Source organism: Globicephala melas, chromosome 4 (assembly GCF_963455315.2).
Source record: "Globicephala melas chromosome 4, mGloMel1.2, whole genome shotgun sequence".
Lineage (NCBI taxonomy): Eukaryota > Metazoa > Chordata > Mammalia > Artiodactyla > Delphinidae > Globicephala > Globicephala melas.
In genome coordinates this window covers 129,555,253-130,131,968 of record NC_083317.1, presented here as the reverse complement: position 1 = coordinate 130,131,968, position 576,716 = coordinate 129,555,253, and the positions used below count along the sequence as shown (strand labels likewise).

At 46.7% G+C, this 576,716-nt stretch overlaps 1 protein-coding gene and 1 non-coding gene across 3 annotated transcripts; both read left to right on the top strand.

The window, feature by feature from the left end:
* The first annotated feature begins 113,331 nt into the window (after nucleotides 1-113,331).
* EPHB1 (EPH receptor B1) lies at nucleotides 113,332-541,383 on the top strand. Of its 2 annotated transcripts, none has more exons than XM_030873427.2 (16): nucleotides 113,332-113,740; nucleotides 250,391-250,455; nucleotides 273,412-274,093; nucleotides 399,998-400,153; nucleotides 425,322-425,657; nucleotides 447,980-448,104; nucleotides 456,056-456,218; nucleotides 460,020-460,128; nucleotides 460,943-461,007; nucleotides 473,111-473,233; nucleotides 486,767-487,014; nucleotides 494,563-494,778; nucleotides 527,644-527,793; nucleotides 534,279-534,472; nucleotides 536,349-536,504; nucleotides 539,905-541,383. In XM_030873427.2, exons 1-16 carry the CDS (start codon nucleotides 113,683-113,685, stop codon nucleotides 540,011-540,013), a joined length of 2,955 nt encoding a protein of 984 aa, XP_030729287.2. In that variant the 5' UTR covers nucleotides 113,332-113,682; the 3' UTR covers nucleotides 540,014-541,383. The 2 variants fall into 2 exon arrangements, with proteins under 2 accessions (XP_030729287.2, XP_060154569.1); XM_060298586.1 differs by lacking the exon at nucleotides 113,332-113,740 and adding an exon at nucleotides 227,674-227,752.
* TRNAK-UUU (transfer RNA lysine (anticodon UUU)) lies at nucleotides 480,433-480,505 on the top strand. Its single transcript has one exon. It is a non-coding gene; the product is annotated as a tRNA-Lys (tRNA).
* Nucleotides 541,384-576,716: the final 35,333 nt, after the last annotated feature.

The following is a 576,716-nucleotide window of genomic DNA, read 5'->3' as shown; positions in this document are numbered from 1 at the left end:
GCTGGTACTTTTAGAAGATAAACAAAATTGATAAACCATTAACCAGACTCATCAAGAAAAAGAGGGAGAGGACTCAAATCAATAAAATTAGAAATGGAAAAGGAGAAGTTACAACAGACACCTCAGAAATACAAAGCATCCTAAGAGACTACTAAAAGGATCTCTATGCCAATAAAATGGACAACCTGGAAGAAAAGGACAAATTCTTAGAAAGGTATAACCTTCCAAGACTAAACCAGGAAGAAATAGAAAATATGAACAGACCAATCACAAGTAATGAAATTGAAACTGTCATTAAAAATCTTCCAACAAACAGGACTGGGGGAAGACGGTGGAAGAGTAAGACATGGAGATGACCTTCCTCCCCACAGATACACCAGAAATACATCTACACGTGGAACAACTCCTACAGAACACCTACTGAACGCTGGCAGAAGACCTCAGACCTCCCAAAAGGCAAGAAACTCCCCACGTACCTGGGTAGGGCAAAAGAAAAAAGAAAAAAAAGAGACAAAAGAATAGGAACGGGACCTGCACCAGTGGGAGGGAGCTGTGAAGGAGGAAAGGTTTCCACACACTAGGAAGCCACTTCGTGGGAGGATACTGTGGGTGGCGGAGGTGGGGAGCTTCAGAGCCACAGAGGAGAGTGCAGCAACAGGGGTGCGGAGGCCAAAGTGGGGAGATTCCCGCACAGAGGATCGGTGCCAACAGGCACTCACCAGCCCGAGAGGCTTGTCTGCTCACCCGACGGGGCGGGCGGGGCTGGGAGCTGAGGCTCCGGCTTCGGTCGGATCACAGGGAGAGGACTGGGGTTGGTGGCGAGAACACAGCCTGCAGGGGGTTAGTGCACCACGGCTGGCCAGGAGGGAGTCCGGGAAAAGTCTGGACCTGCCGAAGAGGCAAGATACTTTTTCTTCCCTCTGTTTCCTGGTGCGCGAGGAGAGGGGATTAAGAGCACTGCTTAAAGGAGCTCCAGAGACGGGCGCGAGACACGGCTAAGAGTGCGGACCCCAGAGGCTGGCAGGAGACGCTAAGGCTGCTGCTGCCACCACCAAGAAGCCTGTGTGCGGGCACAGGTCACTATCCACACCTCCCTTCCGGGGAGCCTGTGCAGCCCGCCACTGCCAGGGTCCCGGGATCCAGGGACAACTTCCCTGGGGGAACGCACGGCGCGCCTCAGGCTGGTGCAACGTCACGCCGGCCTCTGCCGCAGCAGGCTCGCCCTGAACTCCGTGCCCCTCCCTCCCGACCTGAGTGAGCCAGAGCCCCCGAATCAGCGGCTCCTTTAACTCCGTCCTGTCTGAGCGAAAAACAGACGCCTTCCGGTGACCTACACGCAGAGGCGGGGCCAAATCCAAAGCTGAGCCCCTGGGAGCTGTTAGCACAAAGAAGAGAAAGGGAAATCTCTCCCAGGAGCCTCAGAAGCAGCGGATTAAAGCTCCACAATCAACGTGATGTACCCTGCATCTGTGGACTACATGAATAGACAACGAATCATCCCAAATTGAGGAGGTGGACTCTGAGAGCAAGATTTATGATTTTTTCCCCTTTTCCTGTTTTTGTGAGTGTGTATGTGTATGCTTCTGTGTGAGATTTTGTCTGTATAGCTTTGCTTGCACCATTTGTCCTAGGGTTCTATCTGTCTGTATTTTTGTTTTTTAATTTTTTTCTTAATAATTATTTTTTATTTTAATAACTTTATTATATTTTACTTTATTTTATTTTACTTTATTTTCTTTCTTTTATTCTTTTTTCCTTCCTTCCCTCCTTCCTTCCTTCCTCCCTCCATCCCTCCTTCCCTTCCTCCTTTCTTTCTTTCCTTCTTTTCTTCTTTCTTTCATTCATTCTTTCTTTCTTTCTCTCTTTCTTCCTTCCTTCCTTTCTTTCTACTTCTACTAATTATTTCTTTCTGCTTTTTCTCCCTTTTATTCTGAGCCGTGTGGATGAAGGGCTCTTGGTGCTGCAGCCAGGAGTCAGTGCTGTGCCTCTGAGGTGGGAGAGCCAACTTCAGGACACTGGTCCACAAGAGACTTCCCCGCTCCACATAATATCAAATGGTGAAAATCTCCCAGAGATCTCCATCTCAATGCCAGCACCCAGCTTCACTCAACAACCAGCAAGCTACAGTGCTGGACACCCCATGCCAAACAACTAGCAAAACAGGAACACACACCCACCCATTAGCTGAGAGGCTGCCTAAAATCATAATAAGTCCACAGACACCCCAAAACACAACACAAGACGTGCACCTGCCCACTAGAAAGACAAGATCCAGCCTCATCCACCAGAATACAGGCACTAGTCCCCTCCACCAGGAAGCCTACACAACCCACTGAACCAACCTTAGCCACTGGGGACTGACACCAAAAACAACGGGAACTACAAACCTGCAGCCTGCCAAAAGGAGACCCCAAACACAGTAAGATAAGCAAAATGAGAAGACAGAAAAACACACAGCAGATGAAGGAGCAAGATAAAAACCCACCAGACCTAACAAATGAAGAGGAAATAGGCAGTCTACCTGAAAAAGAATTCAGAATAATGATAGTAAAGATGATCCAAAATCTTGGAAATAGAATAGACAAAATGCAAGAAACAGTTAACAAGGACCTAGAAGAACTAAAGATGAAACAAACAATGATGAACAACACAATAAATGAAATGAAAAATACTCTAGAAGGGATCAATAGCAGAATAACTGAGGCAGAAGAACGGATAAGTGACCTGGAAGATAAAAGAGTGGAAATAACTACTGCAGAGCAGAATAAAGAAAAAAGAATGAAAAGAACTGAGGACAGTCTCAGAGATCTCTGGGACAACATTAAATGCACCAACATTTGAATTATAGGGGTTCCAGAAGAAGAAGAGAAAAAGAAAGGGACTGAGAAAATATTTGAAGAGATTGTAGTTGAAAACTTCCCTAATATGAGAAAGGAAATAGTTAATCAAGTCCAGGAAGCACAGAGAGTCCCATAGAGGATAAACCCATGGAGAAACATGCCAAGACACATATTAATCAAACTGTTAAAAATTAAATACAAAGAAAACATATTAAAAGCAGCAAGGGAAGAACAACAAATAGCACACAAGGGAATCCCCATAAGGTTAACAGCTGATCTTTCAGCAAAAACTCTGCAAGCCAGAAGGGACTGGCAGGACATATTTAAAGTGTTGAAGGAGAAAAACCTGCAACCCAGATTACTCTACCCAGCAAGGATCTCATTCAGATTTGATGGAGAACTTAAAACCTTTACAGAAAAGCAAGAGTTGACAGAGTTCAGCACCACCAAACCAGCTTTACAACAACTGCTAAAGGAACTTCTCTAGGCAAGAAACACAAGAGAAGGAAAAGACCTACAATAACGAACCAAAAACAATTAAGAAAATGGGACTAGGAACATACATATCAATAATTACCTTAAATGTAAATGGACTAAATGCTCCCACCAAAAGACAGAGATTGGCTGAATGGATACAGAAACAAGACCCATATATTTGCTGTCTACAAGAGACCCACTTCAGACCTAGAGAAACATACAGGCTGAAAGTAAGGGGATGGGAAAATATATTCCATGCAAATGGAAACCAAAAGAAAGCTGGAGTAACAATTCTCATATCAGACAAAATAGACTTTAAAATAAAGACTATTACAAGGGACAAAGAAGAACACTACATAATGATCAAGGGATAGATCCAAGAAGAAGATATAATAATTGTAAATATTTATACACCCACACACCCAGCACCTCAATACATAAGGCAAATACTAACAGCCATAATAGGGGAAATCGACAGTAACACATTCATAGTAGGGGAATTTAACACCCCACTTTCACTAATGGACAGATCATCCAAAATGAAAATAAATATGGAAACACAAGCTTTAAATGATACATTAAACAAGATGGAGTTAATTGATATTTATAGGACATTCCATCCAAAAACAACAAAATACACATTTTTCTCAAGTGCTCATGGAACATTCTCCAGGATAGATTATATCTTGGGTCACAAATCAAGCCTTGGTAAATTTAAGAAAATTGAAATTGTATCAAGTATCTTTTCCGACCACAACGCTATGAGACTAGATATCAATTACAGGAAAAGATCTGTAAAAAATACAAACACATGGAGGCTAAACAATACACTACTTAATAACGAAGTGATCACTGAAGAAATCAAAGGGGAAATCAAAACATACCTAGAAACAAATGACAATGGAGACACGATGACCCAAAACCCATGGGATGCAGCAAAAGCAGTTCTAAGAGGGAAGTTTATAGCAATAAAAGCCCACCTTAAGAAACAGGAAACATCTCGAATAAACAACCTAACCTTGCACCTAAAGCAATTAGAGAAAGAAGACCATAAAAACCCAAAGTTAACAGAAGGAAAGAAATCATAAAAATCAGATCAGAAATAAATGAAAAAGAAATGAAGGAAACGATAGCAAAGATCAATAAAACTAAAAGCAGGTTCTTTGAGAAGATAAAAAAAATAGATAAACCATTAGCCAGACTCATCAAGAAAAAAAGGGAGAAGACTCAAATTAATAGAATTAGAAATGAAAAAGGAGAAGTAATAACTGAAACAGCAGAAATACAAAAGATCATGAGAGATTACTACAAGCAACTCTATGCCAATAAAATGGACAACCTGGAAGAAATGGACAAATTCGTACAAATGCACCACCTGCCAAGACTGGATCAGGAAGAAATAGAAAATATGAACAGACCAATCACAAGCACTGAAATTGAAACTGTGATTAAAAATCTTCCAACAAACAAAAGCCCAGGACCAGATGGCTTCACAGGCGAATTCTATCAAACATTTAGGGAAGAGCTAACACCTATCCCTCTCAAACTTTTCCAAAATATAGCAGAGGGAGGAACACTCCCAAATTCATTCTACGAGGCCACCATCACCTCGATACCAAAACCAGACAAGGATGTCACAAAGAAAGAAAACTACAGGCCAATATCACTGATGAACATAGATGCAAAACTCCTCAACAAAATACTAGCAAACAGAATCCAACAGCACATTAAAAGGATGATACACCATGATCAAGTGGGGTTTATTCCAGGAATGCAAGGATTCTTCAATATACGCAATCAATCAATGTGATACATCCTATTAATAAATTGAAGGATAAAAACCATATGGTCATCTCAATAGATGCGAAGAAAGCTTTTGACAAAATTCAACACCCATTTATGATAAAAACCCTGCAGAAAGTAGGCATAGAGGGAACTTTCCTCAATATAATAAAGGCCATATATGACAAACCCACAGCCAACATCGTCCTCAATGGTGAAAAACTGAAACCGTTTCCACTAAGATCAGGAACAAGACAAGGTTGCTCACTCTCACCACTCTTATTCAACATAGTTTTGGAAGTTTTAGCCACGGCAATCAGACAAGAAAAAGAAATAAAAGGAATCCAAATCGGAAAAGAAGAAGTAAATCTGTCACTGTTTGCAGATGACATGATACTATACATAGAGAATCCTAAAGATGCTACCAGAAAACTACTAGAGCTAATTAACAAATTTGGTAAAATTGCAGGATACAAAATTAATGCACAGAAATCTCTTGCATTCCTATACACTAATGATGAAAAATCTGAATGAGAAATTAGGGAAACGCTCCCATTTACCACTGCAACAAAAAGAATAAAATACCTAGGAATAAACATACCTAGGGAGACAAAAGACCTGTATGCAGAAAACTATAAGACACTGATGAAAGAAATTAAAGATGACACCAACAGATGGACAGATATACCATGTTCTTGGACATGGTATTTGTATGGAGACACAAAAGACCTTGAATAGCCAAAGCAGTCTTGAAGGAAAAGAAATGGAGCTGGAGGAATCAGACTCCTTGACTTCAGACTATACTACAAAGCTACAGTAATCAAGACAATATGGTACTGGCACAAAAACAGAAACATAGATCAATGTACCAAGATCGAAAGCTCAGAGGTAAACCCACGCACCTATGGTCAACTAACCTATGACAAAGGAGGCAAGGATATACAATGGAGAAATGACAGTCTCTTTAATAAGTGGTGCTGTGAAAACTGGACAGCTTCATGTAAAAGAATGAAATTAGAACACTCCTTAACACCAGTTTAATATAAACTCAAAATGGATTACACACCTAAGTGTAAGACCGGACACTGTAAAACTCTTAGAGGAAAACATAGGAAGAACACTCTTTGAGATAAATCACAGCAAGATCTTTTTTGATCCACCTCTTAGAGTAATGGAAATAAAAACAAAAATAAACAACTGGGATCTAATGAAACTTCAAAGCTTTTTCACAGCAAAGGAAACCATAAACAAGACGAAAAGATAGCTCTTAAAATGAGAGAAAATATTTGCAAATGAATCAACAGACAAAGGATTAATCTCCAAAATATATAAACAGCTCATGCAGCTCAATATTAAAAAAAACAAACAGCCCATCCAAAAATGGGCAGAAGACCTAAATAGACATTTCTCCAAAGAAGACATACAGATGGCCAAGAAGCACATGAAAAGCTGCTCAACATCACTAATTATTAGAGAAATACAAATCAAAACTACAGTGAGGTATCACCTCACACCAGTTAGAATGGGCATCATCAGAAAATCTACAAACAACAAATGCTGGGGAGGGTGTGGAGAAAAGGGAGCCCTCTTACACTGTTGGTGGGAATGTAAATTGATACAGCCACTATGGAGAACAGTATAGAAAACCTAAAAATAGAATTACCATATGAAGGAGCAATCCCACTACTGGTCATATACCCAGAGAAAACCATAATTCAAAAAGACACATGCACCCCAATGTTCATTGCAGCACTCTTTACAATAGCCAGGTCATGGAAGCAACCTAAATGCCCATCGACAGACGAATGGATAAAGAAGATGTGGTACATATATACAATGGAATATTACTCAGCCATAAAAAGGAATGAAATTGCATCCTTTGCTGAGACGTGGATGGATCTAGAGGCTGTCATACAGAGTGAAGTAAGTCAGAAAGAGAAAAACATATATCGTATATTAACGCATATATGTGGAACCTAGAAAAATGGTACAGATGAACTTGTTTGCAGGGCAGAAATTGAGACACAGATGTAGAGAACAAACCTATGGACACCAAGGGGGGAAAGCTGTGTGTGGGGGGTGGGGGTGTGATGAATTGGGCGATTGGGATTGACATGTATACACTGATGTGAATAAAATTGATGACTAATAAGAACCTGCTGTATAAAAAAAAAAGTGCCTTCTTGATAAAATGTTTTAAATAAATAAATAAATAAATAAATAAAAAGACTTAGCTCATCTTTAATTCCTTGGGTGAAATCTTTCTGAAGTTTTGATTAAGAGCTTGCAGGTTCTCTATCTCCTCAGGCCTGAAAGTTCTTCCTGTTTGGAGAGTGTATCACAGGAACAGCACATGACAGCTCCCAGGCCAAATCTTGCCTGTTGCATGTTTTTGTGTGACCCACAAGCCAAGAATCGTTTTGCAAATGAAAATTTGAAATGTATTTGATGATTGGGAGCACTAACTTTGAATTGCTATTAAGTGAAATGTTATCTTGTCTGAAATAATTCTGTTTTTCTCATAAGTAGACTTGTATTACCAAAAAAAATTGTATTCAATTAATATTATTATGTTTTGAATTTATCAAAAAAATTGTGAAAATTTATTTTCTCTTTTTTAATTTAAGTACCTTTATAATATCCTCAGTTTGCATTTTAGTCTGCAAGGCAAGTATATAAATATTTAATATAAAAATTAATACATATAGTTATTTTAAAATGTTAAATAAAATATTTACATAAAACGTTTGCTGACCTCTGGTGTATCAGTTAGAGTTTGATCAGAGCAGCAGAACAAGTATGAATGACCTGGAATAATTATTATTTGGATTAGACCTTATGCAGTTGTGGCAGCTGGTGGGGAAGACCATGGAAGGCTGTTGCATTTGCGTCTAGCCATGGGTCTGAAGTTGCTATTCACTGGCATGGCAACACCTTGCTGTCTGCACTTTCCCAAACACTGCATACTCTTTCAGACCTGGGTGCTTTTGCCTCTTGGAGTGTCTTTGAAGTGTCCTTACCTGACATTCCACTTAACATCAATTAATCCTGCAAATTCCAACCAAATGCTAAATTCTTTGCAGGTTTGCAAAGAATTTCTCCTGTGCTTCCATGCCACCATGTACTTCTGCATAGGTAGCTTTAAAATCTTCCTTTCCAGTCTGGGAACTCCTGGAAGAAGGATTGAGCTTTGTTCATGTCTGTGTCCCCGGCACCTGGGACCACACCTGACATCCGGTAGACATCTACACTTGTAGAATGAGAGGAGAATGAAAACAGAAAGAGAAAAAGAAGAAGACAGAAAGAATTACATAGAGAAAGAAAAAGAAAAACGAGAATAAAGAGAGAGAGAAAATGACGGAAGCTCAACTAAGAAGTGTGTTCCTGTTGAATCCACAGAACATCGTGATTATGAGTCCTTCTAACCCAAACTCTGCCCATAGGAAGACATTTTTACTGGAAGCCTCTCTCCTCTGGAGCCAAGGCTAGTGCACACCTGCTATTTGCAGGCATCTGTTCCCAGTGCAACTCTCTGATGAGCCAATCTGCCATCATGGTCCTGATGTGCTTTATTTGGACGAGCTGGACAAGCTGGGACTTGTTGGTGAGCTGGAAACTTCTGCAAATAGTGTGTGGATCCCAGAATGGAAGGACCATGGCTCGCTGGAGAGGTGGGGCCTGGCTGGAGTTTCTAGACTCTCTTTGGAGGGAGACAGCCCAGGGTCTGCCAGACACACAGAAACAGAGCAGAATCAGCTTGCTTCTCCTCTGACATCCTAGGTCTCATATCCAGTCTCTGAGGAGCAGGGGTCCCACACAACATCTCCAGGGTTTGCCTAACTTTTCAGACTCCTTTATATTTAACACTTTAGCCAGTGTATATGCAGCCCTGGAAAAGCAAACAAATTCAAACAAAAATAACCTCTCAGAGTCAGGGCCTCTCTCATTCCTTTTGGATCTACTGTGAGGCCTAAACGTGCAGGGTCTCATTGCACCCAGGGTTTATTTACAAGATTGATCCACTTTCTCTTCACCTTGGAAGAGCCTGACCAGACTCCAACCCACCTCCTGGGGACCTGAGTCTCTAGAGCAGGTGGCTGCTCACCTGTGCCTGGGCCTGACCACTGATGGGCAGCTCACGATAGTCACACACGGTGGTTGACACTGCCCTGGAGGGGACATGAGCTGGAATAGATGGCTGTTCAGTCATCTTTTCACCATGGGCTGGAGCAGTGCTGAGGGCCCTCTGAGATGCTGCTGGTGAGGTCAGGTCCTCCTAGCACATGAAAAGGTCTGTCACAAGAGGACTGGCGGGGTCCCCCTGCTCTTTAGACCTCTTCATGGGCTCAAGGTCTTTCACTATCTGGAATAAGTCTTCCTTCCCTCAGGGACCATGCCAAAATGCAGACATGTACCCAGAGAGAAAGGGACAGGGTCACCTAGGGCAGCCACTGACACCTGGATGGCAGACAAGCAGCACTTATGATGCCCTTGTCCCTAGAGGGCTCAGGGCAGACATCCTGAATTGATCCCGGCACTCTTGCTTGCTGAGCTAAGCTCTGGCCACAGTCCTCATGAAATGAGCACTCTAGGTAGTGCTTCCAATCAATCACGGTTGGCAGCAGAAATGAAATCCATTTGCCATCCTTGCATTAATCTTTTATCCGAGATTAATTTGCCCGATTGGTCAGGGATTTCCAACAACAACAAAGCTTGGCCTGCAGGGGCCCAGGCCCCAAGGGAATAGGTCACAAAAAGGGAGGTTTTCATTATCTTGATGGGTCATTGAGGGAATGATCAAGCGGTCTGGGGACTATGAGGCTCAGTGTGAGTTAAGTGGGTGTGGAGAGCTGCATGAGTGAGACCCCTCCAGGACTGGGATGGCCCTCCTCTTTTCCCTGTTCGGCAATGTCTGGCTGGTTGAAAACTTTGTGCCTTTTACCCCATCACAGCGCAAAGTTCTGGCAAATCTCTCCCGTTTGTACATTTTACTCCCAGATGATCAGGTCCTATGCTCTATTACATAGTCATCAATTGCTAAATATATGTATCCCTTGAAATTTCAGGGCAGTGCTGTGAAATGTGGGGAGACACATGTCCTCCTGCTGCCTTCTGTCCCCAAATGACGAGGTTCAAGAGTGTTGGGCCTTGACCATGGAAGGGTGCCCAGGCAGATGATCCAGGGTGGGCCGAGGGGTAGCTGTACGTGTGTGTGCACACGCATGTGCTGGGGAGCCAGCCCACCGTAGGCCCTCAACCATGTCAGCGTGTGCCTGGAAGAGTAGCTGAGGTGGGGTAGGCTGTTTTCATGAGGGATTGGGGAGCCTCCTGGGAAGAGGGAGTCAGGCAGCAGTTAGGCTCAGGAACAAACCCTCTGTCTTTAGAGGAGCTGTCACTTGGATCTGGGCCCAGCATTGTCCCTGGGACACGTGTAAGACCCAGGGTACAGATGAAAGGAGATTTTTCAGTGGCGACCTTGAAAGACTTTGGGTTCAGGAGCAACCTTGCTTTGGCACCGAGTGGCAGAGCTTCCCACAGGTAGCGGGGCAGGGGAAGGAAAGCATCCTCTTGCTTCAGGCCTCAGCCTGGTGGCTCCAGAAGCCACAGCCCCATTTTGGCAGCTCAGGGCTCTGGAGCCTTCTTGCTGTGGTCGTGGAGGTAGTGCATGGTGAGGGTGGCTGTGATGTGGGCACTGAGGTGCCTGGAGATACCCGAGGCCTCAGCAGCACGTAGCCCTGGAAGAGAAGGGCTAGAGTGAAGGACAAGGACTGCTGTGAAACGGTCAGACAGGGGACCCATCCAGAGGCACGCGACAGGTATCTGAGAGCTCCCAGAAATGGGAGTGGTGAAGGGGGGAAATGGGGGTGAAGGGGGGAAACTCTCATCACAGAGCTGTGGCTCTTTGTTCTGGTGTCTTCCTCCCACTCTGGACTGTGCCCTTGCATAAACAATTCTCAAATTAACAAATGACATTTGTGTAGTGCTTTACTTGTTTATAAATACTCTCCCAGTGAGACTTTACACCCCTCCTGGGGATAAAATGTATCCCACCTCACTTATAGAGATAGTCTGGAATAATGGAAAGAATTCAGACTTTGGAGCCCACAGAGCTGAGTTACTACCTTGTGTGGCCTTGGTCGAGTCATTTAGCCTCCCTGACTAAGAAAGGTAAGGTATTTAGCATGTTGTACCAGCATTATTGGACTATGATTGGTGATCAATTGATGGCAGAGAAATAAATATTAGATACATCTAGTTGGGTTTGGGTATGAATTTGAACACGGGGTCTTTTCTGTCTAAATTCTTTTTTGTTCCACTCTACTGCCCCGGCTGCAGGTGATTCTGAGAAGTATGGTTGGGAGAAGGCATGATGCTGAAACCCATGTAGTGGTGGGGTGAGGGGGTCTGGGGCTGGACGGGATGGTGGGGACCATGCCATCTAGCATCAGTCTGAAGGCCCCAGAGCTGCTGTGAAGTCCTAGGATTGGCCTTACAACACTGAAGCCTGTCCCAATGGGCTCGCTCCTGCCATTGGTCTCAGGGATGCAGAAAATTCACACTGGAGGTTTGAGACCAACTTGGAAAACGGCTGGTTGGTTTCTCCCTGGACATTTTCAAAGGCTTAAGTCATGTTGTTTGTTAAAAATGAAGAGTTCTTTAGCAACCAAGGTAGGCCACGTGCCGTTTCTAACGAGGACACGTCCACTCTTGACCTGGAAATATGCAGGGTCACCGGCGGGGTCGCAGTGAGAAGCCCAGGCTGTGGGGCGTTCTCTTGGAGCAGGTGAGAATCATTTACATTTTCAAAAGACATTTTTGCAAAAATAACATGACCAGAGTTTAATAATAATTCAAACAGTGCAGTTAGGTTGATGTGGACAACAGTGGTGCCTGTCTTCCTCCTGACCACCCGGGTACCATTCTCGAGACCCTTTCACCTGTTTCTTCTGTTTATCTCCCTCTCTCAGTGATACATAATTGTACTTCAGTTTCTTGATTCTCCAACTTTAATATTATCTATTAACATGTTATTTCAAGGTTAGGATTTAGCCCTTTTACATACACACACACACACACACACACACACACACACACTTTTACACCTCCCTTCTCCCAAACTGTTTATGCCACAAGATTTGATTAAATAAATGTTCAGCGTTTGCCATACTATGCCTATAAAAATAATTGCCCATTAAGCAGCCTATTATTCTAAGATTACATTTCCTTTCTTTAACAACTTATTGTTTATCGTTTTCCGTGAGGGTGGGGAAGTGGGTTAATTGCCTCATTTTTTAATTTGCTTTAACTTCATGTCTCTATCACTCAATTTCCCAGAGCTCTTTTCCAAACCAGCTGGTATCTACCAGCTTCACATTTGCTTGGGGACATCAAACCTGGCTTCTCCATCCTTCCTGGTTCCTCTCCAGGCCTTCCGCATACCTGTGACTGTCACTCTATGACCTCCCTTCACTGTCATCCCAGCAGCTCCCAAGTCCTGGGTCCCATTTCTTTCTCTTTCTTAGTTTATTCCCTGGTTTGGTGAATCATGATCTCCTGTGGCTTCCTGACAAAGGGTGCATGATTCCAGGGCCTTGAATATTTGTTGAATTTCAGAAATGTCTTTATTGGCACCTGATTAATAATTTGACTATTTTTGGAGTTCTCATTTAAACATCATTTTTCCTCATCATTTTGAAGGAACTGCGCTCTTGTCTTCTGCTGCACTTAGAAGTTTCTCTTCGGAGGTCTGATGCCACTCTCATTTCTGATCATTTATATGTGACTTTGATTTGTTTCTGTCTGGAAATTTTTGCCCCAGTGTTAGGAACTTTCACGATCATGTGCCTTTTTTTTTCATCTTTCCATTGTGGTGGATACTTGATGGGCCCTTTCTGTGGAGAAACTCATGTCCTTCAGTCCCAGGAAATTTTCTTGTGTTATTTCTTCGGTAATTCCCTCTCCTCTATTTCCTCTGATCTTTCTGCAACTCTTCTGTTGGACTTTGGAACTCCTGAATTGATTATTTTATTCCTTAACTGTTCTCCCTAATTGTCATCTTTCTAAAATTTCTAACTTTTGGTAAATTATCTTCTATTTTTTTAAATCAAGTTTTAAATTTCAACTTTTAAAAATTTCATAAAACTCTTATTCTCTCTTCCTTCTTCAAATATGTCATTATTTTCTCATATTCTTGTACTGTGTGAAGTATTTTCTCTTAACTCTCTAAATATTTATTTAAATTTTTTTTCTTCCCCCTGAATTCTGTTTCTCCCAAGTTTTTAAATCTTCTTTGTTGCTTAGTTTGTTTGTGGTTATTTGACCCCATCTTGACTTTTGCCATTCTGGGCATCCTTGGCTGTCTGCTCACATTTAAGAGGCTACAGAAGACTTGGGGATTGGGCTTTACTCTAAGGAGGTCAGGCAGGGACTGGGATGTCTTGTTGGGGGAACTCAAATTATAGAGTGTTTTCTCTTGGGGCAGTTTTCCAGTTTCCACAATATTCTCCAGTTTCCTGCCTGGATATAACCTGGCCATCAGCAGCCTGTGAGGTAGGGAGAGGGCTGGGACTGTCAGAATGATGCCTCTCCCCTACTCATCATCACCCCTGGTGTCTTCTCATCCAAAGCATGTCTGATTCAATATCTCTGAAGCAAACACCTCTAGTTTCATGTCTGTGTAGCACAGGGAGGGATTTTGTGTCACTATCAGTCAGGGTAGGTTTTGGTAACAATACCAAAATCCCCTCTGGGGCTGCCTACTAGGAGAGTTCCTTCTCCCACAAGGTCCAGGCATGGGCTCCTGGGGAAGGACTTAGAGCAGCCATTCCTTTCTCTTCCCCTTTGTAGAGTCCCAGTTGTATTGGGGTGTCCACACCTGTACCGGGTAACTCAGGCATTCACCCACCTAAGCTGATCTCATCAAGTAATGCTCCTTTCCCCTTGCCAGCAGTTGGTTTAGGGATGGGCGTGTCACCTGTTTTCAGCTAATGAGACATGAGGGGAGGTCTGCTGGAAAAGGACTCCTCTCTCTGAAGTAGGAGATACCTGGAAGAAATAGCCCCTCTTCTTCTTGTCTGATCACGAAGCTAGGAACTACAGCTGTTAACTTGTGACCATGAGGCGAGGTGATCTCTGAGGAGAGAGGTATATGCTGAGAATGGCTGAGAGGAAAGAAGGAAAGGGCCTGGGTCCTTGATGTCACCACGGAACTGCTGCATTAACCCACCAGACAGCCACCTTACCTGGGAGCCCCTTTTTAGATGAAGTGATAGATTTTACCTGTTGTCTAGGGCCATTAATTTGTTCCTTTCATCCAGAAGCTTCCTAACTGACAAAGTGAGCATCCTTAGGGGTGAGTAAATTATAGCCCCAGCCTCCAGGTCCTGGATATGTAATTAAAACAGGGAGTTATGCTCAGGGTCCAAGCCGAGTACAGGCTTGATCTAGGGAGTGAGATGTCCTGGGCCACACAGTCAGAGCCAGATAAGGGACAGGAATGTAAGGTGATGATGCCTAATGGTTAGGGCTCAGGCTCTGGAATCCCAGCTTTGCCACTTACTTGCTAGGTGAACTTGGTGAACTACTTCATGCCCCTAAACCTGGTTTCCTCATTTATGAAATGAAAGTGATCATAGTAACTTCCTTCTAAGGTTGTTGAGATTGTCAAATGAGATAATATCTATTATGAGCTCAGAACTGTGCCCATGACTGTCAGAGGCTGGACCCCTTGAGTGCGGAGCCAGGGCACCATCGCATCCTCTGCATAAGGGATGCTGAGTCCCAGCTCCAGGGTGTAATTGGTGTGGGACCAAGAGGATGCCAGCTGTGGAGAGGATACCTTCTCCCAAAGGCAGTGGGAAGGGGTCTTCCAACGATTTGAAATACCACCACTGTGGAAGGCATGATTTTGAAGATTATGAATAAAATACATTAGCCCAGTGGTTCTCAAAAATGTGTATCAGAATCATCTAGAAGGCTTGTTAAGCATAGTTTGCCAGGCCCCACCCGAGTTTCTGATTCAGTAGGTTTGGGTGGGCTTGCGTTTCTAGGAAGTCCCTGGATGATACCAGTACTGCTAGTCTGGGGACCACAGTCTGAGGACCAGTGTGTTAGAGGAGGCGGGGAGAGAGCAACAGCATGAGGGAAAATCATGTGAGGTTGATGTCTTTTTAAAATCTATTTTATTAAAAATTATGTTATTATGGAGAAATGAGAGTCGTATAGTGAGCCCTCATGTACCCATCACTCAGCTTCAACATATACTCGTGTCCCATCTTAAGTTCACAGATGTCTTTTGAATGGGCTCCCTTTCTCTCCCCACAGCACCAGCAGGGGCCTTGGCCCCATCTTGGCCTGCCTCCCAGGGCTCAGAAAGAGGCCGCATCTTTGGGGCCCAGCTGCATGGAGGGATGACTAAGTCAGATTGCCTCTGAGGAGAAATGCCGTGGCTGGGCATTTCTTGATATCCCCCTGTCACCCTCAAACGTTTTCCATCCCCACCACGGGTGGGCAGCTGAGGCGGTCCCCGAAGACGGTCCCCGGCCAGCGGCTCAGCTGGATGGCTAAGGCCTCAGGGGGCTGTAATCGCCAGTCTGAAGACTAGCTCTCCTCCGAAAACGCCGGTCCCCTGCCAATCATTCCATCCACCACACTGTGCCTGGTTCTGTTGGGTGCTTGGGAGGCTGCAGTGAACAGGACCCACTCCAGTGGGGAGAGGGGTCACTAAACTGGTGACCACAGACAACAGGCTAAGTGCCGGGGAAGAAGCCTCTGCAAAAAGTGTCCTGGGAGCACAGAAGAGGATGTCCCAACCCTATGGGGAGGCAGGAAATCTAGGGAGGCCCTCCTGACTTGCTGATGCTGGAGCAGGTCTTCAAGGGCTGTGGAGAAGGCCTGGCCACTCCGTTGGTGGGCTGTCTGTCCCTCGCTGTTAGAGTCAGCCCATGCTTCCTTCCTGTAATCTGTGTGCAAGCTCCAAGTCCAGCCGTGAGGGTGCCGGGGTCCTTCCCCCTCCACACGGAGACTGAGCCCAGCTGCGGCCTCTCTCGTGTGAGCCCGTGTGGGGCTGGGGGAGTGCTCTGGGAGGCGTTAGAGGCAGCTGCTCTGGGATTAAGCAGCAGCACAACTCTCCATCCTGAATTTCCTCCCTATAAATCAGAGTCATCGGTGATGAATCACACTCCTTCAGCTCCAGGAGTTCCCCCTTCTCCTGGTTTATGTGTAGAACACGGGTGATCCTGGGATTGTCTGCTCTGTGTATGATAGACATGGGGCAGGGCTGCCCGTGTACATATTCAGCGTTGGTGTTGATGCCAGGAGGGCTGAGCAGCCAGGAAAGGGGGGTGTCTCTCTCTGGAGGGTATGGGAAACAGGCAGACCCCAGAGGTCCTTGACCACTTAAAGGGGTCCTGGTACAGAATCCTGCAGGGAGCCCTGTGGGGATGGGTGGAAGGAAGCTCACAATCGATACTCTGCAAATTTCCTCTTTACAAAAATGTCTCTGTTTCCCAACCTATGATCCCACCAGGGCCCTCTGTTCAAGATCCTTCCTCCCATGATTAGATACAATCCCAGCAACGTATCATCATTTTTATATTTAATTAAATTGCTGCCCCCTATTTAATATTTTCAACTAAGCTCCTAAAGCCAGATCTTACTTATAGATCTAAGTTTTATATTGTAGGTTCTTTCAAAGGCTTTGTCATGGGACCTTTTTTTTTTTATTAGTATTAGTCCCCTATAATAAATAACATCAACTCCAATAATGCTACACTAGATACTTCCCCTGACTCCTATCTCCTTCCACATTTATTATTGACTCAGTTTATGTTCCTTTAAATCGGTTTCAGTCTGGGCGGCAATACTCTCATTTACTGATCCATCAATTTGAATTTGTTTTATAAGATTCCATTAATTACTGTGTCCAATTCCTTTGCAGTGTCTGCAACTCGCACATCCCTTCAGTCTCTTTGAATTCCCTCCAGGCTCTGTGGCTGCAGATTTTCATGGCAATGGTGTCTTCAGGTTAGGCTGGTGAGCCCTCAGATGCTTATGCTATCAGATGTTTTCAGCCTTATATCCGGCAAGGAGCAGGGGCTGAGTCACAGAGGGCCTTCCTGAAACCTTAGTCCTCTAGGTCTGGCCCCTCCCCTGGTGAATCCCCTGAAAACCCTGCATGGAAGGGGATGTGAGGCTCAGAGGAGGATCAGTCTCTGCGTAGGGGCACGTGGGACTCATGTGACAATTCCTTTTGTGCGTAACTGGGATTTGCTAGGGTCGGTCCCGTCTGCCATCCATGTGGTCGCAGCCCTGCGTAGAGCACTGGCACACATGCAGGAGCCTACCTCCCCCTGCCATAAACCAGAGGTGGGGATGACACCTGAGCTTTAGCGAATTCCTTCCTTTTCCTTAATCTGAACCCATCTCCTGGCACTGTCATATGACACTGTCTTCAGAGCCATGGGCGATAGCCCCCAACATCCTCTGCCTCTACCATTTAGAGAGACACTTATGCTGTTGCCTGATGGTCTGGTTGCTTTACATCCAGCTGGTCGCTTATTTATAGGAGAACATGAGGCTGGGCACCCAAATCTTCTCTGCGATACTCAGACATGACAAATTCGGGGTGTGGGTTAGATGAGTACAATGTCCCTAAGGTGCCTTCTGCAGACTTACTGAAAGCAGCCTGCCATGGCTGTGACTCCCCTCCTGGCTATGAGTATTTGGAAAACTGATGAGATTTAGACAAGGGCTGGCCTATTGTCTGAGGCTAAATGAGAGCTGGTCCAGTGATTTTCCTCTTCCAGGACTCGAGAACGGACAGTGAAAGGTAAGTTGGTTGGTGGAGTGTGAAGATCCAAACACGTGGCCAGTGGCTAATCAGGTGAATATGGTGGACAGCTGGGTGAAGCGGTGTGAACAGTTGCTGCCCAAGTCCCCAACCATCCTGATGGCCGGAACTCAGACGGTTTCCAGCTTCTGTGAGGCCTGAGGGATGGCAGTGATTCCTGTCCCAGATGCCCCCGAGCACTGCCGTATCCTCACAATGTCAGTCCTGCTTCACACACACACACACACACACACACACCGTTCTTTAGTTAGCTCGAGTGATCTTATTTTCTTGCAAAACAAAATACTTCGCCTTGAATAAGGGGTGACTTGCCAAAGAGTACTGTCTATAGGAGACATGATAATGCGCCAATGTGTCCTTGGAAAGAGCATCTTTAATTAGGGCAAAGACAGAAGGCCAAGGCCAGTGACAGAGAGTGAGCATACGTACAGGCTACAAGGTTTGTTTAGGCGGGAAGACAAAAGGAAATAAGTCTGCTTCCAAAAGAGCCTGAAAAAGTCTATGTGCTATGAATTAGAGGCTTCTTTACGATGAAAGGTATTTTGAGGCAGAAGCGAGTACCCGAGAGCAAGAATGCACGCACTGGAGAACCACTGTCCTTGGAAGAGTGGTTGACTCCCATCCACTGCTCCCTACTGGGCAGGGGAGATGGGGGTCATTCAGCCTCTGCTTGAATGCCTCCAGAGGTGAGGAACCCTCTCCCTCTGTCTTGCAGCCTCTAATCTGCAGGCAGTTTGTGGAAATCTGTTGGTTTCCCTGACAGACTTCTATTCTCCCTTTTGCAGGGAGCACTCAGGCTATTTTTCCTTTGGAGAACCACCCCTCCTCGAGTTTCAGTCCTTGTGGTTTGGGCAGGACTTAGCCCAGCTCTCAGTGTTAGTGGTGGGCAAATGATCCAAGCCTGGTGAATCATCCTGTTTCACACTATGGCCATAATGACTGTTTCAGAAATGAGCATGTGACCCAAGCTATCCAATGAACGTCAGCCCTGAGAGTTTTGATGGAGCCTTCAGGAAGGAGCTATATTCATTCTCTTGGTTGTTAAACTGATAGGATCTAAGTCTGGTGCTTCTAGTGACCATTTTGCCACCATTGAAAGAGAATATGTCCAAAAATTAAGCCAACATAGAGAAAAACAGTGTGGAATGATGGAGTGCCTGAAACCTATTTCTAGACTTTACGTTACATGAAAAATAAACTTTCCATTTGGCTTAAGCCAATTTGTGTTTGGTTTCTGAGTCCTGAATGATATAGAAACCTTTTAATTACTAGAATTTTATTACTTTTTAAATTTATTGGAGTGACTTCCCTACACTCTTCCTTTCTTAATCTTTGTTCTGCCCTCTGCATTACATAGAAAACATCCATTTCCTCTTTTAAACTAGCTCTTATTTAAAGATACTATAACTTGCCTGAATCTTTACTTCTGGAGTATAAACCTCATCAATCATTTTATCTATTGTCCTTATGACAAGTTTTTTAATCCCCTCGCTATGCAGGTTACCTTTCTCTAGACCAACTATGGCTTTCCAATGATCCTCTTAAATGTGGCTCTCACATCTGAACCTGGGATTCCTGAGGTGGTCTGATCAGACCAGAGTACACAAGGCTACCCTTTCCGTACTGGGATGGACCCTCTACTTCAATTAATTCAGTTTAAGACTCTGATCAGATTTTCAGTGGCTAGTTGTGGTTATAAAGCCTCTGACGGTATTTTACAACAGTTGGTGAGAAGCTGGGCCTAACCCACTCTTCACTTAACTGGTAGTTATGGACTCTGCTCTCACACAAACTTGAATCCTGGCTTTCCCCATTTACTAGCTGTCTAACCCTGAGAAAACTTTTTTAACTACCTTAGGGTCTTGCTCTTCAAGGTGTGTTACAGGAAGCTTTTAGAAACATCGAATCTGAAGCTCTTTTCTAGACCTATGATTCAGAACCTGTATCTTAACAAATCCCCAGGGGAATTACATACACATTAAAGTATAAGAAGCACTTTTCTAGGATACAGATTTTTTTTCACCTGTGCAGTCAATTTTTTCAAAAAGAGCTTTATTGTGATATGTTACATATCACATAGTTCACCCATCTAAGTGCACAATTCACTGCTTTTTAGTATATTCACAGGGTTGTGCAACAATTACCACAACATAATTTTAGACAACTTTTGTCCCCCCTTAATAAAAAAAGTCCCATACCTATTAACAGTCAATTTGCATTCCCCTCCTACGCCCAAGCCCTAGACCTGAGCAATGACTAACCTACTTTCTATGTATTTGCTTATTCTGGACATTTCCTATAAGTAGAATCATACAATATGTGGTCTTCTGTGTCTGACTTCTTTCACTTAGTGTAATGTTTTCAAAGTTCATCATGTTTTAGCACGTGTCAGCACTCCGTTCCTTCTTATTGCCAAATAATATTCCATTGTATGGAAGTATCATTCTTGTGTATCCATTCATTAGTTGACAAACATTTGGGTTGTTCTCATTTTTTAGGTATTATGAATAATGCTGCTATGAACATTTGTGTATGTCTTTTACCTTTTATATTCTCACCAACAGTGTATGAGAGTTCCACTTTCTTCAGTTCCTCACAAACACAAATTGTCTGTCTTTTTAAATTATACCTTCTTAGTGGGTGTGACGTAGTATCTCACTATAGTTTTGATTTGCATTTTCCTAATGATTAATGATTTTGAACATCTTTTCATGTACCTATTGGCCATGTATCTTCTGTGGAGAAATGTCTATTCAAATCCTTGCCCATGTTTAAATTGGGTTATTTTTACTTATCTTTTTACCATTGAGTTCTAAGAACTCATTATTGATACAAGTCTCATATCAGATATATGATTTGAAAATATTTTCTTCCATTGTGCATTGTATTTTTACTTTATTGATAATATCCTTGAAAGGACAAAAGTTTTTAATTTTGCTAAAATCTGACTTATCTATTTTCTCTTTTGTTGCTCATGCTTTTGGTGTCATAGCTGAGTCTGTTGCCAAATCTTAGGTCATGAAGATTTACTCTTATGCTTTATTTTAAGAGTTTTATAGTTTTTGCTCATACATTTAAGCCTATGATCCATTTTTAATTAATTTCTGTCTGTGGAGTGAGGTGAGGTATGGGTATTCATTGGTCCTAGCACTATTTATTGAAGAGACTCTTCTTTTCCCATTGAATGGACTTGGCACCCTTGTTAAAAATAAAAATCAACTGACCATAACCTAAGAGTTTATTTCTGGACTCTCAATTCTATTCCATTGATCTATATGTCTGTACTTATGCCAGTACCGCACAATATTTATTACTGTAGTATTGTAGTCAGTTTTGAAATTGGGAAGTGTGGGTCTTTCAACTTTGTTCTTTGTTTTTAAGATTGTTTTGACTATTCTGGATCTCTTAAATTTCTACATGATTTTTAGGATCAGTTCTTCAATTTATGCAGAAACTGGCAGCTGGCAATTTTATAGGGATTGCATCGAATCTGTAGATTAATTTGGGGGGTATTGCCATCTTAACAATATTAAGTCTTCCAAAAAATGAACATGATATGTCTTTCCATTTATTTAGCTCTTCTTTACTTTCTTTCAACAAGTTAAGTCTTGTATTTCTTTTGTTAAATTTATAACTATTTATTTTTTTGATGCTATTGTAAATGGAATTGTTTTCTTAATTCCAGTTTTAAAATGTTTAATTTTGAATTGCTGGAGTATAAAAATACAGCTGATTTTTTTTTTTTTTTTTTTTTGCGGTACGTGGGCCTCTCACTGTTGTGGCCTCTCCCATTGCGGAGTACAGGCTCCGGACGCACAGGCTCAGCGGCCGTGGCTCACAGGCCCAGCTGCTCCGCGGCATGTGGGATCCTCACGGACCGGGGCTCGAACACGCGTCCCCTGCATCGGCAGGCGGACCCTCAACCACCGCGCCACCAGGGAAGCCCACAGCTGATTTTTATATATTGATATTGTATCCTGCCACATTGCTGAATTCATTTATTAGTTCTAACAGTATTTTAGTGGATTCTTTAGCATTTCTATAAACAAGACCATGGCTTCTGAAAATAGACTTTTACTTCTTCCCTTCCAATCTTCATGCCTTTTCTTTCTTCCTCTTATCTAATTGTCTTGACTAGAACCTCCTGTACATGTTTTAAAAAATTGGTGAGAATGGACACCCTTATCTTGTTCTTAATCTTAGGGGAAAGCATTTAGTCTTTCACCCTTTAGTATGATGCTAGTTGTGGGTTTTCCATAGATGCTCTTTAGCAGACAGAAAAAGTTCCCTTCTGTTCCTAGTTTGTTCAGTGCTTTTATCATGAAAGTGTAATGATTTTTGTCAGGTGCTTTTTCTGCATTTGTTGAAATGATCTTATGTTTTCTGTCTATATTCCATTAATATAGTATATTGTATTAATTGATTTTTGAAGGTTAAACCAACTTGGCATTCTTGGGACAATGCATTTTTTCATGGCATGTGCTTCTTTTTATATGTTGCTGGTTTTTGTTTGCTAGTATCTTGAGGATTTTTGTATCTTTAGTCATGAAATTCTGTAGGGATTTTGTGTGTGTGTGAGTGTGATGTCCTTATCTGGTTTTGATATCAGGGTAATACTGGCTTAATAAAATGAGTTGAGAAATATTTCCTCCTCTTCTAATTTTCCTAAGAATTTGTGAAGGATTGGTATTAATTCTTTAATGTTTAGTACAATTCACCAGTGAATTCCTCTGGGCCTGATTTGCTTATCTTTAAAAAATTCTTTAAAAATAAAAAAAAAAAATTCTTTAAAAATTCTTTAAAATATTTATTTATTTATTTGGCTGCGCCGGGTCTTAGTTGTGGCACGTGGGATCTTTTTGTTGTGGCACGTGGGATCTTTTTGTTGTGGCATGCAGGATCTAGTTCCCTCACCAGAGATCAAACCTGGGCCCCCTGCATTGGGAGCTCAGAGTCTTAACCACTGGACCACCAGGGATGTCCCCTGGGAAATTTTTAAATTACTAGTTTGATCTTTTTATTTGTTATAGGCTTATTCAGATTTTCTGTTTCTTCTTGAGACAATTTTAGTAATTTTTGTCTTTCTAGAAATTTGTCCATTTCACCTAAGTTATCTAACTTGTTGATGTAAAGTTGTTTATAGTGTTCCCTTATAATACTTTTTATTTCTGTAAAGTCAGTAGTAATGTCCTCTCATTCATGATTTTAATGACTTAAGTCTTCTCCCTTTTTTCTTTGACCAGCCTAGCTAAACTTTTGTCAGTTTTGTTGATGTTTTAAAGAACCAGCTTTGGTTTTGTTGATTTTTCTCTATTGTTTTTCTATTCTCTGTTTTATTAATTTCCATACTACTTTTTATTTCCTTCTTTTTGCTTGATTTGGATGTAGTTTGTTCTTCTTTTTCTGGGATATAGTTTTTTAATCTAAAAAAAAAGCATGATATTTGCTTCAAAGTGTTGTTGAAGGATTAAATAAAACATGTGCCTGGCATATAGTAAGTGTTCAATAAATGTTAGTTCCCTTTTTTTAATTCATCCTTCTTGTTTTGGACCCATAAATCCAGCCTGTTAATACAAATTTGAATTTTGAAATTGCCATCAAAACATATTAGTCATGCTACTCAGCTGGATATCACTGGCAAATCTGGTAAAACACGATTCCAATGCCTATATCCAAGATGTAGATGAAAACAGTGGAGCAGGGCAGAAGCTAATGGTATGCCACTGCAAACCTCTTCCAGATGGACATCAATCCATTAGTCAATGCTCTTTGGGCACAGTGGTTCAGCAGTAAATCTACCCAGCTGTCCACGTTGGCCCCTGCCAAATGCCCTGCTAAAGCTGTGTTGCCTGTGGCACTCCCCGATTCTCTCATCTCTGCAGTGGGCTGCTGGCCTTGCCCATCTGTCATCTGTGCTCCTTTCTAGGTGTGGTGGATTGAATTATTGGCCCCAGTTTTCACCCCTCCCTGCATTCACACCCTTGCCTCAGCCTTAGGAGTTGAGTACCCTTTACATCCTGCACTTTGACTTTGACCATAGGATTTGCTTTGGCCAATGGCATGTGGATGAAAGCCACAGTGTGCCAGTTCCAAGCCTAAGTCTTAAGAGGCCTCACATGTTTCTGCTCATCATCTTTTACCTCTGCCATCACCTTGAGAAGAACATGCCTAGGCTAGTCCTCTGGCCCAAGGAGGATAAGAAATGTGTGGGACAAACCTAGGCTCACAATCCTATGGCAGGAAGCAGAGCCTCTCCAGCCAACCCACAGATCTCTGAGAATACATGATGGTTGTTTCAAGGCATAGGGTTTTGAGGTGGATGGTTACACAACATTGGCACAGTACCTGTCCAATACCCTAAGAAAAACCCATCCGTGCGTGTAGTGCTTCAGCAGGTGTGACGAGGGATGGTAGAGCTACCTTAAAGCTGAGTCTCAGTGGAAAGAGCTTTGGGCTAAGGATGGTTCTGGAGGCATCTCATCCTAGTCCCAGCACCCTCGGGCAGCTTTTACGTCTGTCTACCTGCAACATAGGCCTCCCACCAGCACAGCAGTCCTCTGCCATTTTTCAGTCCCATTTTTCTATGGTGGGCAAGGCCATCTGTAAGATTTTGATAAAACTCTAAAAGATAGTTTTGGAGAAGTAAGTCACTTCAACGATTGACAAGCATCATGACAACTCATGGGAAGGCAGTAAATGGCACTCACACAAGGTTCTGGCTCAGGTCCCAGGGGCTGTGGGTGAAGCAAAAGTCCAGTGTCTCTACAGGTTACTTAACCTCTTTGTTTTCCATTGAAGAAAGTGGGAGAGTGAGGTTGTTATTATCCACCAGAGACCAATTTGCCTGTAAATGAGTGAAGCTTCGGACTTCAGGGCCCTCACTTTCCAGGCCCCTTTCAAGAATCCTGGGAGGGGCCTTCACAATGTATGTATATGGTTCTACATTTTTGTAAAATTTGCAAAGCTGAAGGGTTTGAACTGCAATAGTGAAACCACTATCACTGTCCATTCTCTCTTCTGCTCTGTTAAGCTTCTCTTTGTATCATTGGTGGCATTGAAGTGGCCAAGGACCTTTCTGGTATCTGTTACAGGGGTTTGAATTGGGATGTATTGAGTTTGGGTTTAGTGGAATGTACTTCTGTGGTTTGCATCAGTCTCATTGTTGACCATGCTGGTACAGGAATGACTTCCAAGAATGTGCCTACTGCCCATTCTGCAAACTCTCTCAGCATCATGACATGAATACACCCCAGGTATCCAGCTCCTAAAATATGTGAGTGATGCAGGAGACATGAGGCTTGAAATGTACAGAGGCTACGGTAGGATAATCTTCTGATTATTAGGCATATAAAATTGTAAGCAATGGATTCAATTCTCATCAATGCCTAGTCAAAATGGAAGTCCACTTATGCAAGAATGTACTCAATGAGGCAGAACAAACAAATATAGTTGTACTATATATCCTTTTTCCTTTTTTCAATGGGAATCATGTAAAATAGAACTGATTAGAATTGCTATGTTACGGGCACAGGCCTATAGCAGTATTTCACACCTCAAGTACAATTGCAGCAGCTCATATGTGAAAGAAATTTGATAAAAGTTTGCTTAAATTTGACAACAATCCTAAAATTTCATGCGACATTACCAATAACAAGTGAAGCTAGAAGAAACTCTTCTAAACCATCAATAACTTAAACCAAATTTCAACAAACTGATCTAAGGGAAAGAGTAAATTTCTACTTATTGTCTCTAGAGAAAATATTATACAATCATTTTCATATGGAGGCTTAATCAAAGAGTATGCAGCCAAAAACTATATAAAAAAGAGTATTATAGAGGTATGTCATGCTGTGAAGTATTACTTTTTAAAATTATATCATTTTTCTGGATCTTGTGGTGTGTGTGTATTGTCGTCACTGTGTAAGTTGTAATTGTCATCACTGATATTTGTCATCAAATTTGTAATTTGCTATCATTTCTTTTCTCATTCTAAATAAATATTTGTTTTGCATTTAACTTTGTATCTGTAATTTTGTATGTTTTTCTTAAAATACGCCCCCCAAATTTTACATGTTTTGGCCCCCAGGAAACCTGTTTGCACTCCTAGCTTCCAGAGGTCACACCCCAAATGCCTGCAAGGGACCAACAGTACTTTCACTGGGGAAGTGGTGTGCACACTCAGGGACTCACAGTGTCAGTTGAAGAGAGAGCCCTGCCCCCTGCTGAAGGGATGAGGACACTCAGCTCCCATTGAGGGCTGACACCAGCCCTGGGTTTTCCAAGAGAAGCTGATAATATGAATTTTTATGTGAATTCTTTAAAGTTAACACATACATACTATGTGAGCTGCTATTTTTCACCCTCTCCTGAGATAACTTTGCCCTTCTCTAATTTGCTTTTTAAAAAGTAAACCACTTGTAAATGCCAGAGCTTTACTCTTGCAACAATAACTTGCCATGGGCCTTGTGGTGGCACGGGTAGGTCAGGACACTGCAGCGGGCACAGGGCCTAGGGACTCTCTAGGGTCTTGCCGGTTCTGATGCTCCGGCGTCTCCCTCCAGCAGGTTCCCCACTACCTGGCATCGGTGCAGATGAGGAAAGACTGTGAACTGTGGTGGCCAGGATGCTCTCCAAGGCCCGGGCTGGCCAGGGGGCTCAGAGGAGCCAGGGCAGCAGAGACCACATCTACAGAGCTGGGGCTGTGTCCTCTGTGGCCCTGAAGGACAGGAGTTTGTGGAAGGGCAGGGGGAATCTAAGAGTTAATGTGATAATGTCTGTTGATTATTTTAAGCCACATGGAGGAAAAATAAATTATAAATAGCAAGGGCCATAACAGATTCAAAGGGTAAGTGTATTGATAGCTTTTTTCTCTTCCTAAGATTTCTGAGGTTTCAAAACAAGATTATTTTGGGACTGCATCTATTTTAATTCAAAAGATTTTTCTTTAAACACGTTTCAGTGTGAGAGAGCCTGTCTCCTCCCGTTCTCCCCTCGCTTTTTCCACGGAAAGCCAAAGCTCTGGTTTCACACACCTCGTGCCGGCCTCCAGCCTTTAGAAACCTTTCTGGGCACCACCCGGCCACCGTGCATGTTAGCAAAGACCTGGCTTTGGGTCGGGCTTGACATTCTAATCCCCAGAATCTGCCTTGTTTACCACTTGAAAGCAGGCTTCATTTTGAGGGCGGTGCTTTGTAACTTCCAGCTCCTGAAGCAAGAGCAACACACAGGCACACACACACGCACACACACACACACACACACACACACACACACGCCTGCACACACTCATGCACATGCACAAGCATGTGCATACATACACAAGCACGTGCACACACAGCAAGAATGTTCCCTGATCTTGGGGGCAGGCTCCTCTCCCTACAGCACACCAGGCCAGGAGATGCGAAAGGGCTGGCACAGAACGAAATCTTGAGCCACATGCAAGCGCTGGTTTATAAAGGGCATTTAGACTTCTATGGAGCAGCCTCGGGATCCCGGCCATGGTGGGTCCGGCCTTGACAAGCTGGGATTTCTTCACTCCCACAGCATAACTTCCCCAGATCTACAGTCCCGGCCTCCAGCGCCAGATGCTGAAGTCAGGCTGGCGGCTCAGATTCCAGCGGCTCCTGTTGCTGTCACCGGGATTAGCACAGGGAACGGCAGGCCGGAGCACGGGGGTGAGTGGCCTTCTCCTCTTCCAGCCTGGCTGCAGTTCTGTCTTTGCAAGCACTTATTTTTTAAAAACGACTTTTGCTGTCTTGCAGGCATGCTCTCATGCTCTCTCTCCCTCTCCCCTTCCACCCTGCACACCTATAATCCTCACATGTGAGGCAGCTTCCTTGGACTCTGATTTCTACAGATTTTTGCATTTGGATAAAATGCTTCCAACAGAGGAAATAAAGATACTGCCACCATCTTGAGTTCTCCTTAAAACAGGAAGCCCAGTCTGCAGAGGGATTTGTTGCTTCCAGCCTGGCAAAGAAGCCGCCGTTTAGTGGGGAGGGGAGGGGATGAAACCGTGCACCTCAGACTGGGACTTGAACCCACGCAGCTGGGACTTGAACCCGGTCAAAACCCACAGTCTTCCAACCGAGATCACACACATGATTTCAGGACTTTATGAAGCTCAGGTTCTTGAGGTCTCATCGCAGAAAGAATTCGGTGAGAGACAAAGTGATAGGTAAAAAGTGGATTTATTTAGAGAGAAACACACTCCACAGACAGAGTGTGGGCCATCTCAGAAGGTGAGAAAGGCACCAGGGTATGCGGTTGTCAGTTTTTATAGGGGTGGGTAATTTCATAGACTAATGAGTGGGAGGAGTATTCCAGCTATTTCAGGAAGGGGTGGGGATTTCCAGGAATTGGGCCACTGCCCACTTTTTGATCCTTATTGTCGCCTTAGAACTGTCATGGCACCTGTGGGTGTGTCATTTAGCTTGCCGATGTGTTACAGTGAACACATACTGAGGCTCAGTGTCTAGTGAAAGTCGACTTGTCCACCATCTTGGACCCATTTAGTTCTAATCCATTTATGTCATGTCCTCAGGCTATGTCATTCTTTCAAAGGTTGTGCCCTGCCCACTTCCCTCCTGTTTCAGGGAGAGGAATCAACCCATTTCCCCTCTCAACATGAGCTACTATTTAATGAAGATGAATTAAGATTTAACAGTGTTAATGCTGTTGAATTATGAGTTTGATTAAGGTGGGTGATTAGTTAGCAAACACTGAAGACGAGTTGTTTACATGCTCAGCAAATGCAAATCGATGGTTCTCTTCTCCTGCGGACCTGTGTGACTTTGACCTTGGCCATTCATTTGGCTAAGTGTGTGGCTGCAATATTTCATGATCTCCCATGGAGTACGTGCAGGTAGGCTGAAGAAGGACAAAGGCCATATTTTATGTAAAGAAAGAGTCAGTGAATTTGGAGAAACAACAGAGGGCAGGATTCTGAACTGTTATAAATAAATTCCTTACTGTGGAAGTCAATACGTGTACTTCTGAAATAGAAATACTCATATGGCAGCTTAAAGATGCTTTGGCTATTTATGGGTAAAATGCTGTGATGTCTAGGATTTGTCTAAAATACTCTAGGAAAAAAATGTTTTTCAAATGTCTGTATGTGTGTGTTGGCGAAGAAACATATAAACAGATAAAATTGTCAAAGTATTTAGAATTGTTGAAGTTGGGTGATGGGGACATGGGAGTTTATTGCACTGTTCTCTCTACTGTATGTATGTTGGAAATTTTCCACAATATAAATCTCCCCTAAACCCCTAAAAAATTCCCTGGAAACAATTAGGTAAACTTTGAGGCAAGAGACAAGCAGAGAGATTCACAATTTAAGAAGAGAAGATATAGAAGAAAAACATGAAGGCCCAAGCAGATAGATGGACAAAGTGTATGAGCCGGCAACTGGTTAAAAAAAAAATCATGTCTAAGGAAATTTGAAAACCTTTTCAAACTCACTAAAACAATTGAAGAAATTTAAATGCAAGCAATAGGATGCCTTTTCTCTTCCCTTGCAATGAGCAAAGATTTCAGGAGTAGGAGCCTCTAATTTCAGTGAATGTCAGGGCCAGCTGCAGAGAGTGCATACTGGGACAACTCTTTGGAGGCAAATTAGCAGTGTGATTTCAACAACCTTAAGTTTTTCCTATCCATTGAGCCAGTAATTCCATTTCTAGGAATTCTGCCTAAGGAAACAAGTAAAGATATGCACAGTGATCTGTGATTCATGTATGCAGATGACTGTGCTAGCATTATTTAGAGGAGTGAAAACAATTGGTAATGACCCAAACATCCAACAATAAGTGACTCCTTAGATAACTTTGGATAATTAATTTCTGCATTTATTCAACAGATACTTATCAACATCCCTCTACAAGTCACACCGAGGGGACACAAAGATGAATAAGATACAGCCCTTGTCTTCAGGGAGTTGATAGGGCCATGGGAACATGGAAAAGTAAACAGGTGACAAAGGCCATTTATATAATGGACTATACTGCAGGTATTAAAAACAGAAGTTGCAGGCTTCCCTGGTGGCGCAGTGGTTGAGAGTCCGCCTGCCAATGCAGGGGACACGGGTTTGTGCCCCGGTCCGGGAAGGTCACACGTGCCGTGGAGCGGCTGGGCCCGTGAGTCATGGCTGCTGAGCCTGCGCGTCCGGAGCCTGTGCTCCGCAATGGGAGAGACTACAGCAGTGAGAGGCCCGCGTACCGCAAAAAAAAAAAAAAAAAAAAAAAAAAAAAAATTGTACATACTGCCCTATGTAAAAATATTTAAATAACAATATAAATATTGATAAACAATATGCAAAATATTAACAGATTTATCTCTGAGCATTGGGATAATGCATGATTATTTTTTCCTTAGACTTTTCTCTAACTTGCAAAATTTTCTCTATCAAAATACATAAGTCTATAATTAGAAAAAATTACAATAAAAAAGGAAGCATGCTACATTTAATGAATGCCTATTATATGCCATGTAAATTTCTGGGCACTACACACACACACACATACATGCTACATACATAGTTTCATTTAACTGACAACTTTTAGTGGTAGACTTTATTTTTAATTATTAAAAATGTTCAACTTCCTGTTTTTATTTTTGAATAAGTTCCAAAATACAAATCACATGGTTCCAAAATGCAAAAAATATAAAATGATATATAGTGAAAAAATATCCCTGCCCTGAACCACTGTGTTTTGCACCACCATTTTCATACCGGATTTAACTGGTGTGAAGATGGGTCTTCACACCGGATTTAACCACTTTTACTAAGTTCTGTGTATTATTTATGTAAAATAAGCAAATACAATAAACATATTTTTATATTCCTCCTTTCTTATACAAAACACAGCACGTTATACATACTATTTCCCATCTTGCTTTTCTCACTAAAATAAAGTCTACCTGTTATTGTTGTGAGGATTAAAGAACTTCCTCATTTTTAATGCCTGCAAAATATTCCACTGTGTGGATACATTGAAATCTGACTAATTAGTTCTGCTGCAAATGAAGTTTGCATTTTTTCCTATTAATCTGTGTGCTTCTAAAAGGATAAGATCTAGTTCAAATGAGGAGTTTGCAAAATTTTCTTCCCTTATGAGTCTGAATGGTGTCTAATTTTGGGTTGGTCAAAAAGTGCCTTCAGTTTTTAAGTAAAAATAAAAGACACATTTTTCATTTTCACCCAGAACTTTATTGAACAACATATTCACCCTGTTGTTCCACTACCTTCTGCCATTTTTCAGGGAACTTCATAATTCCATCTTTCCAAAACTTTTTTTTTTAAAGATTTAATTTTGTTTTATTTTTGGATCCACTGGGTCTTCATTGCTGCGTGTGGGGTTTCTCTAGTTGTGGCGAGTGAGGGCTACTCTTCATTGAGGTGCATGGGCTTCTCATTGTGGTGGCTTCTCTGCGGGGGCTACTCTTGTTGCAGAGCATGGGCTGTAGGTGTGCAGGCTTCAGTAGTTGTGGCACATGGGCTCAGCAGTTGTGTCACGTGGGCTCTAGAGAGCAGATTCAGTAGTTATGGCACATGCGCTGAGTTGCTCCAAGACATGTGGGATCTTCCTGGACCAGGGATTGAACCTGTGTCCCCTGCACTGGCAGGTGGATTCCCAACCACTGTGCCACCAGGGAAGTCCCTTCCCAAACCTTTTTATCTTTTTGAGCAAAGAACTGTTCCAGGTGCCTTTTACAGTCTTCCAGGGAATTGAAATTTCTTCCATTAAAAGAATTAAAAGAATTTTAAGACCTAAATAAATGGAAATCCAAAGGTGCAATGTCTGGTGAATACGGCAGATGAATCAGAACTTACCAGCCAAGCTGTAACAGTTTTTGCCTGGTCATCAAAGTCTTGCGTTATCTTGATGGAAGATTATGCATTTTCTGTTGACAAATTCTGGATGCTTTTCATTGAGTGCTGCTTTCAGTTGGTCTAATTGGGAGCAGTACTTGTTGGAATTAATTGTTTGGTTTTTCAGAAGGAGCTCATAACAGAGGACTCCCTTCCAGTCTTACCATATACACAACATCACCTTTTTTGGATGAAGACTGACCTTTGGTGTGGTTGGTGGTGGTTCATTTTGCTTGCCGCACGATCTCTTCTGTTCCGCATTATTGTACATTATTCACTTTTCAGCGCCTGTCACAATTTGTTTTAAAAATGGAACGTTTTCATTACGTTTAAGTAGAGAATCGCATGTGGAAATACGGTCAAGAAGGTTTTTTTATCTTAACTTATGTGGAACCCAAGTATAAAAGCGATTAACATAACCAAGCTGGTGCAAATGATTTTCAGTGCTTGATTTGGATATTTTGAGTGTGTCGGCTATCTCCCACGTGGTATAATGTTGATTGTTCTCAGTTAATGTCTCAATTTGATCGCTATCAACTTCAACTGTTCTACCCAACTGTGGAGCATCGTCCAGCGAGAAATCTCCAGCATGAAACTTCGCAAACCACTTTTGACACGTTTGATCAGTCACAGCACCTTCTCCTTACACGGCACAAATCTTTTTTTTTTTTTTTTTGCGTTTTTACCTTTCTTGAAATAATGAAACATAATATGACAAAAATGTTGCTTTTTTCTTGCATCTTCAATAGTAAAATGTCCACACAAAAATTCACCAATTTTGATGTCTTTTTTTTAAACGCACGCTGATAGGACAGCTGTCACATACAATCTAACAGAATTGTTTCAAATGAAGTTAAAGACAACTAAGTGCTACTAGAGCCATCTTACAGAACAAGAAAACAAATGAACATTTTGGCCAACTCAACAGAGTAAGATTTTGTTCAGTGTCACTTGTCCTAGTCCCATTTTATAGATGAGGAATAGAAGCCTCAAAGAGGCTCAGTGAATTGGCCAAAGTTACAAGCTAGTAAATGAGTGATCTAGGCCTCAAACTCAAGCCTGTCAGGGTCAGAGCCCATGCTTTTTCAGTCAGAGCTGGACTGAGAACTAACCATCACAGATTTATTATAAGAATATACAGGGAACTTAGAATTTTGTATAAAAGGTCAATGATTAGCTTATTAAAATTATTTAGGCATAGCAGAAGAAAGAGTGGAAACTTCTGAATAATTGTGAGCAGGAAAACTCATGGGTAAGGATTGGGGATGATGATCAAAAGATCCAGGAGGACTTTGCAGTGATTTTGAGGGATCCATACCCATTGGAATCAAGAAATTTGTTGGTTTTCAATAAAGGAAGTTCTGAGTGGGCAATTGGTTAGCAGTCTTTGCTCGAGCTCGGGAGGATGCAGTGCCTGGCCATAATCCTTCAGTGTGGGGTTTCCCTGGTCTGTTCTAGCTTCTGAGGTCTGACCTTGGCAAAAAGCTTGTGTGTGTGTATGTGTGTGGTGGGGCGGGTGTTGGAGTTGTTGGCGAGGGGTGAGATGGGAGTTCTAGCAAGCTGAAAACTAATGTTAATAGTGTCCTTATTCCTTAGATTAAGTGCTAAAGGGGCCCCTGAAAGACTGCTAGCAAATAAGAGACAATGAGTCTGGGTGTCCGAATAGAGAGCAGACATTTCTAACTCTTCTTAGCTCTGTTCAGCAGAGACAGGTCATGGGCTTACAAAGAAGAGCCGTCTCGCTTTCCTCCACTCCCCAGTGTAATACATGGGTGAGGGTGACCCATAGGGTAGGGTTGCCAGATAAAATATAGGACACCTTGTTATATCTGACTATCAGATAAACATTGTGTAAATTTTTAGTATAAGTACATCCCATGTAAGGTTTTTATTTGCTAAATCTGGTAACCCCACCATAGGGGCTCAGCTCACACCTTTCTGACAGCATCCATTCTTTTTCTGCAGGTATTTACTAATCTCAGGTGAGACTATTTAGGGCAGGCAGTGTTGAAGAGATTCTGCCTTCAGATGACTTCCATTTTATGGCTGTTGATAAGTCTACCTGGTTGTAACAACACCATTTCCCTATAAAACAGACAAACAAACAAACAAATATTTTATTTATCTATCCATTTATGTATTAAGCTATACCTAAATAATTTTTGGATTACAAAAACAAGATATATTCATTGTAGGAAAATAGATATAAATAGATATGTGTGTATGTATACATATACACAAGTATGTAACAATACATTTAATTTTACTTGAATTTGACAGAAGAATATGAAGGTGTAAATGATAGAATTACTAAACTCTAGATAAATATGTTTTTTACAGAAAGATAAATCAGTTCCTTATAAAAACTCTAAATTAAAAAAAAAGTAAAAGCAGGGTAAATATAAAAAATGAAATAACATAGGAAAATTATTTTACATGTCTATAATCATGATATAAATGTACCAGACTCTCTAGTTAAAATATAGAATTATCAGATTAAATTGAAAAATCCAAACATATTCTGCTTGCAAGAGCCACATGAAAGCAAAGGGACATGAAAAGGCTGAAAATAAAGGGATGGAAAATATATATTTGCCAAAACAAAGCTTGCATAGCTATATTAATATCAGATTTTTTAAAAAGATGAAGAGGGCCAGTCAAGGTATGCTGATTAAATCTTCAATTCATTATAAACTTAAATATACTTAATAACATAGTCTCAAAATATATAAAGCAAAATTTGACAGACCAATAAGGATACATTGATAAGCACACATCACACTGGGAAATTTTTGATATACTTCTCTCAGTAATTAGTAGATCAAGCAGAAAACAAATCTTTCATGGTATTTGAACAATATAATTAACAAAATTGATCCGATGAATATATATATGTATATATATACCCCTATAGAAAGAAATTGGAGCATATACATTGTTCTCAAGAACATAAGGATCATGTATAATAACTAACCCAAAAGTAGGCTGTTAATTAGGTCTCTGTACATTTTAAAGAATTAATAACATAGAGACCACGTATCTAATTCCAGTGCAATTAAGGAAGAAACAAATAGATAAAAATAATTTAAAAATCCATACATTATGAAATTTAAAAACAAACTCTAAATAACTATAGATCAAAAGAGAAATAAAAACAGACATTTACAATACTTGGAATGGTCTGAAAAATAATGGCAGCTTCCTGCATCTATTTAGTTCTATACATCATTTCCAAAATCAATTAAGTCAAGAGGAAGAGCAATAAAATCACCCCTGATCCACACCTTCACATCACTAGGATACAGAGACCACCACAAACTTTAAACTAACTACAAGTTGAGAAATAAACACCATGTTTCAACAGAGCTTCTGCTGCTGTTGCTGGTAGGAGAGTAGAGGCTTATGAGAATCTGTGAAAAAGGAAATTAGGAGAAGAGGGCATAGACAAAACCCGTACAAAATCACACCCAGTAAAAGAAAGTGCAACAGTAAGCGTCAAAATACTGAACACAGGTCTGGGACGTGGTAGCTCACAGCATCAACCAAAGGGAAAATGGCTTGAAAGTGAACAGGACTGGAATTGGCAGCCTCAGAAAAGCATAGCTTCTAGGAGATAATAAAATAAACAGAGATAAATTATGTCCTTTGTGGACTGACAGTGAAGGGAAAGTTGTAAGTAAGAGAGGAAAAATATTGATTCTGCAGAAATGAAAAAGGGATAAGATATGCCAATGCTTTTCATTCCCCTCATTGTCATCCATAAAAAAACTGCAGAAGAGGGTACTCTTAAACTATGAACTCTGTGCACACAGTGCTCAGGAATAGGAAAAATAAAAAATAAATCAAACCAAGTCCATATAAGACTAGTAGCTAATCAAAACTCTCCCCTAGCAAACATCCCCAAAATGGAAGAAACTGATAACACATGTTGCGATATGAATTGAATACACTTAAAAAAGCATTTGGAGATTAAAAAATTAGAATCAGAAATTAAAAATCTAAAAACAAAAATGAACAAAACATTTTGTTTTGAAATGCAGTGAGAAGAAATGCAATGAGAGTTGACCAAACTCAGGAAGGAAATTGAAGAAAAAGGCAAAACAATTTCAGAAATACAGAATAAATAACAAGCTGTACAAGGAGGAATATATTGAAGTGAAAATTTGAAAAGGAACACTGAAGAAAGGCAGAAAACAATGAAACCAACAAAAGTAATAAAAATGAAAGAAGTAAAATGGTTCTGAAAATGGTTGAAATGGAAGATGGGCAAAGAAGGTTCAGCCTACATGTCTTTTTCATGTTGATTCTCTCAGCCCCAATATTCACGGGGGATGTGCAGAGGGCTAGACAATATCTGCACATACAGCATAACAGGAGAGGTACTCTGAGCTTAGGGAACCTGAGTGTTTCATAATGGGTAGATAACATCCCTTCCTTTTGCTTTATTATGCTGAACACCAAGCATGTCTTCTTTTTGTCCTGGAGGACAAAACTATCTCTATCTTCTATCTCTATCTTCTGAGACTGTTTGCTATATAAGCTCCCTTAAAAATATAGTCTGGAACCAGACAATGAGTGTATATTCTGTATATACTGCATATACTAATATATATATATGTATATACTGTATACATATTCTGTATATATTTGCAATATATACAGAAATACGAGTGACTCAGAGAGTTGTCTCCCAACACATATACTTTGAAAATTGTCCCAGAATGCTCAAATCTGAGATGTAAACTACTAGACTTTAAAGACAAGAAAAATCCTCAGGGATTCCAGGCACAACTATGAAATTACTTAAATGCATAAGAAAATTAAGCTTGCATCAGTCTTCTCCAGAACAACATACAAAGGAAGGTAGCAATGGAATGATTTTTTTGCATGCAGGGGTGGAGAAAGAGTCATTGCAGATATAATTAGTAAAGTTAAGAAGATGTAATACTGGAGTACTAAGACCAGTGTCCTTATAAGAAGACACACAGACACAGGAGGGAAGACCATCATGTGACAATGGAGGCAAATATTGAAGTGCTGCAGCTGTCAGCCGAGGAATGTCAAGGATTGTGAGCAAAGCACCAGAAGCTATCAAGAGGCAAGGACGTGTTCTCGCCTACAGGTTTCAGAGGGAGAGTGGCCCTGCTAACAATTTGATTTCAGGCTTCCAGCCTCCAGAACAAATTCTGTTGCTTGAAGCCAGCCAGTTTGTGGTACTTTGTCATAGCAGCCCTAGGAAACTAATACAGATGGATACGTCCTTAACATGACAAAATATATAAACCTCAAATCCTAAAGCCAGAGTCCTACCTGATGGGGAAACACTAGAGCTATTCTGACTAAGGCAAAGATGCTCATTATCTTTAGTATGCTTTAACATTGCCTTTGAGGTATTAACCAATGCAATTGGATAAGAATAGACATTTAAAGGTATAAGAATTGGAAAAGAGGTAAAACTATCTCTATGTACACTTACCACAAGACTTAGCAATCACACTCCTGGACATTTATCTCAGAGAAATGAAAACTTATGTTCACGCAAAAACCTACATGTGGCTATTCATAGCAGCTTTATTTGTAATAGCCCCAAACTGGGAATGACCAAAACGTCCTTCAACAGGTGAATGATTGGACAATCATACTCAGGAAAATAGATTAAGCATTTAAACAAAATACTAGAAATTTGAATCCAACAGCAAGTAGGGAAAAAAACATATAATCAGGTTGTTGTTACCCTAGGAGTGCATGACTGACTTAATGTTATAAAACTATTTAAAGAATCACTACATTAACAGATTAAGGGGGGAGCATATGATCATCATCCTCATATTACAAAAACCTATAAATATGTAATGCTTAGATCTCCAAGTTACCCTCTAGGGGTCTCTAATCTCTTCCACCTTCTGGGTGCTGAGGGTGCACAGCCCAATGCCCCCTTGCAGAGACCAGTGTTTACCTTGCTTTCCCCTCTCTCCTGTATCTGTTTTCTTGAGACATCAGTGTGGATTACGCATTCTTACTCCCCTTTCCTGCCTTACATCTGGACCTTAGATCCTTACTACTCAACATGTGGTGTGTCGACCAGCAGCAGCCTGGAAGCCTGTGAGAAATGCAGAGGCTCAGCTCTACCCCAGAGCTACCAAACCAGAATCTTCCTTTTAACAAGACCCTAGGTAATTCCTTTGCACATGCAAGTTGAGTAACGGTGTCCTAGAGCACAAGCTGACACTTTGTCTCCTTTGTCCTCTGGTCCCTCCAAGCTAGCTCCCCTCAAGAGCTGAGGGTTGGCCTTAGGGAAGAGGCCCAGCGGGTAGACCAGAGAAGGGAAGGGGTGCATACATAATTTAACATTTGACATCACCTTCGTGGCATTTTTCATACCTTTCACCCAGGTTTTGGAGGACTCTGCTGAGGACCCACACTGGTTCCTATTTGGGTGTTACTCATCAACCGTCTCTGCTGGCTGGGGAAGAATGGTGGGGGGGCGTTGAATTGTGACTGGTTTCTTGAACACATTTTAATTCTGCAACATTGTTTACCTTGGTTCTGTAATCTGACGTTTACCTTATTCCCCGGAGAAATGAGTGCATGATTACTATTGAATGACTTGTTTGGGAGGGGATGGGATGTTGGCGGAGTGGAGGGGAAACTCATTAAATGAACACCCTCATTACTCCCTTCTTGCTTCCCCACTTAGCCAGCCCTAAGTTCTTTCATCTCTCTGGCTGTTCAGCCACTGTCTCCACCACCAAGCTCACAAACTTTATATGCCTCTCCACCTACTCCTTTGAGAATATCTGTAAGATAAATTTGTGGGATAAAAGGCTGCGTCTGTTAAGAGAGCATTGGGTACCTGCTGTATACAGGCTACCAGAACCTGGGTAATACAATGCTTTGCAACAACAACAACAAAAAAAAAAAAAAAAAAGAAAGGAGGTCAGTTCCCAGTTTCAGTTCACATATTGTAACATCAAAGACCTCTCAACTGATGTGTGGTAGCTGTGTGCTCCTGTGTCTCCCCTCAGTCTTAGAGGTCTCCACTTCTGCCCCCTGCCCTCCTTCACCCTCTCTGCCCTGCAGGTCAAGACTTTCTGTATCTCTAACCCAGAGGAAACAGGCCCTCAGTCTGGCCTGAAGATGTGTGCGGACAGTGTGTGGACCTACACATTGTTTCCTTCCCTCTCTGAAAATATAAAACAGGAGGTTTAATACTCAGTTCTGAGCCTCTGAAGATCTGACAGCTGGGTCCTCCTTTTCTCCCAGCCTCAGTTCACAGTGCTTGGGGAGGCAGGGGTACTCTGTCCCCTTTGGCTGGGACATTATCTCACCCCTTCTCCAGGGTGCTCCCTCACACGCCTACACACGGCCCCTTCTCCTGCTTCCCTCCTTGCAGCCTAGCCTGGTGGACACTGGCACTGAGACTCTGATCCAATGGCCTTGGAAGACTTTCATCTCTTAGGAAAATGTGTCCCAGGTGTTGGTGGCTGTCACCATCCACACTTGCTGGTCCTCTGATTTTTTTAGGCCTCAGCTTCTTTGTCTGCAAAATGGGGATTAGAATCACTTTTCACTTAGTCAAATCTGACAATCATTTCCTTTATGGTTTCTGCCTTTGCTTGGAAAGCCTTCATCACCAAATGATTTTTTAAAAACATGTTTATTTTTTCCAGTTGTATCATGGTTTTTGTTTCCACTAAACCCATCTGGATGGGTTTTGGTGTGTCATGTGAGTATCTTTTTTCTAATTGTTTCAAGGCAGTTTATTAAATAGCCTATTATTTCCTCTATTGTTTTGGAACACAAACTTTATCATAAACTAAATACTTATGAGTGTTTGTGTCTATTTCTGGGACTGTTTGCTCCCTTCTGGCATGCATTCCCTAGACCCTCGGGGGCTTGGCCTCGCCTCTCTGAAGGGACCCTCAGGAAATCTGTGCTTCTGCCCAAGCATTTGGCTTGTAATGGGGACAAGCCAAATACTCCAAGGAGGGGTGGGGGACAGTGAGCACGTTGCCCGTGGAGAATGCGTGTGTATGTGTGCCTGTGTGTATGTGTATGTGTGCCTGTGTGTGTGTTCTGAGGAGCTGTGGCCCATTGGGTTGCAGTTGCAGTTTTAACTTGATTCCATGTCCTACTTAACTTAGATCATGGGGCTTAAGACATGACCTCCTTCAACTTCCATCCTCTCCCTTCTCACCCATGAGCATGTCTCTCTCTGGCCGGTCAGTACCATGCTCTGTCCCCCACCTCCTCACCTCTCATCACCCGCTGGGTCTCCTTCTGTCTGCCATTGTCCCTCTCTCCTGCATCTCCACCTTCTCCCTGTCGCTTTGAATCCTGTCCTCCAAAGAAGATGGAAGGGTCAAGTACATAGGGTGGATGGCTACAAGTCCAGAGTGGCAGACATGTGGGGCTGGGTGGGTGGGAGATACCAGGAGATGCAACCAAGAGGTGGATGGGAGCCGGCAGGGACCAGTGAGCAGAGGGAAATGTGGGCACAATTGTTTTAGAAAATCCTCCCCGGGTAGCGTAGTGGAAAAGGCTGGCTGGGAGGGTCCAGGACTGGAGACAGAAATCTTGCTGCAGGAAACCAAGTGAGAGATGGGGTTGGGCCAGGCCATTGGACAGAGATAAGGGAGATGCTGGAGCTCCTAGAACGATCTGAGTTAGGATTCTCTCCACTGTGAGCACTATATACTGCTGGGCTTACTTCCTTGAGCCCCTGGGGAGGACCTGAGACTTCACGTCCCACCTGGAGTGTCACAGGATGCGACAGCAGTTGGCAACAGGGTGCCAGCTATGACATTAGACCAGACCTCTTCCTTTACTCGCTCCTGACACGCATCTCAAAAGCTGGGCATATCTGCCTCAGTAGGAACCTGGCGAAGGCTGCTTTCCCCATTACAACCTTGTCCTCCCAAACTCTCCTTTCCTCCTGACACACTTGCATCCACAATGTCAGCCGTAACGCAGCACGTTCTCCTTTTCCAGGGTCTAAGACTTTCTAAGATAAGCCCCTGCAGAGTCCTCTTGCAGAGCTTTATGTGGGCCATCCTGGGGGTCCTCGGGGTGTGTGATGGTCACCCCAGCTACCTGGGCTGACTTTACCTGGGCTCAGCATCCCAATGGGAAATAACCAGAGCCCTGTCCACATTAGAGATTCAGTTGCATACAGCTTGATGGCAGGTTGGGTGTGTGGAAGAGGAATGTATTGTGTAGACTGACACCAGGTTGTCAAGAAGGACCACAGGACCGAAGGGGAAAAAAAGATCACATTAATACAGATTGGTCTGGTGCAGTGTCCAGACTTAGCCTCAGGTCCCAAAGAGAAAGGGGAACCCTTTGAATACACCCCAGCATAGTCCCCTGGGGACACCCTTCCATTCTTGGGAGGAGGTGCTTATGAGCTCAAAGTGAAAGCACTGTGTCTTTAAGAACTGAAGCTATTCTGCTAGGGAAATGGGTGGTGAATCGAGAGGGAGGAATCATTCTGCAGGCCCCCTTCTCCTCACCCAGAGCAGAGCAGTGGGAAGGAAGAGGGGTGGGGAGTGGTCAGTGGAGGAGCCAGCAGGTCCAGCCTCCAGCTGGGAGCCTGAGAGGTCTGGAGCCAGACCTCTGAGGATGTGCTCTGAGCAGGATAGTGGGCAAGTGCAGAGGGCATCAAAGGATAGGGCTCTCAAAGGTGGTGACAGTGATCCAGGTGTGTCAGGGAAGCTTCAGGAGGGAGCCACCTGGGGCTTCTCTGGTGGAAGCAGTGGAATGTGGGGGACAAGTTTGAATCCCCCAGAGGAAACAGCCTGGCGTATGGCCTAGTGAACTAGGCATGCCCCTCCCATGGCAACTGGCTCTGATCTGGATGGGAGAAGCGACTCATGTGAAATTTAGAAATCTGTTTTCAATCTGTGTTCCTGCTGGACAAAATTCTGAACACCCACTGGAAACTGGATTCAGATTTTAGACAAAGATTATTTGTCAAAAGGCAGAGAGATAAGGATCTTACCAGAAAGATATTGACTACTTATACACACTTTAATGAGTTTCTGCATGTGTTTTCCTAATGTAGATTATTCTCCATTACCTAGCAGAAATACTAGTCCTCTCATTTATTTTTTTTTAAAAAAACAGCTTTATCCAAGTATATAATTACATGCAATAAAATGGCATAAAGTGTACAATTTGTTAGGTTTTGATATGTTTTCTATACACCTGTGAGATCGTCTCTGCAATCAAGATAGCGAACCTATCATCACCCCAACATACTTTCTCGTGCCCCTTTGTAATCTGTCCCTCCATCCTGTACCCCCCGACCCCTGCTTCCCAAGGCTGCCTGGAAACTGTCTCTCAGCATTAAGCTGGGCAGTCATAGGCTCACCTTATTCATTTCCTGTCTCTCAGGGATGAGCCTTCTCTTTTGCCCCATGCCCAATGTCTTGAGCACCATTGTTTAGTATGTTTTGTCTGGGCCTGTAGTAGTTTCAGGTCAGAGGGTAGACCTGGTCTCTGTTATTCCATCTTGAATAGAAAGGAATTCCAACCCACTCATATTGGATGATTCTCTGCCATTTGGTCAGAAAGCAGTGCATTCTCTCCCTCAGTTCAGAAGTCTGAGCAGTGCCATGGTGGATGGTCCTGAGTACCCATTATGTGAGGGGTGCTTCCGTTCATCCAGTCACTCAACAAATATTACTGAGGATGTGCTCTGTGCAGTGCTGTCACTTTGGCACTGGGGGTACAGTGATGGGCGAGACAGACATCATCCCTGCCCTACAGGAAACCCTTGTCAAGGGAGGGACACAGACGGCTAAACAGGCCATCTCAGATCAGAGCAACAGGGCCGCGTGAGAGACAGTCTCTGCAGATGGGGCAGGTGTGTTCACAGACCGGATCGAATGCTCTCAGGGCCCCTTGCGCATCCCCTTGGCCTACCTCTGCCTTCACCGGCAGCCGTGGTAGAAAGTTCCACATGAGCCAGTCCCACCTCTGTGCTTCTCTGCCTCCCGCCTTCCCTCAAGCTTCATAACCCACACAGCTGCAGACAGGAGCACCTCAGCAACAGTATGGAAGAGGGAGGGCCTTGTCAGCCCTGAACCATGGGACATGAGAGCTTTGCTAAATGACCCACTTCCTGTCCTCTGGATGGACTGTTCTGGGGGCACATTCTGTGTGCTCCTCAGAGGTCCTGGCAGGATGAAGCCTCTCACCACCTGCGGCAATAGTTACATAGTGTTTCCTCTTTCCTTGCCCTACCTAAATTTTCAAGCTCACTCTCTGGGATCACTTCCTAAATAAATTCCCTGCATCCAAGGCTTTGTCTCATACTCTGCTTTCACAGGGACTCAGATTTGGACATAGCGTGTCTAATTTTAATACAACAATCCCATTTTACAGATGAGAAGAATGAGTCTTGGAGCTTTTCCTGAGGTCATAGGGCTGGAAAGTGGCAGAGCCAGGGTACAAGCACAGCTTACTGGACCCCAGCTCCCTTGTTCTTCCCACACACTCTAGGTACCTCCAGAAGCTATGTTTCAAGAGCAGGGGGTCTGGGAGAGCTGCAGGGGGCTTGCTGTGCATCCTCCAGGAGCCCACCAACCCCTCTGTAGTTAATAGTAAACTCAATAGTAAATGAAATAACCATGACTCTGTGCCAACGTGTGTCCAGGGATCTTGTGACGACCCAGGGGACAGTACTTAAGTCGTGGCTTTGAATCAGGTGCCACATATGTGCAGGGTGCTGGGGTTCACGTGTGCCAAGGCATGGCCGTGCCCTCCAAGAGTTCCTAGTCTACGGAGGGTGACAGCAACAGGCTGTCAGCTAACGACAAGAGGGACGTAGGCTAGTCAGGGCCAGAGGGGACACCCCAAGAGGGAGTGGCAGTGTGCTCTGAGGGGAGGAGTCTACTGCACAGAGGCCTGGGACAGCACTGCTCAGGGCACCATTGGCAGGCGAGAGGAGTTGAAGCAGGTGTGTTGGGAGGAGGCTGGACGCGGGAGAGGCAGAGAGCAGGTCCCAGAGGTCCTGCAGGCCGAGCCGAGGAATCCAGGCCCGGCAGCGGGAGCCACGGAGGGCTTTTAAGTAGGTCAGTGGTTTTCAGCTTTAGCAGGCATCATAATCACTTGGAGAGCTTGTTAAAACACAAATATATGAAAAAAAAAAAAGGTCATAAAGAACCTAGGGGCAAGACGGGAATAAAGACACAGACCTACTAGAGAATGGACTTGAGGATATGGGGAGGGGGAAGGGTAAGCTGAGACGAAGTGAGAGAGTGGCATGGACATATATACACTACCAAACGTAAAATAGATAGCTAGTGGGAAGCAGCCGCATAGCACAGGGATATCAGCTCGGTGCTTTGTGACCACATAGAGGGGTGGGATAGGGAGGATGGGAGGGAGATGCAAGAGGGAGGGGATGTGGGGACATGTGTGTGCATATGGCTGATTCACTTTGTTGTAAAGCAGAAACTAACACACCTTTGTAAAGCAATTATACTCCAATAAAGATGTTAAAAAAAAAAACAACCCACAAAACGTTGGGCCCTGCACCAGAGTTGCTGAATCAGTGGGTCTGGGATGTGTCCTAAGAATTTGCATTTTTATCTAGTTCCCAGGGGATGCTGATGCTGGTGGTCTGGGAGCCACACTTTGAGAAGCACTGAAGTAGGGAAGTGAAGTGCTCAGATTTTCACTGAGATGGACTGCAGAGGGACTAGCTGGGCGAAGTGGGTTAGAAGGCTGTTGGCTGATGCAGTGATTCAACAGGGAGCTGAAAGGACCTGAGCCAGGCGTGTGGGGATGGAGACAGCAGGATGGGAAGCAGAAATGTTAAGAAGAATCAACAGAACTTCTGTGGTTTGGGGAAAGGATAATATAAAATCCAAGTGGCTCTTATCACCATTTCAAAATCTCCAGACCAGGAGTCAGGGTGTCCAGCTGAGAGAACTGTATAGCGAGGCAGACAGACCCTCCCTTCCCTTTATTTCTTCCACCTCCTTCCCCTCTTAGTTAGAAGAGCAACAGAAACTGTACAAAGAAAGGAAAAAAATGCCACAAGGAAGATAAAGTGGGATGATAAAACAAAAGGAGAGATGAGCAGCGAATCGATTGCCAGCTGCAAGCCAGAGACCAGGAGAGCCAGGCAGACGGAGGGGTGGAGGGGAGAGGATGGACAGACGGACCAGAGCTTCCAGCCCTGGGCCCCGCTGGAGGAGGGGTGTGTGCCCCGAGATGCTAAGGTCAAGGTGCTCTGTGGCAGGTCCAGTCTCCCAGTGGTTCATTAAGCCCTTGCTCCCATTAGCTGCAGGACGCTAGCTTGGCATTGGAAGGAGGGGACACGTAAGCAAGGGCTCCACTCAGCCAGATAACACTTTACTATCTCACCTGCTTTAGCTGGGTTGCTCTCCCCAGATCCTGCAGCTTGCAAGGCTCTGGAGACTAAATCACCATTAGCAGCCCCTGGATAGCAGTCCCACTGTGAGCTCTTCCGGGCACCTTCAAGCACAGCATTTTTATCCAAGACCAGGCCAGATATTGACCAAGGCTGTATGATGTGATGGGGTGGGGCCTCTGCTGTGGTTTTGGACAGAGCCCCTCCCTCTCTGCTAATAAATGTCCCCGCCCCTGTAGGCACCTCCTGGAGGAGTGGCCCCACAGAGTCCATCCTTCCTGCTCCTGACCTGGGAACTTCCAGAGCAGGGCTACCCAGCAGTCCGGGTAGATGCTGCTGAGTCCAGGGCAGCAGGATTCCCCTGTTCCTGGCACAGAGCTCCTAAAACTTTTGGAATTTCCTTAGTGATGAGAGTGATAAACGTGTCTTTTGTTATATTAATGAGATGACTTTTGGAAAGCTCCTAGGTTACCTAAGGACCAGGGGACCCAACCACAGGATCAGAAGGTTGGAACTTTCAGTCTCACCCCCAACCCCCCACCTCTGGGGAGGGGAAAGGGACTAGAGGTTGAGTTCAATCACCAATGGCTAATAATTTAATCACTCATGCCTATGTAAAGTAGCCTCCATAAAAACCCCAAACGAAGGGGTTCAGAGAGCTTCCAGGTTGGTGAATCAGAACTCTTCCACATGCCACTTTGCAAGACCCCAAACTCCATGGGGACAGAAGCTCCTTTGTTCGGGACCTCATCATATGTATCTCTTCCTCTGGCTATTGATTTTCACCCTTTGGTATCCTTTGGAATAAACTGTTAATCTAGTGAGTAAATTGGTTTTCTGAATTCCATGAGCCACCCTAGCAAATTAATCCAACCCAAGGAGGGAGTCATGGGAACATCTAATTTATAGCCAGTCGGTCAGAAGTACAAGTAACCCCCTGGACTTGCGATTGACATCTGAAGTGGAGGGCAGTCTGGTGGGACTGAGCCTTTAACCTGTGGAATCTGATCCTATCTCTGTGTAGATAGCATTAGAATTGATTTGAATTCTAGGACACCCAGCTGATGTCAGAGAATTGCACAGTGGAACAGGGGGAAAAACCCTCACATGTTGGAACTGAGTTAGAATCAGAAGAATCACACAATATATGACCTTCTGTGTCTGGTTTCTTTTACTTAGCATAGTTATTTCAAGGTTCATCCACATGGATCAGTACTTCTATGTTATGGCTGATTAGTTTTGCATTGTGTGGATATACCACATTTCATTTATCTATTCATCCATCGATGGACTTCTGGGTTGTTACCACATTTTGGCTATTGTGAATAGTGCTGTAACCAATATTTGGGTCCAAAGACTTGTTTGAGTACCTGTTTTCAATTATTTGGGTATGTACCTATGAGTTGGATTGACTTATATGGGAATGGGTTATGTGATAATTCGTTGTTTAACTTTTGAGGAGCCGTATTTGTAGTTCAGGGGTTTTCCTACCTCATCTGGACCCATACCTCACAGTTCCTAGGATACTGGGATTGTTGTGGTGTGGGTGGGAGGTGGCTTCCAGGGTCTAGCTCGGGCAACTGGACCAATGGGTGAATGGTGGTGCCCTCATTATTGGGAGTGCATTGTTGGAGGAGGTCATCAAGAGGACATGACTATTGCTGGTTGACCAGAGAGCTGGACTCAGACAACAAGAGGCTCCTTCTCCTTCCCCTGTCCTTGGGATGTATGTTCTGTCCACTGTTCCTACGCTAGGATGTGTTTCAAGGACACAACCCTCAGAGAGCAATGTGATGCTGAGACCATCTGGACTGAACACCCTTAGGGCCTCTACATAAACTTTTAAGATTCTGGCTGGAGGGTATGGTGATCTACTTGTCTACTGTCCAAGACAAGCCTCTTATGTGAGTTCCCTTGCTGGTTAAACCTGCTGCCTACAAAACTGGAGTGGCTGCCTCTTTCCTCTGTTTCTCCTTGTACTCCATGTATGGGGGCCAGTTTCAGATTTCACCTGGGGAACTCCTGAGATTGTGAACCAATGGTGGGAGATGAGTTCCACTGAGACCTGTTGGATTTGAACTGCCTGTTGGATGCCCACGTGGACATGCCTGGGGGAAGGGCTAAGTGTTCTCACCTGTATCCACAGGGAAAGGTCTAGGCTAGAGGCTGAAGCGGGCCTCATCAGCGTCTCAGGCCATCACATGCATCTTAACTTAACTTGTCATCTCCCTGGACACTGTTCTGAGCACTTTCCACTATTCCATCATCCCAACAACCCTCTGAGGTTCTATGAAAATCCTCATTATCCATATAAGGAAAAATGTGCTGGGCTCCCTTGGCACATCTATATCCCCTAGGCACAAGGCTCCTTGATATTGTTGTTGCTTGTTTCTGGCCACTGTCCTGGAAGACTGGGCTCCTGAAGGCAGCGGTTGCTCTTCCTGCTCTGTTTCCCTGGGCCTGGCACAGGGCTTGGCACACTTGTCCAGTGGGTCCTGAGGGTGACAGACTCTGTGAGTGAGATGAGAAGAGGGCCCAGAGTGGTACCTGGGGAACATGACAATTAAGGGCAGGTGGAAAAATGGTAATCAAGAAAATAGATGAAGAAAATCGCTGAGAGGTAGGGAGGAACCAAAGGGAACCCACAAGGGAGGTATTTTAAGATGAGGCAATTCATCCCAAGAACACCTTGCCTGTGGACATTTGAGCACAAGTCCCTAGGGCAGAGGCCATATCAGATGTAACCATCACTGCAACCAGCCCTATGCTCAAGGTAAGTGCTCAACACATGGGGGGAGCAGAGTCAAGATGGCAGTGTGGAAAGACACAGAGTTCCCATCCCCCCACAACTAGGGCCCCTGCCGGATGCTGGTGGGGGTCCTCGATACCCAAGGAGATGGGAGGAACCCCCAAGTAAACCGGTAGGACATGGGGGGACTGAGGCAGGAGGAGAAATAGAGGCCAGACAGGACTGGCGCACCTGAGGGGTGGCTGAGAGGGGGGAGGAGTTCTCATGCCTGGAGGGACCCTTGGGGGCTTGGATCAGAGGATAGCTTGCCCAGTGTTTCCCCTGACCAATCGGCTGGGGAAGTCTGCTAGGTCCTATGCCCTCAGAGGCCCCCTCTGGGCCATGTTGGTCCTGGGGGCCTAGAAGGGAGGTGGAGGGAGAACAGGAGAGGCAAGCAAGAGGGGCTGTCCAGGACCGGAGGACCAGGAGAAGGAACGGAGAGCATTGGTCCCACCCACTTGGGCCCAGGAAGCCTGCTGAGCTCCCAATGGGGTCCCCTGTCTTCTGAGACCAGAGGCTGGAAGCATGCCTGGACCCCTTCTGTTCCATTGAGCTTAAGTCCCACTCCCCCACACCTCCCAGGGCCTTTTCCAGCCCTGTCCTAAGCATAGGTCCCACCCACCGCCCAAACCGTGCCCCTGCTTAGGGCCCACCCTCCACAGCCAAGGCCTTTTCCACTGTTTTTTTTTTTTTTCTCCTCCTCTTTTTTACTATTGTGGTTCTGTTTTACCTTCTAGTTGTTGTTTCATCTATATTTTAATTTTTATATTCTTTCTAACATACCTGTTAGTTTCCTAGTCTAATTTTATATTTTACGTTGTTATTGTTCTTTTCTTTTTTCCACTCCACATGGCTTGCAAGATCTTGGTTCATGAGCTGGAGGTCAGGCCACAGATCCTGTGGTGGGAGCTCTGAGTCTGAACCACTGGACTAAGAGAAACCCTCAGACCCCAGGGAATATTCATTGCAGTGAGGTCTCCTGGAAGCCCTCATCTTAGCACCAAGACCCAGGACTACCCAACAGCCTACCGGCTCCAGTATTGGAAGCCTCAGACCAAAGAACGAGTAAGACAGGAACACAGTCCCACTCATTAAAATAAAAAAAAAAAATATATATATATATATATATATATGTCATAGATGAAGGAGAAAGGTAAAATCCTACAAAACCAAATAAATGAAGAGGAAATAGGCAATCTACTTGAAAAAGAATTCAGAGTAATGATAGTAAAGATGATCCAGAATCTCAGAAACAGAATGGAGGAACAGATTGAGAAAATTCAAGGAATGTTTAACAAAGATCTAGAAGAACTAAAGAACAAACAGAGATGAACAACACAATAACTGAAATGAAAAATATACTAGAAAGAATATATAACAGAATAACTGAGGCAGAAGAGTGAATAAGTGAGTTGGAAGACAGAATGGTGGAAATAACTGCTGAGGAGCAGAATAAAGAAAAAAGAATGAATATAATTGAAGACAATCTCAGAGACATCTGAGACAACACTAAATACACCAACATTTGAATTATAGGGGTCCCAGAAGAAGAAGAGAAAAAGAAAGGGTCTGAGAAAATATTTGAAGAGATTAGAGTGGAAAACTTCCCTAACATGGGAAAGGAAATAGTCACCCAAGTCCAGGAAACACAGAGAGTCCCATACACGATAAACCCTAGAAGAAACACACCAAGACACATATTAATGAAACTAACAAAAATTAAATTCAAAGAAAAAATATTAAAAGCAGCAAGGGAAAAAGAAAAAATAACATACAAAGGAATCCCCATAAGGTTATCAGCTGATTTTTCAGCAGAAACTCTTCAGGCCAGAAGGCAGTGGCAAGATATACTTAAAGTGATGAAAGAGAAAAACCAGATTGCTCTATCCAGTAAGGATCTCATTCAGATTCGCTAGAGAAATCAAAAGTTTTTCAGACAAACAAAAGCCAAGAGAATTCAGCACCACCAAACCACCTTTGCAACAAATGCGAAAGAAGCTTCTTTAGGCAGGACACACAAGAGAAGAAAACGACCCACAAAAACCATCCCAAAACAATTAAGAAAATGGTAATAGGAACATACATATTGAAAATAACCTTGAATGTAAATGGATTAAATGCCCCAACCAAAAGACACAGACTGGCTGAATGGATTAAAAAACAAGGCCCATATATATGCTGTCTGCAAGAGACCATTTCAGAACTAGGGACACATACAGACTGAAAGTGAAGGGATGGAAAAAGATATTCCATGCAAATGGAAATCTAAAGAACGCTGGAGTAACAATACTCGTATCAGATAAAGTAGACTTTAAAATACAGAATGTTAAAAGAGATAAGAAAGGACACTACATAATGATCAAGGGATCAATCCAAGAAGAAGAAATAACAATTATAAATGTTTATGCACCCAACATAGGAGCACCTCAATACATAAGGCAAATGCTAACAACCATGAAAGGGGAAATCAACAGCAACACAATAATAGTAGGGAACTTTAACATCCCACTTACACCAATGGACAGATCATCCAAACAGAAAATAAATAAGGAAACACAAGCTTTAAGTGACACAATAGACCATATAGATTTAACTCATATTTATAGAACATTCTACCTGAAAGTGTCAGCATACATTTTCTTCTCAAGTGCACACAGAACATTCTCCAGAATAGATCACATCTTGGATCACAAATCAAACATCAGAAAATTTAAGAAAATTGAAATTGCATCAAGCATCTTTTCCGACCACAATGCTATGAGATTGGAAATCAATTACAGGAAAAAAAAAACTGAGAAAAACACAAATACATGGAGGCTAAACAGTGTGCTGCTAAATAACCAAGAGATCACTGAAGAAATCAAAGAAGAAATTAAAAAATACATAGAAACAAATGACAACGAAAATACAATGACTCAAATCCTATGGGATGCAGCAAAACCAGTTCTAAGAGGGAAGCCTACAGCAATTCAATTGCACCTCAAGAAACAAGAAAAATCTCAAATAAACAATCTAACCCTACACCTAAAGCAACTAGAGAAAGAAGAGCAAAGAAAACACAAAGTAAGTAGAAGGAAAGAAATCATAAAGATCAGAGCAGAAATAAATGAAATAGAAATGAAGAAATCAATAGCAACCAACTAAAAGCTGGTTCTTTGAGAAGATAAATAAATTGGTAAACCTTTAACCAGACTCATCAAGAAAAAAAAGGGAGAAGACGCAAATCAATAAATTTAGAAATGAAAAAGGATAAATCACAACTGACACCACAGAAATACAAAGGATTATAAGAGACTACTACAAACAACTATACACCAATAAAATGGACAACCATGAAGAAATGGACAAATTCTTGGGAAGGTACAATTTTCCAAGACTGAATCAGGAAGAATTAGAAAATATAAACAGACCTATCACAAGAAATGAAATTGAAACTGTGATTAAAAATCTTCCAACAGGGCTTCCCTGGTGGTGCAGTAGTTGAGGGTCTGCCTGCCAATGCAAGGGACACAGGTTCGTGTCCTGGTCCGGAAAGATCCCACATGCCACAGAGCGGCTGGGCCTGTGAGCATGGCTGCTGGGCCTGCATGTCCAGAGCCTGTGCTCCGCAATGGGAGCGGCCACAACAGTGATAGGCCCGTGTACCATAAAAAAAAAAAAAAAAAAAATCTTCCAACAAACAAAGGTCCAGGACCAGATGGCTTCACAGGTGAATTCTACGAAACATTTCAAGACAAGCTAACACCAATCCTTCTCAAACTCTTCCAAAAAACTGCAGAAGGAGGAACACTCCCAAATTCATTCTACAAAGCCACCAAAACCAGAAAAAGATATCACAAAAAAAGAAAATTATAGACCAATATCACTGATGAACATAGATGCCAAAATCCCAAACAAAATACTAGCAAACAGAATCCAACAACATATTAAAAGGATCATACATCATGATCAAGTGGGATTTATCGCAGGGATGCAAAGATTCTTCAATATACACAAAAAAGTCAATGTGATACACCATATTAACAAACTGAAGGAGAAAAACCATATGATCATCTCAATAGATGCAGAAAAAGCTTTTGACAAAATTCAACACCAACTTATGATAAAAACTCTCCAGAAAATGGGCGTAGAGGGAACCTACCTCAACATAATAAAGGCCATATATGACAAACCCACAGCAAACATCATACTCAATGGTGAAAAACTGAAAGCATTTCCTCTAAGATCAGGAACAAGACAAGGATGTCCACTCTTGCCACTCTTATTCAACATAGTTTTGGAAGTCCTAGCCATGACAATCAGACAAGAAAAAGAAATAAAATGAATACAAATTGGAAAAGAAGAAATAAAACAGTCACTGTTTGCAGCTGACATGATACTACATGATACTATACACAGAAAATCTTAAAGATGCCACCAGAAAACTACTAGAACTAATCAGTGAATTTGGTAAGGTTTCATATATGAAATTAATGCACAGAAATCTCTGGCATTCCTATACACTAACAATGAAAAATCAAAAAGAGAAATTAAGGAAACAATCCCATTTACCACAGCAACAAAAAATACCTAGGAATTAACCTACCTAATGAGGTGAAAGACTCAGAAAACTATAAAACACTGATGAAAGAATTCAAAGATGACATAATCAGATGGAGAGATATATCAGGTTCTTGGATTGGAAGAATCAATATTGTGAAAATGACAATACTACTCAAAGCGATCTACAGATTCAGTGCAATCCCTTTCGAACTACCAATGGCATTCTTCACAGAATTAGAACAAAAATTTTGACAATTCATATGGAAACACAAAAGTACCCAAATAGCCAAAGCAATCTTAAGAAAGAAAAACAGAGCTGGAGGAATCAGGCTCCCCAACTTCAAACTGCACTACAAAGCTACAGTAATCAAGACAGTATGGTACTGGAACAAAAACAGAAATATAGATCAATGGTACAGTATAGAAAGCCCAGAAATAGACCCACACACATATGGTCACCTAATTTATGACAAAAGAGGCAAGAACACACAATAGAGAAAAGACAGCCTCTACAATAAGTGGTGCTGGGAAAACTGGACAGCTACATATAAAAGAATGAAATTAGAACACTACATAACACTATACACAGAAACAAACTCCAAATGGATTAATGACCTAAATGTAAGACCAGACACTATAAAACTCTTAGAGGAAAACATAGGAAAACACTCTTTGACATAAACCACAGCAAGATCTTTTTTGACCCACCTCTTGAGGAATGAAAATAAAAACAAAAATAAACAAATGGCCAGTACCATAGTGTCTTGATTATTGTAGCTTTGTAGTATAGTCTGAAGTCAGGGAGCCTGATTCCTCCAGCTCCATTTTTCGTTCTCAAGATTGCTTTGGCTATTCAGGGTCTTTTGTGTTTCCATACAAATTGTGAATTTTTTTATTCTAGTTCTGTGAAAAATGCCAGTGGTAGTTTGATATGGATTGCATTGATTCTGTAGATTGCTTTGGGTAGTAGAGTCATTTTCACAATGTTGATTCTTCCAATCCAAGAACATGGTATATCTCTCCATCTATTTGTATCATCTTTAATTTCTTTCATCAGTGTCTTATAATTTTCTGCATACAGGTCTTTTGTCTCCTTAGGTAGGTTTATTCCTAGATATTTTATTCTTTTTGTTGCAATGGTAAATGGGAGTGTTTTCTTGATATCACTTTGATTTTTCATCATTAGTGTATAGGAATGCCAGAGATTTCTGTGCATTAATTTTGTATCCTGCTACTTTACCAAATTCATTGATTAGCTCTAGTAGTTTTCTGGTAGCATCTTTAGGATTCTCTATGTATAGTATCATGTCATCTGCAAATAGTGACAGCTTTACTTCTTCTTTTCTGATTAGGATTTCCTTTATTTCTTTTCCTTCTCTGATTGCTGTGGCTAAAACTTCCAAAACTCTGTTGAATAAGAGTGGTGAGAGTGGGCAACCTTGTCTTGTTCCTGATCTTAGTGGAAATGGTTTCAGCTTTTCACCATTTAAGACGATGTTGGCTGTGGATTTGTCATATATGGCCTTCATTATGTTGAGGAAAGTTCCCTCTATGCCTACTTTCTGCAGGGTTTTTATCATATATGGGTGTTGGATTTTGTCAAAAGCTTTCTCTGCATCTATTGAGATGATCATATGGTTCTTCTCCTTCATTTTGTTAATATGGTGATCTAGAAACACTAAATGCTGGAGAGGGTGTGGAGAAAAGGGAACACTCTTGCACTGTTGGTGGGAATGTAAATTGATACAGCCACTATGGAGAACAGTATGGAGGTTCCTTAAAAAACCAAAAATAGAACTACCATATGACCCAGCAATCCCACTACTGGGTATATACCCTGAGAAAACTGTAATTCAAAAAGAGTCATGTACCAAAATGTTCATTGCAGCTCTATTTACAATAGCCAGGACATGGAAGCAAACTAAGTGTCCATCGACAGGTGAATGGATAAAGAAGATGTGGCACATATATACAATGGAATATTACTCAGCCATAAAAAGAAACGAAATTGAGTTACTTGTAGTGAGGTGGATGGACCTAGAGTCTGTCATACAGAGTGAAGTAAGTCAGAAAGAGAAAAACAAATACCATATGCTGACACATATATATGGAATCTAAGAAAAAAAAAAAAGGGTCATGAAGTACCTAGGGGTAAGAGGGGAATAACGGGAATAAAGACAGAGACCTACTAGAGCATGGACTTGAGGATATGGGGCGGGGAAAGGGTAAGCTGTGACAAAGTGAGAGAGTGGCATGGATATATATACACTACAAAACATAAAATAGATAGCTAGTGGGAAGCAGCCGCATAGCACAGGGAGATCAGCTCCATGCTTTGTGACCACCTAGAGGGGTGGGATAGGGAGGGTGGGAGGGAGGCTCAAGAGGGAGGGGATGTGGGGACATGTGTATGCATATGGCTGATTCACTTTGTTATACAACAGAAACTAGCACAGTATTGTGAAGCAATTATGCTCCAATGAAGATCTATTACAAAAAACAAAACACATAGGGGCTGTAAGCCTGAGATGTGACCCATGTCCTCACATCAAGGGGAGGGAAGCCTGAAGAAGGAAGGTGGATCCTGCCCAGCACCCTCTAACCTGGGATCTCCTGCTCTGCCCCGCAGGCATGGCCCAGCCCCTCCCTCCCCCCACATTCCATAGTGGTGGGGCAGCAGCCACCTCCCCTTCTGGGCAAACTACTGGAGGGATGACAGATGATTAGGTACATGGACAGCATGTTCATTTATTTCCCTTGGAAAGAATTAATTACAGTCATAAAAAGAAGACAGAATTTCTGCCACACTCCTCCACAGAGCGGGTGAAGCTAGGACAGGGGAGAGGGGCAGCTTCACAGGGCCAGGACACATAGAAGGACGGCACCTTCTCAGGAGAGAAAATTGCAGGAGGTTTCATTAATGCCATTAAAATGCAGGACTGACAGTGAAGGTCCTTGGCGATTGCCTGTGGCTGCAGGAGCTGTTTCCTCCTGCTGCCTGGGCTCACCGGTGACCTGCGCTGCCCCCCTGCCGCCCGTCCCACAGGCTCTACCGCTGCCCAGGCACGACACGGGCCTGGTGGCCAGCGGCCTGGCAGGGACTCAGCTGCTGGGAGGGAAGGGCCTCTGGGGAGTCCAGGCACGAACTGGGCGCCAAGGTCACCAGCAGACAGGGCTCTGTGTTCCATCCTTTGTCCTCAGTCCTCAGCGGTGGGGTCTGGGCATACGTGATTACTGAAGCCTATGATCCTAGATATCGGTCCTTCTGTCTGTCTGTCCTTCTGTCGGTGGGTCTCTGGCTGGCTGTCTCTGTGTGGTCTTCCTAAGCTGAGCTCTGTATACAGGCCCTCTCTGCTCGTTCCCTTTGCATCTGTCACTGCTCTATTTACAGTTTCTCTTTCTCTATATTTATCCCAGCTCTCTTTCCCCTCATTGTCTCCCTGCGGTCCGAGCTTCCCTCCATGGGGACTTATTAACAGCTGGGTCTTCCAGAAAAGCAGCTAGCAGGCTGAAAGTCCCCAAACTCCACCCCTCCGACAGTCCACAGGTTGTAAGTCTTCTGATGCTGGCTAGGGACCCTCATTCCCCATGGACCACAGGAGATGGAAAACTGCCCTAAAGCCAGTGATACCCGGTGGGCAGGGAGCCAGTCCTCTTGGCTTTGAGAGCACCCACTCAGCACTGTCATCCTGGATTCCCACACACAGCCGGCATCTCAGGGTTACGGGACGGATCTCAGGCCAGGGCTCTGTGGGCCAGTTCCCCATTCTGCCCGCAGAGTGAGCCCTGGGGGCAGATGGTTCTGACACATGTGCTTTTACAAATGAGAAAACAAAGGCTCAGAGAGGTAGGGTAACTGACCTGTGGACACAGAGCTAGACAGCAGCGCTCTTGGCCCAGGGTCCTCTCTCCCAACCACTTTGCAATACTGCCTCGGGGCACTGTGGTGTGAGCCACAAACATGTGCAAACCTCACACTTGTGTGCACGCTCAGAGCTGAGTATCTGCAAGGTTGTATGTGCACACGTGTGGCGGGTGTTTTTATGTGTGCTGCTCATGCACCCCTTTTAGGCTTAACTGAAAATGTGACAAAATAGCACCTCTGAGCCCAAAGGACTTGCCAGGAGCAAGGCCCCTTCCGGGCTGGATCACACCCCTGCCTGCCTTGGCGTTCTGCACCACACTGCATGGCGACCGGGGCCGGGCCGGGTGGGCAACGTTGTGTCTTAGCCTCAAGGACTCCTCGAGGCCTGGTCCTCTGGTGTCCCGGGGCTGCCCCTGCTGGGCCTGTGACCCTGTGACCGCCACGGGAGAAGCGAGGCTCATGCGCAGAGACCTGGGGCCACCCATTTGGCCCATCGGGAATGTACTCAGAAGGTCAGAGTTTTCTTCCAGGGTTTTGGTGAAGGACACAGCTCATCTTGTCAACGGAAGGGCTGCCCCAGCGTGAGGAGGGTCTCCTCCTGCGTCCTAGCCCTTCCCCTCTATCTGGTCGCTCTCCCAGGTGCACCGACCTGGGGCTTCTGGCCATCCCGAGGCCTCGTGATGCCTAGCTTGGCCATTTTCAAACTGTGTCCTCGAGACTTTTAGCCTCTGCATGAGGTGCTTCAGTGACTGCTTAACTCGGGGGTGGAGGGTGGGGGTAGTTATGGATACTCAGGGGATGGGAGTCTGTTTATCCTCCTCTGACCAGGGCAGCCCTGGTTTTATGTTCTGCAAACTGGGTTTCCTTCTAAGAGCTTGGCTAGGCAGCACACATTTTTATTTGTCTTCTTAAAAAAGGCTATAGGCCACCCTCCCCCTTGACTCTTAACTAGGGACAGGCAAGCTTTCAGCCCCTCAAATCCTCCCTGCCTGCCCTGTGGGTCTGGGGAAAGCAGACCACGAGCGGGTTGTATGTGTGACTCTGACACTCCTCCCCAGATCTCCGCTGCACCCTGGCTCCCTCTTCACCTCGGGTATCATGGCCAGGACACATGGGGCCTGTTGGGCAGCTGGGTGTGAGGTCAGCTTATTCTGAGCTCAGAGGAAGGGTACTGGGCCATGTGGCCTGTGAGAGCTGATTTATGGAGGACCCAGCAGGTACAAAGGGGGAGGGGAGGGGAGTGCCTCATCCTCTACCAGCTGGGACCTCCGGTCAGCCCTGAGCCCAGGAGGCCCGACAGCTCCCAGAAGGGGCAGAGCCTAGCCCTCACCCAGGGCTGCCCTCTAGTGGAGAGTCTGTGAATGGAGGCCCTCAGGTGGTCAGCAACTCAGCTCCCAGAGGGCATCTCTAGGAGGCTGGAGATGAAGGGTGGTGTCCTCCATAGTGTATGCACAGAACAATCGGGCTTGAGGGCAGCTGCAGGGCTGCTCCAAGCTGACTCGACCTCTAAGCGGAGAGAGATTGCCCCTTTCTTCAGTCTCTGGTGCAGGCTGCTTGGGGCTGGGACCTCTCCACGCGGCAGAGTTTCCCCCAGCCCCACTCAAGGTGCCTCTTCGGTGGCTGGGGCCACATCTCAGCTTCTGCCCCCCCCCTTCATCCTGGCTCCCTTTGTGGAGAAGATCCTGAGAGGAACCCCAGCTTTGGTAATTTCCCCGTACAGCCGATACTTGTGGCTAAGGAGCTGTATGTTGAAAGCTCACCTGGCTGTCTGAGTTTTAGATGAGAACGGGGTTGGTTCTTCACGTGTCCCCAAATGCAACGTTTAGAGAAATAGCACAAAGTGAGTTCCCGCTTTGCCTCTGAGGGACAGTGCAGGGGCAATTGCCCCTGCTCTGGAGGAAGGCTTGCACGTGTAGTCCACGGGTGGCCTGAGCCCCGTGCAGGGGCAGGATGGTCACTGATGGTCACCGAGCCCCTTGTGCTGGGGCACTTGCCTAGCCCAGTGGGACAGTCTCCACTTGGCACCCCCAGGACAGTTTCAAGTGTTCCTGGTCTGGGTGGCATCTCTTAGCAGTACTTTCTCACTTATACATTCCAGCTTTCCTGAGTTCATGTTCAGATCAGAGGAGAGGAAGGCCCATTCTTCTGTGTGGAGAGCATTCCCAAGGGGACCATCCATGGACAGCTGGGGAATCCTCATCCCAGCACTGAACATATGGCAAAGTGTCGGGAGGCCCCTTATCAAGAGCCTCGCAAGGGAAGTCAGGTCCAACTGTGTGCAGGATGGAGGGCTGTGATGTCTGGTACATTTCAGGGACCAGTATGGTGTGGGGTTTAGAAACCAGTCCTGTTCGATTTCTGTCTATTTCCCAGGTTCTGAGCCTCTAACATAGGCCACTTTATTCCCATGGAGACATCAGCAAGAAGATGCCTTTCCTTTTGCATCTCTTGTATGGAAGACTGATTGCTTACTTGGCTGGTGAAAAGTCTGAGACTGGGAGGACCCCCAGGATGCAGCAGATGTCAGCGTAGGCCAGAACTGGCCACCCGCAGAGAAGCTGGGTTTGTGGCCGAACATATCACCACCCAGGACAGGAGAGGTGCCCCTGGAGGGGAGCCGATGCAGTCTGCGGGACACCCGGAGTGGGTGCTGAGGACATGAAGACCCCTGGGGAGGGAAGGGAAGGAGGGAAGCAGGATGGTGATGTGAGCTGCAGGAGGGTCAGGGAAGGACCAGTTTCCAAGGCTGAGGAGAACTCGATAGAACTGTGGGCTTTGGTGGAGGAGTCAGAGGAAGCAGGGATTTGGGGTGCAAAAGTGAGCAGAGGGGGGGCTTCCCTGGTGACGCAGTGGTTGAGAGTCTGCCTGCTGACACAGGGGACGTGGGTTCGTGCCCCGGTCTGGGAAGATCCCACATGCCGTGGAGCGGCTGGGCCCGTGAGCCATGGCCGCTGAGCCTGTGTGTCTGGAGCCTGTGCTCCACAACGGGAGAGGCCACAACAGTGAGAGGCCCGCGTACCGCAAAAAAAAAAAAAAAAAAAAAGTGAGCAGAGGGACTGGGCGGGGGTAGGGGGTGGCTCCGGTGGCCCCAACACTGGTGGGGGCAGGAGTTGGTGTGGTGGCTCCAGCCTCGGGCCCAGGTGAGGGGCCAGGAGAGCGGGGACTCAGTGCGCTGGGTCTGGGGGTGAACCTGGTTGTGAGCACCTGTGTGCCCCTCGTGTGTGACCGTGAGCTGGCAGAGGCTAAGCCTAAATGGGGTTGGCCGGGGCATTGTGCAGAGATGAGATGAAAAATGGAAAAGCAATTCAAATCACACCTTGTTTGAGACAAAGTTGCCCCTGATCACAGCTGTTATGACGATTATCGACCATTTATGGACTGCTATAAAAAGATGTAACCCAAGGGTCAGCTGGGTGAGATGGGCTCAAGCCCACCCCACCTGCATGGTCTGTGGGAGTCCAAAGGCTCTCCCGTCTGTCTGCAGACGTACGGACATGGGCTGTTCACGCCTTCTCTGCTCCCGACACTGCTGGTCTCTGCAACCACACAAAATAAGTCTCCCCTTGGGGCTCCTCAGAGACACCCCACGCCCCCTTCATCCACCCCCAGGCAGTGTAGGCTTCTCTGAAGGGTCGTAGAGGAGACGGGCTGGGCTGGGCATGCATCAGGGCAGCCAGCGGTCACCTCTTCTCTCACAGCATTCGTTGTCCCCCGAGGGCGTGTCACGCCCACCCACTCCGTCTCTGGCCCCTCCTCAGCTCATCCGCTGGCCCCTACCTCTCCCCTCTTCCTCCTTTTCTGCCTTTTACAGTCTCCCCAGGCAGGTCCCCCTGCTCTGAAGCCTTGGCTGCGACAGACATGCAGCAAGCAACCTTTCCCCGAAAAGGGCAGCCTGTTCTATCAGAAGGTTACACGGAATACGTTTTTCACCACCCACTTACTATTCACGTTTCAGGTTTGCTTTAGTTTAGGCGGCCCTCCAGCTCTGTACTGAACTCCGATCACGTCTGTTCTCTACCATCACAGACCTGACGACTCTCTGGGTGGTCACGTGGGCTCGACTCCCCAAATAGGACACAGCCATGCTTTCTAGCTGTCTACACAGAGGAGAGGCACCGGGCCAGGAGCCAAGCCTGGGCTTTAGCTGTGGCTGTACCACTGATCATCACGGGGGAGGTTCCTTTTCCCGGGCCCTTGTTTCCTCACCTGTAAGGTGAAGCTGGTCCAGGAACCCTGACAGGGTATTTCTCCCCAGTGGCCGATCTGAACAGCAGCTCTAGGGGATGCCAACTGCCCCTTCCTGTCCTCGCTTCCTGGGCCTATCTCTGCCTGGCTCTGGCCCCGTTTGTCCCAGTGTAACCACACCCTAGTCCCCTAGACACGGCCACCCTAGCCTCCCTGGTCGCTGTGAGCCAGCTCCCAAGGCTGGGACACTCCCTCAGCATTATTCTCTTACTGCTTTTTGTCACCCAAACTTTGGGCTGCCCCAGTCAATGGCAGCTCCATTTCCCTTGAATTGTCACCCACACCCAAACCCAGGGCTTTCCATGGTGTGTGTTCTTTTGACACCCAAGGGATCACCCATTCCTCTGGGGGCTCAGCTTCAACTTTAGGACTGAGCTGGGGATGCCCTGGGGTCCCTCAGGCCCAAGGACCATCCCTGTACGTACCTCCCCACAGAATGGGATTCTGGTAATTAAGGAGCAGGCAAGTACCCCATTCATTAATTCATTTATCCAACACTTCCTTCCACAGTGGGTTAGTGATCTCCCAAAAGAGAGGGGGTCCTAACCCCCAGTACCTGTGATAGTGACCTTATTTATTAAAAGGGTTTTTGCAGATGTAATTGTTATGAATCTTGAGATGAGATCATTCTGGATTAACCAGGTAGGCCCTAAATCCAACGACAAATGTCCTCCTAAGAGACAGAAGAGGAAAGGACACAGGGAGAAGAAGGGAAGGCCATGTGAAGGTGAGTCAGATGTTGGAGAGATTCTGCCACAAGCCAAGCAATGCCTGGAGCCACTAGCAGCTGGAAGAGGCAAGGGAAGAGATTCTTTCCTAGAACTTCCAGAAGGAATGCAGCCCTGCTGACACCTTCATTGTAGACTTCTGACCTGCAGAACCATAAGATATAATCAATTTGTGTGCTTTTAAGCCGCTAAGTTTGTGGCCATTATTTACAGCAGCCATAGCAAACAAATACAGTCTGTGGCCAAATGGGTCTTTCTCCCCCTATATAGGAGCAGCCTGTCATGGCCACGGCCCAGGACTCCTAGGAATCAGGCCTTTACTTGCCAGCTCGTTGCCGTTTCCCACAAACTGGTCCTGTACAGAGGCCACAACTTCGCCTCTGGCATCATCACCCCCTGGATTTTCCTGACAAGGGAAACCTTCCCCTCCTTCCAGGCTGCCTACAGCAGACCATCCAGCAACCCCACAGCAGGAAATCAATCCAAATGAGCCGGAAACAGGTGGGTGCTGACTTTGACTCACAGCACCTGGATTTTAAAACTGGAAACCAGTAAAGCCTGACTTGTAGGGCTGTGGGTGGAAAGAACCTAGTTACAGAGGTGTCTGATAGGAAGAAGGGAGACCAAGCCACTTTCCCCATAGGATAATTGGAAGGGTTAACAGTTATTGAGCAATTACTACATGCCTGCCAGGAATGGTGTTAATCCATTATCATGTGCACATTCAATCTCATAATAGTCCCATGAGGTAGAGACCAGAGAGGTTAAGGAACTTGTTTGAGGTCACACAGCTAATAGTCAGTGGTCACACAGCTAATAGCCAGTGGTCAAGCTAGAAACGCTCACATGCTCTTGCTGTGAGGGGAGCTCAGAGTCCAATGTAAACAGCTTCCTCACCATTACTTACAGAACTCGATGGGTCCCGGGTCCCGGGTTCTTTCTCATTGGAGGGCACTTCTGCAAGGTAACAAGGGATCATGCCTGCTTCGTTTCTCAGTGCCCACAGAATGCTTTCTCTGCACCGCTCCACTGAATTCTTGTACTGGGACCCTTCCAGGTATTTGGAGTTTTAATTCTTTGGAATGACTAAGCCCGTTACTCAGAAGGCTGTTGTAAGGTAAGGCTGAGGGGGGCTTTCCTGGTGGCGCAGTGGTTAAGAATCCACCTACCAATGCAGGGGACACTGGTTTGAGCCCTGGTCTGAGCCCTGGTCCGGGAAGATGCCGCAGAGCAACTAAGCCCATGAGCCACAACTACTGAGCCTGGATGCCACAACTACTGAAGCCCACACACCTAGAGCCTGTGCTCCACAACAAGAGAAGCCACCGCAATGAGAAGCCCGTGCACTGCAACAGAGTAACCCCCCTCGTCGCGACTAGAGAAAGCCCACACGCAACAAGGAAGATCCAACACAGCCCAAAATAAATAAGTAAAATAAATAAATTAAAAAAAAAAAGGCTGAGGGGTCTTTTTTGCTCTTAAAGTGCTTCAGATTTTTGCTGGGGTGACTCCTCAGCTCATCCACTGAGCTCTTTTGTTTAAATGCTCAGACAGACCCCGCCCAGAGCCTGCCAGCTTCCTTCGGCTGCCCACCAAGCTCTGCCATTCGTTCTCCAAATTGGCCCCCTAATCAAATCTTCAGGACTTTTAATTTCCATAAACGTGAATATGGAAAATGAAGGGGGCCGGGAGAGTTATGGAGAGAGGCCCACTGCTGCCCAGACGGGGAAGGTCAGGGCTCTTCCAGGTGAAAAGTGCCTGCCAGGGGGCCCCTGGACACCCCCTGGGCACCGGGCAGCCCTTGAGCTGAGCCTTCAGAGAGGATGGTTCTGAGGAGGTGTCCCCTGGATTCATTTTAAAGCTGAGCCAAGAAAAATTCATTTTGTCCAAAAAGGCCAAGGGGAAACTTCCTGCTGTGGCTGAGATGGCCTTTGGCGGAAGCAGCGTCTCCACCCTGGGCAGCAAGGTGGTGAGATGCTCGGGGCAGGGATCTGGCAGCCTTCTGGGCGTGCTGTCCACCCGGCCCTGATATTAGTGCTTCAGATTTGCCTAGGAGACTCAGAGCAGAATTTGCAATTCATGACTCTTTAGCTTTCTTATTTTCTCTATGTGTAACCCTTGAACGCACCTGAGCCCCTCACTCCTCCTCCTCTTCTATCCCTGATGTGGAGGGGCTCCTGGGGAGGCTCCTCCGAAGCTTCCAGTCACCCAACCTGAAAGCAAGCGGAAGGAGCCTGGGGATCCTCTCTCCACATTCTACATATGACGCTGAATTTCCTTTACCTCTCCAGCTGCTCCCGATTCCTCCTGCAGGAGGAGAACCTTCCAGCAGTTCTTCTCCTGAGATTTAACGGAGTTGCCACATTTTGTAGCTAGCTGAGCAGGAGGAGAGGTGAGAAACCTTGGTACTGACCCCTTGGTTATATAGAGTTTCCCACATGTGAGGCCCGCAGATGCATGGCTGACACTGCAGCGAAGGTCCTTGTCTGAGGACGCCATGAAAATAGGCCTAGCCTATAGGTCCAGACTCTGAAAAGACTGGCAGGCCTACAGGAAGTCAGCCTGAGCCAGGCCAAGTGCACATCTGGCTGGTTACCTACCCTGGGTGGGCTCTGCTGAGGGTGATTATCAATACATCGATTTCTCCCCTGCACTGTGGAAACATGGCATTTTCTGGGGAACTGGACCAGGTGACTTTGCACTCACATCCCCCATTTGGCACAAGTGCATGTAAGCGGGGTTGTGGGTTGAACTGTGTCCCCCAACCAAATTCCTATGTTGAGTTTTTACCCCCTAGTTCTCCAGAATGTGACCTTATTTGGAGACAAGGATTCATGGAGGTCATCAAGTGAACGTGAAGTGATTAGGGTGGTTCCTGATTCAATAGGACTGGCATCCTGAAAAGAGGAAGATAGCGTGAAAGCACAGGGAGAAAATGGCCAACTACAGGCCACGGAGCGAGGCCTGGGCAGATCCTTTCCTCACAGCCCCCAGCTGCATGTGAGATCCCGCCAGCACCTGGATTTCAGAGAACAGTGAGACAACACATTTCCATTGATTAAGCACCCAGTTTGCTGTGGGCAGCTCTCGCAAACTTGTACAGGGGGCTTTACCAGCCAAAACAAAACAAACATAAACAAAAAACACCTCTAGCTACAAATGCAGGACTTAGGGAATAAGAGGGTAAAAGAAGTTCCCCCATGGGGTCCCAGAAACTCACTATGCAACTTCTAGGGTCTGTGCTGGCGAATCTTCTCACTGTGAATAGGAAGGGAGAGACAGTTTGCAGAACCAAATGGAGATGGGTGTGCAGAGGTGGGGGGGGGAGGGATAGGGCAGCAGCAGCTTCATCATTAATTTTTGAAAGTAATTTACAAGGCTCATTAAAAATCACAGCTTTTCTATGGTTTAGGGCTGTGTTATGGAGTTCCATATCTGCTTCCCTTTGATGAACCAGGAGTCAGACAGACCAGGACTCCAAAATCTAGAAATCTGAGATCAGTACCTCTAACATTTATTAGGTGTGTATGAGAGAAATGTGAGATCTTGTTTTATTCTCCAAACAATCCTGCCTAGTAGATATTTTCATCCCTGTTTTTTTTAATTGAAGTATAGTTGACTTACAATGATTCAGGTGTTCAACAAATTGATTCAGTTCTACATAATATATGTGTGTATATATATATATTTTTTCTTCAGATTCTTTTCCATTATAGATTGTTATAAGATGTTGAATGTAGTTCCCTGTGCTGTACCCCTGTTTTGAGATAACACTAAGAATCAGAAGGACTAAGTTACTTGCTCAAGCTCACACAGTTAGCTGTGTATTGGAGGAGTATTTACCTCCAAAACACATATTCTTTTCAAAACAATCAATTTCTTGTGGATCAAGTGTCTCCCTTAGGTTTTCTGAGATGATGACCTTGGTGTCCTTAGCCCTGAAATAATGCCCCATTCTTAGTAACCCAGTGAATGCTTTTCTAGCTCCATGTGGCAAATCTGGGGTCTCCACCACTCACTCCTCATTTCTTAGGGTCCCATGTCACAGGGTACTAGGTAGAGTGACAAGGGCTGCAGATTGAGAACCCCCCTTTGTATTCTCTGGATCATCAGGGTGGCCCAAGACCAGTTTCATTACTGTGTAGATTATATTCTGCACGCATGTGAAGACCATCTGAGAGCATACTGCACAGAGACGGGCCATCTAGAAGCATATGGTAGGACTTCAGCCTGCCGCAGGCACAGTTCAACAAGCAAGCCAGCTCTATTTCCAGTGACTTCAATGCCAAGTTTAAGTTGGCTTCAATGCATGAGTTCCCACATTCCTAGTCTTTAAAGGAAAATGAGCTCTTTCTGGTGGGCCTTCAGGGACAAGTTCAGGGACCCGAGATCTGGTTCCTTTTTCCAAAGCCTTCTGAGCCACCTTGGTCTGCTCTCCCCTTGAGCACAGCCCTGGCTCCTTTCACTTGCCCTTATAGTGAGTACATGATGATACCTGCATCACTGCATAGTACTAACTTACTTCTTTGGTCCAGGCTCTCTTCACCTCCCTGACCTCTGTTATGATCCCATTCCTGTCCTGGAGCCTCCTCCTGAGCCCCAAGGTGCCCACAGCCACCTGGTTGTCACTTCTGTGGCATTTGCCTTTTGCACCCGGGCTGTGTTTCATTTCTCACAAAGGGGCAGCACGTGGATTTGGAAAGGGCTTCCTCCCTGGAACCTGCCATGAATGGAACACCTCCCCCATCCCAATGCTCCTTACTTCAGCCACGAAATTAGCTTTCAGCTCTCCGGATATTCCTTGTTGTCACTTTTCTATTTAGCCTCCAAATTAGTCACCCGACAGAGAAACGATCTCCCCTCCAAACTCTTTTCATCTGCAGTGACACCTCCAACCCTGGAGTTATTGCTTCATACAGACCAATAACTTGGAGAATAAACTGACCTTGGCTGCTCCAAGGGTATAGCTCTGCTGACTGCAAACCACTCCCAAGCCTTGTGTCCAGCATCCTCTAAGCAGTGTTCACATACGGCTGACTTCATCGTACCTGAGAGTGCTACCACCTTCAGAATACTCTAGTGTTTCTACTCCTTTGAGGACTCATTATGTGATGGCAGTGGCTCTCAAACTTGAGGGAGCCACCTGGAGGCTTATTAAAACCAAATGACTGGGCCCCACCGCCAGATCTTCTGATGAACAGGTCTGGGGTGGGGCCTGAGAATTTATGCTTCTTTTTTTTTTTTTTTACATCTTTATTTGGGTATAATTGCTTTACAATGTTGTGTTAGTTTCTGCGGTACATCAAAGTGAATCAGCTATATATATACATATATCCCCCATCCCCTCCCTCTTGAGCCTCCCTCCCACCCTCCCTATCCCACCCCTCTAGGTCATCACAAAGCACCGAGCTGATCTCCCTGTGCCATGCGGCAGCTTCCCACTAGCTACCTAGTTTACATTTGGTAGTGTATATATGTCAATGCTACTCCCTCACTTCGTCCCAGCTTCCTCTTCCTCCCATGTGTCCTCAAGTCTGATCTCTACCTCTGCATCTTTATTCCTGCCCTGCCACTAGGTTCATCAGTACCACTTTTCTAGATTCCATATATATACATTAGCATACAGTATTTGTTTTTCTCTTTCTGACTTACTTCACTCTGGTTGACAGACCCTAGGTCCATCCACCTCACTACAAATTACTCAATTTTGTTTCTTTTTATGGCTGAGTAGTATTCCACTGTATATATGTGCCACATCTTCTTTATCCATTCATCTGTTGATGGACACTTAGGTTGCTTCCATGTCCTGGCTATTGTATATAGTGCTGCAATGAACATTGTGGTACATGTATTTTTTGAATTATGGTTTTCTCAGGGTATATACCCAGGACTGGGATTGCTGGGTCATACGGTAGTTCTATTTTTAGATTTTTAAGGAACCTCCGTACCATTCTCCATAGGGGCTGTATCAGTTTACATTCCCACCAACAGTGCAGGAGTGTTCCTTTTCTCCACACCCTCTCCAGCATTCTTGTTTCTAGATTTTTTGATGAATGGCCATTCTGACTGGCGTGAGGTGATGTCTCATTGTGGCTTTGATTTGTATTTCTCTAATGATTAGAGATGTTGAGCATATTTTCATGTGTTTGTTGGCAATCTGTATGTCTTCTTTGGAGAAATTACATTTCTTTTTTATTTTTCTTATTAAGGTATAGTTGATGTACAATATTGTATAAGTTTCAGATGTACAACATAGTAATTCACAGTTTTTAAAGGTTGTACCCCATTTATAGTTATTATAAAATACTGGCTGTATTCCTTGTGCTATACAATATATCCTTGTAGCTTATTTATTTTATACATAGTAGTTTATTCCTCTTAATCCCCTGCCCCTACTTGCCCCTCCTCCTTCCCTCTCCCCACTAATAACCACTAGTTTGTTCTCTATGTCTGTGAGTCTGCTTCTTTTTTCACTAGTTTGTTGTAGTTTTTAGATTCCACCTATAAGTAATATCATATGGTATTTGTCGTTCTCCATCTGACTTATTTCACTTACCATAATGCCCTCCAAGACCATCCATGTTGCTGCAAATGGCAAAATTTCATTCTTTGTATGACTGAGTAATATTCCATTGTGTGTGTGTGTGTGTGTGTGTGTGTGCGCGCGCGTATATATATATATCTATATATATCTCTATATATATCTCTATATATATCTATATATATCTCACATCTTTATCCATTCATCTGTTGATGGACACTGGGGTTGCTTCTATATCTTGGCTATTATAAATAATGCATCAGAACTGGTGTGTCTCATCCTTTGTGAGGACAGGAGTCAGAGCCATCCTAGTCACCATGTCATCCTCAAGGCCTGGCTAGTGACCAGTAGCCGCTCAGAAAATATTTGCTGAATGAATGAATGAACAACATGAACTTGATCATTGTTTTATTAGGATATTATCCTACATTTAAATCAGGCATGAGTTTAATACCTTATGCATACACTACCACCGTGGTTCTCAAGGTATGATTCTTGGACTAGTAACACCAGCATCACCTGGGAACAACTTAGAAATGCAAAGTCTCTTTGCAGACCAGCTCTGATGATACGGTGGGCTCAGAATGACAGGAGGGGAGGTACAGGCTTCTCCTGAAGCTCGGAGCAGGAGTCCCAGACCAGTCTGATGTGTGAATGAGAGAATAAGGGAGAAGGGAGAAGTCTTGTAAGGCTTCCTGAAGGAAGTGGCATCTAAGCTGGATCTTCAAACAGAAATAGGAGTGAGCCAGAGGAAGTCAGGAATGGGCTGTGTTCCAGGTAAAGGAGAGAGCAGGTATAAAGATCTGGGGAGAGTTATGGCATGGCATGATGTGGAACCTGAAAGTTCAGGTAGCGAGGAGGGTGTCTGTGTGTGAGAGGAGGATGGGGAGTAGAGAGAGAGACTGGAGGCTGGAGCTGACCATGGTAACAGGTGATACTGGGGCAGGCGCTCTTCAAGTAGTCCTTGGACCAGCAGCATCTGCATCACTTGGGAACTTCTTGGAAATGCCAGTACTTGGGCCCCATATAGACCTACTGAGTCAGAAACTCTGGGCGTGGGGCCCAGCCATCTATGTTTCCACAAGCCCTCCAGGGAATCTGATGCAGCTCAAGTTTGAGAGTTACTTGACTAGAGAAGTGGGCAGAGGCTGGAGAGAGGCCATGCAGGTCCTAGTAGGGCGTTTGGATTTGATCCCACAGCAACCACAGCGCAGAATCATTTCTCAGTAACACATATTTGCTGCTTGATTGAACAAGTGAAAGATTTTAAACAAAATGGTAACGTGGCTTACTTGCATTTTCAAGGGATCTCTTTGGCCAGTGTGGAGATTGTCTACAACATCATTTCTGTGCATACCTTTATTCTCAGGGTTAGTTATCTCTTCACTGAAGTAAGGCCTTGGGGTTATATTCACAGGGGTCAAAAGGTGGAGGTATTGGCTGAGCCTGGCTCCCCACAACTTTCAAATATATTTATTAATGTACCATACATCTACAATAGAATCAACTCAATCATTGTGTGGGAAGAAAGGATGTTCTGGTTTGTGAAATGTTCCTGAGAGCTGAGGTTGGACAGGCTCATACTATGAAAGTCCTTGGGCTCAGGGCCCTGCTCTGTGTGTGTGTGTGTGTGTGTGTGTGTGTGTGTGTGTGTGGTGTTAGGATCTGCCTCTCCCATGGTTTTCTGCTGTTGACTGCTCTCATGGTGGAGGCTCAGAGATGCCGATCTGAGCAGCCTCCAGGATCCAGCAGTGTCTCTGTGGCTCTGAGCCAGGCGTTGCTCTACCTTGTCCTGTACCCACTTCTGGTGCCTGCCTCCTGATTTGGGGACCCAGATTCTTAGGACCCTGCCTTCTCAGCACAAATGCCAGCCCAGTGCCCCCCTGTGCCCCTTGCCTGTCTACCTGGATCTTTTACCACCAAGGCTACCCTGCAGGGAATGCTCTAACTAGAAAGGGCCCTTCCCACCTGCCCTGACCACACTCCCCCAGTGGAGGTTAAGTGGGCTAGTTGGAGGCTGTACCACATGACCTGTAACCAGAGCCTCACCAGCTGGACCAAGGGTGATCGTCTGACCATCATTGCCTGCCTGGTCATCTGAGACTGTGCCTGGGCTAATGTCAGGCCAATTCAGACTCCTCCCTGTAGAATGCGGAAAATAGACCGGATCGAGCCGTGAGCATAGGGGCTAAAGGAGCAGAACCATGGTGCAGGGGGGATAAGACCAGGACAGGCTCGGGGGCTTGAACAGTCCAAGTCACGTGGGGACAGAAACCACCTGTTAACAGGTGCTGGTCGGAGGAGAGGGGAGTCCTGACAGTGCAGGGACGGGAAAGCAGAGGCACCCAGGGAGAAACTCATCCTCACAGCTTCCTTGCTCCCTGCCGCCTTTAAGTTCTAGTTTGTCCATGGCCTGGTGTCCCCCAGTTTCACTCCATGAGATCCAGCAAGAGCGCTGCTCCACGCCACCCAATGGCGTTTTAAAAACTGGCTTGAAAGATCTGTATTCTTTGTGGCTCTTTGACCTTCAGTGGGCCTCCCTGTCACTGGCGGTGTGCCTGGGACTGACTGGTTCTGTCCAGAGGTTGCCCTCCCACGTGGATGCCCAGCACGCTCACTTACACTGTGCTGTGCTCTGGAGGACCATCTGATCTGCAGCCCAGTCCTCCCATTCAGCTTCATCTTGCTACCCGGAGCCCTCTGGGCCCAGCGGTGGGAAGAGGCTGGCTGCGGACATGTGTGCATTGGTGCGACTTGGCCTTTGCAACTACTACGTGGAGAAATGGGCTGCAGGGTACTCAGGTCCCAGGCAGAGACACAGCCATGCTTTATACCACATGGCCAGTGGTATCATGCAGGCAGTATCTCCCTCTTAGACAAAGAGGTCTCAACTGGAGGCTGAACCACAGCCCCCCTTCATAAGGACAATTTCAGTAGGTTAACTTCATAGACACTTCGACTCAGGCCTGAGGATTTGGGGAAATGGAAGGTGAGTGTTCTGGCCTTGCTGCTTCCACACTTTTAGCCCATGTCAAGATGCCAGACTGGCAGACCTGACTGACAGGCATGTGAACTGTGAAGTCGCACAGGGCTCCATGCTCAGGAACATCCCATGCTCAGTTTAATGCTCTGTCATCTTGAGTTTCTTAATAACTGATTAACAAGGAACCCTGCATTTTCATTTTGCAAAGGGCCCTGTAGGTAAGAAGCAAGTCCAGTGGAATGGGCCCTCTTCTGGCCCTTTCCTGACTCCACACTGATTTTTTCTTCACATGTACAAATCTGGCTCTGATTGCTCTAAGTTCTTGCCACAGGTGTTGGTCTTGTTGCTTGTAAGCAAATATTTTTGAAAGCCCGTGCTGTGCCAGGCACCATGCACTGTTCAGGGAGCTCTCCATTCAGGCAGGAGATAGATGCATAGCTGGAAAATCGACATGCAGGGACAACTAATCTAACCTAGCCATGGAGAGGGAAGAGCCTTCCTGAAAGAGTAGTGAGTGATGGGGGGTTAGAGATTAGTCAAACACTCTAGGCAGTTCAGTCTGAGCAAAGATCTGGAGAAGTGAAGGTCACACTATGTTCAGGGAGCTTGAAACACTTAGGGAGTACTCAGTGTGAGGCCAGGAGTGACAGGAGAAGAGGCTGAGGGACAGACAGGGACAAGACCAGAGGGCCTTTTATATACTCAAGGAACTTGGAATCTTTGGCATCAAATGGGGAGCCACGGAAGGATCAGGAACAGGCAGGAACACAATCAGATTTGCATGTGGGACAACCTTCAGGTGGCTGTGCTGTGGCCAGTGGATTAGAGGAAGTGAGCCTGGAGGGTGTCTGAAACAAGCTGCCCCATTACCGAAGGTTATCTTTAGCTGGTCAGACTTGAGCTTCCTAGGAACAGGAATTCATTTGGCCCACTGCAGACTTTGCCTACAGATCTGAATTTTGCAAGCCCTGCTTAAAAGTTACTGGAGCTCTAATTAAGGCCATGAAAGGCTTTAACAGTGACCAGAGACATTTTTCCTTCTCTTCCTCTTCACATGGTGCCAGAAGGAGCTGAGAACGCTTCTCTCTTCTCTGTTGGCACGGGCATCCCTTCCTAACTGTGGGCCAGCCCAGGTGCTGGAAACCCAGGGATTCTGGATGTCCAGGTGCCGACTATTTACATGGCTGAAACTAGGAAGTCATAGCTTCTCCAAGTGCCTGCTCATTGGAAAGCACTGCTAAACAGGTAGGGTGCTGTGGTGGGCAGGAGTCTAAAGATGTCTCTCAAAATCCCTGTCCCGGATTATTCAATCAAACACTAACTTAAGTGCTGCTGTGAGGGAACTTTGAGAGGCATTATGGTTGCTATTCAGCTGGCTTTAAGATGGCGTGGTTATCCCAGGTTATCCAGGCAGGCCCGTGGAATCACATGAGCTTTTAAAAGCAGAAGAGGGTCCCAGGAGAGATTCCCAGCAGGAGAACGGTTTGATGAGCTGTTTCTGGCTCTAAGATAGAGGGGCCAGGAGCAAGGACCAGAGAAGTTACGAGGCACTAGAGGAGCACCAGCTGACAGCCAGCAAAGGCACGGGGAAATCAGTCCTACAGCCTCAAGGAACTGGATTCTGGTAACACCCTGACTAAGCTTAGAAGCAGGTGTCCACCCCCCCACCCCAGCCTCCAATAGGAATGCAGCTGTCTGTGCCTTTCTAATTAAAACAGGCCCTAAAGGCAGGCCAGGGGCTTGGGCTTGGAGATGCACAAGGTAGAACAGTTTGGGGTGGCTCTGTGGTGAGGGAGGTATTACTTTAGGTGGGCTCTGAGGCTGGCTAAGAAACAGGCATGACAACCTAGTTTCAGTCGACTGTAAGTTTCATGAGATGCAGGCACTAAGTACCTCAGTAGCCCTTGAGTGCAGTCCTGGACTGGCAGGATCAGCATTACCTGGGAACTCAGAGAAAAGCAAATTCTTGGGCCCCACCTCAGACTTGCTGAATCAGAAAGTCTTGGGGTGAAGGTGGAAGTCTGTGTTTCACCAAGTGCTCCAGGTGGTCCTGATTCTGGCTCTTGTTTGAGGACCACAGGAGTAATGCTAGTACAGTGAGTCTGAAACTTGGCTGTGCATTAGGAACAGCTGGGATGCTCTCAGACTTACAGCTGCCTAGACCCTATGTCAAACCAATTTACTAAAAATTTCTGGGCTGGACATTTGTAATTAAGTTTCCCCTGCAACTCTAATGTACATTAAGAATTGCTACCCAGATGCCTGGCACGTAATTGAAGCCTGGTAAATATTTCCTGACTGGATGGTTGGTTAATAATATACTTTGAAAAATCCTTGGTATTAGTGATTGTTTCACCAGAGAAGTAACCCCAAAGCCGGACTCTAAGTGCCTTGGGAGCTGTGGGGGAGGAAGTGACCAACAAGCCTCGGTCCTGGTTGCCATCTTCACTGAGCACTTTCCTGACCTCTAATCCATCCTACTTAAGTTTATCCAAAAAGAATAGAGATGAGATGCAGGTGTAGGATGAGAGCGTAGTTATTTCTATTCCCTCTTACATCCTCAGTCCTAGGCTGTGGAGTGTAAATGGGCTCATTTCTGAGCCATGGGGGAACCGTATTATGCCAGCTCCTCATAGCTTCCTCCCCGTCCATTCACTGATGTGGAGCCGGCAGATCAAGGCTACTTTTCTCATGGAATTGCTTTCTCCATTAAGATAAGCAAGTGTGCTTGCTTTTCAGTCCAAATAGTTAGTCTTCTCCAGCAGGTGGATAGCAGAAATACCAGATCATTCTCAAATCTGGTTGCCTATCAACATCTCCTGGAAAGTGATGATTCATACTGCTAGGTCCCATGTAGACCCACTGATCACAAAGTTCAATAGTTGAGCTTTCATTAGAACCCCCAGGAGAGTCTGATGTTGTCAGGCCATGAGAGTTGGGGAATCACTGCATCCTAACATACTCTTTTCACAAAGCTATGTTCCTTCTATAAGAAGGTCTCAACATTGTTAAATATAAACTAACTTTAGGAAAAACATTGCATCGATAAAAGTATCAATACATTAGAGTAAAATTTTAAGAATTGCCAATATTTTGCAACAGTTACAATTCTTTCTACATATCTTCCTTTTCTTTTTCACCAACCTGATTCTTTTCTTGGGATTTACAGGTACTTCTCATTCTAACCTGATTTCTGAATTTCATCTTCCTCTTGTGATATTTTTTTTGTTGTGCTATAATTGCTTTACAATGTTGTGTTAGTTTCTGCCACACAGCGAAGTGAATCAGCCATATGCATACACACATCCCCTCCCTCTTGGACCTCCCTCCCTCCCATCCCACCCAACTAGGCCATCACAGAGCTGAGCTCCCCGTGCCATCAAACTAGTTTGTCATCAAACACCATGCAGGATGCTTTTACTTCTCCCCCTTCCCAGCTGCAATCATTGGTTAACTGTATCATAATTGATCAGGGGTGATAGAATTTATCTCCCTAGCCACGGGGTCTTTGCCATTTTCCCTCTTAGCTTCCACCTTATTCTTGTCAAGCAGCAAAGGAAAACTATAAATAGTTAATAGCATCATCAGGCCCACTCCTGAGTTCTCCTCTTGTTTCTGTTTTGTCTTAATCATTAGTACATGGGCTAATTAGCTTCCAAGTCTTTCAAAGTTACAGATTGTATGGATGCTAATTTGGAAAACGGTGATAAGATTTACATACCAAACACTTTTCTCCTGATTCCCTTAGCAACCATCCCCAAACTCGGTGCAAAATTATCAACCCATGTTGGCCAGAAGTTAACCATAAGAATGCATTGGAGAGATGCTAACAAGGGGAGTCCACATCCTCACTTCCACTCCTGGATGCTGACCCTCACAGAGGTGTCAGGTGCTGAAGTCAGAGTAACCCAGCCTCCCACTTCCACACCATCAACTCTGCCAGCTTCCTGAGTCCAGCCAAGAGAGGCTTTACTGTCCTTTCTCCAGGCTGAGTGAGGCGGGCAGACTGAAGGACCAGCGCAGAGCAATCTATGCCCATTTCCACCCTCAGAAGGCACCAGATCCAGGAGACCTCTTTTCTCTTCTAGTTCTTGTCCACTGACACTTGAGAAATAGCCAGAATGTTCTTAAAGCCATGAGCACTCTGGATCCCTGACTTAGGGGGAAGGATTTCAGGGATGAGGGGTTATTTGCAAAGGTGCTGGTGAGATTGAGTTGCAGATATCTTCACGGGGAAAGTGGATCCAGCCATCCAGGGTGGATGGGGCGGAAGCAGACATGGGGGCACAGTGCAGAGGCATCGCATCCTGACTAGCCCTGTCTGAAACGTCAGTCTTGGCCACCTGTTGCCTTCTCCCCAGAGGTGCTGCGGGCATTGTGCTCTTTTAGTGCCAGGAGAGGAGGTGGATGGGAGAAACCTGACCCTCTTATGCTAAACGCCCGGTGCTGGATCCTCTTGCCAGACTTGGCTGGCCTCCCTCTCTGTTTGAGGCAGCATTAAGAAGATTGATTTCTGTTAGCCAGCCATAATGGGAGACTGTAATGGCTGAGAGGGAGACACTTGGCTTCTGGACATCTTGTATGGATGCCAGTCGCTTCGGGAGAGAGCACTTGACCGAGAGCCAGACAAGGCTCCTCTTCAGCTTCTTGCTGTTCTGTTTTCTCCCCTCCCCCCTCCTCTTTTACCCTCCATTTCTTCCCCCTGTCCATTCCCCATGCTCTCCCTTGTGGTCTGGAAATGTTCCATGTGGGAAGGACTCAGAGCCACTCTTGGCTTTGCTTGCAGGGGGCTCGCCCACCTAGATTCGACAAGGGTACACCTGGGGTGGAGCCCCTGCGTTGTCACAGTGGTGGGCTCCCACCATTGCCCCATGATGTTCCCAGACAGCCCTCGGTCTCATCGGCAGAGTGTAAGCGTTGCCTTGTGAAGTCTGACCGCTCCCAAGAGGGAACGGAGAGCTAGACCATCTCAGGCGCTGAAGGGTCATTTCCAGGACCTCAGCTTGCCTGTGACTCAGTTTATGCCCCTTGCAGCCTTCTGGGGTGAGGGGAAGGGAATTTGGCTTCTGGTGGGTGGAGACAGCTATCCAGGCTGGTGCTGCCAAGGCCCTGTGGTCAGTGAACCTCTCCTGGGAAGGGATCTCCAGATTCCAAAGCATGGGTGGCAGCTACTGCCTCCTCTTTCATATACCCTAGGGTCTGCCCAGAGGTGCCCAGAGCCCCTTGGAGTGTGATTACCAGTCCCAGTCTCCCACCAGTACCCATGCACTCGTAGAGACAGCAGGGCTTCAGGAAGCCATGGGCTGGCCGGGTGGAGAGACACTGCGCAGCTTCCTCGCTCTCCTCCCTGGCTGCAAGATCCTGTTCCTGTTTGCTGCCACCTACACTCAGCGGTGAGACCAAGGCCTCAGAAAAGACAGGGGACCCAGACATCCCAGACAGATGGGCAGTCCGGGGGGCTCCCTTCCTGCAGGAGACAGTTACTCTTAGAGCAGGCAGAGCCCTCTCTACATGGCGTGGCTGGGAGCGACATTTGGAGGCCACTTAAGCCACTCCCTTAGCCTAGGCAGCGGCACCCATAGAGTCCAAGTCTATTTTGATCATTAAATTCCAGGTGCTGCTGTTATCAGCCGGTAGGGGTGGGAGAAAAGCCAAGTGCACCCTGGTACCCCTGGTCGCAGGTGTATCCCTCAGCACACATCTCCATGAACGTGATACTTAAAATCGTAACTCAGAACAAACAGGGCTCCACATAAATGAACCCTGCCCATCTTCCCAACCTCATGCCCTACACTTTCAGCTATTGGGTCCTCTCCAGGCTTCAGCCCCACTGCCCTCCCTTGTCCCTGACATTTCTGTTTCCTTCCCCTAATTAAGTGTTATGTGCTCACAGATGCCCTTCCAAATGGCCCTGGGTGAAGCATGGTCCTCGTCCCACCAAGAGTCACCCTCTGTCACAAGGTGTTTTACTTTCTACATGGTTCTTGGTTGACAACCTCTGAGATGATCTTATTGTATTTGCTTAGTTTTTTGAGGGGAGGGCCTGTCTCTTTTATAATTCCACACCCATGAGAACAGGGACTTTCTGTCCTGTCATTGTTTCCCCGGCACCCAGCCTGGTGCCCAGGATGCAACAGGTGCTCAGAAAATACATGCTGAGTGCATCACTGACTGACAGCAGGAACAGAGAGCCTTGCCCTGCTGCTGCAGAGGCTTCCTGGGTCCAGGCGAGTAAACACTGTCCTCTGGGCACCAGAAGGAAGGAAACAGTTCCCACTGGCATAGCCTGGGGTATCATTTCCTGATTGACACCTCCTCCCTGCCATGTGGGTGTGTTGGTTCACAAACACCGGAGGGTAACACACTGCTGTCTCAAGACTGCATTCTTGAATGGCTGCTAGTGTGGGAACAGTGGGCAGAGCATACATTCCAAAGGCAGGGGATGAGGATGAGTAGCCTCTGACTGCCGGGGTCAGCTCAGGGGTCAGCCGGTGGTCACATCCTCTCGAGGACCTCCTACAACAGGCTGATGTTGTCTTCCTCACCTTTACTCTTGTTCTATTCTGCAGGCTGTCTGGGAGATGCCGGTATATGCGTTCCTGTTTCTTCCCTTGTGCTAGGTCACATAACCAAGAAATGACCGTAACAATTCACTCTCCAGTTTAGCACACAAACTTAAAACTTAATCCTTAACTTGAGGCAGTGTAATAACATGCCACAATACCAATGCAATAGAGAGGAAAATTACTGTATTAATCTACAAATACCTTGTCAGGAGAGTGAGTCCTATAAAATGAATAACTCTTTTGTTCCACTGAATCCCCTAAGAGGCTCTTGTCCACATGGATAGCCTAGAGCCAAGGCAGCAGTGAGGGTCCTGTGGGTGGGGCAGCTGAAGGACTTTGAAGAACAGGAATGTGTAATGTTGTCTGAGTCCATGTGCATTTCTGCAAAGTAAACATCCCCGTCAGTCCTCAGTGAAGTCTACCTCACACACACAAGCTGTGTGAGAGTGGTGAGTGTGTGTTTGAGTCAGTTTGGTGCCTGGTGGAGAGGCTGAGGACGTCCATGCATTGAACTCAGGAAGCAGAAACAAGTTTGGGACTAGTGTTGAAAACTCTTATGCCCAGACCACATTCCCTCAGCCCTAGCACTTCAGTCACAGTGGCCTGACTTCCAGCTACCAGCTTTGGGGCCCAAGGCCTTTCTCTGGAACTTGGAGGGCTGCCTGCCTGTATTGACACAGCTGGAAGCGCTGTGGAGTCGATGCTCTCCACCTTGGCAGCCTGAACAAATGTCTGCTGAGAATTGGTGTATAAATACCCCCACTTCCTTGCCCTTGGGTGGGATAACTCGTAGGCCTGTGTTCTATGCTGGCATCCAGAATTTCCCCACAGGGTTACTCTCCAGGCGCCCACTGGTAGTGCTGGCTTGGTAATACACCGTATGTCTGCTTCTCCTCTGTTATCTCACTTCCCCACTCACCTCTCCATGTTTCCTTCCCCTCGTCTCTAAATGAGGTCCCTAGAAGCAGAGCCTGAAGCAGGACTTAGGGGGAGGTGCTCTCAGGGAAGAGGCAAGAAGGCTGTCATGGGCCAGGGAAAAGAGCTGAGCAAAGCTGTGGTCTTGGCTGGAGACTGGCTTCAGCCTGATCCCTTGGGGAGCTCTGGAGCACAGACTCTACTGCAGAGTTCGTCCCTCCATGGAGTCAAGGGAACTGGCCTTTTGAACCTCCACTTCAGTTAGTTACTTCCTGAAGATCGCCCTGAATGGTGAGGGTGGGTAGGCATATCCTCCTAGCTGAGGCGGTGCCCATTTGGCCAAAGGCAATGCTCCAGAAAAGGACCCACCCGTGAGCTGTTAGCAGCCAGTGATCACAGCTGGAGGAGGGGTGCACCGGCCAGTGGAGGGGAGCAGCCAGGGCACCTCCGTATAGGCTGGCGTTCTAATCTGTCTCAGGGTCTGATTCTGGGTATGGAATGAGAGACAGATTTACTGTGATCTCCAGAAGGGAGGCATCAAATCTCTTGATAGTGTATTCAAGTACCCATCAGTCCATCTGGTTCTGGAGGATACTTTGGATAATTTGTGGAGTTAATTAGACAGTGACCTCTTCTCTCTCCATCTTCATTCTGTGTGGAATTGTACCTCTCCTCCTGGAGTGACCTGGCCCCTCTTTTTCAGTCTTCTTCCTGTCATTCAGCTGTGAATGTGGGGCTTTCTGACTGCCCAAACCCCTCTTCTCTGCATCAGATCTACACCATGAGCACTAACAGCTGAAATGGCAAAAATACCAGGGATTACGGACGTGGCCAGCTGCTCAGCAAACCACCTCCCTGTCCATTTGTCTGTGGGTAGAGATATCTGTGGGTTGTAGGACTCCTCCCCTGTGTGATAGCCTAGTCCCTCTGGATGCCCTGTACCACAACCCACCTCTGGGTGGCCTTGACACCCACCTAATCCTTGCTAACCTCTGGCCCTAGAGAGCCAGGTTCCATTTCCCATAGTTCCAGTCATCAGCTGGTTAAGATAGAAATATAATATAAGCTATGCATTTTCTAATAAACACATTAAAATGGTAAAAGGAACAGGTGAAATTCATTTTAATATAATTTAAGACAATATATCAAACAATTATTTCAACATGTAATTGATATAAAAATTATGAGACATTTTACATATTTTTATCCTTAATCCTTGAAAGATGGTATAAATTACAGTATATTTTATGCTGAAAGTACATTCAATTTGGACTAGCCACATACCAAGTGCTCAATAGCCACTTGTGACTAATGGGTACCATACTGGAGAGACTGATTCTAGAGTGTCTCGTAGTAAGCCTGGCTTTGCTGAAATGGCCAAACTATGGTGTCTAGGCTGGACTAGGGGGCAAGTGAAGCCAGGAGGGCCTGATGCTCTTGATGGTGTGGTGCAGCTGGTTTGGGTTTGAGGTCTGAGATTCACGACGAAGATGAAGGGTAATGATGAGTGGGGGAAGAGGAGAGATGGTTCTGGAAGCCTGGGAAGTCCTGGTCTAAGAGGGGAATTTCCAGAGTTGGAGATGATGGAGGTGGGGCAGTGGCCAATGCTGGTGGCTGTAAAGAGGAGGTGGAGATAGGGACCACTTGCTTGAGGTGCTGGAGGAACTTTCAGGCCAATGCTTTTAAGGTCTTTGAAACTATCCATAGCACTGCTAGCAAGAGGAGCAGATGGACAGGCTATGATGTCGATGCTGATGTTATTTGGGGCACCAGGACCACCTCATTCAGATGGGTTGAAATCAGAGCCAACTGTGTGAACCTGAGGCTCATCTATTTCGTGAGAAAAGTCAACTGTTCTTAGTTCTAATTTTTCAAAAGGAAGATTTCCAAAGGCGAGAAGTGACAAACACAAATTTAACCAGCTTGTTTTCTATTGCATTAGTGAGTCCTTGGTGTAGGTGTTAAAAAAGGCACACGTTTCACATTGACCTCCTTGAAAAATATGTGTGGATTTTATCATTAATAAGTTCCCTTTGGTTCTCACTCTCCAATTAATTGTGAGATCACCTAACAGTAGTTTGATCTGGACTGTATTTCTTGTTATAATGATTAGCATTTCATACCTTAGACTCTGTGAAGAGCAGGATAAATTGCCTTCATTTCTTCTTCTTGATCAACCACAGAGAATGATCAGATTTTACACTCTCAAGTGTCTTTTAATTGACTTTTGAGCAGGATATATACTCACCTCAGTTTTTAGATGGGTAAACCGAGGCTTTGAACAATTACTGGACTTGTCCAATTGACTCACTTTAAAAAAAAAATTAAACCTGGAGAGTTTGCTTAATGAAAACACATGGAAATGATTAGTAATTGGGGTCTCTAAGTTTTACTTTTGGTGAGATTCAATCCTTCAAATGATTGAATTTTGCAAAGAAGGGACTTTGTAATTCACTGCTGTAGCCCAGATTCTGATGCACTGCGTGCACTCAAATATTTTTGAATGAATGAATGAGTTGCATCATCTCTTCATTTAGCTTTATTTAGATGGTCAAGTATCTTTTATTGGTTTTAAAACATTTTTTAAACTTAATATTTTCAAATAGTTACTCATTCAGGCTTTTTTTAAACAGCAAATTCTTTCTGGAGATAATTCAGAACAAATAAAAAATACATATACACACCCTTTTGGGAGATATAATACTGTTTTCTCTCACTTGTTTTGCAACTTGCCTTTTCACCGAACACTGGGTCTTGAAGATCTATGTACATTAAGCACAGATAGTTCCACATCACTCTTTTTTTTTTTTTTTGTGGTATGCGGGCCTCTCACTGTTGTGGTCTCTCCCGTTGTGGAGCACAGGCTCTGGACGCGCAGGCTCAGTGGCCATGGCTCACGGGCCCAGCCGCTCCGCGGCATGTGGGATCCTCCCGGACCGGGGCACGAACCTGTGTCCCCTGCATCGGCAGGCGGACTCTCAACCACTGCGCCACCAGGGAAGCCCCACATCACTCTTTTAACTCTGGCATTAGTAGTATGACTGGATCATAGTCTACTTGGTCATTTCCTTAATTAACGGCATTTAGGTTGTTCTTAATTTTTTCCTATTTTAAAATTTGATGCATCAAACATTTCAGCACGTTGAGTCCTTATGTGCCTCCATGACTATTTCTCTACGTTAGTGTTGAGTAGTGAAACTGGAGTTCATAGAAACGCCCAGTTTAAGGCTTTTAGATACTGCCAAAATGCCCTAAAGAATAAAACTTCAATTTATACTTTTACTGTCTATCTGCTCACACATCCTTGCCTACATTCAGTATAAACAAACACTGGTTTGTACCAGCCAGTGTTGGTAATATCTAGTTCATTTTGAGGAAGTAACTTTGTTATTATAAATACATACATATATACTTACATGTAATGAGTTATTATAAATACACACATATATACTTACATGTAATGAGTATATGTACATATGTGTGTATATGTGTATGTATACACATACAATTTAAATATTAATGCCTACCACTCAGCTGAATATTAATATTGCCTTAGGAGCATCTTTTTACTTATGCAGCAGTAATTCATTCCTTTTTGCTCCTGTATATGAGTATACATAATTTTATCTTTCTGTGCTACAATGATGGACATTTGGGCTATTTCCTGATTTTTCCTACGGTGAATTGTGCATCTCTGAGCTTTCTTGCGTATGTCTCCTGGCTTATATGTGCGCCAGCTTTGCTAAGATATACCTAGCTATGAACTTGCTGAGTCCTAGGGTACAGTGGAGACTACCAGTTGTCCACCCAAATCCATTCTCCCCACTTTCACACAAGGTATCCAGCTAGACATCTTTCCCAGCTTCCCTTTTAGTTGGATGTAGCTATATGACTAAGTTTTCATGAATGCACTCTAAGCAACTTTCTATTTTGCTACTTTGGGGTCAAAGATTTAAGGCAATGGGTACACCTCTTCCATGCTCTTATCTCTCTTCCCAGTAGCCAAAATCCAAATGTGGTGATAACCCAACTTCAACTTTGTGGAAAAGGGCAGAATCCTAGAGGATGGAAGAGCAATGACTTGAAAAGGACCAAGGACCTAAATGATCATGAGGATCAGAGTTGTCCCACTGATCAGGACTGTAAACTCCAGGAACTATATGTGTGAGAAATATAAACTTATTTACCTTTAAGCCATTTTACTATTACTATTTTATTGTTAGTGTCTTTATTATGGCAGCCTGTACTTTAATTAATACATAAGGAAGCACATGTTAAACCTCACTGATGCCATACCCCTACCCAAAGGGTTTGAACCAATTGGTACTCCCATTAGCAATGTATGAAAATTCCTGTTGCTCCACATCAAACCAACCCTGCTATTGTCTGACTGTATTATTTTTGCCTATTGGTGTGTGAGGAGTATTATCTTGATGTTGTTTCACTTGCAAATGAGGTTGTTCATCTTTTTAGATATTGCTAGCTCATTCATATTTCCTTTTACCTGAAATGTTTATTCGAATTTTTTGCCCTCTTTAATATTGAGGGTTTTAAATATTATGGTCAAATATATATATAATTTTCATTTTAATCATTTTAAGTGTACAATTCAGTGGTGTTAATTACATTCACAATGTTGTACAACCATCACCACTATTTCCAAAACCCTTTCATCACCTCAAACAGAAACTCTACCCATTAATCAATAACTCCCCACACCTCCTTCCTGTAGCCCCTGTTAGCCTTTAATTTACTTGCTGTCCTTATGAATTTGCCATTCTAGATATTTCATATAAATGGAATCATACAATATTTGCCCTTTTGTGTCTGGCTGAAAAATATGGAACAATTCATGAATTTTTGTTTCAAGGGCTATGCTAATTTCTGTTATCATTCCAATTTTATTTCCAATATGCTGTCAAAGCAAGCACTTGGGCACTTTTAAATGTTTATTTTTGGTTTGTAGAAGTTCCTTATCTACTCTAGATATGAATACTTTCTTTCTTAATTAAATGGGTTGCAAATATTTTCTTCCAGTGTTGGCTTAACTATGTTTATGATGTCTTTTGCACTAATGTGTCTCATTTTATGTAGTCAAATGCATCTATATTCTCTTCTGTAATTAGTGGATTTTGTGTCTTGTTTATGAAACCCTACTCCACCCACTGTTCCTCATTAAGCTATTCTCCTATATTTTCTTCAAAAACATTTTTAGAGTTTTACCTTTCATATTTATTTATTTATTTTAACATCTTTATTGGAGTATAATTGCTTTACAATGGTGTATTAGTTTCTGCTTTATAACAAAGTGAATCAGTTATACATATACATATATCCCCATTTCTCCTCCCTCTTGCATCTCCCTCCCACCCTCCCTATCCCACCCCTCTAGGTGGTCACAAAGCACCGAGCTGATCTCCCTGTGCTATGCGGCTGCTTCCCACTAGCTATCTATTTCACATTTGGAAGTGTATATATGTCCATGCCATTCTCTCACTTCGTTCCAGCTTATCCTTCCCCTTCCCCGTGTCCTCAAGTCCATTTTCTACAACTGCATCTTTATTCCTGTTCTGCCCTGAGGTCCTTCACAATGATTTTTTTAAAATTTTCATATATATGTGTTAGCATACGGTATTTATTTTTCTCTTTCTGACTTACTTCACTCTGGTTGACAGACCCTAGGTCCATCCACCTCACTACAAATAACTCAATTTCATTTCTTTTATGGCTGAGTAATATTCCATTGTATATATGTGCCACATCTTCTTTATCCATTCATCTGTCTATGGACACTTAGGTTACTTCCATGTCCTGGCTATTGTAAAGAGTGCTGCAACGAACATTGTGGTAGATGTCTCTTTTTGAATTATGATTTTCTCAGGGTATATGCCCAGTAGTGGGATTGCTGGGTCATATGGTAGTTCTATTTTTAGTTTTTTAAGGAACCTCCATACTGTTCTCCATAGTGGGTGTATCAATTTACATTCCTACCAACAGTGCAAGAGGGTTCCCTTTTCTCCACACCCTCTCCAGCATTTATTGTTTCTAGATTTTTGATGATGGCCATTCTGACTGGTGTGAGGTGATATCTCATTGTACTTTTCATTTGCATTTCTCTAATGATTAGTGATGTTGAGCATCCTTTCATGTGTTTGTTGTCAATCTGAATATCTTCTTTGGAGAAATGTCTATTTAGGTCTTCTGCCCAATTTTGGATTGAGTTGTTTGTTTTTCTGATATTGAGCTTCATGAGATGTTTATAAATTTTGGAGATTAGTCCTTTGTTAGTTGCTTCATTTGCAAATATTTTCTCCCTTTCTGAGGGTTGTATTTCATCTTGTTTATGGTTTCATTTGCTGTGCAAAGGCTTTTAAGTTTCATTAGATCACATTTGTTTACTTTTGTTTATATTACCATTTCTCTAGGAGGTGGGTCAAAAAGGATCCTGCTGTGATTTATGTCATAGAGTGTTCTGTCTATATTTTCCTCTAAGAGTTTTATAGTGTCTGGCCTTACATTTAGGTCTTTAATCCATTTTGAGTTTATTTTTGTGTATGGTGTTAGGGAGTGTTCTAATTTCATTCTTTCATATGTAGCTGTCCAGTTTTCCCAGCACCACTTATTGAAGAGGCTGTCTTTTCTCCATTATATATTCTTGCCTCCTTTATCAAAGATAAGGTGACCATATGTGCATGGGTTTATATCTGGGCTTTCTATCCTGTTCCATTGATCTATATTTCTGTTTTTGTGCCAGTACCATACTGTCTTGATTACTGTAGCTTTGTAATATAGTCTGAAGTCCAGGAACCTGATTCCTCCCACTCCGTTTTTCTTTCTCAAGACTGATTTGGCTATACAGGGTTTTTTGTGTTTCCATACAAATTGTGAAATTTTTTGTTCTAGTTCTGTGAAAAATGCCATTGGTACTTTGAGAGGGATTGCACTGAATCTGTAGATCGCTTTGGGAAGTATAGTCATTTTCACATTGTTGATTCTTCCAATCCAAGAACATGGTATATCTCTCCATTTGTTGCTATCATCTTTAATTTCTTTCATCAGTGTCTTATAGTTTTCTGCATACAGGTCGTTTGTCTCCTTAGGCAGGTATATTCTTAGGTATTTTATTCTTTTGTTGCAATGTTTAATGGGAGGGTTTCCTTAATTTCTCTTTCAGATTTTTCATCATTAGTGTGTAGGAATGCAAGAGATTTCTGTGCATTAATTTTGTATCCTGCTACTTTACCAAATTCATTGATTCGCTCTAGTAGTTTTCTGGTAGCATCTTAAGGATTATCTCTATATAGTATCATATCGTCTGCAAAGTGACAACTTTACTTCTTCTTTTCTGATTAGGATTCCCTTTATTTCTTTTCCTTCTCTGATTGCTGTGGCTAAAACTTCCAAAACTATGTTGAATAATAGTGGTGAGAGTGGAGACCCTTGTCTTGTTCCTGATCTTAGTGGAAATGGTTTCACTTATTCACCATTGAAAATGATCTTGGCTGTGAGTTTGTCATACATGGCTTTTATTATGTTGAGGTAAGTTCCTTCTATGCCTACTTTCTGAAGGATTATTTTTTTTATCATAAATGGATGTTGAATTGCGTTAAAAGCTTTTTCTGCATCTATTGAGATGATCATATGGTTTTTCTCCTTCAATTTGTTAATATGGTTTATCACATTGATTAATTTGCATATATTGAAGAATCCTTGCATTGCTGGGATAAACCCTACTTGATCATGGTGTATGATCCTTTTAATGTGCTTTTGAATTCCTTTTGCTGGGATTTTGTTGAGGATTTTTGCATCTATGTTCATCAGTGATATTGGCCTGTATTTTTCTTTTTTTGTGGCATCTTTGTCTGGTTTTGGTATCAGGATGATGCTGGCCTCGTAGAATGAGTTTGGGAGTGTTCCTCCCTCTGGTATATTTTGGAAGAGTTTTAGAAGGATAGGTGTTAGCTCTTCTCTAAATGTTTGATAGAAATCTCCTGTGAAGCCATCTGGTCCTGGGCCTTTGTTTGTTGGAAGATTTTTAATCACAGTCTCAGTTTCAGTGCTTGTAATTGGTCTGTTTATATTTTCTATTTCTTCTTGGTTCAGTCTCAGAAGGTTGTGCATTTCTAAGAATTTGTCCATTTCTTCCAGGTTGTCCATTTTATTGGCATAGAGTTGCTTGTAGTAATCCCTCACGATCCTTTGTATTTCAGCAGTGTCAGTTGTTACTTCTCCTTTTTCATTTCTAATTCTATTGATTTGAGTCTTCTCCCTTTTTTCTTAATGAGTCTGGCTAATGGTTTATCAATTTTGTTTATCTTCCCAAAGAACCAGCTTTTAGTTTTGTTGATCTTTGCTATCGTTTCCTTCATTTCTTTTTCATTTATTTCTTATCTGATTTTTATGATTTCTTTCCTTCTGCTAACTTTAGGGTTTTGTGGGGTTTTTTTTGGTTCTTTTTCTCTAATTGCTTTAGGTGTAAGGTTAGGTTGTTTCTTTGAGATGTTTCTTGTTTCTTGAGGTACAATTGTATTGCTATAAACTTCCCTCTTAGAACTGTTTTTGCTGCATCCCATAGGTTTTGGGACATCGAGTTTTCATTGTCATTTGTTTCTAGGTATTTTTTGATTTCCTCTTTGATTTCTTCAGTGATCTCCTGGTTATTAAGTAGTGTATTGTTTAGCCTCCATGTGTTTGTATTTTTTACAGATTTTTTCCTGTAATTGATATCTAGTCTCATCACATTGTGGTCAGAAAAGATACTTGATATGATTTCAAGGTCCTTAAATTTACCAAGGCTAGATTTGTGACCCAAGATATGATCTATCCTGGAGAATGTTCCATGAGCACTTGAGAAGAAAGTGTATTCTGTTGGCTTTGGATGGAATATCCTACAAATATCAATTAAGTCCATCTTGTTTAATGTATCATTTAAAGCGTGTGTTTCCTTATTTATTTTCATTTTGGATGATCTGTCCATTGGTGAAAATGGGGTGTTAAAGTCCCCTACTCTGGTAGTGTTACCTTCGGTTTCCCCTTTTATGGCTGTTAGCATTTGCCTTATGTATTGAGGTGCTCATGTTGGGTGCATAAATATTTACAATTGTTAGATCTTCTTCTTGGATTGATTCCTTGATCATTATGTACTGTCCTTCTTTGTCTCTCATAATAGCCTTTATTTTAAAGTCTATTTTGTCTGATGTGAGAATTGCTACTCCAGCTTTCTTTTGGTTTCCATTTTCATGGAATATATTTTTCCATTCCCTCCCTTTCAGTCTGTATGTTTCCCTAGGTCTGAAATTGGTCTCTTGTAGACAGCATATATACAGGTCTTGTTTTTGTATCCATTCAGGCAGTATATGGCTTTTGGTGGGAGCATTTAATCCATTTACATTGAAGGTAATTATCGATATGTATGTTCCTATTCCCATTTTCTTAATTGTTTTTGGTTTGTTATTGTAGGTCTTTTCCTTCTCTTGTGTTTCCTGCCTAGAGGAGTTCCTTTAGCATTTGTTGTAAAGCTGGTTTGGTGGTGCTGAATTCTCTTAGCTGTTGCTTGTCTGTAAAGGTTTTAATTTCTCCATCGAATCTGCATGAGATCCTCATGGGGTAGAGTAATCTTGGTGGTAGGTTTTTCCCTTTCATCATTTTAAATATGTCCTGCAACTCCCTTCTGGCATGCAGAGTTTCTGCTGAAAGATCAGCTGTTAACATTATGGGGATTCCCTTGTATGTTATTTGCTGTCTTTCCCTTGCTGCTTTTAATATTTTTACATTGTATTTAATTTTTGATAGTTTGATTAATATGTGTCTTGTCATGTTTCTCCTTGGATTTATCCTGTATGGGACTCTCTGTTGTTGCTGGACTTGATTCACTATTTCCTTTCCCTTATTAGGGAAGTTTTCAACTTTAATATCTTCAAATATTTTCTCAGTCCTTTGTTTTTCTCTTCTTCTTCTGAGACCACTATAATTTGAATGTTGGTACGTTTTTTCTTTTTTAGTTTAATTTTATTGATTTTTTACACAGCAGGTTCTTATTAGTCATCCATTTTATATACATCAGTGTGTACATGTCAATCCCAATCCCTCAATTCATCACAGAACCACCACCACCACTCGCTGTTTTCCCCACTTGGTGTCCACATTTGTTTTCTACATCTGTGTCTCTGTTTCTGCCCTGCAAGCCAGTTCATCTGTACAATTTTTCTAGGTTCCACATATATGCGTTAATATACAATATTTGTTTTTCTCTTTCTGACTTTCTTCACTCTGTATTACAGTCTCTAGTTTCATCCACATCTCTACAAATGACCCAGTTTCATTCCTTTTTATGGCTGAGTAATATTCCATTGTATATATGTACCACATCTTCTTTATCCATTGGTCTGTCGATGGGCATTTCGTTTGCTTCCATGACCTGGCTATTGTAAATAGTGCAGCAATGAACATTGGGGTGCATGTGTCTCTTTGAATTATGGTTTTCTCTGGGTATATGCCCAGTAGTGGGATTGCTGAGTCATATGGTAATTCTATTTTTAGTTTTTTAAGGGGCCTCCATACTGTTATCCATAGTGGCTGTATCAATTTACATTCTCACCAACAGTGCAAGAGGGTTCCCTTTTCTCCATACCCTCCCCAGCATTTGTTGTTGGTAGATTTTCTGATGATGCCCATTCTAACTGGTGTGAGGTGATACCTCATTGTAGTTTTGATTTGCTTTTCTCTAATAATTAGTGATGTTGAGCAGCTTTTCATGTGCATCTTGGCCATCTGTATGTCCCCTTTAGAGCAATGTCTATTTAGGTCTTCTGCCCATTTTTTGATTGGGTTCTGTATTCTCCTAATATTGAGCTGAATGAGCTGTTTATATATTTTGGAGATTAATCCTTTGTCCGTTGATTCGTTTGCAAATATTTTTTCCCATTCTGAGGGTTATCTTTTCGTCTTGTTTGTAGTTTCCTTTGCTTTGCAAAAGCTTTTAAGTTTCATTCGGTTCCATTTGTTTATTTTTGTTTTTATTTCCATTACTCTAGGGGGTAGATCAAAAAAGATCTTGCTGTGATTTATGTCAAAGAGTGATCTTCCTAAGTTTTCTTCTAAGAGTTTTATAGTGCCCACTTTTACATTTAGGTCTCTAATCCATTTTGAGTTTATTTTTCTTTATGGTGTTAGAGAGTGTTCTAATTTCATTCTTTTGCATGTAGCTATCCAGTTTTCCCAGCACCACTTATTGAAGGGACTGTCTTTTCTCCATTGTATATCCTTGCCTCCTTTGTCATAGATTACTTGACCATAGGTGTGTGGCTTTATCTCTGCGTTTTCTATCCTGTTCCATTGATCTATATTTCTGTTTTTGTGCCAGTATCATGTTGTCTTGATTACTGTAGCTTTGTAGTATATCTGAAGTCAGGGAGTATGATTCCTCCAGCTCCGTTTTTTCCCTCAAGACTGTTTTGGCTATTCTGAGTCTTTTGTGTTTCCATACAAATTTTAAGATTTTTTTGTTCTAGTTCTGTAAAAAATGCCATTGGTAATTTGATAGGGATTGCATTGAGTCTGTAGATTGCTTTGGGTAGTATAGTCATTTAAACAATATTGATTATTCCAATCCAAGAAGATGGTATATCTCTCCATTTGTTGGTAACATCTTTAATTTCTTTCATCAGTGTCTTATAGTTTTCTGCATACAGGTCTTTTGTCTCCCTAGGTAGGTTTATTCCTAGGTATTTTATTCTTTTTCTTGCAATGGTAAATGGGAGTGTTTCCTTAATTTCTCTTTCAGATTTTTCATCATTAGTATATAGGAATGCAAGAGATTTCTGTGCATTAATTTTGTATCCTGCAACTTTACCAAATTCATTGGTTAGCTCTAGTAGTTTTCTGGTAGTATCTTTAGGATTCTCTGTGTATAGTATCATGTCAGCTGCAAACAGTGACAGCTTTAATTCTTCTTTTCCAATTTGTATTCCTTTTATTTCTTTTTCTTCTCTGATTGCCGTGGCTAAGACTCCCAAAACTATGTTGAATAACAGTGGTGAGAGTGGACATGCTTTTCTTTTTCCTGATCTTAGAGGAAATGCTTTTAGTTTTTCACCATAGAGTATGATGTTTGCTGTGGGTTTGTCATATATGGTGTTTATTATGTTGTGGTAGGTTCCCTCTATGCCCACTTTCTGGTGAGTTTTTATTATAAATCGGTGTTGAATTTTGTCAAAAGCTGTTTCTGCATCTATTGAGATGGTCATATAGTTTTTATTCTTCAATTTGTTAATATGGTGTATCACATTGATTGATTTGTGTATATTGAAAAATCCTTGCATCCCTGGGATAAATCCCACTTGATCATGGTGTATGATCCTTTTAATGTGTTGTTGGATTCTGTTTGCTAGTATTTTGTTGAGGATTTTTGCATCCATATTCATCAGTGATATTGGTCTGTAATTTTCTTTTCTTGTAGTATCTTTGTCTGGTTTTGGTATTAGTGTGATGGTGGCCCCATAGAATGAGTTTGGAATTGTTCCTTCCTCTGCAACTTTTTGGAAGAGTTTGAGAAGGATGAGTGTTAGCTCTTCTTTAAATGTTTCATAGAATTCACCTGTGAAGGCATCTGGTCCTGGACTTTTGTTTCTTGGAAGATTTTTAACCACAGTTTCAATTTCATTACTTGGAGTGGTCTGTTCATATTTTATATTTCTTCCTGGTTCAGTCTTGGAAGGTTATACCTTTCTGTGAATTTGTCCATTTCTTTCAGGTTGTCCATTTTATTGGCATATTGTTGTTTGTAGTAATGTTTTATAATCCTTTGTATTTCTGCAGTGTCAGTTGTGATTTCTTCTTTTTCACTTTTAATTTTTTTGATTTGAGTCCTCTCCCTCTTTTTCTCGATGGGTCTGGCTAATGGTTTATCAATTTTGTTTATCTTCTCAAAGAACCACCTTTTAGTTTTATTGCTCTTTGTTATTGCTTTCTTTGCTACTATTTCATTTATTTCTGCTCTGAAGTTTATCATTTCTTTCCTTCTGCTAACTATAGGTTTTGTTTGTTTTTCTTTCTCTACTTCCCTTAGGTGTAACATTAGATTGTTTATTTGAGATTTTTCTTGTTTGTTGAGGTATGCTTGTATAGCTATAAACTTCCCTCTAAGAACTGCTTTTGCTGCATCCCATAGGTTTTTGATCTTCGTATTTTCATTGTCATTTGTCTCTCAGTATTTTTTGATTTCCTCTTTGATGTCTGCAGTGATCTCTTGGTTATTTAGTAACGTATTGTTTAGCCTCCATATGTTTGTGCTTTTTACGTTTTTTTCCCTGTAATTGATTTCTAATCTCATAGCATTGTGGTCAGAAAAGATGCTTGATATGATTTCAATTTTCTTAAATTTACTGAGGCTTGATTTGTGACCCAGGATGTGCTCTATCCTTGAGTATGTTCTGTGCACACTTGAGAAGAAAGTGTAATCTGTGGTGTTTGTGTGGAATGTCCCATAAATATCAATTAAATCTACCTGGTCTATTGTGTCATTTAAAGCTTGTGTTTCCTTATTAATTTTCTGGTTGAATGATCTGTCCATTGGTGTGGGTGAGGTGTTAAAGTCCCTCACTATTATTGTGTTACTGTTGATTTCTCTTTTAGAGCTGTTAGCAGTTGCCTTTTGTATTGAGGTGCTCCTATGTTGGGTGCATATATATTTATAATTGTTATATCTTCTTCTTGGATTGATCCCTTGATCATTATGTAGTGTCCTTCCTTGTCTCTTGTAACATTCTTTATTTTAAAGTCTATTTTATCTGATATGAGTATTGCTACTCCAGCTTTCTTTCTATTTCCATTTGCATGGAATATCTTTTTCTATTCTCTCACTTTCAGTCTGAATGATCTGAAGGTCTTAAGTGGTTCTCCTGTAGAGAGCATATATATGAGTCTTGTTTTTGTATCCATTCAGCATGCCTGTGTCTTTTGATTGGAGCATTTAATCCATTCATGTTTAAGGTAATTATGTATATGTATTTTCCTATGACTATTTTATTAATTGTTTTGGGTTTGTTTTTGCAGGTCCTTTTCTTCTCTTGTGTTTCCCACTTAGAGAAGTTCCTTTAGCATTTATTGTAGAGCTGGTTTTGTGGAGCTGGTGCTGAATTCTCTTAGCTTTTGCTTGTCTGTAAAGCTTTTGATTTCTCCATTGAATCTGAATGAGATCCTTGCTGGGTAGGGTAATCTTTGTTGTAAGTTCTTCCTTTTCATCACTTTAAGTATATCATGCCACTCCCTTCTGGCTTGTAGAGTTTCTGCAGAGACATCAGCTGTTAACTTTATGGGAGTTCCCTTGTATGTTATTTGCTGTTTTTCCCTTGCTGCTTTCAATAATTTTTCCTTGTCTTTAATTTTTGCCAATTTGCTTACAATGTGTCTCAGCGTGTTTCTCCTTGAGTTTATCCTTTGAGGGACTCTCTGCCCTTCCCGGACTTGGGTGTCTATTTCCTTTCCCATGTTAGGGAAGTTTTCGACTATAATCTCTTCAAATATTTTCTCTAGTCCTTCTTCTGTCTCTTCTCCTTCTGGGACCCCTATAATGTGAATGTTGCTGCATTTAATGTTGTCCCAGAGGTCTCTTAGGCTGTCTTCATTTCTTTTCATTCTTTTCTCTTTATTCTGTTCCTCAGCAGTGAATTCCACCATTCTCTCTTCCAGGTCACTTATCCGTTCTACTGCCTCAGTTATGTGCTATTGATTCCTTCTAGTGTAGTTTTCATTTTAGTTATTTTGTTGTTCATCTCTGTTTGTTTGTTCTTTAATTCTTCTAGGTCTTCGTTAAACATTTCTTGCATCTTCTCAATCCTTGCCTCCATTCTTTTTCTGAGGTCCTGGATCATCTTCACTATCATTCTGAATTCTTTTTCTGGGAGGTTGCCTATCTCCACTTCATTTAGTTGTTTTTCTGGGGTTTTATCTTGTTCCTTCATCTGGTACCTAGATCTCTGCCTTTTCATCTTGTCTCTCTTTCTGTGAATGTGGTTTTTGTTCTACAGGCTGCAGGATTGTTGTTCTTCTTGCTTCTGCTGTCTGCCCTCTGGTGGATGAGGCTAACTAAGAGGCTTGTGCACATTTCCTGATGGAAGGGACTTGTCTGTTGGTGCATTTAATGTTGTCCCAGAGGTCTCTAAGACTGTCCTCAATTGTTTTCATTCTTTTTTCTTTATTCTGCTCTGTAGTAGTTATTTCTACTATTTTATCATCCAGGTCACTTATCCGTTCTTCTGCCTCAGTTATTCTGCTATTGATTCCTTCTAGAGAATTTTTAATTTCATTTATTTTGTTGTTCATCTTTGTTTGTTTGCTCTTTACTTCTTCTAGGTCATTGTTAAACGTTTCTTGTATTCTCTCCATTCTATTTCCAAGATTTGGGATCATGTTTACTATCATTACTCTGAATTCTTTTTCAGGTAGACTGCCTATTTCTTCTTCATTTGTTTGGTCTGGTGGGTTTTTACCTTGCCCCTTCATGTTCTGTGTGTTTCTCTGTCTTCTCATTTTGCTTAATTTACTGTGTTTGGAGTCTCTTTTTCGCAGGCTACAGGTTTGTAGTTTCCGTTGTTTTTGGTGTCTGCCCCCAGTGGCTCAGGTTGGTTCAGTGAGTTGTGTAGGCTTCCTGGTGGAGGGGACTGCTGCCTGTGTTCTGGTGAATGAGGCTAGATCTTGTCTTTCTGGTGGGCAGGACCACGTCCGGTGGTATGTTTTGGGGTGTCTGTGACCTTATTATGATTTTAGGGAGACTCTCTTCTAATGGGTGGGGTTGTGTTCCTGTCTTGCTATTTGTTTGTCATAGGGCGTCCAGTATCTTGCTGGATTTTGAGTGAAGCTGGGTCTTGGCTTTGAGATGGAGATCTCTTGGAGAGTTTTTGCTGTTTCATATTATGTGGAGCTAGGAGGTCTCTGGTGGACCAATGTCCTGAACTCGGCTCTCCCACATCAGAGGCACAGGTCTGACACCTGACCAGAGCACCAAGACCCTGTCAGCCACACAGCCAGGTACATGGGGAGTTTCTTGCCTTTTGAGAGGTCTGAGGTCTTCTGCCAGCTTCCAGTAGGTGTTCTGTAGGAGTTGTTCCATATTTAGATGTATTTCTGATGTATTTGTGGGGAGGAAGGTGATCTTCACGTCTTACTCCTCTGCCATCTTGAAGGTCTCTCTCATATTTATTTTTAATCTACTTGGAACTGATTATATTTGGTGTGAGAAAAATATCTAATTTTATTTTTTTCAAATTGTCTCTGCAACATTTATTGCTTGATTTATCCCTTCCCCAGTACTTTGTAATTCTTTTTTTGACATGGATTTTCCATCTATACATTGGTCCTAAACCACTACATCAATTCCATATTGTTTTATTTATGATAGCTTTATAATACGTATGGATAGCTGATCAGGCAAGGTCCTCCATTCTATTTGTTTTAAAAATTGTCTTGGTTGTTTTTGTCTTTGCCTGAATTCGGGGTCAAATTGTCAAATTCTTCAAAAATATTGTGGATACTTTTATTGTGTTTGTATTAAATTTCTAGTTAAAATTGGGGATAATTGCCATCACTTTTCTCACCAATTAATGTGGTATATCTCCCCTGTTATTTAGGTTTTCTTTAATAGAGTTTTATACTTTTTTCCATACAGGCCTTTTAAAACTTTCTTTAGATTAGTTCCAAGATACTTCAATATTTGCTGCTATTAAAATGCTATACTATTAAAAATTACTTATTATTTTTTTGTTGATGTTTAGGAAAGCAGTAGAGTTTTATATATTGACTTTGTAACCAGCAAACTTGCTCATCTCGCATGTTTGGTCTAATGACTTGTCTGTACAGTCTCTTGGGTTTTCTGGATAGATAATCTTACTATTTATGACTCAATATGGTTTTCTTTCTTCCTTTCCATTCTTTATAGCTTTTATTTCTTTTTCATGTCTTATGAGTACTGGCTAGGACCTCCAGTAAAATGTCTATTAGAAACAAAGACAGCAGGCATCCTTTTCCCTACCTTCAAAGGGAATGCTTCTGATGTTTGACCATCTGATGTCTTATCTGCTCTGGGGTTTTGGTATATACCATGTCTCAAGATTAGAAAGTTTCTTCCTATCCTCTTATTAAATACTTTTTAAATTGTGAAAAACTTATGAATTTTTATCAAATATTTTATGTGTTTATGGAGATGAGTATATACATTTTTCCTTTAATCAGTTAATGAAGTGAATAGATTTCTCTAAAATTAGACTATCCTTACAATCCTAGTACAATCCCAAATTGGTCCCCTTAAAAAAAAGGAAGGTATACAGTACATTGCTGGGTTCAGTTTGAATATATTTTGTTATATATTTGTGCATTTATTTGGTCCTTTATTTTCTTGTAAAGTTTCTCTCAGGTTTTGATATCAAGGTTAAATTAGCTTCCTAACATGATTTGGGAAACATATCCTTGAATGTTTGGAAGAGAGCTCAGCGGCAAAACCATCTGGACTTAATGTTGTTTCCTTTTTGGTGCATAGATTGTTAATTACTGATTCAAATTATTTCATGGTAATGAGTCTATTCAAATATTCTAATTTTTTATGAATTAGATTGTTTACGTTATATTTTTCTATTTCATTCAAGTGGTTCATAGTATTCTCTAAACTTTCAGAGTTTTATTCTATACCTATGTCCCTCTTTTCATCCCTAACACTTTGTCTCATTACAGATTTCTTGCAAACCAACTCAATCTTGTTAGAAACTTTTTCCATTTTATTAGTTTCTTTTTTTCAGACAGTGAGTTTTGAGATGAGGTCTTGTTAATAATTTCTGTATTTTCCATTCCTGTATTTTTATGTATTTATCTTTATATTATATTGCTTTCCTTTGAATTATTCTGTTTTATTGCTCTTTTTAACTTAGTGATTTCTTCTATTCTTATAAACTTTCTAATATTCCAATATAAGACACAAAATTACCTTTAAATATCATTTTAGCTGCATGTCAAAATTCTGAGAGGTTGAGTTTTAATTATTGTTCTATTTGAAATTTTTTTCATTTCCCATTAAGATTTTTTATTTAAAAGTTGTTAAAGTGTGTTTCAAAGTTCTTTTGTTATTGATTTCTAATTGAATTACTTTGAGGTTAGATGCTGTGATTTGTATGACCAATTATTTGGACTTTGTTGAGACTTACTTTGTGGCCTGGTAAGTAGTCAATTTTTGCAATTGTTCTACATATACTTGAGAATAATAGGCAATCACTAGTGATTGGATAGGGCTCTGCATATACCTCTTAAATTAAGTAGGGTAGTTATGTTGTTACAGTCTTCCAGTATCAATTTTCATCTGCCTGATCTATAATAAACAAATGAGGTATGTTAAAATCTCTCTCTACAATGGTAGGTTTGTCAAGTTCTGTTTGAAATTCTGCCCTTTTTTTTTTCTTTATACATTTGAGTCCATGCCTTAGGTGCATAGAAATTCAGAATCCATGTGTCTTCCTAAAAAAATTATTCATTTTATTATTGTGTATTGATTCTTTCAGTACAAATAATGCCTTTTCCTTAATTTTTTGTGTTAATCTAGCTATAACAGATTTCTAAAATCAATATTTTCCTGGCATTTTCTGGAATATATTTTTCGTGTCCATTTACTTTGAACATTTTTGAATCCTTATTTTTAAGTGTGTTTCTTCCAACAATATATAACTGGATTTTCTTCTTAACCAGTATGATGTTCACCTTTAAAAAAAAATTATTTCGAAGTGAGGGGGAAGATGCAGGAAGAGTAAGACGCAGAGATCACCTTCCTCCCCACAGATACACCAGAAATACATCTACACGTGGAACAACTCCTACAGAACACCTACTGAACGCTGGCAGAAGACCTCAGACCTCCCAAAAGGCAAGAAATTCTTCACGTACCTGGGTACAGCAAAAGAAAAAAGAATAAACAGAGACAAAGTATAAGGACGGGACCTGCACCAGTGGAAGGGAGCCGTGAGGAGGAAAGGTTTCCACACACTAGAAGCCCCTTCGCGGGCAGAGACTGCGGGTGGCGGAGGGGGGAGCTTCGGAGCCGTGGAGGAGACCACAGCAAAAGGGGTGTGGAGGGCAAAGCGCACAGAGGATCAGTGCCGACCAGCACTCACCAGACTGAAAGGCTTGTCTGCTCACCCGCTGAGGCGGGCAGAGCTGGGAGCTGAGGCTTGGGCTTCGGTTGGAGCACAGGGAGAGGACTGGGGTTGGCGGTGTGAACACAGCCTGCAGGGGGTTAGTGCACCATGGCTAGCCAGGAGGGAGTCCGGGGAAAAGTTTGGACCTGCCGAAGAGGCAAGAGACTTTTTCTTCCCTCTTTGTTTCCTGGTGTGCGAGGAGAGGGGATTAAGAGCGCTGCTTAAAGGAGCTCCAGAGACAGGTGCGAGCCGTGGCTAACAGCGTGAAACTCAGAGACAGGCATGAGACGCTAAGGCTGCTGCTGTGGCCACCAAGAAGCCTGTGTGCGAGCACAGGTCACTATCCACACCTCCCTTCCGGGGAGCCTGTGCAGCCCACCACTGCCATGGTCCCAGGATCCAGGGACAACTTCCATGGGAGAACGCACGGCGCATCTCAGGCTGGTGCAACGTCGCGCCGACCTCTGCCACCACAGGCTTGCCCCGCATCCACACCCCTCCCTCCCCCAGACCTGAGTGAGCCAGAGCCCCCGAAGCAGCTGCTCCTTTAGCCCCGTCCTGTCTGAGCGAAGAACAGAGACACTCCGGTGACCTAAACGCAGAGGCGGGGCCAAATCCAAAGCTGAGCCCCGGGAGCTGTGCGAACAAAGAAGAGAAAGGGAAATCTCTCCCAGCAGCCTCAGAAGCAGCGGATTAAAGCTTCACAATCAACTTGATGTACCCTGCATCTGTGGAATACCTGAATATACAACGAATCATCCCAAATTGAGGAGGTGGTCTTTGAGAGCAAGATTTATTATTTTTTCCCTGTTTCCTCTTTTTGTGAGTGTGTATGTGGATGCTTCTGTGAAAGATTTGTCTGTATAGCTTTGATTTCACCATTTGCTCTAGGGTTCTATCCATCTTTTTTTTTTTTTTTTCTTAAAACAATTTTTTTTCTTAATAATTATTTTTTATTTTAATAACTTTATTTTATTCTTTCTTTCTTTCTTTCTTTCTTTCTTTCTTTCTTTCTTTCTTTCTTTCTTTCTTTCTTTCTTTCTTTCTTTCTTTCTTTCTTTCTTTCTTCTTGTTCTCCCTTTTATTCTGAGCTGTGCAGATGAAATGCTCTTGGTGCTGCAGCCAGAAGTCAGTGCTGTGCCTCTGAGGTTGGAGAGCCAACTTCAGGACACTGGTCCACAAGAGACCTCCTAGGTCTACATAATATCAAACGGTGAAAATCTCACAGAGATCTCCATGTCAGCAGCAGCATCCAGCTTCACTCAACGACCAGCAAGTTTCAGTGCTAGACACCCTATGCCAAACAACTAGCAGAACAGGAACACAACCCCACACATTAACAGAGAGGCTGCCTAAATTCGTAATAAGTCCACAGACACCCCAAAACACACCACCAGACGTGGACCTGCTCACCAGAAAGAAAAGATACAGCCTCATCCACCAGAACACAGGAACTAGTCCCCTCTACCAGGAAGCCTACACAACCCACTGAACCAACTTTAGCCACTGGGGACAGACACCAAAAACAATGGGAACTATGAACCTGAAGCCTGCAAAAAGGAGACCCTGAAAACAGTAAGATAAGCAAAATGAGAAGACAGAAAAACACACAGCAGATGAAGGAGCAAGATAAAAACCTACCAGACCTAACAAATGAAGAGGATATAGGCAGTCTACCTAAAAAAGAATTCAGAATAATGATAGTAAAGATGATCCAAAATCTTGGAAATAGAATAGAGAAAATGCAAGAAACATTTAACAAGAACCTAGAAGAACTAAAGATGAAACAGGCAATGATGAACAACACAATAAATGAAATTAAAAATACTCTAGATGGGATCAATAGCAGAATAACTGAGGCAAAAGGACGGATAAGTGACCTGGAAGATAAAAGAGTGGAAATAACTACTGCAGAGCAGAATAAAGAAAAAAGAATGAAAAGAACTGAGGACAGTCTCAGAGACCTCTGGGACAACATTAAACGCACTAACATTCGAATTATAGGGGCTCCAGAAGAAGAGAAAAAGAAAGGGACTGAGAAAATATTTGAAGAGATTATAGTTGAAAACTTCCTTAATATGGGAAAGGAAATAGTTAGTCAAGTCCAGGAAGCACAGAGAGTCCCATACAGGATAAATCCAAGGAGAAACATGCCAAGACAAATGTTAATCAAACTGTCAAAAATTAAATACAAAGAAAACATATTAAAAGCAGCAAGGGAAAAACAACAAATAGCACACAAGGGAATCCCCATAAAGTTAACCGCTGATCTTTCAGCAGAAACTCTGCAAGCCAGAAGGGACTGGCAGGACATATTTAAAGTGATGAAGGACAGAAACCTACAACCAAGATTACTCTACCCAACAAGGATCTCATTCAGATTTGGTGGAGAACTTAAAACATTTACAGACAAGCAAAAGCTGAAAGAGTTCAGCACCACCAAACCAGCTTTACAACAACTGCTAAAGGAACTTCTCTAGGCAAGAAACACAAGAGAAGGAAAATATCCACAATAACAAACCCAAAACAAGAAAATGGGAATAGGAACATACATATCGATAATTACCTTAAATGTAAATGGATTAAATGCTCCAGCCAAAAGACACAGACTGGCTGAATGGATACAAAACAAGACCCATATATATGCTGTCTACAAGAGACCCACTTCAGACCTAGAGACACATACAGACTGAAAGTAAGGCGATGGAAAAAGATTTTCCATGCAAATGGAAACCAAAAGAAAGCTGGAGTAGCAATTCTCATATCAGATAAAATAGACTTTAAAATAAAGACTATTACAAGAAACAAAGACACTATAATGATCAAGAGATCGATCCAAGAAGAAGATATAACAATTGTAAATATTTATGCACCCAAAATAGGAGCACCTCAATACATCAGGCAAATACTAACAGCCATAAAAGGGGAAATCGACAGTAACACATTCATAGTAGGGGACTTTAACATCCCACTTTCACCAATGGACAGATCATCCAAAATGAAAATAAATAAGGAAACACAAGCTTTAAATGATACATTAAACAAGATGGACTTGATATCTATAGGACATTCTATCCAAAAACAACAGAATACACATTTTTCTCAAGTTCTCACAGAACATTCTCCAGGAGAGATCATATCTTGGGTCACAAAACAAGCCTTGCTAAATTTCAGAAAATTGAAATCGTATTAAGTATCTTTTCTGACCACAATGCTATGAGACTAGATATTAATTACAGGAAAAGATCTGTAAAAAATATAAACACTTGGAGGCTAAACAATACAATACTTAATAACAAAGTGATCACTGAAGAAATCAAAAAATACCTAGAAACAAATGACAATGGAGACATGACGACCCAAAAACTATGGTATGCAGCAAAAGCAGTTCTAAGAGGGAAGTTTATAGCAATACAATCCTACCTTAAGAAACAGGAAACATCTCGAATAAACAACCTAACCTTGCACCTAAAACAATTAGAGAAAGAAGAACAAAAACACCCCAAAGTTAGCAGAAGGAAAGAAATCATAAAGATCAGATCAGAAATAAATGAAAAAGAAATGAAGAAAACGATAGCAAAGATCAATAAAACTAAAAGCTGGTTCTTTGAGAAGTTAAACAAAATTTATAAACCATTAGCCAGACACATCAAGAAAAAAAGGGAGAAGACTCAAATCAATAGAATTAGAAATGAAAAAGGAGAAGTAACAACTGACACTACAGAAATACAAAAGATCATGAGTGATTACTAAAACAACTCTATGCCAATAAAATGGACAACCTGGAAGAAATGGACAAATTCTTAGAAATGCACAACCTGCCAAGACTGAATCAGGAAGAAATAGAAAATATGAACAGACCAATCACAAGCACTGAAATTGAAAATGTGATTAAAAATCTTCCAACAAACAAAAGCCCAGGACCAGATGGCTTCACAGGCGAATTCTATCAAACATTTAGAGAAGAGCTAACACCTATCCTTCTCAAACTCTTCCAAAATATAGCATAGGGAGGAACACTGTCAAACTCATTCTACGAGGCCACCATCACCCCGATACCAAAACCAAACAAGGATGTCACAAAGAAAGAAAACTATAGGCCAATATCACTGATGAACATAGATGCAAAAATCCTCAACAAAATGCTAGCAGACCGAATCCACCAGCATATTAAAAGGATCATACACCATGATTAAGTGGGGTTTATTCCAGGAATACAAGGATTCTTCAATATACGCAAATCAATCAACGTGATACACCATATTAACAAATTGAAGGAGAAAAACCACAGGATCTTCTCAATAGATGCAGAGAAAACTTTCGTAAAAATTCAACACCCATTTATGATAAAAACCCTGCAGAAAGTAGGCATAGAGGGACATTTCCTAAACATAATAAAGGCCATATATGACAAATCCACAGCAAACATCATCCTCAATGATGCAAAACTGAATGCATTTCCACTAAGGTCAGGAACGAGACAAGGTTGCCCACTCTCACCACTCTTATTCAATACAGTTTAGGAAGTTTTAGCCACAGCAATCAGAGAAGAAAGGGGAATAAAAGGAATACAAATCGGAAAAGAAGAAATAAACTGTCACTTTTTGCAGATGATATGATACTATACATAGAGAATCCTAAAGATACTACCAGAAAACTACTAGAGTTAGTCAATGAATTTGGTTAAGTAGCAGGATACAAAATTAATGCACAGAAATCTCTGGCATTCCTATACACTAATGATGAAAAATCTCAAAGTGAAATCAAGAAAACACTCCCATTTACCATTGCAACAAAAAGAATAAAATATCTAGGAATAAACCTACCTAAGGAGACAAAAGACCTGTATGGAGAAAACTATAAGACACTGATGAAAGAAATTAAAGATGATACAAATAGATGGAGAGATATACCATGTTCTTGGAATGGAAGAATCAACATTGTGAAAATGACTCTACTACCCAAAGCAATCTACAGAATCAATGCAATCCGTATCAAACTACCACTGGCATTTTTCACAGAACTAGATCAAAATTTTTCACAATTTGTATGGAAAACACAAAAGACCCTGAATAGCCAAAGCAATCTTGAGAACAAAAAACGGAGCTGGAGGAATCAGGTTCCTGGACTTCAGACTATATTACAAAGCTACAGTAATCAAGACAGTATGGTACTGGCACAAAAACAGAAATATATATCAATGGAACAGGATAGAAAGCCCAGATATAAACCCATGCACATATGGTCACCTTATCTTTGATAAAGGAGGCAAGAATATATAATGGAGAAAAGACAGCCTTTTCAATAAGTGGTACTGGGAAAACTGGACAGGTACATGCAAAAGTATGAGATTAGATCACTCCCTAACACCATACACAAAAATATGCTCAAAATGGATTAAATACGTAAATGTATGGCCAGAAACTATCAAACTCTTAGAGAAAAACATAGGCAGGACACTCTATGACATAAATCTCAGCAAGATCCTTTTTGACCCACCTCCTAGAGAAATGGAAATAAAAACAAAAATAAACAAATGGTACCTAATGAAACTTCAAAGCTTTTGCACAGCAAAGGAAACCATAAACAAGACCAAAAGACAACCCTCAGAATGGGAGAAAATATTTGCAAATGAAGCAACTGACAAAGGATTAATCTCCAAAATTTATAAGCAGCTCATGCAGCTCAATAACAAAAAGACAAACAACCTAATCCAAAAATGGGCAGAAGACCTAAATAGACATTTTTCCAAAGAAGATATACAGATTGCCAACAAACACATGAAAGAATGCTCAACATCATTAATCATTAGAGAAATGCAAATCAAAACTACAATGAGATATCATCTCACACCAGTCAGAATGGCCATCATCAAAAAACGTAGAAACAATAAATGCTGGAGAGGGTGTGGAGAAAAGGGAACACTCTTGGACTGCTGGTGGGAATGTGAATTGGTACAGCCACTATGGAGAATAGTGGAGGTTCCTTAAAAAACTAAAAATAAAACTACCATATCAATCCCACTACTGGGCATATACCCTGAGAAAGCCATAATCCAAAAAGAGTCATGTACCAAAATGTTAATTGCAGCTCTATTTACAATATCCAGGACATGGAAGCAAACTAAGTGTCCATTGACAAATGAGTGGATAAAGATGTGGCACATATATACAATGGAATATTACTCAGCCATAAAAGAAATGAAATTGAGTTATTTGTAGTGAGGTGGATGGACCTAGAGTCTGTCATACAGAGTGAAGTAAGTCAGAAAGAGAAAGACAAATACCATATGCTAACACATATATATGGAATATAAGAAAAGAAAATGTCATGAAGAACCTAGGGGTAAGACGGGAATGAAGACACAGACCTACTAGAGAATGGACTTGAGGATATGGGGATGGGGAAGGGTAAGCTGTGACAAAGTGAGAGAGTAGCATGGACATATATACACTACCAAACGTAAAATAGATAGCTAGTGGGAAGCAGCCGCATAGCACAGGGAGATCAGCTCCATGCTTTGTGACCACCTAGAGGTGGGATAGGGAGGGTGGGAGGGAGGGAGATGCAAGAGGGAGGAGATATGGGAACATATGTATATGTATAACTGATTCAGTTTGTTATAAAGCAGAAACTAACACAGCATTGTAAAGCAATTATACTCCAATAAAGATCTAAGTAAAATAAAATAAAATTTAAAAAATTAATAACTTTATTTCGTTTATATTTACTATGTTGCAGATACATTTATTGTGATTGCTAATATACTTGGATTTATTTCCATCGTCTTATTTTGTGCTTTGTGTATGTATGCTGTGCTTTTCTTTCCTTAGTTTTACTCCTTTCTTACTTACCATTGTATCGATAAAGTTTCATTATTCCCTTTTTCCCCCACTGCTTATCTGGGAAGTGGTTACCCTTAACATTTTAAAGCATGACTGACTAGATAGCCAAGATCTAAATTTTTTCAATACCTCTGCCTGCCTCCAGAATGGCACCAGCATTTTTAAAAACATTTAGCTTTTTAACTCCTATCTTAGATGCTGTTCATATTCAGTATTTTATTGTTATTTAGTATTTAGTGCTTTTACAAATGCCAAAGATTTGCCCACATTATTGCCTCTTTCATCTTACTTTGCTCTTTTGATTTCATTTCTCTTATTCATGAATGATTTCTCTTAGTAGATCTCAGAGATAGTATCTTGGTGGTAAATGCCCTAAGTCTTGCTTGATAAAGCCTTTATTTTGCACTCAGTCCTGAATACAAATTTAGCTGGATATAGGATTTTAGGTTATACAAAATTTTAGATTCATAGTTATTTTCCTTCTGCACTTAACATTTTGCTGCTGGGAAGACTAATTTTCATTTCTTAAAAGTAACCATCATTTCTTTTCTTTCTATTTTTCTTTTTTTGAGTTTCATAGATTTTTAATATTTAATATTTTCTCCTTTTTACTTTTTATTTTATATTGGAGTATAGCTGATTAACAATGTTGTGATAGTCTCAGGTGCACAGCAAAGGGACTCAGCCATACATACACATGTATCCATTCTCCCCCAAACTCCCCTCCCATCCAGGCTGCCACATAACATTGAGCAGAGTTCCCTGTGCTACTGTCATTTATTTCTGATCACTTTTAAGGTTTTTTCTGTTTTTGGTGTCCTGAAGTTTCATTATGATTTGTCTAGGCATGAATATTTTTTGTTTATTCTGCTCAGGGCTTCCTAAATCTGTGCTGCCTAAACCTGAACAATCCATTTCTTCCGTCAGTTCTGGAAAACTTTCTGCCATTGTCTCTTAATATTGCTTAACCACCCCCCACTCCAATTACTTCAATTATTTCCTCTTAAGTATTTAAAAAATTATGATAGCCTTCTCTTTGCATCACCCATATACCTCAACCTCTTTTAATGTTTTACATCTCTATACTTTTCTGTGTTGCATTATAGCCAATTTTCTCAGATTTAACGTGAAATTCAGTAAACTTCTCTTTAAGCATATTTAATGTCTTAAGACTATCCATTTAGTTTTTAGTTTCAGTGTCTTTAAGTTTTTTCCTATTTTATGTTGTTCTCTCATAAATAGTTAACTTTTTGTAGTGTCTTATTTTAAATATTGATATTTAAGTCTTTCTCTGATAGTTCTATTATAATGTGTCTACTCTGTTTAGTCTGCTGAATTTTGCTTGTGGTAGATTTATTCATGTGTTCTGTGATTTTGGATTGTGAGTTCATATTTGGCAGGGCTTTATCTGTGGGAATCTTATGGGGGTGTGTGTCCTTTTTGCATTTCCTTCTACCAACCCATTTACAACAAATTATTTTCAATTGAGTTCTTGGCTTTGGAGATTTGAGATTAAGTAGTATAAATCTGAACTCAAGCCCGTGGTAAGTGAAGGGCTATCACAGGAGTTCTGTGGGGAGGTTACTGTCTCTCACACCCAAGTCAAGCCCAGGTTGAGATGCAAGCTTCCTAGTCCTCCTCTCTGACAGTGGGTAAATGTTTTTCTCAGTCCAGTATTTCAATGAAGATGTTGCAGTTTGAGGCCTCAACTTTATGCAGTGGTCTCAGTTCCAACTTTCTGTCTTGCATTCATTCAAAGCCTTGTTTCCAAGTGATATACATTAAAATTCAAGCCATTAGATTTCCGGACCAGGGACTAGTCCCTGCCCACACTGCAGCATAAGCTCCCACATTTATCATTCTGGATTTTAGTACTTTCTTTCTAGACTCTTAGGGATAATTATGGGCCCTGCAATGTATTGAAAAGAAGATACTTTACATATTATTGAGTTTTTCTCTGGATATGTTTAGCAAGAGTTTTGTGGCTTAACCTATAGTATTACCATGAATGAAAGTTATTCTTTTACTATTTATTTTCCCCTTTGTTTTAGGTATGATATGTAAAACGATAATACTTTTTAACCAAAAAGTCTTCTTTATCAATATTCTGTTTATTCATTTTGTTATTGGAAGTGATTTCTGTCATTTCTTATGCATTATTTTTGTTTAACAATGATTTATCTTCTGTTTAATAATTTTTCAATTCCTTTTAAAAAATATACAAGTTATATTTTATTTTTATCTTCTCCAGTCTTTTCAACGGTATATATACTTCTTTAAATTGTATTTGTGGAAAGCTTCAACTATTTAAAACTGTTTTTAAACTAATTTTAACTATTTTAAACCAATTTCAGTATTTGTAAGAAAGAAGCATTTAAGAAAAAAAGCTTCTGAATCCCTCCTATGTGAACAAGGAATTTCACAAAGCTTTGTTCCCCCACCTAACATCCCCCTCCTCTTTGGTCTTAATATAATTTGAGCTATTAGATTTAGGTTTTTGTAATTTGAATTTTAACAACATGTATATTCTTTATTGAGACTACTTTTGATATTTTTATTCAATTTAAAAGTGGTTTACAAACATTTAGACTTCTATTTTAATTGATTTTACTCTTGTCACCAAACTTCATCTCTACCATTTGGATATATTTTCAAGTAACTTTATTTTTAAAACTGCTGCAAATTTTCTGAGACTGGAAAATTTAACTGAAAATGTCTGTTGCTTTTTAGCCTGCTCAAATATATTATTTGTGTCACAAATTTTTCACTCATCAAAGTCTACAGCTTGGGCTCCATTTTCTTTTGGAATTTAGTGTTATGAAGTTAATGATATTTAGTCTAACTGTAGGTAATCTAATCTGTTTTTCTATGTGTCTGTTTGTGTGTGCCCTTGGGTAGATGTAAGATTTCTTTAAAATATCTTCAAAAACATCACCAAGATGGGACTATTAGGCCTTTACTCAGCTAAGTAAAGTTTTTTTTTTTTTTAATATTGATAGCTTTGCCATTATTTCATGACATTTATACTGCTGCCTCTTTTAGGAACTCTAAACTCTTTCAGGAATGCTTCTGGGAATTCTTTGGAGTCCCCAGCCCCTGGCAAGCATGAACACAATTTTACGTATATTGGTCCTCCATCTTGTGTCTTCCATATGTTCGTATTCTCTCTCAATGTTTTTCCTTTTCTGTCCATTTTGCATGCATTTTTGGAAAGATTCCCCAGCTTGTCTTCAACACCACTCATTCAATGCTCAGCAGCAACAAATCTGCTCTTTCCTGCCACACCAGTGTAGAGTTTAATTCTGCCCTGCATTTTTATTTCCTTAAAACCCTCTCTCTCTCTCTTTCTCCTCCCTTCTCTCATTCTGTTGCCTTTTCCTCTTAGCCTGTTTTCTTGTCAGCTTCTTCCTTTGTCATGGAATTTGTCTTTATGCATACCAAGAAGCTTGTTGAAAATGTCTCTTGACTGGGCACAGCATCATTTTTAAAGGGATGCTCCCCCTCAGGGTCTTGGAGGTACTGTCCCTGCTCTTTGTCTTGCAGTATTTCCAACAGGTCCCTGGACTCTCTTGACCCCTTTTCACTCCTTCTTGAGAAGGGAGGGACTCCTCATAGTCCTGTTTTATGCTAGGCAGGAGGAGTGGATTGGACTTGGGCCCCCCATCTCCCTGCTTGCTTGATAGCTGAATCATCTTTTTAGATCTACAGCTGGAGGACCAGCCAGTGTAGCCTTCATCTAGTATATCTGCTCCACTGAGGTGGCGTCTTTCTCCAACTACCACGTTGATTCTCTGGTGCTCTGACCTGATGTGTCACAGGAAAAACTACACTCCGCAGTTGTACTGCTCCCACAATTATTACCATATCTGCTCCAGCCTCTTGACCTTTCTTCCCCTCCAGAATGCATTGTGTCTTCATTAGCCCATCATCTGTCCAGTTGTCTTGCTCATTTTCAGGCTCTTCTGGGTATAAGAAGACCTTGGGGAAGGGAGGAAGTTGACTTGGGGAAACTGTTCTTCATTTGATTCAGAGTTGAAGCAATAATGGTGATGGATATTTACTCCATTCTCTGGTTAGTAGAGATCCTGGGTGTCTGAGTCAAGTATTGACAGAGTGGGAATTACCATGTATCTTCCTTTTTCTTTAAAGCAAGTTCTCTTTATGGAAGAGAACTTGGCATATGTCACACATGTGTTTGATAGGATTTTCTCCATCCAGCTTCATCTGCCTTATAAGGGTTGTTAGTGCCTTCCACATCCTGGCAATTAGGTTGTCTGTCAGTGTTCATTCACCTTGTTACTCTGAGCCTTCATATTTGTCTGTATTTGCTGGGGTGTTTTCCTGAGAAATAGGGAGAGGCTTTGTTAGAAGCCTCTAGCCAGAAACCATTTTGTACAGAAAGTCCCACAATGCATTTCAGTGTCTGTCTTCCCAAGAAGACCTTGAGATCCTTAAAGGGAGGGTTTAGGTCACAGACATCACTGGGTCCCCAGTATTTTGCAGGCAACCAACACTGAATTTCTGATCAATAAACATTGAAAGAACAAAAGAGGGAGAGGAAGCTTTTGTTATTTGTCTATTATCCATTGTTAAAATGTTTTAAATAACTCATAAATGATCCACCTGCCTCTCCAAAAAGAACGGATGAAAATGTGTCTTGCAGCTTAAGAATCTAATTAAAGGTAGCTTGGGCCATGGAGTGTATGACTAAACCTTTCATTTATGCAGTTAAATAATGTTTAGAAAGAAAAAGATGGGATAAGAGAGCAACTTAATATCTCAGGTACAAGACACCCATATGATCATCCTCAGGGTGGTTACTATTTGTCTATGCTCCCACTACTAAGTAGAATGAAGAAAACAGGCTTACACTACAACAAAAGGGATGCAGGTTAGCGGTGAGCAGGAACTTTCTAATAGAGTAGCTTCATAATGTGTAGAATGGAAGCTGGGCAATTGCTTTCACTAGAAATGCTTTTCAATCTTTCAGACACAAAACTGTTTAGAGGTGGGGGTGACCTGGTTAGCTGCCCCCAAACCTTCCAGCCAGAAGGGCCTCTGAGACCTAGAAAAAGGGTCAAGTCACCCTTGGGTGCCTGAGGGCCCTCAGCTGGTGGCTTGGAGGTAAGCATCTGTCACTTTGAAGGAATGATTTAGTGATATCCAATAGCTGGGTGATTAATCAAGAAAACAAGTGAGCATTTGACTTCAGAGAGAAGAAAAAGCAGCCAAGGAGTTGCTTTGGGGAAAATGGGCACCCAGGCTTGGAATCCCAAACCAATGGTGCTTTCAGGGATATTTACAGAGTATAAATCATTGCAAGAGAGAGATCAATCTGCTGCACGGCTAAATTAATATTTAACTTGCTCAGGATAAGTCAATCCCCTGGGTTATTAGAGAAATTAACAAAAGCCCTAAACTGATGCTATTCTTACCTGAGCCATCAGCATGTGCTAAAAGTCATCAGTGCCATTCCCTCATACCCTTTCAAGCTGTTGTGCCCCGTCCCCAACCCGATCCAACTCCCTCCTCTAACCCCTGTAATTTTTCCCCTACCTCTTTCTCTTCTTGCCACAGAACACTTCCTTCAAACAAAACCTGATATAGTCAATAGAGTAAAATGAAAAGCTGACGGAACAGAGGTGAGGTCTGCAGCCCCATCCACTGACCACTTCCCTATCTGCATGTCCCCTGAGAGGACCTCAGAGAACAGTTTGAAACTCGTAGGCAGTGGCTCCAGAGCCTCACTGTGCAGCAGAATCCACTGGCGTGAGGACTATAAAACACACCTGTGGCCCTACCACATCCTTACCAACTTAAAATCCTCGTGAGCCTTGGGTGAGCCTTGCAGGTCAGAAGATATTAAGTGGCTGATTCTTGTGTAATTTTCCTGGCACAGGTTCAGAGACCCTGGCAGAGCTCTTGGGACCCCTGTAATTGTGGTGTCCCAGGGTCCTCCCAGGAGTGAGGTTTGCAGTTGGATAATGCCTTCAGCCAAGTCTGGAACTGCTGCTCTGTACCCACACAAGGAGCTGTAGCACAAGACTGTGGGTGAGAGGGACCAGTTAAGGGACACCAAGGCTTCCTGGGAGAGGTGGGCTATGGGTAGAAGCTGAGGGCAAGAAATTCAATTCATTTCATTTCAGTTTGCATGAAAACATCTGGTGCAGTGCTTGTATGCAGCAGGTGAGCAATAAACAGAAGTCATTCCCCTCGTGTCTCACTACCCACCATCATCCTTTAGCTGTTAACCTTGCTTATTTTCCAGTCCTTCCCATCACCTGACACCTATTTCCTGGTTATTGTCATCCTTCTCCACTACACCGTAAGCTGCCTCAGAGCAGGGTCTGTGTCTGCGTCTCCCCAGCCTCGAGCAAGCCCTGCCTGGCTCATAGTAGGTACCCAATAAATATTTGTGGAATAAATGGGTGAATGCATGGCTAGCCGGGTGCAAGGGAAGGAGAGCCTGGGTTGGGTGTGGGGATGGTGAGGGGATCAAGCTGGCTGAGCAGCCCAGCACAGAGGGAGGCTGGCAAAGTCTGGGTTGAGAAGGCATGTTCCAGGGAGCTTGTAGAGGAATCTGGATGCCACGCTGAAGTGGTTGGTCTTTCTTTAGCACAAAATGAGGAGCCATTAGGTTTCTGTGCTGGGAAGAGATAAGATCAAGCTTGGCTTGAGGAGGATTGGTTTGGCAGCAGAGTGCCGAAGGATTGGAGACGGGAGGGGATGGAAGCTGGGTGACCAAAGCAGCGGGCTGGCACTGGGACAGGCTCACGGTCATGGGCCAAGGGCATCAGAAGCAAGCTGTGGCACAGGGGACTCTGCCTAATGTACCTCTCAAACGACTATGATGTTCATACAGTGGATTTTGTGTTTTGTATTCAATATGCATCAAAAACAGGACCACAGTCCTTCCTCCTTGTCAAGTAAGAAAATTTTATTTATGACGTGTGTAGTTTACTTACCCTGCCTCAAAAACAAGAAGGTTAAATATTACACTTTTTCCTTTAGGAAATGTAATTTGGGACAATTACCAACACCATGTTTTTGGTCCTTATTCCTATGGAAACTGTATACATTTTCTTCTTGGGTGCTCTTTATGACTTTTAAAAATATTTTAAAAAAGTAATTTAGAAGTAAGTTTTTCAAATAAAGCAATATTTCTTAAAAAAAAAAAAGACTGTGATATAGCAAAGGACAGAAAGGAGTCTGAGACTCATCCATCTATCCATCCATGAGGGGAGGGCTGGAGGCAGACGAGCAGGTGAAGCTGCTGAGGAATTGTCCATGGACCCAGCAAGAGTTGAAGAGGGAACAGTAAGAAGTGCTAAGATAGGTAGGAGGAGAGCGGGCACCATGGGAACTGAGGCAAGAGCTCCCTGATGTCAAGGGTGCTAAGGGCTTAGGAGGACTGTGGGTAACTGGGTCATCCCCGGGGTGATGGCTCCAGAGATGTTGGGATGTAGTTGGTGGGGTGAGGCAGGACAGAGGGCAGCTGGCACGCCGTAAAGAAGGAGGATGAGGGAATGAAGGCTGGTGCCGAGGCAGGGTGGGATGGAAGGTAGTGGGGAGGGAGGCAGCCTGAGTCAGAGTGCGGGAAGCAAAACAGTGTCAGGATGGGGAGAGGAGTCTGGCTATGACTGAGGCAAAGGAGAGACTAAACATTCAGGGTGGGAAGCTGATTTGGCAAAGCTGGAAGAGGAGGACGTAGAGCATGGGAGGGGTCATCACATCTGCCCACAGTTAAATCATTGACAAATCTGGGAAAGGCTTGGTGGGGAAGAGGCGACTGTTGGGGGGTTGACCTAACAGGTCCTCCCTGACCCTGTAGGACCAGACCATCATCAGGTCTGGGGTGGGAGTGATGGGATGAGGACATTTCTCCAGCATAGCTTTACAGACTCAAGGCAGATCTTGAATGCTCCGGCTATCCCTAGAGACAGGAAAAGAAAGCAGAGCTGGGGGTGCTGAGCCCGGGAGAATCGCTCCTGCCTCCAATGCCCTGTCCTCCTGTTGCTGTCTCTGCAAGTCCTTCCAGCCGCTCCCCCACAGTTTTGGTGCCTTCCCCCACCTGCCACCTTGCAGAGCTCTCGCTGCCCCTATTGCATTCTGCCCCTCTAAGGGGCTATGTGACCACTGGTCCCTCCCGCCTGACCTGTCCTCTGGGGTTGGGGCCCTCGGTGGATGGTCACAGAACACATGGGGAAGTGAAAATTAAAGGCAGCCAGAGATTTCTGGGGGACAAGAGCAGCAGGGAGCTGGACAGGAAGCATATCCAGTGCCCTGCACCCTGGGGCTACTGCCCCCAGATTCTCTGAACCTCATTCATTCAGTCAGCGGATACATGCCATCACCTTCTACGGGCCAGGCATTGTTCTAGGCACTGGCCATTCCGTAGTGAACAAAACACACACGAATCCCGTTCTGGTAAGGAGAGACCCACAATAAACAAAATTGATTAGTAAAAACCACAGTGTGTTAGGTGAAGTGCTACGGACAGGAGGGATAGGGTGTGCCATGGGGGCTGCACTAAATAGAGTAGTCAGGGTAGTCTCGCTGAGAAGATGAAAGAAGACAAATTTGATTATTTATAGTTCACCTAGTCCTGGTGGGCTGTAAGCGGAAGGGTCTTAGTCAGCCCCTTCCCTAGGCCCCCTAGGTTAGGGCATGGAGAGCTGGGGCTGGCCGGTGCGGTTCTCCGAGAGCACCACCAGGGGGAGCCCGGACCCCTCCTAGCGCCTTCCCAGCCCTCCCGCACAGCCTTGCAAGCAAAAGTTTTTCTTAAACTAACAATGCCAGTGTAAGGAGGTGCTCGCGCCTGATTGGACGGGGGAATTTTGCAGGTTTGATTCCTTGATTGGACAGGAGGTGTTAGGGGTGGGGAGAGAGCTGATGGTGGGGGATCCCGCACCCTCCCCCGTCAGTCTGGCCGGCTCAGTCCTCCAGTAGGCTCGGCTGTAGCTCGCAATGTGACACCAGGACGAACACGCACTCGCGCGCTCTCCCCGGCTCGCACTCCCTCGCCCGCTCTCTCACACACGCACGCACACACCCACCTCTCCCATAAACACACACACACACATGCACACCCACACCCACGCGCGCCCGCACCGCCCCACGCGCGCACAATCCCGCCCACGCCCACGCCGCGCTCCGGGGAGTCCGGTCCCAGCCAGAGCGCGAAAGGATACGGAGAAGCCACCGGCGGGGAGCGCAGCGGCACCCCGAGACGCGGTGCCCTCCCCCCGCGGCCGCCTCGGCTCGGGCTCGGCCTGGGGACCGCCGGCCGGCGATGGCCCTGGACTGCCTGCTGCTGCTCCTCCTGGCATCCGCAGTGGCCGCGATGGAAGGTAACGTACCCACCGCGGAGCAAGTTGGCGGCTGTATCCCCGGGGCTTCCGTGGCTGCTACGCGTCGCCTGCATCCCGCGACCCGAGAGCCAGGTTGTTGGGGAGCATCGGCCGCGGCCGAGCGCGGGGCTGGGGCGGCACCCACCCGCGCGCCCCCGGCTGGCTTTCGGCGCCCGCAGCTGGTTCGCGGAGCCCTCTGGCTCCCGCGCCCGGGCGCTCCTTAGCAGCCCCGGTCTACCGCAGCTCGGCTCAGAGAGCACGGAGCCCGCTGCATTGCGGTGCAGGCTCCTTAGCTCCGGGGAGACCGGCGTTGGGGAGGAAGGGGCGTCTCGGGCGGTCCGGCCCCTGGAGTACGGGCGTCAGTCTGCTCGCTTCCTATCCCGGGCAAGGATGCTCTTAGGCAGCCGCGCGCCACCTCTCCTTTTCCTTCGCTCGGGATCCGCGGGCTCCAGGACTCGGCCCGGCGGGCTAGCGCTGCGCGCCGGGACCGGAGAAGCTCTGCCCCGGTACCTCGCAAGTGGCTGCCGAATGAGAGGAGCTGAGTTCATTGGCCCGACCCTCGGGGGACAGCTGGTGGTACCGGAGCCTGCGGGCTGCATCTTTCCCGGGTCGGTCGGGGCGGGGTGGACACGTTTGTCGCCTCTTGCTCCTGAAAACGGGGGTGGGGTGGGGTGCGTGATCAGTTCTGACGAAACTCGCCCAGTATCCCTCCGGCCTGGGAAGGTAGCCGACGCGCAGCGACGCTCTCCCTGCTACTTCAGCCTCGGCTGTGCCTCTGCCGCCGTGGCCCGGAAAGCGCGCTCCGCGGGCACAGCGCCTGGCGCAGCAGGGAGACCCGCGCTCGGCGGCGCCCGCGAATCCCTGTGGGAAATCCCTGCCCCTCTCCCGCCTCCCGCCCCCTTCCCCCGCCCCCTTCCCCGAAGCACAGCGGCGGCCGCAGCCCCCTCCCGAAACGCAGCCGGCCTAGAGCGGAGTTTAGTGTCGGGATGGAAGCAATTCTGGGGGGAGATACGCGCCTCAGCCCCGCAGCCCTGGTGTCCGGCGTGGGTGAAACTCCACCGAGGGACTCCGCACGCAGCCCCCGGCACCTGCGCCGCCTTCCGAGCTGGGAGCTCGCTCCGCTGGGCCGCCCAGGTCCTCGTCCAACTGCTACTGGTTGCCCAGTGGAACCCTCCGCCCGGCCCCAAACCCCGTGATTCAGCGCCCCGACCCCTCCGGAAAGTGCTGCCCTTCTCGAAGCGAAGCTGGGGCCTTGTGGCCCCGAGGCGGGGCTGAGATTACCCGGCCTGGTAGCGAAGACCACCATATCCCGCGTTCGTTCTGGTGGCGGCGCGGGGGTGCGGCGATTAATGCCTAGAAAGCTCGCTTTTGCTTTTCTGAAGGTGGCTTTTTGTCTGCCCTCCGCCTGCCGCTGCCCTCTCTGGCTGCTGGGTCTTTGTGCCGAGGGGGTTGATTTTGGGAGCGTACAGGGACTGGAACGTTGGGGAGCGCGATCAACACCCCGCAGAAGGGATGCTTGGATTTGGCTTATTGAGAGACAAGCGCGGGAGCGGTTGAATTAGGACAAGCCAGGCGAGGCACACCTCCAAACCAGTCGGGACGACCTGGGAGAGCGGGCATTTGCAATGGGCGAGGCCACACGGGACTTTCTAACGCTGGGGCGGAGCGTCCTGCCCGCCGATCTTCGCGCCCCTTGGAGAGTCAGCGGCTCGGTCTCGGAGAGCAAATAGGTGCCTACTTGGGGAGCCTGGTCTCGGCGTTGGGTCTCCATCGTTGAAGGAGGGCATATGCATTCGAGCGAAATTGGAGAGCAAATGTGTGGGAACTCACTGGGCGTCTGGCGGCGCGCGGTTTCTACCCTAGATCCCCTCTTGGCTAGCCCTCCCTGTCTTCTGGGCTGGAGAGGCCCCAGGGAGGGTGCCGTGGTGCGGGCGCCCAGCCGCGCGTACCGGTCCTGTCACCCAGGTCGTCCGGAGCCCTTCCCTCCTCGCAGCTCGGAAACTTTCCCGTTAGCCTGGCCAGAAGAGCCCGGCTTTCTGGGCTGAACGTCTGTCTCTCCAGTAAGGGTTAAAAGAAATGCCACGTTCAGCAGAATATTAAAGCAGCCCTGGCGTCCCTGCTCAGTGCACAGTGATAGTACACACCATTCACTCCTTCCTCTCCCCGATGAACACAGGCAGGCTCATTTTCTCCTCCTCACACGCGGAGCTGCCTTCCCGCCTGCCTGGCTGGGCTGGGGCCAGCGTCATTCGGTTTGCGATGAGTGAGGAATAATTATCAGAAAAGTGGATCAATGAGCTGCCTACACAGAGAGCAGATCCCTCTTACACTGCCGTGGCCAGGTGGCGCCTTCCCTTGCTGGTTTGGCCACTTTTGTGTCTGTCTGTCTTCTTTCTCTCGTGGGTCTCTGTTGGAATTTCAGTGGGCCCTTGTCACCCAGGGCAAGCAGCTCTAAGAGCAGTCAGGTCCTCAGCCCAGGCCAGGGCAGGGACAGAGGGATAACGGCAGCCGCGGGCCAGGTGGTGGGGACACTTAGCCAGAAGCAGGAGGGGCCCTAGGAGACCCTCTGCCTGGGTGGAAGGAGGGAAGGGGCTGGCTGACCTGGGGAGTGAGAGGCCCACACTGAAGGAGACGGCCCCTTCCCTCCCCGCTTACAGCCCGCTCTGCTGTGTGGGGAGAGAGATGGCATGCAGGGCAGAGGCATGGGCTTTTAAAGGCTATTTTCAGAGGGGAGCAGGCAGGCTGGGAGGCAGGGATGCTGACATACTCTGGACTTCTATACACAGAACCAGGGCTCTTTTCTCTGTCTCCAGAAAAACAACTGCCTCTTCAAGTCCATGTCTTTTCACACTGGGCCTGAGAGCTTGTTGAGAACAGGCTGCTGGTGTCTGCGGGCTGCATTCTCTGAGCTGCCCTTTGGCCCATACCCTTTGTGTTGGGGTCTGGAGACCTGGGCTTCTCTTGAGGTGCTTCTCAGGTGTTGGGCTGGCCGCAGACAGTTCTCCCTCAGAGTGGAGTATTCCTGAGCTAAGAGTATTGGTCCTTCTGGGAGGCAGTGCCCTGGAATCACTGGCAGCTCATAGCATCCTTCCAGCCCGAGCACTCATGGGCGTCCACGAATGACCCTAGACATGCAGGTGGCCTCCGTGTTCCACGCTCGCTGACCAGAGCACTCCCGGGAGAACTGCTCTTTGATGTGGCCCAGAGTGAAATACTGGGCTTGCCACCCTTGTACGTGCACACGTTTGATTTGGTGGTAGGGCTTAACAAATAGTGAGTTCTCGAAGGAATGGCTGATGTATGAATACATACACCCCTGAGTTACTGCACCCCTTCGTGGGGTACCCCACCTGGACATGCAAGGGCACTGAATCTCACCGTTCACAGATTGTGGCGAAAAACCCCAACCTCAGCCTGTGTGCCTACAACAGGCCACCAGGCCAGGGGGTAATTGGCAGTTTCTGCATTTTCTGTTAATATTCATTTGCTACATGTGCCTCTGTTTTGGGTACCCATGAGCGTGCATGAGCCGGCAAGCGGTAGCAGGCGCCAAAGATTGAAAAAAATGTCTGGGAGAGAAAAGTAAATTTGAGAGAATTCTATCCATTAGTTGATTATATTTTCTGTGTGTTATGAAACAGTTACCATTACTCAGTGTTTGTGGAGGGACCCCGAAGCCAGTGAGTGGAATGCTGGCGAGGAAAGGTAACGCAGCCCTAGGCCATTGCTTGAGAAAAGTCTTGGCAGTATAGACAGCTACAGAGGTAGGACGCAGGCCTGAACCTTCTGGGTTGGTAAAGCAGAGCTGCCAGTAGCTGGTGATGCCCACCCATCCCAGCCTTAGAAGTTGGACAGGTAACGTACGTTATGAGGATATCCCTGTACTGGTTTAAAAATAAAGTTGCTATTAAAGTCAAAGATGCATTCATATTATTAAACTAAAACAATCATCTTAGCTAATCCTCAAGAGTTCTTGGAAACCCTAAGGTTCAGGAGTGCAGGGTTTCCAGCATGGGCAAAGGGTGGAGGCAGTTTTGGAAGTCAGTCATCTCAGGCAGGGATTTTTAGGCTTTAGGCAGCCTCATGGCACCTGGGCAATTTGCTATAGACTCCTGGACTCTTCCCACAAAAGTTCAGCAGGTCTGGATAGATCCTGAAAGTCTGCCTCCCAGAAAATCCTGTTGTAGGTGCTTCCTGAAATTCTGCCCAGGGGAATGGTTCTAAAATAGGCTGCGGTCACAAATCCTGGGCAGGTCTTGCTCCACTTTGCACTTACTGAATGGCCTGGGATCTTCATTTTTAATAAAGGACCCCAGTGATTCAGATGCAGGCAGTCTGGCACCGGTATATTTGGGAACTGCTGATAATAGCTAACGCTTAACGCTAGGTGCTTTACGTAAATTAATTCATTTAATCTTTAGACAACCCTATCAGGTAGGTATTATTATTAACCCGCCTCTCCCATTTTTCAGATGAGAAGACTGAGGTACAGGGTGGTTCAGTAATTTGATAAGGCCACATAGCTAGTGAGGGGCTTGCACTGGAACCTAGGCAGTCAGGTTCTGGGGTTTGTGTTCTTAACCACTCCACCTCACTGCAGCACTTTTGTAGGCTTTGCATGAAGAAAGGTTCAGATCCACCTGAATCCATGGGCGGGAAGAATTCTAATGCTGATTCAGCCACTGGCCGATGGGTACTCCATTGATTACTGGGGAATCCATGTTTTCTTGGTCATGGGAGAAGAGATGAGTGAAAGTTTCGGGTAATCCCAGCACTTCAGCTGAAGCAGCAGTTTCCTACCCCTTCTTTCCCACCTCCCACTCTAGTCCCATCCTGTGCACAGGCAGACGCAGGGCTAGGGACCTGTACCGTGGTGAGGCTTCTGATAAGGAATCTAGTAGAAAGACTGGGAGCATCTTTGTTCCTCTTCTTGCCCTGGCTGCTCTCCCAAGGAAGAAATGATTGCAGACAAACGTCCCTAAAGGAGGTGGGCCTGGGCACCCTGTGCATCCTGGGGGCAGTGGAGGGAGCACACTGGATCCTTACCTGTTCCACCCCCCCCCCCAATAGTCTAGAGCACATCCCTGTACCTGGATTCTAGGAGTCCACATTCCTTGGAAGAGCTGCCTTTATGTCTCCCTCTTCGGCATTAACCACTTAAGCAACCTGAATATTTCCATCAGATTTCCATGTCACCAAAGGTGGTGGAGAAACAACATTGGATGCCTGCCCTTCTGAGGAAATTACTATAATAATAAAGTAACGCCCTGGGAGAGATTCCATATTTAAAAGCACAATTTTGCATGAGAAATTTCTCAGCCCCTTCTGTGGATTGCATTTCAATGGCAACAATAGTCAGGGTCCCCAGGTGTGTGTTTGTGCTCAGAAGGGAGGCATTGAGTGGCCAGGTCAGGGCCACCTGCTCCATCAAAGGCCCTCAAGCCTGACGTCTGAGTCACCTCACTGGCTTTTGTTGATCACTCCTCTGGGGGTTAGAGAGATGGGAACACACTGTGCAGGGAGGCCTGGAGGGTGGTGGGCTTCATTCTTCTTTGCTAATGGAACACTGCTTTCCACCTGACCTAAGACACAGGAAGCAACTGGATGTACAGTTTGCTCTCTCCCTCCCTGTGCCCCAGGTTCCTCATTGTTGAAAGGCTAACGGAGGGGCCGTTATGATGGAGAGGGTAGCAGGGGCTTGGGCTGGGCGCAAACCCCAGGGTAGAAGCAGTGGTAGAAGTAGGAGGTTTGGGGGTGACAGCTGTGGGTAAAATGCAGTCTGGGGCATGGTGACCCTCTGACTAGTTGTGGGTGAGGTGTGGATCCTCTTAGGCTGGCAGGGGTTCTGCAGCAGCACCTCAGAGGTGAGTGAGGGTGAGCTGGGCCGACGTTAAGAAGGGTCTTAGCCTGGTGCGCTCCACGAGGAGACCTTGCTCCCGGGACCTCTTGTTGCCGACCTGGTCCAGCACTGGGGCCACAGTCTTCCCTGGTCTCACGCAGAATCATCCGCGAGGTGTCTCTCGGTGCAATTGGCTTTTACGTTTGCCACTAACTTTGTGAAAGAGAAGGTTTCACTTCCACAGCCTAGGAAGAATATCTTACCCACCTGCTCCCTCATTCCCCAGGCAGCATGGGAGCCGAAAATCTGGGACCCTTCACGACATCATAACGACCCCCTTAATGGGGTCTTCAGGATGCTCATCTGCTAGAGAGGCTGAAAAAGTGATGAAAAAGGCCGTCTCCCACTCTGCCCCCAGCAGAGGTGTTCCTCCAGGGCAGGGAAACCCCAGCGCCTGCAGACAAACCATTAGCAGCTTCTGAAGGAGGCTACTCTGTCCCCTCATGGAAGGCTCCCAGAACTCTCTGGAGCAGATCTGGGCCAACGTGGAAACATATAGGAAATTTCCTGAGAATTACCAGGACTCATTTCTGCCCACACGTTGCACCTGAGGCCTGGAGTCTCTCCTCTCGTCCCTCCCTGTTTCCTGGCAGCAAGTGACAAAATGACTGATTTGAATTTAACCTCCTTGTTCTGCTTCTCCATCCCCCCAGTGGAGGTGATAATGAACAGAGAAATGGGCAGAGGCAGGTGGCCAGGAGGGGAGGGGCAAGTGAGGGAACAGGGGCCCCAGGCTGCAGCCTAGCACTAGCTTCTGAAGTCCCTGGGACTGATCCTGGGGCCGCTTCAGCTCGTGGGGGCCAACAGGGAGTCAGGCTTGTTCCCGGGGCCCCGACACGTCAGGAGAAGGATTGGAGACAAGTTGTAGGGAAGGGAAGAGACTTTGCAGAGATCTTACAGCCTAGCAGCACTAGAGCCAGGACTAGACTAAGCTTCTCTTGCCCATTTACCATGTGCTGATCCCATGCCCTTAATATCCAAGCATGTGTTCTCCCATTTTACAGGTGAGGAAGCTGAGGCACTACTGGCACAAGAGCTAAGATTCAAAGCCAAGTCTTGACAAATTGAAGTTGGACAGCTCCTCAGCCTCTGCCTCCCAGTTCAGTGCCTTTTCTATTGAACATTGCTTACTCATGAATGAAATCAGGGAGCACTTATTAAGCACCAGCTGTTTATTCACTGTTCTGCCAGGTGCTGTCAAAGGTACCAGACAATATCCTGGCCTCTGTGCCCAAGTCCCTGTGGCCAGGCTCCTGCTCTCTGGAACTGCCCCACCTGTGCCCCCAGCTGGAGGAAGAGCTTTTTCCTTCTCCGTTTGCATTTTCCTGTTTGCACGTGGCCTTTCCCATGTTGTCCCACCAGTCAGACCCCCACTGTGGTCATTAGTGGTTTTCTTTCTGCCACGTGTCCGTCTGGCTCTTGTCTTTGATGTGTTGCTTAGACGGTGGTGGCTCAGCATCGGGGCCGGGCTCGTGATGGTGGGGGCGTGTGGGGAGCAGGTTGCTGTGGGCCTCCTAGAGCTCCCACCACAGGCCCGCCTTCCAGAGGGAGGGCCAGTTGCCTGTGTTCTCCTTTGGGGACCGCCCTGACTTCTGCCGTGTGCACCCTGCCCTGCCCGGGGCCATGTTACTCCCAGAGCTCTGGCAGCTCCTGTCCGTTGGGACAGGTGCAGACCCACAACATCAGGGGAGGACCCGGGGATTTAGCATCAGGTTTGAGTGTGGAAGGGCCCGTAGGAAGAGGGGGGAGAGAACCCCCCCAGCATCCTAGTGTCATTGGACAGTGCCCGGTCCCCCTGGGGCCGTGCCTGTGGACGGTGCTGAGCAGAAGGGCCCGCAATAAGGGCAGGCAGCTTCATCGACAGGGGCGGCAGAGAAAACGCCTTATCTGTGAGAAGCAGATGGGGCCTGCAGTTCATTGTTCTGTTGTTTTCCTCTTGCTATTTTTTCAGTACGTCAAGGTGGGACCTTTGCCCTTGGCTTTCTCATTGATGCTGAGGCTTGAGCTGTGTGGTAAGCTTGGAAGGGGCAAAAGAAGGGAGGACCCTCGCTCAGGAGGGCTGGGAAGGGAGCCCAAAGAGGGATGCTCTCAGGCCCTTCGGCAATGCATCAAAGAGGTCTGGATGCGTTGGGGATGGGGTGGAGTGCAGGTTGTACGCTTCAGGGCAAGGAAGAGGGTCTTAGTATCAGACCATCCACGGAGCTGTAGGTGGGTGCCCAGGGGCCTGTGTTGGGCACTGGTCAGACCATACTTTAGGTGTCAGACCACACTGTGCTACTTAGGTTTACCCTGGCTGGGGCGTGTGTGAATCTCTTCCAGCACCTTCAGGACTGATGCGAGACCCTTCACAATCTGGGTCCCCCTTTCCCTGACTCTGGTCCTGCCAGCAGCACCTTCTGCTGCTCCATCTTCCCCTGCTCCGCACGGGCACAGATGCACACACGCTGCACAGGTACACACCCCCCGGGCATCCCCTTTTCTTTTTCCCCATCTGTGCAGGGGCCCAAAAGAGTGTTCTGTTGCCACGTGCCTCCGGGTCTGCACCTGCTTGCTCTGCCTGTGTTGCATTTGTCACCGATCTTTCCTTGGCTAGCTCTAACTTCGTCTTTAGAATTTGCTATAGTGGTTGCCTCCTCTTGGAAGCCTTCCTCCTAGCCCCAGGCTGGACCAAGTGGCCTGCTGGTCCCCACCACAGCTGCTTCTGCCTCCCTCTGTGGGAGCACAGTCCACACTGGTCTGTAATTGCGTGTTTATTTCACTGGAGACTCCACAGCTCTGTGAGCCCTTGAAGGATGGGACTCTGTCTTAATTGTCATGGTATCCCCAGCATGTGACATATAGGTAGCGGCAATGTGTATGTTGTATTAATGAATACAAAGAAAGAAAAGGTCAGTAGAACACACAAAAACCTGAAATCATTTCTTCTGTGGTAGTTTAAAACATGTCTGCAAATTTTTTGATATTCTTTTCATCAAAATATGAAACCTAGCTCTTCTCCATTTAAATATGGGCTGGCCTTCTGCTCACTCTGATGAATAGAACATGGCAGAAGTGATCTTGCCTAACTTTGGAGGTGAGATCAGAGAAGATACTACAGCTTCTGCCTGGCTCTCTCTCACAAGGGATGTGAGACCTTGTGACCCTGCCACCATATTGTGAGGAAGCCCGAGCAGCTTGGAGAGACCACGTGGAGATGTTCTAGCCACAGCCCTAGCTTCAATCCCAGCCCACTGCCAGCACCAAATGCCAGACATCTGAGTGAGTGAGTCTTCAGATGGCTGCAGCCTCCATCTTTCCAGCCATGTCTGCTGACTCTAAGTGGGAAGAGACAGGATTTCCTCCCTGAGCCCTGTCCAAATTATAGATTTGTGAACAAAATAAATCTTGTCATAGTTGAAAACCACTAGGTTTTGGATTGGTCTGTTATGTAGCAATTGATAACCAAAATATCCTAGGAGAAGTAGTAGAAGTAAAATGGTTTAGAGAAGATTAGAGAGGACTTAAGGAGAGGCCGGGGAGAGGGAAGAGAAATGGTATCTCATTCATTCAACATCTAACAAATATTTGTCAACCTCCTACTGTGTGCCAGGCAGTATGTGCAAAACAGGGAGTGGTGGAAAGGGAGCTCAGCCTTTGTGAGCATCTTAGTGGTAGGACAGACAGTTATTAAGCAGACAAATAATGTAGAACATAATTTTAGGAAAGTACTATAAACGGAGTAAACAGGGTGATGTGATTGAGGGTGATGGGTGCAGGCTTGGGCACCTGAAAATGAGGGGAGAGTGTGGGGAAGGGAACACCTCTCTCTGTGAATACATGAAGGGTCATTTTGCCAAGCAGGCTTAGCTTTACTCAGCATGGGAGATGGATTTTGGCATGATTATTAAATTCTTTCCAGACAAACTGAACCAAGCTGGGATAGGCTGCCTTGAGGGATGATACAGCCCCATTCCGGGGTATCCAAGGAGGGCTGAGTCACTCCCAGAGGTAAGAGCCCAAATTCTACAAAAGGCAAATGGGGAGTGGGAACAGAGGGGCAGAACTGACAGCTTGGCCTGGGAGCCATCAGGTTCATGAATACTCATACAGAGCACATTTATTGAGCATCTACATGAGAAACTTTGTACTTGAAGCTGAAAACATGAAGGTCAGGAAGACACAGGCTTTCCTTCCAGGAGCTCACCAATTAACAGACTGGTGGGGGAGACAGAGCCATGCAAACTACAAGCTGTAACAGGATGTATGATGGCATATGCTAGCTGTGGGGTATAACAGTTACACATCAGCTGCTAGGAGAAACCAAAGGAGAGGGTCATACTTCCAGTGGGAAGGATTTGAAGCAAGAGTGTGTGTGCAAGAGAGAGAAACACAGATAGAGACATGGGGAAAGCTCCTTGGAGGGTGGGTAGAAATTTGTCAGACAGAGATAGGAGTGGGTAGGGATGAGAAACCAAGACTGATAGTCATTCCTATTCTCTGTCTTATGAAGGTGGACTTCAGGAGCTCTCCATGAAGGGCTTTACCTATTTTATTAGCCATATCTTTGGTTGTAGGGACAGATGTACAGCTCAAGCTGGAGAAAAGCAAAGGGTAAGGAGTGATTACTGGCCCTTGTTGTTCCTGGACAGTTTGGGCCTTAGGTTGTGATTATATTTGGGGCACCAAGGCTGTCTTAGGACTCAATCTCCCTTTCTTCATTCCTTAGCTTTGTGTCTGTGTCAACCCAGGTCCTGACAGAAAACCCGTGGCATTCTCAAAGGGTTAATAGAGGAGAGTTTAGTGAAGAGACACTTTCCAGAGGTATGAACAGGGTTAAGGGAACCAAAAAGTGTGGGATGCACCCAGGATCTGGCAATAGTGGGAAGCCATAGCTCCCCAAGGCCAGAAATGGGAAGGGGAGGGACTGGTGCCACCAGGACCTGGCAAGAGCTGTACTTGGAGAGGGCTCCCTGATGGGAGCTGTAGACGTAGATAGAGGAATGCAGCTGCTGCCCAAACCGTGCATGGGGATGGGGAGAGGGGCATCATATTCTTTGAACTCTTTCTCCTCCACTATTTCATCACCTGCCAGTACCTCCTGTTGGGTGAACCCAACAGGAAGGCAGTGGACGTGGAAACCTGGTCCATGGAAGTCAGTTTCCTGAGGCTCAGAAGAGGGCAAAGAAATGGGTCTGGAGGGACAATGGAGAATAATCAGCCCAGTCATTTATGTTGACTTCATCCCCCAGCAGGTTCTCCTGCCAGATCGGTCATGTGGCCAGTGACAGCTCAAACTCACATCCTCTTGAAATTTCATCAGAGAGATGAATTCTCACTCCCAGTGGCTCCAGCAAAAGCCCTGGAAGTTTTGTCTCCTTGGTTCCCTTGGGTTCTAAGCCTCTCCATGAGCCAGGCTCTGTCACCAGCATGTTGAAATGCACTCATCGGCCAGGTTTGGGACGCATGACTACCCATCCCCAGAGCTGGGAGAGGGGGGGTGAGAGTTAGCCCAGACCCACCTGAACCACCAGGCCTGAGATGGGGGATGGCTGACTCTCCACAGAAATATCAGGATGCTGTTACCAGAAGAAGCAGGAGTGGGTGCTGGACAGGGCAACAGTCTTCCACACCCATTCAACCTTCCTGCATAACTGGAACATTACAGAGGGCTAGTGTGCAGGAAAGGAAAGAACATGGACTCTGGGGGCAGCAGTAGGAGGCTGCGGCTGTGATGGTCCTGGATGAAGATGTGGGAAAAGCAGGGGAAAGTGAAGGTGATAGAAAAGTGAAAATCTAGGAAGGGAGACCTAGAGATGGCTGGGCAAACAGCTTCTTTCTTGAGAAAGATATTTTCTATATTCCTGAGCAGCATGATCAAACTCAAAGTGATGAACAGCAAGACAGCAGGGGTGTTTGGCTGAAGGCAAAATGATTTTAAGACTAGGGTATCTCAACTAGACTCTGAAAAAGGGAGGATTCCTATTTGGGACAAGATGAAAAAACAATGAGTGAGGGGCTATGCTTCTCACTGTAACTCTCTCCAACACAGATACCACAACATCTTAACCTAACCATTGCATTTAAATTGGATGCTCAGAGGAGAGCAAGAATGAAAGAAATGCAAACTCATAGGTACAATGAGATGGCTTATTTCCTCTTATTGTCCCCCATTCTCAATCATGGCTTAGTCTCACCAGGAATTTCCATTGTGTGTCAGCAGAATATTTAGTCAGTTTTCTGTGTACTTTTTGTCTAGGTTTTGAGACTTGTATAAAGATGGCAGGTCTTCAATGTCCTCTGCAGACTTCTTTCTTCACACCTTAGATGTCTCTTTCTCTTTTGAGAGAGAGGCATCTAAAATCCGCTAAAGTTCATCAGAGGAAGACTCCATTTGCCCTTTCAAGTTCCCTGCCCTTGGCTCCAACTTTCCTCTACTCCCAGCCAAGCAGAAAAAGAACAATTTTTTTTTTTTAACACAGTAACACAATGCTGCCATTCTGCATGAAAACCCGTGGTTTTCTTTTTCCAATCAGAAGAAAGTTATTTTCCTTTCACTCACCTGACTAACTTGTTTAAAGCATCCCCTCCCCACCCTTGTCTGATATCTTGCTGCTAAGTATTTGCCAATTCATTTGCATCTCAATGGTTCCTTAGCAACTATCATACCCTCAGGATTAGGTACAAAGCTGCTCTCTGACACAGACTGCTGGGGCTACATCGCCCTCTTTTATGGTACCTGAGTTGCCAAACCGAGCCCTGCCCAGACACAAGGCACACTCACTGACAACATCACACAGGTTCTGAATTACAATGCGGTTCCTCCTTACCCTATCTGAGCATGCAGACTTCTCAGAAAACCCTTGTTTTTGAAATGCTCCCAATAGCCTATAGGTGCCTGCAAACTGCCCTCTGATAATACATCTTCAGGAAGAGAATCACAGATCTCAGCATTGGAGGTGAGTCCTGTCTTCAGATGGGCAGTGGATTTGGTCCATTTTATAGATCTGGCAGCTGAGGCTTAGAGAAGTGAAATGGCAAGGTGCGGCCGGTACCGTGACATGCCGAGGTAGGATGGGAGCTCAGGGCTCTGCTGTTTCCTAGTGCTTGCTCCACTCACATGCTGCATCCTGTTAAGAGTGACTTCCATCTGCCAACTATTGTGAATTTCAGGAATAAACTTAAAGAAAGGTGTTTTTGTTTTTTTTTTTTAAACATAGGTATGCTACTCTTCTTCTGAGATCCTAGGAGATTTCTCTTCTCACCTAACCAGAGAGAGTAATTGCCCAAATGAATATGCCAAATATGTACATCACCTCGTTTCTCTGCTCTTGGTGGTTGGTATTCTTTCCATCCTTGGGCTTGTAGCTGTGGGTAGCACTGGAGGAGTGAGGGGAAGCCCGGTGTGTGCGTGTGTCTGTGAGTGTGTGCGCTCGTGTGTGTATTTATGCAGATGGTGAGGATAGACAGTGGCACAGAGACTGGTTAGGAAATTAGAATATTCCGCCCAGGGTAGGTGGTGCTACTTTTGTAGCAGCGCCAGGCCTCCACCACCAGGGCTCACTGACATGCAACAGCTGGCAAAGGGAAGACGCTATTCAGAAAAGGACAATAAGAACAAAGCTCGTTCTACAGTAGGGCTGACCTTCGCGACTCCCACTTCACGTTGTTATTAAATATCCAGAAGGGACTGAAAGAACAATTATGGTATTGTCATAACGTATAAGTGCACGAAGCAAGCCTTGCGCAGGGAGGCTGGGACTCGGCTGAGCTTAACAAAGCAGGGGACTCAGCGACAGCGCTTAATTTCTTCTCACTGGGAGGTTGTTTTCATTATTTCACACGGGCGGAAAACCACCAATGTGCTGCATGCGGTTCTACCATCAGGAGCTCCGGAAGCACAGGCGTCCAGAGGAGAGGGGTGGAAATCCTTGGATTTGTACTTGGCTCCCTGTAGAACTCCATGTGGAGCCCTGATTGTAGCCGTCCTGATGGCCTGGGCTTCAATGGGTGCTGACCGCTGGGGTTCTAGTGACAGTTTGCTGAGTTGAGTTGGTTTAAAGCCTTTCATAGGATGGAGAGTGAGTGACTGGCTTTGCCATGACGGGGCGTCCTGTAAAGAAGGATCACAGGGGCTCACGTGGTCACTCCCTCCTTCACACATCCTCCGGCTCATGACGCCACCTCACAGTGGTAAGGATGGGGACCCATATCACAGGGAAAACGATCAGGTGGGAGTTGCACACGTGCACTGGGGGCTGGCTCTGCGGTGTCACGGCTCTCTCTGTTCTGCATCTAAACCAGTGTCTCTCAACCTTATTCTCATTGCCCCTCACCCCACCCCCCCACCTCCCAGGAGCCTTTGTAGACATTTTTCCTGACCACCCCCTACCACACCCTATGAAATGTTAATACCTGGATATACTGTACATCTCTTTATGGACTGAGGCCCTTTGGGGCCACAAACCATTGTAATATCTAAGATTTTTCACTCCCCACCTTCCCCCAAGAATCACCTTGTACCCCTGTGCAGAAAGCATGATCTAAATCAAATAAGTCTGGCAGCAAATTAGCTAGCCCTCCACAGAGTTGGAGCACAGCTTGGCATCTTCTGTTTTTCCATATAAGTTTTGCTAAGAGTGGCACCGGCTGGTTGAAAGGATGTCCACCTTAGCTAGTCCAGGATGTCCCCTGCAGGCTGGTATTAACCTTTAGTTGTCAGGTCCTGGGGTGGTCCGGGGAGTGGTGTCCATTGAAGGCCTGGGGCACAGGGGTAACCAGAAGCCTTGGGCAGCGGTGATTTACCAGTAAGTGCGGAAGGATTTCAGTATTTGAACAAGCATGTCTGTGCCAGCCCATACTTAGTCAATGTCAGTCCTGAGTTCCCCAGATTTGGAAATAGTTTCTTGAGTCTGGGTCCATTTTTTAAATAAATAAGCTTTCTTGAGGTATACTTTCCATACAGTAACGTTCACCAAGTTTAACTGTACAATTCCATGAGACTTGACCAACGAATGTGGGTGTGTAGCCCCCATACAAACATGATACAGAACGTTTTCATCACTCCCATGTCCCTTTGCTGCCACCCCCTGCCTCTATCCCTCTCCCCTTGACGTTTGGCAACCACTGATCTGATTTCTGCCTCTACGGTTTTGCCTTTTCTAGAAGTTCGTACAAATGGAATCACAGAGCATGTAGTCTTTCTGTTTGGCTTCTTTCACTCAGCACAATGCATTTCAGATTCATCCATGTCGTCCCACAATTGTGGCTCCTTCCTTTTATTGCTGAGGAGTGTTCCATTGCATAGACATACGCACGTGGTTTATCCATTCAACAGTTGATGGCCATTTCCTTCTAGTTTCTAGTTTTGGGCTTTCATGAATAAAGCTACTGTGAACATTTGAGTTATGTTTCTTCGTGAAGACACAGAACGAAAAATAGGTTTTTCTTAGGTACTGGGTAAATACCTAAGAGTGGCGTTGCTGGATAATACGGTTAGTGTGAAGTTGTCTTTATAAGAGACTGCCAATTTGTTTTTCAAACATTTTGCATTCCCGTCAGCTGTGTGGGAGAGTCCCTGTGGCCCCACATCCTCACCAGCAATTGTTATCTTCAGTCTTTTTAGTTTTAGCCATTCTGGGGTGTGTACAAGGGCATCCCATGGTTTTCATTTGCATTGACAGTGTTGTGCTTATCACGTGCTTCTTAGCCATTCATACATAGTCTTTGATGAAATGGATGTTCAGATCTTTTGTCCAGTTTTTTTTTTTTAATTGGATTGTCTGTTCTGGGTCCATTTCCACTTGTACGGTTGTTTGGAGGTAACAGGGAAACCTCACCCCCACTCCTGCCTGTCTGTTGGGGTTGCTGTGTTGTGCTGAGAAGATCATAGGTTGGTACCTGCTGGGTCTCATTCCTGGAGGTGGGGTAGGGATGGGCCATGATCTCCTCAACAAGGATGGTTGTCAGTTATCAGGTAAGAAGTGCATCCCCAGATCGGAGCCAGAACCTTGGAAAGTGGGCTCTTGCTGTGGGAATGTGTGAGCCTCCGCAGGAAGCCATAGTTCAGGTGATCCAGCGTTGTGTCACCCTGTGTTTACTTCCCATGTGTTATCCCTAAGTTCCAAGCCTGTCTCCACCATACTCCTGGGTATGAAGGGAGGGCCTGTGCCCTGCCCCGGCCCAGCATTATGGGGGGAGCTGGGCCTCCATGGTGGTGGCAACAGAAATCAGGCAGAGATCCCCACACATTCTGCTTCTCCAGGTGGTCTTATTACAGGTATCTTTTGGCTTGGGGTTTCCTTCTTAAGGAGAAAGGCGATTCCTCTTCACAGGCTGCCCTCTGAAGGTTGGTCTGGCACTGCTCGGGATGCCTGGTCTCAGGCTGGGCCCATTTGATAGGCCACCCAGGTGGCTTATCACCTTTCTGCTGCTCCGACTCCTGAGGGGTTTCCCAGCCCCACCAGTCTGTGCTGCAGTGAAGCCGTGGAGAATGACTTTGGCTCATTTCTGAACTTCAGGTGACAGATGCAGGATTCCACAGGCTTCTCAACGCCAGGGATGATGTAGGTGCTTCGACCACGTTTGCTGTTATTTTCATGATGATGATCAGCGATCATAGTAATCATGGGGGAGGTGACACATAACAAGCACGTGGAGGCCTGCCGTGTGTCATCAAGAACTGATGGGCTCAGCTGGGCCCTGCGTCACAGCTCAAAAGCACTTCTTGTGCCCACGAGCAAAGATGCAGCTGACTCTGCATCGCTTCTGGCTCTGGGCAGGGCAGGGCAGGCACCCTAGCCAGAATCCACCCTGACCCTAACCCAGACACAGAGGAGGTACTTGGTAAGTGATGGGTGCCTGGATGGATGGACTGGATCCCTATCACACTGCACAGGGTCACTCAGGGAGAAGCTGGCGCTGGGGCCACCATGGCATAAAACCAGGGACTCGTATCAAACAAAACAACAGCAGCATAGGAAACCCAGATCGAACTGTGAAGACAAGACCAACACACCTGGAGCTGGATGGAGAGACCTGAAGATGGTTCAGAGCAGGAGACACCATTGAGAGGACCTGTTTTATGGGGAAGCTTAGGGGTAAACTGTACCTTGAACATGTGGAGACGGAGAGTGGCGGGGCACGTGTCATGAGAGAAGTAGCGGAAGCGGAAGTATGGCAATGGGAAAGGAAAGGCAAGCACGTGGAATAGCAATACAGTCAAGTGAGTGCTCAGTGGCTCAGCCAGGTGGGCGGGGCTGTAGGAGGTCAGAGGACGGAGAGACGGAATAGCCAGGGTAGCCAGGATGGCTTCCTGAAGGAGGGGTACCTCTTGCACGAAATAGAGGGTTCTTGCTGGTAGAAGAGGCAGAGCATAGGATTCTCTTCCAGCGAAACTTGCCCTGCCCTGGGCCAGAATCATCGGGGGTGGAGAACCTGCAGAGAAGCCTGTTTCTGTGACCTCTGCCCCTCTGTCTTGGATCTCCTGGCTCCAGAAAGCCCAGGAGGTGTTCCTGTGGGGCAGGGCTCAGCAGCACTGTTGCATCCTGAGTCCCAGGGTGCAGCTGACACTGCCAACATGGGTTCACCTAGAGGAAAGCAAGATGCTTTTTGCAATGGTCTGGACCAGCTCTCACAGCTGTTTTCTCTGGTCTCACACTCAGGGTGTGGTGTGTGAGCCAGGGCCTGGGCTTTGCCTGGGAGCTCGCCCAAAATGCAGAATCTCAGGCCCTGCCTCGCAATGACCGGATTCAGATCTGCCTCGATCAGGAGTCCCAGGCTCTAAAACTTTTGCATCAGGGACGTACCCTTTTTAAACAATTTAACAAACCTTTTTTGAGCATTTTTTTTAAAAAAGGAATTGCTCCAGGTTAATGAAGACCAAAGAGACATGACAAGTAAATGTAACACATGCTCCTTTACTAGATCTTGTACTGGAAAAAAATTTGTTCTAAAGGACAGTATTTGGACAATTGACAATAAACATCCCCAATTAAGGGAAAGGGTCTCATTAGATGATAGTATCATCACAATGTTAAAATTTCCAAATTTAACAACTTGTGGTCAAGTAAGAGAATCTCCTTGTTCTTTTAATATATGTACTCTGTTCTCAGAGGTCTTGGGGAGGAAAAGAAGCGAACAAGTGTGTGCATATCCTATAATAAATGTATACATAATACACAAATGTATATGTATATTCTCTTATACGCTAAAATATACTTGTAGAAAGAGAGAATAAAAAAGCAAATGTGGCAAAATGTGAAAAAGTGGTGACTCAGGGTAAGGGTATATGGTGTTTGTTTTGTTCTATTCACGCAACTTTCTTGTGTGATTGCTATTATTTTGAAAATAAAAAGTTTTTAAAAATGCGTCTTGTTTAAAAATTTGATGGATGTTGTTACCCTCCAAAAATGGTGAACCAATTTATATTCTCACAACACCGTGGGAGGGTTGGTGCAGCTGTTTGATGTAGCTATTTTTATCTGGCTATTTTCATGCCAGGGACTTTTTTTTGGATGGGGTCATAGATCAGTTTTAACCTGGGGATATTTTGCTTTTTCCCAATTTATTATGAATATTTCTAAAAGTAAAGAAAAATCGTAGTGCCGCGAACATCCATAACTGACCACCCAGATTCAAGAATTGTTCATATTTCACCCTGTTTATTTATCAGTATGCATTTTTCAGGGAAGGTTGGGAATTGAGGCACAGCAAAATTCAGTAACAGCCAGAGGTAAGTGATGGAGCCCACCACCATATCCTCTGTACCTGGTGCTGTATCTCCTGTCTCCCGGATTTTCCCGAATTGCTTCCTGAACAGATAGAATTGTATTTTTTTTTTTCTTTTTCTGAAGCACTTTAGGAGAGTGTTGGAGTCAGATAAGCCTGAATTGGAACTCCATCTCTGACCTTGGGCTCCTTAACCTCTCTATGCCTCAGTTTATTCATCTGATAAGTGGGGATGGCACTACTTACCTCTTCAGATTGTAGTAAAAGATAAATGGGATAACCTGCTTAGCCATTATTCTTGTCAGTTCTTCTGAATGTCTCTTTTCATTTAGCACAGACCTCCAGGCCATCTCCTCCAGGAAGGCTGATCCCCAAGTCTTTACCCTGCCTACCAAGACCTTGTCTAGACCTTACGTTGCTGGTGTGTGGTTCTGTCTTGTCTGCTCCAGTAGTCTCTGGAAAGTTGATACTCAGGCGTGTGTGCTGGGGTGACGCTTGGTAGCTGGACAGCATGACCAGGAATCCCAGACCGTGGGCCTCTCATGTCACTAACCCCCAGCTGCGCAGGTCAGGGTGAAGTCCCCACAGCCCTAGCAGAGTAAGGAGAGGGCCTGTGGCCCACTGCTCCCTTTCCCACCGTGTCTCCAGATTCTTCTCACTAGGCCAGGATTTAAGTTTGTGGGGACAGGGAAGCACAGGGCTGGGGCTAGGGTCAGAGGACTGAGGCACGCAGAATTTAAGGGGGCACCCCAAAACTCAGTAACCAAGATAAATATTTGAATGGAATATTAAAAGAAAATTTTTCAAACTCTAGCCTGTGGGCTGGCTGCCTGTTTTTGTAAACAGAAAATAGAGTTTTAAAATAAAGTTTGAGGGCCTCCATCTGCCCACACGCCCCTCTGCGGCCCCAGGAACTCTCCTGCACTTGCTGTCCTCAATGTGGAATATCCATCAGACCCGTGACTCTGGAGTTTACACAGCTCTTTCATGCCCTAAAGGCCGGACGCCCTGATGCTCTTAGCACCTGTGTCCCCAGGCCCATGGCCAGCGGGGCTCAAGGCTCGGCTGGAGGAAACACTGGGCTGGAGGTGGATGTGTGTGGTGGGTTCACATGGTGCGGGTGGCACTGGTTTCCTTGTCGTGGTGGAGGGGTCCCCATGGGGCCCCTCCTTGGCCTTAAGCGGAAGGAGTGCCTCCATGGCAGAGGTGCAGTGCTGGGGTCAGAAGACTGGCTGCCGTGATCTTGGAAAGTCACCTGTCACCTATGTAATGGAGGTGATGGGGTCCAATCCCCTCCCCTCTGGGCTCTCCAGTAAGAGGTTGTTGAGTAGGAATTAGAGCTGCGGTGTGTGAGATGTCCCAGAGCTGGCCCTTGCTCTGGAGCTGTCAAGCCTCCTCTCCCGTAACGGTGAGTGCAGTTGATTCCGGTGGCTAAGTGGTCATCCCCATAGAGGATCCCCATAGAGGGGATCAAGTCTAAGACCCCACCACCCAGCCCAGAGTGGTGTTCAGCTCTGGGGTAACGAGATCGGAAGTCCCTGGCGCCCTAAGAGTCTGACAGGCGACAGCCGGGTGGGGGGTAAGGTGCCTTTGGTTTCCGATATTTGACCTGGCTCTGGTGTGTCCCTACTCCTGGGGACAATAATATGCTCCCCTGGGAGCCTTCTGCACAGCTGGCCTCTCCTCTCACAGGACTGTGTTTTAGGGTGAACAGGTAGCCTGGCTGGAAACGGAGTAGGGGTGGTAGATGGGATCAGATTTAATCTTCAGACAACCAAGGGATGCTTAGGGGCCAGCTTATGAGCAGAGAGGGCTGTTTGAATAGGACAGAAATGGGTATATACCTGGGGTACCAAACAGGAGAGGCGGCAGAGGTGAGCTCCTAACTGAACACAGAGAAATGGAAGGTGGGCGGGCAGAAACACCCCTCTGTTTTCCCATTGCCGTGATAAACTGGGGTTTTCCATTTGGTATGTGCCTCTCCCTTTCCTGTGCCTTGAGGTCTGGGACCTCCTATTTGTGTGTTGGTGCCCTGCACAGGCGGCCAGCAGGCAGGATGCACGTCCCCCGGGAGGTGCAGTGGTACATGTTGGGTGGTCTCCGAGACCAGGTGCCTGTCTTCGTTTGGCCACTCTCGACGTGTGGCCTTGGACAGTCATCTCCTCTGTAAAGTGGGAATGAATAATACCCCCTCGTAGGGGCTTCTGTAGGGAGAAAGTGAGCTAACACAAGTCCGGTGCCTGTTGCAGTGCTGAGTGTGTAGTGGGCACTCAATGAATGCGTCCTTCCATCTTCTTTCCCTCCTCCTTCGGGGCTGTAGCCTGGGGGGTTTACTTGGAGAAGCTGGGTCTCCACCTCGAGCCCACACCCTGCTTCCCACAGGCTGCTCAGACACTTCTCCTTGTGGGCAAGGTGGCTGCCCTGCCCCGAGCTCCTGCATCCCCGCTTCCCTCCTCTCTGCCCTGCTGGGGGCTTCCCTGTGACATTCTTGCCTCCTTCCCTAGCCCAGCCTTGCCTTCCCCACCCTCCTCCCCTGAGCCTCGCTCAGAGGACAGATGGACACCCTTGGTGCCGATTTCCAGTTTGGCCAGTGTCAGCTAATTGCCTTAAAAACAGACTTCAAATCTGTTACCCGACGAGATAAAAGTTTATTTCCTCCTCATATCACAGTCCACGGAGGCCAGTGGCGATGACCCGTGCTGATGGAGAAGGCCGGCACTCCTACCTACCCCACCCTGGAGATGACACCCCACTTCCTCTCCTCTCACGGTCCCGGCTAGACATGAGCTGGGAAATGGAGTGAGCATCCGTCTGGGAAGAGGGCGCAGGTTTAGAGAGCGGCTGGCAATGTCCCTGCTGCTGCACCACGGCCTCTCTGAGTCTGGGAACGGGGCAAATGCCTCCCTGTGGCCCAGGGAGGCCTGTCCGCCAGGAGGGCTCAGAACATTCCTCCCTCCCTTCCTGCCTTCCCCCCTTCCCCCTTCCTTTCCTTCCCTCCCTCCGTCTTTCCACGTTTACAGAGCAGCCCCTTAGACGAGAAACTGGCTGCCTTCATGCAGTGGAGGAAGAGATGCTTAGGGTAACTTTTCAGTTCATGAGGGCTGGGCTCTCGATCACAGGTAAATAATGATCCAGGTTATTCCACTTACCAAATGCTTCCTCAACAGCAAGTTCTTGGTAGTTGCTTTTTATTTATTTGTGTTTGTCTGACCACCTGCAGTGCGTGCTCCAGCTTCTCTCCCTTCGTGCTCCTGGCACTCCCCACGCTGCTGCCTTGGCTGGGAAAAAGGAGCAAAGGTCACATAAGCTTTAAGAGGGACAACTGCTTTTTAAAATGAAGAAAAAGTATTAGAATTAAGAGGATACGGACATTTAAAAAATGCTAATAAAGTCATACAACCAGGGAACTAATTGCTTGAAAGAATTAGTGGAAGTGAAAAAGGTTTGAGTAAAGATAAAAGACAGGGACACAAGTTATGGTGAAAAGAGGGTGAAAGTCCAAAAGGGCAAGATGAAATGTGAAATCCAAACACCTAAAATACTGGAAGGCTAGATTACATACCCCAAGAAGACTAAATTTGGAAGAAAGCAGACAGTCCCAAACCATAGGTGATGGGCGCACAGCCTGGCTCTGGGACCGTTTCTGTGCCTCTTTCTCTGAGGGTTCTTGGGTGTGAGAAGTTCTAACGTAAGTAGAAAGAAACAATGCTTCTCTTTATGAGAAAGAGGCTGGAGGCGGGGAGGGATGGTGGGGCTGGGGGCCTGGGGCGGCTGGTGCCATTTGTCTTGCCCACTGCCCACAGAAGACACCTCCCTTCTGGGAGCGTCCTCTTGCCCTTTTCTCCCTGTGTTTGGGACAGCTGGAGGCAAGGAGGTTGGGAGGTCAGAATTGGGGGCCACACGCGAAGAGCAGAGCGGCCCTTCCCAGGCAGCAACTCCAGGAGAACATTGGCTAAATGGAAAGGTAAAGACAGTGTTAAAATGGGGCAGGTAGGGGCTTAGAGGGTGTCACCAGGGGCCTTGTGCTGTCTGGGAACTGGTGTAGGAGCTGGGAGGTCTTCTGCTTTGCTGGGGAGTTGGGTCCCGGTATAAAGGATTGCTTCAGCTGGCAGAGACATCCCCTTTCCCTCCCACTGCCCTCCGGCCTAGAACCCAGCCTCTGGACTCCACAGCTCTTCATCCCCACTGGCCGCATCACCACACAGGCGGCTTCAGGGCTGTCCCCAGACATGGGCAGACCCCACAGACACCCTCTAGCCGAGGCTTCCCAGACCACTGGCATCTCTGACCGCTGATGCTGGCCATCCTTCACTCCCACCTGGTTGCAGGTGAGCTGCGATGTCGCAGGCTGATGGTGTGTGCAGGCCGGTGAGGGTGGGGCGCTAACCAGCATGTGTGTTTTCCTTTCTCATTCCTCTTGCAAAAGAATTGGCCCCCTAAAGTCAGGGCCTTGCCCTGACACTCCAGGAATGCCCATGATTCTTATTTAAAATCGTAGGATATTATCCTGTACTGCCACCCTCTCCCGCCTTGCTCTAGTGAGCCATCCCTTGCCAAAGCACGTTCCTTTTCCATTTTGTCTCATTTTGCAAAGGTGACAGGTCTAATTTACATCAGGGACCCTTCTGCTCTTAAATAGCATACTTTTGCTGTTAAAAGATCTTTTTCCAATCACCTTGGAAGAAATTTGTGTCCTTCTCAGAAGCGTTGGCATAGTTTCTGGGAGTTGGCGTGCTGATAGGAGGGTTGGCTTGGCAAACATGCACCCAGACCGTCCAGCCTGGGGTCAGACTCAGCAAGACGTGCACCCTGCACCCTGGCCTCAGATTCAGCCAAGGGGGAAGCAGAAGTGCCCTTGATGGGGTGCCCTGGACCGCCCCTCACCTGCAGCGGGACCACCCAGCTTACCAGTTCCCTGCACCCCCAAGCACCCAGCACTGGGTTGAAAGTCTCCACTGGCTTGCCCCTGGGCCTGTGGCCTCTCAGATAATTGCATTTGCCATTAAATCTCTCAGGAGAAGGTGTGGACTGTTGTAAATGACTCACCTGCCTTCTGTTTTTTGTTCATGTATGTACTTTTTATTTTTATCCTACCTTATTCTGAAAAAGATTTGTAGAAGAAAAAGGAAAGAAACAGGAAATGTTCATTCTCTTTAGTAATCAAATAATTGAATTAAATTACAATTTTAATCACATTAAATTATAAAAAAATCTTTTCTTAAAAAAACCTGGTATGAAGTACATATCCAGTTTGCAATTAATGGATATAATTTACAGTGCTAATGGTATTATAGTTGACAATCTTTTGGAAAGCAATATAATAGATAGCATGAACCATAAACGGAGGCATAACTACTGAATGAGTAGTAATTCTAACCATTATTAATATCATTTTAAAAAAGCAAAATAATATTTGATGGATTTTCATTACAGTACAATCTTTAATTTCAACGAAGAGAACACTTCTTAATTTCTTATTTCTATGTAACTGTTTTTTTATCCAAAATAGTAGAAATGAGTTGGTAAATTTGAATAAATGAAATAATATTCTGAAGCTCCTCATAAAATAATTATTGAAACTATGGAGAAACATAAAAAATTATGAAACTACATCAAATATAACAGTATAAATTAGGATGTCTGCCTATTGCATTTCTTGAAAAATTATTCATTGCTAACATCACCTGCCTTCTTAATGGAGGAAGTAAATTCAGAGAGAGGCTTCCAGAAAACAACTACAGGCCAAGCTCTCCCAGAAGGGAGGTGTCTTCTGTGGGCAGTGGGTTTGATGAAGGGAGTGGGGCGGAGCTTGCACAGTGGAGAATCAAAAGGGAGCTGGAGGTCACCCTGGACTTGGGGCTTGGAAGGAGCACGGTGTTCTGGGGAAGAGCAAGCCGTTACTGCTGGCGCGCGAAGGAAGCCCCGTGCAAGAGCCTGCACCTCCATTCAGAGCCGCCAGCCGGTGGATTCTTCCCATGGGGCTACCCAGGCTGACAGATGAGTGCCCTGGGATGGTGGGAGGGAGATCTTTCTGGACGAACGGAGGGTCAGGTCTTGGATTATGGAGTGTGGGAAGGAAGAAAGTGGGGAGCAAGGAAGAAAGTAGAGAGGAAGGGGAGGAGGTAGGTGGGGCTCAGGTTAAGTTTCTCCTGCTTCACTTGGCCCCTTCTGTGCAGAACCACCTGCAGAACCCAGGGGAAGCGGAGAGTGAGGACAGAGAAAGAACGGAGAGAGAGTGGGAGGGAACAAAGGGGCAGTGGGGTTGGTGGCATCCTGGTCCTCTGAGTAGCTCAGAATTTCCAGCTCCCATGGCCAGCCCCCTACCTCTGCCAGGTTCCCCACTGAATCAGGCTGCACAGGCTCTTTAAGTCAGAACTCTGGGGGTCTTGTTGCCTGTTGAGTGCCTGCCTTCCCGCAGGCTCTGTGACAGGTAACCTCAAAGGCCTTTCCATTTTACAGATAGGGAAACTAAGGCTCAGCTTGGCCCAGGTAACACCAGAGCTGCTTCTGGGCCCCAGACAGGGTTGTTTCTCCTATTTCCCTGAGGGAATCTGATGAATATTCTGGAAGTTGATGAATATTCTGGAAGCTGATGTTTCCCATCGACCATCAAGCTGAGGTCCTCTCAGGAAACTGTAAATACAAAGACATTTTATTGTCGACGTCAGAAGTTGGTGATAGCATCAGTTTTCGTGACAACAGGCTATGATGTCAGACAGTTGCCTGGCACAGCAGAGACACAAGCAGGCAGGAACATGGGGAACCATGGCAGAGAGGGTGTAAGACACAATCCGTTAGCATAGATGCTGAAAGCCTTCCACCCACCCTGTCCCAGCATCGGCTGCTGCTTTCTCAAAGGGAGACACACTGACATTTCGGAGCAAATACATGGGCTTGATGAACCATTGAATGCTTCTGCTTGCAAACTCACACAATTAATTAAAAACAAATATGATTTCCCTAAAAGTTTTCTTTGAGTATTTCCTAAAAGGACAATACTTTTTTCTACTTTTTTCTTTCTTTTCTTTTCTTATTTTTTGTTTTGTTTTTGTACCCCTGGGATCTTGCAGTTGGCTAAGTGGTAGTTGGTTTCTTGTGTGCCCAGCAGGGGAAGCTGTTAATTCCTGTCGACATGGCAGAGCAGGATGGGGATGACAGTGAGAAAGGGCCAGTAGGGGGTCAAGTACTGGGAGGCAAGTGAGTTTCTGGAAGGAGACTGGGAGGTTGAGCCCAGATGCTGAATATGCTGGGGCTGAAAGGCACTAGTTCTGGGGTTCTCACCGTGTGACACGGCAGCACTGGGTCCTCTTGCCAGTTGGAATCATTCTCATCGAAGTGCTCCATGTTGTTAAAAGCTGTGACTGATTATGTTGTTCAAAGAGGGCTACAACAACATCTTCCATCCCACACGCTCTTTGGCAAAGGGACTGTGCCAGCGTAGAAATGAATTCCCCTTCCCTGGAGCCTGGACTGGTCTTGGTGAATTGCTCCACCAATAAAATGTGGCAGAAGTGATGGGCCTTCCAAAGTTAGGTAATCAGTATCTCGCAGCTTCCACCTGGATGTCTGGGAACTCAGCTGTTAGGATGCTCATGCTGGGAACCCAGAGGCCATGTTGTAAGATGCCCAGGCCACGTGGAGATGCCACGTGGAGGGGCTCCAGGGACAACCCCAGGTGTGCTCCCAGCCTTTGGGCATCAAGCTTGCTAGAGGTTCCCGTGACTGCAGCCCCTGCCAACATCTGACTACAGCCTCCTGAGTGACCCTCAGTGAGAACTACCCAGCTGAGCCCAGCTGACCGGCAGAACTGTGACATAAAATGAGACATCATCATCTCAAGCCACTACATGTCCAGGGCGACTAATGGTAACAGGAACACAAGCAATGACTTGAAGTTGTTGTGTGAAACAAAACCCAGACAGGCTCAAGGTCAGAGACCACAGTCATGGCGGATTACTGGCCCTGTGGTGGGCCCTGAGGTCCAAGGCCTCTGACCTTCAGAACCAGGAGACAGTCAGTGGCCTGCCTGTGGGTGAATCCTGCCGTAAGGAGGGCGTGTGGGAAGCGTGGGGATCAGCTGTCCGTCCGCTCCAGGAGCCTGGCTGTTGGTCTGCAGTTTGGCAACATAAATGCCAATCAGGCCAGATCTGCTCCAGCTCTGATGGGGTGGTTTGGAACCTCAGCGTGCAGGACCGTTCATTTTATCTGGTTGGTTTTGGCCGAGTCTCCCAGCAATTGAGATTGGATGAATGTCCCTTTGCAGAGTTTCATCCAAGCGGTTGATAAAAATGCCGGAGAGCGCCGAGCCTGTGAAATCTTACGGAAGATGCTGCTTCCACGGGGCCCTCTTTGGGTACTGTTATTCTGCCAGCTGTGAATCCACCAATTTGTACTTATCTCGGCCTATGCTCTTCCATCTGATCCACCATTTCATGAAGTGCTTTACTGAAATCTAGTACAGAATGGTTTAGTGGCCTAGGAAAACTTCCAAGCAGGAAAGGAGTTCGAGTTGGTGGTTATTACTAACCCGTCATCCTCCCGGAGACTTCCGTGTTTCCTCTGTGTGTAAGTATCCTCTGGTCCCCACCTTCCCCCATGGGTTGGCTCATGGGATACAGTGTTCACCATTTACACTTTTTTCCTTAAAGAAATATTACATTTGCCCTCTCAGCTTTCTCCCACTTTATCCATCCTCTCATTTCCTGAAGATGCCTTTCTTTGACCGTATCTGCATTGTCTTTCTATATTGTATTTCCCACCAGATAGTATTATACCATAAAAGGCAATGAAAACATTTTTAGATGTAGAGCTTAGAACCAGTATACATTTAGGAAGTTCTTCCTGTTGTCATCTTCCAATTTTTTTTTTATTGAAGTATAGTTGATTTACAATGTTGTGTTAATTTCTGCTGTACAGCAAAGCGAATCAGTTATACATACATATATACCTTCTGTTTTTATAGTCTTTTCCATTATGGTTTATCATAGGATACTGAATATAGTTCTCTGTGCTTTACAGTAGGACCTGTTGTTTATCCATTCTCTATATAAAAGCTTACATCTGCTGACCCCAACCTCCCACTCCATCCCTCCCCCAACCCCCTCCCCCTTGGCAACCACCAGTCTGTTCTCTATGTCTATGAGTCTGTTTCTATTTCATAGATAAGTTCATTTGCATCATATTTTATTTTACTTATTTAATTTTTTAAAGATTTATTTATTATTTATTTATTTATATTTATTTTTTGGCTGTGTCAGGTCTTTAGTTGCAGCATGCAGGATCTTTGTTGAGGCATGTGGGATCTCATTTGTGGCACACGAGCTTCTCTCTAGTTGTGGCGTGTGAGCTTCAGGGCTCATGGGCTCTGTAGTTTGAGGCATGCGGGCTCTCTAGTTGGGACATGTGAGCTCAGTAGTTGGGGCGCGTGGGCTTAGTTGCCCCGTGGCAGGTGGGGTCTTAGCTCGCTGACCAGGGATTGAACCCGTGTCCCCTGCATTGTAAAGGCAGATTCTTTACCACTGGACCACCAGGGAAGTCCCTGCATCATATTTTAGACCCCATATACAAGCGATATCATATGGCATTTGTCTTTCTCTTTCTGACTTCACTTAGTATGATAATCTCTAGTTGCATCCATGTTTCTGCAAATGGTATTATTTCATTCTTTTTTATGGCTGAGTAGTATTCCACTGTATATATGTGCCACATCTTCTTTATCCATTCATCTGTCGATGGACATTTAGGTTGTTTCCATGTCTTGGCTATTGTGAACAATGCTGCTATGAACATAGGGTACACATATCTTTTTGAATTAAAGTTTTGTCTGGATATATGCCCAGGAGTGGGATTGCTGGATCATATGGTAATTCTAGTTTTAGTTTTCTGAGGAACCTCCATACTGTTCTCCATAGTGGCTGCACCAATATACATTCCCACCAATAGTATAGGAGGATTCCCTTTTCTCCACACCCTCTCAGCCTCCTGTAGTCACCTTGATGTCTAGCCCATGTCAGCTGGGGTGCAGTGCCATCTCTCTTCCCATTTCTTTCCCCCTCATCATGTAAGGGGAAGAATCAGGCCTCTCCTCAGCAGACCTGCTCTCCATATAATTGACGGTTCTTGCTGTGCCCCTCATCTGCCTTCTCTGCTTCTGGATAAATAATCCCCACTTCCTGTGTGTTTCTTCACTACCCCTGTTCTTCAGGGCCCTAATCATTTTTATTTCATTCTCCACTATAAATGATTTTAAAGTCCCTTGGAAATATAAAGGTTCTCTAAATAATGCATCATCATTTTGGCAAATGATACTGAGACATTCAGAGAGAGAAAATTAATCACACCCTTAGAGCCACAGAGTGGCTTTCCACAGGGCGTACCAAGTAGTTTGTAGAGCTCATCGTTAATCCTCGACCCCTTCCTGGAGAAAGTGGGTAGGGACCATTTATTTTACTGGGGGAAAGGCCATGGAGGTGCAGGCGACTTCTTTGTTGGCACCTCTAGCCAGTGCAGTCCATGGTGTAAAGAGGCCTCTGCTCTCAGCATCCGACACTGCACCTGTGGGTTGTGCTGTCTCTGCTCCACCATCACACGGTGGGCTTCCTGGGCCCATTCCCTCTGTACATCAGCCTGTACAGAGCCCAGGATAATGACCATAAAGCACTTTTTCCTTAGAGCAAATTCTCTGTCCAGACTGCTGCAGTGTCTCCCACTAGTACAAACACCTAGTGGCATCTAGTACAAACACCACAGATTCTACCAATATTCAAGGAGCATGCGCTTTTACATACATCAGCTCATGAATTATTATGTCCATTTTGTAGATGAGGAAACTGTGGCTTGTGGACCCTCTGTGGCTTATTCAAACCCACACAGCTAGCATGTGGCAGTGCTGGGATCTGAGGCCAGGTTAATCTAACACCCTAGTCTGGTACTTTCTCCTCTCTAGCCTGAGCTTATGGCTACATCCATTCTAGTTATTTAGGTTTTGAGTGACAGTAAGCAAAATCTATACACGTGAACACACATACGTACACCTTATTGGCCCATGTAATCCAAAGTACAGTGTGATGCTGGTTTCAGGCTTGGCTGGATGTAGTATGCTGTCATGACTCAGTTTCTGTCTTGTGGCCCCACTTCCTGTGAGTTGGTCTGACACTCTCCCATCATGGTCAGCAGGTCCGTTGTCCTGATACAATACAAACAGGGAGATGCACTTCTTGGCAATTCCTGCACAAGGCCTGGGAGTCATGCTGGTTGATGCCAACCTAGGTCATGTGCTCATCCCTGAACCAGTCACCACGCCCAGGGGCTGGAATTCGCTGATGGGCCTAGATTACTGTTTCTCTTGGGCAACTGAGGGGGTGGGGGTTTGGGTACTCTAAAGGGTGGGTGAAATTGCAAACCAAGACCGTGGACAGTTATGATAAGGAGGATGAGTGGGCGCCGGCTGGCAGAAAATAGGTGCCTTCCCCCCTGAGACCTCGTGCTCTGGCTGGGCTGCTCCTCAGATGGACATTGCCTGTCCCACCAGCATCTCTTTGCTAATTTTTGTTTCCTGGTCCTATTTTTCACCCTTCCCATGTGAATCCCCCATACCCTTTGGTCTGTTTCATGCCTCCCTGGACCGAGGAAACCTTCTTGTCTGCTTGGCCCCTGAAAGCTTCCTCCCTTGAGGACCTGTGATCTGGATTCCTCCTTTCTTTTCCTTGGTACCCCATTGAGGAAAGACATCTGCTCGCCACCTTGGATAGTTTTCGAGAAATAGATTATGTCCAAGTTGGAATAAATGTGCAAAATTCACATCTCCATGCTATTTGGGACTTCTGGTGAATAGTTGGTGAAAGTCACTACAGCCAAGGATGGAGGCAAAACCAAGTGTGTATGAATGGGAACAAAAAAGATCCTGGGGTCTTAATAGACCGATGAAGACTCTGACTCTGAATACAGTGCCATAATGAAAAGTCTGGCAGGATCCTCCTGGGCACCAAATGGGATTCAAACAAATGGGGCATTTTGGCCCAGAAGGTCACATCATCCTCTTGCTCTGTTCCTGGTCAGTTAGAACCTTCTCCGAGCCTCATCCCCAGTTGGGCCCATTATACCTGAAAACGTGTTAATTCCAAGCATCTGACTCAATCTGATCATTTTCTAGATCAGGAATCTGAGATCCTGAGAGGCTGAATTAATTCCCTAGGGTCATGCAGTGGGTTAGGGCATAGCTAGAAGTGGAGCTTACTTCTGATGCCCCCTCTAGTGCTGTTTCCAGTCTCTGTGGTTTTCCAGGGCGGCTCAGCAAAGCATTTACGCTGGGGAATGACTCTGTGCGGGAGGCTTGGGGACTGCAGGCTGTGCCCAGACAGAAGGAGGCTGAGGGCCATGGACGGGGTCTGATGGTGCTTCCTGGAGACTGGTCAGCATAGTCCTGGGCACACGTGGACACTGAGCCAGTGTGTGGGCACCGAATTGGCCGATTATACTTTTCAGGGTTGGGAAGATTCTGGTTAGGAAGGTACTGCCCCAATGTTTTCTATACTGCAGAGGAATGTGCCTGTCAGGGCGACAGAATGCTGGGGTGGGCCACACAGGATGGCCACTGGGTCCCGTCTCTGGAGGTATTAGAGCAGGAGGTCTGAGTGGCTCAGACAGGAGCTGCCTGAGCATGGCAAGGTGGGGCCCTCCATCACCCAGCTTGTACTCTGTTTGGGGAGCACCTACCATCTCCCTTTCCTTCCCACAGTCAGTGAAGTATTGCGGTAGAGATGTGCCTTCTTACACATGATTTGGATAAATGGAAAACCCTCATATGGGAGGGTGCTATTTTTAAGAGATACTAGCTACGGAATAAAATTCTGTGAAACACACAATTATTTAGCTGTCTTTTGTTCAGGAACATTCTTCTAATTAACGGCCACTAGCATCTATTGAGATGTTGGGCAAGCATGCCTGCTATGTGCTTGTTTCGACGGGGAAAAAAATTAGTTTGTATCCTTGACCCCAGTCCTGAGTGAGCCTCCCCTCCAAGGACCTGAGACAGTCACCTCGGGGGTGAGTAGTAGGAGGCTCTCTTTGTCTGGGGGACACTGGGACTTGGGGAGATTGCCTCCCCAGGTGCCTCTTGGCAGTGGCCTCCCGGGGGGGCTGTTATAACCCTGCGGCTCTGAGAGGGTCACTCAGTAATGCTGCCCTCCCCGGCCGCACCCTCCCTTCAGTCCTTCTCAGAGCTCCTTTTCATTTATCTTAAAAAAAAGAACTTATTTTGAAATGATTTCAGACCTACGGAAAAAATTTTTAGTACAAAGAATTCTATTATACTCTTGTATGGGTTGAACTATGTCCCCCACCCTCGCTGAAATCCTAACCCCCAATACCCCAGAGTGTGACCTTATTTGGAAATGGGTAGTTGCAGATATAATTAGTTAAATTATATATATGATGAGGTCATATTGGAGTAGGGTGGGGCCCTAATCCAATATGACTGGTGTCCTTATCAAGAGGGGAAATTTGTATGATACATGTGCACAGAGAGAGTGTCGTGTGAACACAAGGGCAGGGATCAGGGTGAGGCATCCATGAACCAAGCAATGCCAAAGATTGCCAGCAAACCACCAGAAGCTAGGAGAAAGGTATGGAAATACATCCTTTCTCCCTACTCACAGAAGTCAGCAAGGACTCAACAAGAAGGCAGAGGCCGGGGGTGGGGTGGGGGGCAGGGGCATAGATCCTCATAACTTCCATTAGCTCTCCCTGCTTTCTTGAAATGGAGAGTGATTTCCTGCTCTCATGTCAACTGCATGGCATCCCCAACCAGAGTATTGCTCTTAAACCCTTCTAATCGAGAAATTCCAGAGTGGCCTCTGGGGAGGAGACGTGTCATAAGAGGGCTCCTCATTGGAGTAATTGAGATCCAGTGTCCTGTCCAGGCAGATAGCTTGCAGAGCTCTGAAAACACTGGCCAGCATGGCCTCCAATCTTCCTTGGAGCTTTCAAGAGCAGCTGGGAGGCCAAGAGTGGGCCCGCAGAGTTTTAGGCTCTAATGAGGGAAACTCTGGCCTGTGGAGCTGGACCCTCGCCCCACAGTTCTAGACCAGCTGCCTGCCCCATAGCTGAGCAGATTCAGGATCCAGCAGACGCTCTGGGACCCTGTTTTCCCACCGTGTCACGCCCTCCTTTTCTCCAGTTTTCCTTCCCCAAGTTTACAGACTTGCTCAGGTCCCTCCCAACAAGGAACAGAAGTTTGCTTCTGGCCTATCCTACCCCTCTGATGCTTCCACTTTCCCTTCCAATGTCTCCAAAGTAGTTCTCACGGGCTGCTTCCACCTCTGTAAAGACTTTTCCCCTGCAGTTGAATTGACTCTTCATTCCCGTGCTTTCCTAAATGTTGCCTCTACACAAATGGAAAATCATCTCCCAGCTTCTCCACCTTCAGCCCGCTGTGACTTGGCCCAGTGCTTTTTCACACTTTGTAACATTTATTGGCTTTCCCCCCGATTTCAAAAGAAATGCATGCTCTGAGCTCTCCTCATTTTCCAAAGAGGACTTCCTGTAGTCTTCCTTGGTTCAACTGCATTGTGGGAGAACTTACCTCTTTGAATGCTTGTGCGATCTGCTTGGGAGAATTCGGGGCTGTTACTCTGAAAAGGAAAATGTCAAGTGATGCTTTCTGAAATTGTCCAATGTGCCAACATACTGTGAGGGCAGCATGCTGGCTGGGTAGGGTCACCAGATAAAATACAGGATGCCTAGTTAAATTTGGAGTCCAGAGAAACAGTACACCATTTTTAGTATAAATGTGTCCCAAATACTGTGGGACGTGCACTGACATATTGCATGTGACATTGGGGATATACTTAATACTAAAAATGATTTATTATTTATCTGGAATTCACGTTTAACTGGGTATCCTGCTGTTTGTTGGTTTGCTGAGGCTGGAACCCTATATGGACAGGTGGGATGGACCTAGGCAACCTGTGGACGGCCTTCATCTGAGGTAAACAAGGGCATTCGTGAATATAACATAAAGGCCAGGCTGGGAGCAAACCAAGACAGAATGAAGCTGAAAGGAAATCTGGGACAGGTCGTGAACTGAACTTCAGACCTTCAAGTGAAGTGTCTGAGTCATTGTAGCTCCCGAGAATTTGCCCTGTTAATCTGAGGCCCTCTTCTGTCCCCAGCTCCATCCCTCTGAGATCACTGCCATGACTCCCCCCTCACCCCCTATGTGCTAGTAGAGACCTAATATTTTCCCCTAAATCAATTCACTTAAAACCTTGAATGTATTTCAAAAAGGAATACCATTGTTCTCAGGGGAAAAGCAGTCTCACTTTTCACAAAGTGCAGGTGACTTCCAATGTAAGGACAATGACATTGATGTTATTGAACTCTAACCTTTGACTCTGAGTCTGAAGCCTGCTCTTGATTCCTTAAGTGAACTTAGGGCTTCCCTGGTGGCGCAGTGGTTGAGAGTCCACCTGCCGATGCGGGGGACGCAGGTTTGTGCCCCGGTCCGGGAGGATCCCACGTACCGCAGAGTGGCTGGGCCCGTGAAACGTGGCTGCTGGGCCTGCGTGTCCAGAGCCTGTGCTCTGCAATGGGAGAGGCCACAACAGTGAGAGGCCTGCGTACCACCAAAAAAAAAAAAAAAAAAAAAAGTGAACTTAGTAAGTGGTGGAGAGGTGCTAATGACACACCAGTCCCTGCTTGAAATTTTGTTGTTGACATAATCACAAGGGCCAAAGAAGAATTGCAGGGGACACAACTTTCTAACCCTGCAGGCCAGCATATTTAATGGTTAATGTGACTCTTGTTTCTAGAAAGTACTGGTGTTGGGTATGTCTTAGTCATGGCCGGTAATGCTAGTCTGCTTTGTTTTTTTAAAAAGTCCTTTATAAATGAATTTCCTCTTTCTGTGGAGAGAAGTTTGAATTTTTGCAAGTGGGAGTCAAGTTTCCACAGTGCATGCTTGTGGTGACCTGATCCCACATCCTCTGTGCTGGGGCCACCAGCCAACATCCAGCAGAAATCACCTTGGGGTCCTTTGGGGCTCTCATTCCACCGTGAGTGAGGCTACAGAGGTAAACACAACTAGACTCTCCAGCTTTGATCTGAAGAGGTCCCACTCTGCCCCTGTGACCCCCAGGCCCTCTGGTTTGATGGCAAGGCCAGGACAAGATAGAGTGTGCTGAATGGACCGATATCCTTGTCGTTGGGACTGTGAGTGGGCAAGCCTCGTCCCCGACAGGCCAGGCAGGACTTGGAACACAATTTTTCCATGGAAACAATGTACTAAAGGGTGGTTAGGTTTTATGGTATGATTGGTTCAGGATAGTAAATTTTCTTTGAGCTTCTAATATATTCCAGACACTGTGCTGGGACTACAAAACGTAGAAAGCACTGTTTTGGGCTAAATGGAGTTCAGTCCTGTGGGAGAGATGGGCAGAGAACAGACCAACGGGCATTGGCTGCTTGGGGCAATGGGTGCCACAGGAAGGATGGAGGCCCAGTGTGCTGTCGGGGTCCAGCAGTGGGCCCGGCTAAACCTGAGAGCGTCAGGAGGAGCTGCCCTGAAGCTGAGTCTTGAAGGGGGAGGAGGTGTTTGATGGTGACGAGCAGGGATGTGGGGCATGCCCAACAGGGTGGACAGCTAGCAGTGGGGCCAGGGGGCTGACCTGCATGGTGTGTGCTGAGCTTCTCCCATCCGCCCATATTTCTAAAGTAAGTTGAGTTTGGAGGGATAAGCAGAGGGGTTTTATGGAGGTCCCCCCAGAGCCTGATAAGAAGTGTGGACTCTCAGTTTTAGGCAGGGGAGCCACTAAAGGATTTTGGTCAAGTTCACATTTAAGGAAGTTGCTCTGGCAGTTGTGTGGGTGATGGATGAGAGGATGCTAAGACAGAGGGAAAAGACCAATAGAATGCTTCTGTGTCATTCTAGGCAGGGATGAGAAGGCCTGGGCCGGGGACTCGCTAGGCTCCCTAGAATGCAAGGCCCAGGAAGGCAGGGATCTTAATCTGTTTTGTTCAGACATATCCCAAACGCCTAGACGAGAGCCCGCTACATAGTAAGTGATAAATAAGTATGTGTTGAGTGAGAGGTTCAGAGTGAGGGGAGATTTAGGGGGTCCAGTTTCGTGGAGATGAAATGGGCATTTGATGTTTCAACCTGGATTCCTAAGTGTCCTCTCTAGCAGACCTCCAGAGACAAGGAGGTCTTTTTGTTTTTCTTACACAAAGCAAACTCCTGACCTATGGATGGTCTTTTGGGATGCGAGTTGTTTGGGAATCTCTGGGTGAGGTCATCTCTGGTGTCTTTTCTGCTGGACTCAGTTTGGCCAGCCCAGGCCTCTCTAGCTTGGTCCTTAGTGGAGACGGAATAATGCTTTGCCCTCGTTTTATGTTCAGAACATGTCACCTTCTAGCTTCTTCTTAGGGATAACCCTACCCTTTGAGCCTTTTTACTATGTAAACATCAAGTGGTCTTTCCAAATTCTCCCATTTGGAGGTTGCCTTATAATCTGTGAGCTGAGGACACCAGGGGAAGGTCTCCTGGCCATTGGGACAGTTTGGGATGTCACCTGGTGGAGGGACATGAACAGCCACGCCATCAAAATCCGTGATTAATGGACATAATCTCCACCAGAGCATTAATTTGGGGCATAATCAAAGCCCGCTGAATTACTTCAGTGTCAGACCTTGACAGAGAAGTCAGCTTGGGATTAGCATTTTGATTTAAAGTTCAGGGGGTGGTATTTATCTTTATTTCTGTCACATACGACTGATTGACTGTCTGTCCTAGAAAATAAAAACAAATGCTACTTCCTCAGTCAAGTGAGCAGGGGGCAATTTAGAGGGGCTTTCTCACGGTTGGCTGGACACATACGGAATGGGTCGGCAGCCTCCTGTCTTGGCTTCCACAAGGTGTCTGGGCTTCAGGTTCTCGCTTCTGTCAGAGGCCAGATGACTGTGGGAGAAGTTGTGCTAACATCTGTGCAGGGGTGTCGCTCCTGATGGCAGTGCCTTGGCAGAGCCCTGGCCTGAGCTGAGAGGAGCTGGCATGTGGTGTTGGGGACCCTGGAGAAACTAGGTCCATCCCCGTGGGACTGGGTTCAGAACATTGGAGACCCCTCCCCTTCCCCAGGCTGAACAGCACTGAATGGTGGTAGATTTCAGATTCCAGGCCCTGTGATTGCCGCTTGCAGCACTGCAGAGGGGTTGCTCAGGACAACAGCTGAATGTGTGCGTGAACTTGACATTATTGATGCAGACAGTGCAGCCAGGCACTGGGCTGGTGTCTTTACCTTCATTGCCTTGAATCTTGACCACAACTCTTTATAGATGAGGACCTAGAGGCCCAGAGAGGTGAGGCAACATGCCCAAGGTGAGTAGAAATGGCAGGAGCTGAGTCCAGCCCTGGACAGTCTGGCTCCAAAGCCTGGGTTCTTCCTGTCCCTGCACCTGATTCATCTAGCCAGGTGGGGCAGACCACGGAGCCAGAGGTGACGGGCCCCTGAGCCTTGAGCGTGGTTCTGTAAAGGGAAGGGCCCGACTGCGGAAGAAGGACGGCAAAGGGGCATCAGGGTTTCCCGGGCTCCTCAGCCTCCACCCATTCTTAGCCCCACATCTTCACCCTCCTCATAAGAACCCTGAGGTTCCTGTCGCCTGTTCTGTGGGCTCTTTGGCCGCAAGTTGGAGGCTGTTGCCTGGTAGCTGTTTTGGTCCAAACTCAGAAGTGATCGGCGCTCCGCCAAGAGTCAGCAAGCTCTTTTGCAAATAGGGTTTAGTGAAAGGTTGGGTCAGAGTCAGCAGTTTGGAGCTTCTGTGGACGTTTCATCTGAAGGCAGAAGCTGATGCAGAGGCTGTCTGGAGATGGGGAGGGTGCGTCCCCCCTCAGGGAGAGTGGTCCACGAGGCACCTGCCCTGCACAGCCATCCCAGTCCTTCTGGCCACACCGAGCACCCCCTAAAGCACAGACTCCCTTCATTCTCAGGGTTATCTGACAGCAATGGTCAATGCAAAGTATGATTTCAACATCTATTGTACTCACTTTTTCAATTAAAAAGTAAATTTTAATAATGGATTTTAGCTCTTTGTCTCTCATAACTCAGATGCAGTTTTTTCAAAACGTGCATTTAAAGAATTACTTCATTTGTCTATTTTTAATTTTGCATCTGAAAATGTAGTCATCTTTCAGGAATTTCATCGAACACAAATCGAAGCAGATCTTTGTAAATTAAGAGGCAAACCATCTGCAATCTAACAGAGGTATGATATGTATTTGGTGAATTTCTTAAAATTATACTTTATTAGGCAAATAAAGTACAACTGAAATAACAGGCAGTGAAACTCTTTTCTTTGATTAAAACTGTATATTTATATATTATGAATATTTATTTACATTCGACAAAAGCACATTTTAACAAAAACATGTACCATGCATTGTTCGTATTTTGGTTATAAATATGAAACATGGACTTTAAAAAAAAACTGTAAATATGAATCAGCCTAAGTTTAATCAAGATAAGAAAGTTAATGTCTTCATTATGCAGCCGCTTACCTTCTTCCTGTTAATTCATTGACCGAAAAAGAAATAGGAGCTCGCCTGCTTTTCCAATTCCCAAGTGACTAATCTCAAATAGATTTGTCTAAAGAAAGAAGACATTGTTTCTTCATCTGTGGAAGACGGTACGGTTATTAAAAGCTTGGTTTATCATTTTAATAGTCTGCTGAATGCAGGTAAACAACTTTATTTGAAATTACTCATCGGCAAATCTCTCTCTTAACGTGTCCACCCTTAGCTCTGTCTCATAAAGCTGATATTGCAAAAGGATGGTAGCTAGTTGTCCATGTGGCTGGATGCCAAGGTGTCCCTGCAAAGAAAGAGTGACCCCAGCCCACCTATGGGAATACTAGCAACCGGTGTGTCAGGGGCACATTGGGATTTATTTGTAAAATGTTTCTTTAAAAGATTAAAATAATCTATTCTCTCAAACACCCCATAACTAAAAGGTACGTTATCTATTCCATGATTACGTCTTTGAGCTTTAGTATATCTTTTTGGCTATGGAAAGCAAATGATTGGGGTTAATTTCTTTCATAACTAGATGTTTTAAACATCTGATTTACTTCTAAAGGATCTCTGATTCTCATCCTTCTTGGTTCACATGGATGCAGATGTTGTTGATATAAACTCAAGGATGAACACCAAATGGTTCCCATGGCCTCAGGCTGCTTTGCAAAATGACTCCTGCTGTCCTGGGGCATGAAAGGGGAGAGGGCAACCAGTCCTCTCCTGCAGACCTTGCCAGAGCTGGGAAGAGGTGGGGCTGGTGGGATGTGATGCCCACAGGGCTGGACCCTCATGGGGAACAGAGAGGGTATTTTAGCCTGGGGTTTCTTTAGGCCTTGCTAGCTTGAATCTATAAAAGCATGGCTTTATCAAAGGAACAAAATACCAAAGAAAGCTCTCCTCTGGCCCCCAAAGATTGAGAATTAGCCAATATGACTTAAGTATTTAGGGGTATTTGGTGGAATTTTTAACAGTTTCCATACAAGGAAAATTTAGAAAATGGGGAACATGAGAGTAGCTCATTCACGCAATGGAAAGCACAGAATAGGGGCTTTGATTGACCGGGATTTCCCTTCAGGCTTTAGGGAATCTTTGGTCCTGGACCGTGCTTCTGCACTGCTCTTTCTCCCAGAATCCTCATGCCTGATGGTCAGGTTTCTTATACCTTGGGAATGCCACTGGCCTCCTGACATTCTGGTCTGAGCTCTGTCTTCAGGTGGTGGGGGAATTGTTATCACCTTGGAGGCCCAGGCTTGGAACAGGGAGATGCTGCACAAAAAGGTGGAAGATTCATGGGGCCTGAGGTCCGGGAAGCCATAGGAGGTCATTTACTTGCTCATTTCCAGAGTTTTGAGAGGGTTAGAAGCAGACCCAAAAGGAAACTGTGGCTTCCTTCCTGCCCCAGCCTTTTTGCCCTCTCACAGTTCTCCTGGGCTTCTTTCAGCTCCTGGGGAAGCCTCCTGGATGCCTCCTCCTCAGAGTCTCCTAGAAGTTCATGCTGAAATGTTGTTGCCCTGTTGGTCAATCAGTTCTTCCTAGTGTCTGTCATCTGTGTTGCCCAAAGTTAAAACCTTATCCTCTCATTGCTATACTTGAAATCATAAGAAAATAATTGCTTAGCGCTCTCCTCTAAAAGAAAATGCTTCACTTAATAGAATCTTCTAGGGGGTTGGCGGCGTGAACACAGCCTGCAGGGGGTTAGTGCACCACGGCTAGCCGGGAGGGAGTCCGGGGAAAAGTCTGGACCTGCCGAAGAGGCAAGAGACTTTTTCTTCCCTCTTTGTTTCCTGGTGCGCAAGGAGAGGGGATTAAGAGCACTGCTTAAAGGAGCTCCAGAGACGGGCGCGAGCCGCGGCTAACAGCGCGGACCCCAGATACGGGCATGAGATGCTAAGGCTGCTGCCGCCGCCACCCAGAAGCCTGTGTGCGAGCACAGGTCACTATCCACACCTCCCCTCTGGGGAGCCTGTGCAGCCCACCACTGCCAGGATCCCGGGATCCAGGGACAACTTCCCCAGGAGAATGCACGGTGGGCCTCAGGCTGGTGCAACGTCACGCCGGCCTCTGCCGCAGCAGACTCGCCCTGAACTCCGTGCCCCTCCCCCCCCCCCGGCCTGAGGGAGCCAGAGTCCCCGAATCAGCGGCTCCTTTAACCCCGTCCTGTCTGAGCAAAGAACAGACGCCCTCAGGCGACCTACACACAGAGGCGGGGCCAAATCCAAAGCTGAACCCCAGGAGCTGTGCGAACAAAGAAGAGAAAGGGAAATCTCTCCCAGCAGCCTCAGGATCAGTGGATTAAATCTCCACAATCAACTTGATGTACCCTGCATCTGTGGAACACATGAATAGACAACGAATCATCCCAAATTGAGGAGGTGGACTTTGAGAGCAAGATTTATTATTTTTGCCCCTTTTCCTCTTTTTGTGAGTGTGTATGTGTATGCTTCTGTGTGAGATTTTGTCTGTATAGCTTTGCTTTCACCATTTGTCCTAGGGTTCTATCCGTCCGTTTTTTTTTGTTGTTGTTTTTCCTTTTTAAAAACATTTTTTTCTGAATAATTATTTTTTATTTTAATAACTTTATTTTATTTTTTCTTACTTTATTTTATCTTTTTTATCCTCTTTCTTTCTTTCTTTCTACTTTTTCTCCCTTTTATTCTGAGCTGTGCAGCTGAAAGGCTCTTGGTGCTGCAGCCAAGAGTCATTGCTCTGCCTCTGAGGTGGGAGAGCCAATTTCAGGACACTGGTCCACAAGAGACCTCCAAGCTCCATGGAATATCAAACGGTGAAAATCTCCCAGAGATCTCCTTCTCAACACCAACACCCAGCTTCACTCAACGACCAGCAAGCTACAGTGTTGGACACCCTATGCCAAACAACTAGCAAGACAGGAACACAACCCCACCCATTAGCAGAGAGGCTGCCTAAAATCATAAAAAGTCCACAGACACCCCAAAACACACCACCAGATGTGGACCTGCCCACCAGAAAGACAAGATCCAGCCTCATCCACCAGAACACAGGCACTAGTCCCCTCCACCAGGAAGCCTACATAACCCACTGAACCAACTTTAGCCACTGGGGACAGACACCAGAAACAATGGGAACTACGGACCTGAAGCCTGCAAAAATGAGACCCCAAACACAGTAAGATAAGCAAAATGAGAAGACAGAAAAACACACCGCAGATGAAGGAGCAAGATAAAAACCCACCAGACCTAACAAATGAAGAGGAAATAGGCAGTCTACCTGAAAAAAATTCAGAATAATGATAGTAAAGATGATCCAAAATCTTGGAAATAGAATAGAGAAAATTCAAGAAACATTTAACAGGGACCTAGAAGAACTAAAGAGGAAACAAGCAACGATGAACAACACAATAAATGAAATTAAAAATACTCTAGAAAGGATCAATAGCAGAATAACTGAGGCAGAAGGACGGATAAGTGACCTGGAAGATAAAAGAGTGGAAATAACTACTGCAGAGCAGAATAAAGAATAAAGAAAGAAAAGAACTGAGGACAATTTCAGAGACCTCTGGGACAACATTAAACACACCAACATTCAAATTATAGGGGTTCCAGAAGAAAAAGAGAAAAAGAAAGGGACTGAGAAAATATTTGAAGAGATTATAGTTGAAAACTTCCCTAATATGGGAAAGGAAATAGTTAATCAAGTCCAGGAAGCACAGAGAGTCCCATACAGGATAAATCCAAGGAGAAACATGCCAAGACACATATTAGTCAAACTGTCAAAAATTAAATACAAAGAAAACATATTAAAAGCAGCAAGGGAAAAACAACAAATAACACACAAGGGAATGCCCATAAGGTTAACCGCTGATCTTTCAGCAGAAACTCTGCAAGCCAGAAGGGACTGGCAGGACATATTTAAAGTCATGAAGGAGACAAACCTGCAACCAAGATTACTCTACCCAGCAAGGATCTCATTCAGATTTGATGGAGAACTTAAAACCTTTACAGACAAGCAAGAGTTGACAGAGTTCAGCACCACCAAACCAGCTTTACAACAACTGCTAAAGGAACTTCTCTAGGCAAGAAACACAAGAGAAGGAAAAGACCTACAATAACAAACCCAAAACAATTAATAAAATGGGAATAGGAGCATACATATCGATAATTACCTTAAATGTAAATGGATTAAATGCTCCCACCAAAAGACACAGACTGGCTGAATGGATACAAAAACAAGACCCATATATATGCTGTTTACAAGAGACCCACTTCAGACCTAGGGACACATACAGACTGAAAGTGAAGGGATGGAAAAAGATATTCCATGCAAGTGGAAATCAGAAGAAAGCTGGAGTAGCAATTCTCATATCAGACAAAATAGACTTTAAAATAAAGACTATTACAAGAGACAAAGAAGGACACTACATAATGATCAAGGTATCAATCCAAGAAGAAGATATAACAGCTGTAAATATTTATGCACCCAACCTAGGAGCACCTCAATACATCAGGCAAATACTAACAGCCATAAAAGGGGAAATCGACAGTAACATAGTCATAGCAGGGGACATTAACACCCCACTTTCACCAATGGACAGATCATCCAAAATGAAAATAAATAAGGAAACACAAGCTTTAAATGATATATTAAACAAGATGGACTTAATTGATATTTATAGGACATTCCATCCAAAAACAACAGAATACACATTTTTCTCAAGTGCTCATGGAACATTCTCCAGGATAGATCATATCTTGGGTCACAAAACAAGCCTTGGTAAATTTAAGAAAATTGAAATTGTATCAAGTATCTTTTCTGACCACAACGCTATGAGACTAGATATCAATTACAGGAAAAGATCTGTAAAAAATACAGACACATGCAGGATAAACAATACACTACTTAATAACGAAGTGATCACTGAACAAATCAAAGAGGAAATCAAAAAAAAAAAAAACCTAGAAACAAATGACAATGGAGACACAACGACCCAACACCTATGAGATGCAGGAAAAGCAGTTCTAAGAGGGAAGTTTATAGGTATACCATCCTACCTTAAGAAACAGGAAACATCTCGAATAAACAACTTAACCTTGCACCTAAAGCAATTAGAGAAAGAAAAACCAAAAAACCCCCAAAGTTAGCAAAAGAAAAGAAATAATAAAGATCAGGTCAGAAATAAATGAAAAAGAAATAAAGGAAATGATAGCAAAGATCAATAAAACTAAAAGCTGGTTCTTTGAGAAGATAAACAAAATTGATAAACCATTAGCCAGACTCATCAAGAAAAAAAGGGAGAGGACTCAAATCAATAGAATTAGAAATGTAAAAGGAGAAGTAAAAACTGACACTGCAGAAATACAAAAGATCATGAGAGATTACTGCAAGCAACTCTATAGCAATGAAATGGACAACCTGGAAGAAATGGACAAATTCTTAAAAATGCACAACCTGCCAAGACTGAGTCAGGAAGAAATAGAAAATATGAACAGACCAATCACAAGCACTGAAATTGAAACTGTGATTAAAAATCTTCCGACAAACAAAAGCCCAGGAACAGATGGCTGCACAGGAGAATTCTATCAAACATTTAGGGAAGAACTAACACCTATCACTCTCAAACTGTTCCAAAATATAGCAGAGGGAGGAACACTCCCAAACTCATTCTACGAGGCCACCATCACCCTTATACCAAAACCACACAAGGATGTCACAAAGAAGGCCAATATTACTGATGAACATAGATGCAAAAATCCTCAACGAAATACTAGCAAACAGAATCCAACAGCACATTAAGAGGATGATACACCATGATCAAATGGGGTTTATTCCAGGCATGCAAGGATTCTTCAACATATGCAAATCAATCAATGTGATACACCATATTAACAAATTGAAGGAGAAAAACCATATCGTCATCTCAATAGATGCACAGAAAGCTTTCGACAAAATTCACCACCCATTTATGATAAAAATCCTGCAGAAAGTAGGCATAGAGGGAACTTTCCTCAACATAATAAAGGCCATATATGAAAAAATCAGCCAACATCGTCCTAATGGTGAAAAACTGAAAGCATTTCCACTAAGATCAGGAACGAGACAAGGTTGCCCACTCTCACCACTCTTATTCAACATAGTTTTGGAAGTTTTAGCCACAGCGATCAGAGAAGAAAAGGAAATAAAAGGAATCCAAATCGGAAAAGAAGCAGTAAAGCTGTCACTGTTTGCAGATGACATGATACTATACATAGAGAATCCTAAAGATGCTACCAGAAAACTACTAGAGCTAATCAATGAATTTGGTTAGGTAGCAGCATACAAAATTAATGCACAGAAATATCTGGCATTCCTATACACTAATAATGAAGAATCTGAAAGGGAAATCAAGAAAACACTCCCATTTACCACTGCAGCAAAAAGAATAAAATATCTAGGAATAAACCTACGTAAGGAGACAAAAGACCTGTATGCAGAAAATTATAAGACACTGATGAAAGAAATTAAAGATGATACAAATAGATGGAGAGATATACCATGTTCTTGGATTGGAAGAATCAACATTATGAAAATGACTCTACTACCCAAAGCAATCTACAGAATCAATGCAATCCGTATCAAACTACCACTGGCATTTTTCACAGAACTAGAATAAAAAAATTCACAATTTGTATGGAAACACAAAAGACCCCGAATAGCCAAAGCAATCTTGAGAACAAAAAACGTTGCTGGAGGAATCAGGCTCCCTGCCTTCAGACTATACTACAAAGCTACAGTAATCAAGACAGTATGGTACTGGCACAAAAACAGAAATATAGATCAATGGAGCAGGATAGAAAGCCCAGAGATAAACCTACGCACATATGGTCACCTTATCTTTGATAAAGGAGGCAGGAATGTACAGTGGAGAAAGGACAGCCTCTTCAATAAGTGGTGCTGGAAAATTTGGACAGGTACATGTAAAAGTATGAGATTAGAACACTCCCTAACACCATACACAAAAATAAGCTCAAAATGGATTAAAGACCTAAATGTAAGTTCAGACACTATCAAACTCTTAGAGAAAAACATAGGCAGAACACTCTATGAGATAAATCACAGCAAGATCCTTTTTGACCCACCTTCTAGAGAAATGGAAATAAAAACAAAAATAAACAAATGAGACCTAATGAAACTTCAAAGATTTTGTACAGCAAAGGAAACCATAAACAAGACCAAAAGACAACCCTCAGAATGGGAGAAAATATTTGCAAATGAAGCAACAAAGGATTAATCTCCAAAATTTACAAGCAGCTCATGCAGCTCAATAACAAAAAAACAAACAACCCAATCCAAAAATGGGCAGAAGACCTAAATAGACATTTCTCCAAAGAAGATATACAGACTGCCAACAAACACATGAAAGAATGCTCAACATCACTAATCATTAGAGAAATGCAAATCAAAACTACAATGAGATATCATCTCACACCAGTCAGAATGGCCATCATCAAAAAACGTAGAAACAATAAATGCTGGAGAGGGTGTGGAGAAAAGGGAACACTCTTGCACTGCTGGTGGGAATGTGAATTGGTACAGCCACTATGGAGAACAGTGGAGGTTCCTTAAAAAACTATAAATAGAACTACCATATGACCCAGCAATCCCACTACTGGGCATATACCCTGATAAAACCATAATTCAAAAAGAGTCATGTAGCAAAATGTTCGTTGCAGCTCTATTTACAATAGCCAGGAGATGGAAACTACCTAAGTGTCCAACATCAGATGAATGGATAAAGAAGATGTGGCACATATATACAATGGAATATTACTCAGCCATAAAAAGAAACAAAATTGAGTTATTTGTAGTGCGGTGGATGGACCTAGAGTCTGTCATACAGAGTGAAGTAAGTCAGGAAGAGAAAGACAAATACCGTATGCTAACACATATATATGGAATCTAAGGAAAATAAAAATGTAATGTAGAACCCAGGGGTAAGACAGAAATAAAGACACAGACCTACTAGAGAATGGACTTGAGGATATGGGCCAGGGCTGGGTAAGCTGTGACAAAGTGAGAGAGTGGCAGGGACATATATACACTACCAAACGTAAAATAGGTAGCTAGTGGGAAGCAGCCGCCTGGCATGGGGAGATCAGCTCGGTGCTTTGTGACCACCAGAGGGATGGGATAGGGAGGGTGTGAGGGAGGGAGACGCGACGGGGAAGGGATATGGAAATATATGTGTGTGTGTGTGACTGATTCACTTTGTTATGAAGCAGAAACTAGCACACTATTGTAAAGCAGTTATATTCCACTAAAGATGTAAAAAAATAGAATCTACTAATCTATCACATGTAGCCTTTCTTGTTCTTTGAAAATTAATATATGGAAAATTCATGGTTGTAGCTGGATCTAAGGCAAATCAGGTGTCTTTCAGCTTGATGAGGAGCTCCGAGCAACCACTGCCACCTGGTGGCAATGTTGCCTAATTACAAGAGAAGTATATAAAAAGAGGGCAGCTTTCTTGTGTGCGACTTTGAAGCTAGGAAAAAAGCGAACATTGTACCCTAGGCAGGCAGATTCTATTAAAAACAATAAGAGTAAAATAATTAGATGCAGTCTGGAACATGTTCAAGTAAATGAGTTCTTTTTTTTTTTTTTTTACTGCATATTCATCCATTAATTCATCAATTAATGTTTGGGTGAAAGAGAAGAAATATTTATGTAGTGCCTACTGTATGCCAGGCACTGTATTAAGTGCTTTACATATGTTACCTCATTTGCTTCTCAATATAAAACCCCCAAATATTATTCTTTTTTAACAGATGCCTTGAAGTTAACAGGCAAATCCACACACTCTGGAACTCACAGGGTTACGATGTGAACTCGATTTTTCAGGCCCAAGACCATACTTGTGTTCCTTGCCTCACTGATTCCTGATTCTGCAGCCTGCTGTGTGCTGATGGCATCAATGCTCAGTGGGCACATTCCTGCCCTCACCATGTTGCTATTGGCTAGTGACTATTTCCCTGTTGTAGATATAATTACTGATTTGAGTTTCACCTAGCATTCTAGAGTCTGTTCCTTTGTTGTTGGCTGTTCTGGCTGTGTTACCAGCTTCTGCTGCTATGAGGCAGAAGTGGATGGGACTGAGTTCTGGGGATGTGACAGGTTCTAAGTTGTGCTAGGTTACAAGGCAGAGGGGCGGGCGTGTCCTGAGAACGGCTCAGCCCGTGGACACCCAGGCACAAGTCTCAGGGCGCTTGATCCTGGGCCCCTGACTGAATTGTGACCTTATGCCAGGCTGGCCTGAGTAGGATGACCAATGCAGTGGGCAGCCCCAGAGGGAGAGGCTGTGTCCTGGGATGGGGCCTGGCATAGGTGGGATGGTGATGAGTAATGGGATCGATCCGGTATTTTTCCATGTGGCGAAGACCAGACACCACCCAAAAAGAGAGCTCAGCTCCACTGATGGTGGGACCTGTTTGCATGGGGGTGAAGAAGCTTCTAGATGAGTCTGCTGTATGTCTTGGGCCACCCTTTGGTGACCAAATAAGTGAAAGGTTGAATGTGCTTCTGCTTTGTTGAGGATTCACTTAGGGTGGGTTTGGACTGACAGCTCATTGGGGACCCCAGGGCATCCCACCAGGAGGTCCTGGGGCAATGGCAAGGAGTTCTATTTCTTTCTTTATACTCCTCTGTCTCTCCCTAAGAAATCTCTTTAACTCCACTTGGTGCCTCCCTTATTGCTTGAAACTCATTCTTTTCTGGATCAGTTATTTCTGTGCGTCTGTGTGTCTGTCTCCCAGGCAGCATGAGTCACTAGGGCACAGGGACCAGGTCTTACTGTTTCCCCATGGTGCCTGGAACAGGGCTTTGCCTATCGTAGACTATGCCGTGAGTGTTTGTGGTTCATCTAAAATCAGGGACCCCAAATCCAGAAGCCAGCCGGGGACTTGCAGGGTTCAGAGCCAGCTGAGGTTGCCTGGTGGGGGCCATGTGAACAGAGGAGCCCACGACCCATCTGACTATATGGCCATTGCCTTGTCTTCTGGATTTTCGTGGGATAATCCCCAATTTTTAAATGTTGGCAAAAATGTACTTTTTTCTTTCTACATTGGTGTGCAGGCCAAATAAAATCAGTCTGGCTCTCAGAAGCGTTACAAACCTCTAAGTTAAAGCACCACAAAAAGCCCTTGTCCTTTAAAAACTAGTTTCTCAGTGCTCATGCCTAATTAAATGGGCCTTGGCAATTGAACTTCTTTCTTTCAGGTGAGTGTGTAAGGACATCCACTTCATGAGAAGGAAAAACTTTATGAAGTTGTTTGGGTCAGAACCATAACAATACCAATAAAATGTATTTTATGAAGTTGGTGAGAAAGTTGTAATCTGGATGCTCTTTTACAGTGTGTAGAACTGATACACGTTGTAACTACCAGTTCCCTGACCGCCCCCTCGGCCACTCCTTTGGTGACAGATGTGAAGCCCCCTCCTTCCCTTTAAGAGCCCCCCTCAAAGCTTCCGGCACAGGTATGGGCTTTAATGGCCCTGGTAGCTTATGGCCCTCAGGCCCACTTCTGATCAACTCATTGTGGTGATAGTCACCAGGCTGGTGACTGCAGGTGTTATTAGGAAGACTGGGGGGTGGAGTTCAAACTGCAATGAGCTGCCCCATCTTGGGGCTCCCTCCAGGACACAGGCCCCCTCCCTGATCTCCCATGCTCTCAGAGCCCCCTCCTCTGGCTGCATCTCCCTTCACCTGGCCAGGAGAGGACGTGTGTGCCAAGAAGGGGCAGAACTCACCGGTGCTGCGGTGTGACTGGGGTTTCTGCCCCTCCTGCTGCCTTTTCATGGTTTCTGGGAAGATCTCTGATGCGAGCAGGGATCAGGATGTCTCTAAAACCCCACTAGGTGCTCTGCCACCTTGGCTGTGTTCAGATCCAGCCTGGCCACCTTGGAGGAGTGGGCGGCCCATCCCAGCAGCCTTCTCCTACTTGCTCCTAGCACTGCTGGTCCCTCGGGCTGCCTTTTGATGGAGGCTGCTTTTTAGGCATATATCAATGTGTGGGGGTGGGGCTGGGGGCGTGGCTGGGGGCAATGCTAAGCCCAGGTGTTTTGCTTCCTAGGGAACCTGGACAGGCTTGCAGGCAGTGGGAGGAGATATTCCTGAAAGGAGGCAGGGGCAACTCTAGCTTAAAGAGCTCTCCTCTCCTTATTTCTCCATTTGATTGATTGAAAAAGCTGACTCTGGAGTGGGCACCTCCTCACTGGAAAGAGTGACTGAGTCTGGGAGGAGCGTGTGTGGGGTGTTGGGCACTCGTGCATCTGAATCCTGCTCTGCTGCAAGCTTTCTGTGTGGCCTTGGGCCAATGAGTCCTCAGTCTCCTCCTCTATAACATGGGCTTAATAAAATCTTCTTTTTAGGCTTAAATGAGGGAATTTGAGATGCTTATCAGAGTGTCTGGCATTGTGTATGGATTGATTTAAATTCTCTTATTTGCTTATTTATTTGGGCTGTCCACCTCTCAGGGTCTCCCTCATTCTTTATACCTTACTGAGCTTATCTGCAGGGATTTTGAGACCTGGGGCGAGAATAAAATAAGAGGATGTCATGGACATCACCACATACCATTAGGGTGGGCTCCTAAGTGACCTCTGTGATCTGAGCCTCACTCTCCCACACCACACCATCCGGAGCCCACCCCATCATGGCTCACTCCATCCAGGACCCGCGCCACCTCTGTGCCAGAAGACCCTTCTGAAGGCACTGATTGGAAAGATCAGTTATTCTAATTTAAAAACAAAATCTGGGAGTTCCCTGGCAGTCCAGTGGTTAGGAATGGATACTTTTACTGCCGTGGCCTGAGTTCAATCCCCAGTCAGGGAACTAAGATCCCGCAAGCTGCTTGCTTTTCATGGGACTCCTTAGTTGTTACCTGCAGCTGACTCTTCCAACCTCACCCTCTAGGTCCTCCAGTCAGACAGCTGACTCTTCCTTAGACATGGCTTTCCTGGCTGCACACTTTTGGCTGTTCAGTTCTCTCTGCCTGTAGGGCCTTCCTCACTGTCTCCACCTTTTACTATCCCACACACCCTTAACAGCCTGCTTGAAGTGGTGCCCTGATCCTCTCCTTTATGCTAATGTTGTATCTGTTATAGCTATAGATGTTATAAACTCAACAACACAGTGTTACAATGATTATATAATCTTATGCTTTTTAAAGATGCTAAGAGAAGACACAAGGAAAATATATTTATAGAGTCTTTTATATTAACCCACATATTTACCATTTCCAGTACTTTCTATGTTTTCTTCTGTTTCCATGTTACTTCTGGTGCCATTTCCTTCAATCCTGAATGACATCCTTTACTATTTTTTTGTGAGTCAGATTTTCCAGCAATGAATTCTCTCTGTCTTTGTCTGGGAATGTCTTTATTTTGCCTTTGGTTTTTGCAGGATAGTTTGGCTGGATATAGAATTCTTACTTGACAGTTTTTTTTTTTTTTGGCCAGAGTGTGGGATCTTAGTTCCCCAACCAGGAATTAAACCCACAACCCCTGTTTTGGAAACACAGAGTCTTAACCCCTGGACCGCCAGGGAAGTCTGACAGTTTTTTTTTTCCTTTTGACGCTTTGAATATATCATTCCACTGCCTTTGGGACTCCATTGTTTCAGAAAAGAATCAGGAGTTAACCATATCGATGTTCCTCTGTACGTGATAAATAATTTTTCTTTTGCTATATTCAAAATGTTCTTTTTGCCTTTTAAATGTTTGACTATGATGTATCTATATGTGTCTCTTTTTTTTTTTTTTTTTTTTTTTTTTTGCGGTATGCGGGCCTCTCACTGCTGCAGCCTCTCCCGTTGCGGAGCACAGGCTCCGGACATGCAGGCTCAGAAGCCATGGCTCACGGGCCCAGCCACTCCGCAGCATGTGGGATCTTCCCAGACCGGGGCACAAACCCGTGTCCCCTGCATCAGCAGGCAGACTCCCAACCACTGTGCCACCAGGGAAGTCCAATATATGTGAGTCTCTATACTTATCCTACTTTGGGTTCATTGAGCTTCCTGACTGTGTATAGATCGATGTTTTGCTTCAAATTCAAAAAGTTTTAAGCCATTATTTTTCAAATTTTTTCTGTTCTTTTTTCTCCTCTTCCTCTGGAATGCTCATCAAATGCATATTTGTGTGCTTGATGTTATCTAACAGATTTCTGAGGTTTTGTTGCTTTTTTACTTTAATCTTCTTTCTGTGTTCTTCAGATATTATAATTTCCACTGATCTATCTTCAAGTTCACTGATTTTCTTCCTTTTTCCAACTTGAAGAATCTTCTGTCAAGCTCCTCTAGGAAGTTTCTCATTTCAGTTATTACATTTTTCATCTCCAGAATTACCATTTGATTCATTCTTTATAATTTCTGTCTCCTTAGTGAAAATACCTGTTTGTTGGTTCATTGTTTTCACACTTCTCTAAATGTTTAAACATGATTTCCTTTATTTTTGAACATATTTATAATAACTACTTTGAAGTCTTTGTCTGCTGAAGCCATTGGGGGACTACTTTTTTCTTGACTCTGGGTTACACTTTCCTATTTTTTTGGGATGTGTCATAATTTTTTTATTGAAAACTGGACATTTAAGATAATATATTGTAGTATCTCTGGTTCTTCTTTCTTTTCCCCTAAAGGCTGTTTTTGATTTTGTATTTGTTTTGTAACTTGCCTGGGTTAAATCTGTGAAATCTGTCTCCCCTGGGGTGTGTGGCCACTGATGTGTTAGTTTAGTTTTTATTTTTAAATTTTTGTTTTTATGTTTATGTCTTGCTTCCTAGGCATAACCCCTCTGTCTGTGTAGCTTCGTGGTCTTCCAGTGATTAGACAGAAGTTGTGCTCAAATGCGTTGAGCCAGTCCATCTTCCATTCTCTGCTGACTGATCTGTGTGTGGGTAAAACTGCTCAAAGTTCAGGCCATTTTGAAACCTATTCCAGCTTTGAATTTTCAGTGGGACCTTTTGTTTCTCCTCTGAACAAGCACAGTCTTAGGGCTAGTGTGTAGATATCTTGGGTTCTCTCTGATCTCCACTGGACATGTGTGCAACCTAAGCCAGGGGTATGCTTGCCCCAACCATGACCACAGCCTTGCCTGCTGAGATCCTCACTTCTACTGACAATGCTGCTGGACCTGGGCATCACCAAACACCCCAAATCCCAAGTCCTCTTTGACCCCACAGCTCTGCTCTTCTCATGTCATTTCCTCCCCTGGCAGAACCTCCTTATCAACCCAGCTGGGGGGAGGGTGGGAGAGGAGGGTGCAGCTCCAGGCAAGAATACCACAAAGTTCTTACCCAAAGTTCAGCCTCTGAGACATAAACACTTCTCAGGTTGTCTTTGGTAAATTTTCAGAGTGCTGAGATTGTTGTTTTTGTCACTTTTGCCCAGCTTTATAGTTTCTTTTTAAAAAAGAGGTTTTGCTGACCTCCTTTCTCTGCTCAGCCATGAGCCTCTACTGGGTTGCATATTTTTTAAAATGTAATCAGCTTTTTCCTGGCTTCAGAGTCACTGGAGAGCTTGGGTCACCTTCCCTACTTACCCAAGAGCTCCGTCTGAATCCACTTTGGGTTCGTCTGTGGATCCTCAATGGGTGGCATCATACCTGGCACACAGCAGGTGCCCGGCACATGTTTGTTGCTCTTATGATCCTAAAGATGGCTGATAGACGGGATGATCCATGTGAACGTTGGATGTGGACTCAGACAGACCTGGCTTTGGTTCTCAAGTAAGAAACTGAGAACTTTACTGCTCCTTAGTTTCTCATCTGTAAAATGTCAAAAATAAAACACTTCTTGTGGTAGTTGTGTGAATTAAATAAGAGAGAGCGTAGAAGTCATCTAGAACAATCCCAGCCTGGAGTAGTGCTTTGTGACTATTAATTTCATTTCTTCTCCTAAGGTATGGGGTTGATGAAGATAATATGCCTTCAGTAATCTGGCTTATTCATCTATCCATCCATCCATTCATCCATCCAGCTGTCCATCCATCTTTCTACAGATGCAGAGATAAATGAGACAGGGGATGTGCTCTGGAGAAACGCCTCTAATGGAGCAGACAGACACATAAATAGATAATCTACAATCCTGTGGACAAGAGCTAAGGCAGGTATGAGTGAAGAGCTTCAGGTAAAGAGGCCAAAGGAGTGACATTGGGGTGGCAATCTCGTGTCCATGCCCTTTTGCTGTGGCTTTGAGGCTCTCTGGTTAGGGGCAGGGAGCTGAGGCGGGTAGAGACAAGACCACCTAGCACTTTCTTCATCCCATACCATCCCAAGGGAGATAACCCAGCAGACCTCAGGCTGCAGCAGTCTTATATATGCTCACACTGCCTCTGTAGGAGGTACAATTTTACTTTTCCTGCCAAGACACTCATCATTTCTATCCACTGTTTTACTGCAAACCACTAATGTATCATGGTTTTTCATGGAGTCCAGGAGTGCCTAGCAAGCTCTTACTCTTTTTGTCACAGAGGAGGCACCCTCGCCTCTGTTAGGTGAATGGGACTATTTCCCCCTCCCCCGCCCCCCCCCACCCCAAGCATGCCCATACTTAGGAGATGGAGGCTTTTGTGCACAGGTCGGAGAGAAGACTGTGGTCATTTCACATCTGCAGAGGGTCTTCTGAGGTGGCCACATCCTTGGGGAAGTGGGACTGCCAACCTGCGCCCCAGACTAGCATTTCCTTCTCTGCTTCAGGCATTGCCTCTTCTCGGGGGCCCACAGGCAGGACGGCAAGGAGCAGTGGACAGGTTTTCCCTGGGTCTGTTCGCCAGGCACTGTGGCCCCTGCCATGTTAAGCCAGCAACAGTTTTTCTCTGCAAACACAGACCCGTTTTAGAAGCTCAGTGCTGAGTATTGCGTCTGAATAGAAGGCCATTATGAAGTGGTTCACTGCTTGCATGTCGCGACCTGCCAGGGCAGGGCTCCGGGGCCCCGTTCAGGGGAATGTTAGTGCAGCCCAGCGCTGCTCCGCCTGCCCATCACACTGCCTTTGAGAGCCCTCCCGAGCCCTGCACTGCTGCCTGCATGCACGGCATCGGGAGCATCGCCCCAGCGCTCCTTGCCGGCCCTGGGAACTTTATAGCCCATGTTTACTATTCATTCTTGTTTCCACAGTACATCTTGTGTGATGCCTGTTCAGTGAAAAATGGTTCTTTTCCTGTCTTCTCCATGGAGTTACTTCAAAACCTGCTCCTGGCTGAGGGCAGGGGCTTTCCTGTTTGTGGAGAGGATGCTTACCTTTGTGGGCGGTGTTTGGGGAAGGAAAGGTTAAGGGCAGACAGGGGAGGCAGGCTGAGGGCTCTGGGGGGCCACTCTCCAGTTCGTTTTGGAAGTTGAAACTGAAACCTCTGGGTATTTACCCAGCCAAGTCACCTGGATGAGGAATGGGCCAGGAGGGTCATGTGACGGGAGTTGAGGCGAGCACAAAAGAATCCATTTATTATCCTGGCAGGAAATTTGTTCTTTTGGATTCTGAAGCTGCAGACATAATGATTTCATTTCCTTCAGGGGAGGGAGATTAATGGCCCTTCCCGGGCCCGTGTGGATTGCTGTTTCCTGCACTTCCCCGGGTGTTGTCAGCTCCAGTTTGCTGGGGTCAGGGGGCATGTGCCAGTTCACGCTGATTAAGGGAACGTGGCCTTCCCTGTGGAAGGCTCCAGGATACCCGGAGGTGACCCAGGTTAAAACACACACATCATGGAAAAACACATCCCAGACAGAGAGAGGCTGTCCCTGGAGCCTCTGTGAGCTGCCACCAGAAGTGGCAGGAGGCTGGGTCCTGTCCTGCTTTGGATGTAGCCACTCATTCTACGAGCGGGCTAGAGTGGTAACTGCCCAGGAGACAGCTGGGACCAGGACCCCACCAGCGCTGCCACTCGCCCGTTAGCTGTGTGACTGGGAGCAAGGTACCCAACCTCACTGAGCCCGGCTTCCTCATCTGTAAAATGTGGAGATTACACTTACATCACCAGGCCTTGCTTGGGAGGTTAAATGAGAGCTGTGCCAAAGTGCTTTAAAACCAGAGTCCTTCGCGGGAGGGGTGGCCTCCTGGGGCCCCTCTGGACTCCTGATGGCTGCAGGGAGGACCACTCCTGATGCCGAATCTGCCTTATCTAGAGGACGAGATGAGGTGGGTGGACCGAGGCTGGTGGTCTGCCCTGAGACGAGGAGGTTGAGTAGAAGGCAGGACGAGGGGGCGCTCCCTCCCAGAGGTGTCCCCGGGTGACCCAGGTGGCCATTGCAACCTGGCCCCAGTGTTTCATATTGTGTGTAGCAGACACCCCATATGGGGAGTCAGATTCTGTGTCTGGATAAGGATCAGTGTTGTGTTTAAAAAAAACAAACATTTTCCACTGTGGCCTGGAGACATTGTACCACACTGAGCAAAGATTGCTGTCAGGCTCTGGCTTGTGAGGCACTGGGGCCCCTCCCACTGAGCTTAGCTGTTTGCTTGTTAAGTACCTTTCATGAAACGAAACTTTTGCTTTCCAGAGAGATGCAGAGGTGATTTATTTGGAGAAATTTGTGTTTTTTCCTTCCCTCAGTTTCCCATCTATGTCTGCACTCAACCCCGGTAGCACACCTGTCATGGAGAATAGTGAGTTTCTTCGTCTCTGCATAAAGAGATGTCAGATTGAATGACATGAAATTAAGCTGAGTTAAACTGATAGAGCTGTTGAACACAAGAATGTGTGACCAGGACGAGGGGTTGTCCGTTCCCAGGGGGCCTTGGGAACAGGATGAGGCTCCCAGCAGCGGGTGGTTCCTGGAAGTCTTCCTGAAGGCAGGGGCGTGTCTCGACAAAGCATTACTAAACGTAAGTTAAATATGGATAACAGAGCGATTTTAATAAACATTTTCCTTTTTCTTTTAATATGTTTACACTGTTGTTAATTATCTCTCTAAGTGGAGAAAATAGAAACTGTAGCATATTGAACAAAGATTGCTGATTAGGATAATAAAGTGGAAATTTTAATCAAGACAATAACTTTAAGTCAAAGGAGATTTTCTCCTAGGCTGCTGGAGCTTCCGTCTTTATTAAACTCCCCATTTATCATCACCATTCCATTCATCACCAGCATTAGATTAATATTGACAATTTAAAACAGAAATAACTTTTTCTTGCCATTATGATGCTGATACGATAACGGTGCTGGAGACTTTGAGGAAACCGTCACAAGCTGTCATGCTTCCCTTCCCTGCTGCAGTCAGCTGCCACTCTCCAACCCAAACCTCAAGGCACCAGCCACTCGGCAGGGAGGCTTTTCTCGCGGGAAACTCCTCCACGATCCGTGACCCCCCAAGTCTTGTGTGTTCTTCCTTGAGAAAGCAGAAAGCCTTTGGTGGCTTGAGGTTGTCTCTTCATGGTAGAAGCGTGTGCAGGAGTCACAGGCCTCAATTTTCCAATCCAATGCGACAGGTAGCTGTTGAATATCTATCTGCAAGGTACTGGGCAGAGGCCAAAAGAGGCGAGACTCAGCCCTGCCCTGTGGAGGCCACAACACGCACAAGGCTGGAGACGTGAGTCTCAGATGAACGGTGCAGACAGAAGCACCCAGAGGGTAAACGGAGCTGGCCTGATGACCACACTTGGAGAACCACTGATTTAGACTAAGACTGCTATGAACAAACCAGGAGGGCTTCATGGAGAAGGGTCCTTTTGGCCTTTGCTGGAGGCCTAGAACCTCACCAAGCAGAAAGGAAGAGAAGTCCCGGAAGGTGACAGGGCCAGAGTCGGAGGTGGGAAGTTCGAGGGCAGCCGGCCCAGGAAGAAAGCTGCAGAGCCTTTGCAGTTGACATGGAGGTGGACAGCAGGTGCATCTGGGGTTGGAGATGGAGAACTCTCTCTCTCCATCTCTGCAGAGGGGTAAGTGGTGCAGGGAGAGCTGTGAGAATGCAGGAGGACCATGAGGGCAGAGCTAGGAGATCTGGGGTCAGAAGCCATTCACGCCCGCTGGACAGCTCCCTCCTGCGATGCAGCCCAGCCAGACCACACCAAAGAGACCTGTGGTTCATGGCCCATCACCCCAGGCCTCCTGGTGGAGTTATTATTGCTGCCTTTGCTGGGTGGGGGAGGGGAAAGGGAGGGATGTGCCCCTGGAGCTCTGCTCCACGGAGCCCCTATTGTGGGGAAAAGGACCACCACCTTGGGAAGAGGCTGGCCACCTGCTGCATTAGGTCTGCTGGGCCCGGTTTTGGGCATCGCCCAGCAGCAGGGTGGCCTTGGCCTCTGGGGAGGCTGCTCCTGGTGGGCTGTGCCCTGGGGTGCTGGGGAGGGGACAGGGCCGAGGACGCCAGTGTGGAGCCTCCCCTGTGGAACCACTTCATTCTTCCACCTCCCCAATCCTCTAGGGCTTCTTAAATGTGCTACATATTTCTTAAAAGGCCTCTTTCTTTGCCTTGATCGTAAAATTGCCAGGGAACAATGATGCTTATTTAAAACAGCAGCATTAAATCTCCTTCTGGCTAGTTGCCGTTGTCACCTCTGTTCCACATCAAAGCAGCGTGGAGCTCCCGGGAGAGCAGCAACGAGAGCCTGGCTTCCAGGGCCTCGGGGACCAGCTCTCTGGCTGAGACCTTCTTTTTAAGAGGGGTGCCCTCCACTTTGGCCCCTGGGGAGACCACCCCAGTTTGGGGCCTGGAGAAACGAGGCTGGGAGACCTCCAAGGGTGAGGGCCTCTCAATCCTCTTGGGGGTCCTCTGGGCTTGCCCTCACTGACCGCTCTCCAGGGGTGGGAAGAGGGGAGTGTGGGGCAGGGAAAGGCTTGTGTCCCTGGCACAGAGGTGAGAAGGGCCGATGGGGTCTGGAGGCTGACTGAGGAGTCAAGGAGTTGTGCCTGAGCAGGGAAGGGCCGCCCACATTGCTGTGCCCACACAGCTGGGATTCTTGACTTGTCTAATGGCGTTGGGGGTCATGATCCATCCCACTTCCCATTCCCTAGGTGCTCCCATGGCTGCCCTGTGGGCATGAGGGTGGCACAGACAGTCTGCCTGTGGATGCAGCTGACTCTCTGGCTGGTTGGTGCAGAGCTAGGAGGGTGTTTGTGCCCTTCCTCCTGGGAAAGCCCAGCAGAAGCAGCTGGGAGGGAAATTGCATCACAGTGGAAGGATGGGCCTTGGCCTGTGCCTGGATCAGGAATCGTCTTTCTCCCTTCTTCCCTGTTGGATCATTGCCCTGTTTCTTCACGGCCAAAGGCCCAAATGTGTTTGTGAGGAAAGGTGCTGGTTCTGTGTCCTTCCACGGTCAGGCTGTGTCCAGCGAAGAGAGAAGCGGGTGCTGGGGCCCCCAGGGCTGGGCAGGCCTTGTCTGGAAGGGAGAATCCAGGCTTCAGGGAGACGGCCCAGCAGGGGCCACACATGGCTCCTTAAAGCAGCTTCTCAACGACAGGTTTCCAAGGGTGGTTAAGGTCTCTGGAGACACTCCTTTCCAGTGTCTCCTTTGGGGTCCCCTCCACTGTCCAGTCCTCACACCTGTTTCCCACAGGTCCCTGGTACCCTGCATTCCTGCTTCTCCTCCTGGCACCCCCTTTCCTCTCCCTACTGCCCCTTTGCTCCCCTGAGCTTCCTTCCTCCCCCCACATTGGTTATTTCCTCTTCTCTCATTTCCCTTCCCTTTCTCTGCCCCTCCACCTTCTTCAGTCCCTCGGCACCTTCTCCTGTAAACCCCCTTTCTCCTGCCGACCGCATGCTCCCCTCCCTGCTGGAAGAACTCTGTGTACATTTGTTTGCATGGCAAGTTACACACCTGGTGACCCATGGGCACTGTGGTCACTTTTCCCTGCCTGACAAACGGTAGTTTGTTACGAATCTGAGGTTTATTTACACGTTAAGCCTTACAAAGGAAGGTATAAATATGGAATCCCCTTTGTTACACATTTAATGAATTATGTTGGCTGAAAATCATAAAATAGTGAAAATCTTGACAGTCTGGAAAACAAACTGTCGCCTTGTTTACCTTTTGGTAGCTATGTCCATGCTCGGAGCTGAGCCATCGTCCTTTGCCAGGCTCTGGAGGCCTGACGTGCTTCTGTGGACCTCAGGATGAGCCTGAATCTTAACCATCCTTCTCTGTCCAATGTTTGTCTTGAAATTCTGCTGCAGGGTGGATTTTCAATAGAACCCCAGGGCTACAAGGGTCTGTCCAACTTCAGATTATGCGTGCGGCCTCCATGCTGCATGGGTGGCTGTGTACTTAACCCGCCTCGGGGGTGTTTTCCTACCCATTTTAAGGACAGTGCACTGCCGTCTGGTGTCATCCACCTCCCGCAGCCTCTTACCACTGTCCGCCTCAGCGGTCCCCTTGTTTTGGTGACCCCACCCCTCTGGCAGTCTGCCTCGACCCTAAATCTGCAGCCGCACCGTGCACCCTGCCGCTCCCACCCCGGCAAGCAGCATTTTTGCAGATGGCTCTGTTAAACCCGGATGGGCTCCGAAGACGTTATTTGACTTCTGCAGCCCTCTTGTGCGAGACCATGTGGGGCTACAGGAGAAGAGGGCAGAGGGTCAGAGGCACTTAATCTCCCACCCCCATCCCCTGTATGTCCTTCGGGCACCTTCTTCATGGCACTTTAGTCAGTCCTTTGTGGTGAAATGGTGGGATTTTGAAGAGGATTTTTGTAGGTACCTCCAAGTGCAACAGAACGCATCAGCCTCATCAGGAGGAGAACTGAAGGCCTGAAAAGCCACAGAGTAACATGTGGGGAGGCGGAAACCAGTCTCCTCGGAGACTGTGGGTGCAGGTGTCAGGATGTGTGGTAAATACGGAGAGAGAGACATACAAAGAGACATACGCAAGCACCCTGGTTATTGATTTGTGTTGTGCAAAGGATGACCAGCCCTGTCTTTAGCCAGAGTCCTAGGCAAAGGGACAGGGACCAGGGGAATCAGTGAAATAGGGAGTGTGAGTGGGGCAGAGAGCTGGACTGGAGCCAGGACATCCGAGTCCTATAGGGCTGACCCTGTTGCCAGCCGCTCTGAAGATGTGGGCATGTGGCTCTACCATCTGAGCCCCACGTTCCCCCCCCATAAAGTGGGGAGGGCCAGTGAGGTCACTGCCACCTCTGATTTCCTATGACTGTCCCATCTGAAAAGGGGAAGAGAGTAGGGCTGGGGTGGGGTGGAGAGCGAGAGGGATGGAGAAGGAGGAAAGAGGGAGAGAAAGGAAAGAAATAGACAAAGCCAAGGAGTGGACGTGGATGAAGCAGAATCGAAGGTAACAGAGGCAAGAGGAGAGAAGGGGAGAGAAAGAACAGGTGAGCACTTACCTGAGAGCTGGCATTGTCAGAGGAAGAGAGAGGAAGAAAGCACATCACAGACCCCAGAGGCAGTGTGTTCTCGAGTCCCCATGTGACTCATGGCGCCAGCCTGAAAAAAACCAGGGGGGGCCATAGTGCCCCTGAAGGACCCCCTGGACCTGTGATGGGCTTGGGCAGTCTCTCACAATGGAGCTAGACAAGGGAAGAAATGGCAGACATGTTTTGGTGATAAAATCACAGATTTTAGTGATGAGTTGGCTGTGGGAATTAGTGGGGGGAGACGTGGCCAAAGGCGGCATCCAGGTTTCTGGCTTTCACAGTCAACGGATGATGGGGCCACTTGTTGAGATGGGAAAGATGGGAAGCCGACCACGTTTGGGGGACTTGGCTGTGCTGACTTGGAGATGCCCATAAGAATTCCAAGTGGACGTGGTGAAGGAGATTGGATGGATCTGGAGCTCCAAGGAGAGGTCGGTGGGCTGAGATGGAGGTAGAAAGTTGGTAACCATGCGTATACAGGTGGTTAATTCCCCACCAGAAGCATCGTGGCCCAGCAGTGTTCTTGGACTCTTTTCGTAGGAGTAGAGAAAGAGAAGGCTTCGGGGAGGAAGAGAAGGCTTTGGACCCATGCCCCACTCAGAGCTCAAGCAGGGTGGAGAGTATAAGACATGGGTTCCATGGAAAATATGAGACATGGATGGGTTCCTTACAAGAACGACAACACACCTCAGCAAAGCCTGTTCCCCTCGACCAGGACCCAGAACCCATCCATCACAGAGTTCTTCCTATGAGCCCATGCTCAGCCTCAGGATCCTTTCCTCCGGCGGCTCCTACCCGCTCTGAATCCTCTCCGTATACAAGCGGGCACACCTGTTCCTCTCCTGCCCTGGAGGTTTACCCAAGGCTCCTGTTCACAGAAATGGTGCTTGTCTTGCTGCAAGCCCGGAGCTGATGTCAGGTGGGGCTGGCTTGGGGCTCCGGGTGTGTGATGGATCTGGGATTATTGGGAGGAATCGTGCAGTAGGAGTGCCCAGTAGGTGCTCAGTGAAGACGTGTGGGATAAACAAACGTCCAGCTGAGTGGGTGCCTGAAGCCTCCTGGGGGCAGAGGCGTAAGGAATCTGTCTGATGACCTCAGGACTGAGCTGAGCTAAGCCGAGTCTGGGAGGTGTTCCATGAACGGTGATCTGTGTACTCACTGTGATCTACTGACGTCTCCCTCCATTCTCAGACCTACCATGAACCTGGCCTCTTGGTTCCTGCTCCTCGAGGAAGTGCCTTTACTGCAGTGCACTTCGGCGCGATGCTATCCGTCTGCACCGAGAGGCTTTGGAAGAACAGCCCTGGGAAGTCTTGGTGGTGTTTATCACGAGGGTGTCATTGGCAGTGTTCCTTGCATTACACAGTGTCCTTGTGGGGGCCAGTGGGAGGCATTGGCTTCAGGCTTCCATATCCAGAACAGTGGGCTTTTCTGAGCAATCATTTTGTTTATGTCCTATGAACCCCATGACCAGTGTAACTGGTCAGGTTTTCCTCATCCATCTACTGCTAGAAAATCCAGCTTTAATGTGTGGCTTGGCCAAAGAAAATGAGTTGTTTCAGCCTCACCGTGGGCTCCAATTTAGGCCTTTACTCTTGGTTTGGCTTTTTCTTCTCACCTATTTTTCTTTAGAGATTTTCTATTGCTTTTTTCTTAATATAAAACAAATATAGATGCTCTACAAAAGTTAAGAAAACACAAAAAACTATAAAGAAGAAAACCAAGTCAGTTGTAATCCCAACCCGCTCTTTGTGGCAATCTTAAATTTTGTGTTCAGCTTACCTGTCTCTGTCCTATACACACATGAGCACATGACACATAGGTGCACAATATTCAGATAACAATTTCACCATATTATACATAGTGTTTGGTAACTTTAAAAATAGTAATACATAATATGTAATACATGATATGTTTTTTACTTGGTTACTTATATATCTTAGAGTATTTTACATAATCCTTGTAAGCCATCTTAAAGCTTCTAAAATAGAGTGCGTTATAAATAAAATAAATGTAAGATCTAAGGCAGAGACTTCCAGGGAAGCTTAGGCCTGAGGCAAATCAAGTGCTGGGGTGGAGGTGCTCCCCAGCAGCCGGAGGCTCTGGATGGGGGTGCGAGAGCTGCCCTGTGGGTGGAATTGCCCTGGGAAGGTTGCCTGAGTTTCTTGATAGAATTTTGAACATACTGGAAGAAATTCCCATGTGCCCATTGGATCCCACAGTCAGACTGGAAGAAACTTACCTATGGAACCTGCAGACAGAACACTGGGGCTGCTATGAAGTGTTGGAATGGGGGGAAGGCACACCATCTGAATGCCCTACCACTCATCTGAGCACAGACAGCAGACCTCACCTTAAAGCAACAGGATGTCTCCTGGTTACAGACTGGGCTGTAACCTGAGTGTACAGACTATGATGGTGCTGATATGTGGAGATAGCTCCTGATACGTTTTTCTGTATCAGCAGGCTGCTTTATTTCCCTGTAGCCTTTCCACCAGTGATGCTGGGGAAAGGAGAGAGGGAATATACCACAGAGTAGGCAAGAAGGAAGCCAGGAGCTAGAGATGTTTCTGCTCCACTGGAATAACTCTTGTTATTGAGCCCTGACCCGGTACCGGGCACTCTTCTGAGTGTTTTATGTGTGTTCGGCATTGAATCCACAAAGCAACTCGATGAGATGGTAGTAGTAGGATTATACCCATTTTACAGATGATGAAATAAGAGGAAGAGAGGAGTCAAGCAACTTACTCAAGGTCATGTAGCTACTAAGGGGTGGAGCCAGGTCCAAAGTCAAGGGGCCTGACTACGGATGTCACACTTAATGCACGAGGCTCCAGGGTCCACACAGGAATACATATAAGAACACCCTTCTGGTTCCTGGATGAAGACAGAAAGCAGGAGAGGAAGGTGAGGGTGGAACTGAGAGCTGGTGCCCCAGCGCCCCACTTTGGGGTGAGGGTGCTGGTGGGGGGCACTGTGGGCTTGGAGACCCTTAGGCAGGTTTGGAGGAGGGGTGGATGTGTGGAGAGGACAAGCAGATGGGAGCAGGCCTGGAGAGGGGCTGCAGCACCATGGGAGTGACCCATGCAGGCACCCAGGGCCTCCACGATAAGCCAGGCAGTTCTGCCTTCCATCAGGGGACAGGCCGGGCGCTCGGCGTGGGTGGGGACAGGAGCAGACGGTCACATCTCATGCCCCTGTATGTGAGGATAGCTGAGCTTCCTGGCACCGCACCCCATTGTGGGATGGGGCAGATGAGCCTGAGTATATCTGAAAAGAGATTCTTTTAAGCTGGAAGAAGTGGAGTTTTCTTTAAGTTTACAGTGCATTTTTGTCTGCTGTCATCAGCACTTGGGGCTGATGAGCAAGAGATCAAATTTTAGACCTGTTTTGTTCGGTATGGTAGCTACTAACCACCTGTGGCTACTGAGCAGATGGAATGTGGCCAGTCCTTCCTGAGAGGTGCTATCAATCTCAAAGATACCCTGGATTTTGAAGACTTTGTATGACAGAAAGAATAAACTATCTCAAGAATTTGTGTATTGATAAGTTTAATGGTACTATTTTGGACATATTAGGGATAAGTAAATTATTAAAGTTAATTCTACTTTTATTAATGTGAAATTTAAAATTACATGTGTGACTTATTATATTTCTGCTGGATAGCACTGTTTTAGACAAGGTGGAAAATCGTAAAAAAAAAAAAAAAGGAAGGAAGTTTGTGATTTTTTGCACATTTTATGACACTGTGTATTTCTGTGGCATAAGATGCATCTGAAGAAGGAATGTACCCTTTCAGAGGTAGCGTTAGGTCGGGTTCCTGGGCAGAGTGCCTTAGTGGGATCTGATGACAGGAAACCAGGGGAAGCCCAGGGAGCCAGCCCTGGGAGGGTGGCGGAGGGGTGGTGAGCTCCAAGAGGGGGGCGGCTCCTGGGAGAGCCAGCAGCGGCTCTGAGTTTCCGGGCACCCGTCCCCTTGTCTGCTCCCTGCCGGCATATGTTCTCCCTCTTCTATCGGTACTTTGCCCTGCTTCCTCCGGGCTTGCCCAGACCTGCCTCCTGTCCGCCTCTCAGCCCCGGCTCCTCCTGATGCAGGCATTCTGGTCAGTGAGATTCACCTTCTCACACCAGGCCATGTCCTGGCCACTGACCACCTGAGGATGTCAGTCCTGGGCTGGGTGCCGACCTCGATCCACTCAGTGACTGCCTCTGTGTGGATGCCAACTTGACGTGTGTCCCTGAGCACAGGGCAGGGAAGTTGGGCCTGACAGGCACTATGATAACGGGGGTCAGTCAGGAGAACAGAAGCAAAGACCGGCAGTGTCCATCCCAGCACCACACTTAGGGACAGTGTCGGCCCCAAGCACCTGTCCAGGAGCGATGTCTGTACATCCCCAGGTGGAGGTGAAGGCAGAGCCTGTGAGCTTGATGCTACTGAGTATTTAAGATCTATTATCAGTTCCTCTGTGCCTGTTGGATCATGTGACTCTCCATGTAGCTTGTCCACAGGCAGGAGTGCACTGGTGAACCGTAATAGGTACCCTGGCTACCTGGAGAGGTACTTATTTCATTTGAAAGCGACACATTGGCATCCTGGTTATGCATTCCTCTCTGTGAAGCTGGTTGCATGAGTCAGCCCCCTGTTATCACAGTTATGGGTCTGACCTGGTGTGCCGTGATTTCACGAAATATGGTACCACTTAGACAAACTGCCTGGAAGCCATCTAGGGGGCCTTAGCTTGTGCCATCCCTCCACCTAACTTTTACAGAATGGCTTCAGGCTGACAACTTTCTCTTGCTCTCAATGGCAAGCATTTGGTCCCATCAAAATTGTCATCATTGTTGGGCTCCCCTGGTGGCGCAGTGGTTGAGAATCTGCCTGCTAATACAGGGGACACGGGTTCGAGCCCTGGTCTGGGAAGATCCCACATGCCACGGAGCAACTAGGCCCGTGAGCCACAACTACTGAGCCTGCGCGTCTGGAGCCTGTGCTCCGCAACAAGAGAGGCCGCGATAGTGAGAGGCCCGCACACCGCTATGAAGAGTGGCCCCCACTCGCCACAGCTAGAGAAAGCCCTCGCACAGAAACAAAGACCCAACACAGCCAAAATAAATAAATTAATTAATAATTTTTAAAAAATTGCATCATTGTTGTCATCACCAGGTCTCACTGTAGATGGGGTGACATGTTCTCCTTGCTTGGGACCCCTGAAACCTGTCCTGTTACCTTCCCAGATGCTTATTAGGTCCCCTGATGGGCCAGAATCAAAGACGATGCTTTGAGTGTGTTTATGTGAGCACTTGGGGTGGCATGTGGGAGGGCGACTGGGGCTCCCATAGCCGAGTAATTAAACAGGAGAATGTGTCTGATGTCCAGGTAATTACTGCTGAGCATCTGCTAAATACAGAGTTTCATTGATGGCTGGCGTTGTTAGGCACAAGAGGGCTGGTGTGTTTGCACTCCACATGGCAAAGGGATGATTTAAAATCTGTTCCCATCAGCGGCCCCTGGAGCAGCCCCAACATAAATTAAGGAAGCCTGGAGCTTATGTAACCTGACCCAAAAATCACTTCCAGAAAGGGGCACAGGAAAGCTTCTCTGCTCTGGAAAGGCTGCTAGAAATAACAGCATGAAATGATCGACTCTTGACTGAGAAAGGACCCCTGGGAGTTGGTCAAGCTCACGCGTCTGACTGTTGAGGAAACTGAGGCAGCGCAGGGAGGGGAAGGGACCACAGGGTCGGTGACAGAGCCAGGACCAGCTGGCCACCCCTTCCACCCAGGACATCCCCCCATGGGGACCCCAAAGCCCAGCCTGCCCTGACAGATCCTTCGGAGGCACTTAACGGAAACCCCGGGCCCCTGCCCACCGGGCGAGTGGCAATCCTGGGGTGGCCTTCAGCTCATCCTGCCGCCTGGCCACGTAGGGGGCACGCTGCTCACCCCACGTCCTCCCTGCCAAATGGTCACATGGGCTGAGACCCACAGACGAAGGGCAAGAGGAATCTGGGGAGGTCTCCCGTCTGGTTTGGAGGGCTTTTTCTTTTTCCCGTCCATGCCTGAGGGCAGAGCACCCTGGATCTCCTGGCTCTGGTGCCTCTCTCTTCATTGACTACTAGTTAACTGTTTTAGGCTCTGCCCTGGGATGTGTGGTGTAACATCTTCTCTCCACCCTCGCTCCCTAATCGCCCCTCCCTAGGCCTCATCAAACGGTGGGTGGTCGCCAACCAGCAGAGAAAATTCTATTCCAACACAGCCTCGCAGTGGTGGCAACTGGAAGGTGTAGCGGAAGCTCACCTTGGGCTGCACTCTCCACCCAGTCTTCCTGTGGGGAGTTAACTTGGAGGGTGGGAGGAGGTGTCCAGCCCATTCTAGGCCATTCTGGTCAAGGTGTATGGCAGGTCTGGGCCCTGATCTGGTCCAGTGGTCCCAGACTTGGGATCTCTAGAGGACCCATCCCAGGGTGCTGCTCTGGGAAGCCTGGTGCCCCCACCCCCCTGGCAGAGCCCCCACAGAGCCTTCTGCTAGAGGCTGCAGTGGCCATCGCAGCTTTTAAAGCATCTTCCTCTGACCGTCAAGACCCTGACTTCGGTCTCCGTGGAGCCTGCCACCATTAGGACTTTAAATTTCTGCTACCCAAATGCAATCATTCATTCAATTAACAAGCATTTATTTGCAAACTTTCCCGTTTTTGAAATAATGCTTTATGTTACCAAAACACTAAGTACATTTTTTTTTTTTTGGTGATACCTCTTCCAATCTGTGTCCAGAAGCATACACATTTACTGTTTATCTTCCCTGCTTTACATAATCTCTATAATTGTCACTTTTCAATGGCTTTGTAAGAGTCTGTCAAATGGCTGTATAGTGTTTAATCATTCCCCTGCTTTGTGAAACTGGGAATAAGTAAGTCATGTATTTGTATTTTTAAATTTTTATTTTATATGGGAGTATAGTTGATTTACACTGTTGTGTTATTTTCAGGTGTACAGCAAAAGTATATTGCGTGTTTAGCTTTTTTATACTGCTTTTTTTTCCCCTTTGGTAAATTCTGAGGAGGGGATTATTTTGAACACTTTTAGCTGTTTAAAGTGCAGAGTTGAATCATATGCACATTTAAGTGACCAGACTTGAGCTCTAACAAAAGAGAAGGGGTGGAGACACACACACACACACACACACACACACACACACACACACACACACACACACACAGCTCTGCTGACCCCTAAGCCAGCTTCCCTCCCTCAAGCCTCCCATTCTGGTAGCCACACCCTCATTAAAGACTCTGATGTTAAAGATGCGTGGCTTTCGTGTTCTCTGGCACCTTAGGGTCCACCAACTGCTTCGTCTGGTACCCAGCCAAAGGAAGGGCCATCTGTTCCCGGGAAAGACGACGTGGCAGCGTCCAGCGTGGTGCCTTCCCCAGGGACTCTCAAGGGCAGTTTTGACTATATAGACTTTCAAACTCACCCTGGTGTAAGAAGCAAGCCCACTTAATACTTTCCAAAAGGTTGCTTGGCAGTGTCACTGTGAGTGACACTAGATCTTCTCACCAGTCATTGCACACCCCATGCATCCCAGCTCATTCCCAGATTAAATAAATGAAAAGCAGTACTTCAGGGCTCGCTGCCCAATTTGCCTGTGTTTGCTCCGTGTTTCTTTTTACTTTTTGTGTTTCCCCAAGAGGCACTTCCCTGGCTATGGACAGGATGAGTAGGACAGTGCATGGAGGAAATTGGTGGCTTGGAAGGCCATGAGAGGGCCGGGCCAGGTTTGCAGATGTTGGAATTTTGGGGCTACAGGGAGTGAATGCGGTGGGGAATGGGGCAGAAGTGGGGGAGACACATACATGCAGAACCCATTAGGGTCCCAGGAGCAGAGGGAGCCCCTGAGACCAGGAAAAAGAAATAGAACAGAAGGATGATAATGTCATGCTAGACTTGTCGAGGGCCAGGGCGTTTAAGAAGAAAGCAGTCAAGTGGAGTGCGTGGGATGTGGCCAAGACAGCCAGCCAAGGGCATGGATAGAAGAGCAGACCTTGGCAAGCTTGCTTTCTGGCATAGTGGGAGGAACTCACGTGGGGGGGTAAGGAGGGGATGGGAGGTAGTGAGCCTCCGGGTATAGACCACTTACCTGAGAGTTTCAGCAACCAAGATTAGAGAACCTGTAATACCAGCTGGAAGAGGCAAGGAGATTTCAGAGTAAGGAGAGTCATGGCAGCTTCCAGAAAGGGAAGCTGCCCTGGAAAGAAGGTTTGTGAAAGAGTTAGGGAAGGGACGGGGGTAGAGGGAAATAAGAGGAGAACCATCCTCCCAGAGGTAGGAAAGCTGTATACAAACCCTGTTGGGCTAAGAGAATAGCCCGTGTGTAATATAGTCCCTGGGCTTCTGCCCTGTGTCTCACTTGGGTCTTCGTTTTGGAGGAGTGAAGAAATATGAACTTGGCAGCCTCCCACCACTCCTGGGGTGGGAGCTCCACTCTGCGGGGGTTCTTTGGAGCGTCCATCGCGGCCTCACTGCTGCCCCGGCGCAGAGTCCATTCCCAGATTCTCAGCTTCCCCTGAGCAGCCTGAGTGAGGATGAGATGCTGCGGAGAGCAAGGAATCACGGGCCTTGCCCTGGGCCTTCCCTGCCTGCTGGGAGCATGAGGTCTAGTGCAGAGGGTGGTGGGGCTCATGGGCAAAGCCACCCGGGTGTCTAGCTTGGGGCTGATGTCCGGGAGAGACACCTGGCTCTCTGGGGGAGGAGGGGTTGGTTCTGGATTGCAGGTGGGGCCAGCAGGGGGAGAGGGCTTTAAGTTGGGCCCAAAGAGGTCAGAGGTGTGTACTCCATGGATGTCCTTAGTCTGTCCCCCTGGAACCCTAAAACAGACTTAAACCTGTCTTGACCACAGTTCTTCCCCTGGGGATACTGGCCTGTTTGGTCTTAGATTTATTTTTGTGGACAAGCTCTTATTCTTTCTTTTGTTCAAACCTTGTGAACTCGAAAAAAAGACACCCAATTAGAATAAAACTTAAATTGAAACACCAATGAAAACATATCATCAATTAAAATAGAGCACTAATTAAAGTACTTCCAACAGGCAACAACCAATAATGGCCCTGTGGCCTGGGAGCCCCAGCCTTGGTCATGGGACGGCTGGAGGGCCAGCCAGACATACTGCTGGTTTGGGGAGTAGGAAACGGAAGGCTGACTTTGGGCCCTGGGAACAGGACATCCCTCTTGTTGAGTCCTTCTACCTGTGGCACAGTTGGTGACCCTGTTGCTCCTTTTCCTGGAGGCAGAGGGGCTCACAGCTGCTGCTGGCTCCATACGGAGTGGAGCAGAGCCTGTCCCCATGGGGCCCAGAGTAGGAAGGGCTGCAGGTCACACACAGGGCTTCACAGGCCACAACTGACAGAGCCACCTGGACTCAAAGCCACATGCACATTTGCGGGTGCTCGTTTCCTTCCTCTTGGTAGTGAGGCTCTGAGAACCACTCTGTATGTGTAGCATTGCTCCACGGGTCCCTGGAGCGCAGGTGGGGTGAACCCTAGGCTCCCCCTGATCTGGCAGGCCTGGCATTCATGGCCGTGTGCCACCTGGGCCCTCAGCCCTGTCTTCCTCATCTCCCACCGTGCCTGTGTGTACAGAGGACCTCTGTTCGGCCACTCTGGTCCCCCGGCTAACTGGCAAGCTGTTGGAAGTAATAAGGTGTTCCTCTAAAACTGTCCCTGGTTACCCTCTCCTCAAGGCCCAGTGAGACACGTCTTCTTGCTTCTCCTCTAAGTCGGTCTGTTGACCTTGACCGGCCTGTCTTGCATCATTATGTGCACATCCACCTCCATCCTTCTGTACAAGTCAGGGTATATGTTAATATATAGTATTAAGCTACATCTTTCTTGTATAGGAGACTGCGTGTTTTTAAGGGTAGCGATTGACCTTTGCTTAACTTTTTATTACCCACTAGTTTTTATAGGCATCAACTCAAACTTTTAGAATTTTATTTTACTCATCTAAGGAAGCATTCTAGTTTGACAGGAACAAAATGTCTGTGGAAAGGCCCCTCCGGTGTCTGGCCAGCCTGCCCCACCTACAGAGGCTGGACCACTGGGCCGTAACGCCACCTACCTGATGTGAGCTCACTTCAAGAGCAGGCGAGTTCTTAGGAGAAAATCAATAACCTCATGTGTGCTTGTCTTTTTTTTTTTTTTTTTTGTGCTTGTCTTTTAAGCCCAATGCTCTTAAGTGGCAGCAAGCTCTACCAGGAACAAAAGAAGGAAGAAATTAGGTAAAGGGAGAATCAATATTTGTGTTGGGTTTTTAAAGACTTAACAGTCAGTTACTAGCCTTGGTTCCGGGGAACAGTAGCTGTTATTGCAGGGCTTCTGGAGCGAGCCTGGGGAAAGAAACTCCGTGTTTGGAATTTGCTCGTCTACCTCCGAGCCTGGAAATAGAACGGGTGTGGCAACCCCTGCAGAGCCCTGTTCCTTCTTTGTAGCGTTGTATGTTTTTACCCAGCTTCCTGTTTAAGGCAGAGAGCAGGAGAAGCAGGCCCAAGTGTTGACAGCCTATCGTGTCCAGTGTCCCGATCCCCAGACCGCATCCCCGGAGAGGGAAAACAGATGATGGAAGTGGGCATCTCTGTTGCCTGCCCTTCTCCAGCCACATATCAGCTTTCATTGGGGAGGCAGCTGGTGGGGAGGTGGGGCTCAGGGACAGTACTGCAGGAGGTCACAGCATCTCTGCTGGGGACAGGATGAAGGCTTCCTCACTGGAGAGATGCTTTCAGGAAAGTGGTGCATCCTGGCCTCTGTTGTCTCAAGAACAGCAGAGAAGATGGGTCAGCTGTGACCTCGCGCCCCAGCCCTGGACCTTTTCGTGTCTATTCACCTCCACCTGGCCCTCTTCCGAGCCCCGCTGCAGCTAGTTGCTTTTGCATAAGGTTCCTTCACCTCCTCTTTTAAACCTCCTGATCTGTGGGTTCTGGACCGGGCTGGGCAGTCCTGGGGTCAGGAGAGGGCTTGCAAAGACCTGGGCCCTCATCCCCAGCTGTCAGTGTGGCTGGAGCTCCCACTTGCTCACCTTTCCTCAGGTTGTTTGGAGACCTGTGCACACATGCTCCTGTCCTGGAATGTCCCCCCCACCACCCTCCTTATTCCGCTGGCCTTTTCTAACCCTTGTCTCAGGCCCCCACTGATGGACCTCTCCTTTGACATAATTTGCCTTCTCGCACTTCTCCTCCCCACTCCCCTCTTCCTCTAATGTTCTATTTCTCTCCCGAGAGCCACAAGCTCAGAGTAAAAAAGAAATCAGTGGACTCAAAGGAGAGAAATCATTATTCTCTCTCTCTGTAACCCTTTCCCTCTCTTTTCATAAAACCAAAACAGCAGGTGAGGGACAGTATCACCATGGCTGAGAAAAAGAGGGAGTGGTGGAAGGCACATGGAGGGGATGTGTCAGGAAGAAGCATGGTTTGTTCATTTCTTCAGGGCAGCATGTGTTTTCAGAATACCTCGCTGCCAGAGGGGCTGCCCACGGGGGTGGGAAGACAACCCACTGGCCTGTTCTTGAGCGGCCCACAGTCATCAGCCCAGTATCTCCAGACCTGGGGTCCCTGCATGGGCCTCTGAGAGGTCAGAGATCAGAGATGTTGCGTGTGCAGGTGCATTTTTCTGGGAAGAGTTTCTACAGTTTTCCTCAGATTCCTGAAAAGGTTCAAGATCTAAGACTTTCAAAATTGTTTTGACCATGACCTGCAGTTAAAAAGACCCGTCTAGACCTTGTCTCACACATCTGTGTATGTGTGTGCGTGTGTCTATGTATGTGTGTGTGTATGAGAGAGAGAGAGAGAAAGAGAGAGTGTGTTAGTTTTGTGGGTGTCTATATCTATTTCTATATCCATGTCTATCTATATCATCTCTGAAACAAAATTTCCCCAAACACTACTTACCCTTCTACATGCAAATCAATGTGGTATTTTCTATTTTACTCTTCTTGATTCTATAATAAACTATTCTATTCTGTTTCATTAAAAAAAATACTGATTATAGCCCACGAAATTGATTTCATAACCCAGTAATGAGTCACAACCTGAACTTTGGAAAACACTGATCTAAAGGAAAGTGTTAAGGATCACTGATCCGGGAACTCCGGCACATTCTTGATGAGGGCGTTTTGGCAATATCAATGTACAAATACATTCACCCATTGACCCTGATGTTCCTACAGGGATGTTCTACTTCTAGGAATTTCTAGAAATCCCATTACTAGGAATTTCTCTTACAGATATACTCATGCACAATGATGTTCAAGATAATTCTTTGCTTTGTTGTTTATAATAGCAAAAGACTGGAGACAACTCAAATGTCCATCATGATGGGACCGGTTGAATAACTAATGGAACATCCACACAATGGAAGAATACTCTGCAGGTGTTAAAGAAGAAAGGGAAGCTCTCAATGACCTAAGTTGGAAAGATTGCCAAGATATATTAATTCAAACAACAAGGTGCAAAACAGCATGTTTAATCTGTTACCTCTGGAGTGAAAAAGGGGGCAATTAGATTCTATATTCATACCTGCTTATATTGGGTTGGACCATATGAAATTCCTCTTTTTCTTTTTTTGCTGTACTCAGGCCTCTCACTGTTGTGGCCTCTCCCGTTGTGGAGCACAGGCTCTGGACACACAGGCTCAGGGCCCAGCCGCTCCACGGCACGTGGGATCCCCCTGGACCGGGGCACGAACCCGTGTCCCCTGCGTTGGCAGGCGGACTCTCAACCACTGCGCCACCAGGGAAGCCCTGAAATTCCAATTTTTTAAAGATCAAAATAATTGAATATTGGCAGTTTCACATGGTTCAATATAATGTGCATAAAGGAAGTATAAGGTAAGAACGGGTGGGAGAATTCTTGCTGGGACCTGTTAAAATAAGGAATCCCATTGGTTAATGGGACAGGAAAGGGGCTCACTCTGAGCTAAGGCAGAACTGAGGGCAGTCCCATGGCCAAGTGGAGAATAAGCAGAGGCCGCTGGTCCCTGTCCTCGTGCCCGAGACCGAGGCAAGACGAGCCCCAGACGGGGCAAGAGACTGGGATGGAGTGGGCAGCTGGAGAATCCCTCTGTCTCCCTCCTTTATCCCTCCCTCTTTCTAGATATCAAGTGTGAATGGTATGGTGGGAATGAGATAGAAATTTAACTTTCAAAATTTTAAATTTTGAACGCAATTGCATGTGTCAAAAAAAGCATCAACCAAGGAATGTTGATACCTGCAGACCGGACCAAGTAGGGCTTTTGACTTCTCAGGGCTGCGCTGGAGAGGGCTGAGGACTCAGGAGAGCTGCCCGCAGGCACAGAACATTTTTCTCATGCCCAGTACCTGCTGCCTGCTGCCCAGCCTGCTGCTCAAGCTCAGTGAGGTTTCTGGGACCCTAGGGTTATCTGGGCAGGTGTCTCGAGGGGTTGGACACTGTTGAGGTGGGGGTGGGGGTACAGTTGAGGATGGAGGTGGGACCTGGTCTGTTTACCTCAAAGCCCATGCTGATTCTGTTCAGGTTTCCGGGGCTAAGGAGGATTGCTGGGCAGCTGGCAAGGTATTCAGCTAGGACCTCGTAGGGCAACATTTACCTGGCACCTCACCACCATGATCTTAGTGCTACAGACTTGGGGGTTTGTTTTCATTAGCAGGTGGATGCTGTTCAGGCTCTCAGAGACGCATATGTAGACCCTGCCCTGTGTGTTCATTACCCTGGGAACAGAACCACCAAGGGGAGTGGATACCTAGGCCCTCTGATCAGTATACCTTCTCCTTTAGGCAGCTCCAAAGGGGCAGAAAGCTATCATCAGAAGGCCTTTCGTAGGCAGGAATCTGAGCTATACAGGCCACCCCCGGGCTATGGAGCAGCAGCCCTGATGGACACCTGGGGACTGATCCTTTCCATTGAAAATGTATGAGGTGAATGTGCGTTAGGTACTGGCGTGGGAGGCAATGCTGGCAGGGCCATGGCTTAATCACCTCTTAGAAGTTTCTTTTTATTCTCTGTGTGTGAGGAGTCTCCCTTGTAGGGCACATTCCTTCATCAGCTTTATATACCTTTAATTCAATTATAGTTGATTCTATCTGGACAGATATCTTCGGTCCCCCTTGGAGGACTCCATGCCTGGACGTTTATCCAAGTTATATATGTATGTATGTATTTTGGCAGGAGAGGATCTTACGCTCCCTCTCATTTCCTGCCTACATTTTACCCAAAACGCCAGTGCTCAAATAACAGAAACAGCCTTGGACAGTGTTTAGTAGAGAGAATTGTGGGACCCCAGTGGGGGTCTGTGAAATTAATCAGGAAGTACCAGGCAGACAGAGTGAGCAGGGACTGGGCAGGGCCAGCTAGAAAGCTACTGCAGAAGCTCCAGTGAGCAGCCCAAGGAAGGGCCTGGGCTGGGAGGAGCAGGCAGGTGAAAACAGGAAGGTGAGTGGTACCGGTGGCCTTGGGAAGGCGAAGAAACAGGCTTTGGAAGCTGACTCAGTATCAGAGGTAAGAGGACAGACATGGCATGGCTCCTCTAGATCAAGCCTGGGGGTGGGAAGTGTGATGGAGAGGAGTCCTTCGGGAAAGATGCTTAATTAGATGCTTAATTGGACTTTCAGATTTGAGTTGCTGATGGGGGTGGAGAGTCCCATCTCCCTTGGCCCCGGTTCCCTGGTAGTTAATTTCAAGCTTGGGACTCAGTTCAAGATTCTGGCCTAAACTTCATAGAAGTGAAAGGTGGTGACTCACTCACATGAAGGGATGAATGAAATCATTTAAGAGGGAGTACAGAGGATGTAGGTGACCAAAGACCAGATCTTGGGGACTGCTCCACTGGGGAGTGCTGTACCATGTTGCTTCTCATTGGGTCCTGGGCTGAGAGTGATGGGGGTGGAGGGGAGAGTTGAATGGAGACGACGCTGGTCTCCCAGGGTTTCTGAGGGAAATGCTGTGGGCACGTGTTGGAGGCCCCTTCCTGTGGGCTCTGTCCCCAACAGTCCCTTCAGCCTGTAGTGGAAATGGAACTGGGGGCACTGGCGCAGAATTGGAACCAGCAGAGGGTATACCCTGAGGACAGTAAGTAAAGACCTCATCTCTAAATGTGAAATTCAGGGAGATTTGAAGGAGGGTTTCTGCTTTAGCCAGGGGAGAAGAGTAGGGTTAGGCGAGTCATTGACTGATGAGTTAAGGTTTAATGAAAAGATATCAAATTGTACTTAAGTGCTTATCTTTCTGTGCCTCTTGTTCTTAAATTATTTATCAGATTTTTAAATGTGGACATGATTAATGCTATTAGGATCTCCGGCTTGGCTGTCTTAACAAAGACTTACATTTTAACTTAAAAACATAACTGAGTGGAGACTCTTACCATTTTTCGTCAATTAATCACCTGCGTGTGAAGCTCAGCTGTTCGGACCCTAAGGCCATATGCAAAGGCAGCCGTGCCCACTGGGTGGGTTCACCCTCATTACGGGGCAGAATATTTTGGAGAAAGTAAACTGACTCCTGAATGTTGCAGCAGTAATGTGAGATGAAGATCACTAGGAATGCAGAGGTGTGTTGCACCAGGAAGGGAAATGGATGTAGAGGGTGAGAGGGGAAGAGCACAGTGCTGATGCCAGGGCAGGGGCAGTCTCATCTCCAGACACACCAGGCAGAGTCCATGGAGACTTGGTCCTTGAAGGTCCTTGGTCCTTGGTCTACTGTTCAGAGCTTGGGAAGTGAAGTACCCAGGATGGGCCTGACTTGCACAGTTTAGTTCACTAGACATTTATTGACCACCTACTATGTGACAGGTTTTGGGGATACAAATAGGAATAGGATACATTCTTGGCTTTAAATATTTCCCAGGTAGTGAGGAAAATGGACTGCTAAACATTGGATGTGATAAACCTGTGGCTTGTTCAATAATAGACGTTTGTATCAGATCTCCTGGTGAGAAAATAATGAATCTGCGGTGCAGGCCTGCTGTCGTGCTGGACCCTCAGCCATCATGTGCCACTGGGTGGCCACTTGGTTCATTAGAGGCCATGGGCCTCCAGGGTTTGCTAAACTCTCACTGAAGGGATGATTACGTGGGTTCAGGTCTTGCCTCTGCCTCTTACAAGTTGTGTAGCCTTGAGTGAGTCACTTAACAACCCCCTGCCTCAGTTTCCTCACAGTGGTACTTACTTCACAGGGTTTTCAGAAGGATTAGATGTGTTACATAGTGTTAGCTTAATGATGGAGAAGTGGGAGGGGAGGTCTAGGAAGCAGATCTGGAAGGGCATTCTCAGAGGAGCAAAAGCTAAGCAGGTATAGAAATCCCAGCCCAGCTTGGCTTAAGTGAATGAGGAATTTATTGACTTCCTCAGTGGACCAGGAAGGTGAAGCAGTGCTGTGGACCTGGTTTCTCTCTCCCCTCATTGGCCACGCCCTCTGGGCTGATGTCATTCTCACAGACTCTCAGCACAACCTTATCAAGTTGGTTGCAGGAAGCTGCTGGGACTATAGCCCTCCAGGATGAATTTAGTGTGAAGAAATAGCAAGAGTCTTTGTTCCTGCATTTCTAGCAAGAGCCCTTGGATGGACTCTGAGGGGGTTAAGCCTGTGCCCGACCTTGAACCGCTCGCTGAGGTCGGCTGAGTGCTCAGAGACCGTTCCGCTCTCTCCATTTAAGATACACCCTTTGCAATGTCCAATTCTGGCTTCTTGTAACGGAACAAGAACTTTAAGACCCTAAAGCATGTTGAGTGCAGAATCTGCTAGATTGTTAGTGATATTCTGTTTCTGATCTTTTAACTTTGTGTTACCCTGTCCAAAAAATGAACTTTTTTAGCAACTCGTTGTGTCTTTCCAAAGCATTCAACTTAATGCCATAGAAGCGAAGCTCTTCTTCTTCACATTTATACTTCATAGATTTATTAATATTTGATTAAATTAAGTATTTATAACCACAGATACAGCTGGCAAACAGGTATGGGGACAAACACAGACTCTGGGCAAGCATTCTGGTTAACTCATGGGCACAAGTGCACAAGTCTCCTTGAGCTGTCACAGGACTGAGGGCATCGGGTCCATGCAGTTGACAGAGCGCATAGAAAGAGTAGGTAAAGCAGGCAATCACATAAGATCATTAAAGAGAGTTTCCACTGCCCAGGTTTGCTCTTGGATGACTCCATGGCTGGGCCAGTTGCAGAGGATGTTGAGAAAGTGAGCTGAACCCACATGGGATGGGCAAGAGAGGAAGGGAACTCTGGCCTCCCTAAGGAAAGCCAACGGTCCAGAGAGAGACATAATGACTTCAGTCACATGCAGACCTGATGTCCAGAGTCTGTGGGCATCCAATCTGAGCAAGGAAGATACCCAGGGCAGGGTTGGTGGGGGCAGGGAGGAGGTGTTAGGAGCATCCTGCCCACTCTAAGTGTATCCCCTCAGGGTGGTCCCAGGTGGCAGAGCAAAGCAGGGCGTAGCCTAGCTCACAGTCGGGAGTGTTCTCTTTGGGTCAGTTGAGGAGTATTCAGAAGGGGCTACCGGCCCAGGACGGCCAGGAGGGCACGGACCCTCCGCCAGGGAGTCACAACAAATTTCGAGTCCCACTGGATTCAGGCTCCTGGGCAGAGATTGGCATCATCTAATGCTGCCCTGGACAGCCTGACATCAGCTGCATTGTGCTAGGACGACCCAGCCTCAGAAAACCCCAGCCACACACAGAGCTGGTCTCGGGAGCCTCATCAATAAGATGGGGACAAGGGGACAGACCTCACAGATGGTGCGAGGATTAAATGAAATGAGAATCGCTGAGTTCCCAGTACAGAATAAGTACATAGTAAGTCTCAGTTACCCCTTAGCCATGTCTCCCTGGTTTTCCACTGTGGAAACTGATCTCACAGAAGTTATGCAACTTGCCTGGCTTATATGGTACAAGAGGGGCCAAGCAGGGGCCACCGAAGCTTCCTCTTTTCCCCCCAAACCATACGTGGTCCATACATCAGGCAGGCTGCTGCCTCTCTAATAGCTTGGACTCCCCGCTCCCGGCCCTGGGATGGGTGGCCTTTATCATGGATTCCTGCAGAGTGAGAAGGACCTCAGCTTAATAATGTAACAGAGATTAGAAAAGCGTAGGCCAGAGGGAGGCCATAGAAATACCTAGTTACTAAAACAGTATCAGATAACGACCTTTCAAACCAGCTGCAGCTCAGAGAAGGAGCGGAGCAGAGTAATGATTACAGCTCCGGGCCTAAGGGGCCTAACAAGGAGCCCATCACTTATTTATAACACTGCCGCTTTCTGGCTGTTACTGCACGCGTGCCCCTGGGTCTAGGCAGGGGTTACCTTTCATAATCTGAGCAACAAATGAGTCAATTTGGCCAATTCTCTGGGCTGGGGGATTGGCTGGGATGAGGGGTGAGGAATTCAGCAGGTGAGGTCCTCACACACTGGTCCTGAGGTTAGGGGGCAGGGGTGCAAAGCTCTGCAGTTCTCAGAGTCTGTTGTTCAAAGTGGATTCATTTGCTGCGGACAAATCAAGTCGATGTAGGGTTGTTGATCTGCCACTTCGCCGTGTTCATTATTTATGATCATTATTATCATTGCCTTTATCGAGTGCACTGCACTTTGTAATCCAGGGCTCCCTAGGTGAGCTCAACCAAACCTGGGACTTTCAATACCACCTAGATGCTGACGACCCCCAAACTTATTTCCAGCCCAGTCTCTCTACTCACTGCAAACACATGATTCCCTCTGTCCCTGGATCTGTCCACTGGGATGTCTCACAGCCTCCTGAACCATAGCAAGTCCAAAATGGAACTGCTCCTCCACTAGCCTTTACACCCCAGCGAATGGCATTGTGATCTGTCTGGTTGTCATAGCCCCAAAGCATGGGTCCCCTTTAATCCCTCCTTTCCCTCATAGCCCTCAGCCGGTCACCCACATACCCTGCTGGTTCTCCTTCCAAAGTGCCTCCTGGATCTGTCCTCTTCTCTCCACCTGGTCCTAAGCCCCCAGCATCTTTTGCCTCCAGATTGCTTTGCCCCGGTTCTAAGTCTGAGTCAGGTGATCACCCTCTCCACCTCAAATCTCCTGGTGTGTTCCCAGCACACTTAGAATAAGACCCCAACTTGGTGCCATGGCCCTCAGGTCCCCACGTGCTCTGACCCTTGCCCACCTCTGCAACCCCACCCCTTACTCAGAAATATTCCTCAGGCTGCAGTGACCTCTCTGGCCCTTTAACAGAGCAGGCTTGTTTCCATCTCGGGGTCTTTGCAGTTGCTGTTCCCTCTGCCTGGCATGGTTTCCCTCAGGGTTTCCTGGACTGGCTCTTTCTCTGGGCAGGTCCCAGAGAGGCCTTCCCAGCCCAGCTTAGTTTAATAATACCCCTCTTATCTTGCCATCTTGCTTCATCATATATGCAGCACTTGTAATTATCTGAAATAAGCTTACTTATTTGTTTACTAATTTACAGTCTGCATGCACTGGAGTCTGCATGCAATGGAGCAGGAAGCTTTGGTTGCGGGTTCTGCTCTGAACAGGGCCTAGTATAGGACGTGGGACATCATAGGCTCTCAATAAATATTTACCGAGTGAATTCACGAACAAGTGTTTTTCTAATTTCAATAATAACCTAGCAAAGTAGGTTTCATTTGCTCAGTTTTATAGGAAGCTGAAGTTCAAAGAAGTCACAAAGCTTGCCTAAGGTCATCCAAGCTTGTACGTGGCAGAGATGAAGTTCATGCCCAGTTTTGTCTGCCTTAACACTCTTCTCCAAAACCATACTACCTTTTGCCAAGGTGCTGCTCCCAAAAGAAAGTGTGAGGATCCCCTGGGAAGATGTTCCTGAGCGGGCTCATGATTGCTCCTACAGAGCTGTTACTGTATCTGGACCCTGGGGTCTTTGCAGTTACCATCCCCATCAGCCTAGAAGCTGCAGGTGAGACAGCAAGTATGAGTGTGTTCGGGGGGAACGGGTGGAATGAGCAGTGGCTGCCCTAAAGCTCTGGGTTTTCCTCACAGGGACCACATCGGTCCCTGGGACACATCGGTGTCCCTTTGATGACCAGCAGCTGGCCTGCTGAGGGGAGTTAATACAGTTAATGGCACCAAGCTATTAATGCAGCCAAGGGCAGTATCTGCAAAAGGTCCAGACCAGAGTGGAGCTACGTGGGTGGCCATTGGACAGCAAGCGCTGGATGCTGTGTCACCACGGGGTGACACAGGGGCTGCCAAATTGCCCTTCCACTCAGCTCTGATGGCTGCATCTGCTCCTGTCCCCCATGTGGAGGTGACCCCCCTTCTGCTGCAAAATCCTTGACTTTCTGGTCCTTTCCCACCACTCTGTCTCCGTGGGTTCATTCTGTTTGTTCTGAGTCTCACCTGGTCCCATAGAATAAAGGACGACTTCTCACAACACATTGACAAAGGGTGGCTAGATCTGGGGTAACAGCTCTGCCTCCTCCAGGAGGGAACCGATGAATCCCCCACTGAGGGGGCTCTGGGATCCCTCCCGAAGGAGCCTTGACGTGGTTTACCTGGGCCCTTACAAGCACATCGGAAAGGTGATTCCCACTCGAGGGAGAGGCCTTGTGCTCACAGTGTCTTAGTTCTCTCTCCCATCGCCTCTTCTAATCCTTATAATTTGGATCCAGTACGATTAATCAGACTGTAAGAGTCCAGGAACATTAAGCGGAATTTGCCATTTTCATGCAAAGCTGAAAGATGTGGCTATTTCACATGCAGTGATTGGATGTTTTTATGGCCAACCTATCACATTACACACCACAGACTTCCAATAAATAAAGGAAAGCTAGAACGGGGCCTGCCGGTTGTATTACAATCCAGCTAACAATATCATGGGCAGAGCAGTGCTTTCTTGACATCTAATTTGCTCAGTTACGCGAGTGATCGTGTCGCTCCCCGTTTAAGCTCCTTCAATGTCTTTCCATCAATTAGAGGGACGGTGAGTACCGCACAACTCCCCTCCATCCTGGCACCAGAGCATGATATGAGAATAGTCCATGGGCCTACTCCATCAGACTGGGTGTCCGTGAGGCAGGGACCACACTATTTTCCATATCCCAGCCTCCAGAGAGAGCCCAGCAGAGGTTGGCGGAGTGATGGATGACCGAATGACCCACCCGAGATACTGTGGACCTTGGCTGGTGGGGATGGATGGGGGGACATCTCACAGACCTGACATAGCTCGTGTTCAGCCATAATTCACAAAGTAACATTTCTGGATATTTGACACATCACCTGGAATTTTCTATCTCAGCCTAACCTGAACCATTAAGTTAGAATTCATGAGCCAACTGATGCCCTCTTGGAGAGAGAGGGAGAGGGAGAGAGATGAACGCATGGCCCAGAGTGAGTGGGGGCCAGGCAATGCTTTCTCCTCTCTCCTGGCTCCCTTGTGCTCCTTGTGACCCGACATCTTGCTGCTCTGAGTGTGATAAAGGATTTGGCCTTTAAACCTAATTCACCCCACTCTTACCCCAAGTCAGAGAAAACTGTTCTGGGGTGTATTTGCCACATCTGAGCCACTCAGATGGCTTGGGGATTCATACTGAATGTATCCGTATTCTAATAATCAACCACAGTAACTGTCTTTTCACTTAGTCTGCACTGCATCAATTAAGAGTGTATATATTTATTGAGGAATGGCAGTGGGGACTCATTACCTGCTGTTGTTAGTTCACAAGGTCTGCTCAGAGCTGCCTGTCCTGCACCCAGGAGATGGTCCTGCCCCATCCCCGCCTGCTGCCCTTCTGGAGAAACCGGACTGGCGTGGGGATGGCCGTTAAATGATGACCCTTTCATGCGTCTGGGCCAGCAGGTGGTGGCAGACTGTGTCTCTTGACAGCCCTGACGAGGGCTGGTCGGGTGGGTTTAAGGGCACTGGCGGGGCCTCCAGTGTGGGCTGAAGAACAGAAGTAAACAAGAACAAGAAGGCAGTCTCTCAACCTCAGATCCCAGCTTTGGCAGGGTAGCCTTCCTTAGGACATCAGTGGGCAGTGGTTTGGCACTCAGCTTGGCCTGAGAGGTTTCAAGGGGAGACTGAGCAAGGAGAATGGTGCGCCCTCCTCTCCAGAGAAACTTTTCCTTTTTTTAACATCTTTATTGGAGTATAATTACTTTACAATGGTGTGTAGTTTCTGCTGTATAACAAAGTGAATCAGCTGTACATATACATATATCCCCATATCTCCTCCCTCTTGCATCTCCCTTCCACCTTCCCTATCCCACCCTCTAGGTGGTCACAAAGCACCGAGCTGATCTCCCTGTGCTATGAGGCTGCTTCCCACTAGCTACCTATTTTACATTTGGTAGTGTATATATGTCCATGCCACTCTCTCACTTTGTCACAGCTTACCCTTCCCCCTCCCCATATCCTCAAGTTCATTCTCTAGTAGGTTTGCGTCTTTATTCCCATCCTGCCCCTAGCTTCTTCAGAACCATTTTTTCTTTTTTTTAGATTCCATATATATATGTGTTAGTATACGGTATTTGTCTTTCTCTTTCTGACTTACTTCACTCTGTATGACAGACTCTAGGTCCATACACATCACTACAAATAACTCAATTTTGTTTCTTTTTATGGCTGAGTAATACTCCATTGTATATATGTGCCACATCTTCTTTATCCATTCACCTGTCGATGGACACTTAGGTTGCTTCCATGTCCTGGCTATTGTAAATAGAGCTGCAATGAACATTGTGGTACATGACTCTTTTTGAATTATGGTTTTCTCAGGGTATATGCCCAGTAGTGGGATTGCTGGGTCATGTGGTAGTTCTATTTGTAGTTTTTTAAGGAATCTCCATGCTGTTCTCCATAGTGGCTGTATCAATTTATATTCCCACCAACAGTGCAAGAGGGTTCCCTTTTCTCCACACGCTCTCCAGCATTTATTGTTTGTAGATTTTTTGATGATGGCCATTCTGACAGGTGTGAGGTGATACATCACTGTCGTTGTTTTTTTTTTGCAGTACGCCGGCCTCTCACTGTTGTGGCCTCTCCCATTGCCGAGCGCAGGCTCAGCGGCCATGGCTCACAGGCCTAGCCGCTCCACGGCCTGTGGGATTTTCCCGGACCGGGGCACAAACCCATGTCCCCTGCATCAGCAGGCGGACTCTCAACCACTGCGCCACCAGGGAAGCCCGTCATTGTAGTTTTGATTTACATTTCTCAAATGATTAGTGATGTCAAGCATCTTTTCATGTGTTTGTTGACAATCTATATATCTTCATTGGAGAAATGTCTATTTAGGTCTTCTGCTCATTTTTAGATTGGGTTGTTTGTTTCCAGAGACACTTTGATCAGTGCAGAAATTCAGCTGCTTCCACGGGTTGGTTCTGGGTGGAAACCTGAACTCCGTGGGGCCTGGCCGGTGATGCTGGCAGGCACGTGGGCAGCCTGTGATGGCAGGCTCATTGCTCCAGCCCTGCCCTCGCCTGTAGCAGAGCAGGCATGGCCAGATCTTCACATGTTCTTTAATGCAATCCAGAAATTGGCATTTTTGTGTGAAAGTTGCACTTTTTAAACATTACCAACAGATTTTTAAAACACTATACACTGTTCCCCCCTCTCACCTTCCCAGAAGGTCTGTGGCCAGCGTAGTCGTTGGCTTCCGGAGGCAACAGACTGGCCCGGATGGCCTGGCGGCACTTGGTGTTGACTACCTCACGGGCCCGTGTGATTCTCCAAGCCCCATCTGAAAGCACAGACAGAAATACTCCTAATGTGGAGACACGTTCCTCCTTCTTCTTGCTGGAGAGTATCCAGAAGGAGACCCCCAGCCTGGGGGCTGCGTCATCATAGTGTTACCTGGTGGCCTATTTATAGAGCATGGGCCCCCACTCTGCTGTCACCGGAGCCCCTTCCTTGCTCTGTTGCAGAGAGATGAGAATGCATTGATGTGCCCTCCTGAGAGCTTGGAGTCCCTGGAAGGGGGACAGTCCACTTCCCTCCATTTCCTCATTGTTGTCTGATCCGGGCAGCCAGCGGGCCAGGTTTTTGCATCATTTCTGGGGTCCTGCCCAGACCTTGGCTCCTGGCGTCCTTAGGAACTCATCCCCAAAGGGATTGGCCTCCCATGGGGCTTGTGGCACCTGGACAGAGTTTTCAGGGGTGAAGGCCCTGCCTAGTTACAACAGGCGAGGAAGCAGGGCGGCTCAGCTCATCGGCTGGCAAGTGGCTCCTAGGAAGACGCCGGGCCTTGTCCTGATGCCTTTCAATCTGAATCGTCCGGGAACAGCTGACCTCCCCGCCTGGTCCTTCACCAGGGCTTGTGTTGGCGGGCAGAGGGGAGCAGAAGGCCGGCTGGGAGGGCGAGTTTGGGCAGATGGAGGTGCTGCCGGCAGTGGGGAGGGCGCACATGGGCAGTGTGGAGAGGCCTTGGCCCAGGTCTCACTTGCGGAGCTGCACGGAGTGTGGGGGGCTGGTGGCCTTCAGGGGACCCCGAGAGGCCCGGGTAGCACAGCCCTGCACGCCTGTTCTTCCCTGAGCCTTCAAGCTGCTGCTGCCACAGTCACAGGAAGTTCCTCAGCACCTCTGAGCTCTCGTTTCCACATCTATAAAGTGTGGGTAATAACCGTTCTGATGAGCTAATGTTTGCGAGAGGGCTTGAAACACCATAGATCACTACACCTAAGTGAGATGATTATTATGTTTACCTATTTTTATTCCACTTCTCGAGTACTTATTTTTCGTCCAGGTCTTTAAAGCAAAAATTTTAAAGGCATCCAAATGGAACAGATCAGGGAAGTGGCCACAGGGCCTCTTTTGAGCCTTTGTCATCTCCTGCTGCAAAGGAGACTGTTGCCTCCGCCCCCTAACTTGCCTCCCAGCACCCCACCTGGCCTCCTCTGCTTCCTCCTACACACGGCCTGTGGAGGGAGCTTTTGGAAACTGCACCCCTGGTCTTGTCGTCTTCATACTCCACAAACTTCAGTTCATAACTCAGCTCTCACATAAGTGATGTATGCTGAGTTCTGTGCTAGGCAGAGCTGGGCGGGAGTGAGCTGCAGCACTGTCCTGTCTCCGGGCTCATGGCCTGGGGCTTCTCTGCCCCTGCTGGGTAAGAGTCCTGGCTCCCAAGGCTTCTGGCACTGTCCCCTGCCCACCTCTCCAACCCATCCTCCTTGCCCCCTCCTCCCAAGCCCCAGGTGAAACAGCCCCAGTGCTGTTCTCCGACACACCCAGGCTGGTGCTGGGCCCCTCGCCCTTTCTTCTTCCTCCTTTCCTCTTCATGTGCCAGTTACCTGCCCAGCCTTCACGACTCAGCCTTTGGAGTGTTGCAAGGGATGGAAATTCCACTCAAAATAGCTTCAAGGAAAAGGAAATTTATTGATTCACGGTGAAGAGTTCCATGCTTTCCGGATGCAACATCAGGACCCGATCTCTCCCATCTCCTGGCTCTGCTGTCTGCCCTGGAAGCTTCATGCTTAGGCCCCCAAAGGGGTGGCACAGATGACCAGCCGCCAGTTTAGGCTTAGAATGTGGGCAGTGTGCATCTGCATGGTGGTGCCAGAGAAGGGCCTAGGCAGAGGCTCACTCGGCTGGTATGGGTCATGTGGCTGGGGTAACGGGCTAAGATGGGGTGGATAGTTGGGGCAGGATGGGGAGTCCATGAATCCCATGGACGGAGAGTGGGAGGGAGTAGTTTACTGGAGCAGAATCAGGGGCTCTTAGTAAAGAAGAGGGCGTAAATGCTGGGCAGCAGACACAGAAGATCCCAGCACACCTCCCGTGACTGTTCCCACCACCCCGGGGTGGGGGTGTGCTGCCCACGTGTCTTGCTGCTGTCAATAGAGTGGGAGGAATTTTTGCGCCTGTTTCTCCCACTGCACTGTGAGCTGCCTGAGTCCAGGGCGTTTGTCCCCTTCAGCACTGACCCCTCACCACCTGACCCCGGGCCTGAACCCCATGGGGGTTTGGTACCTGTGAGTCCACTGAGGCCCAGCCTCAGGCTCACACACAAATTGGAGAAGTCTGGAGTCAGATGGCAGAGCTGGGGTCATGGCCCTGGGTGTGGACCCTTGCCAAGCATACTGGTCCAGATCCTGTGGGTCCTGTGGTCTGATAAGAGCCACCATTGGGGGCCGTTCCTTCGTGAGCTGAGAATGCCCTGTCACGGACAGGATGCCTGGAGAACCTTAGCTTCGGATGGAGATGCTGCCCAGCACGAATGGAGATGAGTGGTGCAGCATCATCAGAGCTGGTCCTCTCCTTGTGGGGGAGGAACCCACCCAGCCGCCAGCACCATAGCCCCCAGGGAGCAGTGCTGGCCCCGAAACTGTGCTCCTTCCTCATTGAGAACCTCTCCTAATCCTCCTCTGACCCTCAGGCCTTCACATCCCGCCAGCCCCTTTGATGGTGGGCTGAGCACACCCAGGATGTTACCCTCCCAAAGGCACCAACTCCAGAAACAGGGTCGCCATCAGTCAGGAGATAGACCATAAGAAAACTGTAACTGATGACAAAAAACCCAAGTTTGTGAATAATCTGTTTGCTTCTTTAGCAAGTTGTAGGGGTCCAAGGTTCCTCCATGTAACAACATTCCCCTCACTCACGTGTGCTTTCCTGTGTGGAAGGGGAGGGTGGCTCCACTGTAGGGGGTTGGGGGCTGAGTGTCACCTGCAGCCTCTCATACCCATGGTGCAGCCCCCTTACCTGGGGACCCTGAGAAGGCTGTGCCCGGCCTGACAGTGTCTCCCAGCCAGGCAGGGGTTCAGGCAAGACCCACTGCTCTAGGCTTTCCTCCTTCCCTTCAGCAATAGGAGTGCCCCTCCCCCACTGCCTCAGCCCTCAGCACTGCCAGGTCAAGTTGGGGTGCAGTCGCCACGGGGCAGGGTGGTGGCTGAGGGAAGGCCAGCCCCCGCCACGCCCCTGCGTGGAGGTGCCCACCAGCCCTCCCAGCGAAGGTGATGGCGGCACTGAGTGTGTCAGCTCTTCACATCCCAGCTGAGGTGGCCTGGGGAAGGCTGGGGCTTCCTGGAGAACCTTCTGGCTCTGTCTCCATTGATCTTTCTGAGGGATATTTGTATATCATGAATTAAGAAGGAGTTTCAGGCTGTTCTTCAACCAATTTCTTAAGCAAATGGCCCAGGTGAAATTAACTATTCTGAATAATTCATTTTCCTTCTTCCAAATTTAAATTTGCTCTTCCCTTAATGGTGAATCAGCTAGATGAGGGGCAGGGGTAATTGGTGGTTCGTATTAAAGTTATTAAAGAACAGAGAGAGGCTGGAAACCCTAGGAATTAAAAACCACTGTGTCGGTAGAAGGAATTGCCCCTGGGGGTTGGCATGGTTATTCCTGGCCATCATGAGGCGGTCTGCTTGCCATGCACCAGGTGAGTCCACAGCGCTGGGGGGCTGAGCACTGTGGGGACAGGGCTCTTGCTGCTGTGACTTCCTCTGGCTTCCACAGAGCTGGTGGGAGGGGAGGATTTGGTCTCTTTGTGATGCCTGTGATTACAGGGATGATTGGTTTCCCCAGTCAGGAGTCCAGATGCACAGGGCAGAAGGGACCCCCAGGGCCATTTGCCCAGCATTTCCTCCATTTCTGTTGTTCACACAATGACCACACTGATGAATTTTTGCCATGAGTTTACTATTGTTGATTCGCTATTGTACCATTGTTGATTCACTTTTCAAAAATCTAAGTGCATTCATGTGTAAAAGAAAGTTTAAATCAATCTAGTACATGGCAAATACGCAACCAATGGAAGACAACTGTCAAAATGAATCGAATGAAAAAAACATTAAGCTTTAGCTAAAACATAAGCCGGTTTTCTTGTTTTTGAGTATCAAGTTTTCAAGAGGTGTTAAAGAAAGGCCACACCCAAACTAAGACTTTCTTCCTTAGGGTAGTCAGGAGGATGGAAAGGAAGTTAGAAGGGGCATGCATTTCTCCCAAAGTCATGCAGTACGATTGAGCGTGGTGTCTGGCGCCACCCTGAAATTGCTTTGAGTGTCACAATGGTGCCTGCCTCTGCCTTCTCACTTAGAAAACCCTGCTCCCCCTCAATCCTCTCGCCCATTTTGCAGAAAGCTTTACTGAGGCTCATAAATAGAGTAATATATCCAAGGTGCCCAGAGCTGGCCAGAGAGCAGAGTCCAGGTCTCAAGACTGTCTGGGGAACTGGAATCTTTGGATCACTGCTAAGGCTGGAAAACCAACATCTGATCCCAGTTCCAAGCCAACAGCATTTACCAAGCACAGATTCCATCAAGAAGTGCAAAGGATGGAGATTCAATGAGGGAAATCGGTCCCATTTCCTGAGCTTTAGAGGAAGGGAATCGAGATTGGACAAAGCTGTGAAAGAGATAAGATAGGTCTGCCGAGTTGACCTAGCCTGATGCCATCATAACAGGCAAGATCAAATCCAAAATGGACATTGGTAGGGTACGATTGATAGGGAAGTGATATAAATGAGGCTGGAAAAAGTCAGCACACCCCAGAGGGCGTCTCTGAGCGTCCTGGGCTCCTGTTGCTTTATATCCACCCCAAACACTGGGCCTTCCCTCACACCATGCTTCACTCTGTTCTCAGCATTTTGCAGCTGTGCCTTTTGCTGGAAGAGGCCTTGTGAGAGGAAACACTCTGCCTTGGTCTGAATTGGCCAATGTGCAGCTGGCCAGAGAGTAAACACTGAAGCAAAGGTGACAAGGACGCTGCTGCCCTCCAGCCATTGAAGGACTAACTGGGAAAAGTGGAGGGGTTGGGTGGACAGACCCGGGCTGCTTTGCTCTGGGACTTCTGTGGAAGCGTGCTTCTTCAAGATACCTCAGTGGCATTTTAGGATTGTGAACAGTCTCTTAGGCCAACAAGGGGGCTTTGGTAAGGAGGCCTGCAGGGCTGGTTTGTCCACTTGGCAACGGCCGTGGGCTGTGTGCTGCCCATGGGAGGTAAAGCCTGGTTCTGCTCTTTCTTCTTTGTCCATTCCTCTCACCACTGGCTTGAAAGTTTCCTGGGCAGGCCTACTGGTGGTGGCAACATGCGGTCCACCTATTCAGGTGTTCTTCCTGGAGACTGCAGTAGCCCTCCACACAGCCAGGAGATGGTCTCCATCACTTCAGAGGACACGGCATTGAGGGCCCATCACCAGGGACCACAAGGCCAGACAGCTAGCCCCACATCACTGCTCAGCCAAGATTCGTCTCCCTGGGCCCCCCTCAGAGTACCCAGCCAGCGCTTGGCAGGGCGAGGCTACAGGGATGAGCATCTGGGCTGCAGGGCCGAGCGGTGAGGCTCTCAACACTGATGAGAATCCCTGATGTGTGCTCTCAGGAAGGTTAGGCAGCTTGGAATTGGGCTTCTGGGTCCTTCTTTCAAGAAGGAAGAGATGTTATTGCTTTATCTGTGAGAGGAAGGGGTGGTGTGAGAATTACATGGCCAAGGGTTCTGAGAATTGTGGTGCAGTTAAGGGGAGTAAATTTGTTCATCATTGGAACAGCGCCATTTCTACGCTCATGTTGGCAGATCAAGGGTAGCAGAGGGGCCCTGGTCCAAACAGTCTGAGCACTCTGTTCTCGTGGGGGATTCTGGGTAGCCGAGACTTTGCTGGTTGTGGGAGTACCTGTGGTTAGCAGTGGCTCAGAGCCTTTGTACTAACATCCCTAATGCAGGAAATAGCATCTCCCAGGGAGGCAGAGGCCCCAAAGCCTCCATGGGAAGTGACGGGTGTGTGTGTGTTTCACATGTGCATGGGTGTATCGGGTGTGTAGCAAGTATATAGTAGTATGTTACAGTAGTATGTAGAATGTATGCTGTGTATGTTGTGGGATGGGACATATAGGTGTGTGCAGGCAGGTAGGGGCAGGGAATTGTCAGAAAGGAAAGCCCATCAAGAAGCAAAATACAGGGCTTCCCTGGTGGCGCAGTGGTTGAGAGTCCGCCTGCCGATGCAGGGGACACGGGTTCGTGCCCCGGTTGGGGAAGATCCCACATGCCGCGGAGCGGCTGGGCCCATGAGCCATGGCTGCTGAGCCTGTGCATCCGGAGCCTGTGCTCCGCAACGGGAGAGGCCACAACAGTGAGAGGCCCGCGTACCGCAAAAAAAAAAAGAAAAAGAAAAAAAGAAGCAAAATACAGACCCTAGGCTGACTTGAGATAAAGGTGTTTTGGTGGATGATGGATAAGATGCACCCCCCATTCCAGAGCAGGTTCACCTGGGGTCCCATCTGCCTCAGATCGATTAGGCCACTGGAGAGACCAGCTGGCAGAGACTGAGTGCCAGCCACCTGTGGGGCCAGGTCAGAAGGGACCTCTCTTTATAAACTAGGAAAGATCTACAGGGTCAGGAGGCCTGGCAAAGGACAATGACGGGTTCATGTCCACCAGCAGAGCTGCCTCAACAGACGACAGCACCAGAATGGTAAATAAATGAATAATTGAAATCAGCCCCCCAACACAGGCATAGATTTTATTTTTAATCCCTGGAATTCTGACTTTTTTGAAAAGAGCTTGACTTGGCAGGCAGCAGCAGAGAACGTGGGAGTGACTGCCTTAACGCCTGGCCATAGCCTAGCGCGGCTTCCCATCAAAGATGACTGAGTAAATGAAAAGAAGTGTTCACAGAGGGTTAATAAAGCTTTATTGAAAAAATCAAACAAAGAATTCAGAATGAAATGATAATGGGGAGCTGTCCAACAATATTCTTTGGGATGTGTCCAAGACTGTAATCAGAGGCAAGCTAATGCAGTACTAATTTCAGGGAAAAAGATGGGGAAAAAATGGATAATTAGAGAAGAAAATGGGAACACTAGAGGAATCCTATAAACATAAATTAGGTCCCCAAATACTAGCACAATAAATTGCAGCCAGGGGAGAATCAAACCTCATCCTATCAAGAACTGAAGATTTCAGTTCTGAAGAAGAACTGAAGAACTGAAAGTATACAGAAAAGGGATGAACCAAGAGGAATATAACCAGCCATAACTAAAACAAACAACCAAAAAAAGAACGCTTGTCAGAAATTAACAAGTGAAATGCAAGAGAGAAATAACACCTTCATTAACCCATGGGGATGAAAAGTAGACTCAGAAAATACAACAAATACTCATATTCCTCAAAGTCCCATCTCTTTCTATTGAAATTACAGGCATAACTTTCCAAAATCTTTCTATTTTTCCTCTCTCAGGAGCAGAATGATTCATTGTATATAAAAAGGAAAAGAGAACATAGGAAATAATTAAAGCTATAAAAAAATTCCCAATTATAATGCATCAGATTCCAGATGGCTGTGACACAGACTCACCATGAAGAATCAACTTGTGTGTGTGTGTGATCGGGGGGCATCTCTAACATGATGGATTTGGAGGCCTGGAGAAGGATGTGCTGTTAGAACTCTTCTTTCCCCCTGAAATTAGGACTTCTTAGGACTGGAAGGGAATATTCCACCATGACGGCTCTTCACTCAGAAGGAGGAGAAATACGCCATGGTCTGCTCTGAGGAGCAGACTCTGGAAATCTGTCGTGAGAAGAACCATCGAAGCAATGAGGACGGGCTGGAGAGGGGAAAATCTCAGAGGTAGATGTGAGAGTTGCTGCAAGGAAAAGGTACCCCTAACACAAAGTTTACACTGAGTGTCTGACTTGGGCCCTAGCTGTCTTAAAAAGAAATATCCTGCCTTGGGGGACAGTGAGCTCTCCATCCCAAGCGGAGGTTGTACAACCTCCTGTCAGAAATGTTGAGAGCGATTCAAGTACTGAGTTTGAAAGGGCCTTTTTATCCTTACGTTGTTTAATTCTGAGATTGCAAGCTGGACCAACTTTAAACTTTCCTAGAAAGGACAAGTGATAGGTTTAAGAGTTTGGGAGGAGGAGAGTGAGTGTTCCTTGGCTAGCTTTTAACAGCTGGCCATGAACCCTGAGTTACCCATGAAAAAATAAAGGGCGTTACTTCTCTCGTGGAGAGGAATTGGGTGGGGTGTGGACAAGGGGATCACTGCCTGTTCTGAGATTGGACCTTCCTGAGAAACCTCTGGTTACCACGGAGCCTCCATAGCAGCTCCCGTCTGGGCTGAGATGCTCATAGGGCAGGTGTTGCCCTGCCTTGGGGGATCAGGGCACGGGTCAGGGAGAGTAGCCCTTACGGACCTTCCCTGTGCTGGGCATTGTGCTAAATGCATTTTATGCATCATCTCATGGCAACTCTATGAATCACAAACTGTTTCCCCTGGTTTAAGAGGTGGAGAAATGTAGTCTCCATGAATATAAAGGTTACACTGTTGGTAGGTGGTGGGAGGATGGGTTTTGAGCCCAAGTCTATCCATTCTAGAGTTGGGTGCACTGCCCTATGCTGCCTTCCATTTTGGCCTCTATGTGTCAGGCCCTGTGGCCACGGCAGGACTTCTGGGCCATGATATCTGAATGTCTGAGTGGTGTTCCATTGGCTGAACTCCACGCCTCAGAGGCTCTGGTCCCCCCCAGCATGTCGGAGAGCAGTGTTGGTGTGGAGAAGCCGAGAGCTGAAATTTCCTTTTTGGGTAGGGCACAGCTGGAAGAATTCTGAGTTCGTGAGCAATCACAATCCTGAAGCCTTAAAGAAGCCTTTTGTATGCATAAGCTTATTATAAATAAATGAGTGTAAGCTTTCTTTCCACTCTAAAATACATGCTTGAAGCCAAAGCTGCTCAGATGTTGTTCCTGGGGATTCAGATGTTCATTTGATCAGAAGGTGGTCTGTTCTTGCCAGAGCGTACAGTGGGTTCTAATTAGCTCGGGTTCAAAGCCTGAGAGAGCACTGGCTACCGTTCTGTTAAAGACAATATCAAAAATCAGCATAAACAAGCAATAGGATATGAGTTAATAATACCATTTTCTTTCAAAACACCCGAATGACCCAGACCATATTTCCTTTGGCTAATTTGAATCTTAGCATTTTAAGAGGCCAAGGTACTGGGGCACTGGAATAACATAAGTGAGAAAGCCTCTCAGTTTACTCTGCTGTGTGGGTTGAGCTGTGCGATACCCACAGCTGACATGTGCAGGCACAAGGGAGGCACTGAACCAATGACCAGAAATTGAGCAATCCATCTATTTAGACCTGATCTCTGGAACTGCAGTCAATCAGTCAGCATGCATTTATTGAACACATATAAATAAAGGCATGCTGGAATTGACATCAGCCCTTGGAGGAAACACAAGGAGTGGATGCAATGATTCTCATGCTGCAGGTCTGAAAGGATGACTTTGTTTGGTATTCCCCCAAGTAATTGAAGAAAAAGTTTGGATTCTAATGGTGCAGAGTTATCTCTGCTTTTGGAGGAGGTAGAGGAATACATGAGCATGATACGGAGAGACAAAGAAGATGTAAAAAATGTCCAAGTTGAACATCTAGAGATGAACATCCGAGATGAGAAATACACAGGATGGGACTGAAGGAAGATGAGGCACTGCAAGAAAGATTAGTGAACTTGAAGACAATCCAAGATGAAACACAGAGGGATAAATGATTGAAGAATAATGAACAGAGAATCAGTGAACTGGTATTAAAAAACCAAATGTAGTGCCATGTATAATGTTAGAAAATATAAACAACAGAAAAAGTGCAGAATGAAAGTGATAGCCTCTTGCTCCAATCTGCACTCCCGTGTCATTCTCCAGCAATAATCACTGGTAACAGTTTCTTGTGATTCCTTTCAGAAAAATAAATACACCCATAGCCACCTATTTGTATTTATACATCTGAGAAGCAGTCCCGGGTTTGAGGACAGTTAACTAGCCAGCAACAGGCAGATCATCTTCTCCAGTTCTGTACCTCTAGGACCCCCTAAACACGCTTACTTACATGCCTCCAGGGAATTTTGTGGAACATAATTGATAGTGTGAGAAAGGAGGATTCCATGGCTTAGAAAGTTTGGGAAACCTTGGGGACAACAAAGTCAAGTGAGCAGGCCTAGCTATTGCTGACCTGGCAGAGCTTCAGACTCCTGGTGAAGGAGAGATTTTTTCTCAGTCTTGGATCCAGGAACTCATTCAGGGAAGGGTGTGTCCTAAGCATGACCTGGGTGCTTCAGGAATCTTTTGGGAGATGCTGCTCTGCCAACAAATGGGAGACGGTGGCTTGACTGGAAACCAACTGAATCTATGGGGTGGTTGTGTGTGGGTGGCATGAGAGAGACAAAAGTCACACAGCTTGGAAGTGATGCTCCTTTCCAAAAAGTGAGCTCACCTGGGAGGAGATTGGGAAACAGGAAAAAAAAAATTAGAGATACAGACTCATGGGGCAACAGACATAGGACAACAGTTATCCATTGTTGCACAGCAAACCACACCCCTCCCTGCCTCCATTCCCCCACATGTAATGGCTTAAGACACTAACAGTGAATGACTTCTCAGAGTTCTCAGGATCAGCTGGGTCCTTTCTCTTCTGGTTTTACCTGGGCTCACTCCTGCAGCTGACTTTGGCTGGAGGGTGGTGGGTTCTAAAGTGGCATCACTCTTGTGTCTGGAAGTTGGTGTAGGCTGTTGGCTGGCGGCCTCGTTCTCCTCCATGTGGCTTCTCATCTGGCTCCAACTGGGCTTCTTTGTGGCACGGTGGGCTTGGGGACAGTGGAGTGGAAGTTGTCAGACCTCCTGAGCTCCTGAACTCACACATCACTTCCACACATGCTGTCGGTCAGAGCAAGCCACGGAGACAACCTGACTTCAAGAAAGTGGAGAAACAGACGCCATCTGTTGAGGGAAGGTGTGGCCAAGTCACATTACAAGAGGCATGAACACAGGGAGGGAGGCAAGATTCACTGGAAACCATTATTATAAGTGTCTGCCACACTGGGTTTGGGACAAAGGGCGCCAGAAACAAGGAATGACATTTGCCTAGGAAAGAATAGGAAGTATTTATTTTCGTTTATGTCTTTTGATGTTAGCTCAAAGGCTACCAAAACAACTCTTTATCAACCTGAATAATGTAAAGAAGTTGTTTGGGGAGTGATGCCAAAGGAAAATCAGGTTTTTGTTGTTTTAACCCTGCAGGATGATCCATTTTGTAAGTTAATAAAAAGTTGAAGATTAATGAGACCATATCCATGGAGTATTTAGAACTCCTTTTAAGGAGAGTGGAAGATTCATCAAACAGCTGTCCAAAATGCCATTTAAGAGAGGACAGGTCATATTTTCCACCTGTAAGAGTTGGCATCTGACTTTCAGGGGCCTCCCTGCCTGGATTTGTGTTGACTTAGTTCACCTACTCCTCTTGGCAAAGGGTAGGGTGACTACTTTTCTAAGGAGAGGATTTGGGGCCAGGGGAGGGCTCGAGCTCCTCTAGCGGGGAGCACTGGGGGAGGGGTAGTGTGGAAGGGCCCACCTCCAATGTGTCCTGGAGGACAGCCCTTCCCTGTGGACAGCCTGAGCACAGCCCACGGGGCAGCTGCTCAGCACGGGAAATCCTTTCTGGGGAGGGGAAGGAATTTCCTCCCCATCCCCACAGGTGGCATCCATGGTTTCACACAGGGGCAGCCAGCCAGAGCCCCAGGGGCCTTCCCATGACAGGACTGGACTAGGACAGTCTCAGCTCCACACCAACCTGGAAGGAAGGTCTCACCACCAAGCTCCATGCCATGAGGGAGAGGGATTCTTTAGGGACCCTAAGGCCCTACGGTCAAAGCATTCTATGCTCTGATGTGGCCTATATCCCTAGTCCCTTCTAGGAAAAGATACCTCTTTTCTGGAAATAAAACATATCTTCTGAGAGTGTCAGTCTTACCCACATGTAATTTGTTTATCCATCAAATATTCTGAGTGGCAGTGCATCCTGGGCAGTGTTCTAGGAAGGGAGACACAGCAATGAACAAGGCAGACAAAATTGCTGCTCTCCTGGAGCTTCAAAGAATGTTCCAGAAGGAGAAAGAGGACAGTGCAGAGGTTCTGAGGGGAGGAGCCTGGCAGATTCCAGTAGCCGAGAGAAATGTTAGTTGGCAGGGACTGACTGTAGGGCCTGGATGCTCAGAGGTGGGCCAAGGTAGACCCCTTGAAAGCCATTCATAGGTCCTGGTGAGGAATTTAGAATTCTGCTGTGTGCAGTGGGGTGCTGTGGAAGGGTTCTACGCAGGAGGGTGAATGGAGGTGGTACATGTTTAAAAGATCCCATGAGCTGTTGAGTAGGGAGGCAAGAGAGGAAACTGCGGGAAGGGGACCAGTGAGGGGCAGGTCCAGGAGGCCAGGCTTGAGGAGATGGTGGCCTGGGCTGGGGAATTATGCATAAGAATGTATTTTTGAGTAGATTGCAATTCTGCCTTTGCTGCAGCAATAAAGATTGAGCCTTCAAAGAAGTTTTGTCCCCATGGTGGGTCACTTTGGGCTGTGGTCCCAGACCCCCAGGTCCCTTGTTCACCACCATCCTATCATGAGGGATTCTTGGGTGAAAAACTGTGCAAAGGGGACTTCCCTGGTGGCGCAGTGGTTAAGAATCCACCTGCCAATGCAGGAGACACGGGTTCGATCCCTGGTCCGGGAAGATCCCACATGCTGCAGAGCAACTAAGCCCATGCGTCACAACTACTGAGCTTGCTCTCTAGAGCCTGCAAGCCACAACTACTGAGACCACGTACCTCAACTACTGAAGCCTGAGAGCCCTAGAGCCCATGCACTGCAACTGCTGAGCCCGCGAGCTGCCATCTACAAAAGCCTGCATGCCCAGAGCCCGTGTTCCACAAGGAGAGAAGCCACCACAGTGAGAAGCCTGTGCACTACAACGAAGAGTAGCCGCCACTCACCACAACTAGAGAAAGCCCGTGCACAACAATGAAGACCCACCCAACACAGCGAAAAAAAAAAAAAAAAAAAAACTGTGCAAAGCATTACCACACAGAAACTATTGTGTTAGAACAAGTAGGTAGCCTTCTGGAAAAAGAAAGGCAGGGATATTTCGAAACTGTATTTTATTCCATTAATCTATCTGTTTTGATGCCAGTACCACACTGTTTTTACTGGCTATGGAATGATAATATGTTTTAATATCTGGTAGGACTGTTGCTTGTTCTTTTTTTTTTTAACATCTTTATTGGAGTATAATTGCTTTACAATGGTGTGTTAGTTTCTGCTGTATAACAAAGTGAATCAGCTATACATATACATATATCCCCATATCCCCTCCCTCTTGCGTCTCCCTCCCACCCTCCTTATCCCACCCCTCTAGGTGGTCACAAAGCACCAAGCTGATCTCCCTGTGCTATGCGGCTGCTTCCCACTAGCTATCTGTTTTACATTTGGTAGTGTATATATGTCCATGCCACTCTCTCACTTCATCCCAGCTTACTCTTCCTCCACCTCATGTCCTCAAATCCATTCTCTACATCTGTCTGCATCTTTCTTCCTATCCTGTGTATAGGTTCATCAGAACCATTTTTTTTTAGATTGCATATATATGTGTTAGCATACGGTATTTGTTTTTCATACTTCACTCTGTATGACAGACTCTAGGTCCATCCACCTCATTACAAATAGCTCAGTTTCGTTTCTTTTTATGGCTGAGTAATATTCCACTGTATATATGTGCCACATCTTCTTTATCCATTTATCTGTTGGTGGACACTTAGGTTGCTTCCATGTCCTGGCTATTGTAAATAGAGCTGCAATGAACATTGTGGTACATGTCTCTTTTTGAATTATGGTTTTCTCAGGGTATATGCCCAGTAGTGGGATTGCTGGGTCATATGGTAGTTCTATTTTTAGTTTTTTAAGGAACCTCCAAGCTGTTCTCCATAGTGGCTGTATCAATTTACATTCCCACCAACAGCTGCAGATGACATGATACTATACATAGAGAATCCTAAAGCTGCTACCAGAAAACTATTAGAGCTAATCAATGAATTTGGTAAAGTAGTGGGATACAAAATTGATGCACAAAAATGTCTTGCATCCCTATACACTAACAATGAAAAATCTGAAAGAGAAATTAGGGAAACACTCCCGTTTACCATTGCCACAGAAAGAATAAAATACCTAGGAATAAACCTACTTAAGGGGACAAAAGACCTGTATGAAGAAAACTATAAGACACTGATGAAAGAAATTAAAGATGATACAAACAGATGGACAGATATACCATGTTCTTGGATTGGAAAAATCAACATTGTGAAAATTACTCTACTACCCAAAGCAATCTACAGATTCATTGCAATCCCTATCAAACTACCAATGGCATTTTTCACAGAACTATAACAAAGAATTTTACAACTTGTATGGAAACACAAAAGACCCCAAATAGCCAAAGCAATCTTGAAAAAGAAAAACGGAGCTGGAGGAATCAGGCTCCCTGACTTCAGCCTATATTACAAAGCTACAGTAATCAAGACAGTATGGTACTGGCAGAAAAGCTGAAATATAGATCAATGGAACAGGATAGAAAGCCCAGAGGTAAACCCACACACTTATGGTCACCTTATCTTTGATAAAGGAGGCAAGAATATACAATGGAGAAAAGACAGCCTCTTCAATAAGTGGTGCTGGGAAAACTGAACAGCCATGTAAAAGAATGAAATTAGAACACTTCTTGTTCTTTTATTAAAGTTTTCCTGGTTTTTCTTGTTTGTTTATCTTGTAGTAAAATGTTTTAAAAATGTTTCACATCTATAAAGAGTAGAAAGAATAATGCAACATTTAAAAAAAAAACTAAAAAGAAGAACATGTTCTAGACGCAGGTCTACTTACCACCTAGCTTCTGAAATCTCTTCCAATTTCCTCTACAAATGCAGAGAAACCCCATCCATCCCACCTCGGTCCCTGCCCCTCCTCCCACCAGGGTGGCCAATGAATTTGGTGGATTTTGGTCCCATGAATTTTATTCACTTTTAATGTCTATGTACGTGGGCCTAAATACAACAGTAATCTAGATGTTTCTAAATTTTATATAAACAGTATTATGCTTTGTGTCCTTCTGAATCATGCTTTTTTTCCCCCAACTCAACATTAAGCTTGAGAGACTCTTCCAAATTGAGATGATTTGCTCTAGTCCATTATTACCACAGCTGTGTGCTATTTTGTTGTATGAAAATACCACAATTTATTCATTTTCCTGTTAATGGGCATTTAGCTTGTATACAATTTTATGCCATTATAAACAGTACTTCTACTGACATTCTTGTGCATTTCTAAGAATTTCCCGTGGATCTTTTGCATCTATACTCAGGAATGGAATAACTTGTTCATCAGATATACACTTGTTCAGGCCTCCTAGATAGAGTCAAACTGATCTTTGAAGTGTGTGTACCTGTTGGTTTTCCTGTTTTAACTTTAGAATTAGCTCAACTATCTGCAAATGAGCATATAAATAAATAACAGTTTCAGTGGATTACATTTATAGATTAATTCAGGAATAATTAACATTTTATGATGTTTAGAATTCTTATCCAAGAATATGGAATTCATCTTTTTTCTTATTAAGTATATCTCCAGATATTTTGTCCTTTTTTGTCCTATTATACATGAGAATTTTCTCTCCTATTGTATCTTCCAGTTGGCTCTTGGTAAATATAAAAGCCATGGCTGTCTAGATATTACTTTGTCACCTGCCCTTTTACCATTTAGAGCAGAGTGCAAGTTGATTGTCTTGGGTTTGCCGGGCGTACAATCATAATATCTACTAACGTTGACTGTTTTTGTCTCCTCCTTTCCAATTTATACACCTGATTTCCTAATTAGGTATTAATTGTTTTGCCTACTGCTCCACAACACTGCTCAATAATATGGTAAATCTGGACATTTTGCCTTGCTTCTAATTTTCGTGGGGAAAATCTGTTGTTTTTCCGTTAAACATTTTGTGTTGAGAAAGACATATATCATCGTGGCAGAAAATATCCATCTATCTCTGTTTTCTTATGAGTTTTTTAAAAACCAAGAATGAGTGTTGAGTATTATTTATTGGCTCTTCAGTATCCATTGAGATGCTTAGATAATGTCTGGATCTAGTAAACTGGTTAAATTATTTTATGGATTCTCTAATATTGAATGATTCTTGTTTTGTAGTCAACCCCACTTAGTCCTTCAGGGTTTTGCTGGATTTTCAGCTAATAATTTATTTAGGACTTTTGCACTGCTATTCATAAGCAAGATTGATTTCAAAGGCCTGTCTGGATGGTGGGGAGCTGTGTGGGAAGCACCCTGCGGAATATGGGTGTTGGAGTCCCCCTTACAGCCTCAACATTTATACCATGAGCCAGTTCTCATGATTATTTGGGTCCCCAAATGTCCACGGACCTCCAGCCTTCTAGAGATGATCTCCTTCACAATCTTGTCACAGAGGAGGATGGCCTCTCAGGTAGGAGGGGTCTGTTCAGATTCCCACAGCCTCCTATTTCTGCTCGTATTATTCTCTCTCTAGTCTGGCTTTTTTCCATAGAAATGCATTTTGGGAACGAGGTGTAACTCATTGTCTAAGCAGATCTTCTCCCAGCCTTCTGTCCTCTCTGTTTACTGCTTCAGTAGAAGCACTTCGCAGTTTCCAAGCAGGTTCTTTTCTCAGAGTTGAACTTGTAAGGGAGACATTTAGATCTAGGAGTATACTTTCCCAGAGAAAGGATGTTTTAAGTTGTAGACGAACTACTACTTCTTCCTGGCCTTGAAGCCCACTTACTGCTTCTCGTCCCTACCAGGGGTGTCCCAGCTACAGCTGCTCACCAGTTGTCATATTCTGGGGACAGGAACATGGGCTGAGTTCTGTGCTGGGACCCTCCCCAGAGGAACATCCTTTCCAACCTTGGCCCAGCAAGAGCATCTCCACCTCCAAAAGGCCAATTGCTTCTGGAGGATGCTTAGACTGGGCTGCCTACTTGCAACAGGAGTACCAGGAACAGGTTAACTCTGTTTTGAGAGAAGGTCCCTCTCTATCTGCGTGAGAAAAGAGAACTCAGTACACTTTCTCCAGAGGAAGTAACTGCCCATCAATCACTCCCTAGGTGACCTCTTTGGAGAACAAAGGGCAGTTGGTTTTTTAAGTCAAGTGTTTCTAAGTTAGAGGTAACCAGCAAATGGGATCTCTCTTGGTAGGATGCTTTTACTTTTCTTTTTCTTTTTCTGCTGATGGACAAATTAGGCTCCATTTTTATTTCTTTCAGACTCCCTGCATCCCTGTAGGTCTCTGTTCCCTGGTTTTCCCTCTCCCCTTCCTTTTTATACTCACTTTTTCCAATTGGCTACCACTCTACTCTGCCTTCCCTCCCTCTCTCTCTCCATTCTATCTCTTGGTGTATAATTCGTTTGCAGTCAGGTTGTCTCTTTGATTTACTGGGCCTCTTCTCAGCAGAAGTATAATAAATGGATTGCTTTGCTACGCCCCGGCTGGCTCACCACCCTTGCGCAGCCTCGGTCAAGCCCCTTGCAAACAGAGGATGCTTGCGGCCTGCACAAAGGCACGTGCTCACACATACCATATCAGCCCCCTGTATCTTTTTCTAGCCAGATGTAATGAAAAATCTCAAGTCATCCATCTGAGACCCAATTAAGTTGCAAGACTATAGGAAGAGATGTCCCCGGGGTGGTCCACCTCCGCATAGTGTGGTCCTGGGTGCCGATGGTCTCAGGAGCCTAGAGATTGTCCTGATTACAGACTTAATTAGCTGTGTAATTAGCAAGTGTAGGCCTGTAAAATCTTTGTTGTTTGCATCCAGAATGCATATAAAGAGTGTAAACTTAAACTGTGTTGCCTGAAACGAGGAGCGAGGAAATCCATTCATGGGCTGCTTGGCCTCAAACACACTTCAGCGGTTTCTCCCGGCACTGAGAATACAGTAGAAAAACAAGCAAACAAACCATAAATCCAAACACAGAACATCTTAATGTGGCCTAGGAGGCCCAGCCTGCCCTGTCTCCCCCCAAATCTCTCTAATGCAAGTGCACACTCCCCCCACCCCGGCCACACGCACACCCATGCAGATGCCCACGGGAGCCTTTCACTTGCTCAGAAGTTCTGGACATGCAAGCACTTGCGAGGGCCCTGGACCCACCCTTGCTCTGCCTGCTACATCCTACCAGGCCCCAGCCCCGCCTCCTTCATCAGGCCCCTTCTAGCCATCCCTCTGTCTCAGTCTCAAAGTTGCTTCTTCCAGAAAATGTTCACATCCCCCAGCCCCCTATGTTGAGTGAGGTCCCCTTATCTACTCCACCCACTGGTGGCGTCCTCCGTGTCAGTCAGTGCAAAGGTCATGATATCAGTATTTGGGCCATTCCTTGCGGGATGTCTGTCTGTCCCCCTAGACCATAGACTGCCTGAGAGTTGGGCTCCTGCCTGTTACTTTCTGGACTTTATCCGCAGACCAGGTGCTGCCCCCTAAGTACCTGTGGGTGAACTGAGGAAGGAAGGAAGCAAGCAAGGAAGGAAGAAAGGAAGGGAGGATGGAGGCGGGGAGGGTAGGAAGGAATGCCAAGAGTAACAGCATCTTTCTTCCCTCTACTGTTGGGAGATGTTGGCATTGAAGTGTGCATTTTCTCCTGTATGTGCTTCCTCTGCTTCCCACCCTCAGCCCACCCTCCTTTATTCCTGTTTCTCTCTGAGTTGAGCCCATGCTGGTTTCTCCCCACCAAAGCCAGCGCATCGGGGAGGAAGGGCTAAGCTTCCTCCCTAGTGGTACTCCTGCAGCCAGTGCACATGGGGTTCACTCTGTACTTGTTGAACTGTTTAGTAATTTCATCCAGAGGTGTCCCTTCCCGGGGTCGCCCCTTGTCACTATGTCTGAGATGAGCATGGTGTGGCTGGTGGAAGGAGGGAGGGACTGGCAGTGAGGCCTCAGCTTCAGGAGGACCCGACTCGCCGTGCTGCCTTGAGACCACACTCCCGATCTCAGTTTCTTCATCTGAGGACTCTTCTATTTTTCTTTTTTAACACCTTTATTGGAGTATAATTGCTTTACAGTGGTGTGCCAGTTTCTGCTTTATAACAAAGTGAATCAGCTATACCTATACATATGTCCCCATATCTCCTCCCTCTTGTGTCTCCCTCCCACCCTCCCTATCCCACCCCTCTAGGTGGTCACAAAGCACCGAGCTGATCTCCCCGTGCCATGCTGCTGCTTCCCACTAGCTATCTATTTTACGTTTGGTAGTGTATATATGTCCATGTCACTCTCTCACTTTGTCACAGCTTACCCATCCCCCTCCCCATGTCCTCAAGTCCATTCTTGAGTAGGTCTTTGTCTTTATTCCTGTCTTACCCCTAGGTTCTTCATGACATTTTTTTTTTCCTTAAATTCCATATATATGTGTTAGCATATGGTATTTGTCTTTCTCTTTCTGACTTACTTCACTCTGTATGGCAGACTCTAGGTCCATCCACCTCATTACAAATAGCTCAATTTCATTTCTTTTTATGGCTGAGTAATATTCCATTGTATATATATGTGCCACATCTTCTTTATCCATTCATCCAATGATGGACACTTAGGTTGTTTCCATGTCCTGGCAATTGTAAATAGAGCTGCAATGAATATTGTGGTACATGTCTCGTTTCGAATTATGGTTTTCTCAGGGTATATGACCAGTAGTGGGATTGCTGGGTCATACGATAGTTCTATTTTTAGTTTTTTAAGGAACCTCCATACTGTTTTCCATAGTGGCTGTACCAACTACATTCCCACCAACAGTGCAAGAGGGTTCCCTTTTCTCCACACCCTCTCCAGCATTTATTGTTTGTAGATTTTTGATGATGGCCATTCTGACAGGTGTGAGGTGATATGAGGACACTTCTATTAATACAGTTTGAACGTTTTGAAGCAGAATTGCAAAGACCAAAGCTTCTCAGCCTAGAAGCCTTCCAGGAGGCTGTCTAAGCCACTGCTAGCCTCCAGGAAAGCTAGCATTTCCTCTCTGAGGGTCTGTTTTTCTCTATTGTCCTTCTACCTGTCTACCTACCGTTTGTGAAGCCCAGGATTGTTGGTTTGGGTCTTTCCTTGGGTTCTGGCAAATGAAATAATGTTCTGGAAGAATGATGGAGAGTTCTGTTTGGAACGAGGGCTCTGATGTCAGAACAAGCAGCCTCTGTCCCCAAACCCTCTGCCCTGGGCTCTTGGACACTCATGCCTTCGTTCAGCATTTGAGGATACACCAGTCGTAGAAGGGACATTTCCTCTGCCTTCTCCTGCGGTCACCTCCCATCTGCAGAGGTATGTTGACAAGCCAAGTGCTTTGTTCTTGGAAGATGTCCCCTTCTGATGGTTTTATTCCCCTAACTGGTATTTTTCTGTCTCGTTTTTTCATTTTCTCTTTGTCTCTGGGAATGAGGAACCGCAAAGGCCTCTCTTTTTCTTGTTCAAATCTCCAGCATCTGAAAGGAGTGACAGCCTCCAGCCTTGGGTTTCTGCAGGGGAAACAGGCTTTTCACTCCTTAACCTATAGCCAGATCTTCTGCGTTAATAATCACTCCCCTTTCTTCTGGGTATTTGCAGCTTAAAAGGTGTCATTTAAAATAAATTAATGCAAAATAGGGGTCTGTGTTGTGAGAGAGCCCTAACGCCCTCTGCTTGCCCTGCTCCCTCCCTGTGGCCCTGTGGGCTGCCTTGCTTTTCCTGCCAAGCTTGGCTCCCAGGAATCGACATCCACAGACATCAAAACTGCCTCTATCTTGCCTTCTCACTCTGCATTTGGTGGCTCGTTGGATGCCCGGTGAATTAAACCTTTTACCCAATGACAGAGAATCAGGGTTCAGATGGACAGAGGTGCCCAGCGCAGAAGGGGTGTGTTGGAGAGTGAGGGCCTGTGATCACTCACGGGCAGAGGGGGAGCTTGGAGAGAATAATCTTTGTTACCAATGCATTTTTTTTCCACAAAGAAAATAAGAAAGCCGCAGTTTTGAAGTGGAAATTTTCTAGGCTTGGAAGAAGCTGAAAAGTAAAATATGGTGCTCGGACCTTTTGTGTGCAGATACGGAATCCGAAAACATGCACTTTTCCTATCCAACATGCTCAAATATCTTTCTAGTTCTCTTGTAAGGAAACGTGAATTCACCGTTTTAAGCTCTAAGAGGAAAATCCACCGAATGCTAAGAAGGGCAGCTGAAGTTTCTTTTGAAGTTGAAACTGCTAGAGAAGATGGATGATAACAGAAAAGCATGCCAGGTTTATCTTCTGCATTGTGAAACAGATGGGCTGGCCTGGGGACCTGGGTGTAGTTCAAACCCCAAATGTAAGGCACACGGGTCTGTCCATAAGGTCACCCTCTACCTTTCGATTTTGGTCCCAAATTCTGCAGCCTTTGCCAACCATCTTCAAGAGAGGCAAACAAGGCTTGAAGATGAGGTGGGGCTGAGAACAAACAAGGAACTGGAATCTTCTCTTTGGCTCTTTTGCCAGCTTTCTTCCATGTCGCCAGTAACAGGGAGTTGTAGGCTTTCTGGAATCTTTCTGGGATCACTGGGGAGATGTGGAAATAGCAGCATTTGAATGGCTCACCAGGCCAGGCACATGGCGTGTTGAGGCCAGGGAAGAAGCTCTGAGATGCCAGGCAGAGCGCCCAAACCTCAAAGCGTCCTCCATACCACCCCCTGCCGAGCTCATCTCAGAGATGCCCAGTCTGGGTTTGCTTGGCATCTGACGGATGCTGAGCTTCTTCCCCAACCAGTTCTCTTTAGTCCTGGCATCCTCCCTCCTGCAACCTGGCCCATTGGATGAGAGTTGTCTGTCAGTAAAGGGAGACAATCATAGAACCTACCTCAAAGTCATCAGGGACCAACAGAGGCGCTGAGACCATACCTGGCGCATCATAAGCACCCAATAACAGTTGATGCTGTTGTGGTGGATATTATTATTATTATTATTATTATTATTATTTTGCGGTACGCAGGCCTCTCACTGCCATGGCCTCTCCCGTTGCAGAGCACAGGCTCCGGACGCGCAGGCTCAGCGGCCATGGCTCACGGGCCCAGCCGCTCTGCGGCATGTGGGATCTTCCCGGACCGGGGCACGAACCCGTGTCCCCTGCATCGGCAGGCGGACCCTCAACCACTGCGCCACCAGGGAAGTCCTGGATATTATTATTATTATTATTATAATAACAGACATTATTTCCACTCCCATTGCTCACTTTCCTGCCAGTTGACTTGCTGGTTTCCTCCTGTCAAAGCCTGTGCGGGCTGGTCTCCACTGTAGATCTTCATGGGGTCGACCTCCTCCACCCCACACCCTCTGCCCTCAAGTGTTTTGAGTGCTTTGCTCGCTGGGAGTAATTCCCTGGGGTGTCAGGCTCAGAGGGAAGCCCCACTTGGGAAGACTTGCCAGAAGTAGAAAGCGCCATGGGTTTGGTGTTGGCAGAGGGGGCAATCTGAGTGCAGGACCATGTCCGGAGGGAGGCAGAGCCCCTGCTGTCCTGATTCAAGGGCGTGGAGGTGGGTGAAGGCTTAGCCCTGATGGGAAGCTCCCTCTGGGTGAATGTCACCTTCCTCCCCTGGCACCTCTTCTGTCCCCTGGGACACATCTGGGCTGTGCTAGACGGGACACGAGGAGGCCACCAGGGGGGTGGTGGGAGGAGGGCTCTGGCCCTTCGCTGAGATGGCTGTGCCCCGGAGAGCTTCCCTGAAAGGGTGAGGGCAGAGGTTCTCCCTGATCCTTTCTCACAACCAGGTTTGAGTGGGAGACCCAGGGCACACCCAGCCCCATCACCATATTTATCCCTAAAGAATAGTTTTCTTCTTAGTCAGTTCAGTTCATCAACCTTAGGAGTCTGAAATGTCCCAACCTCTCTTTGGCCTGGGGAGTGGTGAGGGGCCGCACCATCTTGAAGGGAAGGTGCCCCAATCCCAGCCACTCCCTAACTGCCTGGGACTCAGTCCAAGGGCAAAGGGAGGCGGGTCAGAGCAGCAGCAGTCCCACGGGAGAGCGTGGCCACCCTGGGAGTGCAGACCAGCAAAGCAGCACTTCCCTAGTGGTCCTCATTCACAGGGGTGCCGATCTTCGGGCACCGTCGGTTTCCTTTGCCTGGAATTCCTTCCCCACCAGTCTCTTCAGGACCACAACTCATCCAGAGCTCAGAGGGGCATTTCCTCTGGGCAGCCTCCCCTGACCACCTGCTCTGAAGTTACTAGCCCTGATCCTTCTGTTGCGCTGTTGACTGATGCACTGAGTGGTCGGCTGTGAAAGCCTGGTGCTGGTTTGGGCCCCAGCCCGAGTATGTGTGTGTCTGCACATCCTCCCTGGGGAGAAGCCTCTTTCTGCTCAGGCAGCTGGGTCTCAGTGCTGTGATGAAGGGAGGGGTTTTAGAGACCCTTCCACTGGCAGCTTCTCTTCTCATAGAGCCCACACTGCATGTGGACCGTGGCCTGAGGCTGTGGCCCTCCTGTATGTCACCATTAAATGTCCCTCAGGGACTTGTGGCTTCGCTGATGGATTAATCAGCGAAGGAATTAGTTTGCCAAGAAGGCAAATCGATGTTATCTCGTGTGCCAGCTGGCATCGAGTGGGGCGACAGCGGGGTGGGTGAGGAGGGGGGTGACTTGGTGGATGAACGTGCCTGGGTCGCCGGCCATGCCTATCGTGGGTGAGAGGAGAGGTGTGGCTGCACACAGCCTGCATATTTGTCATCCCAGCTCATCAACTTCATGTCCAGCTCATCTCAGTCACACTTTACAGTCATTACCTCACGACTCCAAGCATCATCCTATAAATGGGCTTCGTTCACAGCCCCATCTTCAGATGGGAGAAAATGACTTGATCACGTGGCAAGAGTGCTGATGGCAGGGCTGGGGGAGAAGCCGGGCTGGTGGAATTTGTAGCCCCACCTCTGCAGGTCCCCCCTTTCCCCTGGTCAATCTAACCATCAACCCCACTTAATGGCACTGATTCAGCTCCTCTGTGTGGTTGGTGGGGGGACAGCCCCTGATGCTCCGACTCCCAGGAGGCTTCAGACGAGCGACGGCGGAGCCTGCGTGTAGCATGTGATATGGGGCTTCGGCACAATCTGCAGTTTGGAAGCAACTCTGTGTTTTCCAGGCGCCCATCTGTGGAGGAGAGCGGGGTCTATGCGGGGTCTGCTTGCTTGTTGAGGAAACAACTGCCGCTCGGGACTGGACGTGTCCGCCCCCTTATGTGTGCCATTTCGTTTCCAAGCTGAGAAGTCCCGGGCTTCTCTGGGGAGGGGCTCCGGCCCTCGGGAGCTCTGCCTGCAGGCCTGGGAGCACCTTGGTGATTCCCTTCCTTGCTGGAATGAACCTGTGCAGCACTGGGTATGCTGCACATGGGCTAGGGGCTCAGGCCTAGCAGTGTGCAGGATTCTGATTCGGGCCGGCACCCCGAGGGAGTGGGGCAGAGGGAGTACTGTGTGGGGCAGCGGTTTTCTTAATTTCCAGGGTGCTGGTCAGTGGAGTGGAGGACAAGAGGCGGGCCGTGTGTTCTTCACATCACCTGAGATGCATACAGGATGCTTCCCAGGGGTTAGGAGTAGAAAAGGCACTGCAGACCTGTGATGCATGAGTTCCATCACTCATCATCATCATCATCACCTTCTTCATCACCATTGTTATCATCATCCTCAGCCATGGGGGCCTAGGGATTATGGAACTTTAAAAAAGTTATAGTATAGTTGATTTACAATGTCGTGTCAGTTTTAGGTGTACAGCAAAGTGATTCAGTTATACACACACACAAACACACACACACACACACATTCTTTTTCAGATTCTTTTTATGGAACATTTTTTGCTGGATGTTCTAGGCAGAGGGTAAAACTGCTCCTAACTGAGGTTGGCCTGGGGTGTTCATTCACTCTTGCCAATGTATCTGAGATTCTGTACTAGGCAGGTTGCTAACACTTCACCCCAACCCCCGCCCAGCATTTCGCTGTTGAATGCTTCAGTGCCTTTGCCCTTGCTCTTCCCTTTGCCTAGAATGCCCGTACATGCTTCTTTGACTAGTATATTCCTACTCATGCACTAAGCCCCAGCTGAAGCCCCGCTTCTGTCAGGCAGAAAAAATATCTTTGCAGGGATAGTGTTGATCGCATCCTAAAGTTCATCTCTTCCCTATTTTTTAACCATCCAAAGCACACACTAAGACTTTGAGCTAATTGAGGGGAAGGGCTTTCTAGGGAATGGCACAGCGGGACAATGGACCACACCTGGTGAGTTTGCGAGGTGGTGGGGAGACTGATGGCCCCGGGGCTTTGTGCCCCCAGGCCAGGAGTGGCAGGACCCGGGCCGGGTGGGTGGTGGAGGCGGTTGGTGTCTAAGCTGATGAAACCGTCCGAGGTGAATGGACTTGGGAGTTAGACAGGACCTTGGTTGGAATTAGGTTCTGGGTGCAGTGTATTCTGAGGTTCCATCTCCTTTGAGCCTCAGTTCCTTTTTCTGTGGAAATGTGATAGTAGAGCCTATTGCAGAGGCTGCTGTGAGAATCATGTCGGGTGATGCAGGTAAAGGGCGAAGTAGGTGCTCAGACACGGTGGTCATAACTGAACTCATTCTGGCTGAGAAGCTGAGGCCTTTGGGTGCAGGGATGCTGCCTTTTCCGTCTTTAGATCTGCCAGTGGGCCTCGCACAGTGCAGGTGCTTACTGGCTGCTCACTTTTTAAAGCAGTCTGAGTGAAGATAATGCCCTGAGAAGGATTTTGAACCAGCGAGAGGCAGGGTGAAAGTGGTCGTTAAGGAAGACTTCGGCAGGGGTGTGTGTAGGGTAGGTTATAGGCAGCAGAGGTGTGTGGAGGGGAGCCTGAGAGATCAGGACCTTTCAAGCACACTCTGAAGTGACCTGGACTGAGCGCTTCCAGGAAGTCCTGGAGCCTCTTGAGGAAGAGCTTGGACTCATGGGGCCCAGTGAGAGGTGGACTTGGGCAGAACATGTGCGAACGTGAGGGCGGGCGTGCTTGTGTACGAGTAGAGGTGCTTGCCGGTGTGTGTAGGGGGTGGGGGATGTGTGTGCGTGTGTGTGTGTGCACTCACATGTGTCCACCCAACACTAACCAGAAGACACATATCCGCCCTCACAAAGCTTGTGACTGTAGTGACACGGGGAAGAAGGACTGTAATGACTTAATGAAATCATTACTCAAAAGTGTGATGACAGGTCTGATGGGAAATTTCCGGAATTCTTTGAAAGTTCATACAAGTACCTCATTCATAACTGGGGGCTTGGAAGACAATCTGCTTTTTAAAAAGCTTTCATCTTTTCAACTTATTTATCATAATTTTAATAAACATAATTTATATTTTACATAAATATGTGCACGTTTTCCTTGTGTAACATAACCACAGCACCATTATCACATCTGAAAACATCAGCACTGAGTCCTTAGTGATATCAAATAGCCGGTTGGTGTTCAGATTACCCTGCGTGTCTCATGAACGTTTGTACAGCTGGTTTATTCAAATCGGGATCCAAACAAGATCCACACGTTATGTCTGGTTGACTTGTCTCTCAAGCCTCTTCTAATCCATAGCTTCCCCCACCCTTTTTATTTTCCCATGTAATGTATTTGTTGAATGAACCAGATTACATGTCCTGTAGAATTCTGCAGAGTCTGGATTTTGCTGATCCAACCCCGTGGTGTTGGTTAGTATGTTCCTTGGTCCCCCGGACATCCTGTAAACTGAGAGTCAGACCTATTGATCTGGACAGGTTCAGGTTCGATTTGGTTCCCACACAGGCCTTTCCCAGGTGGTTTGGCAGCCACTGGTGGCTGTGGCCTCCCGGGGGAGGACATCTCATTGATTACAGCATCTAAGCTGAAGCCAGCTGGGCGAGAAGAGTCACCAGGAGAAGGGAAGGGAGGGGATCATGAATCGAGGCTTGGGCGTCTGAGAGGACATGTCAGAATTGAGCAGCTCGGAGGAGCTGGGTGGTGGGTGGCAAGGTCAGCACCGTGGTAAAAGAGGGCTGGGCTGGAAGCAGAGGCAGAGCAGTGCTGTGGGAACTTGGGCGGTCTCTCAGCCTCTTTAAGCATCATCTGTAGAATGGACACCATCCCTGTGGTTACCTCCTAAAGGGACTGTGGAGATTAAAAGAGACAGCAGATGAAAAACCTTTAGCACCAGCATCTGGCAAATAGAAAGGAACCAATGGATGCTGTTGGTGACGAGGATGATGAGGGTGACAGCAATGTGAAGAAGGAGGGAAGGGAGCTGGGACTTTTCCCTGAGATCCATGGGAAGTGATTGAAAGCTTCTGGGTCAGAGTGATATGATCAGATTTGCATTTCAGGAAGCCTGACTTGTCTGCAAGATGGAGAATGAATTAGGGAGGTGCAAGAAAAGGAGGGAGACAGCAGTTAGGGGCTGATGTAGTTGTCCAGAAGAGAGGGGGCTGGCCTGGGTGGGGTGATGGCAGTGGGAATGGACGTGAATGGACTTATTGGGAGGTATTCAGAGAATAAACACGGAAACGAGATGACAGACAACACAGGTGAGAGAGGGGAGCCAGGAGGGGGTCGGGGTTTCGGCTTGGGTCTCTAGCAGGAGGCTGATGCCACCCACTGAGACGGTGGGGAATCTCCACACCTCCAGGACCCCAGGCCAAACACCACCCCAGTACTTGTATATTTATGTATTTAGTGAATGCGTGTGTGCTTATATATTCTGTGCATTTTAATATATTCAATAAAATAAAAATTATTAAAAATCAGATAAAGATGAAATAAGCAATATTTTAAACTCTCTTACTATGATGAAAATGGCTTCTTAATCTCATTAGCTGGTACAGCAAGGCAAAATATACACTCAGGGAGAGATTCATCCTTCACAGTGGTAGATGTATATCCATATTTCAAATAGTCTTCCTGATTATTTGATGTTTTTGGCCAATTTCTTGTCAGATCTGATTAGACTGTCACGGCTTTTAGCTCTTCATGTGGCTGATAAAGAGCTATTAGTAGGGGTGGGGTGAGCGTCAGCTCCCTCAGGCTCGTGGGCTTACGACCGCGTGCAGTGTTGGAATGGTTCAACTTGTGCGTTCTTTGCCAGAATCTTTCAAAACCACTTCTTCCACCTTTGTAAGGATTGGTTTTGTCTAAACCAGATCATAGAAGCTGTAAGTGCTCTTTGCCAGTACATCACTCTGGAAATGAACAGAGTTAGGACACCTGGGCTCCCCTCCCTCGTGCTGCCTCCCATTCGGCTCCCAGGACACCTCGGAAGCTGCACCCGGCATGGGACCATGACCATGGCCCGAGCGAGAGCATCAGGGTCCATCTGTATGTTCCGTAGGACTAAAGCTTAACTTTTTCTTTCATCTTCTTTTGTGTATTAAAAAAAAAGAAATAGAAGTTCAGGCACCCCACTTGAGCTTTGGGCTGCTCTTTGCCAAGTTGGGGGAACGATATGCCTTGTGGGAGGTGCTTAAGGCAGGTGAGGCTCTGAGCAGCTGCCCGGGGCTCTAGTCTGGGCTCCTGCATCCCAGGTACACCTGCAGCTCATGGGTCTGGCTGTCGAGGTAGCTCCTATTGGTGCTGGAAGAGCTAGGACGGGTGTGTGGGGGAAGGGAGGGGTGGGGCTACTTGTACCCCCTCTCTGGCTTCTTCATCCGTCAGGCCAGGGGAGAAGCCGCAGCTCGCCCCAGGGCCTGGCGTGTGTCGGCATGCATGTTAATACTGGCACGTTTAGCAGCATCCTTTGCGCTTAAAAATGAATTTGCCTGGGACTATGCTGCCCTTTCTGAGAATCCCCTTCTCAGAAGGTCCTGGGGGCTGGAGGTCGGAGTCCTCCCACCGCTGCCCCTGGGCACTCCCCTCCCACCCAGCCCGGGCTGCACGCTCCTGTACCAGGTTTATTTCTAGGGAGGAGGCTGATGAGGCCTCTGCAAGGGGAGGGGCCCGGGCACCCTCCAGAGATGGGAATCAGATAATAGATTAACCAGGTAGAGCTGACAGAAAAGAGATTTGTGGGGTTGTTTAAAATTATCCGGTGTTCATGGGGGCTTCCCTGGTGGCGCAGTGGTTGAGAGCCCGCCTGCCGTTGCAGGGGACACGGGTTCGTGACCCGGTCCGGGAGGATCACACATGCCGCGGAGCGGCTGGGCCCGTGAGCCATGGCCGCTGAGCCTGCGCATCCGGAGCCTGTGCTCCGCAACGGGAGAGGCCACAGAAGTCAGAGGCCCGCGTACAGCAAAAAAAAAAAAAAAAAAAAAAAAAATTATCCGATGTTCTAAAGCCGGTTATCATTCTGTTGCTGTACATCCCGGGTTCTGAAGAATCCCCAGGAGACTGATGGGCTCACACGTTACACCTGTGCTGAGCAGTTCTGCCTCGACCCCAGGGCGGCCAGATGTGCCTGTGAAGGGAAAGTCCGGAGGACTGTGGGCCCTAATTGGCTGCCGCCGGACCATTTTTGATTGAGTGCAGAGGCAGTGCGAGCAGCTGCTCCTGCTTGAGCGAGGAGCCAGGCCAGTTCTCGAGAGGAGCCGCCCCCTGGGCCATTTTCAGGAGGGCGTGTCCACCCGTAGTGGGATGGGCCGCCGCTGGAAGGAGCCTCTGCTACGTCCCAGCGTTCCCCCCGCTCCCTCCACGCCCCGTGGAGAGGAAGAATCCCAGCGTGGGAAGAGAGACCGCTGGGCTCTGACCCATTAGGAGACCTACTGCCTGGCGCCTTCATCCTCTGACTATCACTGCCTTCTTCGGCGGGATTCTGCCCTCTGATTGTCGCAGTGCATGGTCTGTTTGGTTTTTCTCGGTTTACCTCCCACAGTTATTTCGTGCATGAATGGTGCAATGAAACCCGTTTAATTTGCTGTTAATTCTCTGTTCAGAATATTCCCTTCTGTTTCAGGGACGCAGGCAGCTGCGGGGGTGGGGAGGGGGCGGGGAGGGCGGAGTCTTCAGAAAGTGGGTGAGCTCCGCGGGGAAGACATCCTCCTCTCAGAACCTGTGGGGAGGAGGGTCCGGGGTTGTCGGGCCCTTACACTTGCGGAGCTAGGGGTTGGTCGGACTCTCTTTGCAGGGGGTGGGGGGTAGGGGGGAGTTCAGGGTTGGAGAAATTCCTCCAGATGGAGGGGCTGGAGGGGCTTTGGCAGGGAGATTTGAGGGTGCAAACCGAAGCTCGTGTCTGTGGGTCCCCAGCGTGGGAGTGAGGAAATGAATTCTGTGGCTGATCGCCAGTTGTGAGGTAGTCAGGGAAGACATCGGATGTGATTTAGGGAACACAAACTTGAAAAATTGCCTCAAAGCGTCTAAATATAGTGTTTGTACAATTTTCTCGAGCTTAGCTGGTCTGAAGGAGATTTATTTTTGACAGAAAGTTGCTTGTTTTGGTTAACTGAGCCTCTCTTTCGCACCTCTGTGTTTTGACCCGGGCCTTTGGAGGGAGGGAGGGGCTTTGCACCTGGTGGCAGATGCTCGATCCCCAGTCACAGGGCTGCATTTTGAGAGACAGATGATGTCTACAGCAGCTGAATCTGCAAAAGCAATGTCGGGGTGAGGGGGCAGCAGCTGTGTCTCTTGGTCACCAGGCCGTCCCTCAGGCCACGTGGAGGTGGGTGGAGGCGGCTGGGTGGTGGATGGGTGGGGCCGGTCCATCAGAAGGGTCTGCCTCGCCCTCCAATAACTGCAGAAAAACCCCTCCCTCGGCAGCGTACCTTTTCAGATACTCTGGTAAGTTGCAGATGGAGAGGTTCAGATGTCGCCCGGGGTCAGCCTCCTCCTTGGAGCCATGCAAAGTGCTGGTGGAAGGGGCCCAGGAGCCTCTCTGGAAGGCAACACTTTTGATCTGTGAGTTTGCACCATCTGCGGGCTTCCCAGACTGACTGTGCCCATGGCAGGCACCGCCCTGCCTCACCTCCACACGGCCATCCAGTCGCCCTCTGTGGTGCCTAACATTCCTGTTGTCACCCTGGGGTTCCTGACTACCCAGCCACTGTGGACCTAGGTAGGAGGGTGAAGTTCTGCTTTGGAAAGCACACAAGCTTTATCCATCAGTTCAGCACATCTGTAGAGACCGCCTGCTGGGTAAAGATGCTAGGTGGGTGCAAAGGGAAGGGAGCAGGACAAAGGCAGAGTGTGGTGGGTGGCTTTACAGGACCAGTCAGTATGGCCTGGGGGCACTCTGCTGTGTACTGCTTGGGGCACTGCCCAGGCTAGGAGCAGGGAGAGAATTCCAGAGACCAGGGATGCTGGGAGGCAGGGATCTTGGGAGCAGGTGCCGCCCTGAGAATGGGGTGAAGGGATGAGCTGGGTTGGGCTGGGCTCAGGGGTAGTGAAGGGGCTACCCCAGGCACGAGGCTGCTTCCCACCGTCTCCACTTCCCGCTGCCCCTTCTTGAAATGAGCACCATTTGGGGAACTGGGGCAGGGATTCCTACCCAGGAGTGAGCTGCGAATGAACCAAATCAGGATCGATGTGCTGTTCAGGGGCACTGTAGTTCTACCAAAGTGGAACATTGTCGTTAAGTTCATCATAAAGGATATAAAATGAAGATAAACACAGTCTGTGCCCTTCATCTTGCCTTCTTTTTTAATTAGGAAGTTTTCCTCCTCACTAGAAAAGATGGAGTTGCTTGTGTTCATGTGGGAGGGGACCTTTGCCCACCAGGTTCTTATCAGAGATGCCTCCACCCCAGATGTGGATCCCCCTCACCTCCGGCGTCACGCCCAGCTCCTGACTGATGTGGAAGGATGGCTGAGGGTGGTGAGGATGGTCCAACCAGCTGACACCAGCCTGGCCTGCCATGGCCACACTCCCCCGTCCATTTACCGTCCCTCTTCTTGGCAGCCAGAGAGCTTGTCCAGTGGCAGCTACTGGGAACTGTCTTTTTCCCTGGAGCCCCACTTCTCAGCTCACCCCTTCACCCTCACTCTGAAGAGTCTTGCAGTAACGACACTGGCTTAACTAACTTCCCTAACTGATTTGACCGACTACTTATTTCCCCCTTGAAACACATGTTCTCTTTCCCCAGTTCCACAAATTACCCTTTGGGAAACACTGCTCCAAACCCTCCAACCTCTCATTTCTCTTCTCACACAAATCCTTTGCATAATCCAAGCTATGCCTATTGTCTGCCTCTTGCAGGAAGCCTTCCCTGACCACCCCAGGCTCTTCTCTCCTCCCCCGAGCCCTGGTAGTCTATACCAGTTGGCTCCAAGGATTCTTTTGGACACTGCAGTGATGAGGGCATTCCTCAGGACAGTCTCAAGCCCCGGGGTCATGGCTTGCCAAGAACCCAGCTTCTGCTTCCAGCGGACCCTTGAACCCCTGCCGCACTTCCTCACTCCACTGCCCCAGTGCCCCTGAGCTCAGGACCTCCTGAGCCAACCAGAGAAGCCCACAGCCTTCAGGCCAGTGCCTCGGCCAGCTGACCACTCACTTCTTGTCTCACCCTCAGGCCCAGGGACCACCTGTCAGCCAGCTCAGGGCCTCAGGTGGTCCTGACTATCCAAGCCCAGAGCAGGCGGTATATTTACAACGAGCCTGGGGCTGAGGACAGAGGGCAGACAAGACAGACCATGCCCCTGGGATCATGGAAGGGACACGCCATTCCCAGCTGCATTAGCTTCCTAGGGTTGCTGTGAAAGAAAAAACAAACAAACATACAAAAGCCACCACCACAAATTGGGGGCTTAAAACAACAGACATTTATTCTCTCGCTGTTCTAGAGACCAGAAGTCTGGAACCAAGGTGTCAGCAGGGTGCTTCCTTCTTCAGGTTCTGAGGGAGAAGCCGTCACACCCCCAGCTTCTGGTGGTACTGATGCTTGGTGTTCCTTAGTTATAAGTGCAGAAATTCAGTGTCTGCGTCTGTCCTCATGCGGCCTTCCCCTCTGTGCATCTCTGTGTGTCAGATCTCTTTCTCTCTTTGCTCTTCTAAGAGCACCTGTCATCGGATATAAGGCCCATCCTAAATCCAGGCTGATCTCAGCTCAAGGTCCTCAAAGGTCCCATTCACAGGTCCGTGGGATAGGACCCAGGCTTATCTTTCGGGGGACACACAACTCAACTCACTATGCTGGCCCTTGCTTCTCCCCGCTGGAGGTGTGGTGGGTTCCAGCCCCCTCACCCAGAGCCCTAGCCATCACCCATTACAGCCATGCACGGTAACACGAGCCAGGTCTGGAGAGGGCTCGCCCCTGATCTCACCATCTCACTGGCTGTTGTCTGGGCTTCGTGGACCCACCGGTTTCCCCTTCATTGTGGGAGGAGTTTTGGAGACAGCCACGGGAACCTGCCATCAGCGCTGCTTAGAGCTGTCTCTCATGCTGGAGGCTCCGCGGAGTAACCCTGTTGACCCCAGCCCTCCTTTGCTTGTGAGGTCTGGCCAAACCTGGACTGAGCCTCAGCTACGTTTTCTGCCGGGTGGTGACAGGGGCCTTGGGGTGTCCGTTTCCCCCAGCTGCCCTCTAGGCTTAGGGAGGCGGACAGAGCCCTGCCATCTCCCCATCGTTCCTGGGCAGGTCTTGGCCTGTAACGAGTGAGCCTCTTGCTGTTGGCTTCCCTTCTGGAGCCCTCTTGGCCCGTCTGCTCACTTCTCTGCTTCTGCCACCTGGTTTGGCTGTGCCGCATTTTCTCCCATCTCCTTCATCATGCCTCTGATTGTGGTCCCAGCAGATCAGAGAGGACTCTTCCCTGAGCCCAGGGCCCTTCTGAGTGACCCTGTGATGACACGTTTCCGTTATGTGCCAGGTCCACAGACTCCCCGCTGACAAACACCCTAATTATACATGTTCCTCTGCAAATTCGTTAGTGGTGAATGAGGCTTACGCTCCCCATGATTCTGCTGTTTCCCTTCAGATCCTCTAGGAAGGACTCAAATTCCCTCCCAAATCTGGGAGAAACAAGTTGCCCCAAGAGGACAGCATCACAGGCCAGAATTGGGCCAGTTGTCTTCTGTAGGTACACTTTGCTAAGATTACCTGTGAATATAAACCTTATTTAAGCTTGTTTTCTTTCACAAATATTCCCATGGTCCCCGCTGGTGTCTTTCTGGTGTTCTGCAGGTCACAAAGGCTTCTGTGGAAGTCTGTAGTTATAGTAATGGCTAGAAAGATATGTTATTATTGTACGCTAAAATAATGAGTTAGTTGATCAAAAATTACAAGAAAACATTTAAATATCGCTGAACAAATTTTGTTAGCACATTTGTCCATGCCAGAACCCTTCCCTGTCTGGACAAGGGATGCTCAAACAGTAGCCTGCAGTGGCAATGGCAAAGTTGAATAGCTGCAACAGAGACCTTATAGCCCACGAATCCTAAAATAATTACTATCTGGACCGTTATAAAAAGTTGGCCAGCTGCCAGCATAGGTCATTGTAGCACACATCCTAGCATCCCAGCTCCTGAGGGCCAGTGGTAAACTAAGACCACCGGGAGGGTGTACTCCTGGGCTGGGCTGGAGGACTTCCCCTAGAGCTATGGTTCTCCCCAGCCAAGACGGCGTATCACCTGTATAGATCTGGGGGAATGCAAGCTAAGACCCATTCAACTGATGGTCTTATGTCCAGTTTGTGTAATAAGATCTCAAGCTGGGGCTCAGAGAGTTTGTGTAGGGCTAATGCTTATCTCATAATGGTCTTCTGAAATGTGATCATGTTTGTGAAGACATTTATAGATTCTAAGGGCTAGAAAAGGACTATTTATAAAAAGCATACGTTGGCACTCCCCAAAATGAAATCGTTATGTATAAATCTAACAAAATATGTACAAGAACTATAGAAGGAAAAACTATAAAACTGATGAATGAAGTCAAAGAAGAACTAAATAAATGGAGAGATGTTCCGTGTTCATGGATAGGAAGACTCAATATTGCCAAGGTGTCTGTTCTTCCCAACTTGATCATAGATTCAATGTAATCCCAATCAAAATCCCAGCAAGTACTTTGTGGATGTTGACAAACAGATTCTAATATTTATATGGAGAGGCAAAACACCCAGAATAGCCAACACAATGTTGAAGGAGAAGAACAAAATTGGAGGATTGACATTACCCAACTTCAAGGCTTACTATAAAGCTACAGTAATCGAGACAGTGTGATATTGACAGAAAGAATAGAGACATAGATCAATGGAACATAACAGAGAGCCCAGGAATAGACCCATATAAAGATAGTCAACTGATCTTTGATAAAGGAACAAAGGTAATAAAATGGAGCACAGATAGTCTCTTCAAAACATGATGCTGGAAAAACCAGACATCCACATGCCAAAAAAAAAAAAAATAGTCTAGACACAGACCTACACCCTTCATAAAAAGCATAATTTTTTAATCCAACTGTTTAGAAATAATAATAGCTAATATTGATGAGTTGTTATTATGGGCTAGGAATAGTAATAGACACTCTACAAATAGCATTTCATTTGATCTTCATATTTCCTTAAGAAGCAGGTATATTGCACCCATGTTACCTGTGAAAAATCTGGGGCTCAGCGAGTTTGTGTGGGTTGCCCAGGCCACACTGCTCTTATGTACACAGCCTAGTTAGAACCCATGTCTTGCGACTTCAACTCCAGTGCTCTCCTAGCTACAGCATGGCTGACAAGGTCGGGGTCCTCTGAAGGAGGCAGGTGTGTGTTTACCTCTGCTGGTAAGTAAAGCTGGGCATCGTTTTTCTAAAGGAAGGGTAGGCGGGCCCAAGGACCTTAGTGAAACATAAAGAAAATACAGCTCATTGTCCCTGACCATTCCCAAATTTAACACTGAGTTTTGACTGTTGTAGAAGTTCCATGTCATTTTGCTGAGATGTGAACTTGACCAGGGGACCTGCTGGGAGGGACACAGTTGCTTTGCTATTTATCATCATTATATTGTGTATGTCCATTAGAGTAACTCTTATGAAGTGGGGAAAAGGTGGCACCCTCCTTCCCAAGAAAGCCAGCCAGTAGTACTAATGAGAAGGTAAAGAGAATAGACATTTTACAAGAAAGATTATACCCTTGGTTGTATTATTCAATGTGAAAATTAATAGAAGTCTTGGAACCTGTCCACATTTCACCAGTTGGGAAAGCGAAGAATGGTCGTCATCCATGCCCACACCTACCTCACCTGCGCTCTCCCCTCCCGTGTGCCAGAATTTGGCCTCCTTCTGCAGGCATCCAACGTGTTGCTGCCCTTAAAGTCAGGGTCTCCCCCTCCAGAGTTAGGGACCAGTGTGTTCCAGATAAGCTGAGATGCTGTAGGCCAGAGCCGGTGGCCCCACTAGGGTCTCGTTCCCTCACTGATTTGGTCGCTGATCCATCCCCCGTCCTCACAGCAGACACGAAGGGGCCCGTGTTCGGTGTCTGACCCTCCAGGCACATTTCCCACCCTTAGGAAGCCTGGAGTGTCTTCCTGTTGGCAAGCCCTCATCTCTCAGAATCTAAACACAGGATGTGGGGTCTTCTGTATACCCATCCAGAGGCCCCAGTGTGTCAGGGATGGAGGTGCTGATACCCCCCAGTGACTGCGTGAGGCGGGGACCACATCAAGCCCCTGGGACTCTGCAGCTCTGTGACCTCCGACCCTTCCCATCGGCTCTCTCAGGCCCAGGGCCCAGTGCTCCAGCCTCTATGCTCAGGGCTCCCAGGCCCCCACAGCATCCCATGTGGGCAGCACGCAGGGCAGGGGTTTCTTCTCTGTGCCCGTCACTTTGTACTACGTGGAGGGCTTTTGTGAGTTCTCAAGTGAATCCACTGACCCATTGTCTGGGCCCAGTTCTCCCTAGACTTCCACCAGCTGCGTGAGGACAAGGGCGGGGCTGGGAAAGGCCAGATGTATTCCCAGCCAGAGCTGAACACACTATTCATCCCAGAGATACCCTGTTAAGCAGCAACAACAGCACAAAGAGGGAGGAGGGGGGACAGGGCAGGGAGGAAGGGGAGCTGACGATGGATTCAGAGCTCTGAGGAGCTTCCTTTCTCCCAGGGAGACCCTGGCATGCTTGGTGGGATTCTTAAGGGGATCTACAGGGAGATGAGGAGAGAAGTAGAATGTTCCCACTGGGGCGGTGACAGCCCCCTTCTCTCTCCTGTGATGCTGGGAAACCGTCAGAGGAGGTAGGGCTGGAAGGACAGCTAATGGAGCCAGGAGTGTGGGACTGGAAGTGCTGCCGTGGAGAAAGGGGAGCAGTTTGTTCTGTGGGGACCCTTTCGGGGCACAGCAAGGGCCAAAGAAGGAAATCCCAGGAGCCAAGCCTCTGACAGTTTGTACTATCTGACAAGAAAACGGCCCACCTGAACAGGTAGTGAGTGCCTCGTCTTGGGTGGTATGCAAGCAGACATTGAATGGCCGATTGGTGAGGGTGCTGGATCAGCAGCTGAAGCTTGGGGAGGAGGAGTGCACCAAGTCTCTGCAGCTTTTTACCCCTTGAGAGGTTCTGAATTGAGAGCAGTGCCTGGATTTGGACCCAGTCCCTGACTGCGTTTGGATAGGCAGGAAGTGGCGTGGGCAGATGAGGTCTGGACTGGTCATCAGGTCCAAGCTGGAGGGCAGGGAACAGAGCTCCAGATCCCGGGCCACTGAACTTAATCTTTTCTCAGTTCAGAAGGAGAAGAAATGCAGGCCTGATTTTTCTAGAAGTCTGTTCTCTTGGCCAGAAAACCACAGTGGAGAGTCTTGAGGTTCCAGCCCCTCAAGAAAACTTTTGCCCCACCCCAGCGGGGAGAATGCAAGGCCAAGTCCACGAGCGACCCTTCCCATGAGCTTCTAGCCCCTAACAGGAGGAGGAGATTTCCAGGGGCCCCGACTGCCTGTTGTCAGAGACCGGGAGCTGTGCTTCTGCTTCCTCTCACACAAGAGCCTCTGATAGAGAATCTGTTCCATCACACCCGACCCTCCACCCCACCACATCCCTCCAGCTCTCTGAGGCCCGGCCACAGTCCCTCTCAACCTCTCGGGAAGCCTGCCTGGCCGCACAGCCCTTGCTCTCCTCCTGCACCCGATGTAGGCCACCCCTCACTGGCACTCCAGCTCTGTAGGGCCTGAGTTCTGGGCTGCTCCTCTGGTGGTTCCCTGGCCGCAGTGGCTTGTAGGGTGTGTGAGTGACGTCAGTCTCCTCCGTGGATCCTCTCTGCCTCGCCTGTGGCCACAGATAGATAGGGAACCCACTGATGTGGCCGGCCCTGCTATGTGAATCAGGGCCCAGATTCAAAGGCTGCAGGCTGCGAGGCGGAGGCCCCATCACTCCTCCTCCAGGAGCCTCCCTGCTGGTTGAAGCCACCCATTCTATCCCATGCCTCACCTTGTTCCCTCAGGGCAGCCTCAGTCACTCTCTGCCTTTCGTCCTTCCCCCTGTTCTGTGGGGTGGATCTTGAACTGCTTGTGATGGCCTGTCTGTCCTGGCTCTGATCCTGCCCTCCTGTACCCCATGACCGCTGTCATCTGCATGGTGGTAGAGGGAGCGAACAGGCCCCCGGTAGCAGAGCCCATGAGAGGAACCTGCCAGGGGAATGGCTCCCTCCTGTCTGCGAGGTCACAGTTCTGGCCTCCTCTAGCTGAGCGGTTGTGGTGGCCAATGGCGTGATGCCCAAGGCCCCTCCAGTGCAGTTCTTGTAACTCCACGGATGCCTCCTACCCCAGGAATGGACCTTTGGCCATGTGCCTCTCCTTGTCAGGGCCAGCCTGTCATTCCTGCTCTTGAGAATGCTCCAGCATCACCAAGACACCTGGAGAGTGCCCCGGGAAGACTTTATTTGTGTTTCCCAATCAGTAGCACTGACTGGCTCCTGGCATCCTGCGTTTCCTAAGACCCCAGACCACCTCGATGCCATTAGTGTCCTCCCCAAGCCTGGCAAACACCTGCAATGCATGCCTTTGTGCAGAAATGTGTCCAGAGATATTGAGGCCCCAAGCAAAGCTCCCTTGTTAGCCTTCGAGGGGTCCTGCTGGGTTTCCACAGCTGGGGGCTGGCAGGCCTGGTGGCCGCAGAGTCCTGCTTCCCTCCCGCCCTGGCCGGGAGTACCTCACCTGCCCTCTGCCACAGAAAGGGAGGGCAGGGGGACGTCTGGTGCCTAAAAGCCCCCAGGGCCGGAACTGTCACACTCCCAGAGCTGTGAGGCTCTGGGGGCTGGATAAATGCCACATCACAACCCAGAAGACACCCATCCACACCAAGCCTTAGGACAGCACCCTCAGCTACAGAGGAGACATTTTATGCAATTGTTGCCACTTAACAAGCAGCTAAAGTGAGACGTGGAGAAGGGAGGCTGTCTCCACGTAAGCTTGTCAGAGGGAACAGACCAGGAGACGGCGGACCTGGGGAGTAGGCCTGGCTCTGCCATCAGCATGTGATGTGAGCCTGGACCCTCTCCGCCCAGTCTCCTTGGGTGGACAACGATGGGGTGGCTGGCTGATCACTCTGGGCCTTTCTGGATGGCGCCTGGCTCTCTGGAGGGGGTGGGGGGGCGCTGGGCGTGAAGGCTGGATGCCAGGAGAACGGTGCCATGAGAGCAGCAACCTCCGCAGGGCCGTGCCGAGGATTGCACACCGCTGGAAGGAGATGTCTGCATCTGGTGGGAGGTGCGCTGCGGAGCGGATCCAAGGGGTCGTTTCAGCTCTGGTGGCCCCTTGGGACTCAGCAGCCCCAGTCTGGTCCAGGATGTGTCCACGAGAAGGCCAGGGCCTGCCTGCTAGCCGCTGCTCCTTCCTGCTCTGGCTGGTTGCCCGCCCCTTTGCACATCCTCAAGCCCCTACCACAGCCCTCCCCCGGGGGCCCCCTGGCTCTGTGGCTGCTGCTGGTGCCTGCAGGGGCCCTAGGCGCAGAGACATCTGAGAGTCACTGTGCCACAGATCAATCCAGGATGAGGGCGCAGGAGGGCCTGGCGGCGGGGCGCGGGGGGGTGGGGGTGGGCAGGCGGCAGCGTGCTTCTTCTGATTAACGAGCCCGGGTGGCCATCCATCGCCGGCCTTCATTAGGGCTGCAGAGAGTCATTTTGCATGGGCGTGCGGCCTCTCCTCCCCGCTGTTCTCCAGGGTGATTGATGCCCCTTGGGTGCCGGCATCCCCCGGAAAGTGAGAGGCTCTCTCTCCTCGCGCCCATGAGGATCAGAGCGCCGCGCTTACTGTGCATGATTCTTACCTGTGTGCCACTGGCGCCAACTCACAGGTCTGTCAGAGTGGGCGGGGCAAAAGGATTTAATCTTCCTTAGAATTCACGGTGCTGGGAGACGGGAAAATGCCAGACTCCTCAATCTTAACTGGTCTTTGACTCTCCCCACAAAAATGCAAATAGGTGGAGCACGGAGCAGTGGGGTTCCAGCCAGGCCTGCGTCATCAGCATGCCGGGACGATGATTTAAAGGATGTCCCTGGACCAGAGCACTCCTATGCAGTTCTCTTTTCTCTCCTTGCTGCTAGATGGTGTTGGGGAAGAAGCTGGGTCAGGAGGAGGTGAGGGCTTTGGGCAAAAGTTCTGCTGCAGGGCTGGTTGAGGGCCCCCCGATGCCTGATGGCCTGGGCGTAGCCGGTGCTGCCGGAGGTCATGCCTGGGCTGGAGGGCAGCCTCGGAGGCCCGCCTTGCCTGTGCCCACCAACACGATCTGGCCGGTTTGGCTTCTGCCTTCAGGTGCTCGGTGCTGGAGAGGACCGGAGATCCCCAGCCAGGAGTGGTGAGACTCACTTTTCTTCTTGGCTCTCTGGCTGTGTGGTACTTTCAGACGTAAGAGGGGTGCACTTGGATTTGAGAGGGTGTCTGGTCATCTTGAAGGATCAAGGAATACAGGTATCAGAATGGGAAAGGGAGCTGAGGTAGAAGGAACAGAAGGCAGACGAAGGAATCAGGCAGAAGAAAGACAGGCTGTTTGGCATTTAGGGCCTGAAATGAAGGCTTTCACTCTCTCGTTTTCCTGGCTCCTGTGTTTAGTCTCACTTGCTCAGGGCTTCTCCTTTGTTGGAGAACAGCTATCAGCCCTTGCACCCCAGGCCCCCTCCTCCATCGGGGAGCCCTATGGGGGCGGGAAGCCGTGCAGGGGCGTGAGGGGGTGGGCGAAGAGTAGTTGAGCTGCTTGCTGGTCTCTTCCCAAAGTTCTCTGGGTGCAAGCAGAGACTCTTGCCTTCAGTTCTTGGTGACCTCCCAAGGTGGCACCTATGACAGTAGGTGGGCAAGGAAACCACTGCCTAGCACCATCATTCTCAAACCAGTGATTCTTCAACCATAGTTTTGAAGAAGGAATCCATGAAGCACCTGACTGAGGGGACCCATGCTCTCTGGAGCCAGGGCTGCTGGAGCCCACTGCCTCACGAACAAGACAGGCCGTGGGGCGTGTGTGATGTATAAATCCACTACTCTCTCCCACCCGCCCTCCACAGGCCATGATGGGTCCCTATCCCAATCCAGGGCCCTTACACGGACATTCATCTTTGGTTAATCCAGAATGTTTCTGCGTCCAGCCCAAGAGAGAAGCTGTGGTCCCCCAAGCCTGGCTGCTGGAGGCTGCAGACAACCAGCTGACCTCTGGCTGCAGAGACCATGCCCCACCTTGGGATGGGGAGCTGTGTGCAGAACAGGGCAGTGTTGGGGGCACTGGGTCTGGAGTGTGGCCCGTTCACCAGAGCAGAACCGTGGCTGGAGCCCGCACACGCCAGCCTCGCCAGTTCTGCACGAACACCAGGGCGCTGGGGCCCTGGTCTTCAGAGGCAGCCTGCGGGAGCGGCATTGGGCGCCAGGTCCCCCGTGCCAGGGGTCCGTGGGGTGAAGCAGACTGCAGCAAGTGTCCGTGGGTGGCTGGGTGGGGGCCTGAGGAGGAATTAGAGTGTGGCTGGAGGGCCGAGGCTTTTCAATGAACCAAGGCTGCCACGGTGGGCCGGGGTGAGGGGGGACCAAAACCCACCCTTCAGCGTGGGCCTCAGGGTCCGAGATCCAGTAGCTGGACCATCTCATAGGGCACAGCTAGGGACCTTAGGCCTCTGAGAGAGTCTACTGCCCACACCAGGACCAGACACGGGGCATGACAGTGCCTACTGCTAGCGGACCAACTTCTGCTTGTCAAGCACTTGTGCAGTACGTGTCTGGTGACACTTACTCCCCTGGCTCCGCCGACTGCCTTGTGACGTGCGCATTACTACCCTCGTTTAATGAGGGTAGCTGAGCATGGGGTTTAGGGGTCTAGGTGACTTGCTCAAGGTCATACAGCTGAAGAGTGTGGGGCTGGGACTCACACCCAGGTCGGTCTGATCCGAGCTCAGTGCGGTCAGGACAGGCCAGGCTGGCGGGTGGCTGCTTCCCGTGTCCGACGCGGGGAGGGCACAGGAGACGAGGTGCTGCCAACCGGGGGCTACGGACCGAGGCCCTGCGTATCCCCAGGGACCTGGAGAAACAGATGTGACGCAGTCCAAAGAGGTGATGGGTGGAGATGAACGAGGGGACTGTTTGCAAAGGTTTGCACAGAGTTAAAGAAAGGCGACAGGATGGCAAAACACTTAGGGACTCGCAGCAGTGGGGAGCTTGTACCAGGCTAGGCCTGAAGGATGAGTGGAGGGGCCCTGTGAACAAGATCAGGCAGTAGGAGAGGACCAGCCCCCTCTGCAGCTCAGCAGGGGACAGCTGGGGATACTGCACCCCCCCGAAGCCTTTCCCTCCCACCCCACCCAGGCTCCATGGCCGGGGGCCCAGTCCATGTGTCTATGAAGGCCTGCCTCCAGGTAAGCAGTGGGGGGTGGGTGAGCGGACCTGGAGCAGCTAATGAAGACCTCCCATCGCCTGCTAGAACGGGATCTTTGAAGGAGGCACCTGGCCTTCTTTGTGTCTGAGTCTCCTAAGCTCCCAGCGCAAGGCCGGGTATTTGCTGGAGGAAACCCGACAGCCGTATTTCCTGGCATCCTACCCTCCTGTTATGGGTTCACTTGTGTCCCCTCAGAAAAAAAGATCTCCTGAGGCCCTAACCCCCAGTGCCTTACCATATGACCTTACATGGAAATAGGGTCATTGTGGATATAATTAGTTAAGATGAGGTCATACATACTGAAGCAGGGTGGACCCCTAACCCCATAGGACGGATGTCTTATAAGATGGCCATGTGAAGACAGAGACACACGGGGGACACCCTGTAACCCTGAAGGCACAGATTGGACTGATGCATCTGCAAGGCAAGGAACGCCAAAGATCGCCATTAGGACCCCAGAAACTAGAAGAGGCAAGGAAGGATTCTCCCCTACAGGCTCCAGAGGGAGCATGGCCCTGCCGACACCCTGATTTTGGACTCAGCCTCCAGACCGGTGAGACAAAACATTTCTGTTTCCGAAGCCACCCAAATTGTGTACTTTTGCTATAGCAGCGCTAGGAAACTAATACACCTCCTGAAGCAATTTTTATATTTTATTAGTGAAAAGCATTTGCAGGGGACAGGTGTATGCACTGCTAAGTCACCAAAAGACCAAGCCAGACCTGGGGATTCAGGAGGCAGAGGGGTCCACCCAGGCTCCAGAGGTTCATTTCGGTTTCTTGCCATGTTTCTTAGAGATCACCCTAGGGACAGGGGGCCAGAAGTGACCCGCTGAGGCCAGAGAGGACAGGGACCCTCCCAAGGCAGGTACCAAGTCTGAGCTGGGCTGGGCAGAGAAAGAAGCCCTTCTGAGGCTTGTCCCCAGCCCCTTCCAGCTCCCTAGCTGAACAGACCGTGTCACGTCTCCATGCTGTGGTCTGCTCCCCGGGAGCCTCGCTCGCCCGAGCCCTGGGAGGGAGAGAAAGCAGGGCTGTGCGTCTGGGCCTTGCAGGCTTGCTCGTGGGCTCTGCCATGTGGGAACCGGAGCCCCTGCCCTCCTGGAAGCATATTTCTATGCTGTGATCCATCTAAGCTGTGGCTTCTTTCTATTTATGATAATGAACTGCACCTTGGAAAATAAAAGCAACAGAAGGAAAAGGGTGTGGTGGGGAGGACTGGGCTAATGTGTGTTCTTTAAAAGAGCAAATTTCACAGTTTGTATTTATAATTTAAGTGCCTGTTCCTACTCATTGAATCAGTCAGTCATTCAGCAGATGGGCTGGACTGGCTCATTCATTTACTCAGGCTTGTTGCTCTTCCTTGCTGGCCACTATTACACGTGAGTCGATGGAGACTTATGTAATAACAGCTTCTCTTGACCTAGCATTTTACACTTGGCATAGACAGTAAATAAATGTTATTCCAATCAGTGTTCTTAAGAAGATACAGAGCATCTTTCTGGGTCTGGTCTCCCTGGCTCGTGGATGCAGGGGAGACGCCCCTCTCCGTGAAAATCAGACTTTGATGCTCAGAGGTGACTTGATTTGCTTGTCAGTCCTGGAGCTGGGACTTGAACCCAGGCCTCCAGAGCTGATGGAGCATTTCTGCTGTATGAGACATCTGATCAAACTCTGTGGGATATAAGTCACAGCTCTACCTTCTCACGGTACTTACAAAGTACTTGGGGAGGAAAGATGCAAACCAGATTTCAGGTAGAGAAGAGGAAGAAGCCATTCCAGGCAGGAGGACCTGCCTGAGCGCAAGTGCAGGGATGAGAGGTGATGGGTCTCCTTTGGGAAATTGAAGATCAATTTGGAAAAGACGGGCTTGGAACAGAAGGTTCATGGAGGCCAGAAGTTTGTGGCATATCTTGGAATAGTGGAGAGATTTTGAAAATCATAAAGGAGGGGAGTGAGGTGGGATGAAAGAGGTATTTTTAGAAGGTGGGTTAAATTTCTATTTCTGAACATGTGTCTTCTAAAACAGCACAGTAGTAGTAAAGATGTAAGTAATAGTAAAACCGACATCCCTGACCCATCAGCCCTTGTACTTTGCTTTCTGGTCTTTGTACTCATGGTGCCATTTTACTCTACTGAAGCACTGTTTCCAGAGTTGCATCTGTGGTGCAGACACAGCTCTGTGTTTAATTGCCGGCATCCTGATGCTGTGACATTATCCTCATAACACTCCAGGAGCATGAATATGAGCACGCCATCCTTCACTTCCTTCCCCTATGCTGCTTCTAGTGTTCTCATATTCTAAATAATGCTGTAATGAACATCTTCACGAAACAGAACCTTTTGTTTTCTTTTCCTTTGGAATTATTTCCTTTGGACTAATTCTTGGGGGTGACATCACTGGGTGATCAGAGGACCTGAGATTCTCTAGGCCCTTGCTTAGTGTGGCCATATTGCCTTTGAACCATTTACACTGACAGCAAGAGCTGAACTGGGCAGCTGTGTGGAAAGTGGTGCAGCTGGGGGCTTCTGCTGAGACACCAGCTAGGAGGTGGTTGCTGTGGTCCCACTGTGCAGGGCTGATGCCCTAGACTCAGATACGGTGCCGAGACTGGAAAGGAATACACAGTGAAGAAGGTGCAAGAGTCACTGTGGCATGGTGAGTGATTTGATGATGGACTGAGGGAGAACAAGGAATCAAAGCTAAATGCCTCTGAGGTTTCACATATGGGCTCCAGGGAAGGGCAGTGGGAAAGCGTGGAGGGGGGCAAGTGTGAAGAAGCTTTGGATGGGTGGACACATGGGATGGGATGTGAAAGGCTTGCTTGGAATACTTTATCACTTCAGTCTTTCATAGCTGTGCAGGGCCTGGGGCCCAATTGTGCCAGAACATAAGCCCCTGAGGCTAGCTGGTGCCCTTCACAGTTCACACTCAACCAGAATCATCCCCAGACCCAGAGCCAGCAAGGCTTTCCCTCCTCTGGTCCAGGGAGGTGATTTGAGGCCTATTCAGAAGGATGGGGCTGAGATTACAGGGAGGCTGGCCTGAACTGGCAGTAGGAGGTCTGGGCAGGTGTGAAGTTGGGGCTTAGCAGCTATTGGTTCTGGGACCCTGTGTCAGGGGCTGAAGATTGCGGGGGCAGCAGACCACCTGAGGAGTCTGTGCCCAGTGAGCGGGGCGTGTGAAGACAGGACACAGCCCCAGGGAAGGTCTGGGGAAAGAGCCCCACGAGGCCTCTGCAGCAAGGCTGGGCTGGAGTCCTTGGCAGGCTGTGGTGATGGATGGAGCAGGGCCAGGAGTGGGGGCCACTGAGAAGCCTGGGGTGGTAGCTGGAGGATGTGAGCTCCAAGAAATGCTCAGGTTCTCTGTGATGAGTCCAGGTCTGGAGGGCAGCATGGGGATCCCATGGAAAGGCTGAGTACCACACCGTGGTCAGGGCTACTCAGAACATCGTGGGTACCGGCACGCTCTGGATTTGGGGTGGGGGAGACTACCAACTACATGTCCTATTCCTGCAAGTATGAGCTCAATCCCGGGACAGGAGTGTGCATGTGTGCGTGAGCGTGTGTGTGTGTGTGTGTGTGTGTGTGTACATGCGTGTAAAGCAGGCAGTCCCTGTGCTTCCGTCAGCCGGGGGCTGGGGAAGGAAGGAGGAAGCGCCAGCTGTGTGCCAGGCTCCATACACCTGTCATTTTATTCAGTCTTCACAACTGTCCCTGGGATCACTCTTCCTGCCATTCACCAAGGCTGTAATTGCAGGTTTGGCTGTGTGCTTACTGGATTAATTTCTGTTTTCCCACTTGCCTGCAAGCTCCCTGGGGTGTCTGTCTTTCTCTGCTTTGTCTCTGGTGCCCACACAGTGCCCACCTGGCCTGTGGGAGTGACTTGGACAACCTTTGTTGAATGGGTACCAGCACCCCTTTATGCCACTGCGTTTCAGCCCTCTTCCAATGATCCCGACTGCACTGTGAAGGCGAGGGAGAGGGTGGGCTGCAGGGGGCTGACACCCAACTTCTGGCATTTACCTGATAGGACCTGGACTCATGAAGCAACTCTGTGCTGTGGCTCCTGGGTTTCAGGAGCTCTGTGGGTCACGGAGGGCTGAACAGAGCAATGACAGAACAGCTGCACTGGTCCTTCCCTGCTTGGAAGGTCCATGGATTTGCCTTATCAAATACACGTGAGGCACTGCTCAGAGAAGGCCTGGAAGCCCCCATTCCATCTGTGTATGTTGTTGTGTATTGTGACCACCATGGAAGGATGTTGTAAATATTTTCAGCTGAATGTCTGATTAATGTCTCTCCAAAAACAGTGACAGAACAGTAAGGAGAGGATTCATTTAGCTCTCTTTCACCGTGATGGACATCTAATTCACCCCAAATGTCAATACATCCCAACGTGCCAATCCACACAGAAACAGGAGCCGTCTGAGAGTCGGGCGGCAGCTGCCTCTTCCCCCTAGCAGGGGCTCAGACCTGCCCCCTCCACCTGGACCCTCGGGCGGCGGCCCCGTGTGGTTGGTTTCCATATTGAAACCCCTGTAGGGAAATCGTTCCCTGGGAAAATGGGGTCTCTCTGCCAGGCTGCTCGTGTGCCCCAGCCTTTCCGGTGTCTTGCCAGTCTGGCCGGCTCTTGCCAGAGACCCCCTTCTGTCTCCCCACGGGGCCTCCCCTCCCCTCTGGCTCAGTCTTCCTCACCCCCGCCCCTTAGGCTTGGGATGGCTCCCACTTCATTCCAGTTGACCTGTCTCTGCTCCCTCCTGGTTGCTCTGGCAGTCACTCTGCCATCTCTGCCCAGGCGCCAGGTGGACCTCTCCATTCTTGCCTCCCACCATGGCCCACCCTTATCCAGGAGACCACAGCATTGCTTTTGCCCATACACAGTGTGAGTCTCCCTTTTGGGACGGGTCCACTGACTCCCCACATGGAGAAGAATTGTGTCCATTCTCTTGAGTTTCTCAGTCTTCTTCTCATGGCCTCAGCCAGAATAGGATGTCTAGTGGAAATTTGTTTCTTATCTCTCCCTGAACTGGGCCATGAGTCCCTCCAGGGGATCCACTGCTCTGATTCACTGCTGTATCCTCCACGTGTTACTCCTTGGTCTTTACAAGGAAGGAGGTAGATGAGATATCCGTAGATATCCACGATCGTTGATTCTTCCGTATATCTTATACGTATTTTACAGGTAACGATAGTTAGATTCTTTTCATAGCTAAGAAACAGAAGCTTGGAGTGATTAAGTTATAACAATAAAAGCATTTGTTTTGCGGTGCTTTGTGTCATGCAGTCCATCCATGGTCCTGAGCACTAACTGGCCCTAGCCCCGTTCTGCAGGTGAGGATGGAGGTAGGAGGAGAGAGAGAGGGAGGGGGAGAGAGAGATGGCCACTAAGTGGTGGAAGTGGGACCCGGACCCTGTCTGTCTGCCCATACCAGCGCCCTCTCTGCCTTCTGTGTGCCCTCCCCAGCTTTCCTCCCGTGGGCAGTGAGCACGCGCTCCCAGAGAGCAGAGGCTGGCGGTGGGTGGGAGTCCCAGAGTCATGTCCCCTGAAGGCATCGGATCTGACAGCAGCACGTGCACCTCCAGCTGGTTTGGTCCCCATGCCACTGTTTGAGAGTAGAAGTGATGGTAAATATTTAATTGTGCTTCCATCATAACTTTCTGCCAGAACTCTCAATATGCTTTATAAATGCAAATGAGTACTCTCTTCTTCTCCAGGGAGATGTAAACCTCCTCAAATCACTTTAATTCAGCCCCCACCAGAGTGTAATGCCATAATCAGGAGTGCTCTGTGCCAGAAAAGAAACTGCCCTTAATCATATCAAGCGGATGGTTTACGGTCTTGTGGTCTTTTGTCTCCACGCGGGCAGGATGCAGAGAAATGGATTCCTCTTGCTGCAACTTCTGTCCAAGAGGGTGGATGGAAAACATTATTTAGAAACAGATTCAATTACAGCCCTTGAGCAGGTAACTATGAATATCATGAACTCTTAGATTGTATTCCTGGGGTTAACAGAACAAACCTGTCCTTGGAAGATTGAGGAGTGAAGGAGGATTCTTACTTTTGATTCTGGACTCTAGTTTCCTCCCCGCCCATGTCCTCTGCCTGTTTACTGCACTCCAACATGATCCTGAGTTTGGGGAGTGCCATGATATACATTATTATCGCATTATGCCTTATCCTGGGGGCTTTTGTGGCTTCTTGGCTTTACGAGCAAGGACTTCCATTCCAGGGCCACAGCAGAGCCACTGGACGCCCAGGTCTGCCTGGTGAGCAGCAAGCTGAGATTTGGGGCTGTCGGCATCAGGATGGGAGGCTGTGTGACCCAGCGGGAGGCACTGCACCTTTCTGTGCCCTAGTCCCCAACCCTGCCAAATGGGTTCAGTGACTCCTGCTTCAGGCCCACCTGGCGAAGACATTTTAATCATGGAGATGAATTTCTACAGGGCATCATGGAGTGCCTTCTGAGAAGTGTATTATGTAAATTTGGTGTGTCATTATGATCATTATTAGTGCTGTGAAGTGGAGAGAGGGAGGGCTGCTCCATGCAGGGATCTGCCTCCCCAGCTGTTGGAAGAATCGGAGGAGAGAACAAACTGGAGAAGTCTGCTACAGTGCTTCCCTTCCTTCAGATATGCACGGGGCATGGCTCTCAATCCAGTTCACTTTATTTACTTTACTCCCCTCCGTTTGCAGTGTGAGACCCCCTTCCACTGGGGTGGCAGAAAAGCTGTCTAGGTTGCAGGCGGGCTGTGTAGCGTCAGGTTGTGTGGGAGGTGCCTCACTGACCTGTTAGCGCCCATCCACCCCGGCATGCATTGGGACACCCTGGACTCCATCTGACCCTTGTGTATAGTCTAGGCAGGTCACCACTGGGTGGTTCTGGGCTCCCTTCTTTAGACCCGTTCTGGCTCAAAGGCTTCCTCTGCTCCGTCTGTGCCATGTCAGCCTGGTGGGGTCACTCCAGGCTGGGATGCTGGGTGTCCAAGGCCCTGTCACCTGGACAGACTTCCTCTATCCCTTTTCTGGGATTGAGCACTTGGAGACGAGAGTGTAGGGGACCCTTTTGCTCAGCACAGCTCCTTGTTTATCACTCTATTTTCACCCCTTCCATCCTGCCCATAGGGTGGGTTTCTTCCCAAACCTTTGGTTTATGCCAGGAGTCCTTCTATTTTCCAAGGGGCCCAACCAAGACTCTGCCTTCTGCCTTCGTACCTCCCATCTCCTGCCTGAAGCACTGAGCAGTGAATGGATGTTCACAGCGGGAAGGATGTTCAGGAGGAAAGGAAACAGAAGAGGGAGAAACCAAAACAACCCGTCATGTCTATTTCCTGTGCCTGTGTTTGTTGAGCACCTGTGCAGCTAGGGCGTGCTGTGCCTGGTCCTTTGATACATGCCCTGGGAAATTCAAGTGCATAAGACACCTCCACTAGCCTAAACAGCCCCATTGTGTGATTTTAAAAGGTGCCCCTCTGGAACACTGGATACCCATGTGAAAAGAAAAAAAAATGTATATTTGACTCAGAGCTCCCACCTTATGCAAAAATTAACTCAAAATAGATCATAGACCTAAGTAGGAGAAAAGTCTTTGTGGTCTTGGGTTAGGCAAAGATTTCTTAGATATGACACCAAACCATAAAAGAGAAAATTGAAAAATTAGACTTCTCCAAAATTTAAAACTTCTGCTTTTTGAAAGACACTGTTAAAGGGACGAAAAGATAAGCCATAGAGTGGGAGAAAATATTTGCAGAGCGTACATCTGATAAAGGACTTGTATCCAGAAGATATAAAGAAGTTACCAGGCATTCCCTGGTGGTCCAGTGGTTAAGAATCTGCCTTCCAATGCAAGTGACGTGGGTTCGATCCCTGGCTGGGGAACTAAGATCCCACATGCTGTGGGGCAACTAAGACCACACACCACAACAAAGAGCCCGCCTGCTGCAGTGAAAGATCCTGCATGCTGCAACGAAGATCCCGTGTGCCACAACTAAGACCCGACGTAGCCAAATAAATTAAAAAAAAAAAAAAAGTTACCAAACTCAACAATAAGGAAACAAGCAACCCAATTTAAAAATGGAAAGATTAAACAGATGCTTCACTAAGAAAGATATACAGATAACAAAAAATCATGTGAAAAGCTGCTTAACATCATTCTTTATTAAGGAAATGAAAATTAAAACCACAATGAGATACCACTGCACATCTGTTAAAATGGCCAAAATTAAAAATGACTGACACTGCCAAGTGTTGGTGAGGATGTGGAGGAACTGGGACTCTCATGTAATAGCCCTAAACTGGAAATGACAGGTGAACAGTAGACAAAATGCACTCTCTCCATACAATGGAATATTACTCGGTGATAAAAAAGAATGAACTATTGTTACACACAAACATGATGAATCTTAAAAACAACTGTGCTGAGTGAAAGAAGCCAGGTTAAGAAAACAGTATATACTATATGATTCCATTGATGTAAAATTCTAGAAAATGCGCCAGTTAACCTATAGTGACAGAAAGCGGATCAGTCATTGCCTGGGGACAGTGACAGGGTGGGGCAGGGGTAGGAGGGAAGGAGGGATTACAGAGGGACAGGAAACTTCTGGGAATGACAGATGCGTTTATTATCTTGATTGTAGTGATGGTTATAAATATATGTCAAAACTTACAAATTGTATGCTTTAGTTATGTGCAGTTTATTGCATGTGATTTCTACCTCGATAAAGCTGTTAAAAAAACAAAACAAACAAAACAAAGGGGCTTTTGGATTTGCTGATCAGAGCTCTTATCAGCCTTTGGGGAGGAGTTTCCCTTGAGAGGTGGGGCTGACAGAAGTCAATAATAGATTGAAAAGGAAAGAGAGGAAAAAGAAAAAGCTGCCCCGTTTTCGGGACACTTTACTACTAACTGCCAGAAAACAGGTCTAATAAACACCAGCTCTGTGATCACTACATGGTGCCTGGTGATCTCAGCGTGTGTACTGCAGCCACCCTGGTGGCCCCTGGGAGCTCACAGCCAAGTCAGGGTGTCTGTCTTTCCCTTACTGGCCAGAGGGACTGGTGACCAGGAAGCAGGCCCTTGGGATCTGAGGTGTGCATTTATGTTTGGGGTAAGGGCTTTGCCAAAGCTGTGTGAGCCCGCAGCAGAGTCTTGGGAAAGGCGCTGGCCATGTATCTGGGCCCAGGGGCAAAGGGACCTGCAGGAGGGCTGAGTGTTGGGGCCAGAGGGGTTGAAGGGAAATCGGCCAAGAGTGTCAACACGGAGGCCTGAGGGGAGGCGGAGAAGAAGGGTGGGGAGAAAGGAAGGCAGGCAGATGAGGTTGGAGGGTGGGGAAGGAGCACGGAGGAAGAGGGAAGAAGGAGGTGGCCGGGGAAGGCTTGAGGAAGGGATTAGGTTTGGCTACTGGGTCAACATGGCCTGGGAAGACCCTGGAGGTAGAGTGCTATGGGAAGAAGCTGCATCTCAGGGTTAAAGTGATGAGTAGGCAGATGACTTCACCCCACCCAGGTGGCTTGGTGTCATTCAGGTAGAGACTTAGCATCAGGACACCTGAGGTCTGCGCCTAGCTCTGCCACGAGTTGCGTCCTCCTAGCAGACCTCTTCCTTCTCCGAGCCGTGGGCTTGGCAAAGGAGCCCCGGGCTCCTATCACTGATATTTACAGTCATAAGTAACTTCAAGAACATAAGGGCCACTGTCCAGTCACCCTTCTGATTCACCATTTTTTTCTTTTTTTGATCTGCAGAAACTTTAATGGACACCAGGACGGCTACTGCAGAGCTGGGCTGGACCGCCAATCCCGCATCAGGGGTGAGTTTCAGACCATCCATCCTTCAATCCTGATGAGTAGTCGTGGGAGCAGAGCCTGACTTGCCCGTTTGGGACGTGGAGTATAGGCGTGAATGGCTGTGTCCATGGTCCATCCACAGAGAGGCAGGAGCAGGGCCTTCAGACCTGAGCTGCTCCCTGGTGTGGAGTTGCAGACCATCAGGTGACCAGGGCCTGTGTGGGACTGGGGCCAGTGGCTGCCAATAGCTGGGCTCTCAAGCCAGTGGTGATGGGGCAGACATCCGTGCCACCCATGGGGCTGCAGAAAGGCAAGGGCATGAGGGGGAGCTGGAGTTCAGAAGGGCCGAGGTTCTCTTTCACCTGACATTTCCTTAGAGAGATGTTCTGTATTCATTTGTTCAGTGCTCATGCAGCTGGCCAGACCCTGTAGCTACAAAGATGAAAAAGCCTTGAGGAGCTCATGGCCTCCTGTGGGATCCACCATGTTCATGAATGAGCTGAAATGCATGTCTCCTTTGTGGCAGTGGAGAGGTCGACAGGCAGCTGTGGGCACAGCGCTGGGAGTGAGGCACTTCAGAGGGAGACGTGAAGCCTTTATAGAGAAGGTGCACGCGAGCTGGGTTTTGGAGAGGGAGTAGGAGTTCGACAGGTAGTGAATGGGGAACTGGAAAGATATTCCAAGTACGAGGAATAGCTGGTTAAAAGGGATGGGGTCACGAAAAGATGTAAGAGCAAGAGTCTGTGTGTCTGGACCAGGCAGGGTGTGGGCAGTGCTGAAGTTGGGCTGGGGTGTGGATTGGCTGGGGCACAGGGTGGGGAACTGGGACTGCCGTGCTGAGCTAGCAGTTTGCATTTATCCTATAGGTAATGGACGGATCTTGTCATGCTTGCTGACAGGATTGTAGGGAACAGTTGAGAGAAAGACCTTTAAGAGGTTCTTTGAGCTGTCTCAGATGGGTTGGAAGCGTCAAATCAAAACGGGATACTTAGGACAGTTGGAGCAAAGCTAAGCAGGAGGTATTGGCAGCATTTGGCAATGGATGGACTGCAGAGAAGAGAGGCAGAGAGAAGAGTAGGGAGGAGATTCGCATCCCTGGCTTCAGTGATGGGCTCTCTGAGGGGCCTAATCACGAAGGGAGAAGGCAGGAGGAGTGCGTGAACACTTCATCCCAGCAAGGGGGTGAAGCTGGCAGGGGTGGGGTGGGCTAGGCCCCCTTAGCTGCCCCACACCTCCTCTCTCCTCCCTGCCTTTGGTCACCTCCAGCCCAGGGCCTCTCTGCACCCTGGGGTGCACGTCACAGCCAGTCTTAACACACCCACTTCTGCCTTAGGGACACTGGGATTCGGGCCCGAGGCAGGCTGTGGCTTCACCCGCACCCTCTCCCCTGGTTTCTCACTTTCACTGCCCTAGGTGCAGGCATCAAGCCTTGGGGCAGGAGGGCAAAGTCTGGCGTGAGCTGTGTTTCCCAAAGCAGGGGTGGGAGCAGGGGCACATCTTGCCCACTCTGACGAAGTCCAAATCCTGCTGGGAACACTGTGGGCCACTGGGGAACACTTCCCGCTCCCAGAAGGGACTTTATGCAAAGCCGACGAGGTGGCAGCTCTTCAGGTGGCCTGGACATTAAGAACTTGCCACTCTTTTACAAGTGATGTTGTTGCTTGAAGGTTTGCATGTTTTCTCACGAGGCAATGATGTGATTTATGGTTCATTTTTCCCTTGATTTTTGTACACACCACCTGTCTTCTTTAAACTTCTCATCTCCTTTCCCAAGGAAGATCGTCCTTTAGGGAAACATTCAAAGTCAAGAGATGCCTTGTAGAGACAGCAGCTGGCTGGGCTGCTCTCTGCTTACCCTTCCCTGGTTACCAGCCATGCTCGCCGGCCTTGACCTTATTGCTCTCCTCCCAGGGACACACATCCAGATAGTTCTCCTGGCACCCTGAGCAGCTTCTGAGCCTGTCTGGTTTAGGGCGAGGAGCCGGAGGGTCAGGCAGGCCCTTGGCCTGGGCGAGAGGGTGGATCGAGGGCTACACTTCCACCCAAGCTCTTGCCCTGCCTCCCTGTGTTCTCGTCCCTGGAGAGTTGCCTCTGATTCCGTGAACACACCAGTGACTCCCAAGTTTGTCCCTGGCCCAGCTCACATATCCACCTGCCCTGTCTTTCATTGGCTGCTCAGCGTGGCCCGAGCAGAATTCACCATCCTTTCCTTCCCCCACTGGCACACGCGGGCGCCGTCTTAGCGCAGTGTGAAGGCCAGAAACCAGAGCCATTCTTGACTTTCCTCTTTCATCTTCAGGCCTCAGCTCACTCGGCCCATCCTCGGGATACCTTCCCTGCATCCCCAGCCATGTTAGGTCCTCCATCACAGGTCGTCTCAGGGCCGGGGAGCTTTACTTCACAGCCCTTTTCACAGCTGCAAATTTTACATCTCTCTGTGTTAGTATTGGACCCATCTCCGCCCTTCCCCCACTTTGGCCATAGTGTGGTCTCCATGGTGGCCTGGACTCTATATTCGTTCACCATTGGACACTGGCGCCTAGTTCACTACGTATATTTCAAAGTATTATTTGTTGACAGTTCTTGACTTGGGCGAGTGGGGGGCTGATGGTGTCGTTCTTGGAGATGAGGACAAAGGAGGAGGGGCACGCTTGGTGGAAGGAGGCCAAGCTCAAGAATCTGAAGTGCCCCTGGGCACCCCTGGGGAGGGGCCCATTAGCATGTGACTCCAGGGCAGGGGAATGAGAATGCAGCCTCACGTGTGGGAGGCGAGCCCAGGGGGTGGCTGCAGTCTCCCAGGGAGAGTGTCTGGAGGGAGAAGAGGTGAGAACTTGGGATGGGTGACCTGACTGAAGTGTGAAATAGAGAAAGAGGAGCCTGAAAAGGGCATGAGAAGGAGTGGCCTGGGAGGCAGGAGAAAACCAAGAGGTGGTCTTCTCACGGGAGGAGGCATCAAGGAGGAAGTGGGGCAAAAGTGCTGCTAGGTGTTGAAAGTTTCCACTGGGCTTGGTTACAGGGACCCTATTGGTGACTTGTGCTGATGGCTTCAGAGGGGACCGGGGTCAGAAGCCAGAAATCAGGGTGTTGAAGGGTCAGGGGGAGGTGAGGATATGGAAGCAGCAGCTCATGAGGAGAGAGAATACAGAGCGTGGGGGGCGGAGGGAACGGGGGGCTGTGGGCGTGGGTGCCTTTCAGGGCCCGGGACTCCTTTGCTGTTGAAATGGCAGTGCAGTGACCGGGTGCCTTCAGAGATGGGCATGCTCAGGATTGGAGACAGAAGCCATCAAAGGGAAAAGTCTTTCAACTTCCTATCTTCTCTCTGAGGTTGGAGGGGAGGTTTGGAGAGTGGAGGTGGGGAGTCTTTTTATTTTCTTTTTCTTCTTTTTTCATTTTTATTATCAACAAGCATTGGCCAGAAATTTTAAACAATGTGTGTGATAAAATACTTTCCCCTGCCCACATGCCACTACCACTACAGAGTGGATTGAGAACCAGGGAGTCGGAGAAGGGAGAATGCTTAAATCCAGAGTAGGACAGCCAGGCTTGAATCCCAGCTCTGATGTTTACTAGCTGTGTGATGTTGGGTGAGTTACTCCACTTCACTGAAGCTTCATTTTCCCACTTGTGAACTGAGTACCATACAAGTTCAGGCATTGTTGATAGCTTTACGCAAGTTATGAGGTAGGGAGTCTTGAGTAGCAGGTTTTAGGAGGGAGGAAAAGGTGTGAAGTAAGTGCCACTGCTGGTGACTTGGAGAGAGGCTGGCCTTGTCTGGAAGGAATGTGGCTGGAATAAGGGCCTAGCTGAGGTTGAGGCCGTGTGTCTGTGACGGCCCTGATCAGGTGTACCTGGCGGCGGAGTCATCCTGAGTTATGTTTGTGCAAGAATGGTGGGTCCGGGGCTTCCCTGGTGGCGCAGTGGTTGAGACTCCGCCTGCCGATGCAGGGGACACGGGTTCATGCCCCGGTCTGGGAAGATCCCACATGCTGTGGAGCGGCTGGGCCCGTGAGCCATGGCTGCTGAGCCTGCGCGTCCAGAGCCTGTGCTCCGCAATGGGAGAGGCCACAACAGTGAGAGGCCCACGTACCGCAAAAAAAAAAAAAGAATGGTGGGTCCGGAGGGTCAGGAGCTGAGGACGTTGGCAGCAGGGGGTGGGCTCTTGCAACGTGGCATCGACCCCACGAGAAGAGTGAAGCCAGGACGGACTGACCATGTAACAAAGTATGGGGGGCCCAGTTGAAGGTCTTGGTGAGACTGGAGGAGGACCAGAGGCTGTGGCCTTGAGTCAGGGCTTAGATTTAAGACAAACAGAGTACTTCTGGGTGATGAAGGGGTCCAGAGAGTGGGGCCAGGGCCGGGCATTTGAGAAGCCAGGAGGGTGGGCGGGTGGTCCACATCTTCTTGGGATCCAGTGGGGAAGGAAATCGCCCCCCCCCAACCCCAGAAAGGGGACAAAGGCCTCAGATGGTCCCTGCAGTCAGGATACCATGCATGCGTAAGATGTTGAAGGGTGGGCGGACATTGTTCTGGTAGCCTGTGGGTCTCCAGGGAACTGGGTTGGCCTCATCCAGAAGAGGCACCATGATTCTGCCAGGGGGCACAGCTAGCATTTCAATGAACCCTATCCACAGTGCACTGTCTGTTAGGTGGGCTCCCCAGAGGGAGACCAAGAGACTTCCTTTTATGGGGTCAGTAGGTATCTTCATCCCTGTACTTGAGGACTGCTAGATGTGGGAAGGAGTTGGACTGCCCACCCACACATAGCCCGCAAATTGTTTTCAGCTATATTGCTGGAAAGTGGATTATAATATTACGTGTCAAAAGCAGAAAGTATTTCTGCTCAAATGGCAAAATGTTGCTTTATAATCTAATTGCAGCTTTAATTTAAAGCCTTTAGTTTTAACCGGAATCAGAGGCCACCTGGTGAGCAGAGGGAGAAAGTAACAAATACATTTCTAAAGTAACAAATGCCAGGGAGGGGCTGAGGTACCATCAAAGGGCATCCTGGGACCCTTACCCATGACCCTGCTGACCTCACCCTCCTCCCTCAGGCTGCCTTCAGTTACCTCTCCCAAACCCTTGTTTCCAGCCCTGCTCCAGAAGGGTCCTGACCTTCAATTTCAGGAGCTCTGGGCAGTGGGGGAGCTCCGAGAGGTCCCGTGGTCAAGCACTCGGTGCTGTGCTCAGCCACCGGCAGAGCTCAGTAAGTGCTAGTCTCCGTGGTTGCATGGTCCATCTTAGCAGTCCGCGCCAGTTCCTAGATGCTGCCTGGCCCTCTCCCCATTTTCCTTTTCCACTGCCCTCCCTCCTTGCATCACTCTCTGTCCCTCAAGTGTCAGCTCCGTTCTCCTCCCCTCAGGGAGCCCTCCTGGACGCCCCTCCCCACCAGGACTCTGTGGTAGGGGCCCTCTTCTTAAAGCAGAGGGCTTGGTGCTGACTTCTAATGTACTGTCCATAAACCTGTGTTGATGTGTGCTTTCTCCCACCGGCCAGAGAATGGAGTGGCTTCATCTCTGTCCCCGGTGCCCAGCACTGGTCCAGCAGAGGACAGACTCCAGTAAATGTCTGTTGGCCAAATAAATGAGGAAGGACTGAAGCATTCATGATACTTCCCTGCATCTTCAACCCAGGGTTCTGAATTTAGGAGATGCTCAATTTAGGTTTATTGTAGCCCAATAAAATGCTTGTTATAGGCCTCTCAATACCCAATTGATTGTCCATATCTTTTTAAAGACGTTAGTTAGTGATGCAGATAGAGCCAGCTCTCCTGAGATGAGCATGAGAGAGGAGACGAGGACACCCACCAGAAGGTCCCAGTTGCTTTCAGACACTGGCTGTGATGGATTAGGAAGGTGAGCCTGGGTCCCTCTGATAGTGAGGCTTCTTCAGCTTGCTTGCTGGAAATCCAAGCAAGCCCTTTTACTTTCACAGTTTTGCCAGGGCTCACTGGCTATTTGCACGTGGGCGGCCAGTGGCCTCTGCATGTGTAGGTTTCTGTGTCTGTGGGATGTGTGGCCCCCGTGCGACCATCTACAGATCGTGAGTTATCTTCAAACAACACTCCACGGGCTTTCAGAATCCAACTCCATCTGTGCTGCCCTTTGAAACCACCTTCCCGGCCCATGACATGCTCTGTTCTCTACTTTAATATTGGCAAAGGAGGACAGCCAATGGGAAGTGGGGGAGGTTCATAGAAGAAAGATGGAAAAGGAATCTGGAGCCAAGCCTGATGAGCCTTTAGGACGAGCAGGCTGGGTGTGTGCGTGCCTGTGCTCCATGTGTGTGTGCATGTGTGTATAGGTATGTGTCTGTGCATCTGTGTGTGTATATATATATATATATATATATATGATATATGTGTTTGCACGTGTGTGTATCCAGGTACATGTATGTATATATGTGTGTATGTGTCTGTGTATATATGTGCTTCTGAGTATTTCTATGTGATATATGTGTGTATTTCTATGTGACGTGATGTGTGTGTGTGTGTGTGTGTGTGTGTGTATGAAGTTAAATGAGCTTATTTCACCTTATGCCTCTGCAAGCAGTTCCCAGAGTTCTGGAAAAATCTTAAATGATGGGAGGATTATTGGACTAAGTAGAGAGCTTCCAGGGAGGCCAGTGTGAAGGGAACAAGCTTCATTTGAATGCCTGTGTCTGATAAATTAACTCCCCACGCAGGATGCACGCCCATGAGAGCTGTGCATTGGGATCTTCCTCCCTCACAGCCCTCCTTGTTCACGTGGGGACCCTCCTGGCAGCCTCCCGTCTCCTTGTCTGTCAGGTCCAGGCACCCTCACCAGCTGCCCACATCCTGCGAATAAGGACAGCACGCACTGGAGAGAAATCCACCCTAATAACATCTCATTCGTTCCAAGGCCAAGCAAAATCAATTGAAATTTAGCTGGTCTGATGGGTGAGAAGTTTATGGAGCAGCAGTGAAGGCATCAGGCCTTGACATCAAATAATCCGGCTCCACTTCCCGCTCGGCAGCTCCCTGGCTGTGTGATCTTGGGCCCGTCATGCAGACTCCTTCAGTCCTGGTTTCCTCCTCTGCTCAGCAGAGTGAGGATGGGAAATGTTCCATATATGAAACCATGTCGGTAAAAAGTTTTCCTTCATTCCTGGTTTCCTCCTCTGCTCAGCAGAGTGAGGATGGGAAATGTTCCATATATGAAACCATGTCGGTAAAAAGTTTTCCTGGGTAAACACTCAGGAAGTGTTAGCATAGTACGCACCCTCTGGAGGTCTGGATTTTCTCTTTTCTTCCTTTGATGACTCAATCATGCTAATTAAGACAGAAAAGTCTGAGCTAAATTAGGCAAATCCAAGAGACATTTAACTCTGGGCAAAATGATTCTGTGAATGGAGTTGTACGGTTTTTGAATTTCCGGCCATGCCGGTGGCAGGCAGGCAGAGCGGGACAGAGTTGGTCATCCTTTCTCAGACTGGTACCCCTGCCTGGGACTTGGGGGTGTTGGACCTGGTTGCTGACTGCTGGGAGCCACACTTCTGTATCAGTCAGGGCTTCCTGGTGGCCAGGGACAGCAAAGCGTAAGTCAGTCTTAAGGAAGGTATCTTGGCTCATGTAAATGAATGGTCCAGTGGCTGATGTGGCTTCATGGGTGGCTGGTCCACTTCCTTAGATCAATCTCTCTCTCTCTTCCCACCCACTTTTTCCTCTCTCTACTCCCCTGGTGTTGGCTCCATGCTGGGCCTCCTCTTGGTAATAAGAAGTCTGCAGAGGCTCCCGCCCCTACAACCACATCCATCCATGTCCCCTGGGGAAGCACAAGCATTTCCTCCTGGTCCCCCCAGCAGAAGCCCTGGAATTAGCCCTGAATGGGCCTGACTGGACAGTTTGACTCCCGTGCCTGCCCTGATCCAGTCCCTGCATTCAGGAAGTACTGAGTGGTACTCCCAGGTCCTGTGTTCCAACCCCGTGTTGTGCTGAGCCCACCGGAAGCCTGGACTGACAGGCTGGCGGGAGTAATTCCCCAGAAGGAAGCGGGATGTGGGTACCCGAGAACTGGATAGGTGCTCAGCAGAGAAAGAGGAACTCTAACACTGTATCACAGGCCCCTGTGCTTTACAGCCAGGCGTGCATCAGTCATCACAACAGCCCCGTTTTACAGATGAGGAGACTGAGGCACAGAACGCTGTTAAATTGCCTCTGGTCACATGGCTAGAAAGCGCCAGTGCTAATAACATCCAGCCTGCTCTCCTGCTGACAACCAGGCTGTACCCTCTTTCCCAGTGAAATGCTACAGTGTCTCCAGAGGGTGGCTTCCAAAGGAACTCCCAGCTCGAGTTGCTGGGGGTTCCTTGAATTCAGGTTCAGTATCCAAAAGGTTTTTCTCACAGTTCGGGACATGGGTGGTATCCTTTCCCTGAGCTGTTACCCAGGAATTAGTACTGCTTTCTCCTCTGGGAGGGGCCCTGCCTCCCAGCAGGTGGGCCTCTGCCCTCCCTACTCCCTCTCCCCTTCCCACCCCTCCCCTGCCCTCTTCAGGTAACCCCCTGAGATAAGTCAGAGCTCCCACCCTGGGCCTCCCACCCACTCTTTATCTTTTTCTCTCGCTACCAAAAGGCCTGTAATTAGGAAACATTAGCAGGCTCAAAACAGCTTTCATACCTGAAACGTCCTCTGTAATTGCACTCAGCAGTGCTCTTCTCTGGCTATTAATGTCACTTTTATGAAACAATGAGGAACAAAACACCCCAAGGCACTTAAAGCATTTTTTTTTTATATAATATGTGTCTTTTAGGAATGGAAGTTTAAAATCACCTGCTTGACAGAGAGAGTGATAGAAAAGGCCTGGGGGCTCAGGACAGAGCCACGGGGGGCGGGACCCTGGGGAGGTGGAAGGTGCTCCACGGGGTTCAGACGCTGCTCTGGGAAGTGTGACAGCCCTGGGGTGGGTTGGCCGAGGCTGGTGGATCCCAGGGGAGGAGAGGTGGGCTGGACAAGGGCACAGTTCTGCTCTGTTTCATCTTGTGTGGTTGCTGTCTGTCACAGGGCTTTTATATGAGCTCTTTTCTGTGGGCACGTGTGTGCCTTTGACAGAGAGGTGACTAGAATGTTACAGATGACCAGTGTCATTGGTTAGAATATGAATGATTACATTGAGTAGAATATTAATCATTGCAACTGGTTGCAGAAATGCTAGGGAACCATTGACCGAAACTGCCTGCCTTGGCCAGGCATGATGATAATTTGGGAGGGGCCAAAAGGAGGGAGGAGACGCCAGTCCCTATGTCCTGCTCTCACCTCCCAGAATCCTTCGCTTTGGAATCTATCTTGTCTGAGAGATGCGCGCACCAGGGGAAGGACACTGAGTCAGACCAAATATGGGCCAAGCAAGATGACTGGCCAGAGACAAGCTGGAAACTAACCCCATTACCATAGAACTGGAGATAGCCAGCCACGTGGCAGAGCAGTTCTGGCTTCCCTTACCCTGCTGCTCTCCGCCCAGGCGCCCCTTCCCAATAAAGTCTTTTGCTTTGTCAGTACGTGTGTCTCCTTGGACAATTCATTTACGAGTGTTAGACAAGAGCCCGCTCTTGGGCCCTGGAAGGGGTCCCCCTTCCTGCAACAGAAATACATCGGATATGACTGCATATATGTGTGTGTGGGTGGAGTGGAGAGAGAGACTGACTGAGGGAGAGATGCTTCTCCAACTTGCCGTGTTAAAGAACTTTGGGAGTTGTGGTGGTTTACCAGAACCTTACTGTCTGGCGGATTGATTTTCTTGCTCTTGGAAATGCCTTGCAGACTCATTCACCAGCAGAGCAGGAGATATCTCTGTCCGCAAACTCTGGGAGGGAACCACAGAGGTCACCCAGCCCCCCTCCCCCTCTCAGAGGCAGGCTTAACCCTCATTTGTCCGGACAGATAGGGGTCTTTTCTCTAAAACCTTCCCTAGAATGGCAAATCCCTGGCACACCCCTTGTCCCAACCCTGGAAACCTTTCTCCCACCAACATGTGAGGCTTAGGACCAGCTGCCTGGTGACAGCTTTTCTCAGGTTGAAGGCTGGAGCGGCCCTCAGGGCCCTGGAAGGAAACGGGGCTCCTGACACAGGCACCAGGATGCAGCTGAGGGGGTTCCTCAGGGGCTCATTGCCCTGACAGCCTGAACTCGCAGCTCCTCACTGGTCTCATAGGTGAAGGAAAGATATATATTACAGGGGAGGATGAAGCATTAGAAGGAAGGTGAGGCAGAGTTAAGAGGCCTGGAGAAGATGGACAGGAGGAAAACGGATGGAGAAGGGGGCGTCAGGGTGGACAAAAGACATGGATCTTCTGGCTCTGGAAGGGCAAGCCGAGCTTATGCGGGAACAGGGAAGCCCTGGGGGTGCACCCTTGGCCTTACCTCCAGCTACGGCCCGAGGGAGAAGAATCCTTTGGTCTGAATCCCACTGTACTTCCCATAGCATCAAGAGCAAACCCAGGATTTGCCATCTAATATTCTGGGTTTATTTCCATTTTCCTCTGAGTTCTTTCACTCCTCTGAGCCCATCTTCCCCCTCTGTCACATGGGTAATGTAAGATCTTATTTACAGAGTGGTTGACAGCATAAATTGGCTTTACCTTCTTTGGAAACACCAAAGCTTAGTCAATACCACTTGCCCTGACTAGTGCTAGTGGTCTCAGTGATTCTTGTCTGAGGGACTTAACTTGCATGGGATGAGGGTAGGAATTGATGGGTGAGGGGGCCCTGAGATGCAAGATCAGATTTCCAGCCTTTCTGTCAGGTTGTGGCTCTTGCGAGAATACCATCAGAGGGTGCACCCTGTTATTACTCATAGAACTTTTATTAGGAATAGTGATAACTACTGCTACTACTAGTTACTGTGAATTAACTACCAGCTGTGTACCAGGCACTGAACATCACTTGTATCACTTCGCTGAATTCTCACCAGGACCGCAAGCCAGGGGGGTATTTCTCCCATTTTACAGAGCAGACACTGAGGCTCGGGGCAATGGTCCAAAGTCACAGGACTGCTTAGGGGTTTTGCCGAGACTGACCCCAGGCCTGTCTGACCACAGAGCTCACTCCTGTACTTGTACTTCTGCCCCTGGATGAGAGTGAGGAAGGGTGAGTCATACATTGTTGAGAAACCAGAGAACAGGGGGGCAAGGAGAGGAAAAAGTTTCCCAGTTTTCTACAAAGGGAAAGGGTAGGTTTGAGAGTGAAACGTACACATGTTAAACACCCATGAATCGCTTTTTAAGGCAAGCTGTTTGGGGAGGGGTGGTGCAAACGCTGTGTGATGTGTGGGGTTTGGGGGTAGAGTAGCAAGTCCAGGAAGAGCCTTGAGGGAGCAGCCCTGTCCCCAGGGCAGGTGAGGCCTGGCCAGGGAGCCAGAGGAGGACACAGGTGGTCCCTGGGGTTGGCTGGTTCCAGATAGTGATGGAGGAGCGTGTGGTCAGCTCCCGCCCCCAGGCCTTGGCAAATGCTCAGGAAGTGAGGACTCCTGGGAAGGGAGAGAGGTGAGGGGTCTCCGTGAGCTGCTGTTTCCCATCCAGTGGCCCCCGTGTCAGTTCAGCTGAACCAGCCCCTCCTGCATTTGAGGTGCTCCTCTGCTAATAGAATGGGGGGGGCGTCTAGTCGTGGCACACCGTCATCTCCATACGTACTGTCCCACTCACCACTCTTCCTGGTGGAGAGAGGCATGCCCAACACATTTCCCAGTGTCACAAAGGACAACCACATGAAAGATGTCGCAGTCAAGATTCAGCCTTATCTTCTCAGTGAGAGCTCTGTCTTCAAACTGACATGGTCAGTGGTAATGGTCCACACTTGCGTTTAGGTGTAAATGGGTCACTGTGAGAAACAAGCCAGGGGTGACCCAGGTGGGCAGTGCCTCAGGTGGTGGGAACTTCCATGTGGCTGGCCACATATTCATAGGGACTGACTGCAAGACGCGGGTGCAGGAAAGGCAGCGGCAAGTCACAGGTGATGGTGGTCCCATTGTATGCTGTGCCGGCCTGAGCACATCTTCAGAAATGGGCTTATTCTGGGAGCAGAGTTTTGAAAGGGACAATGGACCCGGAGTGGTGCCTAGTCGGGGGTGGTACCTAGTGGGGGGTGATGCCTAGTGGGGGGTGACCAGTGATCGTGTCATTCAGAGAATGTTGGTGGACCTGGGAACCTCAGCCCAGAAGCAGTCTGAAGCAAAGTCCAGGAGGCAGAAGCACGGGATCAAAGTCCTCCCCAGGCTTCCCAGGACCAAGCTCCAGCAGCCACAGTCCCTCAAAGTGGATCACACACAGTGACCACATTCCCAGAGTTGGGGAGGGGACAGGATGGAGGGGAGTGTGTCCCCTTCCCAGGTCAGATTTGATTTTCCTGCACCCTGAGAATGGGAATGATGCCAGGAGCTCCTCCAGGAAGGCCAGTCTCTTCCTCCCCCGTGGCTTGCTGCCTTGTCTCCAGGACAGCTCCAGCTGGCCACAGCCAGCCTGCCCACACTCAGTCAAAACTCTCTGCACTCATGGAATAAGGAGCCCATCTCCCTGGCCTGTAACCCAGTGTGCTGGCCTTGTCTATGCGTGCTGAGCGGAAATCCCTCCAGGCTGAAGGAAAATGCCATCAGTCTCTCCCAGGGGTAACTGCTCTTCATCAATGGAGCCCAGGCCCGGGCAGAGCAGTTCCAGGCTGCTAGGGCCTGGGGCCCGCATCTCCCGCCCCTGCCTTGTTCGACAAGGCCTTGTTGGACAGCAGTGGGGACCGCATTCAACCGACAGCTTAAGATAATCACATGTGTGAGGCGCTGGGATAATGACAGCTGAATACCCTGCCACCGTTGCCATAGTGACCAGCCAAGCACTGGTTCCCTCCTTTTTTTTTCTTTCTTATTTTCTGGGCCTCCTTGTTATAGTGCTGGCTGGTGGGCGGGGGGGTGAGTTTGGGAAATGGGAAAGAGGAGGAAAGGGGGAGGGGAGACCCAAGAGGGGCAGCCCATTATATGCTCTTTAAATACCCCAGCTGGAGGTGTTTTAAATCTCAACAGAGACAGAGAGAAACAGTGTCTTAATCCCCAGCTCCCTGTGAATTATTTAAAAGGGATCTTGTCAGAAGGATGAATTTGTCACTGTTTCAGTGTCAACAGCAGCAGCAGCTGTCATAATGGCCGAGGACCCCACTCCAGGCAGGGCCTGGTACCAAATGCTGCTTCCTGCTGGAAGTTACAGCGGCCCCGGTGCTGTGGACAGGGAGCCCCCACCCGAGGCACAAGCCTTCAGTGTTTCTCCTGGCGTGCTGACAGAGACTGGGCTGTGAAATGTGCCAGGATGCCGAGATGCAAGCCATCTGGACCTCGGGCCGGCTGGCCTTGCCCTCTGTTAGTGTGGCTCCCATGACCCATAGGCATGGCGTCTCTGTGTAGCGAGGGGCGCTCCCTGGCTGGGAGTGGGCTGACCCACTCACTCACAAATGCTTGTACGGCATTTGATGCGTGGGCCTATACCCGAGGGAGGGCACACGGGCCCCACCTGGGCCACAGCCAGCACCCCCAACTACACACACACACACATGCACACCCAGGCATGCATGCACACATGTACATATGCATGAACACATATGCACCCGTGCACATGCCAGAGATGATGCCCAGGTGCAGACAACTAGACAGACAGGAGAGAGTCAGAAATCATACACATCACGGAGGGAGAGCAAGACTTTCAAGGAAAAATGCCTGGTGCTGAGAGAGGTGCTCCGAGGGCTGACAGCCACGACTCGCAGGGGCCTCTTATTCAGGCTGAAGTACTTCGGGCGCATCACCACGTTTAATCCTCACAGCCATCTGGTGAGGTGGGTACCCTGAGTATCCCTGTGTTAGAGAAGGAAACCGAGGCTCAGGGAGGTTTAAAGACATGTCCATGGTCACGGGGCTGGGTCTGGCTGACTCCAGAGTCTGTGCACTGAACTCCTGAGCTAAAAGCCAGGGGTCACCATGACCTCTGGGGTTCAGGGTTAGGCAGGGTGACAGCAGTGCTTCTTCATCCCAACCCTTTGTTGCTCAGCACAAAAATCTCCTTCCGAGCAACCTGGGTATGTTATGCTTGGGGCCATTTCTCTCACTCCCACCTCGACACCGTATTTCTTGCATTTTTCCACCATCCAAGTTTCCAGAAGGATTTGGTGGAGATTTATAGAGACTGCCTTGGGAAATAATAAGTATGTTTTCCATACTCTAATTCTTTCCATATTCTAATTGCGTCTGCCACCCCTATCCCCTGCTCTTCTGCACCTTACGCACCCTTTGGAAAATGCATCGCTTTGTGCCCTTTCAAGGCTCTGGGCTCTCAGAAGCAGTGGCTGCCCCAAGCCAGGGGCCCAGCTCCTGGGCTTACCGCATAGGGCCATGGTAATGAACAGCGGCCAACGGGTCCTCCCAGCCCAGTCCATCAGGGAGGTAAATGAAGCATGTCGGGAGGTGAGCTGGGGCTCGCGGCCCTCGGGGGAGCCACTGACTACATGGCTGCCTTGCTTGGTTGGTGTACTAAATGGTAGATCCCTCTGAGCTTGTAGGAATTTATGCCCCACGGACCACATTTTACATTTTAATTAGCCCTCAAGCTTGTCTAATATCCAAACTCTTTCAGGCTTAGTTTACTGTCTACACTGGAGCTGTGTTCTTGGTATCCAGGTTGATTGGAGGTGGTGGCTCCAGCCCTGCCTGAGCCATCTGCTGTCCTGAAGAACCTCTGGCTTCCTGTGGGCTCTGTGAAGTCGCGTGTGGCTCAGGCCTCAGTGGGCTTCTCTTCCTGTTCAGAGAGCAGCCATCTCTTACTGGGAGCCTGAAAGCAGGTCTTTGGACTTCCCCTGATTGAGCAGTGCCATGGGAGTCAGGGTCCTAACAGGGTGTGGTGATGGCAACTGTTTGCAGAATAGCAGGTTCCTCCAAACAAAGGTTTGCGCCCAAATGCAAGCTGAATGAGAGCAAAGCCTGTGATGTGTGTCCAATTTTGTCTCCTTGTGGTCTGGTGGCTGACAGTGGCCCAGGGATTGCCTGGCTGAGGGAAGGGGGCCCATGCTGAAACCTGCCCAGAGGCAGCCCTGGAGATTCCGGGAGGCATGGGGAGAAGGCTGCTGGCTGTCCCTCTGGGTCCGTAAGGAGACCGAGTTCAGCCCTTTAGTCCCTGCATTTTCTGCTGACGGAAGGGTAGGATTATTTATCTAAAATGGAGGAGATGATTTCCACACCCTGATGCTCAGGTTAACATAACAGCGATGCTGCTGCGGATAGTAATGATAATAGTTGGTACTTAGTGAATGGTAGTTACTTGCAGGCTCAGTGCTAGGTGATTTCTTACCTAGGTGATGATCTTTGAGTCCTCGTGACACCCTGCAGGGTAAAGAGTGTTTTGCAGATGAGGAAACTGAAGCTCAGAAAGCTGTGTGTGGTTGCAGAGCTGTAACTGGCAAGGGTGGGGTCTGCCTGCGCCCGGCAACCTCTCCTGCCTCCCCTCCTCCCACTTTCCCCCTGCCCTATGCCACTTGACAGCCACCCCGGCACCCTGGCTTTCTCGGCAACATGCCGGCAACACTCTTGCTCCAGAGAAGTCTGTTCTTCTTCCCTGAGCCTGAGGTGCTGCTCCCACATGTGCCCTCCAGGCTGGGGGCCCCTGAGTGTCATTCCCATCTCTACCCAAAAGGAGACCTCTGATGATCCCACTGCCAGCTGTCACTCGCTAACCCCTTACCTGCTCCTCAGTAGTATTTAACACTGTTCAACTTTATGTTATTAATTTGTTTGCTTGTTCATCTACTGGTTTGTTCCCTTAGGTTATCAGGCCATGGGAGCAGGGCTTTGTCTCTTAGTCACTGCTGTGTCACCAACACCTAAGACCACTACTTGGGGATGTAGTAGGTGCTCAATTCTTTATTTTAAAAATGAGTTAAATAAACTGGGTTGGAAACAAATCAGAATAGCCTCTTGTTAGACTAATAGAGGCCAAAATGCCAATTTTGATGATTTCTGTCCTCATCTTAAATAGCAGTGTCCAGAGGAGCACCCCTTCCTGGACGGGCCCTGTAGAGGTGGCTTATTCTCGGCAATTGCTATGATGCAGCACCACAGCAGCCACTGGGCACTCTGCGGGGGGGAGCAGGGCCGGCCCAGGGAGGTGCAGCCGTCCAAGGAAGGGCCAGCGATCATAGATCTTTGCAGAGCTCCATGCTTGGAACTGTCTTCAGAGGCATAAGTAGCATCAGCTCCCTCTTCTTAACTTCATTTTATAATGGTTCTTCATTTTCGACCAAGAACTAGTGTTTCTTAGCTTGCTCATCCATCTGACTCATCAGATTGGGCTCCAGAGGACCTTTGCCTGTTTTTGAAATCCAAACCCACTCTTGGAGGATAAAGAATGTGTTAGTGTTTCTGAAGGTTGTTCTAGAAGGGCAGTGTCGATGGACCAGTGGGTAGAGTTCATGGCAGTGGTTTTGAAGGAGAACAGTGTGTTCTATACACACATATGCACACAATCGGCCAGACAGCAAATGCCAGCAGGCACTCGGGGGCTACTCCGGAGCAACAGACCTGCAGGTTCTGACTCCAACAAGCCAGTCTGAGAAACCGAGATCTTGGAGGAACCTACAGGGGTCTTTATCATACATCAAAGTCCTGATCTGAAAGCCTGAACAAGTACTTTCTAGTGGGTGTCATTGTTTTCTTCATTATGTTTATCTCAAGGACAGGTGGTTCATTGGCATCAATAATAATGCCCTTTCAGAGGTTGTTAATATTCTGCTGGTTGTGCAAGGCTGCTTTGCTTCTTCTTCTCCCAGGGACAAGTTAGCCTGGTGGCACCTGCTATAAGTCCCCAGGCAAGGACCAGGGGCTGAGGAACAGACCAGGAACTTGCTCATTCCCTCAATTTGTCAGTATGTATGGAGGGTTAGGCACTGGGTATATCAGGAGGTCCCTAACACAGTCCAACCTTCTAGGGGGCAAGTCCACATTGGGGAGGGTGGGTGGAGGTTGGATTTTTGAGACTGCAGCAGGACTGCAGAGAGCAAGGAGGTGAGTTCCAGGAGGTTACCAGGAGATATCCAGCAGGCAGCTGGATAAGCAAGTCTGGGCACTGGGAAGAGGTCGGTGATGTAGCGCATGGTGGTTGCGGCCTTGTGTGTGGCTGAGATCACCCAGGATAAAAGGTGAGAGGAGAAGGGAGTAAGGGTAGAGCCCCAAGAAACCTGTGGATTTCACTGGTCCCAGACATCGCTGAATGACAACGTCATCATGTAATACCAGTGTTGCAAAGCTAAATGCACAGAATTATTTCGCTGTCGACAGAACTAATAACTTAGTCAAAACATAATTCCCTGTCCTCAAGGAGCTCACATCCTGGTAGCGGAAACGAAAGCAATTAACGAATCGTTCAAAGCAGTGTATTATCAAATGCTAAATTGTGTGGAATAACTCAACCATACTCTAAGCATTTGGGAAGATGGTAGCTGAGTATAAGCTGGGAAGGCATCATGGGAGAAATAAGACTTGAGGCCCCTCAAAGGAAAGGCTGCCGAGAGAGCTAGGCTCTGCTACCCACCAGCTGCCTGACTCCGGGCCACTCTTGTGTCTCTGGGCCTCAGTATGCCCATTTGTCAACAAAAGGTCTTGGTCAACACGACCTAGAGTGGTTTCCAGCCAGGCTGTTATTCTCCGGTTCTGTGTCATGGAGGAGTTGAGATGGGATGAGGATGGGGTAGAAGAAAAGCTTCAGAACATTAGCAACATTATCAGGAGACAAAAATGGGCACCGTCTCTGAGTGATGGGAGAGGATGTGGCCCTAGCTTGAACCCTGGCTGTCTCTTGCCTGGTCTGCTGTCATTACTCTCTGACCAAAGAGCAAGCCAGGGCATGAATCCAGCCGTGAGGTAATGCTAGCCCTAGGGCATGGCCACGGAAAGCAAGAAAGAGGCCAGATAGGAAGAACTTTGTTCTGGAAGAAATGGCAAATTGTGGTGACAAATTGGGCATGAAGTTGCCAGGGGCATACTGTTTGTGGATAATAGAGACCAGGCCAGCATTGTTGGGTGTTGAGATGTAGGCTGGACCAGAAAACAAAGAGTGTTTTTCAGAAAAAGCTATGTTAGTTATTAGTTACATGTCATAAAATTTACTCATTTTAAGGGTACAATTCAGTGATTTTCAGTACATTTACAGAATTGTGTAATCATCACCACAATCCCATTTTAGAACATTTCCATCACCCCCAAAAAGATTTTTCATGCCCATTTGCAATCACTCTCCTTTCCCATTCACGGTCTCAGGGAAATACTAACACTTTTCTGTCTATAGATTTGCCTTTTTGGGACATTTCATGTAAATGGGACCCTGCAATATGCGGTCTTTTGTGTCTGGCTTCTTTCACTGGGCATCACGTTTTAGAGGTTGTTGCATGTACCAGTGCTTCCTTCTTTTTTTATTTCCAAATAGTACTCCGTCGTATGGCTACATCACATCATTTCTGTCATGCCAATTAAAAATGTATGGAGCTGAATTGATCAATATGTTCATTTATGGCTCCTGAGTTTCATGTCATAATTACTGTGCTTACATTGTCTCCATAGTTTCTTTTAGTATTTTTATGGTTTCATTTTTAATGTTTAAATCTTTGATTCACTGAGAATTCTTTTCTGGAGTAAGGTGGGAAATATGGATGAAAATTATGTGTTCTTTTCCAGATGGCTACCCAGCTATTACAACGATTTTAAAAAATGATTCACCTTTTCCCCACTGATTTGAGTTGTGGCCAACCTTTTAAATGTTGAGAGAAACTATTGATTTGACATCTAAAAAATTCCGCCAGTTACACTGCCACCAATAGGCTTGGGAGTGGCCTTTTCTCTTCATTCTTACGGAGACTTGATATTTTATCTTTTTAATTTTGTGCCAATCTGATAAGCAAATCACTGTGTTTTGTTGTTTTACTGGGAGGAGATAATTATAGAAAGGAACACAGGAGGCAGTGTGTCAAATGCCTAGAAGTGGAGGCTGAGAAGCTGCCACTGAACGGAGACCTTTAGTAGGAAATTAGCTTTGGAACAGGCGGTGAGAATGCGTCACAGAGACTGGAGCCAGCACAGGTCTTGGGTAGAAGAAATTGGGTCTGAATATCACTGGGGTCATATATCCATTACTGGTGAAACTCCCCCTTTTTAAGGATCTGGGAAGCGGTGTGCCCGGGGACACAGGGTACCTCAAAGCCTGGCTGGGGAAGCAGGCCTGATGCATGAAAGGGTGTTAAGGGAGCACACTGCCCGTTGGGTCTGGTTAAAGCAGCCTCTCTCTGTCCCTCCGCCCCCACCCCCACCCTGCCCACCTCGGCTGATGAGAGCCTAGAGCTTCTGCTACACCAAGATATATTTTCAGTGTCCACTGGTCTGGTCCAACCCACCATCATCTCTCACCTGGACTAGGACAGTGATGTACATGTCCCGCCGTACACTCGTCCAACCCAGTCTCTACTTTGCATCAGAGAAATCTTTTAAAAACTCAGCTCTGATCACCTGATTTTCCTCCTTAAAACTCATCAATACCTTCTAGTTACCCTCAGGATGAAATTCGAAGTTCTCTACCAGACTCATCCTCTCCCCAGTCTTCTTCCTGCCACCTCCAGCTTTTTATGACTCTTCATTCCTCAATGGTGCCAGGACACTTTTCCCCACCACAGGGCCTTTGCACTTGCTGTTCCTGGGCCTCGATGCTCTGCCCCTTCTCTGCCCCTCTCTGCCCCCAGCAGATGCACACTTTTCCTGGCTAACTTCTATCCATCCGTCCCTCTCAGCTTGGAGGGTCTTCTCTGCCAGACCTCTGTATATCAAGTACACCCCCCGTCACTTGTCATCCTGAAATTTTTCCTCACAGCAGTTAGCACAATTGTAATAATTTAGTTATTTTAATAACCATTTGTCTAATTTCTGTTTCTCTCACTAGATTATAAGCTTCATATTTCTGCATCCCCAGTGGCTAACGGAATGTCTGGCATAAAGTTGGCATTCAGTAATTATTTTTTCATTGATGGATGAATAAGGTAGAACTATAAAGCAATGACACTGATTCCAAGTATCATAAACAAATAATAATGTCTGTCCTCGCTGCTGGGAATGCTATTCTACCCTCATCTCGATTTCCCCAAACCTTCTCTTTCCAGGCCCCCAATCCTAATTGCCACTAACTTGGAGAGCATTTGTGCCTCCTCCAGCCCCCTCTGATTGCTATATTTCCAACCCCCGTACCACCCGCGGGCAGGAGAAGAATGAAAAAAGGAAAGAAAAAGACTCTGTCATGGCCTTTTCCGGAACAACGAGGAGTTATTTTCCCTTCTCTCAATTTCTCTCTACTCTTTCCCTTTGAATATACAGCTGTATTCCCCCTAATTTGCTTTGATCGCTCCCTTGGGAGTTGTCATGGAATCAATTAGACCCGTAGATTTTTATGACTCCAGGTCACCCAGTATGATTCCTCATTTTACAGATGAGAAAACTGAGGCTCAGAGAGGTTAATGTTTGAAACAGTTACTTCTGTTGGGTCTTAAAATACCAATCAGTGTCATTTTCTAAGACAAATGTTCTCAATATCCCAGCTCCACAGGAGCGTAAATCCTCATTCTGTCTGTTTAAGGGTGTACTGGTGGTGATAGTCTCAGTGCTAAGGTGAGCCCCCAAAGGTGGGCTTCCTGTCCTGCTCCCACACAGCAAAGCTGCATTAGTCTTGGGTGGGTCAAGGTCCCCACCCTAATTGGGACCTCAAGCTTCACCTGTGCTTTGACAAAGGAGCCCCATGTTTGTGCTGAGACCTCATACAGCCCAATGAAATGATGGATCGTGAGTTTAAACAGTTGCAGAACAGCAAAAGAAAAATCCTTTCCTTCCCTCAGAAGTCATGTAGGGTCAACTGGGAAAATGTAATTTCAAAACAGCCATGGGAGAGAGGCCTGAAAATTTGAACTGAAACAACTGTCAGCGATGACTTCTCCCTAATGTATTTGCTTTCTGGTTCCAAAAAACCAGGCAAGCAGAACATAACTATAATGAACACGTTTAAATAGAACATAACACAATCTAAAGAAGGAATAAAAAGCGGTTCCTCAACATCTAGAGATTCAATAAGAAATGAAGCAAGATCTAGGTGCAGTTGGCTGTGTGCGAGGATTCCCAGAAGGAGCCCACCAGCTAGAGAGGGAACGGGGCCCCCTGAGAGTGTGGAAGGGGCCTGGGGAGAAGGAGTGGCCATGGGGGTCACTGTACAGGCCTGGGTGGGTGGGGCCCGCTCTCCACGTACCCATCTTTCCTCTGCACCATGCCTCGTCATCAGAAGCCCTGGTACAAGTTTAAAGGACAGCCTTGCTTTGCCCTCCTGCTCCTACAGATAATTAATTCTGTGCAAGAAGAAATTCTGGTATATTTTCCATGTACACTTGATTAGCTTTTAGCTCTTTTTTTTGCTGTACGCGGGCCTCTCACTGTTGTGGCCTCTCCCGTTGCGGAGCACAGGCTCCAGACGCGCAGGCCCAGCGTCCATGGCTCACGGTCCCAGCCGCTCCACAGCACACGGGATCTTCCCGGACCGGGGCACGAACCTGCGTCCCCTGCATCGGCAGGCGGACTCTCAACCACTGCGCCACCAGGGAAGCCCAGCAATTAATACAATATTTAAAGAAATGGCAGTTGTTTGGGGTTTTTTTGTCACCACTGCTAAATAGTCAAGGACCTTGATCTATTTTCTCTTTTCACTTTAGAAGTTGGATTTCTTCTACCCCTTATTTACTTCTTTAGCAAACACATTGGAACCTCCTGGGAAGACCCCCAGTTCTTGAGGTCAGCGTCCTGAGAGCTCCTCAGTATGGGCAGCTGCTTCCTCTCCCGGCATAAGGAAGAAAGAATGACCCAGCAACTCTTCTTTGACCCCTGCCCCAGAGTGGCTCATTAAGGAAGCTGTGTCTTTATGGAGCCCCTCCCCTTATTGCCTGTTACTGAAATAAGTTACTAGGTGAATTTCTTTGGCCATTCAAAGCACTTGTTTCTATTTCCTCTCTTTCCCATGTCCTTTATGGCCATGGGACCATGGATGAAATTGCATGATGTCTTTTCACCTGTAAATTGAGGATGATAATCTAGTTGTATGGGGAACTGTTGAGACTATTGAGAGACATCACTTACTAAATGCATTTTTCCTCCTCTCCTTCCAATCTACAGGACTGCTAAAAGTGAGAGCTCTCTTTTCCAACATGAATCACAATAGTCTCTCCCTTATTAAGAAGCTTTCCTTATTCCCTAAGTAACCCCCTCCAACATTCTCTTCCATCACATCTTTGTTTGACGTGTGTGCAGATGATGCTTAATTTGCTTCATTAAGGATCTCTCTTAGTATCTCTACTCTTATCCGCTTCAGTCTAACTTTTTCAGAGATTGATGTTATAAAACAAAAGTTTATGCGAATCTAAGTTTATTGAACAATTCTGAAAAGCTTTATACTCATATGCTTTTTGGAGATATAAAAGAGTTTCACCACAATAAAGAAATTAGGTTCAGAAATGAGAATTTCCCAGGTGGGGGTGTCATGTGGTCAGACCCGTAATACACAGAGTGACTGCTGAGAGCAGAGGCAGTGGCATTGAAGATGAAAGTGCCTACCATTGCACGGGGCTAAGAGCTGCAGGTGGTCCCTTGGATGTGATGAGTCATTGTCACAATGAGAGCTGTGGGTTAGATGAAGGGAGACTTTCTAGGGTGAAGTCTGTTATATTTTGGGATGGGCTGCAGAGAAGTCTTCCGAAGTCTGCTTAGAAGGAGACCTTTAAAAGCAAGTTCAAATTAGGTGCGTTCATTTCTCAAGTCAAGCAGCCAGACTGGTGAGCTCGTAAGGCCCCCTCCAGTGCCAGGCTTCTCCTCTGCTCTGCCTCTCCTTGTCTTCTTACTCTCTATTTTGTGTTTTTCATGTGTGTGCCTGGCCTGCTTGGTACAGTGGGAAGAAGTCAGTGGCTATGATGAAAACCTGAACACCATCCGAACCTACCAGGTGTGCAATGTCTTCGAGCCCAACCAGAACAACTGGCTGCTCACCACCTTCATCAACCGGCGGGGGGCCCATCGCATCTACACGGAGATGCGCTTCACTGTGAGGGACTGCAGCAGCCTCCCCAACGTTCCAGGCTCCTGCAAGGAGACCTTCAACTTGTACTACTACGAGACTGACTCTGTCATTGCCACCAAGAAGTCGGCCTTCTGGTCCGAAGCCCCTTACCTCAAAGTGGACACCATTGCTGCAGATGAGAGCTTCTCCCAGGTGGACTTCGGGGGAAGGTTGATGAAGGTCAACACAGAAGTCAGGAGCTTTGGGCCTCTTACGCGGAATGGTTTTTATCTTGCTTTCCAGGATTATGGAGCCTGTATGTCTCTCCTTTCTGTCCGTGTCTTCTTCAAAAAGTGTCCTAGCATTGTGCAAAATTTTGCAGTGTTCCCAGAGACCATGACTGGGGCGGAAAGCACATCTTTGGTGATTGCTCGGGGCATATGCATCCCCAATGCAGAGGAAGTGGACGTGCCCATCAAACTGTACTGCAACGGGGACGGGGAGTGGATGGTGCCCATCGGGCGCTGCACCTGTAAGCCTGGCTATGAGCCTGAGAACAGCGTGGCCTGCAAGGGTAAGCCCTGAGGCTCTTGAGGCCTCTACTTCCTGCCCTTCTGGGGCAGGGCCGAGTCAGCAAAGGTCCCTGCCTCCAGCTCGGGATCATAAAGGAACAGAAGAGCCTAATGGCTTCTTCTAAATTTCTGGGGGGAACCTCCATCTCCAGTGCTAGGCCTGATGATTTTCCAGTTGTGTTCAACTGGATATCTGTATTATGGTGGGGGGAAGAGATGGGGAGAATTCCAAACGGTGGATAATAACTTAATAACCACTCAGGTATATTTAGTTTTGGGGACACTGGCACTCATATTCTCCTTCTCTCTCTCTTTCTCCCTCTTTCAGACACACACACACACAGAGACCCACACACCTGCATCCAGTCCAGCCCCGTGCTCTGAGGTGTGGACTATTTGGGTTGTCATAGACAAGTCATTCAAAGATAACTGAGGAATGACTGAAGTTGGAAAATATTTTTGTTCATTTCAGTACAGCTCCCACAGCACTTAGCTTGGTACCGAACTCATGTAGCTCATTAACTCAAAACCCCCTGGCTTGGCTGTCTTCCTCCAGGGTCTCAGTGCCAGGCCCTGGGGTAGGAATGGGGTCTAGCATTAGTAGGTCCTGAAAGGAGGTGAAGCTGTTGGAATCGGGGTGGGACAGTACTGTGTGTTCTACTACCTGTGCTTTGGGATGATACAGTGTGATGGTGACTGTGCAGATGGGGGCATCAGGGTACCCTGTGCTCACACTGACCCTCCTCAGTCCAGGAGAGCACGTGTGCAATACATGGCAATAAACGTGCTGAACTGGCTTGAGACTCCATCTTCTCTGGGAGTTAATAGAGGGGTCTAGAGGGTCCATGGCTCATCTGTTGCCTGAGTACGTGGAAGCTGAACAGGAGGGAATCCAAAGTTGGGGAAGAGAAGACTGTTTTCCTTTATCTTTTGCTTGTGGCTTTCAAAGTTTCAGATTCTTTCAAGAGCAAGGCTTCCCATATGGACCTCAGAAACCACCTTGACCCTGACTCCTTACTAGGGTTGCCCCAGTCCTTTGGGGACAAGTTGGAGGTGGAGGGGGCTGTGGTTGCTCCTTCTTCTCCATCATGAGCTTCATTCCAGCTGTCCCCCGTCATCATCCCCACCCTGCCTGAGCATCAGAACATCCCTTGCGTGTCTCCTTCCCCACTTACCTTGCTCACCAAACACCTGCACAAAGCACCAGGCACAGGATTGCTGATGCCCACCTGCTCTGCGATCCTCTGGACTCAGCTAATCGCCTGGGCTGGGGCACTCACACAGCCTTTCTGAGGCCTGCTGAGAGCAGAGAGCTGTGCCTTTGTGTCTTGATTGGGTTTCTTGGTTATGGTACCCGTGATGGATGATGTGGAAACTGGAGGGAGAGAGTGCCAGATCAAGTGATGAATCAACGCAGACAGGTTTAAAACCAACCCAGCCTGGTCCCACAGCGCTCCTCTTTGTCCCATTGTTTGGGGGTGGGAGGGAGGTGCCCTCTTGGGCATGTGCCAGGGTCTGAGTGGAGACCCAGGCCCCAGGCTGAGTTCTTAAAGGCGCAGGTGCGGCAGCTGCCAGGCATGCTTGCAATAGCATGGGTGATTTCTCCAGGCTTCAAAGGGTGGCCACACTGCACTTGCTGGCTGGGGTCCTCTTGTTTCCCATTATTTCCTGAGCAGAACGGCAGGAACCAGAGCAAGCATTGATTGGTTCTGATTTAATTGGGACTCTGGGAACAGGCTCTCATTTCTCTGGGCTAACTGGAAATGTTCTCTTTTGGGGGGTTCTTGTGTCCCTGTTGCTTGTCCGTCACCTCCTGTGGTTGTCCTGGGAGGGCCTATGGAGACAAATATGTAAATCCAAGTGGTTACTTTCCATCCTCCCTACTCAGCCCCACCCTCCTCCTGACTTTTGGTGGATGTTCCTGATCTAGGGCTGTCATGAACCTGACCTGACTTCACAAACTACTTGTTGCAAACTCACTGGAAGCTGTAGGAGATGGGGAGACCAGGACATCATCACTTTGCCATTTCAGAGGCACAGGCAGCCACATTTTGGTGGCATCTCTAAGAGCAGAGAGTGGCAAGCCAGGTGGCATCATGGGTCCTGCAGCCCAGCGGCCTGGCTGAGCTCAGTGCCCTAGAAAGGCAGAAAAGCACCTTTCCTCTGTCTCAAGAACTTTAAGCTGAATCTTCCAAATTCTTTGACCTTGGCTCTGCTAGTAACCCGGGCTTGATGGCTGAGCCTGACCTCCCTTCCCAGGGCTCATAGCAAGGGACTGCCCGGGGAGGTAAAGGGGCCTGGGGCATAGATGGTGATCTTAGGAGGATTCTGCACCCTTTGCATAGGGATGGGCAGTGCATGGAAAGGTACTTGTAACTAGTCCTTGGGGTGTTTCTTCAAGAGAAGGTGCTCAATTCATTTTGGATGCTCATGCTGGGGGGGTGTCAGGTGGGCACTGTGGCCCTTCACAGCAGTTCTGGGGTGGCCTGCCTAGTACAGGCAATTCTCCTGAGGCAAGAAGCATGGAGATTGGTGGATGCAATAGAGATCTGTAGGTGAGAAAGTCTTGCGAGTCTCCATCAGCTGTCCCGGTAGGACTGGAGAATGAAGGCAAGCTGCTCTCTCTCAGTACAGCCCTGAGAACTGATGTCTTGGAGCCCGGCTGGGAGAAACCTGGATGGTTCTGTGATTCACGGTTATGTTGATCTGATTAACTTTCTTTTCCAGATATTTGAATCTGAGCCTCTGCATGTGTCGAATCTATGGGCTGACAGAAAGAATATCTTTTATATTGTTTTTCTGGCAGTTCAGACTTTCATCACAGGCAAGAATCTTATTCTGACTTTTACCTTTGCATCTGCTAAACCCTCTCCTGTCAAAGACATGGTGACCAATTTCTTGGTTTTGCAGAAGCATTTGGGGACCAATTAGGTAGCTCAACCAGCAAAGAGTGGTCCTGGCCTAGAGCTGTTCCTGTTGTGAGGAGGGAGGGTGCTGGAAGGAAGGGGTGGCAAGCAGAGGAAGCCATGGGAGGAGCTTGCACATCAGGCTGTGCAGCGAGCACACTCTCTAGAGGTCTCCATGGCCCAAGGCCTGTTCCGGACTCATCCTTTCTGCACACGTAGGTTGGATTGATCAGGCAGAATCACAGCAGCCTGTTGACCCCACCAGTGACTCTGACCCCATCAAGCATTTATCTCTGTGAAATTGTTAATTACTAGGAAAATGACCTATATGCCCCACTTTCAAGTTTTATGCTCTTAGTTTAGCAGATTAATGAGAAATCATGGCTTTGTCTTTCCCCACCTGCATGCCTTCCCTGCTCAGGTTGATGGCTAAGTCCATTCTCTTTGTGAGTCCCTGTAGCCTAACTGTCCCTGGGCCAGGGAGGCCAAGAGCTGGTGCTTGGCAAGCTCCCTCTGTGCTGTGACGCCTAAAATGTTGCATCAGCTAAAGTTGGTCTCAGGGGTCAGCTAAGATCATTCCAGCTCTGGATGTTAGCAGGGCCTTGGCAGCTCCTGAGGAAGAACAGAGCTGTTCTCAGCTGTTCTCTGTCCCTCGTTTTGTGTCTCTTCTGCTCCTTAGCATCCATCAAAGGCCTGCCTTGGGCCCTACAACCTCATGGGCACTGTCTGTGCAGCCCTTCGCCCCCGCCCCCCGCCGCCCCGCTCCTCCCCCAGGTCTCTTCTTCCCTCCTTCCCTCCCTCCAAATGGGGACTGTTTTCCTTGGTAATTTTCCACCTACATGTAAATTCCTTCATGCCTGGAAACCCAAGGGACATTTTGAAGCTTTCAACAGTTTCGGCACCTTTGTCAACCTGAGCAGCCGAGATGAGCCAATCTATAAGCCTGGGGGAGTCGAGACAAAAAATCTGCAGGATTCGAAGGGGGAGAAAAATGTGTTTAATTTAGCCCTTTTTGGAAAAAAGAAGTTTCTGGGACCTATTTCCACCTCCCTTCATCCTGGATGTTGAAAGAGAAACTGGGGGCCTGACAGAGCGTGCGTGTGTGTGTGTGTGTGTGTGTGTGTGTGTTTATGGTGCTGTGCTGGTGGCTGCATTCAGGGGCACTGAGGAACCTTTTCTGCTCTGCTCTCTCGCCCATCAGCTGTTGGCTGGTGACTGAGAGGAAGGCCACAACCTAGACGCCTCCTCTCAAGCCCCAGGGAGACCTGCTCTGTGGAGGCCAGGGTCATTAACACCGCAGCCTGGTAAGATGAGCTTCATAATGGGATTGCCCAACGGGCTACTTCATTGAGAAACCTCTCGGGCCTCCACGGTGGCCCTGCCCAGCGCCCTCCAGAGAGGCCTCCTATGTAATTGGCTGGATGTAATGGACACCCGCATGAGCAGCAGGAAACAGAGCTGGAAGGATGCCCCCTGCCTCACCGACTCCAGCACGCTGGGCAGGGTGCATGGTCCCAGACTCTGGTGATGGCAGGGGACAGCAAGGAGAACAGGGGAGAGGGGCAGCTCTGGGTTCCAAACCCCCTTGTGCTCTGCATCGCCCCTTCTGCCTTTGAAGGACAGGGGTAGAAGCACCCAATACAAGCAATCATGATTCTTCCAGGTCAGTGCTAGTGTAAAGAGAATGTTCTGGGCATGATAGCTGTCCTGGGTAGAAGTCCATTACTTAGTAAATATTATCAAAGATGATGACGAAGGCACCATACGGTCATTATTGAGTCGGTGTGGGCAGTGGAGACATCATGGGGTGAGCAGTTGAGCTGGGGCTCTGGGCCCACCACTATTGCACCATGAAGAACCATTGAGCCTGAAACAGCCCAAGCAGGTGGGTGACGGTGAGGGTGGGGGTGGGAGTGGGCAGGATATGGAGAGACCATCTATTCTGACTACCTCATTTATCCATGGAGAGAGGGCAGCCAGAGAGCATCTCTGGATACCAATCCAGGGAGCCCTGTTGGGTAATGTCAGAGCTGGGATCAGGACCCAGGTCTGGGAGGCCACCATCTGCCTCTGCTTCTGAGTCTGGTTTTTGTTGAAATTAACCGTCCTTGGACACACAACATCTGTTTCCAGGAATATCCACCCCCTCTCAGCTGTTTTCCCATGAACACTTTCTCTGTGTCTGTGTTGTCCCTTGTTTTATCTTGGGTCCAGGCGCTCCGTGGAGCTGTGCTCTACAGTCATACATTTCTGCACCATACAGCACAGGGCTCCACGTTGACTACCCCCATCTTCTTTTTAATCTTTCTGGGAGCAGTACCATCCCTCCAGATGTTCTGACATGTTGACGTGCCTGTGAGCCATCCAGAGGGGCATGGCATCTGGGTGGGGGTGGGGTGGGAGGGTGGTGACACCAAGCTCCCTGAAAAAGGTGAGGTCTAAGGCTTTGTGCTTTCAGAAGAGGACAGGGGGAATGGCAGGGCTGTGGGCTGGAGGCCTGATTGTGGCTCTGTAATCGGCATCAAGAAACAGCATGGGCCCCGAGGGCTGAACCCGGGCTCAGGCAGGGCTGGGGTCAGACTTACCCCCTTTGCTTCCTGTCCCCAACTCTCTCTCTGGAGCCGGACAGCCCCTGTATATGCAGAACTTGAGCACACCCCTCTGCACAAACTTCCTTGCCTGGAGGGTGAATCACCACTTTTGAATTTGAAGCATGGAGATGAAAACTCCCACTGGATCTGAGCTTGCCTGGAGCTGGGACCCTCCGTTCTGGACCACAGGAGCTCTGATGATCTGAGCTCTGTTTCCACTGCTTTGGCCCGTTGACAAGCTGTGCTGACAGTGCCCTGATGCTTCTGGGCCTCAGTTCTCTCTCAAGGCAGCGGGGTGAAGATCCCGAGAAGAGTCAGCTCAGGGCAGCTGCAAATGGTGAAGGAATGCATCCTGTTTGCACACCGCCAGGAGCAAGCCTTATTTTGCCAACAGGGCCATGGCAGGGACACTGAGAGAGGGACACCCTGGCCTTTCCCTAGGGGTGGGGTCTCTGTCTGCAGATGTCCTGTCTGTACTGTCCTTGCTGGCTAAGAGCTGGAGTACCAGTTACCTGGTCAGGCAGCTGCAGCTGAGCCTTCCACTTTTGTTTTAACGGTCAGTTAATGAGGCAGGGCAGGAAAACCCCAGGGAGATGTGGCTTAGGACAGAGGAGTATGTCTCGATCTGCTTGGGGCCCCGAGAGCTATCCTGTATGACAGAGAGCATCTTGCCTTCTAGTGTGCCCACCCAGCCTGCCGCACGAGGAGTCTGTGCAGCTGCAGGTGTACTGGGTTCACCCTCTCGTGTGTGTTTGTGTGTGTGTGTGTGCATGCGCGCGGGCACACTCATGGCCCAAGAGGTCGGGAGGAAATCAGCTCGGCTGCGTCAGGCCCTGGAAAGGTTGGTGAGGGTTAGGAGGCACTGTGGGAAACCTCAGGAGGCTTCTTGGAATCACAGGACAGAAATTTAGGGCCAGGGAGGGCCAGGAGCAGCTCTGACAAGGGTTTTTATTGAGGGTGGGACCGGTTCAGGAGGAGGGCTGGACCAGGCCCTTCAGCTTCTAGCTTGTCCCTGGCGTCTGTCTGGAATAGCCCACCAATGCCGTGGGCACATAGTGCCCCTAGTGGGGGCTGGAGTTACTTGGTCTTCAGGTATGACCCTGGGGCCTGCTCGGGTCACCTCCTTGCAGGCCTTGGCACTTCTGGCCTCCCATCCCTCAGTATAGCTGGATTCCACTTGTGAGTTCCCGTGGATGGAGTGTCTCTATGCTCATTCTTTCTCTAGGTTCTTATTGGACACCTACTGTTGCCAGGCCCTTTACACTTATACACTCAGATGAAGCGATTATGCTTCTGAGAATCTGCTAGATTCTTAGCTCTTAGAAAGCACTTGCAATAACCAGAGGGCAAGGGGACCACAAGTGGCCTATGGAGGGTGGCCCCTCCCAGCTAGGTAAGGCCTCTAAGCCCACCAGATGACACATACTTTGCTTCCCCACAGTGGTCCCCCAGCCTGCTCTTACACACCACCAGGGATGGGACACTCTGACTTCCTGAGGCAGGCTGGTTCATCACGGAGCCCTTCTTTCTAGGACTGGAATGAATTAGGGGCCCACTGCTGTTGTTCCTGGGTTGGAACTTTTAAGCAAATCTCCCTTATCCCAAGTTACCTTTTGTTGTTGTTATTTTTTAAATGCTTTGAACAGGTAGGACATATGAAATGAAGTTTCCCTTTGACTCTGGTCCTGATCAGGTCCCTCACTGTTTTAGTTTCTGATATTCTCTTGCCAATAGGATCCATGCATTTGCACACCCAGAATGTAGACAAGCCCTTTCCTCATCTACACAGGGCTTACTGCACAAGGTTTTTCACCTAGTTCCACCCCCCCCCCCACTTTCTTGCTTAACAAGGAAAGTTAGCAGTAGTTTGGTTGGTTGTGTTACCTAGAAATCTGGCCTTTTTCCTTCCAATGATTGTGTAATATTCCACTGGATGGTTGTACCTTTATTTAATTGGTCCTTCATTTATATACATGTAGGTTGCATCTTGTGTTTTGCTATTTCTAAACAATTTCAGCAAACATCCTTGTGCTTCATCTTTGCACTTAGGAGTGAGCATATCTGTGAGATTAATTAATTAATTTATTTATTCAATGAATATTTATTGAGGACTTTCTGGTGTGCCACGGACTTTTCTAAGAGCTAAGATGTAGCAAGTTCTTAGAAGTAAAATTGCTGAATCAGAATATAAATTTTTAATTTTGATAGATATTCCCAAATAGTCCTCCAAAAAAAGGACATTTTCTTCCAACTTTTGCTCCCACCAACAATGTATGAGGGTTCCTCTTCCCCATACCTTTGCCAAGATAATAAAATATCAATTGCTTTTAGCTTTGCCAATCTGAGAGATGAAAATTGGCCTCCCACTGTGGTTTCAGTTTCCATTTGTCTTGCCATGAGGGGCACTGAACATGGCAAAGATCCATAAATTGCCCTGTTTGTGGGTCGAGACGCAAGTGTTCCTATGTAATGCATCATTACATTAGGTGGGTTTGCACTTGGCAGTCAGTTTGGAGTGTGCTCACTCCACGATGTAGTCTACCCTTCACTCTCCTCTGGTCCCTTCCCTCCTGCCCTTCATCCCACCCTTCATGCATTCTTCGCCCATCTCTAGCCTCAGGACATTTGGGCACGTGCTGTGCACCTATTTCAGTGTTTCCCGACTGTGGTAAGGAAAAGGAGAACAGGTGGGACAGGACAAGAGCCGGTGCTGTTGCAAAAGGGCCATGCCACCCTTCTGGCCAGTCTCAGGAAGGCTGGCCAAGCCCGGTTTGGGGGGAAACACACCTCATTTTTCCCATCCTTCTCCTGCCCAGGGCCTGTTCTGGGCTCCATGCTCCCCTTCTTGCAGTCCTGCTCTGCCCCACGCATCCCTCAGCTCTCACCCTTTGCCCAGTGCCTCCACCTGGCATCGCTTCCTTTTACTCTCTCAGCTTACCTCTGGGGCCTCGGGGCTCAGCTCACCCTGGTGACTCCCACTCCACTGCCCCTTCCTAAATCACCAGCCCTCAGCCGGTGCCTCCTCCAGCCTCCTCTACATTTCTTCTGCAGCCTCTCACCCTCACTAGACCTGCCACCCCTTCCGCGGCAGCCCTGAATCTGGCTCAGTCCCATCCCTGACCAGGTATCCTTGCCCAGCCTGCAGAAGCCCCAGGTCTACTTCTGCCAGTGGGCGTTGTCTTAGCCCTGGCCTGTGGCTCACTGCCTCATTCTCTTCTTGGTTTTGTCTTCAACTCTGCAGCAGTTCTTTCTCTCTGGGGCCATGGACTTCCCACCTCTCTTACTAGCCTCAGCCTCCCTCTCCCCTCTCCTCTCCTCTCCACTCCTCTCCCCTCTCCCCCTCCTTTCCATCTTCCTCCCTCCCTTCCTTCACTACTTTTCTGTTTAAATATATTCAGGTTAAAAGGTGAGTCAGCTTAAAAATAATAAGTTAAATAATAAATTTTAAAATCTGGCATGTAGATATGGCAAAAAGCAATCAAGATAATATGCAAGTGACTGATGTTTAAAAAACTGCTGACTTGGGCTTCCCTGGTGGCGCAGTTGTTGAGAGTCCGCCTGCCGATGCAGGGGACATGGGTTCATGCCCCGGTCCGGGAGGATCCCACATGCCGCGGAGCGGCTGGGCCCGTGAGCCATGGCCGCTGAGCCTGCGCGTCCGGAGCCTGTGCTCCGCAACGGGAGAGGCCACAACAGTGAGAGGCCTGCGTACTGCAAAAAAACAAAAACAAAAACGAAAACAACAACAACAAAAAAACTGCTGACTTGCCCCGTTTACCTAGGTTAAGAAAGCAGCCTGTGTGCTCTGCAGGGCAGTCCCATACTCCATTGTCAGATCATGCTGACGGCTCTGATTCGGGTACAGAGCAAACTTCTCTGGACTGGCTTTCAGCTTGCATTGAGGCACTAGTGCAGCGTGGCTATCCTTTATAGAGCACTCATATGTACCGGCTGCTCTGCCAAATTCCTCTCCTGCATTATCTCATAAATCCTCACTGTAGCCCTATGAAGTACATACAATCATCATGCTCGCTTTTCAGTTGAAGATACTGAGGCCCAGAGAAGCTAAGTGGCTTTGCCAAGGTCATGCAACATAGGACTCTGAGGCCTGGCTGATAACTCTTATTCTATATTCCTCTGACAGCTGGAGAAGGGCAAGATTTGCTTAGCGGCAGACCTGTGTTTTGTGAGGGGAGCTAGGGCTTCAGTGTCCCACGTGGACTGAGATATAAGCCTTCCCTAAGGTACCCAAAGAAAAGCCATCAGAGTTTGATCCGCATTTTCCATTGGCTAGGGATGAACCAGGAGGTTCATGGAGGGACCATGCTCATGGCAAGAATGAATCAAAGACACACCCCTCCGGCTCCATGGTCAGCCCAGCTCTCACCCTTCTCCTCCCCAAGCTCCCTACGGGCAGGGCCACCCCTGATGAGCCTCTGTGTCCCAAATGCCTACACTGTGCCATCTGTGAAATGAGAACCAAACAAAACACATTGAAAACAAAATTGGTGGAAACAGGATGTGAGCTGAGGAGGAAGAACAGCTTTGCAAGTAAGTCAGACAGAGAAAGACAAATATCATATGATAGCGCTTATATGTGGAATCTAAAATAAAAAAAGTGATACAAATGAACTTCTTTACAAAACAAAAGCAGACTCACAGACTTAGAAAACAAACGTATGGATACAAAGGGGAAAGATACTGGGCGGAGTGGGCAGAGATAAACTGGGAGTTTGGGACTGACATGTACACACTACTACATTTAAAAGAGATAACCAACAAGGACCTACTGTATAGCACAGGGCTCAATATTGTGTAAGAACCTAAATGGGAAAAGAACTTGAAAAAGAATAGATACATGTATATGTATAACTGAATCACTTTGCTGGACGCTGAAACTAACACAACATTGTTAATCGACTCTACTCCAATATAAAATAAAAATTAACAAAAAAAAAGATGTTTAAGAAAACATCTCAGCTGAACCAGGCAGTGTAAACTCTGAACAAACCAGGCAGGAACAGAGCGCGAGTCCGATGACAAGGCGTGCACTCGGAGAGGTGACGATGGCAGAACCAGATGGAGGAAGTAACCAGTGATGACAGAGGCCTTGTCTGTTGTCCAATAGAGTGACACGTTGTACACACAGGCACACACAGAAGAAAATCAACAGAGCGGTTGCAAGCCCATACGTCATGAAACCCTTTTGCTAAAAGTTGGTGATAATGTGTCAGTTTGACAGAGGACATAAGGTCAGTGTAACGTGTGTGCTTCAAGCAGAAAATGACAATCTGCTCTTTACACAAGACGGATACAGCTTCTCATTGAAATTGTATGGAATATGCAAGAACTCTGCCAAATCATGAACTTGGCAAAAATGTACCTGTTCTGCAAATTAGGCAATTGGAGGGTTTCTGTTGGGTTTTTGGGTCTGTCACACACATGCCTGTGTTGATCTGAATGTGGAGGCCCTTGTGGCTTGGGCTTCTCTTCTCTCACTGGTTCTGTTTGTCTTCCCCTCTGCATCTTTGGCCAAATTTGTCTCTCCTCTGTTTTCCTTTTTTTTTTTCCTCCATTTATTCTACTCTTTTGTCTGTCTTCTCTCTGGAGTTGATTCGAAAAGAGAGAAAAGAGAAAACACATTCCACTGGTAGAATTTTAATGAATGGATGGCTAATTCCATTCATTTTATTTTTTTTTCCTCTAGGAAACTGTTTAGATGCAAATTGCAAGGACAAATGCATTTTTTCACATAGGAAAATATAGGAAATCAATGTTCATCAGTGAAATCAATTGCAAATATTACGAGTAACTTTTTTCTCAAAATTATTAATATGTAATCACACGTGTTGATAATAAGGTTATTTTTTAAAAAGAGCATAGCTTTTAAAAAAAGTCTTTGTAGAATGCCCTGCTTCTCCATGCTCATTTCTTTATTTTTCTGGAACATACTCTACTGCTTTCAGCTTCTTCAGCCCCATTCTTGATTATTCCTGGCTTATGAGAATTCTTTCAAACTTCCTTTTTTTCCTAACATCTTTCAAATCTTTCAGTCCAGCTACTAGTTAAGAACCAGTTACCACAGACGTTTGTGTTTTTTTTTTTAACATCTTTATTGGAGTATAATTGCTTTACAATGGTGTGTTAGTTTCTGCTTTAAAACAAAATGAATCAGTTATATATATACATATGTTCCCATAACTCTTCCCTCTTGCGTACCCAATCAGAGTGACAGATGCAACCTTTCAGGCTGACAGCTGCCCCTCCCCTCTTGTAGGTAGCTCTAATCCGCTTACCTAGCCCACTTACCTCAGAATTTCCTCATGCAAACTCAGTTATTTGGGAGAGTGTTTCATCTTTGGGGATTGGACTTACCACTCCCCTTTGCTCTGAACCCCGTCAGGGGGCACTTACCGCCCCTCCTTGCGCATTTGTAGAGTCTAAATGTGAACTCACAGTCCCAACGCGGGCAGCAGCCCCCTCCCATCTGAGGACTTGCTGCAGCCTTGGAGGCAATGGACGTCTCCCCAGAAAGCTGACAGCATCAGCACACTAGCCAGTGGGACATCCACACCCCCACGTCTTCCTGACCAGGAGGAGGTAGAGGTGGCCGGACATCCTGACCCCCCGGGTCCTCTCCCTGCCCTGGCTCCCCCTGATGGCCAGGTCTCTTCTGGCCATCACCACCCCCCCCATGCCCCCAGTCTCCTTTCCCGCCCGTAGCTGTGTGCCGGCCCTTCCTTCTGGGCCACAAAAGCTCTCTAGACAGACATTGTGTGCTGTTTGCCAACACGGGGGCCCGGGTACACAGAGGGGGCGAGGGAGAGGCCAGCTGCTCTCTCTTTTCACACAGACCTTTGCTTTCTCCCTTTCAGTCTCCCCCTGGCTCTCTGTCTTTGAACGTGCATACAAAAATAAAAAAAGCAGTTGCTAATTAGAGCCAGAGAATGAGAGTGAGCCTGGAAGAGGGAGGTAGTGGAGGGGCCAGCTCCCGTGCAAATCAACCAGGGAGGAAGGGCAGAGGGGCCCCTGTGGGGCTTGGGAGGGATAGTTGGTCAAAATAAGCAACAATGCTTCTTCGGAATGGCAAAGAGGGATCTTGTCTTAACCTCCTGTCCTAAAAGGGGAGGAAAGCAGAAATGACAGAGTTTCTTGTAAACTCCCACTGCTGGTGTCCATCTACCTTCTCATCTTTGTCCCTCTCTCAGTAGCCCCGTAAACAATAGTATCTATTTGGGGGACACTTAAGTGTATCCTTTTATTGGTCATTTTTGTTCTGGCTGATAGAGAATGCAGGATCACTGGCTGAGAGGGGAGCCCCCTTACGGAGGAGCCGCTGAGGCATCAGGAAGTGCCGCTTGGAAAACATCCTCTGACAAATCAAGGCTCTCCGTCAGGGCTTTTTTCTCACCCAGTCCTATTCTTGGTTCGCCAGGCAATTTCTTTTCCCAGCCCCATGTCATTAAGTTCGCCAAAAGCAAAAGCAGCCCTGATGCCCGGGGCTGAAGGGCTGGAGGCCCGGTGGATGGCTGGGGAACAGCAGCCAGTGTCAGGACAGGAACCGACTCCGACCGGAGATCTTTGAATCCATTGCAGGCTCACAGAAGGTTCCAGATACCACAGCAGTCAGGGCCTGGGGGCACCTACCTGGCAGTTATGTGGCTTAGAATGACCCCGTGCTTCATGGGGCCAGGATCACTCTGAAGGCTGGGAGGTGCCCGGGGGCACTGGCTTTGGAGAGCTGGCAGTCACAGGGAGGAAGGGTTACCTGGTGACTCGGCCTGTCTAGAGATGCAGTTTCTCCAGGCATATGGTGAATGAACTGATGATGCAGATCTATAAAGGTTTTGACGTCAGTGCCCTGTGCGTTGAAAAAAAATGAGGTAATTTTCTGAAAAGGAGAACAGTGGAAGCCTCATCGTGATACACATTGGTACTAACTAGTCAAGAAGGAAGAAAGGAAAAGGAAATAGAACCTGGAAAGCAAAGACTATAACTAGCTCATTTTCTTCCACTGGTGGCTGTTTCAGGTGATGGCTACGTGTGAGAAGAGAGACCCCACTGGAATCTATTGGGAACATCCTCCCGTTCTGGGATGAGGTCTCAAAATGAGCTTTTCCGGAGTCCATACACAGTGGACTGTCTGTAGCACACAGCTCAGTGTAGCTTGTCTTAACCCTGCCCAAGGACTCCTCTGGAAAATAAGGGCTTGAATCCATATCCCATGCAACTAGCCAGACCACAAAGCTGTTGAGAAAACAGCCATCGATGGGTAGTTGTCAAGAGCAGGCAGCAGGAAAGCTTGGGTTGTTCTGTCCTGGCTCTGTGTTTATGGGCAGAATGACCTCTCTGGGCTCAGTATCGTGTTAAGTGGTTTTATAACACTGTGTTAAGTGGTCTTATAACACTGGGCTCGGGCTGGCAGTGAAGACACCATGAGAATCTCTGCCTGGGTAGAGTTCAGCCAAGATCTTGGCATGTTGCAAGGGTTCAGAAACGGATGCTGATTATTGTCAACATTTTATTATTAAATAAGCCAGAGGATAATTTTCTATCTATCTGTGGGGTTGGTTCTCTTGAAGGGTATGAGAATTGTGGAAAGGATGTGGTACATTTACAGAGATCTGGTAAATATTAAGAAGGCTTAGATAACATGATCTGGGGTACATAAACGAGTTTAGAGTCTCTGGAGATAGTGGAAGCCACCCATCTAGTCATAAGTGGACATGAGTTTGTCCAGTTTCTCATTGCAAAATTAATTTTTTTAATTCTTTTTTTCATTTTTCAGTAACTTTAAATTTTATTTAAAAAAATTATCATACAGAAAAGTTAACTTATTTTGGTGGACCGTTTTATGAACTTTAACACATGTTTAGATTTGTGTAACCTCCATAAAAATTAGGTAACAGAAGAGCTGCCTTATGCTTTCCCTTTATCTCCATTGCCTCCTCCCATCCCCCACCCCTGGCAATCAGTGATCTGTTCTTCATCACCATTATTTTGCCTTTTAAAATGGAATGATACACTGTGCCAACTTTTTTAGACTGGCGTCTTTCACTCAGCATAACGCCTGTGAGATTCATCTTAGCTGCTGTTTGTGTCAGTAATTTGTTCCTTTTCATTGCTGAGTAATAGCCCATTTTATGGATGCACCATAGTTTTGTGTACCTATTCACCTGCTGAAGAGCATTTGGATTGTTTCCAATTTTTGGTGATTACATATAGTTGCTATAAACGTTCAGGTACACGTTTTTGTGTAGGCATACATTTTCATTTCTCTAAGGTTAATACCCAGGAGAGGGATTATTAGGTCATATTAAAATGGGATGTTTTACTGCCAGGCCGATTTTCAGAGTGGCTGTACCATTCTGCATTATCAACAACAATTGCTCTGCATCCTTGTCAGCTCTTGGTGTTATCAGTATTTTTTATTTTAGTCATTCTAATTGGTATGTCATGGTTATTTCATGGTGGTTTTAATTTTCATTTCTCTAGTGAATAATGATGTTGAATATCTGTCATGTGCTTATTCGCGATCTCTTTATACTCTTTGGTGAAGTGTCTATTCAACATTTTTGCCCAAGTTTTAATTAGGTTATTTGTTTTCTTACTATTGAGTTTTGAGATTTCTTTGTATATTTTGGGTACAAGTAGTTCTGTTGAAAGTGCCATTTAAAAATATTTTCTAGTTTGTAACTTGTCTCTTCTTTCTCTTAACAATGTCTTTTACAAAGCAAACATTTTTAATATTGATGAAATCCAATTTATCCATTAAAATTTTTTTATTAAAGATTGTATTTTTAGAGCAATTTTAGTTTCAGAGAAAAATTGAGAGAAAGGTACAGGTTTTTCCCATATACCCCCTGCCCCACATGGGCATAGCCTCCCCCATTATCAACATCCCCCGACAGAGTGGCATATTTGTTACAACTGATGAATCTACACGAACACATCATACTCATTCAAAGTCCATAGTTTACATTAAAATTCACTCTTGGTGTTGTACATTCTGTGGATTTGGACAAATGTATAATGACATGTCCATCATCATAGTATCATACAGAGTACTTTCACTGCCCTAAAAATCATCTGTGCTCTGCCTGTTCATCCCTCCCCACATCCATCCCCTGGCAACCTCTGATCATTTTACTGTCTCCATAATTTTGCCTTTTCCAGAATGTCATACAGTTGTAATCATGCAGTATATAGCCTTTTTTAATTGTCTTCTTTCACTTAGTAATATACATTTAAGTTTTCTCCAGGTCCTTTTCATGGTTTGACAGCTCATTTCTTTTGAGAGCTGAGTGATACTCCATTGTCTGGAGAATTTATCCCTTTTTTTCCAATTTATCCAACCAATTATTTTTTCAATTGTTCCAGGACAAGAATCATATTTTTGGTGTCATGTCCTGTAATTCTTTGCCCAACCCCAATTCACAAAGATTTTCTCCAAATGTTATCTTCTGAAAGTTTTATAGTTTTGTGTTTTTAGGTCTATGATCTGTTTTGAGTTAGCATTTGTTGGAAGTATTTGTTGGAGGTTCAGGTTGAAGGTCATTTTATTATTACTTTGCCTGTGATGTCTAGTTGTTCCAGTACCAGAGATGACTCCTTCACCTCCTCCAAGGCTTTACTTGAATATTATCTTCTCAGTGCCCCCCACCCTGACCACCCTACTCACAGTGTAGACCACCCTCAGCAGCCCTTCTGTCTCTCCTACCTCACACTCATCATCTCTAAATAGTGTATAACTTATTGTTTATGTGTATTATCTGCCTCTCCTCAGTAGAACGTGGGCCACATGAGGGCAGGGATACTTTGAGGGTGTGTGAAGGTCTGCTTGTTAACTGATGTGTCCTGAGTGCTTAATAAGAACTGGATGCACGGAGAGGCTGGGCTCCCTCAGGGCACACGGCTGCAGAGGGTGAAGGAGCAGGGGTGGCTGGTGGAAGCTCCCAGGCCAGGCCAGATCTCAAGTGAGCTGTCCGGAGCCCTGCCTCCCACGTTCATCAGGCAAAACAGGTTTGTCAAACACTCCACGCTGAGCTCTCCTCTCACCCACCCGCCCACTGTATTATTTGAGGCCAGCAAGAACTTAAGCAATTAAACCATTTTTTTCTATGTCTTAAAGTATTTGTTCCTTGAAACTTAAGCTTTATCCCTTTTTCACCCTTATACCCCTTGAAAAAAAGAAAGTGCTCTAATGCCCTGGGAAAGTGATCTTAAATTCTAATCAGCCCTCAATCCTGGGGGTTGGAAGCCACTCAGCGATGAGGCGTTGGCAGGGCAGGGGTGCACGGGGAAAGCTATATAGGAGGCAGAGTCGGCTAAGGTGCAGGTTTCACCTGGCCGGACAGTCTTCCGTTCCAGCGAAGAGGCTTAACTTATCAAGGCAGAGGCCCAGGGAATCCGAGAAGCAAACAGTACGAAGATATGGAGATGGCAGAAGAAAAGAGGGCAGCTTAGATGAACTGGGGTGGGGGACTTAATGGGTTCCTGTCCTCCGTAATGGAGCCCCTCTCCATGCTGTCCTCACCTTGAGTCCCAGCATCACTCACTCTCTCCACTGGCAGGTGGAAGGAGTGTATGATGCTGTGTCTCCCTGGGGTCGGCTCTGGAATTTCTATATAGGAGGGGTTTGGGGCCATGGCTTGGTTGGATGGGAGGGGAGGGAGCTGGCTGGGCACTTGAAGGCTGCGTTTGTACAGCAGTCTCACTGTTCTTAAAGGGAATGTTAATTTGGAGTGCAGGATGCTGATGGGAACAGGAAGGGAGGGAGCGTCTGTGGGGACCTGGCTGCAGAAGGAGCTGGTCCTTGCCTCACTGCAGAGGAATCTGCCCCATAGATACCACCCATCTCCCGCCCCAAGGTGGAACCCTGCTCTCTGATGATCTCTGAACAGCTAAGGCTCCTGGCCTGTTTAGAATCTGGTCACATACTATATTTGTTCCCAGAAAAGCAAACCCACGTTGTCTCCTATTTCTGTCTCATTTCCACCACTGGAGACACCAAGTCGGCTAATTTTCCCTTTTGATAAATTTGCTTTAGTTCAGTGGGAGGCGCTGCTGCTTTTGAGTCATCAGACCTATGAGGATGGGGGAACCCTACTTGTAATATTTCTTAAATTACACTTTAATGAAGACGCCCACTAACACTTGTAATAATTCACAGAAAAGAAGCTCAAGCAGATCTGGTTGAAATGTCTTCCTTTGTGGTTTTTGTTTTTAAAGAAGTGTAACCAGCTTAAACAGAGGTCTTAATTACAGATCAGAAACAAAAACTTGCAGTGTCTGAGACTTGCTTCTCGCCTGTTCCCTTGGCCACACCTGTCTCCCGTGGCTCCTCAGGGGGAAGACCCACCCAGGAGAGGCTGCTTCTCCCCCTTGGGCCCCCTTCCCTTCCTCCCCCTTTGAAGCATCCTTGCTGTGAGCCAGCACTGGGTGCAGGGCTCCTTAGCTGTATAGAGAGTGCCTGGATCTTTGGTCTTTCTCTGAGAATCTATGTGTGGTAATGCCAAAACAGGGTTACAAAAATTGTGGTATGATTTAAGTGTTTGCATTCAACAAATAAATGCTTTGAACACAAAAATTGCAATACTTGATGTTATGCTACAAGAAGATACTTGCAGGGTTTATGAGATGTGTACACGTGCAGCCCCTTAGAGGCAGGCTGGTTGGATAATGTGATGTGTTTGAAGTTGTGATGGACTCCTCATCTCAGTCCTGTGACTCTCTCATCAAGTGTGAATTTGAGGCCTTTCCCAAACAGGAGTGAGACCAGGTGGCCCTCCTACCTTGCCCATGACAGCCCGGCTTGGCCCCTGAGTCTGGGGGATGGGCAGCTCTGACAGAGATGGGTCCCTTGCCCACCTGTGCATCCCAGCCGGTCCTCAGCAGCATCCTCGTCTCTGGGAGTCTGACCCTTATTCTTCCTCCCTCTACAGCCCCGCTGGGGGCTCCATGGACAGAACCATTTGGAGTCTGATTCAGAGGACAGGTAAATCTGACGGCTGACCAAGCTGGGGGTTGCCGGTGCAGTCACTCTCCTTCCTTGGATGTGGGGCACGCATCATCCTGCAGGAGCCCCGCCCTGTGGCTCCCCCTGTGGTCTAGATGTATGTGGGCATCTGTGTGCCCTGACACCCAGGTCTGCAGCCCGTTCCAAGGGCAGGTGCCCAAAGGGACTGCTTCTCTGGCTATCTTGATGGGCCCTCTGTCTTTCCTGGGGAGCCAGGCAGGGGAGCCTGATGGGAATGCTCCCTGCTTCTTTATTCTGGGGGATCCCACTGTAGGTCTGGCAGTAGGGGAAAAGCCAAGAAGAAGCTCTCCTTGTCTGTATTCTGGTCTTTCAAAAGGAATCAACTAAGCAGAATTAAAATGCCCAGGAATGATGGGGTGGATTGGTGTAGGGGTGGTCAAAGGACCTGGGGAGAAAACATTTGTGGAATGCTTAATCTTAGAGGAAAACACTGAGGCTGGTTCCTGGCTCCAAGGCCTGAGTGGAAGGGTGTGCCTTATCTCTGCAGGGCGACCCTGAGAAGTGTTATCTGACCTGGAACAACACAGAGACACATGTCTGCAGGAGGGATGATCCCAAGGCCAGTGGGAAGTTGGTGATTTGGCTGAGGGGATAGTCTTCAGAGAGTACGGTGGAGTGATTTAGAGCTGCCCCTGGGATGGAGGGTGTATCCCAATCCTCTGCCTTCTTGTTGGAGACCCTGCCTAATGCAATGGCCTCTAACCAAACCCTGCCCCAGTACTCCACGTTCACCCCATCTCCAGATTCATCTTCCTAAATCCCAGACTGGCTGTCATCCATCTGCTCACAAACTCTTACAGCTCCTCATTGCTCTAAGAGCACGTCTCAGGCAAGCATTCAAAAGTGCACACATACCCACAAATACTGCAGGCCCCAAAGCCTGGTTAAGAGTGTAGACTCTGAGATCAGACTGCCTGGCTTAACTCTGTCTCCACCACCTACTAGCTGTATGACCTTGGGTAGGTTACTTTACTTCTCCATGCCTTGGTTTTCTCAGCTGTAAAATGGGCATAATAGTAACCTACTTCCTAGGGTGGCTCTCAGAGAGCATTCAGTATATATGAATCATTGTTATTGTTTTCCAACTCTCACAGGTAGCCTGCTGGCACCCCTCCCCATTCAATTCCAAGAGTTCACATTTTAAATCTCATCAACCCCCCCAAGGCCTGACTGAACTTCTGCCTCTTCTTAAACAGTTTTTGATTTCTTGCTCCAATTGTCAGCTGGACATAATAATTGACTTTTCTGTCCATACGTATCTGCCAGCACATTGCCTATTTGCCCCTTTGTCCCCCAAGTGCCAGAGGCAGACTGTAAGCCCCTGAGGGGTCCCGTTTCTTGTCCTCATGTCCCTGTTTCTTGCAGGGGACGGGCTCTCACTGCTTCTTCTGGCTGAGCTGCTTCAGCACTGGCACCTCCTTGCCCGTCTTCCTCCTCTCCCCGGACCCCACCCACCTCCTTCTGTTTCTTTTAGTCCTCCCCTCTTGCCATCTCTTCCTTCTTGATTCTCCTTGTTTCTCTGACCTCCCGCACCTCTCTCTTAATGAGAACTTTCACACGTCATATTGATTTGGAGTTTTAAAAAGCCAGCTTCGATTTTCCTGGGGCACTTTTCATGATCTTACTTTTAAATGTAGGAAGAAAGCTATTTCAAAAGCCATTGACTTTGTTCTGTTGAGTTAGGAGTTGAGGTTGGAAACTCTTTTCTGGAGACTCTGAGAACTCGGGGACCTCAGACGCCACATCTCATGAGCTGGGGCCTGAGTCTGGGGGCAGAGAGCCTTGGGCAGGGGAGGCCTTGCACACTGGCCTGGACTTGAGGATAAGGGTAAAGGGCAGGTGTAGAGCTGGATGAAGACCAAGCCGACGGACTGTCGGCCGCTGGGGTGAGGGCGGAGGAGAGGGGGACCGTGGTGGGGATTCGTTGGTGAGGCCCCGGCTCCCACTGCTTTGGCATCAGAGACAGGCTGGTCTCATCTCTTCCCACACAAAGCATGTAGTGATCCAGCCCCTGTGCTGAGGGCCCCCACCTGCCTCATCCCATCTAATCCTTCAGTAACCTTAGGGGCAGGTCACATTATTTACATCTTGCTTTATGGGTAAGACGACATTACAGGAATAAAGCTAGGGAAGGGCAGTGGGTTCGAAAACACGATCTGTAAAGATGAAGTAATCGAAACAGCTAAGTGGGCTGTGAGGGGGGGAATGGCAGCATCCTACCTCCTGGCGGACGTGTATGTTCACACATGCAGGCTGCAATACATCTTTTTGGGAATGACGCTGTATATATATATATACACACACACACACATATATATATATACACATATATATTATATATATATATATATATACAAACAGAATCAAGAGAATAGTGAAGATATTGGATGAAGGGAAAATAAAGGCAGGGAAGGAAGATGATCTGTAGCTGAAAGTCCTGACACCCATGGTCAGAGGTGGGTCCTCTGGATGGACTGCTTGCTTGTCACCAGATTTGCGCTGCTTCTCCCTCCTATCCCCTGGCTTGGGTTCTGCAGCCATGAGCTGTGACCACCCCTCCCCATGTGACTTCAAAGCTCTATGGAAGCAGCCAGAAGAGCAGTAGCCTAACCATATCTCATCTGACCCGGGCTCCTGGGCAGGCGCAGGGAGGAAGGGTCAAGGGCATGGCCGGGTCCATGCAACAGCCCCTCTGGGCAGTGCAGCCTGGCAGCCCCTGGCAAACGCAGAACAGCTTCCCCACCTGGCACAGGAACAATTCACAGGGACGTTGAAAGGTGATCAAATCATCCTGAGATGATACAGAATTTTAGCCTGTTTGCCAACTTTTAGATATTGTCTAGATTTCGTTGTGGAACAATTTTGCCCTTTTTTTCACCAGGCTAACTTCTCCCCAGGTTTTGAATTTCAGCTTAGGGGTCACTTTATCCAGAATTCGTGCCATCTCCTCCCGGATGCCTAGGATACTCTCCATGGCCCAGGCATTCTTCTGTAACGCAGCACATAATTCCCTAAATTTACACCCTACAGTGCCATGGCTTCTGGGGAAAGAAAGGCTGGGGCTTGTCCTTCAACATGTTGGAACTCTGTAGCCAAAGCCCTAAGGAAACAGCAGCCCAGGTAAATCTCTTCCTCCCCATAGGTAGAGGCTTTGTAGCCTTGAAGGCTGGCGCCCTGCCTTCTTCTTGGAAATGTAGGTCCCTGGAGGATGTTCACTTCTAGTTGAGACCCAATTTGTCAAAATTAAAAATCGGAAGCTTCCCTGTGGGTGTTTCAAGACACACAGCCACGTCTTTGAGGCTGTTGCATCTGCATTCCCACCTTCATGGCTTAACGGAGGGCAGGAGGGGAGGTGCTTGAAGCCACTAAACGGCCACAACTTACACTAAAGGAAGCACGTGTGTAGACTTTCAGCTTGTGCCGAGTGTCACAGGCACTGCCACATAGTGGTCTGGGGTGTGGAGGAGAGAGACTCAGAAAATCCTCAGCTCCTGGACAGGAGGAGGGGCGGGAGCTGCTGGAAATTCATCCTGGGCCCAGCGGATGCCCGGGGTCCGTGTCCTGTCCATCATCCCTCCGGGGCCCATACCATGCTGACACCCCCAAATACCTGTTCCTTCATTTTTAGGCTTTCCTTTCAAGAAAGATAGTGAGGCTCAAAATCTCTCCCTCTGTGACCAGACACCCTCTGGTCCCTTTCCCTCCTATGTCCCCCACCCCAGTTTCTCATCATCACCCTTGGCACATTCAGTCTTCCTAGAGTTAGAGGCCCCCAATTTGCTCTTGGGGTGAGATGCCCTGGTTTGTTTAGAGTCGGGGGTGCTCCCCACCAGAGTCATTCTCTGTGACTCCCCCTGCTCGCTCTACACCCCCCAACTTCACCTCACCTGCTTCCCCTCCCATCCCCACCATGGGCGGGATGAGTTTTCCACTCTCCCAAGATGCTCCCTGGGTCATCCACAGGAGGTGTAAGGATAGAGGCCTAACCCCAGTGAACACGGGAAATCTTCAGGGCGGGAACCGAGCCTCTGGCCTCCCCAGGGCAGGCTGGTGGGAAGGCTTTACTTGTGGAGAAAGGAATCAAAAGAGACTTTCCCACATCTTCTCCATCCTCCGTTTTACTTTCTGCAGTGTCCAGGCCTGTTTAGACGATCCGCAGACAGTGTGATGGATAATGAAGGAAACTGGTGTCTCTGCCATACTTACACATTGGCCCGTGGCTGACTTAAACCCCCTCTGAGGAGGCAGGGGCTTGCTTCTAGAACTTCAAAAATTGGAGGTCCAAGCTTTTCCCTCCTCCTCCCACAGAATCTTCCCATCTCCCCAAGCCATTGAGTTACCAAGTTCTGTCCATTCTACTACTAAAGCTCTCTGGAACCTTCCCTTTCCATCTGTTGCTCCTATTCTACTGCATTTGGGCCCTCTCTGCTCATCCTGACTCTTGTCCTGGCCCCTTAGTGCATCTTCCACACAGCTGCCCCAAGGGTCTTCCCAAAAGGTAAAGCTGGTCTTGACCATCTATGCAAAACTCTTTAGATCTCTCCATGACTTCTGTTGGATAAAATCTGATGCACCCCAACCCCTTAGCACCTGGGCATTTAGTAATTTGACCCCTGACTTATCTCCAGACTATCTCCCGTGACCCCACCTCAAGCTTCTGGCCGAACAGTGCTCAGGGGTGCCCAGCATTGAGTCTGGTTTTCAGTGTAACTTACATGCTCTTTCTTCTTCCTGGATTTCCCTTCTCTCTCTTCGATTGGTACAGCTTAAGTCTGCTCAGATGGCTCCTCCTTAGTAAGCCTCCCCTGTCTCCCCCACAAAAGCTTGTCAGCAGCTCTTGCTTCTGTGTCCCCAGTGCGTTGTAAGCATTGACTCTGGTGGCATGCATCACACGGTACCACAGCGTGTGCTCTCTCCTGGTCCTCCCAGGAGATTGTGAGCTCCCTGAGGGCAGGACAACCTCCAGGTCACTTCTGTGGCTCCTCACCTGGCCCAGTGCAGGTATTATAAGGACTCATTGTACATGTGTTGAATGAGTGCATGAATGAATGAATGAGAGAATAGTGTGGGATCTACACAGTGATGTGCCGGTTGGTGGATGCCGCTGCCACCTGGCTTCGGAGGAGTAAAATAGAACCAGCCTTCTTGGGCTTCCTCCCACAATGTGCTGTCCCCATGGAGGGCAGGGCTGTGGGCCTTGGTCATGGGATCTGGAAGCTAGACAAACACTCAGGATTTCTGGCCCCACGATGTAACTTGTTGAAGCCACCAAGGAAACAAAATCAAGATGTTGGAGGATTTTTCCTTAGGGAAATAAATATTCTCAACTTATATTTAGAATGGTACAGTATCTTCTGCATGATGATTTGACTGACAAAAGAAGTGTGTTTAAAGGTATTTTTAACCTGGAATCTGAAGAAGAAATCTAGTGATTAGATCTTTGGAAGCTATTGTATAATTTTAAAACTTTGGTAAAGGAGTATGTTTAAAAAAGAGAGAGAAAAAAAACAAAAAAACAAAAAAACAACCCAACCAGATTGATGTGGTTTAGTTCTCTCCGTAACTTTAGACTTTTGTTTGAAAGGCATCCATTTTCTTCAGAAAGGGGCAACTAGCAGTGTGTGAGTGTGTGTGTGTGTGTGTGTGTGTGTGTGTGTGTGTGTATTCACATCATTCTCCATAAATAGCTTAAGATTACATTCTTCCCTCAAGAAAACATTTTAGAAGGGGCCTTTTTCACTTTGTTAACAGCAACAGTGAGTGCTTGTGAAGAGGTTATTACTGTGATCATTATTATTCCCATTTTGTAGAAGGAAAAAGGTGCAAACAAGGGTGTTTGAATGACCCACACGAGACCATTCTGTCAACACATGGTTATAGATGGTGTTTGAGCCCAGACCCTCTTTCCCTAAATCATGTATTTTTTCACAGTTATTTTGATGTCTGAATGCAGAAGTTATTTGGGTTATCCCCACATTGCATTGCTGGAAACTTAATGTGCAGAATTTTGTTTTGCTTACATCTTACTACATAACTAACCAACCTCAATGGTTGGGTAAAACAGTGACCAATTTTATTATGTTCTCAGATCCTCTGGATCGGAAATGTGGACAGAGCACAACAGGGATGGGTTGCCTCTGCTCCACCATGGCTGGGGCCTCAGCTGGGAGACTTGAGCAGCTGAGAGATGGAATCATCTAGAGGCTTCTTCACTCACATGTCTGGCACCTGGGCTGGGGTGACTAAAAGGCAGAACTCAGCTTCTAGAACTGGACTGGACCCTTACAGGTGCCCTCTCCATATGGCTTGGGCTTCCTCATAGCATGGCGGCCTCAAGGCAATTAGACATTTTACAAGGGGGTTCAAGGTTATTAGAGAGAGTATTTGAGTGAAGAAGGCAGAAGCTCCTTGGCTTTCAGGACCTAGTCTCAGGAGTCACACATCATTGCTTCTGCTCTACCCCACTGGTCAAAGAAGTGGTACGCTCACCCAGATGTAAGAAGAGGCAACATAGATCCCAATGAATGTAGATCTCAGTGGGAGGGTTGTCAAGAATTCACAGCCATGTTTTTAAAACCACAACAGATCATTTCTCTTCTGCCTGAATTGATCTGGATTCAGTGTTATCTGGAAGGAAAGGGAGGAAGAAGGTCGCCTCTAGAGAGACTTGCTAGCAGTGGACCTTTAGTGATACCTTAGATTTCTCCAACCACATGAGAAGACAGGCCTTCCAGATTGTCCCAGTTAGTTCTCCTGGGCAGGACCAGGCCAGAGAAGAGGTGGACCCTGCCACACTCTGCTGGGATAGACGCTCAGTGCATGTCAGGTGGATCACTGGGCACCATGCTAGGCCAGGGGCTTAAGTATTGTGTGGTTTGTGGTTTTTCTGCCTGCTGCTGCTAAGCCATAACCCTGTATCATCTTGGAGGGAAGATATTTCATCTGGCAAAGTCCTCGGGGGTGAAGGGATTGAGAACCTTTCAAAGAGAGGAGCAGACAAAGAGATGGCTTCCTGGAAATTCAAAGCACTTTATCCATGAGCTCCAAGGGTTCCCCCCCTCGACACTGGAGCAAGGAGATAAGCACAGGACCTGCAGGATATGGGACCTCACAGGGTCATCCTTGTCCTGCCGAGGCATGCCCGGCACATTAGGGTTTCCTGGAACACATGTTGACCAACTGCTTCATTCTTGGTAGTCAAAGGTGGGCCCAAGTGAGCCTTCTTACCTTATTTCCCACATGGTGGTCCCCTCACCAGCACTCCAGTCACACCAGATTTTGCATTAAATTTTCAGGAGCCATCATGCCTGTACCAGTCAGCATAGGCTGGGTTATATTGCAGTAACAAATACCACCCCCCCCCAAGTCTTAGTGGCTTAAAACAACACCTGTTTATTCCCCCTTCATAGTGTATGTTCACCGTGGGTTGGCAAGGGCTGTGTTTCATGCCATCAAAAGTCATCTGTGAGAGGGAAAGGGGACTCTGGTGGGTCTTGCATTGACAATCATGCCCTGGCTTAGAAGTGACACACGTCACTTCCATTTACAACTCAGTGACCAGAACTACATCCGTGGCCTCACCACCACCACTCTGCCCCCAAAAGGGCCAGGAAGCACAATCTTACCATGTACCTGCAACACAGGGAGCTGGAAAACATGGCAAATTGCATTGATTGCAACGTAAATACAACAATGGTCTCCTCAAATCATTATCTTTGCTCTCTCTTCACAATATCCTTTCCCTCTTCTTCACATTTGCATTCATGCCTACATTCCTGCATGCAACCATCCATCTCCCCATCTAATGTTTAGTGAGCACCTGTCCTGTGCCAGCTATGGCTCTAAGCATATGGAGATGAAAAGGTTCCCTGGAGAAGTTCCTAGTCTTAACTGGGGTTGTTCAAAATCTATCCAACTTTTTCAGGCTGTAGCAGAGTTGAGGTTTAAATCTCGGCCAAGTCCAAATTCTTACTCTTTGATGGCTACATCACACTTATTTTTAATGCTCATGCAATCTTTTTCTCTGAATCAGAGACCTGGAAACAACAAAGATTATTTTCCTGCCGTTGTACTAGGAGCACTTAAAAAGGATCATTTCCAGTGATTTCTGATCATTCGAGTCCTTTTTGATGAACGAATGAAGGAGGGAGAAAGAGAGGGAGGGAAAGAAGAAAGGAAGGGAAGAAGGAAAGAGGGAAGAAAGGAACAAAGGAGGGGGAGGAGGGAGAGGGGTTGATGCTCTTGACATAGAGTGAAAGTCTTGCCTGTGAGGTGGCGTGGCTCTCTGGGCTGCAGGCAGGCGAGGGCAGCACGGACCCTTTCGGTAGGTGTCCTGTAAGTCGGCAGTGCTGCTTTTATAACCGGATCATCACTGATCAACAGCTCTGTCCATCAGCCTCCCAGTTCCGTGCCTTGGCGCGTCTCATTACCGCTGAAGAGGATCATCCGTCTACTACGTCTAAACTGACTACAATTAAATACACAGATGTATCCCTCCTCACTCGGATCCTGAAAAGGAAATATTTTTGAAAAATATGAAACTCAGTATCACAGCTTGGAGAAACTGGAGGAAGGAAGAAAAGGCTACAAAGGAGGCATTAAACAGAATTTTTAAAGGTCACTCTGATTTTGTGTGTTACTTTCCAAAGCAATATTTTGAGATTAAAAAAGAAAAACAAACCTGCGACTATAACAATATGGCTCTCCTCCATCCTCTGCAGTTAAATAATAGTTTACATGGGAATCAACAGCGGTTGGTGAGGCCTGAAAGCATCGGCCTTTCTGCAGCTTGGCACTGTGTGCTAGGTCCAATTTGTTTTCCACGATTGCTCAGGCGTTATCAAAAGAACAATCTGCAGTCCTGGGCTGCTCTCATCTGGTGCCGGAGCCTTAGACTGTGTCCTATATATCGATACAAGGCTTGAGTTAACCTAGATTTTTCTAATGCAGCTTGTTGGCATTTAATAAAAAGGCCCCCCTTAGTGTCTTTCAGACTCCAACCTCGAGGGTCAAATTTCTTTCTTCTGTGTTCACTCCTTCGTGTGTGTGTACCCCTGTGCATGTGGGTGTGCCCCTGTATAAGTGTGTGCACCCCTTTGTATACTGTGTGTGTGCACGCATGCCCATGTGTGACCATGCATACACTAGTGACTACTGTGTTGGCAGCTTGTGGCTTGGAGATGATGTGTAGGCACTAATTTCATTTGCTCTTTAGCAATTAACCACTTGCAGGTGCAACTAGTTATGAGCACAGTTCTGTGTGTGTGACTAATTGCAGGTGTCAAGTGCTCACCTCTTGAGTTCCCTTCATGGCTCAGTGGGGCTCAGCGCTAAATCCCCCTCACCATCTGGGTTCAGGCACCTCCTCTGGCCAGAGTATCTCCTTGGGAGAGGGGCCCAAGGGGAGAGGTGGGATAGCTGCTTCAGAGCAAGAAGGGGAAGGGAGGTGAAGGGCAGAGTTCCTGGGAGCCTCTGCAGGGAGTCGGAAGCTTAGCCGGTGAGCTGCTTCTCTGCCGTGCCACCCATGCCACGCAGAGGATTAACTCTGTCTGGATGGCAGAACCTCCACAACCAGGGCCTTGCATCTCCTCTGTGAAGGACTTTGGTTTTCTGAATGGCCTGCAGAGGGTGGCTCCCTCTCCTGGACCCAGGCAGTGACCCAAACCCTCAGGGACAGAGGTGGTGGGTGGAAGTCTGGACAAGTGTTCCGGAAGCTGGGGCCCTTCCACAGTATCACCCCCCGCACTGTGTGACAGCTGCACCCTTGGCCTTAGCAGCTCATCTGCAAAGTGGGAGTGACCCCCTCCCTCACCTTCCTGGTGGGCCCCCAGGGTGTCCTGAGGGTTAGGCGACTGTGATTTCAGTTGTGGACTTGCCTGGTGAAGAATACATTCTGTGCCCTGCAAGGGAGCAGGTGACTCTTGGGTGGCCATGGGCAGTTTCTTACCTGTAATGTGTTCATGGTAAAAATCTCCAAAGGGGTCAAGGGGCTGAAGAAGCAGGAGTGAGAGCAGAACTCTTGGCCCTGAGCTCTCCGCCCTGCATCTGAGCCCCTGTCTCATCACCAGTTGAAAGTGAGGGCCTGAGAGCAGCCTGAAATGACCCTCCTCAGGACATGGGTGGTCCTCCCAGTGGGGGCCCTGTGAGCGCCCTGCAGCTGGGCCTCCTTCCCCTACCCACCGAGGCACACCTACCTTGATGACAGTGGCCCTGACCATGGCCTTCAGAGAGCTCCTCTGCACAGCTCAGGCCTGGGTGGCATGGGGCTTCAGGGAGTGGAGAAATGGGATGAGGCAGAGCCCCAGGGAAGAATGAAGGCCAGGAGGTGGCCAGGACAGTGCCATGTGGCGAGCAAGCACAAGGTGGAGTATTAAGCTCTCCAAGAGGACTCTCTGGAAAGTCTGGGGGGATTGGCTGATTGGATTGGAGAGGGAAGAGCCGTCGCCCTGGGAGCTGCAGAGAGTTTGGAGTGCCCAGCCTAAGGGCGTGCATGGAGCCCCTCTTGCCATGTTAAGGTCCAGACATGCATTCCCGGGGTGAAGGGACTCAGGGAGTCGTGGGGAGAAAGCCTCAGAGAGTGACAGCTCAGTGTCCTACGGGGTGAGATGTGCTAGAAGAGGCCAAAGAGGAGTGTGCAAGGGTGGGGCCTGAGGCCAGGGGAGATGGGGTGGCACAGGGCGAGAACAGTCATGTCATACTCTACCTTGTGGCCAGGGTCGGGGAGCTAGGGTGGCCTCAACGGAAGAGCATGGAGCCTGGCAGAGACCTCGTGGAATTTGTGATTCCCAGAGTTTACTCCACAGGGAAGCTGGACCAGGGGGACCATCACCCTGGTGTCACATTTTCAGTTGAGTCTTTTTTTTTTTTTTTTTTTTGCGGTATGCGGGCCTCTCACTGTTGTGGCCTCTCCCGTTGCGGAGCACAGGCTCCAGACGCGCAGGCTCAGCGGCCATGGCTCACGGGCCCAGCTGATCCGCGGCATGTGGGATCTTCCTAGACCGGGGCACGAACCCGTGTCCCCTGCATCGGCAGGCGGACTCTTAACCACTGCACCACCAGGGAAGCCCCAGCTGAGTCCTTTTTATTGCAGGATTAAACCTGGCTTCCCAGTCCTGAGCCTTGGGTTTCCACTCTGGGCCACTTTTAGTAACTACCCTACAGGACTTAGCTCGACCCTGCGACCCTCTGCCTGCCCCTTGGAGGGATTCAATGGTGTGCGCTGGAGCAATTAAAGATGGCTTTCAGTTGGGATTGAGTTGACTGGTTCGTTTTGCCTTATTTCTGCAGAGATTCTGATTCCTTGGAACAGAGATGAGGACTTTTCCATCTACTTTACCACTTGCTACTTGTGCCTCAGATTTCTTGTCTATAAAATGTGATAATATATATTTTTTTAATTTTTATTTTATATTGGAGCATAGTTGATTAACAAGTCATGTTAGTTTCAGGTGTCCAGCAAAGTGATTCAGTTATACATATACATGTATCTATTCTTTTTCAAATTCTTCTCCCATTTAGGTTATTACAGAATATTGAGCAGAGTTCCCTGTGCTATACAGTAGGTCCTTGCTGGTTATCTATTTTAAATATAGTAGTGTGTACATGTCAATCCCAATCTCCTAATTTATCCCTCCCCCCAACTTTCCCCTTCGGTTACCTTAAGTTTGTTTTCTATGTCTGTGAGTCTGTTTCTATTTTGTAAATAAGTTCATTTGTTTCATTTTTTTTTCAGATTCCACATATAAGCAGTATCATATGGTATTTGTCTTTCTCTGACTGACTTACTTCACTTAGTATGATCATCTCCAGGTCCATCCATGTTGCTGCAAATGGCACTATTTCATTCTTAAAATGGGATAATATTAGAACCTATTTGTTAGGGTTGTAGGGAGGATTAAATGAGATGAGTAAAATGTTCATTTTAGGTAGAACAGAGCAAACCCACACTAAATGTTAGTACTCAGGTTACTCACGTTGTTATTACTGTTCTTACTTTTACTTTACTGAGACTACTTCCTTCCCAGAACACCTGCCCCTCACCCAGGATGGCTTAGTCAGTGTTGCCTGTTGGCTTTGGCTGCCAAGACCCCATAATTCTGAGATCAGTGTGGTCTGAGCCTGAGTTATTGGCCCAGTCATGAGAGCCAATGGCCGTGTGGTCGCTGGGCAATGTCTGGCTAGGAGTCATGAATGGTTCCAGCCAAGAAGAAGATGTGCTCGCCCAGATCATGGCCCTTGGACAAGGGATTTCATTCGCAACAACTCGGGGGTGAGGCACAAATAAAGATTTTATTTCACCCATTGCTTTAGATCATAAACTCAAACTTAACACAATCAGTTCAGGATGTGATCATTCAAATGCCGACTCCTCAGCTTCATCCCAAGATCCTGGGGAGTGACCGTATTCTAGATAATTAAAGAATGTGAGTGCTGGGAGGATCCTGCATGATTATTCCACAAAACCATCTTTTTCCTTTGAGAAAAGTGGTGACAGAGTGTTCAGTAAATTTAGCCAGAGTTCAGCTGACTTGGGGTGCTTTATCTTTCAGTTGGTTCCTTTTAACTCATTCCTGTCAGATGCAGTGCAGTTTAAATGAGGCTTTCTTAATTGCCAGTACTCACCAAGAAGCATGTGCATTGATAAGTGTCTGTGTGCCTGGCAGTTATCATCCTGGCCAATGTGGGGCTGATTCTGGACGTTAGCCTGAGGGGCCGGCTGAGGTTCAGCATCAGCCAGGGCACTTGGAAACCAAGTGAGGTCATGATCCAACTTATCCATCTGGAAAGTGGGGGCCTGGGACAGAGAGCTCTGATTTTTCAGTTCATGTTGTACCACAGTCCAGTCCATGGATTCCAGACTTTTGGACCAAAAATGATCCCTAATATACAGGTTACTAATATAAGCTCCCCATTAAGGATATTAAAACACACACACGCACACACACACACACACACACACACACACACACACACACTGCCTGAACAAAAGCAAGAGAGCCGCTTTCCATCACAGGAGCATCATTTCTTAAAGAAGGTCAGTTTAACACCAGAAAAGGGATAAAAAGGGATCCCTTTCTTTTCAGCATAATGTGTTTGTCATCACAGTCCTGGAACAGTGTAATTATATGTTTTCCAAAAAGGGGAGGGGGACATAATCTCAGAATTTAAACACTTAAGAATTTAATCTTTATGAAAATTTCATCTTTGTGAAAATCTCACTACATTACATTTATCTCTCTCATGTTCACACAGCTCTTTCACCTTTGCCTGATCCAGGTGTGGGAATAACTGATCTAATCTGCTCTAAAGGTGAAGGACATTCCCCTTCTTATCTTGTACAACTCATCAAGACACTCACCTAGAGAGAACTGTGAAAGATTGGACACTCACTATTTTTCAAACATTAGTCTATGATGACTCAATCTTTTGATAACTATATCAATAATAATTGCTAACATTTATTAAGCATGTAGTACATACAGGCACTGTCCTACCTAAGTGCTTCACATGCATTAACTCATCTAATCATCCCCACAACTGTTAGGGACTGGATTGTATCCCCACAAAATTCTAGTGTTGAAGCTCTAACCTCCATTGTGACAGTATTTGGAGGAAGGGCCTTTAACAAGGTGAGGAAGGTTAAATAAGTCATAAGGGTGGGGCTTTCAAAAGAAGAGGAAGGAACACCAGAGCTCTCGCTCCACATATGCACAGAGAAAAGGCCACCTGAGGACACAGTACGAAGGTGCCATTGGCAAGCTGAGCTCTCACCAGAAACCAGCCCTGCTGGCACCTTAACTTAGACTTCCAGCCTCCAGAACTGTGAGAGATCAAATGTTTGATGTTTAGGTGACCAGTCTGTGGTATTCTGTTATGTCAGCCCAGGCACATGAATACAACAGCAACCCTTTGGGGTATGTACTTTTGTCAGCTCCTTTTTGCCAAGGAAGACCTTAAATCCCGGAATTGTGACCAGCTTGTCCAAGGTGGAGCAGAAATTGTGGCGCTTGGCCTTGTTCCAGAGTCCAAGCTGGTATCCATTAAGGCACCTGTCTTACACTGAGAATGGAGGGAGGCCCAAGTCGCTGCTCTTCAATCTAAGCCAGTCAGTCTGTCCCTCTGAGCCAGGGCACAAGGGTCTGTGTTGAGAAATGCCCGACAGCCCAGTGGGGCTGTTATGGTAGAAAGAGAATGAATATAAAGTCCTGGGCTCAGCTCTGGGCACAAAGTAGGCAAGAGCTCAAGAGATGCTAATGGGATCTGATGAACAAACACACAAAGAGTACATTGGCATCTCTTTGTCTTCAGCTTAATGTGTGTAACCATGTTCCTAGAACAGCTTAAGTATATTTTTTTTCAAAGAGGAGCAGTTAGCCTAATCAAATGAGTAAACATGAGCAGAATGAATCACTGTGAGTTTCTATAAATTGTGTCTTGAAGTGCTAACAGCCCTAACAAGAGCAACCACAGTAAATGAATGTGCCATTAGGCTGAAAACAGAACTGTTCATACCAGAAGACGCCTGCCCCCACCCCCCTTATTGCTAATGGATACTGGCTGGGGTGACCATGACAGATACGTGGTACAAGGGGTCAGGTGTCCAGATTCATGTGATTTGTACTTTACAGGGTTTTGTGTGTACAATAATCCCTCCCCAAACACAGATTCTCTTTTTATGGAATTCTGGTATCCCTGGATTTACTTCTGTATACTTTGAGAATTTCTGTTCCAGGCTACTCAGGTTTTGAGTCACTGCTGTTGGGAATACTTTAGAAATAGAGGAATTGGCGGTAGGAGAAAAGAGGCTGAGTGCAAGGCAGAGCAGTGGGCAGTGCTCACAAAGCTGTCTTGGAGGCAGACTTGGGTGCCCTCCTATGTCCCAGTCTGCTCTGGGAAGGGTATTGTGATGTGCCTTCCCTTGGATCAGAGTTTGAGGCCGGGGGCTGAGGAGCTCTGGCTGTCTCTCCCACCATGTTTGCAGGCAGGCTGAGGAATTAGACACCTACGGAGGTCTTCTGAGTCAGGGTCCAAGTAGCAGGTGACATAAATCACATAAATCAGAAAGGCTCTGAATATTTGATTAGAGGACAAGATAGGGCCATAAAAGTGAATCAGTGTGTGCATTTACTGCCCCAGAGTGAGAAAATTACAAATGCCTTTTCAAAACTGTGGAGAGGGAGATTCTGAAAGTGTTTTTAGCAAATGGGAGCTAGTAAATGGGAATTACTAACATGGAAATCATAAATTATTACTTTAATTTATACAGCAGGTTATTGATATTCTTTTTGTGTCTGACATTTTTATTTTAAGAAAAGTGACTTTTTGTTTTTATTAAAGGTACACATTTCTACTAACATTTCACAGAAGAAAAAAAAGTATAATGAGGAAAGAAAAAATGACTCAAAAAAGTCAGAAACTATAATTGCTAACGTTAGGTCAACAGCACTTTAGACATACCTCTATAATCTATCTTCACTATAGCTAGAAAGATAGATGAAGAGTCAGAACTAATTTTAGAAAAATGTGATAATGGTAATCTTGAAAACATTAATTTTGTTTAAATGTAACTGAAGAAAAAGAAACTCATGTAAAATGGAGGAAATTGCTACATTTGATAAATGTTTCTTCACCAGAAAATATATTTCCTGAAATATTCTCTTAAGATCAAGAAAGAATATTATCAAAAAAATGTGATTTGACTCATTATTCTAAACTTCATATTTCAATTTTAAATAGTAACTATTAACCTCGTTCTAAGGTTGGTATATATATTGTATATATAGTATTTCTTTCCCTTTCCCTGCCTCCTAATTTTCATTAATTAATTTTTTTTTTAATATTAGGGTTTATAACAACGTCAGAATGTTTTCATTTTATTTCTATATTTAAAAGACTATAACAACTCCCAGTTGCTTCATCACAATTACTCTGTACTGAATTTATCATTTTGGTTTATCTCTTGGTTGATCGAATTTCATTATCAAGTAGCTTTTCCCCCTAGAAGGACTCTCTGTTACCTGAGGTTCTACATCTCTGAGAACATCTGCCTGCAAATGGAAGGTCGCTATAGACAGGCCTGGGGCTCACCTAGGCCCCCCCTGAGAGGTGACCTGCTGAGCATTTCCTTCCCTTTGAAGTTCAGCAACTTCACCAGACTATGCCTTTGACTCTGCTGATAATTCCTTCACTTTTAGGAAATTTCTTTCTGTTGGGTCTCTGAATACTGAATACCTTTTTCTTTTTTTCTTTTTTTTTGTCTCAGGCTTCTAATTTAGGAATACCAATTATCCTCCATAGATTATTTTGAGCCTTTTTTTTGCTCAGCACTTATTTTTTATGTATTTACTCTGTCAGTAGTTCAGTCTTAAACTATATCAGTTCTGTAGCCTTTTCTGCTTTATTTATTTGCTTTATAATGTTACTTTCATCCATAACTTGTGTCTTTCATTCTGCCATCTCCCTTTCTAATTGTTTTCAGTTGTTTTATCGTCTGGTTTTGAGCTTTGTGTTACTGAGTTCTTCTGGAAATGAATCCTTATGGATACTTTTCTTCTAGTTCTTGGACTGTATTTTCTTCCATACTGAGTTCTATTCCTGTTTTCTTTTCATGCTGTGTTTCTATATTTATTTTGTATTTTTTATACAGTTGGTAATGAGTTTGCATATTTGCCTTGCCCTTCATTTCTTTTCATATTGTTCACAGTCCCCAAGGGCAGCTCTGGGCGGACCTCCTGTTTCTCTTCCCCACTTGACTTTCTGCGCCCTTGGCCTTAGGCCCGTTTGTCTTCACACCTGAGCCACAGTTTAAGTGCCTGGTTATTCCTCCCTCCACCTTTCTGTCCCTGTGGGAGGAGGAAAGCTCAGCCAGGTCTGTGCACCATCTTTGATAGAGGCACAATATCTACTCTCTATCAGTGCTTCTAACTAGGGTTGGTCTTCCTCAGCTTTGGGGTGGTGGGTAGAGCCTTGGCACCCTGTTTCAGGGTGGAGCCCTGAAGTTTCTCCTTCTGTAAGGGTATAAGCCCTGAAAAGAAAAAAAAAAATTAAATACCCTTTTAGACTGTTCCTTTCCAACTCTACACATGAGGAGGTCTGGAGAGAATTCTCAGAACTCTAACTCACCAGTTGTACTGAACTGGCCCCAGAGACCTGCGTGGTCTGCCTGACTCACCCCTCACCCCTGTGCAAACCAACTTCACCCTTGCCGACCACCCCTCCTGCTGGCCTGCTTTTGTTCCTTGCCCTGCCTCATTCTCTAAGTCAGACCTCAGCTCAGATGTCCCAACCTCAAGGAGCCCTCAGGGACCTCTCACACAGGCCATGCTCCTGCTGTTCACACAGCTCTCCATTCCCATTGGTGAGAATCCCTCTTCTTCTCTGAGTCAAGATGTGAGGTTAAACTCCCTCAGGACTTCTACTGGTGGGTAAGTCTGGAAGCTGGCCCCTTTCCAGGGCTGTTTATCTTAGTTATCCATTTCTCCCCATGATTCCCTCAGCCTCCACTTTTTCTAGCTGCATTTTGGAAACTTTAATCTCAGGTCACCTGTGAGAGAAAACCGCCTGTCCTTTTTCATTTGTTGTTTTTAAAGGTCACACAATAAATGAGCTCAATGTTGGGACCTCACATGAGATACTGTGGCTTTAGAAGCCTGTGATTTATGGTGCCGGGACATTAGCGCAGCACCAGAGGGCTGGTCTGGGGGATGAGGGGCGGCCCCGCAGTGAAAATGAAGGTTGGAAGCTGCTCTCGGGCCCAGGCTCCACGGAATCTCTCTTTTTGAGCTGTAAGCTTGTGGGAGCTTGGTAATGCCTTTGAGAGAGGCAGCCCCATGAAGCACGCTGGGCTCCAAACTTCCCTCTGGTTCCAGGACTACGTTGCCCAAACTTCTGACCAGTGTTCTGGATGAAAGTTTGTTTGTGTTCTTAGTTAAATCAAGACAGACATCCCTCAAGTGTTGACTGAGCATCTACTTGGTGCCAGGCAGTGTCTGAGGCTTTGACCACAAGCACAGAATGGTCCTGCCCCAGTGGAGGGATCTTTAGTCGCACTAGGGCTGCCAAGTAAATGCCCTCCGCAGTCGCTTCCTATAGGAAACAGTGTCTAGGGTCAGGTGGGGACAATGTGGAGCCTTGTCCCTCCCTGTCTGCACTGGGAGCTCCTGGAGGAAAGACCTGTCTTTTCACCCCCACCTGCAATGAGACAGCGGATGGAAGGGAATCTCACAGAACTTCTTCTTCCCTTCTCTTCCCCGAACACTCCAATCCCATCCCTCCTCACCTACATCACCCTGGCCCTGCTGTTGTGGCCCCTGAGTACCACTGTTGAGAGGTGTGCTTCCGGCCCTATCTGGAGATTTCTGCCTCTTGTTTCTCACCCGGATTTGGAGCTGACCGGTGGGGTCCCCCCTCCCTTGTTCCCCTAGCCCTTGGCCCCATGTCCTTTCCTGAAAGCCTTTCCCCAGATTGTACTTGTTCCTGACAGGCATCTCGAGGTCCAGAACGATGCCTGCCTGGCCAGAAGGGTGCTGTCCCCTGCCCTCCACGGCCAGGGTGCCTATCTGCAGTTCTTGCTCTGACTCTTTGGAAGCTACAGCAGCATAGGCTACTGGCTGCCCTTGCTGCCAAAGCACTTGCTGGGAAGCCATCCAGCCTCATCCGGATGCCAGGCGAGTAAGACCTGAGGAAACAGATAGATCTAATCCTGGCCTGGGAGGGGACAGCTAAATTGTCAAGCAGCACACTAATGGGGACTGCTGACTGCACAGGTATCTCTGGGTTATAAATGCCCATCACCAGAGAGCCTCCTAAGTCACACAGAGGACAACTTTATGATCCAGAAAATAAAGAACTAGGACAAGATCAGCTCGTGACAGGGAGCAATTGATTGGGAATGGGAGAGAGCTTGGCCTGGGAGCTTGGAACTCCATAAACCACGGAGCTCAGTGCTTCCCGAGGGGACGTGCACTGACCACAGCACAGGGGGCCTGGGGAGCTGTGAGAGGGCTCTGAAGGGCTGTGTGGTGGGAACCTAGAGCACAGATGGGGCTGGGTTCCCTGCATCGCCCCAGTTGATTTCCCTCATTGCTCACAGCGTGATCTCCCTCCAGCTAAGTTCTGATCATGAGACTCTCCTGTAAAATAAAAGACTTCAGGGACTCCTCCACACCCCGCCGTTCAGGGTGCTGTGAGATCCTGGGTTTGATTAGCTTTCCAGCCACATTTGATGTCTTGGGTCCCCCCAACTGTGACACACATTTTCATCTCTGGGCCTTTGTACAAGCCATTGATTCCTTTGACCTTGAAGGCCATCCTTCCCCACCTTCTGCTCATTTGGATTTCTGTCACTGATGCTTCAGGTTTTAGTCCAGATGCCACCTCTTCCATGAAGCCCTCCAGGTTTAGGTGGCCCTTCCATATGCAGTCTGTGCATACTCTGTCATAGGACTTTTCAAAGAATAACGTTTTTGCATTTTTCTCTGTTTGCTTGTTCATATCCCCACCAAAACCTTGGCTGGGGGTGGGGGGGTTGGACAAGGATAGTTTCTTATTTATCATTTTATCCCTAGGGCATGGTGCAGTGTCTAGCACATGGAGGATATTTGTTGAATAAATGAATGAATTAATAAATAAATGAAAGATATACAAATAAATGAAATAACATGACAAAGGGGGGAAAAATGTTGGCCCTCCTGGGACATCCTCTCTCCCTGTCTGCCCTGCTTCTTACGCCTCTACAGCAGGCTTCTGAGGCTTCAGAGATACGGTCATCACAGGATCTTAAGCTGCATCTTCAACTACTGCTGTTTCATGCCTGGGAATGTGCTTGCTGCTTACAGTCCTTTCAGACTTCTCAGTCACCTTCCTCCAGGAAGGCCTCGCTGAATCTCTCGTGGGCCTCCCCCAACCTCTGGTGTTCACATTGCTCTTTGCATAGTTCTGTCTTAGCCTGTATCTTGTTGCATTTTCATATATTTTTTGTCCCATATTTAATTTTTTTTTAATTTTGAGATAATTACAGATTCTTATGCACTTGTAAGAAATGATACAGAGAGACCCATGTGCCCTTCATCCAGTTCCGCCAAGTGGTATAGTTATGGTATAGTTATATGGTATAGTTATGGTATAGTTATATGGTATAGTTATATGCATAACTATAGTGCAATATCACAATGAGGAGGTCGACACTGATACAGTCCATTGACCTTATTCAGATTTCACCAGTTTTACACGCACTCACTGTGTGTGTGTGTGTGTGTGTGTGTGTGTGTGTGTGTGATTAGATCTATTTGTTTTAATCACACGTATAGAATTGTATGACCATCACCATAGTCAATATGTGGATAGTTTATCACAGGCGTCCCTAGAGATACCCTTTTGGAACCGTAGCCAACTCCTTTTCTCTTCTTCCTGCATCATTGGCAACCAACCTGTTCTCCATCCTTATAATTTTGTCTTTTCAAGAATGCCATATAAATGGAATTATGTAGTATGTAACCTTTAGAGACTGGCTTTTTTTTCACTCAGCATTATTCCATTGAGATTCATCCAAGTTTTGTGTATCAGATATTTCTTTTTATTGCTGATTAGTGTTCCATGGTGTTGATGTACAGTCAGCTCTCCGTATCTATGGATTCCACATATGCAGGTTCAAACAATTATGGATCAAAAATATTTGGAAAAAAATTCCAGGAAGTTCCCAAAAGAAAAACTTGAATTTTCCATGTACCAGCAACTATTTACATAACATTTACATCGTATTAGGTATTATAAGTAACTAGAGATAATTTAAAGTATATAAGAGGATGTATGTAGGTTATATGCAAATACTAGGCCATTTTATATAAGGGACTTGAGCATCCACACATTTTTCTATCCTTGGGGGTCCTGGAACCAATCCTCTGAGGGTTGACCACACTGTAGTTTGTTTAACCATTCACCCATTGAGAGAGATCTGGGTTTTTTCCAGTTTGGGGCAATTATGAATAAAGCTGCTGTGAACATTCATGTACAGGTTTTTGTGTAACCATAAGTTTTCATTTTTCTACAGATGGCTGACAAGCACATGAAAAGGTGTTTGACATCATTAGCCATTAGGGACATACCAATAAAAACCACAATGAGATACCACTATACACCTCTTAAAATGGCTAAAATAAAAAAATAGTGACAACACCAAATGCTGGCAAGGACGTGGAGAAACTGCATCATACATTGCCAGTGGGAATGTAAAATGGTACAGTCACTCTGGCAAAGAATATCACAGGTTCTTACAAAACTGTGCATGTGCTTATCATATGACCCAGCAATTGCACTCTTGGGCATTTTAACTGTATATTAAAGCAAGTTTGAAAAAATACATAATTCATATCCATAATAAAAAAAGTAGAAATATGAATAAACATAAAGGAAATAATCTCCTGTAATCTTGCCATAACTACTTGACATATCTACTGATAATATTTTGATGTACTCTGTGTATGTGTGTAGTTCTTTCATCAAAAATGGTGGTGTACACTTTTCTGACTTCGTTTTTTTTTTTTTTTAACAATATAGTGTTCCCCCCCCCCATATCAATGGATGCCTATGTTATCATGTTAACACTTGCCTTATATTAAGTTTGGTGACTTATTTCACTAAACTGAGACATCTAGGTTATTTTAATTTTTTTCTCCTGCTGTTATAAACAATACCTAATGAAATTCCTTATTCACATATTTTTGATAACTTAATAGATGATATTCTCAAGATAAGTTTCAATATGTAGAATTTTTGGATCAAACTTTTTCCCATTTTTAAGTGTTTTTTTTTTTTTTTGAGGTATGCGGGTCTCTCACTGTTGTGGCCTCTCCCGCTGTGGAGCACAGACTCCAGACGCGCAGGCTCAGCGGTCATGGCTTACGGGCTCAGCCGCTCTGTGGCATGTAGGATCTTCCCAGACGGGTGCACGAACCCGTGTCCCGTGCATCAGCAGGCGGACTCTCAACCACTGAGCCACCAGGGAAGCCCTAAGGTTTTTGATAAAATTCCCAACTGCCATTCAGGCAGGTTGCACTGATGTACCCTTCATATCCTAGCTGCTCATGAGTGAGCCCTGACTGTCTCCAGCAACGGCCATTGTAATTTTTCTTATTCTATGTTAGTCTGACAGCTGAAAATGATGTCTTAGCTATTTTATTTTAGATTTTTAAATTTGACTGCCAGAAGGACTAAATTTTTGTTTAGATTTCTTCTATTGTGAATCGCCCGCTCTTATTTTTTATCCATTTATCTATTGATTGGAAGGATATGACCTTGGTCATCTGTATTTCATTTTTCCTAAATTTGTAATTAGATTTAGAACAGTATTTTTTCAGCAAACCTTAAAAATTTTATGTAGTTCAGTCTATCAGTTTTTCTTCTAAGTGCTTTTCCCTTTGGTTCCTTCTTTGAAAGTTCTTCCTCACTCTAAAGTTATATAAATATTCATCTGTGCTTTACCAAATCACTTTTATGTCTCATTTTTTTTTTTTTTTTTTCAGTACGCGGGCCTCTCACTGTTGTGGCTTCTTCCGTTGCAGAGCACAGGCTCCGGACGCGTAGGCTCAGTGGCCATGGCTCACGGGCCCAGCCGCTCCACGGCACGTGGGATCTTCCCAGACCGTGGCACGAACCCGTGTCCCCTGCATCAGCAGGTGGACTCTCAACCACTGCGCCACCAGGGAAGCCCTATGGCTCAATTTTTCATTTAAATATTGAATCCAGCAGGGATTCATTTGGAGGATTTGGTATAAAGTAGGGATTTAACTTGTTTTCCTGTAGCTAACTTGTGTCTCTGCCTGGTTCCCTGAGTAATTCACGCTTTCCCCCAACTGGAAAGGTCATCTTCATCATGGCCCACATCATTCTCTGCCCTCAGGTCTGTTCTGTGTCACCAAGATGTCTGAAGCCACCTTATTCAACCTGCGAGCAACCTCTCTTCAACATTATCTTTATTATTTTCCATGATGCATCTAGGGTCTCTTTTTGCTGACTTTACCTGTTGAGTCCATCGGTCTGTACACACAGGTTTTTATCTTCAGCTCGGTAACATTTTATTGCATTATATCTTTCATTTCTCTTCTGCGTCATTTGTTGTGGATTCTATTTTAAGAATCCTCATTATCTACATGTGTTCTTCATTTTCTATTTGACAAATCTTTCACCTTCGGCCATATTGTCTGAATTTCTTTCACATTTGTTTTCTGTGTTATTGACTTGATATCCTGAAGCTTGACTGCTACTCTTCCCTGCCTACAAAGTGGCTGTGTTTCCGCTATTGCATTTTCAGTTTCCTTGCTATCCTCTCATTTTGAATGCATCCTCCTTTTCATCTCATCGTGCTGATAGCCCCATCTTGTGACTTTCTGTTCCTCTGTCTTAGAAGCCAAGCTTCTTGTACACTCCTGAAAAAAGTAAACAGTTTCCTGAACTTTTCTTCTGAATTCTGCAGTATCTCACTTTTAGAGGCATGCTCTTCCTCTGGCTGCACAGAATGATATTCCCATTCTTGTGGTATGTGGTGTTTTCCCTTGTAATTGAAAGCATGATAGACTTTGGTGAAACTTGGTGAGGTTCCACAAACTGGGTGAGAGGCCTGTCCTGAAAACCTATATCCATTCGATTCTGGGGGAGGCCTGCTCTGGGACTCCGTGTCTGCCCACTTCCAGGGTGACTTCATTCCCCTCTCAGCACCAGCTGGGGAGATGGATGTGTCCACTTTCTCACATCTAAAATGCTTCCATGATGCATTTCTCCCCTGCTCAGCTGGCACATTCCTTTGGCCTGCAGCATCTGGTTCTTTGGTTGTTCTAGTCTGATGTGATAGGTGAAAAGTATGATTTCCTGCCTGCATCGCTTCTGGGCATTACTCTCCTTACCCTTTCCCCAAAGTGCTCTTCCCCTCAGACCACAGCACTTAGATGCATGATGTTACTTGTAGACCTTAGATAGCTATGTTGTATCTGGCTGTTTTCTGGGAAGAGAAGAGAGTGTGGGGAGCAGGGTGGTGAAATGGAAACTTCCTTGACTCCCAGCATAGCCCAGTTCCTCACCGGTAGTAAGTAGCCTTGGATCTCTAGGGCAGGGACAGCGTGTGGATCTTATTACTTTTTTTCTCAGGCAGTCCTCTGTTTCAGGCAGCAGAGTCAGGGTGTGCCTGTCCCAAGCCCCAGCGCATTTTCTCAATCCAGCCCTGATGCAGAGCCTTCCTTCCCCCATCCTGACACCAGATTATCTGATTATCTGTCAGTGTTAGAATGAAGAAATGTTGTTGTGAGCTTTCAACATTCCTCTGACATGATAATAATTTTACTGAAAAATTGGGCATGCCTTGGGCTGCTCTCCCCATTTTGAACCAGAAAGTCTTCTTAATATAGTGTGTTCAATCATTTATTTATCTGTCTACACCCTCCTCCCCTCATTTGTCTGTCAGCTTTTGGTAAGAATTATAATTCACCACTACATCAACAGTATCTAACAGAGTCTTGTGCGTAGTGTTTAATAGAATTTTTTTTTTGAATTAAACTGGGATATCATTGCCAAGGAAGAGACTGGGGAGAGAGACAACACTGGCCTTTGAGAGACAAGGCAGCAGCAGGAGGAAGATATGCCAGCAAGGGAGACAGCAGAGCAGGCAGGAGTGTGGGTGGGAGAGAGCTGGGCAGGTGGACTGGTCAGGGCTGACAGGGTTGGCCGTGTGGCTGAGAAGGGCGATGAGTGAAGAGGTGATGCCTGGTCAGTCTCTGGTGACCTTTAGTTTCAGAAACGTGATGGAGACAATCCCTTCCCTAGTTGAAAGGCTGTGTAGGTTGAGGAAGGAGTTCAGAACAGATTTTAAAAGAAAAAGTGAAACAGAGAAAAAAGAGGGCTTGAGGGGAAATCGGCATGCCAGAAGCGATTTTTGTTTTGGTTACTGCTGTTGCTGTTGTTGGAATGGGGAAGATCTGATCAGCTTAATATCCAGAGGGAAGGAGATTGTGACTAGAAAGAGCAATTTGCAAGACAGAGGAGGAATATGGGCCAAAGCCAGTCTGAGTCTGATCTGAGGAGGAAGGAATCAAAGGAGTGAACGAGTGGAGGGAAGGCTGGTCTGAGAACTGGATGATGAGGGCTGAGCTCCCCGTGCAGGAGGTCCCTGGACGAGGGAGGTGCGGGGCTTGTTGGGTGGGGAAGGCAGCCCAGGGCGGTGGTGGAGATACCTTAGGTGGCAAGGACAGAGGGGAGGGGCGCCTTCTTCTCCCTGCTCCTAGTACAAGGGTAGGGGTTGGGGGGGGGAGGGGAGGACGAGAGGCACAGAAGGCCTGGTGTAGCAAAATGCAGAAAGATGAAAGGGTTACCCGGCAGCCTGCAGGCCCAGCCTAGGGGCAGAAGAAGCCTCTAGATCTGATGTTGGGCACCACAAGAGACCTGAAAGCCTCTCGCTTCAGGTGGCCTTGTGCACTGTGCTAACATTGATTGCCTTTCTAGGACGCTTGAGGAAAGGTTTTAGGAAGTGGCTTCAAGCCAGCAGGGAGGCACTCCCTGGACTACAGCCCTTTTTTCCTCACCTTTCAGATGTTTTGGGGGATTGCTTCATACTTGTCTCCAGAGATATAAAATACATGGGCTGAGGACACACAGTAAACCTCTGTAGAGATGTCCCTGTCCTGGATCCTCTGATCTCCAGACACCGGCAGTGGCTCCCCTCACACCCTCTGTGTCCCTGCCCACCCCCTCTCTGCTAATTTACCTCTCCGAGGACTAACCTGAGCCCCTTAAGTGGTCTGGCTTAGCACTGTCAGCTGGACCAGAAAGCTGGTTGTGAAATACGCAGCTCTGAACTTGTGCTTAAGATAGCCTTCTTGGGTTGAAAAACAAGATCTCAATTAACGAATTAATCAATTAATCAATAAAACATGTCCAAGAACCTTGTGTACGTCTGATACCCTAGAGGCAATCAGGCCGTCATCCATGCCCATGAGAGTGTACACGTACCTCAATGAAAGAAAGTCACAGAAATAAAAGCCTTTAAACTAAGGGGGACAATTCATCTGAGGTCTGAGGGGTAGACAGTCCATTTAAAGGAGAGGCAGAGGGGTGGATGAAGTGAGTCTGGAGTCCTGTCTCAACCAAACCGTTTCATTTTAAAGCAGGACTTGCAAATTAACTTTTCCTTTTGGTATTCTTCAACACCCTTTGAAACAAATAATTAGCCATGCAAAAATTCTAGAACTCAATTCCTAGTACTACTCTCCAGAGCACTTGAACCGTGCCCCGAAGCTGGCATTGTTACAAGGAACTCTTGATGAGAATAATGCCTGATACTGTGCAATTGTGTGCGGTTGGCCTTCCTTGCGTGGTTCTGTGTACGCACATCAATTACATGCATTCAGGATAATTTGTCTTTTTAAAATCACACCTTCTATTTCACCCCAAGAAGATAAATGGATCCTGCCTCAGTCCCAGTTCCATTGATTTTCCTGTGGTCCTATGGTGAGGCTATTACCAACACTAATCTCAAACCCTGCTAGGAGCCAGGAAGGCCTTAGAATTCAGAGCGCCAATTTCGGCAACTTTCACCTTAATTTTCTTTTCACGGGCTTTTGTTCTGACTCCCCTCCTCACATCTCATTTTCAAGTATGATTTGATTATTATCCTGTGAGGTGTGTTCCGCTGGCTCTGAGCAGACACCTTTTCGCCATATGCAGCTTGCAGGAGGGGGACAGGGGCCTCTCTTGGTGAGGGTGACCCTCCTCAGGGCAGGGTGTCCCTGCAGCTTTGAAGCCTCACCCCATGGCCTCCCCTTCTGGCCGGGTGAGCCCACAACCTTCACCTTGTAGCTCTCAAAGTTACTTTTCTAGGGAGAGGAGGAAGAAAAGAAGAAACGGGGAGTGGAATTGAGAGGCTACAGGCACTGGGGAGGGTTTTGATAGTGAGCTCAGTGTTGGAAGTTAGGGCAGCTGCCGCCCATGTTCCCAGGGTTTGAAGTGATAGATGTCAGGTGGCCCTTTCCTTCCATTTCCCAGGGCTGTTCTGCAGCCTCCCGGCTGTCACACATCCCCACCTTCTGCTGGACCCAGGACCACACTCAGGATCTGAAGAGATCACACACCAATTAAAAAACGTACTGATTAATTTTCAGAAGGCAAACCATTCCGTTCATTAAGATATTTCTAACAGGACCGAGGGCATATAAGAAAGAGTAAGTCTTCCTTCACTGTTAACCCTGGGCCCAGTGGCCTTCCAGAGTACTGCTCTTAGTGGCTCCGTGGAACCTTCCAGGGACAGTCTATAAATAAGGCATGCCCTCAATTCCTCCTGCCACGTCACTGTCCACGCTTCTGCTGTCCTTTTCTGCTTCATTTCTCTTCCTTCTCTTCCTCTCTCTCCTCCCTCTCCTTCCCCCCCACTTCTTTTCCTTCTTTGATATAATAATTTATCTTGTAGATGGTTCCATGCCAAGACTCATAAACCTGCCTCATTCTAAAGGGTTGCATAGTATTCTACCACGTGGAAATATAATAAGTTATTTATCTAATCCCCTAGTAATAGTTATTTTGGTTGTTTCCACTCATTTTTTTTTTAACCATTAAAAAGAATGTCGCACAAAAGAATTGAAAGCAGGGACTCAAAGTGATATTTGTACGAAGATGTTTATAGCAGTATTGTTCACAGCCACAGTAGCTAAAAAGCAGAAACAACCCAACTGTCCATCAGGAGACGAATGGATAAACAAAATGTGGTATATCCATACAATGGACTATTATCCAGGCACAGAAAGGAATGAAATGCTGATATATAGGACAACATGAAAACAGTATGCCAAGTGAAAGGAGTAGCACACAGAAGGACAAATGTTTATGATTCTATTTATATGTATGAGGTACATAGAATAGGCAAATTCATGGAGATAAAAGTAAATGGAGGTTTTGAGGTGGAGGTGAAGGGGAATGGGGAGTTATTGTTTAATGGATACAAAGTTTTATGTTGGGGATGATGAAAATGTTTTAGGTGTAGATAGTAGTGATGGTTGTGCAATATTGCAAAGGTATTTGTTTTCTTTTTGTGCGTGTGAATGTATTTAATGTCACTGAATTATATACTTGCAAATAGTTAAAAGTGAAAATTATCATGCCATGTACATTTTATCACAATAAAAAGAAATGACGATAGAAAGATAGGAAAGATAATAATATGCTGCTGAAGCCTTAGAAAGAAAAGAATGCTGCAGGGAACATCCTTGTACAATAGGGCGCTCTGTAGGAACACAAGTGTATCTGTGTGATACATTCCCAGAAATGGAGAAGGAGTGTGTACATTTTAAATTTTGATATACAATGCCAAAGTTTCTTCAGAATATTGGACTAGGTAATGCTCTGACTCATGAGATATGAGGTTGGTTTGATACCAACCACAGTCTGACATCAAACAGTTTGATCTTTGCCACCCTGACAGCTGAAACATGGACCCCTTGTCGATTTAATTCACATTTCTCTGAGGGGGTTAAGCCATATATGTGGTGAGTGTCACAGACTTCCCTGATCAGGAGTCACCTTGGGGCCAGGTCAAGATGGAAATAGGTCAGGAGCAGCCTGGAGGCACAAGGGCGGGCTGGCTGGCTGGGCGTGAAAGAAGAATTTCTGGCTCCTTTACCCCCTCTGCAGCCTCCCTCTACTTGCTGCCTCAGCTTTATTATGTGGTTCATGGAACCGCAGAATGGCACCTTGGAAGAGGACCTAACAGGTCCAGATGCCCAGCACAGCGAGTCCTTGGTGTGCTCCCTTCCCAGCTTTGAGAGTCTCTGCGCACTGCTCGTGACAGCAACCTCACTTCTTCCTGATTCCTAGGAAGGTTATTCTCCATCAAATGTACCTCCTCCTGGTTTTCCACCCCATGATCGTAGACCCTCTGAAGAACCAGAACAAGTGTAGTCCTTCTCTGAGCAGCTCTTGGGCCAGTCACTTGCAAAGATAAAGCCTGAAATAAATGATGGTGAATGGATCCCTGAATACATGCATTATCTGCAAATTTCAATCACTAATATTATTATCCTGCCGCTTCCATAACAGTATAGAGTTCTTAGAAAGGAACTTCCTCAATTCAGAGGACAGTGGGCTGGCCCTGTCTGGGGTACAGCCTGCGCTGAGTCAATGCAGGAAGCATGTAGCCACCTGGCATGCTTTGACCTTCTTCACATAGTGAGCTACAGAGCCAAGGCACCTTGATTTATAATGTACATGTGTCCTGTCTAAGGACCACCTTCTCTTGGCTTCAATCCAGAATTCCAAACCCCCGTGATCAGTCTGAGTGAATCTTAACTCACTCACCAGCATTTTAGTAATTTCTTCCAGCTTTTTGTCACTTCCTGATTTGATATATATTCCGTTAAATATTCTTCCTCCACTCTATGGATTACAATGTTGATTAGGTCAGGACCAAGGGCAGTGTCAGGTAATGACATCCCATTTCTCAAGGCTGACGGGATAGTTATTTAACAGAACTATTCCTAATGGGATGGCTGAGGTCTCAGCCAACTATCACATTTATGGTGAAATCATGAGGGGCTCAGATGCTCTGCTGATATCAGGATGCTGGGGACAGTGGGAAGACGTGGGAGACAAAACAGGAAAGTTACTGTTAGTGCTTGAGTTCTGACTACCAAGGAACAAGCAGGTTGTGCTGTGGAAGCGAGGGTGGGGTGGGGGCAGGGAACTTGGACCAGATCATTGTCTTGGTATGTGGAACTGCGGGAGGAGAGTAGGGTGCTTGCATTCAGACGCGTAGGTATAATTCGGGCCTCGGAATAACAAATCTATATGTAGGGCTTACTATGTGTCAGACGCTGTCCTATGCACATACGAACTCATTTCATTCTTACACATCCTAGGAGGCAGGTGCAGTCATTATCTCCATTTTACAGATGAGGACACGGAAGCACAGAGAATGGTTAAATAATTTACCCTGAATCATACCTGCAGGGTTTAAAGCCAAGCCTGCTGGCTCCAGGGTGTGTGCTCTTAACCACTTCACTCTATGGCCTTGGAAAGCTCAGCCTCCATCATATTACTGAATGGATTTCAGAGTCTGCTGGCATGTTCAGCTTCTAGAAAGAGGATGTGGCTAACCCCAGGGACTCCAGACCTCAGGGCAATCTCTCCAGGGCCAGCAGTCCCTGAGGAATCTTCTCTCAACCAAGTGGGAGAGGTGAAAGTGACTGCTGTGAGGAGTTGTTAAATACTGCCTCAAAAGATGTCTTATCATGTTCTGAATGTGCGGTGGCATTTCCTAGCTGAGTGGGAATGGTACAGGGCCCGTGGGAGAAGGTCTGGGTCAAGGTAGGGCTTTGCCATCACCTGACTCCTTGGTCCCCAGTTGTCTCTTCTGTGAATAAACAAAGCTGAGCTAAAAGATAACTTTAGTGTAGTTACTTTCTTATGTAAAAGTTTAGTATGTCTTAAGATGGGGGAACTTTAGTTGTATACCTGGATGAGTGCATTCAGTGCAGGCAGCCTCTTCACTGGACAGGTGTGGTCAACACAGGGATAGACTTGCCTTCTGTCACGCTCGGAAGTGACAGAGTCCTGTGTTGCCTGGGGAAGGGAAGCAGAATAAACCCACATCCTTCATTAGATCCCAGAACAGATGTGAGGGCAGTGGTTCTCAGCCCTGGCTGCCGTTGGATCACCTGCAGAGATGCTGAAGCACACATGGGAGCCGTGAGGGAGGATAGAGCCCAGGCTGTTACATTTTTACCAAGTTTTCCTGGACGGATTCTGATCATCATCAAAATTTGAGAACTAGTGGTCTGGGGTGTGGCTCACAGTCATTGCTTAAAGTCCTGGGTGTTCTATTGTGCAGGTAAGGTGATACAGTCTGTGGGCTCTCCTGTATTTGGCTGTGAGAGGTGCAGAGAGCAGCAGAGGACAGGAAAGCAAAGGCAGGCCTCAGTGAGCTCAATCAGGGACTGGTGACACCAGGACAGGCCACAGCTGAAGCTGCAGGCACCGGCGTGGCATGGAGGGACAGAGCCCTGGAGAGGGACAGAGCCCTGGAGAGATCCAGTGCATTTGCAAACTGCCGGAGAAGCTTCTTAAAACAGAAAGCACTGCGAGGTTTTTCTAACGTCCTGGAACATAATGGAAAAACAGTGTTTAGTGGACCTAGGGTAATTAAATTTTTAGCCAGCTTATCTCCCAATTTGACTTCTTTTAGCCTCATTTTAATTATTTTCCCTTAGGATTTATACAAGTTCTAATTAGAACATCACATAAATCTGTTATTTAAAACAAAGACAGATCTTTCTGATCATGTTTTTTAAGAATTTTTTTTTTGTGAAATTGATACAAACCCATTATTTGTTTTTTCAATCAACTAATATACAAAAGTACCCAAAAAGAGAAACAGAAGAAATTACTTCAAATTCTGCCATGGAGAAGAAATTAACATTTGGTGAACATTATCACAGCTCTCTCTCTCTGATAGAGTGATAGCTAATTAGGTAAATTGAAACACTTTTACAAAAATAGAATCTTACTGTACACATTTTTAAATTAAAAGCATTATGTTTAGTTTGATTCAAATTTAATAGCCAAATAAATTAAAATGAAACTTCAAAAATTGCTGAAGTTCCTTCCAAGTTATTTCAATTTCGGAAAGAATTTTCTGAAGTTATTTATTTTGGGGAAGGAAGAAGAGTTTTAGTCCCAGTTTTAAAATGGCACAGTGACTCCTGCCACTTTCCACCATCCCTCCAACTCTGGATTTCTCTTGCTACTATTTTTACATCAACAAGGTTTGCACCATTTGCATTCTGTTGTCTGCTGTCACGCCCAGGTGTTTACCGTACTCCCCTCTGCTCACCTGCTGTTTGCCTGACCTTCACCAGCACTTCTGTATTCCAGGGCAATGATTCTCAAACTTTAAAGTGTATATGAATCACTTGGGGATTTGGTTAAAATGCGGATTTTGGTGCCCTAGGTCTGAGGTGGGGGTCTGTATTTCTTACAGGCTCCCTTATGATACTCACGCTGCTGCTGCAAGAACCACACTTTGATGACAGGTTCTAAAATGTTTTACTTCTTAGATGATCAGACTCTATCCTCTGACCCCTACCCACCCACCCCTCTCCCCATAGCTCATTGGTGCTGTGTTCCCTGAAATGTGGCATTCTTGAGCATGCTTGGATCTTCTTGCCTGTTTGTATGCATGGGGTGGGGAGCAACCTGCCTGGCTTTAAAATACCTGGCTGACATACATTCCTTTGCTCAGAATTGTGGACATTTTTCAGTGTCTTCTGGCATTGGACATTGCTGTGGTCAGTTTAGGACAAGCCTGATTTTTACCTTTTTAAGATGATTTGCCTTTTTCCACTTGGATAGCTGGAGGATTCCTTCTTTATCCTTGAGGTTTGGTAATTCACCAGGATGTGTCTTGATTTGATCTTGGGATGTATTTTGACTTTTTCAGAGGGCAGTGTCAAGCCTTTAATTCAGGAAACCTTTGTCCCATCTGCCCTCGAACCGTCTGCACTCTGCTTCTGGAGTCTTACGCAGAACACTGATGAAGCATTGCCGGTGGATGCACCGGGGTGTGCCGTTTGTCACTGGGGCTGTGGGCTGGGACCCACTGAGGCTGTTTCCCTGCCTCCTCCACACTCTCTCTGGAAGCCGCTCTCGGCCAGGAATCCTTGTCCTGGTAGCGCTGGAGATGGGGACAGGAAGAGGCAGAGACACAGGAGAGAGAGAGAGGAACACCCTCGGGCTATTTCACAGATTCCCACACCTCCCCTGCACCTTGGTTCTCATATCGCTGGAGGGCCTTTTAGGATGCAACATTTCCTTTGGAGAAATACAAATCTTGCCCAAAGTCTGAGGAGATTTGGGCCAGCTTTCAATATTCTTCCAAATTTCGCTGCATTTTCTACTATGCAGTTTGTAGTAGTGGCTGTTTCTTTTAGTAAAGGTTGGTCTTTCTTCCCTTCCTACAAGAAAAAGCCCTTTTCCTTTGTGCATTTAGCTAGAGATACATGGGAGGAGATAGAAGGCTTCAGCTTTCCAACTTTGCTTTCCTCCACCTTTCTAAGCCAAGGCCAGGATGAGGTTCAACCTGTTTCACATTTAACTGGGTTTTTTCTTCTCCGTTTTTTGTTTTTTGCTTTTTTTGCAATTGGATCTTGCAATGGCTAATGGTGGGACCCCTGACCAACAGGGGCCTGGCCCTCTGTCCCTGCTGCCTGGGTTCCTGCCTCTGAAGCTGCTCAGTGCTGGGGCAGCCCCAAGCCAACTCCCTCTCAAGGGGAATATACTTCAGCCCAGGTGTATCCTCAGCTCTTTTCTCTGCAAGGCCTGTTTTTTTTTGGTACGTGGGCCTCTCACTGTTGTGGCCTCTCCCATTGCGGAGCACAGGCTCTGGACGAGCAGGCTCAGCGTCCATGGCTCACGGGCCCAGCCGCTCCGCGGCATGTGGGATCTTCCCGGACCGGGTCACGAACCCATGTCCCCTGCATCGGCAGGCGGAATCTCAACCACTGAGCCACCAGGGAAGCCCTGCAAGGCCTGTTTTATTGGCAAATGGTGAACCAGGAGAAAGTCTGAAACCACCGAACCCACTGACCCAGCTCCTTGGTTGAAAGACACTTGCACCATCATTACTTGTGCTATTATTTGCATATCTAGGCTTTACTGGGAAACAGGGAAGGCTGACTGGAGGTACTTCAGGGTGACCAAAACCTAAAAGATGTGGCACCTGACCACTTCAGAGTGAAGGCCCTGCAGTCTCTCAAATCATCCCCACCTTTACCCATTTAGGATGGTGCCAAACAGGAGGGCCATCATCTCCACTTTCGAGAAAGGAAAGTTGAGGGAACAGAAGTGGGAGTCACAGACCCAACCTTGTTTCTACCTAAAACGATGAAACAGATGACGATAGCCCCCCACCTCAGGACCTTAGTGACAGTTATTAGGGAATTGAGGAAGGTGCAAAAGTTTACCCCTGATGCAAACTCACGTGTGGTCCATTCCTGTGGTTCCCCCACTGCTCCCACACCTAGGGATGCTCACCCTCCTTATTGGGACAGCTGAGAAGTCAGCTGCCTTCGGGGAGGATGGACAACGAAGCAGATTGCAGGCACTGGGAGGGGCAGCCCGACCCGCTGCCTCACCACAGCGTGCCATGTGTCAGAGGACACATCTGGGAGAGCTGGCAGCGGATGGAGAGATGCTTTTAGGGTAAGATCGGGCAGGGGAAAAGGAGGAGGTGTCAGCCGTCAGGCTGAAAATCCTGGGGCTAAGCTCCACTAAGAGAGAAAAGTAGTTTTGTTCAGACCTCTGCTTCCTGCCAAGGTTGCGACCCCTCCTCCCCCCAGCCCCAGCCCATAGCTTGAAAACAACCTAGTTCTCTAAGGGAACATTATCTTCTTCCCAAGTGTCTACCCCAGACAGTGTTCCGAGCCTCCTTTTGTAACCAGAGGCTAAAGTTACAACTGCCACCTTTTCCCCGTGGCTGTGGCTTAAGCGTGTTGTAAACACTAGATTGTAAAACTGAGTCCATTACACATCAAGCAAGAGAGCTGCTTCAATTCAGCTAGTTTTAAAAGTCTGCTGGAATGAAGTCATTCTGGAAATTGAAGATGGGATTCCATGTTGTAGTGGACACATGTCTGGTGGGCTAGGGGCACCACTTAGAACACTCCTTCCTGCTTGAACGGGGCTGGGGGCGTCTACCTGGAGAGCCTCAGGAGCTCTGGGGGGCCCAGATGGTATTCCTCCCACCTCAGGGAGCTAGGGCCTGGGCACTGGGCCTCGGCTCAGACACCTGGATGCGCCTCACTAAGGCTCTGACTTTTTTGTTTGTTTGTTTTTGCGGTACGTGGGCCTCTCACTGTTGTGGCCTCTCCCGTTGCGGAGCACAGGCCCTGGACGCACAGGCTCAGCGGCCATGGCTCACGGGCCTAGCCGCTCCGCGGCATGTGGGATCTTCCCGGACCAGGGCACGAACCCGTGTCCCCTGCATCGGCAGGTGGACTCTCAACCACTGCGCCACCAGGGAAGCCCAGGCTTTGACTTTTGAGGGAGCGACTCGAAGGTTTAGGAGACTTGGGACATTTGCAGCAGCATTAAGTCCCAGCAGCTGCATCTGCATCGGGTGTTTGGAGGGTGGGCAGGGCGGAGGGGCCATCAGGAGTGTCTAGGCAGGTCCAGACCCTCTAGGGTCTAGGTGCAGCCCAGGCTGCTTTGTCTGCTACCCAGCTTCTCCAATGATTCTGAGCACTGCTCCATTGCTTTCCAGAAGGCTGCCTCCCTTTTCTGTTTCTTTCGTTTAACCACAGTCAATTTCCATTGCTTGAAACCAGGAACCCTCACTGATACAAGAGTGGTGCCGAGTTTTGAGTTGGCCAGTTATTTCTTAGAGGAAGGCTGCGCCAGCAGGAAGACCGTACCTGTGGAGGAGATGCAGGAATGCCCATTCCTAATTTAGTAAAGGGCTATCGAGTGGGTGCCGGTGGCAGGCACTGTGCTCAACAGTAGGAAGCATGCCTTCATGGAGCTTTCGCATGAGTGGAGGAGACGTGCCTGTCCAGCTTCCGGATCACGGCCCCAGGTGGGCCCCGTCTGGAAGGCTGCCTGCCTGGTGGGAGGCTGTGCCATCCACTCGCACAGCAGGTGCCCAGCAGGCCTGTGTGGAGGGTCAGGTAAGGTCCTGGCGTTCATCCGTGGCAAGTCGCCTAGAGCCCAGTGTTCATGCACGCACAAATCGCCCAGTCTTTCATGGGTTGTTATAGCTATTTCTTCTAGTTTTTCTTTCTGGTTTTATTTTTCTTTCTTCTTATTTAGACTTCAAGAGGGAGAGAATTACTGGTCACAACCAATCCAGATTTACCCTCTGTCTTTAGGGTTGAAGGGACACTGGACTACCAGGTGCTTATATGTTTGGGGGTGTTAGGAGCTCCCATGCGGCACCCCAGGCTCCGGTCCTGACTCTTCCTTTGCACAGCCATCCCATTTGGGCCCAGAGCCTGACTGCAGCCTTCTGCAAGCAGGGCCGTGGCTCCCGTCCGCCAGTTTCTATGCTGTTCTTGCTGCTGCCCTCTGCCTGCTTCCTCATTCCTGGAGTCACTGGGCATCTCAGTGCCCATCAGCTGGAGCCTTGGACTTCTGGCTGCTCACCGCTGACCCAGTGGCCTTTGCATACCTCCAAGGGCAGGTAGCACACGTCCCTAAGCACTGATCCAGGGCTTCTTAACCTGGCTGAACTTAAGAAAGGCCTGGGGAACTTTTAAAGCAACACTGATACCAGTCCCTGCCCCTCCCCTGCCATCTGACTGAATTGGCCCCCATGGGGATGGGCTGTAGTATCTTTAAAATCTTCCCAGGTGATTCCATGAGGTGCCAGTGTTTAAAAGCACTGTTCGAGGTCTTTTATTCTGGGATAAGCCTTCAAGGGGGAACCAAGCCCAGTCCTGCCCTGCCCAGGGTCTGGCAGCCAGGCGGGGGCCCTGCCCTCCCGCTCAGGCCCAGACCCAGAATCCTGGGGGTGCAGTGTCCTCCCTTCCAGGAAAACTAAGAGATTTTCTCCTCTTCTCTCAAGATTAGAATAGGAACTTCACCAGAGAAGCATGGCCGTCATCCCATCCACTTGATGTGTTTCCCTTCAGAATGTCTGCCGTGCTTACTTCTCAGGACGCTGGCCAGGAGTGTGTTCTCACTGCAGCGATGCCCAGACGGCCCTCCCCGGCCTGGGCTGTGGCCAGCACACGACTCCCTTCCCTCCTCTCCAAGCGGCGGCCGAAGGCCTGGAGCCTGAGGGGGCAGAGGATGCAGAATTGGCAGACATTTTCCTCAGGCAGTCTGGGAAAGATTGTTTAAATTTAGGCCCTCTCCTCCCAGAATGAAAATAAGTTATTTTTTTGTGAGTAAGTATTTGTTATTGAATTAAATATAAGTCCAGGGCACTTCTCCTAATTTACGGCTGTGGGTACAGAGCTGAGGTGGCCTGCGTCACCGGGTGCCCCCTTTATGGCCACGCTGCCTTCACAGCATCTTTCCCACCCCCTACCGTTGCTCTTCCGTTTCGGTGTCTCTCCCAACTTTGTCAAATGTAACGTGAAAGTAAAAGGAAACAAAAGAGAGGTTTTCCAAGAGGAGAAATCAGATTTATCCTGAAGTCATTAAATGTGTAGAAAACCCAGAACAAAGGATTGCAAATAGTGTGCACGTGTGTCTGTGTGTAAGAGTAAGAGAACGAATCATTATTTCCCAGACAGCCAGAGCCTTCTGATTCATCTTAGGTTCAGGCGCCTCTGAGGTGGCGTCAGCCAGAGAGGCCACCCGCTCAGGTGTCCCAGCACCTGCACAGACGCCGTCAGCGCCCCGGGGCACCCCACAGCACCTCAGGTGGAAAACCAGCCACTGCCTTTCCTGGCAGCCTTCTGCTCTCACTGTCCTGCAGAACTGACCTTCCCTGTCTGAGCTCAGGGGCCTTGGACTTTTCTCTTGTCTGTGTCATCTACTAGAAGCTGAATAGTTTGGGGTCAAAGACTGAGTCTTTCATGGTCTTTTATTGTGGCATTCCCAGGAGTCCACCGCAGGGCCTGGCTTACTGTGGTCAGTCTGTATGTGTTTGTTGAATGAATAAATGAATGAATGGATGACTGGGCACAGAAGGGACCTGCAGACATTTCAGACACATTGAGGTCATCTCACTGCCATCTTTGACAGGTGCATCCACCGTGCCTGAGCTGTGAGGTGGGGTGTGACGGGACTCCCGGGGGGGACAGAGGAGGGAGGAGCAGCTATGAGGTAGGAGGTGGTGCTTAAACTGGGCCTGGACAGATGGACAGGTTCTGTGAAGCCCCCATCATAAGGGATGCTGGTACTTCCAGGCAAGCAGCAGTCTCCCTCATCCTCCCCACACTCTGCTCAACTTAGACCCGTGGACATGGGTCCTCTGAGAAACAGTGCTGGTGAGTGGCCAGCAAGGCCTTTCAGCTGCTTTGATGGGATGCTGAACAAGGACCAACCTCCTGGGGAGGCTCACTGGGGGTGTAGTCTACACAGGCCATCTGACACGCCTCCCACCTAGGGGACCTTGCTGATGCTGTGAGTTCCCTCTGTTGTGGCCTTCTTCCCCTTCCTCAATGAGCAGCTCAGCTGTCACCTTCTTCCCCTTAGTAGATTCTTGAAACCTCTGCTTACATTGTGACCACTGTCAGCCCTGTGTCTTGGCTGCTGCCGCGCTGTCTTTTCCTGTGACGTGCCCGTCCACGAGCTGCACAGGACACGAATAGCATCCCGTTCAGTTGGCTTGGTAGCTGCTGAATAAATGCAGGGCTTGTTTCCTTGACAGACCAATTTCCTAACGCTTTTTGAGTGACACTGTATGACAGGGATTATCCATGGGCTTTGGTGGTGCTCTCATTTCCTCCTCAACACTGAGCAGGAGTGAGTCTTGCCAGCTGACGGGGACTGAGGGATAGAAATTCCGGGCTGGGGCTATGCCTTGGAGAGGACTATGGGGACAGGGGGACCGAGACCGTTTGGGGTAAAGTCTGCCTGAGAACCTGTGTGTTCAGAGTGCTCTTGCCTTTCTACCAAGGTTTAACCACAACAGACGGCCCAGCCGAGCTCTGTGTGCCATGCTGCAAAATACCTAGAGGCCCCATCTGGCGTGCCCCGTGCTCCAGCCTTCGGCTCCAGCACAGGAGGGGCTGCCCACAGCGACAGCCTTGGGGGCTGAGTGGAGACTCTTCCTCATCTCTTCCACAGGCCCGAGTTTCCACCATGAGACATCCTTTGGATAAACTGTGGTAAAATATTGAAACACATCTTACTGTCTAAACCATTTTGAAGTATAAAGTTCATTGGTACTAAGTTCATTCATATTGTGGTGCAGCCATCACCACCCTCCATCTCCAGGACTCTTTTCATTTTGCACAGTTAACATCTTGCCGGTTGAGCAATAGCTCCCCATGAACCCCTGCCCCCAGCCGTTGGCAACTACCATCTTACTTTTATCTTTTATCTCCCTATTTCCCCCATACCTCAGCCTCTGGTGACTACCATTCTACTCTCTGTTACTATGAGTTTGGCTTTTAATCTATATTCCACTTATATGTAAGTGAGATTATTCACTCTTTGTCTTTCTGTGTCTGGCTTACTTCACTTAGCACAATGTCCTCCAGGTTCATCCATGTTGTCCCAAATGGCAGAATTTCCTTCTTTTTTAAGGCTGAATAATATTCCATTATATGATAGAATATATATATATATATACACACACACACACACAAACATACACACTCATGTATACACACATATCATAGTACACAATGGAATATATACATATATATGAGTACATATATACCACATTTTATTTACTCATGAGACATACTTTTCACTGAGTTTTAAAGGTTCTTTAGCCTTTAATATGTTCTTTGTTAGAATAAATACTACTTTGGGGGAAAAGACCTTTAGATGCATCAATATTGCCAGCTTTATTATTCTCTGAGGTTCTCAGCTCCCAGAGATAAGAGCCTAGGTGAGCTGGAGCATAGGAGTGCTTCACAGTCAGTGCTGTGGTCTGAATGTTTGTGTCCCCCCCACCCCAACCAAGTTCATATGTTGAAATCCTAACCCCTAAGGGGATGGAATTAGGAGGTGGGGCCTTTGGGAGGTGATTAGATCACAAGGGTGGGACCCTCACAAATGGGATTAGTGGCTTTATAAAAGTGGGTCCAGAAAGTTCCTTTGCCCTTTTGGCCATGTGAGCATACACTGAGAAGTCTGCAACCTGGAAGAGGGCTTTTACCCGACCATGCTGGCACCCTAATCTCAGAATTCTAGGCTCCAGAACTGTGACAAATAAATTTCTGTTGTTTATAAGCCATTCAGTGTGTGGCATTTTGTTATAGCAGCCTGTATAGTCTAAGATGGCCAGACAGGTCTAGCAGGATGGAGCTGCCCCCAGGAGAGTGGGTGGGCCTTTAAAACGGACTCCACCCCAGGACTCTGGGAGGAGGGAGGGCAGCCGGGGGCGGGGGGCATGCAAAGCAGGTACCAGATTTCAAAGAAATTGGTTTTTCATTCTTCTGACCAAATACTTGTCTGTAGATGAATATTCCAGAAAAATATCAATTTTTTGTTTTTGAATTACAGTAATAAAATATGCCTATTGTAGGAAATGTGGCAGATACGGGAAATAAAAAGAAAAATGAAAATCACCCAGAATACCATCTAGAGATCATTTCTGCAGCCTTTTGGTGTATTTCATCCCAGCATTTTGTGTGTATGGGGTCATATTGTAAGCAATTTTATATCTTTCATCCACTGAACATTACACTGTGATCATTTTCCCTGTCATTAAATTTATTTGAAAACATTATTTTTAATGGCTGCATAATATTCAGTCTTGTGGCTGATACATAATTTATTTAACCATTTCTCCCTTTTTTAGAGAAATGGTTAGAATGAACACTTATGCTCAGTCTAATTTGTGGATATTATGAATACCCACAAAATAATGATGCTGTGAATATCCTCATACATGAATCCTTGGACACTCTGTGCTTAAGGACGGAGGACAGAATTCTAGACATGGAATAAAAGGTGTGTGATTTGGTGATGGGTCTGGGTGCTTACTTACAAGTTGCTTTCCAGCAAGGTCTCCAGATGAAGGCTTTGCCACAATAGATGAGAATGTCCTTGCTCTGGCACCTTCTTCTGCATTGAGCATTACTGTTCCTCAAATCTCTGCTAACTTGATGGAATAGATGCATTGGTTTCTTAGTCATTTACCGTCATTGATTTTGCCCAGTTTTCCAATAGGGTGTCAGTCTTTTACTTATTAAAGAGTCCCCCATATATTATCTCAAGATTATTAATCTTTTCTCAAATATATTACAAATCTTTCTCCCAGTTGGTTATTTGCCATTACATTTTTCATAACATCTTTACTGAGATACAATTCACATACCACATAATTCACCCCATTAAAGTGTACAATTCACTGGTCTTTAGAATATTCATAGAATTGTGCAACCATCACCACGATCAATTTTAGAACATTTTTAACATCCTAAAAAGAAACCCCATACCCACCAGCAGTCACTCCCTATTTCACCTCCCCTCCCCTTGCCCCCAGCTCCTGGCGACCACTAATCTACTTTCTGTTTCTATGGATTTGCCTATTTTGGACATTCCATATAACGGGAAGCATACAATACATGGGGCTTTTGTAACCAGCTTCTTTCATTTAACAGGATGTTTTCAAGGTTGCATCATGTCTCAGTACCTCAATGTGCCATTAAATTTTGCTTATGATTTTTAATAGTAGAAGTTCTAAATTTTTATGTAGTGAAGGTTTTGAGCTTTCTTTCTGTGATCTACCTTCTCTCTCTCAAGGCTTTTATGCTTAAAATGTCCTTCAGTTAAATTTACAACTGTATTTTCTGTTAGGTTTTTTTTTTTTTTAACTGCTTCATTAAAACATTAGAATGAGGGCTTCCCTGGTGGCACGGTGGTTGAGAGTCCACCTGCCGATGCAGGGGACACTGGTTTGTGCCCCGGTCCGGGAAGATCTCACATGCTGCAGGGCGCTGGGCCCGTGAGCCATGGCCGCTGAGCCTGCGCGTCCAGAGCCTGTGCTCCGCAACGGGAGAGGCCACAATGGTGAGAGGCCTGCATACCGCAAAAAAAAAAAAAAAAAAAAAAAAAAAAAACACATTAGAATGATTAATCTCAACGTAATACACGGATATAGCCCTGTTTTAAATGGCTTTAATTTTTATATGCACTCTTCAATCCACCTGGCATGTATTTTAGTAAATAGTAATAGGGTGAGAGTCTAATTTAATTTTTTTTTCCAATAGTCAATTGTCCCAGTGCATTTCTACCCCATTTACTTGTGCTGCTTCCTTTGTAATTTATTAAGTTCTCAAATGTACTTTGGTTTATTTTAGTACTGTTGCAGTGCTCTGTTTATCCACCACTGCACCAGGGCTGGGCTTTCTAATTCTAACAGTTGTAAAATAAAGTACAGTCTGGTTAGACTTGTACACCTCTCTTTATTCTTCTTTTTACGGACTTTCTTAATTCCTTTGCCCATTCATTTCACCCGAAGATCTGAGAATTTTTTTGGTCAAATTTCCTTCCCTTCTCTGGAACAATGCCTTCTCCCCACCAAACAGCTGCTGGTAATTTCATTGGTCATGCTTTAAACTTCCATGTTATTTTGAGAATTGATTATATTCAGTCTTTTATCCAGGAGCACGTCTCCCCATTTTGTCGGATCTTATTTTATATATTTTAGTAATGCTTTTAATTTTCCTCATTTTGGTGTCACAATTTAGGGCTATTCTGATCTCTTCGATTGCTTTTGATATTTTTTATTGCTCTTGTGAGTGGATTTTTAAAACTGGTTATTTCTTTTATTAAAGAAGGCTCTTTTTCCCCCCTGTTTGTAATGGTCTACTTTTCTGAACTCTCTTTTCTAATTATAGGATATTTTCCAGTTGTTTCTTTTGCAATTTCTCTGTCTCTAATCATACTGTCCAAAGCCACGATGATTTCTTTCTTCCTTTCTAATAGTTACATCTCTATTTCTGTTTCATTTCTTATTGTCTTGGCTTGATCTTCCAGAAAAGTGTAAAGCATTAGTGAGAGGGAACAAGCTCATTTTCTTTACTGGAACTGACTTTAGTTGTTTCATTATTAAAATAGTGTAGGTTTAAAGTAGAAAGCTAGGGAGAAAAATAGAGTACATTTATTTGAAAAAATAATAAAGAATATAGTCAGTATGTTTTGAGATAAGCATATTGTTTTCTCTGTTGCTCAGTTGACATGGGGTTTTGATTAATATTAATAAAAATATATAAAACTATATTTTCATTTTTTAGAATAAAACTTAGTTGGTCATGGTGAATGTTGTATTTGATTTATAGTGCTTTTATTTGGATGCTCGCATCTGTATTCATAAGTGAATTATTCTTTATTTTTTTTAGTTATATTGGCACATTTGGATACAAGGTTTTACTAACTTCATAAAATGAACTAGATAGAGCTTTATATATTTTTAATGCATGGGACAGGTAATACAGCATGCAGTTATCTTTTTCTTAAAAGTTTGAAAGAACCTCCCCTTGTAAAAGTATTTAGTCTTGGAATATTTCTCTGATGTAAACATTGGTAGTTTTTTCATTCTACCCTGATAACTAATCGATCGCTTAAGGTTTTTATTTTTTCCTGTATCATATTTTGATAATTAACATTTTTCAGGAAAACTATTCAATTTGTTGAGATTTTTCAATTCATTAGCACAGTGCTATACACAGATTTTTTTGAACTACAAGAAATCACTGTGTCTGTCCCTTATTAGTTATGCTATTTGTTTCCTCTCATTCTCATTTACAATAATAATATACAGAAGTTTACATTTGAATGGGTTTATCACTTACTTCCAGCTTTCCCATTCTTGAATTCTTCATTTTGATTCATCACTCAGTCGGGTGAAGTGTATTTTCAAGTAATATTTTCTTTTCTACACAATACATGTTAAAATTTCAGAGTTCATGCTTTATCTTGAAATGTCTGTTGCTCCACATTTAGACAATGTATTGGTTGAGTATAAAATTTCATGGTCACAACCATTTTCTGCAAAACTCAATGGGTGTTGTTGTCTGAAGTCTTCTGTTCTTGCCTTTGTGATATTGCAGAGGTGATCTGAGGCTAGTCCTTTATTGTTATTTCATTTTTGTTTTGTTTTGTTTTGCTTTTTCTCCTGCCTGAATACTTGTATATTTTTAAAAAGTCCTTTTAGATAACAATATTAGGGGCTTCAAGCCTAATGTATTATGGTGTATTGTGAGAGAGAGAGAGAGAGAGAGAGAGAGAGAGTGTGAGCATGTGTGTGTGTGTGTGTGTGTGTGTGTGTGTGTTATGATGGGAAAATAGATATTCTCATTGCCTTAAAATACATATCCCACATGGGTATTCCCTGGTGGTACAGTGGTTAAGACTTGTTGCTTTCACTGCCGTGGGCCCGGGTTCCATCCCTGGTCGGGGAACTAAGATCCCACAAGCCGTGTGGTGCTACCAAAAACATATATATATATATATATATATATATATATATATATACTCCACAAGGTACAGCAGTTTTTCTCATCATTGAAACTACTGACATTTTGGTTCAGATCATTGTTTGGGGAGCCATCTGTAAGATGTTGAGCAGCGTCCTTGGCCTCTGCCCACTAGAGGCCAGGAGCATCCCCTCTCTTCAAGTTGCAACAGCTCCAAACGTCCCCAAACGTTGTGAAATGTTTCCTAGGGGGCAAAATCACCCCTGTGGAGAATCTCTGGAGAGAGGGTGGCATGAACTTGTGTTTTGAACTTGGGTTCAGGAACAGAATGTCTTCCCCATCTTACTTTAATTGGTCTGTAAGTCAAGCAAATATATATATATTGTGTTTGTGTTTTTCAGTCCTGCTCCCATGGCTTTATAATTGGTGGAAATCCCTCAAGGTTTTAGCACCAGATCAAATGTAGTTTATGTAGTGGCTTTTGAGTTTTTACTTGTCTAGTTTTTACCGGTGTTTTAGTGGGAATTTGAGAGAAACTGTCAGGCATTTCTGGCCAGTGACTATTTAACACCATTCTCCCTTGTGAATTTTCTCACTCTGCATTTTTATACTCAGACTTTAAAAAATAATTTTTGTTTCTTAGAGGAATTGTTTTGAATACATATGTTGGTGTTTCGGGTGACTATGTCACTGGTTCAGGTTGTAATTTGGAATGCCCAGTGAAGTCGTTTATTCTGGGCCACACTGACAAACGGCCCCTATGCAAGCTTCAGACCTCGATCAGCGATTCCAGACCCGCAGACAGCTTGGTTCAGACCACACGTGCTGGCTGAGATTGCTGGGCTGAGCTATCAGCTTGCGGTCTACACCTAGTCAGTTCTGAAACCAGGCAGTGATGAAAATCCCCTCTAAATGCAAAGATGTGTGAGACTCAGTCGAGGCTTGGTGTGAAAATAGTTTGGCTGCACCCCCTCTGCCCAGCTTCATCTCAAGAGACTCGGGAGAAACACAGAAGCACCTCCTTTCCAGGATTGTTTATTTTCATGTCACACACTGTGCGGTGGAATGAAAACAGTGCCCTAGTGTGGCTCTAGTTGTGAAAATTCGAGTTTTACTTCTATTTTAATCCCGCAAAGGGAAAATTCCAACTAATCTGCTAAAGCCACCTTCTTTGAAACCTTTCAACTCATGGTTTAGAAACAAAGCTGGATGTCACCAGAATTTAAGAAGAGTGTCAGTCCCATTCAGAGTGGAACACGTGTTTCGGGGACTCCCTTGTCATTTGCCCCCTCCCTACCCCACACCAGGGGGGGGACCAGCACCTTCTCCCCCTCGTTGTAGTGGGCCCACCTGTGGAAAAAGCAGCTTTTCATTTTTTTAATTAATTTTAATTTTTATCAAAGTAAATGGATTAAAAAGTTCATTTAGTACCAAAGCGAAAAAATATCAGTTTCCTGACCATCTACCTCCCCCGCACCCCATCCTGTTCCCTAACACTTTGATCTGTTTCTTATATTTACTTCCATTTTTTGAATTATATACTCCTAATGCTATTTATTGATATCAGTTTAGACATTGTCTTTTGACTCCTCCCCATGGTTGCTGAGGATTTACCTCTCCTATTTTGTCCTTCTCCACAGCCTTCCTCTTCCCTCAGTTTGTTAATATCCATCACTTTTATCGCTTATATATAATTATATAATGTTTTGGTTACATATATCTGACTTTGGGATACCCACCTGTGTGTAATGCAGAATATATTTATATATTTTGTTAATTTATGCTGATAACTTTTTGGTTAAATCCATATCACGTTTACATTATTATATCTATGCAACCATTTTTCAGTGCTGAGTCAAGTTACATGGTTGTTTTCTTTCTTGTATTCTTTTTACAAAATTTGGAATTAATAAAAGTTAATAATTTTTTCACTTATTTAATTTTCTATATAGTATCTATGTTTTTCACAAAATCAAATCGATCCAATAATAATCAATATTATTTTCCCAAAGCTCAGAAAATTCAAATGATCTCCCAAGTCCTTCCTGAAATCCTGTATTAACTTGCTTAAACCTTGCTCTGCCGTCCTGCTGCCCAGTTGGCATTTTAGGACTTTTCTTTGCTACTTTCATACATTGCTTCTTGTGTTTCCTGAGTCTTATGTCTTCACCTGTATTGGTTTACTCTCTTGTTTAGCTTGAGCGCATCTTTCGGAAATTTTGTTAAAAAAAAAGTGTGCTTGGGAGATAAATGTTTTGTATTCTTACCATGTCTGAGAAGATTATTTTACTCTTGTACTTGATTGATTGGCTGGGTATGAACTCTAGGTTAAAAAATCATTTGAAGACACTTAATTGGCTTCTTCTACATGTCAGTGCTGCTGTTGGGATGTCCAGTGACATTCTGATTTTCCTTGTTTTATATTTGGTATTTTGTTTGCTTTTCTTCATTGGAAGTTTTTAATATCTTCTTGTATCCTTGGGATTCTGAAATTTCAAGCTTTTTTTTTTTTATTTTGTAAACACTTATTGCCGGGGCACTCCATGAATATTTTAATCTGGAGTCTGCTGCTTTTTGTTCTGGTAAAATTTATGCTACTGTTTTTTAAAAATCATTTCTTTCTGTCCATTTTATCAGTTATCTTTTTCCTAAACTCTCATTAGTCAAATATGAATGAGACCTCCTAGCTTGATTTTTTTTTCTAAATCTTTTTCCTATTTTTCATCTCTAATTTTTTTGTTCTCCTGTGTAGATGATTTCCTTAATTTCATCATGCCATCATTTTACTTATTTTTTTCTTTTACTTTTATTTTCTAAGACCTGTTTCTTTTCATAGCATCCTATTCTTTTTTCATGAGTGTAATACCTTTCCATCTCTCTGAGGATATTTACATTAATCTTAGACATTTTCTTCAATTCTCTGCTTTCCTTCTTTTTCTTCTGGATGCACTTTCTGTTTGTAGGTTTTGCTTTCTCATGTTGCAGGCTTAAAAATCATATCTGAGTATTCAGGCAATCTGTTCGTATTTTAATGTATGGCACTGAAAGATGGTCAGACATTCCACATGAGTGGTTGGGGCTTGTTGATGGATGGATAAAACTGTCAGGTAGTCAGATGGCAAAGGTGACCAATTCACTGGGGTCAGTATCCAGAGATCTTTTCCCAGATGCCCTCCAATTTCTCAAGAGATGGTTTCTCCAGTACCCTGATCTGTTATTTATCTGTTTGTTTGCAGCAGAGACATCTCTGCCTGCATGTCCCACTCCTACCCTCTGAGACCTTTGCCTCTGAGGAGTTCCAGTGACCCAATAGCTCATATGGCCCCACTCGAGGCCTGGACACTGTGGCCATTCCTCAAAGTCAGTGTCAACTCCTCTCTTCAAAAATATACACAGTCCTGGACTTCCCTGGTGGTGCAGTGGTTGAGAGTCCGCCTGCCAATGCAGGGGACACGGGTTCGTGCCCTGGTCCTGGAAGATCCCACATGCCACGGAGCGGCTGGGCCCGTGAACCATGGCCGCTGAGCCTGTGCGTCCTGAGCCTGTGCTCTGTAACACGAGAGGCCACAACAGTGAGAGGCCCGCGTACTGCAAAAAATAAAATTAAAATTAAAAAAAAAATACACAGAACTTTGTGTGCTGAGTCTCCCTGTTCTTTGGGAGTTTACACATTTTCTACTGTTCATTGTCATTTCCCGGGTTGCAAGAGGTAGCAAAGAGAAGCATGTGTTTAAATTAGAGGTTTGACTGTGGATGACATTAGTAGTAAAGTCCATGTGACTGTCTAGCACAATGGGGCAGGGAAGAAGAACCTGAAGGGATCACCAGGCGGGAATAAGAGCCCCTGGGCTTTGATACAGGATTCAGTCTGTGTTGGGATAGGGTATTGCAGGGAAATTCCTTCCCTGCAATGTGACAATCAGGGTAGATTCTGGAATTGTTTACTGTTGATTTAGCTTAAATCGTTTACTGTCTTTAGCTTAAAGACAGAGGGATAGACTCAGAGAACTCAAGGCCAAAGCTCATCTTGAGGACAAGGCAGCATGTGTCCTGCAGGGAAGGTCAGCTCCCCTTGGGACCTTCCATCGTTACAGCCACTGGAGTCCCTAGAATCAAGGCCAACCTAAGCCTGCAGGAATCACGCAGGACAGCTGCTCTCTCTGTTACATTGACTCACTAGTCCTCCTCCCTCCTGACTCTAAAGTGAGGAGATTGTTTCTAACCTCCTGGGGCATGTGGCTGTGAAATCACAATCTACACAAGGGTCTGGAGGCTCTAGGAAGGGAACCACCATTGATTGAGAGCTTGCTTTACACCAGAGCCAGCGTTAGGGATTTCACACACGTCCTCCTAGGAAGATGGAAGATAGCTAGAGTCAGGGTAGTATCCTTAAAAAAACAAGAAATCGCTGTTTCTGAATAAATTGTTTGCAAATATGTTGAGAATGGAAATCAGGATATGAAGGTGAATAAATCACCAGCCCTCTCCTGTTGCATCAGGAAGGTTCTATCCAAGTCCAGTGTGCTCTGCCTTGGCCCCCTGAGTGCGCTCAATAATGTGTCACAGATCAGAGAGTTAAGTTGCTGGAAGGGGCCTGAAAGGTTCTAGCAAAACGCTTCCCTTTTGTAGATCCTGCTGCGGCAAAGCTGTTGTGCTGCACGCTCTCCCTCACACCATTAGTGTCAAACCCTCGTCAATATTTAAACATTCATTATTCAGAATTTCATTTCTCCGCTCCTCATTTTTTTTTTTTTAATTTGGAGAAGGAAAGAAAAACAAGGTTAGCAACTATATCCTGTATTTCTGCAGGAAAGAAATGAGCCACTTCAAAGCTGAGTTGATTTACTGGATAAATATATATTTAGGCATTTGGGAACTTTAAATGTATATGATTTACCAGAGAAATAGGGGGCATCCTTCAGAATCCATTATGCAAAGACATACTGACACAATTTCCACTGTATGGTTATGTCTTTGATAAATCAGCCTGCCACCTGCAGACCTTCATGGTCCACTGAACATAAAATATGCACCTCCTGTCTGGGGAGGGGCAGAGGGCAGGCAGGCTGGGAAGTACGGCCACGTCTGCCTAGAAGGGTCTCACACGGGAGGCTCCTGTGTGGCCCAGAAGCTCAGCCTGGGAATCCTGTGTGTGTGGTGGTTGCGGGGCTGGTGTTGGCCACAGGCTTCTGACTGTGCGTTTGCAGCCAGGTCGGGGGCCGTGAGAGGCAGGCATTGTCTGCTTAGGGGAGAGCTGGAGGCTGGAACCCCATGTGGGACCCTGGTGGAGGTGGGCTGTGCTGAAGTGATAGCTCTACTGCCTGGACAAGGCTCGGCCCCAGTCACAGCCACGGAGGCCCTGGGCAGGTCCTGCCAGGTGGCTTTCCCCAGAAAATCCCTGCATGTGAGCTCAGGTGATCCTGTCAAAGCAGCTGTCGGAGGTCCTGACAGCGGGCACTTTTGAAGGTCACTAGAGGGGGCTGGTGACTATTTAAGCAGGTGGGGGACCCCAGCCCTGTAGCTGGTGTGTAAGTGCAACCTCTCGTTGCCTGGGAGCCTTCGGAACCCCTCCTGCAGGGAGCCCTGCAGGATGGACCCTGCCTGGAGGACCTGAGTAAGACGTAGAGCCAGAAGGAAGGGGGACAACGGACGGGGAGGCTGCCGAGTGGAGCTGAGGAGGGACAGAGAGGCCCCCTGCATATCGGAGGCCGAGGAGGCCAAGCGCTCACACACTCTTCAGGCTGGAGCAATCTTCCGCGGGCACACGCCCGCCTGCTGCCGGCTCACAACCATTGCCATGGCCACGTTCGGAGCTCATTCTTCTGATCCCACTGGGGTTTGGAGCCACGTGGCCTGAGCCCTAGGCTTCTGCTGCTCACATGGAGTGGGCATGCGCTGTGCCAACAGCCCCGATTGCATCTAGCCCCTGCCCTCCAGCATCCATCTCCCCTCGGGGAGGCTGCAGAGATACCCGCCGTCATCCTTGGCAGGGGTCTCTTATCCACAGGCCTCGTCTGCTGCCCTTTCCCACTGACAGGGCCTGGCTTCTTACCCACCAAGTGGGAATTTTGCCACCCAGTTCCACAGGTGCTGAAGCTAGAATCGCACAGGGAAAAACTAACTTTCTTATTCCAGGCCACTATTTACAATAATTACACGCAGTGATAAATGGAATTGGGAAAAGTGAATTAGCTTTAATCAGAGGGTCTTTTATTCTTAAAGTACATCCTAGAGAGCACTTCCTTGGGTAATTAGAGAAGGAGGTTGAAATCCAGCAGGTTCTGTGTTTGGGGCATGGCCTCACCGCTCAGGACAACCCCGTCGCTCACCAGCACAACCCCTCTCACACCATTTGCATGGATCTGGTTCCTATTGCTGGGGGAAGCTGGGCTGGCTGGAGACCTGGAGTCTGTTGGCCTTGAGTCACTATTTCAGCGTCTCCTGCCACCACAGACATCCTTGCCTGATGCATGAGGCATAGGCCCATCCAAAGCTTTTGAGCCTGTGGCAGGTGTCAGATGACTGGCCCACTGGAGGCCTGTGTGTAATATGCCAGCCGTCTGCTGTACCACCAAGAAGAGAAGATTGGTCCCTAGGGAGGTCGGCTCATGGGACTTGTCAAAGTTTCTGGTCTGGGCAGGTCCACAGGTATGAGGAAAGGAGGGGCATGAGGGCTTGGGAATCCCTTTAGGTGCTAACGTTCATTTACTTCTCCCTCCATCCATCCTCCCTTCCATCCACCCATGTCTCCAGCCATTCACGGATGCCACGTACACCCACAGAGTGGCTGCCAGGCTCTGGGCTAAAGGCTGAGGACAGGTGAGAAGCTACTTCTGATCCCTGGGAGTCCACGGTTGGGAGGGGAAGGCTGACAAGGCCAACAGCATAAACAGCACGGCAAGGCTGATGCAGCACGGCCTCTGGAGGACCAGAGCCTCAGACTCACATCATACCTAAAGGGGACAGGTAGTTCAAGGGAGGGCTGGGGCCAGTCTGACCAAGATGCTAGACTGTGCTTGAATTGGACAGGGAGAGACTTCATCAAGGCAGTGGTGGAATTGGCACACACCTGTCCAAACTGGCCAGGATGCAGGGGGCAGGCCTCGATGGGTCAGAAGGCCCCTCACTACTTTACCGTTCTGTGCCGTCTCTACCACATGGGGACCCTGCAGTGCACAGATTACCACACCCTGAGATGGAGAGAGGTGTGTGCCCTGCAGCCTTTCACAGCGCTATCTTCACCATTCTTTTCACCTTCAGACCTATGTGGGGTCCTTTCAGCTCAGCCACCGTGACAGTGTAACTGGGGGGGTGTCCCAGCCCTCGCCTTACCCTGAAGAGCTGTCTGAACTTGGGATTGGTGCCTTCACCTCTCTGGTCAGTAGGGTCCTTGTGCCTATTTAGGAAACTTCTAAAATAGCAGGTTGTGTAGACGACAGGCAGCCAGGTTAGGAAACCAAAATTTGGAAGCCACAGTTAGGATCTACCCAGCAATGGGCTGGAGTGGCCAGGATCCAGGGCTGTAGAGGTTTACAGGGTGAGCATTGGGGCTTGACAAGCAGTAACCATAAGGACAGCGTTCTGCTGCCCTGGTTGATTTGGGGAGTGGAACGTCAGGTGAAGTGGGCGGGACCAGGGCTCTGGGTTGGTAACTGGACCACGGAGAAATGAATGGGTTGCTATTCTGGAATCAGACTTTCTGAGACGTGGGCAGCATCCTGACCTAGGATGCTGCCACCGTCACACCAGGCCCGGTAACAAGAGAATTAGCGTGTGCCGAGGACCCCAAGTCGCTGCTCAGGTCCGGAAGCGAGATGAGGGTTTTCAGTGCAGGGAATCACTCCGAACTCAATCAATCTCCTCACCCCAGATGCACACTGAAAATGAAAAGTCTACTCTTTGTTTCAAATCTCCATGAGACAGAAGTCCTAATGGGATGAGTCTCTGGCCTCTGGGAAGGATTTGATAGAATTTTCTGTGGTCTTGGCCTTGAAAACTGGAGAGAGTTCGAACCCTCAGGGTGGTGTCCCTTGAGGATAAATGTTCTGTGAAGAAAAGCACTCGTTAGGTGTGTGAGGGAGAAAATGACTAGTTTTGCATGGATTTGGCTTGTAAAGGTCATTGGCAGTAGTTCCCGACATAAAAATATTGGAAGAGATTTAGAAATCAAGTAGACCAAGTCCCGTTTACATAAGGGGAGACTGAGGTTCAGAGAGCTTAGGTGACTTGCCTGTGGCCAGGCACAGCATCTATTTCTATTCTACGCCCAACCCCCATCTAAAATAGCAGGGGGGCGAGGGGGTGGGTGTTGCAAAAAGAGTGAATAAACAAGCTAAAAATTTGCATTGTACCTCAGGTCCATTTGGGATAACAGTTTCATTACAGAGCAAGCCAAGAGGTACAAAGTTGCAGTGTGGATTTCATATGTCCTGGAGGTTCCACCATGTCTGCCTGGAGTGGGTACTAATTCATCTGTGTTGCTTGAATGGTGGATTTCATCAGGCCACATGTGCTCTGTCTCCTTGGCCTTTGACTATTGCAGTGATTTATGAAGAAAAGTTATAGGAATTCTGCAGTTAGTGTTAGAACACTTTTCTGGTATGCCCTTTGTCAGTCCCTATCCTTCTTTTTTTTTTTTTAATTATGATCATTGTTTGCACCCAGCAGCCTAAGCTCCCCCAGCCTACAAGCCCCAGAACCTTTGCTCCTGCCACAGGGCTCTGGTGTGCCCCTGCCTGCAAGCATGCTACTCCCAACACCTTTAGCAGAATAAGGTGTGAGGGGCAAGTTGGCCATGTGTAGCTCCAGTGGGGCAGCCTGGCCAAGTCTATCTGTGGGTTTACTTATCCCCTGCGGGGGAATAGAGATGACAGCAAATTCTTTGACACTCATCCCATGGAGAGATGGGATCCATTTACTCTCCCCCTGAATCTGCTCTGGCCTGTGACTACTTTGACAAACAGAGTGTGGTAAGAGTGACACTTTGCCACTTCCAGGCCTTGCCTATAAGCATGTGTGCTGCTCTTTCCCTGGTCTCTTGGTGCCCTGCTAGAGAGAGGACACTGCAGGGTGAGGGTGAGGGAGACGGGCCCAGCTCAGCCCCGCTGGCCCTGCCATGGTTCCAGGCAGGTAAGTGAGGCCATCTTGGACCCTCTTGCCCAGTTCAGCCACCAACTGAGGGACACAGCTTAATGCCACTTGGAGCCCGAGAATTACCCCATCAACCTCTGTTTGAATTCCTGACCCACACAAACTCTACAGATAATAAAAATACGAGTTTGGAGTCTGACTTCCTGAGTTTGAATCCCAGTTCTGCCAGTTTCTGGCTGTGTGACTAGAAGCAAATACTGATCCTCTCTGAAACCTTAGTTCCAGTACCTATAAAATTGGATAACACTACTTTCCTTTCAGAGGAATAGTATACACCATAGTATGGTGTGAAGGGCTTGGCATATAGTAGGTGTACAATAAGTCCAAGCTACCCTTTGAACATTTTGTCAGCAAATCAGAATTCCCTCAGGCAGTGGGATCTTGGGAATAGCTCCCCACATGCGGTGTGATGTCCCAAGAGCTTCCCTGCTTGTCCTCTTGGGGACCTGAGGTATTGATAGGGAAGGGCCACCCAAAGATGCTGAGCCCTGGGTCTGGGGGCATTTGGTGAGCTGGAGGCCCATGTCCCAACTTGCCAGGAATGCAGGAGTTGGGTTTATGGTTGAGACACACCTGTACCTACAAGGCATGTCTATGTGCCTGTGCACACATGTGCGTGTGTCAAAGGGGAGAAGGAACTGAGGTTGAATGTGTTCAGTCCAGCGAGCGTGGCTGTGAGAACCGCTGAAGCAGGAGCTGCGAAGGCTCAGAGCAAATGTCCCAGCCCGGGAGGGTCACCGGTCTGCCTGGCTCAAAGACAATGCACGGAAAGCTCTTCCTAAACTGTAAAGCGCTCTCTGTGCACAAGGCACTATTCTTAATAGCATGACAAGGAGGAAGAGAAGTTAGAAGAAGTGGACAAGTAGAAATCCACCTGTGTCCTCCTGATAACAATTTTACATTGGAATTTTATGGGATTAGTGAGCGTCCAGCTGAAGAAGGGCCGAAGCCTCTTAGGAAAGGCTCAGCTAGGACTTTATTTAATGAATCCCCTCAGAGGGGATTTTCTATTGTGTGGATATATTCCCTGCTGGTAAGGGATGTTTTCCACAGCCTGGGGCCCCTTCCTTGGGTCTCTGTAATCCAGGAGGGCAGGGATGAGCCCACTCTCCAGGATGTAGTGGTGGGTGCGTTGGTTGAACTACTTAGAACTCCGTAGCCATTCTAATTTCCTCCCTCCTTGTCTCTGCCCTGGAGAGAATAGCTCCCAGACCTATCATTCCCCATTCCCCACACACCATAATGTGGTCCCCCTGGAGTTTACTTGTGTGGGCCAGAACTGCTGGTTTGTTCCCACGAAATGCCTGGGGAGACTTCTGTGGCTGCAGAAGTGCTAGCTGTGATGCTGGGGTTCTTGGCCTTCCTGTAGAGCTACTTCCTCAAGTGGGGTTTCTCAAATGCATTCCAACTAGTCTTTCATAAGGAATCCTATGGTCTTATCCCCCCCACCATGATAGCCCGAGCAGGCCTATGACCTGAAAAGATAAAGAGGTCCACAGTCCCTGGGCAAGGAGGTGAAAATGTGAAGCCCAAGATTTGAGACCATGAGGATGGGGTGGCCAGATAAAATATAGAAGGCCCAGTTAAGTTGGAATTTCAGAGAAACAGTAAATAACTTTTTAGTATGCCCCAAATGGACTTCTCACAAAGAATGAGTTTTCAGTATAAGTATATCCCATGCAATATTTGGGACCCACTTATGCTAAAAGAAAATGACTTGTTGTTTGTCTGAAATTCAGAGCCAGCTGGGTGGGCATCTTGCGTTTCATTTGCTAAATCCCCCGAGCCTGCCTCAGGAGGCTGCTCTCCTGCGGTGGTGGTTGGGTCTTGCGTACTGAGCTGAGTCTTTGCTGAGCTCGCTGAGTTTGCAAGGCAGCCTCAGCTGATTATTTCCTCTCAAGGAATTCACTTGCTCCAAGGTCGGTGGCCCCAGTTAGGCAAGATGCTGCTTTGTTATCTGGTCTGTCCAAACAGCAAGTGCATCCTTCAGCTGATCTAGAGAGACCTCATGACTCATCCCCTCATGCCCCTTCTTTAAGCATATGACCATCTCCCCATGCCAAACAGCAAATGGTAGACCATTGAATTAAAGAGGGTAACTGCTAGGAATTTACATTCTTGTTTACCTCTTATTCTCGTATCAAAAATAACGTGGAGTATCTGAGCCCCTAAACTTTTCTCTCTAATCTTTTAACTGTTAGTCAACCAGGTTCAGGCTTAATCAAGGTGAGAACGGGGCTGTCTTGTGCCCAAATATCCATCTCAGAATGTAAACCCCTCCATGAGGCCAAAGCTGGGAGTAAAGACTCTCCCCAGCAACAATTCTCCCATCGTCCCTCCCCTCCGCCTCCCCCTTCCCCTCCACACCAGTTCCCCTGACTTGCCTGTTAGGAGAGAGTCTCGCTCACCTCCCCGTCAGGGGAGGCATCTTTTCCATGTCCCGTGTCCGCCTCCCTGCCCTCTCCCATGTAAGGTCCTGCTCCGGCTCCCTACTAGGAATTCCCAAGATGCATTCTTTGGGTGGAAGCCTTTTGCATCCATAGAGATGCAGCTGCTTCCGGCGCCCATGGTGCCTTGAGGTTGATTGGTCCCTAATACCTCAGATTGTGCTACACAGGTCCTTTCCTGAGTTAATGCCTGGGGAAGAAGAAGTGGGAGAGGCTGACCTGCATAAGTCCCCAAAGCCGGTGGTGGGAGGGGGCCAGTGAGGAGGGAGCATCGAGGACGTGGCTTGTCGGCTGGCCGCCTGATGATACCACTCCAGCTCTGCTCTGGAGTCTCCCCAGCACTCCACTCTTCCCAGGCTAACTGTCAGGGCTGGGCTTGTCCTAGAGCAGGTAGGACAGTCACAGATTCACAAGGTAGATTGTAAAATGAATGTCCTGAGTAGTGAATTTATCAGGAAATGGATTCTAATTAAAACGGAATCTATCTCACTTTCAAACTACTAATTTTTTTTAAAAAAAGGGTGTTCTGCCTATAGTTATGGCAGCTCCCCAGGATGTCGGGGAGGGGGTGGATGTTTCTGTATATGTCACAAGTATGTGTGGGCAGTTTGGTGCTACCATGGCCACTGTAATGAAGACGATGGAAATGATGGGAAGGCAAGACCACACCTCTTGAAGGTTTGCAAATGTGGCAGAGACACGCTCTCCTGGAGGACAGCAGCTGTGCCTGCATCTGCCCTGAGGGACCAGTCCCCATGGATGCAGGTCAGCATCGAGCCTTCGGCAAGCAGCAGAGTATCGTCAGCCCAGCCTATGGGCAGCCATGCTCAAGGTGCTGCAGAGCAGAGAGGCTGAGACCACCAGCTTCCTGGTCAGACGGAACCAAGTTTGTGATCACAGTTCTGCTTACTTCTTTACTGTTCTTTAATATGGGGCACATTACTTCACCTCTCTGAGTCTTAGTTTCCTGGCCTGTAAATGGAGGTAATTATATTTGTTACATAGGTTGTTGGAAAGAGCAAACAAGATAACATAGGCAAAAGTCTCAGCACAATGTCTATCCCTTAGTAAATGTTTAATAAATGGTACTGATTATTATTAGAAAACATATTAATTAGGTCTGTAGTATCTTATCACATTTGGTTGTTTTTAAAGTGATGCCTTTTAAGCTAAATTAAGCTGCCTGCTTAATTCAACTATATTAGCTCATGCACTGCAGTAGAGACTATTAACTTTCCTGAAATGTTTCCTCCTTACATTTTCACCTTTTGTGTTTTCTTTTCTTGATGTGTCTAATCTCTTAAGGCATCTCAGAAGCAAGGCTGAGTATGAACTGGATAGGTAGTTGTTCAGGAGGTGCCTCAGAAATGGAATTTAGTGCTACTGTAACACAGGGGTTCTTAATGTGTGCTCCATGGACCCCTGAGTGTTCCTTTTATGGGGTCTTCAAGGTCAGAACTGTTTTCGTAATAAAACTTATATGCCATTTGCCTATTTCCCTGTGTTGATATTTGCACAGATGGTGGGTAAAACTTGGATCTACCTGACTTTGAAGCTGATATTCTTAATTCTTACCTTATCTAAGATTAAAGCACCGAAGTGTACTAGTTGTCATTCTGTCCTTTACTAAGAGTCAAAAAAACAAACAGAATATGTTATTTTCATTTAAGAATGTCCTTGATGAAGCAGCACAAGTTAACAATATTTTTAAAAGTCTTGATCCTTGAGTACGTGTCCTTTTAACATGTGATGAAATGCCAGGTTCAGATAAAAAACTTCTGCTGCACGCTGACGTGTCATGGTTGTCTCAAAGAAAAGCACGCTTGTGATTGTTTGAGTTGCAAGCTGAACTAGCCATTTTTTAAATGGAACATCATTTTTTACTTGAAAGAACAGCAGACATACAAATTATGGCTACTCAGACTTGGATATTTGGCAGATGTTTTCTTGAAAATACAAGGAGTGAGCTTATCATTCGAAGGAAAACACCTGAAAATTTTGGTTGCTAATGATGATGATAAAATGTGAGGTTTCAAGTGAAAATTAGAGCTTTGGGACACTTGAAAGTTTCCCATTATTTTAGAGATTATATTTTAAGGAATATAGGGTTTTTTTGGTACTGTATGATGTGCCAACATCTGGAAGTCCTGCGTAACTCATTTTATTGATATTTGCCACACGACCTCTGCATGATGTGACTAAACCAAACATAAGTAAAAGTTCCATGAAAAATTCAAACTAGATGAATACATTTGTAAAGCAACATGAATGCAAAATTTTCATTGTTTAGGTTTAAGTTTCCACATTGCAACCAAGCCTGCTGAGTTCTGGTGTAGTATTAGAGAAGAATAGCCTCAGTCATCTGAAAAGGCTACTACAATGCCTTCCTCTTTTCCAACCACATATCTGCGTGAGATGGCTTTTCTTCGTATACTTCAACCAAAGTAACATATAACATCTGGTTGAATGCAGAAGCACAAGTGTGGGTCCATTTGTCTTGTATTGAACCAAATATAAAGAGATTTGAAAAACTGTAAAGCAATGCTAATATCACTTTTGTTGAACGTATAGTTATTTTTCATAAAATATGGTATTTGTGTTTACAATGTAATGATTCTATTAGTGGCATTCTCAATAATTTTTAAGATTATAAAAGGACACCAAGACCAAAAAAGTTTAAGGACTGCTGCTCTAGCAAATGCTTTGTTCTTTCTGAACCGTAGCTCTACTGGCATTTTATTGTAATTATTGGTGTGTGTGCCTCTCTCTCCCTCAATGGAGGTATAAGCTCATGGAGAACAACTTACTATTTTTGTTTGCATCCCCAGCAACTAGCGCATGGCAGATGTTTGGTAAATATCTAAAGAGTGGGATAATGGCTGTTGGATTGTCTCTCCATCTATAAAAATGGGATCTGTTGGTCCACAGAGTTACCTGAAGTGATGTCAAGTTATGACTTCAGACTCTACTATCCAAGAGACCTGGTTCCCATCCATACCTGCCGCCTCGGCATCTGTGTAGTAACTTGAGTAAGTTACTTGGTTTCTAGTCTAAGGCATTCATACTCTAGTTGAGAAATACAAATTCCCTGGCCCCAGTCCAGACCTACTGAATAGAAACTCTGGAAATGGGGCCCAGCCATCTGGGTTTTAACAGGCCTTCCAGGTGATTCTGATGTACCTTAAAATTTGAGGACTTCTAAACACCTTTTATTTTCCTGTAAAATGGAGACAAGGAATCTCACTCCTGGGGGTTGCTGACAGATTCCATGAGGTGATAGTCCTAAGACTCTTAGCAGCAATGCCTAGATACTCGATAAGCAGGACCTAGTCTCATTTTTTTTTAGTCATCCTGGGCTTCCTTTTTATTGTATTCCTGGGCTATATCCACTTTTTCGTGCATCCATGTCTTCCATTTCCATGGACTTTATTATTATTATTGTTAAACTTTTGATTTTAAGATAATTATAGATTTATATGCAGTTATAAGAAATAAGCCAGAGAGATCCCAGGTAACTTTTACCCCAACGGTAACATCTTGCAAAACTGCAATGCAATATCACAACCAGCATATTGACATTGAAACGATTAAGATACAAAACATTTCCATCATCACAAGGAACCCTTATGTTGCCCTTTATAGCCACATTCACTTCTCTCCCACCTTAACCCCTAACAACCAATAATCGGTTCTCTATTTCAAGAATCTTGTCATTTCAATCATGTTCAACAAATGGAACATGGGACTGGCTTTCTACCAAATATATAAAGAAGAATCCTAAACAATCTCTTCCAAGAGATATAGGATGTAACACTTCTCAATTTACTTTATGAAGCTAGTATTACACTGACACAAAAACCAAAAACAGTACAAAAATAAACTAGAGATCAATATCCATAATGAATATACATGCAAAAATCCCTAACAAAATTTAATAAATAAATTCAGCAGTCTATAAGAAGAATGATCACTACAATAAAAATTAATTAAAAAAAAAAGAGTGACCACATAGGGTTTATTCCAGGAATGCATCAAAAAGGAACAAATTGTATTATATATTCTATCTATCTATCTATCTATCTATCACCTATCTTTAGAGAGAGAGACTTGGATGAATCTTCAGAGAATTACAGTGAGTGAAAAAAAGGACTTATTCTCATTTTAAAGGCCAAAGATGGGGCATCCCTGGTGGCACAGTGGTTAAGAATCTGCCTGTCAATGGAGGGGACATGGGTTCAATCCCTGGCCCGGGAAGATCCCACATGCTGCAGATCAACTAAGCCCGTGCACCACAACCACTGAGCCTGCGCTCTAGAGCCCGTGCTCTGCAACAAGAGAAGCCATGACTGTGAGAAACCTGTGCACCGCATGAAGAGTAGCCACTGCTTGCCTCAACCAGAGAAAGCCCATGCACAGCAATGAAGACCCAACACAGCCAAAAAAAAAAAGAATAAATAAATGTATTAAAAAAACAAAGGGGTTTCCCTGGTGGCGCAGTGGTTGAGAGTCCACCTGCCGATGCAGGGGACACGGGTTCGTGCCCCGGTCCAGGAGGATCCCGCATGCCGCGGAGCAGCTGGGCCCGTGAGCCATGGCCGCTGAGCCTGCGCGTCTGGAGCCTGTGCTCCGCAACGGGAGAGGCCACAACAGTGAGAGGCCCGCGTAACGCAAAAAAAAAAAAAAAAAAAAAAAAACCAAAAAAGCCCCCAAAAGGCCAAGGATGCCTAGACTATTTTATACCCTACTGGACTGTTTCCTCGCCCACAGCCCAGCCCTTGCTCACATTCTGGGGCCCCGAGCTCGGGGTAAGGATAAGGAGTGTGGCTGAGTTGGAGAGCGAGAAGAGAGGCCCAGGAGGCTGAGGGAGGATGGCATGCAGCCCGGCCCCTGAGTCCTCTGTCTCCTTCTCCTTCCTGATGAAAGTGTGCCGACTTTTAACCCTGCAATGAGGGACAGCACACAGCAGTCCAGTGAACCGCAAAAGAGGCCCTGATGGAGGGAGAGAAGTGACAGCTCAGAGAGAGGTTAAGGGAGGAGAAATGCCAGGCAAATTAGAGCAGGTAACCTTTGCAGATGGCAGCTGGGGAAGCAGAAGGTGAGAAGCTGTCATTCCAAACTACAGCTTGACAAAGGGATGAATCAGCTCCTCGGCAGACAGGTACCTGAGCTTCCCGTGTCACTCTCTGAATTCAGCCTGGCTTATCAGAGGCCCCATTCCTGTGGACTGCTTAAAGCCATTGGCATCTGCAAGTCTTCTCGTTAATTGAAAACACATTGAACTGCATAGCCAGCAAAAGCCCATTGAGGATGCAGGGCCTCAGTAGGACCTGCTGACCCTTTAACTCTTCTCTGCCTACAGCTCTCAGCTTTCTGTACCCAGGACTCTCCAGGGGCAGAATACTTCCTCTCCAGTATACTGATTCACTCACTCATTCATTCATTCATTCATTTCTCTTGTTCCTTCCCTTAACAAACATTTATTCACACCCTTCTGGCAGCCCCTCTTTACTCTAGACTCAGGGGTTCTTAAACAGAAGAGGCATTTTTTTTCCCCTCTTCCCTTCTGTAGACTATTTGGCTTTTGACTTTCAAACCTGGAGGGCGTATTGGACAAACAGTAGGTAAAGATGATGCTGTAATGCACAGGGCAGCTCCCTGCACAAAAAAGAATTATTTGGCACCCCATGTCCATAGTGCTGAGATGGAGAACCCTGTGCTAGATGGAAGATGGATATTCGAGGGTTACCCAGGGAGTGAACAGGCAATGGAGACAGCAGATAGCAACCACGTTGTCAAGGTGAAGAACGAGACTGTGGAGTGATGGCTTGAAGAAGGAGCCTGGGGAAGCTGAAGATTTTTCTCTCTAAGGGTCAGTAGAGGACAAGGGCAAGGGTGCTGAGCAGAGTGGCATGACTACAGATTGAGGTCTCAGGGAGGGAGGAAAAGAAGCCTCCTTTAGTCTGTCCTCTGAGTCTCAGCAAGTCTCTCCTCTTGCCAAGGGCCCATGACCTTAGGTTTGAAGCTGGTGTCATGGAACATAGGGGAGCAGAGTAGCTAAGCTGTCACCGCATCCACCACTCCCTGCACACAGAGGGGGCTAGTCACACCTGCTGGACAGCAAACACTGTGTTTCTGCACACCTGGGCCTCCACACCAGGACTGCAGGGCTCTTGAACATGAGGCCACTGTTGCTTCTGCTCCTTCCAACTTTGTGTCTCCTCACATGAGTGTCTGTCTCAGGAGATGGTAGAATAGCTCAAATGCCCAACCAATAGCCAGTTCACTCCTGCTTCCTTCCTCTGTGGACTTGGTTGCTAAGCACACATTTCTAGAAGGTGTGGGGACCAGTCAAGCTAGAGTTCCAGCCCTGTGGATGCATCCTTACAGGCTCGGAAGTGGGCCATCTTCTACTACTCTGGAGAAGGTGCCTCTGGCCATCGTGGTCCACTGGCTCTTCTGGGATCTAAATGGAGCAGTCTGATCTATAAGCACCACCTTCTGGTTCCTCCTGCTCCACCACTGGACTGCACTCAGCTTTCAGCAGCTGAGCGAGAGAGGATCCTCCTCACTGATATCTTTGCATATCTTGAAAAGTATCTCCTTGCTTAAGTATTTGGCTCAGACTACATCTTTAAGCCACTTAATGTGGTTTTGTCTATTGTGTAACAAATGTATTGGCTAAAAACAACAACAACCATTTTACTACCATTTCTCACAGTTCTAAGACTTTGCTGGGCTTAGCTGGGCACATCTTCCTCATCTTCTCTTGTGCATTTGCAATCAGATGATGCTGGGCTGGGATCATTGAAAAGGCTTCTGCTCTTACAGGTTTGATGGTTGATAGTAGCTGTCACTGAGAACTCATCTGAGGCTGTGGTCCAGAAAACACCTTTCCTCCTCATGTGCCTTGGGCTTCCACACAGCATGGTGGCTGGGTTCTAAGAGGGAGTGTCCCAAGAGATAGGAATTGAAAGCTGCCAAGAGTTTCTTAATGCCTCTGCATGGAAACTGGCAGAGCTTCCATCATTGTCAGCTCCTCAGTCACAAGAGTCCAGATTTAAGGGTGGAGACATAGACCCCACCTCTGAATCAGAGGAGTGTCAGGTACTTTGGGGACCATGTTTTAAAACCCTTCACAGCGTGTGATTAGAGAGGAGTGAATAGGCTCTTTATGCATTCATTCACTGACCAAATGGTCCTGAGCGCCAGCTTTGTGCCAAGTTCTCTGTGGGGAAAGAGGCAAGCCATGCCTCCTGCCTGTGAGGAATTCAGGGCTCTCGGGCTTAACTTCTGGACTTTTGAACTCTGTGCTCTGAGTGTTCTTCCTGCTTGGTGACCTGAGATGGGACAAAAGCTGGCTGGTCCCTGAGTTCACAATGTCTTTCTTCTGTGAGCTTCCATTGGTCTCCCAGGAGAAGCACTCCAAGGAGACTCACCTCGGGGAGTGAAGCCTGCTTCCCTCTTCCATTTTAACCTTCACAGCCAGTGTGTTCCCTTTGGAGTTTAAGCTCATGTGCAATGGGTATTCTGTTACTTGCATTCAAACTGATATAGAGCATTGACTAAGAATGAATTAGGGGGAATGATACAGGGATGCATGCATGCCATCAAGTATGTATGACTGCCACGGAAGGCTAATGGAGAGGCTTTTTGGGGATTAGACTTTAAGGCTTTTGTCTTATGTGCTGACTTTATAGCCTAACCTTTGAGTTGGTATGCGCTTCTTCTGTGAAACCACCGAAAATGTAATGACCACCTACAGCCATTGTTAATTCCATAAAAGAGAAGACACCTTAACCCAACCCCCAAAGTGGCAAACACATAATAATAAAGGGCTGTGCTTTCAATTAAAATGAATTTATCTTTATGAAAGCATATTGCATTTTTCATATTTTTGTCATCATACTGCAGATTAGTAATCAATGTTGTGGGCGCTGTCTTCCTGGGGCCCATCCTTTCTGCATGGGAAAGTGAGTGACTTTTGATTACTAGGCATGGTTTCTGCTTCTTGTAGCTTTGGGCCTCACCTCACTCATGAGTATTTGCCTCAGAACCTCTGAGCCACTTGCAGTTGCTGATGGAATAACTCCAATATCCAACCACCAGTCATAGTTGGGTCTTTTTATCCTTGATTTTCTGGGCCTTTGTTAACTTTGAGAATGGACAAAAGGACAGGAAATAAGAAATCCAACAAACTGGAGTGTGTATGTGGAAGTTTATTTTATTCTAGCCCACCCTTACTCTGGGCTTGGATACTAACCACCTTTACTTCTTCCCAAAGTTAATTTATTTTGCTTTGAAAACTAAGATAGACAAAGGCACCGAGGTGGTTATTCTCTAAAAATAACTGCCCACCTCCACCACCAGCCTCTTTTCTATCATTCCATTAATGACTTAGTCCCTTGGAGGTTTCCTCTTGGAAATTTAGGGATGGCTCGAGCAAAAGCCTTCATCTTTCTAAATCATTTCTGATCAGAGCTTCAAGATTGATTAGCACCTGCTCTCCTATTTCTCCCCACCTGCAGGCATTTTTGAGAGCAACACACTGAAAAGACGACAACGGTAGGGACCTACGTAATCCATAAATGGCTTTGACTGCGTGGGTTTTGATGAGGCAATATGGAAAATGATTGCATTAAGCACTGCTATTTATTTACTTGACTTTGTACAGGACAATCAATTTGTTCACATTCTGTGCCTCCTGTCAGGAAGTTAAACAGCAGAGGAGGCAGGCTGGATGCATTACCTCATTGCTCTAAGAGATGCTGTCACTTTGTAAATCACTTTAGATTGTTTTTAATAACAGCATCTTTCATTCCGGTCCATGGAGGGAGTGGAGATTCTCTCTGCACAGAGAACAGGATGCTGAGGAAGGTGAGGTCCGACCAGGAAAAGATGAGCTCATTTTTCCTTGAACTCCATGAAAATGCTGTTTTCTAGGTCAAATATCAGCAATTTCCTATGGATCGACCTAATAGTTTAACACATGCCTTTGCCAGGATAGAGTTCATCTGTACTGGGAAGGGAGGAATAGGTCCTATGTGAGCATTTAGGAAAAAATTCCCAATCCTTGCCGAGAGAGCTGGTCAGTATTCAGCCCTGGTCACGGCAGACATCAAACTGAGGTTATGTAAAAAGATGGCAGGTCAGAGGCTGAACTGGACCCACGGGATGAGCCCAATTGGACAGTGCATGCATCTCTGGTGTGTGCTGATTGAATATTTTTGGAAGTTCTGGAAAATTGATCAGAATGATAGTACCTTTAAGATGGCCTCTGAGTTTGAATAAGCTCTGGAAATCAGGCTTCTGGGTTTAAGGAAAAGGCTGAATAGAAAATAGCAAAGGAAAAAAATATGTTTGCTATTGATTTAAGAGGTGTAGAGTGGAGGAGGGAAGTTGCATAGACACCAGATTGACTATGAGTTTAAGCTCTGTCAGCTCTGTGGCCAAGTCATGGTGTCTCCAAGGATTGGCTTTTTTCTCATCTATAAAACTATAAGATTAGTGTGATGGTTAATTTACTATGTCAACTTGGCTGGGCCATGGTATCCAGATAGTTGGTCAAACAGTATTCAAGATGTCTCTGTGAAGATTTGTTTTAGATGAGATTAACATGTAAATCGGTAGACTTTGAGTACGGCAGATTACTCTCCACACATGGGTAGGCCTCATCTAATCAGCTGAAGGCCTACATTAAAAAAAAGAAAAAAAAAAGATGGACATCCCCCAAGAAAGAGGGAATTTTGCCAGTAGACTCCCTTGGACTTGAACTGTAGCTCCTCCCTGGGTGCTCAGACAGCTGGCCTAAAATATGACCTGCATAATTTGGACTTGCCAGATCCCGTAGTTGTGTCAGCCAATTCCTTAAAATCTCTGTCTTTCTCTCTCTCTCTCCAAACACACACACACACACACACACACACACACACACACACACACACACCTCTTATTTGTTCTGTTTCTCTGGACAACTCTGACTAGTACAGTGGATAAAATTATTTTTAAGTTATCCCACTTACTCATTCAAGGCTTGAGGCATCTACTCTGGGTCTGACCCAGCACAAGGTACCTTGACAATAATTTAACCTCTAGGAGACCACAACTGACTCATTTACCTCTAGGCTCCAAGTTCCCTGCACAGCACTTAGCACACAATGTATTCCTATCAAATGATCATTCTTTTTCTTTTTGGGCCCTTAAATTTGGGGTCTGATCCAGAGGAGTGGGGCTTGGCTTGGAACTGGAGCAGAAGAAAGTGGATTGAAAGGTGGGATACAACGTCTTCAGAGCCCTGGGAAGCCAGGTGCAGAGAGGAAAATTCAGGGAGCTCCGGGTAGATGCTAGAAAGGGTCTGGATGGGCGTGCTATATGCTGCACGTCTTGCTTTACCCTGTCCTGGAGGGCATCAGATGGCATCCCACACAGGTGAGGGAGGGTGACGGCCTCAGAGCATAGCCAGCTAAACCCACCATTGTTGTACCAAGGCCCTCAGTCGTCTGTGGGGAGCCTGAGACTTCTCACAGTGCTAGCTGGCATGGACATTAGCTCAACGGATCTTCACAGATTTATTATAAAAGATTTACGTTATATACATATTTATTGTTCTTTTTTCCAACCACAACACAATTTCCACAAACACTGCATGTTTATTCCTTATAAACTCGAATTTATGATAGATTCAATTTTCTTTTTCTCGGCATGGGTTTCATCTTTCCCTTTCTGGGTGTTTTCCTGATTTTAGAGCTGCTTCTTCCAAAGGCGTCCATTTGTCCTGATGCATCTCATTCCTTTATGCCTCTTGATGCCTTACCTCCTACATTATATTCCTCTGGCTCTCATTTTTCATTTTTGTTCAAGTAAATTAAATATTTTAATACACAGTTGGCCCTTTGTATCTGCAGGTTCCGCATCCATGGATTCAATCAACCATGGATCAAAAATATCCGGAAAAAAAAATTCCAGAAAGTTTCAAAAGGCAAAACTTGAATTTGCCACGCACTGGCAGATATTTACATAGCATTTACATTGTATTTACAACTATTTACATAGAATTTGCATTGTATTTACATAGCATTTACATTGTACTAAGTGTTACATGTAATCTGGAGATGATTTAAACTGTATGGGAAGATGTGCGTTGGTTATATGTGAATACTACATCATTTTATATAAGGAACTTGAAAATCTGAAGATTTTAGATTCTGCAGGGGGAACCAATCCCTTGCAGATACTGAAGGATGACTATATAATTAACAGATGCCTACTGTCAAAAAGTGGAGAAGTTGAACATAATAAAGAAGTAGGCAACACAGTACCCATAATTCTATTAATATTTTGGTATGTTTACTTTAACTTGTAGCCTCATTACCTGCTTTATTATCATTTGGTACCTAACAGTCTAGTCCAAATATTTGATATAAAACATCATGAACCTCCTTTTTAATGGCTGTCCATTTGGCTGTCTACCTTTAGGTATAATATCATCTAGAAAACAATTCCTATAATGTTGGATATTTGGTTTGTATCTGCTTTTCATAAAATGATGATGCATAACACTTCAAAGAACATATTGTACCTAGCTCTCTGTCTTTGGGGGTACATATTTAGGGAAGATCCCATCATACTGCTGGCTCCCACCTACCGTGCACTCCTGCGGGTGCTGCCTGGTTGCTTGTGAAGCAGCCTTATGGAATTGCTACCACTACTCCCATTTTTTAAGGAGGAGAACACCAAAGTATAAGGAGATGAGGTGACTGGGACTTGTCCACGATCACTGCTCAGTCAGCAAGCGGCAGAGCCCCCTTTGAAGGTGAATGGGGTCATGCAGCCAAGGCCTGGCACCAGCCCACACTTGGTCGGTGCCCAGAGGGATGGCTGCGTCATCTCTATGGCGAGACCTCCACAGCATAGGTCTATGAATGGGCCCTTCTTCCCCACCTGTGGGGAGGCTCCTACTCTCTCCATCCATGCATCTTCCTGACCTGTGGCCTAGAAGACAGGGAAGCAGGAAACACAGCATTCCCTCAGAGCTCTTCCACCCGGGGTCTCCCTGGACAGCACTCTTCCCTGTGTCCTGTGTCCTAGCACTGATAGCCCACCCGTCAGATGCTCATTCCCTGGAGAAAGAGTGCTCTTCACATCCAAGCCCTGGCCTGGTGGCCGTGGTACCCAGAAACCTGCGCATCACTGTGGAGCATTGGTCTGGAGCCTTCTGCCTCTAAAGCTCATACAGGGCACACTGAACACAGTAGGGGCAAGGCTCTGTCCTGCAGGGATGCTCACCCCCAGGCTGCAGAGACTCCGCAGACATTTCACACACCCCTCCTTCTCTTTAGATGGAGCAGCCCTGCTAGGAGCCCTGCTCTTCCCAGAATGTACCGCGTCAGCAGGCTTATGGACTCCCTGGAGTCTCTGGAAGGGCCTGTCATAGGCAGAGCCAATTTGATACTCTGTGTTCTACCCCAGAAGCAGCAGATTTCCCCAGAAGGGCCAGACCTGTCATGGAGACTAACTCAGGTGTGCTGATGGTATCCCAGGGCGCTTCTGAACAAAGGCAGGGCCACATCCAGGGACACATGAGATGACAACATCAAATCCAGGACTGGGAGAGAGAAGTTAAATTCTGTTTTTCTATTATCCTCTGGTCTCATTAGTTTCCCAACAGATTTCATGCTTCCAAATGCATTTGCCACACAGAGGTGCTTGAGGTTTCTCGGAGGCTTTGCAGACAGGCAGGTGGGGAGGGAGGAAGCTCGGCCCCGGGGGCAGGGCTGCTGACAAGCAGGGGGCCTGAGGAGTATGGGCGGGGCTAGAGGACATGAGCCCCAAGAGCTGTGACCAGGGTGGGAGAAGATTCCTGCCAAAGTCACTCAGGGTGACCTGCCCCTCCTGCATGGGCTGAGAGGACATCCATGTATGCAGAGCACTGAGATTGGGAGTCCCCTCTGGGCCGGCTCAGTGACCCCCAGGATAGCAGTTACTGGGTACCCTGGAGAAACCATCAGACCCCACGCACATCACAGCCACATCCCTCCTGCTGCCTCTGATCCAGGAGCAGGTGAGGCAGGGGTGGGGGAACGATCAGACACAGGCTCAGAGGTGTCCTGCCTACACAGACGGGCTCCAGGGACCACATGCCACCCAGGTTATCTTGGGAGAGCCCTTCCTGGCAGGAGTCCCTGGATAAGGAAGGCTTATATGAGAGGGGGGCCAAAAAGCAGGAAGTCACAGGCTGGAGGGCTTTGGGGGCAGACGAAAGGGATGGAGAACAGGAAACGTAGGGGCTGCCTGTGAACCCCTAGCGTCCGGTGCTGAGGCCACTGGGCTCATTCCCATCCTGCCCCGGGGACAGTACCACTTGTCTCTCCTGTCCTCTTCCTCTGTTCCTTCTCTTCCCGCTCTATTATTCTCTTCCCCTTTGGGCAGGTTCTTGTATGGCCTACTAATGGGGTTATCAAGTCCTCCAGACCCCAAATCCCCCAAACCCCAGCCCCACGCGTTCCTTAAACCACCCTCTTGGACCCACGGAGGACTGCGGTCCCTGCTGTGTCATTCCATCCGTGATGCTTACCAGCGCCCCCTGTCCTGCCTTCTGTCCACAGGACTGGGCAGTCTGGGCATGGGCTGGATCCCTTGTCCAGCTCTTCAGAGGTGTTCTGCTCCCAACTTCCCAAGGCTTTGGTCACTCTTTCTTCCTTGCAGGTTTTCTGAGTGTAGTGACCACATTTTCCAATCTAATCAGACTCCTTGACATTTGTACACCGTGTCATACGTATGCGTGTGTCTGTACACACACACATACTGTATTTGTCAGTGTACACATGTCGGTAGGGATGCTCCAAATCCTGTGCTTTTCTGCCTTTACTGAAAGCCCGGGACAGGCTTGGCTGTGGTGCTGAGCCCCTACCTGCTCGGGCGTTGTGCTCGGGCTTTGTCTTTCAGGTTGCTTCACTTCTAGCTCCCTTGCTTTAGTGGGTTTATTTTTCTCTCTCAACTGGAAAATCACATCCAATCAGCTGTAGAGAGCAATCAGATACCGAAACGTTGGGATTTTGCCCAGGAGGTGGCTCCTCCAAAGCTGGTATGCATTCTCTGAGGTGAGACGGGACTCATGGGAAACACACCCAAGCTTCAGGAACAGGGAGTCAGGCAGACGGCGGACGGGTGCGGACTGGGAGAGACAGAAATGAAGCAGCCAAAAAGCTATACTGTGCTGAGCTCTGGAGCCCCAAGCTTCTGAGTTTGGGCTGGTGCCTTCTGTCAGCCTCGCTCTCACTCTCACGCTTCTGCTCTTAATCTCACTTGATGAACGTGACAAAAGGTGAATGAAGTGACTTCGTGGCAGCACCTATGTCCACTCCTCTGCTGCTGGGACATTCCGTGCATAGGAATGGTGGGGTGGGCACCTGGCAAGACAGTGGGCTCAGCCCTCCTCTGCTCCCCATCCCTTCCCCCGCTGCCTGTGGCCACTCCATGCCCTGGAGAGGAAGAGGGCCAGCCACAATAGGGGCTTCCTTGCAGGCCTGTCTTCACCGCTATTCCAGATCTCGTGGGCAAAGCTCTCCTGCTGATGTATAAACATAGTCCGAGCAGCATCTCTGGGCATCTGCCCGCATAAAGCTCCTGGAGGAATGCATTAGTCCATAGCCCGGAGGGTCCTCACACCAACCCACTCATCCCATCCTTAGTATCAACCCAGGCTCCAAAACACCTTACCTGCTTCTGCTGCTCGCCCATACCCAGCATCGGAAGCTCAATCTGCTCCTTCAGCCCTGGCTGTCCTGCAGCATCCTTGGCTCAACCATGGCATCTCCTACCTACGTCCACAGAGCTCCTGTTCCTTCAGCTAACATGGGGGTCTGTGGAAAAGGGTCCACAGTCAGAAGGATGCGGGGCACATGGGAGGGCTCTTCTCTGCAGACCCCCTAGATCTCTCATATTCTGGGGTGCTTCTTAAGACTCCACAGGGAGGTATAGTATGAACCTTCTACTAAACTTATTTGAGCACAGGAAACTTCTCTTCTCAGAACACCTTATGATACCTCCCAGAATACAGTTTGGGAGAAGCAATTTATTTTTAAGTTTGACTCCTCGTTCAAGTTCCTGAAGTGATCCTTAATGGACAATATCAAACAAATCGTATCAACAAAGATTTTTCATGCCCCTTCTACGTGCAGTGTATCAAGTTGGTCCCTACAGCAGCAGATTCTTCTGTCCAAATTCCGTTCTGTGATAAAACTGGGGGGCTTAGGCTCAGCTTCTCTACAAGGTTTACTTCTGAAGCAGGAAGAATTTTATTACAGAAGGAGCCCTCTCGGAGTGAACACAATCATTTTCTGCTTCACAGCTCCTAATTTGACATTTAGAATTCAGGTGTCACCCGAGAGTGTCTGAACTAGCAGGTTATCTAGATATTATGACATGGGTCACTCTTCCTCTATAGGCTGATCCTTGACAGCTCACCCCATTACAGGGAGGTCTTCCAATCTGCCATTACTTGAGGCACAAACTCCCATCTGCTTGAAAAACTCGAAAAGGGGGGCGGAGAGGGGAGGAAAGGTGGAGGTTTGTGGCAGAGAAGGAGGTGAGGCCCAGCCAGTGGGGGTTTTGGGGGAGCAAAAGTTGCCGAGCCTCCCGGATTCACTGTCAGTGTCTGTTATGTGAGAGGCATGGGGTTTTATCTGTTTTAGGTGTGATGGATATTTGCTTCCTAATGGGAGTGGATGGGGATGGTGATAACATAGACATAAAAAAGCAAAGTATATATTTTACTCCAAATAGCATCCTACAAGGCCTCAAATTCCTAGGGCAGCTGAGTAGGTCCTTAGAGGCTCTGAGGTATGGGGACATGGGCTCTGGTTCCAGCTCCGCCACTGCTAACATGTGACCTTGGACAGGTCCCTGTGGCCTAAGTATGCTCATGCATAAGATGAGAATCATTTTGGGCCACAGTTCCCAGAGGCAGTGTCTAGAAGGGCCAATCCAGGGACAAGGCCACAGGGAGGGACGGGAGCGCCAGTGTGCATGTGTTCTCTCTCTCTCTTTCAATATTGAGATAGTTCCCATATCATAAAATTCACCCTTTAAAATGGCTTTTAGTATATTCACAAAGTTGTGCAACCATCACCACTATCTTATTCCATAGGATTTTCATCACCCTAGAAACAAGTCCATCAGGAGTGAGGCAACCACTCATCTACTTGCTATCTCTGTGGGTTTGCCTATTCTGGACATTTCACGTGAATGGAATCATGTAATATGTGGTCTTTTGTAACTGGCTTATTTCACTCAGCTTAATGTTTTCAAAGTTCTTGTATCTTTCCTCTTTATGACTGAATAATATACCATTGTATAGATATCCCACATTTTCTTTCTCTATTCATCAGTTGATGAACATTGGATTGTTTCTACTTTTAGCTATTATGAATAATAATAAGATTTGTGTACAAGCTTTTGCATGGACATATGTTTTCGATTCTCCTGGGTTTGGGATTAGAAATTCTGGATCATATGCTAACTCTATGTTTAACTTTTTGAAGAACTGCAGAACTGTTTTACAAAGTAGCTGCACCATTTTACGTTCCCACCAACAACGTGTGAGCATTCCAACTTCCCCGCATCCTCGCCAATACTTGTTATTGTCCATCTTTTTGACTATAGCCATCCTAGTGGGTATGAAGTGGTACCTCATTGTAGTTTTAATTTGCATTTCCCTAATGACTAATGTTGTTGAGTACCTTTTCTTATGCTCATTGGGGCCATTGGTACATTTTCAGACAAATGTCTGTTCAACCCATTTGCCCATTTTTAAATTGAGTTATTTGCCTTTTTATTGTTGAGTCGTAAGAGTTTTTATATATTCTGGATACTAGTCCGTTCTCAGATATATGATTTGCAAATACTTCCTCCCATTCTGTTGGTTGTCCTTTACCTTTTTAATAGTATCCTTTGAAGCACAAAAGTTTAATTTTGGTGAAATTCAATTTCCCTATTATTTCTTTTTTGCTGCTTGTGTGTTTGGTGTCACAGTTAAGAAACCATTACCTAAATTCAAGATCATAAAGATTTATATCTATGCTTTCTTCTAAGAATTTTATAGTTTTAGCTCTTAATTTAGGTCTTTTATTCGAGTTAATTTTTGTAGCACCCTCTTTTAAGACAATCTATGCAATTGAAAACAAACAAAACCTTCTTGTGTTTTGTTGGGCCAAGCCAAGCCTTCTTGTGGGTCACTAGTTTTGCAAGTTCTGAGCAAGGGTTTTCTAAGGGATCTCTGCTACTTCTCTGTCAGGCTGCCCTCCTTTAATGAGTTACTGGGGAAGAACCTAGAACCCCAGGGAAGACAGTTTAGAGCAGGATCTCCAGCAGCAGTAGAGGCCAATGGGGCCGTCCTGGGACAGGGAAGTGTATCGGGTCTTCTGACGAGGAAGGCCAGATGGACACAGATGTGCTGGTCAGCGGGCCCCAGAGCTGGGTAAGGCCTTGCCAGGTTAGATTGAGGCTGACCCAAGTTCCGTTGGCTTAGGCCTGGTGTGCTTGCTTATACGTGTCCTCACAGAGCTCAAGCACTGGCCTGGTTTCTGGAGCTCTGGGTCCCCTTACTATTTCTCCTACAACCTGCTGCGTATTCCTAGGCCACTCACTGAACCACTCTGAGCCTCCAGTTTTTGTTCTGAAACATGACATTGGTGACCTTGTATTAAAGATTCTGATGGCTGCTTGAGTCCCACTGACATATGATGTTTTCAAAACAGAAAGGTTTGATCGTGTAGATGCTGAGTAGCGTTTCCTGAAGGGCATACCATAGAAATGTGAGAGACAATGGCTGTGTGCACAAATGACTGAGAAACACTAAATTAAACACAAATAAGTCTCTTTACTATGGCACTTTCCAGAGTTTTTCTGGGAACATCGAGCCTGAATCTGTAGGAGGGAGGTGTGCCATGCAGGATTTCCCAAATTAGTTTAACTATGAAAAGGCTATTGAAAAAAAGTGAACGCTGCCTGTTTCACATCATGTAAATGAAATGACAGTCATGGAGCTGGACGTCTGCCTCTACGTGATGCTGTTGGGTCAGGTGCCACTCTGTCCAACCTAGCACAGCGTATTTTTGCCACCCAGAGTACGCTTTCCCCTCTGGGGTACCGAAAACAATCCATCAAGCTGGACTGGTTATGGAAAGGGACTCTGGGTAGCCTGTAAAGGCTGGTCTTCACTCCCAGCTGGTCTGACATTCAGGGCTGCCTGCATTCCTCTTGGAATTGGCAGCCAAGGAACCCCATAATTCACCTGAGCTGTCCTGGACCAGTGAGGCTTTGACCTTCGATCATGTCCGAGATGGAAAGCCGGGTGTCTTGGGCTCATCCACAAGCATTACTGGCAGTAGAACTGGCCAGGCCACCAAGACGCTGAGCCCTAGAATTTGGGAAAGAGTCCCAGGCCCAGGGAGGAGAAGAAGGGTCTGACAAGGCCAATGTCCCAGGTGACTTCCCTCTTTTCATCAGCCCAGGTCATTTGCTTATTATTACTGTGAGGAGTTTGGGGTGGGGTGGGTGGAGATAGTAATAAAGGAAAAACTCTATACAGGAATGTAATTGATTAATTTATTCAATAATAATTTGATGTTAGATCCTTTTTGTATTCAATTTAACTCCATGGTTTTGCAGTTTTAGACAAATGTTTGCATTATTTTGCACCCCTAAAGTACACATTGAGAGTTGCAGGATGGATGGCAGGGTGGGAGGTGGGATTGGGACATGGGAGAGGGAGTTCTACACCTGAGACAAGTAGACAGGGACACCAGGCTGTAAGCTCTGATTCTGCACGTAATCAAAAATGACGCATGTGGCCAGGTGTTCATTGTATCCCAGCAGAAGTGTGGCCTGTAGGGTCAGAGGGTGGTGTGTCTGGTCCATGTGTTCTTTCCTTCCACACAGCTGGGAGCTTGGGGAGTGAGCAAGGCCACTTCCTTGTATATAGTCTTCCTCAAGGGCCAAGGAGACCTGCTCCCAGCTGCACTTCCTCTGTTGACCTGACCTGGCTCTGCCTTGGCACAAGATTTTGTAAACCTTCAACAATAGATGATCCTTCACTGAAAGAACCACTAAGGAGACCCTGGTTCCAAACATCCATCCACTTTGTTCTGGATGCATAGGTGAGGCTGACACAGCCTCTGCTCCTGGGGACATCACAGTCTGGCTGAGGCTGACTGTGCCCACATATTCACAGTACTAGGCTGACAGCAGGCAATCTCAGAGAAAGGCAGATGCAGGTCAATGGGAGTCAGAGAAAGAAAGATCATTTCCACCCAGCCTGAGGGACAGGAAGCCTTCATGAGAATAACATGACTTTTTAAGAGTCCTCAAAGAGGGTTGGAGTTGCATATGCCGAGTCAGAGGAAGGGTTTTTGTGGCTTCTTCCAAGAGTTCATGCAGAGGAACTACACGGATACGAAGAGAGAATGTGCTGGACCAGAATGTGTGGAGTCTTACATGCTGGGCTCTGGAGGTTGACAATTTAAAGCTGTTTGACCCCTCTTTCTCTTCCAGCACCATTTCATTTGAAGTTAGAGATGTCTTGGGAAATGAAGTGGGGCCTCCCCTTAGTGTTTTATTTTGGTAATGAGTGCAAAAGCTCATAGCTCTAAATACCATCTATATGCTAATGACTCCAAAATTTACATCTCCAGCCAGACCTGAGCTCCAGAGTCATATATTCACCTGCTGACTTGACATCTCCCCCTGGATGGCTAATAGGCATTTCAAACTCAATGCCACCCACACAGAACTCCTGCGTTTCTCTTTCACATCAGCTGCTCCCCACTTTTCAACATCTCAATAAATGGCATGAGCACAGATCCAGCTGTTGAATTGAATAAGTTAGGACATTCTTGATTCTGCTTCTCAGAAGCTTTCCCAACCCTGCTTGCAGTCCACCAGTAAGTTCTATCAGCTCTACCTCGAGGATATGTTCCAGCCTTTGTTTCATCTCAGCTGTAGAGTGCAGCCCAGACTGCCATTGTCTTTCCCTTAATAAAACCATCATTGTCTTTCTCAATAAAACTAAATTCCTTACCAGCCTTCTGTGACATGACCCCTCTCTACTCTCTGACATGTCTCCTTCCGCCCCGCCCAGGTCCACTGAGATGCAGCCACGTCAGACCCAAACAGCCCATGGTCATTCTGAGGCTTTTGGTACTTGCCACTTCTGCCTAGAAAGTTACTTCCCTGATCTTGTGTGTGGCTGACTCTGACCTTCCCTGACTTTAAAGTCTAAGAGATCCTTCATGCCCCATCCCTATCACTCACATTTTCCCTGTTCTATTGTCTTCAAGGCATTTATCATTGTATGACCTTGTCTTATGCATTAGTTTATTTATTATCTGTCTCTTCCTCCTGCTCTACCCTCAGTAGAATGGAAGCCCCATGAGTGCCATGAGAATGTTTATATTTCCCGTCTAATTCACTGTTGCATCCTCTGCACTGTCACCTAGAAGCTCAAAGCTATATTTTTAACTTATTTATAATGAAAAGTTTCCTACATGCACAAAAGTAGAGAGAATAGGATAATGAACCCACTTCTCATCACTCAGCTTCAACAATTATCAGCCCAAGGCCAATCTGTTTTCATCTATCCCCCTATATTGAAGCAAATCCAAGATATCATGTAAGTTCATCTATAAATATTTCAGTGTGTATCTCCAAAAGATAAGAGTTCTTCAGAAAAAAAAAATGCCATTATCATATCTACACAAATTTACAATAATCCCTTAATATCATCAAATATCCAGTGAGTTTTCAAAGTTCTCTGAATGTCTCACTTTTTTTTTTTACAGGTTGTTGTTGTTTGAATTAGGCTCTAAAGAAGGTCTTTAAATTGCAATTGTTTATAATGTCTTTCAGTCTGTTTTAATCCCTCCAACTCTCTTGCTTTGTTCTTGCAATCTATTTATTGAAGAAACTAGATAATTTGTCCAGCAGAGTATCCCATAATCTAGGTTTGCTAATTGCATTCCAGTGATGTTGTTTAACACGGTTCCTCTGTTCCCTGCATTTTCTGTAAATTGGACTTAAGAGGCTTGATAAGATTCAGGTTTGTTTCTTTGGAAAGAATGCTTCTGCCTCATATTCTTCCATCAGGAGGCACATCATGTCTGCTTGTCTCCCGGTGATGTCAGAGGGGTTGGTTATCATTGCCCAGATCCAGTATTTCATTAGACGTGACAAAATGTTAATATTCTTCTGTCTTTCCTTCTACATATATTAGCTGAAATACTTTTATAAGGAGAAACTTACCCTGATTATGATTTGGTTACCTTGAGTTTATATAGGAAAGGCAGATAAATGCTTGATCCTCTCTCTTTGTCCATTTCCAAAATAATGAGTTGGTCCCTACATCCTCCAAAGTTTACCAGTGAGGATTTTCATTTTAAGTATCATCATGAGTTCATAAACTTAAACAAAAGTGATGCATTTCAATCAATAGATATTTGTTGAATTGATGCATGAATAATTGAGCAAATGCAAGTTTAGAACTTTCTATAGGCTTTCAGTTCTTTCTTTCCAGACTTTATAGTCCCAGATTTTACATGCAAAGCCACTGGGTGATTTTCCTTTAGGGTTAATTCTGTTCCTTAACTATTTACTTAGTCCTCTAGGGTTTAATTGAGTAGGTACCACACAGTCCCTGTTTTTAGAAATATGTTGATCCATCTGCTACTAGACAAAATGCCTTCAGTTAGATCCTGAATCAGTTCATTATCAAAACTCACTGATGTGCTTCCCACTTGGGAAAGTACTGGTCACTGACCCAGAGGCAGTGGCACTGATCAGGCCTGGTCCAGGCTCCTCTGCTGTGGGCTTGGACCAATCACCTCCCCTTTGGATCTCAGCTTCTGCATCGGAACATGTAGGGAAGGTACCAAGTCATTACCAAGGCCCCTCCTCCTCAGTGTGTGTGACCTCTTGGTAGAGGCCATGTGAATGGCGTCAGATGGGGTGAGCGAGGCAGCAGTGGAGTGGGGGTGGGGAGGGAGGAATGGGACCCACCGGCCAGGAGGGAGAGCCTCCCACACACAATTCAACCAGCGGCTTAGAAGGCGCCATGGCTGAAATACATGTGCAATTCTGCGTGCTGTCTTTAAAAGCTTTCTGGCATGTGGTGGGAGCAGCAGGTGCCTACCAGGTTAGGAAAGATTTCTGAAAGTGTTTGGTGGCCTCTGGAGGAAGAGAAGCTAGGTGCTGGATGCAGAAAGCTGTTTTCGTAGTATGGTCCCTGGAGCACGGGATCTGAGGCCTGAGCCATCCCCCTGCTCAGCCCCACATTTCCTGCTGGAGCTGCTCCAAACCCTCAGCCCATCTCCCGCTGTCCCTGCCGCCCTCCTGGAGGCAGAGGCAGCCTTGCCAGCTGCCCTGGCAGCTCTGCCCGTCTGGGAATTCAGACATTTGGAGTGCCAGAGGGTCTGCTGGCATTTTCCTTTTGTCTGCCACAGGTTTGCGTTGCGTGGGCCTCGATAGCCTGCATTCTGGGAGCTTTCTGAGGAGCAGGTCTGCTGCTGAGTTGTTGTCTGTGTCCCCACCCTCCAATCACAGGGCCCACATTTCCCCATCTCCATCAGCGATGTGCAACACAGGCCCCCATAGAGATCAGTTTATCTGATGCTCACGTGGACCTGACAAGGTATCTAGAGATGATGCACTGTCTCTCTCTCCTGCTTCCTGACACTAGCTGCAATAGCCAGGGGCTGGTGAGGGTTTTTTTTATTAACCAAGGACAAACATTTGGCTGATAAGGGCATATGGTGGCTTCCTGCCCTCTGTGGTAGGAAGGCTGCTATCCTGCCCCCGCCCCCATCACCTTCACAGTTCTCCTCCATCACTGCCATCAGCCTGAGTGTGAACAGTGGGCAGGTCACCCTAAGAGGGGAGAGGTAAGCTCTGCACCCTGCAAGGAGGAGCTCCTGGGCCTTTCTCCTCAGCACCTTGTAGGCAGTGTTACTTTCCATTTGAGGCATCTGGGGATGATTGGATGGTCAGAGTCACATTGGTGGCTGGAAAGCATCCCAAGAGGTGGGTTCCTGGTGTTCGTTTAGAAAGAAGGCACAGTGGTTGGGACAGTTGGATATCCATACTCAAGAGAAACAAACACAGACTCTTAAATCACCCCATACACAAATATCAACTCAAAATGCATCATAGACCTAAATGGATAAACCAAAAGTATAAAACTTCTAGGAAAATATTTTGTGACCTTAGGGCAAATATTTCTTTGATATGATTCTAAAAACACAATCCATAGGAGAGAAAATCAATAAATTGGATTTCATCAAAATTCAAACTTTTGCTTTTCAGAAGATACCATTAAGAAAATTAGAAGACATGGCACAGACTGGGAGAAAATATATGTATATCATATATCTGATAAGGGACTTATATTCAGAATATATAGAACTCTTAAAACTCAATAGTAAAGAGTAAAGCAACTCAGTTAAAAATGAGCAAAAGATTTGAATAGGCATTTAAGCAAAAAAAGATATAAAAATGACTAATATGTACATGAAAATATGCCCAACATCATCAGTCAGCAGGGAAATACAAATCAAAACCACAATGAGGGGCTTCCCTGGTGACGCAGTGGTTGAGAATCCGCCTGCCTATGCAGGGGACACGGGTTCGTGCCCCGGTCCGGGAGGATCCCACGTGCCACGGAGCCCCTGGGCCCGTGAGCCATGGCCGCTGAGCCTGTGCGTCCGGAGCCTGTGCTCCGCAAAAGGAGAGGCCACAACAGTGAGAGGCCCACGTACCGCAAAAAAAAAAAAAAAAAACCCACAATGGGCTACCACTTCACGCCCACTAGCATGGCTATAATTCTAAAATTTAAATTTAAAGAATGTGTCCCTTGTACATTACAGATGGTGGAAATATAAATTACACAGCCCCTTTGGAGAACAATTTCCTCATTCTCTTAAGTTAAACGTAAATTTACCATACGACCCCAAAATTCCATTCCTAGGTTTCTACCCAAGAGAATGGAAACATATGTCCACACAATGACTTGTATGTACATGTTCACAGCAGCATTATTTATAACAGCCAAAAAGTGGAAATTATACAAATGTCTATTAACTGGTGAGTGGGTAAACAAAATGTGATATATCCATACAGTGGAATATTATTCATCAATAAAAGGGAATGAAGTACTCACATATGCTACAATATGGATGAAATTCAAAACCATTATGCTAAGTGAAAGAAGCCAGATCCAAAGAAAATATAGAACAAGTCCATGAAATATCTGGAAAAGGGAATCTGTAGACAGAAAGTAGATCAGTCGTTGCCTGGGGTTGGGGGGTGACAGCAGTTATTGGCTATAGGGCATGAGGGAACTTTCAGGGGGTGATGGACATGTTGTAAAATTGGATTGGGGTAATTGTTGCACAACTCTATAAATTCACTAAAAATCATTGAAATGTACACTTACAATTAATTTTTTATGGTATGTTAATTATACCTCCATAAAACTGCTTAAGGAAAAAAAAAGGAAGAAGGGAGAGAGGTAGACTCCAAAATGTGCTTTGCCAAAGGGACCACCTCATCCAGGGAGAGAAGGGGAGAGTGGGTGCAGGACCTCATAAACAAGCCCCAGCCTCCAGGTAGGGTGCAGACCCCACCCGGTCCAGCCCACTGAGCTGAGTCCTGAGGACCTTCTACTGCCCCCTGCAGGAGGGGCAGCCATTGGCGGCTCTGCAGCTCAACCGTGAGGCCTCAGCTCACCACCCCGTCTCCCAAGCTTGTTCTCCCTTCCTCCAGCAGACAGCATGGGTGCCTTCCTGCTCTCTGCACCCGCTCAGCCATCACGGTCCTGCCCCGTCCCACTTCTGGAGTCTGCCATTCCTCCCACCTTCTCCATTGTCCTGCAAAAAGTTTCCTCTAACGGGCATTCTTGTTTTCTAGTGTACGTCACTGGGTCATGAGATGGCTGGGTGTAGACTTGCTGGGAAATGGTCCCAAATCTAGGGAAGGGGAAGACATAGTAGAAGAAGCAGACTGGATTGAGAGGGAGCTGAAGGAACATCGCATGGGATGTGGGCAAACATAAAGAGCATCGGATGTCTGCACACAGGAGGGGCGGGACAACTTGAGGTAAGATGCTTTGGAGCAGCTAAGGCCTTCTGGGGTTGACTTTGCTGAATTTCAAGAATTGAGGCCCCCTGGAAGGTCAGCCCTTGCCACTGGTTTAGTCACTTACTTCAGAGTATGAACCAGCCCCTCAGAACTTTAAGCCCAGTTTTGGAGCCCTTAATACCTGGTAGATTCTATTGAAAGTATGTAGTCAGCATCAATTTATTTAATCCTCACAAAACTCTTTGAAGTAGGTGCTATTATTATCACTCCATTTTGCAAATGAATGGAACTGAGGTCCAAGCTTTGGAAAGCAATGAGCAGCAGAGCCTGGATTGGAGCCCAAACAATGGGTCTCTAATTCCTGCATCCCACCAGGTCCCTGCCAAGAGTGGGTTTGATGGGGTAAGAAGCCAGACTCTTAAAGGCCCAGTATGAGAAGGCTGGAGGCCTTCAGGACAAGTTCATCTACTGGGCCCAGCAAGACAGGGAAGAAGGAAAGAAGTAAGAGAAGAAGCTGACATGCTCTGGGTTGGAGGATAGCACGGGTCCCCCCAGGGAGGTGTCCTGGGAATCCAAGGGGCCTGAGGCTGCCTGTCTCCTGGGGGGAGAGGAGCTGGTTGGGCAAGGCACCCTAAGCCCAGCTCCCTGGCTCAAGGTGGCAGGAAAGACCAACCACACACAAGACCAGCTCTTACATCTGTAAGGTACAGAAAAGTAGAACCCTGTGGCCTGGGCACCGCAAAACCAGCACCTTCTCTGGCCACAGTCAGCTGAGGTCTTCCAAAAGAGCAGCCCATAAGGCCAGTGTGGGCAGAGATGGCACTGCCTGCACGAGAGGAAGGCAGAGGGAAGCAGAGGGAGTTTGGGGAGCTGGGATGTGTTGTGCCAAGAGAAACCTGATCTTGCATCTTTCTTAGGGAGAGTAGGGGCTCACAGCAGCAAGGGGCTAAGCCTCGAAGAACCCAGTGACAGAAGAGTCTTGAAATTCAAGAGAATTTTTACCTTCTCCTAGCGTGGCTTCTAGGAGATTCAACCTAGATTGAATCTAAGTACATGTTGAATCGTGGCTTCTAGATTCAACCTGTACTTTCTGAGCCTTACTATGTGCTTGGCTTCTAGGATAGAGGCCTTCTCATAGATCTGGGCAGGCTCATTCCCTTCTTTGCATCCTTTTTCCTTTTCTTTGATTTCTGTACTCACAGAGAGGGTCCTTGGGGTAACAGTATTTGTGAGCAGGTGCCACAGATATCCAACACCACAATGCTGAGCCCAAAACAGTGCCTGGGTTAGGAAGTGGGTGGGGAGCTATAGACATAAATTTAAAAACCAACCAACCAACCAACCACTAAAGACTTACCCTCCACAACATCTTCTTAGAAAATCGATGCCTCTCTTGGGCTTGGGCTCAGAAGGCTAGAATGAGTTGATCATAGAGCTCTCAGCCTACAGAACGATGGTAACCTGCGTATGGGCCCATGCCTCCAACCAGCTGGGACCTTTCCCTCCATCCAACTGGGACCCATGCCTCCATTCAAATGAAACTCATGCCCCTCCATCCAACTGGGACCCATACTTCCATGGGACCCAGGCCTCCATCCATTTGCGACCCATGCTTCCATCCAATCGGAACCCATGCCTCCATCCAAATGAAACTCATGCCCCTCCAACCAGTTGGGACCCATGCCTCCATCCACTTGGGATCCATGCCTCCATCCAAATGAAACTCATGCTCCTCCGTTCAGTTGGCACCCAAACTTCCATCCCAAAGCCTATGCCTCTCTCCAAAGGGCACCCATGTCTCCATCATAATGGGCCTGGGCCTCCAATTAATCGGTGCTAGGTGAGACTTCTGTCTGCTGCTGCTGCTGCTGCCACAAATTCCCTGATTCCATTAGAGCAAGTACTCCACAAAGCCCATGAGAGAGAGCAGGGCTCAATCTGCTTCCCAACTCCCGGAGCCCAGCCATTCATTTAGATAGTAATGCTGGGGAGCTGGGTGGGGAGGCCCTTGGCAGAGCAGTCCTGAGCTCCCTCAGGGCGGTTCTTCTTCCCTTTCCCTTCACTTTGATTGTTATTCCAAAGGCCTCGTTATGGAAATTACAAAATAATGGTTCTGCAATTTGTGCCTGTATGGCTATGTGCACAGTAATTGCCATCCCTGTGTACCCTCTCTAGGAGGCACTGCAGCAGCAACCGACGCGAATCACTCTTCACTGCAGCTTTGCCTCCCACTCCTGTCACCTGTCACCCCAGCTATCTCCTTTCTCCAGGGTGCCGGGATAAAGTGAGTGTCTGGGTAGAAATGGCCGCCCCAAGCCCACCTACATATATCTAAAGGGGTCCAGGGCACACAAGGGATGTAGAGATGCCTCCTGGCTTCAAGATCTATGAAGCATGCCCACTGTTTTAACAGAGATCCTGTTGATTTGGGGGTGACTCTGGGGGGCTGGTAGAGATAATGAGGCACACTGTCCCTTGGCACTGTCACTGTGGCAGCCCCGCCTCCTGGTTTGCACAATCCTTGCAGGTTGGGAAGTTACTTGCAGGGTTGGGAAAGGGAAGGGTGGGAGAGAGGAAGCTCATGGCAGATGGGGGTGTTACTGCAAATCCTGGTCCAGGCGTGGTGCCCTGAGCAGGAGAGATCTTGGGCTCAGAGGAGGGCTTCATGGAGGAGAAGTGGCCCTCAGTTGGATTTCAGAAGGGCAAGCTAGGGCCAAGGAAGAGAGCAGAGAGGGCGGCAGGGCGAGAGGTGAGCAGAAACAACCTGCCCCAAACCCCAAACTCCTGTTGCTTGTACTTACAAGCTTAATCAGATTCTTTCTAAAGGAAATTGTTTCTGGGGAAACTCAAACTTTCTTTGCAAGAAAAGGTAAATTGCTTTCATCAAATTACCCCTGGGAACACTTGGCCTGGGGCAGAGCCTTCAGAACACCCACCCTGCTTGAACTGTTTGAGGAGAGTGTGGTTCTGGGGAAGGGGAAGGGGCAGCAAGTGTGAGAAGGACTCAAAGAGGTGAGCACTGGCAGGACAACTTGGCATCTCTAGGATTCGAGGGCCAGTGAAAATGGCTGTAGGTCGTGGTCTGAAGCTTCAAATTTCACCTTGCCTCAACTTCAATCAGGTGCAGGAGTGACACAGACCTGGGTTGAATTTTGATTCTGTCTCTTGCAGCTGTAGGACCTGGGTGGAGCTACTTAATCTCTCTGTACCTTGGTTTCCACATCTATTAAAAGGTGTAATGACAGCACCTCCTTTGTGAGCTGGGGGGAGAAGTGAACATGACAAGGTAGCTGAGCCCTGAGTGCAACACTCTCCCAGAGGGAGTCCTTGCCTGCAATGGCCATTTGCTGTTGTTATTGTGCATGGTGGTTGTGCTGTTTTGAGGATTAACTGTCATAATTATGTAATTTCTGTACAGCATCAGCACAGTGCCTGGTACGTAACCACTGTTTATTGTGTTGACTATTGCCTTTACATCCAACCTCTTTCAGTTCAGTCAGACATCTCCCGCTCCAAATCTCCATCCTCTCTCCCTCCAGAGAAGTGAGGGGAAGTATCAGGTGGAGGGGAGAGGGGCGGGGGAGTGCCCAGGGTTCCGCCCCACCCCCTCCTCCATCATCAGCAAAGCACACGAAGTCCTTGAGGAATTTCATATTCCTGGTACCTTTGAATACCTTCTCACAAGTTCTCAGAGTGTGTAGCATAAAACTAGGGCTTTGGGAAGAATTATTTCAGCATATTTTAGAAAAAAAAGCTGTGTATGGAGAGGAGAAGGGAGTTGATATAGAAATATCCCAGTATTTCAAGTGGAATCAGATTAGGTATATTCCTATACTAGATATAGGAACTTAGATGCCTACAAAACCCTTGAAAGAGACAGGAGACAGAGGTCAGTCAGGCCCCTGAGCGCTCTCAGGTTGGACACTAATATCCAGGGGCTCAGTAGCCGGAAGGTGGTGTTCCAATGGTCATAGCTGCCCCCAGCACAGAGGCAAATGCAGGGACAACACGTGGAGGTCACTGTGACGCTTCACATCTGCCTAAACAAAGGGTGGCTGCTTCCCACGCCTGCCCAAGAGGCATCCCAGCTGCTGCCTCCTGTCCCCCTCCCCCTCTGGTGGGAGGGCCTCTCCTTGGTGGGCTCTAGTCCAGACCCCACAGGACAGCATTCTGGGAAATGTAGTTCTCCTGCTTCCAGCCCCTGAGGGGAGCCTGAGGGGAGCAGAAAAGGTAGGAGGTGGATGGGGGCTGATTGTCTAACAGTTGAGAAGGCAGCGGTCACATGTGCAGAGGTGGGACCCACATCGGGGAGGCAGGAGAGCACAGAAGGCACCAACAGGGTGGGTGTGCGCAGAGAGCTCAGAGCTGCACAACTTCTGGGGGAGGGAGGGGAAGGACAGGTGAGGCCTGGGCGCCTCCCCGTGAGGCGGATGAAGCAGCAGCAGGAATGGGGTGATCGGAGCAGGATGCCCAGTCTAGGAGGTGCTAAATTAAGGCTCTCCCTAGCACAGGTGATGGGCAGTGTAGGAGGGATAAACTCAGAGCTACAGCAAATCCTGTATCGCCCCAGAGGCCCCCTAAAACTGGGTCAGGGCCAAGACAAGAGCTTGGGGAAAGCCAGGGGTTTCCGTGGAAAGACTGCAGGACCACCGTGGACAAACACGAGAGCCCAAGAGCCAATGGGGATATAAGGACAGTATTGTAGTGAATTTAATTCAACAAGTACCTGAAGCCACCGTCTGGGCTTTACAGGACTTTGACATAGAAGGGTACAAACGTGACCTGGATACAGCCTCAGCAATGTACTGTTTCGTGAAAGAGGCCGAACGATGATGGTGATGGTGGTGGTGAAGATTCTGGTGAGGTTGATGGTGATGAGCTAACTAACTAACTAACTGTTGACTGCTTAGTATACAAACAGTTGTTTTACATGGATTGTCACATCTACTCTCCAACAGTACAGGTAGGCACTATTAATGTTATGCACTGTCCTTATGTACTATTATTCTTCTAGCAGGTAGGAACTACTGTATTCCTAGTTTACAGGTGGGGAGCCTGAGGCTTCGAGAAACTAGTGACTCTGGTCACACAGCTTGTAGGAGGTGGGGCCACTTTCCCTCCCTGGGCCCCCTGACTCCATAGGCTGCACTGTAACGCAGGCAGACAGGACACAAATGCATGGGCAGTGTGCTAAGGGGGAATTCAGGGAGGAGACATTCTCACCAGCCGGGAAGTGAGGGGCACTGGCATGGGTAGGGTGGCATGAGCTAAGCTGGAGGGAATGGGCACATTTCAGGTGCAGAGCTGGGTGAGAAGGGCCTGCAGAGAGTGGGATTCATGTTAGCGACGTCTTGGAAGGTGACAAGTCATATAGTACGGAAAAGTAAACAAGAGGTCTGAGCTCTTCAATGTTTATCTGGCTTGTACCCATTCTTTTGCCCATTCAACACGAGTACGTGAGTGCTGGCAGAGGCGCACAGGGTACTGGGAGCAGCTTAGGGGGGAGGCAGGCCGGTAAACAGTCACACCCGGTGTGGGCACACAGAAGTCTAGAACAGGTACAGAAGCCGCAGTGCCTCCAGGATGAGGGGGCCCTGAGCGGTTCTGACACATGGATGGAGCGCCTCAGGCAGCCGGGCATGGGTGTTTAGGGGCAGGGAGAGGCTGATGAAGAGGCTGGAAGGGTGAGTAGGACCACTGATCCCAAGGGGCTTGGAAAAGACACAAACCAGGCATAGGACTTCATTGCCAAGTCAGAGGCGCCTTCGGAGCCTTTAGACAGGAAAGTGGCATCGATTCAGATCCCTGTTATTGGAAGATTTCTCTGGCAGGTGTACAGGGGAGGCAAGAAGCAGTCAGGGAAATCAGGGAGCTGGTGACAAGACAAGGGCCTGAACCAAGGTAGAGACAGAAATCAGGAGATTTGACAACAGCGCGGACAGATGACAGGATGTGGAGACAAGTGGATGCGGGGAGTTGGGGGGAGGTTAGGGAAGTAACAGGTGTGGGACATCTGCTGGTGGACCATCCACAGGATGCGTCCTAGAGGCAGAGGCCGAAAATACAGAAGAGAGGATGAGACCATTAGGGCAAGGCTCCAATCCCAGCAGAAATGGGGCTGAGAGTGAGTGGGGGTGGCGTGGGGTTCATCTCCATCACAAGGAACATCTTCTCTGGAGCCTGGGGAGGGGCAGGGGGGAGGTGGTGAGCCTCTCTCCTGCTGTTCTCCTGTGTCTCTAACTGGAGATTTTTTTTTACATCTTTATTGGAGTATAATTGCTTTACAGTGGTGTTAGTTTCTGCTGTATAACAAAGTGAATCAGTTAAACATATACATATGTTCCCATATCTCTTCCCTCTTGTGTCTCCCTCCCTCCCACCCTCCCTATCACACCCCTCTAGGCGGTCACAAAGCACAGAGCTGATCTCCCTGTGCTATGCAGCTGCTTCCCACTAGCTATCTATTTTATGTTTGGTAGTGTATATATGTCCATGCCACTCTCTCACTTTGTCACAGCTTACCCTTCCCCCTCCCCATATCCTCAAGTCCATTCTCTAGTAGGTCTGTGTCTTTTTCCCTGTCTTACCCCTAGGTTCTTCATGACATTTTTTTTCTTTAATTCCATATATATGTGTTAGCATATGATATTTGTCTTTCTCTCGCTGACTTACTTCACTCTGTATGACAGACTCTAGGTCCATCCACCTCATTACAAATAGCTCAGTTTCGTTTCTTTTTATGGCTGAGTAATATTCCATTGTATATATGTGCCAAAAAAAAAAAAGAGAGAAGGAATCTAACTGGAGCTTTTAATTGTGTGTAGTAGGCAAGTTAGTGCTGTGTGGGTCAACTTAATTAAAGCCTGCACATTGAAAAATGAGAAATGATAATAAAGGCCAAGTGCGTTCATCACATCTGTCCCGCTGGCTCCATCCCCAGCTTCCTGGGAAGCCTGGAGTAGCCCGTGTAGACCTGGTCTCCATGGTCCCCAGTCCCATCCTGGGGCCCCTCACCTCTGAAGAGCAGGTGATGATAGCAGTTCAATGAGCACCCGCACAGGGCACGTTTGTGGCAGCAGAACCGTGAAATAGTGAATCTAGGAGGTGAGTAAAATCTTTGCTGGATTTTACTCTCTCCTTTTCAGGACAGATTTTTCCCTTTCTTTCTTTCTTTTTCTTTCTTTCTTCCTTCCTTCCTTCCTTCCTCCCTCCCTCTCTCCCTCCCTCTCTTTCTTTCTTTCTTTCTTTCTTTCTTTTCTTTCTTTCTTTCTTTCTTTCTTTCTTTCTTTCTTTCTTTCTTTCTTTCTTTCTTTCTTTCTTTCTTTCTTTCTTTCTTTCTTTCTTTCTTTCTTTCTTTCCTTCTTTCTTTCTTTCTTTCTTTTTAGCTCAGAGATATGCCAAGAAAATGAAATAAAGTAAGGGAGGGAGAGAGAGACCAAAGTGCTTTCAATTTGAATAGCTTTTTCCCATGTGAAAAAGCGACAGTTCATTGCAAAATATTTATCTTCATCACGGCTGGTATCATTATTGATGGAGAAGCCCTACAGACTAGTGGGGAAATCTCTGTAGGAGGCCTGAATCCAGATGAGCTGAGTCTTCACCTTGCCTTCAACATTCTGGCTGAGCACGGCCTTTAACTTCTGGGTGCCCCCAGCTGACCCACGGGTACAGCCGGAAAGGACAGTGCTCGTGGTTGGGTTAGCCGCATAGAAGAGGGAGAGGTCCTCCATATCAGGGAGTGAGCTCCTTGTGGCTGGGACTGCTTCTTGCTTGCCTTTGTATTATGCGGGGCCCCTGCTTAGTAAAGGTGTGTACTGAATGGCTGGAGGATGGATGGATGACCGTGAGAGCGAGCGTGTGCTAAAGGGATAGGCGGGCCACTGAATCCAGTTCAACCATTCATTTCATCAAAGCGGTCAGCGTGGTCCAGAGAGGAGGCTCACACCCATCAGCGGCACAGCTGAACTGAGGTTGAGCCCCTTCCTTCCCAGGGACTTCTCTGTCCCTGTCCCTTCTGCTGAGAGATGTTGTAAGATATAAATGAGAAGGTGCTCTTGCAGCTATTTTTGCTACTCAGAATAAAAGGAGTTTACAACAATCAAAGTGTCATTTACCATGACGGATGTCTCAGAGGCTCAGGTTAGCAACCGTGGGAGCTGTAATTCACATGAAAATCAAGCCTTGTGTGTGTCCACCAGTCAACAGCAAAGGTGCAGAACTGGTCTTACTCCCCCCATTCCCATCTCACAGATGAGCCCACTATGGCTCAGAGAGGCGACAATGGGTCTTACCCAGGACCTCACAGGCAGCAAAGGTTTAGGAACTGGTTCTGGAGCCCCGGCGTTTGGAATCAACACTCAGGGTGAATTTTGCTCGCCCGTTGCCACGTCCTGTGACATCCTGGGCCACGTGTTGAATGTGTAGCCATGAGCAGTCGGGGCCAGGGCTCAGCTGGGTTTTCTGGCGGCTGAGCCGGTTGATTAACACAGGAGGTGCTGAGAACAGCCCTGACTTTGAGGAATTCCTCGAGGGGAGCTGACTGCATCTTCCCAAGCTTATTACCTGGTCTCAGAACTTTACAGCCACACCTCATAAATTGCTACAGTGTAACATGTGGCTGTTTCCAGGGAAGAGATGGCAGGGTGATTTAGAGCTCCTGCATGCGGGTTTCTGTGCTGTGTCAGAGCACGGAAAGCTTCTGGAGGACGGAGGCCTTTATGAATTGTTTTTTGCCTTCACGCTCAGCCACTTTCAGGCCCAGGTTTACTGCTCTGAGGTTGTAAAGATGCCGAGGAAGGGAGCCTGGGCCTGATTTTGCCCGCGACTGCCTCAGAAGGCACCTGCTGGCCTGGACAAAGATAGCATCACGGATGTCTGACGGGGGACAGAGCTCGCCCTGTCCTGAGGGCATGGGTCAGAGGTCCCCAGCACATCCCTCCCAGCAGCAGAAACAAGGCATCCAGGCACTGCCTTCCTGCATCCGTCTCCCCCAGGCAACCGGCCTCCCCTCTCACGTGTCCATCTCCGTGCTTTACCGACACCTCCTCTGCCTCATGCCGCTTCCCTTCCCCCAGGGAGTGCTGTGGGTTTGAAATGATGGTATTTAATCATTTCTTAAGTGACCAGCCCAGAAATCATTTCTTAGTGCCATACACACAAATTAAATCATAAATCCACACGGGGCCCTGCCTGAGAAGGACGGAAGTACAGCCTGATTTGGAGCAGGGAGGAGGCCTCCGTAGGAGACAGGAATCAGCCTGCGCCTGGAGGGAAGGCCAGGACCTGGGAGGAAAGGAAGACATGTCCTACCATCTGAGCGGGAACTGCTCTAACAAAATACCCCAGACTGAGGGGTTTAAACAACACACATGTATTTCTCTCAGTTCTGGAGGCTGGGAAGTCCAAGATCAAGGCGCCAGCAGATTCGGTGTCTGGTGAGGGCCTGCTTCCTGGCTTGTAGGCCGTTTTCCCATTAAATCCTCACATGCCCTTTCTTTGTTGCTTGCGGGGGTGGGGTGGGAGGTGGGTCTCATGTCTCTTTTTTTTAAAAATAAGGGCATGAATCCCATCATGGGGGCCCCACTCTCATGATGTAGTCTAATCCCCATTACCTCTGAAAGGCACCACCTCCAAATACCTATCACATTGGCGGTTAGGACTTCAACATATGAATTTGATGGGGTAGGTGAGGGACAAACATTCAGTCCATTGCACCTACTAACTCTCCTTCTTCAGAAGGGCCCTTTTGTACTTCTGTTATTCTGCTCTGGACAAAAGAGGTCCCAGAGAATGCAGACAAGTGGGTTCAGGGCATTAGAAATGTGCTTATCTCAGGGTTAGGAAGGCTGGGCAGCCCCATCCAGGGCTGAGACACCCATATCCTGCTATTCGGAATCAGCCAGGTCCAAGAGTTTCTTTAATTAGTTCTGGGAGGTTGGAAGGAGGTGGGAGAGTGAGGCAGGCGCTCATCAAGAGAGACTCAGCATTGGGGGATGCAAGTGTGTGTTCCTGAAACGTCCATGATTCCTACTTATTTCAAGACTCAGTGCAACATTCTGCCTCCATTCAAGACTAATTCCAGCCTATTTGAAACAGCTGATATCTCTCCCCATGAAGACAAAGTCTTCTCGTTGATTAGGTTGGTGATGGGCTTACAGCAAGGACACTAGCAAACTACTAAACATCCTTGACTCTTTCCCAATCACCATGCCTTTGCACATGCCATTTTCTTTGCCTGAATGCCTTCCTTCATTTTATCTACTTAGTAAACTCCTATTCATGCTTCAAAACCCAGATCAGCTGTCTTCTCCAAGAGACTTCTCCTCTCTCCCAACTAATACAGAGAGGGGATTGCCTCTTTTCTCCCCACTCTTATACATGCTTCTCTTTTCCCATTAATCATGCTATTTTATAATTACTGTTAGTATTTTGTTCTTTCATTAGGCCTGTGTTCCTTGAGAATGGGGACCTTAGCTTACTCTGCTCTGTATCTCCGGCTGCCTGCCTAGCACCTGGATCCAAGGAATGATATTTCTTAAGCTGTGTAGTCAAGTGATTGGAGCCCCAAATTGAAAGAGCTGCTGCCTATCTTTCCTTTGCCTCCAATATGCTTTGTTTATGTAAGTCACTCAGCTTCTGAGTTGAAAATCCAAGTTTCTTTCTCTGCAAAATGGGAGGAATAAAACCAGTGCCTTCACTATTTCAGAAGTCTGCAAAGAAGATGAATCTGAGAGCGGGTTGGTGGGGAATGTGTCGAAACCCTTTAGCTTGAAAAAATCCATTAAGAAGTCAAGGTGTTCGTATTGCAATTATTATTTGATTCCCACATGGTGAGAGTGCTTCCAGAGATGTGCTTTTCTTGATGAACCAATACATTCTCAGCCCCCACTGATGAATTTGGGAATCGAATACCTGTCATCTTGAAATAATTGACACATCTTGGTGAAGCGCTTATATTCCTCTGATGAAATTCTGGAATCTTATTGAGAGCAAGGAGAAAGACATGTTACACGGGAACAATATTGTTTTATGGACCTTTATCTTGGTTATTAACAAATGAGTGTTACATGTAGAAATGGTGAAGGGGGAATTCAGTAATGAAGTTTCATAGGATTATAATGATTATTAGTCTGATGACGAGGAAATCCAGACTTCAATGAATGTGGTTTCCTTGGCCCTCACTGCTCTGTGCCCCCGATGCTGGAGGACAGCAGGCTGTCCTCTGTTCCATTCTGAAGTTATCTGGGAAGTTGGCATAAAGGTAATAGCCTCTTTTGGCATATTTGGACTGAGATGTAGTAAACAATAATAATTCAAGTGCCCATATGTCATGTCTATAGCAAACATCTTATGTTCTAGGAAGCTGGCACCCACTGGAGGTGGGAGCAGTGACTGCCAGTGAATACTCAGCCCCCACCTGCTGCTGGGCTGCCCACGTGTCCTCTGGAAAATCAGCCTGTCTCACCATTGACGCTGCCTTCCTTTCCCTCTGCCCACCGGAAGCCACAGGGAGGATGAATTTGCCTTTCAGAGCAGGCCTCTGCAGAATGCCCAGCAACCAGACATCACCTTTTTACACGTGGTCAGGAGTCCAGGCAGGCAGGGGGACTCAGAGGGCTCAGAGCCAGTATATGACATAGACCATAGCTGGTTTTCCTCCCTCCCCTTGGAAGCAGGGAAAGTAGGGCAAGATGACTTCAGTGAGCAGGAAAGCAATACATCTTGTCCCTTTCCCAAGCCTCGCATCCAAACTCATGTGCATTTGAACACGTCACTCTCAAGCCTAAGTGCACAGGCCCATAAATACAGAATGCTGCCACCCCCATGAATAAGTTATCTTAGTAAATATAACCGGGAAGGGTATCAGCTTTGAAGCCAAGCAGATCTGGTTTTGAATTCTGCCTCTGCCACAGATTAGCTGTGAAATACCAGGCAAGTTGTTTTACCTCTCTGAGCCTTAATGTCGTTGCCAGTGAAATGGGAATGATACTATCTTTCTTACAAAGTTTCATTGAAAAGAAATGGTATGTTAGGATTACAGTTGTCTATGAGAAAGGGAAAACATGTAAGATAATTCGGTTTTTAAAATATAGAGATTTGTTTTCTGTCATGGAAAATATATACAGGCTGGTAGAGCACTCCATAGCCTGGTGTTAGAGACCCAAGTATATTCAAACTTGTTGCTCTGATATCTTCACAGCCCAAGATGGCTGCCTGAGTGTCAGCCATCATGTCTACTTTCCAACTAGCTTTCTCTCTTGACAGTCACTGCCCAGAAGTCACATATGCTTCTGTTTACATCCCTAAATCTTAGCAATTCAAGCCGAGGCTCATGCATTATTAAACCTTGATGAGAATGTTCCATGTGGTGGGACAAATGTTGACTATAAAAAATGTAGAACATTAGCAAGGTGATAACACACTGCCTATAGTGAACACATTACAATTTTATAACAGAATAATATTAACAGCTACTTTTAATTGAGTAGTTAATACATGCCAGGAACTGCACCCAACATTTTATATTTATTATCTCATTCAATGATCAAAACAACTCTTATTAGATAGGGACAGTTATTCCATTTTTACAGATGAGGAAACCAAGGCTCAAAAAGATGACAGAACTTGCTTCCTATGGCTCTGGAATAGTGGAGTCTGTAACTCAGAAGCTGGTATTCCTTCCCCATAAAGTTATGTTGGCATAGTTTGCATTTAACATGATATACACTAGTTTTTATTGGTTGCAAGGAAATTTATTTGATTTTAAAACATTCCAACCAATGAGTCAGGCAGGCTGTGTTCAATTCCTGGCTCCACCACTGACTGTGGAGCCTCAGACAAGCTGCTGATCTTGTTTGAGCCTCAGTTTCCTGATGTGCAAAATGGGAATAATTGTAGCATATGTCTCTTAGGGCTGTTATGAGTATGAAGTGAGGTCATGCTGAGCACCCGAGTACCTGGCCCTTGATAAGTGTTATTTAAATACTGATTGTTGTTATTATTAATAATATTGACACAATTTTGTAACCAATTTTAGCCAGTGGAGGTCAGCTTGGCAACCCACAGAACTTGCCTTCGAAGGCTCCTGAGGGTGGGAGGAGAGGGCCCAGCATTACGCCCCAACTGTGCTCTGCAGGAAAGGCTAGTCTCTCATTTAATAAGAGGCCTCTGATGGCCTGACCCAAAGGCTGGCGGGGAGTGGGTGGGCAAGGAAAAGCAGGCCCCTTCCTCTGCAGTGGAGGGTTAGGGTAGTAGTCTCCTGTCCAGCTAGGCTCCTGTGAGCCCTTCAGCCCCATACTTGTTTTGTTTGGGGAGGTACTCTCCCAAGCTGCCCAGGAGGGCCTGTGCCCACTCTCCCCACTCCTTCCTCCTGGCTCTCCCTGAGGTCTGCACCTGCCGCTCCTTCCTTAGGCCCTCCCTCATGTGGTGTCTTCAGAGGGATGGTTCTCTTGGCCTCCCCTAGGTATGCACCAAGATCTAAGTGCTAAGTGCACCCTTCACACCTCTGATCTTTGCTGGAAGCTTCCCCCTTAATCATGTTTAACTGACAAATCTGAAGGCAGCCGGTGATGCTAATGTATATCCAGGAACTGCAAATAGGGAGGACGCAGAGCACTTTGGAAATTACCTCTCAGCACCTGGGAATAAATGGTCACTCGAGAGACTACAACTCTTCAACCCTTTTCTGCCCTTCCTGCAACAGGAGCCCTCTCCCAACTGCTCTGATTTACAACAGCTGCTGGGCCACTCACACGGCCTCCAGGGGTCCAGTGCCTTGGGCGGCCCTGCTCAGCTGCGCCCAAGGATGGTATCCTCTCTATTCCAGAATCCATGAGCCCTGTTTCCCTGTTCAGATTTGGTGAGGTTCCTGAGCAAAGTCATGGGTCAGACAAAACATATTCCTCCAACTTTGTCGTCCTTCAGCCTTTTGGATAAATGTCATGTTCACTCCTACTTGGAGAATCTTTTGGGATGAGTATAACCTTATTATTTCAATACTGATTATTACTCACAGCTATTTCCTGTTTTTTGGAGTTGACACTGGGACTTGCTGAGTGGTACACCCACTGCCACTGCAGTTGAGGAGCTGAGACAGGGCCCAACACACCCTCCTGGCAGGGGACCCAACTGTTTCCTCTGTGACCTTGGACAGGCCCCTTTTCTCTGACACTCTGCAGGAAGGCCCATGCCACACTCTTTGTGCCACCAGGCCAGGCCAGGGCAGCATGAGGGAAGGATTCCTGTCCTTTATCTGTCAAGACAGCTCTGGTAATCCAGCTTGAGAATCTCAGCCTCAATGCTTTTGCTTTGTCATTACCAAAAAATAAAAATCATCTATTTTGCTCACTTATCCCACTTGAATGGTGTGTAATAGTGCCATAGATTGATGGTGTTTATGACTTTGTGACCTAGGGAGAAGCTGGAAATTCCACTGTGCCCATTTCTACTCCTGGGTTTCTGTAAAGGTCACAGTGAAATTATTCTATCAAGTACACCGCAGAAGGGGAAAATCTTAATCTTATATTATACATATGCAGCACTTGACCTTCTCTTGAGATGTGGCACCTCTTAGCTACACTTACTTAAACATAATGCAGCTCTTCCCCGGATGCACACAGAGAGAATAATTAGGTGCCATGGCATTCCGGCTGGAGAGGAGTCTGTGCTGTGGGGCTGACCTCAAAGATGAAAAGGAAAAGGAGTCGAGGTAGGTAGGGACAGGGATGGAGTGAGCACCCCAGGGCTGCAGCGGGCTTGTCCTGAAGAGGCAAGTGGAGCGGACTCTGTGGCTTTTTCTGGTTCCCCCACTGACCGTGCATCTCTGGCCAAGATATTCATTGCCTTCTCTGGTCGTTAGTTTCCCCATCATAGATCTGGGATGTGCCAGCTTTGATCTGTGGGTAGTGGCTGCCTGGGACATTGTGTTAAAGGTTCTAAGCTCTGGTCCGGGTTGAGTGGGAATGAGTGCCATGATTGATTAGTGATGTCTGTCATGGGCAACGTTGAGGCTTGGTGATCATAGCTACATGGGCTAACCCTGTTCTAGTGTGTTTCTTAAGTCTTTTTCCAGCCTGACCACATGTGATTTGTGGACTCACCAAAGCCCTGGGGTGAGGAAGCTTAGAAAAGGGGAAACAGTAACAACCTTCCCTGAGAGAAGAGTACTATTTGCCTTGTCAGATTTTGGAGCGGAAATGAGATTTGTGTGATGCATCCAAACACGGTTCTTTTTTTAGTATTTTTCACATCGGCTCTGTGAGAAGCGGAGAGACTAGGGGACAGCAGTGCTTTCTCTGGGTGTGATGACTCCCCAGACCTGGCTGTCTATGTGCGTGCAGGTGGCCGGCCCTGCCCCGGCCACAGGAAAGAGCGAGGAGCCCTGGGTGGCTTTTCGTCATTGTCTAGCCTTGAGAAATGCAGTAAGAAGTCACCTTCGTTTATCTTAAAGACTTGCTATAAACTATATTTTAAAGGGAATCCATCAAGGTCTGTGTCAGGGGAATACTTAAAAATAAGGCTTTTCTCAAAGGGTAAAATAAGCACTTCAGTTCGAAAATGTGGGAAGCAGCCTGACTGCCAGCATATGTCCCCTTGCCTGCTGCCCAGAGCTACCAGATTGACGGCGCTTTTAGAACGCTGGCAGCCGGGCTCTGACGTGGGTGGAGACAGGGCCTGGGGAGGGGACATGTGGGGATTCCCTGCCCTCCCCTTCCCCTGGCATAGCAGTGGGGGGTCTAGGCCCGGCAGCCCTGTGACCTAATGGGTCGGATCAAGATAGAGAACCTTGGGGCCCTTTGGAGTAGCCAAAGCGATCTGACCCTCACTTCCTCTTTGCTGAGTCCCAGGGTCCCCGGGAAGCATCTGTCTGGTGGTGGAGAAGGAAACAGGAAGCCCATATTCCCTTAAAGGAATCTGTCCTGCTGCTGGCAGGGTGCTTCTGCTCTCTTCTCAAGGACAGACCCCTCTCGCCCTGTCCCCCCAGCATGGGTTCACCCACCTCCTTCACCACCTGGCTGTGACATCAGCTCTTCTCCAGGAGGCTTTCCTCTGCCCCTGGAGCCCCACATCTAAAGAATTCCACCCTCCCTGGCCAACTGCTCCCTCTGGATTGAGGGCTCCTCCAGGCCCCCTTCCACTTCTGATTCCCTGCACATCTGCCCTCACTCCTCAACAATAGCCTTCTTCTTTCCCAAGGTAAAGAAAGTGACTCTCTTATATCGAACTCAGGGCACGTAGGAAATGTTCCCCAAATAAGACAAGTGTATAAAAGGGAAAGGGCTCTGCTGGGCTAAAGGTTAGGAAGCGGCTCCAAGGCTGTCCAGGTGGCCCGCTGGGAAGGCGCGCTGGTAGCACTGCACCTTCAAGGTCCAGTGACCTCAAGTAGATGTCGGGGGTGGGTCTCAGCTAGAGGCCCCTCCCCTACCAAAGTCCCGAAGGGTTCCTGAGTCTGAAGGACCCTCCTCGGTGGGTGGGCTCCTCCAGCCCCATTTGCAGGCTGGTGGGGAGGGGGCAGACTTGGGGAGCAGACCTAGCCAGTTCCCAGAGGAGCCGCCCCCCACCTTCCCTACTCTCCCCTCTCCTAATGTCACTCTCAACCCCCTCAAAGTCATCGGGACAGTGAACCCACTGCCAGGGTATAGGATTTTTAAAAGAGAGCTCCAGGAAGAGGAAAATGCCTGGCCCAAGTGGTTGAAGTGTGGAGGGAGAGCTTTCTGGCGTTGGTAGGAAAGTAGGGGTACAAGCCAGACAAGGGGTCACCTGGCCCAGTGCCTGGCACCCAGTAGGGGCTCTGCTGAATGAATGAGTGATCCCCAGTAATCACCAGATCCTCTTCTTCTAAATGACTCTGGACTGTTCCCACTACCCTGGTGATTATCACTCTTTCTGGACTCCTGTGTCTCCCCCTAGCTGTCCCCACTCCTCTGCTCCCTTGTCTTCCCAGAAGCCAGTGTGATCTTTCAGACACAAAAATCTGATGCGTGTGTTTTCCCCATGTTAAACCCAACTGTGGCTTTCATGACCTAAGGATAAAGTCCAGGGGCTGCCATGAGCTCAGGTTACCTCTCCAGACTCAGCCTCCCCCTTGCCAACTGACCCCTGCCCAGCCCACGAACAACTGTCTGCCTGAGCCCGTGGCACTCACACTACACGTTGATCGATCATGGAAACGCTGCTCTCAGTTTATTGACTGAGTTGTACTTTTTCTCCAGGGCCTTTGCACATGCTTCTCTCTCCACGTGGAGGGTTCTCTGTTTCCCCTCACTCACCCACCTTACCTCTGCCAACCCATATGGCCCCTATTCACTCTGTATGACTTGACTTAGACCTCACTTGCCCAAGACGCTCCCAGACTCAGAGAGGTCCCTGAGCCGGCCTCCTACACTGATTACCTCTGTTGGAATTTCCAGTTTAGAGTCTGTCTTCCTCCACTAGGATGTCAGCTCCATGGGGGAGAGCTCTTTGCGTGTTTCATCCATTGGTGGATCCCAGTGCCGAGCACAGCTCCAAGTTGACATTAAGTGGCCAATTTAAATACTTTAAAATGAATAATTGATGAAAACATTCAGCCTGGCCCCTTGCGGGAAACGCCCAGCTGCTATTTACTGAGGAGATGCTACATTCCAGAAAGTTTGCACTGACCTTCACAAAGCAATAAGAAGGAAGTTACCCTAGTACCCCTTTTTACAGAGGAGGTGGCTGAGGTTGAGGGTTAAATAACTTTCATAAGATCACATAACCAGTAAGTGGCAGTTTTCACGGACACCAAGGCCAGGATGTTTCCTCTCTACCTGGAGGTCTAGAGCAGCGGTTCTCAAACTGGAGCTGCATCAGAATCCTTGGAGGGCTTGCAGACACTCAGATTTCTGGGTCTCACCCCAGAGTTTCTGGTTCAGTAGGTTTGGAGTGGGGTCTCAGATTCTGCGTTTCTACAACTTCCCAGGTGATGCTTCTTCTGCTGTCCGTCTGGAGACCACAGTTTGAGAATCTCTGGCGTAGGTCACAGAAAACCTCTGGGTTTGCTTTATGCTACCCCACTACCCAACCACACTGACCTTGGGCCAGGATTGCAGGATGCAGCCCTGAATTCCCTGCTGAGAGGCTCTGATGCCCAGCCCAGCCTCCCTCCCTGAACCTGGCCTTGGCTGTGCTGTGCCCGGCTGTTCCCTAGGGACAGGCGCCATCAGGACTTAAGGGCCTGCCCCTCCCCCTTGGGACACTGCCCTTCTGTTTGTCGTGTTTCAGTCCTGACCAGTGATCTCCCCATTCCACCAAGGCTAAGTGCCCCTGACCCTGACCCCACGTCTTTAACAACTTCCATGCTGATTGATGCATGCTAGGCTCGCTGCTGCTGCTGCCGGAGCAGCTTAATAGCACGGGAAGTTACAGTCTCGTCTGTGTCAAGGTGCCTGCAGCATTCGTCAATTTCAGCAAGCGTCACCGAGAGTGATACGAGTGTATGACACAGCTAAGTGTTCCCTCTGCGCAGGCCATTACAGCTGGAGGTGGACCCATGGAGACAGGGACTGGAGACCAATTTGGCCTCGTGTGTGCAGGCTGACATAGACACGAGCGCCGCAGGTCACCTCCTGCTGTGGCCCCTTGAATGCTGTGTGTGCCTGGCAGTCTCTACTGCCAGGTTCCCTCTCCCTACAGGTTCCCTCTCCCTATGGGCAAGTGCGGGTCCTGTTCTCTCTGATGCTTGGGGCACTCTTTTCCCTTGGCCTCACCCTCCCATTTCTGCATCAACTTTTACCTGTCCTTCAAGGCCTGTGCATGTGCCACCATCTCCAGGCAGCTTTCCCAGCTCTCCTTTACTTTCCCCTTCCTCCAAAGACCTCTGGCACAGGGCACCTCCACCTCTGGTGTAGAGCTTTCCTCGGTAAGTAGCCCACTCTGACCTGCCCTGCTCATCGCAGCTCCTTGGGGTTGGAGGTTGCTGTCCATACTTTTGTGTCCTCCGCCAAATTTAAAAATGTAGTGATTGAGATTTTCTTTGATTACTCGAGTCCTGTGTATACAATGCAAAACACTGGGAAATTATGGAAAAGCACAAAATCATCACCATTGCTACCACTCCCAGTTTTTATTTTACTGCTTATGGTTTATATATGTTTGCATATATATGTATATGCTTGTGTGTGTATGTATAACGATGTTCATACTCTATAGTTTAAAATGACTTAAAAAATTTTTCCATGACATAATTTTAATGACTGTGTAGTATCACACTATACAGATGTTCCATAATTTATTTAGTGAATACCCTATTATTTGACTTTTAAGTTCTTTTTTTTTCCCTTCCTTCCTTTCTTCTGCATTATAAATAGCAGTGGTGTAAGCATCCGTTAACATAAATCTTTTTCCACATCTCCTTGCTTTTTCTTCAGAAGTAGAATTGTTGGATCAAAACTCTGGACATTTTGAAGGTCTTAATGGAGAAAAGTTTTAAGAATCCACACTTTGTAGGAGAGTGCCAGTCACCTCTTACCCTGTAATGTTAAGATCTTGTCATTATTGTTGTTGTTATTATTTTTTTAATCGCAGCTTTTATCTTTGGGTCTTATCACAGCAGGCCTTCAGTGAACTTACAGTTCAACCAGCCGCAGAATGCATGTGCCTACATGTAAGGCCTGTGCTCAGTACCAGGGAGAGGACAATACAAAGATGGCGACACCTAGCATCAGCCTTCAGAGAACTTTCAATCTAGTGCAGTAGTTGGAGTGCTGGCTGGCTGGCTGGCTGGATGCCTGGGAACTACTTCTGTGCTAGTGGTTTTCTCAACACATTGCCCTGACTATAAGGGGAAATGGGGGTTTCACCAGATCCTGGGTCCCACTGGGATGGCCTGGGGTTCTTCAGGGAGACCCATTTCTGGGAAACGCAAAGACTGTTTATAAGCATAGACAAGGAACCCCGGCACACATCCTTCCCTGGAGTTTCACACCTGGAGTTCCAGAGTCAAGAACCCCTGGGGTCAGCCCCCATAATGTGAAGATGAGGGAGGCATTGAGCTGCAGGTGTGATTCTAAATACTGTACGGGGCTCAATGAGAGGCCACAAGACCTGTGAGTAGAGCCGTGCAGAGCTGTGCGCATGCTCTGCAGGAAGCTCTTGTCCCCATCCCCTGCCCCACCCGCCACGCCCATCCCAGGGATCTCAGCGTCTGCCCAGAGCGGCTGGCTCTTTGCTTGTCTTCCAGAGCAGCAGCAGAGCCTGGAGACCAAGGGGAGCTTGAGAGGCAGTGAGCTCAGGGCTGTTTACCTCTTTCTTCCCCACCAGGAACACGAGCCTTGCCCCTCTCACTGTCACCTCTCGAGGCAGGCACACCGCCCGAGCCAGCTGCTAGGCTGCACCTGCCTTGAGAAAAAGGCACCCGGTTCTTAAGCAGGGGATGAATATTCATTGGCATGAACCTTTGCAAACTCATTTGGGGAAAAAAAATTAGATCAGGAGCAGTAATCAGATTATTAAAAAGAAAAAGCAAGGACAGAAGACAGCGGTGGAGGGAAGCATCACATTTAAAATGCAAGGAGAGACTTCCTTCCTGCAGAGAAGCTGGAACCCACCCCTGGACCATGCACCGGGAATAGTTAAGCTCTCCCACATTCCTGCTGCATAAAAATGTTGTTTTGCGAGGCTTCTGTGGAGGGGGCAGGGGCAGAGGCAGTGTGCACCCTCCACGTACAAAAATTATAAAATAATGTTATGAGGTTTTCATTTTATCTTCCTTGGATATCAGGAAAAATTGTGAGAGCTAAAGAGGCTCCGGCGAGTGCTGAGTGACAGGTTAAAGGGCTCCAATAAAGATTAGATGGTCCACTATCTCCTGAGGAAATTGCATAAAAGTGGTTATTCCCTCTTGCTTCTATTAATTTCCTCTTCCTGGCTGCTTGGAAATGCTTCATAACCTGATGTTGCAGATGGGGACGAGAGGTGCTTTCCATTATCTCAATCACTGCACTGTTTATGAGACACTTAATCTGTTTCTTTATAAAGTAATAGTACTGAAGGTGATGGATTTAGTGTCACTGGAAGGCTGTGTGCAGGGATGGCAGGGGACGGGGTTCTCAAGAGCACCGTAAACACTAGGTAATTTGTTACATCTCGAGACTCTGAGAAGTTGGGTGGGCGTTTCAAGGTGATCTTCTGGATATCAGCTGGAGGTCACGCATACCAGTCCCTTCTTGCTTGAAGGGGGAGGGAAGTGCTGCATGTTTTGCTTGGGGAATGGAAAATGCACACATGCTTAGGGACCTCACGTCTTATCTCTTCCTCTCTGCCAAAGTCAGAGGTGGGGAAAGCGGTGTGTATGTGGGGTGCCACCTAAAAGCTGCATCTATCACCTTGTCAGAACTGTGATCCCCTACAATGGAGGGAAGTCAACCCCCTTTTCTTAAGGAAACGAAGCCATCCGGGCTGCGCTGGTGTCAGAAATGTACAGCCCTCCACCTCACAGGTGTTCCATGGACAAAGGTCTTGTGGGAATACACAGTGACTCTTCCTTTCCCACCCACCTCCTGGAACAGTGATGAAACCCTCCTGGCTGAGATGGAGCTGAGCACTGTCTGACCTAATTCCCCTTCCTACCTCTCCTGTTCTTCCACCTCTTTCTTTCTAGCTTTGTCTTTGCCTCTCTTGAATCTCACCTCGTAGTCCCCACAAGAAAATGCTTTTTCTGGTCCTCGTCTCATAGCGATGGATCCTCCAAGTCAGCCACTTCCTGCCTGATGGGTCCCCCACCCCAACCCTGTGCACACATAAGCATAACACAGACGACGCTGTGTGGGAATCAGCCAGCGTTCCATCGTCTGCCTCCTTCCTCACCCCCCAAGGAAGGCGGGCACTTCCCAGGGTCTGTCCCCCACCCTCTGTGCTCTGCTCTTTTCCTCTAGCAAGGTGCCAAGCTCACCTAGATCTTCTGTAAAATTTAGTTGAATGAGAGGTTCATGACTGTAGTGACAATGCTGACTATAATTTTAAATCAAGAGAAAGGCAACCCCTGAATTTTGAAATGATATTAAAGCAAGTAGCTGTGCTATCCACTTCGAAATTTCTTGACAGTGTGGATACGTGCCTGATTAGATGATCACAGTATTTAATTGTTATTTTTTGAGCCTGCAGGCAGATGTGAGGTCTGCAGGCTGCTGGGGTCCCCACCATTCTCCGCTGTGTTACTCCCAACCACTTTATATATTCAGGTGATTTCTCTGGGCTGAGGTGATTGCTTTTACCTCCCTTGGTCTAAATATTCTTTGTTACACTCTACCCAGCAGCTCCACGTATCACCTCTAATTAAAGCTGCTTTTCCTCAAGGAGCAGCACAATTTTCTTATTTATTTTTCTATGTAAATTTGTAGTAAAATAACAATCTTATTCACTTCTATTTCTCATTAGTGGCGTCTGGTACAAGGTGAGTTAAAAAAGGCTTTGTGGACTTGCCTGGCACTTTAAGCATTATTTAAAGCATTAATTCTATGAGAAAATATAGTCCAGGTGTGCTTACAACTTACAGTCCACTTTGTCACTCTCTCACTTTGTCACAGCTTCCCCTTCCCCCTCCCCACATCCTCAAGTCCATTCTCTAGTCGGGTCTGTGTCTTTATTCCCGTCTTGCCCCTATGTTTTTCATGACCTTTTTTTTCCCCCTTAAATTCCATATATATGTGTGAGCATACGGTATTTGTTTTTCTCTTTCTGACTTACTTCACTCTGTATGACAGACTCTGGGTACATCCACCTCACTACAAATAACTCAATTTCGTTTCTTTTTATGGCTGAGTAATATTCCATTGTATATATGTGCCACAAAGCGAGAGAGTGGCATGGACATATATACACTACCAAATGTAAAATAGATAGCTAGTGGGAAGCAGCCGCATAGCACAGGGAGATCAGCTCGGTGCTTTGTGACCACCTAGAGGGGTGGGAAAGGGAGGGTGGGAGGGAGGGAGACGCAAGAGGGAGGAGATATGGGAACATATGTATGTGTATAACTGATTCACTTTATTATAAAGCAGAAATTAAAACACCATTGTAAAGCAATTATACTCCAATAAAGATGTTAAAAAAAAATTATAGGCCAAATGTTCAATAAATGAACCTAGGCATACTGTTTCTTTATAAATTAGGGAATGCCTACACATAGATTTTAATAAAATATTAACTTATGAAATGTGAATATTAATGAGTTTCATCCATTTTTTAATTATCGATCAAATATATTTTACAGATATAATGATCCTCCCATTATACAAAACAAAAATAATCTGTGCAGAAACACATTCTTCCATTTGGTTCCAGGATTTATTTGCTGACTTTGGGACTCTAAGTTTATATTCTAACCCTCAATTCTAAAAGTTTGTTGAAAGAAAACTTGTTTTTCAAAAGGGACTGGATAAATGGAGGTAAAGAGGAATTAGCACTATTTAACACTTACTGCGCATAGGTAAATTTTCATATTTGAGTTTAATAAATTCTAATGACCTGTGGGAGTTGTTGTGAGAAGTGTTAAATTTCTTTTTTATGGATACTTTATACAGATGAGGAAGTGAGGATTACATAGCTTGCCAGTGATCACCCAGCTAGGATCCAGCAGAGCCAGGAATTGGACCCGGGACTGTTTGATCACTACCTGGTGCTCACTGCCCTGGGGAAGATGGAGTCATACCCCCTCCCAGGGCCTTTCACCCTAACCCTTCTCTGAGCTTCTCTCTCTTAAAGCTCAGCTTGGCCTCCCTCTCCTTCATTTCCTCCCTCTGTGGCTGTCAGAGTCTAGAGCCACCCAGTTCTGCCTTCCTTCATCAGAAATCTCAGAGGAAGACACTTTCTAAATCCCTTTGCTACTTGTGGACATCAGGATGGTTGTTTATGCTGTTAACTTATTAAATGTAAAGCAAGGAGGCTTTTAAATGCTGGAAAGAAAGTGAAAACACCTTGTGTCTCTTGGATTGATACATTAAGAAAATTACATGTGGCAGGGCTCCAGTGAATGCATGAGTCTCCACATTCCTCTCCCCCACTTTCCAGGGAAAGAGCTTCCACTGGGTTTGGGCAGCACAGGCCTGGGCTTTCTCTGTGTTCTCCAGCTCCAGAACTGAATGGGGTGCAGAAACGCTGGGAGATTTACAATAGAAAGGGCCAAGTGCTTCTCATGGGTGATAAGGAAGAGATGTGGAAAGAAGAAAGGGAGAGAGGAGGAAAGAAATGGGGGAGAGACTTCACTGAGTGGGCTTGGAAAGATAGATCAGCAAGCCAAATTCTAGGATACTAGGTGTACCATTCAGAGTTTTCCTTTTGGTGTTTTATTTGTTGAGCCTTTCGTAGAGATTGAATTTTTTTTTCTTTCTACTGAGAAGTTTATTTGAATGTACTGAGATGGGTAGCAAGTGGCCCATTTTTACATGGGTTACAACAGAAATCCTTAAGAACGTTATTGTAGCACCTAGACAACACTTACCTCAGTACGTTCCGTGGAACTTGAATCCCAGGAGATGCTCTACAGTGTAGGGCTTCTTGGTGAGAAAACACAGCATTCTGTATCCCATTTGGGGAAATTCTGAAAAATTCTGTAATAAAAGATGAGATGAACTTTTTAAACCCACAGATTCAAAATATCTGACCACAGACCCCTTTTGTAAGTAACAGGTGTTAACAATCCTAAGGACATGGACTCCGTTGAACACTCTTGGGTTATGCCATTCCAGGACATTCCATTTCAGAAATTCCCTCCCATTCAAGATGAGCTTCTGCCCCGGGGCACTTCCAGAGTGACTGAAACCCGATACCTCACGTGAAGTGAGCAAAGGAGTGAGAAAACTTACCCAGCATAAGAAACGGTTCTTCTTTCTTGTCTTGGTAGAAAAGCTGTGGATATTATTCACATAGTTTATATGTATATCATCGCTATTACTTCTCCCACTGTGTGATTCTGGGAAACTCTTTTAACCTTTCAGTGTCCCAAAATGGAGCTAATCATAGCTACCCCATAGAGGAATGCATGCAAAACACTTAACAAGAATGTTAACAGATGGTGGCTACTGCTCCTGTTAAAGAATACTCTGCACTTTCCAGGAGGGAACAGTATATTTGGGAAGATGAGCTTTGTATAAGTAGAAACCTTTATAATGGTACGTCTACTATGGCAATGACCACATTGTATTGCAACTGTATGACCTCATTGGATCAAGAACTCCTTGAGGGCAGGCTCTGTTCTCAAAATTCCCTGGATCAGGTTCTCAGCAGGGTCACAGTAAATGTCTGTTGAATGAATTAGTGAAGTATGTAAGAAAGCCAAATGAGTTGACCATGAAATTAGTTTTACCTGGTCTCAAAGGAGGATAAGCCGGAGCAGGTTTCTTGGAAGAAAAGAGTCAGGAGAGTCAGGAGCTGAGATAGTGAGGAAGGGCCTCAGGGAAGCAGGGCAGGCAGGGGCAATTTTCTGTGGAATCAGCAAGGCAGAGACCAGATGTCTGGAGTCAAAGGTCTCTGTAGATGAGGCATGGTAAAAGCTTGAGGGATGGCCTAGAGCCAGACATTTTGGGGCATGGCTTTTCACAGGCTGACCCATGGAGCAAGGAGAATAAGTGCCTCATATCTGAGCAAAGCTCCAGTGGGCATCAGGCTATACCAGGTGTTCCCAATCTTCCCCACTGACATGTACATGATAGATGACACCAAGTGCATGACACATTCCCTGGTGCACTGCCTACAAAAGCATCCTGCTTTGCCCCCCCCCCCCCAAAGCATTTCAAAATGCAATTAAGGGAGAATGTTGTTGTTAAGCCAGTAACCTTGAAATCACTTTAATTTCTTCTTAAAGAATCACTCATGAATTTCAGCCCTTTACCACCATTCATAATAAGTGTTAACACAACTCACAGTTTCCCTCATGTGTGTTGAAACATGGGATTTAAGAACCATGGGTCCAGTTCATTGTCAACCAGGAACTCTTTCCATCCGAGGCCCAGGTGAAATTTCTTCACTGAGTGAATCAGGGTAAGGCCATGACTGTTAACAGGTGGAAGAGGGAGGGAATAACCATTTATAGAGCACTTATGCCTCAGACACTACGCTACACATTAAATCATTTTCTCAATTAAATCTCTTGATGCACCTGAAAGGGAAGAATCATTATTCATATTGTTCAAGTGAGAGAAGCCATTGGTACCAGGAAGGTATATTTCACTAAGGATGTTTGAAGACTTGGAAGTGTTAAGTAGGGGTTGCCTCAATCCGAAATGCTCACTTTGTGCAAGGGGGTATCTCAATGTCCTTTTTTTTTTTTTTTTGGCGGTACGCGGGCCTCTCGCTGCCGTGGCCTCTCCCGCTGCGGAGCACAGGCTCCGGACGCGCAGGCTCAGCGGCCATGGCCCACGGGCGCAGCCGCTCCACGGCATGTGGGATCCTCCCGGACCGGGGCACGAACCCGTGTCCCCTGCATCGGCAGGCGGACTCCCAACCACTGCGCCACCAGGGAAGCCCAATGTCCTTTTTAAGGTGACAGAATGTTTCATTTTCAAGTTCCAGGGAAGGGCCTCTGACTGCCACTCTTCCATTAATTCTAAGATGGTCTCTTTGTGTTACAGCCTGCCCTGCCGGAATGTTCAAGGCCAACCAGGAAGCTGAGGGCTGCTCCCACTGTCCCTCCAACAGCAGATCCCCTTCAGAGGCATCTCCCATCTGCACCTGCCGGACTGGCTATTACCGGGCAGATTTTGACCCCCCAGAAGTGGCATGCACTAGTAAGTATCTAGCAGGGGTTCTGGGGTGGGGAGTTTGGTTGTCTGATAGTGCAAGTGGTGGGCCTAGGGCAGGGAAGACTTAAGACAGCATCCTCCAATTGCATAGTACAAAGCGGAGACGTTGGCTGTGGTGCTGAAACGGACAGTTCCTCGCTGGGCAAGCAGCGCCCCTCTTTCAGTAGTACCGGGTCAAGACTTTTTTCTTGGCCCCCTCCTCTCAGATGGGAGGGCCTTCCTCCCACCCAAAGAAGACAACTTATGCCCACCAGATGGTTAAAAAATGTCAACTGGAGAGTTCTTTGAGTGCAAAATCAAGATGCACCAGGATGTTGCAACAATTCCTAGTAACTCTTCCAGTCACCTCCTCCAAGAAGCCCCCTTGGTCTTGACAGATGAGAATATCCTCTCTTTTCACTGGGCTTCCTGTATCCCTGTGACCAGGCTCCCTCAAAACTCTCCTGATTTCATTACTTGTCCAATCATTCTGCACTTGCCTTCTTGGTTACCCAATGAAGGTCCTTGTGTGCCAGCTCCATGTATTCATCTCCCTGTGTCCCTTCCAGTGCCTAGTGTGGTGCATCCATGCCTCTGCCAAATGACAAGACCAGAGTCCTGGCCTGTGTGCACTGAGGCAGAACTTCTAGGGGCTGGGTCCAGAGCGTGAGCTCCACCACTCTCCCACTCTCTGCTGTGGAGGGAAGGGCAGTCATCCTGCCCAAAGTGGAGGCAGCAACTCCACTCCCCGAGGAGGGATGGATGAGGGGAGAATTTCCTCACAATCTTCTCCCGTATGATCCACAATCGTGGGGAGTCAGGAAGCACTACTCTCCCTGCACAACACTTTCAAGAACTTGTTCCTCCTCTCCTAAGTGTAGCAGCCCTGAAATAGGGACACTTCTTCTTCTCAGTATTCCTGTTGCATTCAGAAGTCAGTGCTCCAGGTTAATCTCTAATTATGCTAGAACTTTCTTCTGGGTTGGATGCTGTTGCCTGGATCCCTCTGAGCAAGAATCTTCCCTTCGCCTCCTCTGACCAAACTCCTTCCACCCATCCCCAGCATAGAAAGGCACAGACAGAGCATTTCATGCCTATTTGCAGTTTGATGAACAGAAAAGATATGACTGAGCTCCAAGTAGAATAATTTCTTAATTCTGGCCTTGCAGTTTACATAATCTTGGCTGGATAAAAAAGAAGAATGAAAGTGTCTTCTAGATCAAGGTCCTAAGGTCAATCAATGTTTAGAGATTTGAACTGAGGAAAAGTGCATCATCTTATAAACTGATTTTTCCCCAGACCTCCCTGGGTTGGTATGAACAAAAATGATTCCATTTCTGCTGACTGGAGTCCCTGTCTTTCTGCTGTGTTATCCCATCTACTGATTTTGGAGGTTCCCCTGTGTGTCTCTGTAGGCTTGAGAAGCATTGTTTAATGTACTTCTTTAGAAACCACTTAAGGATGCTGAATCTCTGCTGCCTGGATGTCCAGACCAAGGACCAGTCCCCATGATTGCCAAAGCCCAGGTCTCACAGCTTCCCTTCTGGAAACATTCCCCTCCACTCTGCTCATGGACCCTCTCTGATTGGCCAGGCTCCTTCTGCAGATAAATTCATGCAAATAAAATTCTGGGTCCCCAGCTTCCCACCTAGGGAAGTTCAGCAGACACACCCTGTAAACGCATCCAGCCCCTGGACAAGGTCACCTAGAGAGAAGGTAGACCAATAACCAGAGGCAGAATACTGACGTGGAGCTCCTTGCTATACAACGCCTCTCCCATCTACCTCTCACCTGACATCTCCCATCTACCTTCTATCACCTGACTTGATGTGCTTGAACCAACAGGACTTATTCCTGGTATAAACAGGAACATCCCAGAGCCTTCACTCTGCACATTGCAGACCCTTACTCTGTGCTGCTTACCCATATTCTGAGTCCAGCTCATTAAAATCAGACCTCCCAGGCTTTTCTCTCCTGTCCTGGCCCAGCCAACTCTGAGTTAGGGACACCTTCCCACCCACTATGTCCCACCAAAATCTCCGCATCTTTCCCAGAGTGGGGGTGAATGCTGGACATGCCTGGGGGTGTCACCACATGCTGTACACAGCCCTGTGCTCTTTTCCCCCCAAAGGAGAGCTCTAGGGTCAGACCAGAAATCACCAAATCAGAGCCACACTTGCCTGTGAAGGTCAGGCCAAGAGCTGCTCAGGGACACATTATCTGGCTCCCTGCCCTGGCCAGCAGGGGCCAGTACTGGGTGAGAGGACACAGAGGCCAGGCTGGGCAGCAGCACAATGCTAGGCAAAACAAGTGTAAACAAACCTATTACTTTATTGAGACTCATTATATATTTGATTTATTGTGTGCCAGGGAAGTACTGTATGAAAAAGTCAATTTGTTGGCTTTTATAATCTCATTAGGCTTTCCTTTTAAAACATTCTATTTGGAGGTGCCATCTGTTCTCTTAAAAAGGCATCACACATCACCACAGTAAATAATTTTTCAGATACAAGGAGCATATCTGGAGCTGTGGAGGTCAGGCACAGCCCTGCACCATGGCCTGGGGCCCAGTTGGTTCTGCAGGTGGAGCAAGGTGGCCAGCATGGGCCCAGCCATCTGACAGAGGGTGGGAGGGGGGGCAGAAAGGGCCCAGGTGCTTGCTTACATTGCAAGTGCATCCCTCTCTCCATCCAAGCAGGAGACGGTGATGGCCCGGTCGGACACTGGGAGGACCCAGGCAAAGGTCTGTTCTAAAATGTACAGGACAGCGGGCATCTACAGTGTTCAGGTCCCATGGGTGTCAGGGAAAGGGGACACAGTGTCAGAAGCTTCCGAGATCCTAGGTCTCAGGTGTCACCTGTTGCCACCATCTTTAAATGAGGTTGTATCAAGAGTCATTCACTGACAATATTGAAAAGGTTACAGAGAATCCTACGATTTAAGATGTACTCTTTTACAAGGCTAAAAATATCTATAGTGTGCTAAAAATGAATGTTTTTAATGAATCATGTTAATCTCATGAAATGAGCACATATATATTCATTGTATTTTTTTATTGTGTTCAAAGTGTTAATTTATTCTAAATTAATCTAAACATTTAGAATGCATGACAACTTTTGTAGCCCTGTGTGGACATTTCTTCATTTTCTTTTTAATCTCCTGGGAGAGCCTGTCATTTCCTTGACCTCTGAGAGGCTCTGGCATCCCTGTGTGTCCAGCCTTATCCTTGACAATGTTCATAGATTCAGCAGGGATTTGAGCACACCCCAAGCTAAGGTGTCAAAAGGGCTGTTGTGGGCTTCAAATGAAGTGAGACGAGGGGCCTTAGGGAACACGGAGAATGAGTCTGTGATGATGTATTTCTGCTGGTCTTGGACCCCCAGCTCCCTTCTTCTTCCTTCCTCATCCTCCTTGCACCTCTGCCAGGCCTGGCATTCTGGATCTGTTGCATCAGTATCTGGCCGACTGCCTCCTGGTACAGCCATGGCCCCATGTGCTCATGTTCAGGAGGAGGCCTTGTCTCTGACAGGCTCTGGAGGGAGGGAAGGTAGTACCGGGAGGCTGATGTCAGGGTTTAGGGTGCACGCTGCATCATGTCAGGGCTGCCCTCAGAGACAGAGGGACAACCTAAGCCATGGATGGGATGAGGTGGGAGCTTGGGGGATGGCTAGAGGCAGGTCACAGGTGACCTCACCCCTCCCCGCTAGCAAAACCCTCTGAAAGAAGCCAGGCTACACAGAGTGGACAGTGGGGACCAGGTTTAATGAGGAGTTACCAAAGGGCCACTTACAGCAGGGGGCAGGGGGAGACGTCAAGGGGAAGGTGCAGCCCCACCCGCCAGAGGGGTTGCAGAGGTTGTAGGCTGGGGAGCTGAGACCCTGAAGGTTTTCTGAGCTTCAGCTGAGGAAGTTGCAGCTTTCCTCCTCCTGCTGTCTCCCTGGGCCACTGTGCAAGAGGCCCTGAGGTCCCCTGGGGAGTCCTGTCACCCCAAACAGCCCCAACTTTGAGTGGGTCCTAGGAAAGCGTATTGAATCATCGATTTGCACGTAGCACTGGGAAGGTAGGCTTGGCACTTCACAGACAAAAGTTTGAATCCTGACTCTGTCTCTTACCATCTCTGTGACCTTGAGCTAATGTCTTAACTTTTTTACATTCTGTCATTTTCTTCTCATGACCTCATAATAATGTATGCCTTTCTGGTTGTTATGAGGATTAAGCAAAATCATATTATGGAGTCTTTGGCGCAGTGCCTGGTGCATAGTAAACTCTCAGTCAGTGGTAGAACTTGCTTTGGTTATATCCCTGGAAAGTGTGAAGATTGCAGCAGATATGGAAGCTTCCAGCATGATAGGAGATCTAAAAATAAAAGTGACGTCCTTAGGGAGAGTACAGGTTTGACGCCAGCCCCACGTGTCACAGCAGAATCCATCGTGTGGCTCAGATCACAGTCACTATTCACCTTAGCCTGGAGATCCTGATGAAAACCAGCCAGAAGGTGACAGCCACTGGGAGCTGACGGGCTGTAGGAGGGGGGGAGGTGCAGATAGAGCATCAGAGAACTGCAGACACTGCTGAGCCCTCTCCTCCACGACTGAGATGTGCTGAGAAGCTGGGTAGGAGTGGCCACTGAGGAGATGGGCTCTCAGTTCTCAGGGAGCAGGGGCTCAGTGACTCCTCAGGCTTAGACCCGCTTCTTTCACAGGAGGGTCTGATGGCCCTGGAAGCGTGACGGGCGGGACATCAGGAGAGAGGTGGCAGCCAGGAACATATGAGGAAGTGCATGACAATGTGAAACCAAGCACTGAAATGCATGTCTTCAGTTTTAAGTAATATCTATTTACGGGAGGAAGAAATGGAAAGGAGGAATTTATGAAGCAGGTGAAAATAGATAATTATGCCTTATAAAATTGCTGTCTGTGAAAAACTATGCAAAAGGACTGGTGTAAAAATAACTACCTTGTTATGTTTCCGACCACAGAAACCCTTTTTTCTGCATCCACATGGGAGAAACTTTGACGGATCACAGAGACAAGCTAGTGCTTGTCTTGTTTCTTTATTTCTTCTTCAAATACAATGGGTTTCCCTCTGCAGTTTTGATTATAGAGGTGGAGTGAAAAGGGGCTCCAGAGATCATTGTCTTGTCCCCTGGCCCCGCCTGCCATCCCCTCCCATGGGGGGCACATTGGCGGCCAGCCCTTCAGGGTCCCCCAGAGACCACCCCTGACCTCCCTGCTGACTCAGAGAAGTGGCTGGGAAGCTAAGCAGCAAGGCAGGCACTTTGGGTGTGGATCCCAAAGGTGTGTGACCTGGGGCATGGGACGGCCTCTGTGAGCAGGGGCTTCTCATCGGCAGAATTGGGCATGATGGAACTCAAATTAGGAGGTCGTGGGAATTAAATGACAGGATGTCAGGCAAGCCCCAGGATGGAAACTCAGGTCTGTCTGCTTCCAATGCCACGACCTCATACACAGTTAGAGCTACAGTTTGGTAGCTCTTAGGAGCATGTTGTAGATGGTCATGGCAGGGATAGGGATTTGCTGTTACTCTCACTCTTGAATCTGTACCTCCCACAGAGAAGGGTAAGAATCCAAGCTTCCCTCCCCCATCTCTGCCCACCCCCCTTTCTCTCTTTTAAGCTCATGTTTCATCCTTTATGGGGCTGGCAGCTGTTTCCCTCTTTCATCCCAACTGCCCCAGGGCAGCAGGGTGGTCCCTATGATGCAGGGAACATACTCCTTGGATGGACTGCCCAGGAGTGTGGCACTGCCCAGACCCTGGTCTTTGCAGGTAGGGTGGGTGGAATGGAGAAGAGGGTACTGGGGCCCAGAAGATGGAAAGAAACTTGGGATGAGAGAGAAAGAAGGGAGTCCTCTGCAGCCAGGTCTCATGGCCTTCGTGGTGTTGTGAAAAGTCTGTAAGGACAGCAGATCATAACCTCCTCCTGCCAGTCCTGAGTCCTGATGGCTTATGCTTGACAAGTTGGCCAGTGATGGTTTCCTTTGCAGCAGTGGTTTTTAGATGCACTGCTTGGACGAACAGCCTCAGTGTCACCAGGGAACTTGGAGGGAATACAAATTCTCAGCCCCTCCCTAGACCTCCTGGATGACGTACTCTGGGGATGGGGAGTGGGGAGGGGAGAGAGCAGAGATCTGAGTTTTAACAAAACCTCCAGATGATTCTGAAGCTCGCTAAAGTTTGAGAACGTTGCTTTAGAATTAGGTCATATTTCTCTGTCCTTTGCCTTATGACTCCTGGGGAGAAAGGCCATTGAGTGAATTCCTGCAGACTGGGACCACAGGCCTGCTCCTCCCCGTCAATGTCTTGTGTAGCAGGCTGGAGAGACAGAGACAGAGAGACAGAGACAGAGAGAGGGAGAGAGAGAGAGAGAGAGAGAGAGAGAGAGAGAGAGAGAGAGGCTATGAATACATGCCTGAGGACGAAGAGAAGAGGGGTATGTTGTGATGTGAGTGTGTGTCTGTGTTTGAGTGTTTCAGGGAGGCTCTCACTAGTTCTCAGAACCACCCATCTTCTCTGGCCCAGTTTCCATTTCATTCTCAGTCTTGGGTGGTGGGCGCAGTGGTGGGAGAGAGAGTGGAGACCATAGAGCACGACCTGGCTGGAGTGGGCTCAGGGAGAGCTGAGGGGGAAACTAAAGAAGAAGCAAAGTGACTGGTGGAGACTGTTGTCCTGAGCTCAGATGGAGGATCAGGTGGGCAGGGTGATGGGTGATGGGCCTCACCCCTCAGGCGACCTCTGGGGGCCACTGCTTCAGGGAGGGGCCCTTCAGTCCAGTAGGGCAGGAAGGTCCCCCAAGGCGACAAACACTCCACAGGACACAGGAATCCAGTGTTATAAATTGAGGACTGTTTGCTCGTTAGTCCACATGCCTTCACATTAGGGATGATTTTAAATACTTTTCAAAACCCAGCCTTTTCAAAAGCACTTACCTCCTCATCTAGGAGTTGCAACCTATTAACAGAGGGCTGCTTTAGTCAAGGTTAGTTTCACTCATTCATTGCTGATCAGGGTTTTAGTAAAACGTCCACCATGTGCCCCTTTCTATAGGCAAAGGTGCTGCTTGATTTTACCCTGGTTTGTGATCCACACTGCGTATAAAAATACATCATTTGTGTTTTTGAGGGGGAGGTAATCTGTGTGTTCCTTGAGATGAGATTCCAACAGGGGTCACAGATAAGCAAGAGTCATAGGGTAAGCTGCTTCTCGGAGCGCCTGGATCTGGGTAGTGTATACATGTAGATGCAGAATTGAGGGAGTGTGACAGCAATCTGAAAGCTATTTAGAACTGTCAGTGCTGTTTCAAGAAGGGTCAGCACTACCTGTGTACATGGACTTTCACACTCCTATCATCTACAATTTCTTTTCACAGTTGGTGGACCCAAGTGGGTATAACTCTTAGGAGGCATCCTATAGCTCTAAGTTTTAAGCTCATAGCCGGGCACAGGTTCCGCTGTTTCTGCTTCAGCGTTTCCTCTTAAGAGCATTTCATCTAATGGGCATTTGGAGTCACAGATTATTAACACTCTGAGCAGCCTTCTAGGCCCTGCCACCCAAACCCCTCCCGAGTGCCAGCCTTGTCTCTCCAACAACCCTGAGAGGTAGTCATTCCATTTTTAGTTTTCTGAATATTTGTGGTGACGGACAGCTGATATATTTTGCAGGGCAGCTCCACTCCACTGTTAGGCACCCATCACCCATCACTGTAAGAGAGATTTTCTGGACCTTGGATCAGGCACTGCCTTCCTCCCAGCCTCACCACTGGTCCACCTTTGAGGACCAGAGTCCTGCAGGTGGAACCAGTGGTTCCAGTGCTTACGAAGAATTTCCTTATCCTTCCTTAATCACCTACTGTAGGCAAAGCATTGGTTAAGTTATCTACTCCCCCACACGTATGATCTCCTGAACCCCAGTGTCCTGGCAGCCTTTTCTGAATCTCACATTTATCAATACAACTCTTAAAACATGGCAGCCAGATTGAAACATATGACCCTCGCTCCCGAAAATCCAGTGGAAACTTGGTGGATTTTCTCCTGTGACTGGGATACCGGTGATTGTCCACTTTGGTTGCAGCCTCTCGCATCGTGGGCTCCGACCATACTTTTTGACCACTGAACATTCAAAGTTTTTGTTTGTCCCTTCAGGAAATGCTGCCCATTTGGGTCTCCCCTTTTCTGCACTTACACATGTAACTTCAGACATTTTGCCTTGTGGATTTGGGCACCATGCTCTTTCAAGTGTAGACCATTTTGAAAACTGATTTCAATGGACAAGTATTAACATAATTGTTAGGAGTGTGCGCTCTTGTGTCTGGGTTCAAACACTGCTCTGACGTTTGCCAGCTGTGTGATGAGGGGCAAGTGACAGGGCTATGTGTCTCTACTTTCTCATTCAAAAAGTGGGTATAGTATTAGTGTCTGCCTCACTGTGTCGTCAAGGGTATAAATGGAGTAATGCTATTTAGAACAGTGTTTGGCATTGTTCAAACAGGAAGCATTCAATGAAAATAAGATATTTTATCTTACTACTATTATTGGAGTTGCTTACCCTACTTTTGTGCTATTTTCAAAGCAGCTAAAATCCAAGCACTGGAATTAACATTTTGCTAACATTTCTTCCTTCAGTACACAAGTATCTGTGTACTTTTTTCAGTTTCCATTCTTAAAACCTAGGTATACTCTTTATATTCTTTTTCTCTAAAGGCTCATACATTTTAAAAAGAAACAGTGCCATGTGGCCATATTTAGAGACCCATGCTGGTTTTTGTCATTGTTTCCTCGAGGCTCACCATGCACTGATTTAACTATGAAGTTTCAGAAGTAGGAGGGGATTGAGGTAAAATTTATTTATTTAATCTACTTTCTTCTCTATTTTGAAAATCGGAACAAAACTGTCTACCCCATGGCTCTAGGACCCTCTGTTGTCCTGAATGTTCCTTGCTGGCCTTCAGGCAATGGCTCTGATGTCTAATTTGCAGGCTCTGATCCCGGGTGGGGCTGGTCTCGGAGGGATGCTGGAATTTGATGGCAGCTGTAGCTCAGGGTCCTTAAATCTTCTCTGCTCCAATTCTCCTCCTCAAAGGAGGAGACGGTCGGAGGCAGGTGGCTGTGCAACCTCTGTGTTCTGCCAGCATCTTACCTCATCCCCAGGAAAGGAGATGCACGCTCTGAATATTCTATTCAGATCTATTCAGGTGTAGGGCTTTCTCTGTCCACTGGACTGGAAGCTGTCGACATGCTGATCTGATTTTTTATCCCCTCTGTGGCCTTCCATGGTAGGTGCCCAACATAGCCAGGTGGTAAGAGCCCTGCTCTTGGGATCAGGTAGACCAGACTGGACTCTTGGCTCCTTTGCCATGGTTACTTAACCTCTCTTAACCTCTGTTCTTTTCCATAAAATGAGGATACTGTTTATTATTGTGCCAAGTTGTGATGATGTGTATACCTAGCTCAGTGTCAGACGTATGGTAAGGGCTCAAAAATTGTCTTTGTTTTGGTTGTTATGAATAAGGTTTGAGTCATATCTGAATTGCACAGTCCAAAATAAGAACAGAAAAAAAAGTGTGGGGAAAATGGGCATTTTAGGGCAGTTACTTCTGGAGAGTCATCCTAGGTTGGCGGGAATCTTACACCATCACCCCTATCTCCACCCCATCACGATGTGATCACAAATCTGTGTGTTACGTGTGCAGACCACCTTGGTTCCCAGCTCCTCATTGGTGGTCCCCAACTGTGACTAGGGTCCTGGTTCCCCAAGTCCGCCTTCTTCCATCCATGTAACCCAGAATCAGATCCTGATCCAGTTCTGACACCAGAGGCCAAACCCAAGTCCCATGGGGAGGGGGTCAGGTCTGAGACTCCCTCCTAGACCTCCAACCAGTTTCTTCTTTGCAATCACCTTTCAAAGTCACCACTGCCAATCAGTCCTGGAACCGATATGGACCCACTGCACCCCTCTGTTACTGATCATTGACCCTGTCCAGGGACTGAGTTCAGAACCTACCCTCAAACTACATTACACTGGGTGGAATCACTGGCTCCACCCCTGTTTTCATTCTCTGGACCTCCAGCTGCCATATTGGAAACGTGGCACTAGCCAACCCTTTCCCAGACCAGGACTGTGATCTTCTGTATGCCCCAGTTGGCTAAAACATGTGAATGCAGCAAGGCAGTTAGAGCCAGAGACCCACAGATGTCCCTGATGGCTTCACTTGGGTGTGACAAAGACCAAGAGCCCCAGGTATCTTTGACTCTCATCAGAGATTTAGAAGGAAGCCACTTTCAACTTAGTCTAAGGGTAGATTCTGAACACCGTCCAAGAGAGTGAAGCCCCCTGAGTGATTAGTGATCTACTCCCAACTAGAAGTGTACAAAGAGGTACTGGTGATGCCTTCTGAATTGTGCGGGAGGTTGGGTGAAGTGGAAAGAAATGAGTCTCATAGTCAGTGTTGGGCATGTCCATGCTGTCTGAATTATGTGTGGCATCAGACCAGGACAATAGCATTTAATTTAATTTATTTATTTATTTATTTTTCCGGTACGCGGGGCTCTCGCTGCTGTGGCCTCTCCCGTTGCGGAGCACAGGCTCCAGACGCGCAGGCTCAGTGGCCATGGCTCACGGGCCCAGCCGCTCCGCAGCATGTGTGTTCTTCTCAGACCGGGGCACAAACCCGTGTCCCCTGCATCGGCAGGTGGACTCTCAACCACTGCGCCACCAGGGAAGCCCCAGGACAATAGCATTTTAGAGTAATTTATTTTGAAACTCTGTGTTGGTCTTCTGAGAAACTTTCCACACAATTGACTGTAAAGTGTCCAGCTGGAGCCAGACAACTGAGAACTGTTATGACAGGGGGTTGGCTGTGGGCTTAAAGTCTGGACTCCCCAATGGGTAAAAGATCACGGATGACTTTGCAGAGAGAGAGCAGGCTGCAGTCTGAAGTCAACTGTGGAAGGACCAGGATTCCCTCCAGCTTGTGCCAGAGACCACCTCTGCCCCACTCAATCAAGGTGCTCTGACTCTGAAACCACATTAAGAAGGGGGGCTTGTCTCAGGGGTTGATGGGTAGAGGGCCAGAAGCCACTTGGACACAGAGGTGGCTCTGTCCTCCCTCCCCATTCTGTAGAGAGAAGGTTGGGGTAATGGTAGTCTTGGTGTGTGTCTTCCCACCCGCCTCTCGTGACTGTGGGCTTAGACTTGCCAAGAGATGCCCAAGGTGGCCTTTTGAGCAGCCCCTCTGGGGCTCATCTCACAAGCTCTGTTCATCTTGGAAATGGCAATAAAGGAAGCTCCACATTGCAGCGTGAAGTGAGGCCAGCATGACAGCTGTGCAGTGAGATGCGCCTTGGTGCAGGCTGTCTCTGTTGGTGGGTGATTGGGGGCCGGGGGGGCAGGTGGGCCATGGAAAGCCATGGTCACCACCAAGCCCTACCAGTGCTCAGTGAGCAGAGATGGAGAGCAACTCTGTTACTCCAGAGAGGGTGCTGTTTGCTGGCCAGCACAGGGGAACTTGCTTATGAGGTGAGAATTCACTCTCCCTGTGAGCAGGCTTTGTGCCAGTGCCTGTCAACTGTGGAAGGACAAGGGCTTCCTGGTCCTTCCAGGGCTGTAGGCAGCTCTGATGAGGTTAGCCATGCCTGTACCTGTACCCCCTGCATGGGGAAGGCTGTGCACCACCACGGCCTAGGGCACAGGCCTCTTCCGAGTGAACCCCAAGTGCTGTGTGCCTGGTGCTCCCCGACACAGGCCACAACCGACTGGAACAGGAACATAAGCGCCTAACATAATAGCTGATGCTGATTAAGCCCCTGACATGGAGTTTCTCAATTAACCTCACAGAATATAAGATAGCTACCTCTGTTATTCCTAATTTATAGATGAGAGAACTGAGGCCCAGCAGGGCTAGTACCCTAGCTCACACACTTCGAGAGTGTCAGGGCCCAATTTCTGCCCAGAACTGACGGGTTCAGGGCTCCCTACCCGCAGTGCTGGACTGTATCCCTCAGGAAGGAGTACGGTTGCCTCTGAGCTGGCCCGACAGCACAGTAATGCTGATGTCTGCTTGAGACAATGAAGGATTGCATTTCATTGGTCAAGATTCCTCATGTGATCTCTGTGGAAGTGGTTGAGAAATGTGTCTTCAGTGAGACTGGGGAAGAGAAGAGAGTTAGTGTGGTGGTGGAGGGGAGATGGCAGAGGGGGGAGCAGGGGGATGGGGGGAGGGAGGGGAAGAGCAACCTCTGCTGTGTTATACAGTTCCCCATAGGTGGGCATTTGGGCCAACACAGTGTTTCACTAATACGAACAATACTGCCATGAAAACGCTCAGACATACCTTGGGGGCACATAAGCCTGTATTTGTGGAGGAAATTCACCTAGAAATAGAATTGCTGGGTTACTGGGCACATACACTCAGAAAGCCAATCAATACCACCAAAGTGCTTCCCCAGAAGACTCGACCAAGTGACACGCCTACCAGCGGTGTACATCTTCTTCCCCACTGGCAGCCCCAGCTGGATGTTATCAAGACTTCTGGCTTTTGCCAATCTGACTGACCTCCTAGTAATTTTGATGGTATTTCCCTCATTATAAATTAGTGTTTTTCATATATTGACCAATTTATTTTGTCTTCTGGGAATTGACTGTTCATAACATTTGCCCTTTTTCTATTTTTAAGAATTGATTTCTAGATGCCTATTAATTATATGTGACATCTTGCCCCCCAGCCCTGTACTTATTTTTAACTCTATTTATAAGTGTATTTGTTGGCATTATCGAGGTTTTTAATTTTTGAGCTCATACCTGACCATCTTTCTCTTTCTGGTTTTGAGGATTTGTGTCTTGACTTTTTGCCTGGGTTTTGTATATGTCCTCCCCACTCTAAGGTGTAAAAACACTCTCATATTCTATTTTAAATCTTTATATAGAGTTTATTTTTAGCCCCTTCCTCCATCTAAAATTTATTTTTTTGTAAGATGTGATATTGGTATTCTTATTTCTCTTATTAAAAATAACATCCCGGGGCTTCCCTGGTGGCGCAGTGGTTAAGAATCTGCCTGCCAATGCAGGGGACATGGGTTTGAGCCCTGGTCTGAGAAGATCCCACATGCCATGGAGCAACTAAGCCCATGCACCACAAATACTGAGCCTGTGCTCTAGAGCCTGTGAGCCACAACTACTGACCCTGCGTGCGTCGACTACTGAAGCCTGTGTGCCTAGGGCCTGTGTTCCGCAACAAGAGAAGCCACCGCATTGAGAAGCCTGCACACAACGAAGAGTAGCCCCCACTCACCACAACTAGAGAAAGCCCACACACAGCAATGAAGACCCAGCGCAGCCAAAAATAAATAAATAAATTTATTAAAAAATTAACATCCTGTGAGCTCCATCTGAATTGTCCAAAATGTTAGTGAGATAACTCTTTTATTACCTACTAAGTGACTGTACAGACTTATCTTTATTCTTTCCCATCGATTGTTTAGTCTTTCCTGGCACCAGTTCTAAGCTGTTCTAAAGATAGTAGCTTTATTGTATGTTTCAATAACTGGTAAACCAAGTCTGTACATATTATTCATTGTCAAAATATCTTGCCAATTCTGAAACATTTTTATCTTCAAGATGAGCTTTGAAATCAGCTTGGCACAGCTCATTAATCAATCCTACTACATTGGGATTGGGATAGCATTGACTAGAGAGATTACTTTGGAGATGACTATCATCTTTATGATGTGCATCTCTTCATCCAGGAGCATGTGTTCAAGTCTTCTTTTGTGCCCTTAAGTAAAGTTTTATAGTTGTCTCCATACAAGTGTTATGCAGGTCTGGTGAGATTTAATTCTACATATTTTATGGGTTTTGTGGTATTGAGAATAGGTAACTTTTTTCATTGTATTTTCAAAGAGGTTATGATTATTGTTAGCAGATGACTTCCTGGTGGTGGGAGTAGTGAGCTTCCCATCACTGGAGGAATCAAACAGAGGCTGGCCAACCAGGTAGGGGCTGTAGAGGGCATTCACCACCAGGGACACACTCTGACCTCCAAGGTTCCTTCCCATGCCAAGAATGAGTGTGTCTATGAAGTGTCAGAATCAGGACTTGCTTTTGATGACCCAAACCTTTCTGGGAGGTATACCTGCCTTTTTCAATTTCTCTTTTTGTTCCCTTAACCTTAAATTGTTATCTTTGGATTCTGGGCCTTTTCTGTACACCTGGAAAAAGACAGTACAAGTCTCTTTTAGAACCACATACAGCAGTGCTGGGAGACTCTGCTGTGTATTCCCAGGGAAAATTAAATGAATAATCCATGACTATGTAAACCATAGTCTCTTCCCAGCTGTTTTCTTGATGCCATTCTGTTATACAGCCTCTAAAAAAGATGGAGAATTATGACAACTGGAAAAATTCTGCCACACGGTGAGGGGCTTTTTGTCATTTGTGAAGAACTGTGGAGATGCAGGAGTCCTTTATGGGCACCACACTCTCTCTGTGGATGGTGGAGAGAGGACTGCTTATCCTGCAGTAGCCTTGAGGCCTTATCCCAGCTACCACCCCTGCATGCCGTAGGGGCTTCTCCAGTCTGGCCCAGATGGTTATTTTCTTTTAAAAACTACCTTGGAAGATCCTTGTCCTTCTCTCTTTAGTACCTAGTATCTGAGAGTTCAGAGTAGGCTGTGTGCCGAGAGGAGTTCAGAGGAGTTGAGATGCTTTACCTGCAAAGCTTCCATCAAGTGTGTGACCCTCATCCTTGACAGGCCTTGGCCCAGTGACTGCCAACTGTACCTCAAGACACATAGGATCAGTTTCCTTGTTCTAGATTTCTTTCCTGATCTCAGTCTCCACGCTGGCACCAGCCTGGGGGAAATTACCAAGCTCTGGGTTGAGTCAGGACATGCTAAATCAAATGAGTTGTTTGGGGTGATTCAGCGTTTGAGTTTGCATCAAGTAAGAATGATATTCCAAAACAAGTTGCTCTGTGGGAGACCCTGCCCAAGAATGGTCTATCCTTCTGTTGTGCCAAAGACTGAAGTGTGTCCCAAAGTCCTTTGACTTCAAGAAGAATCTGACTGGCTTATACTGTTGCCTCTGGTGGCAGCAAACACCTTAGAGCCTGCCTGGCAGGTTGTGACCTAGTGTATGGATCTTTCAGCAGGATGATCTATGGGGATTCTTTCTCTCAGGGACTACCTGAATCCCGCAGAGAAAGAATCCCAGTCTGGGGTGGGAGCCCTGTGTAGAAGCCTGGTAAATCCCATAGAGAAGATCTGCCTGGGGCCTCAAAAGCCTTAGGCAGGAAGATGTCGTCAGAGGGCCTTCAGGTCAAATGTTCTGGACAGTGTCTTTTATTCACTGTACAGGTGTGCACGTGGTCACTCTTTCTCTGCTGGAAGGTGCATGGATGGGCAGGGATTCCTGGGTAACTATACTGAATAGTCTTTAATGCATGTGGAGCATACTAAGATACACTATGGCTTCAACGTATATTCTGCCATTTGATTCTCCCATAAGTAGGAAGAAGGCAGGGACCCTGCATGTCCCTGCAGCACGGTGCCTGGCCTGCTCAGGGCCCGGGGGTGCGTCTCCACCAGTCTTGTCAGTCAGTGGCTTGTGTGACAGCTGTGCAGGTGCCCACCTCCCCTGCAGACTTTGAGCTCCTCAGGGTAGACGCCAGGGAATTTTTCATACCATAATCTTACATACGGGGCTTAGCACACTGTAGGGTCTCAGCAACACAGATGGATTGATCAGTCAAGAATCCATGAAAGATTAGGCTCAGAGAGCATGAGTGACCTGCCTAAAGTCACAAAGCTGGCACTCAGCCCGATTTTCTTTGTGAGTCCAGTGGATCTTTCACCACTTCTGATAGCCCTGGAGGCCACATTTCAGGGCCAGGAAGGTCTTGATGGGCAGGTCTTTAAGAGGACATGACCTCTAGCTTTCCTTGACTTGAAGTGTCCCCAAGGAATCTGCAGGGGGTGTCATGTCCAAGCTCCCCTCTCTCTGGCCTCACTTTGGGCCACAAATAGAAGATTCCACCTTCTATCCCTCCCTCACACAGACAGTGACGCAAGATGGCTGTCAGCCATTCCTGCTGAGATACACTGCCTCTTGGGATGCAGGGCCCTCAGCCATCCTCCAAGGGCTCCTGCAGCCCTGGGGAAACCTACATGCTCAGGCTTTGACTTAGGCCAGGTAGAGGGGCTGTCTCTTTTCCCACAAAGTGAAACTCACCCCCTTCTCTCCCAGGCAATTAGCTCCATAGAAGCAGGAGAAACAAGAATTATTTTCTACAAACATTGGTGTTTGGTGAAATGTGTAACACTGGGTTCTTTGATGCTCCTGAAATCCCTCTCAGCGGGGTCTCTCCTTGTTTTGACTAGTCATTTCTTCTTATTACTAACTGTTATGATTAGGAGAATTGCCTGAGTACAGGACCAGTGTTTCCAAGACCCTGAAGAGCAACAGACTCAGACGTGCTCAGCAAGGCCCTGGAACCATGTTTCTATAGGGAAACTACTGAAACGGTTCAGGAACAAGAGCTTCCTGCCTCCACAAGGGACCTACCCCCTACCCCCCAGCACCTGGCTACATTTGCATCACACTTGCACCTTGCACCCTTAGGTGCCTCCACCCTAGGGGGAAGAGTTATTAAGAGTGCACTTTGGAACCATTCAAGCCTGTACTCAAGTCTTGATTCCAGCATTCACCCACCACATGATTTAGGCAAGTTATTTAATGGCTCTGAGCTACAGTTTCCTTATATGTAAAATGGGGATAATAGTTCCTACACCATGGGATGTTGGGAAAATGAGATTTCATTAAGTTATGTAACAAAATGCCTGTGATAGTACTTTGCATAGAGGGTTTGTCGTTAAAATGAAATTCACAATTCCATATAGAACTCCACTGAAAAGGAAACCACAGCCATCTCTCTGATCTTTTAGATGATCTTTGTAGAAATCTATTCTACGCAAACTACCAAAATTACTCACTCACTCAGTGGCATGAAGCAAACAAGTTCCACCCAATCAAAGCCTTGTCCTCCTGACATCCATGCAGATGGCACAGGTGTCTACCCCCAGGAAGACTATGTCCCTGGGGTTCATTTTAAACTGGTTCAAAAGGTGACATAAAGTTGTCTCTGGGAACATTGAGATCTGAGGGCAGTTAGGAAAAGTAAAGCAACATGACTGCTCCAGGTTTCAATGTCCTCTCCTCCTTTCTCCAGGGGGGACAGCCTACATTTTGAGAGGAGTAACCGGCGTACCTGAGCTTACAAAGGGACAGACATGACTCAGTTTTCCAGTCCTGTGCCTCAGGCCCCCAGCACAGCTCCTTCTTTGGAAAAGACACCTCAGGACTTCAGACACTACCATTTTCACATTGAGCAAAACAGTGTTCTAATTGTCTGGTGCTCATCCCTCACAAATTATAGAACATCCTTGATCAGTTTTTCCCAAAGCTCCCAAGCCCCTGCAAGCTTCCACTATTGGATGGAGGGTGCCTCAGCGGTCTGTTCATTTGATGCCACTGCTTTCCACCAGGTCCCTGATAACTTACTCTTGGTTTCCTGATATGGCAAGTAGTCATACACCCCACCCCCTTAATGACAAAACTTTACAACCCCTGTTGTCGAAGACCCTTGTTATTGTGGTGTTATTGGTGCCTGACAGAGAACCTTTGGGAACTGCCCACTGCCATCCAGGGAACCCCAGTGAAAGTGGGGGTGCTCAGGCTCATATGCTCCTCTCCAAGGTGCTGAACCTGCACGACACAGCACGTCACAAACCTTTCCTCTAGCATAGCGGTCACTCTTGTCCAATCTCTCCCAGGAAGTCTACAGCAAGTGAAGGAATGGTGGAAGAGGAATTGCTGCCTCAGGAGGGAAAGAGAAATGGAGAGAGAGAGAGAGAGAGAGAGAGAGCTGAACTTAGTCTGAAGAGTGTCAAAGCTACACGTGGCAGCCAGAGAGAATAAAGAGACGTTCTTTGTTTTGACATTGTTTTCAATAAACAAGTTACCAAAGAAGGAACCACAGCTGAATATGAAGTTGACCTCATGTTTATTTGGTAACTCTACAGCCTTTCTGACATTCACAAACTTTCTCCTTTTTGGCTTATGTTACCCTCCAACACATCCTGCTTTCAGCCCTGTATGCTGTATTGAGGGCAAAGGCGTAACCACCAGCCTGACTTAGTTTCCTGCATACTTTGCCTATATATAAAACCTCTTCAGACCTTCATAGCCCCCATTTCCATGTCTGCCTCTTCTCCCTGATTCCTATCTATTTCTCTATAAAATCTCAAAGACCTTTATTCTTCCCTAGGAAGACTTCCAATCACTCAGACATGGTTCCTTAAAGTAGCTATGTCACAGTGAGCAGTGAGTAAAGAGATGTCCTGATAGTACTAACACTTTTGATAACCAGTCCTGGACCACTCCTCACATGTCTTCCTTGCCCCTCACAACACACTTTCTTTTGCCATATCTATCCCTGATATTATTTTCTGATCTCCCTTTCTCTCCTTTCTTAATCCTCAGCACACATTAAAATATGCAAACCACATATTTCCAAACTAAAATCTTGACTCCTCTCAGCCATGAGAACACTGTTTCTGCATTCAAGAGTCTTGAGTATCAAATGTCCTTTTTGGCTCATTCACAAATCCCATCTCAACCCTTTCTCTTAAAGGAAGATTGCATAGAGAACACAGTTTGCTGTAGGAGTATAAAGGTAGGGTTTCCCTGCCAGGAGGAAGGAGAATAAAAAAGACCAGATACTGGTCAAAGCCAGACAGCCTCTTAGAAGGCCAGAAAGCAGGTGTATAGATGTACACAGAGGTTCTGAGCCCAGGAGGTAAAAAGAGCTGGAACCATTCTGGAGACACAGCCCTATACTCAAGACTAGGGCTCTACCTAGGATGTGCTTGCAAGGGTTAGGTGTCCCAGAGGGTACAGCCTAGAGCAGAAAGCCTTCAAGGTGTTTCTCCCCAAGTACAACTCCAATCTTGTAGGCAGGATGCCCAGACACCATCTCTAAAATTTTTTTTCTTCATTGATCTTATCATTCCTCAAACATCCGTTTGTAACTCTTTGTGTCTGTATCACTTGCTTTGACACTTAACTGTATGTGCCCACAATTCCCAGTACTCTGTAGGTAAGGGTTCTTGCCTCATTAATAAACATATGGGTTCCTCTTATCTTCATGGATGTCAGCATAGGTCTGGGCATCAGGGTTTCTGCTCAAGGAACAAGTGGCTGAATTAGATTAATCTTAGTTCAACGAGTGGGTCAACCAGATCATCCAATAATGACAATACTAATAATAATAGCAGCTGACATTAACTGAGTTTTTCTGGGTACCAACCATATAGCTAAACTCCTTGGACTTACTATCTCATTAAATCCTCAAAACTACCATTTTTCAGATGAGAAAATTAAGGCTTAGAAGTTCACATCCCTAAGTTTTGCCAACAAGAGAATATTTTTTTAACTTTGTTGCTGTGAACACTTAGGAGGTTTGTTGGTTGGTTTCAGAGACCTCTCAGAGTCTCTGGAAACAAGTATATGTTCAAGTACATGTTCATTTTCTCTCAGGAAAATCTTCGTTGCTCTCATCAGATTCTTCAATGGGTCATGCACACAAAAGGGATGGCCTCATCTGTGGCCTTATGCAGAGCAGTTCAATTCCAGCCTGCACGAGGAGCCTCCCAGGAGAGCATTGCCTCACTGTGATTGTCACCCTCACCTGCTCCCCATGGGGAGGGGTACAAGGACACAGACCCTGGCAGCAGCAATGCACAGTTAGCTGGACACTGCCTGCTCTATACCTCGGACCAGCCAGAAATTCACATCTAAATTCTCAAACCAGGATGTTGGCTTTATTAAGATTCCTAATAAAGAAATTGGCTTCTGGGGCTTCCCTGTCTTCAGCAGATTTTCCCTTTGATTACTCAAGAGTGCTCTTATTTCCAGCTTTATGCCTACAAATAAACTCAACTACTCTCTCCCACCCACCCTGTCTCTCGATTCTTTAAAAGAAAATCATCTGGCCCAAAGCACATTAAGAAGCAGGAGATTCTATCTCAATGTGACAACACTTGGGCTAGCCCTATGGCTCTAGAAGGATCATTTCTGCTTAACTCTTTGAAGTCCCAACGCCATCCATGCTCCATGCAGTCTGAGCCAACCTCTCAGGCACATCCTGGAAGACCCTGGAGACCCATCCCTACAACCCAGAATCCACCCTGTTCCTTCCACCCAGACAGAGGATCACAGCTCAGCAGTTTTCCCATCCTTTAAAAGGACTGAGTTTTCCTAGCCCTTTCATCAGGAAGCTTTCATCAGTAGTAACCGTGGCAACAGATCAGAGAGGCTTCAAAAAGCCTGTCTGTATGTAATTAAGAAAAACGAGGACACGGACGAGAGAGCAGGGAGTTTAGACAAGGAGACCCTGGCTCTGAGCCCTGCCAGTGTACTTCCCGAGGGCTTCTGAGGACGGAGAAAGCAGATTTTCTTCTCCCTCTGGCCTCCCTCTCCACTCCCCCTTTAAAGTTTTGGTTTGCTGGTCTCAATTGGCCTCCTTCCTGAGGATGTTGCTGGGGACCCCAGTGCTGGCCAAACACTCTCTGCAGGGGGAGGGCCCTAAACCCAGGGGATGCAGCCTAGATGGGTAGGAAATGGCCCTAGCACTTCCTCTAGGGAGATTTATTTGGAGGCCAGATCTGCTCTCTGGTTAGACTCTGTGTTCAGGCACAGGAGAGACTAGGCTGCCTACTTGCAGGAATGCATCCTTGTCATCAGGACAATGGAGCACAAACTTGAGGACAATCATTGTTTTAGCTGCCCAGACACTGGGCCTGGCTTGCCTGGCCTGGAAGAAGCCTCGTGGGAAAAGGGACAGGAGCAAGCATTGTGGGGAGGCAATCTGAGCCTGGGGATGGCTTTATTTCCTGACACTTATTCTCACCTGGAACCATCTCCTTTATCTCTGTGTTTCCTTTTTTCCTGTCAGTTTTTTCTCTCCATGTAAGCTCCATGGGAGTAGGAGCTTGTCTGGCTTGCTTTTTCCTATTTCCCAAGTGCCCAGAACAGTGCAAGAGTATTTATTAAAAGAGTGAGTGAGTGAACAAATGAATAATGAATTGGGTTCTAGCCATCGTTTGTGGCCCAGACTTGGGTCACTTCCACAAGTATGTGCTGGGAGCCCAGGCACCGTGCAGGTTCTCCGAGCTCTCTGAGTCTGCTCTCCAGGGAAGGCTCTTAATGTCTGTTCCTGCTCCTTGGAAGGAAAGGATTCAGATTTATGCAGCCTTGGACTCGGCAACCACGGCTCCCACAGAGCCCTGTTCATGCCCCACAGATGCATTTGCTCTGGAGTGCAGCCATGAATGAGGGGTGGTTGCTTCATATGAAGCCTGTTTTTAAATAAACTTGAAAAATTCTTCTTGGAAACCCACTGCTTTTCTTCTTGAGTGGGAAGCAAATGAACAGACATGGAGAAAGTATTGACCAGGGTTGTTCTCCCCCAGCTGCCATGGACACCAATGGATCAGGGACGGGGCAGCTCCTTACCTGCCACTTTATCTCACCAAAGCCTTTACCATTCAGGGGCACAAGCGGGGTCCTCCCTGCTGCTGCTGCTGCATCCTCTCTCAGCCCCACCACAGGGCATCATGTCTCATGCTGGAGAGGGGTGCACACGTGTGACCTGAAGCCTTGCACACTGCGTAGAGGTTGAAAACTGGTGGAATGGGGCCTCTTCCAGGCAAAATGCTGAGCGTAAGAATCATGGAGACTAATCAGCCACCAGCCCCTGCTCACCAGGAGGCCACAGCATGGTGAGGACATATAAGAAGAGCCCATCACAGTGCAATGGTGGATTCTGAGTTAGGCATCCAGAAATGGGCTTATGGAAGCCCAGCGCGGAGATGCGTGACTCCTGGTGGAATGTGCTGGATCTGGAGGGTGAGCAGGAGTTCTTCAAGTAGATAGAAGGAAAAGAATTCCAGACAGAGGAGAAAGCACAGTGCAAAGGCTTGGCAGAAGTAAAGAGAGCTTAGTGTGCACAGGACATCACAGGAATCTTCCTGTTCGTTACAATATGAGGGTTAAGGTCCAAGGGGCCAGAGATGAGATCAAAAGCAGCAAGACCACATGGGGACCTGAAGGACTTGGAAAGGAGGGTGAATTTTTGAATAATTGGGGTTTGAGTAGAAAACAGTATGAGCGCATGTACGTTTGGAACTTACACACTGGCAGGAGAGAATGGATAGGAGAGATGGAAAGTGATGTTAGAGAATTGTTAGGAGTCTTTGCAATAGGGCAGGAAAATTGACGAGGCCCATCACTGTGAGGCAGTGGAGATACAGAGGAAGGGAAAGCTCAGAGGAAAAGAGATAAGCGGACAGACTGTGTGTTGGGCTCCCACATGTGGTGACCACACAGGGAGTTGTCAGGAAGGTAAGGACTGAATTGTGTTCCCTGGATTTTTCAAGTAGGGGCCCCCCTGCCAAAAAAGGCAGGCATGGTGGTGGGGTGGGAGAGCAACCAGGCTGCAGCTGGCTGAGCAGGGAGAGAGGGAGGCCCAAAAGGGTGACTCCGCTTTGGGAAAGATTGGCTGGAGAGTAGATAGAGGACATGTAATATAGAGAAAGAAACGCCAGGTGACCATATTTTGGTTTTAAAATGGCAATGACTGGGCTTCCCTGGTGGCGCAGTGGTTGAGAGTCTGCCTGCCAGTGCAGGGGACGTGGGTTCGTGCCCCGGTCCGGGAAGATCCCACATGCCGCGGAGTGGCTGGGCCCGTGAGCCATGGCCGCTGGGCCTGCGCGTCCGGAGCCTGTGCTCCGCAACGGGAGAGGCCACAACAGTGAGAGGCCCGCGTACCACAAAAAAAAAAAAAAAATGGCAATGACTTATTCACATTTAAGGGGATAAGGTGGAGTTAGGGGAGAGGGTGAAGTTGAAGTTCAAGGGAGAGAGGAGGTAACTGAAGTGGGGAGGTCTCCAAAGGGTGGCAGGGGTGGGTGGTCACTCTCCCTGTCGATACCTGTCTCTGCTCCTCCGCCCAAGGCTGCTTTCTGAGTGATAGCCTCAAGATATCCTAAGGATGCAGCAAGATAACATGGTTAAAGGATTTACCCCATGCCTGGCATAGAGCACGCGCTTGGTGAACGTAATTATTATGATCATGAGAAACAGCGGCCTGTGGCTGAAGCTAGGCTGTCTGCTGTAACAATGAGACAGGCAGGGATGGCACTGACCACTGGGAGCTTGTGGTCTGAGTGTCATCAGTGCAAGCAAACAGACACGTCTAAGACAGGCACCCGCCGATATGACCATTTAGTGACTAGTGCAGTATGAGATGAGGCTGGCCACGACCTGTAGAAGCCCACCTAGCGTGGTCCCAACTGCCCGCCCAGTACTAGTTGTGTGCTGATTCCCAAAGAGGTGGATGTTCATCCCTGGGCACATGGGTGGGGAATTCTTGGACACTATTTGCAAGACTTTAGTAAAAATGCTTCATGAATCCTGCCCTGTCACAAGCATGCATGACAGTCGTGCTTTAGGTCAGGCCTAATGGGCTTTATATAGTACAGTACTGATTTTCTTTCATGTTTTCATACAATCCGATTTAATATTTGCTTTCTGCTCTAGCTGCTTGCTGTTGACTGATTCAACACAGAATCCTTCCCTGGTGCCCCCCGACCTTGTTGTTATTCCCTCATTCTGTGTGTTGGCATTTGATTCCTGTCTCCAGCATGAATTGCCCTACACGTCTTCGTTTAGCTGGCGACAGTCACGTGCGTGAATTCTGAAAGCATTACTATCCAGAGCGGTGGCTCCAGCCGGCCCACCATTCGGGGGGGGGGGCGGTGCTTCCAGGAGGGATCCATTTCCATCAGGTGGATACTAAAGATAAGAAGAGCTCAGCCTGGGAGCCAGAGGCTGTGATCTGCTCTGTTCTTGGGCAGGAGGTTCTCCAACTTAATCTCCAAATGCTCAGGACTGCGGCCGGCCATTAATTCGGCAGCATTTTTGCCCTCCTACTAGGGACCAGGCTTTCTAGAGTTTTGCAACAAGGCATTTCAGCCTTTGCCAGAGTGTGACCAGCAGCCATGGGCAGAACTTTCCAGAGGGAAGAGGCTGCCCTCCTTGAGTCCCTGTGAGCCAGGCTGATTTGTAGGAGAGGCAGTCTGTTCAAATGTCCTGTTGTCCGTTCATAGATTTGACTGCCAACTCTTGGAGTGTCATATCAGAGTAACGCCAGCTCTTCCCTTAGTAGGAAAAGATAGTTTCACTAACAGGCAGCACAGGGCTATAGCTAAGAACGTGAGCTTTGGAATCAGGCAAATGTGGTGTCCATGCCAATTTTAGTTCTCATAGACAAAATGATCTATAGCCAGTCCCCATTCTCAGCATCAGTTTCCCTTTCAATAAAATTGAATTAATTATTGTACCTTCCCAATAGCGTTCTTGGGGTGGGGGGGGGAGGCGTGTTAAATGCATGCAAAGTAGCTAGCAGAGTGTCTGGGACAAACCCCTGTGTTCTTCTAGTGTCATGGGGTCAAAAATGGTGGCTGCGTGAATTTCCTGACTTCATGCACCTAAACTTGTGCAATGTGAATATTCATCTCTCCAGGTCTTCTGGCAGCCCATCCTACAGAAAAACACTCCCAATGCCATGCACACACCACATAGATCCCAGATTGTATGAGATTTTATGCAGGATGCCTGGATATGTTGGGTCTTATGAGGGGTCACTCCTATCCCTCAACCCTTGAGCTCTACACCAATTAAGAAAAGACAAGGAATCCAATAAGAGTCCAATATACATACATGTTATTGATACTAAAGTTGCCTGGAGGATGCAGCTTGGTCCTTCGAACAGAAGGGCTTGTACCCAAGTCCTCCATCCTCCTCTCCCTTGGCACACATGATTCAAAGAAGGAAAACCCCAGTGGGGATGACTAAAAGGGGAGTGGGAGACAGGTTGTCATCTCTGTCATTTTTCCTCAGAATGGATTGAGGCATGGAGATTTGGGGCTGAGGGAGGAGAAGGGATGTGTGTATGTGATGAGAGTAGGAACACACCAAAGACAAATGGAGAGATGCTGGGGAAACTTCTATCCAACCTCACTGTCCTTTCGTTGTCTCCCTATAGGTGTGCCATCAGGTCCCCGCAATGTCATATCCATCGTCAATGAGACATCCATCATTTTGGAGTGGCACCCTCCTCGGGAGACGGGTGGACGGGATGATGTCACCTACAACATCATCTGTAAGAAGTGCCGGGCAGACCGCCGGAGCTGCTCCCGCTGCGATGACAACGTAGAGTTCGTGCCCAGGCAGCTGGGCCTGACTGAGTGCCGTGTCTCCATCAGCAGCCTGTGGGCCCACACCCCCTACACCTTTGACATCCAGGCCGTCAATGGGGTCTCCAGCAAAAGTCCCTTCCCCCCACAGCACGTCTCCGTCAACATCACCACAAACCAAGCTGGTAAGTCTGGAGGCATCTGTGCTCCTGTCTGTCTGTCTGCGGGGCTGGCTTTTTGCCACTTCTGTGCAGGAACAAAGCTTCGGCCACACATATCCCGTTTGTCTGCCCTCAGGCCTCCTCCCAGGAGTGAAAGTATTAGGCGATGGGCGTTTGTGGCCATGGAGGAAAAGGCTGTAGTGTTTCACCTCTGAGAATGAACTGCATTCTGAGGGGTTTTCTTGTGCCCAGTTCAAAAGCAAAGATGTACATCCAAGCCAGAGTACGACCCAGTGCTCTGCAACCAGCTGGGGCTCAACGAATGTCCTTGGAAGGGTGGATGGACAGATGGATGGTTGGGTAGGTGGGTGGATGGGCAGAAACACTGCACGATCTTGAGAACACCAGTGCGGCTTTATTAGCCAGCCCAGCGAAAGAAACTTCCCAGAAATCATGTGATAGTCAGTGCTGCCTTCATAGATTATTTTTCAATTAAACCCATGTAATTCAGCAGTACGTTCTCCTTTACAACTTGGTCAGATGAATGCTAAACTGTTATACAGACTTCAGATAGTTGGCAGTAGATCACTCCTGATGGCTGGTACATCCCTGTGGCATGCATAGCTCAGAACACATTTTCTTCTCTTCTCTTTATTTCTGTATCTTTTGCTCTTCTGACCTTTTCCTTTTATTACTTTTCACACCCCTTGCAACAATCCATTTCTTTTTATATCCATTTAACCAGTCCATTCATGCACTCACTCATTTGTTTATTTATTCACTCAATTATTGAGACAGTTATTCAGCATTTACTGTGTGCCAAGCTATAGATTAGACACTGTGAGGGATACAATGATACTCGGACACCATCGTTCCTCCCGTGAAACTCAATCACTGAAGAATTTCCAGGACATAGACACAAAGTACAGAGCTAAGTATTGTGTGCTGTAAACATGCAGTAAATACCAAAGGAGCTAGAGAGAAATGAGCAATCTCCCCCTTGAAGGGAAGGTGCAAGGCTGCAGAGGGGACATGAAGATCATGTCTACAGGCAACGATGGGGGTCGTGGGCAGTGGACCATGATCTTCCTTGGAATTATGGATTTTTCTCAATCAACAAATTCTAAAAGGACAGCTTGTTAGCGGAATAGCAGGACCCGAGCATTTCTTTTTGCTCCCTCTCCCTCCACATAGTCCCCAATTCTTGACCTCTTCTATTCTTCTCCATCTTTTCCTACTCCTCCTCTCCCCATCCCGAGACTCATTCTACCTCTTTTAACACCAGGCATCTTTGATGACAGATGATTCTTGGGTTTAAGCTGTCAGAACTGAGAAGAAAAAAAGGTGTCATCGGAGAGCATGGCTATCCAGATGGCTGCGTTGTTGCTGTGAGCGTGTGTGTGTTCGTGTGTGCGTGTTTGTATGTATGCGTATGGTCACGTGTTTACATGCATACGTGTGTAGTGAGAAAATAAGAGTGGAAGTGTGGAAGCCTCCAGCTGGTGACCACAGCCCCAGTGCCATGGAGACAAAGGTTGTGACAGCCCGTCTTACTCAAAGAGAAGAGAACGGTAATTTCTGCATCATGATGAGCACATAACATGAGCAGCCTTTGTTAGCAGTATTTCCCTTGGAGAGTTTAAGGCAGAAAACTGGCTGAAATATTTTAGTGTCCCAGCTTCTGGGAATAATAATCCTTCCAGTCTGTCATGTTACGCTGGGCTTGGCTGTCTTTTCCCTCTCTCTAAGCATGTGTGAACAAACCTGCCACTTATATTGGTTTGCTTTGATTTCTGCCCCTCCCTTCCCTTCCCCTGCTATTCCCGAACCTGCCCATCTGCTTGTCTTGCCATCTGCACCTTCTCAGGCTGCCGTGGAGCTGAGGGACCAGGGCTTCTACAAGGGACCCTGCGTTACCAATATTCAAAATATTTATTTCTGTCGTTACCCGTTGGCCCCTCCAGGAACATTTCTCATGCCCTTTGTTCGCCCTCTCATGGGCCCTTTATTTTTAACCTTCCCTGATTTTGTAGTCCCAGCCCCATTGTCACTGTCCAATCTATGATTTCTCTTTGGAAATTCTGGAATTTGGGTGTCAGAAAAGTTTACAATCAACAAGGTAAGGTTGCAAGTGCTTCTTGGTGGCATATGGTTATTATAAAATAAAGGTCAAGTTAACCAGTGGTTTCTCATCCGTGGGCTGTGGGGCTCTGAGGAGCACGGTGCTGTTTGGTGAGTCCACATGTGAATGCAAGTTACTTTCCACAAACAGATATTTGTTTAAAAAGATGAGAAGTTTCAAAATAAACACTTGAGCCTGTACCTCTGCAAGAAGAGTTTAGAAACATGAATGGAAGCCCCAGATTTTATAAGGGATGAAAGAGAGACTAAATAACAGGCATCATAAAATCCCTAGTGACTCACTCAGATCCATTAAGAGACAAGGTGGATGAACCCCTGTATCACCAAGAAGTCATGATATGCCTGTCCCCTTTCCAGAGCAGCCCTGGGCTCTTCCACTCTGGGCAAGATCCAGGTCAGCCTTCCCCCTTGGACCTCCAGGTACGGTGCGACCCTTGTCAGTACCTGTGGCCACATTTGTCCTACTGTTTGGGTCATGAGTAGGTAGACGGCAGGTAAAGAAGTTGACCAAGAGCCGTCCTGGAATCAATCATTAAATCAACTGTTAAGTGTTTACTGCGTATATATTCCCTGCCTGGAACAGCCCAAACTGAAATGGTGGGGGGACTATTGAGTGGGTCCTGATTGAGTAATAGTTATTATTCATAGTTTGTGTCTCTTTTGAGTTGACAAACAATTTTGGAATATACAGACTCATTTGATCTTCATAATTACCCTGTGACTTGTACATTATTGTTCCCATTTTTCCTATAAGGAAGCAGAGACTTGAAGGGCTTGGGAAATCTGGGATTAGAAGGAGGGTCGGCAGGGCATCCATTCTGTTTCTCTCTTCTGTTTCCTGCCCTAAAAGGTGGGCAGTCCCTCTGGGCTCCCCATATCATAGCCTCCAAGCACAGAGGGGTTCTTCAGAGACAGCCAGTGCCATCCGGCTGAGTGGATAGCATCTCAGTGTGCAGGCTGATTACCCTTCCACAATTTTCTCTGTGACGCTGAGCCATGAAAGGCTTCCCCCTGCCTCTGGGTGGAAATGGGAGATAGGCGTGTGTTTGTTGAGGGGTACAAGTTGTTCCAAGGTGAACTGGATCCTGACAATGGACATCAGGGTCACATGAGAGAAGGGTTTGGACAAGTTGTCTGCCAAGGGTTTGGGGCTTGATCTGAATGTGAGAATCTATTTTGGGAGGCTGCTCACTGCTCTGGGCTGGTTCCTCCTTTGTTTAGGAGCTATGGACAGCATCTGTGGCTGGGTGTGCCATTCTTACTGTCCAGTAGAGGCAGGATTGTCATGCTCTCCTTCCTTGGGGCTGCCCAGATGTGCCACGTTGGTGCTGCATCGTGTTGCTCTCATGAGCCCTGCCCAGCGGAGGCAGGCAGCTCATCTTAGCTGATTTAGCTACCTGACAAAAAGAGTCATGGTTTGTATCAGTCTATCAGAGAAAGTCACCAGTAGGCTTCTCTTTCTTTTTTTTTTTTTTTAACATCTTTATTGGGGTACAATTGCTCCACAATGGTGTGTTAGTTTCTGCTTTATAACAAAGTGAATCAGCTATACATATACATATATCCCCATATCCCCTCCCTCTTGCATTTCCCTCCCACCATCCCTGTCCCAGACCTCTAGGTGGTCACAAAGCCAGTAGGCTTCTCTTGACCCTAGGGTTTTGATCTAAGGAGATTTTGTAGTCATCTTTTGGTCCATTGGATACATATTAGGTACAGTTCTTCCCTTGGAACCAGCATGACTGGGGGACACCACAGGGTCTATGGCATCCTGAGATCCAACAAGCCTTCATTTCCTTCTGTGATGACCCCAGTCAAGTATATATACTCAAGGATCTTGTATCGCTCGGAGAGTATCAGGATGGGATTCTCATGCAGCCCATAGGCTGAGGCAGAGGACTACCATTTTTGAGCACCTCCAGTGTGCCAAGCCCCTACCAAGTTCTTTACAAAACTGATGTGGGTCATATGAAGAAACCGAGGTCAGAATGCTTTTGGAATTTGCTCAGCATCTCACAGCCAGCAAATGATGTTTCTGGGTTTCATACTCAGGTTTGTGGCCATTTTATCCTCAGACTGATCAAAATTTGCATTATGGTGAGCTGTGTAGCTTGTAAGCTCCCTCTAAGCTATGGCCACGTAGCTGGGCCACTTTAGGTGTCAAAAAAATGTCCATCACCTTTGGTCAGGGTTGGTCATGAATTATGCAAGCTCAGATTTACGTGAGGTCTTTAGGGATGCAGCCTGGAGCTGAATACAGCTGCCTTGAGTTTAAACTAGGCCAGATCAGGTGGAACTCTCTCTGTTCCAGTGGCCAAGCGATCTGCAGAGAGGTTGTTATCACCAGTAACTTCTGCGATCACTCTCCGGCACCTGGCCCCAGGTTCAGACTGATGGCCGGATCACCTGGCTGTCAGAGAGAATTAAAGTGAATGACAAACTTGACTTCTCTTTTCTGCCAACTAGACTCTGAGTGTCAGAGTTGGGGAAGACAACCTCAGAGGAAATCTTGGAAAAAATACATAAGTCAAATCAGACCAGCACATCTATAAAATCAACTTGTAGTGTGGTCAAATAAAGTCAGTAAATTTGGGAGCATCTGAGCCAGAGAGAACACACTCAAAGACCCATGAGGCCAGGCAGGTAATGGCAGGAGCGACACGGAGCCAGGAGTCACACGAGAGGGTGCGGTGGGGACTATATAGGGAGTTGAAGAGAAGAACAGGGGCAGCCCCTACTCAGCTCCAGCAAGTGGCATCATACCCAGCGCTGCCAGATGTTATAAGCTGAAAATCCAGATTAAAAATGTTGACAACTAATTAGAAAATTTTAAAACACTTGAGAGGCAAACAAATCCAATTCTGGATTTGGCCTTTTGGCTGTGGCTTGCAGCCTCTGATTCAGAGGGCTAATCTGACTTACCCAGGCTTGAAGGGTGAGTGTGCTGTGTGGTACCATCTCATCCCCCCTCGGGGCAGTCACCTTCCCTGACTCCTGGGCTCATGGTGGCAGCCGTGCAGTGGGGAGGGGAGACGTGGGGTTGGCCCCTCTCTCTGCTCCTCACATGACTCATGCAAGTTCATTGAATTGCCGTGATCCCTCCTTTCTCCACAGTAAGATGGGAGGACTGGCACCTGCTTCCTAGTGCTGTGTGACAAGCAAATGAGACAGAGGAGAGAAAATCACTTTGCAAACCGTGTGATGGACTGGGAGATGAGCATAATTTCTGAGAATATGTCCTGAGCCAGACAGCAATTTGCTGGGCTTTTTTTTCCCCCCTAGGCTGTTTCCTTCCAAGGCCCCTGGTCCCTTTGTTTGGGACTGATGTCATCTAGATCAGATAAATGACAGATATTGGTTTGGCCACTCTTCAAGGAAGGAGTAGGCACCAGAAAGGGGAGCAGTGAAATCTGTGTTCCAGGGCGTTAATGAAGACGGCAGGGAAGGAACAGAACCTGTATACCCGACATAGGCTCAACCTGCCGCTCAGAGGAGCCTGACTGTCTTTCCTCATCATGTGTTTGGAGATGCAGCACTTTTCCCTTCCCTGTATGATGCATCAGCAGCATTTATATTGCGCACAGTTCATGTATGGCCTGTGGTGCCAACTGCATGTGAAACACTAACATATACACTGTGCCCACAACACAGACACAAGCCGTTACTTAATTTTATTTAAAAAATACTACACTACTCTGTCAGTCATCACAAGCCCCTATAGTTTGCCCATTTTTAAGGCATTTTCAAAGTTCCTAGACAATTAAACTCACTCAGAGATGCTACTTTTCCCACACATGAATTACCCAGCCCACCAATTCCTCTGAACACATCACCTAATTTGCATTATTCCTTGGTTAAGTATAGTATTTGCATGCATAAAGAATAATCTTTGAATATGAAAAGGACTTTTATGATATTGCAATATATTGAGCTCTTTGGAGGGAAGATATTATGTAAATCTCAAAATTAAATATTAAAACAATATTACACTGCTGCCTGTAAAAATTTAGAGTGTTAAGGTCCATATGCTGAATCTAGTCCATTTTTAAGGGCTGGTTTCACTGGAAATTAACAGGTGAAATTTGTTCCAGAGCAGAGAAAAAGATTGAGTCAGAACATCAAAAAGATGGGAATGACTTTAAGGAAAACTTTCACTGAACTTAATAAGGAAAAGTTAAAAACAAACTTAAGTCAATGACAATTTCACTGATCTTAATTCAATTTCGTAGTTCATTTTATTGCTTTCTTCTCATTGTTAATCTCCAAAAGGCTGTTTTTATTGTTTCTTAAGTCCTGGCATTGAGGAGGAACTTCCAAGTGGCCTCAGAAAGGTCCTGCCATCTGCAAACAGGGGTTGTTGTCTCTTGAGTGGAACAGGTCACCACATAGCATTGCCCTTGACCAAAGTCATGGCCTTCCACTCCCAGCAGCCTTGGGTTCTCCGCTAGGTGGTGAGGTCTGCAGAGAATCAGACTTTCCAACCTACCCCACTGTCATGAGGGAGGGACCCACAGCACTAGGCATAGAACCTTGATAAATATTTGCCAGGCTCCTTTAATCCCTACATATAAGCTTTGGTATATAAATGTTTGGTTGATGTGTAGTGATCAGAATATATCCTGGTGGTCCACGGGTGGGCAGGTGCTCCCTCCATGTCAGCCAGGGGACAAGGTATCTTCCTCTCCTTTGGCTCTTAGAAGGAAAACTTAAGGGGATGACCTTAGGATGTTACCAGAAGCCCTGATGTACTCAGAGGAAAACAGTGAGATTCAAAGGGGGGTTTGTTTAAGCGCATTAACTTTGGAAATGCATTCATTCATTCACCACAATCTTTGTGACTGCCTTCCACATGCTGACTCCTTGGCTTCTGCTTCTAGGGGCTCCCATTCACTTACTCAACAGATATTTATTGATGTCTTCTGTGTGTCATTCACGGCTCCAGGCCTGAGGAACACAGGAGCAAACAGCACAGACAAGCGTCTGTGCCTTGGGGAGCTCCCATTCTGATCCCCAGCACTCATTGAGACTGGGCTCAGATGCCTAGAAAGTCACCAAGGGGGATCTCAGCCAGGCTATGGGTACCACAGCCCACTGAGGTGCTAGCTCTCACTTTGCAAAAGTTAGGATATGATCACATGCCATTGCTAGAAAGCATTTCAATCCGAGGAGGTTGTTGCTATACAGTGACAGTACAGGGTGGGATATCTTATTATTTACTATCTGACCAATTTGAACTTCTTGCGGACAGATTTCACATGCTGGGCCACGCAGTGGTTGGGCGTAGGAAAGCTCCCTGTTCCAGGTCCTGAGCAGTGCCTAAGATGCTGCTAAAAGCTGGAGAACAGCTGTGTGGCTCTGAGGATGACTAGAGGGCCCCACGGGCCCCAGGGACCTATTTGCTCATTTTACTACCTCTTGGGCGCTCTAAATACATGGCTTGTTCAGTGAAAATGGGACTGCCAGGCAGTGAGATGTAGTAAGTTCCTTCCCCTGTTCAAAGTCCAAATGAGATTGTTATCGCCCTCATTACAGAGGGAGCTTCTAGTTGGATTACGAGATAGTTTCTGTTCGCCTTGTGGCCAAGGCACAGGGGGCAGGAGGGAGGAGGAGACTGGTGATGAGTCTGTCCTCCCTCCTCTGGCAAATGTCAGTTCCAGGAGAGCATGCCCTCTATCCACCTGAGTGGCTACTTTTCCCCAGTGTCTAGCTAGGTGCTATTATTCCTCTAATGACAGCATTTGAGAAATGTTCATTGAATGATTTAATAAATTATCAAATAAATGTATGAATGGATGCCTCGATCCTTCTTAAACTCATCTCAGACATCAGCAAATGGTGTGGCTTTAGCTTTCTCTGTGATCTTTCCTTCCTCCGGCATCTCTGTGCGGGCACTGTGATTGCAGTTAAGACCCCACATTCTCCCAGATGTTGGTGAGACCTGGACTTCCCGGGTGCACTGTCCTCCCAAAACACGGCCCTGCGGGAGACACTCTGCTATGCCCAGGCTGGGCTGCCCCCTCCCGCATAGGCAGGGCCCCAGCTGCTCCAGCAGGCACCAGTGGGAGTGTCGGGTTGGCAATTCCGACGCTGCTGTCCATCCACCTGCACGCCAACTCTGCGCCTATCATTTTCACAGCACCATCCATGTTAAACAGGCAGGAGCACCAGGGGTTTTTGAATGCAGCAATTAACAAAACAGTAATCAAGCTAAGTGTTTAATTTCAGAAAATTAACATCTTCTCTGAGCGGACGTGAAAGATGAGGAAAAAAGGCACATTAAATGTTCTGGGTAAATAAAGGCAAAGCCGGACTACAAATATTTTCCAGTGCAAGAGGGACTTTTTGCCAACCCTCCAGGCCCTGGGATCAGTTTCCTTCTGAGAGCCGAGCCGCAGCACAACCTCAGCTATAGGAATGAGCCCTGGGAATTTGAAGTGTGTGTCTCTTTTGCTTCCTTTCTTTTTCTTTTCTTTTCTTTTCTTTTCTTTCCTTTTCTTTCCTTCCTTCCTCCCTTCCTTCCTCCCTTCCTTCCTTCCTTCCTTCCTTCCTTCCTTCCTTTCTTTCTTTCTTTCTTCCCTCCTTCCTTCCTTCCTTCCTACCTTCCTTCCTTCCTTCCTTCCTTCCTTTCTTTCTTTCTTTCTTTCTTTCTTTCTTTCTTTCTTTCTTTCTTTCTTTCTTTCTTTCTTTCTTTCCTTCTTTCTTTCTTCTTTCTTTCTTTCTTGACAGAACAAATGCTTTATGTATCCAGAAGACCTCAGGGGAAGAAGCATGCCTCTGTGAGCCCGTCTGCCCCATAGAAACCCCTGATGTGTTTCTTGTCCTTCTCTGAGCGGTACTAGTTATAAGGATGGCGCATGAGTTCTTGAATGTGTAGGAGTTTTTTGCGTGCATGGGCCATATGTCTCCTGATAGACTGAGGGCTCCCAAGGGAAAACACCAGGTCTCACTGCTCCAGTAACCCTTGCACCTCAGTGCGGTGTCCTATGTGTCCCAGGAAGTCCTGTTAGACCTGACATAATGTTCACAGTCTGGTGGCACCTCATAACCCAGTGGGCTGGCATTTGTTCGCAGGAACGGGTTTGCATGTGGGTAGGGAAGCTTGTGAGGAGGTGTGTATGTGGAGGGCTGGTTGGAAACAGGGCCTCCTGGTGTCTGTTGTCTCACCTGATGCCCTAGAAGGAGTGAGGACGAGGGCAAGGAAGGAGGCTTTGCAGGAGGGTCTTCGAGGTTTGAGGCCCAAATAGGCAGCCCCAAGGCTCCTGAGGAGGAGCTGCAGCTCAGCGGGGAGGTGGGCTTGGGAGGCTGAGTGGGTGCTGCCTCAGGGAGCACAGGGGAACCGTGTCCCCACAGGCCCACAGCTCCCCAGGGAGGGCCCTGGAAGTCTGGCTCAGGGAGCAGGTTTCCCAGGGGGCTCTTGCAGGCAGCCGACATGGAAAACAAAGAAACCAAAGCAGGAGAATAAGCGGATGGTTTGCAGATACGTGGGAGATGTGCCGCGGGCTCCCAGAAGTGCACAGGGACCGTGGGTTCGGTTTTGCACGTGCGCAATTTGAGGAGACTTTGAGTACCTGAGCCGCGATATTATTGATGCAGTTGGACGTTCAGGCATCTATTTTCTCTGTAGGTGGGTGGTAAGCTTGGTTGCTGAGAGTGAAAGAGGAGACACTGGGGTTGAAGGGTTAAGGAGAATGTAAAAAGTTAGGCAGTCCACTCCAGAGAATGGGAGATGGAATTGACCAGAGAAATTCAGCATTTCCAGAAAGTGTTTTGAAGGCTTATTTGAAGTTGGTGATCCTTTATTTACAAAGCTGCCCATTTGCCCTGTTTTGTGGCTTTCTCAGCAGTGCCTGGCTGCTCAGAGCAGACCCTACAGGAAGAGGATGGTGGGTCTCTCGCGGGTTGAGTTTTGCTGCTTGTATCCTATGGAAAGATAAAGGCAACTCACACCTGAGGCTTAGGGGAGTATCGTCAATTACACTATTGCAAAATGGAACCCAAGCCGGATGATGCGGGATATGAATTGGGAGAGGGCTACGCAGAGACAAAGGCGGAGAGAGCCAGATGAGGCTGCAGCGGCTGGGGGCAGTTATCAGAGGTTGCCCCAGGCAGGATGCTTGCATTCAAGAATACTTGAACGTGTGGCTTTGAAACTGGAGCACCTTCAGATGAGGCCAAGTCCAACTGTCCGGTGGGGAGGGTCAGACATGGAGGAGTAGTGGGGCTGTGAGCATGTGCTGTTCAGGTGGGTGTCAGAGTCACCCACAGGAGGGTGAGGCTGGGATTGAGAAGAAGATAGAGATGGAAGCCCAAGGCTTCAGTGAGTCAGTGAGTGATGTGGGAAGGAGTGCCCCGCGGTCCCAGGCTCAGGGAGCAGCGGCCCGGCCGGCATGTGGACAGAGGGGGAGGTGGTGAGCAACAGTGGAGAACACAGCCCGCCTCCTGACCCTGAGATGTGCCGGGCGTAAAGTCATACACTGCCACGCTGGAGAGAGCTGCAGGGCGGAGAGCGTGGAGGGAGTGTTCTGGGAAGAGCCAGGTGGAGGCCATGGGGGAGTTTTGGGCTCCTGAGCAGCCGTTTTGGAGGGCCTGGGGCAGCGGTGTGTGGAGTGGTGGAGGAGGAAGGAGGCCCCGGACATAGTGGGGACGGGGGTTCAGGGAGGGCTCCAGCTGGGCAGTGCCCTGCAGGAGGCGGGCTCTTGTACCTGAGGCCAGAAGACTTTGACCTCCGGGCCCAGGGAGGACAGTCACAGTGGCTGCAGGCGCGGCTCCCCTGCCTGGTGGCAGTGGCAGTGATGTCAGGCTTTAGGTGGTGGTGGGTGCCCTACTGAACCCCTGTGGGTGAGAGCCAGGAGTAATGGGGCACACAGGGTGTCCTCTGCTCACTCCTGTGGCTTCCCCAGTACTGCCTTCTGTGCTCAAACACTCAATAAACCAGAGCTGCCATTGCTCTGGTCCCACACAAGGAAGTCTGACGGGCCTGCCCCAGGCACCCTCAAAGCCACTCTGGGGTGCCTGCCTAGGACTGGCATCACCTGACAAGAATTCCCGTCTCTCACACACCCCTGCATAGCCTCCTGCTGCCACAGGGCACAGCATTCAGGTTTGCTCCCTCTAATTGGCACACCTTCTGGTTTCCCCAGGAAGAAGAAGGAACAGAGGAAAAGTGCCAGGCAGGGGTGACCCGGGGGCAGAGCGGCCCTAGGAACACACTACTGAGGATGCCTCATCCTCCTGGCACAGGGCTCTGCTCACATCCACCTCTGCTGGGACCCCTGATCTCTCCAAGGGATCAAGGGTCCCAGAGGGCAGCACCCACCTGTGAACGATGTGACCCTGACCACACCCCTCCACATGCTGGGCATCCTCCAGGAGCTCTGAAAATGCGGGGTGCTTGAGTGTGGGGGGAAGGGAGAGAGAGCCAGTGTCTGTCTCAGGGACAGGAGCCAGGTTGATTTGGGCTCTGCTCTAGCCTGCTGGGGACATAGGGAAACAGCTTCTCTCTCTTACCCTCAGTACTGTAATCCATAGATGGTAAGACCTGAATAACAGAATAAAGAAAACTGAATAACATCAGATGTCCTTTTAAAATGTAACATTCTGGACTTCCCTGGTGGCGCAGTGGTTAAGAATCCACCTGCCAATGCAGGGGACACGGGTTCGAGCCTTGGTCCGGGAAGATCCCACATGCCGCAGAGCGACTAAGCCCACGAGCCACAACGACTGAACCCGCATACCACAACTACTGAAGCCCACGCGCCTAGAGCCAGTGCTCCGCAACAAGAGAAGCCACCGCAGTGAGAAGCCCACGCACCACTATGAAGAGTAGCCCCCAATCACCGCACCTAGAGAAAGCCTGCATGCAGCAACGAAATTAAAAAGAAATAAAAATTTATAAAAAAAGAAATAAAATTAATTAAATAAAATTAAATTAAAAAATAAAATGTAACATTCTGATTTCAAGACAAAGTTTTCAAACTTGAACTTGCCTCAGAATCCCCTGTAGGGCTTGTTAAAACTCAGATGGTTGGGCCACACCTCCAGGGTTTCTGATTCAGTAGATCTGAGATGGGGCTCAAGGTAGTGGGAAGGTTCTGCATTTCTTATCAGTTCTCAGGTGATGTTGATCTGGGAGTATGTTTTAAGAACTAGCAGCGTCAGATAGATGATCCCAAGAAAGAACCCACCCCCAATCAGAGGCAATATCAAAAACAAGGGCCTCTGCTGTAAACCCACAAACCCAGAGCAGCCCCCAGCCCCCAACACCCAATGTCACAGGCTCCCTTGGCTTTTAGAACAAAACCCTTAGTGGATGGACCAGTGAGGGAGGAGCCCCTCTGGGGGGGTGGGGTTGACTCAGCCACCCAGGCTGGAAGCCCTCACTTTCTCTCCCACTCACACTTGGTTGAGCCCGTGACAAGACTCAGCCAATATTCTACAACAGCATCGAACTGATGCCGCCCACCCAGAGCAGTCCTCTGTCCCCAGGGGACTCAAGGTAGAGAAGGAGATTGGAAAGGGTTGTCAGGGCCATCTCAAGGCACAGCCCAGAGCAAAAGCAAAGAAGCCAATGTCCACACTAAGGGAAAACAATTAGAAAAATAATGAATTCTGCTTTTGTAGTCATACCCAGTCTCCAAACTAATTACTTATTTGTTTAATCTACTTTGACCAGAAGTGTTACTGCACCAAAAATATTTAATGAGTCAGGCTTCCTGATGTAAAATTCAAGCGTATTTGTGCAATGAAATGAGTTTCCATCAACAGAGGCGGAACCTGTTATCTAAGCAGTACCTTCTCAACAAAGTTCTCTCCTAGAATACGGATGTCAGAAGAGACAAGATTCTTCTATGCACAGTTCATCATTTGCACAATTCATCTGTGTGCAAATTATTCTTCTTTGTCATCAGTACTATTGGGCCTGATGTCTTTACATGGCATTTAAATACAGATTTTGGTTTTTTCCTAAGGGTGTATTTCATATAAGGAAAAAGATAACCCACAACCCTTAACTCCTCCTATCCAACCTCGAGACCCATGCCTTTTAGGAACTCACGTAATTTCATCTGAGGTCTCAAGGGGACTTTTGGAGGCTGCCTAGCAGTTTGGGATTTTTCCATGAAACCTTCAGAGTCTGGGCTGGGGAGATAGGAAATGGACCAGCCTCGGGGCTCTGGGACCCCTGCTTCTGATTCACCCAGAGCAGCATTGCATTGTTCTGCTTCACACTTTATACTTCAGGGAATCTTTTCTTGGTAGAAAGGATTTTACAGCTTAAAAAGAAAAGTTAGAAAACCACTCACGTTAAGGTAACCTTTCAGTTGAAACATCTCAGTGAGATGGGAATGGCCCCAGCCTCCCCAGTTTCTGCCTCTGCTATCTAGAAGCACTCCTGTCCCCACTGTCCTGGGACCGCTGTGTTCAGACCCACTCCGTGTTCCTTCCCAGGTACAGGCTGCAGAATCACAACCCTGCCTCCCCTCCCCCAACATCCTTCTCCTTTAAAGGCCTATGTCCATGTTTGGTGCAACTGTGTAATTTTCCGACCCCTCTTACTTCCAGCGCCTTTGGGGAAGAGCCCACAGCCATTCCAGTAAAGGCAAACTTTTACTGAACATTGATTAGGGGCTAACACAGTGGGAAGAAGCTAAAAATAGGACTTGTGCCCTAAAGAGTTTATTCCAGTGATGGAGACCAGAGATGATCACCTGGAAAGTTAGATCCCAGGGCGCTGTGTCCCAAGGTGGTAATTACAGCCCCATGAGAGTTATTAAAAGTAAGGACTCTGAGTTGGGAGGAGAGAAGGGACACTTTGGTGGGCATGGTCTGCCGTGGCTAAGCCAGGGAAGTGTGTGGACTGATCAGGACCTTTGAAGGCTGGTGGGGTTATGAAGAGAGGTGGCCGTAGTGGGAGATCCCTGAAGCTGAGTTCTGCTGAGACTCAATGAGTGGAACAGTGAGATGAGAGCAGCGGGCTCCTTAGAGGGAACCATGGGAGACACCTGGACTGGCCAGCGGCTGCCACGTTGTAAAATGTTAGGGAAGGAGTTGAGATTTTTTTTCCAATGGGGATGCCATTTTTGAGCATCAGAGGAAGTGAGTAAAATGAGCTTTGGGACAGTTAATCTGGCTGCATTATACTTTAAACTGAAGAAGCCCAGAGGTGGACAAGGGATCTGGGACAGGATATTAGGTGTAAGGCAATGCCAGTGACCAGACCAAGAGAAAGGTGGGCACAGAGCCGAGGGAACATGGTGACTCCTGGACCTGAGTCACACCATGGGATGGGTGGGCCATGCCTCAGCCCCTCCCCACAGTCACAAGCTTTCCTTGTCCTCAAGGACAAGGCACCCCATTGTTTACTTCCTAGATTACGTCCCAGAGAAACTTCAGGTCATCTCCAGATGTTACAGGAAACCATCTTCCTTCTGGAGCACTTATCACACCCACCTCCGGGAACCCGCTGTTAGCCTTCCCTTTCTCCAAGCCCATTCTTATTCATCACTCCACTCTGACTGGGTTGACATGTTTATTTATCTCCTCAAAGCTATTTATCATACAAATACCCAAGGCTTGTCACTGGATTGTGCTCTTCACATTTACCTGGGGGAACGATGCCCAGGGATTGATTTGCATCTGTGAACACTGGTGGACCCAGAAGGAGACTTTGGGCTGGTTGCCAAGTCCCCTGGGCTAGCAGACTGGATCTAGTTGGAAGAAACAATGGACCACACAGGGCACATCCTCAGAACATTTGAAAACCTCATGACATCAGGGTTAATATTCTTGTTTTACAGTTGAAGAATTTGAGGCCCAAAGTAGTTAAGTAACCTTAACCCAAGATCACGGAGTAAGCAGATGGCAGAGCCAGAATAGGAGCCCTCCTCTCTCTGCAACATCTCTAGAGCCCTGAGCACAGTCCCTCTCTATTTTTGCTAATTTCTACTTCCCTAGACTGGGGCCCTTGGCTCCTTACTATTCCTTACCACCCCCCTTGTTTTCCTCACAGCTGGGATCTATGGTGTAGAATGCAGGTGGTTAGTCCAAGGATGATTTAGCTGGGAAATGCTATTCTAGAAAGAGTAGGAGAGGTTAGCATTACCATATGATCCAGCAATTCCACTCCTCAGTATATACCCAAGAGAAATGCAGATACAGGTCCATGCAGAAACTTGTACATGGATGTTCTTAGCCGCATTATTCACAATAGTCAAAATGTGGAAACATCCCAAATGTTCATCAAATGATGGATGTTTGTCCGAGAAACAGCAATGCCCCAGATGGCTGAAGTGACGATAACACTCAGATGCTCACTGTTCTGGCTGGGGCAGCTGTATCACTCTGAGGGGTCACTGTGGGGACCTCACCCCACCCCACAAGCCTTTCCCTATGGAAGGACAGGGGCAAGCTCCCCAGCCCGACCCAGCATGAGTTATTGTGAGGGAGGCAGTGGGCTGCCCTTTCCATGGGCCTCCTTGGGAAGTTCAGACAGGAAAGCCTCCTAAGTGGAGACACCATTTGTCTTCCAGGACACTTGCTAGGCTTGTTACCTGAGCCCAGGCAGAGGGGACTCAGCTGTGACCCTCACCCCTGCTCTAGGGCAGGTAAGGGGTAGCCTCACAGCAAGGCTGTCCCTGGCATGATTTCCACCTGCAGAAGCAACACTGTTTTCCCCTTTAGATGAGATTTACTGAACTCTGAAAATCCAAGTTCCATATTTTTATAGCCTCTTCAAACTTTTTTCTCCAATAGGTCAACTTAATTTTGAATGTATGTGTGTTTTGCTATTATTTTTCTTCAAAACTACTGATAATACTTTTGATGTCTTAAATAAAATATTTTAACATCATTTATTATATCCCAAAATGGATTATGGTGATAACTGTTGAAAGAATTCTTTTGACACAAAAATCAACGAAGACATTAGGAAGTAATTTTTAATAAGCAAAGATAATGCTTTAGAACTTAGTAATTGTCCTAGGAAAAAAGCATCAGTTCGTTCTCACATTTTGGAATCTGAGATGCTTAATCATTGGGGGAAAATGCCCCTATCAGATAAGGAAAACAAAATGAGTAAGAGAAAACTTTGAATATGACTGAGTCAGTAACTAAATTAAAGGGTCAAGGAATGTCATAAACATAAACTGTATGGTCCAGGAGAACCTTCCTTGGTAAAAACAGAGACAAAGGACTCACTCCACCTGCATTTGCAGTTTCTTCATCCCTAAGCCCTTTGACCAATGGCGTTTAAGTCTCTTTCTGCTTCTGACACATTTAAAGGGCTTCTTATTATTGGCTGTGAACAATACAGGTGTGTGACTTTTACACACTCCTGGTTTTGATTCTGGTTGAACGCTCAAACAGATTTTCCTCAGTGCCTGACAGGACACTTGTCATTGCTTCTCCACTGTCCTCTTTGGATTCTGGTTTCCTGTTGGGCCAGCCTCTTTATTTTGCTGAAAAGAAGTGCAGGGCAATTTTGATTATGTTTGGATTTTTTGAGCACCGCCTCTTTAGGCCAAACAAATCTTTCTTTCTTTCATTTTAAAACGTTTTTGAAGTACAGTTGATTTACAATGTTGCGTTAATTTCTGCTGTACAGCAAAGTGACTCAGTTATACATATATATTATTTTCATATATATTCTTTCATATTCATATATATATTTCTTACATATTCTTTTCATATATATATTCTTTTTCATATTCTTTTCCATTATGGTTTATCACAGGGTATTAAATATAGTTGCCCTGTGCTATACAGTAGAACCTTGTTGTTTATCCATCCCATGTGAATACTTTGCTAATCCCAAACTCCCAGTCCAACCCTCCCCTCCCCTCCCCTCCTTCCCCCTTGGCAACCACCAGTGTGGTCTCTATGTCTGCAAATACATCTTTCTTGATCCTTCAGTACCTTCTTTCCAAATAGCCCCTAAGCTAATCCTTTGTCCGTACTTTTTCTAAAGAAAGGTCTATATTTGCTTATTTGCTAAAGTTTAATAATTTTCATTTCCTTCTCTCTGTAAAATGTTTAATTTAGTCAAAAACATTCTGTGTGCTTGTGAGGGAGAGACTCTTTCAAGCATTCAGTGAAACTGTCTCTTCATCTTAGGATGCAGGTTGGTTTATGGAGAAAAGACAGCTGGCCAGGACATACTGTTCAAACTATTGTATTCAGGGGTCCCAAGGGCTGCTTCTTTGAATTAATTTTCCCTTCCTGTCTTAGTCTGCCTTAGTTTTGCTAAAAGAAGTTGGTGTTTGAGTGGCTACCTGAGCTCCTTTTTATTTTGTTTTGTCTGAAGGTTTTATTGCATGTGAAACACCAGATTTAGAGGTGGCATTTGCACTTGGAGAAGGAAAAAAGCATTTGTCACCGTAGGTGATCACTGATGGCAGAGTACCAAATGTAAGCTGTTCTGATCTTCAGGGAGGAGGCGTGATACTTTCTTACTTTCTCCCCTGTGCAAAATCCCATCTCAGTTAAAAGGTAAGACATTTAGAGTGACCTGTATGGGAATAGATGGCCTGCCAGGGGGCCCGTGACGGTGGTATCATCACCATAAATCTGAGAAATGCTGGCGGAGGTGACTGTCACCCTCCGGCAGCTTCTCCTGGATCTGTGTGCTGCTGCTGGCCTTCTGGGAGGTCCTTGCCACCTGTATAACAGGGACACTCCTCTCAGTGGATTTGACTATCCATTGCGTCTGGATCACCTTACCTCTTTGCCATTTGACCCCAAATGGGACCTTCAAGCAGGGCTGTGACTTTCTTACTTGTCCTTCTGTCTTGAGTGATTAGAGCAGGGGTGTGGCACAATGGTTGGCATATATGCTGAGTTTTGAATGATGGCTTTCCAGGGATTAGAGGCAAAATAAAGAACCAAGCCCATCAAAAATCCTCAGGCCATTGGAATTAAACTCTCTAATTTTTAATACATGATGCTTCAGCTTTTGAGGCAGAAGGATCCTGAAAACCTATATGACACTGACATGATAAAAAAACATGTCAACTGAATCGTGTTTCCACAGAGGCCTGAAAGGGCAGCCCTTTCAGTGTGGTGGGCGGTGGCCGGGGATAGTGTAGAGGGGAGGATTAATAGGGGCCGTTCCCATCCATCCTGGTGGGCCCAGCAGGATCCCAAACCATCCAGACTGACTCCAGAACACTGTCTCACTTTCCTGAAGCTCCTTCATCCTCTCTTGGGGCTCTGCACAGCGCACACAGGCCTTGGGAAGAAAAATCCCAAGCACCCCGTTAACCATTCAACCTGAACTAAATCCACACTCGCTGCCTAGTTTCACTATGGTGACTCGGCAGTGGCATCTCACACATCCTGTCCTCCAGGGAAGGCTGGCTGCCACTCGATCTCTAGGTGATCACACTCTCTGGTTCTCCCTCCACATCACTGGCCTTCTTTCTCAGGCCTCTTGGTGGCTTTCCCATCACCTCCTGAATCTTAGACTATATATCCTCTTCTGCTCCTTCTCTTGGTGATTTCTGTCATTTCCAGTGCTTTCAATATCTTTGAAATATGATGACTTCACATTTATAACTTCAGTCTGGACCTCTTCGACATGCATTTGCCCACTCAGCATCTCCTCTGGGACATCCTGGATGTCTTAAAGCCAGCAGGTCCGAAGTGGATCACCTGTGCTTTCCTCCCAAACTGTTTGTACCGATGTCGTCCCTGATCTCAGTCGATGGCTACCCCACTTTTCCAGCTGCTCAGACCAGAAACACAGCCATTGAGATATATTCTAAATATATTCAGAATCTGACCATCTCCTCTCTCACCACCTCCACCACTCCAAGCCTGGTCCAAGTCACCATGATCTTCCAGCTGGATTATTCTTTCAGCTTTCACACGGCCCCTGCACTCCATTAGCAATATAGCACAGGGTGATACTGGTAACATGTAACTCACATGATGTCATTCCCCTGTTTGCGACCCTCCCATGGGTCCCCATGTCTCTTAGTAGAAGCCAACATCTGCTTTTAGTGTCTCTGGGGACCCTACCATCTGTGACCTCATTTCTGCATCAGTCCCACTGGCTCTTTTCTGTTTCCTTGAAACACCAGGTTGCTCCCATATCAGAAACTTTGCCCTGACCTCTCCCTCTCACATGCTCTTCTCCCAGGCATCCGCCTGGCTCCCTCTTTGTCCTCTTTCATCTCTGTGCTCCTGCGTCTACTTCTCAGACAAGGCCTGGCCGAACACAAGATTCAGAATTGCAGTCTTCCCCTGGCCGGCCTCCTATATTTTGGCATTCTGTATCCCTTCTCCTCTGCTCCATTTTTTCCCATTGTACTTAATATTTTTAACATACCTTGTAATGTATTTATTTATTATATCTAGTCTCTGAATCCCTCCACTAGAAAAGAAGCTCTATGAAGGCAAGAAATGTTAATTTGTTCACTAGGGAATCTTTACAACCTAGAACAATTACTGGCACATGACAGATGCTCAATAAATATTTGTTTAAATAGCTGATTAATGGATCTGGGCCATGATCCTAAGTTGGAAGAGAAGATGCATTTGATGGTTGAGTCAGGATCAAAAATTATTTCAACTTACCAGACTCATAGGCCAAATTAGCACCATAAAGGCGCATGTAAATCCCTATAGTCAAAGCTAAAAGCCAACTCTACAGACAAAAGGTGAGGAGCATACCATGGGAAAACCTAAAGGTGATACTGACTGTGGTTTCAAAATCAAGTAGCAGGGGCCTCCCTGGTGGCGCAGTGGTTGAGAGTCCGCCTGCCAATGCAGGGGACGCAGGTTCGTGCCCCGGTCTGGGAAGATCCCACATGCTGCGGAGCGGCTGGACCCGTGAGCCATGACCGCTGAGGCTGCGCATCCGGAGCCTGTGCTCTGCAGCGGGAGAGGCCACGGCAGTGAGAGGCCCGCGTACAGCAAAAAAAAAAAAAAAAAAAAAAAATCAAATAGGAGGGACATGTTTTTGAAGCAAGGGCTAATGGTAATATTAATAGATGTATAGTACACAGATCATGGTGGATATTAGTTTTACTCTAATCTTTGCTGTTCAAACAGCAGTGAGAGAATTGGGTTCACCTCTGGGCCTTATGCCTAAAGAGATTTAGGTAACGTGAGCCCCGTGTGGAAAAAAGCCACCTCAGGTGCCGGCATATCATGGGAGAAATGTTCATAATATCTGGCCATTCTTTTCAGCAGGAAAAACTCAGGGGAGACCTCAATAGTTTCTTTCGCTATTTAACAAGCCATTCTGTGGAAGAGGGAACATTCTATATTACTTCACTTGGCAGAACTGAGACCGGTAGGAAGAAGACATATTTCAGATAAGAATAAGGAAGACATGCAAATTGGTGAGAGGTATCCAGGTATGGAGCGGCAGCTTCTGTAGGCAGTGAGCTTCCCATCCCTGGGAACGCAGCAGGGCGGGGCAGGGAATACTTGATAGGGGGATTCAGGACTGCATCAACTCAGGTCCTCCACAAAGCAGACACCACGATGGGATCGGATGGGATCAGATTTACTAGGGAAATGGGGTGGAGGCCAGAGGAGGCTGGGAGAGCTATCAGACCACAATGAAGGTCTGATCCCTCTGAAGGAGAGAGAGAAGGAAGGAGGATTGAGTGGGAAGAGTCTTAGACTGCCACGAGTTACAGGGAAGTGTTGGGATATCCAGTGGGCAGTATTTGCCCATCAGAAGAGGGCAGAAGAGGGCATATCCAGTGGGCAGAAGTTGCCCATCAGAAGAGTCAGGAACGGACCTGCCTTAGCATCCCCGCCATTCTCAGTCATTGGCTGGGAGCAGCATGTGGGAAGTGGGCTCTGCGTGGATGCAGCAGCTGGGGTCATTAGGCAATTATGCTCCCAGGGGTAGGAGCTCTGAGGGGCACATTTTCACGGCCATGATGAGGTCTCTAATGGGAACTGGGCAAAGTCCCAGGCAGACACTGCAATTCTAAGGGCTCATCACAGCACCTCTCACTCTGTGCTCTCCTTACGGCTCCCCTGGACCGTGGGTATCTTCACAGCTCTGCGTCTCCACCCCGACCCAGGGGCCTCATGCAATAGGTTCTCACTGAGAGTCCGTGGATCGTGGAGAATGAGGAACCGCCCGTGACCCGGTACCCGTGCTCTGTAATTTCAGGTCTTGCAGGGGAATCTGTTAACTTAAATCCAGGATAGTAAATGTCACTCAGCCATGGTCCCCAGAGAAAGCCTTGTAAAGTGGAGTTCGTGTGAGGAAGCGACCTTCATCACTGCAGAAGTGCCAGGACTAAATGGAACAGCCCCTGAGCAGAGCACAGACCGCAGCCTCATCCATCACCCGCCTCTTCTCCTAGACAGACGACCCTCATTTATTATCTCCAGACTGTTTTCATTTTACTTACACTGTGTGAAAAATGTTGAATTGGGAAATAAATATTATTCTTTTTAAAGAGAGATTTCGGAAGCACTTCACAGATTTTGGAATTATTATTCTGTTTCCAAATGTTTGGCTTGTGTATCATTTCTTCATTTATATTTGTGAGCTCTCAACAGCAAATGTCCTCATTTGGAAAACTCTGACAGAAGTCTACAAGAACTCTGTTTTTGGTCTGTGTTCATGTCTTCTTGAGAGATGCCACCTCTCTTCCTTTGGAAATGCAGCAAAATCTTCCATGCAGTCTCAGAAGGAGATGTTTGCTAGAATGTTCCTTTTCACTGCACAGCAATTCTGTACTGATCAGCTCGACTCTCTCTCTGTCAGTTCTTGCCTCTAGATCCTCTTCTCTGTGATGGCTCAGCCCATTCCTGCAAGACTGAGGTTCCTTCAACACCATCTGCTCAAAGACATTCCATCGCGCCTCTTGTCCCACTGCCTGAAGCCTGGACTTGTCCTGCTGGTCACATCCTCCATGCCTGTCTCCAACTTTCCCCACCCACACTGTTTTCCTGTGATTTCTCCAGCCATCTCTTGTTTTGGTCAAACCTTTTTTCTTCCTGTCCACTCTGTTCCCTACCCTCACACATGTTCTCCTGTCCTAAATTGTCACCTGTTCTCTCCTTTGGCACCCAAACTCCATTTGTTCTGCAAAACCCACAGAAAGTTCTATAGATCCAGCTTAGTTGATGAGAAATGTCCAATGACATTTCTCTGCCTCTTTGTCTCTGAAAGACAGCACTTCTCGTATAATCGAGGGTCTGTTCATCTGCCCTGTCTCTTCCTCTCTCTGCAGCCCCTTCCACTGTCCCCATCATGCACCAGGTCAGTGCCACCATGAGGAGCATCACCTTGTCATGGCCGCAGCCGGAGCAGCCCAATGGCATCATCCTGGACTATGAGATCCGGTACTATGAGAAGGTGAGCCAGCCCTGCCTGCAGGCTTGCAAGACCCAGGGCCAGCCACTTTTCCATGGGTGGTGGTCAGCTGAGGTCCCAGGGAGACAGGCTGGAGGGAGTCCTGAGTGGGGGAGGAATCTGGTGACGCAGATCAGAGGTTCCCTGAGAGTGCTCCCAGCTCTGCCCCAGAAAAGGCCTCCAAAGCCCAGGCACTTTCTGTACCAACTCAGGAGAGAACCTTCCAACCCCACTGTCTGCACCACTCACTGGGCTGTCATGGATGGGCAGGACCAATCCCATTCTCCCAGTCACATGCTTTCTATACTAAAGCAGATGCTACACAGCCACCAGGTGTCCCTTGAACTTTCTGAAGATTCTGTGGTTTTGAAAACTAGTCTTTTTCTTTTTCTTTTATGGCCGTGCCACACGGCTTGCAGGATCTTAGTTCCCCAACCAGGGATTGAACCTGGGCCCATGGCAGTGAAAGCACGGAGTCCTAACCAATGTACCACCAGGAAATTACCTAAACTGGTGTTTTTTAAAGTTTTTGACCATATACCTCCAATATAAGATTGTTTATTTATAAATTATATGCATATACTACTGTGCTGAGCTATGGATGGAGGTTTCAAATATTTAAATGGAAATGTAAAAGGATAGATAGAAATTTCGAATACATTTTGAATAATATGTTATTTCCCTTGACTGCTCTCTCACAGCTGCTGCTGGGGGCTACAGCAGGGCCTGCCCTGCCAAGAAGAGGGAAATGGTGCCCTGTGGAGTTGACCCCTGGCCTATCTGTGGGGGAAGCAGAGCTTTCCTTCCACCATGGTGATCTATAGCATTTGCAAAATCCCAGGAAAATAGAGTGCTTTCTATACTGACCCAACACAATATTTTTGCAAATACCAGATTTATTCCTTTATTATTCGGCAAGTTATTTATTGAGTGCCTGCTATTTGGCAGTTACTATTCTAAGATACATTTGTGATCAAAACAAGGATTCCTGCCCTCAAGAAGCTTACTTTCCAACAGAAAGAGAGAGACAATGAATAATGAATATAACAAATAAAGATCTCATATAGTGTGTTAGAAAATGAGTGTAAATTGCGGGGGAAGCAGATCAAGGTAAATGGGGTCAGGAGGGTCAGGTTTGGGGGAGGAGTAGGTTGCAGAAATAAATAGAATGGTAAAGGTGGGCCTCTTGGAGAAGGTAAGTTCTAAGTAAAGACCTGCAGGAGATAAGGGTGTTGTGAAGCAGGCATCTGGGGAATAAAGAGCCTGTGCAAAGGCCCTGAGGTGAGATCATGACTGTTGGTTCAAGGAGCAGGAAGGAGACTGGCATGACTGGAGTCATACGAGCAATGGGAAAATAGTAGTCAGGGGAGAGGTAATCAGAGGAGGTGCTCATGTTAGGCCTTAAGAACTTGAGCCTTTCCTCTGAATAAGATGGGAATCCATAGCAGGGTTTGGTGCAGAGGAGAAACAAAATCTGACTTACATTTTAAAAGGGTCATTCAGGCTTTTCCACTGAAAATAGACCTGTTAGATTATAATCATCTAAGACAAGGATGATGGTGGCTTGAATCAAAGTGGAAGCAGATGGCTGATGAAACATAGTTGATTTCCAGGGGTATAAACTAAAGACAAACCAATGGGATTTCCAACAGGTTGGGTTTGGGATGTGGGAGGGTTTGGGCCTGAGTCACTAGAAAAATGGCAACACCAGTGGCTGAGAAGAGGATCACTGTAGGCAGAGCCTGTCTGGGGTGAGGGAAGGGACCAAAGTTCAGCTCCGTGTCTAAAATTCCCCTGAGATAGCCAAGTGTAGATGTGGAGCAGGCAGCTAAATGTGCACATCTGGAGTTCAGGGGAGAGGACGGGCTCGAGATGACCATTTGGAAGTTGCCAGTGTGTGGATGGTATGGGTGAGATCATCCAGTGCGTCAGTGGGGATACGAAGAGGAACAGGGATGAAGACCTGCAGCCTCCAACATGGAGGCAGTGTTGAAAGTGGAGCATGACTGCACTGGGAAGGGAGCCCTGGATTCCAGGGCCGTCCATAACTGACAGACACACAGCCATGGTCCCATTACTGAACCACTTACTCTAGATTGGTTTTCACACTTGTAAAATGGTACCAATTTACCTCCCTGAAAGCAGAAGCTCAGATGGATCACCAGTCTAGCCTGCAAGGAGGTGTGCCCTTCAGCCATTACAGCCGAACTTGCAAGCAAGGTGAGGGTTCGGCGGCTTTCTACTCATTTAGAGGAAACTGGGTTTTGTAGACAGTTGATTCTGATAATTCAGGGAATTGGGGGTAACTCAAATGGTATGGATTCATAAGCAGCCATTATATCCATTCAACTTTGAATTGGGGACCCTTATTTACTAGATATTTTTTATCATTAAGTAAAGTAAATGTTGGACCAATCCAAAAATGTTTTGGACCTATTTGGACCTATTGATTACATGGCCTCATTTCATCACCAAAGTTGACCTAGAACAAGTTCAAGTTGACCTAGACCTAGTTCTATTGACCAAGTCCAGTAGGATATTATGCTTGGCCATATATGGTGTGATGTCAGAGTCACCAGTAAGGTCCCACCCAGCCCCCCTTCCCACACACACGTGAACTTGAGCCTTATGGCTCATCTCAGATAAATAATAATACTTTCTCCCTAGCGTGCCCCTGTTGGGTGTCAGAGGCTTTCTAAACATCATCTCCTCTCCCCTTTCACAACTCAGTGTAGTAAATCTTAGTATCGTTGTTTTGGGTAAAAGAAACAAATGCACAAAGAAGTTGAAAAAAACAAAGCCCAGTTGCTCAGGTCACACAGCTAGAAAGGGAGTCTATAGCCTGAGTTCTTTGCCCTGCAGCCCGGGGCGGTGCTGGGAAGGGGTTGGACGCATGGGAAACCACCGGCCCTTCTCCTCACCTGCCGTGCCAAGGGCATTCACCCTGGGACGGGGGTGAAAGGCGCAGAACCGAAACCATGAGGCTCATGCCTGTGTCCCCTGACTCCTCATTCCCCAGCCCACACCCGAGTCCTCCATGGCCTTTCCCTGTACAAACTGTAGTTGACCTCAACTTCTTGCTGGACAAACTGTAGTTGGCCTCAACTTCTGACACTATGAAGGAAGATTATTCTCCCATCTTAGGCCCTGTCCCTACTTCTCAGTAATTTATACCAATTATTAACAGAACACATGCACAGTAGCTCAAGACCTGAGGGGGCTTCCACACCTCAGTGAAGGATGTCATTGTCCCAGAAGATAGAATGCTTTTTTTAGGAACGCAGAAGATTCTTCACCTAAGCACTGGTTGCCATTTGGTATATTACGATAGAACTCTTCCTCACTTATAAAGTGCTTGACTATAAAATACATTACATGCCTTGACCATTTCTAATATGTCTAAAGAAAGGACATTGCCTTGTGAGGGCATTTTGAAATAATAGCCCCAATGATAATAATTCATCATATGTTGAGTGCCTATTATATGCCAAATATATTACTTCTGATCCTTAAAAGAAATAAAAGAAAGATACTTGAAAGCCAGGTATAACCAATTTATGGATGATGGAACTAAGTCACAGAAAGGTTAAATGACTTACCCATGACCTCACAGGTCGCAGCTAGAGAACCACAGAACTAGAACTATAGATATTTTTACTATATTTCAGTATATTTCTGAGCTCAGTGTAGGACTGGATGCAATTGTGCTGATGCTGAGGATCTGAAAATTATCATGGCCCCCTGAAATAAGAGATTGTATCTTAATTTTCAATCCAAATGCTTGTAACCAGAATGGTTTCCCTCCCTGCTCCACAAGGCTGTGGAATCCTGGTCTTAAGAAGATGCAAACACAAGTAGAACTCAGCCCAGTACATGTCCTGGGTTCAGTCCAAAGAAACTGAACTCATCATTCCTCCATCCTGCACTACTTCTTCTAAACCAGGAATCAGCACCATTTTTCTGTGAGAACCAGGTAGTAAATATTTTAGGCTTGTGGGCCATAGAGTCTCTAGCCCGACTACGCAACTCTGCCTTTGTAGCAGGAAAGCAGCCATGGGCAATAGATGTCAATAGATGGGCATGGCTGGGATCCAATAAAACTTTATTTACAAAAACAGGTAGCTGGCCATAGGCTGTAGTTCTCCAAGCCCAGTTCTCCTGCTCCATATCACACTCATGGTTTGTGCTTGGTACACCTTTCAATCTCAGTGCTGTGAGTAGAATCAATGAGGCTTTCACCTCCTGCAACAGCTCATTAATAGAGAGCTCAGATGCCATCGAGCTGATGACACTTCCAGGGTCTCTCCCATGTTCATCTTCTTCCCCATTTTAATACGTTTCCATTCATCATTCCCTCTTGTTTACTGTCTTGTAGCACTTTTCACTCCTGGCATCAGCACTTGTAGGCAAACCAAGGGAGGAGCATCTACAGCTGCCCTCGGCTGTCTTAATGACTAAGTGTTTAGACGTGTACTCGCCCTTCATATTAACTGTCTAGGTGAGAAGGGGCTGCTTTAGGCCTTGGGAATTTCTACCCTTCAAATTTAGGATCATTTTCTCATAGGAACTATTTCAGACTCTGGCAACGTCTTGTGCTCCATCGATGGGTTAAAATGACTGGTCCAAAGTGTGCTGTTTATTCATTCATTTAGCACTGAGGTGTTGGGCACTCAGGCAGGGCAAGCCCTGTGCTATGCATTGGGGATGGAGAAAGATGTGGTCTCTGCCCTCCACAGCTGCAGCCTCTGTCTCCCATACACTTGTGAAATCAGTCATAAGCAACCAAAAAAAAAAAAAAAGAAAGAAAAACAACAACAAAAAGCAACCCTGCTCTTCACTCTCACTTGTTTGCCTGAGGTTGATTAATGGTTCTGAGAGAACAAGGACTGATACTCATTTTAATCACTGAACTTCTTGAAGGATGCATAGACGATAAAGTGATTATGGGTTAATGTTTGGTCCTCACAATCCAAATGCCAATATACCAGAACACATTTTTCAGTAAAAGAGCTGCCCAGCCAATGCTTCACTTATTTCAAGCAGTGCACACTTGCTTCTGATTCCCGTAAAACCAGAGAATTCAGGCAGTCACCTGGATTTTTTAGCAATGGGATTTTGTCCTAATTCGTAAGGTGAACTAAGATTTTCATAGTTTCAGATCTCCAGCGTGTCAAGATAGTAATGACCAAAGTTCTAGATGGCATCCCTTCTAGAGTGGATGACCTTCTTTCTGCTGAATCCCTGATTGGTGGGGGCTGGGTTGGGGGGGCATCCACCTACTTTTTAAGTAGATCAAATGATGGACAGGTGGTCCCTCCCCAGGCCGTCTCTCCCAGAGGCCAATGGATATCACCTCACTTAGTGTGAGCGTGGGCCTCTTTGTAACGTTCACATGTCTCTGCTCTGGCCTCTAACCTGGAGTCCCTTACAACTGCTCCCAAGCCACTCATCACCACTCCCATGCCACTCATGCTCCAGAGATGCCCACTCACTTGCAGGCTCCTGAAGCCCTTTAGGGCTTTTTCTTCAATCCTGTTTTATCCTGTTCTCAGGGGATATTCTACTCAGTTCTCACTCTCCTCACTCATCCATGGGGCTAATTTCTTTCCTCTTCCATGACTCACTCATGTCACCCTTTCTCGGAGCCCCTCTCAACTGCCTTGTCACTCTAGGCTGGGGGACCTCCTGAGCTGCCCTCTGCCAAGTCACTCACTCAGCACTGCTGTCATCTCCTGTTTGCTTTTGGCCCCACACCACACGATGTCGCATACCCAAGGGCAGGGACCATGACTTGGTTCCTGCAGCCCTTGTATTGTGCCCAGCACATGGTAATGTGTCATCAATATGACCGCCTGGCCAAATGAATGAATGATTACACATCCAGTCATCTCTGCCTCTGCAAAGTAGAATTTCTTCATATTTTAAGACCACGGTAATTTCTTATAATGGGGCTGTATTCTTTTGTCCTGGTTCAACTCCCCATGTTTCTTCTGTCCTTTGACTAAGGATGTGGCTTACAGACCTCTGGTCATCAGCTTTCCTCTCATTTGTCATCATGCCTCTTGGACTGCTGTGCCTAGAACTCGTCACAGTGCCCTAGATCTGTACGTGGGACTCGGGACCTCCTTCTCAGTGACCCAAGATCTTCATTTTCACTAATGTTGCCGTTTTACTCTAAGATTCATGGTGCAAAACAGGGGCAGACCCAGACTCTAGACTTCTGTGCCTGCACACTGGAGGATAAGCCACCATCTTCACAATGCTCACGTGGGAATGATTAGAGACCAGGAATGGTGTTCACGAAAGTGCTGAGGGTTAGGTGGAAGGATGAAGGGCAGCAGTGAAGAGAGTGCATGGGCTGGAATAGTGAGGGGTGCTTTCCTAGGAGAGGAGGACTTGAGGGGTGTAGGCGTAAGGAACCTGGAGACTGCAGAAGAGGCCTGGAGAGGCATTTCAAACTGGGAAAACAGCCTAAGCGAAGGCCTGGGGGCCAGGGCTGTGGTACCTGGAGGGGCAGCAAGGTGGCGATTTAGGGGCATGTGAGAGATTGGAATTGACTTTGTTATGAAAGACCCGTGGACTGAGATTGAGGAGTTTTGTCTTTATCTGATAATAGCTTTAGGGAGTCGGAGATCTTTTTTTCTTTTTCTTTTTTAATTAATGTGTATCCCTTAGAGTTTTTTTTTAGATGTTGGGGGTAGGAGTTTATTAATTAATTAATTTATTTTTGCTGTGTTGGGTCTTTGTTTCTGTGTGAGGGCTTTCTCCAGTTGTGGCAAGCAGGGGCCGCTCTTCATCGCGGTGCGTGGGCCTCTCACTATTGCGGCCTCCCTTGTTGCGGAGCACAGGCTCCAGATGCGCAGGCTCAGTAGTTGTGGCTCACGGGCCTAGTTGCTCTGAGGCATGTGGGATCCTCCCAGACCAGGGCTCAAACCCATGTCCCCTGCATTGGCAGGCAGATTCTCAACCACTGTGCCACCAGGGAAGCCCTCGGAGATCTTTTTTACAAACGAAGTTTAGTTTGGGTAGGGAGGGAGTGGCAGAAAAGATGGGAGGCTACAAAAGTCCAGGTGCAAACCATATATTACACAAGATCAGCAACAAGGAGAACAAAAGCAAGGACCCTTTAAGGGCACTCACAGTGGATGGGAGGGTCAGAAGGAAGAGACACAAGCAAGGTCTGTGCATGCCAGAGGACACACGTGTGCAGGTAACAGGGACTGCAGAGGGCAGGGCAGAAGGTGCTGGAGACAGTGACACACAGGAGGATGGGGCTGACCCCCTGGATAGTGGGAGAGGTGAGGACACATGCCCTGCTCTCCAGGAGAAGGGGCATGTCCTCCCTAGATGCTAGTGGAGAGGAACTCAGACTATGGGGACCCAGACGGACACACACCAAAGCGAAGGCAGAAGCAGGTAGTCCAGAACGGCCTCAAGTTTTCAGTGGAGTGAGTGGACACAAAGCCATTTGTCTAAGGACTTGAGGGCCCTTACGGAGTGATCTAGAATAGCCACTGTGCGGGGTGACCGAGAAGATCTTGAGTGAGGAGAGGAAAGACCAGGACTCAGCAGAAGCAACAAAGAGAGAGGCAGGTAGGGTGTGAACGTGACCCAGTTTGCTTTGGCTGAGGTCAGAGACCAGAGTGGGTTTGCAAACCTGGATGTGCTTTGTGATTCTGTCTCTGAACCCCGGAGGGGAAGGAGTAGAAAATGACTGTGTCCCCCTTGCCAGTCCATGAGAGCTCAGCCATTTGCTCAGACCCCTCTCTTCAGAGCATCACCACCACATGGTCCAGAGCTGATTTGGCATTCTTTAGGTCCAGGCCAGCCTGTCCCTGTTTCGAGGGATGGCTTGGGGCTGGGGACAACTTCTAGCAGGTCTGCAGGACCAAGAACTGAGGGGCCCGCATGCTTAGGAGCAGGCTGCCCACCTCTTCCCCTTGCTTTTCTGCAGGAACACAACGAGTTCAACTCCTCCATGGCCAGGAGCCAGACCAACACTGCACGGATCGATGGCCTGCGGCCCGGCATGGTGTACGTGGTCCAGGTGCGCGCCCGCACCGTGGCCGGCTATGGCAAGTTCAGCGGCAAGATGTGCTTCCAGACTCTGACGGATGGTAAGAAGCAGGCTGGTGACCTGGGTACAGGGCAGGACGCTGGAGGAGGGAAGAGCCCCCTGCAAGGCTGTACTCGCAGACAAAATGCCAACTGCTAACTGGATTCCAGTGGAATTCCCAAGGAAGTGTTTGTCCCCAGTAGGGCCGTGTAGACTCCTCGATTCACCAGGCAGGGCATCTGAGTCTGGCCCGTTTCTCAATATCTAGTGGATTTGCCTTGGAAATGTCTATGTACCCCACATGCGCAGAGGCCCCCACGTGTTGGCCTGTGTTTGCCCAGCAGTGAGACACACACAGAACTCAAGAATATGCCTCTGTTGGTGCCTGTGTGGTTTTACCCTCACTCCCACTTCACTCCTCTGTTCTGGAGGCTGGGAGCTGAACGCGCAGCCTCCTTGTATGAGCTGAGGACTCCAGAAAGAAAACAGAGGGACACAATTTGGGAAGTGGCTGTCCCACGTGTCTCAGAACATTTGAAGCAGCTTCATGTGTGACCCTCAGTAGGTCCTGCTGAGGCGTCTCCAGAGAGCATGGCCACTGGTTTCCGAAATGTCCCCAAGGCCACACAATCTGTCACCAAAAATACTTTCACCTTTGAGCTTTATTAGTTCTCTGTTTTAACAATCACCCCTAGTCCTCTGAGATCTCCTCATTTAATTGTTATGAAAATCCAATTCCCTGTAACCTCAGCCTTGTGTATGGGTGTCTGTCTCTACATTAGCCACTTACTGTAGTGTATGTATTCATTTACCTATCTACTATCTCTCCACCTATCTCTCTATATTTATTTATTCACTGATGAGCTGTTTCCTGATAGTTTCCCAGGTGTCACTCTATTCCCAGCATCACAAATTGAAAGCCTTTAATTTTTCCTTCATTACTAAAATTATATAGAAAACACTCTGCCCTTACATAACATTTTATTTTAGGCCAGCACTCTCTGATGAGGCCCTTAAGAGGGCTTGAGGTTTTCTACTGACCCATATTATATTTTGAAACAATTTAAAGAGTCATCAGAAAGATTTAAAAACCAAATGATTTTATATAAAAATTATACTATCCATTTTCTTATGAAAAATTGTAAGAGAAGCCAATGCTGGTGGGCATCCTAGTGTGAGGACTCTGCCTTGAGCTGGGGGCTTTCCCCCCACTTCCCAGTGATCTGTACTTGGATGCTTTGATGTGAGCTGTCTGGCCTTTGTAGGATGAGAGTTTGCAGCCAGCTCTGAGTTTATTTTAGGTGAGTTTTGGTTCATAATTTGAGGATAGTGAGCTAGGGTAGAAAGGTGAGCCACTTTATCCAGATGAATAATACTGCTGGTATGAAAGAACACAGGCTGTCTTCGGTTCCTTAAGGATTCTGTTCCCCTCTTTGCACCTCACTTACCATCTAGATTTATGGGCACTTTGGCATCAGGAGGTACACAGGATTAAAAGCCCAAACTCAAAATGCTCTGAGTACTGGTCTCTTGGCAGTTCTGCTAGACAAATCAAGAAGTAAAAATTTCTCCCAAGAAGGCTATTCCTTTTACATTTGGCAGTTAAGTTTTGTAAACCCAACAGAGGTTGGATGTAGGAGAGTTCTGGTAAGTGGCCAAATTCGAGAGTATTTATCGTAATGACTGAGGTTCACACATCGGTAGTAATTATGTTCACTGAGGCTTCAGGCCTCCCTGCAGCACAAAGGTGAGTCTGAAGGTTGTCAGTGATAGGGTCACTGGGGCGGGCAGGACCTGTGGGATCCCGCCCAGGGTCAGTGACCCTGCTTTGGGCAGATGATGTCCACGTGGGGCAGAGCCGCTGTGGTCCTGGCTGCTCTTAGCTACAGCCTGCTAACTTTTTACTTGCTCACCTCATTTTTTTTTTTTAAACCCATTTATACAGCAGGGTATCTACATGTTTACCACGTATTCTGGGTGATTCTTATGCACCCCAGTGTTTGAGAACCATCCTTCAACTCTGTGCGTGGCGAAGGAGACTTCTAAACCCAAAGATATTGGTTCTCGAAGCCTCTGACTCTCTAGAAATTTGTGGGAAAGGGTGAAGATCACATGGCTTAGGAATTTTTTAATTAACATGAATTTTATTTTATTTTTTGCCAAATTATTTTTTCTTTAAACACACATATTACAAAAAGCTCGCAGCAGAGGGAAACTGAAATTCTACCTTCAGTCTTTTAAATTGATTTCTAGAGAGTGGGAGACTTCAAGAACAACATCCTTGTCTTTTTTTTTTTTTTTTTTTTTAGGGTACGCAGGCCTCTCACTGTTATGGCCTCTCCCATTGTGGAGCACAGGCTCCGGACGCGCAGGCCCAGCGGCCATGGCTCACGGGCCCAGCCGCTCCGCAGCATGTGGGATCTTCCCAGACCAGGGCACGAACCCGTGTCCCCTGCATCGGCAGGCAGACTCTCAACCACTGAGCCACCAGGGAAGCCCCATCCTTGTCTTTTGAAATCTCATCCTCCACCCGCAGAGTTGAAGCATGGTTCCCAAACGTCAGGGTTCATAAGAACCACCTGGAGTGCTTGGTAAACACGCAGATACCCTGCCTTTCACTCACAGGTTCTGATTCAGTAGGTCTGAGGGGCCTGGAAATAGGTCTAACAGTCGAGCTCGGGTGATTCTGATGCAGGGCCTGAGAACCTCACTTCAAGAGGAATTATTGTTAGGGGGGCCAGATAAAATACAGGATGGTCAGGTAAATGTTGTGAATTTCAGATAAACAACAAATAATGTTTTAGTCTAAGTATCTCCCATGTAATATTTGGGTCATACTTAGACTAAAACATTATTTGTTGTTTATCTGAAATTCACATTTAACCGGCCAGCGCATACTTTTATTCACTATATCCGCCTACCCTACTTGTAATAGCACATACTTAGCTTGACCTCCGTCTGCCTCAGTCCCGAACATTCGATAATGGCTCCTTGACACCAAGTGAGAGAATAACCACAATAATAATAACAGCCCACTGGGCCAAGTGGTCTATATGGATTAAGGAAAAGAGAATTCATATTAAGGACATCTGTGATAGATCACACACTGTGAAATATGTCACATGATCTGATTAAAAAATTTATTTTAACAGATAAGAAGTCTGAGGGTCAGAGAGGCTAAATGCTTTGTCCGAGATCACCAAGCTTCCCCGTGGTAAAGCCAGGGTTTGGGCGAGCTCTGTCTGTCTCTGTGACTGGCAGGCAACCGCTCCCCCGCGTGATACAGCCTGGTTCTAACACCAGCGGAAGCCTGGACCCATTCTCTTGAGTGTGAGCTTGAGAGTGTTGGGCTGTTTTATTGGCATTTCCTCCATCCTCTGCAGTACTGGGTGCGGTGCTGGCTGGCTGCAGATACTCTTAAATCTCTGCTCAGCGAAGCTGTTGACTGGGCTGCATCTCAGTGACTTTGTGTTTTAGAAGGTACTTCAGCAGTGCTTCCCATTCCCCCCATTAGACGTACCCTTAAGGTGGCTGACAGATCTTTGAGAGACCTTCCAAATGAGGGCGTGTAGATCGGAGTCACCTCTGCTCTGGGACCAGTGTCATCAATTTAGTTCTGAGGTCCTCTGTCACTGCTGGTTTGCCTTTATTGTTGACACTGTGATTTGGTTTTCGTTGTTTTTGTTTATTTGGGATAAAGATTACTCTTGGTTTGGGTCAGGCTTACAGCTCTGAAGCATAGAACCTATCTATCTATCTATCTATCTATCTATCTATCATCTCATGTCTTTGTTGTCATCACTGAGTACCAGCCCTATGCAAAGGGCATACAGGAAGCTTCTAATGCCTCTTTCTCACCTAGACGACTACAAGTCTGAGCTGCGTGAGCAGCTGCCCCTGATCGCTGGCTCGGCGGCAGCTGGGGTCGTGTTCGTCGTGTCCTTGGTGGCCATCTCCATCGTCTGCAGCAGGTAGGCCCCCCGCTCCTGCCCCCACCTGCTCTCCTTAGACCCAGGAAGCCCCGCTTGTGGACCCCTCCCATGCAGACTGGACAGGGCCAAACTCACCACAGTCATCAACCCATCTCCATCCACAGGCAGCCTAGAATTCTCCAGATTATTTATTTTCTCTGTGCCTGGGATAAAATCTTCTGTTAAGAGCTGGGCCAGCCTCTGAGCATTCATCCTCAAACCTCATTTTAGCCAAGACGTTTAGCCCACCTACACACACGGTTTTCCTGGAGTGACAGTTACAAAATTGCACTTGACCCACTGGAGCATCACACCGTGTGCAGCAGCCCATCCTCTGGCTACAGAGCTATAGGGCCCTCAGCACAGGGCACAGTGGGGCAGTAGGGGAGCCAAGGAGGAAACGAGGAGCTCTGTGTCCTTCAGGAGGGCAGGCCCCGAAGGCCTTGTGAATTTTTAATACTGTTGCTGCTGCCTTGGGTGGTTAGCCCAGATTCAGCTGGCCCCTCCCGAGAAGTTCTGCAGTGCGGCCAGAGTGCTAATAGGCGTCATCCAGAGCCTCTGCACCAAGCTCTGATGGAGACGCACAGCCCTGCCTGGCCTCTGACAGACGTTGACTTGAAAGACCTCCACCCAGCTGCCCAAGGTGGTGGTCAAGCCAGAATGCTGGCCACGACAGGAGCTCCACTTAAAGTGAGAGTTGCAGTACCCAATCCCACGAGACGCCTGGGTGAGCCCCCATCAGGACAGGAGGCCCGGGAGCAGGGTGGTCGGGGTGCACCCCAGCTGAGAGCGCTCCTCTCCCTTGTGTCCACAGGAAACGGGCTTACAGCAAAGAAGCTGTGTACAGTGATAAGCTCCAGCATTACAGCACAGGCCGAGGTGAGTAGAAAGTAGACACCTACCACCTGAGCCCCGGAAAACCACTGAGTCGAACAGGCGAGTGCTTGGAGGGCTCCTTATAGCCAGACTGGCCGGTCCCAATCACAAGCCCCCTCCTGGCCCCCAGCGCCCAGCGGCTGGGTCCCCAGGGACTGAGGCTGCCCACCCCATCTGTGTCCACCCTTCATGGGCACTCATTGGATGCCTGGTGGGTAGATTATCTTCTGCATTGACAAGCCCATAGAGGACATGGGATGCAGGGAGAAGATTGGGTTTAGCAAGCCAGTGAATCCTGAAATCAGACCCAGTGGGAAAAGACAGAGGGTTCTCTATTAACATCTTCTGCCTTATCTTATCCAATGGAGCGGCTGGGGAATGTGTTAACCAAATTCACAGGTAAGTCAGAGAACACGAATGTAAGGAATTAAAAAGATAGCAGAGCCCAAGAGGCCAAAGTGTTGGGATATCTCCCAAGTGTTTTATTTTAAGCAGTGCGTTTAAAAGTTTTTCTCACTCATTATCTACTCTCTTTTTTTCAAAACCTAAATGTAATATTTTATAACTAAAATTTCCCCTCGCCAGCGTGCAACGTAAAGGCCTGTGTCAGGATTATTCTTTGATCTGTGTAATGACAACGTTGCAGGATCTGCACAGGTCCCACTCAGTCCAGAAAGCAGAACGCTTAGATCTTTACAGCAGACAAGCTCTGATTCTAAATAACTCCTTTTGAATTCCACGGACTCCCTCAGAAACCTGCCCCAGCACTGTGTGCTGTGCACTCTCTGTCCCAGGCTTCCGCCGTGAGCTGCATCTCACCTGAGTCCTGCTGGGCAGTGAGCATGCAAAACAGGCTCCGTCTACACACATCCTAAGCTGGCTTTCACTGGGCGGTTCTGGGAGTGGAAATGGGCTCCAACGCAAAAGTTTTCACCTGAGGTCACCCAAGGCAGGAGAGTGATGCCAGGTTGCTCCCATGGCAGCTTCACTGCAGAGGGGCTCGTGTTCGGGCGTGGCCAAGGTCAATGCTGGCTGGAGCTGCACAAAGGCCACTCTGTAGATATGGCTTTGTTTCCCGGGGGGCTTTCAATCCAAGAACAAGAACCTGCCAAGGGTCTGTAGAGGACCAAACCCCTGGCAGCTGGGCTGCTGTTCCACAGTCATGGCTGGGAGAGGTCTGTGGGCTGGGCACCGGCTGAGGCTCCCACGGTGGTCCAGGCAGCCCCCATGATCAGGAGCACAAATGGGGAGTGAGGGATTGGGAGAGCAGCCCCCTTCTAAGGCGATAGGCACAGCTCCTGCAACATTCAGAGTCCCATTTACCCCTCTTTCTTTCCCCCAGCAGGCCAGTTGGGCCTCCATTTTAACCAGACATTACCGGTTTTAGAGGGGAAACTAGAATGTGTTCTCTCTCCTTTCCTCACATTCTGACTCTGCACCTCACGGCAAAATCTACAGATGATTTTTCTTATAGTAACCGGGGCATTTCCCTTCCAGGAAGGGCCTTACCTTCCTAAGAACAGAGACTTTGATTTATCTGTGATTCTTAAGTGAAGGTGCCCCCTTCCAGGGTGCCTCAGAATTACCTGGAGGGCTTTCTCCACTGCCCTGCCTCCCTGCCTCTGCCTCTCGGGATTCTGACATCGCCCCGCCTCCCTGCTCTGAGCTGACTCCTGGCCATGTTGAGAGCCACTATAAAGTCTATTTCAGATTTGGCATCCTTTGAACTCTGGATGAAACATTTAAAGATGGCCATGTGGGCTTGAAAGCAGAGGACACAAAATTGGGTTCAAAAGGAAGAGTGCCATTTTGAAGACTAGAGACGCCCAAAGGTGAGAATGTCCCTTTTTAAAGGCATGTAAGTTAAGCCTTGTCACCACCCCTTAGTCGGGGTACAGAAAGTCCCTAAGCATCAAGCTGGGGTGCATCTTGCTGCCTTTTTGGGCACTTCAACCTCAGACCTGACCATTCTGCTCTGAAGTGGCCAGCTTGGCTGGGCCGCCACATGGCACCCACGTGCACAGAGGTCTGCTCCCAAAGTGCTCACAGCCCGCTTCTGGGGAACTCTGTCCCCTCTAAGACCAACAGAAGGAGGCTTCCCTGGTTCTCAGGGTCCACAGAAAACCCACCACCCAGTCTGCAGTAGCAGAGGCCTTGCTGCAACCAGTGAGGGTGGGACCCGGGAACGCAGAGTTCTTCACGGACCAGAGTTCACTCCCTCCTTGGCCTTAGAAGTCTGTCTTCTTTTAAAATCCATTCTCCTTTTCATAAATGCTCTTTCCTCCTATTCATAACTGTTCTCTTTTTATCCAGTCCCCGAAACCTGGCTCCTCTTTGCACTCTGGTTCTCTAAACTCATAGCCTCATGCTTTGAGCTGCATTAGTGCATTTTCTCCCACGGACATCCATCATTCTGACTAAAGCTATTACTGTTGGAGAATGACAGTCTAAGAGCTGTGGAGCTGGGAGAAAACTCAGCACACATATAGCAGAAGAGGAAACTCAAGGCTCTGGTGGAGAATAGGCCTGGCCCGAGACGGGGGAGTGTAGGAGTAATTAGTTATGGAAAGCCTACTCCGTGCATTGGGAACTTTATTCTGGAGGCTTGTGTCAATCCCTCTGACTCTGATAACCACTCTAGGTGGCAGACATTAATGACATGACTTTGCCTGGTCTCACCACTCATGGGTGGCCAAGGTGGACTGCACACCCTCTAAACCTGGCTGCAGAGCCCATGATCTTACCATATTGCAGAGGCGCAAGGTGGCTGGAGGTCAGAAGCAAGTCAAAATGGGGTGAGGACTAATCTCAGAAGCCCTGCTTGGTGGTTTGTTGGTCCTCTCTCTGGCTCCCACTGCAGGAGGCAGAAAGGTGGACGCACCTGATGTGAATGTGTGCACATAACCATTCCTGGGCCATCCACATGCATGTACCTCACTGTGGGGTATGGATGGTAACCCGGACATCTAAGTGCTTCCTGCCCTGAGAGGGACAGAAAACCTGCAGCAGTTCCCCAGCCTCACTCATCAGTACCCGAGAGGGCCCCTGCCTTTCTTCCCCGCAGGCAGGGAGGGCATAGGGCCACATACAGAGGTCAGCGGCCCCTGCCCTCCCAGACCTACCTTTCAAGCTGATGCAAAGGCTGAAGGAGACATAACAGAAGTGTTGGCAAACATAATACCTTCTCTAGTCCGTGAAGCCCTGGCAGATCTGGTCAATTTGAGAATGCCAAGTGCTCCCTAAGGCACTGGCTTACATCCCCGCTCTGAGCCTGCAGCACAGAGAACAGACTTGTAAGGGGGGATTTGATTTGGGTGAAAGAGACTAGAGGGAAGGCAGGCAGGGAAGTGAAAGTGCATGGATGCTGGACTGAAGAGCCTGGGAACCTGTGGTTCATGTTCAAGGGTGGGTGGGAGTGTGGGCTTCCCATGTCAGGGAAGAGGCAGACAGACAGAGTGTTCTCGTGGTTTCCGTGGGCCAGTCCGCAGAAGGTGCTGGCTGCCTAAAAATTGCCTGGATGGGATAATCGAGGTGGGCTAGGGTAGGCTGGGTAATCTATCTTTAGAAAACTTCCAGCTGATGCTACATTTTGGAAGTGTTACCAGGTACTTATGGGGCTTGGATGGACAACTATACACTCGATGGTGATTGACACTGCACTGATTTCTGAGATGGATGGAGTGTGCAGGGGTGGGGAGAGAAGAAGGTAAGGGCTTGGTAAGGGGTCAAGGGCTTTCAGAAAGCAACCCTAACAGAATCATCTCCTTGTTACAGGCAACTGCAGATATAATCACCGAGCTACTTTTGTTAAGCTTTGAGAAAAGCAAAAACAGATAAGATATGTGTCTAAAGACCATAAGACTGGCAAACACACTAATTTTCACACAGGACAAGAGGACAGAACACAGGGACCACAGAACAGGAGGGTGAGCTTGATCCCTGCCAAATGCTCCAGAGACTGGGAAGCAGATGGGTCCTAAAACTAAATCATTGGGAACGAACACAGGATTGTTAAGAAAAGTTAAGGGGACCTCATCTCATTTACTAGGGTTACACATTTAGTAAATTCAAGAGGAATGGTATACGTAGTGGCTTTTTATTTTGGCAAAAATATTTTATGATCTCCCATGGGAAAGCATTGTAAAGTGGGTACAGAGCTGGTCAGCATACGAAAAGATAGTGGGTTAGTGAGTCTGTCAGCCAGGAAGGAAGTCACCAGTTTTATTCTAGTTCTCGTCCAATTCAATCTCTTGTTCGTTTGATTGTTTTTTAAATTCATGAGTCAGGTGCAAGCCTAGGGATGCCTATCAAGTCTGTAGGTAACAGTCGGGTGGCTCAAGGAACTCCACAGAAGACAGAATCAAAATTCAGAACTATACAACAGCTTTGAACGCTAATTTGAAATCTGCAAGACAAAATGTTAGAGGGATAAATCTAGAAGCTAGTGTTGGTTAAAACAAAAATAAAGCACTACAAAAAGGAGGAGACCTGACTTGCTATCTGTTTGTATGGAAAAGTTTCAGTACTTAGTTGATCACATGCCTAATAGGAGTGAGAAAAAGCTAATAAAAAAGGCTAAGCACTGTTACTAATGCAGAATAATACTATTAAAAGCCTCCAATTTGAGCACTTACTATGTTGAGCACAGTAACTTTAAATTAACTAATTTCAGCCTCATAACCGTCCCATGAGGTAGATTTGGCATGTGAAGAAACAGAGCCTCAGAGAAGTCAAGTAGCCTGTCCAGAGTTTTATGACTCTGTGGTCACAATTAAAGTTGGGATCAGAGGAGGTGATACACAGAAATGCTGTCCTCTGTGCTGGTGAGAACACATCTAGAAGGACGTTCTTGGTTCTGGGGACCCCATGTGTCAAGAAGGACTTTGTCAACAAAGCAGCTGACCCATGGAGGGTGCCAAGTCCTGACCTGTCACCTCAGAGACACCAACCGATTTGGTGCTGGAGAAGTGCAGGCAGGAACCTGGGGGTCAAAAGCATGACACTATCACAGCAAAAGAAAGGTGATACTGTTGTGCTCTGTTGTGTTAAATGGAACCATCGGTGAGAGATCCAAGTAGGCAGACTTTGATTCAATATATGAACAGCCCCCCCAAACTGGAAGTGTACACACAGAGCCAGGCTGCTTTGTGGGGAGGGAGGTAAGCTCTCTGGTCTTGCAGAGACAGATATCAGTAAAGGCTGCTGTAGAGGATGTTGTAGAGAGGATTCCTGCTTTAGGTAGGACACTGGACTTGATTCGACCCAAGATTCTGCACCCAGCTTTCTTGACTCTGGGTGGGAGGGACGTATCTGAACCGTTCAGGACACAGCATCCAGCGCACTGGAAATCGCCTTTGGACACCAGGGTGAAGGTCAGGTGTAGCTGGAGGAGGGACACAGACCATGGATATTTTGGCTGCCTCTCCTGAAGCTAACAGGAGCATTAGCACCTGAACATGAGTAAATGAGGGCCTATGGGAAGAGGAGGAAAGGCCCCCAGGTGCAAAAGGTGGCTGAGTGTTCAGTGAGTGTTTATTAAATGTCAAATAAATTTAACGAGCTAGCTTCACCCATTTGTCTGCTGCTGGCTCAAAGCCAGAGCCTCTAGAAACCAGGGTAACCCTTTGAGTCCCCAGCTCCTGGGCTGTTGCCCTCAGGTTCCTGGCAGGACTTCAGTGGCCCAGAGACAGTGGGCCTTGCCTGGAAGGACCTGCCTGTCCTGGTCATTGATACCCAAGAAGCAGGGAGATGTTTTTTTCCTGAAACTATTTTTCCTGAAATACCTTCCTCAATAGCAAGTAGCCTGTGGTCCACTTTCCTTCTCTTGGAGACACATATTAGGCAATAACTGTGGTTTTAAGAACAAATCTTGAAATGTGGTGAAACCCCCAAACAGAAGGTGGAAGGAAGAGCTTCCTCAGATTCGGTGCTTTTCCACCAGCCTTGTTGCCCACCCTGGGGCTCCCTCTCTTGGATTCTCCCTCTAGCCTTGGCTGGACACCCATGACCTCCACTCTTTCAGGGAAAAAGACAACCACCCATCATCCTGGTCTTGACCCCAAGCAGGCGGAGCAAAGTGTTTCTAGTGTCCATCAACCTTTCCTGGTAGATTTGCTCTGAGAAACTACCCGTCCTCAGCCTTTCACATCAACAGCTTCAACTGTGTGAAGCTCTGGGTAACTCATGTGTCCACCACATCCACCACTCCACATCCAGCCTTTCAGCTCTGTTTCCATTCTGAGTTTTCTGACTGACTTCTAGGCCTTGCATATTTCATCCATGCATTCAAAGTCTAAAGCCACGTGTGCAAACTTCCCTAACAATAGGGTTTCCTTCCCAAAGTCCATCACCTGGTTAATAGGACCACTTGATTCTGGAAGCCTTGGCATTGATTCACATTCTTCTGGTCCTTCCTTCCTTCCTCATCTTTAATTGCTCACCAAGTGCTGTCAGTTATTCCTTTGAAATTTCTTTTGCCTCTTCTGCTGTTGTCATTGCGATGCTCTGCTTAAAAACTGTTATCTTGTACCGTAATTACAGCAGCAACCTCAGAGCTGTTTTCTCAGCCTCCAGCCCCTTCCCCGCAACAATGCAAGGGAATGCTGCGGGCTGTCAGCAAAGTGAACTCCCTGATGCCTTGCTCTCAGTACATCCCTTCCCTGCTGCTGGTACAGTTGTCAGCTCTGTGTGTCCAATGGCAGCAATCCAGATGCCTTTGATGGTAGTCAAGGCCCTCCCACTAGTGCATGAACACTGTTCCGCCTCAGACACCCCCTTCCTTCCACACTCAAGCTGACCACACTGTCCCTGCTCACGCAATGGCAGGTCTCTCTCTGAGCTGTGCCTCATGACACTTCAAGCTTCTCCTTCTTCAGTGAAGGACCACATGACCTGTCCTTCTAGAACTCTGACCTTGAAGGCTAGCATCCACAGTCCTCCCCCTTCTCTGGTTTCTGCAGCACTTACAGCTTGTTTCCGGGTGTGGGATCCTGATTTTAGACTCTCTGGCACTGCTCCCCAGTTTGTTCACATCTCAGTGACCTGAGAACTCCACGAGCTCTGTTTTCCCTGTAGATCCCACAGTCCCTGGCACAGGGCTAGTTGGGTGTCTGGTCAGCATTGAGAAAAAGAGGGGCGATCAACGTTCTGAGGCAGAGGACTGGACGAGGTCCCTCCCAGGAACCGGAGTTTACGTGCAGATCCCTAAACAGCTTCCCTCTTGTGCTTAGATATCTGGACCAAATTTAGGTGAGTCATGAATATGACAAAGTCTGCCTTGGATCCAGAATGGGGAATGAGGAGGCAGATGTTCCCCTTTCCTATGGCTGCATCAAACCTGCTGGGACACAAGATATCAACGACTGAAAACAACCTAATTTATGCACTAGCTTTCCGGACTCTACTGTGGGATTCTAGGAATCCTCCACTAGCAGGAGGGCACTGGGCTCTTCCTGGCACCCTGAAGCCTCCCTCATGGGACCCGCAAGCTGTCCGTGCTACTGATTTTGTCCTTTCTGAATGCGCAAGAGGGCTGAATGGCAGTATTCCATCTTCTTCTTCCACTTTTAATACCTAAATGTCACTTACTGTTTAGAACTGGCCCTTTACCAGCCCACGCTATCCTGCCCTGAGACCCTGGCAGTTGTAAACACGTCGAGCTGACTTTTTAGCTACACCCCACAATCTGCCAGCATCCCCCAAATTTATCCCAGCCTCTTCCCTTTTGAGAGCACACTAATCTCCTGCTACAGGATCTCCAACAATACTCAGGAGTTTCTTGTGCTTCAAGGACTGCTCCCTGCCATGCAGGAAGGCTCTGGATAATGGCAAAGTCATTTCTCCCCAAAGTTAATATCTTTAAAGCCTTGGTTCATGTTTGAGATTTTGCAGATCTCCTGGGACTATGGTCCTTTAAAGCTTTAACAGTCCAGGCTGTGACCCCACTCATAGCATAAATGGGTTTTGAGATCAAAGAATAAACATATCTGCAAATCAGATCTTTAATAGAGATTAGTAAACTAGAAGATCATAAAATTGAAGTTTTTCTTTTCTCTCTCTCGGCACCATCAACCAGTTTAGATCTGTACCTACCACTTTTGTGCCAAAGGTATGTAACCTATGTTAAAAATGATGAAAATAATCAGAAACTATAAGATATTATAAATATTAACACTAACAATCATATGAAGCATTGGACAGAGCATTATAAAACGTCTTACATTATAGAGCTATATTACGTCTGATATTATTGTAACTGCCATTAATAATATTTCCCCAACAGTCACCATCTGAGAATATTTTCTGAGCCCTGTCTCTAAACGTTTGGCTGTGCCCGACTCCACAGCTGACTCGAATTCCTTGTTCACTGTCTGGTGATTCATTGCACTAAATACCATTTCCCTGATAATTAAAAACTGCTCACTGGCAAGTGGGAGCAGAAACAGGCTGATGCAGGATTTATGCAGAAACACAGATGAGCCAAAAGACAAATGACCGGTTCTGCCTAGCTGAAGACATTTTACTTTTCCTCATCATCTTCTGGGACTAGAAAAATGTTAGCTGTGATGTGGGAACGAGGTCTGGAGAGATGTGTCATCCCGAGACGAGGTGGATGCCGGCAGAGCCATTAGTGCATGTGTTCCGCCAAAGCACTCTTCAGACTTAGGACCTAGGGACCCTGCCCACAGCCATTCCTAGACTGGCCCTATCTGACCCTCATCAGAGGAAAAGCACTGAGTTTGAACCGTTTGTTAGACTTCTGATTTCAGTTTTCCTTCTTCAGTCTAACAAAGGTATCCTCAATTGCAGGGAAAACAAGAACTGATTCCTACCCTGCATAGGTGCAGGATGCTCTAAATTGACATTGCATCACCAGGTCTAGGCTCCGTGCCACCTCCTCGGCTTCTTGTGAAAAGCTTCAATGATGACCAAAGCCTCTGCCTGGCCCAGAGCAGCAGCTGAGACATCGTGTGTGCTCACACATGCACATACTCATACACACGCACATTTGTACACTCACACACACTCACATACACACATACGCACTCACACACACACACTCCTTAATTCCACAAGCCCGTGCGGTAGCACAGCTGCCCGTGAATAAACCACACAGTGATTAGAATGTGAACTTTCTCCCATGCAGATGCCCTTGCTTGGACGCCACTGGCCTAAATGAATCCTGGCACCATCAAGAGATGAGCTCTACCTTCTGGGAATAGCTCCTTCCCAGAACTGATTGGGGCCAGTATCTGTGGAGCTCATTAACTCATAACCCTCTCTCATTCATCCTTACATATGTCTTTACTTGCAAACCATTCATTACAGCACATTCTAGATTATTTAATTAGTTTCCATGGAAGAGTTCCTGTAGGACAGCTTAGCATACATCGTTTAAAAGCCCTTGATCCAAAATAACAAGGTGGTATTTTTAAAGTAACTAATATAACCCTAAGAGGTTTACAGCCCCCCAATGCTCAGCTCCCATGCCCGCACCCCCCCCCCGCTTCCTCTTCCTACCTCCCCAAACACTTCCTAGAACAATTTACTGATAATAATCACGAGCATATCAGCTTGTGAGCCCTCCTTGTACATCAGGCACCGTGTTAGGCATATCACTTGCAACATGGTCCTTAATATCACAGCAGCCCCAGGAGGAAGGTGTTCCCTCCTCCGTCAGCAGAGGAAAACGACGTTATAAGAGATGTATGTGGTCTTGGCTCAGAATGCCCAGCTATTGAGAGGCTTTGGTGTTGTGACCTCACCTCTAGATCCCAGCTTCTGGGCTCTGAGCCTTCTCTCATTTCAGCCCAGAACTGGGAAGAAGTCACAGGTTGTTGACACTGGCCTGCTGCCCCTGTGGCATTTTGAGTGGGTCTTTTGTGGTGACCTCGTCTCCTGAGCTCACCCCTCCAGCGCACACTAGCCAGCTTCCACCTGAAGCATCTGTGTTTCTTCACCTAAGCGCCTCTCAGGCCCTGGAGTCTCCCCGCCCACCTGCCCAGCAGGGCAGCCAGCCCTCAACCAATGACTGATGGGAGTCCTGTGGAGCTTCGCCAGCTCCCTCCACCCTAGGGTGGGCCAACTCTGAAGCATATGGTCTCAGAGATTCCTAGGGGCTGGGGAGTTAAGCCTGTGTCAGTTACTCACAGTCCCAAAGCAGTAAGTGCCTTGAGAGCACACCTTTCATAGGCTGCCTTCCTTTCCTACCTACCTGTCACACTTGTCTGCGGCTACTTCTTCGGATCACCTCCCAGATGAGCCACTTGCTTTCAAAACCTTGTCTCAAGTTGTTGCTTCTGGAGAAACCCAAAGTGAGACTGCCTGTAGATACTGGTCTCGGTTGTTAGACTTTCTATGTGGTTTCAATCCTTCCTGCACTTCACTTGTTCTCCACACCAAAGGAGAAAGGGATGAACCTCCAATTCTGTTTTCCCCTTTGTCCACTGTTATTAAAGTAAACTCTCCCTCTCTCTCTCTCTCTCTCTCTCTCTCCCCCTCTCTCCCTCCCTCCATCCCCCCAGGGATCAGAACATTCTATTATAAAGATGAGGATTTGCTTTGTCCAAAGTTCAATCAGCAGATTCCAAAGTCAATGTTGTCATCCCCAAGTTTTCAAAGAGCATTCTAGAGTGACGTCGACCACCCTAAAGCAAGCCACCTAGCGTGCTTGGAGTGCTTTCATTTCATGACTGGGAATAACCCAGCTTTCAAAAGAAGCAATTCCTCTGGTCAGAGCACCTGGTTCTCTTTGGCTTTCAAAACATATCCCCCTTTAATTGTTTGCTGCATCTTCCTCCTCCCTCTGGATTGTATTCTGGCCTGAACTGGTGATCAGGGCAACATTAATCTGGGGGATCTGTAGAGTCACCAGAAGTTTTTTGGATGAAAGATGTCAAAATTAGACCACGCGCTCAGGGCTGGGACTCACTGAGAAGAAGCCACGGTGGCCGGGTGGGAAGTGTGCGCTGAGAGGAGCTCAGCTCGGGGAACCTGAGATCCAGCCTCCACCGCGGGCACGGCACTTGGGCTTTTGCACACCTGCCTGCCCTGCTGACCTGACTCTTCCACGAACCAGACAGCAGCGACGGGCAGGGAAAATGGCTGCTCTTCCCAAGAATGCGATGCCAGACCGTGCTGAGCAGCTTTCGAAGCTCAGCTCCCACTACATCACCGCCAGGAAAACCATCTCCATTCTTGCCTAATGACACATCCAACACGGTGAAAAACGACATTGTGATGAATCCATTTGTTTTTGGATTCCACTTCCTTTCTTTTGTTCCCTCTCCTCCACTTTTTGAATGTATATTTTCTGCAATGACGATTCTCTATTTTGTCCCCGTGCACACCTATTTATCTTGCCACTGTAAACATCAGTGACAAAGTCCATATTCCTTTATGTATTTTTCATTCACCATTTTATTCACTTTTCATACTTCACTGTGTCTGAGGGCATGGGGGTTCAATCACCATTTTTCTTTCATTCCACCTCATTTTTTTTCTATGTAGACTTTGCTCTTTCCTCTCCCAGTGTTTTCTATGCTTTTCTCTTCCCATTTTCTCTTCTGGTATACTGGCTTAGCACTCCTATCTTGAGGTTTTTCTAATAGCAATTTCTTTCTTTTTTTTTTTTTAAATCCATCCTCATCCCTCTTCCAGCCCTGGACACAGCCGTCAGTTATAACCTTAATGGTGGCCTCCACTCAGGAAAGTTGTCAAGTTGATAATATTGATATCTGCCCTACCATTTTACCACCACTTTTCTGCTAATGCATTTGGTTGGCATCAATCAGCTTCTTTGCCTTCTGTGAGTGCCCGGTGTGGGAACTGGTCTCAATCTGTCATTTATAAGTAATCTGCTCCACATTTCATCAAGAGCTCAAAAACAGAAGAAAATACAGAGGAGAAGTAGAGGACAGAGAACCAGGCTAGCATGGCCCAGAGGGAAGGGAGATGGGGAGGCCCAGCAAGGAAAAGAGAGGCAGCCCTATATGTAGGAGAGACACCCCTGCCCCGGTCATACCCTTACAGCTGGGGACATCAGCCAGTGCTTAATGACCACCATGTCCTCTTTGGGATGTTAACCCTGCTTATCTCCTCTAAAAAGGCTCCCCAGGGATGAAGATCTACATTGACCCCTTCACTTATGAGGACCCCAACGAAGCTGTCCGGGAGTTTGCCAAGGAGATTGATGTCTCTTTTGTGAAAATCGAAGAGGTCATCGGAGCAGGTATGGCTCTCCCCTCCCCTCCTTTCTGTTCTCTTGGTGTCCAAACAACCTCTTCCCACCGCTCTGGGTGTTCTCTACCATCTTTTCCCCCAGAAGATACGTCTAAGCCATCTACAATGTGAGTCTAAGAATCGTTTGGGGAGCTTGTTCGTGGTGTCCAAGCTTATTTGGTATTGCAGAGAAGTCAACTCTAGTCTAAAAAGGTTCAGAAATAGCTTTGGAAATGGACCACCAAATGCAGATAAAGAGAGAGAAATAGGATAACCAACTGAGAAATATACATTTCTAGAAGCTGGACCTAGTATCCCCTTCACTGACTCTCATATCTCCATGGCTTTGGGCCAAGATTTCTTCCCACACTTTCAGTTCTCCTTTTCTGATGTACATGGATTTGGAGGCAGACCATGATAAACTGAAGAGGGACCACTATTTCCAGAAGAGCGCTCACCCATGTCCATATTTTTAAACAAAAGATCTATGATATGGATGGTAATACAAGACACATTTCTGTCCCCAAAACGTGTGCTCTCATCCATCTCCCTGCATTGGAATAGAAACCCAGCCCAGCAGAGAACTAACTGCCTGAGATGCTCTTAGGAAATTCTACCTAAAGACTGATCTAAAATTTTCATCTTCCTTTAATGGATCAGTAGTTGAGTCAGTTGGGCAATGGATACAGCCTTATTGATGTAAATGAGTAAAATATCCCAAAATATCATTCCTTTGGAAGTAACCTCTTTACTGCCCCCTCTGCTATCTTTTCTGAATCTTCTCAAAGATGTGTTTGCTTTGTGTCCTCTTTCCTACTTTTGTTTCTACAACATTCTTTGTCTTCTCTTCTTCTTTAAATTGTATTAGCCACTATTCAATCTCTCTTCACTCATATGTTGTATTCTTCTTTGTAGTTCATATGTATGGAAGTGCTTTTTTTCACGTCAGTATTTGGAGAGCCATGGGGTTGTCTCTCCGAATAATATTTTAAACTCCATAAAATATGTTTAGTCAAAGTCTTCCAGACAGCCACTCCATATATTGTCTTTAGGGGGAAAGTCACACTCTTTCCATTCATTGCCTCTCTTAATGCACTGAGGATTCAAAAATCCATCTGTGAAATTGAAAGTCACATTTGAAAGCTTGCCCCATTAAGCCACCATCCTCATGCTCTGATTTCCCTCTTAAAGAGCTCCAAACTCATGGCATCCCTGTGGTGGGTGCTGGGACTCTCCCTATCAGGACACACAACTCTCTTCCTACCAACCCCTCACATGTTCCAGCCAGCTGACCATAATCTGATCCACATGAATCTATACTTATTTCCCATTGACTTTCATTAAATACTGAACCACGACATTCACTTCTGTGCAGATAATTTTCTGTTCCCCCTTAGACACTGACAGACCTAAGGATCATGCCTTGGAAGGCTGGATCCCAGCTAAATTTGATGACTCATAGGGGCTCAGACTTCTCCAGTAAACTTGAAAGAGCGTTGGGCAGGGTGGGAGGGCGTTCAGTCTGGCATGCTATTCCTCCACGTTGTTCATTGTTGTTATGTCATGTGGCAATGGTGATAACAATTTTAATGTTGTTATTTATGTCATGTGCTTAGAGCAATGTGTTCTGGACTGCATTTCATCCCAGAAAGCACACGTCAGCCCCCCTCCCGACTTTGTCAGGGGAGGAGTAAAGAGCCTTCTCACTTTATGACCCTGCTGGGGAGTGGCAACTTGGAGTGAGCCCACCAACTGCTGGATGCTGGGTAGCATTTGCTGATGCTGCCGTTTTGGTGCATTCTGCTCAAAGAAGGCTCAGTCCCCACCATGGCTCACCTGATCCCAGGGAGGGTTGATACATGCAGCAGTTTATAAGATGGCCAGCAGCTTGGGATAAAGACTTCCACCCAGGTGCTGCTGACCGCCCTCTACCTGACACCCATCTGCTCACGATTCAGAAATCACAGAGCTAATCCCTGCGGATATGAATTCACTATGTGTAACTTGATGCAGTTTCAACAGGAGACACTCCTGGCTGGTGTCAACCTCTCTCCACTCTCCGGTTCTTTCTCTCTGTCACCACCCCTGCTTCTCCCACGCCCTGCCTTACTGAGACTGACTTCACATTGTGCTAAAAGAGCTGGTGTGAAAGTTGAGTTTAAAAAAAAGAAATTTGTAAGGTAACATTTATGCAGTGTAATTGGCAATATTTCCCTTAGCCACCTGGCAGATTCGGCTCGGGGGACCAAATCTGGGATGCAAAATGGTAACACAACATGAGAAGAAGAATCAGAAATCATTTCTCCTTCCTTCCTTCTATTCCTTCCCACCTTCCCTCAATAAGCTCTTATTGAATAATTTTTGCATGTGGGTGTGGAGAAGAACAGACACTCTCCTGTTCAGAGGTCTGACAGTCTTGGGGAGAAACAGGCCAGTAACATGCTCACTATTTCACACAACCCACAACACAGGTATGTGCAAAGGTTGTGACCAACATAGAGCAGTGTTTAGCTCCCTGTTCTGGGAGTGAGTTGGGGCATCAGGAAGACTTCACAAAGGAGATCACCTGTGGCCTGAGCTTTCAAGCATGGAAGCTAGTAGAGAAAGTAAGTTTCTGTGAAACTCATGAGAGGATGAGACAGAAGAGGAAAATTAAATGACAAAAGGAGGGGAATGACCATGACTTTCCAGCAGTGGTGTGCTGGAGCCAGCTTGCACTACTTCGCAGGAGCCAATTGTGTGCATCCTTTTCCAGCCCTTTGTTCGGTGGCATCATGTTGGTAGTTTGACATTAGCCATGGGAGGAGTATTTACACCGTGAGAATTAGTAAATGCTACAAATCAGGGGTCTTTGTTTCTTCGTTTTCTGGAGAGCTGGTAGTTGAATGCTTACCAGCACACTCCGGCCTTCCAGAAGGTGCAAGATAATTTCAAAGAGGTTGCAGAAAAACTGGCCCATTCCTGCTGAGAACAGATCCAGAGGAGAGGGCTATGTTTGTTGCAGGAGGGATTAGGTTGAGAATTCAAAAGATCACAGCCTGTGACTGTGGTGGATTCTGGAAAACACACTCAGTGCCTAATAATCCCAGCTGATATGTTAGTGTCTAACACAGTCCCACTCCACGAGAGGAGGGGAGGAGACTGAGAGCTAAGACAAGGGACCAGAGAACACGCAGCCCCGGAGGTGGGAGGAGGAGAGGCTTGATGGCCGGAGAGGACTCAGGGAAGAGTCCCCCGAGGGCTTGGAGGCTGTGGATGGGCTGACACTCTGTGCGGCACATTCTGAGAACAAGGCTGAGAGGAGGCTGCTAGGGAGGGGGTTCCTGAAGGTAGGAATCAAGCATTAAGTCTGGAATCAGGCTGAGGCTTAGCAATCCAGAGACTGCATTATGGATTTTATCCTGTAGAAAATGGCGAGTGGGCTGCTTTCTGAGCAGGGTGGGTGGTAGGAGTGAGGGGGGAGAAGAACTTGATGAACGTGTGTTTCGATTGGACTGGAAGGGGTGCTGAGAAATGGTAGGTAAGGACTCAGAGGCATGCAGACCAGTTATGGGGCTTGGAAACGTGGAGAAGTTTTGAGATGGCCGATGCTGGGATCAAGGGTGGTAAGGAAGGCTGCTTTGCAGTGAGTAAACTCATCTAAACCGGAATGTACCCACACATGGCAAACGCAGTGACCAGTGGGCTTGGTGGCATGGAGGTTGTGACCAGAAGCGAGGGCCATCAGGTTAAACACCTTGAAGGGAGAGGGGGGCTGCCTGGCCCCCAGGGTGTGGGACTGGAGGTTGTGCTTGTGAGTAAAGGCCAATAGAGTTAAATCTAAAAACTATAAGGTTGAAGAATGGCACCAACCTCCAAAGTTTCTTCTACAGTTGTTGAGGATATTGAACAAAGGAATAAATAACAAATCACTGTGAGCCAGGTGTGACACCAATCAAGAGGACTGAATTACATTTGACCCTAGAACAACACAGAGGTTAGGTGCATCGACCCCCATGAGCTGTTGAAAATCTGCGTGTATAACTTGACAGGCAGCCCTCTGTATCCATGGGTCCACATCCCTGGAATCAACCAGCTGTGGATAGCGTAGTACTGTAGTACCTATTGAAAAGAATTCTGCGTATAAGTGGACCTGTGCAGTTCAAACCCATGTTGCTCAAGGGCCAACTGTATAATTAGCTCATTAATCATTATGTAATTATTTGTTTAGTGACCCTCTTTTATCACCGTGCTTAAAGTTCCATGGGAGTGATGAAACTTAAGTACTTCTGTGAGTCCCATGCTTGGCCTGGTGTGGCACTCAGGTACTCAGTTAAATATTTGTTGTGTAGGGTTGAATGTCTTTGGGGGAAAACCATAACAGGGATAAGAATTTGGAGAACTGGGTGGAGTTTGGGAGAATGCAGAGAGACTAGAGAGAGTTTGAGTGAGGTTATGAGTCGTTCAGTGCTCTGAAAGAAGCCTACTGGAATGAGGAAGACTGATCCTTCCTCTTTTCCCTGCAGATGATGGGAATGATTGAAGTCCCTTTAGAGAGGGCAGACGGCCATCTGATATCTTTGGAGAATGTCAGCTTTTTATAACCATGAATCTGACTCATAGGAGTCACTCACAGGTCAGCTTCAATTGACCTGTGGAGTTCTGATCCAATGCTTAATTCATTTTGTTTGTTTGTTTTTTTGCGGTACGCAAGCCTCTCACTGTTGTGGCCTCTCCCGTTGCACAGGCTCCGGACACGCAGGCTCAGCGGCCATGGCTCATGGGCCCAGCCGCGGGTGGGATCCTCCCGGACCGGGGCACGAACCCGCGTCCCCTGAATCGGCAGGCGGACTCCCAACCACTGCACCACCAGGGAAGCCCCAATGCTTAATTCTGATCGGTTTGATCTGCAGACATGCCCAGAGCGTAAAGCAGAGCTGCCATGTCTAATTGGGCTCTACAGCATGAATGGTGCTCCTGGGTCATGCCGTGTGCAACCTACATAACTGTATGTAGCAGCCCTGAGCATGACAAATGCATGAAAATAGAGGTGTCACCATAAGGGGTCATCCAAGGGGAGACATGCCAGTTGTATTTTAATTAATAAACACATCCTCCCCTGACGCAGCAGCTGCTGATCCAGCATGTCCATGGATGGCTTACTGTGAAGGAGAAAGAGGCTTGAGGTGAGAGGGCTGGGTAAGGAGAGCTGGGGAGAGGGAATTTGTGATGTATATGGGTGGAATGGGGCCAGCAAGGCCCACCATTTCTCTTTGAAGAAGAGGATGTGTTTCTTGAGGATGATTTGATAGAAAGTCACCTGCCAGCCTGACTCTCTTGGGCTCACTCAGACCGAGGATGGGCAGGATGAGGGTAGCCTCATACTGGATAAGAATCACAGCAGGAAGGGTTTCCAGAGGAGCAGATCAAATAGATATTGCCTGTAAGTATGATTAATATAACTGGCATGCACTCAACATGTACATACTTTACAAGCATTGTCTCATTCAACTCTCATAATGGCCCTGTTAGCCCTGTGTGTTAGTTTGTGTGTGTGTGTGTGTGTGTGTGTGTGTGCGTGCGTGCACATCTGTGTGCACGTGTGCATTTGTAGGCTGGTAAGGATATCCACATTCAGTGAACAGCTTGCCAAAGGCCATGCTACTGGTTGGACTGAGTTAACGGTAGAGCAAAAACTGAAACCCAGATAAGTTTGATCTTAGTCTGGTGAACGTAACTCCCACACTACCTGCCACTTTTGTCACTGTTCTGGAAAATGGCAGCTAAGTATAGAGACATTGTTTCTGATGGCAAACTCTAGCTAGCAGTTTGGAATACCCAAGCCTCTTGGCTGGAAATGACGGGACTCTCCTAGAATTCAGTATTCCCATATGGTGGTGCCACAAAGATGCCCTGGGGAGAGCATGTTCTTCCTAGAATACCCTTGTTCCATCCTCTGGTCCTCCTATTCTAGTATGATCAGTTATTTCCTTAAGAAGGATAACAATGAGGGCCAAGATATTTACCATTTTTAATTATGTGTGCTTGCTTATATTAAGAAAATAAGTAATATCTAGGTATGTGGTTGTCTAATGAATACAAGAAGCTATGAGAAAAGACAAAGCTAGGTTTACTCTCGCTATCTACATATTAGGTATTGTGGGCACCGTGGCTATTAATTAGATTCCATCTCATTTGCCAACCCCAGTAGCCTGGTAATGGGTACCTGGGGAACTCTGCTGAGGAGAAATAGGGTTGTGATCAATTAGTAATGTCTGTCCTGGGTGCAAGGACAGGAGGTGGTGGAATGCCTGTCATGGTTTTACTATCCCTGGTTTAGCATAACCTATCTTGCACAGGACAGTGTGAAAACTTGCTGGAAATCATACTTTAAAAACCTAGTTTAAATTAATTCTTTAAAAGTTTCTTTTCCGGTGGAAGCTTGAACTAGTAGTGAGAAGCTCTGTTTTCCTTTTTCCCTCCCTAAGGCAGTGTGTGACTTCACAATGCTGCTAAAAAAAAAAAAAAAAGACTGAAATTGTGTGTAGATCCACGCGGCACATAGCCAACAGCTAGTGCTTGAAATGTCTGCTGGCAGGTTGGATGTTTCATTTTCAAAAATTGAAAATTCTTTCCTTCTGATTTTACATATAATAGTTGAGGCATTTAACGCTGCTGAGCCACTTTTTCTCTCTTCCTCACTTTGTCAAGGAGCTGAAACTTGTAGGGAATAATTTCAGCAGCTGTCTGGGAGGGCAGTGACAGAAACTGGCAAAATGACACTCGGCTGACAGCCCTGAGGGCCACGGTTCTCAAACCGGAGCCAGGCATCAGAATCACCTGGAGGCAAGTTGAAACCCAAGTCACAGGGTCCTGTACTAAACTTTTGATCCCGTTGGATATAAATGGGGCTTGAAAGTCTGCATTTCCTAACAGGTTTCCAGGTGATGCTGATGCTGTTGGACAGGAGCCACACTTTGAGAACAACTGCTAAGAATCACTGGCACGAAGCTGGAGCTAGTTTAGTGCCAGTCCTAGCCAAGAGGTGGTTTGGCTGTAGGAGAGGGTCCAAGGTCAGCTGCAAAGATGTGTGCCAATCAGAGTCCAGCCAGACCAAAGTTAGGTTGGCTGCAATTACTATCAGTCAGCAAGCTGTACAGAAAGAACTAACCATAACCACTACCCAGTCATTTCCTGTAAGTATCTATTTTAAATATAATGCTGGGGAGTTCCCTGGTGGTCCAGTGGTTAGGACTCAGTGCTTTTACTGTCGTGGCCCCGGGTTCAATCCCCGGTTGGGGAACTAAGATCCCACAAGCCTCACAGTGCGGCCAAAATAAAAATAAATAAATATAATACTAATGCTTCATTTGTTGAAAATATTTTTTAGGCATTAAGAATTTTTCTTAAAAAGATGAAAAATGGATGGCCATGTTTTGGAGCTCATATGAAAGGAAGCTCTATAGAGTTCAGATCATGGCAAATCGAAGCACCACAGACCTCAAGTTCTGGCCCTAATGGCAGGAAAGGTGTCCCAAAAGCAAAAATAGTTCCCTGAGCAAAGTATGTGAACCTGAAGTCAAAGATCACAGGTGACAGCAGTCAGATTGCAAGTGACACAAAGTCTTGGTTTTCTGTTTGCTACTAAAAAGGGCCCATCGACTCCCACTCCCTAGGAGTCTGTGGCGGTGCTAGGGGACCAGAGACCCCAGACTTTAATGCCCCGGGCTTACCTGAAGACACCCTCCATGCCCAGATACCTGGCAGGGGGACTTCCCAGCACCCCTGGCAAGATGCTCTGCTGTGTCTTGGATCAGCCTCCTTCAAGTCCCGCTAGGCTACAGAAACCTATGTTTGCTACCTTTTCTCTTCCACTACCCATCCCCACTCCCTACCCCATGACCCTACCCTCACTTCCCACCCCACTCTCTACCCCTGGATTGTCTTTTCCTGTGTCTCCAACAGTGTGTAGTTTACAAAGCACTTTTTCAGAGCCCCCACGCCCTGTTAGGAAGGCCCCACAGTTGATCAGGTCCTTTTGTCCAACAGAGCTGAGAAAGCTGAGGCTGAACAAGGGAAGCACCCTGCCCCAGGTCCAGTGGGCGGGGAAGGAAGGGAGGATGGTGTAGACTCAAGCTTCTTCCCCCAGAGTTTCTTCTTCTGGCCAGAGTTTGCCCCAGCTGCAATGAGGGCCACTTAATTACAGGGTGGAGCACAGCCTCTGCGTAAGGACTGTGGATTAAGTGACTTCCTTTGCAGTTGGTGGTTGGAAAACCTCCGGGCTTGGGGAATATGAAGTCATTTCTTTGTCAGACACAGAAAAAGAGCTATTTTTACAGAATCACCATCCTTTAAGCCGCTGCTTTCCAGTGATTATAGAGCAGATTTCCAAGAGCAGTAACGATACAGAACCCATCTCTCCCAACCCAAGGAGAGCACTTTCTTTTTTTAAAAAGACTTTATGGGCTTCCCTGGTGGCGCAGCGGTTGAGAGTCCGCCTGCCGATGCAGGGGACACGGGTTCGTGCCCCGGTCCGGGAAGATCCCACATGCCGCGGAGCGACTGGGCCCGTGAGCCATGGCCGCTGAGCCTGCGCGTCCGGAGCCTGTGCTCCACAATGGGAGAGGCCACAACAGTGAGAGGCCTGTGTACCGCAAAAAAAAAAAAAAAAAAAAAAAAAAAAAAAAAAGACTTTATTTTCTGGAGCAGTTTTAGGTTCACAGCAAAATTGAGTGGAAGGTACAGAGATTTCCCATATACGCCCTGCCCCACACATGCATAGCCTCTTCCATTATCAACATCTCCCCGCAGAGTGGTACATTGGTTACAATTGATAAACCTACACTGATACATCATTATCACCCAAGGTCCACAGTGAAGGTTCACTCTTTTTGTTGTTGTTGTTGTTGTTTTTTGCGGTATGCGGGCCTCTCACTGTTGTGGCCTCTCACGTTGCGGAGCACAGGCTCCGGACGCTCAGGCTTAGCGGCCATGGCTCACGGGCCCAGCCGCTCCACGGCATGTGGGATCTTCCCGGACCGGGGCACGAACCCGTGTCCCCTGCATCGGCAGGCGGACTCTCAACCGCTGCGCCACCAGGGAAGCCCCAGGTTCACTCTTGATGTTGTACATTCTATGGATTTAAACAAATGTATAATGACGTGTATCCACCATTTAATTTCATATAGAGTAATTTCACTGCCCTAAAAATCCTCTCAGGAGAGCATGTTTTTATTTTATAATTTCAAAAATCTATATGATGAGACCCCTACAGAGGATATAATTTGCAGCTAAAGTATTAGGAACACTGAACCTGAAGACCAGTCAGCCACAAAGATTAAACAATGACATGACATTTGTCAATTAGGAAACGAATATACGTAGCCCATACTGCTCTATACAGATAGGACTTTGCAAAGCCACACCTTCATTGATTTCTTGCTTCCTTCTCTTCTTTCTCTCCGCTCACAGCTACAAAGCCCACACTATGTGTCAGGCCCTGTGCAGTGAAAGGCAGCTTGTAGGCAAGCACTGCATTCAAATGAATTCAAAGGTGTAGGGATGAATTCCAGGTACTCCAGGGCCTTTAGCAGTTCCCTAATCCGTTTGAAACACGCTTGGGTGGTTTAGACCCCTGGCTCTCAACGTTGGCTGTTCCTCAGAACCACCTGGGCAGCTAGGCCTGGTTTCATGGGACCTGTGTGGTCGCACGGAGTCCCATGCTCAGCAGGGCCCACACTTAGTTTAATGCTCTGCTGTCACCGTGTTGAACTTCTTAATAAATTTTGAACAGGGAGTCCTGCATTTTCATTTTGTACCAGGCCCTGCAAATTACGTAGCTGCTCCTGCGAGCAGCTTTTAACTATGTCCGTGCCCAGGCTGCACCCAGACCAACTAAACAGAATTCCTGGAGGTGGGACTCAGGCCTCTGTGCTTTGTAAGCTTCCCAGGGGATTGCAGTGGGCAGCCAACTTTGGGAACGCTGGTATATAACAGAAGTCCTCAACTGGGGAGTTTATGTGTATGTTGTGGGGAATAGCAGATTCACCTGGGGCACTTTTACACACTCCCCAGACTGATGTGTAGAAATTCATAAATATTCTGATTCCTAAATATTCTGATCTCATCTGACTAGCCGGGCAGGAACTTTCCATGAATATGATATTTGTCTATAAGGTAGTCCTGATGCCAACCAGGGTTCTTGGCCTTCCCCAATCAATAAAAATTGACTAGAGGCCAGACGAGAAATTCAGGCATGGCTTTACTGTGACCCCTGCTACAGCAGAGGGGAGTGGGAACAAACAACAATTTCCCTGCTTGCTAGCTCCCTCAGGAGGGGCGAGCTTGCTCCTTATACGGTGTGTGTGCAGGGGTCAGTCTGGAGGGGTGGCTTTGGTGTTTTGCCCACCCCTTAGGAGGTGTGGTGTGCAGGGGGCATGCACAGTGCCCTGTTTTTGCTCCCGACTCCTTGCTCTTGCTCCGGGCTCTGCAAAAGTGGCAGTTGGGTTTCTTGGTCTCTTTGTATCTTTTGTCCACAATTTTGCCCAAACTGCGCATGCATGCAGTTAATTTTAGTCCCATACAGTTTCTTTGTATTTTGTTGCTTGAGGAGAGGTGTGTCCAGGTGCAAGCACTGCAGCACTGCAGCAAAGGGTCCCAGATCCCAGCCTGTCTCAGTCACACTGTGTTTGCTATTCCCTGGTTACTGAGTCACTATAACAGTAACTGCATATGAATGGTTAGGACTTGCACAGTTGGAGCACAGTGGGCCCTGCATTGTGACTTCACATCCACCCAGCTCTCTTCCCTGTGACACTGCTAACCGAACACACCTTCTGAGAGGCGGTATGGCAGGAAAAGGGATAGGCCCAGGGAGTATCCCTGGCTCTGCCTCACAGATGTGGGGTTTGAGGCATGTTTTCGTCGTGCCTCAGTTTCCTTATTAGTAAAATGGGCATAATAATACCCAGCTCATGAAGGTGCTGTGAGGATTAAGACATGCAAAGAGCCCAGCACGGTACCTGGCACAGAGCAGGTAGTCAAGACATTTTGGTGTACTATCTCCCCCAAGAAGAAATATTAGCATACTTTCCCCTCACTCTCAACCGTGTCTTTTTACTAAAAGAAAATAGAAGTCATTAGTATGACAACAGGGAAGAAATACTGATATTCTTCAATTAGTATGCTTATTAAATATGCAAGCTGTATTCATTCAGCTCATAGTTATTGAATAACTACTAGGTGCAGGTGTCAGAGAGATGGATTCCATATATCTCTATACACAGACACATATATATACATACAAAAATATATAGAGACACATCCATATATACAATATATGCACAAATGCATACAGACACATACATATATGCACATATATACACAAGTTTGTATACATACATACATATACATACTCTACACAAATATATATACATAGAGAAGCACACATATATGACAGGTGGTTGTTATTCAGTACTCTTCTTCAAATTTTACTCATTTGAACTGCAAAGACAATGCTTATTGTAACAATTTAAACGAAAAAGTAACTAAAGTTTACTAACCCATACTTCCCCACTCCTATTCCCACCATTCTAGTGTAACCAATTTTTAAAATAATTTGAAGTTGAAAGTAAATTTGCTATGAATTTTTTCCATAATGTTTTTTTTGGCATTCACCACCCCCCTACAGGCATATTCTACAGACCACATTCTATTAATATAACTTTCTCTTCTTTTCTGCTTCACTTAGCAATGTAATGCAGACATTTTTGAAGCCAATACATCTCACTCCTCTATTAGTTTTCAGAAGCTCATAGCATTCTGCAGGATGGCTGTCCCTTTCCAGCCATCCCCCTGGTTATGGTCATATGGTATTTGGCTGTTGAAGGAGATGCTGCCATAAACAGCCTTTTGTAAAAATGTAAATACTGGTACCTCCACTTCTTTTGGAGCCTCCAGCAGTTTGTAACCCAAGAATGGGCAAAGCCAAACAAATAATAATAAATAAGATACCCCAACTTTTATTGGCATACCTACCACGTACCAGACACCTCAGTGGTGTGTACAAGTTACGGACATGAATGAGACTTGGTCTGACCTCAAACAGTTGTGATCTCATGTCAAAACCAGTATTACACATGCTGTCTATCTTAGGTCCATGCTGAAACCTTCCTAATGGTGCTTAAGCCAACCTCTACTCCAGCCTTAGATTCTAACAAGTTCCATAGACTCTGGAGCAGTTCTGCATCCACAGGTCTTTCATGCAGCTTCCTTCCAACCTATGCAGCAGAAAATATAAGAAGTTCCCAACTAAATCACAGATGTTAACTTGCTTTTCTAATTCGGCCAGTAACGTATCTGATTGCTCACAGTTTGCTCCATCATCGCCTTGCAGAAGCTGAAAGTGAGAAAGAAAGTTTTCCCAGCAGAAATCCATGTTTCTCCTATCAGGCCTTTGACACCCGTTTCTGCAATGCACTTACAAGTAGATTCTAAATTGCTTCACATGAAAGAACTGAAGTTACAAAACCAAGTTAAATCATAAGATAACTTTTGAAAGCACGTTGAATGGGATTCAACAGATTTTTTAAGCAGCTGTGAAATAGTGTCACCAGAATTGTTTTTACTCTTGGTGATTTTACTGCAAAAATGTTTAAATGCTGTGGCACCCATGGAGGTGTGCAGCTCGTGTCTGCTTGAAAAAGCCACTGTTCAGCTGCCAGGAGTGCAGGTAGCTGCCAGCCTCCTGCTGCAGCGCCTTCAAGATCTGCCTCGGCTTTCTCGCAGGGACCCAGCTCTTTCTGGCAGCCCCAGTCAGTGACTGAGCACAGTGGGATGCTAGGGCCTGGGCCTTTCTGGAATGGGCACTCTTTATTCTGAAGCTCCTCATTGGGTTAGATGAGACTGTCAGGTCTGCATCAACCAGGTCTGCACTGCAATCTGGGCCTCTCCTTGCCCACTCCCGCTTCCCCCTTCTTTTCATAAAGTCAGGTCTGCACCATGATCTGGGACTCTGGCAATCCTACTTCTCTCCCCTTTATCCTGCAGTGTCTGCTAACTTACCTTCCTTACTCCACAGTTTCTGTTTTCCAAGGGACCCAATAGACACAAACACTTTCAGGGCAATGTAGGAACATAAACGCTATACATCTCATTCAGAGGACTAAAGTACCTGAACGTATCCCATAACCCCTGGACATTCTTGCACTAGGCTCTGCTAAAAATGAATTATGATTCTGCCACAGTGAAACTGACCATTTCATTTCAATTGTTCATCTGGGATGCAAATGAAAAAACAAATGAGGAAAAACAAACCCATATAGAGTCTGAAATTTCACTTTAGTTACCCAAGAGATCCGAGGTAAAGAACATATTTGGGTATTCCTTCTGTGTTTGCCGTGAACTGCATAGTGCTGGGACGTCACAATTACAGTGAGAGGACACTATTTCCTTTCTGCCACCTTAATCACCGTTCCACCTGGAGCACCATTGTTCTTGATAAGCTGCCTCCCCTCATGGTTCCACAGACAGAAGGAAGTGAGTAATAATTGCATTCTTGTTGCAGGAGAGTTTGGAGAGGTGTACAAGGGGCGTTTGAAACTTCCAGGCAAGAGGGAAATCAATGTGGCCATCAAGACACTGAAGGCTGGGTACTCGGAGAAGCAGCGACGGGACTTTCTGAGCGAGGCGAGCATCATGGGCCAGTTCGACCATCCCAACATCATTCGCCTGGAGGGCGTGGTCACCAAGAGTCGGCCGGTCATGATCATCACGGAGTTCATGGAGAATGGCGCTTTGGATTCTTTCCTCAGGGTAAGAGCAGCTCAGCTCACCTTTACTCCTCAGGGCAAAAGCATGGATGATGCTGGCGCTGGTGGACGCTGGCAGACCGTCGTGGGCTGGGGAGAAGTGTCCGTGTGAGGACAGCCTGTCGCTCAGGAATCCCTGATGAAATGCGGGTGGGCGTTGAAGATGTTAGCGAGGTTAACAGATTTGCTGCTGAAAGGAAAGAACAAAGCAGAGCATGTGGACCCCTCTGTAGGAGGACAGCATCGAGCCAGGCCTGGATAAGTGCTTGCTGGATGAGTAAGAGTGAATAGAGGAGGATGGAGAATGGCCGTCGGTGTCACTGAAGAGACTGAAGAGACTTCCAGCCGCTATGCTGTCCTGCGTGATTCACGCAGATGCCAGTGGCTATCTTTGCCTCTTCCCCAGCATAGCCGCCCTCCCAGACAGCTCCTTTTGTTCACAGTTCAGAGATAAAACAGGTTGCCCTTTTCTGATGCCTGGGCATCCCGGCCTCTGAGGAGGCGCTTCTGGGCAGGTCAGGGGAAGAGTGTGTTGCAGGCGTCCACAAGTCTTTCCTGGAGTTGATGGAGAACAGTGGCTCCCAACCACCTGCAGCAGAGGTGCGGGTCCCTGAAGGCCTATGGCCAGGAGATCTGCAAAGGACCGTTGTCAGAGCATGCCCACGCAGCCACAAAGGAAGCATTTTCACTACTGTGGGGTATTCCAGAGCTATTCAGAGAAGGGGCGAGTGAGCATGGCCGAGGTGCTCATGTCTGGCGGGAAGAAGCTGTCTGACCACAGGCCACGGAGCAAGGCCTGCCTCGGACCAAAGGGACAGCTGGGCAGCCTGGGAGCAAGAGAGTGCAGGGAGTGGCATCAAAGAATGGGGCAGGACCTTCTGAGCAAGGGCTTCAGAGTAATACTAAGTAGCCAGCTATGCATGTCACCAAAGCTACCAAACAGTAGCTATGGCTGAAGATCAAAGGACCATTCGTAGAGTCTCATTGAAACAGTCATGAGGTGCCCTGTGCTGGGATGAGAGAGACATTGCTCTAATGCTGTGGAACAAATCACCCCAAGATTTTAGTGACTTAGCCCAACAACAATTTGGTTTGCTCACAAATCTGCAATTTGGGTAGGCCTCGGTGGAGACCTCTCTGTTTCATGTGTTGTCAGCAGGAGAAGCTCAAGGGTTAAGGCCTGGAATCGTCAGAAGCCTCATTCATTCATCTGTCCCAGGGTTGATGCTGGGTATCAGCTGGCATCTCTCCACCTGGCTGACTAGGGCTTCCTCACAGCAAGCTGGGTCCCAAGAACAAGCAACCCAAGAGTAGAAGGCAGAGGCTGTATCAGTTTTGAAACCTAGCCTGAAATGTCACAAAGCATCCTTCAACCACATTGATGGACCCACCCAGATTCAAGGGGAAGAAACATGTCCCACATCTTGATGGGGGACAGCAGCCTTCTTACACATAAGGGATGGGAGGTCCTGTTATATCCATTTTAGAGAATACAACCTGCATAAATGCCTCTGACCCCCCAGGACCTTAGTGCCCAAAGCTTCCAGCAATCATCTGCCTGGATTATACTTTTTGTTTCTGTACATGAAGTACAGGGGTATCACATAAAGAAGAACTGAAACCTTCCTGAGGAATCCAGGGAAGACTTCAAGGAAGAGAGAGAATTTCTCTGATATGGGAGAAGGAGGAATTTGCCAGACAGGTCAGGAATGGGCAGGTAGGCTCACAGAACAGTGGAGCTGTGTGTTCATAGGTCAAAGTCAGCGTGGCCTATTTGGTAATCTGTCATCAGCGGCCTGGTGGTTCCAAAGCTCAGAAGCAGAGCTTAGGGGCTGCAGTGTGGAAAGGGAGCTGAGGACTTGTCTAGAAGCTGCATTTGTACATACTGAACCTACCTTTGCAGGGGGAGCACACACTTTATGCCTCGTCTGAGTCATTAGGCAGTAGTGGCTTTTGTTTGGTGGGGTGGGGGACGGCTGATGTAGGTGATGGGCCCCACGTACTTTGCCTGGTACAGCCTCCTTGAGGGTGTGGGTTATGCTTTGTATTTTGAAACCCCAGCGCCTAGCACACTGAGCACCGGGTCGAGGCTAGTTGAATGAAGAACAGTTTCTGGAGCAAAAGAGTTTGGTCAGGAGAGATGGAACTTGCTGAGTGTACACGGTCTCTTGTCCTTGTAGCCAGACCTCTCGTGTCAGCCAAAGAAACGTGAATAGGAGGTAATGTTAGGAGAAAAAATATTTTCCGGAACCAGCCTCTGGACCTATCAGGAGTCATTTACTTCCTGCAAGTCACCTGTCTGTGCTTCACAGAGACTCTCAACGCGATCTGGAGACTGTGATGAGACTCTTTCCCTGGAACGCACAGGCGAACAGGAAGATTCCTTCTCAGGAGCCTGCGGAAAATCAGAACCCTGCACCACTGCTCTGCACACACCTGTTCCATTTTGGGGGCGCAGGACATGGGGGCAGGTTGGATGCCAGTTATTTTTCATGACAATGTTGCCCAGGCAGTGGGAGAAAAGCTAGGGGCAAGAGAGGAGCACAGGGAAAAAGAGGGGAAAGGATGGCCAGAAGGGAGCGGCCAGAGCAGGCGGTGCTGGGAGCTGCGGGAAATGAAGCATGTCCAACTCCCCACCCGGCACAGAGACAGGTAATCTATAAATCTAATTTCAGCCTCACTACCAAACCCTGGAGCATAGCAGCATTAATTGATGTATTTGCTGCTTGATAAAATTGAATAGTGGGTCATCAGTTCCGTCCTGCAGGGTCCATCTTCTGGGAGGTAGTATACTTTTAAGATCACCATTCAGAGAAGAAAGGAAAAGGGTTAGTCTTCAATTTGTGCACCTGCTTCCTCCCCAACCCCCCACTGGTCCTTTCATACCAGACGTGGTGGCTTTGGAGAGTGACCACAACTCCAGCTCTGGATGGGTGTCTCAGAGGCTCTGGGCATCGAGGGTCCAGGGAGCACATCGGAAAGGGCTTCTCACAGTCTGCTCACTGCTCCCCACTCATTTCAGGACTCAGGATTCTTCACATTCTGGAGGGATTAGAAACACCATTATTCTTTAACCACACATTCTGTAGGTTCATAATTATCCATTTTTAAAAAAAAAGTCTGTGCCATGGGTTAGGTAGACTGCAAATCCATAATTAAATATTTCCTTCTTGGCACTCAGATTCAGGGGATTCAACCTGGTAGCTCTTCCATAATCTTAGGCACAAGCCCTGAAGCCCTCCTCAATGCCTCATGCCTCAGCCAAGAGGGTCGACCTGCTCCATACGGCCTTCGTGGCTAAAGCTTGGCCTTGTGGTTACTGCTGGTTCATTCACAGATGGTTGTAACTGGAAGACTCTTGGAAGTCACTGAGCAATGTCAAATGGGGACATTTATCATTCATGGGGTGCTCATTCATGGCCTGGAGCTAGAGGACAGCAAGCCAGTTGTCAGAAAGAGAACACCAGGTTGCAAGTTCTGAGACTGAGGCCCAGCTTTGGGCTCTGCTATGAGTCACCCTGTGGCCTTGAGCAAATCCGTTAACTCAATTTCCCAATCTATAAACTAAAGGCATTGAGCTGGATGATCTTGAAAGGGCTCTTTCAGGTTAAAAAAAAAAAAATCTATGATTCATTTTCTTCAAACAAATCAAATAAAGGTTTCATTTCCTGAAGTGGGTTTGTCAATGTAAGTTGAAATACCTAAATCCTTCCTGGCTAATAAAAGGGCCAGCAAGTGGCTTCAGTGAATTTGCAGAAAAGCAATTTCAGCAGAAAGCACTTCATGAAAGGAAGAAAGTTTAAATCACTTCACCCAGCCTGTATTTCTACTACAAACTGTGTTTTTACCATGTGCTCAGCACAGAATCACATCTTTCCCAAAGTTCTAAGAAATCTGTTTTTCTTTTTCTGTCTTGTTTATCTTTGTATGCTGATGCTCATATCTCTGAAAGTTCTTTTTTGGGAGTTTATATCAATGAAGTGAACATAAAACAGCTGGACATGTCAGAAAATCTTAATATGTTTATGTCTCTAAGTTTCCAAGATTATGGACACAACAGGTATGACTGTCTTATCATGATACCTGATTCTCCTGCAGATTCTAAAGAAAATGTGTGTAGAGTCAGCATTTTCCAGTGGAAAAGGCACTGGACAGGAATTATAAAAGATTCAGATAAAGTAGCATATTTGTGGTACATGTTTCTACTTTCTCTTTCTATGGCCATGGCAGACATCATTAATCAATCATAGATCTTCTTCCTACAAAGCTTATACACAGACTTCTCCACACAACATTGGAGGCAGCCATTACCAACTGATAAAAGATGAAATGTAAATGGAGAAGCAATTTGCTGTTTGGACTTAGATTCTTATTATAAGTCAAAATCACACAGAGTGATTTAAGGCTGATCACTTAAACTTTCTGGACTTCCTTTATCTTCTCTATAAAAACAATGTAATATTGCCTGCCTTGCCTACTCCACAGGACTGGAGTTAAGGATGAAAACATATTCCATGAAGTATGACTTGCCATTCAAAGGCCAAGAAGGGAAGAAATCAGAGTTTGTAGATTAATTGATCCTAATTTCAGGCCTACATTATTAGTTCCTACTACAGTTAAGGTGGGAATGATTATTACAGATGCCAAACTGCTGAGCTCAGAATGCGCTGTGAACTAGGCTCTCTGAGGGCACTGATCCTAGGATGTCTGCCCCACACGCCCAGGAAGCCAGAAGGAACCTGCAGTCCTCATCCAAGGTGTCCTCAGTCTCTCTCACCAGGCATCTGGGGGTCATGGGAGAGAGGATTTGTGAGACATTATGGCCTTGCTGATAATTCCAGCAGTCATTGCTGCTGTCTTAGTATTCATGGGGCACTGAGCTGAGCCCTCCACATGTATTGTCTCATTTAACCTTGAATCTCAAATCTCAGGAAGAATGGGCACTCTCTTCTTATTTTACAGATGTGGGAATCACTGCTCTGGAGGTTAAATAACTTGCCCAAGAGCATGCAGCCAGTGAGAGAGAGAGCCCGGACCCACCATGGTCTGTCTGGCTCCAAAGCCTGAACTTTTAATCACTTTTTGCCCTTTGTCAACACCAGAATCTATAAGATGACTGATCTAAACATTTAAACAAATCAGAAAATGAAGCAGCTCAGTGAAGTCTTTAATGACTTAAAGTAGAAACATAGACACAAATCTGCAAAAGATTTCAACACTGCTCTTGGCAAAGCTGCTTCCAACCAGCACCGGTGCCCTTCCCAACATCTGTCTACAAGTGGGCTTCTGTAGGGAGACATTTATTTTTAACCACATTGTTGTCTCCACTTACAGAGGAGAAGAAACAAACTGAATTGAAAAAATCTGACCCTTGGGACTTGTGGCTGAAATATATTTTCTAATATGCGGAAGTCGCATGACAACTTTCTGGAGAGGCAGCTCCCCAGAGACCTACTTAGAGAAATGATGGTGCTGGGGAAATCTGGGCTAGCTTCTCAAGGAAGTGTGGAGTGAAGTTCATTAGTGAGCAAGATTTGCATCACTCACGGCACATCCAGCTCTGGCAGATGGGCACCATGTGCTGAAAACCAATCAGTTTCCAAAAAGCAGCTCTGCACTTTATTTTGGAGTTGGTTAGAAGCAAATATTGCAGAGGAAGCATTCTGGGCAGATTGGGAGGTGGTTAAGGTTTGAGTGAGAACTTGGAACTTGGAGTATGTCAAACTCAGTGTGTTTGGGGGGTCCTCCTTCTGGTGGGGGTTGGGGGCTCAGGAAGGAGTGCAAGGAGTGCCAGTTTGCTCCAGTCCTTCAACTGAGCGAGGGGTATAACCAACCCTCGGGCTTGCAATTTCTCATGAGGAACAAAGTCTTCAACAATTCATGCTACCGTTGTTAGACTTTTCAATTGTTGGAATATTTTCCCTAATAAATAGTGTATTTTTACAACAGCTCTTTTATTTTTCTTTACTTATTTTTGCATAGAAAATTACTTTTGCAGGAGCGCATGCATAAATGATGTGTCCATACATATTAGTGAGATAATGCATGTGAGTGCATTGGGCACCATCTCACAGACAGTAGGTGCTCAATAAATGGGAACTCCTCATACTGTTTATGCTTCCTGCCTTTCACAGGAGGATCCTGGGGCAGAGGGAGGGACTGCCTTGCCCAAGGTCTGTGTTCAGCAGTAACTGGACTAGCCCAGGGTGCCCCGCCTCCTCCTCCCTCTCCCCCACTCAGAGCATCTCAATGCCTGGGCCATGCTCTGCTTACACAATACAACTCATAACCCTTTAGGGAGCAGCTGGGGCTGGACTAGTTGGGAAAATGTGTTCTTGGCAGCATGGCCCAAGGTCCACTGATGTAACCAGTGTGTGCAGAGCCCAGACTCAGGGGCTTTGGGGAGGTGGAGGAAGGCATACATTCACTCACAGAAGAGCCTGTCCTCTAACCATGGAGGAGGGAGGCCACCCAGGTAAGAAACTGTGATTGGAGAGAAGGCAGCACTTCAGGTTGGCAGGAGGAGGGGCAGCAACAGTTCCCATTCACTGGGAGAGTCCACGAGCCAGACACAGTGTGTGTGCTCCTCCTGACTATCCAGCCCTCTGAGGCAGGTGTGTTATCCACTGTCGACCAAGACACCCTAAACATTTAATTCTGGAGACAAGAAGCGATGTACCAGCCATTCATTCAGCATATGTTTATCGAGCTACATCTGTCTACTCAAACGTTCTCAGCACTGGGAATGCTATGGTGACTGCAAGAGGGAGGGTTCTTGTCTCAAAGAGCTTAGAGTCAAGTAGCAGAGACAGACAGACAGACAGGCACACACACACACAACTAAACCTTGTGATACATGCTAAGAAGGAAAATAAGAGCATACACTGAAGGATAGTAGTAAGAAAGTGCTACTTGTGTGGGGGAGGGGACTGGCTAGAGAGACATCCTCTCTGAGGGAGTGACATTTAAGTGGAGACCTGAAGCAAGCAGGTGTTGATTGTGGGGAAAAGATAGAGGGAACAGCATGTGTAAGGGCCCCGAGGCAGGAAGGGCTTGGCCAGGGAGAGGATTGAAAAGTCGCCAGTCACTGTGGCTTTAGCACAGGAGTGCAGGACAAAGTGACATAAGGTGAGGCAGTAGCTGATCCCATGGGGCCCCGTGGGCCACGCTGAGGAGTTTGGCACTTTCCCTTAACACAGTGGGAGGCCATTAGAGCGCTTCAGTGACGTGACCTGATTTCTGTCTTACGAGGATGGCTCTAGCTGCCCTTGGAGAATGGATTGGGACGGGGGAAGGTGTAGGGAGGCTGTTACAGGTGATGGATGATGATGAGTTGGTTAGAATGGTGTCAGTGAAGGTGGAGAGGACTGGATGGCTTTGAGATGTAATTTGAAGATGAAATCCACAAGACGGCAAGGAGAAGGCAGAGTGTTCAAGGAGAGGGAGGAGAATGGGAGTCGGAAGGGAGAAGGCAGTGGGGCCCTGGCACCTCAGCTTCTGCTTGACCACTGAAGCCCATCTTGATCTGGTTGCCCTTGGTGTCTTATTACAGCAAAATGATGGACAGTTCACGGTGATCCAGCTGGTGGGGATGCTGAGGGGCATTGTCGCGGGCATGAAGTACCTGGCCGAGATGAACTACGTGCACCGGGATCTGGCTGCGAGGAACATTCTGGTCAACAGTAACCTGGTGTGCAAGGTGTCTGACTTTGGCCTTTCCCGCTACCTCCAGGATGACACCTCAGACCCCACCTACACCAGCTCCTTGGTGAGTCCTTCTGTGTCTTCTCGGGTCAAAGTACGACAGGGGTGAAAGGTGGCTGCTCATGGCAGGGACCCATGACGGACCATACTGGGAGGGACTGGGACCAGAACTCATCTATCCACTGAGGGGAGCCAGATGCTGGGCGGACCATTCATCCAGGAGAAATTACAGTAGCTATTTGTCCAGGCAAGCATTGGGGCATAGGCTGTGAGAAAGGGTCGGTGTCTCCTCTGAAGCCATGCTGTTCCTGGCCCATGAAGAGGACATTTTGGAAAGGACGATTTGAGGGAATCCAAACATTTGGACAGTGGCATTGGAGACAGCTGTCAGCAGGGAGTGGGCTGCGGTTGGGTTGAGCACTGTGATACCAGGTAGACTCCTGGCCCTCTTCTCTTTCCCTATCACTTCCAGAAAGCCTTAAGTACCATCTACATGATAAGTACTCTCAAATTTGTATTTCTTGCTCAGCCTCCCTCTCTACAGCCCAAGCAGCTTAATCATCTGTGTCCAGCTGCCTAGTTCACACAATTCCCTTTAGAACTTTCACAGGTCCAAAATAGAGCTCTTGATTTACTCTCTAATTTCCCCTCCCCCATCTCTTCAACTCAGTGGTTGCACCATTCAACTAATGACTGAAACCTAGGAATCAGTCTTGAGTTCTCTCTGTGCTTCCCCATCCGTGTCCAATCCCTCAGCTACTCCTATAGGTTTCTATAAAGTCTGTCCCTTTCTTCCCACCTCTGCTGTGCACCCACCCTGTTTCTAAGCACCATTCTCTTTCACCTGGACTGTTACAGTGGCTTCCTAGTTAGTCTCCCTGGTTTCCTTTTGTCTTCTTACATCTATTCCCAACAACATCCAAAGTGATTGATCTTCCTACTTAACTACCTACCTATATTCCTTAAGCTTGCAGAAGCAATACATAATTATCATAAAAATCAAAACAAGACAGAGGAGAGGAAAGACTAACTCAGAACCTACAATTTCCTTGAAGCAAGTGTTGGTAAATTTTTCCTAAAGGGCCATATAGTAAATATTTTAGACTTTGCTGGCCAAGAGGCCAAATGAGTATATTATGCATATGATTATATAACCATTTAAAATGTAACCCTTTAAAAATGTATGAACACCACCTTTAGCCCATGGGCTGTAAGAAACCAGGTGACCTGCCAGATTTGGTACTTAGGCCATAGTTTACCAAGCCCTGTCCTGAAGCATCAGTTCCAACAATTAGGTGTGCCTGCTTTCACACTTTTCTCTTTGTTCAAAAATTTGAAAATTTTTATTTTATAGAAATGGGATCATACTATGCCTATTTCTCTGTGTCTTGTTTGTCTCTTGGGGATTCTTACAACAGGTTGCTGCTTTGAAAGTCTGTAAACATTCACACTCCATTAGGGATATACAGTGCCCATCTTCCAACATCCTCACCAGCATTGAAAGTAATCAATATTTTAAAATTTGCTAATCCAAAGGTGAAAAATCATACCTCATTTTGTTTTAATTTGCATTTTCAACTGACTGCTGGAGATATTACTGTCTTTTTGCACAGTTACTGGGATTCATGTTTCTTCTTTTGTTAATTATCTGTACATGTATTTACCTATTTTTCTATTGGGTTATTTTCTTGTTTCTTAGAAATTTATAGGAATTCTTTTTATGTAAGAGATGTTAACCCTTTTTCTGCCATATATGATACAATTAGTTCCTTCACCTTTTTCTGTACAAAAAAATACAATTCTTTTTTTTTTATTCAAAAGAATACAATTGTCCTTTTGATAGTGTTTATGATATCCTTTGGCTTGCAAAAGTGGTTCATATTCATTTAGTCAAAAATATCGATCTTTTCCTCTACTAATTGGATTTTCTGTTTTATTCTTAAAGTTCTCAGGGTTATAAAATGCCTTTTGAAGTGGGTTGTCCTATATCTAAGTAGTTAGTACACCTGAAATGTATTTATTTTTCCCAAGTTTTTAGTTTGAAAAATTTCAAGTGTACAGAGAACTTGATAGAATTTTGCAAAAGACAGCCATATTCTCACCACATAGATTCTAGAATTATTATCTTGCTATGTTTGCTTTATCATATAACTATTTAATCCATCCCTCTGTCTATTCATCACTCCATCCTATTTTGTTGATGCATTTCCAGATAAGTTGCAGATATTAGTACACATCACCCCTAAATGCTTCAGCATACACATCTTTAATAAGAGTTAAATATTTGTTTATAGTTCTTTCCTTAATTAGGGTAAAATTTGCATATAAAGAAGTGCACAAATCGTAAGTGTACACTTACAGAGTTTTAACAAATGCATGCAACTGTGTGACCCAAAATCCTATCAAGATAAAGAACATTGTCATCATACCAGGAAGTTCCCTCATGTCCCTCCCCTGCCCCACACCCAGAGGCACCCACTGTTCTGATTTTTTTTCTACCGTAGGTTTGTTTTGCCTGTTCTTGAACTTCACATAAGTGGAATCAGGATGTTCTTTGTGTCTGGCTGCTTTCTCTTAGCATTCTGTGTGTACGATTCATTCCTATTGTTGTGTGCAGAAGTAGTTTGTTCTTATTTACTGTAGCATTCCACTGTTTATTTATCCATTCTCTTGTTGATAGACACCAGGGCTATTCTCAAATATGTTTCTGAATATGTGTTAGGACATATATTCTTACCCTGTTTTCATACAGGTGAATAGATAATTATACCAACACCATTTATTGAAGGTATTTTCCATATTTTATTGAATCACATGTCATCCTTGTCATATGTTAAGTTCCTTACATAAACTATGTTTTGATTCTCAAATCTGCTCCATTAATCAACTTAAATTCTTATTCCCAACCATATTGTTCTAATTATAGTAACTTTATCAGAAGTTTTACTATATGATTACAAGAATTTTAGCAAGAGTTTTACTGTTTGGATAAAGTAAGTTATTCTTCATTCTTCTTTTAATAAAAGTTCTTGGCTCTTTTCAAATATCTTTTTTTTTTTTCAATTTAAGATCACTCTGTCTGGTTCCAAAACATGCAGTGATACATATACACTCACATATGGATTTTGAATGCAATTCTACTCTACATTTGGAAGGACTAACATTTTAATGACCCTGAGTCACCTAAATTATAATGTGAGTCAAACATACAATCTCTATATGTCTTACATTGAAAGTTTCTTAAGTGAAATATTCTCCACATTACTTTCCTGCACACATTATTTAGATCATTTGCTGTGATTTTGTGTTTCTTCTAAATGGTGAAGCTTATAAACTAAACCTAACAGCTTTCAGGATCCTTCACATTTTATCATATTATTCTTCCATGTTTTGCCTTTTATTCAAAATAGAGAAAATTATCATGTTTGCTGATTAAACTATTGATATTTCTAAAATTTCTAAATATGCAATTTATTCACATGAAAAATATTTATTGATCATCTGCTATGTGCCAATCCTGAGCTACAAGCTAGAGGCACAATTAGGATTGAAAAGAGGCAGCATTACTATTCTCACATTACTCACATTCGAATGAGGAAAAGGAAGATTAATCAGACACATACACAAATAAGTGCATAATTGCCAGTTGAGATAAGAGCCACTGTGTTCTGTGAGAGCATGAAGAAAATAATAAATAAGAAAAATAGCCTGACTAGATCTAGGGGAATTAAAGGCTTCCAGAGGAGATGGTGCTCCAGCAGAGATTTGAAGAATAAGTCACCCAAATGAATGGGGCAGGTTAGAGCACTGAGAAACATAAGCAGCACATACAAAGGCTCTGTGTCAAGAGGGAAGGTGGAATTTTAGAGGAGCTGAGAGAGGACTCCTGTGCTTGGCATTTGGAGAAAGAAGGGAAAGTGACCAAGGAGGTCAGCAGTAGTTACATAGGACAGGGCCTCCTAGATGCTTGTGATGGAATTTACCTCCTTAGAGCAATGAGAATTCATTCAAGGGCTCTGTGTGGGGTGGGGGTGGGTGGTGGGAGGGGTGTACACAGATGCACACACATGACCCAAAGGTGATGAATTTGCATTTTAGAAAAATAACCTGGTTTTTCTCTTGCTTTTCCTTCCCAATATTTTCCCTCCCTTCTTTATAAACAAAACAAACAAAAAAACTTTCTTGGTTTTCTTCCTTCTTTCTTTCATCCAAAAGTCATTTGGCAAGCCCAGTCAAGGTAGATGTCCTGATCTGGAGAGGCAAGCCCTAGCAGGGATCAGGACCCACGGGTGAGGGGGCTGGAAGGTCAGCACTATTGGAAGATTAGCTATAGACAGGGATATTGAGAAATATATTGGAGACAATGGGACCTTTTGGTAAAGGAGGTACAAATATGGAAAGCATGAAAGCTAGAATGAATTATGTGATGTTGAATTGGAATTGGAGGTATCTGTGAGAACTTGTGGTTTTCAATATATAAGGAGATAGAGAAATAAATAAGAGCTGAGAGTGCCTGTACACAATGGTACCTGTGTAGCAAAAAGTACACCTGGCACTCATATCTTGAATTCTGTATTCTCTTCTACTACTAAAAGCACCCAGGACTCATTAGAGAAATGGCCCCTTCCAAGGGCCTGGGTAGGAGTATTAGATGAGCCCAGTACATCTTTATGTGCCAGAAGGTAAGAAAGTACTCAAAGAATGATGGGAATATGTCAAAAGTACACAATACCCAGCTTAAAGGGCTTCAATGTCCAAATATAGTATAAAATGAACTTCAAAATATATACTGATGGTAACAGATTATAACCTATTGAATAAGATAGTAACTATGGAGTCCACACTGATATGAATATGAATGAGTAAATAAGAGAAGATAAAGCTTTTCCCAATAGTGGAAAGAATGGTGTTATTAGAAAAATCACTATTTGGTGACCATAAGATTAATAGTTAAGAAACATGTTGATACCTGGGGTGAAACGAGAGAGAATGGGGACTTTACATAGCCTCAAAGTATTTCCCCCCAAATATTAATAACATAAAGGGAGAAAGTAAGTTTACAGAGAAGTCTGGTAATACCATCTGAATCAAAGATTAGAGTTCACACCACCAATAACAGACATTGTGTGCCACTGAGAGTATGCAGTGAAAGAACATAGCATTTCAGATACTCTGTTCAAAATGTATAACTTGTATCTTATCATGAGGAAAAATCAGACTAATTAAAATTGAGATACATTCTATTAAATGACTAACCTATGATCTTAAAATTTCAAGGTCATGAAAGTTGAGCAGACTGCCAACTGTTCCAGATTGAAGGGCATTAGAGAGGCATGATAAGCAGGTAATATTTACATATGATCCCTAAGAGGGCATTTCTGTGACAGTTGTTAAGAATTTGAATGGAGTATCTGGATGAAGAGTGTATAGGCATTCTTTGTAGTATTCTTGAAACTTTTCTAGACATTGAAACTGTCTCAGAATAAAATATTTTTTAAAAACATTTACCCTGGCTGAAGTGTAGAGGACAGATGGGGGAGGCAACAGTAGAAGCAAGATGGTCAGTGGAGTGAATGAAGCCCAGGGGGATCAGGGGAGAAACATGGAAAAGACTTGAGAGTGGGTGATGCTTAGGGGTGAGGGTAACAGAGGTCCAAGGATGACACCTGTTATCTGGACTGTGTCTCTGGATGGATGATGGTGCCATTCTCTGAGAATGGAGATTCTGGAAAGGAACTGGTTGGAGGAATAGAAGGATTGAGAGTAAACTGTGGGTTTAGTTTAAAGCAGAGTCTCTCAAATTTTGGTGAGTATCAGGTTTACCTGGAGAGCTAATAAGGAAAACAGAGGAACAGACTCATGAAGTTGAATAGAGTCTGGGCCTTGGCATTTTCACCAATATTTCCCAGATGATTCTGTTACAAAATTTGTAAGACACTTGTTTAGAATATTTTGACTTTTATGTGCTGGTAGGATATCTAAGTAGAGCTGCTGAACAGGCAGCTGGAAATCTGGGTTTGGAGCATGGAGGAGAAGTCCAAATGACGATGTGTATTTAGGAGTCATCAGCATAAAGACAAGAATCAAAACAGGGGGTGTAAATGCACTTGACTTGGAAGAGATAGAGTGGGCAAAGGACCTCATTCTGAGCATGAAGAAGCCCAACATTGACCAATACAGATGTCTGTAAAGCAGGAAGCATGGATGTCCAACTGTTCCTTTCCTCCAGAGAGGCAATTACTAAGAATTTGCTGTAAATCCTACCCCCTCACTTTGCAGAGGAGGGATCGAGGCCCAGAGTGGTCAAATGAGTTACTCAGTCACATAGGTTGTCAGTGCAGCTTTGGCCCTTCAGTTCAGGTTTCCGGACTCTGAATCCAGTGCTTGGGACACCATGGCTTCCTCTCTGGCCCCACAGTGTGCCAGACTCCCTGCTCAACTTGGGTCATTTGTGATATCCCAGAAAGCCTATTTCTCTTTCTTTCTTTCCCCTTTTCTTCCCAAAAATCCAGCAAAGGATTGTCATCTTTGCCAAATGGCTCTGCTGGCCTTTGGGCAATACACACAGAGGTCAGGCCATATTGCATTGCCCCCACTCCACCTTCAGGCAGAGGTGGGCCGGCTGTTAACTTTCATTTATCTATTGATTTCTTTTCAGCTCTACTTCTTTACATTTTTTTTTATGGTTACTCTAGGATTTATATATATAAACACAAATATAAATAGTGACTTTTTCTCTGTTTGCTTTCAAGATTTTCTCATTATCTTTGGTTTTTAGCTTGACTATGATGTGCCTGGTCATACCTTTCTCCCCTAATTTATCTTGTTTGAGATCCTATCAGCTTCTTAAATCTGTAAATTTATGTCTTTTACTATTATTGGGGAATTTTTCAGCCACAATTCTTCAAATATTATTTCCTGTCCCCTTTTCCCTCCTTCTAGGACTACAATTACTTATGTGTAAAACTTGTGAAATTGTCCCACAGGTTCCTGAGGCTCTGTTCATTACTTTCCCCATTTTTTCTTCTCCCTTTCTCAGATCTATCTTTAAATTAATTGATTCTTTCATTTGCTATCTCCATTATTCTAAGAAAAGTCCCTCAAGAGACTTTTTTTTTGATATTGTATTTTTTAGCTCTATACTTTCTTATGAATCTTTCTTTTATACTTTCCAATTCTCAGCTGAGATGTCTTATTTTTTTTATTCATCATAAGCATATTTTTCTTTACCCCGTTGATCATAGCCATAATAGCTGCTCTTGTAAGTCTGGATCATCCTGGGATTGGCATCTTTTTTTCCAATGAAAATGGATCACATTTCTCTGGCTCTTTGTATGTCTAGTAGTTTTGGATTACATGTGTTGTGAGTGTTGTATATGTGATGTAGAGACTCTGAATTCTATTACACTGATCCAAAGAGTGTTGCTCTTTTTGATTTAGCAGGAAATTAACATGTTATACTCAACCTGCAGACTCTGTCATGTCTGCAGTGGGCAACAGCTCAGATTTCAGTTCCTGTGGTTTTCAATCTGTCTTATACTTGCATGGTTTAGGAGTCAGCCAGAGAACTGGCAAAAGTTTATACCCAGAATTTGGAATCCCATTTCCCTGGTTCTCTTGTGTCCAGGGATTCTTTCCCAACTCTCTAGCATCCCTGATTATCCAGGACTCCTTCACTTGGTTTCTCCAGCCAGAAAGAAGGTAGGTTTTTCCACTAGAGTTTTAGCCATTGGGTGGACAGCTGCCCCCAGGGCAAAACTGCAAAAAGTAAAACTCACCTCATGCTGCTCAGTTTCTGGAACCTTCAGGTAGCTTTTCCTTTCTTTTCTTTCTTCTTTCCTTTTCTCTTCTCTTGTACTTTGTTGTTATTTGCTGGAGAGTCTGTTTGTTAGAAGCATACTCCTCCACATCAAAAGTGGAACCTTCAGCCTATTACCATAATCAGCAGGTCTGCAAGACAGCCCTTAAGCCTGCTTTACTCTATCTTAAGTTCCTTATTCATGCAGTTCTTTCAAGATCTTTTAAACATCGACACCTTCTAATACATCTTGTTTTACTTTATAGGTGGAGACCTCAGTCGTAGCTATTAAAGTTTTCTAGTTTTTCCTACTAGGCCCTCAGTTTTCATCTCTTATTCTGTCTTAATTCTCCAACATACTTCCCCCAGGTCTTCCTTCTCTATTTTAAATTGCTATTTCTAGCCCCAAGAGCATTTCCTTCCCATCAGGCTCCTGGAATAATGAACAGATAGAATTTGCTCCTTTGTGCTTTTCTATGACTGGAATAAACCCACTAAAATAAGGAGGAGTTCTGTACTGCTCCTAACATTCCAGACAGACAGATCAGTGAGCTGGGCTGGGCTCTAATACCTGTACAATTTATATAACTTTCTTTTTGGCAGGTGTATTTCTGAATACTGTTATGGGTGTTCAAAATAACATTTCTACGTGTCTTAGTCTGCTCAGGCTGCTCTAACAAAATATCATAGGCTACATGGCTTAAATAACAGACATTTCTTTCTCACAGTTCTGGAGAAACTGGAGGCTGGGAAGTCCAAGATCAATGTGCTGGCAAATTTAGTTCCTGGTTGGAGCCCTCTTACTGGCTTGCAGATGGTCGCCTGCTTGTTGGGTGCTCACACGGCAGAGAGAGATAGAGACAGAGAGAGGCAGAGACAGAAACAGAGAGAGCAACAGCTCTGGTCTCTTTTCCTCTTCCTGTAAAGACACTAATCCCATCACAGGGGCCCCACCCTCATGACCTCCTCTAAACCCAATTACCTCCCAAAAGGCCCAACCTCCAAACTGGGGGTTAGGGCTTCAACATATGAATTTTGAAAGGACACACTCATTCAATCCATAACACCATGTTTGTGTTAAAGACCAGTGCTCAGTGTTTGACTTCACAGGTAACATTCTGGTTATTACTGGTCCTGTCTCCTGTTACCAAGGGAAAAAAAGGCACACATATCAGGGAAAGTGCCACATCTTTGTTTAACTCTGCATTTGGGGCTCACATACACATTCACAAAACTGACCTTAGCCCTTTCTCAGCTCACACTGGTGGAGAGAACCCCAACAGGGTCCCACAAGCCCTCTCTGCATGGCAGCTTTCTGCTGGTTAAGTCAAAAGCTCTGCTCCAGCATGCCTTGCTTTCTTTTCTGATCAGTAGGAAGAGGCCCCATCCGGTCCCTTTGTGAGCAAAATCTTTGCTTCTTCCTATTCAGCCAGGTTCCTTCTGCTAAAGTAGTGTTAACTTTCCCATCCTTCAAAGCCCCAGGCTGTCTCTCTGAGAAGTCTCTGGCCTTGCCCATGCCTTCCCTCAACGCTGCTCCCGGCAGACCTCCGTATTTTATCCTGAAGTGCACTCTGTCTTCAAGGCGCCTCTGATCTCCCCCAGCCCCTTCCCCTTTGCTCCTCCTGACTCTCAGCCCTCCTGTCTCAGTCCCCGGCTCCTCCCACACCCGGTGTTTTTGCACTTCTGAGGCTCCCTTCCTTCCAAGCCTGCCTGTGCCTCCCTCCTCTTTGCTTTCTCTGTTCTAATGTCTGCTGATGTTCCCTGCCCCCTCTGTCCCCCTCTGGGGAACCTCAAATAGAGCTGCTTCTTGGGCATCTGCCCCTCCTGGCAGGAAGCAGAAGCCATTTTCTCAGGCGATTCACCAGCCGCTCCTTGTCCTGCCTTGATCTCTGTGCCTGCCCAGCTCTCCCTCACATACTGCCCTCACTTCCCTCAATGACTGCCTGGACCAGCTCCAGGAGAGCTCAGCTGGTCTTTCCTCTAGAAACTGCCCCATCTGCATTAGACTCATTTCTTGAGCTGCCCCAGGGGCACTGGACACGGAGGGTCCATCCTCCCCATGGGACAAGGGTCAGACTGTCCCGCAGGGACATCTCTGCGAGCACCTGTCCCACTGGCTCGTCCTGAACCTGCCGGGGAAACCAGGCCTGCCCCGCACGTGCTCTACAGAGGTTCTTGTTCCCCTGTGATGAATTTCAGTCACCCTGTCACCATGGAGGCAGGACCCTGTCTCATCCTCCCCCATTATTCCCATGAATTATTGTCTCAGCTGCAGCCTCCAATTTCACCATGTTTCTGGGAGGGAGCATCCATTCTAGCCACAATCGATTCCCTGCTGAAGTCTCCAGGGCCTTTCCTTTCACAAAAAAATTGACCTTTATTCCATGATATTATGCTGCCCATGTCTTCAACAATGTGGGCTGGGAAGGTGGCAAAATATCCCTTCTAGAAGTCTCTCCCACTCTGGGGTAGCAAAATACTTCTATGGTAGGAAGATGCAGGATTTAGTTTCAAACTATGCTCTATAAATTTGTCCTTTGGTCTCCTCATCCATAAGATGGGATTTGGAAGAATTGTCAGATTCATATGACCCCCTGTGATAAACTGGAAACAACCCCTAATGTAGGTCCTGCCCTGGTCACAGCGTCTGTGATTATTGTGGGTGCTGCCACCAGTGCATCCCGGGCTCTCGGAATCCATACCCCATGGCGACAGACACCCAGGTATACATTTTCAAGGCTAACTGATAAAAAAGATTGTGACTTTCCCTCTTCCTACTCACTCCAAAACAGAAAACAATAAAGCAGAGAGCTTCCAGAAGCCCAGGATATTTTGTGAATATTTTGATATTCACAAAGGAGAACAGGGCCCTTGTGACAGGATCCCCATGGAAGAATTTTGAAGAAGACTTCTCAGGAGAGAAGAGGGGAAAAGGCAGTTAAGATTATTGTGTCTAGGGAATTCCCTGGTGGTCCAGTCGTTAAGATTCAGTGCTTTCACTGCAGTGGGTCGGGTTCGATCCCTGGACCAGGGAAGTAAGATCCCACAAGCTGCAAGGCACGGGCAAAAAAAAAAAATAAAGGATTATTGTGTCCACTGAAACCCGTGGTTCTCACACTTCCCTGTGCCCCAGGATCCCCTGGAGAGCTAGGAAAGGGGAGGTTTCTGGGCCCTGCCCTCAGAGTTTCTGATCAGTAGGTCTAAGGTGGGGCCCAGGAATATGCATTTCATACAAGAACCCAGATAATGCTGATACCACTAGTGCTGGACTGCACTTTTAGCTTGACTGCACTGAAACTATTTTAGGGAGCATAATTCACTCACAAACCTGCATTGCAAGAAAGGTCAGTTATTTTTCAAAAATCAAAGTAAATCTGACACTGAGTCCCCATCCTGTCAGACTAGAAAGGAAAATGGATTTTCAGGCATCCTGGAGCGTTTCCTCTCTCCCCAAGCCCGAGGGATTATGCAGGTCCTGGGGCCACACTGGGGCACCATGTCTTTGCAGGAACTAGAGCCCCTCCGCCTCTGGCCCAGCATCACCTGTGTCTGATGAGGCAGGGAGGGCACAGCGCCCATAGGTGTCCCCACCACAGAGCCCCAAACCAGCATCTGTCTCCAGGTCTTGGAACCTCCATCTGACCCTGCCACTTAGCTCCCCCAATAACCCATTTCTCAGAATCTGAATCCCCGTCCTGCCCCATTCATCAGCTCTTTTGGAAAAAGAAAAAAAAAAAAAAAAGCAAAGTTGATTAAATCAGCCCTGAAGATCCCAGGGTTGTTTTTTGAGGAACTGAGGACATATCGATGATCATCCTCAGTCTTGAGGTTCTTCAGTGCCACAGCACCAAACACACATGAATTAACACCTCAGTCACTTTCATTGACATGGTTACCAGTGAAGTGGCTGCCCAGTAAACTGGAGTTCAACTCAGAGAGGGTATCTGGCATTGTGTTTGTCTACCCTCCATCTTCTACACGTAAATAAGGGCTTAAGGAAGGAAGGTCGTCCAGGGTGCCGGAGGGGCTCACCCATGTTTGGGATGGAGAATCTTTTTTCTCCAGGAACTTTTACTTGGGTGACTCAAAGAGGGGATCCACCGAGAAAAGACCAAGAGAGCCAAAGCCTCAGCCTTAGGGGCCCTCCCCCTTCCCCGTGCCAGGTCCTGACCCCGACCTGCACAGGGGAAGTGGGTGCCCCAGTCTGAGAACCCCTTTGCTTTGACACGTCTCGGAGGAGTGGCCGACCTGCATCCCTGTTCTCTGAACCAGCTGGGGACCGAGGGCAGGGCAGGGAGCGTAACCATCTCCCCGTCCAGGCTGCCCAGACTTTCTGTTCCACCAGGAGCCAGCAATGCTGTCCCTAGCCCTTGTGGGTGACAGATGGTTAGGGGGACTCTGTGATGAAGGTAGGAAGCCTCTGTGAACTTTCTTTAAAGCCTATGGTGAGTGGCTCCCACCAGCATCACACACATGGCATGCACGGGCATACACACAGGTACAGTGCAGTACACACACGTCGATACCCAAGCACAGAGACGGACAGAGAAACACACAGGCACCCGGGGCTACCTTGAGACAGGCACGTGCCTTCCCAGTTGCTGTGGGGCAAGGGCTAGGCTTTTCCTATCCTTACCACTGAGAAGTGAGTTCGACTGCTAGAGCACTGTTTTTTTGTTTTGTTTTGTTTTGTTTTTCTTATAATGTACTTAATGCTTAAAAGGTGCAAAGAAAGCAGAACATTATCTGAGATAATCCTTCCTGCAAGCCTTTGGGAAAAAGCCCCCTCTGTCTGCACTTTGCAGAAGTCGCTGCTGAGAAGGTTCATCCCTCTGCTTGATGGTTTGGGCTCAGGCTAGGAACTTGGTCCTTCCAAATGAGAAAGGTTTGCTGGCTTTCTGTCCAGTGACCCCAGGCCCAGTTTCACTTCTCCCCACCATTCTTGGCGGTTTTTACGTTTAAATCATACTTCTCCTCCCGGTCTGATCCCTGGCTTCCCTCAGGAGGCCGTTTTCAAATTGTGATTTCTCACTCTTCTTTCACTCACTGAGCTAGGGTGACAGGTTCTCTCTTGGGTGGATGGGAAAGTTTAGAGGGATGAAGACAAGCAAAGAAAAGAGGGGAGCCCCTTTAACTGCAGCTGGAATAAAACCGAGGCCCAGTCCCCCGGACATTCTCCCCCAGCATTAATTAAGCTGAGGGCAGAATCACTCAAATTCCACTCCAGTCACCCCACTCTGCCGCTCACATCACTCTTCTTCAGGCAGCCCTGCCCTCCCCTTCCACCGATATCTCTCCCTGGATCACTTTGTCACCAGATGCTCAGTTAGGGATATCAAGCCCTGACTGAAACGCCCTTTTGAAAAAGACTCAGCATAATTATGATTAGTGAGGCCAGTGTATTATTAGCATGAGTGGGATCGGATGGGATTTCAGAGCCTGAGCTAGCTCGTACCCTGGTGACTGGCGCAAGATCAGGGTCAGTTTTCCCGGCCAGCACATCTCTCTGCTCTGAGTGTGGTGTGTGGGGTCAATCAGGCAAAGCCCTCCTCCCTGTGTGCCTGTCATCATGCAGGAGGGGCCAGCCACCTGCAGGAGCATGCAGGTGCATGCAATGCCTCTACCAGCCATTCTCAGCCAATGCATATTTATTAAGCACCTACTGTGTGCAAAGCCCAGCAATGAACAAAACAGACGCTTCCTGAGCTCTTTGAAGTTCCTTCCTAGCAAAAAAGATGGACATTAAACAGCTGATGCAATTAACTATGTAATTACAATTGTTAGGTGCTATAATTACAATTGTTAGGTGCCATGGAGAAGCATATATCAAGCATGTATTGCATACCCTGAGGAAGGAACATCTGGGCCGAAACTCAGAGGTGTTCATTAGGGCAAGAGTACAGCCAGGAATCCATGGGAAGAGTCCCAGAGCTGGAGGCAGACTCTGCTTCCTCAGCAAGGACAGGGCGTGGAGGAGAGGAGGGTGCTGGGGACACTTGTGCACAAGCACAGATTGGGGAGAAGCAGCTGCCCAGTGGAAAAGGCTTTCAAAAGAGATGTTGCAGGAAATGGCGAGTAGAGATGAGTCAGGATCGTGGGGTAGGACTGTGTGAGCAGCCCACGTGGGCTCACAGTAGCTTTGCTCCAAGCTGTGAACTTCGAGGGCGGGGCGGGAGGGGGCTGTTGGCCAGGGGAGGTAGGAGAAGAGGAAGAACCGGAAATGAGACCCTGACCCAGGTCCTCAGGGAGTAGGCCTGGGAGCCCTGTGCAGACATGGAGGCTTGAACTGTGAGGGCACCTGGATTGAAGCACACCCAGCAGATGGTGGAGAGATTTTACCTTCTCAGCTGAGGTCCCAAAGAGTCAGTCAAGAAGTCAGTGAACCAATCAATCAAGGATCATTGATTCCTTGCAAGACCTCTGCTAGAGAAGGTCGTTATTTAATATGTTGATTGGCAGTAGTATCTGTAAATCACTCACTAAGATTTAAGCTCACTTTCCTGATTGGGTGCTTAGTAAATAAAAGTTTGGAGCCATGGCTTAGAGAAAAGAGAGATGGCTTTCAGCTGAGATGAGAGAAGGGGGTGGAGTAGATTCCCAGATGAATTGGAGGTGAACTAGGCAGTAAAACTGGGCACAGTAAAGGTACTCAGTAACCGTTTATAGGACGGATGGGTAAATGAATAAGGTTATAAGGGCTCAGAGGCTGAGGGTTTTCCGGAAAGAGGTAACATCAGGACGGAACAGGTCAGGAGGTCAGAAAGTAGTGTGCTTGCTGCTGACTCCCAGCTTGTAAACAGGCTCATCTGGCTGGTTTTGGGAAGAGGGTGTGCAGGCCGATAAAATCAAGGTGTGCTAGCCCTTGAAGGGCCCTGTTATCGGCTGCATCGTGTTCCCCCCATAAAAGTTACTTGAAGTTCTAACCCCTGTATCTGTGAGTGTGACCTCATCTGGAAATAGGGTCTTTGCAGATATAATTCAGGTTATGATGAGGTGGATTAAGGTGGGCCCTAAATCCAATGACTGGTGTCCTTTTAAGAAGGAGATCCTGGAGTCTTTGCAAATCTCCCTTTAGTTCTGCGGGCCTCCTCTGCATCATTAGAGAAGTTGGTACCAGGGGGTGGAGGTGCTCATCCCCTGCACCTAGCTTAATAGGGCCTTAAAGACCTGATAGGGCTTGACCTGTGAGCCCTGCACAGGGCTGAGCCTCTTCACAAAAAGAGGCCTCTGGGTCTAGCAAATCTCTAGAAGGCAAGGTGTTTATCCAAGGAAGCGACACCAGGCCCTTCAATCCAGTCCTCCGAGAGCACACGGAAACAAAAGCGATTTTTTAAAGACCCCAGTAGTTCAAAACCGGCCCTATTGAGGCTGAGCATATTACACCTCCTCTGGGAAAGCTGAATTTAAAAATGTGAAGGCAGCCAAGAAAGTCTCTTCCAGTGTAGTTTACAGATCCAGAGGTAAAAGAAAGAGTCAGAGTGTAAGCAAGAGAGAAAGAGAGAGCAGAGTGAGGCAGGGGGAGAGCTGATCAAAGGCCACTCTGCTCCCACTCGTTCCGCAGATACTCTAGCTGCTTGGGGCGGGGGGGATATGCGGGGAGGACTTTAGAGGGGAAGGTTTTATTTTAATCCTCCCACAAAAGCATTCAAGTAAACCCTTTCCCTGTGAGAAAGCGAGAGGGTATAAAACAGGAAGAGAAGATTCTCAGTGAAAAGATCCATGTAGACTTCTACTAATACTGCTCACTTAGAGAACACATGCCATCTGGGTGCTTGATAAAAAGAAAAAAAAAGGCATAAAGAAAAGTTCAAAGCCCATGGATTCAGCTTGTGAGTTGCAAGCTGCTCGCCTCTCCTCCTGGCAGATACTTTTTTGTCTTGGTCAGCAATGACTAGCTTTTCAAAGTGACCTGTCAGATCTTCGTTCCTTTCTTCTCTTGTCGGCCAAGGAGCTGAGCAGTGGGGAGAAGCGAGAGGAGGTGACCCAGGTGACAAGAGCAAGGCTGACCTTCTATTCATTAACCTTCTGAGAATTTTCTATTGAAATACAAAGCCTCAGCCCACTTGTGCCTGGGCCTGACCCAGCAGCTTCACATCTTGCTACTCCATGCCAGATGGGACAAGACACCTGCCTCGATCCATGCACAATTTTTTACTTCTTGTCTGTTAGAGGTGTATATTTTGGGAACATGCCCCAGGGCTCTGACCCATGACTTAGCCAGGAGTGGCCATGGGACCTTGATTTTAGGCCCCATCATTTTTTAAAATTTCTCCTTTGGAAGGGAATTTGGCATCCTCCAGGGATCGCAGAGGATGACAGAAAATCCAGGGAGGCTCCGTCTCCAGTTACCAAGCAATGTAAGTTCATACGCTTTTAAACCAACATCACTGATAAAACGGTATGAAGCAGCTTTGTAGTTAGATATTCTACCTGGAGAAATTAGAAGGGCAAAGGTTTTGTCAGGAAATGCTGTGGCAGGAGGGGGTAGAATGGGGTGAAAGTTTGGGGCAAAAGCCTGGACAGGGAGAGGGGCTGGTTCCTTAGCATCACCTTAAGATAGTTTATGTTCCTCCTAAATTACTTTTTTTCCTATTACACAAGCTATAGCTCTATTATTCTAAAATAATGATTAGTATTCTACAATAGCTCTCTATTAGAAAATTATTTTAGTTAATAAGACATCATTTAGGGCTTCCCTGGTGGTGCAGTGGTTGGGAGTCCGCCTGCCGATGCAGGGGACGCGGGTTCGTGCCCCGATGCGGGGGGGATCCCGCATGCCGCGGAGCGGCTGGGCCCGTGGGCCATGGCCGCTGGGCCTGCGTGTCCGGGGCCTGTGCTCCACGGCGGGAGAGGCCACAGCAATGAGAGGCTCACATACCGCAAAAAAAAAAAAGACATCATTTAAAACCCATTATTCAATTTGTTGTTGTTTATTTGTATTGGCTTTTGATATGCATTATTCTACCAGTAATCATTATCTTCAATGACAAACACACTAAACTCATTCTTTCCTTCATTTTTCAATGTTTTCATTTTCGCATTTCAAAAAATGTAGCAAACTCGGTCCAATAGCTCTAATGACAAACAACTCAATGCATAGAACTTCACAGTAGATAATTCTGAAGGGTGGTCCCCTCAGCATTTATAAGGACAAGGCTGGATTTTCAGCCAGAAAACATGACTTGAGTCCTGGCCAATTATTAACTTAGGGTGAAAGTCACTTTACCTCTCTGAGGCTCCATTCCATTATTTGTCAAATGGGAATAGGATATTATACTCGGTCTGTATCACATGGCTATTGTAGAGATCAAAGGAAAAATATTGAAAGTGCTTTAATAAATTTCTGAAGTCCTGTAAAATGTAACAAAATAAAAGTTACTATAAAAGCTGATGCAATAGAATAAATTATTCTTGATCTTAGTGAAATACTTTTACCTGATTTGGGGGGAAAGATCTGTTCCAATACAATTCCATTCAGTTAATAATGCAAGTGGTAGTAGCTTGCTTTGAACTCTAACCAATGTAATATAAGGAGAACAAACTTGGATGGCAATGAGACTGAACTACAAACCCTGGCTCTGCTACTAATACATTATGTAAACCGGGTGAGGTCTTTACTTTGTGAGCCTCAGTTTTCTAACCTGTAAAACGGGGATAAGAACCTACCTCTTAGTATGACTGTGAAAATTAGGTGATATTAAATATGTCAAGTGCCCAGCAGAGCAGCTGGCACCCAGTGGATCCTTGATAAATGTCCATTTGCTCTAGCCTTCTCTGAGATTCCTCATAAAAATGGAAATGGAAATAGAGCCTGTTCTCTTACAGTGCCGACTTCTTCAAGGTGAACTCACTCAATATGTGGTTGATAAATTGGGGAATGACATTGGTATAATGGTTCTCATATAACCTTTTTCTGGGATATTTATGTCCTAAAGCAATAAGGGGCAAGATTTCTTGCAATTAAAGAGAAAGCCTTAGCATCATAAGAAGACCTTAAGGAAAAAGTTGGAATTGACAGAAAAGCCTTTCTTTAGTGCAAGTAGTGGCTAGTTTAGTGGTTTCCAGAACCACTATATTTTCCACTCTGTTACCTGGTAAAGCTGAGATAAAAAATTGAGGAGACTATGAAAGCATGTCCTTTATGTTAAATTATAATTTTTTGGACAAAGAAGTCTATACTCTGGGTCAGATTTTTAATTTTAATGAATCTGATCTCTGTGAGATGGGAATGCCACCCCCTCTGACCCCCACCCAGGACCTATTTCTCCAAGGAGGAAGCACAAAATCCAGGGTTTTGGTTGCAAAGGATTGACTGACTTACGTAAAGGCAGGTTTTAATTTACCTGTGTTGCTAGTTTTATTAGGATTGTTGTGTTTTTGTTACATTTGGGTGGTCTTCTCCAAATGCAATTTTGTCCCTTAGTCTCTGTTATTTTATTGTGCAATTTTGCAGAATGTGAGGTTTTTAAAATATATAGCATTATAGCAGAAAGCCTGTATTAGGAAATTAGAGTCCATTCAGTCACCTACAGGAAGCATATGCTCCATTTAGGTATAATAAATAGTTGAACCATCACTAGGCCTAATCATTTGAGACAGGGAATATTTTTAGAATTTTTAATAAGATCAAAATGAAAGCAATTATGTTAGAATATATATGTGAGTCAAAGGAAAGGAAAAAATGTGAGTCACTAGAATGCCTTTCAACGCATGTGATTGATAACGTCAGCTTCACATCCTAGAGTTTATAAGAACTGGGTCAGGGCCCTGCTGGGGTGATGGGGAAACCTAGCCAGGCTCCAGACCACCACCCAGCTTCAATCACAGAAGCTCCTCTCTTCTCTGTTTTAGATTGAACTTACACTGAGGTTTCCTTTCAGACAAGGGTTTTTGAAGACTATAAGTCATTAAATGTGATGACAATGGGTCATTTGCAGTCAATATTTCTGTCCCACCAATTGTCCTTTATCCAGGCCTAGAAGAGACTCTACAGATCATGACCAATGTTGGTCTTTAAGGAAGATTCAGAAAAATTTTATTACATTTCAAGAACTTCAAAGCTAGGATATTGTCCATATTGCACTTTCTTCACTGCCTGCATTTGAAGTCATGGTAAAAATGCTTTCCAAAAAAAAAAAAAAAAAATGCTTGGGGCACTCCTCTCCTCACTGGCTTCTCTGTAAGAACAACTTCAAAAGGAAATGCCATTGCTTGGTCAGAGAATTCCTTTAGATACCTGATCATTTGAAAAGGAGATTTTTAAGAACTTTTTATTTGGATAAAATTTCCCCCCCAAATTTTAACGAAGACAACTATACTATGGTAAGATTTTTAATTTTGTCCAAACCAATCTCTAGGAGGAGTGACTGCCTTCCAGGACCTGTGTTCCAGGGTCTAGTCTTAATCCTCATGTCCCTTCAGTCTCCTTCAGTCTGGAATATTTCCACTGTCTTTCTTTGTCTTTGATGACATTCACATTTTTTTTTTTAAGAGTACATTCTTTTTTCATTAATAGAACATTCTTCCTTTGAGGTTTTCTGGTATTCTTCATAATTAGATTCAGGTTCTACATTCTTGGCCACAGTCTTACATTAAGTGATATGTGTCCTTCCTAAGGTATCATATCTCAAGACACAGGATGTCCATATAACCCCTCAATGGACGTACTGATCTTGATCACCCAATCAAGGTTTGCTCCAACTTCTCCAATGTATATTTACACGTAATATATATTACATATTGTTTTCTCTTGTAACTGATAAGCAGTCTCTGGGAAGACAGTTAGGCTATGTAAATATCCTGTTCTTCATCAAAATCCCTCCTCCCCCTTCCCCAGTTTTAGCATCCACTGATGATTCTTATCTGAACCAGTCAGTACTACCATGGCTGCCAAATGACCTTTTCCAACTCCAGCCAGCAGGCCAGCACTTGTCATTGACAAGAGAATATTTTGGATGGTAGTTCCATAACCCAATAAAATGGTTTTTTGTCTTGCTTGGAAATTCAACCTAATAACATTCTGAAAATCACACTCTCTATGATTTTTATCTGAGAACTTTTGGAATGACCTTTGGCTAAAAACATTAAGATTCTCATCTGTCCCCAGGTTGCCAATCCCTGTTTTAGGTTATGACCTTTCAGACTGGTCTTGTCCCATCACTGTGCCCACACCTTTGATCTAAATAGTCTGATTTACTTGAAGGGAGGTCAGATGAGGAAGTTAGGCAGACAAGCTCCAATCTGTCGCACAGATATGCTGGCTCATTAATTCCTGGTTCTCTGCCTCGTGGCTGCTCTGCTCCAGAGCTAGGATGCCCTGCCCTCTACCTCCTCCATGTCCTAACCTCACCCATCCTTTGCCACAGGTAGTAAAATACAGACCTGGAGGGCTCAGAAATGTGAAAGTCTGAGAGGCCTCAAGAGATACTGAAATGTTCCTACAGGATATAGAGCCACTGGGAGGCTCTCCAGCAAGCCCAGATGAGCAGTCTCTGCTTACCATGTGCAGAGGCCACAGATCTTGGGAAGTTGTGAGAGCTTCTCTTGACTTGTGGTTGAGGATTATCACCTGAAACTTTTAGTCTCCTATAAAACACTGGGTTCCCAGGCCTTGGGAGACCATGGATCTGGTGGAAATGGGAATTATTTTGGAGGGGCTCACAGTTCACCAGCCCCAGATAAAATGGGTTCTGAACTCTCTGAAGAGAGAGTCTTAGACTTCAGCAGGGGATGCTTCCATGACTCTCACAATTCCAGAAAATTCTGGAACAGAGGCCTGGCAGTTCTAGACAGAGCTTCAAGGCTATGGTGAGATTAGGAAGGCCCTAGTGAGCGGGGCTGGTGATAACAGCCACTAAGTGCCACAGCAAAAAAGTCACGTTCAGGGTTGGAGGAGCAGACACTGATGGGTCTCTCCTTCCCACTGTGAAGAACCCAGCTGCCTTTGGGACCGCCATATGGTCAGCCCATCTCTGGGCTCCCATGGGCCCAAGCAGGTCAGGCAGGGAGGCAGACCAGGGGTTTAGACCCACCAAGTTGGGAGAAAGCTAAGTCTGGGAATGCAGGGGGATCTCCAGGAGTTGATTTTTCTAAAGAATGGGAAAACAGCATAAATTCTAAAGTAGATCAGAAAATAGATTAGTCAAGAGAAGGAACAGATAAGATGTAAGCAGCATTGGCTAAAGTCTAAATCAAGCTGGGGTCCCAGTACACCCCAAGCAAGTTCTGTAGTGCAGGCCGAGGTAGGACAACAGAATCCGAGGCCAAAAGAATGAGAGTTTGGGAACAACCTTGGGCAGCTCAGCCCACGGTCCAGCCCCCGCCGTGCTCTCAATGCTACTCGTACAGCCTGTACCAGCTTTCACATCAGTGCCCTTGTCCAGGCTGTTCAGTGGCTCTTTAAAGCCTCTGCCACATGCCTCGTGGTGTCACCCAGCCCTGCATCCTTCTCTCCCAGCAGCTGGTTTGGCTTCCTCTTTCATCACAGCATCCCCGAGCTTTCGTGTGCTGCTCAGTAAGTGTTCGTGGAGTGAATTAAGAAATTAATTAATGAGTGACACACATGTGCCTGGAGATCTGAGATACCAAGCAGGAGACTGGTCAGTGTTGACTAGAGCAGAAGCCTGTGTACCCAGGGAGAGAGATGGCTGTCCCAAGACAGCTGGGCTCTACACAGCGGGAAGAAGATACCTTTCAGTTCCTGCTCTTCCAGGCTGGACTTGACGCTTCCCCAGAGGCTCTTAGTGGCTGTTATCACTGGCCCCCCTCACCAGACTTACGCCTGTCATAACCCCCACTCCCTCTCCCCACATCTGGGGAGGACTGATCCCAGACCAGGCAGGGAGAAGGGACTCATTGGTCCAACTTGAAACGTCAGCCCATCTGAAGAAAGGGACCCAAAGAAGTCTCTAGAATGCTGTATTTTAAAATATTATGGTTTTATGTTTAAAAGCAATGCTTGAAAACATCAAAAGAAAAAGTATATTTAAAGTAAAAAGTGAAAAAGACTTTCCCTTCCCAATCCCCAGAAGTCAGTCATGAATAGTTTGGTGTGTTTCCTTCCCAGCTTGTGTGTGTGAGTGTGTGTGTGTGTGTGTGTGTGTACTTATATTTTTAATGGTCTCAAAAATGGTCTCAATATACATACCAATCCATTCATCACCTTGCTTTGTCACTTAACAATGCATCATGAACATGAATTTTTCCCCTATTAGTACCTTACTTCCCGCCTTTGGAAACATTTTGCTGCTGCTCCTGTAGGTTTCTTAGATTCTTTCTCAGGCATCCTTTGTATGAATGAGCTGTAGAAACTATTTAACAAGCTCTCTTTTTAAACAAGCTCTCTTTGACAGCCATCTAGGTAGCTTCTGATGTATTATTTCAAACAATACTTCAGTGAATATTCTTAAGGAGATGCCTCTGCACACTTATATAGATAGTTCTATAAAATTAATTTCAAGAAAAAAATTACTGGGCCAAAGAATTTGCATATTTAAAAAAATTTAAAGTAACGTCAAACTTAAAGAAAAGTTCCAAGAATAATACAAACAATACCCACATAACCTTTGCCCAGATTCTTTACCTATTCTTATCATTTCACACCATTTCTTTGTTATTTGCCTGCTCCTGACCAATTTTTTTTTTTCCTAAACTCTTGGAAGACACGCTACATGCATCATGGCTTTTATCCCCATAAGGTAACACATACTTCAGTGTGTATTTCTGTACTTCCTAAGAAAAAGGATATTCTCTTAATAACTGTAATAGTACAGTTGTCAACTTAATTTAATTTAACATGGATAAAATACTTTTTATCAAATCTACTGTCTGTATTCTAATACTGTTAACTGACCCCCAAAAGTCCTTTTTAGCACTTTTTCCTCCTAGTACAAGATCCAGTCCAGGATCAGATATTGCATTTCGTTGTCATGTTGTTAAAGCCTCTTTTAATCTGGAACATTTTCACAGCCTTACTTTATTTTTTATGATATTGACATTGTTAAAGAATACTGCCCCTATTTGTAATAGTAGCTTCCTCTTTGGGGGTTTGTCTGATCTCTCCTCACGATTAGACCCAGGCTCTGCATCATGCATTACATAAATGATGGTGTGTGCTTCTCAGGGTACCACATCTAAGCACGTGATGTTCATTGGCTTCTCATGGTGATGTTAAGAACTGCATATTTTAAATTCTGGTAGGAAAAAAGTTCATTTCCCAAAACATTTTTCCCCGTGTATACTCCTGCCACAGTTTGTGAGATTTCTGCACAACCCTATCCCTTTCCTTACGCAGGCACCACCACCAGTCTTCTCAACATATGCCCGGTCAGTACATTGTGCTTGTTAATGCTTTATTTTATAAAGAAAGCAATACATTTTTTTTTCTCATTTCATTTTGAGATACTCTTTAGTATTCTTATGCCTCAACAAAGGTTCCCCAAACATCAGAAATGCAGTAGACTCCCATGGTCTTTTGTAGCCCCAAACTCACTGGGACTTGGACAGTGTGAGTGTGATGACGGCACAGGCGGGATGGGACCCTTGGCTGAGAGTTTGGGGCTCCACACTCTGTAAAAGCAAAACAGAAATGAGTCTTTTTATCCCCCACTTTGGGAGAGAAAAGATGCCCCTGCCCTCCATATGCAGGGACATTTATCTCCATTTATGCTTCCATCTTCTTTCCTATTATCTGCTATGAGGAAAAGGAAGCATGGGATTGGGAGTTGAAGGATCGTTTTCAAGTGTCCCCTCCACTTTCTATCAGGTGTGGACTCATGGCCACCCTCCTCGCCTCCCCCGGTTCACATACCTGATGAGTAAGGGACTCAGGAGGAGCTGGCCTCCCCGAATGGTCTTTGGGGCTGGCCCTGCCCTCCCTGGCCTCCCTCACTGCCACCAGAGAGGACAGGCAGCCCGGGGAACAGGGCTCCTGCCGGGAGACAGGCGGAGCAGCCTCACTCACGCATCTCACACGCTGCCAGCATCAGCCAGCAGCACCTCGTATGCCCCTCTGAGATAATTAAGCATTATTATCCCTATTGGCAGGTGGAGACAGTGAGACAGTGGTTCAGTGACTTGGTTATAACTGCCGGGATTGTTTGAGGGAGAAGCCGTGCCAAGAAGGGAGTGCAGTTCAGGAAGCTAGAAGAACTTAAGCTATTTAATGTGACTGATGATTTTAAAATAGCTGCTGGAGGGTGGGGGCCGGAAGAGGGGCTAGAGGCATGGCCAGTGGACGTCGGGGAGGCACCAGAAATTACCCTGCGGACGAGGAATAGACCTAGTATACCTGAGAAAATGGGTTGCCACAGTCTGTCAGATGCTTACAGAAGAGGAGGGAAAACACTGAAGGCTTAGTCAGCTCTGTGAGGACAAGGAATAAACCCCTCAGCTTCCCGCAGAGCTGGACAGAGGTCCCCAGGATGGGCGTGTAGACAGAGCATCCACCCTACCGGCGCCCTCCCCTCACGGCTCAGCGTCTGGAGCGCTGCCGCGTTACCCTAGGAAGTGTAGCACTACCTCAGAGTGGCAGGAAGCCCCGAGTGTCTCCATACACAGAGGTGGGAATAGAATGGGAGAAGAGTGGGTGCCTGCCTGAGGGTCACAGAGGAGACACTTGGGACAAAGGTGGGGAAGCCATCACGGCCTGTTGACAGAGACAGGAGCCACAGAGACCTGGTGCCAGGTGTCACTAGTGAGGCAAACAGATGCACTAGAAAAGGAGAGGAGAACTGTGGTCTCTAAGGGTGAGGCAGACAGGCAGCAGTGAAGCTGTGGCGATGGCAGCTCCAGGGAAAAGCACAATTCCTTCCATGTTCAGAAAAGCAGCCAATACACCCTGGACCAGCCCGGGCGGGGAAGGGTAGAGAGCACGGTGACTGGCCACCCTTGTCCTCAAGCCTGACCATCCCGTTTGCTGGCCCTCCCCGCCAACCTGGCCATTCCGAGGTCACATAGAGGTTCACCCTCCCACCCCACCCTCTTGGGGCGCAGGCTTGGGGGTTGCACCAGGGGAGACTAAGCCCCATCATCCCTGCCAGTTACCACTGTGGAATTCCCCACACAGTGCCCTCCTCAGGGCAGAAGTGGTTTTGTTCTCTTTCCCTCTACTGACCCTGACCTTGCCCGGAGAGGCTTGTGGAATGAATGAAGGCAGCATGTGAATTTTTAGCCCTTGTCTCTCCACCCTTTCTTTTTAATTATAACCTCGAGAAATGCTGTGTGATAAAAAAATATATAGTGAAATGCCCACATCTCAGCCATCGGGGGCTATTTTGGGGGTGGATAGTGAGAGACAGCTGTTTGCCCTGACAGTATAGTACAGAGAAACAACGTCTGTTTGGTTGAAGAACAGGGTTTTTTTATTATTTTTTTTTTCCAGCTGGGAAACGTCACCAAGTGGCCTTTCTGTTCTTCACACATGAAACACACACTATCATCCGCATATTTTTAGTTAATTTATGTCCAAATAGGCCTTTCTCTCGCTGCTGGAAAATGATGTTTGGGCTGCAATTACCTTTCCAGCATCTCACAGAAGGGTTTTAGCGCTCACAAAGCTCAGCGGAGAGGCAGCACGTACCCCACCGACTGTAAATCTCTCCATTTGTAGCTATTCAAATCACATATTTTATTACGAGTACAAAATACGTTGTGTCATTCATTTTGGAGGAGCAGCTAATGCTTCAAGAAAAGCTTTGAAAAACATTCTATTTAGAAACAATTTTGTCTGCAGCCAATGCATTGTGTCTTTTGGGGTTGTCTTTTCTCCCAGCCCTTTTCTCTGTTCTGTGTGCCACTTGCATGACAAATGAGATCATCTTCTCTCCAAAAGCTCACCTGTCCATGCAGCCGGTTTCCCACCTAAAGTTCTAATTCTCTGTATGTTGCATCATAATCCTTAGCATGGTAATAAATTACAGTGTCACCATCAAGATCGTGGCTTCTGGAAAGAAATAAGCAGCGGGGCCAGATGAACTCTCTCAGAAGATTGAGAGACTGTTTTCATGCAAATTCCTGGCATCCTGGGGAACTAGAAACAGCCTCTTTATTATATAGACTCAGTTGCAATCCAGCAGCCAGAAGCCATTTCCACTGGCTCTTAGAAGCCGGTAATGCTAGAGAAAGATAACCTTTTTGGCAGAAACTTCTTTTTCTTCTTGGCTGATACGGGTCTTATCTGGAAACATCACTTTGCTCATTAGGTTGGGCATAATGGGTCAGTGTACTTTCCAGAGTGCTTTTAAATAGAGACATTCATTCTAAAATACCTTCTTAATTTAACACTTAGAATCACGTTAGATCTCTGGGTCCAAAGCAGTGGACGGTGACTGGGGAGCAGCGCACAGTGACTGCAGGGCAGGAGGAGTGCGTGTCCCATGGATGCACCCTAGGGCAGGGCCATCTGTGTCTGAACTGTCTACAGAGGGCTGCACAGAGCCAAGGCTGATCAGCCACATGGTCAGGATGGTCACCGCTTCAAGGGGGAGTGTTCAACCTGCCACTCCAGAGGGCCACTTGCTCTATGTGATGTGAACTTCACCCCAGTTCACCCTCCATTCCCCTTGAGTCATAGATACACTGGACAGAAACTTTGAGGAAGCCAGCTCATTGCCTTTTTCTCCATCATTTTAAGATCTTTTGCAGTTCAGTGCAGTAAGGCAAATACTTGCCAAATATAGGCTACTTATTCTCTCACCTGTAGCAGGCATCACTCATTAGTCATGGCAGCATTCCATGCTGAGCCCAGATGAAGCCTCAGAATCCTTCTCAACCCAGCCATTAACAACGACCAGAGTTGGTATATGAGATGAGACTTCACTCAGTCCCTGACTTATGCTGGATTGATCTATGCCAGTGGTTCTTAAAGTATAGGAACCACACTGAGAATTTGTTAGAAATGTAAATTCTCAAAGCCAATCCCAGGACTAGTACATTTGAAAGTCCAGGTTAGGGCCCTTGTGATGTGTGTTTTAACAAGGCTTCCAGGAGAGTCTGATGCACACTCAAATTTGAGAACCACTGCTGCAGGCCAGTGCTTGTGACTAATGACTGCTCATTAGAATCACCTGGAGCATGTTAAAACTTACCAATGCTTGAGCACCACTCCCAGAGATTCTGAAGAAATTAGAACACCCACTGGCATTAAATAATAATAATAATAATAACCTTCCCCAGAGTGATTCCCAATGGGTAACCAAGCTTGAGAAGCACACGCTAGTATTTATGGGTATGTCAGGAAAAGGGATATTGACATGGCCTTCAGCTACTGTTGTGCAATTAAGATAAAGCTCCCCAGGCCTGGAGTGGCCACCTGGGTGTGTGGACACTGCTGGTGGAGTGAGGGTGGTTCTCCCTCAGGCATGTCACGCCTCTCCAGTGAGTAGGGGTAGTGATGTGGCTCCAGCACTGCCTTCTGACTGTTGTCCCCGTTTCCACATCAGTGGAGATGCCAAGGATCTGTCCCTTGAAGCCCTCACCCCACAGCACTCACATTGCTCAGCAAAGGGCAGTCCTTCAAGGAGTAGACTGGCCGGGTCTGAGCAACAGCGCTGAGGAAGTATTACAGAGGACCCTGTGGTCCTCTGGGCTTCCACCTAAATGTTAGAGGTTTCCCTCACCCCCAATAGTAGCCCACGGTGGATCTGCCACCTGGGAATTTAACAACAGTATTTTTAAACTAGTGCCTGGTAAAATGGTGTATACTCAATGTATTCATTCCTAGGCTGCTGTAACAAAGTACCACAAATTGGGTGACTTTAAGCAGCAGGATTTTTTTTTTTTCTCTCCCAGTTCTGGAGCTTAGAAGTCCAAAATCAAGGTGTTGCCTGGGTCGTATTCCCTCCAAAGTCTCCAGGGAGGAGTCTGGTCCCTGCCTCTCTCTCCTCGTTTCTGGTGGTTGCTGTTGCTATCAATCTTTGCAGTTGCTTGGCTTGTAGTTGCATCACTCCCACCACTGCCTCCATCTTCACTTGGTATTCTCTCCTACATCTCTGTGTTTTCACATGGCCTCCTTATAAAGACACCACTGGCTGGATTTAGGGACCACTCGAATCTGGTATGACCTCATCTTTTACTTTATGTTACCGATCAAAGGGCTTGCTGCCTGACACGCATAGAAGCCAATACCATGGAACCAGCCTTTGAGAAAAGAAAAGCCTTTATTGTGAGGTTGATCAGCAAGGAGACAGGAGGCAAGGCTCTCAAATCTGTCTCCCTGATCCAGGGTTGGGTCACAGTTCTTCAAATTAGGGGAGGATGGTTGGTAAACGGAAGAACTGGTGGGGCAGGTTTTGATTGGAGGGCTTTTGAACTTGGCCATTTATGGTAAGGTATGGTAAAGGGACTTCAGCACCGGTCTTCATGGACAGCGCACCCTTAGTATCTGAAAGGGTTCCAGCATTCAGGTTCCAGTCATGTCCCAGTTCTTTGGTTCTGTGGGGTGGAGAAACTTCGGTTCCGGGTGTTATTTGAGATCGAAAATTTCTCCTCTGTGTATGCTTCAGCTGCACAAGTTGCAGTTTTGTTCTGTTGTCTCTGAAAAACAACTCAGTATATTGCTAGAAACAGAATGGGGCCAGTTTGGGGCTGGTTCTTTGGTTACAGTTACATCCCCAAAGACCAGATTTCCAAATAAAGTCAGGAGTTTAAAAGTTGAACGTATCTTTGTTAGGGGGGGTGCATAAATCTACTCACAACACTCAATAAATTCTTGTTTAATGGTAACAATAATATACTGGGTGATTTATGTATATATAATGTTGGATCTTCACAACAACCCTAATATGTTTTATATATTACAAACCTATTCAAGAGTGAGCATTGTGAAATTCAGGACCATTGTGTGATGATCTCGGTCATAAACCTATCACTCCAAGGGGATTCCTCATGAGGCACGATTCCAATGATTCCATGATCATGATACTCAATATGCATGAGTGTCTGGATTCCTGTTATATCCCTGCTGAGACTTCCTCTCACACATGATGGGGGAGAAAAGTACTGTAGCAACGCCCAGACACACAGAAGCATTACCCTTATGGGCATCTCTAGGATAAGTAACTAGCGAGGGAAATCAGTCCTATGCTCAGACTTTAGCCTGGAAAACTCCACAATTAGGTGGGTTCTAGAAACGAAAGCTACGAGCTGTGCCTAATGTCACTGTGGCAAGGCAGTGAGCTGTCTGGGTGGCACTGGAGATATCCTTCACTCCTTGAGAGTAGGGTTGAGTCTCGTCACTGCCAGGTTCCCAGCCGGGTGCCAGGCAGAGTGGGTGCTGCATAGATGCTTGTTGCAGGCTGGCTGAGGCTGAGGGACTAAAGTACCTCTATGCTGGAACCTTCTACCTGTTGGCGTCACTCCTGGTGGCAGGTGTAGATGTAAGTTATCAGCAGGTGCCCCTGCAGATGGCTAGGTTAAAATTCATCTGCTGCCAGACATCATCTCCTACTTTATCAAATCACACACACACAAAACACACACAAAACACACACACGATCTTTATAGTTTGTCTCATACCTGAATTAAGGCATGATTATCCTGAAGCAAACTTTTAGAGATGTTAAACTTTTGAAGAATTTCTGGGCAGCACAACCATTCAATGCCAAGCTTTACCTGGAAGGTCAGTGTAGGAAGTACACTGATAGCGGTGAGATGCCTCTCCCTCCACGCCTCTTCTCCCTCCCCCACATGCTAACAGTGCCGCCCTGATGCAGCTCTGGGGGAACCAGGTCCCTGCCGAATGCACACCTGCGACTTCAGCATCCCTGGGGGCATCGAGTCATCTGGTGCTTTGAGGAACCTCTGCAGGGGACAATGCTCTCTGCAAGCTCGGTGTTGTCCCCTCTTGCCCACGTGGGCACAGATTCCTTCCAGAGAGTCTCGCCTGTTCTCCATCCCCTGAGAATTCTTCCCTCATGCTTCTTCCCATCCAACAGAGCAAACCACTCCTTCCTTATGCTCCTTCCTCATGCCTGCATTGGTAATAACTGGGACCCTCAGAGAACTTTGCAGTCACAGGAATGCCTTGGCCTTGGACTTTCCAGTCCAGACTCCTCTTCAGGCAAGAAGACTTCCCTCACTAACAGAAGCCCTGGTGGCTGCAACACTATCCCACTTCCTTTTCTCCTAGTCCCCTGCATGGAGCTGGTCACCATCATCTACATTAATAGATTTCCTTTCATGTCATTGAAGATAGGTTAAATAATCATCACCATAATTACCTCTGAGCATCAGAAGGCAACGCTGATGACATGATGTTTGAAAGGCTGAGAGGAAATCGAAAACTCCCAGAAGGAAAACACCCATCCCCATGCTCCCCTGGCTGCCTTGGAGGTCAGCGCCCCCGCTCTCGTGGCAGAGGGCCGGTGGTGACAAGCTGTCACCTGCCTGTCCGGCCACTCTTCTCAAAGCCTCTGCCACCTGCTGGGATGGGGGCGGGGTAGTGACAGGCCAAACTCCGTGTTCAGTGAGGCCCAACAGCGCAAGGTGGCAGGAGGGCTGAGGCGCGTCAGTGGGCCTGGCACTGCTACTTGACATGCAGGAGGGAGGGCTCAACAGCTGTCACTGGTGGCCCCTGGGGTCTGCTCCAGACTCGGGAGAGAGGATACCTTCAGACTCCCACATTTCCTCTTTGAAGTTCAGAAGAATCACACTTTCGTCTCCCCTCCCTCCTCTCTCTGACACAAACAGATGCATAAAAGATAAGCCCTAACTCTCTTTTACCCACAGACCTACACGGCCAAGTTTTCTCTCTGTCTCTCTGTCACACACACTGGTAAGTTCTCACTCACAGAGTCTCATTCCCTCTCTCTCCCTCTCTCTCTCTCTCTCTCTCTCTCTCACACACACACACACACACACACACACACACACTCACACTCACACTGCTCTCTCCTACCTCAAGTAACCCAGGTGTATTGAGAGACCAGAAACTGCTCCCCTCTGGGGGAGCCCCAGGCGCCCTCCAGGTGTGGCAATACCACCTCCCCTAATGGGGACACACAGCATGGGGTCCCTGCACTGTCAGACACCTGCCTCAGGTGTCTGACAACTGCCTGTTCGCTGGCTGAGTTTTCTACCTCTCTTCCCAGCCATGGTACCGAGGAGATAAAGCCAGTAAATTCATTCATGTTTTGGGGAATGGTGAGAACAGAGCCTCCTGTTGCCTCGCAGCCCAAGCCTGCCCTCCAGGCATTTGTCACGTTGCTGGCATTTGAGCTGAGAATGTCTCCCACCACAAAAGCCTGCCATCTCCTGGGGGAAATCAGGGCTGTCTTCTTGGCAGAAAGCTGGATGTGTGCCTGGGGAGGTCGGGGCCAGACAGCCTTTATTCCTCCCAGACCCCGGGTAGGAAACCAGGTAAAAATATACTTTGCAGTTTGCTCCTTTTTCTCTCACTTGTGCTCAGATTAACCACTTATACATTTTTTTTTTTTTTTTTTTTTTTTTGCGGTACGCGGGCCTCTCACTGTTGTGGCCTCTCACGTTGCGGAGCACAGGCTCCGGACGCGCAGGCTCAGCGGCCATGGCTCAGGGACCCAGCCGCTCCGCGGCATGTGGGATCTTCCCAGACTGGGGCACGAACCCATGTCCCCTGCATTGGCAGGCAGACTCTCAACCACTGCGCCACCAGGGAAGCCCTCCACTTATACATTTTTAAGGTATTTTTGCTAAAGTCCAACACATGTTTCCGGTGATTTGAACAGATCGTGGGAATGGTCAGTATAAAAATAACCTCCTTCAGCCGAGGCAGGAGGCAGATGAGAAGGGGGAGGAGATAGGGAGCTTCAGGTCTCATAGCCCAGGCATCGCAACGGGGCCGTGGGAGTGAAGTCCAATATTTGGCCTGGAGAATTGAAAACGAGGACCATTTGCTCTAGAGAATGATGAACTCCACCCTCGTAAGTGGTATCAGTGCCCTACAGAGCTGCTCTGCTCTCTGCTCCCCTCTATTTCCCCCGTGAGAGTTCCGTGCTCTAGCCATCCTGCATTGCTGGCAGTTACCATCTTCTCTGTTACCCCAGCATCTGCACAGGCTGCTCTCTGCCTGGACTTCCCTCCTCCCCACACTCTGCCTGATTAACTAGTTACCACGTGTATAGCGTGGACCCTCTATGCCAGGCCCTGCCCCAGCACTAGATGGAGCGTAATCCACTTATCCTCACGATGACCTGACTGTGTAAGTGTGATCACTACCCCCATTTTGGCAATGAGATACAGAGGCACAGAGAGGTTAGGTAACTTGCCCTAGGTCACACAGGTAGAAAGGGACAATACTGGTATCCACACCTGGCCAAAGGCTTCAGGAAACTGCCCTTCTGACCGCTCCTGTCCACCTTCCCTGACCCTTTCCTATGTTAGGGAGTTTCCTCTGGTTCTCAGAACACCCCGTATCTGCCTCGGCCTCACCCTCATCACTTTCCACCTTGTTAACAATATGTATTAAGTTTCTGTTTTCTTGTCTGCCTCCCCATGCTTGCCCAGCTTGAGGGCAGGGCCCCTGGCTGGCTCAGCCCTGGGACACCAGCTCCTCAGAAAGGGCCTGGCACAAAGCAGTGCTTCTTGCCTATTTGTTGACGGGGTGCATGGATGGATGGATGGATAGCAACGCCTTAGGTAAACAAAACAGGCCAAGTTCTGGCGGACAAACCAAGGGCCAAGCAGAGAGCCGAAGTGGAAACTCCCAGGGTGGGATCGGAGGGTAAAATGGAGAAACAAACCTAAGGGTGGCCCTTTAGAACAATGTGTCTGCAGCTCTGCATGTCGACCTGCACAGAAGGGCAGGGAGGAGAGCCAGCATCTATCCGCTCTGGGCCCGGTAAACCCAGTGCAGCTGGGGCTGCCTGCAGGCTGCAGAGTGAGGAAAACCTGTCCCCCAGGGCTGGAGCACAAGGCAAGTGGGGCAGAGGGGCGGCACAGCGTGATCTTGTAGTCAGGGGTGTCCCAGGAGGTATTACCAATCACTGCCTTCGTGTTTGCTTGTTTTGTTTCCTTCTGGCCCAAGTGTTGTGACTCATACATGCTGCGGGACAGCAGAGCATCACCTGCCTGTCACGGCACGGTGCCCACTTTATTCTCACGCACCTTCAGCTAGGAACCCTACGGTTGGGCTGACCAGGTTTCTCCTTCCCACAGGGAGGCAAGATCCCCGTGAGATGGACGGCTCCAGAGGCCATCGCCTACCGCAAGTTCACGTCTGCCAGCGACGTCTGGAGCTACGGGATTGTCATGTGGGAAGTCATGTCGTTTGGAGAGAGACCCTATTGGGATATGTCCAACCAAGATGTGAGTGTCAGTGGCACCTGGCTGCTACAACCCTTACCCCAGGGGTCCCACAGGCCATGGCATGCCAAGCGCACCTATCTGTTTTCTGCTTGGGGCCTCAGAACGTGAACGTGAGGTGTCCAGGGCAGGGGATATTGGATCGCCTTGGCACCAATATTTGAACTAATCAAAGAGCCCAGCATGACCCCAAAGCCTGTAAAGATGCCCAGGGCAATGCAGGAGACAATGGGCTGGTTCCGAATGGCCAGGAACCATGAATAGATCAGGCCCAAAGTGAATCAGGAAATTCTACCCCACTTCAGAGCTCCATCATCACGTGTAAAGGAAGGGAAGCCGTGCTGGTGGGAGGGCGGGCCTGGCTTCCAGGCTGCTCTGCTCTGACAGATGTGCTGTGTTGAGCCAGCTGCAGCTTCTGTCTGGGACTCACACCTCTCCTCTTTAAAGAGAGGAATTAATCGTAAAAGCCCTTCTTTCCTGAGAATCTGCTCTTCTGGGAGTCTGTGTCACCTGTCAGTGAAGGAGGTGCTGAGTGACAGTCCCAAGGCTGGTCAGCTTCAGATGGGCCTCAGGAGGGGACCTGTCTGAGTGGAGGTCAGCAACAACCCTCCAGGCCACTCACAAGGGACAGGGGGAAAGGAAAGGGCCATCTGAGATGCTTTAAGCAGAGGCATTTTGGGGAGGTGTTCCAGAGGGGACCCTTTGCTACATAATTACTAAAAGGTAGGAAGACTTTGAGGATGATTTGCTTTGGTAAGGTCCCAGTCAAAATCCTACCTGGATTCCCCCACTGCCTTGGACCCTGGGCTGTTCCCCAGGGCCACTCCTCCTTTGTGTTCTGAATACATGCCCTCCCCTTGGAGAGTCTGCAGTGTCAGTGTTACCTCTGTTCTCTGCTTGCTCTTCCCATCACCTCGGGGGACAGTTATTATCTTTCCCAACTTCCAAGCAAGAAGAGGCAGAGCTGGCCCAGTCCAGATGGGGAAACCAGCCACCCCATAAGCACCTACAGAGTGGGTAGGCTCTTCATTACTCGTAAACTGGAGAAGTCTGCCCCCAGCCAGCCCTCTATCCAGACAGACGTTCCGAGCCATGGCTGTCGCTCATAAGGTTGAGAAAGGTGGCCATCTGGGAGTCCAGGAAACACTTTCCAATGAGCCAAAATGGGAGCTGGGTGCTGCCGTGACAGTGGGTAGAGTGGCTTCAGCCCAGAGCAGGTGAAATGGCTGCGTCCTTAACCAGGTCCTGCTGCCGACCATGTGTGGCATCTAGGTCCTCTATTATCTCTGATTATCCATGCTTTGTCTCTGCTCCTGTAGCATGTCAAATCGGTAAGTGTTGGAATTGATGCCAAGGCTGCTTTCATGAAATCAAGTGCACCCTGGTTTTGTCCATACTGTCAGCTAGATGAGTAATAAACGTTAGCCGGAAAACGCAGACCCATTTTGTCCTGCCCGGAGACTGTAATCCGATTAAGCTCAATTCAGCACACATGGAACGGATTATGAAACTCTGACAGGCAAGATTTGACATTCAAGATATTCTCAGCAAATGCATTCACCTCTGCTGAAAACAAGTGAAGTTTCTGATATTAGACTTCCAGAATTCCCAAATCATTCATTCAACGAACACTCAGGGTATGCTAACTGTGACTAAGCATTGTGCTTGTCGGCTCTGTTCTTGGGGGGGTTTATAGCCCAGTGGCACATACACAGGGCTGTGGGAACATTTTGGGGGGAGGTAAGGAAGGTTTCCAGATATTTGACACTTGAGCTGGGCCTCAAAGGGAATAAGGACATCTGCAAAGTAGCTGTTTATTCTAATTTTATTGTATTTCTCCAAAATAAAGCCTCTCAGCATTGTTCCAAGTACCATTCCACTCTCTGTGGAAGGCGGAGGGTGACTTTTGCCCATTCAGAAGGTATCTTCTGACCCAGCCTGGGAGAGAGGCAGGAGGGGCTCCCAGCAGCTCGGGCTGCAGCCCGACTCATCAGAAACCACTGAGGTGGTGGCAATAAAGGATTTTACAGATGACAATTGAAAGGCTTTACGAAAGAGAATTGCAGAGGCAAGTCAGAGTGCTGGTAATTGGGCTTCCGGAGCCCAGGAAGGTCTTTGAACATGTACAGAGTTTGTCAGCCAGAGAGAGAACTTGGAAGTTCTACGGCTTGGATCTGATTGACAGAGATAATGAGAGTGGCAGTGTCTGTGGGGAGAAGCTGTGGTTTTACTGAAACATCAGAGCTCATCTTAACCCCCTCTGCCCTGGATCCTCCACTGCTCTGAGCTCCTCCACTTTTCTCCCTCCGCATGGAAGGTCGAGGAAGCCCGCCCACCGCCCAACTTCACTAATGAAAAGTGCACGTCTGGGGGCAGCCAGGAGCCCCTCTGGGGACAGGAGAGCAAGGGGAGGGGCCCTGCTCCTTTCCCAGAGGAGCTCCAGCCCTGGTCCCCAGTCCAGACCACCTGTCCCTGGTCCCCACCTAATACCCGCACCTGCCATCTCGGGGTACAGGTGAGCAAAGGCAGCCCTCACCCCATCCCGTTGCTGCAGACCATTCAAAGCAAGTCAGCCCTGCTCCGTGACAGCTGCCGAGACTGGTTCTCGCTGCCACACTCGCCATCACCTTCTGTCTGGAGACGCCATCTGATCTCATTTCAATCTCCAGTCTTTTCAGCATCCATTTATCTCATCCTGTTGTGGACCAAGGAAAGGGGCCCAGGACTCGCTCTGATTTTTCTATTCTGCTCAGCAGGACCCCCTCTGCCCCCAAGCTTGGGCCATATCTTTCTTCACAATGCAGACGCAGTCACTGGCATTTGGACTGAAAGTGGTTCTCCTGCCTCCTACCTGTTTTCTCCATACCTGCCAGAGAAGCAGGCATGACAGGGAGTGATCCCAAAGCCCCATTAGAGGACTACAATTCCTTTTTCAAAATAACGATGTTTTAATTCGATTGTAAGTTATATGTATTTGGAAAATTTAGAAAACACCCAGATCCTTAAAAAGAACAAAAATCTCCAAAGGCATAGTGCTTCAGAGAAAGACTTGACTAGATAAATATTACCCATACAGCAATTAATGACGTAGTACTTTTTCTTTGGAGTGGAGGGTAAAGCTTTTATTTTTTTCATATGTGCAAGAAGCGTCAATGCTCCCAGAGCATCTATTCGAGTAATAACAACAAAGTTATCTAGAAGAAATAGCAAATAGGAATTCCCTGGTGGTCCAGTGGTTAGGACTCTGTGCTTTCCGATTTTTCACTCCCAAGGGCATGGGTTCGATCCCTGGTCAGGAACTAACATCCCTCAAGCTGCGAGGCGGGGCCAAACATTAAAAAAAAAAAAATAGCAAATGGAATAAAGTCCCATTTGTAAACAAGAGCATGGGAAGGGGGCTCCTCTATCCTCTGTCCTGAAAGGTGAGATACAGAGAGGGAGGTGGCATTTACCAAGTCCCCACTATATGCTTGGTGCTTCCCAAATACCATCTTCCTGGACCTCCAGTTGGCCGGCAGCAGAACAGCAACCCTCTTTGAAGAGAAGACCTCCACTGTAATAGACGTGGCCGCAGTGACAGCCTCCATGTGATGATGGGATTCTTTCTACTCATATGTGTGGTGCTCACTGCGCATCACCTCACTGTGTCATTTAATCCTTCTCACACCCCCATCTGTGCAGTTTCAGGAAGTCAACTGACTCTCCCAAGTTTCTGGAGCTAATAAGAAATGGAACTAGGATCTGAACCCAGACCTCCAAGGTCTATGCCCCTGATGGCAATGCCACACCATCACTAACACAGTGCGTGGGGCTACACTCCTGTGGACCTGCAGGGAGGAGGAATCAGTGACTCTCTGATGTCCTCTTAAAAGGAAAGTCAGCACATCAAACAAACAGAGGAAGTACAGAAACACACGCCAGGATGGTGTTCCAAAAATTCCAACGAGGTGGCCTGCAGAAGAGCTGGGGGGAAAAGCAGCTTAGTGGCGTCCAGTCGAAAGCTCACAGACGGAAGAGTCAGCACGTGCCTGGGTCCCCAGTCTCTCGATGCTCTGCCAGGAGTGCTCGGGTCAGCTAGTCACACCTCTGAGTTGCGGCCCCCTTAGAGGGCTCCTTCCTCTTACGGGCAGATGGGAGAGTAATCTTGTTGGGGGGAACATTTGTGTTTGGGAATCTGGTCATCAAATAATTTGGGCAGCAATGCCAGTGGTTTAAGGGGAACAGGAGCTGCCCTACACTGGAAGACTTTGGGGGCCCCTAACCCCCAAAAGAAGTTGAATTTGGACACCAGCCCCTCCTGCTGGTCCCACCTAGCTTGTCCTTAGGCAGCCCAGAAAGAGCTCGTGGGGCCATTCAGTGGGTAATCCCACTTGTCCCCTTGGTGAGTGGGGACTCTGTGACAGGGCCCCTTAATCTGGCTGCTTGGAAGGAGCTGGAAAGGATGCCAGTTTTAAGCAAGGCTATTCATCCTCATGGATTACTTGGTTTAGCTCCATACCCCTGTTTCCTACTGTGAAGACATCAAATAGCTCCAAGGACTGTTCTCCAGGCTGAGATTCCTGTGGCATCCCCACAGAGCCTAGGAAGAGTGGGTTTCAAGGTATTCAAAACTTAAACTCAGGGACTTCCCTGGTGGTCCAGTGGGTAAGACTCCACGCTCCCAATGCAAGGGGCCCAGGTTCGATCCCTGGTCGGGGAACTAGATCCCACATGCATGCTGCAACTAAGACTCGGCACAGATAAATAAATAAATAAATATTAAAAAAAAAAATTAAACTCAGATACCCCTGTGATTTTTTCCCAACCCTATCCCTTAGTAGCTTCGTGCCCTCAGGCAAATGACTTCCCTGTTTGTGCATTCATTTCCTCATGGGGAAAATAGGGCTAAAATGCCCTCCTCAGAGGATAACAGGTAATTTGACTGACAACAGTCTGGCTAAGATAAACATTTGTTAGTGGTATAAAATATTATTCAAAAGTGCATATTCCCAGTTGCTGTTTTTTTATAAAGTGGTCACATTGGTGTGGCTTGTATGCTTGTTTGTTTTTCTGCCACATCGAATAGAAGGAATAATACACCTTGATTATCTCTAATGACTTCAGGTTATTATATTATCTCATGCCCCGTCTCATGCCCTGTATCCTGTGCATAGAATTTGTAAAACTATAAACTGATTGAGAATGTTCACTTTCTGACCAATTTACAAAGTAAAAAAAAAAGAATAATCAGTTGAAATGAATCTGACATTTTTTAAAGTAGAGGCAAAAATACCTGAAAATCCCTGAACTCCAAATTATTCCCTATGTTGTTAAAGGTGCTTTAACTGTTTATATTAATGTAAAGTCAATGCCTAATTATTATAGAAAATAAACATACAAAGAAACAAAAAGAAAAACACAAAGGGCATTCATGTTTCTGCCCGCCCAGAGGCAACCACCGTTAGTTCCATGATACAGATCCTTCCAAGGACTTTTCTATGCATGTGTGTAATTATTAGTTTTTGTTTTGTTTTGATTCTTGCTTTTTTACAAAAGCAAGCTTATACCATACCTGCTTTATACCATACCTGCACTTACGCAGCCTGCTGTTTTGCCTAATATTACAATGTGAGTATATTTCCATTTCAATAGGCACATTTTTGTAACATCTTAAGGCCTGCATTGTATTCCTGGCCTTCCATTGTGTTATAATAAATTACAGAGCAGGCATAATTGTTTTAAATGAATTAGAAATTAAGAAGTAAAGGGTGAAAAACACAACAATCTGAAGAACAGAAAAAGGACTTAAAGATCCTAAAATCTTTGCAAAACTGTCCCCTGGAGTCTGCGAAAATTAACAAAACCTGATTGGAGATATTCATGTTGGATCACCTTGTTATTTCCACTGTTGTCATTGTACCGAACCAATTTGTTTAACTAGATTATCTTCTACCCAATTCCTGTCGCTGCCTCATGAAGGTTAAGGCAGAAGGTGCCTAGGAAGCATCTAGAGGGTCCCTGGCATGGAGTAGGCCCTCCATCAAATTGTGATCCCTTCTCCCACTTTCTTTTCCCGTAGCAGTGAAAGGATGAGGTCACGATGGGCTTTGGTGGGTGTCCTTTGCAAATAGTTGGCACGTTTCCCATGTGCCATTGTTTCATCTGCCCTGGTGCCACCAGCTGCCAATAAGGCAGAATTGGGCCTGACGTCCTCTCAGGGAGAAGCTCAAACCATTCTTCAGTAAACATTTACAGCCATCTAGTGCATGTCAGGCCCTGTGCCAGTGCTGGGGACACAAAGGCACAAGAAGAGGTGGGCCCTGCTTTCTGGGAACTCACAGTGTAGGGGGAAAAGCCAAGTACATGTAAAATCTCTTACTGTGGGAGGTATAGGAGCACAGAAGGCGGGGCACCTGGGGTAAGGAGGCTCCATCCTCGGAAGCTAATTTGTGAATGACTGGCTGGTGGCTCATCCCCAATCACACCTGTTCCCATGTGTGTCACTGCAGGTCATCAATGCCATTGAGCAGGACTACAGGCTGCCCCCACCCATGGACTGCCCAGCTGCTCTACACCAGCTCATGCTGGACTGCTGGCAAAAAGACCGTAACAGCCGGCCCCGATTTGCAGAGATTGTCAACACCCTGGACAAGATGATCCGGAACCCAGCAAGTCTCAAAACTGTGGCAACCATCACCGCCGTGTGAGTCTAGTGGAACTGGGTGGATCCTAGGGGTGAGTGGTCTCACAGTCAGGCAGGGTCCAGAGCGAGGCTCCTAGCCTTCAGTCTACTGAGAGCAAGGGGGAGACAGCTGAGCTTATCCACGGATGGAAGAAGTTCCAAGACTCTTCCCTTCCTTTTCCTCTTCTATCTCTCTGAAATATTCCCTGCCTCCAGCATAGGCTGTAGACAGATGAAAAGATAACATATCTGTATCTCTACCTTCCATTGGCCTCAGATGGGCTGGGCATTGGGCTCTGTAGTAGTTGAGTGTATCTGGTCTGACTGGTATGAGACCCCACTTGTGGGCAATCCTGTTTCAGGAAGGCACCCTTTCTGTTAACCACACCAGCGCATGAGGCAGGTGGAGCTGCAGACTTGGAACCTTGGCCAACCTATTAACAGGTAAAGGCCCTGACTGATGTGGGACAAAGAAATTCAGAGCAGTTGGATTTGTTATAAGCAAATGCACAGAACTGTCAGCTGTCAGCCACAGTCAGCTGTACATCACTCCTTTACATTTGCAGAGTGAACTCATTTGTTAATTCATCCTTTCGACCAGAGTTTATTGGGTGCTTATGTGCTAAGCACTGTGCCCTTGCTGGCTGTATAGAATAAGCAAGACAGACATGCCCTCATGGAGCTGAGAATCATTTAGGAGCAGCGAACATTAATCAGATGATTGCCCAAAGAAATACAAACTGAGACTTCACTGGCCAGTGCGGCAGGGAAGTGCCTGATGCTTGGAGAGCATACACCTTGGTCTGGCGTCAGGGAGGCGACCCTGATGCCTGTTATTTTGGTTGCGAGCTGAGGAGGGAGGGTGCGTTAACTGAATGAAAGGAAGATGGGAGTAGAGAGTCAGGGTTCCAGATCAAGGGTACAGCATGTGCAGAGGCCCGAGTGTGTGAAGGACAGGGCCAGCGTGTTGGGAGTGCAGTTTGTGGGGGGACCAGGTGGGGACTGGGGCTGGTGTGGTGGGCGAGAGACAGACACTCAGAGCCTTTAGGCCCTGCTAAGACTTCGGAGCTTGGTTTTCAGAGCAATGATCACCCACTGAAGGGTTTGACATGAATCAGGTCAGGAGTTGGGTTATTGTCAGGATCACATCTCCATATTTTAAAGAGCACCAGGATATAACATGGACCTGTTGTTGAGGGGACCATGAAGACAGAGTTGGTAGGAGGACATGGCAGTAGTAACCATGGTAGAGAAGAGAGCATCTTAAGTCAGGCTAATGGTGTGGAAAGAAACGTTGAGTTTGAGAGATTTTGAAGGTCAAATCTTTATGACTTGGTGAAGGGTTGGGCATGGGTGCTGAAAGTGAGGGCGATGTGAAGATGGTACCCTGATTTCTGGACTGGGTACCTGGGGTGGGGGGTTCTGCTTTGAGAACATGCCCGAGAAGGTCAGTGGTGGGCTGCTCTGTTCCATTTCTTTCAGTTAGCTGAGGACGGAACCCGGAGGAAAAAATGTTACCGATAGATTTGGAGAGGTTGCAGTGAACTTTATATATTTGTTAAAGGAGCATATCTTTGGTTGGTGAAGCTCTTAGATTTCAGTTTACAAAGGAGTTGTGGTCCTTCTCTTCCTTTCAGACTGCCTGCTGTGCCAGTCTGCCCATCTGGGCTGACTGGCATGGGACAGAGCCCAGAGCCAGGGGGACTGGCCACCTGGCCTTGAGAAACCATGCAAGCTCAGGATTGTGTAGGGAAGGAAGGGTCAGCCTGGGTTTCCTGCATAATCCTCATCCCACCAGGGGTGCTGAACCTCCATGAAGTCTGCCATCCGCCCAGAGTGTGCCTCTGCCCATGCGCCCCTGCAGCTGTGGGGTCACCTACTCCCCTCTGTCTTCCAGGCCTTCCCAGCCCCTGCTCGACCGTTCCATCCCGGACTTCACTGCCTTTACCACCGTGGATGACTGGCTCAGTGCCATCAAAATGGTCCAGTACAGGGACAGCTTCCTCACCGCCGGCTTCACCTCCCTCCAGCTGGTCACCCAGATGACGTCGGAGTGAGTGACGGGAATCACCTCTGTCCGGCCCATGGGTGGGGTCAAGGCTCCCTGCCTGCAATCACCCGTGGTGCAAGTCATGCCTTCTGGCCTCATCCTCAGGGCTCCACCTCAGCGCAGAATCGGACCTGGTGGGGAAGCGCCTTGGGAAGACGGAGGGCTGGGGTGGGGAGGCCCAGATCTATTCTGGGTCCCAAATGAGAGTTCTTCAAAGTCACAGCCATATGTCATTTGCCTAATCACTGAGAGTCTCTCCTCTGTTTAAGTTTTTAAACTCAGCCCATCAAAGAGAGCATCCAGCTGGAAAGAACACAGCCAGCCAGCACTTTAAACAGCATAGCAGGAAGAGGCAGAGCCTGATTCAGCAGCAATCTCCGATGTACTGGGAGCCTGTCTTCGTGCTTAGACAGCGCTTGTAAATAAGCCGACGTTTCCATCCCCCACTAGTTATTTTCTAGGCTGCAACCCCCATAAGAGTGTGGAAGAATACAAAAACTAAAATTATTCAAATCAGATGAGAGCCAGAAAGGGTCTTAAAGGCCCACGTAGTCCATCATTTCCCCAAGAATGTTCTGAGCGGTACCCGCTCTGGGAAATGTTAATAGGTTCTCCTTGGAAAAAAGGTCCCATGGTCAAATAAATTTGGGAAATACTGAGCACTTTAGCACTCTCTTGGAGAGTCACTCCACATATTAGCATTGTAAAGGCCGTAAGAAATCCCGAAGTAAAGAAACCCACATAAAATTATTAAATACCATGGAAGCGTATTTCAGAGGGGTGGGGTTTTCTGGGCCTGCATTTTGGGAAATCTCTATTTAGTTCCACCCCTTCTATTCAGCGATTCAGAAAGGAGGTGATGTTAGTGCCTGAAGACTCGGCCATCAGGAGTGACAAAGAGGGAACAGAAGCCTGCTTTCCTGACTGCCGGGTCCATATGTTCCAGCCTGTCCATCCAGGGCCACATGGGGCCATACTTGGCTATACACACCCTGGAGTCGCCTGGGCGTCTTTAACTACTGATGTCTGATTCCTACACCCAATGTAGATCTTCTGATTCATTTGGTACATGGTGAGACCTGGGCATCAGGATGTTAAAACTCCCCAGGTGATTCTAATGTGCAGCAAAGCTTGGGAACCACTGGATAGAGTGGGCAAGTCGAATTTTGAATACATACACACACACGCACACGCACACGCACACGCACACACACACACACACACAGAGCAGGGACCTTACCAGCTGCCCAGCTGTGACGTGTACTAACGGCACCAGGGTTGGTAGCCTATGACACACATTTTCCCTGACAGAGGATAAATCAGTCCGCCAGGCAGTTGACAAACACTTATTGATCACCTGTTCTGTGTCAGGTTCAGTGCTGGGTGCTGGGATTCCCTGCTGGGGCAGGCCAGTTGCTGAGTCCCAGGGGAGAGGCGGGGGTCATCCATCCTGAGTAGTTGAGCCCCAGGGGGATGGCTTATTGAAAGTCAGCCTTCCAACCCAGATTCCGGCTCTGCAGTCAGTCTTCATAGAGTCCAGCTTCATGTCTCTCAAGTTTATTCTTGCCTGAAATGATGGAACCTCCAGTTTCTCCCAGGAAATGACTTGGATGTGCCTCTAGCCTTGGATCCACTCAACACCAGAATTCACTTTTTCAAACCTGAGTTCATTTCCTGGTGATGCCTAAAAACGTCCTTACCATTATGAGTTATCGTCAGACACCAAAAATAAACACTAACCCCTTCCCAGTGGAGAACCAGCTTTCCCAGCCCACAGAGTTGAAAAGCATGCCGGGGCTCAGGGGCAGAGTGGGCGTCCATGAAGGCAGGGCTGCGCCTGCTTTCCCACTGTCCTGGGGCTGCGTACGGGGACCATCATCACCCGATCCCCCACAAACTGAAGGAGTCAAATGGAGTAATTCCCTCAGTCTGGGAATAGCCACATGAAAAAGAGCTAGAGGAAAAATAAAAGGAAAGTGAAACTGAAAAGTAAGGGATTTACTTCAAAGTAAAAAATGTCCACACACTATTGGAGCACTCTCGTTTGCTACTTGAGAGAAAAAAGGCAGGAAAAGAATATGTGTACGTAAATAAAGTAGATTGAGGGACCATTTGTGAATTCAAAATCCAAGCATAGCTCTCAAACTTGTGTGCTGAAAAGACGTGGGCAATTTGACAATCTAGACCAGTGACAGCACTCGGGGGACTGAGAGCCAGCTGAAAGGAGGGGTCAGGAGAGCGCAGGCATTGTGGACGGGGGCCCAGCACAGGGGCCTCCTCATACACCTTGTGCACAGTGCACAGAGCGATCTGCTCGGCTGCGGCAGGGGGGGTCCTCAGGGAATACAGTCAGGACGTTAGAAGAATTCTGAGAGCAGCCCTGCAGGGTGGCTGAGAGCCAGGCCATCCTGAATTTGAAGCCCAGCTCCTCCACTGCTTACCTGCTGTGTGATCTTGAGCATGTTACTTAACTTCTCTGAGCCCTACTCTAGAAAGGGGCAAATAATAATAGTGCCCACCTCTTGGTTTGTGCTAAGAGGTAAGTGGAATAGTACATACAAGGCAACTGGCCTATTGTCTGCCTGCAGGACACACATGAGAAATGATGGCTGGTAAATTATTATCATTGACTCTGAGTGGTTTGACAGTTTTTATGAAATGCTTCCATAGGTATAAATAAGTTAGTATATGGCACATGGGAAGCACTCAAGTACTGTAATATTATTAACTAAAAAAAGATGTATGGGTCTCCCCAAAGACAAGTATAAGCCATGAACTTGTTCATATTAAGATTCACAGTTCAGAGATGAATCCAGTGCAAATCCCTACCCTAAACATCTTCCTTAGATTCCTGCTCGGGCAGATATTTGAAAGTTATTTTGAGATCACCCTTCTTAAAAATGCATGACGTTAAAATTCAAACAGAGGCAGAAAATGGAAACTCAGGGGAAAACATCAGAAAACCAGGCAAGCCTCACATCTTTTCAATCACAGTGGGCAATCACTAATTTAGGCAGAAACCTCACAGAATAACTGAAGCCCCATACAGTGTGTGCTTGCATTGTTAAAAAAAAAATAGCAGAGGAAAGTTCTAGCCCACCTAGGGTCATGGACACAAGTAAGGGCTGCTCCAGAACCCGCAGGCAAGCAACAAGGCACAGCACTTCCAGGGTCATCTAAGTTGGAGGGGGCATTGGAGGTGGGGGCCACTGCTTGGAGGAAGTGAGATAGAGCAAGAGAATATCTAGTTAGGTGTTTTTCAGACTCGGGTAAACTTGGGCTCATTAGAGTTTAAACACTTTTATTTGCCTACCCCACTATTATCAGGAGCTTGCCTTCTGTGACGAGTTTTGATCTGTGAAAAGCACTAACGTGCCTTCTTTTGTGGCTTTTTCCCACCTAGAGACCTCCTGAGAATAGGCGTCACCTTGGCAGGTCATCAGAAGAAGATCCTGAACAGCATCCTGTCTATGAGGGTCCAGATGAGTCAATCACCAACGGCAATGGCATGAGAACTCTCGTTTTCTGTGGGGAGGAGAGGAAGGAAAAGGACCAGGCTCGGGGGGGATCCAGAGGTTGACCACTGTGGAATGTCCTGGAGAGACTGGCTTTTCAGCTGAGAAGTGCATTCTCATCAACGAAGAATAAACTGGACCTATTCCTAATAGGCAACCTTCATTTCTCAGTGACAGACGCAGGTTTAAGATGACGTGGGAAACCAAATATGTAAGAATAAAAATACACAAAGGTGATGTTTGACGGAAGTGAAGACAAAACAATATGTGTCTGGGGCACCAAGCGTGAACACAGCTCCCACCCTGGGTGGGCTGGAGTCATCCATCTACAAGAAGAAAGGGAAGGAGGTAGAGGGAAGAAACAGAAGCAATTTCCCATTTTCTTCCTCACCAATGACATTCTTTTCTTTTCTCCTTTTGTCCTCCTCCCTGAGTCCTCACCCTCCCCCCACATCCATCTCCCTTTGCTCATGACTCGTGTAGGGAAGTTTCTTCAAACAAACCCCAGCTCCTGAGTCTCCAGATGTTCTGTCAGTTGCCAAAGGACCTTGCTGACCACTGCATGGGGAATCCAACCAATTCAATTAATGTCTTCATATTGAAGAAGAGATGTACCTTCAATTGAAACCTTGTTTTTCTTTTGTTTGCATTTTCTGCAAAAAGGAAAAAAGAAACCACAAATTGGAAAAAGAAAAAAAAAAGAAAAACCTGTTTCCGTGTTCAAGGGCACGCCTATGTATGTCTGTGTTATAAAATGACCACTTGTTCGTAACAGATGCAAACAAGAAAGAACTGGGAAGTCTTCGACCCTGGAAGATCCAAAGGGGCCAGGGCATGCTGTTGGTCTGGTTTTCTGATTGGCTCCATTGGCCTATTGGCTCAATGAGGAGACAGGGTAGGGAGAAAAATAAAATGAAAAGGGGGAAAAAAACTCCAGAGGGCTTGCAAATTCAGACAGGAAACAGGTGAGTGGGTTTGAATTGGATGCAGTGTGGGACATTCGAGAATGAGACTGACTGATTCACTATTCTTGGTGACATCTGAAGAGAAGGAGAGGGAAGGTGTTTCTGGAGAATGTTCTTCCACATCCCTGGAATCTACAATTCAAGATGGCGAGGGCAAGTCCTTCTTCCCTCGTCTGGGGACTGGCTTAAGCTGTGTGACATCCGAGGAATGTTTCAGATGTGTCTGTGTTTCTCTGTATTCCTTCCTGTACCACAGTGTTCAATTCACTTTTGTAAATTCCACCTAACATTTAAATATTTTTAATTTCTCCTTCTACCTTAATCTCCTTGCTAATTTTATCTGTCTAATTAAAATGAGCAGAAGCATGTCTGGGTTTACATAGAATGGTGTCGGAGTGTGTGTTCCCAGACGCCACGTTGTAGGAGAATCCTTTATAACTGCCCTTCTTCCCCTAATAGGGGAGGGAGGGAGGGAAACACAGACTGGACCCAGGGACTCCCGAGAAGCAGAGTTTGTGAGAATCACTCTCACGGAGTGACCCAAAGGAAGAACTAAATAAATAGGAGGCTCTGAAGCCTCAAATATGCAGCGTGAGAAGTCACTGGCAAATAAACATAAACAATCACCGATAACGCACGATCTGCCCTGAGCTCGGTTTACACACTGCATTTGAGAAGTTCACATCCAGGCCAAATCTGTAAAAGCCACTGAAGACTATTCCAGACTGCTTCCTTGTGGGGTCCGTGAATGTACAGTTACGGGGGGTGGGGGGATGCGGCAGCGAAAGAAACTAGGTTTCCCACGTAGCTTGTTTCAAACATATTTAAGGTGAGATGAGCCTTTTTCCCTATTCCGAGGTAACTTTGTACTTGGAGAGATCCTTACCTTCTGAGGCCCTTTCAAAGAGGCTCTTAGGCCTGGGGGTACAGCTCTGATGCAGAGAAGCCCCATCTTAAAGCTCCACCCTTTGCTTAGTGGGCTGGGAGAAGATGGAGAGAACTGTCTCAGCAGATTGGCATATGGCTGCAAGGGGCCCCCATCCAGCCATATAGCCAGTAGAAGAGAAAACTTTCCTTATTAATAGCTTACCAATTCCATGCACAATTTGCTAATTACCCCCACGACCTCAGTCCATGCCATGTTTTACAAGCCTAAGCAATTCAACTAATTTACTCTCAGTTCTCCACAGGAATGAATTCTAATTTGTCACCAAATTCCTCAGGCAGCCTCCTGAGCCTGAAATCCTCACTGTGCCTCCACCAAGGCCAGCCCATCTCCTGGCTGTGGACAAAGCAAGGTCAAGGTGAAGGTCATGTCATGCCCTTTAGTAAGTTTTGTCTGTAAGATCCCACAAAAGAGAGAAAGAGAAAGAACCCAACATACACAAGGGGAAAGCATGAGGGGTCAGCAGAGCCAAGGCCTGGGCACCTCAAGGCATAGTTCCCAGTGGCAAGAATGTCACCAAGTCTGGACACGGCCCCTCCCTGTAGATGCCCAGCACGGCTTCACAGGCCAAGATCGCCCCCTCCATAGCCCGAAAGGCAGCGTCTCTCCGGAGAGTGAAACCCTGTGTACTCCCTCTGGGCAAGGGCAGGTCTCTAACCTCTCTGACATCAGTTTCGTCAGGTGCATAGTCAGCTGGTGATAACTACCTTGGAGGAAGCCTAGCTAACACTCCGGGGCAGGCCCTCCGTGCCAGGCATGTTTCTAAGGACTTTACATGTATTAACTCTCAGCAGATGCTTTATTGTTCCCCATTTTCAGGTGAGGACACTGAAATACAAAGACCTATCTTAGATCACACAATGGTGGAGCCAGGATGTGGCTCAGGCTGTCTGACTCCGTGCTCTTACTCTCCATCCCAGCAGGGCTTACCCCTAAGTCTGCATCAGCGTCACCTGGAGGGTGTGTTAAATAAAACACAAGTCACTGGGCCCCACCTCCGAGTTTTCTGATTCGGTAGATCTCAGAAGGGAAACCCAAGAATGTGCATTTCTCACAAGTTGTCAGGTGGTACTGATGCTGCTGGTCCAGGGATCACACTTGGAGAAGCACTGCACTGCACAAACCTACCTTCCTAACAATTAGTAATAATAGACATAAAGCCCTTGACTCAGGCAATGATAGGCATCGAGGTTCTTGGGCTGCCCAGGAAGAGGGAAATGAACCCTCACACTCTTGGGCGTGAGGGATGGGAGAGGCTGGTCTCCTGCACCAGATGTCAGTGCCCACCTACACTTTAGCACCAAGGGACTTTACTCACACCGTGAAAAGAATTCCCTGGGGAGAAGGCTAGTGGCAGCAAGACCCCAGTCCTCTGAATTTCAGTTAGACAGGCTGCCTCACCATGTGGTAGAGAATTAATTCTAATTCAGATCCTTTCTTAAAAACACACTTTGCACAGTGGTCAGTGGCCTGGGGCCCTGAGAGCCAGGTTAGAAATGGAACCTACAGCCATGCAGTGCTGCCCAGGGTATGGCTCCCAGGGGAACCACCTGCAGCCACCAGGAGTCACAGGGGCGGGGATGACATAGGAGGCAGGTGGGAGATGCTTAATTAATGTTCCTAGGTCAGGAGTTATGGGAATGGAGGCGATTTGTGGGAAAGCCTTGGAGATTATGACTCACCTCCTTGTGGCCCCTCCCTGCCCCTCTCTAATACTCGAAGATAGGAATGAAGAATAGAGTAGATTAATCTACAGACACGTGTTTATTGCATCATCTGAAAAGCATTGAAGTTCTTAGATGTTGAATAGGTATACGTACTTCTAAGATCATGTGTCTCCTTCCACCTCCCTGTAACCCCCTCCCCAAGTTATGTGTAGAACCAGGTCACTGGGCTCACACCGAGGACCCCTAGGATAATTTAAATCCAATGAGGATTAGAAGTTACCCTTGACCATCCATTCATGAAGAGGAACAGAAACCAGTGAGGACTGAAGCCTATAGGACTCCAAGAACACTGGAGGGCAGGAAGGATGAGACAGGAAGGAAGGTGAGAATCTTCAATGCATCAGTTAACAAAGATGCCACCAGCTATGTTTCATTCCAGGAAAGCCTTTGTGGGCTGGCCTGGAACTTTCATTATCATTTCTGAAACAATAGTGGCTCTGGCACCAACTGATTAAGCATGATGAGTTCCTCCCCCAGAAAGTGAAGCAAGGGAGAAACACAGCGTGATGGGGTACCAGCAGCAGACAGGCACCATCCAGGGTTCACTGCCACCAGGAAGGCTCAAAGGACACTTAAGATCCCTCAGAGTGAGCTCCGTGTTCATGGCCACACCTTGCAGTTCATATAGAAGTCACAGGGTCATTTTCAAAAGTAGCCAGAGGTTTTGTATTGTCCAAATTATCAATGGGCCTGAGGGCTGCGGGCTGTACAGGGCAGTCACTGAGGTCACAGAAAGGTTATCAAATGGAGGAAGGTCATTCAAGCTGATTGGGGTCAAAAGGTGAATTATTCACCACTGGGAGTCTTTTGAGATCAGCAATTTCCAATTGAGAATAGAACAGGAGCACAGAGGTCTGAGAAAAAACTCTCTGTCCCTCTCAGAGAGCAACAGTCCTGGGGGTGGGGGTAAGGATGGGGGACAATGCACTCTGCAGACCCCACTTCAGGGTGGATGGGCTGGACAGACCCACGGGCAGTGGTAGATGGACCTGTATCACCCACCTGAGAGAAAAGAAGAGCCCTCCACGCCTTTCCCTCCATGCTTGCATCCCTCCTGGGCTGACCATGTTATCACAGGCCCTTGATGGGTCTCATGTTGCTGGGAGTCATGATTGGCACACAGCGTTCCCAGACATAACCTTCTGGTGATCCCCAGAGTGAGAGTGGACACAGGGCACATCCTATTCACTTCTGTACCTGGCACACCGCCTGCCACAAGGAAGGTGCTCCATACATATTTGGTGGCTTAAACAAGTTTGAGTTGAGAAAGTCTAACATGTCCTACAACACCTGCATTGGTCCATGACCTTAACAACAGGCTTTTAAAGAAGTGAATCCCTAGGTATTTGGTTGGAATCTTTCTCATTACTCTTAACTACAATCAATTGTAGGCTATTCTAATTTTAGTTTTGTGAAGTTAAACACACTCCTTTTCAACCCTGCATCTTTGATACAATGTCATGAACTTCCCCAGAGCACCAGCCTGGGAAAGCAGCCTCCCACTGAGTGTCAGTCACCGTGCAAAGTTCCTGAGAGGCAGAAATGAAATCGGCACCATCCCTGGGACAATAGAGGCAAACTGGAAGGGCAATTAAGCACAGTGAGTGGCCCAGCCTTTTGAAAGCAGAACCAGGCCCTTGTCCCTCCAGGAAGATGTCCAGCTGGGCAAAGAGGATAGGCAGGACTTTCCTGGCCAGGGAAACTTTATTTGCATCTTTGCCACTCCCTGTCCAGTAAGACTTTCTTCTAAGAGTTGTTTTACCTTTCTAAAGACACCCTTACTCCTGTAGACTTCCTGTAGCCACACATTCACCAGAAGAAGTTAAAATAAGCAAACAAAATGATGGGCAAATAAGCCACTTCTAAGCTACTGAGATGCTGAGCCCATGCTATGCTGTTCTCCTAAAAGAGAGAGGTTCTCTTCACTCCAATAAGACTTCAATTTCCTTTTCTGATCTTTAAATTCATATTGGCAAGTACATTATGAACAAATGTAGCTCTGGAAATGGCTTTCAGACACAGAATACGATGGCAAGTCTCAGCTACCTTCTTTATTGCACAACTCAACTTCGTAAATAACTTCAATGGGGAAATAAACATGGCCATAGGAGCCAGAGAAGGGCACTGTCATTGTCCTAGGGGGTCAAAGAAGGCATTCTGGAGGGAGTTCACTGAGGAGTGAAAGGACTTATCAAATTGGGACGAGGGAGATGTTAGTGATGGAACTTGTATTGTAGGAAGAGGATGCAGCAGCATGGATAAAAGTTCAAAAGCCATAGAGTAGGTGGCATGTGTGTGGGATCATGGGCTGTTCAGCAAGGCTGTAAAATAAGATTCTGGATATGGGTACCTGGAGGGGGAGGCAGTGGCTAGATCATGAAGGGTCTTATATGGCATAAGTAATCTGGATACTATTCTGAATGCAATTGGTGGAAAGTGGGTTGAAGCAAGGGAATTATATTTTCTATAAATCACTCTGGCCGCAAAATTGAAAATGGAGCGGAGGAACTAGACTCAAGTCTGGGAGCCTGGTTAAAAGGCTAGTAGGCCATAAAGTAGGCAAGAGATGATGGTGGCCTGGGTGGGGGTGTGAAGTAACATTGGGAATGGAGAAAAGTGGACCCATTCAAGAAACATGAAGGAGGTAAGACCAGCAGAAGGCAGAGGTGGATTAGCTGACAGGGGTGAGGGAGGGAGGAGTTGAGGATGACACTCCATTTCTGGCTTGGGCAACTGAGTGGGTTTTGATACCATTCACTGAAAAAAAGGGATACAAAAGGAGGAAGAAATGGCGGAGGGGGGTAACAATATGAATTTGATTTGCCCATGGCCCATTGGACACAGAAGTTCATAATTCAGCAAAAAGATTTGGGCTGATGATATAGATTTGGGAGCCATCTTTTTCGTCATGACACTCTTCCACTTCCGTGGTCATCAAAGCCATGGGAGTGGAAGAGTGTCCTGCATGAGAATGTGAGGGTGGAGAGAGGACCCAGAATCCTGAGAACAGCCATATTTAAAAGATGCCCCAGCAAAGGGAGGCCCACAGAAGAGTGGGGATGGGGCCACTGCAGGGAACAAGGAAAAGCCAGAGTGTGCTGTGTCTGTGGAGCCAAAGGAAAGCCTTTCAGGGAGAGAGCAGCAGCACCAGGGTTCAGTGCCACCAAGCAGGGCTAATACGAGGCAAGGGTTGAAAACTGCCCATGGGCTTGGCCATAGGAGACCATGGGTGACCTTGGTAAGGGCAGTTTCAGCAGAACTGGTAGCAGAAGACACTGGCTGGATTGACGACAGGGAGGCCATCACAATCTTTCAAGAAGTTCGACTTCGAAGGGAAGAAGAAAAAGAAGGAAGTAGCTGGATGAGTCTTCCTTTGGTTGTTATTTTTTAGTGGGAAAGACTTGAGCATGTTAAAAGCCGATGAAAAGGGATCGGGACTTCCCTGGCGGTCCAGTGGTTAAGACTCCCCGCTTCCACTGCAGGGGGCATGGGTTTGATCCCTGGTCAGAGAACTAAGATCTCACATCTTAGTTCAGTGTTGCCAGAAAAAAAAAAAGGCCAGTGTAAAGGAGTCGATGGGGAGAGAAGTAGAGAAGGAGGCTCATGGAGAGGGTCAAGCCCTGAGAAGGCAGGGGGTGTGGCCGGATGGGTTCTATGGCTGAAAATGCAATCACTGTAATTTGGTTTGGAGGGTGAAACGAAGAATGACAGGAGTTCCTAGCAGAACCCTTGAGCTCACCTTCCCAGCTCCTCCCAACTTAATCACATGGCTCCCGCAGCCCCTTGTGCAGACCTCCAGAGCCGTGACTGAACCCATGGGCCTCGCCACTGCAATGCTAGAGCAACAGGTAAGCAGGCCCATTTGTGATGAAATGGATAAGCGGACAGTGAGAGGATGGTGAGGAATGCATGTGGAGCCTCCCAGGCCCCTCTCCCACTCCGATTCAGTGGCCACTCACCACCAAAGGTATAAAGTCCAAACTTCCCACCACAGCACCTGCTGCCTGCCTTGCCCTTTCCACCTCTGTTTCTGTACTCATGGCTGTCCTTGTGCTAGGATCCCTTCCACTTCCTTGCCTGTAAGCCCACCAGGCCCCAGCTCAAACATCACAGGTCTTGTGAGGGTGGCCCCATCTGCCTGGTCACTAGCCTCCTTCTCATCTCCTATGGCTCACCTTCTAGTCTGTGATCTCCCTGAGGGCAGGGAATGGACTGTATTCATCTGTGTGTCTCCAGCATCCTGCCCAGGGACCACGTATAATAAATACTTATGGGAGGAGAGGCATGACCAGGCTCAGGGAAACTAAGCCCAGAAGGAAGGGGCTGTCTGGGTGCCCTGGGGTGAAGAAATAGATAACCTCTGGGCATTGGACAAGAGAGCATCAGACACAGAGAATGGAAGGGGAACAGGCCTAGGGGAACAGGGGAACCGTCCAGGGGAACAGGCTCAGCTAGGATGGTAGTAAGAGGCCACAGGTGGTCACTCTGGCACATCGGGGTCAGGATTCGGAAGTCCAGGAGAAGTTCATGGACATCCTAATGAGTGGAAGGGCTGAACAACAGGCAGGCAGTGGGGTTGGGCTATCTATGCTTCAGGGTTAGACGGTCTTCACCAGAGGGCAGAGTCCAGGGTCAGGACCCCAGACTTCCAGGAACTAGGGTGGGGGGGGGGGTTGGAGAGTAGAAACTGGTAATAGCAAAGCAAGGATTCTGCTCATTTATTCAACCAACATGCATGAGACTGCTGCTGGACTCTGGGGGCTTTGCAGAGTGGTGGGTGGATACCATGAAGTCATAAATTTAGCATAGCCTTGTGAGCTATGTAAAGGGAAAACTATAGCTCAGGGCACGGAGAAGCCTGCTTGGAGACCAAGGCTTCAGCCACAGGGAGAGCCAGGCAGCCAGCAGACAAGGGAAGGTAGGAGACAGCACTGCCCATCCACAGACAGGCCAGGACCTCAGGTCAGACGGATCGGGGAGGACCCTTGGCTTTTTCGCTCAAGCTTGGTGTGTGTTTGGGCAGGTCACCAGCCTCAACTGTGGCTTCCCCAGCGCTCACACAGGAGGAACACAACAAAACTGGGGGGGCGGGGTGGGGCGGGGCTGTTCTCCCAGGAGCTTTACTGCTGCCGAACACAATCCTGAGTGTGCACAGTGATGTCTCCCTGTCCAGGTGCTGTGGCTTCTGTTGAATGAACAGGTGGGCGGTGACGTGTGAGCTCAGGGCTCTATCTGCCCATGTCAGGGGCGGGGGCAGGAAATGAAGACCTCCTCAGAAACTGTCCAGTGTCTAAGCTGTACAAATAGAAGATGCTGCTTCCAAGTCCAACCGAGCACTTAGCCCACCTTTGCTGGATTGCTGTGGTTCTGTGTTGACAGAGTCCCCTCCATGCTGCTGGGGCAATAGGACTTGGTGACAGCCAAGTCCTATTAGGAGAGGCATTAGGAGAGGTCTGGGAGTAGAGTGCACAGCATTTAAGGCTGGTGGGGTTTGGTGCACCAACTGGGCTTTCTGTGTGACCACAGACGTCTCCAGGACCTCTGATCACAGCCAAGAGATTTTCCAAGGCAGATAAGCTAATTAGGGCTCCTATACCAGGTTTCGGTCTGAATAAGAGCTAGGAGTATGCTACATTTAGAATTTAAAGTGAGTCTTTCTATCAGCTAATTAGAGGAGGTATTCCTGGGGTGAGGCCGGAATTATGGCCACTTGAGAAGTTCTCAAAAATAATAATCACAAATTCAATTATATAATTGGTAATAGCAATTCCTACTTTTTTTTTTTTTTTTGAGCACTTGCTATGAGCCAGGCACTCCGAGTATTTATACAGCTGGTATTAGTATACTCATTTCACAAATGAATTAACTAGCGAGGCTCAAGTTCAAGAAGCTTGTTCTAGATCAAGTGAAGAGTGAGGATTTGAACCCAGCTTGTTTGTCTGAAGTGTGTTCCCTGAATCACCAAGTATACTGTCACTAGAACGAGGAATCTCGCAGGAATTTCTGCTGGCCATCCCAGTCCTGTCACTCAGCACTGGTGACATTATTAACACTCCAAGGCTTTGTGTCTGTAAAATGGGGATAATACTATCTACCCCACGAGGTTTTTGTGAGGGGAAAAGAGGGGCCCTTATATATCACCCAGGCTAGTTTCTGTTTTATAGGGAGTGCTCCATAAATGTTGCCTGGTATCAGTTAGTTTATTTTGCTTCTAGAGATTTGGAAACATGACCTAAAAATAGAAGGCTAATCAGTGCCCGGGGTTTGCTGTAAAAAGCCTTCTTGCATCTGATAAGGTCAATCCTTAACATCTGTGGATGTGGGGTTTGTGTGAACTTCACAGTTGCGTGTTATCTGTCATTTTGATCATTTCTGCCTTCACCTTGCCTGTCTGCCGAGGTTGGAACTGAGCTTTGCCTTGCTCCTGAGTGGGTTCCCAGGCTGCCTGTCATCCTGGACCAAGGGTTGGATTCTGGAAACGTCTTCAATATGCTGCCTAGGCATGCTGCCTGCTCTCGTCCTTTCTGGTGCTAAACCAAACCTCTTCATTGGATTAAAACCCAATTTCTGGGCCTATTGGTCCATATGAGGGGTTTTCTTCAGCTAATAACTATTCCGAGATTTTCTTGTGACTGAAATGCCGACCTTGGGGTCAACCTGCTGGGTTTCCAAGAATGCATCAATTGGCAAGAGGGTTTTAGGATGTACATGTCCAAATTCTTTAAAGCCATAAAAGTTATACATTTATCTTAATGTATACTAGAGAAAAAAATATATAGTGCATAAAATACATACTACAGGGAGTTGAGGAAGATGGCGGAAGAGTAAGACGCGGAGATCACCTTCCTCCCCGCAGATACACCAGAAATACATCTACACATGGATCTGCTCCTATAGAACACCCACTGAACGCTGGCATAAGACCTCAGACCTCCCAAAAGGCAAGAAACTCCCCACGTACCTGGGTAGGGCAAAAGAAAAACAATAAACAGAGACAAAAGGATAGGGACGGGACCTACACCAGTGGGAGGCAGCTGTGAAGGAGGAAAGGTTTCCACACACTAGGAAGCCCCTTGGCAGGCGGAGACTGCGGGTGGTGGAGGGGAAAAGCTTCAGAGCCGCGGAGGAGAGCACAGCAACAGGGGTGCGGAAGGCAAAGCAGAGAGATTCCCGCACAGAGGATCGGTGCTGACCGGCACTCACCAGCCCAAGAGGCTTGTCTGCTCACCCACCGGGGCAGGCAGGGCTGGGAGCTGAGGCTTGGGTTTCGGTCGGAGCGCAGGGAGAGGACTGGGGTTGGCGGCATGAACACAGCCTGCAGAGGGTGAGTGCACCAAGGCTAGCCGGGAGGGAGTCCGGGAAAAAGTCTGGAGCTGCCGAAGAGGCAAGAGACTTTTTCTTGCCTCCTTGTTTCCTGGTGCGCGAGGAGGGGGGATTAAGAGCGCACCGCTTAAAGGAGCTCCAGAGACGGCGCGAGCCGCGGCTAAAAGCGCGGACCCCAGAGAAGGGCATGAGACGCTAAGGCTGCTGCTGCCGCCACCAAGAAGCCTGTGTGCGAGCACAGGTCACTATCCACACCCCCCTTCCGGGGAGCCTGTGCAGCCCGCCACTGCCAGGGTCGCGGGATCCAGGGACAACTTCCCCGGGAGAACGCGCGACGCGCCTAGGGCTAGTGCAATGTCATGCCGGCCTCTGCCGCCACAGGTTCACCCCGCACTCCGTGCCCCTCCCTACCCCCAGGCTGAGTGAGCCAGAGCCCCCGAATCAGCTGCTCCTTTAACCCCATCCTGAGCGAAGAACAGACGCCCTCAGGAGACCTATATGCAGAGGCGGAGCCAAATCCAAAGCTGAACCCCAGGAGCTGTGCGAACAAAGAGGAGAAAGGGAAATCTCTCCCAGCAACCTCAGGAGCAGTGGATTAAATCTCCACAATCAACTTGATGTACCCTGCATCTGTGGAATACCTGAATAGACAACGAATCATCCCAAATTGAGGACGTGGACTTTGAGAGCAAGACATATTATTTTTTCCCCTTTTCCTCTTTTTGTGAGTGTGTATGTGTATGCTTCTGTGTGAGATTCTGTCTGTATAGCTTTGCTTTCACCATTTGTCCTAGGGTTCTGTCCGTCCATTTTCTTTGTTTGTTTTTTACTTTTTAAAAAGCTTTTTCTTAATAATTATTTTTTATTTTAATAACTTTATTATATTTTATCTTACTTTATCTTATTTTATCCTCTTTCTTTCTTTCCTTCCTTTCTCTCTCCCTTTCTTTCTTTCTTTCTCTTTCTTTCTTTCTTTCTTTCTTTCTTTCTTTCTTTCTTTCTTTCTTTCTTTCTTTCTTTCTTTCTTTCTTTCTTTCTTTCTTTCTTTCTTTCTTTCTTTCTTTCTTTCTTTCTTTCTTGTTTTTCTCCCTTTAACTCTAAGCCATGTGGATGAAAGGCTCTTGGTGCTCCAGCCAGAGTCAGTGCTGTGCCTCTGAGGTAGGAGAGCCAACTTCAGGACACTGGTGCACAAGAGACCTCCCAACTCCATGTAATATCAAATGGCAAAAATCTCCCACAGATCTCCATCTCAACAACAACATCTTCACTCAATGACCAGCAAGCTACAGTGCTCGACACCCTATGCCAAACAGCTAGCAAGACAGGAACACAACACCACCCACTAGAAGAGAGGCTGCCTAAAATCATAATAAGGCCACAGACACCCCAAAACACACCACCAGACGTGGACCTGCCCAACAGAGAGACACACTCCAGCCTCATCCACCAGAACACAGGCACTAGTCCCCTCCACCAGGAAGCCTACACAACCCACGGAACCAACTTTAGCCACTGGGGACAGACACCAAAAACAACAGGAATTACGAACCTGCAGCCTGCAAAAAGGAGACCCCAAACACAGTAAGATAAGCAAAATTAGAAGACAGAAAAACACACAGCAGATGAAGGAGCAAGGTAAAAACCCACCAGACCTAACAAAGGAGGAGGAAATAGGCATCTATCTGAAAAATAATTCAGAATAATGATAGTAAAGATGATCCAAAATCTTGGAAATAGAATAGAGAAAATGCAAGAAACATTTAACAAGGAACTAGAAGAACTAAAGGGGAAATAAGCAACGAGGAACAACACAATAAATGAAATTAAAAATACTCTAGAAAGGATCAATAGCAGAATAATTGAGGCAGAAGAATGGATAAGTGGCCTGGAAGATAAAATAGTGGAAATAACTACTGCAGAGCAGAATAAAGAAAAAAGAATGAAAAGAACTGAGCACAGTCTCAGAGACCTCTGGGACAACATTAAATGCACCAACATTCGAATTATAGGGGTCCCAGAAGAAGAAGAGGAAAGAAAGGGACTGAGAAAATATTTGAATAGATTATAGTTGAAAAATTCCCTAATATGGGGAAGGAAATATCTAAGCAAGTCCAGGAAGCACAGAGAGTCCCATACAGGATAAATCCAAGGAGAAACATGCCAAAACACATATTAATCAAACTATCAAAAATTAAATACGAAGAAAACATATTAAAAGCAGCAAGGGAAAAACAACAAAAAACACACAAGGGAATCCCCATAAGGTTAACAGGTGATCTTTCAGCAGAAACTCTGCAAGCCAGAAGGGACTGGCAAGACATATTTAAAGTGATGAAGGAGAAAAACCTACAACCAAGATTACTCTACCCAGCAAGGATCTCATTCAGATTTGATGGAGAAATTAAAACCTTCACAGACAAGCAAAAGCAGAGAGAGTTGAGCACCACCAAACCAGCTTTACAACAAATGCTAAAGGAACTTCTCTAGGCAAGAAACACAAGAGAAGGAAAAGACCTACAATAACAAACCCAAAACAATTAAGAAAATGGGAATAGGAACATACATATCAATAGTTACCTTAAATGTAAATGGATTAAATGCTCCCACCAAAAGACACAGACTGACTGAGTGGATACAAAAACAAGACCCATATATATGCTGTCTACAAGAGACCCATTACAGACCTAGGGACACATACAGACTGAAAGTGAGGGGATGCAAAAAGATATTCCATGCAAATGGAAATCAAAAGAAAGCTGGAGTAGCAATCCACATATCAGACAAAATAGACATTAAAATAAAGACTGTTACAAGAGACAAAGAAGGACACTACATAATGATCAAGGGATTGATCCAAGAAGAAGATATAACAATTGTAAATATTTATGCACCCAACATAGGAGCACCTCAATACATAAGGCAAATACTAACAACCATAAAAGGGGAAATTGACAGTAACACAATCATAGTAGGGGACTTTAACACCCCACTTTAGCCAATGGACAGATCATCTAAAATGAAAATAAATAAGGAACACAAGCTTTAAATGACCCATTAAACAAGATGGACTTAATTGATATTTATAGGACATTCCATCCAAAAACAACAGAATATATATTTTTCTCAAGTGCTCATGGAACATTCTCCAGGATAGATCATATCTTGGGTCACAAATAAAGCCTTGATAAATTTAAGAAAATTGAAATTGTACCAAGTATCTTTTCCGACCACAACGCTATGAGACTAGATATCAATTACAGGAAAAGACCTGTAAAAAATACAAACACATGGAGGCTAAAAAATACACTATTTAATAATGAAGTGATCACTGAAGAAATCAAAGAAGAAATAAAAAAATACCTAGAAACAAATGACAATGGAGACCGATGACCAAAAACCTACGGGATGCAGCAAAAGCAGCTCTAAGAGGGAAGTTTATAGCAATACAATCCTGCTTAAGAAACAGGAAACATCTCGAATAAACAACCTAGCATTGCACCTAATGCAATTAAGAAGAACAAAGAAACCCCAAAGTTAGCAGAAGGAAAGAAATCATAAACATCAGATCAGAAATAAATGAAAAAGGAATGAAGGAAATGATAGCAAAGATCAATAAAACTAAAAGCTGGTTCTTTGAGAAGATAAACAAAATTGATAAACATTAGCCAGACTCATCAAGAAAAAAAGAGAGAAGACTCAAATCAATAGATTTAGAAATGAAAAAGGAGAAGTAACAATTGACACTGCAGAAATACAAAGGATCATGAGACATTACTACAAGCAACTCTATGCCAATAAAATGGACAACCCGGAAGAAATGAATAAATTTTTAGAAATGCACAACCTGCTGAGACTGAGTCAGGAAGAAATAAAAAATATGAACAGACCAATCACAAGCACTGAAATTAAAATTGTGATTATAAATCTTGCAACAAACAAAAGCCCAGGACCAGGTGGCTTCACAGGCGAATTCTATCAAACATTTAGAGAAGAGCTAACACCTATCCTTCTCAAACTCTTCCAAAATATAGCAGAGGGAGGAACACTCCCAAACTCATTCTACAAAGCCACCATCACCCTGATTCCAAAACCAGACAAAGATGTCACAAAGGAAGAAAACTACAGACCAATATCACTGATGAACATAGATGCAAAAATCCTCAACAAAATACTAGCAAAGAGAAGCCAACAGCACATTAAAAGGATCATACACCATGATCAAGTGGGTTTTTTTTCCAGGAATGCAAAGATTCTTCAATATACGCAAACAATCATCGTGATAGACCATATTAACAGACTGAAGGAGAAAAACCATATGATCATCTCAATAGATGCAGAGAAAGCTTTTGACAAAATTCAACACCCATTTATGATAAAAACCCTGCAGAAAGTAGGCATAGAGGGAACTTTCCTCAACATAATAAAAACTATATATGACAAACCCACAGCCAACATTGTCCTCAATGGTGAAAAACTGAAACCATTTCCACTAAGATCAGGAAGAATACAAGGTTGCCCACTCTCACCACTCTTATTCAACATAGTTTTGGAAGTTTTAGCCACAGCAATCAGAGAAGAAAAAGAAATAAAAGGAATCCAAACTGGAAAAGAAGAAGTAAAGCTGTCACTGTTTGCAGATGACATGATACTATATATAGAGCATCCCAAAGATGCTACCAGAAAACTACTAGAGCTAATCAATGAATTTGGTAAAGTAGCAGGATAAAAAATTAATGCACAGAAATCTCTGGCATTCCTCTACACTAATGATGAAAAATCTGAAAATGAAATTAAGAAAACACTCCCATTTACCATTGCAACGAAAAGAATAAAATATCTAGGAATAAACCTACCTAAGGAGACAAAAGACCTGTATGCAGGAAATTATGACACTGATGAAAGAAATTAAAGATGATACAAATAGATGGAGAGATATATCATGTTCTTTGAGTGGAAGAATCAACATTCTGAAAATGACTCTACTACCCAAAGCAAACTACAGATTCAATGCAATCCCTATCAAACTACCGCTGGCATTTTTCACAGAACTAGAACAAAAAATTTCACAATTTGTATGGAAACGCAAAAGACCCCGAATAGCCAAAACAATCTTGAGAACGAAAAATGGAGCTGGAGGAATCAGGCTCCCAGTCTTCAGACTATACTACAAAGCTACAGTAATAAAGACAGTATGGTACTGGCACAAAAACAGAAATATAGATCAATGGAACATGATAGAAAGCCCAGAGATAAACCCATGCACATATGGTCATCTTATCTTTGATAAAGGAGCGAAGAATATACAGTGGAGAAAAGACAGACTCTGCAATAAGTGGTGCTGGGAAAACTGGACAGGTACATGTAAGAGTATGAGATTAGAACTCTCCCTAACATCATACAGAAAAATAAGCTCAAAATGGATTAAAGACATAAATGTAAGGCCAGACACTATAAAACTCTTAGAGGAAAACATAGGCAGAACACTCTATGACATAAATCATAGCAAGATCCTTTTTGACCCACCTCCTAGAGGAATGGAAATAAAAACAAAAATAAACAATGGGACCTAATGAAACTTAAAAGCTTTTGCACAGCAAAGGAATCCATAAACAAGACAAAAAGACAACCCTCAGAATGGGAAAAAATATTTGCAAATGAAGAAACTGACAAAGGATTAATCTCCAAAATTTACAAGCAGCTCATGCAGCTCAATAACAAAATAACAAACAACCCAATCCAAAAATGGGCAGAGTCCTAAATAGACATTTCTTGAAAGAAGATATACAGATTGACAGCAAACACATGAAAGAATGCTCAACATCATTAATCATTAGAGAAATGCAAATCAAAACTACAATGAGGTATCATCTCACACCAGTCAGAATGGCCATCATCAAAAAATCTACAAACAGTAAATGCTGGAGAGGTTGTGGAGAAAAGGGAACCCTCTTGCACTGCTGGTGGGAATGTAAATTCATACAGTCACTATGGAAAACAGTATGGAGGTTCGTTAAAAAACTACAAATAGAACTACCATATGACCCAGCAATCCCACTACTGGGCATATACCCTGAGAAAACCATAATTCAAAAAGAGTCATGTACCATTATGTTCATTGCAGCTCTATTTACAATAGCCAGGAGATGGAAGCAACCTAAGTGTCCATCAACAGATGAGTGGATAAAGAAGATGTGGTACATATATACAATGGAATATTTTTCAGCCATAAAAAGAAACGAAATTGAGTTATTTGTGATGAGGTGGATGGACCTAGAGTCTGTCATACAGAGTGAAGTAAGTCAGAAAGAGAAAAACAAATACCTTATGCTAACACATATATAAGGAATCTAAGGAAAAGAAAAAAAAAAAACAGGGTCACGAAGAACCTAGGGGTAAGATGGGAATAAAGACACAGACCTACTAGAGAATGGACTTGAGGATATGGGGAGGGGGAAGGGTAAGCTGGGATGAAGTGAGAGAGAGGCATGGACATATATACACTACCAAACGTAAAATAGATAGCTAGTGGGAAGCAGCCGCATAGCACAGGGAGATCAGCTCAGTGCTTTGTGACCATCTAGAGGGGTGGGATAGGGAATGTGGGAGGGAGGGAGATGCAAGAGGGAAGAGATATGGGAACATATGTATATGTATAACTGATTCACTTTGTTATAAAGCAGAAACTAACACACCATTGTAAAGCAATTATACTCCAATAAAGATGTTAAAAAAATACATACTACATTGTTTCACAGATATCATGAAGTTTCCTTCTAAAATAATTTTATTCAAGGAAAACAGGACCTTGGTTTGAAGAAGAAAGAGTAACTAAATGATAGTATAGTTAATATGTGGATATGGCAAAAAACTTAATGGAGGGACTTGAAAAATGGAAGTTTTGAAACCTATGAATCCTCCTCACTTTTTTGTGTTTTCCAACCCCCGCTCTGGCACCTCCCATGACATTCACTTTCCCTGATACCCATGGCCTTGCCTTCTGTCCTGGGATTCCAAGCTGGAGCAATGCCCTGGCCCACCTCTTCTCACCAGAAGGCTGCTTCCCGGCTCTGCCTTGAGCCTCAACTCCACTTGAAGGCATCCCGGAGCCCTCCCACCCGGTCAACTGCTTCTCCTCTGGGGCCCCTCAGCTCTCTGTGCTTCTCACCATCATAATGCTCATTCTCTGTATTATAATGATCTGTATCCAACCCTCCCAGACTGGGAGCTTAGCCAAACTAGGGAGCATGTCTTATTCATGGCTGAATCTGCAGGCCTGGGGCACAGTCATCACACAGTAAATCTGCTGAATAAATGAGCTAGTAATTGAATCCATGTACCTCTGACAACAGTTGCTTCCAACCGAGGAAACCAAAGGACCAACAATACTCATTGATTACACTGATTCTTCTTGAAGTTACTTCACTACAGGCTCAAGACTGGGCCACGTTTACTATAACTCTTTAGAACCGTGTTTACACCGCCTTGCTCACATGGTTTTATTTGTGCTTTCTCTAAAGGAAAATGCAGCAGCTGAGCAGGGCACCTGGTGATGGGTCTCTCTGCAGAACAGAGCAGGTGGCACCAAGCCTCGCATCCACTTTGCCCAGTGAGGGAAGGGCTCCTTTGTCTTACTGGCTACCTCCAGCCTTATTCACAATCATACTTTCCAAACGCAAACTGCCTACTGCAACTTGGAAAGATATTCTCTCTGACAACCAATTTAACAATTAACAATGTTTTTATTGCTTTTTTTTTTCCACCGTGGGGCTTAACTCCTGCTGGGATGTTTCACAGAGAGGGCAGTTTGCCAAGCATTAAGTTGTCTGGCCCAGAGGGCATAACTGTACGGTGGATTTCATCTGAGTGAACATCATTCCTTTGGTCTTATTTGAAAACTGTCATATAGTGCTGAGATTTAGTTAACCACTTGTGGTTCTGAGTCCTGCAGATAGCCAGAGAGCAAGACTATCCAGCTTCTCTTCTAGAATCTAGAGCAGCAGATGTAATCCAGGGGACGGTAGAACTTTTCTGTTAAGTGCCTGAGAATAAATATTTGAGACTCATGAGCCATATGGTGTCTGCCACAACTATTCAACTCTGCTGTTGTAGCATGAAAGCAGACAGGAGTGATATTTAGATGAGTGGGCATGGCTGTGTTCCAATAAAACTTTATTTACAAAAACAGGTAGAGGGCTACATAAAGTACACAGGTATTACCTTGCCGAGCCTGGTCTAACTAGTGGTTAAGAGTTCCCTGCTCTGGAGTCAGGCCAACCTGGATGCAACCTGCCTCAGATGGATGAATGGGCAGTGCCTAGAATCAGGGAGACTGTGGCATAGTTCAGAAATCCAAAACACTTATAAAAGCCTCCCCAACTAAATCCCGATCCTGGGATGGTCTCATCAGTGGTCTCTCACAGTCATCCTTGAAAGCCCATTTTAGAAGAATCTTACTGGACTCTAACCCTGCTTATTACCACCCATCATACAGAAAGGTGGAAACAAAGCACTTTTCTCAGAATATTGCTGTGAGTGGTGAAAAGTAGATGCTCATGGTCAGTGTTAAAATGATCATGGTCCTGAACTAAAGCACCAGGAAAGGGAACAGTCAGCCCCATGGACTCTGTCTCCTTAGGGATTAGGGCGAATGATGAGATCTTCTCCAGGCAACCAGCAGGGGTCAGGGGAAAGTAGAGACTCAGGAGACTCCAAGCAGGTGACTCAGGAGGGAGTGGTAGCAGTCAAGATCAAAGAGAGTGGGCTTCCCTGGTGGTGCAGTGGTTGAGAGTCTGCCTGCCGATGCAGGGGACACGGGTTCGTGCCCCGGTCTGGGAAGATCCCGCATGCCACGGAGCAGCTGGGCCCGTGAGCCATGGCTGCTGAGCCTGCGCGTCCGGAGCCTGTGCTCCACAACGGGAGAGGCCACAACAGTGAGGGGCCCGCGTACTGCAAAAAATAAATAAATAAAAAGATCAAACATAGTCTCTAGGAGGTAAAACATATATTTATTTATGTACTCATGCAGTCATTGACTCACACCTCTTTACTGAATCCCTATAAATGCCAGGCACACTCTTTGCTCTAATGGCACTCAACAGTCAAATCAGGGAGTAGAGAAAAATGATATGACAGACGCTGCCATAAGGGCAGGAGTCCTGAAGGAGGCAAAGGAGGCCGATTTCTGAAGGTCTGGCCTCCTGGCTGAGAGATCTGTTAGAAGACAATGTGGCCATTTCCATACACGAAGGGAGCAGCAGACATGCTCCAGAGAGAGGCCGGCTCGAGAAGCTTAGCCCCCAGCTGCGTGCCCCTCCCCCTGGCTCTCAGAGCCATCAGCGCACCTCTGCGGTCTCTGGGGCCCCTGAGAGCGCTCCGGAGGCCTCGCTAAGACTTGTACTCTCCAGACGCCACACGGAAATTGTCCCTTTCCCAGCCCCCGCAGAGCAGCAAGCATAACCAGCTGCCTCACACGTGTAATTAGGAGAAATAAGAGCAATGAGCGAAAATTGGTTAAATAAGCTCAAAATGACTTTTTTTTAAAAAAATGAAGGAATAAACCTCAGGGAAAAGAAGCGAAATTAAGGCAGTGTGTTCCCTTTTGCCACACCTCAGTTCTTTAGAAGGAATCCCAAGGTCCCCTGGCCGACACCGGGCTCTGCCTCACCCACACCAGAAGGCTAGTGGGCGGTCCCACTGCTGGCTGAGGGCGGAGAGCATCCGGACGGTCCCTGTGGCATGGCTACATTTCTGCAGACCCTGTGTTGTTTGTGTCTCTTGCTCTAGGACTACATTCTGATGTCAGCCCTGCCCTCTGGCAGGATCTGCGCTGTTAGGCGGGGACCTCTCTCCATATCTTCTTTCCTCCAAACACATATTATACAACTGCCTATCGATCAGCTGCTCCTCTCGCCCCATTCATCACCCTCCCCTCCTTCTCCTTTGCACTGAGGAAGCTTCTCAGTTGTCAGTTCCATTTCTATGGCAACCACAACCCCCAGCCTCATTGCCTTTCCCCCCCTCCTGCTTTTCTCCCCATCCCCTCCTCCTTTTGTAAGTAGGATTTGCAGGGAAGCTGCTGACAGGCTGGTCTAGTAATTTCCCTCATAAAACAAACAGCTGAGGAGAGGGAGTTGGGAGGCGGGGCTGCAGGGTGGGCAGGGGGGAACAAGCTCCTCGGAAGACAGAAGGGGACAGAGAAACACGAGAGAGTGGTGTGCACGCAAAGAAAGAGTCCGGGGCACAGTGAGTGACAGCAGTATGAAGTCGGGGCCACCCCATCCTGGGGGGCTGAGCGAGATGTGGAAGACTCCCTCCAGACGTGCAGGGATGATGGGCCAAGTGCCAGCCTGACTGTTGGCCATCCCACCGGCCCCCAGGGGAGGCATGCCTGCCTGGCTGCTGTGATACAGACCAGGGCGAGTGAGGACACAAGCTGCAGCCCACAGGGGACATTATCCCAAATATCCTCATTATCGAAGCAAGTGTCTCTGAACCCATCAGTGTTTAACAGCCGCAAGTGCCCTCACCCTGGAAGACAGGGCCATTTCACCAACTCTAATGGCAATTTTCCTCCATCCCAGTCGTTTGCGAGTCACAGGCTCCTCTGGGTGCTGGAGGCCACCAGGCAGGTGTCAGGCACAGAGCAGGTGTGTGGATGCAAAGTCCACCAGGGGGCACGTTGCTGGGGGCCAAGGTGAGGCAGGAGGTTTAAGTTGGAGTGAGTCAGCAGGCCAGAGCTTGGGAGGAGAGTAAATATTAATAGCTTTATTACATGTCTTTTTTATAAATAAAAGAAAAATATTTTTGGCTGCTAATGACCTTCAAATTAGCAGCTCTTTCAAAAAGCACTTATGTATTTTTAATTCCAAATGTAGCTGAGTGTCAGTTGCAGCAGCAATGGAAGCAGTAGGGCAGCTGGGTAGTTTTAAATAAGAGGAAATCCAGATCATTATTTTTGAAACTGTCAGCTTTTACGCCTTTTAATGGATTCACTTTCTCTCATCTCTTCCCCCACTTCTGTGCTCTTTGAAGATTCCCAGGCATTCTCCGTGGGAGAAAGGAACAGAGGCACAGGTCTGCCATATGGAAGGACCTGGGCTTTAGTTCCTACCTGGGCATGCAGGGTGTCACAGTCCCCGGCAGGGAGGCTTTGGCACAAGGGCTTGTGAAGAGCATCAGAGAGAAGAGGAGAGAGAGAGTTCCAGCCTGGGATGCAGGGTGCTGGGTAATGGGACCTGGGGCTTCCTTCTTGACCCCGCTCCTGATTCTAAGTAACCAAAAGAGAAATCAGTGACCTCAGAGCAGCAGACAGAGAGATTAGCAGGGACGTAGAAGATAGACCAATACAATGAGAGAGAGGACACGGAGGCAGAAGTAGATAGAGAATCAGTGAGAAGCTGAGTAGGGAGGAAACTAGTAATAGAGCAGGGCTTCTCGGCGTGTGGACCCCAGACTGGAAGCTGCAGCATCGCCTGGGAACTTGTTAGAATTGCAAGCTCTCGGGCTCCAGCCCAGAAGCAATGGATCAGAAGCTCTAAGGGATGGGCCTCACCACCTGTGTTTTCATAAGTCTTCCAAGTAGTTCTGATGCTCACTAATGTGTGAGGACCACTGATCTAGAGCAGAGGAACCCAGGCAGAGGAAGGAAGGCAGGAGGGCAGTGAAGGGAGGCGAGAAGGTAGGAAGAGGTCTTGATGGTGGCAAAGGAGGAGGAAGAGGCACCTAAGAGAGAAGAGAAATGCGGGTGTGAGTCTATCCCTCCACTCATACACTCCTTGTCATTTTCGAATAGCCCACAGATGACTGTTTCACGGATGCCACAGACACCTGCGCTCACACCTGGGACTTCTCTTTCCCAGTGGGTTTCTTAGTTGAGCTGACCTCCAAGTCGCCAGTAACCTGCAGCTGTACCAGGCTTCTTCCGACACTGGGGAGGATGCTGTGTCATTTCGCTGATCTGAAAAATGGGGGTGGTGTTCCTCCTTTGCTCTTGTGGGCTCCTGACAATCCTTTCCAATGGGCACTCCATTTTCATCTCAGCTTCCAGAAGGACCAGCTTCCAGGCTGAATTTTACATAAAGCTGAGCTTTTCTCCAAGTGTCAGGCTGATGGACAACGGGCAAGGATATTTCTCGTTTGGTCATGGAGATCTTGGTGCTTAAGGCATAAATGTCCGCATGTTCAAAGTTAGCAAACACATGCCGTCTCCAAATCCAGCCAATAGACATTTATTAAATGCCTACTCCATACAAAGGTGACTCTGCCTAGCTAAACCCCCACCCTCAAGGACCTCTGATCTCCTAGATAGTGATTGATAATAAGGACCCCGACCCCACACAGACCTCAGCCTGGTGTTTGTCTTCTCCAAAGACTTACTTTCTCAAGCATTCATTCTGGCACTGTGAAAAATGGGGCTCTCAGGACTACTCTGATTTTAGCAGTGCTAAGTGTAACTATTAATTCAACAAATGTTTATTTAGTAGGGACTTCAAGCCATCTGGAAACAGGCACTCTTTCCAAGTGCTTAGGATCCATCAGTAGACAAAACACAGATCTGGGTCTTCAACAGGATCTAGGAAGGGGAGACAGAGAAGTAACAATAAACATAAACATAAATAAAATTTCTAACATCTTTGAAGGTAAAAGTGCTGTGGAAAAAGGAAAAGTTGGAGAGTAGGAGAGTAGTTTGCAATTTTAATTATGGTGATGGGGCAGAACTCATTGAGAAGGTGGGACTTGGGCAAATACTTGAAGGAGGTAAGGGAGTGAGCCAGGATGGGAGTCCTGCAGGCAAACGCCACTGGAGCTATGGTCTGGTATGTTCAAACAACAGCCTGACATCTTCAAAGAACAGTAAACAGACTTTCCATATGCTATCTCACTATGCCTTAATGCACCAGCTATTGCTATTAGCATTTCACTGATGTAAAAACTTAGATGTAAAAACAGAGGTTTAGGAAGTCTGCATGGTTTGGCTAAGGTACTGGGTTTCAGAGCAGAGATTCCAATCCTGATTGAAATGATCCTAAAACACACATTGTTTTCTACAACTTACCTTGCTTCCCTGTGTGTAAAAGTGGATGTGGGGATGTGGATCACAAATTGAACACAGAGCCAAGCCATGAAGACAAGGGAACTGCCACAAAGTATGGCCCATCTTCCAAACAGGGCACATGCATCTTTGTGTAAGACACAAAGGAAAATGGTCTTACACCAGAAAAGGGAAAACTCAGGGCCAACAGAAGATGCAAGTCCTCAACAGTAACAGAAGAGTCAAGATCAGCCATTTTAAGTGATTTCAAATCTCCCAGCTGGTTGACTGATGTCACAGGACTCTACCAGCAGTTGTCTGATGGTAAGAAGTCAAGGCAATCTGGGTGCCTATTGCTGAGGAAGTCAATAGTCAAAATGTGCTGGATGCACACCAGGAGTGCTTGTGTTCCAGGTAATGGACTGTTAGATTTTTTTCACATTAACAGTTGCATAGAGTTTAAGATAGGGCTCAATAGGCAAAGCAAGAATTAGGTTGGATATGTAATATAAGACCTATTCTACAAGAACATACATAACCAAATTATCTGCATTGAACACAGTAGAATGGTTGCCTATGGTTGGGGATAATGGAGATAAGCTACCATTTCCCATTTATTTCTCTTGCTGCCTTTAAACTAGATCAATACACTTATGTGTGTGTATATATATATATATGTATGTGTATATATATATATGTATATATATATATGTATGTGTATATATATATGTATGTGTATATATATATGTATACATACATATCTGTTTCTGGACATATGAGATGCTTCATGAATCTGCCAACTCTTATTCTAAGACAGCACTATCTTAATTATCACAGCCTCATTACACATTTTAATGTTGTGTAACATGGGTCATCCATCCTTATTCACTTTCATAATTCTCATGACTATTTTCACCTGTATATTTTTCCAATTGAATTATGAGATAATTTTGTAAAGTTCCAAAATACTGGTATTTTTATTGATATAGCTCTAACTATTAAATTAATATGGGAGAATGGAAATCTTTATACCAGATATATCTTCTAATTTACAAATATGGACATTTCTCTCTGTTTCATCAAGTAGTCTTTTGTACTCCTCAGCAAAGTGTTGTACTTTTCTTATGGATGCTGTGTATTTTTTGCTAAAAATGCTTATAATTCAAGTTTGGCTGTAGTCAAGGGAATCTTCTTTTTCATTACACTTTCTAATGATTTTTTCAGTGATAATGAGTGCTTTATTTATTTTTAACATCTTTATTGGAGTATAATTGCTTTACATTGTTGTGTTAGTTTCTGCTGTATAACAAAGTGAATCAGTTATACATATACATATATCCCCATATCTCCTCCCTCTTGCATCTCCCTCCCTCCCACCCTCCCTATCCCACCCGTCTAGGTGGTCACAAAGCACCGAGCTGATCTCCCTGTGCTATGCGGCTGCTTCCCACTAGCTAGCTATTTTACATTTGGTAGTGTATATATGTCCATGCCGCTCTCTCACTTCGTCCCAGCTTACTCTTCCCGCTACCCGTGTCCTCAGTTCCATTCTCTACGTCTGCGTCTTTATTCCTGTCCTGCCCCTAGGTTCTTCAGAACCTTTTTTTTTAGATTCCATATATATGTGTTAGCATACGGTATTTGTTTCTCTCTTTCTGACTTACTTCACTCTGTATGACAGACTCTAGGTCCATCCACCTCACTACAAATAACTCAATTTCATTTCTTTTTATGGCTGAGTAATATTCCATAGTATATATGTGCCACATCTTCTTTATCCATTCATCTGTCGATGGACACTTAGGTTGCTTCCATGTCCTGGCTATTGTAGATAGTGCTTCAATGAACATTGTGTTACATGACTCTGTGTGTGTGTGTGTGTATGTGTGCACGTGTGTGTGAGACATCAAAAGCTGGGACACACCCAAGGAAAGAGATGAAGTTACTGATCTGAAATTATTTTTCTTTTTCAAGTGTAAATATTTACTGTTATAAATTTCCTTCTAAGCATTGCTTTTTATGTTTTCTGTTGTTCAGTGGAGTGTCCTACAAGTATCAATAAGATAAACTGGTTGATAGTGTTGTACAGGTCAGCTATATTCCTGCTGATTTCTGACTACTTATTTATTAAGGATTAAGGTCTGGAAGTGTTGCTGTAGATTTGTCTACTTTTGCTTTCAGATTTTTTTCTTTAATGTTTATTATTTATTTATTTATTTTTCTTATTAGTCATCCATTTTATGCACATCAGTGTATACATGTCAATCCCAATTGCCCAATTCATCACACCGCCACCCCCACCCCCCGCCATTTTCCCCCCTTGGTGTCCATACGTTAGTTCTCTACATCTGTGTCTCAATTTCTTCTCGGCAAACTGGTTCATCTGTACAGTTTTCTAGGTTCCACATATATGTGTTAATATACGATATTTGTTTTTCTCTTTCTCACTTACCTCAGTCTGTATGACAGTCTCTAGATCCAACCACATCTCTACAAATGACCCAATATCGTTCCTTTTTTTGGCTGAGTAATATTCCATTGTATATATGTACCACATCTTCCATATCCATTCGTCTGTCGATGGGCATTTAGGTTGCTTCCATGACCTGGCTATTGTAAATACAGCTGCAATGAACATTGGGGGTGCATGTGTCTTTTTGATATGGTTTTCTCTGGGTATATGCCCAGTAGTGGGATAACTGGGTCATATGGTAATTCTATTTTTAGTTCTTTAAGGAACCCCCATACTGTTCTCCATAGTGGCTGTATCAATTTACATTCCCACCAACAGTGCAAGAGGGTTCCCTTTTCTCCACACCCTCTCCAGCATTTGTTGTTTGTAGATTTTCTGATGATGTCCATTTTAACTTGTGTGAGGTGATACCACATTGTAGTTTCGACTTGCATTTCTCTAATAATTAGTGATGTTGAGCAGCTTTTCATATGCTTCTTGGCCATCTGTATGTTTTCTTTGGGGAAATGTCTATTTAGGTCTTCTGCCCATTTTGGAATTGGGTTGTTTGTTTTTATAATATTGAGCTACATGAGCTGCTTGTAAATTTTGGAGATTAATCCTATGTCAGTTGCTTCATTTGCAAATATCTTCTCCCATTCTGAGGGTTGTCTTTTCGTCTTGTTTATGGTTTCCTTTGCTGTGCAAAAGCTTTTAAGTTTCGTTAGGTCCCATTTGTTTATTTTTGTTTTTATTTCCATTACTCTACGAGGTGGGTCAAAAAAGATCATGCTGTGATTTATGTCATAGAGTGTTCTGCCTATGTTTTCCTCTAAGAGTTTGATAGTGTTCAGTCTTACATTTAGGTCTTTAATCCATTTTGAGTTTATTTTTGTGTATGGTGTTAGGGAGTGTTCAATTTCATTCTTTTACATGTAGCTGTCCAGTTTTCCCAGCACCACTTATTGAAGAGACTGTCTTTTCTCCATTGTATATCCTTGCCTCCTTTGTCATAGATTAGTTGACCATATGTGTGTGGGTTTATCTCTGGGCTTTCTATCCTGTTCCATTGATCTATATTTCTGTTTTTTGTGCCAGTACCATATTGTCTTGATTACTGTAGCTTTGTAGTATAGTCTGAAGTCAGGGAGTCTGATTCTTCCAGCTCCATTTTTTTCCCTCAAGACTGATTTGGCTATTCGGGGTCTTTTGTGTTTCCATACAAATTGTGATTTTTTTTGTTCTAGTTCTGTGAAAAATGCCATTGGTAATTTGATAGGGATTGCATTGAATCTGTAGATTGCTTTGGGTAGTATAGTCATTTTCACAATATTGATTCTTCCAATCCAAGAACATGGTATATCTCTCCATCTGTTTGTATCATCTTTAATTTCTTTCATCAGTGTCTTATAGTTTTCTGCATACAGGTCTTTTGTCTCCTGAGGTAGGTTTATTCCTAGGTATTTTATTCTTTTTGTTAGAGTAGTAAATGCGAGTGTTTCCTTAATTTCTCTTTCAGATTTTTCATCATTAGTGTATAGGAATGCAAAAGATTTTTGTGCATTAATTTTGTATCCTGCAGCATTACCAAATTAATTGATTAGCTCTTGTAGTTTTCTGGTGTCATCTTTAGGATTCTCTATGTATAGTATCATGTCATCTGCAAACAGTGACAGTTTTACTTCTTCTTTTCCCATTTGTATTCCTTTTATTGCCTTTTCCTCTCTGAATGCCATGGCTAGGACTCCCAAAACTACGTTGAATAATAGTGGTGAGAGTGGACCTCCTTGTCTTGTTCCTGATCTTAGAGGAAATGCTTTCAGTTTTTCACCATTGAGAATGATGTTTGCTGTGGGTTTGTCGTATATGGCCTTTATTATGTTGAAGTAGGTTCCCTCTATGCCCACTTTCTGGAGAGTTTTTATCATAAATTGTTGTTGAATTTTCTCAAAAGCTTGTTCTGCAACTATTGAGATGACCATATGGTTTTTCTTCTTCAATTTTTAATATGGTGTATCACATTGATTGATTTATGTATGTTGAAGAATCCTTGCATCCCTGGGATAAATCCCACTTGATCATGGTGTATGATCCTTTTAATGTGTTGTTGGATTGAGCTTGCTAGTATTTTGTTGAGGATTTTTCTATCTATATTCATCAGTGATACTGGTCTGTAATTTTCTTTTTTTGTAGTATCTTTGTCTGGTTTTGGTATCAGGGTGATAGTGACCTCATAGAATAAGTTTGGGAGTGTTCCTTCCTCTGCAATTTTTTGGAAGAGTTTCAGAAGGATGGGTGTTATCTCTTCTCTAAATGTTTGATAGAATTCACCTGTGAAGTCTTCTGGTCCCAGACTTTTGTTTGTTGGAAGATTTTTAATGACAGCTTCAAATTCATTATTTTTTATTTGTCTGTTCATATTTTCTATTTCTTCCTGTTCAGACTTGGAAGGTTTTACCTTTCTAAGAATTTGTCCATTTCTTCCAGGTTGTCCATTTTATTGGCATAGAGTCTCTTAGGCTGCTTTGTATTTCTGTGATGTCGTTTGTAACTTCTCATTTTTTTAAATTTCTAATTTTATTGATTTGAGTCCTCTCCCTCTTTTGCTTCATGAGCCTGGTTAAAGGTTATCAACTTAGTTTATCTTCTCAAAGAACAAGATTTTACTTTCAGTGATTTTTGCTAATGTTTTCTTCATCCCTGTTTCATTTATTCCTCTCTGGTCTTTAAGATTTCTTTCCTTCTGCTAACTTTGAGTTTTGCTTTTTTCTTCTTTCTCTACTTCCTTTAGGTGTAAGGTTAGATTATTTATTTGAGATTTTTCTTGTTTCTTGAGGTAGGCTTGTATAGCTATAAACTTCCCTCTTAGAACTGCTTTTGCTGCATCCCATAGGCTTTGGATCATCGTGTTTTCATTGTCATTTGTCTTTAGGTATTTTTTGATTTCCTCTTTGAATTCTTCAGTGATCTCTTGTTTATTTAGTAACATATTGTTTAGTCTCCATGTCTTTGTGTATTTTAAGTTTTTTTTCTCTGTAATTGATTTCTAATCTCATACCATTGTGATCAGAAAAGATGCTTGATATGATTTCAATGTTCTTAAATTTACTGAGGCTTGATTTGTGACCTAGGATGTGATCTATCCTGGAGAATGTTCCATGCACACTTGAGAGGAAAATGTAATTGGATGGAATGTCCTATAAATATCAATTAAATCTATCTGGTCTATTGTGTCATTTAAAACTTGTGTTTCCTTATTAATTTTCTGTTTGGATGATCTGTCCTTTGGTGTAAGTAAGGTGTTAAAGTCCCCCACTACTATTGTGTTACTGTCGATTTCCTCTTTTAGAGCTGTTAGCAGTTGCCTTATGTATTGAAGTGCTCCTATGTTGGGTGCATATATATTTATAATTGTTATATGTTCTTCTTGGATTGATCCCTTGATCATTACGTAGTGTCTTTCCTTGTCTCCTGTAATATTCTTTATTTTAAAGTCTATTTTATCTGATATGAGTATTGCTACTCCAGCTTTCTTTTGATTTCCATTTGCATGGAATATCTTTTTCCATCCCTCTCTTTCAGTCTGTATGTGTCCCTATGTGTGAAGTGAGTCTCTTGCAGACAGCAAGAAAAGTGGGTGTTGTTTTTGTATCCATTCAGCAAGCCTGTGTCTTTTGGTTGGAGCATTTAATCCATACACGTTTAAGGTGATTATCGATATGTGTGTTCCTATGACCATTTTCTTAATTGTTTTGGGTTTGTTTTTGTAGGTCCTTTTCTTCTATTGTGTTTCCCACTTAGAGAAGTTCCTTTAGCACTTGTTGTAGAGCTTGTTTGGTGGTGCTGAATTTTCTTAGCTTTTCCTTGCCTGTAAAACTTTTGATTTCTCTATCGAATGTGAATAAGATCCTTGCCGGCTAGAGTAATCTTGGTTGTAGGTTCTTCCCTTTCATCACTTTAAGTATATCATGACACTCCCTTCTGGCTTGTAGAGTTTCTGCTGAGAAATCAGCTGTTAACCTTATGGGAGTTCCCTTGTAGGTTATTTGTCATTTTTCCCTTGCTGCTTTCAATAATTTTTCTTTGTCTTTAGTTTTTGCCAGTTTGATTACTATGTGTCTCAGTGTGTTTCTCCTCAGGACTCTCTGCTCTTCCTTGACTTGCATGGCTATTTCCTTTCCCATGTTAGGGAAGTTTTCCACTATAATCTCTTCAAATATTTACTTGGGTCCTTTCTCTCTTTTCTCCTTTTGGGACCCCTGTAATGCAAATGTTGTTGCTTTTAGTGTTGTCCCAGTGGTCTCTTAGGCTGTCTTCATTTCTTTTCATTCTTTTTTCTTCATTCTGTTCCACAGCAGTGAACTCCACCATTCTGTCTTCCAGGTCACTTATCCGTTCTTCTGCCACAGATATTCTGCTATTGATTCCTTCTAGTGTATTTTTCATTTAAATTATAGTATTGTTCATCTCTGTTTGTTTGTTCTTTAATTCTCCTAGATCTTTGTTAAACATTTCTTGCATCTTCTCGATCTTTGCCTCCATTCTTTTTCCGAGGTCCTGGATCATTTTCACTACCATTATTCTGAATTCTTTTTCTGGATTGTTGCCTATCTCCATTTCATTTAGTTGTTTTCCTGGGGTTTTATCTTGTTCCTTCATCTGGTACATAGCCCTCTGACTTTTCATCTTGTTTATCTTTCTGTGAATGTGGTTTTTGTTCCACAGGCTGCAGGATTATAGTTCTTCATGCTTCTGCTCTGTGGTGCATGACTCTTTTTGAATTATGGTTTTCTCAGGGTATATGCCCAGTAGTCAGGTTGATGGGTCAAATGGTAGTTCTATTTTTAAGGAAACTCCACACTATTCTCCATAATGGCTGTATCAGTTTACATTCCCACCAACAGTGCAAGAGGGTTTCCTTTTCTCCACACCCTCTCCAGCATTTATTGTTTGTAGATTTTTCGATGATGGCCCTTCTGACCAGTGTGAGGTGATACCTCATTGTAGTTTTGATTTGCATTTCTCTAATGATTAGTGATGTTAAGCATCCCTTCATGTGTTTGTTGGCCATCTGTATGTCTTCTTTGGAGAACTGTCGATTTAGGTCTTCTGCCCATTTTTAGATTGGGTTGTTTGTTTTTTTGATATTGAACTGCATGAGCTGCTTGTGTATTTTGGAGATTAATCCTTTGTCAGTTGCTTCGTTTGCAAATATTTTCTCCCATTCTGAGGGTTGTCTTTTTGTTTTGTTTATGGTTTCCTTTTCTGTGCAAAAGCTTTAAAGTTTCGTTAGGTCCCATTTATTTACTTTTGTTTTTATTTCCATTTCTCTAGGAGGTGGGTTAAAAACGATCTTGCTGTGATTTATGTCATAGAGCATCCTGCCTATGTTTTCCTCTAAGAGTTTTATAGAGTCTGGCCTTACATTTAGGTCTTTAATCCATTTTGAGTTTATTTTTGTGTGTGGTGTTTGGGAGTGTTTTCTGCATACAGATTTTTTTCTCCTTAGGTAGGTTTATTCCTAGGTATTTTATTCTTTTGGTTGCAATGGTAAATAGTAGTGTTTCCTTAATTTCTCTTTCAGATTTTTCATTGTTAGTGTATAGGACTGCAAGAGATTTCTGTGCATTAATTTTATAACCTGCTACTTTACCAGATTCATTGATTAGTTCTAGTAGTTTTCTGGTAGCATCTTTAGGATTCTCTATGTATAGTATCATGTCATCTGCAAACAATGACAGTTTTACTTCTTTTCTGATTTGGATTGTTTTTATTTCTTTTCTGTCTCTGGTTGATGTGGCTAAAACTTTGAAAACTCTGTTGAATAATAGTGGTGAGAGTGGGCAACCTTGTCTTTTTCCTGATCTTACTGGAAATGGTTTCAGTTTTTCACCATTGAGGATGATGTTGGCTGTGGGTTTGTCATATATGGCCGTTATTATGTTGAGGTAAGTTCCCTCTAGGCCTACTTTTTGGAGAGTTTTTATCATAAATTGGTGTTGAATTTTCTCAGAAGTTTTTTCTGCATCTATTGAGATGATCATATGGTTTTTCTCTTTCAATTTGTTAATATGGTGTATCACATTGATTGATTTGCATATACTGAAGAATTCTTGCTTTCCTGGGTTAAACCCCACTTGATCATGGTGTGTGATCCTTTTAATATGCTGTTGGATTCTGTTTGCTAGTATTTTGTTCAGGTTTTTCGCATTTATGTTCATCAGTGATATTGGCCTGTAGTTTTCTTTTTGGGGGCCATTTTTGTCTGGTTTTGGTATCAGGATGATGGTGGCCTCATACAATGAGTTTGGGAGTGTTCCTCCCTCTGCTATATTTTGGAAGAGTTTGAGAAGGATAGATATTAGCTCTTCTCTAAATGTTTGATAGAATTCGCCTGTGAAGCCATCTGGTCCTGGGCTTTTGGAAGATTTTTAATCACAATTTCAATTTCAGTGCTTGCGATTAGTCTGTTTATATTTTCTATTTTTTCCTGGTTCAGTCGCAGAAGATTGGGCTTTTCTAAGAATTTATCCATTTCTTCCAGGTTGTCCATTTTATTGGCATATAGTAGCTTGTAGTAATCTCTTGTGATACTTTGTATTTCAGTAGTATCAGTTGTTGCTTCTTTTTTTTCTTTTTTAATTCTGTTGATTTGAGTCTCCTCCCTTTTTTCTTGATGAGTCTGGCTAATGATTTATCCATTTTGTTTATCTTCTTAAAGAACCAGCTTTTAGTTTTATTGATCTTTGCCATTGTTTCCTTCATTTCCTTTTCATTTATTTCTGATCTGATCTTTATGATTTCTTTCCTTCTGCTAACTTTGGGTTTTTTTTTTTTTTTTGGTTCTTCTTTCTCTAATTGCTTTAGGTGTAAGTTTAGGTTGTTTATTTGAGATTTTTCTTGTTACTTGAGGTAGGATTGTATTGCTATAAACCTCCCTCTTAGAACTGCTTTTGCTACATCCCATAGGTTTTGCATCGTCATGTTTTCATTGTCATTTGTTTCTAGGTATTTTTTTTATTTCCTCTTTGATTTCTTCAGTGATCTCTTTGTTTTTTAGTAGTGTATTGTTTAGCCCCAAGTGTTCGTATTTTTTACAGATTTTTTCCTCTAATTCATATCTAGTCTCATAGCATTGTGGTTGGAAAAGATACTTGATACGATTTCAATTTTCTTAAATTTACCAAGGCTTGATTTGTGACCAAAGATATGATCTATCCTGGAGAATGTTCCAGGAGCACTTGAGAAGAAAGTGTATTCTGTTGTTTTTGGATAGAATGTCCTATAAATATCAATTAAGTCCATCTTTTTAATGTGTCAATTAAACCTTGTGTTTCCTTATTTGTTTTCATTTTGGTTGATCTGTCCATTGGTGAAATTGGGATATTAAAGTCCCCTACTATGATTGTGTTACTGTTGATTTCCCCTTTTATGGCTGTTAGCAACTGCCTTATGTAGTGAGGTGTTCCTAGGTTGGGTGCATAAATATTTACAATTGTTATATCTTCTTCTTGGATTGATCCCTTGATCATTATGTAGTGTCCTTCTTTGTCTCTTGTAATAGTCTTTATTTTAAAGTCTCTTTTGTCTGATATGAGAATTGCTGCTCCAGCTTTCTTTTGATTTCAATTTACATGGAATATCTTTTTCCATCCCCTCACTTTCAGTCTGTATGTGTCCCCAGGTCTGAAGTGGGTCTCTTGTAGACAGCATATATACGGTCTTGTTTTTGGATCCATTCAGCTAGTCTATATCTTTTCTTGGAGCATTTAATCCATTTCCATGTAAGGTAATTATTGATATGTATGTTCCTATTACTATTTTCTTAATTGTGTTGGGTTTGTTTTTGTAGGACTTTTCCTTCTGTTGTGTTTCCTGCCTTGAGAATTTCTTGTAGCATTTGTTGTAAAGGTGGTTTTAGTGGTGCTGAATTCTCTTAGCTTTTGCTTGTCTGTAAAGCTTTTAATTTCTCTGTCAAATATGAATGAGATCCTTGCTTTGTAGTGTAATATTTTTTTTTTTTTGATACATGTGCCTCTCACTGTTGTGGCCTCTCGCATTGTGGAGCACAGGCTCCAGACACGCGGGCTCAGCGACCATGGCTCACGGGCCTAGCCACTCCACAGCATGTGGGATCTTCCTGGAACAGGGCACCAACCCATGTTCCCTGCATCGGCAGGTGGACTCTCAACCACTGTGCCACCAGGGAAGCCCATAGCATAATCTTGGTTGTAGGTTTTTCCCTTTCATGACTTTAAATATGTCCTGCCACTCCCCTCTAGCTTGCAGAGTTTCTGCTGAAAGATCAGCTGTTAACCTTATGGGGATTCCCTTGTATATTATTTGTTGCTGATTTTAATATTTTTTTCTTTGTGTTTAATTTTTAATAGTTTTATTAATATGTGTCTTGGCATGTTTCTCCTAGGATTTATCCTGTATGGGATTCTCTGCACTTCCTGGATTTGATTGATTATTTCCTTTCCCCTATTAGGGAAGTTTTCAACTATAATCTCTTCAAATATTTTCTCAGTCCGTTATTTTTCTCTTCTTCTTCTGGGACCCATATAATTTGAATGTTTTTGCATTTAATGTTGTCCCAGAGGTCTCTGAGACTGTCCTCAATTCTTTTCATTCTTTTTCTCTATTCTGCTCTGTGGTAGTTATATGCACTATTTTATTTTCCAGGACACTTATCCGTTCTTCTGCCTCAGTTATTCTGTTATTGATTCTTTCTAGAGATTTTTTAATATCACTTATCTTGTTGTTCATCATTGTTTGGTTGCTCTTTAGTTCTTCTAGGTCCTTGTTAACAGTTTCTTGTATTTTCTCCATTCTATATCCAAGATTTTGGATATATTTATTCTCATTACTCTGAATTCTTTTTCAGGTAGACTACCTCTTTCCTCTTCATTTGTTTGGTCTGGTGGGTTTTTACCTTGCTCCTTCATCTGCAGCATATTTCTCTGTCTTTTTGTTTTTCTTAACTTACTGTGTTTGGGGTCTCCTTTTTGCAGGCTGCAGGTTTATAGTTCCCCTTGTTTTTGGTGTCTGCCCCCAGTGGCTAAGGTTGGTTCAGGGGGTTGTGTAGGCTTTCTGGTGGAGGGGACTAGTGCCTGTGTTCTGGTGGATGAGGCTGCATCTTGTCTTTCTGGTGGGCAGGTCCATGTCTGGTGGTGTGTTTTGGGGTGTCTGTAGACTTATTATGATTTTAGGCAGCCTCTCTGGTAATGGGTGGGATTGTGTTCCTCTCTTGCTAGTTGTTTGCTATGGGGTGTCCAGCACTGGAACTTGCTGGTCATTGAGTGGTGCTGGGTCTTAGCATTGAGATGGATATCTCTGGGAGAGCTCTTGCCGATTGATATTACGTGGGGCTGGGAGGTCTCTGGTGGTCCAGTGTCCTAAACTTGGATCTCCCACCTCCGAGACCCAGGCCCAACACCCCTCCAGAGAGCTAAGACCCAGTCAGCCACACAGCTCAGAAGAAAAGGGAGAGGAAAAAAAAGAAATAAAATAAAATAAAATAAAATAAAAATTATTATAATAAAATTTTTTAATATTATTAAAGTTAAAAATAATAGAAAAAAAAGAGCACAATAAAACCAATAAACAAATCCACCTATTATAAGAAGTGCTAAAACTTAAACTAAGATAAACATATAAATCAGAAACTAGTCAGTCACATACAGCAAACCCCAAGCCTACTGTTTCTCACAAAATCCACCACCTCAATTTTGGAATGATTCATTGTCTATTCAGGTATTCCACATATGCAAGGTACATCAAGTTGATTGTGTAGATTTAACCCACTGTTCCTGAGGCTGCTGGAGTAATTTCCCTTTCTCTTCTTTTTTCGCACAGCTCCTGGGGTTCAGCTTTGGGTTTGACACTGCCTCTGCATATAGGTTGCCCTCTGGCATCTGTTCTCCACCCAGATAGAAGGGAGTTAAAGGAGCAGCAGATTAGGTGGCTCTGGCTCACTCAGGCCGGGGAGAGGGAGGGGTATGGAATGCGGGGTGAGCCTGTGGTGGCAGAGGCCAGCGTGATGTCACAACAGCCTGAGCCATGTCATGTGTTCTCCTGGGGAAGTTGTTCCTGGATCACAGGACCCTGGCACTGGTGGATCACACAGCCTCCCAGGAGGGGAGGTATGGATGGTGACCTGTGCTTGCACACAGGATCCTTGGTTGCTGCAGCAGCAGCGTTAGCATTTCATAACCGTCTCTGCAGTCCACGTTGATAGCCATGGCTCACGCCCAT

What these genes read in the sequence shown, in the direction of transcription:
- EPHB1 (XM_030873427.2), top strand. Translation starts at nt 113,683, where the DNA reads ATGGCCCTGGACTGCCTGCTGCTGCTCCTCCTGGCATCCGCAGTGGCC. An exon ending in CATCACCACAAACCAAGCTG is followed by an intron (nt 425,658 to 447,979) that starts GTAAGTCTGGAG and finishes CTCTCTCTGCAG; the next exon opens with CCCCTTCCACTGTCCCCATC. An exon ending in GTGGCAACCATCACCGCCGT is followed by an intron (nt 534,473 to 536,348) that starts GTGAGTCTAGTG and finishes TCTGTCTTCCAG; the next exon opens with GCCTTCCCAGCCCCTGCTCG.